Genomic DNA, 576,716 nt, shown 5'->3' with positions numbered 1-576,716 from the left:
TGATTATTACTGTTTTCCTCTCCATTATCCCTTGTTCACACTAGTTATCACCTGTTAATTCAATCAATCCAACCAGCTAGATTTTCTAAATCTCTGTTCATTCTGTGTTCTTTTATTCTGGACTATCTCCCTTTGCTCACCATCCTTCTCAAAATGCCCCAAACTGGGCTGTGTTCAGCAGAAAATCAGCTTCACCTGTCTTTCCAGCTGTGCTTGCTTGTAGATTCCTGCAAAGAAGAAGAACATGGGACAACAGATTGAGATTATTGATTCAAGTTACCATGCTGATTCACTGAACCTCCTGCTCTTCCGAGCTGCCTGGTGTAGGTGATGTGTTTGTGCAGATGATTAGCTCTGCCTAGGTGTGCTACCCAGTACTTCCCCCAGACTGGCTCCAGCTTGTCAAGATTGTTTTGTATTCAAGGGCTGCCCTGCCTTTTTGAGTTTCTATCATCTGTATAATCTCTATTCCAACATCTGTTAATGAAAACACAAGCTAAACCCAGCCTCTGTGGAGCCCCATTTGATGTGTCCTTCCATTTTTAGCCAGCTTTTGGGATTCAGATCTGATCAGTTTTTTGTTGACCCCGTGCTGATGCCTGGGCAGGAGAGAACAATTTTACATAAAATTCTGACACAACCCCTATTTTTTTCTGCTTCTATTGTGTCCTATAACACAGCTAATAATAAGGCAATGAAATCATTGCCTCCAGCTGTTTCCCAATAGAATTTACCAAAAGGGTAGTGAAATGATCTCATTTAAATCTCATTCCACACAAAGCAGTGAACTGTACCAGCCAACACCAACACTGGTTCCAGTGTGGTCATAGTGCAATTTCCTTGACAGTCCTGAACAGTTTCAGGGAGATTACAGATGGATGGGGCCCATTTGGTTCCAGCTGGACTGAAGTGCAGATGGATCCCAAATGTCAGAAAATGGATCCTTACAGCTGAAATACTTGTGGATACTCAAATTCCCTTGGAAAGTGACAGTTCTGGAAATAACATTTTCAGTACCAGTAAATTAGTCCCAGAATGGCATTTCCTGGCATGTCCACAGTCTGGATGTGGTTAGCTTGAAAGAGACACAGAAAAAATGTTGAAGCGAAGATACTATTGTGCTCAGAGGTGCCCCATGGGAAAATATCTAGGCTTGTTCTCTCACATTTTAAAGCTCTTCCTTTTTATTTAAATAGTGTTAAGATTGTTACAGGTAATGAAACTCAGGAAGGCTGCTGGCTTGTTTGAAAAATAGGGCAGCTATTTGGATGTGTGAAGGCAGCTCAGACAGACAGCTAACATAATCTACTGTGAATATTTTATTTCCTTGCTGTGGAAGGATAAGTCTATCTGGACAAAACTGTTCAGCTTCAAGCTCCAGTGGTGGAACATGGTAGGAGCACTGCAAAGATGCAAATATCCAGCTAAAGCCCTGTGATGGCTGACAGTGCTCAGGACTTAGTAGAATTGGACAACAGCTGGTGGGGAAAAATATTTCAAAGTGAAGTGTTAAGATTTCAAGAATATAATCAAGTATGTTTTCCTAAAAACCAAACAGAGCTCCAACGCTCTGAAGGACCTGGAGCTTGCATTGCTGCCAGGACAACAACCACAGGCTGAGAAACCTGGTTTCCCTGGGATCCTCCTGAGCGACTACAAAACCACCCAGCAGATTCCAGCACGAACAACAGCAGCCACAAGCACAGCAGGTTCAAGCATGGCAGGATCTTATCCATGCAGGCAGAGAAGAAAGGAAACTCTGCTAAAATTCCTGCTGATTTCAAAGGGGGATCCTCAGAGATATCTGCCAGTTAGCTCATTCTGTACTGTCCCTTTCTATACTGAAGGCAGGAACAGAGATATCCATCAAATATAGACCAGCTGCTCAGAAGTGCATGCAGATACCAACCCTTTAATTCCTTTTATGTACATTCCCAGTAGGGACTGTAGGCTGGACTGTAATTTTGAATGAAAGATCTCAAATTCAAGATTGGTTTTGAATATGTGTGGGAGAGAAAACAAAAGAAATCTCCTTTATGTGCTGTCCAAATTATTTATATTTGGAGTGAGTGATCTGCAGAGCAGATGGCTGAATGATTTCTGAGCTTCTAATAGGAAGCTGAGTCCTTTGTATTTGCAGGTATGCACAATAGATACAGTTAATCTTGCTCTACCTTTGTGCTTATTGTGAGATGTTTCTGTAGTAAACCTAGGAAACCTAGGGTGCACAGAGGTCATCTTTGCATCCTAGCTCCAGAAGATTTCCCTGGGCCTTCTGCATAATAAACCAACCAGTGAAATTGTTTACCCCACAGAAAATAAAAATATTTCAGTCTAAAAATGGATGACCTGATACAATATGTGAACCGTGCTACTCTAAGATGTGCTGCATGCTTTGCTTTAAGTTCATACAAATGTCAGTGGATATTTAAAAGATTTAACTTTTTTTCTCTTTAAACTGAATGAAGGGAACGCTTTTTTTCCTTCTCATTTTAAATATGAACATTGAGTGACATTTCCTCTAATTTGGAAATAAAATATGGCAGTAACATTACTCAATCTGTGCATGAGAAAATGGATGCCTTGTTCCTGTTACAGAGATAAACCTGGCTGTTGGGCCATCCCAGTAATAAATTATAGAGAATACAACCCTCCTGAAGTAATCTGCTTACATCTTTCTGGTTTTTCTCCCATGACTACTGCTACAAGACTGGAAAGTAATGAAACTGGTAGAAATCGCTGTTTGTTGGACTTGTCTTCAACTTTTCTTATTAGATTGTACAAAACTTGGGGGTTTTTATAGCATCAGAAGCATCTTGTTTAAAAATGGGGTATAGCACATGGGAGGTGATTATGCTTTGGATTTCAGAATCTAGCAAGTGCTGCACTAGATCCTACAGTCCTTTTACAGCAGTAAAGTACCCCATCCCTCTACCCATTAAAGGCTAGACCTGTTTTACAAGAGACATTTCAATATTTTACAGTCAGACTGCCTTATTGAAAATGTGTGTTGACTCAACTTTTTTTTTTTATTAATAATCTATGTATTTTTCTTCCTCCTAGAAGGGATTATTTGCAGATGTTAACATATTTATTTTTCCTCAAATCTTCAAAGAGCTAGCTTTGGGGTTTGTATTCATTTTTTTGAACCTGAATTTCCATGGCTAATTCCATCAACATGATTGTGACAACATGTACTCCAGTTTTAGCTGCTTGTTTTCTTTTAACATTTTCATTAATAGAGCATTTCCATCTTACAGAAGTGGTGTCCTCCTTAGACCTTTTGTAACCTGAAATGTATCCTATCAGAGAGCAACTTCTCCACCCTTTTATGCCTCTAGAAACATGCTGTCCGTGTTATAAATATCAATAAAACTGGAAGGACGTAACATCAAAATCTCCAAGACAACACACAAAGATACAACAAGGCAAAGGCAAAATAGTGATGGTTTGATTAGACTTTTAAATAGGATATTAAAATGAGGTTTGTAGTTAAATACAATGTCTCTCTGAATTTGGCAGGAAAATCATTAACTGAATGATGTTAAATTTGCACAGATTGTTGAATAAATGAGTAAGACTTGCTTTAGATGGCAGCAGACCAGCCAAGAAACATACATACAAAGACTTGCTGCTAGTCCACATGAACAAATAAATGTCTTACACGAGGATAAGAGTATTTTTTAAAGGATCAGTAACTGAACAGGTACTATTATCATTAGCTAGTCCTCCGTATGGAGTAACCATCTTAGAGTCTGTACAGGTGGAGGAGTTAGGGGGGTATGGACACATGTTCTTGTGTAACAATATGATGTTTCTTGCTTGATTGCAGAATGGGCGCTGCTAGTTGTGTTGGTATTAATCAAAGTTTGTAGCTATACATTCAAGACATCTAAAAGCTGTGTAACTTTAAATACTCACTTATTATTTTGGTATGTCTTTTGTGCTTCCTAGGATACATCCAGAGAAATCCAGGTAGCTGGAAGCACAGAGATAAACAATGCAAGGATTTTTCTGAAAAACTGGATCATTTAACAGAACATTTACAGCTCAATTTATGATTTGGCTTTAGCTACTGCTAGCAATAAATTTCCAGAATATATTTATAAACTGTCCTGTGATTTCTTCCTCTTAATGAAGAATTTGTTTTCTGAAATCGACCAACTCCTGGATAGTCATCACCCGGAGTAATAGTTTAATACACAGTAAGTGTGCGTGAAAAAGCCAGAATAAACAACATCAAGGTATAACCTTTCTCCCAAAGGTGAAATGTAATTTAAATTAAGACTTAAAAGTAGGATTATTTGTTACCATGTTTTTATTTGTACTCATTTGATTAACATTATACTGAAGGCAGGGAAAAAAGGCAGTCCTTCATCAGCAGGTGCAGTCTACAACTGAAATGAGATCCTGGTTCTTATCTCACCACATGTGGTTGTTACTTACAGGGTAGTCTCTGTCCAGGTCATCATTTCCCAGTCAGAACAGGAAAATTGTAATCAAACCCTCTAGAATTACAAATCAGCTGCATCACTGCTAATATGTCAGACAGCTCAGGATAGCAAGGGGCACGTGACAGTTTGTGCGAACAAGGCAGCATTCCTTCCTCCTTGAAGTTGTTGGACCCTTCTGCCCACTGGGAGCCATCACTGTCCCAAGCTGTTATCCAAATCCCCACTTGCAAGCATGGGGGCTGGTGTGGCAAAAGCAACCCCGCAATTAAACAATATCAACAACTGTGGATGTACAATTCCCTGGTATAGGCATGGCTGAAATAGGCAGGAGTGGGAGATGGTGATGACAGATAAGCATCAGTTCAAGTTCAGACCTGAAAAAAGGGGCCTTGGTGGGTGGACTGATGAACTTACTTGTAAACAGTGATCCATGGGGCAACAGTTTTCATTTGGGAACTAGAAATTAAAAAAAGAAGTGTCAGCTAAAGCTAAACTTGGCTGAGTGGAGGGAAAGGAGGACAGTCCAAGAAGCTGTAGGCCAGACTTAGAGGTGGGTGGGATATGCAGCACAGAACCACATTTAAAATAACAAGGTAATTCTCAGAAGTGATCTCCCCCAAGTATTTTGAGCAATGAAATAACCACACTGGTCAATGCCTATGATATGATCTCATCCCCAGAAGTACAGTTCCAGTTTCAAATACCCTTATAAAGTGATTACATCAGAGAGATGCTTCCAATTTTACTATTGAAAAGACGCAAAATACAACCTCTCTACCAACACAGGCTAATGCAGCATATTGGAGAAAAGACCCTCCCTACTCATTAATAGAACAAACATAATGCCCCTAGAGGAATTAAAGGACTTTGGTGTTATGTTTAGATTTGTGCAATATTGAAAGGCATTGATATTTCCACTCCAAGGACTGTAGCACATCCACTTACAATACATAGGTTCACAAGGCAATTCAATAAAGCAGTTCAACTCCAGTGAGTTCAGTGGAGTTGTGCCAACTGTGGATTCAGCCTCCTGATTGTAAAATACAGACTGTGATGGTGTGAATTATATGAAGTTTCAGATCCAAGTAAATATCAGACAACAGCAACTATACTCCATTTATTTCAGAGCTCACCTGGGGACTTTGCAAGAAGACTTCTTTCTATTTGAACAATACTGGGATAATTGTAATGCCTTAATATTAGAAAGAAAGGAGCCACATAAATTGCTAAATAGTGTGAGAAAGACAAACCATGCTAGAAAAATTATACAATGGGCCAAATTTATTGAACAATGCATAATAATATGAGAATCTGACATTTATTTTCAGTGTTGAATATGCAGGATGCATTTAATATGCTCAAGATGCACTATTCAATCTGCAGCAGCTGTCTTTGTACAGAATATTGCAGAAGAATAAGAGAAACATACAGTGAAACAACCACACCAGGCACCTTGCTCTGTCCCTGCTAGCTGTCACGACATTCCTTCCTTCTATTCAAATGCAGCATATAGCTGAGATTTTCCCAAAGAACTGTGTTAAGTGTTTCACAGGAAAGAAAAGACAAACAAAGGAGAGTAACCCATTTGTGTGAAATGATCTGTATCCACCAATATTTCCACATGGAGAAACAACTATTTGTTGTTAAACTATCAGCTCAAAACTATGTCATATCAAGGATTCAAACCTAAGTGAATTGTTAGGTAACTTCCCCAAGAAGCTGGATCCTTTTCAGAACTAGATCTGTACTGACACCCTGCTTCTGGAAAGCTTCATTATTCATTTATATTTTGCCTTCCTGGAACAGGAACGGATGTAAGCCTGAGCTTCTGTGACTTAGAAGAATAAACTATTATCACACAGGCCACAACATGTAGAAAAAAGGGAAAAGATGCTATTGCTGCTGGTCATTTGTCACTAGATCTGTTTTTGGTTGCACTGCATCTGAGGAGAAACAACATTCTTTCCAGTCCTTTGTTTCTTTTAGTGCTCTCACGATGCCCTATCCATGTGACATCTTTACCATTTGTTCCATTTCTTCCGTAATTTTTTTTGGTTTGCCTCTGCCTCCTCTAGTCCCATTGGATGCGTATGCCTGTTCATATTCCTGCCTGTCCCATTTTAAAGTCAGGAAACATGAACCAGCGGTCAGACTACGTCTCAGGTTTTCCAGGTAGCTTTTTTCTGCTCCTGCCACCCTGCTGTTCTGTTTCAATCTGCTATATTTTATGCTCATCACTGCTAAGGCTGTTGTTAAACTGAAATGCAATGCTTGTTTACAGGGAGACATACAGGAAAATTATGTACAGATTAATCAAAGCAATGCTTGTTTACAGGGAGACGTGGGGGGAAATTAGACACAGATTGGCCAAAGCAACAGAGATACACTTCTGGAGGCAGCCGTGCAGATGCGGCAGCTCCCAATGGCTCCCAGCTGGTGGTCAGAAATAATCATCCTGCCCAAGGAAAATGGGATGTGAAGTCTGTTTAACACATTTAAATGCAGATCAAATGGGTTGTCTCACCTTCAGGAAAATGTCATCTTTCCCAGAGCGTTTGATTTAGTGTGCACAAACCCAAGAGTTTCCAAACCTAACTCTAAACTGGAAGATGAAAGTTCGGGGGCCACAAGTGGAGAGAGGCTGGAGCCTCCCCAAAGACCTGGGTGTGCACATAGGAGTTGGACCCTGAAAGGCAACAGGTATTAAGCATCAGGTAATGGATGGTTATAGCTGAATCAGGCTACCACTGGACCTTATCTGGTGGGATGAACTTATTAACCCCTCCCTTGATGACATGAGCTTACTGTGAAGACTTCTGTTCTCCATAGAAACCATGTGTTAATGCATGCCAGGTTTGGTTTGTGAGTGGGTTTTTTTTGTTTGTTTGTTTGTTTGTTTTTTTTTCAGAGGGGATTACAACAGAAGCCTCCTTGCTTCTTTTGCTCTGGGTTGGAAGGAACTTTGCAGAAGAGTAAGGTCCTGTCCTCTGATGAAACAACGGAACATAGTGAGGTACAGGGAAAGGGATTTTTCTGGGTGTAAGGTGAGCATGGGGGACTCAGCAGAGGACAAGAGAGCCCTGGAGCACTGAGATAGACCTCTGAGAAGTGTGGGAAACACAGGGTCAACAGAGATCACAGAAAGAAAGAATTTTTGTGGAGTAACCAAAACAAACTGTAAATTTTGTCACAACCCAGAACAACCCTGAGTTACTGATATCCAGAGCAACACTGTCAGAATGTCCCTGTCTTGCCAGGACATTCACAGTGCAGGAGAAAGTTCATTTGCAAACTCTCAAGTCCTTCTAGACTTTCTCCATAATAACTTTATTCCTTTAGCTATTACTCAAATAAAACCCAGTTTCCTAGTTTATAAAGTGTCTTTAGTACTTTGGGCTGCTGGCTGCAAGGTTGTGCAGGCTGCAAAGCTCTGGTGAACCTGTGATAGTTTCAACCCTGAGTGACTTTGGATTGAATTTAGAAGTGCACTCAAACATTTTGTCTGGCAGATGAAGAGCAGCAAAGAGCTGAGGGAGTGTTCATCTTTTTCTGTCAGACCCCTGTGATGCCTCTGTGACCTAAATTGCTTTCAAATTCTGTGTGGACTTCCTCATTCAGCTTGCTGGCTTCCCAAATGCTCCAAGTAAATTACATGAGTAATGTCATATCTGGCCTAATGTTGAATTTGTGTACCCATGCAATAATTTGATGTTTAGAATGTTAACTAATCCTCTGGATTTTTTTGGTTTTCTTTTGCTGTGGGTTTTTTGTTTTGTTTTGGTTAATTTTGGTTAATTACTTTGTAGTTTCAGTTATTGTGGGCAAAAGCAAAAACAAGCAAAAGTTTGATTTCTTTTTGTGTATCAATATTTTAGAAGCCGCAATTTTGTTTTCAGCTTTTTCAGAACCACTATGAATAAAATAATGATTCTGCAGCATTTTCACTTATTTCTAATGAATTTCAGCTGGTGCATTTTTATACAGAGCTACAGAAAATGCAGCATCTCATCCTTCATTGTGAGGAAAAAATTGCCAAGCTACTTTAGATTTGCTGAAGCTCTAGCCTTTATGACACATAAATGACTGACACAGTAAAAGGAGACAGCACAAAATTTCACTGAATTTTGACAGAAGGGCAGATTTATCCATGGGAATAACTCAAGGAAAGTTAAGAGAAGAGTCTGGCTTGGAGACTCCCAAATGGATTTCTACAATTTATGGTTTACAAATCCACTCTAATCCTTGTCCTTCCTATCTGTTATGGGCTACTCGCAGGCAATAAGTATCTGTCACATTGCCAAAGAACAGTTGTTTATCTAGTTTTAAGTGAGTATGGGAGCCCATTTGTTTGTTTCCACAGGAGGTATGATGGATGCAATTACAGGGGCAGTAATATGCATGGTTACAGTGTAACTGCTCTGCAGATCAGACAACAAAAACCATCCATCTTCCATGCATGCAGCCATCACAGCTCCTACCTTCAGCTGAATGAGAGCTCTCCAAAATGTGCAGAAACTTTTCCAAAGTTCAGGGTAAAACCAAATAAAATCATTCCCCCTAGTGCCTGTAGTGTTAGCATGGCAGGAAGGGAGACTAAATTTCTACATAATTAGGGCATGATTTGTGTCTGGAAAACGCTCTCAGCTTCCCCCTTGTCTCTGCTTGGACACAAATGTTATCAATACTGGCTCCCTGACTGGGTGGAGGCTGCTGCTGTCCTCCATCATGATAAGATTCAATATTTAAGCAATCAGAACTGGTTCTTCTGAATCAATCAACAAACTAATTTTGCTCTTATTTCTGCACACTCACTGTATACACAGAAGATGAATTTCCCCCATGCACCTCGCTCCCCTAGAAGATGTACTGTACTGGACACTCTTTCACTACAAGTGTGCAAATCCTAATTTGTCTTGTCTTCATTGATATATTCTCTCTCCCAGCACTTTTAGGGCCTGCAACCTTTTCTTCTGTCTAGACTCTATCGTTTGATTTATTCCCCAATTTGATTTCATCTCTGATTTAATAGCTCTCTTGCTTGCACCTGCCCTTTTATTTTGTTGTGGTTTTTTTTTTTTTCCTCACTTCTTTACTATATGACCTTTCCTAGACCTTATTTAAAAGATGTATATTGCCCTTTCTATTGCCATATTGTTCTTTTTGGCCTTTTTCCCCAGTCCCTCTTTGACCTCTTAGTTCACTCAAAGGGGGAAGGGGTGAATGGAAAGTAAAGAGTAAAACAAAGCTGACACTGATTTGGCCCACTAGAGTCTTGAAAAATAGCTGAAATTTGCTTGGACAAAATTTGGAAAGTTATGAGAGACCACAAAATCCTAGGATCTTAGCCCAGGAATATTGCAGTGCGCATATTTATAATCACCTTTGCATTCTTATATTATCTGATCAACTTCTAAGGGTTTTCTGAGTCACACTATACTACATAATATCATTTATTAAAGACTGCAAACATAAGACTTCATGCAGGTTATGGGGATAGATGTCAGGATTTGACCCACTGTTGAAAAAGAAAAGATTTTTACAATCAAAACATAAGCTTCACCCTGAAGACATCCTACCCCATTTAGGAAATTCCTATTCTCAGTGCAAGCCCTGCTAAGGCAGCAGAGCAGCATGAATGGAGCAGCCTGTCACAGACAAGAACAGCATTGTACACAGACAGAACTGGGAAAAAATGCTGTTACTGTGATAGATTTGTGTAGTAACAACCAAGGATGATAAATTTTAGAAGTTGGTCAGGGTTAAACTGGTAAATCATGCAATCAGTTATGGGTTAAATATTAACAGAAGATATTCTCCAAAAAAAAAAAAAGACAAAGTTGATTACATTCTTTCAAATGACTCCCAGATGTTAAAAAGTGCCTTCCAATGAAAATAGTTATATAATCTACAAACCTGAACACCATGTTAAAGGAATGGTAGTGAAAATTACTGAGTTAACAATTTAGGCCCATGGCCATTTCGTCTCTCTAAAGACACAGAAGAAAACTTCATATGTACTGAGAGCTGTTGAAGTGAAAAATTCTGAATTTAACAGATTTCATACTTAGTGCATTAACAAGAATCTTTTCACTTCAGGCTAAAATGCAGTCATTTTTGCACTTTTTGTGACACTGATTTATTTGTAAGAAGTGTTTCCTTTTTTTATGTCTTGCAGTGGAACTGTGGAGCAGCCTCTCAAAGCCATTTAACTCTGTGACTGCAAATGCCAGTGACAATGAGGAAATATCCCTTACCTGCATAATGCTGTAGAGGAGTTTGTCCCTGTTTAACATTCCCTTCTGGTTCATTACTTTTTGGTTTTCTTTGAAGTGCCCAAAACCATTCAGTTTACCAGTTCCTCCTTCATAGTCTAAATATAGCATATAAACTTTTAGACTAAGAATAACTGTAGGGCTCTTTTTACTTAGATTCTATAATTTAGAATTCTTGAGATGCTACTCCTGGTTTCAGTCCTTTCTCCTTTGCTCTTCTAACTTTTCCAAATTAGTGGTGAAATCTAATGCCAAGCTAGGATTTTCAGAAAAATATCAAATGAATTGAGCTTCTGAGGACTGGTATTATCACAAAACCCTCAAAGTGGAATTAAAATACACACATTGTCATTCGATAGCTTCCATATTAAAACTGTAAGAAGTGCTGTTTAACTAATTAATAGACACATAGGTAAATGTTTGTTGAACAGTTGTCCCTGATTACTTTTCTTTTTTTTTTTCTTCTTGTAACAGTTATATGAACTTCAGAGTTACTTCTCAATAATGAACCTTGCTGGCAAATGTACTTTTTCATTATTTGCTTGAGATACACATAAAGATCATGTTTTGGATGAGGAGCCCACTCAGTGGCTGAGCATATGCAAAGCTGTGATGGGTGCTCAAAACTATTAGGGGAACAATGAAGGGATTTAACTTCCAAAACCAATTACAAATTATTTGCAGAAATTAATGGTCCCATCAGTAGTGGAGACCAGATTTCAAACATACGTCATCCCTGAGGCAAGAACACCACCAATTTTCACCTCTAAAATATTTCCTATTGTGTTTTTTTGTCTTTGTAGACATTTTGCCCTTGATGACACTGTTGTAACAGTTTCTAATGCCAAGAATAAGTCAGGAAAAGACATAGAAATATAAACTGTGATTTTAAAAGTTTAGGTTGCTCTTCTCAGGAATGTAGTTTGCTAAGGGAGCATGCATTGTTCCAATACTTCATACTCACCATAGGGTAGATCATCTAACTTCAAATATCCAAAAGTTAACCATCAAAATCAGTGCCATTGACCCCGTGACATAGTTACAGTATAAAACTAAAACAGCCACCATCAGACAACCATACTGGACTTGGCTTTGGTGTCTAGGATGCCTCAGATCTTTGGGAATTCACGAATTATAGGAGTCTCCCTCTTGAGGTGCTTTGAAAGGCACCTATGATTAATGTAGGCAAATTTTATGCTTACATTAGGGAAAATTACCCAAAATCCCAGCTGTAGCTACAGGGAAGATCTCCATGCATGCCTAGAGTTTCGGGTTGCCCCGAAGGCCGGGGGTCTCTGCTGCCACTGGAAGGTTACTGGAGAACTGGTTTCTGAGGGCCTGAGAGCCCTGTGGAGAAATTCTTGCTAGCTAAAGTACCAACTAATACACCAGCTTCACCTTGTAGTGAGGAACAACTCATGCTCTAACTGATGCATTCAAATGAACAGATACATTACTGGTGGTGCTTTTGAAGTAGTATCATCCTTACCAATCTTAAAAATTCTGTTAGCTACCTGACAGAGCAGCTTATATTTTTCATTAAATGCTGACAAATATATTTTCTAACTGAGATCAAAATGGCATTATTTTCCCCTGAGTGCACTAATGTTTTATTTATATATATTTATTTTTAAAAAATCTCTCTGATATTTACGGAGTTTATGAGTTTTGCTTTGGGTTTGTTTTTTTCTTAGTAAAGGTTTCTTTTAATCAAATGTGAGTATTAACTATTTATTAGCTATGGTCAAAAATAAACTTTCAGATCTGGAAGGCAAACACATTGTAAAGCTCTCACAGTTTAATCCTGGATTATGCAAACACTCAAATACTGGGAAGCTCATTTAAGCGAGAGGAGCAGTCAGCCTGGGAGGGCTTGGGGCAGTGTTCTCTCAGCTCCGTTCCCAGGCACCTGCAAAGCTGGATCTGTGCTTAGGCAATCAGTGCCCAACCTTTTGCAGATCAAGAGCCAAGAAATAAAACACAAAAAGAGCCTTGGTTCCATCACTGGCACAAGTGCTGGGCCTTTGTGCCAGGATGAGAAAGCTCTGCCCCAAGTGTTTCCAGTGTTGTCCGTCTTTGTCTTCCACTAAATGCATTCTCTCCCCCAGCTCAGATCCCTCCTCCTCCTCCCCCAGCACCCCACTGCCTCCTGACTCACTCCATGCTGTGAATTTTCCAGCTCCAAGAGCAAGTTTTGATGCCGTGCTCTTACCAAGTAGCCACAAAGATGTCTGGGGAAATGTCTTCACTTCCAGATTTAAGTGGTAGATACCTGTGTTGAAAAACTTGTTGTGCTTCAGAAAAAGAGGATTCATTAACCAGTCATGCCTTCAGTGTTCACACCTTTGAAAACATCTGAGCCATGATTATTTATGGATCCCAGGATCTTCTATCAAATTTGATGCTTCACCAGCTTATTTTTAAACCAAGTCAGTTTTTTTTCTTTCTTGCCGTAACTTGTAAAGGATCTTAGAGGAACTGGTGATAAAATGTTTACTTTCAAATGGACGCAGCTATTGAAGAATATATTGTTCATAGTTGCCAAGAGTAATACAGAAAAACAAAGCAGAGTGACATTCTCCTTAAATGCATGCTGAAGTGAAAAATAAACTTTCAGTGATCCAGACTGTAGAAATGCAAGACAAGAGACTTGCCATTGAAAAAAGTGTTTTATTAAATTAAGATGCTACTAGATGTCATTGTGACTCTGTGGGTAGCATGTCTGTCTCACAGCCAACTACTTGTGGGTTCAAGTCCCATACTGGGACTTTGGCTCCCATCCAGTGTGCTGCAGTAATAAGCAGTGTGTGGCACTTTTAGAGGTGTCATCCTTCAGAGGAAATGTTAAACCTACTGTCCTTCTGCCAGCTCTCCAGTTGGAAATTAAAGATCCCAAGTACCCTTTGAATACAGTGAGTAATAACCTTGGGGCCCTGGCCAAGATTCCCTCTCTCAATAAAAGAATTTGTAATTCACAGGGCATATTTCACAAAATAGCAGAAGTCATAGAAACCAATTGAAAAGCCTCATTAAAATTGTCATGGTTCCTTTATGTATTTTTCAACATAGCAAGTCACCTAATTGATGAAGCTTCAATGGCATTTTTAAGCAGCTGCCATAAATTGCCCATACAGGGACGTTCAAAAGAACAAAGAAGAACTTCCACTACACATCTTTGAGAAACAGCTAACTCCCATAGACACCTTTGAAAAACTCAGCCCAGGTTCAGGAAAGGTCCTTGAAAAATGTTTGACAAGACTCCACTTCAGAGCAAACCTTTAGTGCAGTGCAATACAGCAACATTCACGGCCTGTTGAGCTGGAAGATGCAGAGGAGTCTCCCAGCAGCCTCATGTGCTGTTCCACTTGCTAAGTGCCAAGAGCTGATACACTCATGTTTCCAAAGGTATTCTTGCACTGAAGATTTAACCTGGCCAGCTGGTGTTTGCATGCCATTAAATATGATTTTGAGACATTTTCCACATGGCAGGAATCATAGCAAAGTTATTTAATGGCAGTGGGCAAATATCCTGCTGGTGGCATATATACATATGTACATAATTGTGGAAGAGATTTCTAGCTTCCCTTGTGTGGGTTGGGTGAAGCAGAACACACATGCTCTGAGCTAAATCCTCTATCTGCCACTGGCCCTGGGCAGGTAATCTGAAATACTTTCGTTTGCTCATCAGGAAACTATTTCGGAAGAGCTGGAATTGCATCTCATAACGTGCCCAGCAGCTTTCACCTGCTTCCCCCTCCCCTGTTTACTAAATGCAAAAGGTTCCAGGTCCATATAACAGCTTGGCGATGCCACTTTTGGTGAGTCACGTGCCCTGGGAAACTAAAATGTAGCGGTCTGTTTTTCAGCCACCTTAAGTTCACAGGCAGCAAACAGGGAGAAAGTACATCTAGATAACATTTCATCTCCTGGAGATCTCTCACGTAAGAAAGATCAGAGGAATTTTTTTCCCTTGACAGCTGAGGAAACGGGAGTGCCTTTTACAGATGTGGACCTCAGACAAAGGAATTCAATACTTCCATACCTAAATCCTTCTTATTTCAGGCAAGGGCATCCTGCCTATGCAGTGTGAGGAAAGCTGAGGCTGCCAGAACACAGCAGCCTGTAATGTTGGATAGAATCTTTGTGGACTACATCAATAATATTTTTTTACTACTTTATAAACACAGAATGTACCACAAATTTCCAAAACCTCAGGTATGTTATAGAGAAACCTCTGTAGTGTCAGAATCTTCTGATTTTGTTTTAGTTTTTGTGGCATTTATCCCTCATGCAGACAACAAAATGAGCTCCCCTGATGGTGCCCAGGTGCAGCAGCAGTCCCACGAGTACCGCTTAGATGTGTGCCAAAGATTTCCCATCACTGCCCACTCACTCCCATGACTACATTTTTAATGCAGTTTTATAGGATGTGTTGTTATGGTTTCTTGCTCCTGAAGAAGTTTCCCCTCCCTCTGCTCACTAGCCTCTGAAGAAATAAATGGTAGGAAAAGAAAATGGCTTCTGTCTCTATTATACCTTTCTCATTTCAGTTCTGTTGTTCGTTTCTCATAGCTCCATTCTCAAACGCTCTTCTGAACTCTTCACTCCAGTGACCGCCTTTCTTAATTTAATCTGGACAAAGCACCAAGTTCATTTCAAGTCATAAAGCTTGATTTGCTGTGTGCTCTTGGCAAATGTGAATAAGCTCCCTGGCTCCTTTTAATCAGCTATCATAATCATTTCTCTTTTTTTGAAAGCTGCAGCAATTAGGTCACCAAAGCAAGTAGTCTCTTGTGTTCTATTGAGAATAAATCCATCCTTCTCTGACTTGCTGCATCATTTAATTATTAAAGCTTGATATAATTTTGGTTTCCATGTAAGGCAACCTCATAAGAGCGATTATATCCTTTGGAAGGCAAGGTTACTACCCCTAGAACCAGTGCTCAGAGGGCCTGGTACTGCGCTGTATATGGTAACGTTACTACTTCCTACCACTCACATTGCAACATTTCTCTACCTACCCAGCCAACAATGGCACTCTGCTGGCTTCCTCTGCATGAATCTGCACTGAGCTAGCATGTGCAGGATCTGGTATCAATTAGTTAATAATTTAGCAATGGTTTGAAGATGTAAAACAGCTGCTAAAAGCTAAGCCTTATTATTATGCTAACAAAAATTTTTTCTTTCACCTTTTTGTTTTTTTCCTTCAGAAAATATTATTGTACTGTTAATTGTGTTTAGCACCTCCTAGTTCTGACATTTAAATGTCTAAAATGTTTTGGTGTAATTACTTTATTTTGTATCACAATACCGAAGATGTTCAGTTCTTCATGAAAATTTACATAGCTACATTTTGGTTTAAGAACAGTAACTGTTTCTGTTCACTGCTTTCCAGAAGACAAGAAGATTGTGTGGTATAATATTTTACCCATCTGACTGGAGAAGCCTACCAGATTAGATTATTTATAAAATTTGTAAAAAAGTTTTGGCCACTGGGTTGATTTTAATTTTCAAACTCTGTTTTTCCTGGTTCCCTCTCAGTTCCTTTCACCACCCCAGGAGTATCAGATACTTCTGGTGCATCTGGGAGAAATCTCTCCTCAGTCACATGTTTTAAGGATCTGATTGGCACTCTAAGGAGGCTGCTGGGCATAAGTAGAAATCCTGTATTTCAAGAAAGACTTGTAGTACCCACATGTAGCTGGGAATCTAAGAGACACAACAGTAAATGGTTCAGTAAATGGTGCCAAATGTTGTTGGTCAGAAGAACAAAGTATCTTCACACTCACCTTAATACACTGTGCAAATTGCTCAAACACAAACACGTTTTGTCTGACTCATGCAGACAGAACAAGATCCAACTGCAGCATGCTGAGAATAATGGGCCCTTGCCACTAAGTTTGTGTGGGTGTTGCACTGCACATGATAATCAATAGCAATTATTCTAAAACATCAATTAGAACAACTGTACCATCTTATTAAAATGTCAATTTCCACTTTTTTTGCAGGACTGAGTGTTGCAACCAAAACAGTTTGAACTTGGAGATATTGTCCTACTCCAACTATAGGAAGTTGCTTAAAGGCTAAGATGATATGCAACATCGTTTTCTCTTGAATTTAGTTTAAATTCCAGTAAACCTCACTAAAGAAACTTAAAATGATCTGTCTCATAAACTTCACAGCCTTTCTGGGTGGAATATATCAAAATTCTTCTAGTGTTATAAATCATTAAATACCTTCAGTCCTGTCAGAAACACACCATTTATGTAACAACACTTCAGTTACTTATGGAACAACTAATTAAATGTCCCTTTTACATACTTGCCTTGTCCTGCCTGTAGCTATTAGGACACATCATGCATTTTCAGTCAGTGTGAGGGCACTGGAGTTAGCTTCCTGGAATTCCATCAGGATAAAAATAAAGTTGTTCTTAATATGTGACACATCATTCAGTATGGCTTGTTCCAGACACTCTGGGAGAGGAAAATAATGCATGCTTTGTCACTCGGGGCTATGTTTTGCCATGTGGAACTATTTTAGTGCTCCGTGCTTTTGATGGGGACAGCAGCTAATCCCATTCTCAGGTACCCACACTGGAGGAGCATGACTAATGTGCAATTCATACACAAAACCTGTGAGCTAGCTTGGACAGAAAATTAGGATCTTCACAAGCCTTGCTGCCACAAACAGGTGAAGCTGTTCTGCTCTGCCATACCTGGAGGCAGCTGAGCAGGCAATGCACAGCGGAGCTCTCTGCCTTTGTCCACAATCCAGGAGGTCCAAACTGTTCCATCGGGAAGCACAGACTCAACCTTGAGCTCAAATCTGGCAAAGGCTGCACTTTCTGCCATGCCTGTCAGTGTGGCAGAGCTGGGCATGCTCTGCAGAAACACCTGGGCAACTTTCTGGCTTCTCCTGAGCAATTGAGCAACAATGTCTGGTGATGTGCTCCAGCTGGTGGCCAGTAAGAAGTCAATTGGGAAATGGGTCTTTAGCACAGTCCCCAACAAGATAGCATGAACCAGCCATGTGCTCTTGCAGCAAAGAAGGTTAATGTTATCCTGGGCTGCATTGGGCAAAGTATGGCCAGCAGGCTGGGTAGGTGACCCTTTCTATTTTGTCAAAACAGGTGAGGTCATAGCTGGAGTACTGTGTCCAGTTCTGGGCTCCCCAGTACAAGAGACATGGGAATCATGGAGAGAAAGAAGGACTCAGGAAGGAAAAAGAAGCTGAGCTGCCCAGGTTCCTTAAATTGCTAATATGAAACTGAGTAAAATCAGCTAAATTTGTGTATACCGGGGATGTTAATGACCAGATAGATAAAGCTGAATCACAGAGAGATTTATCTCAGTATAATACTGTATATAAGTATATATATAAGACAGCATATAATATCCCACATCCTTTATTGCCTTGTTTGTGTCTGTCTTGGTATTCCTTTTCAGACTTATTCCTTTTCCCAAGGCTTCTTCCAGGTGCCAGGGGCTCTGCACAGCCTCCTCAGGTTCTTTGCAGTCAGTGCCACCACATCCTGCCATGAACCTGCCACTCTCCTTCAGTGTCAGCAGCAAGAGCTGCAGCCAGCAGGATTCAAGGATATTTGACCTCTCATCCAGTCCGTGTATCAATTCTGCTTCAAGATCATTCTCCAGCCTGTGCTGGGACTTCAAAGCCACAGTCTGATGCACTGCATTGATTTTGCCTCCAGAGACTATGAGAATATTTGCTTTCTCTGGGAATACTCTTTTTTTTTTTGCTGTGGCAGAAAATCAGACATAGACATCTATAAACAAAGAGCTTTGAAAGAACATCTGGGACAGCAAGTGTCCAACAGAGACATATCCTGGCCTGTTTTCACTCTTTTGCCACTTGAAACTCATCCCTAGAGTCATAAACAAAGTAAAGAACAAGAGCATCAACGTTTTTCAAGGAACTCTCATCCCGCATCTCAAAGTAATTGCTACGTGCCTTTGCCTGCAACCTTATTTTGTGCAGAACCTTCATTTGCCCTTAGACATCAAACACTCCCCAACTTTGAAGAAGTTTGAACACAGATCTGGTCTTTGCAGTCGAAGCACACCTCTAGCATAATGATGAAGAAAAGAAGGAATGTATTGAAGCAGAACACAGACAAACTTCTTCCAGAAGTCACTCTAATCAAGCAGCTGCTTCCAGCATGAGGTCATGTCAAAATGTTCCTCGACATGGCGAATACAGTTCTGACGTGATTTTTTGAAAAGACTAACTATATTAAGCTCATAACACTACTAGATGCCTACACTGGCCTCTTAAGGCAAGCATGAGTGTGTTAAGACACTGGTTTATTCCATAGACACAGTCAGAGGATAATACTCTTATTCATTTATTTCTGCCTCACCATGGGAAAGCAAATTGTAATCAGTTATATATAGAAAAGGCAGATACAATTTTTTTTCCTTATACAGTGAATCAACTATACACTTTGCATTCCAGTAGTTGCTCAAACAAGTTCTAATGTACTGGTTGGTAAATTTTAAAGGAATGTATCTGGCATTTGAAACTCAAATATCTTGTAAAAATTTTATTCTGGTGGTGTTCTTATCCAGACTTCTTAATCACAGATTAGAAATCGAGTGGTTTAGGTAATGCTATAAATATATAACAAAGAAGATGGCATGACATAAACAGTAATAGAATTCTACATGAAAATACATGGTACAGTGGTGCATGATACACCAGTATTCTTCTCCATTGTGATCCATTAATACTAACCTAGTTTAGTTGTAAAGGCTGAAACATTTGGCTATAAAAGGTCAGGGGTGTCCTTGAGGTGTGGATCTGAAATATATATGGGAGTAAAGCTCAGTGGAAAGAGAAAGGGGACCCTTCTGAGGTTGATTTGCACGAGTTTCTTACAACAGGAATTCTTAAAGAGCATCAGATTTTTATCATGTCTGGGGCACAAGGGCAGAAGCAATGGGACTAATTATAATAGCAACAACTATGATAACAATAAGATGAGAACAATGCAACAAAAAGATAAGCAACTTTTGTTCAGCAAATGGGTTCATTTTAACAGAAGCTTGTTTAAACTCTCGGGCAATGAAAGAAAGTGGTTATTAGTGTACTTGAAATGTTTTCTCTCATTGTTGTGATGCATATTTTTTCAACAATGCAAAGTTTCTAGCATTATAGGTGAAGAATTATTTAGGAGAAAAAATAAATTTTCTGTTACCTAATCCAAGCCTTTACACTTGTCAGGTCTTCTCACAAGTTCCTGTCCCCCTTCAGCTGGAGAACTACTTATGGGTTCAAAGTTCAGAGTGTTTTCCTCCATGTGCCTTGTGTTTCTCAGATGTAATTTAACTACTGGTCATTCAGAATTAGTCATGTATCTGTCTGAACAGAGTATACAATTTGTCCTTCCAACAGTCTCAAAGATATCCTTGTCTATAGCCAGGCGAGGCAGGTAGGTGCTGTAATTACACTTTCAGATGACAACACTATCATATCTACTCTCATCTTTTACTCATCCTTTGATAGCTTTTTATGATTGCTCTCTGGCTTTTGGCTTGCAGCCATTTCCCATCCCATAGGCAATGACAGTCACAAATAGAAAGAAAAAAGGAAAAGATGACAGGAAGAAAACAGTCAAGAAAAACAGAAAGAAATTCTGGAGGGTAAGAGTGAAGGTTTAAAAGAAAAATGTAACACATCAGAACAAAATAAAATGCCTAAGACACATTGGTTTGAAGATAAATGCAAAACCTTTCCTTTAGACACTTAAGAAATACAGTGACACAGTAGCAGAGAAAGAAGAAAGGGGAAGTATAGCAATGGAGAAATTGTGTTACAATTGTGTCACAAGCTTTTTTCACATTCTGAATCCACACTTTAAGGGTGGCTGGTTGTGATTCATAAAATAAATATCAGAAAACATACCCATTTCTGAGTGGAGAGAGTAAGAAAATCTCTCAGCCCAAAGTCTCTTAGGAGACATATCTCAGCCAGAGCATGTTTGCTAAAACTATAAAGGGGTGCTTGACAGAAATTTTGAAGCACATTTTTTGAATCAATGAAAAAAAGTTAATTTAAAACTTTTTTTTTTCTTAAAATGCTTATAACCATTATAAAGTGTGGAGTTTCTGTTGAAAAGTACCAGAAAGTACCATGTTCTCTAAAGCAAGTATCTCATGATCTGAAGGAGAATAATCTGGCCCTTTGCTTATGCCAAATTGGGATGGGTGAGGAGCTTCTTTCATACCACATTTTAGTAGCCTCTAGGTTTACCTGATCTTGAACAGGAACAGCTTTGAAATCAAGAAACCTTTTACAAGATATGAAAAATATTTCTTGCCCAGCTCTAGCATGAAGATTTTTATATCACCAAATAAAATACTCTATAATGGCTAAAATAGCTTTGTTAGTTCAGTTTATTGTTGTGTAAATTGTAGAAAAGGCATGGAACTCAAATATGCAAAGGTGGCAATTCCATTGCCTACTTTCCAGCACAACATATGTTTTCAATTTAAGCAAATTTTACCGTTTCCCAACTGCAAATTGGATGACATACAACAAAAACTGTGTTTTAACAGCTTTAGCATTTTATAGACATTACAGCCACGCACCAATCCTTTACCTTAGGAAAAATTAAGAATTACAAAGAGCTTGCTATAAAAACACCTAATCACCAGCAGCCAGCTGGAAGCTGTATGGCCTACTGCATAGTAAGCTCTACTAAGGCACAGAACACACGAGCTCCTGGCCTTGAAAAAGATGTTTTTCCCTTTTTGTTTCCATGTCTAAAAAATGGGGCAATAGTACTTACCTGCTATGTAATTGAGTACTTTAGAGACAAGAGCTTGGTTTTTTTTGCAAAAAGGAGGTCACTTGATATTGCTAATAGTATGATTAATAATAATGCAACATGGCAAATGCAGTAGAAAATATTTAAGCACCCTTCAATGAATCAACTCAAAACTTCTAGTTTATTTACTCAAAACTTCTAGTTTAGTTTATTGCCATTAGATTTTTTGTTCAAATAAAGCACGACAGTAGTCTTTGTTCATGGCAAAAATATTGCACTAGATTGAGACTTTAGTTACAAAACCAGCTACATCTTCCTTAGCCAGAGTATGTTTTCCAAGCCCTGTTAACATAAGGCCTGATGTTTTTATGCACTTTTGGGGCTCATCTCTAGCAAACTGGCAGAATACTAAGTAGTATACTAAGATCACAGAATCACAGAATCACACAGAAAAGGTGAGGTTGGAAGGGACCACAGTGGGTCTTCTGTTCCAACATCCCTGGTCAAGCAGGGCCATCACAGGGTACAGGACTGTGTCCAGATGGTTCTTGAACAAATCCAGTGAGGGAGACTCCACAACTTCTTGGTCACTCACACAGGGAAGGAGTTCTTCCTCATATTCAGGGGTCTCATATCACGTTGCCTCCTGTGCTCTTGCTTGGCACTACCAAAAAGAGCCTGGCTCCATCCTGTGACACCCTCCCTCCAGATACTGATAGACAGTGAGGAGGTCCCCTCTCAGTCATCTCTTCTTGAGGCTGAACATACCCAACTCTCAGTCTATCCTTGTAAGAGAGATGCTCCATCCCTTAATCATTTTCATTGCCTTTCACTAGACATTGGCAAAATGCTACCAATAGAAGAATGCCAAGATTTTTAACTTTATTGTAGCAATACATAAATAAGCTGCATATTAAAATACTTCTTGTAAAAGCCTGAAAAATCACTCCTTTATTCCAGATCATCTATAAAATCTGGGCTTCACTTCAGTCTGTTGGAGCTTTGCCATTGATTCGGCAGGGTACAGATTTCAGAATGGACTTTGAAACAATTAGATTAGAAACAGCTACTTTCCTGATTTCCCATATTTCACAGTGGAAGCTGAGAAAGGACATTTTGAATATTGAAGTAATTTAAGCCAGCCAAGAAGGATGCAGTCAGTAAACTTGTTACTTTGCTAAAAGATTGACTGTCTGGAAAATGTTACAAAGCTGGACACTTATTATTTTTGCATTAGTTCTCAGAGATCTGAGACACAATCTACGAAATTAATCAAACGTGTGTATGTGCACGCTATAGTCAGTGTGGTACCAGTTTTCTGTTTATCACATGCTCATGAACTCTTATAGCCATATGCTCATACACACTTTTATACAGCAGAGTTTCATATGGCTTAAACTGATTGTATGCTGACAACTGCACAGAAAACAAAGAAATTAAAAAAATTTATGAGAGTGCTTTCTATATTTACTATCTGGACATAATATTCTTCAACACTTTAATTCTTACATCTGTCATATATTTTTCTTAGTACTGTAGACCTAGGGAGTATTTTTGTTTTGGTAGCACTGATGAAACAAACCAGTGTTTTTCACTTCAGTGTATTCTACTTTTCTGCTTCCATTTTTCCCAAGACCAATATAAATACTCTCTTGCCCAATAGTTCAAATCTGCGGACTGCCAATTATGTGTCCAAAGGACCTTGTTTCTCTTTTTGCTTTCTCTCAAGACCACAGGGTCAGTATCTTCCTGTTTTTGTTAGGCCACTTTCTGTTCATCTTCTCCTTCTGTACTCATATAATTGAAGCAATGTTTATTTCCCATTCAGGAAATGTCCCCTTCTTCTCCTTTAGTCAAGGCCTGCCCCAAGGACAGTGATTTGGACAGTAGCATCTATTGTTTCAGCTGTCTTCTTCCAGGGAGGATCTTAATTGGTTCTCCCACCTGCATGGCAGAGTTTGCTTACTCATCACCATGGCCCATGACTGTCCAGGGACCAAAACCACTTCTGTTGCACTTAACCATATTTTGCTCCCCTCTACCACATTACTTTGACCCTGTGGACTGAAGTCAGCCTTTATGCACATATTCTTTTCTGACAATAATCAGAAGCTATACTGTCCTATCAAGAGATTATTTTTGAGAGGCCAGCAACTGATACATAGAATTGCTACATAGAATTGCTACTGCTTGTATAAGCTCTATCCAGTAAATTGGAAAGACCTCAAAAGACCTACAAAATTTTATTTCACACACAGGCACATGTATACACACTTGTATTCAGGAAAAAAAGATAATGAAAAATATTAAAATTATCTTTGCAATCAAATACTCTCACACAACTCAGTTTCTCTACAACATCAGCCTCTATTGTACAAGTACCCTGTTGCACTAAACTTTTTTTTTCAAGTGCCTAAAACTATTTAGAATAATGGTCCACCTGTTCACCGAGTTGTGTTCTTCAGAAAGGCTGATTGGGATAATTGGTTGAGGGGGCTGATGAAGGGGGTGGGAAGATGAGGTCAGTTAATTGCTGCCTGGGGAAGAGGCTGTAGGAGGTCTCTTTTGTTCCAGGCCAAGGGCCCACTTGTAATAAATGACATGCAACAGAGATGCTCAGTAGACACTCTTTTAAGATCCCTCCCACAAGGGAATAGCAGATGTTCTTTGTGATTTATGGGTCTGGGTTTTGGGGTCTAATACTGTAAAATGTCTGTGCAATCTGGACTAAGCATCACAAACAAGTGCAAACAAATATATCATGACATTTTATCTTCCGATGCATTAACAGAATAAAATGACAAGCACCAGAACTGGGTAAAATACCTTTCAGTTCTCCTTTTACATAACTGAAATGTGTGCAGACCTCACACACTTTGAGAATTTCCACAGCCAATGCTTTCTGGAAGGAAACAGCCCTCGTCCTGAACATTGCTGTCCCATGGGTTCCCTGCCTTTAGATTATGGGAGATCTCACATCTGTTCTCAGACTTGCCAACTCTAATAAAATGTATTTATTTCAAGCTTCGTTGATGGTTACAAAAAAAAAACCTTAATAACTATTGAAATGGAAATCAACAACTGTTCCAGGTCACAGTAAATGGATTTGAGGACTTGGTAACCTGGCACCCCTGAAAATGTCTTCTACATAATGCCAGACAAAATGAGCATATTTGTGAACATTTGGTTAGCTCTCATGGATGCATACTCCATTGCTGAACAAACACAATGTATCTTTCTTATTTCTTCCCTTTTCTTATCCTCTCTAGAGTAATAAAAATACAGGAGCCCTAATACAATATTTTCTATCTTTTCTTCTGCCTCTATCAAGTGTCTTTGATGCAGCTGTGATTTACAGTGTTGAGGATGACAAGTCATCCATACTCCACACAGTGTTGCTTCAAGTGAGGACAAGGAGTTTTAGAACAGCACAGTCCTAAAGCAAATAATGTTGCTTGACAAAGGCATGAGCAAAATAACCTGTTATAACTTTGGTATTGAAACATATGCATTTTCTTCTCCAGCCCTTAATGGCTGTTTGAAGAAAAAAAAACAGATTAATTGTCTTTGAAATTTGGCTGGGAGAGTATTTAACACGTTTTCACTTATGCCATTTCAGATGCCATGGCTAGAAAATAGTATTTGTGTTGGTATTCATAAGCCATACCTCTCACTTGCCTGCCAAATGTCTCTCATTGTAAAGGGGTTTATATGGGAAATATCTCGGTTTATCTAAAATGCCAAGAAAAAAATATTTTTAGATCTATTTTCCTCCCTCCCCCACCTCCATTCTCACATGCATAATTAACCAGCAATCAGGTATAATAGCTAGACATGTAAATGCCTTTAGTTTCACGCAGGTGCAAAAACCCAAGGTTATACACAAAATCAAGCCTTAAGGATTAGTCTTTCAGTATAGGACACAAAGGCTGCCTTCCCCCTCTCCTCTCAACTGATTCCTCAAATACAGATACTTCTTTCATGTATAAAATCTAATAATGTAATCACATCCTGACCCCTATAATGTATAATGCAAAAACAATGTTGAGTGAGCATCTATTATGAGTCAGTTTTGGCACCAGTTTTGGCAATCTGAAGATAGCAATACAGTGAAGAGAAAATTAACTCTGTAAGATGGAGCAATTATCAGGAGATCAGCTGAAAAAATGGAGATTTACTTCAAGAAAAACTTGGAAAACAGATTCTTTTCTGACTTAGAGGCACTAAGCTCTTTTTTCAGTTACAAGAAAAGAAAAAGATAGGGCCTTGGGAATAATGTCTGTGTGTATGAGAACATACATAAAATGTGAAATGGGGAACAGTCTGTAGGGATTCCTTGTTTTCCCATAGTTAGTGTACAGGATACTTACCTTTATCTTCCACTAAAGCTGGATTAGCATTTTGAACTTTAGAGATGAAAATCTTCTCCTAGGCATATAGGGTTTTCTAAAGGTGGTAAATAATGATTCAGAAACATCTTCCCTCCTAGATCATTTGTTAATATTCAAAACTAAAATCTTGAGTGAGACAAATGTTTCAAGGTACAAAATCAGACCTTCCCCAAGGGGTAGTAATATGGCATTTGTTAAAACCCACCTAATTCTGCAGCTGACAGTGTGTAGGGCTGTGGTTTATGAGGAAGAAAAGAGGTTTTTGAGGTGGCTGAATAGCTGGGTTAAAAGGTTTGTCAGCACAAAGAAACAACCCAAAATCATCCTTATTGTGGCCATAAAATAAATCCAAAATGCAGGCACTGTGAGTAGGTCTGGGTATACGGTCAGAGAGGTCACTATATTTTTCTTCATAGTCACAGGTCATTAATTAGAACTAACTTTCCTGAGGAGCCATGGAGTGTCCTCATAATCAAGGAGAGGATCAGTTTTACAGAAGCAAGAAACAAATTAGTATCACACAACAAATAATCTTTTCTGCCAGTTTTCAGATTTGAGCAGATGAAATTCTCCCCTCTGTGCAGATGCATTTTTGCGGAGTGGAAGCAAGCTCTAACTTGCTCATCACTAAGCCAAACAAGTGCAGGAAGGCCAGATGCCTGTAAGATCTGGCATGCCTGTATTTAATGATGTGTTTGGATAGCAGTGATTGCAGCCTGTCCTGTTGCTCTCTACTCTGGCCAGAGAACCAGAGCAGCTCCAGAAGCAAAAGGGAGCCCTGAGTGCCCAGCAAGAAAGCAAACAGTGAAAGCATGCCTCAGCCTGCAGTCTAATCTAACCCAGCTGGTACTGGGACAGATGAGCAGGCTTTCCACAGCACATTCATCTGGCACTGCTGGCCCCACAGCAGCAGGGCACAGCCCCACTCCCAGCCCAGGGAGAGGCCTCAGCTCTCTGGGCATTGGAGAGTTTGCACTGCAGTCTTTAACCTCTCAGACTGACTCTTTTTTGTCTACAAGAAAAGTCAAACTGTCTCAACGTATGAGATTTAGCTCAGCATTAAGCCACAAATCCTAAGCCTAGAAGTGCTTTTCTGTAGCAACCTGAAGTTTCTGCCCTGCCATCCCATATTATGTCAGCTTTTCATGTCGCAGCTCTTTCCTCAGCATTCTTCTAACATAATTTTCATACTGCTTCTGGAGCAAAGTGCCCTCATGTCATGTGCCAGAGATTACATCCCTCACTGGGAGACCTAGGCACATCCTGAAAGAGCTTGTAAACTAAAAAATTGTGCAAGAACTGCACCCTTGAAATGACAACACATACTGTCACAGACATTTGGTGCCTCTCAGATTATTCTGTGCTCTACATTGAAATACAGTGTTTTTCCCACTAAGACTGGCAGCTTGGAGGCAGTGCCAGGCTCTTTGGAAGAGCACTCTGCAAACACCTCTGTAAGTCACCTCTGCTCCCCCAGCGCTCCTTGCCCTGCCTGCATTGTGTACTTTCCTCCCTCTGCCACTGATGAGGCTCTCCCTTCTTGAGAGCCAAAAAGCCACCCACTGTGGCTTTCTCCATTAGGCCATAAATGCTCTTGAGCTGCTGGAATCTGTTTTGTAAATAGACAATTAAAATGAAGAAGGAAAAAATCTCTGCTCACTTCGCATAGTCAGAGCCCAAAGACAGCTGTCTTGAGGGGCTCAATCCTGCACATCATCGGAAGGCTCTGAAGAGTGCTGAGTACCTTAATCTCTAAAGAGCTTAACTGGGGACAGGGGTAGCAAAGCACCTTCAGCACCCCACTGGATGAAGCCACATGTTGTTGGGACTCCCACTGATTTCTGTCATTAGAGCAATTGGTTTTGAGAATAAGCAAGGAAAAAATCTCCCACTGACATCCGTGGGAATCCTTGGCACATACAAGGAACAAAACGTTATGGTTGAGATCTCTGGATATGGGAGCAGTCTTTTATTCTGCTTATGCAAATTATTTATACAAATTATGCAAATAATAACCAAGTCATTCTGGTAACTGTATGATAATAACAATAATAATTATTGTAATTACTAATGTTGATGTTTGTCACTATTATTGTTATTCACATTTATTGTGATTGTGCCTTGGGGCCAGCCAAGAGCAGTGTCCATTAGGGCTGTACTCAAATGAGCAGCCACTGCCCCAAAGAGTTTACAAACTGAAGAAGCCCCATGGATAGAAGGGGAGGGAGGGACAGTGGGAGGGGATGATGCAGTCAGTGGATTTAGGATTGGGGATGGGGAAGGAGCAGGGCAGGGAGTCATAGCAGGATCAGTATGGGCAGACTGTGGGGAAGGGAGACATTTGTGGATTCCTTTTGTGTTTTTCTCTCAGGACCTTACAGGTGTTAGCATTATGCCAGTGTGTGAGACAGATACACCCACTCCTCAGATCTGAGTGTGCAAGAGGTCTGTGGGAAGTGTGGGTTCCATGAAGTTACATTTTACCTACTCTTGATCAGTACAGAAATCCCTCAGCTGCCATCCTCCTTTTTGGATATACTGGGATTCTGAGGTGCTGTTTCTCTGCCTTGAGGTACACAATGTCTGTTTCAGCCTTCCAACCCACCCCCAAGGAAACTGCACTGATAATGGGTTTTCTCTTAGCCTACTGTGTTCACACCTAAAAAGGTAGAGAAAAAAAACCCAAACCAACAATTAATGAAAGTGAGACCTGGCCTAACCTAACCATTTTCACTCCTCATCAGATGTTTTCCAGTGCTTACTGATAGGGAGAAAGATTTCTTGCCAACCACTGCTCCCTTCCCAAAGTGGTTGCATTTCATTTCCCTCCCATGACCTTGAGTAACTTCACCTACTCCTATATAAAACAAGCTGGGGCTGGTTCTCCAAGCTTTGTGCCAGGTGGCAGGAACTACCTAAACCCTCACAGCTAAACCCCTGTGAAGAAGTGACCTTCACCCAGCTGTGTGCCAGGACCTGGCCCCCGCCCACGCCGTGCCTGGCAGGGCAGGGGGAAGGGGCAGAGCTGCCTCCAGCCAGTGCCTGTGCCTAAGCTCTGGCCTTGATCAGTTTATTAATAGAGCAACTTAATGTGTTGTTTTTGCCAGATCCCTGCTGCTGTTTCTCCTTCCTGACATTTTCAGAGTGTTTGTTCATTGTTACTTGAAATAAATGAAAGAAAAACTCTTACAAATTACTTCTTCCCTGAAAAATGCAAGGAATAGTCTCATTATTCGTGTTGTAGAGATAACCCATCAGCCCTCTTGCATTTTTGGAAATAGTATATGTAACATCTCATGGCTCTTCACCAACAAGACTTTCAATTACAAGAACATAAATCCAGTCAAATTTCACTGAAGTCAAGTCTTTTATTCTTGATTTACTCCCTTATAATTTAAAGCACTGTAGCTGTATTGTGCTCGAAAAAATAGAGGAACTTTTCAAATCTCAGAAGTCTGAATTTCTCAAAATGACATATGTGGCTATGATTTCCTGTGTGAAATACAAATTATCAGGAATGTTTCTGCAGAGCTGAGAGATGCCAGAAACTGCTTTTTTGGTCTACATTTCAACAGTTATTCTTATCCTGTTTTAACTTTTGTGTAAGTAATAAGGATGGATGAACGTTCTTCCCTTCATTTTTCAGTCTCTGTATTTTCACTTTTCATTAGGTTTTGTCTCCTCTGTTCTCTCCCCCTTTCCCACAATCTCTTATTAGTGGAATATGAGGTCATTTATTATCAGCCTGAACCAAACTTTCAAAACTACAATGTTCAAGTGGCTCCTACATTAGGCATAAGCTAGGCCTATTCAAAATGCATAACATGTCATCATTTTGGCGCCTAATATTATCTTGCATGACAGAAATGTGTAACAGCATTTTTCTGACAAGGCTTCTTATAATCAGAGAACATCTAATCTATTTATTTATATTGGGTACGATGTGGGGAGTTCAAAGTTGCACATAGTAACCTGTCATTCACAAAAGTCTCAGACTTTTTTTGGAGGACTGACTGTCGTGGGAGGGATAAGACAGATGAATGTGAGGAAATAGTTGAAAGGTTCAGCTTCCACTAGAATAAATATGAATAGCCTTGAGCTGACAGATGTAAAAGGACAATTGTTTAACAACTTCCTTTCTACCAGGAGACAATATTCCAAGCCCCTGTAAAATACAATGCACTATACAATATAAACACAATGCAAGTGTGCTTAGCAAATTAAATAGTTGGGGTAAGAATATTTGGATAGCTGGACTTATTTTTTTGATTTCTAATTTTCCAAAAATTTTGGCTAGATTTCGGTTTACAGTTGTCTTAGTTAATTTAAATTTCCGGTCCTATTATCCCTTTCTGAACCTCCTGGTAAGCTGAGTAGGTTTCATAGTTCCACAGAATAGTTTTGCTTAGTGGAACGGTATTTATCTTGGCCATTTTAAAGTTCTCTGTTCAGCAGGATTTCTCAGATTAAAAAAATTCAAAATTTGAAAGAAAGACTGCAGAAAACAGTCCCTTAAATAAAATCAGCAGAAGCATTTCTGGATTTTTAGATCCCCACAAAACAGGGAAATACCCACATTCTGTAAATGGGTAGAAGGAAATGCCCACATTCTGTAAATTTCTGTGGATAAAAGGTACCTTCAGCCCATTGTCCCAGGTTTCCTCAATACCTGTTTGTACCCAGTGATAAGGAAAAGAGGCAGAGAAGGTCAATAGTGCTCAATATCTGTATGATCAAGCTGATCCGTCTCCAGCTCTCACTGTGGTCAGGGAGTGTCTTGGCTGCGTGGCTTGGTGCCATTTTCATCTCCTCTGCTACTCCCAGTAGTATTGTTGGGTTGAAACAGAATTAATTTAGGGACAGGATAGGAAGGAGCATCAGCACAGGAAATCCATTGTGATGTCACTTCTATTCTAGTCCCACATGCAGAAGGCCAGAGGTAGAGGCGCAGCCCTTTCCTTTAGCCCTTTCCTTCAGATCCAAGTTGTTGGGATTCTGCAGAGGATTGTGTTACAGCCATGGACATGAACAACTGCCCTGGGTAAGTTAGAGCAGTCAGTCTGCTACCACTCCCCAGACATTCACATCCAGTGCTGGCTGCCTCAGGTACTGACTCTGCTAACACCCCACAGCCTAAGGCAACAAGTTTCTCTATCCTTGTCCCTTTTTGCACCTCACCGCATCCTGATGAGCTGGTGAAACCATTACATTTACTTCTGCCCCACTATCGTCAAACAGTATGTACAACAGAAATCAAAGAAGTCTCATTTGCCCCCTCAAATGGCTCTATTTCTATAAACCATAAAAAGGACCTGTTTCTATTTATTGAGGCATTGCTCTACCCTTAGATAAGGAATGTCACAAGCTCATTGTAATTATTAGCCTGGAATAGGGCTAATTCTGAAATAGAAAGGAAAAAAATTCTCAAAGTACTGATGACTAAATTATTTGTGCAACTTTTGTGATGAGATGCTTTATTGCAAAACTGGCAGGAAAACTGAGAGGGGTACTCACAGGAACTGTGGCATGTAGCTGGTAAGTTTTAAGGTCAATTACAAATCACAGTCTATAGATTTGCATATTGTATGGTGGCTGAAAATGGATGTGCTATTGTGAGCATCTATTTAAGATCCCCACGCTCCAACTGGCTCTGCCTGCTCCATTTCACTATAGTGTCTGGTAATAGAATTATACTGTGAACAGTATACATGCTGAAGAATAATAGGTTGAAATTAATTCCCCCAGTGGTGTTTTCACTGCACCTTCACCTTCTTGGCAACTGTGAATATCTGTAGCTTATCTTAGACACTACACCAGGAACAGACATTTAAATTAATTTTAAGCAGCTTGAATTAAAAAAAAAAGTTCTCTATTCTTTTTAAAGTTGTCTCTATTCTACTGCTTTCAGCTGTTCTACTTTTTTTCAAAAGTACTCACATATACTTGAAACAATAATTTTTTACCCTAAAGCATTTTCTCAAGATTAATAACATAACCAAACATCATACCATTTTTCTTGGCAAAAATCAGGACCTCATTTCATCCCTGAAGTTTATCAGTTCAGTTCAATTCAGCAGGAATTTATTTTTTACATTTAAAAAAATATACAAAGATTCTCAAGCTGTAAAGAGACAGACACCCTCAGGTACCTGTCACAGGTAATCAGAAATCATACTCAGAATGTGTATTTCCCTTGTACATCCATTTGTCAGGAAGTCCAGTCTTGGACACAGATCACTGCTTTGTAAATGGATCATCTGTTGTCTAAAATGCTGAAGTGGAAATAAATCTTATGACATATCCTGAGCCTTTCTTCTGTTGATTTTTTTTCCTAGACTGGAATAAATTGAGGGATTATATCTTGTATTTCATATCTAGAGAGCTTAAAGAAAAGGACTTAGATATGTAATGAATAAAGATACCTCCTGGGAAAGAAACAAAGAAAATAAAGAATCAATGAATGAAATATTTGCATGGATAAACAGAAAGATCTTCCTGAACCTACAAAAGGATGACAAAGAAGTGAAACAAAGCTCACCAATGGAAATAAGAGCAAAAAATTCCTGAATTTTGCTAGATCAAATGCACCACTGTTCAAACTGGATCAGTTCTAAAATAAATAACAGTGAGGAATAGACATGATCCATTGATTTTTTGCTCCAGACAAACATTCTCCCAGCAGGCAACACATTTTATTATAGCAGAGGTAAGCTTCAGTAGCCACTCTTATTATCTTCCATAGCTGATACATTTCAAATGCACATTTGAGTTCAGGTTTATGTACTGACTTTAGCAACACTTTCAGTTTTAAGTGTCTTCTATTCTTGGTTGGTTGTTTTCTTTTTTTGTGGTTTTTTTTTTTTTTTCCTGAGGGTAAAGAAATACTTTGTGTGGTCACACTGGTCACACTGTACAGCAAAAAAAAAACAAAAAAACCAAAACCCAAAACAAACAAACAAACAAACAAAAAAAAAAACCAAAAAAAAAAAAAAAACCCCAAAAAAAACCTGACATCAAGAGGAAACACTAGAAAAGCCTGAATTTTAAGCAACACATAAACACCAGCTTAGTTCTTATCTTTGAGGAGAGAGAACATCTTTCTAGACAGGTACATTTGACAGTTCTTATTCACTAGCCCTCCCATGCCCACTATGAGGAGGTTCAGTTAATGGTCCTGATAACTGCATGGGTGCAATGCTAGCAGCTTTATCAACATGTGAGTGTCTGTGATGAGGATACAACTGACCTTAATTCCACTTTCAGACTTTTACAGTGACTTGCTATATGACCTTCAGCAAGGAACTTCTCTGCACACTGTTATTCTCAACGGGATAAAGAGATAATGATGTCTATCCACCTGGTAATGAGATTTGAGGGCTGCTGATAAAGTGCAGACCAAATTCTTGGTATTATCAGAACTTATGTGACTTCAGCAGCATCAGTCAGTTAGCCTTTGCAGGGAGCAGGAGCTGCGTTGGGAAGCAGTAATTGGAAGTAAAGCAATTGATAGAGAGGTCTGCTTAATGTGGCATTCTGGGAATTGACTGGTATCATGGTGGGGTTTATATGCACCTTGTTTACCTCATGTCTCAGAAAAAAAGAGAAGGCTAGCAGCTTACTGCAGAAAAATGCCTTTTCTTCAAAGTTTTGCTTTGCAAGTGAACTTCTGTACCTGCTTTGATTGGGATGGTGGACCAGACAACTTCCAGAGCTCACTTTCAACCCAAAATCCTCTTCCATCCCAGCTGGCTGCTGTTGCCTTAATTTCCTTCACCCCTGTATTGCTGTTTTTCATATGATGCACTGTTTTCCTTCAAAATCTTTCATTCCCTCTTTGATCTAGTTCCTCAATATTTTTCACTTGACCCAACTAGGAGCCAAGAGAAAGTTATAAACATAGTTACTTTTAATACTAGGTCATCCTTGTCAGCAAAATGTACCCCATGCACAGCACCTAGGAAAAGGTACTGGATGTACCAGTTAAAGGTCAAAGTTGTTCTGACAATGCAAATGCCAAGAAAATAAAGTTCTCTTTCAAGTTTCATTTCTATTTATCCATTGCATATTGCCAGTGGAAACTGAAGAGTATCCCACCTGCTTCCTCATTATTGTCCATAATCACACCAACTGTTTTCACTTCGAGCACAGATTCCTATCCAAGTTCATAAATTACTTTTTACAAGCTTTGACTTGCTCAGTATAAAAATGCAGAAACACTTTCATGCCAGAAAGGGGGAAGCTCCATACCCACTGCATCTGACCCCAGCATTCAGCTGTCTTTGTAAAGATTTTGAATGCTGGAACTAGATCTGAGGGGAAAAATATTGTTTTGTTTTAAAAGGGTGTAAACGAGTGATTGTAACAGGTGCAATCCTTACTTCTGCATAAATATTGTGGTCATTTCAGCAGGAGAGGAGGCCTTTCTCTAGATGTTAGACCATCTCTTTTTTTATTGCAAAAGTGTTGAACTGGTACAACTTTTTTTACAACAAAATATCAGAGAGGTTACTTATATGAAAAAGAAATTCTAAGGAAAATTAATAGGATATTGCTGCAGTAGTCTACATGGCAGAACTTGTACAGTTCCCAACTCTAAGGAAGTCTGTGAAATTTTGCATTTTTGGTCATTTTTTGTTATTTGCAGTGTTCTCATGAATACAGATGTTCTCCTTTTAGATAGGAAAAAGCATACATTGAAATGGATAAAACCCCAAAATGTTTTGATATACTTTTATTTATCATTTTTATTGCATGTGATACAATTATTAAAATGTGAAACAGAAGCAGAAAGGAAGGTGTTTCACACTAAAGAAATCAGACATTAATTCAGGGAACACAGTTTTTTTCCCCACCCCTTTTTTTCTAGCAGACTTTTAATCATGCCTAGCCAGAAAGAAGGAAAAGTTGAAAAACGGTGACAGAAGCTTATACAAAGACAAGTTTTCCTGTCAATATCCCTCATGTCCATGGGAGTATGGAGGGTTTTGGGCACTGGTTTCCAGTTGTCACCATGGCAGCGTGGAGGGACAGGCTGCAGCTCATCATAACACAGGCCAAGCAGCTCCAACCAACAGGGATTCCATAAATGCACTGGCATTTCAAAAGCAAATACATCCAATAATTGGAAAGGACATTCGTCATCTTTTTAGAAGTTTAATTAGACTCGAGTCAAATAAAGTAACTATACACCTAGAGACTGGGAAGCACAACCAACCATACCTCTTGTGACTGTTTTAATGACTCAAAACTCTTTAGTAGGAGGGAGTGGCCCATCAGACAGTGGACAGCATACACATTTTATCAACTATAACTAGTTGCAACCAACTCATTCCCAGGGTATTTTGGCAACAGATACAAAAGTTAATGGCTTCACACTCTCTCTCAGTTCTAACATTAAGACATGACTCATTAGGCTTTTTGTTCAATATTGTCCAAATTGAATGTTAACATGGGAAAGCACCAATTTAAAACATTAGGCGCAAACTTCCTGTCAGAATCAGTGACAGCTTTGTGAGTATTTTATCCTAAAAAGGATTTGGCCAAGCTGGGAAGGAAAAGTATGTAGAAGTTTTGCTAAATTTTATTTTCTGTTTGAATTCTCAGATAGCCTAACACATAGAACAAGTTTTCTTTCCTGCAAAATAGTCTGAGTGCATAAGGCCCCAACATATAAAAAGGAAAAACACAAAGATGATCAGTGTCAGAGCAGTGATGAGGGAAGCACTGGGGGCTAGCCATGCAGTGCAGAGTGCAGGGATACATGGGGAAGAGAGACAGACTAGTGGAAATCGGTGTTCTCATCCGTGCGTTACGTTAGATGCATTGACAGGAGCAGACATGATGATTTATCTGGGAGAAAATAGCCTGGTAGTAGATACAGAACTCAACTTCATTAAGATAGAGACGCATAAGATATCCTTGAGGCAGACAATGCAGAATATAAAATGGAGCTGGAAGAAGCACTGTCAAGTCATGTTTAAAGGCCTTAAAAAAAAAAAAAGATGCAATTGAAAATACTTCGATAGAACAGAGATTTGATAATGTGACCCTTCAGGCTTAAAGGTATTAAAATATGGTCTAAGATGTATTAGTTCTTTGTGTTAGCAAACCCAAAAGGATTACACTTATTCATTAGATATTCCAGCAGATGTAGTGAATGTAAACTTACTGGGCCCTTTGAAGAAGGATCTGACAGGATGGGTTTTCTTGCTTCCCAAGAAAATCACTTGAAGACAGAAAAACCAAGACTGATGGCTCATCACCCATTGGATAACAGCACCAATGACCCCAAAGTGGTATCACGGAGATGACACTAGGCAGGGAAGAAGGGAAGAGGAATGCAGTTGGATAAAAATTAGCTCATTCTGGAATGTATGATGAGAGTCACAAGCTGTTTTAGACTATTGTCTATGCACATTAAGGGTTAACTTCTTTCTGCAGCTACTGGTTGAAATGAGGAGAATAAAGTTGCTTCTGAAAAGATTATGACTGATGAGCATTGACCTTTGATGTTTGACTGATTTGATTGTTTCCTGATATTTATTATTTAGCATTTATTGACCAGAAGAGCTAAGAAAAAATGCCTCATTGCTATCTCAAATTAGTGAACACTCTGAACTTCAGAAGGTATAAAATTTTGTAGAAAATTATCAGGTTTTGGGCAATATTAGTAGATTTTCATGTCAAACTTTTTTTCTTTTTTTTTTTTTTTTTGAAAAGAAGCAGATTAATATGGAGCAGGCATTATGCAGTTTAAAAATAAATTTCCTGTTATTAGAGTAGGTCACTATTACAGGATGTTTGCTATGTAGAATAAACCTTTGGGGATAGCAATCATATTGGACAGAGAGCAGATTGTGACAGTAATAATAAAGTGAACAGCACAACAGTGTGGGAAAGGCAGAAGAAAGAAAAAACTACTGAACTATTCATAACAGAGATTCACATTGAGATATAGGCTTAAATAATTATAAGAACTGAAAATATTTTCTCTTCTTTTACATTTATTTCCCTAGTCTGCTAGAATACAAAAAAGAAAGCACACTTCTATGGATTAATTTCATTGTACTTTTTTTTTCCTGATCCATACAAGACTCAGAATCCATGTGCAGCAATGACAACCACGACATGTCATGCTATTGATCAGTACTAGCATATAAACCCACCAAGTCAACAAATTAAATACCAAGCCCCTTCTGAGAAAGTCTGAGAGGAAAGCTGAGCTGTATGCCAGACCCTGAAAACATCTTATTTGCTCTTGTTGAACATAGAAGACAAGACCATGAGTGCTCCACACAGCCTTGCTGCCCCCAGCAACAAAATAAGAGCACATATCTCAGCTGGCTTTTAATATCACTGCAAGATTTTTAGGCTGAGGCAGTCACAGCAGAGCAGGACTCCATCCATGCAGGACTTTAGAGAGCTATCTCAGCAGCTTGACTTGAAGCCAGATGCAAACAGGAAACCGGTACAGCTGTTTGTGTCTGCTGGTGTACTTATTTTCTTTATCTGGGGTTTTATTTTACATTCATCACCCCAGTATCAGGGCACTTTTATTCACAGCATCTAAAACAATCATGTGCACCAACTCAGGTTTCCAAAGGGCTCTCAGAGGTATCTTAGAAAAAGCACCATGCAGTAGTCAGGGCTGAGATCCTGCAAAATTGAGACAAAGATTGCCCAGTGTCACAGTTTTTATGTGACAGTTGTAAATGAAAGGGTCCAGCTGCAGTGCCAAAGCTATCTTCAACATACAACCTTTGGACCTGCTGTGGAACATCCAACACTTCCATCATTCAGTGACACACTTGTGAAGTTTAATCACCCCCCACCTTCTAGGACAGTGTTGATACCATAAACACTTTGAGATAGTGAATTCGGCCTTTATTAATGAAGACACAGGGGTTAGTGTAGTGCAGGACACTGGATGAAAGTTTTGGGGTTCAGCAATAAAACTTAATCAGGAAGGATTGTGTTTGTCTTCTGTGGTGTGAGTTTCTGTCACCACAGAATACCTTAAGCAAATAGGGAAGGAAGGCACTGGTCATCACAGAGGTTCAATTAAAAAATTATGCAGCTCCATATTTCCTGACTGAGAAGCACTTAATAACTTCATTATCTCCCTTGACATCTCAATTTTGAAGTAGCACTGTTTGGGCAAATGGAGCCCTATATTTGTAAGACTGGATGAAGACTGGTCAATGGACAGGTGTTTAAAGTGAATGAAGACCTTCTAGATCAAACCTGATCTCCTTGGCTGTGGCCAGATTCAGCTATATGGATACTACTCATTCCAAGGAGGAGATGGAGGAGCCATGTTCTTCTGATCTTCCAGTGTCGTTATTTCAGACACTCTGAGCTGAACAAGACAGCCTTAATGACCCAACACATCTATTCCAAACCAAGAAAGAGCCGCTGCACACACTTACTCTGTCATCCTAGGGTTGTCTCCTGTTATTACCAAACACTTCATTGTGTTTTCTTGACACAGAGTTTAGTGCTTGCACTAATGAAACATAATCTCCCCTTTTCCAGGAAACATTCTCAGAGCAGCAGGGTGAAACCAGCGTCATTGATTTTATACTAGACCAGTAATACCATTTTAAGAGATGAATCCCTTGATGACTGCGACACATCGAAGTGCTGATGCAAGGGCAGGGGTCAGTGGGTTGGATTCTCCAGTCCATCCATGGTACTCAGTTATTTTCTAGTACTGCATGAAAGCTGTAACTCGTTACTTGGCTTTAGTTCCCTCTGTAGGGTCCAGATGCACGCTCCCTGGTTGTCCCTGGGGCATCACCAGGAGGGGGAGGAGTGGTCATGAGCTCCATGCCTACCTTCTTCCCAGCTGCCTAAGCCAGCTGTGCTAGTGATTTCTCATCACTATAAAACAGTTTGAAGCATCTTTTGCTTTATGCCAAGGACTGGCGTAGGCAGTGCCCAGCACAGACAGAATAAAACACTGACCTTTGCCATTCTGTTCTCATAACTTGCAAATGAGCACAGCTTAGCTGGTCCAGGACCCTGGCCAGCATGTGACAAAAGAGAATGAGGAGTTAAGTGTTCCCTTCCTCTCCCAACTATCTGAAATTCATTTGGCCACTCCATGGCTGGAAGCCACTGCACCTGTGAGTATATCCCAGGGGGTCACTGCGGCCTGTCTGCCTTAAATGTCAAAAAATTCGGCAAATCCTACAGTGGGAAAATGAAGAATAACAAAGTCTGCACCCCTGGATTTTCATTTTGGATAGTAAAACACTATTTATTTTCCTTTAATTATAGAGCAATCATGCTTCTCTGAAATAAGGCTTTCAGATTTCACTAAAACTTCTCTCTTAATTGGATGTTTGTGAATGTAAAGGTTTCTACCATGACTTGTAAAATGAAACAAAAACATAATTTCTACATTAATTTAATTCTTCTATTTCCAACCATTTTCTCACAACCAGGTTTCCTTGATATGCTTAATCTTTTGCAATGGTTTCCATGGCAACTCCTCTTCATTGTGGTGACACCAAGGACTCCAGTAATCATGAAGCCAAACTTTGCCAAGGGATTGGCTTTTGCTTTTTTCCCGCTGGCTCTGCCACGGCAGCCCTTGCCTGCTTCCTCCTGTGTGCCCCACCTTCCCAACAGGTACACTGACAGGCACGGGTAGGAAACACTCAATGGGACGTTACCAAGGTTTTATGATTAGTGCTACAGGCAAGGCTCCCTTTGCAATTCCCGTTATACATTGCTGCTTACTGCTGCATTCCCAGTAAATCCCCAACAGAAAGGTGAGGTTCTCATAGCTGTTCATCCTCAGAAATATAAAATGTTATCCTGGCTGTAGAGTCCAGCCCTGCAAAGCAGCACAGCCTTTCTCCAGAGCACAGCATCACTGTGCCTGGTGTTCAGTTACACAAAGCAGCCTCCTCTGCTCAGCACAGCACAGTGCCTCAGCCGTGGGGCACGGCGTGAGTTACCCCGCACTGCGCTGCCCACATCCATCCCAGCATTACACAGACACACTGGCTAACTCCTGCCATACAGCACAAACCCACGGCTGCCTTTTGCAGCTGTGTGAAAATTGCTGACACCAGACTGAGGTGGCTCCAGCAGCGTTTGGTTATACACTGCAAGAGCTGTACTTTGTTGCTCCAATTTCCTTCCTACAGTTTACCTCCCCCTCCTCCAGACCAACCAGCTCTGAGGAATGGACTATGTGACTGGCAAATCAAACATTATTATTAATCGCTGTAATTACTTTTCTTGGCCCAATTGCAGAGCCTGGGAAGCTAACCACAGTCTCTAGAGTGCAACCTTAACTACAACATGTTTCTGAGCCACCATTACCTCATTGTTAGTCATGTTTAACCAGAGAGAATTGTGAAATTTTTTTCCCTGAACCCTCTCAAATCACGTATGCTGCACAGATCAGTGTGAGAATCTCTACATATATTTCTCTGTGCTTCCATCTAACCACTGACTTTGCCAAAACCCCAAGTGTCTGGTTCAGGCTGAGGGATAGACAAGTATTCTTTCTTCCCCTAGTCACAAGTGGTGTGAATGGTGTAAAAACAGCAATGATATAATTTTCTATCTTTGAATGCCCACAGAAGGAAAAATGTCCTCTTCTGAAAGGCATTGGTTACAGGGTAATTCACTGATGACTGCGAGGTCAATGAACAGAAAATGTATTGATAAGCACTGTGCCTCTCAGCACACTCGCTGCTTCTCACATCCATCACCAGCTCCTCATGTTCAGTGTGAGAGGCCAGGGCATGATCCCAGCACTTGTTACTTGTCCCATGTATCCCTGCCCGACCCATGCATCATTTTGCACAAGCATGTAACTATGCCAAAACTTGGGGTTTTTTTAAGGTTTACCTGTTTCTTGACCCAGTGAGTTGATCTCACCTTGCCACCATACAGGTGCAAGTATCAGCAAGAGGCAAGGAGCAGGAGTAAGTTCAGGTGAGAGTGAGGTGGAGGAGACCTTTTGTTTCAGACCTCATTTTATGCATTGTTTTTCTTACATATTTACTATACTGTGTATTACTTAAAAGTAAATGTACAATAAAAAGGAAAACTTTTGTGGCTGCACCTTCTACCCCTAGGACATCAGAATCTTTTCTTAGATCAGTCTCATTTTCTTTCTGAAGGGACTCACAAAACTATTTTACAGCTAGGAATGAACCTATGTTTTTTACTGCACAATATGACCTGAGACAGATTAAACACTCAAACCTCCCTTTGGCTTGAGCTAAAATTGTACCTGAGGTTGTCCACATTAAAACAGAAAAATTACAGACATGTGGTAACATCACAGCCGTTCTCAGCCACCCAATCAATGTGGTTGCCATATGGCTATGAAAGTGACTGGCATTTTTCAACCTCTGCTCTTCTGCTAAGAGCTACTTTGCAGCCTGAGTGAAAAGGGCTGATGATTATAGAGCCAGATGGGTGAGAGAGAGGGAGGGAACAGCTCAGACACATTTTAGCCAAAGTTTCTTCAACATCAAGCAGAAAGAATGCTGGTTCTCATTGTCTTTGTACAAGCAGGGGTAGGCAGCTTAATGCTAATTGCCAGCTACCTGTGAACACTCAAATTAAAACTCAGCAGCCACTCTTGGGTTTTTCAGACTTGAGTGAAATGGCAGGAGAATGCTGCAGAGGCAGAGGACTGCTTGCTGTCCATGGGTAAAATCAACTGACAGGAGGGCAGAGAAACACCCTGGCCAAAGCAGCAAGGCAAGAACAGCTTAGTCCTTCCTGTTGCACTGCCTTGCACCCATGGCCAACCACCCTGAGGGAAAAACCTGGGGCTTTGCAATTGTTTGAATGGCAGAAGAGCTACACCTTCAGCTTTAGGGCTAACCTGTAGGAGAAATGCAGCTGCCATCACCAAAGAGTTGTGAGCAGAAAAGGCACAGGGTTCTGTGCTCAGTACAGTGAACTCATTCATGCACTTGCTAAAGGTGCCTCTGTCGGGGACTCTCAACTCAGTGCAAAAGGTTGTTACTGTTTCCCCAGTTACAGAGAGCTCTCCTGAGCAATCAGATATTCAAAATAACTCTTTCTGCCATGCCTGTGTACTCTGCCAGGCACAAATGATGCCATGGTGGCATGTGATGTATGTGAAAGTAGTGGACAATCATCCCTGCATAAGAAAGTTGTATCCATAGCAGAGAGAGAGCAGCAGTTGTTCCTGTGTTCATAAGGGACACTGAAAAGACTTGGATTAATCATTACCAAAGAGCAGGTAACTGACAATAGTGAGAATTTTCATGACTACTTAAATGGGACAAGAAAATGTGCTAGTTTGACCTTTTGCAAAAGACAACGTAGACCTGAAAGTCTAGTAAAGGTCCTTCTGACCTTGACCTTTTTTTTAGAGGTGTAAATATTACTATTTAATTTCTAAAACTTGAATTAAAACACTGTGATTGCTTACAGGAAAAGTGTGTTTGTAATTATTTACAGGCAGGAAATTTTATATGCAAGAAGAGAACTTAATGATGAAAATCTGGCCCTAGAAAAATTAGTAATGAATGCTCCAGTCTATATTTCCCAAACATTTCTCTGCTGCAATGTTGGCCAAGCTTTTCTGTTTTAACAGTTGCATTTTGGTCAGGCACATGTAAAAGTACATTTTGCACTAAAATGGAACTTTTGCTAAAGTGCAGCAGAAGAAACCAGCTCTGACATTTTTATGATCCCCAAACACAGACAGCCATTCAGACTACAGATACAGGAGTCATCATTCATATAGTCCTAGCTGCTGTTTTGGTTTGGTTTTCTGCCACAACTGTAAGGGGATCTTGCTTTTAGCAAGTTACCCATCTAACAAGATTCCCAGTCAAGACCTGGTTGGGAGAGCACTTTGTCTTCAGGCACCTCTGATTTGAAGAACGCTGTTGTAAATTCACAGTATCCAATTCTTGTGGATTTTTTGTTTTGTTTTGGTTTGTTTTTTTTTTTTTTTATTATTTTTGTGGTTTTTTTTTTGTGTGGGTTTTTTTTTTTGTTTGTTTGTTTTTTTGGGTTTTTTTTTTTCTCTTCCTAAATCCTGACTCTCAGTGAAAGGATATGCACATACACCTGGTGCAAGCCTTGAGGAAGCTTTCTGTCAATTTCCCTTGAAATTCCTACTAAGGTAAGTCAGTGGGAAGACTGACAGCAGAGCACACCACCAGAAAAGACTCTTCTTTGTTCTTCCCTCCAGTCATGTTGGCTGTCCTCAGTGTCTCCAGTCAAGGCACAAGGGAAGCTGCAGACACCTTATGCTGCAAGTTCTCCTTTCCTCCAAGGACTGTCACTTTCAGCAGTCCCGTGCAAGGAAGGAATATAGCCTATTAACTAATTTATCAACATTTACATTGCAAATATTATCTAATTAAATAACACCACTTCTTTAGCACTTACTGTATATCTCTAGCAAGAGTTTACTAGCTGGATAAAATATCCCAAAGAAGCTTAGGAGTTTAGCTTTCCAGTCACTCATTCCATTTGGTGTTATCTATGTTTATTTTTTTTTCTCCTCCACCTACAGATACACAAAGCAATGAAAACAAGCTGCAAATCCACATACTTGCCTTTGGAGTCTCTGATCCTTAAGACAAATGTACAGTTATTAAAACAGTTATCAGACACTTACAATCTAAGTGTTGCTAATGGATTTTTTTTCTCCTTTTCCTTTCCACTCTTCATAATTAATGCAACATTTGTTCACAGAAGTGCAGATCTGGCTGATGCAGCAGCATAAGGAAACCAACTTACCTGAAGCAAAATAATAACAGATCTTTGGGGAAATCCCACCATGAAAGGAGCCAAGAGCAAAAAAAGCAGAAGTTTAGAAAGCTGGACTGAAATGAATCCAAGGAAAACATGCATACACCAGCTACTTCGTTTCAAAGGAGGCAGGTGGCAGGCTTACATCCTCCTGTTCTTCAGCTCCCCATTTCCTTTTGTGGTCATTTTTCATATGAGTCTCTTCCTTTTCTTGCAAGGCAAAACCTGAATATATTCTTTCTGTACTGTGCTTGCAGTTTCCAACTCAGCTTCCACATAAAATAATTCAACCGCAGCTTCCTACATTCCAAGTTTATCTTGCTTCTGCAATCACTTTCCTCTCCTCTCTTTTGGATACTTCAGCATCAGGAGGATGTGGGCAAATCAAAGGGAACTGAGAGAAAACAAGCTGAAGGAATTAGGAGACTGAAGGCACATTAAAATCTGGGTAATTTATGACATAATGAAATGGAATATCTGTCCAACATTCATGTATTTGTCATGAATCAATAATTGAAAGATTCTATCCTAGATTCTCAGTGTCTTAGCATGCTGTTAGTAGCACAACTCAATCACAGATGTATTGAAAAATCAGTTCAGGAGAGTTCAGTCAGTCAAGCACACATAAAAACCTTCTGCTTTTCCAGTGCTAGGAAATACATGCTTATTTACTTATTATTTTTAAAATTCTATCAAGAAGTTCTTCTATGTGGCCTGAGGTGACCAAATTCCACTTATTTGAGACCATAGGAAAATGAAATGTACTGGCATTTAAATATTGCAAGAATTCAGGAGGGAGAACAAATACTGAAAGTATAAGTGAATGTAGAGCTTGGGCTGGACTAAAGGAAAAGAATGTCACATAAGGATATGAGAAGCTCAAATCTTAATAATGAGATAATCATCTAGAAAATATGTAATTTGTTGTTAAAATATTTTAAACCTGAATATTCTGAACTGGAAATACATAAATTATAAATACAATGCAGGATTTGCTATTACTTTATTATTATTTCTATTGTTTTTAAGAGTACAAAGAAAGGGCAGGGTTGGCACAGAGTGATTATTCAAATGACTGCTTCATATGCAATAAAAAATAAGGTCCACAATTTGCCAAAGGATAAATTCAATGCTTTAAAAGTTGTTCTTAGTTCTAGGGGGTCTTTTGCTTTAGTACGACTGCATAATAGCACGGGCAGAAATAGATGAGGCTCCTGTCTTCAGACAGAGCACACATATTTTGGATATATATGTTCATCTCTGAGGACAAGGAAGCTATGATGTTATTGTAATTATGGGTTATGTTAGCCTTGTTCAGCTTTATGATACACAATATGCACTTATGTAGTGGGATAATAAAAAGTTGTGTCTTATTTGTGATAAACAGCTTTTGCTTTAGCCTAGAGAGGTATTCACAAGAACATCCTCTCAGGTGTTTTTGCAAGTATTCATGCTGCATCTCAGTGGATAGCTCCTGCTGCATTAGAGATTAAGGCAGTGCCATTTCAGCACAGAAATCTCAAGGAAGAAATGAGTCATATCTAAAAAAAGCAAACCAAACCCAACCGATCCATGTGTTGCCCAGCTAGTGAAGCCTTGTTGCTGTTGGATTTGTATCCTGTGTTCTCCAGTATCACCAGTAACTCTACATTTCTTCTTAATCTCACAGCTTCACATCCCTAAATCTTCCCCACAAGTGCAAGCCCAAACCACTAGTGTGTGGTATCTCCCAGCACTTCCATGATGTGTTCCTTCATTAGCTGCAACTGCCTTCAATGTCCCTGCACCCACTGAGCTCTCTGGTGCTTCCAGAAGCTTTCCTCGTCCTCTCTGCTCCCCATGATGCTGCTCTCTTGCCTCACAAAGTGGGGATTTCCCACTACAACAGCCTGAGACATATCCTTTTATCACTAAGGACCCTTTGGCAGATCTTGCAATGATCCCCTTTGGCAGGGGATGGAGGGATTGATAGTTCAGGGCTTCATTCTCATTCACTGTCAGCACCTCTGTGGCCAGAAGCCCAGACAGGCAGGATGGATCTCTCACTGCTGCAGCTGAGCTGTGAGCAGGCTGATCTGGACTGAACTGTCTCTTCTGAATTGGATCTTTCTGCATTGGTAAACATCAAATTTGAATACACTCGATATCTCTGAGACATTTAATCCTTTGTCAAATTTGCTAAACTTTCGTCAGAACTTCTAAAATTTCTGGGTGAAGACATGAATAGATAGACAGACAAAGACAAACAGCTCTGTTTGCACATCTCATCACATTTCATTAGACAACTAGGGTAAGAAACTAAAAATTTGCCTCTATCTCACCAAAGCAGCTACTGAAACAATATAGGGTTTGTCATCCCTGTTTCTCAGAAAACAGGCTTACTTCCATAATTAGTTCTATGCTTGCTGGACCAAAGCATGAAATCATATTTTTCTGATCCAACTTATCTGGACATCATTGTCTCCTAATTTTCTTTTTCTAATTTTCTCTATTGAGGGAACTCAGATACACACACACACGCACGCACGCCTAAAATGCCTACGTCTCACTTGCTTGGTCAGTAATTTAGCGTAGTTATCTAAGAACTAATTGGAAATTATTTTTTTTTTCCTCAGGAAAGCAAAACTATTTTCAACATCATAAAAATTTTAAATAATCCAGGTTGGCAATTTAAAGTTATTACTGGATTCATTAGAGCTTCAATATCCTACCTACTGCTGAGCTGCTGACAGGACAAGATTTAGCTGAAATCAGTGGATCCAATTAGAGCCAGGGGTTCACACATTGAGCACTTCCAGAGTACAAATTATTGGTGACATTTTTAAACAGTGATTGACACTGAAGCCAGCCCAGGTTTCCTATACTGCAATGGAATATTATGAAAAGGACTGAACTTTATAACGTTTCCATGGTACTGGCAAAAAAAAAAAAAAAAAAAAATCAACTTCCACTTATTTGTTATCCTTTATTTTTCAGCATAGACTTTTTTTTTTTTCCAGAACAATTTGACACTCTCAATATAAATAAGGATTCTAAGCTGTATTACAATTATCAAGGCTATGGTTGCAAAGGGCCACCTTCAGACGTGGGGATTGTTAGATTTACCTCTGTGCAGAAAAATCAACCTACTACACAGATACTAATAGTTGCTTAAGTCTCCATTATCAACCCACTATTGTGAATAAGAATGGGTGAGATGGTCTGTGTATACTCATTTTCATCTCTTATACAATGATTTCTTTGGAATGTTTTTCTAATCTAATTAAAATTCATTTTGGTATGTCATTTATTAGCCCAGCTGATTCCCAATTATATCTCCCTGTAAACCTTGTCTCTGTTAGAATATTGTTAGTGCATTCCAAATATAAATAATTAATAAGACAAGCGTGCTTTTCTTATCATGGCTTGCATGTTATCAACAGACTCACAATTCACGTTTGGTGCTGCACTCACTTTGCTTCCAGCAGCCACTCAAGTATCAGTCCTTCTGGCTGCTATTGCAAAGGAAGAGATTTAACCATCTTGGATGTTCTACATGGTAAGATAAGGAGGCATGCATGTGTGAGAAGTCAAGGTCAATTATCTCAGTATGGTTTTTCTGTTATTGGTATAAAAAATTGTCAAAAACTTAGGCCCTGATCCTGTAATTATTTTGTGTGCAAAAATCATACGGATATCAAAGTGAATTAGTTCAGCACAGAGAGGAGTGCAAGACCAGGCATCCAGCAAAATGTTTAATATTTCAAGTGTATCATTCTTCACAATACTGCTCTGTCAAAGTAAATGAAGCAGAGTAATGTACATTGGGAAAAAAAATCAACCAATTCCATTTCTGTCTTTCCCATATAAATAAATACTAAAGATTCCAAGACATGAAAGAAAGCCCTGAGGAATAAAACCTGATTGGTAAAATTTTGCCTAAGGTGTTGTAATAGACACCACAAAATACATGTTCAGTCACTGAGTTTCCACTACATTCCTCATTATAACTTCAACTGGCTGAATTATTCATTAGAGATAACACACCCTGTGAATTTATCATAATATTATTTATACAGTAGAAATAATCAGCTAAAGCTGGTGGCATTTGTTTATGTTTTGCACTATATGGCCAAAACTTGGTATAGCAGGGGCACATTTCTCATTTGCAAACTGGCCAACAACAACTACAACAAAAATATTAATAATAATAACAACCATAATAATAATACTTTCTGCTCTAATCTGCAAATAAAGTCTCATTCTGTCTGAATCCATGAAAACATCACACTTCATGAGTATAAGCAAAGCAAAAAGTGGTTCTAAGTTGTATCAATTGCTAGTGTATTGCAACAGAAGCTCAAGGTAAGAAGCCACTACCAAAGATATAATTGAAAACCAGACAGAAAGGCTCAATCACCCTGAACATGCAATGCTGCTGCCAGTTGTTTACCCCAAAGGAAGCTGTGTCCTTCACGTGCAATAGAGCTGAGGAACATCTGTCAGTCACGCATAGGAGTCTCCATCTTCCCTGTCACTCTGTGTAGTCTGCAGTACTACAAAATAGGTTTCAGAAACTTCCATTGGTCTGCTCCTAAAACGCCTGTATTAGTCCTATAGTGTTCTCAAAGTTTCAGCACAGCTGTTCTGGATCAGCCAGAGCAATGATCCTGTCAGTGGAAAAGCAATATTGATCAGGGATCTAAGATGAGGTGGTTGGGTTCATATTTAGCTAAAGCCCAGGTTCATCACTTTCTTCCCCCTTTTTGTAGCTCAGAGGCTTGATCCCTCTGACCTAGTGGGTCTCACAAAATTGTGTTTTGCTCAATATCTTCTCCATAATTGTTTCTATCACAGCCTTCAAATACGTCAGAGAAAATACCTTTGGTTTTGTCTTCAAGCTTTTTGCAAATTTGACTAATTCCCAGTTCTCTCCTTCAACACTGATGTATTTTTTTCCTTATTCCCTTAAAGGCTATTCTGTCCACGCATTCCTAGTTCACAGACCCTGGCTACAAAGATAGTTGACTGTAATCTTCTATATAGAAATATCCTGAGAGAAAACAGAGGGGGGGCCCCCAGGATGCTATTGCTCAATATCAACCATTCCATCTGGGATGCATAAAATTCCTAAACATTTGTTTAGTTGCCTAAAGATGCTTCCAATCTTCCTAGCTGTAGCTGCATGACTGAACAAACAAGTTCTTTACTGCCAAAAAGCCCAGCCAAAAGTAATTGTCCCACAGACTCTTGGTTGAACTTGGACCAAACAGTGGCCTGAGAACTCTACCACAGAACTCTGCGACATCTGACCACTGCTGCAACTTTCAGAGGTTGTGTCTGTTAGATTATGTTTCCCTTCTCAAATCCCAATAAAATGCACACATTTAAAATACACGTCCTTGTTACAAACTACCCTTACACCAGGTTATGTTATCCCCCCACCTATTGCTGCTCAACAATTACTAAGCCTAGAAGAAAGATCTGCCAAGGCAGAGGTTTCTCAGGTTTGCTCAGGCTTGCACCCAGAAGACAATAAGGAAAGGGAGAAAATAGCCTTTGCTGGCTCACTTCCTTCCCCTAACACATTCCAGACCCCACCATTTTCATTTTAGCAGCTCCTCCTTTCTCCTGATGCAGGCAATGGAAATAGCTGCTGGACCTCTCACTTTCCTCTGGAGGCCTCTGCACCAAGGCTTCATGCACAGAAAGAAAATTCCACTCCAGGATAGAAGTCAAGTCTGCAGGGCCAAAGAGATGTTCTGCTTGTCCAGCTTCTCTACATTCTCAAAACACTTGGCCAGTCTTCATCTCCTAGATTATCTTTCTCCTTCCAGCATGAGAGTTCATCTTCCCAGGTCACATACAGGAAAGCTCTGCTTACACCACAGAGACACTGTTACTGCTCCCATGGCTATGTTCTGTAGTCTTCTGAGAACAGATAGGAGCTCACAGTGTACTCCAAGGCAGCAGCTGTTTTTTTTAATAGCAGAATGTATTTGCTGGGCTTTGGCACAGGACTAGCCACATCCTCAAAGTTTACAATCATTTTGGAGCAAAAGCAGAGTTTGTTCCCACAGACCTGCAGTAGATATTCTGGAAATATCCTTCTGATCTACTCATTCTCCCATGATGTGTTTTCCTCAGTCTGTGTTTTTTTTCTGACAGTTTCATAATTCTTTTGTGGGAAACCTCCCAAGTCCGGAGACCTTGATTGCAGCTCCAGTATTTTTCCCAGATATAGTACAAACTAATGCCACAGTAAATTGGTTTGTGAAAGTCCAAAGATTTTCCTGCACTTCCTTGTTCCAGGAAATATATAAAAAATAAAATCCATTTCTCCCTGGATCTCCATCAGTGCTTAATGTTTCAGAGGATTTCAGTGACCAGAGCTTCAGAGCTGCCCTTCTCTCCCTTTAAAGGAAAGCAGAAAATTGACATGAAAAAACTGTAGTCCTTTGTTATAAGTCTGTCACATCCATAATACTTACCCATCCAAAGAATCTGATATTACTACACCTTTAACTGTGGTCATGGATAGCCCTCTCCTTTCCAGATCTGTTTCCCTTAGCTGTTAATCCAATAGCATCACACTCTGATGTGCTCAGTTCCCTCTCATCTTCACTCTCCCAGGCCACTTTCTGGACCTGTAAAGGACAGCATTTCCATGGCCCAGAGATTAGAAGACCCTTGAAGGGTACTTAGAGTCCTCTGGTTCAGGAAGAAGGAATTAAGGAATTAATTAGGAATTAAACTTTTCCTCCTTGTAATTTCATTATGAGTACAGCCACTTTTCCCTATGAATAGTATTTCTAATCATACAATCATAGAATATCCTGAATTGGAAGAGACCCACAAGGATCATCAAAGTCCAACTCCAATAATTTCCTTTTAGGAAGGTACCACTTACATGGCCAATCTTTTATTCAGTGATCTTTGCTAGGTGTGTGATGAAGAGTCTCTCTAGTCATTGCACACAAAAATAAGTATGCTGTTCAGACCAGTATGTTAACAGAACTTTCATATTCAGGAGTTCTGGCAGGCAGCAGACTCTTGTAAACACTGACATGACTCAATAATTAGGCAGCATATTGAGTTAGCCAAAGAAAACCAGCAGTGTTGTGGGGGCTTTGTGAGTTAAATAGTCTCATTGAAGAGTCCAGAGGCGCCAAAGCTGGTGCAAACTGGAGAAGAAGAAAGAAGGATGCGCAAGGCACGGGAGCCAGAAACAGGGAGAACAGGGGAGAAGGCAGGGAAATGACCTGTCCCTCTTGTAGCAGCAGGAGATAAGTCAGGCAGCTCTGTTGTCCTCTTATCTTACCCTCGAGATGCGTTTTCAGTGTGTTCACCACCAAGCCTCACTGGCTGAGGCATTGGGATGGGGTATTTGTGGAAGACTACAGCTGGTTAAGACAAAAGAAGTGTCCTTATAATCTAGCTGTGAGGTGGTCATTCAGCTGCCAAGAAATACCATTTCAGATGTTTTGATTCACTATTCATTAAAGCACTTGAAGAAAATGCCTGCTTCTGAAGTTGTAAGTGAAGTTTCCTTCTGGGCAAGGGGCTGGACTTCACTTAGTTTGGACATCTTGAGGTAGGTGACTTGAGAAATGCATTCACACCCCTCTTCAGTGAGCTGTAGTTAGGCAGCAATTGTGCCATGTGTTGTGGAGATGACTGGCCCTCCACCACAAACAGCCAGTAAACAGATTGCACAGCAGGATATTTCATTTTATTGGAAAAGACTTCTGAATAACAAATACATTAATGGAATCCAGAATCAGATGTTAACTTGCAATAAGGCAAAAAAGCTACATTTTCTGGGTAGTTTATTTCCAATAAATAATTTAACCTTTTCCAATAAAAAGTTCTGCCTTCTGAAATAGAGAATTGGCTTTGCAGAAATTATTCCTGGTGCAGCATTTGTTCAAAGTCATCCCTACTGGATTCTGGAGGACAGTATAAGTTTCAGGAGAATAGTTCAGCTGTCCTGCAAAATGTTAGTTGCAAAATCTCAGCTGCAAAATCTCCTCTGCTCTCTGAGCTCAAGCTGTACATAAAATAATGAGAGCTTCAGGCATCTCCTTCTCTCAAAGCTGTAATTTATGTCAATAGATAGGAGGGAATTAGTGCAAAGCATAAATTATCCTTTCACTACACTACTGCTTTCCAAAATTTATATTTCAACAATCCTAGTACAGAGCTCGACAAAATGAAAGTCTTTAAAATTATATTGATCAACAAGTGATAAAAGAATCCTCAAAAAATCACAGCATAAACCCAGTGTGTTTAAAATATCCACAGGAAAGCACAAGCCTTCTGAATATATGCTTAGTCTTTCCAAGATTTATTTTTCCTTTGTCCTTAAAGAAATTCAAATTAATTATAAAAATGAGGACATTCCTAATGGGATTTTACTGAAATGTTACAAGGCTTAATTTGTGTGAAAGTACCAACAAGTTTATTCATTTTGTAGGAGTGTGGAATTTGCTTCACGTAATACTCAGGACTTAGCTACAGCTTTGATAGAAATGTTATTTGGTAATTATCTGCTCTTCCCTTGGGGGCAAAGTAATTAATTCTGTTCTGCAGTTCACAGCATATTCTGTTTTCACACACATATGAAGGATGAATTTTGGAAGATTATGATCAATACTTACTTTATTGACAACCAATAACTCATCAGCCTGACAGCTCCATGACTTTTAAAGAAAATTCGGGAACACAGAAGTCAAACTTCACTTCTTAACCTTTTTATTTGTATATGGAGGGGGGAGGGGAGACAATAAATCTAAAGGAAAATAAAAATTTAAAATTAGGTTCCATGAAAGAATTAGATGACATTTTGTACACAAACAAAGAAAATAGCTGCCCAAAATTTATATTTTTAGTAAGTCACAGCTAAGGTAAAGCCCATATGTTTTCCCTTATTTGTTGAAACTTTATTTTTTTCCTTTAGAGTAGAGAATAATTTAAAGTTAAATACATAATTTAAAAGCTTAAATACAAGTTTGAACAATGAATTTTAGGCATAGGTAAGGAGCTGAACCTCCCCTAGGGTACAGTTAAAGGCACATGACTTCTTAGTCCATTACAGAGCAGCTCTGTGTGTTTGGAGTTAAGGTGCTCATCACAGCCTACCCTTAATCAGTGTGGTGTGTTTCATACTTTGAAAGAACATGCACAGAAGAAGCACATACCAGCTGCTAAAAACCCAAATACAGAGATCCTGGAAATGCTGTCTTTGTGAAGAGGAAGACAAAAATGTTCCTTCCTCAAATATTACGTTGTGGAAGGCACTGCTTTCAAGAAAAAATACTTTTAGTAATTGCTTTTGCAGACAGTTTTTGCCTGCAACAAGGGAAGTCCTAGTTCAGCAGGGCTATGGGAGAAAGGGATTCTCACATAAGATCTGACTCATTCCCTATCCCAGATACCACAGCCTGGGCAAGGCATTTTGGCTAGAGAGTTATGTTTTCCTCCATGTATTTTTTATGAACAAAATCTTCTGGTACAGATGCAAACATACAGCACAGAATTCCCCTTTTTCAGTCTAGCCTATCCCTTGACAGATCCAATGAAAAGTTCATCACAAACAGCACTCCTGTATAAACAACTATCCCCTCCAGGAAAGGTGACATCTTCTCCTGCTTGTAATGTATTCTGTAATATAAATATGACTATCATTTCTTGGGGTTCTGTTTTCCCAATTAAAAATTATTGACAATGATTAGGATAATAGTATTTTCTACCCAACAGGAAAGTTGTGTCAACGAATATATTAAAATTGTCCAAAAATGGAGCTATAGGAACACAAATACTGATACCATAGCAAGGAACTAGGAACTTACTGTTCTTATGTTTTCACTGTCCAAAACCAGTCAGCTCTAAAACTGAAATTCTCATTTATTCTATCAGCAACTAAGGGACTTGGCACCAGCCACTTAATTAGTGCTGGCCTTAGTCAGTTTTAAAAAAGCTCATGCATGTAATCTGCCAATAAGCCAACAGTTAGATGTTTTACAGGAAACTATTCCATTGACAAAAATTAAGTTTAGGAAGAAGGAGTTGGAGGACTGGAACTGGCTGTATTTCACAACAGTGCTGGTAATAAATCTTGACAATAAAAGGGAATTAATTACTTAAGCCAGAAAAGTGAAATCACTAAAAATAAAACTAGAGACAAATTACATTCATCTCCCAGATCTCATTCGAATATCTGACTGGAAAAATTTCCTACCACAATAGCTGCAGCATCCCAAGAGATCTGCCTCTGCCTTCACCCATGCAACTCTGCCAATCCAGAAGACAAATAATGAGTGGTGTTCCTTTCCTCATTATGTGTCCTTCAGCTTGTGGCCAAGATAGAACTTTCAGTGTGGATAAGTAAACAGTAGTTATGTCCAGCAAAGATGCCCCTCAAGGATGCTGTCCAGACTCAGAGCAACATTAGTGAAAGAAAGAAAACCAACAAACCGACAAACAAACCAGAAATACCAGAACATCAAAGGTCTGAAAAAAACCCTTCCAAGCCCAGACCACAGGACGCCTCTGTTTTTCTGCACACGGCATAGGCTGGCTCTGGCAGTGTGAACACCCACTCTTGTTTCAGACAGCCAGGGACTCAGGATGTGAGTAGTCCTTGTGCTCATCCCATGAGTATTAACACCTTTGGGTAAAACAAGCCTGGTTCTTTCATCACAACCAGGAAATAAACATTGTGCCAATCAACAGGAGAAACAGAGAATCAGCCAGCCTCCCTTTCTTTCCCCCGTCTTCTGCCTGTCATATCACATATCTCACTCAAGGTCAAAGCACATAACTTGCATTAAGATTGCAGCATGAAAGTGGCCACAGTCTTCCTCTTCCTACTTTATCACTCCTTCTCCTGAACATGAGGTACCATGAAGTTTCTTCAAGCACAGGCTCTCCTGCAGCATCCTGGCACACACATTGCCCAGGATACATACATCCTGCTGTGTGCTGGATCTCACTGTGCTGAGCTCACCCAGTTAAGACCACGGGATCTGATCCCCACAGAGCAGCCCAGCACAAAGCCAGTGTTTCACTTGGTTCACACAGGAGCTTCCTCAGGATTAGTTATCCCTGCACTCAGCCTCATTAACATTCCCTTCCTTGCCATTGAGAAGCAGGGCTAATTACTGAGGAAGCAATGTTGGCTGATAAAGTCCAAGTGTCTCGCTGTTCTGGTACTATTTTAGTTGATACTAGTCTGAGATTATCCACAGCACCCTATACTGAGTACAGTGAGTGAAATGAGGAATAATGAGGTGAAAAAAACTCCCTTTGCCTATTTTCATACTTCAGCAAAGGTTTGGGTCATACCTGATTCCAATACAGGTTGAAGGTTGGGGTCAAGTTTCACTGGGGACAGCTCAACTCTTCCTATCCTAATTGCTCAAGCCTACTTTTCATGATTAATTCTCTCATCAGTGCTTCAAGGTCTTCTGGGATTTTGGCAAAGATGACAGTATTATCAGCTGATCTAATGTGGCTTAGGTGTTCCCATTTATCATGATGCCCTTTCCCTCTCTATTCAAGGTTTTTATAAACTTTTCCAAGCATGAGGTGAATTGTTCCAGTGTGACAATATCTTTTTGTCGATTCTATTCTTTCATTTGATCTCTTCACTTTTCTTGTCAATGCCTAAATGTCACTGCAACACACTGTTCACGTGCTCTGGGATTCTGAGAAATCCTTCTTCCTATTCAGTGTTTCTCATGTTGACTGTGTCCAGGCTTTTTGTGTGTACACCATTTCCATTACACACCTCATTAGGGGCGTGCACCTGCTCCCATCAAAGCCAATGGCAAAATTCCCACTTACTTCAGTAAAAGCAGGTTTGGACCCAGTGGTATGCCAACTGATAAATTAACTTTCATACAAAACCCAAAGAGGTAGGAAATTTTCCAGAATTATGTTTTGCCATTTGAACAAAGGGAGATTTTTTGTAATTGAAGTTGTCAATAGATTTTCTGTATATAAAAAATAGCTCCTTTAGCCACTACTGAAGACCTGAGTGAAAATAGACTCTCTAACAATGTTAATACGTAAAATAAAATAGAGTCCAATAGCTTTTTCATAAAGTGAACTACATTAATGTAGACACCATTAACACTGTAGACTACAATTGCTTAAGATGGAAAGTGATGCCTGCTTTTTGAAATTAATTGAAGCCCATTGCCAAATGACCAATACAGGATATTCTTCAAGTAACGTTGCTGCAGTAAATGGCAACTAAATACAATAAAAGAACATAAGGAGAAACATAAAATATTATTTTGGTCTCTGTGGCAATAATCAAAGAAAGCATGTATTATTTTTTTTGAGAGGTTAGGGACATGGAATGAAAAATCAGGGTTGATATGCCTTTAATATTATTCTACCATGATTACTATTTTGACATTGTGGAGATGTTTCTTCTATGAGAGATAGAGTGAGATTATAGCATGCAGCAGTTTAAAATAGAAGATAAGCTTCATCTTCCTTTACAGTCAACATCAGTCTCTTATTTCTGTGACCTAGGGTATCTTTCCCCAAGCATTCAAACAACTCAGGGCATGTTTAAAGTTGGTTTATGAAATAAAACACATGATTATCTACATTCTTACTAAATTGAAGTTATTGTATTAAGTCAACATTTTCAGTAAATCAATATCTGATTAGAATTTTCTGAAAGTCAAAAAAATTTTGTACTAGTTCTTGTTTGACCCACAACTGGCTATATCGTCCATTTTTGATCCCAAACACAAATTTCTACTTTCACTGGCTGCAGAACTGTAATATAGATTAATGTCCACTAAGCTATAGTTTGAGATGAAATTAATCTCTCTCATGATGTAAACCAAATTTCAGTCCTAGCCTCCAGAAATTGTTCTGTTAATGAATTTCTTCACTAGTCCTTCATCAGAAATAACAAACCCAGTCTGAAAATCTTTAATCCGATTCCCATGGAGCTCATTAAAAAAATGGAAGTTTCTCTAAGTGAACTATAGAATCAAATATATTCTTTGTATCACTGCTACTGCAGTGAGTTTGATCCATCAGCTTGTAGCTCCTTTGTGTTGATGATACCTATGTGTTGCCCAGAGCATACCATGCACAGGAGGAAAAAAAGCAGCAGAGGTAGAACTGAAGGAAATTCTGCTTGGCGTTCAGCAAGTATCAGATAAAGCAGCATAATCTTACTCCTTGTCAGCATTGTACCACCCCCAGGCTGCCCTCCACCAGGGAACCTTTCCCTCCAGACTGGGAGGTCAGTTGCCGTAACTGCACATCATATACGTTTTCTACTCAATATCATGCTTCATAGTGTTTATTATGGAGTGACTCAGATATCAATTGCACCAGGTAAAAAGTCCGAATCTTAGTCTTGATGATTTGAGAGGTAATAGTCGTGAAAAGTATGAAACAGATCTTCACCCCCCTTGCTAGTAATACCTTTCATTAATGACTTGATCAGTGCTCTGGGAGAGTAAAGGCTTTCAGAAGACTACAGCCCAGCTTCCTTAATTTGGTTTTCATAACAAAAGTCACAGAAGCCTCATTGTCTTTTCTGACAGATTCTTGTGGGACATTAAAAACATGAAAGTCCCATGGATCCCCTCTGTAATGCTCTCCACTGTAAGGTTATGTTCCATATGAGGTTATTCACTTTGGCTATCAGCTGCACTCATCTTCCTGAGCAATGCAGTCAATTTTACCCTGCACTTGACACACAATACACTGATTCCTTGGCTCCTGAGAACAGGCTAATTGAGAGGGTGTGCTGTATTACAGAACATGATTTGCTTAAAAAGATTACCATCTAGCTCATTAATTTTACATTACCATACCATGCTTCTATTGACGTTATCACAATGCTTTCTACAACTACTTACAGTGATCAGAAAAATGCACAGAGATCACATAGCCATTAAAGTGATGAAAAGATTTTTAGAGCTGTTATTATTTATTTATGTTATATCAATCCCTCCTGGTCTTGGTCCATACTGGGGCTCACTGTGCCAAACCAGAAAATGTGTTCCCCTTCCTGAAAAACTTGGAGTCTAATTACTCCTGGGAGTAACAAAGATGACACAAACAAATAGGAATAGGGAAAAAAGTAGTACTTATGACTTGCATTTAAACAAACCAAATATTTTCACAACTGGAGACCTTATGTTCATTTTATAAATATACATTATAGAACAGGACTGAGCAACAACAGAGCAGAAGTGATTGGCAAGGGGACAACTAAAAGAAGACTGAGCTGGCAGAGAATTTTCATCCTGAAAGGACAGCCTGGGATGGTATTTGAAGGAAAAAAATTCAAATCGATCAGATAGAATCTGATCTCGTCAGTGAAGCCAGTGCTGCACTGTTAGCATAATTAGATATAATATTTCTGACCAGTAATGGCAATATTACAATAATTTGTGAAGTATCTTAGATAAGGAACCAGATTAAAGGAGTATGAAGAGTATGAAACAGTGTATGTGAGCATCAATATTCTCAGGATTTTCCTGGGAGAAGCCAATGTGATTCTATCAGCAGAGAGCTAAAGGGGCCAGAAGATATTCAGGTCTCTTCAAATGCCAATGTTGACCTGCTCTAAATTAACTGCTTCCATTTTACACAGAATTCTGAAATTCCAAGTAACACAGCCTTTCATTTCAGAATGAAAAGTTAAGTAGAAAATGCTGATGAAAATTAATTGTAATAAGATTCTTCTTGAAAGAATTAAAACATTCCATTGAAAGAAAATGATGGCAAATTCTGCAGCACAACCATATGTGCCCAGTACCATCTGAGACACCCACAACAACATTTGGAAGAAGCACAAGCTGTGAGGTACCTGGCATGGCTCTTTTGACTGCAGGAAGTTATAGGAGTGCTGCAATTTACAGCTGAGTTCGGCAAACTGCTGCCTGCTCTTCCACAGCAACGGGTTTGAAGCCATGAGATCGCTGGCTCAGAGAGGAACTTACGAAGCTGCCAAACACACTGTTGCAGGAGTGGAAAACAGAGCTGGAGTCCTCAGGCTGTGTGCTGCAGAGGCAGGACACTACAGCAGCAAGGTTTGCCTTTCCCCAGTTCATCACAGTAATCCTTCACAGTGTGTTAGAATCTCCCTGTTATTCCCAGTTTCATCTTTTCCCACTGGTTGTAACAATATCCAAAGGCTGATGGGCAGCACAACAGCTTTGAGCTTGGTTGTTGACTGTCAGGTTAGCATGGGAGAGCAGCACTGATGCAGAGGTGGTGCTCCTGGGGCTCCTGGGATCCCCAGTTCATGCTAGGAAGCACTGCATGCTGGAGAATATCAGCTGAAAAGGAAGATGAGCCTAGACTGCAGATCTCACCTGCAAAGCTGATCCAAAGTCCTTGTGGTTCATGTGTGCATGGCGAGGACTCTGCAGACTCACAGGAAATTCAGCCCCAGGGCACCAGCATGACAGAGTTTGTCAAAATGGCAGACTCCGCACAACACGGTTGCTTTGAAGCCTCTGGAAGCCCGTAAGATGAGCTGGCAAGAATTCAAGCATGTTGCTATCAGAAATCCACCTGTGTTTCTCTGGTAGTTCATCAGAAACTACATATTTCCAGAACACAATCTGGATTTCATAATAGAACTCAGCTGGAAATACCCAATACACTCAAACAGGAAGGTCAAGCAATGAAGATAGGAGATAAGGAAAAATTAGACCACTTAATCAGCTTTCCCCTGTGGCTAGATATAAGCAATAAAAATACAACGAAATAACCTGTAAAGGACCAACAGAAAGGAAATACATATATTTAAAACTACTATTCATCCTTACAGCTTTTTATACTTAGAAAAAACCCAACAGCTTTATAGTTCTACCATAAATTCTTCCTGCAGTACAATCTGGGGCATTACACAGCGCTAGCTTACCCACAATACCTTATATTGGGTTTTATTTTCCCCTTGCTAATATGGTTTCTACTCAAAAGTGATGCAGCTGTAGTGATGCTCCTAAAGCCCTCTGCCTCACAGACATGGTTTGAATTAAGTTTAATTACAGCCACTGCAGTTTCAGACCAAAGTCTACTTCACACCATGGGTAGCTTCTGTTGCAGGACAGCTCAAATCTGAAAGCTCTACAAGAACAAAAAATCTGCTGCCACTCCAATAGTATTATTTGCAGTCACAATGGGTAAGTTTCCAAGTCTTCTTTTTTTTAGCACTATTTGAGGCTTATTTGGGGCTTCACTGCTGCAACCTGTAAGCAAGGAAAAAGATGGAAAGAGTAAAAGATGAAAGCAGATCTCCTGAGGCAGACTTTTATCATGAATCTCACCATCTCTGGTGCTGTTTTGGAAACCCCAGTTCCTGCTGTCAGTTGATTATAAAGATCAGATTCCTTTTCTCTTAAAAAAAAAAAAGTTATTACCACTGACAATTACCGAGAAAAGTCACAAAAAACATGACTGAAGTGTTCCTGCAGGGCTCCAAGGAGGAGGCAAAGAGTTGAGAAATTATTTCTCTGACAACCTTATTCTAAGTAAAATTCAAGGTTTTGGAAGGACTTTGGACTGGAAATAGGCATCTACAAAGAATGAAGCAAAGTGTAAATCTCATGCCTAAAAGCTTAAGAGTAGGGAGAGTCAATCCTTTAGTGTTGAAAACAGAGGGTGTGACACAGATGCTGGTACAGTCATGGTTGATTTGTGCATCTCTTAGTCTGCTCCAAGCTTAACTTCTGCACAGTAACCAGCTTGAGGCAAGGCTTGGTACTCTGGGTACTACCAGGTTTTATTCTCACCCCAGAACTTTTTGTTCGGAACCCAAAACCTGCTGGGATGGATTATGTGGATGTTGTGCTCTAACTCTGCGCTCAAACACAGAAAATGGCATGCAAAAATCTGTGAAGGGAATGCAAATCCACCTCCTGAATAGGCCAGACACATGGCACCCTATTAGAAGCTCTATTTCTCAGGCATCAGACAAGTCATTTTTTTAATTTGTTGATGCCGTGCACAGGATCCATATAAAGCCAGGCACAGAATCCAAGAACAAACTGAAAAGGAAAAACAAGCAGCATTTGCTCCCAGCAGCAATTGCAGCCACATGGCAATCTTGGCTGGTCTGCAGAAAACATTCATTAGCCTATTTAACCAAAATTAACTATGAAAATGTACTCTGCATTTTCTTCCCTCATGTTGGTAAGGTGTCTTTTAACATAAGTGTTTTCTAACCAATTTAAAGCAATTTTTTCCTGTAAATGGTATCATTATTATCATTATGTTGGGAAAGGTTAGGTCATGATTTTTCTCAGAATCACATTTTACTTGCTAAAATGCCAGAAAAAAACTCATACTTTAGATTCACTGAGATGCAGTAAATTAACATCAAGAAATAAAGCAGAGAGCATCCTAATGGACAAAACAGAAGCAATAAACTGTAGTTATAGATAAATACTCCCAGAAATGCCTTTCTTCTCAGTGAAATCAAATCAATATCCCTGGTCCAACAGCAAATATTTCCAATGGCCTGACCTGACCGTGTCTCACAGCATGGCCTTGGCTTCCCCAAAAATAGAAACAAAGGTGTTGTGAGTTGCAATCCTGAGTTTAGGTCACTGAATCAAAGTACCTCTATGCCAGTGTTTGCACACTTCCTCTCCAGCTCTAAAATGTGATCAATCAATTAATCTCTCCTTGGGAGACTTAAAATCTATATGTAAAACTGCATTTACCACCCAATGTACACTTCAGTTGCAAATATATACATACTTGAATAATGCCATGCTGTAAAAAGAGCCTTTGAATGACTTTTGTTTCACAACCCTGCTGAAGAATGTTGAGATTTTTTGTTTCAACAGAGTTGGGGCTTCATCCTTTCCACTTGGACACCCCTCCTGTGTCATAAGAGAACGCAAAAACACTTGGGCAGAACCAGCCTGATGGTTCATCTAGCTCAGCATCTTTTATCTAGCAGTCTAACAACAAGGCAAGCACGAAGTGACACTTGCCCAAAATACAATCCAGCAATTTGGAACACACAGCTTCCTGAGCAGATGATGTCTTTGAACTTACTAGCCCTCTCACTATATATTTTTGTACTTGCTTTTTGAACTCCATAAACTTTTATCATCTGCAATATCCCATGGCAAGAAATTCCATAGCTTACATACACGCCATGAGGACCTTCTCTTTTATGTTGAACTTTTCAACTACTGACTTGTAGGTATAGATGCTCTCCTAATGCTGGTGCTTCAAGAGATCCACCTTTTCTATGCCTCTCATGATTCTATACACATTTGTCATAGTCAATCTGAAGTGGCCTTATTGCCACTCAAAGTGTTACAGGGATTGGATACTTAGTTTACACTTAAATGGGGGAGCTGAGATTGTACATATTATTAAAGGAGCAGATAAAAAATGAATTTATACAGTAAAGCAATATTTTCTGGGGTTTTTTTCTCTTTCTCCTAGGATTTCTTGACACTAGATTTGGTTTTACTACTAATGAACACTGAGTTCATACCCCACAAGTTCATTCTTAAATTGTTTTAACTCTCAGAGTTTATAGTGAAGTTAGATTTTTTTTGTCCATCACTTTACATTAACTATATTGAATTCTTGTGCCATTTTATTGTCTAATCATTCAGTATCATGAGGTCCTTCTGTGACACTTTGTCCATGTGGGCTGTCATTTCTACTACCCTGAATAACAGCCCCATCAACAAGCTTTATCACCCCACACTACTTCCTCACTAACTGCTTATTGTTTAATCTCTACTGCTTGCAGTTTCAAGTGGTAAGTGGCATGAGTTGTGCATGATAACAACACAGCACATCAGAAAGGAAAGATTTAGAAGAATTATTGCACAATATTTCTATTCCTTTTACCACCTTTTCCTCTTTTCCATCTGTCCTATATTCTCCCTGTTTGCAACACTCTGCAGAGAAAAAATACATGCTGTTCAAGGAAATTGTTCTCTGAAAAGAACATTTGGATAATTAAAAGGAAAATTCTTTTTTTTTTTTCTTCAGCCTTTTCTAACTGAGATAGAACCAGGGGTAACTCTGAAAAAGAAGTTTGAATGTACATGTAGGGAGAATCATCACTTTCTTCATTTAGTGTGATGTTCTGACAGAATCAACTGCAGTTTTCTTCTTACTGACAAGAAATCTCTCCAAGGCTAGAACAAAGAATGCTCCAGGGATCTGACAGCACACAGGATTTATGTAGCAGCAGACCATCATCCTATTCAGAAGCATTTAGCAGAGAAGTTTGCCTTGCCTCTACATCCAATTTCCATCAGTGAGAAATGTCTAGGGACCAGAAGGATTTAAGAGCAGAGGGTAACCTTTGTTTGTGGGTTGTTTTATTCATTCATGACATGCAGGAAGTATGAGTATGTACTTAAGAAGGCAGAGGAAAATATAAAAAGTTGTTTTCAAATCTGACTGAAAACAAATTGTTGAAAGAAGTATCTTAATTAGAATCCTAAAAAATATGATTCAGGATTCCTGTTTTCTCTAGGACCAATGACAATCAAAATGTTCCCCTTACATTTTGTCCTCCAAAGTCCTCCTTCTAAGCATGGAATTTTGACTAAACTTTAATCAGACAGAAAATCTGATGATGCTACAACTAAGACAATTCATGGGACTCATTTTAGCACTCATCAGAGTTTGAAGAAAATGGTGTCTGTCCTTCCTTATTTAACATGCAAAGATTTAATTTCTTTTGGGTTTTTTGAGTTTTTTTACAAAGTCTTTGCTATCACTTTAAGCTGATTTTCTTCCAGTGAATCACATGTATTGAATGACTCCAAAGTTTTCTAAGAAACAATCATTAATTATCCTACATGAATCAAGCCAGGATAAGGTCATTCCCTTCTTGTATAAGGGTTGTGTAAGCTTCATGTAAATAAGGCTGTATATGTACATATTATAAAGCCAGTTTATATTTGGAATAGTTAGATGTTTTATGTGACCAAAGTCTTACTATAATTTATTATCTAGTGACTAAATTATTCACATTTTCTAAGAACAAGCACCTTCACCTCAGTCACACTCCACCTAACTGGATAATGAATGTTTATGTTATCAAAATTGAGAGAGACATCCCAGGAATTTCACTTGGTTGTGCAGTTTCGTCAGCAGTTATTCACAGATACTGAGAACCTTGTGCTTTCCTTGAACATTCCTATGAATACTTACTGTAGCCTACAGATCTTCATTGGAAACAAAGGCTGTGGATATCAGAGTTGAAAGCCTGAATTTTTTATTCATAAGAAGTTTTTGTAGTCAATGTTGAGCCTGAAAATGATGCTATTTGCCTTGAGAGCAGAAAATAGCAATTTAAGCAAAATCACTGACTGTCATGCACAAAAAAAACAAGTTAGAAATATATTTGCATGAATAGTCAATGAACTGAAAGAAAGATTTCTCTTTTCATGCATTAGACTTCTCAAAAATTGCCTAACAAAGATTACATTGATTCCTTTTTTAAAATTAGGAATAGATGCGTTTCAAAAAATAGTATTGCTGTGTTCCTTTGCCTATAATATTTCTTGACCACAGGACTCTGCAGCTACATCTTTACCATTTCAGCAGTCATCACATTTTAAATTTATTTTCCATCCAAGAAACGTCACTTGAGGAATAATTCCGTCAAAAATATTGTTAAATTCACAAAAAGATGTCTCTAAGTATGTATATGGGACTATGTAGAATAAACCCTGAAACTCACCTTTGTGTTACAAAATCTCACTGTTTTTTGCAGGTGGATGGACTAGACTTTTCCTTCTCTCTTTGAGGACAACAAGAAAAAAAATGGCATCTGTACCTAGCACAAGGATTGCCATCTGTATGCATTAGAGTAAGCCAATTTAATTCTTAGGATAATAGGGCTTTCAAGTTTCCAAAGCTACAGGCAAAAAAGAATATATTCCATTTTGTTTTCTCAGATCCTAAACATGATTTTCCCCCAGACTGAAAGGATTGCCTTAATGGTAAGTATTGATATTTGTATTTTTTTTTTTGGGAGCACAAGTTTTGAAACAATATTTGAATAAAAAAAAATCTGAAAAGGAAATAATGAAAGACAGGTAAGGTCATGTGTCACTTTTCAGCTCTAGAAAAACATACAGTTCTCAGAAAGTCAGCTTCTGTATTAAAAATGTGCACAAGAAAATGAAAGAGTGAGAGAGAAAAATTAGGGGGACAGCTACTTTGTGTTTCATTTTGATAGGAAAAAATGTGTCAACCAAATAAGGTTTTTTGCTGCAACATAATTCAGATGAGTCATAATGTTGATTCTTAAACCAAATGCATCAGAGTCTATGAGATAGGAAGCTCAAACCCATAATTGAAAGAATTATTTATCAGTCTGAGTTGAATAAGACATCATTCATTTAACAGAAATTAGAAGTAGCTGCCTTGGCAGAGTTTGCCTGTGGAATTTCAAGAGGATGGGCAAGAATTCTTATAAAGCTGAAGAAGTCTGTTTACTGACTTGAGCAGACTTTGAAGGGAGTCTCTTTGCATTCTGCATGCAGTGCTCTGTGCACAGAGTTATCCTTATCTTTAAATGAACAAATGCTGAAAATCTTCTACCCTACCAGTCTGTCTCAGCAGAGCAGGATAAACGTGCTCAGCTGAATGCACAGTTAACTCTCTGCACCAGGGATTTACATGTGGACCATTATTTTTGTCTTTATTTTTAATGATTTGTTTCAGTTTGAAATTCTGGTTGCCTTTAGAGGGATCTTAACTTTTTGTACTCTCCCTTTAGCTTTTTTAAATCCAGATTAAAGAATACATCCTTATTAAAAAGCAAACTATGCTTTATTCTGTCCAGTGTAAAATTCCCATTTTAAATGGCTGCAATCATAAGTCACTTTTAAAACATGTAAGACTGAATTTGCATTGTGACTGTTGCTACTTTTATTCCCCATGAAAATATTATTCAGAAAAGAGCTATATATCCTGGGCAGATAAACACATGTTTTCATTTTATGGTGTTCATGGCAGTAGAAATTATATTTGAAATTTTAGTCAGGCCTCTAATAAAATTCATTGTTTTCCCTCATTCATATTTTTTTGGAAAAAAGACCCTGAGGAGTTGATAATCTTAATGCCTCCATTAAAACTTTTCCTAAGAAGCATCCTTTCTTCCATTTTAAATGATGTATTTGTTATTTTAAGACAGCTTAAGCTACTCTTGGATAAGCAATAAAATTATAACCAGTGTACAAAACACTTCTAAATTTAATATATTATCAGTCATAAGTAAAGTAGCCCTTTAAGTCCAAATTGCAGAAAAATGGTTGAAAACAACATGATGAATTAAAAATAAACAAATCATGAATGAAGAGTTTTAGATAAGGATCAGCATATCATTCTTATCAATAACATTAGTTTTAGCACCAATAACACCTATTTGTTCTACCAATGTGCTTTGGACTCAGGTCAGGAGACGAGACAAGATCTTAATGAGGATGCTCCACATCCATTAGGCATTGGAGTCCATCTGTTTCTGCTGCTGTTGCTGTTAATCACTATCTTTATTATTTTGCATTTCAAGCCACAGATGTGCCAAAAATAGCAAAACCAATCTCATAACTTCATTGTTCCTCACTTGCCTTCTTCCTCTGGTGGCTCACTGTGCAAGTGAAAGAGATGTAACTTACCCAGAGAGAGACACAAGCCCAGCTGCAGGTCAAACATCCCTCCTCTCCCTCTTGGCCCCTCGGCCCCCAGGACAGCTGGCGGCGATGCCAGCAATGCCCACAGCCACAGGGGGACAGAGAGGGGACACCAGGGGCAGAAAATGGCTACAAAGAGGAAGTCAGCAAAGAGGGAAGAGGAAGGAATAGAGTAGAAAAATGAGAAAGTGAGAACAAAACAGGCTGTGGTAATTACTCAGGACATAGAAACAGCTCTCCTGCTAAAATGAAAGAAGAAAAAAAGGAGATGCTGGGTTAACAGGAATGGACATGAGAGTTTCATCCTAATACATACCGAGAGCAGTAGCTTTGTCAAAGCTCTTTATACACTGCAAGGAAACAATGTATCCTCCCTTCAAGGGTGCTGGAACACAGCTCAAAGCTCAGATTTTGTTTTAAAAAATAATGTAGTGGGGCAAGAAGTACAAGAGCACTAAAAGCAGAAGGAAATACCCTTATTGTGTCAATCCCAGCCATAATATTCCACTATGCTCCTTTAATAATACTTGAGCTCAGGTTGCAATCTGCTACCACTTATTCAAACAAGGCAGCTATTTCATCAGTGAAGTCAGTAAAGAAGAAGCAAGACAAATCCCAAAATGTCAGACTAAAAATCCTCTTCTCTCTCAGTCACTCAACATTCACTTCCCTGGTCCTGGCAAGGTCAATATATCCCTAAGGTAGCTCCTGGGCAGGCAAGCCAACAAAAAGACCGGATTTTAGGCATTAAATGCAGTTGTGAGAAAAAAAAATACCTCAGTGAAAGCAGAACAGGGTCCTTGGGTTTGTTTTTACATCAGACATCATCTCTTTATATCTACCAGCCACCTCTTTACTTGTTAAAGAGGTCTGATCTTAAGAACTCATCCCAGACTTATACCATGTCTCTATAATTATCATTCATCTATTTTGACCAAATTATGGATAACTACGTATTATTTTTTGAAAGCAGTAACTTTCTCACCTGGGTAATTTTGACTAAAATTATAGGAACTAATGGAACACATGATTCTGAAATAATAAAATTACATTCATATACTTAAACTATTCACTTCTAACAAGGGGTCATCATATGTGATTCAAACTAAACATGACATATCTTTTTCTATTTAATATTTGTTTTCTATCCAGCATAAAAGAAAAATGTTACTTGGCTATAAGCATCTTTCAGAGCGGGCTAAGAAAGAAGACAACTTGGATCTTTGCTTCTCATAGTTGAATTTTGGTGCAAAATTGCATATGTTACCAAATTTTTCCAATGAGAGATTGCTGATAATCAGACTGTTCAGCATAATATGGAGCTATTTTAAACAACTGAATGAACTTTCCTATCAAAAGCAACTTCATTTTTGCAGGCTAATCAAAAGGACATTGTCAAGGTTGTTAAGTATTAAAATTTCCATAAATTGGCAGTTGTTCCATTTGAAAGTACTCACCTTAAAGAGACACTATCAGCCTAAAAAGAGACACATTTAAACTTGATCTGAATGCAGTGTGCTTTTAATCAGTGAGTTTAAAGAGCTTAGAGATAATGTTGTATTTTCCTTTAATTTGTGGGAGGAACTGCAAGGCTTGTTTGCTTTCCTGGCTTTTGTGATAGATCATCTTGTAAAGTTTTCAAACGTCTAACTAGCAAGAGTGTAATCCTTTCTAAAGCAACTTCAGACATGTTTTTCAAAGGTAATTTTTCACTTGAAGATTCAGATTTCAGTGGCAGTGGAATGGGTGCCTTTTGAAATGGCTGGAGGTGCTTTTCTAAATTTTAGATTTCTAAATACTTCTGCAAATTGGGTCATTGAGTGTATAAGAAACTGTGCTGCTGACAGACAGTGGGATTCATATTCCTGAATTCTTTCAGTGTCTGTAAAGTTTTGTTCTCCTGAAAAGTTCTTTTCCCCATCACACTGTTGCACCAGTGACTAAGATTTGACTGCTTCTGTGAGCAGTTACAGGCTATTTCTATTTCACTTACACTGGCAGTTTTATAAGACCTAGACCTTAAGTATTAAATTTTTAAAAAGATACACACTAGGCACTGCTACAAACTAGCTCTATCATACACCAAAATACATTGAAATAAAATTTTCCCTAATAAAATATGCCAAAAATATGCCAAACTAAAATATGAGTCACATTCCCAAATCCTTTTCCCGTGAAAAGTTTAACAAATTGGATGCTGGCTTAAAAGTAAAGCACATGCTAAGATAAATGGTCTCTTCAAATTACTTGTGCCTCTATTACACCCCACTGTGTAGGTTCTCACAGAATTTTAGTTTGTGTTGACATTATTTCAAAGGAAGCTGATGCACACTGATGGCCATTGATGACAGGCTTTTTTGTGGCCAGCGACACCTATGAGAATTTTTGACATCTATTAACAATCATGAGATTACAGTAGGTAATTTAGGAGCTGAATGAATGCACCAGTTATTCTTTGTAGCTAGGAGTGGCTGACAGTTGTCTACATCTGCCCTTTACCAAGTGATGTTGTAGTTCTGGGAGACATTCTGTAAAAGCCTTAAATTACTTAAGAGGAAGTTACAGCAGAGGAGATGAAATTCATACAATATGAACCCCAGCATATAGCTGGTTTGATGCCAGCTCTCCCAACAACCATTTACAGTTTCCCTTTTAGTCCCCTTTGGTATATTCTGTCCCTTTGTGCAGCTTTGCATTATCAGAGTCATTCCATTGCCTTTAGTGCCTGTGAGCTACTGTTGGTCAGCAAAGTCACCAAGCCCATCCAGAGAAGGCTGCCATGCAAGCAGTTCTACTTGCAATAGCACAAGTCTCCTGTTTGACATGAATACTAGACTCAGGCTACCTAGCATCAATTTTCTGCATATCTCTAGCTTACTTTGGAAGGAATCTGTTGTTTAGATGGCTACCAGCTCAGGACCTTCTATGCTATCTTAGTAGAACTGCTGAATTTAACTAGTTGGGCTGTTTATTATCCCATAGATGCCTTGCAAGGCTTAGCATGACAACAAACAGCACTGAGGAAACAGAATTAAAAATCGTTGACTGTCAGCTCATTGTGCTTCAAAAAATTACTGCTGTTTCTGACATAGGTTTTGATGTTTTACTGAGCAGAGTCATATACCTGGTGTTTATCTACCCACTGCAGGAGAAATGTGGGCATATTGTAAGACTATCTCATTTTCAGGGTAAATCTTTCTGAAAGGACTATCTAGTAACAATACATCAGGTTTTTAAGCTAGACAGTTTTTCTGTCTCACACTCATGCTTTAAAATATATTTTTCACATCAGAAGTGTTACCACACTGTCCTTATTCCTGTTGATATATTATCTCCACTTCTCTCAGAATGAGGGACCTTATAAATGATCAGCATCATCTCATATCTTCTAATAGTAATGTATGTTTCATTTGCCACATTGGAACAGAATTACCTCAACCCACTTCATCAAATCTCTTTGGAGAATCTGATTTTAACCTGACATGTTGGGTCCATTAGAGACTGTAATTATTTAGGGTTAATTATACAGGTGTGGAAGTAGGAAGGATATTTTGAGTTGTGACAGATAGTATCAGGGTCAGACTTGAGGTTAAAAGAAGGAGGGTGTACAGCATTTCTTCTCCCCTTTAATAGAACAATTAACACTTAGCCCAATCAATCTTCCATTTTTGAATGTTCTGCTGGTAGGTCGTGCACCATTACATCAGCATGTGAGAGATGGCCAATGCAAATAGGTCACTCAGTATCATCTCAATGGCAGCTTGCTGTAAATCTAATATGGTTTAAATGCAACAGAAGAGCACCAAGATGAACAATAGAGGAAGACTCACAGATTCAGAAAACTTTATTAACTAAAAAGAATGTTTTCTTAAGCAGGATAAGCAGAACAGCATTGACCTTACCACTGATTCTGGGTACTGATATAGCTGGAGGTCTCTAAATCTAATAATAACTGTAGAAATATCTTTAGACACCAAATCTCATTTTGCAGCTTGCTGTCCATGGGTTAACAGAGGTTTTTCCCCTTTATTAAAGAATGAAGAGACAGCAAGCCCAGCTTTATTTGTTCAGACATTACTGGGTGGTGAATTTAAATGATGATCTTTTTGCACAGACACGGGTTCTTTGCTTCTCCATTCTTTCTGATGGAACAATATGAGAAAAGTCCACCCTTGTGGTTGAGGTGTGACTGTAAAGAACACGATCTGTTCCCAGTCAGGGCACAGGTATCCTGGCACATGGCTGCACCTGTGTAAGGAAGGCTGTGGGTCTGCAGTGTACTCAGGACCCAAGAAAAACCCCTGAGTGCACAGTCTTATTTCACAGTGACCTGCTGTGAATGCAAAACGATTTCTCATGTCCCTATCCCACTGTGAGTCCCTCAAGGGTGACACTAGTTTCAGTGTTGAGCCTCAACAAGTGTGTGCCTCCTGTCCCCAGCACTTACAAGATTTTTTGTTCACCATATGCTTCTTCAATCATTAAATGGCTAATTGATGCATGTAATAATTAAATTTTGCTGCAGAGTGGGGTTTCTCCACTGTTTCACTCTATCTCAGGGCATACTGTTCTACAGTGATCTCTCCTGTCTCCATCCATACAGCGCCCACCATGGCACCCACTTCTCATGTGCCACCTCATGTGCCTGAGCAATTCGAGTACTCTCAGCTGAAAGGCAGCAAGATCACACCTTACCCACTCTGCTGTTAGGTCCTCAATTAAGATCAAGATGCATGCCCTTATAATGGGTTTAGGAAAGTAACAAATTCCCAAAAGTTCAGAAAGAGCCTAACCAACTGAAGTGTGCATTATTCGCAACTCTAAAGTTCAGCTTCAGAATGAGAACACTCAGAACTGCATCTTATGCTGTAATTTTAGTTTCCTTCATTGCCATCACATGGAGGGACACGTTTGTCAGCTGCATCATCCATTAAGAGTATTGAGAAATCTTTTATAGCTGAAATGTTCAAAGCTTAAAATTCCCATTCTGTATGATTTTAATTTTTTTTTAGCTAAAGCCAAATCCCTACATTTCATCCAGAATGAAATAACAATCCTTAAAATTTTCCAGGGAAATGAAAACCTGGTCTCCTGGCTCCCATATCTCCTCACTATGTTCCAGAAATCATGCAGGAGCATCAAACACTCACACGCTGCCTGGCTCTGAGGTTGCTTGGAGGCTCCCAGCTCAGACCATCTGTTCAGACAGGTCACTTAAGACTTGAGACTTTCACCTCTCCTTTGCTGTGGGAACATCAGGGTCTGATGCAAGAGCAGGCTGCAATATAGGACCCAGGCCTCTGGATTGGATTTCGGAAGTCAGGGGTTCAAACAGCCTCCCAGGTGTCTGAGAGAACTTCCATGTCATTCTGTTGTTGAGATTTTTCACAAAATGTTTTGGTATTTCAGGTTATTCCTGTTCTTAAGAATTGGGAAGTTTTTAGGGAAATATGCTTTTCCCATTTGTCTCTGGAAAAAAAATGGATGAGTTGCATGTGCAGCTTCCATTCCCTCAATGTGACAATCTTGAACTCCACTCAGAGGTTGAATTGGTTCCTCTCTTTTCATTTATTATCATCCTCTGAAGAACACTTCTAATAACAACAGGCTATCTGCAGTGTCTCTGATTTAAGTAGCGACTATTGATTGACTAGTTAGAACTTCCGTGCTTTATGAATTGTTCTCTAGAGGTGACGAAATGGGGAAATCAATGCATCAATCTGCTTTTATATTCCAACCCCTAGTGCAAGTTAAACCTTTTCTAAGCAAACTTCAGAAGGTGAAGGAATATTTTAAAGTACAAGCAGATTTTGTAGGTGCAGAAGGGGAAAACATATCATCAGACATTTAGTTCATTAAACATGGTAATTGCAACAACAACAAAAAAAAAAGCTTAGGCCAGAGACATAACTTACTCCAACTAGAGTTCTTTATTGAAGAAATAGACCATTTTATCGTATCTAAAATTATTTTAATTTTTTAAAGGTTCAAAACCAAATAGTTTGAATGGGTGGAGAAATACTCTTGTTACTGTGACTGACCAAAAAAAAAGTAGCAATGAAAAATTTTCACTCCCTGATTGCTATTATTGCCATAGCCACAGTGGTTTACTCTATCAGCCTAAATTTATGCAGGGGGAAAAAAGTATGGGTTTACATAGATTTTCAGTAAAAATACAATGGAAAGTCATGATGTATAGGTGTAGAAGCTGTTATTATTTGAGTCTCTATAACATTTTCTGGGAGCCAGAATAGTACCACATGATAATTCACCTACCTTATCACAGCAGAAAACCTTTTTACACTGAGAATCAAGTACAGGACAGGTTAATCTTAATGGCTCATATTGATAGATTAAGTGCATATGTTTTGCCCATGCATCAGTTCTGAATTCAAAGAAACAGCTACAGGTTATTAATTTTGTACATTTTGTTATAGAGTAGGTACTACATATGTTCAATACATTAACAAAAATATGCCATGCATCGTTTTCTGTCAGAAATGAAAACAATGGACTTTGAGGTTTCTACATATTGCCAAGAATGTTTGGAATAAATGGACCTTCAACTTTATGAAATACAGCTTCAGCTAAAATAAGAGACATGTATGAATAATGGCCATACCAGGTAGAAGAACATTATTATTCTGGTTTTAGAATAGCCATAAAGTAATGATAATTTCCATATTTCTGAAAACAAAATATCGGGGAGATTGGTAATATGCACACAGCCATTATTTCAGCCGATGGGGAATATTATATTCATGGGTCAGATCTAACACTAATGAAAAAAGTGTCTCCATCAGCTTTAAACACCTAGTTACATGACTTTTAAGGTACTGTTTATCCTGAAAGATCAATAATTTAATCAGATGCTCATTATTGTAATGATTAATATGAAAAACATTTCCAGGTCTTGCTTAAATGAACACACCTTCTATTTATATCTGTGCTTATTCCAAGGAGTGTAAATGTTGGATATACTAATGAAGGAGCAGGACTCTAAAAATCTTTGCCATAAATCAAAAACTTAATAAGCTACCAAAACAAGAGTTAAAATTATAAAATTTAAATGGTACAAGCAAAGAGGGCATTTTAAAAAGCAAAATGAAAAAAAAAAATGCTCAGCATGAATTACCTGAGAAGCGATATTGGACAATAAATACGGTGGGCAATAAAAAAAACAGCATTTCCTTCTCCCCTGCCCAGTTTAGCTCAGAACTAATAATTACAATTTCAGCTGCTATCATAAAAAAGTGTCCTTGCTGAAAAAACCCAGGATGTTGTATTCATAGCCAAAGCTAAATAGCAAATCTGTGCATTGCTGGATCCATAGGCCAGGACCAAAGCTCACCAGATGTAGCTTCAGTTCCTGCCATGTACTTCTGATATAACCTTGAGAGGCTTAGACTCATATGCATAACTCCCTCTCCAAGCACTGAATCCCAGGACAGGTAGAGTAGTGAAATGGTCTTGTTTCACAAGGAATATAAAAAAGGTGAGATAAATTCCACAAATTAGAATAAGCCTAATTTTCTCATGTGACCTCTCCAGAAATCAGATGTATATTCAAAGAACCATCTGCCCCCACAAGCAACCAGAGAGATTTGTCCTGGCTGTAGAGGGGTGTCAAGTAAGAAACCTAAAGCCAAGAAGGGTTCCCAGCCATGTCCATATCCTTAAGAGATTAAAAACACTCTGCTTGTATTGTGCTTAGATTTTTTTTTAAGTTGCAAGAAGGCAAGGTGTCAGCTTCTCTTCTATGTGCCAAGAGTGTCTAGCCAATGGCTCATGGCTTGATTTTATTTTGCACCACGGGCATGTGGAAAAAAACTGTCCTCATGCTTGGGAGAGCAAACCACTCAAACCATTCTGAGAAGCTACATAATTATTCAAAAGAGTGCAATACAAGCCCAGCATGACTGGCTTTAAGGTCATTCTTATCACTTTGCATGGTTGCTTAGGCACAGTGCCTCACCTCTCCTGCCAGGGCTTCTGACCAGGTGCAGAAGCCTCTGCCATGGTGCCTGAGGAAACTTTTCTGGCTCCATAGTATGTAGCTTTAGTAGGCCATGCACTTTCAGGCTTTATGCAGAATGTTAGAGAGCAGTTTGAATTTTCCCTTAGTATTTCAGCTAAACTGCTGTCACAGATCTGTCTAGCACCTTCGGTGGGTGCCCACTCTCAGATGCTGCTCCGAAAGGTTATCAGATCTCTCACAGGTGCCACATCTATAGCACTGTCTGATAACATACGGGATGCCTGTGCTTAGCACTGAGCCAATGAAATGTGATTAAATCTCGATTTAATTGGAATTTAGTCATGTGAATGAGAACAATAATTCCCAAACTGTAAGGAGGATTTGAGAATAAGCTCACTGGTTCATTCTCCAAAACTAGAGTGAGACAGACAGTCACAGAAAACGGTTCTCTATTAATTTCACACATTATCTAACAAATCTTCATAGGATCCTGGTGAAACCAGAATTATGATTAATCTATTTTTATCCTTATACGGTTACTAAGGCAGAAAATATTAGCCCAACATGTATAAATTGGTTGCTAAAAATGTCATCCATTTATTTGTCCTTGCAAGCACATATTTTGCATGCGTCTAATGATAGCATTTTAGGTATCTTTGTTAGAAATGTTTGGAGTAAGAAACCTGCTCACAATCACATAGCTGACTGAAATACTGGATTCTCATGGAATATGCTGACAACCCATGAGGCTGGGCTAATTACCAACCTGTACACTTCTACACTGGTCATCATGATGGTATACAGAGTAAATGCAGAAGAATATCTTGCAGCAGTTCCTGAAGCTAAGACAGTAGAAAGATGAAAAGACAACATAAAAATAGGGGAGCAAAAGACGCTGAAGTTACACAAACTTTTTTCTATGATGTAGGAACATGCTCTTTCTCCAAGGAGCTTATTACCTATGTTTTGATCCCAGTGCTGTTATTACTGAGCCTGGGGAAAAAGGGGATTTGAGAGACTCGGGTAACTATCTCCATTAGAGCTAAACATGTTTTAGGGTGTTTGTTTCTATTACAGAAACAAAAAGAGGGGTTGTTTTGTCACATGGGAGGTGTTGAAAGGCAGGTCTGGTGGAACATGCCAAGTTGTATTTATGCCTACAGCTGGTCTGATGCTCTGCTGAGGAAGGCACAGGGAGCTGCAGCAGAGGCAGTGGAGCTGAGCTGTCTGTACAGCTGAGAAAGGCTCCTGAGCATGTCTCCTGTTTTATTAGGATTCAAGCATACAGGTAAGTTTTTTTGCCCTCTCATAGAAGTACTGGGTTTAAGATCATGTGGTTCATGAAACAACAAAATGTTGTTTCCAGTCAGTTTCCAGGGGCACTTTTTTTTTTTTCCCCCCACAAGCAAAGAAAAATATTAATGGAACAAGATAAATTTTCAGGCTCAAGTGTTGCAGAGGCATAAGGCCAGGCACCCCTTACATCTGGTCCTACAGGAGTGATCCCCTTGTCAAGCCCAGATATGCCACTCTCATGGTACATCTTAGGGCTGGGGGACCCACATGTTTCACTTGCTGAGAATGGCAGGTTCAGAATCCAACATCTCACAGAGTAAAATCAGCTGCCAAAGGGTTTATGATTCACTTTTAGTGCTCCCTTCTTTTTCTATGACCTCCATTACCATCAGTAGTTTAGTGGTTATGTTCAGTGCTGCTCTCTAACAGCAAGAGATTAATTGCCCACTAAGACACCTGAACAAGGAGCCACAGCCTTCAGAACAAGAACAACACCTGCAGTGAAAAGCACATCCTCCCCAATCTCTGCTCTTCCCAGTCTCTTCCCTCCTTCCCACTCTCTGTTACTGTAAGATTTTGCACAGCCAGGTAATCTGCTCAGCTGCCTCTGCTTTAAAGTACTGAGGGTGGTATAGCAGAAGGAGGGCAGGCTATCTTTTAGCACATGACTATAGTCCAGCAGTGATAATCATTTCAAACTACCTAGGAAAAAATAAGCAATATAATAATGTTAGTCAGGTAGCTTTTTCTACCTTATCAACACCTGCAGACACAAACCTGCACTGACAAATGCTACACCAGAGGGTAGGATAAGTGGAATTAGAAAATATTACCTTCAGGAGCTATTGGGCTCCCAAATGCGATATGCAACAGTAATGTAGATAACATGGAAAAACAGACAATAAGTACAGCTTTGAATTCAAACATGACCTTCAGAGAGCTTTTTCTTAGAACACAGAGTAAAAGCTCCAAACCTTTGAAAGAGCATGACCAAACAATAAGCCCCCAACTTCATGTACACCTCTGAGAATTCATTCTCAATAATGGACTCTCAGAAGTCTTTTATCACTATTTTAAAGACTTTATTTATCAAATTTGAAAGATATCTTCTCTTTACCCCATTTTTATCACAGTCTCAAGGTATCTTATCAATATTCACTCAGCGAGCACAAGCACATTTCTAAGTGACAGTACAGAACAGTATGTGACAAACTGGAACATTTTCGCAGCTCAGACCAATGCGCAAGATAAAAGCATATAGGCTCCTGCAAGAGCAGCAGGGCTTTGGCTGAAATGTCAGAAGCAACTATTTTGTGGGAAATGATTCATTAAGCTGGCACTTCAAAAACTGGAGGAGCTGTTCTAGTGCTCCAAGTTAAGTTTGAAAAATCTAGACTGCCTTGAACTATAGGTTCAAAACTGGCAAGAGACTACTAACCCTACTCTTATGCTTCCAAGTCAGAAAAATTGTGCTTTGGGAAGCCTAGTACATGATGTTTCATGGGCAAGATCTTCTGTAAAATGGAATTGTGTTTGCAATTCACAGACAACAAAGGCCATTACACTTTCTATTAGGGAAACATATGTTTCCAGACTTTCTTGGTCAAAGCTGAAAAACTATTATTCTCTTTCAACACTGAATTTTGAGAGTGGATGAAGAAAATTCCTTTCTTAATGCAATTTGCGAATTCCTTAGCATGAAGAGTGCTTTAGGAGAGAAAAACAATCATTAAATGCATCCTTTATTAAGCAGATAATTCAAGTAAACATATGAAGCTTTTAAAATGAAATAAACTACCCAAAAGATTTTGCAAATATAGCTTCAATATAGGAATTGTATAGTTGGTTCAAAAATTATTACATTTGTAGTGAAACTTCATTGCCTTGGGCACCTACTGTGTGAATGCATATGAGCCATATAAAACATTTGTAGCCTGCATATGAGACAAATGAAAAAGCTTGGAAGATGACCAAAATAAAAAAAAAAAAAAGAAACCCAACCTGTGAATAAGCTATCATAAAACCATGTTGAAAAGACAAATTAAACTATGTAAGGCCTTGTTAGTGACCAAATATTAAAATCAGCCTGGTAATTAATCCCACAGTGAATAAGGTATAGAGGAATAATGCTCTGTTCCCTCTTAGTTTACAATAATATTCCACAATGGCTAGACAAACAGCCAATCCAAGAAATGTAGTACCAACAGTGAATTCTTCAAAGTGGATGAAGTTTTACCTTGTATTAAAGCAGCAGACATTTTTCTGATTTAAATATTCTTTTTGTTTATCTGTTACATAATAAAGGCAGAGTATTACAAAATTGATCTAAGGCATATCATAAATGAGTAAAATAATTATTTTTGAATGCATTTTTTGTTTATTACTCTTATTAAATTACTGTTATTTTACTGTTATTTTGTTTATTACTCTTATTAAATTACTTAAACTTCAAATGATAGAAATGATATGTGTATTGACCAAAGAAAACAAGAACTATCCAAAGGCATATTATAGAACCAAAACTTGACTCTGAAATATATTTAATCCTTTACAATCAAGTATTAGACAGTGTGTTTAAGTGTTTTGTCTATCATTAATGTGCTGGAAATAGCAGTGGTGTAACTCCTCTTGGCCTCATCAAAGTTAAGGATTAGTCCTCGATCCAATTACATAGTGCTAAACAGCTCCAAGTCCCCTGCTGAGATGATATACAATATTTTTCCCTGGTAGTGTGTCTTTTCTAAACATAATGCAAAACGTACAGCATCGACGGATCACAGAACTTGTGGGGCTTTCTTATTCTGAGAAAAACTGCAGCTATCACCTGTGAGCAGAAAAAGCATGTTTACTGCAAGCCTGTTAAATGCAGGGGTTAACTCCTGTTCTTGGGAAACCTGGGGGTGGGGAGGAGGTGGCTCACTGGCAGTGGCAGGGCTGACCAATCTCTAAAAATCAATTCATGTCATCAGCTTTAGAAAGGTAATCAAGTGTTACATCTACATTCCCCTAACCAGTTCTAATCTACTGGAGGTTTAACTACAGTTGATTTAATGAGGCTGCTCTGAGAACTGGAAGGAAGTTTGGGGATTTTACTTAAGAAACAGTAGATGCAGGAGCAGACACTTGGGATTTGATAAGTGAGGATGAGAAGCCCTTGTTAATCATGTCTTGCTAGAAGTCAATAATTAAAATCTCATTTTTTCCTAAAGGAATTCTTACTTCACTGTGTCTACAAACACAGTCCCTGGCAATTGTCATATGACTTTTGAGTTAAATGTTTAGTCTCTAGGACAATTATTTAATAGGTATTTTATTCTTTCGAAGTCTGCCAAATTAATTAATAGAGCTACATGAAGAGGGACATTTACTGCAGAATAAACCTGCTATAAACAGCTAGGATTTGTTATGTTGGATTTAACTCTCTCAGAGTGAAAAAGTGCTCTGTTCTTGCACACCAACATTTTAGAAAGGGGCAGGAAGAATATCAGAATAGTCCAGCAAGTTTTAGTTTGGGCAATACATTGGCTCATGGGTTTTGGTGACTTTGTGCAAACTCCTCTTTCAGAGAGCAAAACCCAAAACACACAAGAAAGAGTGGTATAATGTATAACTTGAGTTTAGTGAGACTATTTCCTGTAGAAATGTTTCCCATGTGAATTTCACCTTTCTTAACCTGTTAGATATGTAAACAATTTTTTCTGGTGTGAGAGAAAGCAATAAAGATGACTGAACCATCCAAGCACTGCACATACATGACAATGGTTCACACTGCTTACCAGGACACAACAAATAGTTTAAAGACATTTTTTCTTCTTGCTCTTATCTTAAAATTTGTCAGCTGTAGGAAGAAACAACAGGGAACAGTTTACCCAGCACTCTCTTGAAACTGTCCTGGGTTCTTATTGTAATAGAGCTCACCCCTGAAATGATGCCCAGGAACCAATATAATTACAACATGAAGATTAAAACAAATAAAATAATAAAACAAATAACAAATCAGTTCCCCATGGGGAGCAATAAGCAAATGTCTTTGTGCTATTTGAGATTCACTCATCATATCAGTCTGTGATATTGAAGGCTACTTTTGCTGGTAATAAAGAAAAGTCAAGCCAAGTTCCTTTTCTCATAAAGTCTGTTCTAAGCTTCTTTTGGTTATCTGTGCAGGAAATAAAAATTCAATTAAAAAAAAAAAAAAAAAGGAAGGCCGACCAAAGCAAACAGACACTTTTATTTTCCATTTCTCTTCTCACTTGTCATTTATTTCCCTTTATGGAGGCCACCAAGGTTTTTAATGTATTTCAATCTCAAGAGTCCTCCAAGGTCATTAACCATTGAGGATTCATCTACTTCTATTCTCATACTGAATATGATAATGCACATGTAGATTTCTGGTACTATCATTTCAACTTCTCTTTCAAACACAGACCTGAAAACTAATACATAAAATACCCATCACCCCCATTAGGACAAATATACTAATCCAATACATTTACTTCCCCCCTAGAGAAACTCTGGAGCACGCTGCATTAGATTCTTAGGCCTTCCACTTCCCAAATGCTTTTTTTTTTTTTTAAATACATATTTATTCTTTTAATTGTTTTTTTAATAGTACCTCTGACTTGTACTTAGCTGGGATAAACTTAACTTGCTGCTACAGTGCTGCATTTTTTGTATTTAGTATGAGAATAAGGTTGATAACCACTGATGGTTTAGTTGCTCTCGAGCAGTGCTTGCAGTACGTCAAGGACTTTTTAGTGTCTCATGCTCTGCCAGCAAAGAGGTGCACAAAGAAGCTGGAAGCCCATAGCCAGGAAAGCTGACCCAAACTATCCAAAAGGATATTTCATACCACAGGAAGTCATACTCTGTATATAAACTTTGGGAAGTTGGCAAGGAGATGCCAATTGCTGCTCAAGAACCATCCGGGCATCAATCAGCAGGTGGTGAAAAACTGTGCCTCACTTGTCTTCCTTGGGTTTTATCTCCTTCCCCCTCTCTCTCTCTCTTCCCCCCACCTCCTCTTCACTGAATCACTTTTCATTACATTACGATTTTATAATCATTAATATTACATTTCAATTATTAAACTGTTCTTATCTCAACCCATGGCTTTTACCTTTTTTTCCAATTCTCCTCCCCATCCCTTAGGGGCAGGGGAACAGGGTACTTATTTGCTGGCTGTGATTAAGCCATGACAACTTCCATCAAGAAAATAGCTTATATTGTAAGGATTAATGTCTCCCAATAATAAGAATAGTTAATTTCCCAAAAGAATATTTAATGTATTCACATCAGCACATACAGTGGGAAGTGTGTGACCAATAAATACATGCGAATAATACACATTAGTTTTGATGATCTCAAAGCCAGATATTCAGCTGGTGTTCATTGGAATGCATCTCCACTTCCTTCTGTGAAGCAAAAACAAGGTATATCAGTTGAAAAATTGGCCTTTCAGATTCTTTCTTTTACAAAGTCAGAGCAGAAATATCTAGAATCAATTCCTGGTAAACTTTTAATCTCAGTGATATTAAATTTGATTTCTTATAACCAGATGCTTTATGAATTCCAGATACTTAATCTTTGCTAAATAGTTTTTCATCAGTAAATTCTAATGGCTTTGTGAAGCGAGTAAGAAGATGAAAAAAATATGTTCTTGCAAGGAGAAAGATGTGCATGTAACACCAAATAAATGAATCTCTTATAATGATTCCTAACTTTTGAATTTTAAGAATTAAGATAGGTACATGCCTTCTGCCTAGTCTGGAGGGAGAGAGCTATAGAGAGAGCTATATATAGCCCAAAAAGTGATTTTTCAGTTAAGGCATACTTTGCAAAGAAGGCATTTTGGGCACTCTGAGTCACTCACAGCACACTTCAGATTACCTCTGGAATATTTAGAGGGTTTTTTTTCTTCTAGCTTAGGGAATTTCATGTGTATAAGGCAGAGTGAAAATTAGTCTTGACTGTGAGGTCCTACTTCTGTGGAACCTCAAGAAGCAGCTGTTGCAGGCTCCAGTGCTTCACAACATTGAAATACTTGCAGTCAGGAGAAATGGAAACCGTGGCATGCAGAAATGTAAAAGACAAAGTAAATGTGTTATTGCGCTATTTTTCTTTAAACTTTGGCGGTTTTGAAGAGGATCTCGTTGGTGCTGCTACAACTCTGGAAAAAAAAAAGACATGGGAAATTATGAAAAAATGAATAGTGAGCAGTAACTGCTGGTCCATGTTAGGTACCACCTAAGTACAGATGACGTGGCAAAAGCCATTGGAGCCAATAAGAAAGTGGGAAACCAACTAACAGTGCCAAAAAGCTCTGGAATGACAAATTTAAAATAAATCTCAGAGCAGAACCTCATATCACCCCAAAATGTTGAGAAAAAAAGTTGATTATGACCTTAGTCTGAATTCCCACAAAGAAAATATTACCTTATCAATTCTGCTTTAACCTGAATTCATGGAAACAACTTGAATTCAACCAAGATATGACTTAGAAACCATTAGTTTGCTCTTGGGTTGTGAGCTTGAAAGTAAAATACTTGCTTTTAATGTGTTGCAGTTGGAGACAGGCTACAAACATAATGAGGGAAAGTGAAGAGAGGAGTTCAAGATTTTCAAGAGAGATCTTATTCAGGTTAAAAGGTTTCAGAAATACAAGCAGATTCTGTTGTGAATAAGCACAGAAACTGCAGAGTGTTTGCAGCCACATCATAGAGGAGCTGGGTACTCTACACAAAATTGCAGTCTTCAAACCAAAAAATATCTTCACCTCTGATGTGCTCACTGACTATTTACAAAAACTTACTCATGAACAAGAGTATGTAATTTACTCCTGTAGATAAATTGACTTATCAGCCACAAAACTGCCCTTTGGCTGTGTTTAGTCATCATTATTATTGAAGGTACAGACATGGCAGGTGCCATGCATTTCAAGCAAGTACATTTAAGTAACAAGAAAGTGAACTAGTGCTGAATATTACTACTGAGTTATGCTATAAAACAAAAAACAATGATTCAAAGGATAAAAGAAATCAGAGAAGATAGCTGGGTGGGTGGATGGGTATAGTACACCAATAATCCTATCCTGCTACAGTAAAAAGATGGGATGGTCTAAATAGAAGATCTAGATAGAAACTCAATTTCACCTTCAAGAGGACAAAGGTTTTGGAAACCTTATATTTAGCCCCTTCACAGTATAAATATGTCAAAGACAATTTTCTTTAAACACACTGAATGTTTAACATGTTCCATAAACATGTTGAAAAGATACTGCTTCTTCCTTTACTCTGAAGTTTTAACTCTTGAGGTGAATATTCTCCTTGATGTTTCGACTTGGAGAGAGAGAATGATGTAGCAGATATTATCCTTCTAAAGACAAAGAAATAGAAATGAGAGAACATAAAACCATTTATTACTAATGCCTGATCAGTTTGTTCAGGTATTATTTATCTTTTGAATATCTGTTTAATGTGGCAGTTTTTCCTGTTTGCATGACTAATGATGTTAGCATGACAGTCTCCAACATCCAGAGATGGCATTAACCACATAGACACACTGTTTTGAGCCAGATTGCTTTTCAAAAGGTTGTTTCCTTGGGGAAAAAAATTATATTTGCCTTTTTGAAGTGCTCAAGTGACTGATGAAATTCATTTAAAATAAAGTTACAAAGGTTCAGGAGAATTTGCAAGATTAAACGTGCCTTTTGTTAAGTACTGAAAGCAGAGCAAACCATGTAAAGATGGGAGAAGCTTATCCAGATCAGCCTTAAGGTATCTTAATAAAGCTTGAGCTGCTGCAAATGATTAAGCTAAATTCATGCCAACATACTAATGGGTCTGCATATTAGCAATGTTACCTACTCACAAGATTGAGGAGGGATTATTAACTGACATTTTCATGTCCTTCCTGAACTCCAGAGTATGACAGTTTGACTTAAAAGAAAGTTATCTCTGTCAGGAGAGGATGAAATAGAAGTGACAAATACTTAATCAAGCCAGAACCTGGGATGCTGAATTGGGGCTGAAGGTGATTATAGTCACTGGTGATGGAATGTTACCCACCTATGTGAAAAATATATCAGTGTAAAATAATAAGTTATTAGTTTGAAATTTGTGAAGTGATTCTTTCAAGAATTTTGCATTATGATGACAGAGGAGAGATTTTACTGTATTTCTATTAGAAAAAGGCTAAACATCTCTGCTTGGACTCAGGAAAGCATTTTAACAAGAGATAGGAAGAAATAATGAGTTGAGAGGACATTCAAAAGCAGACCCTGGAGTTCAGGTTCAAACCGAATCAGGACAAACATACAGATTGCAAAATCTTTGCAAGCTCTTTCAAATTGCCTTGGCAAAAGTCCTATCTGATGAACTGATCATATGCTTTCTACATCTCTTAATTAGCAGCAATCATATGAAATCAAGGAGTTTTTTGAGGTTTCCCACATTTAATAAGAAACATCTCAAGAGAATGGCTACTCCACTACATCTGAGCTAGAAAGTAGGTATCTTTTTTCTGGATCCAGTTATGAACACAAAAAAGATCTGTAGTTTTTAATGAAGTGCTGGATATTAGAAATAAACAAATAAATGCCTTTGTGGATCTCTCCTACCCGCCCCCCCCCCCCCATTTATTAGTAATTTCCTATAAATCTGCAGAATAAGAAATATCTGAGGCATCCTTCCCATGTTTTAAAATTCTATATGTCTGTGTTTGGGTAATAAAGATCATATATATATATATATATGTATATATATATATATATATATGTGTGTGTGTGTGTGTGTATATATATGTATACATATATATAAAAGATATAAGATAGGTAGATATATATATATTTTTTTTTTTTTTTGGGCGATAAAGATCATATATTCCTATGTCTGACTAGCTAATGAACACTGAGGCTGGCACAAACAGCATTTGTTTCATGTCTTGTCTTCCCCTCAAATATGCCCATCAGGATTTTCTAACCTGACTTTTTTCCTTATTCCTGCCAAAAAATGCAACTCCTGTGGCTCACAGGAAATCCTGAGTGGTATATTCTGACACAAAACTCCAGCTGTAGGAAGTGGGTGACCTCTCCCATGTAGCTGGAGTGCTGCTGACCAGATGACTCACGGAGGAAACACAATGTTGACACAGACATGCAATGCTGTTGAAAAGATTTTGTTTAGCAATTGTTTATTTACTCAGGAACTTGGTACCACATTAGCACCTTTGTTCTGACTTGGGATTCACTGATTATTTCCAGAAACTCTGACTGCTACCAGAGTAACACCCTTAGAAATGCTTAAAAACAAACATGCATTACAGAATCCCATATACAGAGTATCCATATACAGCTGTGTTGGCTGCTGGATAATTCTGCCAGTGCTGCATTTTTAAAGAGAAAATGAAGCTGGGAAAAAGTCCAGGAGTTCAAAACATTTGAGCCACAAGATTTTTATTGTCTTATCCACCAGTAAACACCTTCATCTAAACTTATCTACTGTGTCACTTTGTTGACCGTAATTTGGCACAAGAGTGTAGGTGCAATAAAGTCCCTATTCACCAAGTGATAATTTGTGAGTCAGTAATTGAAAGGCTGTGTGTTTTAAACCATTCAGTTTTCTTTCTAGTGAGGTGTAGGTGTTCCATGTGTTCTCACGGCATTTGGTAATAAACCATGAGACATAGATGAAGGAAGTCAGAGAGGGAGTCTAGTAGGATATTGTAAATACTGTGCCTCCCACTCGAGGATGCTTGTATGTGTCACTATGGGAAGAAATATTTCATTGGTATTCTGCAGGCATTGCAGGAAAATGCTACTATTACAAAAGCCTGGATCATAAATATGGAAGGGGAGGGAGATAAGGGTTTAGTTCTCACTCTAAGTCTAAAGGATGTTTCTAAACAAAACTAAGCAATAAGGAAATACTGGACTGATTAAAGCCTATTGATGTGAACAGAAAGATTTCCATTTGTGTCAAATGATGTTGGCCCTGTTCTTCTGTGATTCTGTGCTGCTGATTGCAATTTTTTTTTTCTGGAACACAGCAGCAAAATCATCTTTCCATTTGAAAAGCATTCCTCTATCATATTTTAGAAAACATGGGGTTCAAGCCACAGAGGCACAGTATTTCACCTTACCTAGAAGGTGCCCAGGGCAAAATGAAGGCACAGTGCCCAAGACAAGCAGTAGTAGCTTCTTATCATTGAGTTTTGACTGTCCAGCAAAGCATGAATACTCAATTTTATTTATTAATGTGAAATTTTAACAAGGAAAAAGAAAAACCAGACTGAGCCTTCCTCAGGGGTATGAAATTAACCTATGGAATGATCACATGACCATTTATGTGCTTGTACAACTAAAATTAATGTGACACAACATACTTCTTTCCTCTTCTGCTTGGCTGAATTTTATTTTCATAGCAAACATCAATTAAATATGAAAGATCAAGCCAATAAACTGTATCTAGCACACTCAGTGATTATTTGTAGAATTCAGTATTTTCCCTATAGCAAAGTGTCACTTTCTAAAGACACAGCAGAACTCAAAGTTTCTCAAAATAAGAAAGTTGCAGACAGAAAATTCTATAACATTATTACTTCTTTTTGTACATGTAAGTTATCTAAGGGAAAGACCTCATATTTCATGCTACATGGGCAAGACTTAATCCAGTGAAACTTATATTTTCTCAGTCTAAGTAAAGAAGGTAACACTGCCTGGGTTTTTTCCTCCTATCATTTTTTCTATGGCTACATTCTCTTGAAGCTGGGAATGCTATCCTCAACTGGGGCTCTCTTTTTCTACAGAGGCTTCAAGTTAGGGCACAACTGCCTTATGCCAGAGGCATACTCCAAGGTAAATAACTTGGAAGAGTTAGATTGATAGCTTTTAAACATGTTATGTTAATTATACCACTGAAAAGGAAAGACATCAGGCAAAGTTAAAGAAGTTGTGTGCACTAAACTCATTGCCATCAATGGGTGCCTTCAAATAATGGAATAAGTCATCAGTGAAACAGAATAAAATGAGGATGGAACACGTAGGAAATGTCCACAGACCTTCTGGTTTCCTTGAGCATTTCTGTTGAGATAAGATTAAATACCAGTTCCCCAAGCATCTTGATGACAAACACTCTTCAATTTGTCTACTGAAATCTAGAGATCTAGGTTAAAAGACTGCTCAATATCATAATTACCACTTAAGACATTATTACAAATATCTTCAAATGAGACTTGATGCTATTCTGCTGAATTGGATCTGTGTGTGCCAGAAGAAGCCACAGCATGGGCCATCTACTTATGTCAGTTTAAGATGTGCCTGTAAAGCCACAAGCTCATGATAAATGGATTTGCTGAATGTTAAATATAAGCCCATCTACAACCTGCCCCCCTCTAACTGAACTGAATTAAGACAAATTAGTCTGACTTGTGTCTAGTCACAGGCTCCAAACACAAAGGCAACTGTGTATGCAGTGGAGCAACAGCCACCAGTGACCTGGCAGACTTCTTGGTCTGCTCCGAAGGAGCAGCCATCCTGTTGATCAACCTAGGTAGCCAAAGTTTTATTAGTGAGAGCTGGGGGAAGAGTCTAATGACAATCAGTGCCTTGATCTGCAGTTATTTATTGAAATTTTGAGCTGGATCTTCCTTGAATAATTTTAATTGTTGAATGTCTTGTGTGAAGACTGGGAATGTCTGCAGGACACACTGCTAGCTTCCTTAATAGCCCATTGAATACTTTTTTTTTTTTAATGATACACCTAAAATTAAACAGACAAGAAAAATAGATGGATTTTTGTTTGTTTGCTTTTAAAGGCAAGAATGAGCCTACAAAATGCAAAATTAAAATGTTTCCCTGTCTTTAGTGATTACCATGGTCTGATCTACAATTACAAAGAGAATCAATCCAGGCTCCCTCCAGCAGTACTCCTGCAGGAAGATATCCCTTTCCAAAGCATCTGGATCTACTATATAGCTATAAAGAATTACACAACTTGCCAATAGATATGAGATTTCTATTGGCATGCCTTGTTCTATTAGATGCAAATAGGTTTTCCATTTACTGGGCACAATGAGATGAGATGAGATGAGATAAGGAGAGATTTGCAGACACTAAATCCCCTCACTGTTGGAAGGTTAAAGCAGACAGTGGGCATTTCAATATAACTTTTTGGAACAAAAGGCTTTATTTGATTTTTCTTTTTTTAACATGGTTTCCTGCTGGACTTGTGCAATTTCTCCCACTGGGGCTGCATGGTTTTTCAGGCTGGTAATTATTTATGTTGGTTTTCTATCTCCCCCATAATACATCAGTAGTAAATATGATTAGTAAGCTTTCAATATTAACTTTTAAAGCGTTTGTTATTAATAAACAGGGAGATTTTCATATCTTCCACCTAGGAACCATTTAACAAACATTAATTACATTTCCAAAGTACCAGAGTTGTGAGGTAGACAAAGATCAGGAATTTGCCAAAAAGCAAGGAGACTTGTTTTTTTCTCCCACTCAGCACTAACCAGTGCAGCCCTTGCTAGTGTAGCATGGGACACAGAGAGGAGTATTCATCTGGATCAGGGGTCTCAGGGACTTTAGTGTGCTTTCCTCTTGAAATATGAGAAAGAAATTCTCTTAAAGAGTCATGTAAAGAACATATCCTCATCCCACTGAAATATGAAGGAATCTTGGTTTAAATTTAAGTAGGACAAAATTTTGAGATTAAAAGGGTGGAATTCATCACACCTATCTTCAATATTCTAAAATTTAGCTGTCAATCATATAGGCTTTCCTTAAGGATAGGTCAGCCAGTTTTGAACCCTTTTTTTAGGGCAGACAGAAATTCTTAGTGTAGGCAGTTCTCCCTCAGCTGACTCAGAAATACATTTATATGAGTAACTTACCCTACACATTTTTGACTAACTCAAGTTAGAGAATGTACATCCCACCCCGAATGGAGTGCACATGATAGACACACCTCCTAGCAAGCAGCATGGCTGGGATAGGAATTTATGATTTCCTTTTTCTCAGTCTTACATTCAGTAAAATGTGTTATGAGGCACTAAATTCTTACATTAAAGATAATAGAAAACTGCATTATTTTATTCCTTTCCATTCTCTATTAAAAAAAAAAAAATTCATACTGAACCACCAGAAATGTAAAAGAAAAAAAGAAATCAATGTAACACAAGACCACAGATTCATGTTATTTCAGTCAGTGGGTTCCTGGTAGCAGCCCCAGCTCTGGGAGACCCCCAGGCCTCTCTGACCTGCTTTGTTTACCCTGCTTGAGGCTGGCTGAGCTCACAGCAGCCTTGGGAAGGGGCTTCAGGGAGGGAGGAGGGCAGGAAGGAACGAACTCCATCAGCTCCTTGCTGCAAAGCTCCCGTGTCGTAAAGCCACATCCAAGTGCCGCTGGTACTTCCTCAGCCACCAGCTGCTTTTACCTCATAAAGGGCCTTGATTGCTTTGTTCCCGTAGCCCGGCCGATTGCTTGGCACGCCCATTATTTTTAACGAGGATTGTTATTTTCTTCGGAGCCAGAACATCCCTGTTGGCAGCCACTAACACCTTTCAGCCTAACTGTATCACACGTAGCTTTAAGCACCTGTAGGTGTAACAGGCGAGCACAATCCTTTCCTCAAAATGCACCCTCACCAGTAAAGGGTACGAAAATCTGCGTGTGGCTCACACCCGGCTCAGGACGGCAGGAATGAGCACAGAAAGCGTGAGCATATGCCCGGCTCCTCCAGTCTCAGGGGTGCCACAGAAAGGCAGGAATCCATGTGTGCTCTGGGCCTCTCGAAAATGAACGTTCAAAGAGACTTGCAGAGGTCAAGCTTCAGGGCAGGCGAGTTCACAGAGATCGCAGAGCTTACATGTGCTGTGTTAGAGAGTGCTTTCTTAACATTTCAAACCTTTCTCACCCCTGTCCCAGGGCCAAACCAAAACCAGCCAGAGAGGCTGAGGGACTGAATGTGCACCCAGAAGTTGGGTGTTTGTTGCAATACAATTTAAATGGAGGCCAGAGGAGAGAGTGCCTGGCCCAGTTTTGGCCAGACAGCAGCTCTGGGGTTTGGGCACTACTTCAGCTGAGAGCAGGGACTTGCAGTACCACATCTTGGAAGTGCTGTAAGTCCTGGGCTATTGATTATTCTGCAGGCTTTATCCTCACTGTAAAGTTTTCCTTTTGACAGATGGGTTTTTTCTTTATGATGAAAGCCTCTCTGTCAAAAAACTCCCCACTAGTTCTTTCACTAAGACAATCAGTGACTCAAGTCAAAAGAACTGCAATAACCCCAAACCTTAGGACTGAATTGCCTTAATTATATATTACACTTGATAGAGCAATCAGAGTTGCTTTGATTTCGGTTATGAATAGATAAGATCTATGTGAAAGACTTAAAAAGTCACTCTGTGACTCTTTTTTCCCCTTTCTCTTTTTTTTTTTTTTTTTTTTTTTTTTTTTTAATTGACATTACCTTGACATGCTCATGTAAAGTATCATATTCTCTGCCTGGCGTGACTGAACTCTGCTGCTCACAGTTTTATCACTGCAATGGCAAATATTCTTCTTAGTTTAGAGAAAAAATCTTGGCAGCAAAGAAAAGGAAAAAATGGATTTGGAGTACTGGCTCTGCTTTATGCATTTATCTTGACTTTAATCTTCAAGCTGAAGTTCCTGTTCTCCTTTTTGTCCTCAGAAGAAAAAAAAAAATTAGAATACAAAATATTTATATTTGGTTTTCAAATCAAATTTAGATTTTCAGTTACCAGATACATTGCTTTATTTGAAAACAGCTTTAGTCAGATCCTATGATTTGACTACAAAAGGATATGAGAATGCCTCTGTTCAATAGGGAAAATAAGATTAAAGCCTTTTACGAGAGGATGGTGGGTTCAAGGTGACAATGCATCATGATTTTATATCAAACAGAAAAAGCATTATCTCTAGGTCACAGTACTGACTAGCAGCCTGCAAACCATCTCTTTGATACACAAGCCTGGTTTTAGTTACAGAAACATCAACCCCCCCCCCCCCCCCCCAAATAAAACATTAAAAAGAAGATATTGAAGCATCAAGAGAAGGTTAACCTGACAGCAGCCAGTATCTTGAAAGTGTATTTCTTAGTTGTGATATTTACAGGCCAGATTTTCAAAACTGGTCTCTATTTTTGACTGAGTCCAGTTTGCAGGTGGAAGTTCAGCATGTGACATAATTCTCGGCTTTGCCTTTCCTCTCTCTCCCTCCTCTTGTACCACCTGAATGCTCATTCTTCCATGATCAGAATTTCTGAGACTCAAGACTCATGTTTCTCATTTGGAACCAAGGTCTTACTGAGTCATGTTCAGGGTGTAAAATTATGTCTGTCTTTTTGCCTTTAACTGAGCAAACAAAAAGGCACAGCAAGATCATTAAAGATGAAGTTTGCTGACTTCAGACTGACATTAACATAAATTTATATCAGTACAAGCAATTAAAAACTAAGGACATTGCTAAAGGATGTGGCAAATTCTCTGCCTCTTATCATCTTAAATATAAAGTGGATGTCTTTCTGGAAGATTTTCTTGATTTCAACCACAAACTGGGTTTGATGCAGGAAGTATTGAACGACATTCTACAGTTGGTGTTAAAAAGGAAGTTCAGTAATAAACTAGATTATTATAGCAGTCTCTTCTGACCTCAGAATCTCCCCAGAATCTATCTCTACCTTCAGGAGTAATTTATTAAAAGCCTGGCTGGCTGTTGCGGGCAATGAAGTATTGCAATACTTCAGGGGTTCTTGAAAAAGGACTGTTGCCAACATTGCTGACTGCAGTCAGCATTTTCTGAAGATCACAGGAAGTGAAAATACAAAATAAGCATCCTTCTGATTCATGTACATTTTCCCCAAAATGCTTGCTTCCAAGTATTTTTCATTATCCAGCAACTGCACACCTTAAAATTTGAAATAAAATATTAAAAATTAATAACTTCCACTAGTTTATGATGTTTCTTCTCTGTCACATAAACTAGATGTCTAAGAAATATTACTTCTGCACACTAAGTAGGGATGCAACTCTGGCTGTGAAGAACTTGTCTATAAAAGTCTGCTTGCCAAGTAGCACAGCCTAATCGGAAAATACTAAAAGAATTAGCCAATTAGAAAGCTATCAGTACTATAAATTTGAATTTTCATTGAGTTCAAAAATAAAAAAAAGTAACTAAAGGCTCCAGGGCCTGATGCCAAGACACAGTTGGTTAACTTATTAGACAGATCTAGTGCTAACACCATACATGGGACAGTCTGCTGCTTGCTGCTGGGTTTGGTACCTCGCTCATAGGCTGACTTCTGTAATTTTCACATTGAGCTAATAAATAGGACAAATGGCATTTCTTATTTTTGGAGCCTCAGAATGTCTGCTACAAAAGGTACCATTTTTTATCCTCCTCGGGCAAAATGGTTGGGTAGGTAACCAACTTCACACCTCTGTGAAAGAAAAGATCAAAAAATATAAAAGCAATCCCAGATTTTTTTTTTTTTTTTAGATGTCCTTTTTAAAAGAGCAGAAAATCTATTGTTAAAATAAGTCAGCTCAGTACTTAATCCTTACTAAAACACCTAGAAATCTGGGACGACTGTGGAGACGTTCTATACTGTAACCTCATGATAAAACCTTGAGAGGACTCCTCATAGGAATTTTCCTGCTTTCTAAGCCGAGAGACAAATCGACCATAGAGATTTGTGGGGCCTGCCAGGGCACCTGCTCTGGGACCCTTTTTGGTAGCACAGTTATCCTGGAGGTGTGAAATCAGCCCTTCTGTTTTCCCTTACCAATCCACAAAAAAGAATATTATGTCTATGTTGAGCTGTGCTGCTTTTTTGACTCAGTTAAGAGGGGAAAAAGGGAAACATACTGTATGGAAAAGCATTTAAAAGCAATCTCTCTCTCAGTCTTTACAAAATCTAGAGTGGCTCTAAGGAACAGAGTTTAAGTTTAGACTTTGCAACAGGAGAATGTGCCCTTTTGGCATCTTGTATGACTTTCTCTGAACTTTGCTGAGCGTTAATCTACTGAGCGCATAGTAATGTATTTGGAGGGGGAAAAGAAAAAAAATAAAGTTTTTTTCAGTGGTGACTGCGTGGGACTATATTTAAAGAAAAGTCAGTAGTTCTTTCCATATGTTGAATGACATTCAAGATCCAAATGAGCAGTCATTTTTACCTTAGACATTCATCAAGAATGTGCTGGCAAATATCACAGGCAGAAAAATTGCTGGAAAAACTGGGCAGATATTTCTATTATTCAATATGCTTTCACTCTTCTTTGCTGTGCTCTTCAAATTAAATGCTATTTCTTTGGCATCAGGGTGCTCCAATTTTACTAGAAATCATGACACTAAATATGCCATATATACTGTAAGGGCACAATCTAAAACGTATTAGCTCAGCGGTTGTATCCTTAAATGTCTACAAGTTACAATGTGTCAGGAAATCTGGGTTAAAAGGGTGCCAGAACTGAAGCCTAGTCAAAGGGAAACAGCAAGAGAGTGCCTGCTCTGACAGGCCACTGGATTTTGATTACGCAGTCAGATGTGGTATTCATCCCCTTGATAATGAAAGTTGGGTGGCTGGCTGGAAAGAAAAGGCACGGAAGATGGCTTTTGGTCATTGTCTGAGCTATTTCTGGTAATCCTCCTTACTGTCTAACTCGTGTGTTCAGGAAGGATTTGGGCCCGTGGGGTAAATGGAATTGAAATCTCTCAAGAGGAAAAAACGATAAGGAAACAATATGTACTTGCCAGCATTTTTAGGAGGAGATGTTTAACAAAAGAAGAAGCCTGTGTTCTGCATTAGGTTACTGCATTGCCAGCTCTACTGCTTTCATTGCTGCCTCAAAATGCCAGCTTAAGACAATAGAAAGGCTCTTGCTGTTCTCTCAGATCTTTGCTGAAACTGTATCAGAATATCACTTATCAAATGTCATAATATTGCAAATTACTCACAATTTAATAATTATACATAGTATTTAGAGGGAGATTAACCCTTAATCTCATTTCAATTATGATTTAGTGTGGACTGGGACAACATTCATGGGGACATTAGGAGATAAATCAGCTGTTCTGTAACTTTTTTTTTTTAAATATCTTCAGAGCTGCAAGTCAGATTTCCAGATGCTCCTTCCCAGCCTGAGTCCAGCATCTTAAACTTTGTGCAGCAGAAGACACTACTGTGAAATTCAGAGCACACCAGTTAATTCAAGAGAAATGTAACAGCTAAGTAACTAACATTACTGCAAAGGTTTCTTCCGTGGTAATGTCTCCCTAACACACAGAGAGGGAAAGATAGTTCTCTTCCCTGCTTTCCTCCATCCTGTTTGAAGGAAATGTAGCCAGCTTTTGAGTCAAAGCTTCTAAGAAGCAACTGTGATGGTGCTGTTGGCACAGAGTGGTGGGGCAGAATTTTGTATCCACTCTCAGCAAATTAAGAAAAAACACAACCCAACTGCCCACCTATGGACAAACACAGCTGAGTTAGGAAATAAAGTGGGCCAGCCAAGGTACAAATGGCTCCCTTGTACTCAGAAGGGGCAAACGTGCTTCAAGCTCATGCTCACCTTGGTCCTGCACCCTCTACTTTCTCTCACCTCCTTTCCAAAGGGGTGGCACCAGGTTCACAAGGTTGCACTTGTCCTGCAAAGCCAGAGGCAAAACATCAGAATGTACTTCCACCATGGCAGTGTGTGGAGTGCTGTTTGCCATTTGTATTTATCTGCACAAACCTTCCCAACCAGTTTTACAGTTTAGCTCAAATCACTGTAGACTGTGACATTTATATCAAATGCTCTTCCAACATTCCCACATTAATAAACACAAACAGTGAATCCTCTCTCTGTTGTAATCATGATTTCTGGCAGCATTTAAAAGTGCATATTATTATGACAGTATTAAGAATTGGTACAGCTTCATGCAATTCTGGAATATATATCCAAAAACTAATTTACTTGAGTTGTAATGTTAGGATTATCCTTCTGTCTTTCACGACTGATGCTTCATCTGGAGAATGCTTAATGTTTTCTTGTCAATGAGTGTTAACTCAAATGAATTATTCCAATCTGTTTGCTTTGTCCCTTTCTAACAAATGCAAATTATAATTAAAAAGGAAAAAGAAAAGGAAAATGCAAACAGCATTGAAAACCTGGTATGACAACACTGTGTAGATTTCTCTACTCTTAAGTCCACATCAATAAGCAATTTAACAATAGAACTCTTAATGGGAGACCAACAAATGAAATTGTTGTAGAGCAGATCCTTGGATGGAATTTTTTCTTTGCCCACATAATTGCATGCAGCCATCCTTGTGTGAAATCCCCCATCAGATGACAGGGTTTGTTGTATGTAAATTGAAGACTAAATGCTTGGTAGCACCTTTCAGCTCTGCAATGCTGGAAATGAGTTTTTTAATAGGAAATTAGATTAGTAATATTTTAGTCAACAAAAACGCAGAAAATTTCTGCATAAAGATGAGAAAATTATTCATGTAAACTGACTTTAAAAAAAGAATGAACAATTGTTAAATTCTGTACACTACTATTCATAAAGAATTCTGTGCATTATTTTGTAAAAAAAGAATGAGATGTGCAAAGACAAATTATTTCTACTTTGCTGGCTATAGTATTGGCTGAGTTTTTGACTTGCAACAAGTTGCATAATTTAGTGGTTTCAGTTTTTAATATTATGTTATTCAGTTCTCAAAGTGAGGAACAATATGTGGAAATTTGCAATTAACTCAGTCCAGATTATAAACCAGATTTTTGCAAATCATCAACCAGGCACTAAAACAAGACATTGCCATTTTCAGTCCCTGGTAGGCTGAAGTGGATTATATTAACCTTCAGTGAGTTTCAGAAGCCAAAGTGAGAAAAGACTTCTCAGCCTTAAACTTCCTTTGCAAATGCAAGAGTGGTTCCTCACGTGTAAATCTGCCTTCCTTTACAGCTGATAGCCCAGAAAACAACGGATCACGTAGTAATAAATTATCCTTATTATTATTTATAAACAATTATTAAAATGCTCTTGCAGTTGAGGCTGGACCACAGAGCAGAGCCTGAATGTGCCACACACTGAGAAAGCTGAGGAAGACGTGTGTCACCAGCAGGAAACAACAGACGGTTGGTAGAATGAAGCAAAACGCACATCACGACCATTAGATGCAAAGTTTTAGGCACAGACATTCCTGTTCATTAGAACCTACTGGATTTTATAGCCTGGCTACATTTGAACTCTCACAAAACTTTGCATTTGCTCCTAAGGAAGATATGAAATGTGATGGGTACCCAGAAGGGGGTCTCAGACTTCAGCATATTCTAAGTGGGAATAAGAATTACATTGGTGTAGCAGTGAAAACTGATGTCTTCTCCAGATTTCTGAACACAGGTGATAATGGTTTTGGGCTCCTGGCAGAAAGCTGCAGCTCCTGAAAATCTCTTAAAATCCCTCTAGATAGTTTGCAGTCTTCAAACAGTGACTTCGGGAATGTGTCTCCTATTTCCACAAGAAATTTCTTTCACTCTCTCTAAAAGCTTTAAAGAAGTGGTGCCTTAGATAAATTAAGAGACCTGAGAAAATAATTTTAACTGTAGCAAAGAGCCCTGCAATATGGTCTGTACTTATAAATGAGAATATAATTACGACTAAGAATACATCGTGCACCCGCTGCAAAATTCCATATATACCAACTTTAAAAAAACTCTTTTCACATCAACTCTCCCTCTGCCACCAATGATCCACTAGCTTCTATTTCCAACAATACCATTCTATTCTATAGATAAAAAATAAACACAGGTCCTTGTCCCAAGGACTGACAATCTAAACACACCCCAGGGAAACCCACAGAGGAAATAACAAAGGGACAGTAACGTTTGTTGCCTTGTTAATGCGCTACACAATAAAGTGACTCTCTAGGAGAGTGGTGAGTTTTGTGCTGAGGTTACTGCTATCTAGTTTATTCCTTTTTATGCCTTTGGGGCAAAAAGGAGAAGAAAAGGGAACCAAATCCCAGTGGCTGCAACAGTGAAAAGAGTGTAGGGTAAGTGGAGAACCTTTTTATTCACATTTTATACCTCTCTCTCACTCTTCATTTCTTTCCTTAATTTTCTAAGACAAGGATTACACCAACAAGCAGATTATAATCAAATACCTGAAGCTATTATCACCTGTGGCTGCCATCTCTCCCTCCCTGACAGATGTCACTGCAGCCACTACACTGAGAGCTCAATTTGTGAATGTAAGCTCATTCTAGACTTCAGCTGCTGCAAGATGTGCATCTGAAAACAGAATTTTGGGAGCCTGTTCGCAAGGGAAGCTGGTCCTGGCATCCTCTGGAATGGTGCAAGCGGCTTCCTCTTCCATCCATCTGCCTTTAAACCACAGTCATGTCAGCTTGAGCTCTGAAACCATCAGTCAGGCAGAGCGATACATCTGAAGAATTTTGGTTTTTTTTTTTTTTTTTTCACAGTAGACAGAACACAATGGGCATAAATATCTTCCAAACTTCCCCTATTTTTTTTTTCTTATAAAGATGGCTTGATGTTTTTCTTCATCTCATTCAGAGAGTATTCTGTCCAGTCCCTGTAAATGCCTAGGAAGTGTGCATTGCACACAGAATAGAAATCAAAGCCATATTCTTTAGTCTGCTTTTGTGCAATCCCAACTCAAGCTTGCAGTCTCAATTTTTAAAATTGATTAAAGTGTAAATTACAAAAGATAATACTACTCCTAAGGAGAGAAAAATATTAAAATAGGTTTACAAATCTAAGATAGGACAATCAATGGCTGGCAAGAAGTAGCCTAGGATATGAATGAATTGCATGTCATTCAGAGAAACAAATAAATGCAACAGAATTAATTAGCAGATGTAAAAGAGAGAGTGTGATGCAGATACAAAATAGAAGAGAATACAAGGAGGCATGAAAAAATGACCAAATGCATCAAATCATAGTTGCTTTCTGCACAGATAGGACAAACACTGAAGAAATGCTGCAAGTTATTTTTTGAAAAGGGACATGAATTAAAATAACCCAGTCTGTGCCTCTCCCATGTACACACATGCACACACATGCACACACACAAACCCTACTTTCACAAAGTCAGCCCCCTTTGTGGATTTCTGACGCTCACCCTTTCTCTGCCATGCTAAAGTCAAATTTTAAATTGAGTCTGGAAGGCTAGGATGGAGTGGTACAACAGCAGCATAAGAAATAGATGAGGTTTTTTTCTGCATTTGCATTCCTGACAGATTCCTTTCAATGCTTATTATTAACTAGACTGACGGCTTGGGAGAGAAAGATGTAGAAACAGTCAGGCACAGCAAATAGAATTAGGAAATATTTTGAAAACAGTCTTGCAAGCCAGGACATGCAATAGCCAAATTCACTTTAAGTCTCAACAACTGAAGTTCAAAGGTTTGAATTACTCAAGAATATCCTATGTTTAGCCAACACTGCTAATCTGGCACATCTCTTCCTTGTCTGGCCAAACCCTTCCCTTCTGAAAATACCCAGAACAGATAAATGCAGTATTACAGATACCCATTAACAGAGAGAACGTGACCGAAACAACAGTGCAGCTTTGAAAGGCAGGCCATATATCTACAGTCATGGCCACATATCTACAGTCATGATGGGCTTAAATTTTGTTTTGTTGTTCTTCCAGCTGTTTGCCAGCAATAAATGGCAATTGTACTTTCCAACCATGTTCAGCTGGGCTCTATGCCATTTTTCACTGTTTTTGATGGCAGAGTTCTCAAAGACGTGCATTAAACTATCTGGCCCATGCAATAACTCACTAGGGTTGCACTCATGCTTCCAAGGAGGCCCATTAGAAGAGGGGAAATCGGTTTTTTGAGAAAGGCAGCAGTATTCTGCATTACTAATATTAAACTTTCCCAAGGAATTTCAATAGCATTAACAAATTATTTTGATAAAATACAGGAGGCTTTGCAGATGGTTTTTTCAGGGTTTCAACAGAGCAAAATGTGCAAGCTGTACACCCACTCCTCGATGTTGTGAGATCCCTTACAGTCTGTCCTATGACCATTCTCAAACTTACTAATGTTACAGACTTAATCTCATAATGGTAATGCGTCCACAAACAAATTACTGCAGTAATGCTGTTAGCTCAATTAACTTTTGAAATCTATTCACTAGGCAGAACTAAAGGTCATTTGCTATTAAAATATCTTCCTCCCACTTCCTTATCACCCTTTGCAACTTATGGGAGTTAATATTAGAAATCCTGTCTACACTATGTCAGGAAGAAGACAGGGTGACAAAGCCAGAAAAAGACCTTATTCTTTACTAACATAACACAGACACGGCCCAAAGAGAACATCTGCCTTCTTTCATGAACACATCTAATTATGGTAAATTGTTAACACCTTGAAGAGGAGTTTCATAGAAGAGTAAACTTTAACATATGCCATCCTCACACATAAAACATCCTGTACTTCATACTTTTCCGAACACATGCCCTTTTTCCTACAACAGTTTATCAAAGGCCTTGTTTTGAAAAGGACTTCAACCTGGTTTCTATTCCTGTGGATGCATTTTTTTAGCTTTTGCAATTATTTGCCAGTGCAAATAAATCCATAGAAATGTCAAACTATGTAATCTGGGAATGCAGTCAGGAGATGAGACAGCAAGGCCTGCAAAACTGCAAATTCAATTTCCCCACGCCCAAATGCAAGACACTCACTACAATTTAAGTCTTTTGGAAAATCCTGCCTTTACTTTATTTGGGCACTGAAAGCTGCCTGTCCACCCTACAGCTCCTGTTGCTCTTCCCCTTGAGATCCCACACGAAAGTCACAGTGAATAATTTGACACTATTATTGCCATGGCAACACCTTGATGTCATGCATACACAGAATCATGATTGACATTCCTGCAGTAACCAACAAAATGAGAAATGAGGGGAAGAAGGAGAAAACCAGACTCAGCTCCAATACTCATGGGGGAAACAGAGGATCATTGGCACTGTAAATATTGCTTTATTCATAAATCTGCCTTCTGCCATTTTTCACGATGCCAACATTCCTGTGAAGGGCTCCCATCAGACTCCAAAACACACACAAAGTGCAGAAGGGGTTCCTAACACGTGCCTGGATTTGGCCAGATTGCAGTGGGTGTCCTTCTGACAGTGCTCTCCTTGGGCAAAGGACTCCATGATACAGCACAGAAGATATTTGCTGCAGAGGCAAATTTTAGTCTTAAAAATGTGCCTCTTAAATGTCATAGGTATGGCCTAAAATAACACAACACATTAAACCATGTGGGTTTTGACTCTGAGGACAGTCTTCAGGTGCTCAGCTGGGTTGTAAACTCCTTTTCTTTTCTTTTCTTTTATTTTCTTTTCTTTTCTTTTCTTTTCTTTTCTTTTCTTTTCTTTTCTTTTCTTTTCTTTTCTTTTCTTTTCTTTTCTTTTCTTTTCTTTTCTTTTCTTTTCTTTCTTTTCTTTTCTTTTCTTTTCTTTTCTTTTCTTTTCTTTTCTTTTCTTTTCTTTTCTTTTCTTTTCTTTTCTTTTCTTTTCTTTTCTTTTCTTTTCTTTTCTTTTCTTTTCTTTTCTTTTCTTTTCCTTTTTCTTTTCTTTTCTCTTTTCTCTCTTCTCTTCTCTTCTCTTCTCTTCTCTTCTCTTCTCTTCTCTTCTCTTCTCTTCTCTTCTTCTTCTCTTTCTCTTCTCTTTTTATAAATGTTCACAGGATGACACACACAAACCATTAGAAATAGTATAAAACAACATCTGTTAGGAATTTTTTAAACTCAAGGTCTGCAGCAATTTTCATAGGGGTCTACAGGCAATACCAAGACAAGGATGGAAACAGCCTTTTATTCTAAATTTCATATGTACAAGGAAAGCCATTTTACACAGTTTTGTAAATTCTGTGTAAAAAAGCTATTGTCATCCAACGTCACTGTGCTTACACTAATAAGAACTTTTAAACATGGAGTACATTATTAACAACAAAAACTGTTAACAAACAGGCATAAAAGACACAGATATGTGTGCTGATATTTCACATACATTCTAGAAATGAGTTGGCGCAAAAATAAAATGTGCCAGTAAAAAAAAATAGGCTTTTTTTTTTAAAATCACGCAATACATGATTTTTTTTCTTGCTTTCTCTCTTTTTTTTACACAATATGCTGAGATCCATTCTCAAGCCTTTTCACATCAGGATTTGCAGGCACTTCAGCAACCCAGCTATATTTTTTACAATACATGAAGTTCAGACCAACAAACAGAAAAACAGCTGCTGCAAAAGAAATTCTCATATCCCATATGCACATTCAAATATTACTCTCTGCTAGAGCAATCATTTTGCTTTAGTAATTTTTGGATACTGACATGTTTTCAGGACAATGTGTAACAGTTTGTCTCCATTTATCTCTCATTCATGTACTTAAAGGTTTCTTTTTAATGTAGCATCACGATGCAACAATATGGTATATGGAAGCACAAAGGAAATTGTCCACAAAGCTTCACAATGTCTAAAAAGAGGGAATTGTTCTCTTTACAGCTATTTGATCCAAAGAAAAACTTTGATTTCCTCTGCTCTTGCTTGGAGCTATCTCCAAAATTTGTCCAAAGACTACTGTGCATCAAATGAGCTGACATGACACCCTCCCTAGTTTTCTTCCTAGATACCAGTGTCATATGACCAAATTTATTTAGAACCAAAGCAAAGCAGAATTCAATTGCATGTGTGTTCATAATTTCCCATCTTTAATAAAATAGTAAAATATACTTATCAAAGGTTTCCCTGTGTCTGTATAAATAATCTCTCTCCAGTTATTTCATTTGTAATGGACTGTGCATTAAGATTATAAGGCAATTGGAACAAGATTCTCAGGATAACTGAAAGCTTAATATTGTTTTCCTCATGAGTCAGGATAAAGGCTTTTTTAATAAGCTCAGAGTGGGGAGAGAGAAAAAAAAGAGTGCTTATGTGCATAATAGAAGAAGGATAGTTTTTCAGCATATAGACACTTAAATATTGATCAACAAAGACTGGTAATGACTCCACCATAAAACGTATCAGAGCTCCAACTGCAATTCACAGTAGAGCTCAGCCTTATCCACTCAAGAGTGATATGTACACCTCCTTCTGACCCGACAGAAATAATAAAGGACATGTCAATGCTTCCTTCAACCTCAAATTCATTAATTTTATGCCACAAAGCTGCGTGTTTGTGTAATAAGTCACTGCAAAGTGAAACACATTACAACAAATCCTAGCAAAAAGCCATTGACAGCTACGGGACTGGGCTACGGGACTGGGAAGGCAGGGGCGGCGCTGCTCGCTTCCGCTATGATTGTCAAATGGTGGAACGTCCTTCCATGGATTCAACACTCGGGACAAAACGGCAAACACGTAAGGCCCACCAATGCTTTGCCCAGATTTTCAAAGGCACTGAAATAGAAAACGGATATATTCCTTAGTACCATCAGCGTATAAAGTTTTCAAAATATAAGTCTTTATATGAAAATGTTCCTTATTGCATGGTAAGTTGACCCTCTTTTTCTTCACCTCAAGAATAAAACGGTCTTCCCTTTTCCGGTGTTTGCAATCTGTTCAGCCTCGCTACCTGAGATGGTGAAGGTGGTACATCTTGTCTGAAAGGACCTTTAGGAGGGGTATAATTAGGGTCCTGAATTTTCTTATATGAGTCATAGTTGCTAGGCCCTTCAGAAGAAGTTTTTTTTTTCAGTTGTTGTTCTTTCCGCCTCTGCTCTTGACGGAGCAGTTCTTGTGTTTCTAGCATCACCCTGGCATTAAAGCCATGTCCCCCCATATAACCATTCCTGGATCCCTGGTAGCTGGAATATCTGGGATTTTCCTTCGCAGTCTGGAACCCTTCTCCAGGAGAATAACTCTGCTCCCAGGAGTCTTGAGATACAGAACTGGCATTTTTCCTGCTTTGCCTGAAAAGAAAAACGAAAAAGGTTTTTAAGACAAATGTTCTGGTTCACCTTCGACAGTTATTGACAACAATCACTGGAAAGAAGGCAGCTTCTGCCATGCCATCAGCTTTTGCCCAGAGGCATTCTCTAGAAGTCACTTTTGAAAGTCACAGCTCTCTTCTGCCCCAAAATGATGTCTCTCTTGTTGGGAGAACAGTTCCTAGAGAGCAGAACTATATTTCTAGGCCTCTGCAGGAGGAATATGCTGTAAAAACCCATCCAGCTACAATTACCCTCATGTTCCCATGAAAAAAGTGTTACAATTCAGTTGCAGACTAGGAAAGCCCATAGGTGTTTCTGTGCTTCCTAAGAATGCAGGTAACAGTCAGCAGTTGTAAAGTCACTCATGAAATATTTGAATCTAGACTGACACTTGATTAAATATGTAACAGGCAGACACTTAAAACACTCACCCTAACTGCACAAGTCAGAAGATAAAGCTCATTACTGAGAGGTAGTTCCAGTTTTTTCCTCCCATGTCCATAACTAAGGAATTTTGTGCTATAAGGAGTGTTTCCCAGTCTGCTATAGCTTTCATAAAAGAAGAGGCAGAGACAACATTTTTTGCTCATTTTTTGGCTCCAGGGAGTAGATAAATAGGCCAAATACACATAGGAATTACAAACTCTTATCTCTTTTCACAATAAATCACCATATTATTTTGAAGACAGATTATGGTTTTGAAATAACTTTAATTTACTATCAAACTGCTAGATGCTTGTATGAATTTAAAATAAGATTGGTGGTGATAAAGTAAAACAATTTTGTGCTGCAGCAAAAGAGATACCCACTTTGAGATTAAAATTAGAGTATGAGAATCAAGCAATAAAATAAAATATATTGCGACATAAATCAATCAGAAAATAATTTAGATGTTTATATATGGCTTGGTTTTTCATGTCATCACATATGATGACAGTGTGGCCTCATCCAATGAATATGCAGTGGAGAGACAGGAGAACTGGAAAATTTTTCTACCATTGCTAAAAGTAAAAGTCACCTAATGTTTTGCAATCTTCCTTCCACATATATAATTTGAAAATTACCATATCTACCATATATCATAACTGATTCTGAGATCTCTGGATGAAAAATATTATGCAAGATAAATGTGACTTATTGCAGAAAAAGTTACAACATAATGTAAATTCTTACAAAAATTTTATAGTTGTTATTGGTAATCTCATATCCAACTTTGCCAAAGCAACAATGCTTCTGAGTCATGTTTTATCCCTCCCTGGAACAAGAGCAAATTGAAGAAACCTCTGTAGGCTACGAAACTGTCAGGTTCCTGATCTAGAGCAAGATAAATTTTAAGTAATAGAAAATTAACATGGAGTCAAATCTTGCTCTTACAGTTTCACATGGGACAGAGGATGACTAGTTGAACCAATTTAATTTACTGACTGTGTCCTGGTACTTGTTCAAAATTAGTTGGCACTCTTTCTCTGTCTTTCTGGGAAGTTCCTTTAAAATTGACTCAAGAGTTTATTTGCCTTCAGTACTACAGATTTGAATGTGCAAAGGGGAAAAAATAGGAGGCTCTCAGAGAATTCACAGAATGAAAGGCAACAAAGCTCAAGAATGAAGCCAGTGTACAAACTTCAATCATTACAAAGTCATGGTTGCAACACTGAGCTTGGGACCTAGGTTTCAGAGTAACAGTAAGATTTCTTTAAAGATCAGTCACAGTGTTAGGAACAGTTTGTAAAGCTGGAGAACTCGATGCCCCAGGTTGTTATAGGAGTATTTTGGTATTTACAGTGCTGAACGTTAGCCCTGCAGTTCCGTCTGCTCTCAGCACAGCTGAAACACCCAGAGAGCTCAAACCAATCCATTAAATTATCATTAATTACACAGTAACATGCATTGCTAGATTGCTAGCCATTTCTCATGTTGAAAACCACCTTGAGTAAAGTTCTCAGTAATTCTTTTCAAAACAAGCATTTCTATGAGCTGTTCTATGATCTATTTTTCATATTTCTTGTTGATTAATTTTATTGTAGATTAATTTTCACCGTAAGAGTTCCCTTTTAATTTCTGCCACTGAACAGCACTGCAACTGATTCCAACTTTTAAATGCTAGCAGCAATTGTGAAGAGTGGAAGCAATTTTTAAAATTATAAATGAACATGATTGAGTGGGGCTAGCATAACTGAAAGAGAATTTCTCAGGAGAAACAATATGGCATTAATAGGTGTGGTCACTTCCAAAGGAAGGCAGAGATGAAAAGAAGAGGGGATACAAAGATTTTCAAGATGAGAAATTAACAATCTCAGAAAACACAAGAACTTTACATTTCCCTTTTCCAACTTCCAAACTTAACAGAAAAATTCTACACTGAAAGGTGTTAAAGCATTTGAAAGTCTGAAACTGTTTTATTTTCAAGGATGCTGCTAAGATATGAGTTCATGGCTAGATAACTTTGCTATAAGACTTATATTTGTTTCCATAAAAAGAGTTATAATATACCTGGTAAAACATATCTTGTCACAACATTTTTTTTCCCCACATCATTTCCACACAAGTCATGAAAAATAATACAGCCTTATTGGAAAGCAATTTGACACCAAGCTCTGTGTAAATTATTCTTCATTCAACCATTGCTGATATTTCAAAATGCAAAGAGTATTTGCATAATATTTAATGATGAGAGTTAATTTGTAATACAAGCTGGTTAAACTTCTATTAATTCTTAAAACTAAATTTCAAGTAAAAGCCATTTTGCCCAAACAACTAGTCCTTTAAAACACTAACTATTTAAAAAAAACCATAGGTTTGTTTACCTTAAAAATGTATTAATTTTCAGCATTCTATATCTATTAAAAAATCTATATATGCAGACTTGAAGACCTCTGATTTCTTGGATAATTTTCTCAGTTCCATATTTTTTTGTTGGAGGTCTTGACGTTTTTTTCCCTTTTAATTCTTTTCCATAGTAACATCTCAAAGATAGAATTTCTACCCAGTAAGGAATTAGGCAACAGAAAAAAAATCATCTGACATATAAAAATGGGACACCTCATGTCATGCTCAGGAGACTTTTGTAATTGCAGAAAATTAAACTGGATGGTGTCCCACAAAGAATAGGTTTGTTTTAATATTTCAATTCTTTTGGGTGCTGAATGTCATCAAATTCCCCTGAAATCAGCTCTGAAGAAATTCTCTGAAGCAATTCTCAGCTACCACATGCTCTCACTTAAGAAATTCTATGCCTCTTCCACAGTGAATACATTCCACCTGATATCAAGACTGAACAAAAGTGTCTGCACGAAGTATGACATTTTCCTTCACAAATGAAATTAGCTGCAGGCTCCCAGGCACGAGCAGCTTCAGAAGTTCCCATACCTGGGCAAGGAGCTGTACTGGCGCTGGGCTTGCTGGAAACTCTCTCGTTCCTCCTGCCGCTGCCGCTGCATCTGGACCTCTACGGACACGGAGTGCCTGCCACTCTGTGAGTACGTCTTGGTGTTTGGCTACAAAACAAAAATAAAGTGTCTCAAACAAAGCAGAAAAACACCCACAAAAGAGCTAAAAGAGCTATCATTTAAGCTGCTATTGTACAAATACAGCGATACTTGTTTTAACATGCAGTTCAAGCAGCTCTTACACAATTAATTAGGTTAAATTCTGACCTGTAATAGTGGCCTGTGCTACAATTCTGTTTCTGACTTACTATTTCTGAGATGTGTGAGCAAACAACCATCCAGAATGGGTTATGCTTTTATGGTGACGCTGTAATTTAAATTAAGTCAGTGGAACAGATTTTCAGACTCTAAGTTGGCCTAGCCATACTAATGCTAAGTTCTACACCCCTCTAAGGATTTGAGAGGGGAAGGAGCACAGCAGCTCCTTTGAACTTCACCAATACACTCAAGTGATGCTCTGCCTTAGTGGAACCATCCTATTTGGCAATTGGCCCAGAGACTGGGAAAACATTTTCTGGTTCAATATGATCAAGTAGATAAATTCAGAAAGTCTCTTGTGGACAGCGAGGACTCCTGTATCTCTGAGTAGAGTCTTAATGAGGTGACAATTTGAAACATTGAAGCCAATACCAAGAGCAAGTATAAATGGATGGTCTTTCTGACAATAGAGAGTATTACAGGTCGAGATCTGACAGAATGGCTGGATTCAAACTTTGGAACATGGAAAAGTTTATTTTTGTAGAGATACCTATCACTTTCTTCAGATTTTGTGATTTCATATTGCAAAATAGAGTGTCACAAAAATCAAAGAATGCTATGGGCTTTTCTTGTTGTTTTACTAATAAGGTTTTGCCTACAAAGAAACAGAGCATTATTTTTTTTCTCCTTAAAATTACCATTACTATTCAAAATATGCAAGTCTAAATATGAGGAAGTTAGGGAGCATAACCACTTGTCTGAGCCTGGGACTAAAACAGCTTGTCTCAGACTTACTTTTAAAAGCATGTTTTGCCTTTTTATCTCTGCTTTTCCTCAAAACAAACATCTCTTGTTTTTTTTTTTCCATTATAATTTCTGCAGCAGAAAGAGATCTTAATGGCTCACAAATATATGCAAGAGAAAAGGCTTTCCAAAAGTTTTGCATATAGAAGACAAGTTTTAGAAACTAGAGTTGTCATTTGTGACGTGTCTTACTATAGTCACGTACCTGCAGGTAGCCAGAAACAACAAGTTTTAAACAGATGTACAACTTTTAGAAACTTTGTTATCAATGAGAATGCACTTCAGACAGAGTATCAGTCTCAGATCAGAATTTAACAGATATAATTTTCCCATTAAAAGAAGATTACTGGCTGAAAGAATCAGAACGCGAAAGCACAAACTAGGAATAACAGTGAACTGATTTAAGAGAATCCTGAATGTAACAGTAATGTCTATTTCAGAATAGGTTACTTTTTACTCTGTAAAAACCTCAGTAAAACAGCATTTCTAATGAAAAATGCTTTAGGAATGGTGAGATGAAGCAACAAATTGAGAAAACAGAATCATGTGTCAGCCTTTTGGGAAATTTTCTTAGATATGAATAAGCTGTACATATGTATGTCCAAACCAACAACCCCCACAGAGATTTCCTACTATATTAAATAAGGGCTACACATACAGAGCAGCGTTTCAGTTATTGCATATGTCAACATTTCTAACTTTCTTGACTTTATTGAGAGTCTTCTGACATTTGATATTTTATTGAAGGGCTCAACTTATGGAAGGGAGTGATTACCTGAAAATCATAGGGTTTATTTGTGAATTCTCTCCTGTGTGGTTATAAGCAGCTTACAGCAAAACAGAGGGAAACTCAAAAGTCCCCTTATCAACTTCCCCATAAAGAATAAAAACATTTAAACTAAGATTTTACAGCCAATCTCCTAATTTCATGGGTTTCACTTCAACAACATTGGAAAGCTTGCAGCTACATTATGTCATACGTGAGAAAGTATTTATCACAGATAAGACATGAAATCAGAATCACTTCTCTTTATTTGAAAACAGTTTCACTTTTTTTCAGTTGTCTGTAAATATAATGGGTTAAAGAATTTGACAGTACAGAGAATGGTTAAATCACCAAAAAGGTGGAGATAGTATTGAGCTGGTGCTCAGTTTAGGTTTATACAGGACAATAAAATGCATCACCTAGAAAGCACACACACATGTGCGGAGAGATGAAGTTCCCACAAAAGCCCGCACTGAAGTGACAGAGGCTCTGAAAATCATAATGGAGTATGAACAGACTAAGATCAAAATATAACTTCAGAGGATTTCTTTTTAATGCACAGAGGAACCAATGGTTCAATAGAGGCAGGAGCTGTGACTCCTGTCTGCCTGCTGTAGTGCATGCCCAGAATGACAGGATCTGAGGAGTCAGGTCTGGATTCTCTGCAGTTCACAAAGAATTTCATCTAATGGATGACATTTAAAATTTGATGGGTCTAAAGGCAAACATCTCAAATCCATTATCTGATTTACTGAAGGTATGAGTATCTGTATGCCCTGTTAAACTAAGAGGATTTGCAATACTTAGCTAATCTGGAAAGGACATATATTTAGTCTGAATGTTGTTCACATCTGCAATAAGCTCTTCATATAATTGAATCTATTATCTCATTTCAAGTATCCAAAAATATGTCAATGAGACACAAAAATGCAATTTTTGTATGCAATTATATATTCCATATCATAACATAGATACACAGAGATAGGTGCATTCAACCATCTTATTAATGAAAAGGCTTTTATTTTCAAAACTTTTCATTCAAAACCTCAGTGATACCATTGTGAATGCCCTTGATATATGGTCATCATGATATAAAGACTTAATATAATCCAATTTGGACCCTTAACTTGCTCAGTAAAATGCAAATCTCCATACAGTGATATAACTTTTCCATGTGCTGTTGATTAAAGTAACTAAACAAAAAAAATATATAATAAGTAATTTTGCTCTTCAAAAACTAATTGTTAATTTTGTCTCAGTTCTTATAGTACGCTTTTATACACATATATTTTAATAAAATCCATTCCTAAACACACATCTATATAAATACCCAGTCCATTTATGTTAGCATAAAATGGAGAAAATTAAGGAAAAAAATGTTGCACTATTTTCAAATCTTTCAACAGAGCAAAAAAATGTGTATAAGGAACACACATAACACAGTAATTATAACACTGATATCAACACAAGGCTAAGTACAATTCTAACAACCTGAAACCATCCAACAAAGCTGGCAACAACTCAGTCCTCACAGAAGAGATTGATAAGAACTCTGGCCTTGCTTGCAATGAGATGTATGACAAGCACTGACCTTTTAAATTAGGATGCGGTCAAGGCCACAATAACAACCAAGGCTGAGTTATACAAATAGATGTATGTTCATGTCTTCCATAATACATTTAAGTGGCAATGATAGTGCATTCAGCATTGTTAAACAATATTCAGCATATAAAACTGTGCTTTAAGATAGATGAAATTACACAGCTCTCTTCCCAAAGATGCATTAATTTAAAACCAGGGCTGCAAAGTTAAAAGTGTCCACCTTCTCACTTTATGTAAAAAACATTTTTTGTTACATGTTCTGTTACAGAGAGTAGCTTTGTAACAGAACATATAACCCTCGTGACTCAAGTTGCAGTGACCATTATCAGCAGTCTAGGGCAAGATCTTTTAGGGACAAAGGTCCCTCCTCTCTTTTCCTACCTATCCCAGGGGCTGCCCACACAGCTTCTGTCCCTGCACAGTGGCATTTCTACCCACACAGGGTAGTTCTGCCTGGTGGCAGCAGGGATCCCTCAGGAATGGCACAGATCAAAGCTGCCACCAAATTACAGAGAGCAGATCATGGGGCCATCCAGGGCACTGGATTTTTAGGGAGACCCAACCAGTTCAGATGACAGAAGATCTACCAATGACAGGGACATACCTATCTGACAGCCTAGAGCCACAGGAACAAGCTGGGAGAAGTGCTTACTCAGACTCATTAAACCCTTTGGGTTGATAAAGAGATAGTTAACAAGGAGATTATTAAAGGAGCAAGTCCCTTAGTATTTTCCCAGTTATTAAAAAAGACCACTATTTTATTAAAATAAATGTGGATTGGTTTTTTTTTTTTTTTCCAGATTAGGCTCTGTGTTTGACCAAGAAGTTTCAAGTTCACCTGGGAACTTGGCAGGCACAAGGCCCTCCAAAAGTCTGTGGTTCTCATAGTGCAGCACTAATTAGAAATAGATAAGATTAAATGACCTTGCCTGCTTTATGTGTAAATGTACTTGGCACAGATGACAGACAATCCAGTAACTGTGTATATCAAAATTCAGAATGATAAAAAACATTCAGTGTCTCTGGGAGATGTCCTTGAAAACTATTTTTACTTCCATCTTTGTGTTTATGTTGCTATGGTGAACAGAACATATAGCAGCATGTCTCTTAAAAATTGCCAGCAGGTGCATGTATTAACTCAAGCAACATGTAATAAGAAAATCCCATCCCCTTCTGTACCTTTCTATGGTGTATATGTAGGAAGTTGAGCAGAATGGAACAATGATTTCTGTTCTGTGTTAGGAGCAGCAGAAGGAAAATTTTCAGTATGGCAGAAACAAACCACTAAGCCCTGAAATTCTGCTTGAGGTATTTATGCTCACTGTGAGCTATAAATATGGTTTTCATAAATATTTTTTACTAACTAAAATGACTTAATTTCATTTTAAAATCTTGTATCATAAATTTTTAATTTCAAATATATCAGGAGATTAAAGCTAGTCGGTAAAAAAAGTTAAAAATTAAAAAAATGTTAAAGTTAGAGCCTAAACCTTAGCAAAGAATGCTGGTGTTTTATTAAATCCTTTGCAGATTTGATATATAAAATGGATATTAACTACACAGGTAAAGAGAAATTACCTGTGGAGACACTTTCCTAAAAGTTTTTATAATAATAATTTTGGTTTCCTCTCTGAAACAGATTGTGGGATAGGAGAAACTGCAATTTAGCTTCTAAAGTTTTTATCTACTGCAATACTCCGTTAGATATTGCCTAATAGCTTGCATAAAATATCTTAAAATAGATGCTTGAAATGGATGAATAATAGAAAGAATTATTACAATACTTCTCTTTCTCATTAATGTGTTGAGTAATTCTACATAATTTACAGACTGATATAAACTTTACAGTGTTTGTATTGAATAAAGTCTGTTATTCAGTTTTTTTCAGGTAATATTAATATGCTATGGTCAAAGTTAAAGCAATTAAAAAGTTTCCTCAAGTATTTTAGACTATTTAAAAGTTAGTATGGCTTTGAGAAGGTCAAGGACTTGAGTACAGGGATAAGAAATAAGTATCTTAAAAAAAAAAAAAATTATTTTCTATAGAGACAAGACCTGCATACCAACAAACAGCAGAAAACACCCAGGCAAAAAAAAAAACCCAGACCTTCTGAGCCTTTAGTTATCAGGCCATGTATAAATATGTCGTTAGGACTCCTGGAGTCTTTCCTCTATGAAAATCATGTAATTATTTAGTTTTCACAAATTTGGGCATGTAATTAAAGCTATACACAGACAAGTCAGGTAGTGTATATATTATGACCCAGTTAGCTGTTATCTTTAGAAAATAAAGTATATTTTTATTTGACTCCTAAATATTTAAAGTACAATTTGCTCAGCTGCTCTCTCAACACCAGTTTCCTGGATCCATCACTCAAATAGATCCAGGATGACTGGAGATGAATGTATTTGTGAATGGAATTTGTCACTTCCCATTTTCAGCACCAATTATTGTATTGAATATGATGAAATAAAGCACCACTTTTGTCCCTCAAGTATCTTTGTGGGCTTTTTTGGATCACTGGTGTGCTTCCACAAGCAGGACTGGCAAGCAGCTGTAGTGTTTTCCATGGATTTAAAATGCTATTTTAAAAAATTGGATTGTTCACTCCCATGGCATTTAGGGCTACAGAGCTGTGGTTTTGTTATTGAAGGGGTGGGTGTGTCTGTTAATCAAGATGTGACTAGGCAAAAATACGAGATGTGGAACAAATTACAACAAAGTCCCCCAAAGTCTGGAACTGGTACAAGGTAAGCCGCAGCAGACCTAACACAATCCAGAAAAGCACAGAATACAGAGGCTCAGCTTTGGTACAAAACAGAAAAATCAGCCCCAAAAGAATCCTCATTGGTATAAAAGTGTCATAGCAACACCAAGGGCCTTAAATATTAGCAGACACACTGTAATTCCATGCAATTCTGCATGTCCAGATACGTATTTCTGCACTTTGACTGGAATTAACACCAGCAGGATTAAAATGGATTAATTAAATTTCATGTTATTTTTTATCTTTTTTTCCATGCAGCATCAGGCCTATAGTATTGCCCTTTAAAGCCTCTTGTACCTCACTGTTTGAAATATAAACATATAAAAAGGGCCACATAATAGTAAAAAAAGAGAAAAGCTATGATGCCTGAGAAAGTAATCCAGAAATAAACAAATGCAAAAATCCTTTCCATAAAGCTTTGACTCAGCTTACAGAACCAGTGAATTTTAGAAATGGCTCAATGTTGCAACATTTAGGCAATTATTTAAACCCTCACATTGTGTCATTCAAATGGCCTTGAGCAGAAATGTTATGCTGCTTAATAGACAGTGTCATCTCATTCCAGCACTATCACTTTTTGTGTCTGCTAAGCTGCCTGATGCTGTTGAACACTCGCAGGCAGTCAAGTACTTTGTTTACGGGCAGGACAAACACAGTGGGGCAAAAAGTCCAGCACTGCTGCATTGCTCAAGTACAGAGAAATGACCTTCACCTGATGGGCCTCAGAAAGCAGAAAGGGATGGGCCAGGCCCCCACAGGTACACTCAGAGCCAGCATGATGTTGTGCACCATGGAATGAGATCTGCCTCCCACCCAGGAAGGAGACTGAAGGTATCTGTCACAGGTAACTGGACTCCTGTGCCACAAGCCATTAACAATCTGGGAGGAATTGGAGTTGGTGAGGTTTACAGGACCATTTTTATAATATAGTAGTGGGTTTCTGAGGCACTGAGCTCCTCTGAATATCCTCAGAGCTGCCAGATTTCCATCAGCATCCATTACTTCCAGTGCAAACTCCATGTTCATTTATACTTCCTTAAAGTAACCAACAGTCCCCCATCACATCAGCACTTCATTCCCTATCCTCAACCATCCCATCAGCTTGGTAATGAGAAATGCAAACTACTTATCACCTTGTAGCACACACTTCTCCAAGGATGGGTTTTTCCTCTCTTTCTATCCAAACCAGGTCAGAGTTGGCTGCTGTCTTGAGGCTCAGAGGCTTCTCTGTATGCAAAGCCTTTTGTTTATGTAGGCTGCACAACCCATCTCCCTCAGCTGAAAGCACTCTTTTCAACAATGGCCCACGTACAGTTGCACTTTGCACTGCTGTGGTTTGGAACCAACAGCTTACAGATGGAGAAGACTGAAAAGACACTGATGAATGTATCTAAGTATTTTCCTACATGTGTATTATAAACCAATTCTGCATTTTTTTTGGTGTCATTGCTATTTAATAATACATCTGGATCTGTTTTGAGAGGTTGTCTTAAGAGAGCCCATCATTTTAGACTAACATGTTAAAGTAGTACAACACACTCCTTAAAAAAAGAGGGTTATAGCTCTTTAAAACTGAAATAACTGTGAAGTGCTGAAATGGATGAGATCATTGCTTTATCCTTTCCAAGCATTGTGATCTTGAAATGCTGGAGTACACGATGGAAAAATAAAATTGTAAGTCTAATAGACTATGGGCAACATTTTTTTTTAAAGTACTTATCTAAAATAAAACATTTGGTTACCTTTGTATTTAACAAAAGAGCAGCTCCTATAAAAGCAACAATAAGCTTCAAAACTAAGATTAATACATTAAGCTCAATTAGTCACTTTGAGCTCATTTGCATGATCTGTAGAAGGGGAGTAAACACAGATACCATTTGTTTGAATAAGAGAAAATAGAAAGGTCAATGTTCTGACCCAGAATTTAGGAAATTATTCCATTCCTAAGGTAATCAGTCTGTCATCCAAATAATTCCCTTCTCGTTCATTACAAGAAAGTATAATAAAAGCCAAGTTGACTGTCTGAAGTTGCTATGGCATTTTGATATACAACAATTTGGCCCATGACCTTCAGTAGTTAAGTTCCCAAGTCTTCAAGAGTGCAAGCTTTTCTCATAGACAGTTTTCCCAAGAATGTTGCTGAAATCTCTCATTTGGAAACCAAACAGTAGCTGATATGGGTAACAGAAGGTTTCAACTACACCCAGCCCCAATCTACCCCAAAAAGCTAAAGTATCCCTGTGATGAGCTAGCACATCATCTTCCCCACATCAAACTGAAAGCATCTGCTCATAAAAAAAGTTATATTATTTATTCAATTTCAGAGGAAGTTTGATGTTTTCCAATACAAGAAAAGAGAAGCCTATATCCTGATGTTGTTCTCAGTGACTTCATACACAGACATGGTGGCTCTTTGGCTATTCTCACCTTGGCCTCGTGTACATGGCACTGCTGAGCAACAATAACTCACCACCCTCACCTGCTTCAGAGGAAGCTGAGAGATTCTACTGTTGTCATCACACAGTTCCCACTTTTTTGGGAACACAAACAAGTTGTTCACTGTCTTTATAATGGAATTTTCAGGCAAAAATTACAGTTTTTGCCTCATATTTAAAGGATCCTAATTTAGGATATGTAATTCATTAAAAAGCAGCACTAATTCATTCAATTATGTTAATCAAGATAAGCACATGTATTTAAATAATTGTATCACATTACTGGATCAGTTTGAATAGGGTTTAAAAGATCAATTAGGACATGCATCTCAATACAGAACTGTCTCAGCTAATGTAAGTGTCAGAGTGGTACTATTGTAAAGCAGGCATGTCTTTCTTTTACTGTGAAAAGACATATGTTATTTTATGAAAATAACTAAACACAGTGATATGGCTTCAGAGAAAATAGGATTTACAAGGTTACATCTTCCATTTTTTATTGTTAGTATGTATTTTATTCTGGTTTTCCTAGAAAATTTCAGATCAATGGATACTGCCTTTGATACTAATCCAAGCAGTAACTCCTAGAGTCAAGGGTCTAACCACAGAGCAAATGATGCTGTCTGCACCCATGACAGATGGCTGATGAACTTTAGAACTGAAGTAAACATCAATGAACCAAAAATGGGGATCACAGCAAGGGCACAAGTATAGAGGCAGAGCACCCCGCCTCCGTTTTGGTCTGCTCCCAACCCACCCAGGAACAGCAGGAGCCAGCCAAACTTCCCAGCTCTGGCAGGCCATGCACACTCACCCACGGCTGCTCAAAACTGTAAGTGCGTCTCCTGTCCTCCACGTCCTCGTCTTGCTTTGCCTGCTGGAACTCCTGTCGCAGGCGCTGTATCCGGTCGTGATTGTTGGGGGTCGATCTGTTGCTAAAAGAAGAAGGATGGAAAGGATCAATATACTTGGGAACTGCCACCTGGGACTGGGACTGGGACTGCTACTGCAGTGCAGGACTACAGACATGAAAATAATTTAAAAGCATTTAGTCCAAAGATCTTTAGGTTTTCAAAAATTATTAATGCTGTTTGTGTTATAAATTTCACATGTTGCAAGGACAAGACAAATAAGAATATTTCTAAAAAATTATCATAAATTGTTGGCAACTTTTCAGTATATGTCACTCCTAGAGAATGAAGAAGAATAGATATAGTAGTGTTAGACTTAACATAAAGAGAAATTAAAAGTCCTAACGATCTCTGCTACTGAATAAACAAGAAAGATACTTTTCCCCGATCAATAAACTGTAGTACTATCTGATCTTTATTCACATCAAATTAATTACGTCTGGAGGCTCTACCTATATAAAATTTGGTTATTTTCCCCAATCAATAAGAGCCTGTCATCCCTTAGTTCTGTTTTTAACAAGTCTTTTAAATTGATCAGTCTGAAAGCATTAAAAGGCTTGGGGGCCAGTAAAAAGCCATCCATTTGACAGGGCCATAGGCAGGAATGGATCTGGGCAGCAGATGAGAGCTGACTTCACTTGGCCCCACAGACACTGATGGTGGGGAGGGCTCAGTCCCAGAGGTACTGATAGAAACCAGCACACCCAGAACCTTCAATCCTTCAAAACCATCAATTTTTCCACAATGCCCAGTAATCCATGCTCAACGGCACAGGTGTACATGAAACCATAATGAAATATGCACAGAAATGGCTTATTTCATGAAGAAGGAGGAAAGTGGGTATTTATTAATCTTGTTGACATTTTTCCAGCTGTGCAGTTCCTACCTGACCCTACAACCCCCCTCTTTCAAACATGTTAATGTGGGAACCACAGAAAGCCTGACAAACAAATATGCTCTATCAAGACTAACCAGAAGCATTTTAATCTATTCTTGTGAGCTTGTGCTTGCATTTCATTGTTTACTTCAAAAGAGCTGATGAGGAATAGACAGCTATTACTTTGTTTCAAAAGAGAAATCTGTAGAGAGACAACGGAAAGCAATTCCATAGATTTCCTTTCTTGGACACAGGGTACAATAAAACACAGAGAATTTATATCCTGTGTCTTCTTTCGTATGAAAAGAGACAATTCCAGAATCCATTTGTGACTGTTTTCCATGTCTTTTGGGACTGGTAGGTGCAGGGGATTGGAGGTTGTAGATGTTTGAGACATTACCTCCCACTCTTTTCAGTGCCAATAAGTAGAGTTTATCAGTGCTTGGTTGGCCAGACAGAAAAATTAGTATGGTTCTGGCAAAGGCTAATTTTTGAAGTGGTTCAGGTTGATTTATTTTTAGAATTTATTTGAAACCAAAGGCAAAGAAAAGGAAGGAATTTAGAGAAGTGTTTTCTTTCATGATTTTTTTAAACCCAAATGGGAGCTTTAGGAAATGCTTTATTTGTAGGGTAAGTCAATTTCTCTGTGCAAATTACCGTTTTGAAAAGTACAATTAAAAGAAAGCTTAATTTAGAACAGGTGGAAATGAAACACTGGTATTTTCAAGATTTCCACTCCATTGTAGGTGTGTTCCTAATTTTATTTCCTTAATTCAGCTTCATTTTGTGAAACAGCTTATCTCCACTTACAGTTTTATTTTATGTAAATTTATTCCTTATTGTCAAATTCAGCCCAGCCTTACTATACAACCACTTGTTTTTTTCCCATGCATTGCTATACACTTCACATTGTAAAGGGATTCATCACAATCCAATATAAGACAAGACACTTCTAAATGGTCTGTTGATTTTTAAAACTGGTATTGTTAATCCAACAAACAAGTAGTCCACTGCTTTCTATACAGACAAATGTTTCCTACATGATAAATTGCTCTTAAAAAAGCAAAAATACAGTAAAAATTAAAATTTCAGGCATAAGAATGTATGTTTGAAAAAGTCATTGAATTTCTGTGCAAAAATTACTAGAAAAATGCCATCCATAGACCCCTTGTAGTAGTCAAGATGAGGGGTAAATAATCAACGTTCTGTAATCAAGGTTGTTTCAGATTTTAGGGATCACAGTGCAGAAGTGACACTGAAGCAGTTTATCCAATGGCAAACAGAAGGTAAACTCCAAAAGTACTTCACTACACCTTGTAAATTATACAGGATGCACTGCACCAGCCCCAAAATGGGCTACTGGAAGGGTTATTAGAGATCTGAGGCTTCTGTATATTTTGTGATAATTATTCATTAAAACAATTACCTTATCAGAGGAATAGCAATAAAATGAATGCATAGTGTCCATGCCATGAAGCCAAAATGTCTCTTTTCCCAAACAGCAAATGCATGAACTTGACACTCTCTACACTGCAGAGACGAGTAACAAAGGACAAGGAGGATCCTGGAATTTATGATCAAATTGTCTCCAGACCTAAGAACTTATTTTAATGCCAAAAAACCCTTACAAAAAATGAAAAGAAAAAAGAAGTCAAGGTGATTTAAGAAAACTTATTCAAACTTATTAAAAGTTTGATAATGGCAGAGAAGATAAATCTTTTAACAGTATTTCTATTTTATCTGAAAAGCAAGGGACACGACTCAGATTTAGAAAACTGCAAAAGAAAGAACTATTTCACAGAAGAAAAAAGAGCAAAATTAGAAAAAGGCATTTCTGTATCTCCTCAAATTTTTTCGATCTCAAAAAGTCTCCAAGAAACAGAAAGTGAGATCAAGGCAGTGGGTTAATAATAATAATAAAAAATATTTTTATTTAGAAGAGGAAAAGGCAGACAGCTAAGGAGGCACTAAGACACATTTCTTAAAAGATTATTTGAGGGCTTAGACAATATCTTAGATTCACCACCTTTGGTTTCCATTTTCATTTCAACCTTGTTCTGATTCTATAGGTTAAACTATAGCTGCCTTAATCTTCTCACCATTGAGGGCTTGCACATGTCTGTCCTGGCCTGCCATGCTGTCACCTCTTTCTTTTCGTGCCTTTCTTCATCCAGTTACTCTTATCATCAGTGCTTTTTTGCTGATTTTGATGTCTCCCACTGCACTAACTCCGCACTCAGGGAACACTTGGTACACCCACTTGGTATCTCTTTCAACTCCCAATTAGTACTTCTAGAAGGAGGAAAATGTAAAAATTATCATCACAAGGGGAAACTGTCACCAATAAAATTTTGGAGTCAACAGCACAAACCTAACTTTATTCCTTTTCAGATCCTGAGATGTTCTGCTTTATCCAAAAATCTTTATGTAAGTCACATCATTATCCCTTGGGGCAGAGCTAAACAAATCTTATCCCATGTGAAGTGTTCTTAGCCAGTCTAAAGCAAAATAAATTTTGACTTATTGGATGAATTGACCCAAGAAAGATAGGGTCATATCAACAGACTACTAGGATGCAGGCTGCAGGTGTTCTGGCTGCTTAAATTCCCATTGTGGGTGTATGGGGCAAGTCCTCAAAAGTTCAATTAAATGTGCCATGTTTTGTTTGAGTCCTTAATTCAAATTCACTGAAAATCTGAAGGCAGATCCACCTCAAAGAATTCAGGACTATTAGTAGGAATAGTCTATTTCATTTACCTTGAAATCTATCCAAAGTTTATTGAAGATTTAACCTATGCTAGCTTTAAAATTTTTAGCAAAACTGGAATTACAAATCTCTACAGTAACCACAGCTTGCCCAGACAGCCTTCCCTTATGCCTACTTAATAACAGGGTGGCTGTGAATTTACAGAAGACAATTAGCACCTCCTAGCATCACATACCAGTGATGTTCTTCTATCAAAGTGCTCTCAATGTTAAATGTTCTTAAAATAAATAAAATTCAAGGAAAGGCTTTTAGGGCCAAAGTTTACTCGGGTTGCAAAGCATCTGTGCTTTCTTGTATCAGAGCTCTACTTGGCACCCCATTGCCTTCCATCTGCAGATGGCACATTTCACAATCAGTTGTTTTTTGAGTGCTGCTTCAAAACACACCACCAGCAGCACAGATTAAAAATGCAATGGCAAGCAAGACTTAGATAGGCCAGGGCTGTCATATATTTCCAGGAACAAGCAGTTGCAGCAATGGCCATCAGGGTCTCAGATCATTAAGCAATGTCTCAATGTGATGTCATGCACTGATGTGCAGAGCTGTATTCCTTTCAAAACAGTCAGATTTTCAGTGTGATAAAGTAGATACAAACATGCCACTGAACAGGCATGACTGAAGCTTTGGGAAACAATTTATTGGCCTGAAAAAGCATGGAAAAGGGTCTTAACAACACCACCAGGCAGTTGCCTAGACTAGAATAACCAAAAGGTTAGTAAACAAACAGTGTTCTTTACACCTTGAAATCTTCTATCACACAGTTGAGCTGCCGGGGCCTCGCTGGCCTGACCGGCTGCTTAGATCTCTGGATAGCAGTAATAAAACACAGATGGGTTCTTATTTGCTTCAAGCTGGCAAATAACTATCACCCATTTGTATGATATAAATTCCTTTTCATTTGAACAGATTACCTGTGTCATATTAAAAATTAAGGTCTGAATTTGTATCTACCTCTGTTTACACACAGAGAGGAGCAGGAAACAAATTTATTTCCATCACACTGAAGATTGACAATGTGGCCACACCATGGCTGGTGGCACACATCCTTACCAAAGTACAGGACTAACTGAATGCCTAAAAATTTGCCCCTTTCTTCATCACTTGAGCAGGATGAAACAGCCCAACAGAAAGCAGAGTGGCGATAATCTAATATAAAAACTTCTGCTACATTTACTGGAACTTGAGCACCCTCTCTCCACAGTGCTTAACCCCAAGCAGATGAATTTGTCTGTTTCAGATGGCCCTTGAGGGTGAATAAGCAGAAACTGTCAGGTTATTTCAAAAAGTCATGGGCATAAAATAAAATGAAAGTGTGCCCTTTACCAGCCTTAAAGTTACCACCACGTCCCAATGCCCAGCCTGCTGGTTTGTTCACTTGAAGCAGATTTGTTAATTATCAGTGACACAGAAGACTGTGCCCACACAGCGCAGGGCGGTGAGGGCTGAGCAGCAGCAGTTTGTACCATCTCCTTCCTGCCACCAGCTTGCCAGAGCAGGTTGGTCTTTTCCTATTTTGTTCTGTGGTTTATTTTTTGACATCTAAATGCCACTCCTCAGGCTAAAGTTAGTGTAACCAATTTGGCTGGTCCTCTCCTTCCATAGTGCCCTACATATGGTCCTTCTCTGAGACATCAGGGAATAGATTTTTCATGAACACATGGATATTAACACACACAGACATGGTACACAAACAGGAGCAACCATGGACAGTGCCTTATAAAAGAGCTGTTACATGATTACAGAATTGCTACAGTCATCTGAGGAAAAAAATTAGCTGAGCAAGAGATCAAATTTGTTAGACTACAAATGTACTGTGGTTGTAACCTGGAAAGAGGCATAAAAAGCCTTATTCCACACTATTTTTGTTTTTCTTAACTGTCAAAGAATTTATTGGGAATAAGGCATAAAAAGGTAGGGGAGAGGTGTTAAAATCCAAAAAATGTATGAATTACAAAACTGCAAATAAAAATAGTTTCTCTGCACAAGCTTCATTAAGTTTTATCAGCTAGTATCTTGGGTTTTTACACTCAAACCACAGGTCATAAATTCACAGTAAATCCCCCATATGTTCACCAAACACCTGAATTAAATTTCTCTTCGAGTTGTAAGAAACGAAATGTGCAGCTCAAATTAATTATGCATGCAAAGTTAGTTTCTAACAAGGGCAGCTTCTTGCATGCTGAAGGATATACATTCTACCAGAATTTTCTCCTCCAGATCTCTTTCAATTTTGGCTGATTTCTACTGTTCACAGAGTTATAAAACTCATCCTCTTTTGCCATTTTGTATTTGCTAAATGAACACCGAGCATTATATATCCTTTAAAGTCTGCAGATTTTAAAGGCAACTAAATTCAGGGATTGGCTTAATGCGACAGGCAAGACATAGCATGTTACCTTAGACATACCTATACATTTCAGCATAGTAATTCCATCAAAACAGGATTTAAACTTTAGGATTTATGTCAATATGTATGCATGGGAAATCAGCTCATTGGGAATTTTAGTGTCATTCCAGTTTACCTTCACAGTGGAAGTTCATCAACTGCAATACCATGAAGTACATAAGTCTCCAAATGCACTCACTTTCTTCTTCAGTGAATAAAATTCACTGAATAAAGAGGAAATAATTCAAAATTAAAAGATACACCTCTCTCCTCCAGATTAAAAAGGTAACCTCAAATGCTCAAAATTCAGCACTTGCTTCTGATGTGATGGCCGTAAACAACGTGGAGAGGTGGGGCTGATGGGGAGGTCACTTCACCACAACAGTCTCTTCAAACTTTCCAGACTAGATTTCACTTTGAGTCCCTCTGTGGCCCTTCTGTAGCAGGGCCATCATTTTACAACCAGTGAAATACGAAGAATGCACCCAAGACCCTTTTATTGCCACCATCACTCTTCCTTATTAGCCTGTCAGAGCCTGCACACCGGAGACTGAAACCCAGTCTTACTTTTCAGTGAAATTCTTCTACTAAAAGGAAAAGCAGAGATTTTAGGAGCTTGCTATAAACATCTGAAAACAGATACTCAGCTACTGGGTTATCACACAGTCTAAGCCTTACTTTAGAGTTGTTAGATTCTGCAGATATAAGCCAAGCCAATTTTCAGCCACACACAACCTGTTACAGCTGTTTTCATAAGGTATTGCACTTTCTGAGTTAGAAAAAAAAACCCAAAAAACAAAAAGGAAAAGAAAAAAGAGAATGCCACAAAACCTAAAAGAAAACACATGACATCTCATTGTGAATTTCTTATGAGAATGTTAAAGAAATAGCAGAAATACACAGGGAAAGATTTAATGAATTATGAAAATAAGAAAACGAAAAAAAATACTAGTGATCAAGCAAGGGAGAAATATGCAGTTTTGATTAAAAAAAAAAAAACCCAAATTACTTCAAAGTCAGGTGGTGAGAAATGGGCTCTGACCTAAGCATCTTCCTATCCTAATTGGAACAGACAGTGATGGCTCCGGCGCTGTTAGGTCTGATGAACACCCACAATTAGACATCACAGGCTTCTCTGTGCCAATGTGAGAGTTGCCTGGCACAGCAATACAAAGACATTTAACAAAGACCACAGAGAAGAAATCCCCTCCTGGACCTAGCTGGCCATTCCTGTGCCAGCAGAAGGGATCATCCAGAAGATCCCTAGCAGGCTTCAGGCCATGTCAGCCTTTGTTTCCATTTAAACTAATCCAGCTGCTTTGCTAGAAGCTGTTTAGAGAGAGCTCCCTCTGATCTCTCAGGATGAGACACAGGGCAGAAGCCTTCAGCAGAGGGGCAGCAGAAGCAGCTAGGGAGCAGTCACTTCTTAAAGCACAGCAGGATTTGCAAAAAGGAACATCTGTTCATGGCCAGCAGCACCTGTGAGGTGTGAATGTTGTGACGTAGGAACAGCCCAGCTCCCTCCAGCACATCTTACACCACTCACCACTCTGTGCTGACACCGTGCTCTACACTCTAAAATCTGATTCAGAGCCCAACTCTAGCCGGCAATGATGGGTCTAGCAACATTGAAAAATAGAAAAAAAAGAAAAAATAAACCCTGATTGCACCATTTGAAGGACAAACCTATTAAAATTATTCAAATTATTCAAATTTTTCAAATTTCCAAATTTGAAAACAGATTTGGGAAAAAGGGTTTATTTAAATAATGCACCATTGAAAAATATAGTGTAAAAGGCGAAATTAAGCTCTGTTTCAATGAAAAACCTCACTTTAAAAGTATTTAGATCTTGCTTAATGCATTGACATAAGTTATATTGGAAACCCAAAAAATATTTTATGTTGTTTATTTCTCTTTAATTGGAGAAAACACTTAGTAAACAGTACCAGGGTGTTGCAACTAACAAAACAAAATAGAATGTTTTTGACTCTTGTGAACTTACCCTTAATAAAAATGACATCTTGTTTTAAAGTATTCATGAAACTACAGTATTAAGCAATACATTGCCAGACAAACACTGATCTATGGACTAAGACATCTCTTTAAAATGCCTGAACATTAAAAAAAATAATACCTTACACGAAGTTCACATGTCTTCCCCTGTCCTTACCAGCCTTTAACATAATTATAGTATAATTATTTCTGTACTTTGACAGAGGGGCTATTGCCTTATAAATCTTCAAATAATATTTTGATTGGTTTTACATTATATCTTACTTTAACTATAGGTTAATTTCAAACTGCAGAATGAGAAATTTTCCATTAAAAACAAACAAACAAAAATGCCTTGGCCTAAAGATACCAAATCTAGGTGAAAGTTGAGGAGACTCCCTTTGATAGCAGTAGGTTAGAAACTGTATAAAACACAGAAAATTGTGGGATCATTGTTTTATTTTTCAAACTAGATAACTTGCAATCTGTAAACTAAACTTTATATCAGAACTTACTGTTAAGCATTTCATCATTCAGTGCCTGTGCACACAATATGAATCAACCAAGAAAAAAATAAAATCAAAGCTAAGATTGATTACTTGAATTGATGCCTAAATTCACCCGACTGTTGCGTTCTTATGAAGTTTATCACTAAGATTTACACTGATTAGCATAAAAACTAATTAAGATTTTTAAATTAAATATTGTATGCATATGGAGAGTAGAAAAAAATCTCAGTATTATACCTTGCAAAACAAATGATTTCTGGATAAATCCTTTCAGCATTGTACTTTAAAAATGAAGATTTTAGTAAATAGATGTTTTAATCATGCTTTGCCACCACATTTCTTGATTGACTTTAAAACTATAAATTGCTGTGAAATTACAGTTGCATTTAAAAAATAATCAATTCCAGATAAGGACAGAAAAAAACCGCAATTACCTTTTATTCAAAAATTCACTTGGTTATTTAGCGAGTTAAGTGGAACTCAGCTTTTACTACTTGAGATATTTTGAAGTTATTTAACTTATTTTTCCTCTTGGAAATGCTAAATATGCCTTTTCCTCAGGAATTCTTTTCCAGATGTATTATGCAGGATGCCCAGTAATTTCTGAGGGTTTTGCTATGATTTGAAACACTGGATTAGAAATCCTGAATTCTAATATTTCCTGCCATTGGGCTGTTTAGTCTCAACCCAAGTGCAGATTTCAGAAACCCAAAAGCATGTATCTCTCATACTGCAAACAAAATACAACATTGACTTGTAACACCAATATTTTGCCAAGACAATTAGCCTGATAAAGGTTATAGTAAAGGTAATTTATTTACCAGGAAAAGATAAGAATGTAATATTTTTGCAACCAATGTAATCATTTAAAAGGCAAGTATGTAGTTCAAACTACTCACCTGGACCCTTTCTACAGGAAATACAGAGAAATAAGTTATTCTAGAGGGCAGTCACAGTACCTGTCTTTGGATGCAATTATTACTCTCAAGAGCTCATTACTTTTTTCATTGACAAAGAAGAGTAGAGGGACAAGCTCAGGACAGTTTTAGACAATTGTATTAGGGCAGATGAATCCACTCTAGATGACTAAATTGTGCTCAAGGTAGGTAGAAAATGAATCATTCTAAGAAATCTGGTACTAGGAATGCCTGGTAGGAGGTGATGGTCAACTGGCATAACAGTATAACACTTTAATCTTTTGGCAGAAAAACTCATTAGAACAAAATCAAGTTGCTCAGCCTCTCCATGTTTGCATTCACATAACCACATATGGACAGGAGCCTTTTTTAAAGCCCTGTATAAAGTTCATACAATAAACAGATCTCATTTACCTTAATATCATTTTAAGGTTTCTTTACAGAGTACACTATGCTACTGTTTGTAATTCTCTTTTATGAAAAAAAAAAAAAAAAAGCCTTAAATTTCTTAGTTTCTGAAGCATATAGAAGCATATAGGCATGCCTGAGATAAGCCAAGGACTGCAACATAACAGTTTTTGTGGTCAAGGTCTCATCAGTATGACTAATTTGTATCTCAATTTTTACATTACTTCAGTAAATGCTATGCAAATAGTATAAGGTTTTCTTGGGTAACATAATTGCCATATGCTTTTTAGTAAACAGGAAGAAATGAAACATACATAGTAAGCAATACCACTTAGCACATCAAATTTATTTTGCATGATATTGGCAGTACAAAGTTACAATAGTATTATTTCTCGTTGTTATTCTTGTAGTCTTAGGTTGATAACGTTTCATTTTGACACCATAATGGTGTCTCTGGGGATTTTGATGACAATGTGTTTTGACATCCTGTTAAAAATATATCCAAACTGATATCACTTTATTTTGTCATCATTACCTAGTTGGATTTCTAAGATACTGCTTTTTTCTGACATCTTTAATCAGAAATATTTCAGTCCAAGTGGCAAGTACCAAAAAAAAAAGTTCTGCAGATATCAAACATGACTGTGTGGCACACACTACTGCTGCTTAAACTTGCACTGGCCAGATACCCCAAAATGTAACAGACTAGTCACACAGCTCAGGGCCTCAGATCATAAAACATGAAAATGCCTTTTCTTCTACAGCATGATAATAATATAATAAATTGTACTGTAATTCTATTTCAGATGCTTGAGGCAGGAGGCCCAGCAGCAAAAACGCTGCTGTAAACCAGAACCTTCTGCTGCCGTTGGAGTGTCTGACGTGCACTCGCTTCATGGGTCCCTGTATAGAAACCAGAAATATTTCCTGAACGCTATTAAAAAAGTGAGAGCTCTAATTTGTGAGCTTTGCTGAAATGGAAATTGCTACATATGTGATTCTAACTAAAGAACAGCAATGCCAGTTCCTGTACAGAGCTCTAAAATGCATCTCTGGGCTTGAGCTTTAGCTACTGCAAACCCACTCAAAACCCACTGTCTAGACCCACTGAATCCAACAGAGCTTTCAGAATTTATGGATGAGATCTGACCAAGATTTTGGGGGAAGAAATAATGAATAATTTTCAGCTCTAAGCTTCTTATTACCAGTATGAAATTCAGGGATTAATTCTGAAACAATTTGCTATAGAAAATATCTGGTAAGCTCTCCCTGGCTGCCAGAAAGATGCACATCATACCAATTGGAACATGTCCACTTACAGCTATATCATTCAGTTTCTTCTTTTTGTTATTTACTATTTCTTCATTCTTTCTCTACAATGAATTACAGAGCAACTCCAGGGAAATCAACACATTACATGTACTGAGAAGTATATTTATTCAGCACAGCAGCTCAAGTTCTACTTACTAAAATGATTGCTGATAAAATCTTGAATTTTAAGCATTAATGCATAAGATTTTACTGCCATTCAAATCTGATCAAAGAGATTAAAGAACATTTTCTTTTCCCCGCACTCTCCTAAACCATAATACTTAACAGAAATTGCTTGTATTATCTTATTTCAGAGAGCAGGCTAGAACTGAGACAATCCCTTGATCCCAGTTCATGAATAAAGCATTTAATGGACTGCACTTGTCAAAGGACACACTAAGCATTTGATCTATGCAGTAAACAAATATCTATGAAAAGCAACCCTCCCCAAAAAAATTGCCATCGCAACTCATTATTTAAGATATTTTCCTTCCTTCCTTCCTCTCTTGTTTCAGGATTAAGACTCTGAAGGCATTGATGGAATGACAGAATAGCATTGAGATAAAAACAGTTTTTCAAACAACTGATGGCAACAATTTATATTCCAGGAAAATAGCTAATCAGGCCACCTATAGTTCATATACAACCACTCTCCAATAGGAGGAATTAGTTGTTACAACACTAGAAAATGTGTAATTATTAAACAAGTGACAGAAGACTAAGTTGTACCCTGACATTCCAACACTCTCCACATCTTTTTTAAGAGTTTCCTTTGGGAATTTCCAGCAAAGGAGAACTTCTGCCAGCAGAAGAAAATTAAACTAAAAAACTATGAGCCTACATAACTATGAACCCAACTGACCTGAAGAATTTGACACATATCTACAAAATCCTCTTTCATGCTCTCAGAAGACAAGATGAAATATTATAAGCAAGTAACTGAAGCTATTACCATAAGCAATACTGCACAGCCAGTTCCATTTAAATGCGAATTATAGACTTGTTTCTACTGGCATCGACCGTTCTTCACTAGGCAAAACCCTAGTAGGCTGAAATGTCTGAGAGAAACATATACAAGACTATGTCAATTTTAACAAATACATTTATTTAAAAAAAGTATTATAACTATTTTTTCTACTATATTTTTTCTACCTCAATTTTAAAACTCAGTGTAGCTTCTTCAATTATCTTAAAAAATAAGAATTGCAATTAATTTCTTAAAAATCTTTTTCAATACAATGAGGCTTATTAATGCAATGATCTGTTAAATGACAGACTAATGAAACATCAGCACAAAACTGCACTGGTATTTAAGATTAATCTTGGAAATAAGCTCATAATGTAGTACTGACTTTGTAATTCAAGGGTTATATTGTATCAGGTCACACTATTTTTTTTTTCATGTGTGACTGCCATGATCCTGCAAAGAGAGAAGCAGTACCAGACATTGTACATCATTTGTGTAAGCTCCAGCCTTCTTTACTTCTCCCATAAAAATGGTAAGAGAAACTCCATGAGTATCTACTGGAATTTTCAAAAAGAACTAAGGCAAAACATAGCTTCCAGAGAGCAGTTTATGTTGCTATGCTGCTAGCTCAGATTAAGTTCAGTTCCCACGAATTTTCCCATTTGAGCTACACAGTAATTTGCTTTCCAGGGAAACCAAAACCAGGAATTAGAGTCTATGTAAGGAAAGAATGATAAATACCCATAGTAAGGAGGACTCACAAAGATCTGATTTTGCTGCACTTTTGCTATTTACTTTTTATTATTTTTGCCAGATTTTTGCATCATTAAGCATTACTCAAATAGCAGGACCCCTATCTGCAGCAGACACTGCACAGACTGCCTACAACCAGACCTTAGCCAAAGATTTCACAGTTTAAGAACAGATTTGCTCTTGCACAATGGAGGCACACACACATTTGTGAAATGTTCATTTCCCCCAGAACAAATGCATACAGAGAGGGCTCAGCTCAGTGACTGACTGACTGCAAAAGGAGCCAAGCTATACAGGACTACCCTGGAGACACCTAAAACCAGATGAATTAGATATTAGAGCAGGCTGCTGAAGTCAGAATACCTGAATTTAGTACTTAGTAATGAGACTTGAAGAAATTCTGTGGGATTTAGGTGTCATCCAAACTAATGGAGATGGTCACGTCAAAGTTGCTCACTAGGTCAGGAGCTGACTAGCACACAAGATGGTGATGGTATCTACCCTGACTATGAAAAGAGCTGGCAGAAAAAAACTGTGAGTGAGGTAACTTCAAACTCATTTTTCCTATGTTGAAGTTGAGTAGATGCTTTTTACAATCCATCATGATTGATAAAAAGGAGACAGTTCAACCCCTTCCTGTCTTCACAGTAGGCAAAACTTCAGCCACCCCTACACACATGGGAAGGGAGGTCAAGGAAGTCACAGCACCTGGGGAATTTACTTCATTTGCATCATTTTTAATGCCACTCTGATTAAGAGACAATGTAGAAGTATAAGCAACTCCCAGAAACCATTCTGGGCATTTTTTAAATCAAATGATACTTCCCTTTGTTGTGTACAGCTGAATGCTTCTTTTCCAGCTGTAAAAGCTGGTACTGAGAGAACAATACAACTCTTTAGCTCATGGTACTTACTTAAAACAAACCAAATGGCATGTCATATTGTAGCTATGGCTCTATTACTAGTGACCAATTCCTGTTGCACTTTTCCAGTTACATCACTCCTAGTAAATTACTTGATATAGACCAGGCATAAAATGAGCAGAAAACAAAACTTTGGCCATTTTAATTTAAATTCTCATAATGGCAGGTCAAATTTATGTGAACTCCTTGGTGAATTGGTTCCTTTATTAGTACCCAGTTTAATTCAAATCAGAGTCTTCTACAGAAGATTAATTAAATATTAATCAAAAGTCCAGGGCAGTCTAAGCTTCTGTTCCATTAACCTAAATGTGACTCAACACAGAACCACAATGCCTTTTCTTCCCCCTGCTCTGTTTTAAAGAAGGCTTTTAGTTTTTTTCTCATTATGGTGCAACTCCTTGTAAATGCAGACATGCTATTTGCAATGTATGTTTAAAGGTCATGATTCTTTTTCCTTTTCCAATTAAAGCTGCTCTTAATCACAATTATGCTTTCATGAAACAATTAACAGAAGTCAAAACTTCTTTCCATCAATATGTTTAAGACACGTACAGTGTATACCCCCTATTACCACTGGTGTCACTGAACTAATTATGTGATGTTAAGGTTCACCTTCTTGGGTGTAAATTTTGGGTTGAGTTGACACTAAAAAGAAACATCAATTTATTAGGAGATAAAACTTGTTCCACAGAAATGGAACAGCTGTGTATATAAATTTATTGCAGCTTAATGTTCTCACACATAAAGCAATTAGAGCTTTCTGACAGACAGACTTGCTAAGTATAGTGTGGAGCATATAGTAATATGCAGTTACAGGCACAACATACTTAAGAGTGATCATATATATTCTGTAGAGTAATATCAATTTCTCAAGTCTTCCAATTCTAGATGTGTCCTTAATTAACATAAACGCATGCTTATAACCATGTGAAATTTTCCTTTTCTGCGGAGGAACCTTTTCATGCCACGTCATTTTATTCAGAGACACCTCTTGTGCTTAATTTGGCTTCTCCTTCTGCATCAATAGATACAGCCTAGGGCTGGTTCCTTTAGGTGGGCAATTGTTTCAAGGCAATAATGCTGTCATGAGACTGCTTAAAAGAAGATCCAAAAGTAAAACCATATACATGGTGTTTGGGATAAATACTTTTATTTCTGGAACCATAAAATATGAACTCATGGAACAAGCTGAGTTCATCTAGCATCATTTCCTCTCATCATCTGCTCCCAGCTAGCTGTAGTTGCCTTCAAACAGATTCCAGGATATTTTTCCTTCCTATCTTTCCTATAGGACAATTATATTTAACTTAAGCTAAGGATTGTGGTTTTAAGGCTATTGATCAGCAAGACTAGCAATGGAAACTGAGCATTACGGAGCAGTTGTGATCCCAACTAATGGTATTTGATATATTTTTGTAGCATATTGGAAGCTTGAGAAATACTAGATCTTAGACAAGGATACATGGGTAATTGAGATGATAATCTTCCAGCTGATGGGCTAAGTGGTTAGACTAAATGGAGTTTTTCAAAAGATAGTCCTGAAAAAAACCTCAGAATTTCACTATGTGTAGGGGTACAGACATGTTGGTTTCTACAGGATCAAATTAAGTGACAGGAGATTATTACTATAAAATAATCCCATTTTTTTTTTAGGCTAAGATTCTCAAAACTGTTTAAGAAAATTGCAGTGTGTTTCACTCTTTCTTTGAACTGATGTTGAAGTTCTGCTCTCTGAGCAGAATGTTCCTGTCCCAACCTTTGAGCCACAAAGCACTCATGAAATTACAGTTATCCAAATCAAAGAGCTGAACGAAAAATCATGTTATTTCCTCTTTCTTTTCTATTCTTTTCTTCAAATGGGCTTGCTTTCAGGTAGATCAGTGCCCTGATCCCTCTGTGAGCTCTACCACAGTCAGGGACATACAATATGGGGCAGAGAAAAAGGCAGGAGTATGGCTTTTTCACTGGAAATTTGTCCATAGGGTGTCCTGCACTAATTGTGTGTTAACACAAGAAGTATTCAGATCCTCAGGCAGCCTTAAGGAAACCAGGGTAAGGTAGAAGAGGAACCTAAGAAAGTACCTCTGCAATGAGAGTCTGGAAATCCACTTACTCACATGAGGAAGACAAATCAGTGGTGAGATGCTCAGAGTCCTTCTCAAATTGAAACATTAAGAGCTGAAGCAAAAATTTATGAACAAAGAAGATAGGCAGGCATGTACTTTTTACCCATTTTATAGCTCAAAGGGATGTGGTCATCCTCTGCCAAAAAAGCAGCATGAAACCCCCTCTAAAATGAGGGAAACTGCACAACTATACAGGTGACAACTTAAGCTTTGATGGTGCTGCTATCATTAGACCATCAGAAATGCGTAAGTGGTGCCAAGACACCCAGCATTTTCATTTCACTGTCTTTTCTGCTTTTGTCTTTGAGATATGACATGGGTCAGTGAATCTGACCACAGTGCATAAGCCAGGAATTCTTAACTCTCACCACTTTGGAAAAGCAATTCTTAACCTGTCTCTGCTGCAGGTGCAGAAAACACTATCTGAAAAATTCAACAATATTTAACTTCAGCAAAGCACTGACCAGTGCTTCTGGAAGAATCCTGAAGATAAAAAAAGTCAACAACCTAACAAACTATTCTCCATTTTGGAATCTTTGCAGCATACTAATTGAAGGTAACTGGCAAATAAAAAAAATGTTATTTTTAGTACTGTTGTTAAAAACAAAATTTGAGCTACTACTGAAATTTAAATCCCTTATAAAAAGACTCTTCCTAGTAATTAAACATTTCTGCAGTTCCAGACTATTTCGTTCAGGGAATAATTTATTCTTAACAAACTTTAAAAGAACAGCCTATGTCCTATTTCTTTCATTATATACTTAAAAACCTAAATTATGGAGCAGTGGTGGGGTTTTTTGCTGTTTCTCTTTTTTTTTTTTGGAAAACCATCACCTACCTACCACACTAAATAGATTCCTTTCCACTGTGCTGACAGCTGTTTCCCAGGTAACCAACGTAGCTAGAAGTTGACTTCAAGCAGTGCAGGGGAACCAGTACTCACATCCCTTCATTTACATGTTTTGAGGAGCCCTTTTTAACAGCTGCAGTGTCCCCAGTGCCCCCAGCAGTCAACAGGAGCTGGGAGTATCCAGGAAGTAATTGAATAAAGCTCATCAGCAGTCAAAAATACCAGCTAAGGGCAATTTTATATACAGAACAGTAAATGCCATTGGCAGTTGGAAATTAAAACTATCCTCAGTGGTAAACCAGCAGGATTAGACTTCACACGAGCTGTCACTTTTCACGGGTTCTGCCTGATTCCTCCCTTCTCCATAAGGGAACTGGGAGAAAAGCGGCAGGCGTTCTGTTGCTTCCTTCTATAATCAGGAGTCATTGTCCCCTCAACTTCTGAAAGCAGCTGTTTAATACACCTTATTTCAGAAGTCAGATTTCATCTGCGGTCAGCCAGCATTCTTCTGGATTTCATGGTGACTGAAGTACGTGCAATTCCAGTAATTTTTTTGTCCACCTGCACTTTGGTGCTGTGTATTAATTGAAAACTGAATTACTCTGTAAGGCACTGGCTACATTTGAAAGTATCTGTTACACTTCTCTGTTGTTCTGGTTCAGGCAATTACTTTTTAGATCCACAGCATCCAATGCTGCAGTGTAGAGAGCTGACAGAAAAGATTATATATTGAACAATTGAACAGTGCACTAAAGGAGCAGGATTTACCCAATAAGCATACAGTTTTTATTTCCCTAAGATAATGAAAAAGCTGTATCTTTGGGAAATTCAGTGCCAGATGTAAGTGGGTAGTATTGCTGATCAGTCAGCTCCTAATAATGCTTGTTAAGGAAACTCTACTGAGCTTAGGTAGGTTTATTTTTATGAAGAGAGGAATACACTTCTTTCAGTTCTCCCACCCCCTGAGAGACTCCCCTTTTATTATGCTGGAGTATGGGGTTACAGATCCAACAAATGGGATGATCTCAACAATTATGTAGGAAATGCACAATGCCATACATGAATGAGCATATGCACACCTGGCACATGAAGACAGCTGAAAGTCTTGAACAATTATTGCGCTCTGTTTTAAAATAAAATCAGGCTTTGGCATGTGGAACACAAAGTTATTTGCTCACGTTGTGCTCAACTGTTCAGATATTCAGTCATCCAAGAATTTCCTATTCACAATTTCATTTCAGACACTGCTTTTTTTTCCAATGTTAACACAATGGTCCCTTACAGTTAGCTGCAATTTTATGTTCTTGTTCTCCTAGTTTGGATTTGACTGCTGTCCAAATAGACCTGCTTTGAAAATTGACATAGTCTTCTCCCTTTAATACTCCATGAAAGACAGACCGACCACTTTGCACAGTAAAACAAATGTCATCACAACCATTCCAGTTTCAGCTAGAAAGACTCAATGGTGCCTCTTATCCAAATAAGCATATCTAGCAAATAATCTACCACGCTCTCAAATTCCTGCTTTGCCACAAGCTCTGAGGTCAGACCTCCTCAGCCAGGGTCCAAGAAGCAAACAGTGATGAATGGAACCAGCCTGTTTTATGGTTTCTTAGTGCCTGTGGTGGAAGATACACCAGGACACCCTGAATCTGGCCCATTTCCCTGTGGAACACAGTGAGTCTCTGTGAGACAGTCACTGCCACCCTGGAGCAGTACAAATAGGAGCAGCAAGAGGAAGAGAGTAAGAGAAATTCTTTCTGTTTTATGTCCTCACATGGGCATGGAAGAGGGCAGAATACGATGTATTTCAGTACTGTCCCACAGTTTCTTCATCCAACATCTATTATGTTGGTATAATAATTTCAGGGAACTTCTAATCAAGTTTCTTAAAATGACATTGTGTTAAGAGCAGATCACACCATTTTCCTAAAGACAGTGATTTTAATGTATTTCCTGCCTCAGAAATATGCACTGGAGGTTACTGATTTCTAAGACCAGTTAAGAATTGGAATTTCTATGAAGTACAAAATCCAGAGTCGGGTGAAAAGTCAAATACTAAATTCTTCCATGAAAGAAGCAGCTTTGGAAAAAGCTAGGATGCAGAAATGGAGCTACAGGCTCTCATGGACTGCAAATGAAGCAGTTTATCTGGTTATTCTCCAATACTGGATTTTTCAGTAAAATGAGGTATTTCATGATGTACACCACAAAAATTCAAGCAGAAGTAAGAATATACTGACTTATGAGAGACAACATTCAGTAATAAGTTGCCACAGAAGACCATATCCATGCTACATGGTGGTATCAACATGAAAAAAATTGTTAAACACATGAAAATATTTTATCGTGGATTGAATTGCCTGATCTGCAATTACAATATGTTACAATTACATGTTCATAATGAAATATTTTTAATACAGAAAAATTAAAACATATCTTTTGGGAGGTTCCAAGGGTTTACTAAACTTTCCTCATCAACAAATTTTATTATAAAATAATTAAGTTTAAAATTAAAGAAAAAAATTGTGAGAAAAATAAATAATTTATTCATTTGTTTTATAAATCTGTGGCAGCCATCTAAAAATCCACTGGAAAAGCATCCACTTTCAATATCACTGGTGAAAAAATCCCAGTCCTCTTCAGAAATAATGGGCAATTTATGCTTTCTGAAATTAGCTACTACAGCATAATTGCTGGGTGAGGCATACAGCATTTTACAGGCTGAGTTTTTCCTCAGAACGAGATCCTGAGACCGGTTATAAAGGTGTCATCTTCTGTAATCACTTTTAGTGCTCAAAGCAATTACTTTTCAATGGGAAAAGCAAGTAAGAGAACAATAGTATACAAGAACAGAGTTCAGTGGTTTGTAAACCTTGACACTTCATATAATTCATTTATTGACCGAATTGATAAAAGAAGTGTGTTATGATTAAAGGACTACAACGCTCATCTCAGATGGCACATAGAGCACTGTGAAGCTGGTGGCTGGTAAGCAGAATTTAGAGAAGAAGCTTGTTTAAGATCTATCCCTTCACAAGGACCTTTCCCTCCTCTGTTCAAACAATGTGAGAGTTTTGTACGGGTATGATCATGTAAGGGAGATGAGAAACAAGAAACACTTCACCTCCTGCTTCATTCTCCACTAGCAAGCAAAGGGTGTCTGAGATGAAGGGGGAATGAGGCAGAGATGATTAGGAGTATTCATAGGAAGTCTGGGAGAGGCAGGTGCTGCTCCTGCAACCGTGGTGTTTAAAGTCAAGAAAATAAACTGCCAAGTAAAAACATATGGTAGTAGACCAAATTTGCTGAATGGAATGTACATTTTTCCCCTACCTACTCTCTCCCAGAGACTTTGGTTTTATGTGTCAGAGACTTTAAACAATAATAGGCCACTGCAGGAAGCAAATGTTAATGACCATAGTGTGAAAGAGCTGTTTCTGAGTAAAGGAAAAGGATTTCTAGAGGTTTTAGGCTATTACTGCAGGTCAGTACACACATCTGCTCTTCAAGAGTGTAGCTCCATGGTTTTTCCTTTCAGGGCATCCAACCACCTGCCTTCTGCAGGAAGAAAGTCAACGGAACTGGGTTGTGAGGATGCTGGGGAGGGGGAAAAGCGAGGAGAGCAGAGCAGTGAAAACCAGCTGAGTACTCCTTAATCCTGTTTTAGCTGGCACAAAAGAAAGAAAGAAAGAAGACGTTATCCAAGACAACTCTGCCTCTCAGCTCTTATTTTCTTCTGCAGATCACCTATTACAGAAATGAAGTGAAAAAGACTGTGGAGAACTCATATGGGAGAAACCAAATTTTTGAGAAGCAAATTTAAAATAGAGGAGACTTAAGGGAACTTCAGGGAGGGAAGAAGGGGAACAAACATATGTTTATGGAGATACCAGGAGATTTAAAGGTTGATGAAATACTTATGCATAAATCTGAAGGGGAGACAGAGAATAGCATAATAAAATGTGACAATATTACTGGAGAAGGTACTGGGAAAATATGGAAAAAAGAATGGGGTTTAGGGATTCTATAAAGAAGCTATAAATAATAATGTGAGAATCATCTCACTTAAATTTCAGACATCTAAAGATAAATTTCTGAGTGAAACATTGTCAGTTTTTATTCTAAGGACAAAAATCAGTACACAGAGACCATGAATGATGGGTGTAAAATTTACCTTAGATACTTAAGGATCCCATAGGACATGACCCCTAGAGAGGTTTCTTTCTACTTGATATAAGAGGACTTTGGAAGAAGTCAAACTTCAGAAAAGACTCGAAGTCTATGAGAACAAGACTAAAAAGGTGAAGACAAATGTTTTAACTGAGTGAGAACCAGACTAAGGTAAGTGAAGGCAGAAGTAGAGAGGAGACAAACCACTGGACAAATCACACAAGTGTGCAGCGATGGAAAGCTAACAGAGGAAAGAAACACTTGAGGAGCAGAGATCTAATAGAAAGTTGGTTTCATTCAATTTTTGAATGTGCAATGAAATAAAGAAAGTTTCACCTCCGAGATCACAGCCTTCATACTTGGAAATACAGTGTTCCTTTGGTTTTAGTCTGAAAACAGTATGTGCATAAAAGCAGTTTTTCCTTTTCAGAAGACTAACATCTAACAGCATAGGACTGGAAGTTCAGGAAAATCCACCAACCCCTGCACCCTGTAGCCTCAGGCTTAGCAAAACTACTCCAGAAAAATCCTCCTTTTCCACCTCCTAGCCGGGAACAGTGTAAAGCTAGAGAAAAAAATTAAAACTCTCCATACAAAAAGACAGTAAAAGTATATGAAACTCATTGTGCCACAGACAGAGACTACAGGCATCAGCAAGACAGGCTACATAAAATGTCTACGTGGGTGCTTTGAGAACTACACTTCACATTACAATGAAAACAAACCTTTCCCTTTCACATAGAGGTCTCCCAACAATAAGACATTAGGAAAATGTGTCTTGACTTCAAAAGGGGTGTCCAGGCCATCCTTGAGTTTTAGTGGGAAGTACCCGAGCAGTGTTTGTCAATGCAATAAGGAGCATCAGCATTTCCCAAGAGGTGATTAAGCTCTGAAACTTCAGACAAAAGCCCTGTCCCCAAACACCTGCCTTGAAAAGTCAAAGTAATTCTGGCCTTTCAGGTGAATAATGGATGACATGAAGCATGGGATTAATTAAATATACCATAAATTCAGAACAACAGATACAAACAACAAACTGTGATCTTGTCTGCTTTCAACTTCCTCTTGGCAATACCAACAAATCAAAGACCCAAAGGTTAATATCACATACTTTATTTTCAAGACAACAGCATGGAAAATGGGCAGTCACAGGAAAAGTAAACTAGATATGATTAAAGAAATGTTATGACCTTTGTGAGACTTTGAGGACTGCTGAGCAGCCTGCGAGTTAATGTGACAGATGAGAGAGATTGCTGTTTGTTTACAGCATGTCTAAATGCAATAAAAGAACCTACAGAGGAAGAAAGTAACAAAGAACAATTCTCCCCAGCTGAGTGTCCCTTCCCCGAGTCAGCTTCCCTGTTTTTAAGAGAGAAAACGCAATGCATCTATGCTCTGAGCCCCTGAGTCACGTATTTATAATTTATTAAGAGGTCAAAAGTGGCATTTGCTGGGCCTCAGTGTTCAAAACTCCTTGAATTGCTCTAAGAACCGAGACTCTGTTTAAATTCAATAACTAGAGCTTATTGAACACATCCATTATGACAGGAAGTTCACCTGCAGCAAAACTACAAATTCTGTGCTGCACATTGTTCGAGACCCAGGATCAGATTCTCTACAAGAAGCTTCAGCATTAGGTATTTCAGGGCAGTCATACCAGGAGACATGAGCTCAGAGAATGCACTTAAATGCTCTTTGATCCAGTTTTCTCTTTTTCTCTCTTTCCTTTTATCCATGTACAGTATTCTAAACAGGCTTTGCCAAAATATGAAGTACTTTGCATATCTTTTGTGTTTGACTGGTCTTCTTAGATTAAAATAAAAGCTTAATGAAAGTCGACAAAGAACAGCCTGTAACATTTTAAAAGATACGTTCAAACATTAAGTGATTCATCCTCACTGGCTCATTAAGAAGAGGAAATTGCGGCAGAATTCAGTGTTAAAACCACTCAAGGAGTAGATGACAGATCCAGGATCAGTTCTTATAAATCACTGTCTCTCACCCTCACTCTCAGTCCCAGCCCTGCAATAAACCTCTGTGGGAAAGTTTCCTGGGCCAGCTCGGAGCCATCACGTACTCAGAATGGGCTGTCACAAGTTGAGAAATATGCTCATCCTTTCTTCTTAGCATTTCACCAAAGTCTCAGCCCTTTCAAACACCACTTATGATTTCAATAATCCACCACGGTAAAAGTCATTTGTGGAATTAGATATATTGCTAGCTATTGAAGTATCTTCTATTACCTATTAGTGCACTGTGGAGCACATCAATACGGAGCCCAGATATTACAGCAAGGGACACCCTGGAAATGCCTAAGCAGACTGATCAATTTAATCTCTGTTGCAATACAGTGCATTAGTGGGATGGCTAATTTTTTTTTCTTTTTTCTTGGCATAGCTTAGGGAGCTCAGAATTAGGACAAATATTCTCTTTTCTCCTCAACAAATGCTTAACAAATGACAAAAGTGACAGCTTTGAAAGATTGATTTTTTAAAAATGAGGTTCTGTATGGTAGCTTATGAAAGCACTTCAATTTAGAATGATTATTAATCAACCATCCGTTCAGATAATTTTCTAATTTAGGGGAAAAAATCTATATTCTGTCTCTTACATCCCCATCAGGTACTAAAGTATGAATGTCAGCACTTATTAACAAACACAAATAAGAGAGCATTATCTGATGCAGAGAGACAGAGTTAATGCTGAGATGTAATACTTCTACCTGACAGAAGATGTTCTGAATTTTAGTACAGAAGAGTTATAATCTGAACTTTAAATATTTTATTATATTGCAGTCATAAACACCATACATGTATGAAATGGCAAACCTATTCTGACAAACTGGAAAATAATTGCATGCTCTGGATGCTCTCTCTGGTTAATTCTACATAGAACAGAGACCTAATTTCCTATTAAAAAAAACATGAGATAATAAAGTAGCAAGTGCAACTAAGGACAAAAAGATAAGAGTACAATACCAACAGCAGAACTGGAAAATAAAATTTTAAACCTGAAGAATTAAAAGATATTTTGACTGACACATTTATAAGACTGTCGTTACACTGATTTATTGTTGTGTGGTCTATCTACTTTGTTTGCCCAGCATGAATACTGTGAAAATTGGAAATATAATGTGAATATTTATCACCACAACATTATTCTGAAACAAGCCAAAGCACTCAAGTAGTATGCAAATACCATAAATTAGTTTTCTAAACGAAGTGAATTTAAAACTCAGTCCAGAGGAGTTATGTGGCTAAATCAGATGAGAACAGAAAAGTATCTACAAAGTATCCTCAGTTTCCTGGCCAGCTTTTCCAACTGACTGACTGTCAAGGCAAAGAGGAATGCTACCCTTGCTGCAGCCATGCTTAACAGAATAAAACCTGACTTAAAAACAATAGTTGCATGTCTGGGGGACTGTTCTCCCTTGAACTGCATAGGAAGTTTCAGAAGGAAAACTAAAATAAATGTAAAACTCCAACAATATATTCTTGGAGGCAGACACTTTTAACTTGGAGGCTACATAATTTTCAGGAGTGACTCCTAATCCTTTCTAAATGGACCTTGGAATCATGTCTGGTTGAAAAATCCAAGTTTATTGTGACATATATATACATAGGCATAATTTATGAAGGAAGACAGGCAAACACAGTTGTAACACAAAATATGTGGCAAGGGAGTCATTTACTAGTCTTTCATACAAAATACAAATTTATTACTAAATGTCTATGCCTAAAACTCAGTATGTAGTACATCATATTTTAAATTATTAACATCTCTGCTGGAGAAGCTTCCTTCATAAAATATTTACACAGCACGTCTCAGGACTCTGTATTTTGCCAGCAGTTACTCAAAGTGTAAGATAAATATAGTTAGCAGGTCATTCTTTCCCTTGATAAGCTATTCTTTTCAATAAAAAAAACAGCCAAATGTTTAAGCTATGCTACTGCTATGGCCTTTGTTATGAAATACTGCACTCCAATATAATGATATATTTTGACCTCTGAGAGCCGTCAGGGTCAGAGGGCATCACTTTTGCTAATGACAGGGCATGGCTGTAAAACACAAGAAGCAGGCATGTTCCAATTACTTTCCCAATTAGCAGCAACAATCAATGCAGCTGCAAAAAGCCTTAAGGAAACTGGCAAAATGTTGCAAAGTATGGATATGATTCTCCTTTCAGGAACAAGCTCAAGAACAATAAAAGCATTAGGAGTCCCTTGATTTTTTTTCAATACTACAAGAGCATTATTACCCTTTATTTCAAACCAGGCAATCTGGAAGTGTTGCCTTTTCAAAATCCAGATAGCTCTCCAAAGCAAACAAGAATTACATAACTTATTCTTTTCTAACCTAGGCAAGAAGAAAGCTTCATGGTCATTTTGCTAGGGAAAGGAAATAGAATTTATGATGCAAAATTCAAATATGTTGGACTTATACTTAAAACTAAAAATAATTATGCTCTAATTTTTCAGAGTGTGAAAATGTCCTGTTCAATGGAAAAAGAGTCTCCAGCATTTCAAACTCTTGGCAAACAGTTGCCTGGTCTACTAAAAATCTTCTGAACACAGTATGAGAATTCTCTTGGCATTTGTACGTTCAGTTTGTCAATGTCAAAACAAAATTTAAAAGAAGATGTAAGACACCAGAAAAACAGAACTTGAGCGTTAAATGTATTTTAAAACAAAATAGACTCAACTGTACCCAAGACACATGCATTTTGAAATACAGGAGATGCTACTGTTACCAAATGTTGGGCAACATAATTTCAAAATGCATTTGAACCACTTTTTTCATGTTCATAGTTTTCTTTAGGATATGAATTTACAACTATTTGGATCAGTTTTGTATTAAAGTTAATTGAAATACAGGAAAATCATGATGAAGTAGCATTAATTTTAAATTTCACAATATACAAACATCACTTTCTACTGTGGGCTAAGTTTTCCACAGCAATATCTTTCACATCCCAAACTCATGGAAGCATAGAAAAGCAAATTCTGTCATCATTCCATTTAATTTTTGTATTAAATTATAGAAAAGAGACATCTTTTTAATTTAAAAAATTACAGGCCATAGAAGAAATGAAAATTATCTTCATGTCCCTTACTCACAGAAATTATTAGCAATAATGCAAACGAATTTTTTTTAATATTCGGTGAGAAAGAATGCTGTCAATTGAATAGCAAATAAGATTATTGAAGAGTAAACACCTACATAATTTTTTTTTCAAATTTGCAAGAGTAGATTATTTGTGGTTTACAATTTCTAAGAGATGGTCTGAGGGTTTTCTCTGGATAAGTACTTTGAAGTGTAATGTCTACTGTAAAACAGCAGAAATTCTAAAATCTATAAAAAAACACAATGTGCCAACATTTCAAGGAAATAAATGGGATCATCTCAACATGACTTCATTGTAAGGAAAAATTGTGAAAATAGTGTTAAAAGAGGCAATCAGTCGGATTGAGTGGTAGCGTGATTAATACCAATCAACACTGTTTAATAGAAAACAGGTCTTCTTGGGAAATTTCATACCATTTTGTGATGATATTACAAATTCAGTAGATAAAGATAACTTTTGAAAATACTTGCTTTAATTTCTGTATAAATATCTCTCCCTTTATCTCTCTGATGAAAAAGTAGCACGGCACAAAATCAACATGGCTCATTTATTAAACATGTTAAAGAACACTGAGAATCTGAAAAACAATTTGTTAGTTGGGAACCTCTTTGGTGACACTGTAAAGATGTGCATTATGAAGAACCAACAAGACTGAGCAGCAAACTCAAGGTATGTATGAAAACCTTCAGAACAAAATTCTGGCCAAAAGTGATGACTAAAAATATCTTAGTAATCCCAATAAACAACCAACAGAAAATGGATTCTTACATGGCAACTCTGAGCTTGTGTATTCAGTGGATTCTTGCACCTGGATGTGCAATGAAGGAGCAGAAAAGTCACATATATCTGCATGTGACATTGATAACATTAAAAGAAAGCAATCTGCAATTTCTGTCACCACACTTTCAACTGAATGTCTATTAGAAGAACAGAATATACATTAAGAGTGACAAACCTTTGGAATAATTTACAGTATATGCAGTTATTTTTTCTCTCATCTGAAACCCAAAATTGAAATTAGATGGATTAGAAATACCACGTTGAAGAAGGAAAAGAGGAACTGATTAAGAAAACTCAGACCAGCAAACCTTTTTTTGCACAGGGAATATATTTTTGCACAAAGAAAAATATCCTTTCAGTGTTGATAATGCTTTTGTAGTTCACAGGAGGTGTGTGACTGAAATAAATTTTAATGCTCTTTGTAAAATTATTTCAATGCAAAAAACAAGAGAATAAACACATGTTCTTCTATGTTTACTGATTCTATCTCCTGCATTTCAATATTATTCATTAGTTCTATTGTGTTTTAAATGAGACTATTTCAAACTATGGTTCAAACCACCACTGACATTACCAGGGACCAATGCAGCCTGCAGGCTCAATGAGAGACTGAAACCCAAATTGTAAACAAGATTGTAACAATAGGAACAAGCCTGCATCAGCTCTGTGTAACAGTGAGCAAAGCAACTTTCACCTTCAAAAAATCACCTGGCTCAGACCAGGCCCAGAGTTCCCAGCTACAACAGATAAATCCTAACATAGAATTTCTGAAGCCAAAGAGACACTTGACTATGCAAGTACCTACTTTATTTACTTCACCTATGAATCAACCAAGAGCAGTAGTAAGGTAAGAATTAATTTTTCTTGCTGAAAGATTTGCTAATAGTTGTGGAATCTGCATGATAATACCCCCTCATTGCAAAAAGTAATACATGTATTATTTTAGATGAGCAAATGAGCTCCAGATAGGAAAACTTAAAAAAAAAGAAAAATTTTTTGTTTGCTATGCCTTGTAGTTACTTTCCTCAGCATGTATGTGTTTGGCTGTGTATTTGTACACACACAATTAGGTCTGTGCAACTGCAGGAGCACTGCAGAGTTCCCTTTAGAATCAAAGCTCTCTAGCTGACATGAGGCAGATCTCTAGCTCTATTCCATTTTGTACTGGACAGCAGTAAATTGAAATTATGTCTAGTGTGGCAGATTCCTCAGCAAGTCAAACTGCTTAGGCTGTCACTCCCTTTGAACTTCTCTCCTCAGGTGAGAGTGCTGGGGAGAGGAAAGGAGGGAGGAAAGCATCCCTCGGTCTCAGCTGTCTCAGGGACACAGGATTACAGCTGGTCCCAAGAAAGTCTTACCTGTTTTTTACCGATTGCAATCTCAGAAAAATAAAAAAATGACCCACAGATAGATAGAAACAACTTCTTGAACTTGACCACAGAACCTTCCCCATGGCTTTGCTAAAAATCGTGTCTTGCACATGAAGGTGGCATTGTAATTGAGGAACACAAAGAATTAGAGAAGGGTAAAGAATTAGAGAAAGGCCCCTCAGATGCTAAGCAAAAGCTAATTCAGCAAATAGAGCAGAGAGCAGAGTATCCTTCCTTAAAATTATTCACTATACATTTCCTGATCTTTTGTGATATCAGTGATGTGATCCCCCTTTCCACCCACCTCTTTTTGCTCTCATTTCTCATATACAGACCCTGCCAGCACAAGCAGAAAGGATGAAAGGTAGACTGAAATATGCTTCCATATGGCAATGCATTGACCTCTGAGACACCGCTCCGGATTCACACTTGCAAATAGGTCTAAAGAATTTCCCCTTTGAAGAGCAGACAGAGCAGCCCCTCTCTGCAAATTACTGAGCTGGGGAAGTCGAGCATTCAAGCACTGCAGTATTTCATGCTACATGATTGAGGAATTGCTCAAATTTTAAGACATTACTAACAACTATCAGTTTCACATTAGCAGAAGATTAAAGTTGAAATATTGCAAAAAAACCCCAAAATCCTAAACATTTTTTAAAAATCGTTTTTATGTGATGAGTGAGAATCTTAAAGAGAAATTTTGTTCGTCACACACGCCCTAGGTCTGCATTGTGCTTGTGCTTTCCAAAGCTCTTAAATTACCAAACAAAAAACAGGTGTTTTAGTTCTTATGGTACATCTGTCAAATTCATGCCACATTGTTTTTTCCCACTGAATTTAAGCACTAATGTAAATATGATCTCTGTTAGTTCAGTGATAAAGAACACCATAAGATAGTGGTACAGGTGCTTGCAATGGACTAAGTAATCAGTGTTTCTGGCTAACACTCAGTACATTATAAATAATTCTTTACTGTAACAGTTGATTCTTTTTGTACCTTCTTTTAATAACTTCTCCTTACCAAAAATTAAACCTTCCATTATGTAAACTAAACATTGTGATAAATAAGGAAACACACCCTGTCATTTCACCTACTGCAGGAACAGCAAGTAATGAATGATTCTGTCTCATGGCTCTTGGACTGAGTGAGAAAAGCTGCAGTAGAGTTGCTTTTAAAGTTTTTCATGGTTTTATACACTGATCTAGCTTTATTTTATTTTTAAGGTCAAGGGGTGCTATTAAATCACTTGACAAATGGCATAACATATGTTCAGAGGAAAGAAGCAGAAAACCTAGGAAGACATCACAAAGTTCCACATTATTGTAGAAAATACACCGAACAGTAGAAATACCACAAAGTTACCATATAATAGACGTCAGTAAACCTATTAATTAGAACACTGTGGACATAATGATAAAGGAATAAAAAAGATAAATTATGTTCTTGTTAGAAAAGCCCCCATGTTTATCCACTAGCATGTACAATTAGCATTTAAAATTGCTGATGCAGAAAGTGGTACAATTTTTCATTGCTGCCACTTCTGGGAAAGGTGCAGTTACGTATTTTCAGGCAAAATAATAGGCACAGAGGTGATGTGCTTTCTCTCAGGGGCAAAGCTTGCCACCTGCACAGCTGTTTAGCACCCTAGGCTTGCCAATCAGTACCAACAGTGAGCTCAGAGGAGACTTTCACTTTGAACTCATCAAGAGGATAAGGTGTTGGTATGGCCTAGTGGGAAGGAACTAAATTTTCTTTAAACCACCTGTAAAGGCTAACTTGGAGCAAAGATTTATTTCCTGACTGACTGGTGCTCCTGTGCATGAATTTTAGATGTTGGTAAAAGAAATAAAAGCTAACTTCCAGCAATTAAATTCACAGAGCTTTCTGTGATTATAAAATCACCAATATGAAGTGAATAGCAATGCTGGGGGAGAGCAGAGGCTGTTTACTCTCCTAATTAAAGTCCCCTGTCTGGAGTTTCCACCTCAACTTCCATTTAGTTGCTGCAGCTTTATCATGCCTATGTAATAGGCAGTTTTGCTTCTTCCTGCCAATAGTCTGCCATGGTAAATAGGAAAAATGTTCTCAAAACTGCACAGCCCGATCACACATTTTATATCTGAAAAATTAGATCAGTTTATGAGCAGAACAGTTCTGTTATCCAAGTCTCACAATTTAATCCTTACTCTTATGACATTTATGTATTTTCCCAAAGTGCCAAGTGATGGAAGTTACACATCCCTTGCATTTTTAATCTAGTTGCCTACGAAAAGGAAGTTTTTATGATCATGCTGGTCTGTATTTCAAACTATGAATTTCTTACCAACTACAGCCTGATTTAAGATACAATTAGGGATAAAAGTATCAAAAATAATTAAGTTCCTTAAAGTTTTATACAAATCACTGTCTGGGTCAAGGACAGAAACTGAAATTGGTGGCCTCTCCATTGGGACTGTGGTCACAGCTCAGCCCTCAGACAGTGCTGTGGAGCTGCCAGCTGGTTAACCAACATTCTTATCCTGGCTACTCAGCACATGTGTAGCTTTAGACTTGCTGAACTTTGTACAACTGGTGCCTATTTTTTCAGGTGGGAGTATAATAGGAAGGGAGCTGGTATCTTTCTGGAAACAAAGAGTTTAGAAAATACAGGACAAAAATCTGTAGGACATAAGACTTTCAGTTCTGCTACTCAAAAAAATAATTTTTTCTCCTTTGAAGTAAGACCTACTCACACGACTGGTGCAGAAAAGCCTGCAAACAGAAGCCACTAAATCTCTAAAGGCTCAAAAATCAATAACATGCATCTAAAGAACAGAAAAAATTTAATCTCAAGACTTCTTTAGAGCACCCTCATGATCTTGGAATGGTAAGCATCGATAACATGATGTAAGAAATAACATCAAAAAGATGACAGCGCCAAATCCTTGTTTAAAAGTGGAACACATCTGAGATGCAATGCTCAGAGAAACACAGAAGGAGAATTTCCCCATAGAGAATATAAACAAGGAATTGAGAATGGGGTCTGAATTGCCCCCATTTACTATGCCTTCATTCACTGCGAAACACATTGGAAATCAGAAAGATACCTGCTTTGCTGGTCAGAACAGATGGGACAAGGACTTGCATTGCTTACGCACAACCTTTTGATAGAATTATTTTGTAATTTTCATTAATCTATGCCTGAGAACCTTATAGGGCATTTACAGAAAGAATGAACCTCCACAGACTCATATTGAACTGTTCTTTAGAAAAATTCACATCTGCACAGAAGAGCTGAAGCTATTGAGGGGTTAATAGAAAGAAGAGACTAAAACATTACTTTAAAATATTTCATTCCACCTCATTTTAAAGTTTGCATGCTGATATAATACTGCCATTACCATATTAAATCTGAGCTCTCCACAGCTACGGATACGTCGTTATAAATAATTGAATATTGGTTGCTGAAGCAGAAAAATAAATCCATGATAGAAACTGACTCTTGTTTTTTGTCTTATGTATTCTAAAAAATAAAAAATACCAGATAGTTTTTAATTCAGGCAAAATGATTAAAAGCTCCCAAAGATACTTCTCCTCTACTAATTCTGATCTTTCCTCTTCTGCCTATCTATTTTCTGCAAGCTTTAATCCATTGGAAAAATAAACTGCCCCCTGCATTAACCTGCAATCTAACTATTACCTACTTAGTAGCATGTTATGAACAACAAAATCCCTCTAAAATTGCAAGAAGTCAGTCTGCTGAATGGAACACCAGAGGTACTTTGGTAGCCCCTCTCTGCCCTCAGAGGGACACATTCAGACTACTTACACTTCTGTCCTGAGCTACACTAACCCTTTTTTTACTGCCTCGGGATAAGGAAGGCATGATGCAGAAGCAGGAACATATTCCTGTTCCTCAGCAGGCTGGTCTCAATGGAGGAGAAAACAGGCTTTTAGGGAAGCAAAATTCTTTCTCTACTGAGTAAACAGCTGAGGAAGACTAACCTCTGTGTAGTATTCAATACTGAAAGGTAAGGATGAAGAATTGCCCCATGTGTTACAATGAAGCTCTGGTTACCTTTCTAATCGGCATGGGAAGCATGCACTTCTGTGCACAGCTCACATTTCTGCTGCATAAAAGCTCTCCTTTCAAAAACATAAAATGTCCTGTTTTGTAGCCTGGTTTGACTCTGTCAGAAATACAAGGTGTAAAAATAAAAATATGAGGGGCTGCAACCTTTGCAGTTTCTCACATCTTCTTTTACAGGAGCGTCATTTCAGGCTTGAATAAAGTAACATGCAAAGCTCTAGTGAAGTGATTCGGGTTCAGTTACTTCCTCTTAAAACTGAGATATAATTGAAGGATGTCCCTGCACTAAAATTAGCAGCTCTGCTCTTCTACAAAATATTATCACTTAACCAGTCACAAGAAAACACTACTCAGTAATTTCAACTGGAATTGGGAAGATCTTCATACAGACAAATCAACTGAACAAAAGAAAGGTATGGGAGAAGGAGAAAAAAATTAAATAACGCAAAATGCAAATCTCTGGGGCTCTAAGGTAGCTGATGAACAAACTTCAAAACAATAACTGGGTTTTCTTGGAAATCCATTATTAAGAGCTTACCATTAAGAGCATGGCTGGGAAATGGTGATGCTCTTTTTTGATACTGATGGTTATGATTAAACATCCTAAGACATCCTTTGCTCAACAGAGACAATTCCTAAACAGAACTTTGTCTTTGTTTTTAGCATGGCTTCGACTTGGACAAACTCCAGAGTATGCCAAGTTTCTGTTTTATTTGAAAAGAGTAAATATAATTAATTTCCTAAATTAGGTGTCAATTGTCAAGTGTCAATGAAACACTTGACTAGCTCATCATTTCCAGAACAGAAGCCATTAAATGTACAGAAATGGACAGCTAAAGATACCATAAATCTTCTACTATTCATATAGCTACCACATGATTTTGGCACAGTTTTGTATTCTGCTACTCTGGTTTTACAACAGTGTAAAAGTGTCAGCAGTACACAGACTACATCAGTCTTTCTCTGTGCAGAAAGTTCAGGCCTATAAAGTCAACTGGCATCTGCAAGAGAAGAGTTGTGCCCAAATTTATCAACAACAAAATTGTTAATAACTACTTAATTACAACCTGTACTATCCAACATAGAATTCCCATGAGTTTTCAATGAGATTTAATTATTTAGAATGTTGAAAGATGTAATAAGCTATTTTTGAAAAAAAAAAAAAAAAAAGAAAAAGAGAGAGACAAAAGTCAACATTTCAAACTGGTAATTTTTTAATTTTTTAATGATCTGTACTCAAAAGCTGTCAAAAAATATTCTCTCTAATACAATGAAGCAAATCCATTCTTCAAGTCAAGGTAATAGTGAGAAAAACAGGCTTGGTAATAAAAGGAATTGTTTTAATGACTGCAGAAGAGCTACCAGTCCACGGAACTTATTGCCTGAGCAATAAGGACAAATAAATAATACTCTGGACACACAGAGGAAGAAGGTCTTAAATCAGAAACAAAAGTTAACTTTGAAAACAGGCCCTACAAAAAATAGGTGGTTTGCACATCACCACAAACACAGAACAGAGCTATTAAATTTCTCAAATAAATTATTAGTGCATAGAAGCTTATGGTGTTCTTGAAAAAGGGACTTAATATCCTGGCAGAATATTATATTTAGAAATGAATTCATAATTTCTCCTGTGATTTTCACCCACATATCATTATTTATATGGGAGCATACACATACATCATATAGAGAGAGTTGCAGATATGCCACAGTGCACACATTTCTACACCTCCATCTTTGTGCTTAGTCAAACGTCTTGAGGGACCATCAAAACCTTCAGCTAAAGTCTCATTTATATTATCAGTGAGGAAGATATTTTCTCAGCTTTTCCAAGGCTCACTGGATTCCTCTCCTTCCAAACAGTGTTTCATGTTCTCAGTCCTAGAATACAGTAGAAATACGCCAGCTGGCTTAAATGCCAGATTTACAGGGGTTATGCTCAGCAAAGCTGACTAATGTCTGTGTGCTGTACAACTCTGGGAGAGATAAGCAAACTTTGGTTAACCAAGAATTTTGGTCAAGTGATGCTCTGTAAAACAGGGGTCGAATGTGTATTGAATGTTTTGCTCAAACAGATGTTGTCTAAGCTGCTTGGATGCTGACATTTCAGCTGAATATTGCTTATTACTAACCTATCCTAATTGCATGTTATTTATGAGCAGCATATCATGCTCATCAGTTATGAGAGTGGTTCATCCTACATCCAGTTAATGAAGGACTTCTGAAATAAGCCATGAGCCTCTGGTCCTGCCCTCCCAGAAAGCAACATGAAGGAGTCCTCTCTGGCTGCCTTTATACTACATGATCACCACACATAGTGGGTTCCTTCCTCCTTTTAATACACCAGCAGACATCAGAGATCTAAACAAAGATCTTGGCATGATCTACTTGAAGATATTTCACTGCTCACTGCAAGGGGAGTGGGTTAGATAACCTTTAAAATGTCCCTCCCAACACAAACAATTCTGTGATTTTATGATTACAAAAAAGGCTACAAGCAATAGAAACCTCCAAACTGTAGCACAACAACACACTGTGAGTAAGCAGAAAACTAAAATAAAAAATAAAATCCTCAAATGCTAAGTAAGGTGCAAAAGGAAAAAAATGTTCCTGAGAATATATGCAAGAACAGAAGATAATAACCATGCCTACAACTAAAGCTATCAAATAAAACTGCTCTGTTTCTTACAAAAAACCTATACTTTCTATATAAATTATATTCAACATCACCAACTCAGATAGATTTGTATTAAGTACAGATTTATCCTCTAGCTAGTTATCTAACACCAACATGACACAGCTCTTAAATTAAGACAGTTTTATGTGAGCTCAAACCTGAAAGCTTAAGCCTGTGGTGAGTACCTATAAAGACATTATAACTGTACTTGCATCATATAACCTGAAAACGTAAACATCATTTTTCTCAAGACCTGGTTTTAATGCCCACTTCTGCATATGATGTTAAATGTATTTGCATTTTTAGTTCAGACTTATTTGTACCCAATGAGCCAAATTAATCAAATTCATTGCAATATGAAAAGTCCAGTGTTTTATATGAGTGCATTATCCATGATTTAAAATTAATAAAAAGTATCTATTTTCAAATATGTTTTAAAACAACACTATGGACTCTTTCCTTACAACAATACCTAGCCTGCCATTGTTTTCATGCATCTCAAAAAACAGAATTCAGACACATAAGAAAACACTCAGTTGGGGAATACAAAATAATTTAGGTTCCCAATCCGGACTTAATTAAATAGATCTGAATTCTGTAATAATGCCTAAAAATACTCTTTAAAAAAATAACAATAGGGTCATTATAGAGAAAACACTGTAGAAAATAGCTGCCTAGCCTCTAGCCTCAAGAAGGATAAAAATTCCTAAAAGCAAAGGCACCCTAACATGCAGTTAAATTCTTTAGAACTAAATTGAGAGCTATCCTTCCCTAGTACACTGGAGATGGAAAGACAGATGTTTTAAATCTGCAGAGCCTCAATACCACTGTGCTCTGAAGACAGCAGGCAACAGAATGGAAGGAAGAAAGCATCTTGACAGAAAAAAATCCCAGGAGTTAACCTGCTTGATCTTTCACACACAGCAACTTGATTTTACAGTGCTTCGACAGTTCCTCTGCAGTCAGAGGTGCTCGCTATTGTACTTCTGTGTGTGGCAGCCCTACCAGCACACCATCATGATCTCCTGTCCTTTCTTCTAGCCTTAGAACTCTTGAAAAATAGACTTTTCTAAATACACTTCCTGAATAGTCCACTTCTGTTGGAAATTGAACTAAATAGCCTAAAAGAGATCACCTTTACTATATCCAGTAGACAGACTATCTGGTGTTGGAGATAATCTTCAAAAAAAATATATAGTTAAACCAGACAGGTTAAAAAACCATTGATTTGGCTACATGAACACATCTTCTTCATCTGTTTTCTCATAGGGCAGACGATATAGCACTGCTTCCAATCCCAGGTTTTTAAAAGCTGTTCTTCAAACAGGCTATTGAGCAAAAAATAGAAAGGCCATTAACTGAACTGAAAGGAAAAAAATCTGGTTGATTTGAACCAGGTCAGAATTCTCATTAATAACTTTAGTTACATATACTAATGCAAAAGTTCAGATTACAGGCATCGTTACAGAGGAAAACAAAAGAGCTGCTATGTCTGCAGAAGGGGAGATAGCATACAGACTCTCAGACACCAAACAAGAGCAGCAAATATGTCTAAAGTCTGACCTCCCTCTTACTCCTATAGAAATCTTGATCTCAGATCAAGCCACTGACAACATTAATTATCAACTTGAAATGAGCAGAGGTTTATTCTAATATTCACATTGTTATTGCTTCTGTCTGTCTCAAACGAATCATAATTTAAAGTATGATCGTCTGTCACAGGCTCTTAGCAGGAATGTACACACTACCATAGCATTCCTTCCAGGACATCCTCTGGGAGGTCATTCAGAGCCCGTCATGCTGTCAGATATAGGAATTAGCATCAAGTAAAATACATTTTTACACCCTCAAGCAAACTCACTCCTTCCTTTCCGATTGCCTGGATAACAAAGTTACCTGCTAGAAGCTATCGAGCAAGCAGATCTCCCAGTAGATCAGACAGTAAATAAGGTACTCAGCATCTAACAGGATAAAATTCAAAAACCCTGCTTCTACAACACTTACATTTGAAGATCAAGGCTCAGAAATGAAGGACATGATGTTTTCCATATGCACAGTACTTAATGATGTAAAAGTAAACATATGTACAAGTGCTTCAGTAATTGGGTCCTCAGACTGTAGTGCTGTCTCTTTATTATTGGCTTCTTTAAAAATCTTACAAGTACATTACTAACATCCTCCAAGGAATCTTCTTAAGGAATGTTTCCAGCAAAATACAACCCTAAGATCTAAACTTTCCTACTTTGAAGATACATAGCTTTTCTGGTATACCAAGCAAAAAAAAAAAAAAAAAAAAAATCCTGTACTATTCCAAAGGAACAAACAATTCATCTCTTGCAGCTTTATAGAAAGCCATGAGAACTGAGAAACAATTCCTAAAATCTCACTGATTTCATTAATATAATCTCATTGAAATGAGATTATAATCTCATCTCATAATGAACTATAATCTCATTGAAATCAAACTGGATGTTTATGATTATATGTTCATTGTCCAATTTGGGAGAAATACCAGAAATGCAATAAAGAATGGATATATAATCAAAAATTAACTTCAGGCCATTTCAAGAACACACATAAACTCCTTTTATTGTTAGAGGCAGAAACCCTTCCCCTGGAACTTTCAGGGCAACCCACCCCAGATCCCAAAGAGCCACCATAAGACTGTCTGCAGGTTGAAGTCTTAGGTCTGTGTGAATCCACTGGCATTTGATCCATTTGTTCACAAGACTCTTTTCAAGTTTCCCTGTTAGGCCTATGAAGGGTATTTGAGAGAAGCGTTTGTACTGGTGGTGTTGAAATGCAACGTATCATGAACATGAGTGGAATTGTACCACACTCTTTATTCTAATGATTTTTCATGACAACAGATGGCTCCATAACCTTATACCTCAGCCCAAGTGCAAATTACTTTGAAAGGCTGTATTGACATGCTCATGGACACGGCACAAATGCTCCTTCAGACTCACAATAATATTTACAGGCATATTAAAGCACATAAATATAAATATAATGAGAGAGTAATGCATATTTCAGGAATTTAATATTCACTGCAAATGAATTAATGATTTCACCTTTTGTCCTGTACTGTTTCAAACCTCTGCCTAAGTTCTGGCATCACACTATCATTTCAAATTAACTGTAATTTTCCACTGCTATGCTTGCTATGAATGAGAAAACATCTAAAGAAATTAGAAATGTGCTGACACATTCACAAAAAAACCCAACCAAACCAACAAACCCAATCAACTGTTTTCTCATCTGGAAAAAGCTATATTTTTATTTCATTTTGCACATTATTTAATTTCCAATGTTAGAGTTTAATCGTAGTGTTTTCAGTATTGAACTGAAAATTTCTGAGACTAAATAACTTGAAATAGAGAATTAGTGTATTTCTGAGGATAGCAAGGTACAGCCCAGCAGAAGGATTATATCACAATGGGACAATGAATTAAAAAAAAAAAAAACAAACAAAGGAGAAAAAAAAAAAAAAAACAAAAAACCAACACCCAAAAAACCAAACCAAACCAAACCAAACCAAATCAAAAAAACCAAAAAAACCACCCAACCTAAACCCCCCCCTAAAACGGAATACAGCTCTTCAGATAATTAAAGTGCTTTAGACCACTAGCCAATTGATTTTCTCCTTGTAAAGGTAGTTCAATTGAAATGTTCAGAATAAATCATGTGTTAAAATTATCTTCTAAAGTAAGAGCTGAGTGCATATTGATTAATAATTATTTGCATTAACGGACTGAACTAAAAAAATACCATCAATTACTTAAAAAAAACTCTTAAGATCAATCATGATGGAATCAATCATTCAAAGATTCCTTACACTTTGCCCAATATTTCGGAAGTGTCCATCAAATGACTTTCTAGAGATACCCTGGTTTCCTGTTTCTAGAGCTACGGAAATTTGCTTTAAATGCCAATTATCACTAGGTATTTCAACTGCATAATACAGCTCTCACCCTTCAGTTACAGGGGAGTTCTGCAAGAAGAGCGAACATTTTCCACAATAAGTATGAGGCATGAGGGGGCACTTTCACCAGGGAAGTTTAGTTAATATTTCATACTTATGCTCCCACAGCAAAGGAAATGCAAACAGCCCAAATTAATGACCAGAAAAGATGATTTACATAGAGCTCCCATCCAAAGATGGGGGATATTCAGTACAAATTAACTCTGTTTTACACACTAATGAGTCCTACTCACTGAATTTGGCCGGGCAGCACAATAAAATTCCAATAATTCTCTAAAAATTGCATTTTAGTTTGCCTCGTTATAAATAGCACAGAGATCGTTATCCCATACAGCACCACAGGCATTACTCAAGTCTGGTATCTTATTGAAAATCAAGCAGAATTTTCCTTTCTCACGCTGGATAGCCCCATTAGAGTTGGGTGGGGAGTCTGCAGGCTGTAGAACCAGGTTTTACACAGGTCTGAATAAAAAAGAAAATTTTCTGTGGTTCTGATTTTCAAGGTTTCTTTTCCACTAGGTTTCAGGTTTATCCACTGCAGAAGTGTTAACTAGAAAGGCAGACAAAAACAAGTCATGAAAGGCAGACAAAAACAGGTCACGAAAACTTAGTTCATACTTGGGTGGAAAGCATTCAAAATCGCAGTGCTGACCTCTTAGTTATTTCCTAGTTTCTTGTTTGATTATTTGTTTGGTTGTTTTGTTAGGTTGGCTGACAAAGGGCTAACTCCCATATACACTAATAGGTCTTCAGAAAGTAACAAAATTTCTGTACACTTCTTCTGTAATGCACAAAAAAGCATTTTATTACCTGAAACTATAAAACCCTAAACTTAAATATTTAAGTTTAAACATTCTTTACATGAGATGCACAGCTCTGTCTGAACACCTTAATTTTATGCATTTTTATACTTCTAAGCAACTTAGTAGTGAGGGCTGCTTATTTGCATTCATTTACATACAATTTGCACAAAAAGCTGAAAAAGGGTAGTAAGGAAATCCATCATTTTGACTTTAAATGAAAATATTATTTCTGTAAAAAACATGTTGAATGCTTATTTTATCTTACTTATGACATTGCTTTTAATATCTTCAAAAATATCAAATGGCACTTCTCAGAAATGGTGACTTTTTTTCACCTAGTAGGTTTAAGAAAATAATCCAGCAACATTTTTGATGTAGAGACATGCAAAATGCAACCTTTTCCCCCCTAAGAGAATTTAATTTCTTAACACAGTGAATCACCATTCTGATATATTCTGGGTGTTCTCTGAATTTTTATTCTATTAATTCTCTAAGCCTCAGTCTTTGCCAGATTCAGGAGGGAAAAAGTACAGATTCCCTAATGAAAAAATGGTGTAACATGCATGTACAAATTCAAGTGATCTTAAGTCCTGTGCTGTCTGTGGATTATCTCTTAGATGATGTTAAAATGTGTTCAAATAAATTCTCTGTAATTTCACACTTACATTCAGCATATTTTCTTAGTCTTGTAAAGATACCATTTGATATGCAGCCACAGCCCTTCTGGCTGCCAGCTGTACCCCTAATCAGCTGGTACTAAACCATATCTGCTCTCAGCATTAAGATGGCCAATGGCTTCTCATTCCTTTGAGATGGCACACAGTTTAACTCTTTTAGTTTATTTCTCCATCACATTCAACCTGTGTCCTCTATTACACCACCATGCCTCTGCAACACGCAAGTAAAATCAGGAACTGCAGAAAAGGCAAAGAAAGATAAAACCATGGAGCAGATGCTATCCTACAGCTGAGCTTTCTAAGGCAGCACATTAGGAAATTCTGTAGTGCAAAAGTGGTCTCTGGAAATAATCATGGGTTGGATTTGCTAAACATGCTACTGTCAGCCACAGTGACACTTTTATCAGCTTTCACCATATCCCTGGTGTCAGTAACCCACAGCGCAGTATCAGGGATAACTCACCCCTCAAGGGCTTCAACTCAGCTCAAGTGAAGGCAGCAGAAGCGTGTGCTTGGCACATCCTGCAGTGACCCCATGCCTGGGGTGGCCAGGCGAGGGTGACACCCCTGAGGCAGCGCTCAAACCTCTGCAGGGTGCCTTGGGGCACTCCAGCTCTGCAGGGCAGAGGCAACAGAGGCAAAACCCAGGGTTACTGTGAACACAAATATCCTAGAAGCAGGGCTGCCTCAAGCTAACAGTAAAAGGGAAGATACTTTATACATTCTGCTTCAACTAAACCCAAACACATAAGTGCTAGGAAACAAAATGTGTGTTTTCAAGCTCGCATGATCATTGCTCAAGATTCCTCCCACTCTTTTTTCTTATATGTGTGCTTTTCTATGTTTCATCCAAGTTGCTCCTGGGTGATTCAAGATACGCATTTCTTAAGTTTGACTTACATGATTTCAACTCCTAAATATTTTTAAAAATAATTTTTTACTCATTTTCATCAGGTCAGTAATATACTACTTTTTATTATATTGCCTTTATAACACATTTGAAACTCACAAGTCTCTACTATATACTTCTAATCATGTTGAAATGTGAAAAAAATGAGATTTTACTTGTGCAAATTAAAAGATGGTACAAGTATATTAATTTTCATAATCAGATTAAAGTGTTGCAATAAAACCGTCAGTGACTCAAGGGAAAGATTGCTTGAGACTGCAAAGTGTAATTAAGCAAAACTAGTGTATCTGTATCATTAAAGGTAATTTGAGTCTAGGGATCAGCACCTCAAACCTTCCCTAACCCTACCCTTAACCCACAACCAAACTTTGTGGTGTAAGCACTTTTTGTCAACAGCAGCCCAGAGGCCTCATGAAATGAATTAAGTATGCTATCTCTTTACAATGGAAACAAACCCATCCACATGCTGTTTGCATTTCTGGCATGATCGGCATTCGTTCCTGAAGTCACCGGCATCAGCAGCTGGGAAGCACAAGACTGAGCTCTCTTTCACTTCTTTTGTCTTCTCTTACAACTTTTAGATTCACACATTAATTCTGGCAGTCCACAGGTGTTGGTCTTATAAAGAAGGTACATCCCCTACTGCAAAATTTATTATTCTGATGGTTCTTAGCACAGGAAAGAAAAAGCCCCCCAAAACGCTAAGAGAAATCCTTTGTCCTTAAAGTCTTTATACTCTCCCTTAAAAAAACCCCATGTGAGTCACAAGTGGGAGGACTGCAAGGAGGCAAGGATGCATTTGCTTTGCCATCATGTAGCAGCTGTCAACACTTCCATGCCAATGACAGACGTGAAACTGCATGAGAATTTGGAAATCCAATATGGCACAAAAGAAAGAGATGCCAGGAAAAGGTTAGTCCGTGCTTCCATGCTGATGCAGCCTCCACAAGCAACTGAGTGGACCCATGTGCTCTGTCACTACATGGAAACAATGGCAAGATGGCAAATAGGTCTGTGGCATCGCCAGAGACGGGGTTCTCAGCTTCAAGGCAGATGCTCCAGGCAGCCTCCCAGAGATCTGTGGCAGTTGTGCCAATTATCCCATGGATCCTCCAGCTCTACGCATTTATCAAACTGCATCAGCAGCCCAACACAAAGACAAGACACCACAAACCCCACAGAAGCCTTATTATTCACCCAGCGGTCGTATGAGCACTGGCCCTTTGATGGCCATCTATATAATCATTATTCTCACTCTACAGAATGGGGTCTGAGGCTGTAACTTGGTTTGTTTCATAAACAGAAGATTAATTTCCCCCTGCTTGACCATGAGATGCAGGTTTTAAAAGCAGCAGAAGACTCTAAAGACCCAGAAGAAAGTTATTGAGCACAGCTCAACCGTTCGTTGTCATGTTGTTTTACTCTCTTGTAAATAAATTACATGTGTTTTTACATTCCCTAAGTTAACATGAAATATATTGACCAAAAGGTTGCAATGGTCTCTGATTTTACAAGGTTCACTTTTCCCTTAAGAAAAGCTGGTTGGCGATTTTAAAGTGAGACTTTAAAATGGAATAACCAATGGCATTTAGTGGATGGATAAATGATTTTTGACAACTTGTTTACACTCCTGCAGAACCGTAACAGAATCCCAGATCTCTGTAATCATCAATATGTTATTTATGTAGGACAATCATGTGATTGACAGTGCACACATCAGTGAGAATAGCTGTAGTGCCAAAACACACACATGTAAGATTATTTGCTCTTAACATTGGTAAAAAAAATGCTGGCCAAAAGCCATTAACCTACACCTCTGAAATGCTGCTCTTGGATCTTGTCTTCAATTTGAATACACTCTAGCCAAAACAGGAGGAGTTTCAGTTTAATATTTTACATCCACTGATGAAGCAAATACTTCAAATGTCATGCCAGCAATTAAAATGTGTCTAGATTTTTTGGCTACTGTGGTAGTTGAACTTAGGACCTTCACAGTGAGTCACCACAGTCACACCATAACTGAGATATTATATCCTGCAAGTACAAAGATGGGAATTTTTCCAGATTGTCCGCCAAGATTCACTGCACCTAGGATACAGCAAGTGTCATAAATAGAATTTGCCACAGCAAGCCTTGCAATAACTGCCAGAGAAACGCAACAGACCTCCTGTGGTCTGATTTAACATAAACAAGCCAAGACACAGAAAAAGTAAAAACACTGCCCTGCAGTCACTGCTTAATAGCTTTTCCAATTGAGCATGGAGAAGTCTGACGTATTGAGAATGTCTCTCTATCCAGTGTACGACTGTTCCTCACGCGCTGCAGCTTCTGCCACATCGCAGGGAACCTTCCATTCCTGCTTGGAGGATAGCAAATTTATGTTCAGAAAGAGCTGAATTTAGAGTCTGCTGCGCATGTATATGTGAATATTTGCTTTTACTGCTTCCCCACCCTGAAACAGCAAAACAAACCCCATGCATGCTAAAACATATGGCTTGGGAGCGGAATCAGTAAATGCAAAGTGCCTTTATTTCCTCACTGAGTCTCACTTTATAGCTGCTTGTGCAATCCAGATCACGCATCTTCCTGAGAACATTTTACAAAAATAAGTTTTCCTCATGAAAACACAAGAACCCTGAAGTTTTCTTATTGCCTATTACATTTTTATTCATAGAATATTATTTAACTTTTATTCCTAAAATGAATTACCTATAAAGAAAAGATTTTTCCATTCTTTCATAATACATAACTCAAAAAACTACTCCTCCTCCCATAGGACACCCTTTAAAGATCAGAATGTTAAAACACAATTAAGAGAACAAATTAGTAAACAATTACTTCAATTGTTATCACCATATTGCAACAAACATTACCAAGGGTATTACTTGTAAGCATTGTGACTGAATAATGGACTGAATAGAACTCTACTTGTAATTTCTACATAATAAGCTTTAGACTGCAGTTATGGTATGTTCCAGAGTACTGGAGGAGTCAATAGAACAAAGGAATAAAGAAATTTTATCTTTAACAACTGTATTAAAAAGGTAACACTACCTTTAAAGAAAAACATTGGTCAATTAGTTGGAAAGGGCAAACTCTTATTTTCCTTCCTCTTAATCTTGCCACAAAGAAACACCATCCTGGGAAAGGTCACGGTGCATTATGGAGAAATTAGGGAAATAGATTGCTGGGAACTTAGTCCTACTCTTCTGTGGCAAAGTGCAAAACCCTGCAGTTATAAAAACAGTCTAGAGATAATGGCTTATCAATGAAGAAGTAAAATTGTAAATGACTCCATCATGAGAGCTTCAGGCAAAACGTTAGCACGAACAGCACTGTCATATGTGCAATTTTTCCATGTCTTTAGAACAGCACAAATTTTCCTCTTAAGAAACAATTCCGTTTCAAATGGAAGAAAAATCACTAAAAATTATTTTGATAGAACTTAAAAGTTGTAGGATTTCCTAAATAGAGGTTTACAATCAAATTGATTGAATAAAAGAATTTTTTTATACTGTGAAAATGGCACTGGATTTCAAGTCTTACATATAATAAAACAGAGATCTAAGGAGAAATATAAAGATTTTATTTCAGTTTAAAGCTCTGGTCACATTAAACTAATGAGAAGAAAATGTAAATAATTTCAGGAGTGTTTATTGTAATTGTAATTATTTAGTGAATTATAAATTCATTTTCAAATTAATTTCATAAAATCCAGTGATTTACTAAAACACTACTTAAGTTTTTACAATACATTCCTTTGTGATGCTGAGAGCCCTGATACTATTTGGCAGTTTGTCATCTGGAAAACCTCAAAAAGATTTAATTTACTTTATACGTAGCTAGGAAAAAAATGTTAAATATAGGAAAATAATAATTTTATGTGTTTTTTTCCTTACTATTATGTTGGAATGACACCAATGTATCACTAGCATCATGAAAAGAGAAAGTGCATCCACCCTGTGGCATATGTGAGCTATTTATCACACTACTACAGGTACCTCACATATAACTGAAGACATTGTGGCTTCTGGATCTTACCCTAACACAGGAGAATTTAGAAACTATGAAAAATCTGTGACATAAAAACGTGGTCTGTAAGGCTGAACTGGAAATATTCTGCTGATATGCTACTGGGTGACAGCTCATCTGACAGCATCTGCAGAACCATTTCTATCCTTTTCTAATTTGCCTGGGTTTTACACTGCTTTCTGGTGGCTTTTAGTGGCTTGATATGTCTTTACTCTGTAAGAGTTCCTTTTGTAATATCAACACCATCAAAGAGACACAACTGCAGAGCTATAGCAAGGTCTGTAGTCATCTAGGTATCTGCAACTCAACACTCAAAAGATTTATTTTGTCCAAATCTCCTTATTCTTAGCTTGCTTTTCAATCAAAGCATGACACAGATGCAACTGTTCTTCACGTAACATGAGCTCACTTTCAGTGGGAATCCAACACTTGTTTTTCTAATTTTTTTTGTGTTAAATGAGCTAAACTACAACCAGTGGCAGTCTGTGATAAAGCTGTGTTGGACCTTAAAAAAACATGTTTTTTTGATGTCTCCAGACATTGATTTGTGTCACTCCACATCACTTTCCCATAGTTCCTTGTTACTATATGGCTATGCTAGACAATGTACAGATATGCTAGAGAGTGTTCATAGTTAAATACATATGTGCTACAACCAATTCACTTCCAATACAATTTTAGCAGCCAAAAAGAGTAGCTGAAATGGGTATTATTCATTTGTTCTTTGTTTTAATTCCCAGGGTATAAGCTTATCTACTTTTAAACTATTACTTTCATGTTTTTCTAGGCTAAGAATGTTAGAATTCTTTCTTTACAACTAGAAGCAACTCTGGGGCAAGTCATCATGTTGTACACAGTACTGCAAGCTGAGCCTCTCAAGCAATCAGCAGCACTGGCCCCCTGCACCAGGTGCTGATTTCCCCTATAACAATAGGCACAATTAAGTCAAAGCCAACCCGATTAACTCTGCTCCAGGCTAACCCCTGCATGCTCACTGGTTCCCTTGATTAACTGTACAGGACTGACGGACAGGAAGGTGTCAGGAAAACTCCTGAAGAATTAGCAAGCCTGCAAGGAGACTCTGCAGGAGGGAGAAGGTACAAGAAAGAAAGAGCAGAAAGGTGGCAGTTTAAAACACTTATTAAAGGAGTTAACAAAATAAAAGGATGTAATTTAAATCACTAAATGACAGAAACCTATTGTGATGAGGCACTGCAGTGTCTGAAAGTGGATACTCCCCATAAAGATCACACATGTACCTGCACAATAGCATTAGATGAGGATGGAATTATAAACCTCAGTGACATAGGACTTTTTGGGTTCAGCCTCCTTGCAATAATTGGAATAGGTTTTGTATTGATAGTTATAATCTTCAGCAATATAAAGTATTTATTAGTGCCCACCTGCTGGTAGTACTTTAGTGCCCCTTATGCATTGCCAACAAGAACATCAATCAGCAACTCATTAAAATAAAACTCAAAAATATGCCAGTGAAATGCTAAAACATACTTGAAATATGTTCTGTTAGCTTTCCCATATTCCTATATTCATTTATAGCATCAAGGTATGAGCCAATATACAGAAGCTCAGATGTTGTTGCAATTTTAGCATAGGGCAATGTTAATTATAGCATGTCAAGATATTTTAAAATTAATAAAAAGAGACAATTCTGTTTTTTGTCACATACCAGTTAGAACTACTTCGGTTCATCAGAGCTGACTGCTGTATCTTTTTGGACTTTTATAGCACTGTGCTCTTTGTGGAAGTTGTGCCCTCCCCCACTTTAATGGCAGTAGACTGCTGGGAGATTGTTCAAAGATAAAAATATGTACCACCAAGTCCCTAAAATGTCATGATAAATGAACTCAAATGTCACTATTAAAATATTTCCTTTCATCAGTTTCACAGCACAGATCTCCCATCACAATGCCAGAACTGACACAACTTTGCTCATACTTCTATGGGAATACTGAATTTCTTTTTGAAGGTTGATTTTAAGACAATAGAAATGCGTGTGGCATAAAACTGAAATAGCCACCTGTAAAGTGACTTAAAAGGTGCACCCTGGAGAAAACCTCTTCTGCATGACCCTCTTCCAGAGGAAAAAAAAATCCAGGTTGAGTTAATCACAAGCAGACCCCTGAAACAATTCTCTACAGGTTTCTTTAAATGTGAAAAGCATCATTTTGCTTCTAACTGATTCTGTTAACAGTCTCTGAGAAAGAGAAAAAAGTCATACAGTATAAGAAAGAATTGCTTATGAAAAAAACAGAACAGTAAATGAGAAATTCAAGGGAGAAATTCAGATTTTTTTTTTCCTTTTTGCTGCTGTTATTCAATGCTGTGTTCCTAAATAGCAAGGAAAAAAAATTAAAAGAAAGAATACCTTTACTGCAATACCAGAATCAATATGACCATGAAAATTTTGTTTGTTTATTATGGGTATTTTCTATAACATTTCATGCCTTTCTCCCTCATGTGTAAGTATTTTCTATTTAAATATCCAGGTGATGCTTTGGAACTTTTAACAAAGGACTGATAGGAAGTGAAGGCTAACGAACAATGCGTGTTTATAATGAGAACCAAGCTGCTACCTGCAGAGAATAATACAGGATGATCTCTCTTTGGAGAGGGGGAAAAAAATCAACAACATAAACGGAACACTGTCAAATTTATAAGCAGCAATTTAGACAGCAAATATGTTGCTTGGGTTTCAGCAGTCTTAAACACTGTGAGCGGCTTAACCTTATCTCCCAGTGCCACTGCCTTCCTGGAGTAATTGATGCTCGGAGTCCCCCAATTTCACATAAACCAGGCCACTGTGTTATTGTACACAGCAATCTAACTGCTAGCAGAGACAGGAAACGGCGCTGAACCCAGATCAATAGACATGTCAACAGTAAGCTGCTTAATCTAATTCTGCCTATCTCATCTTGGAACACAGAGTTTGCAATTTTACTGCTAGTCCCTCTGGCAGGAAATGGCTTGGAAAGTTTAGTCTTAAGAAGTTTAAGCGATATGCTTATCCTTCAGGCTCTTGAATGTTTATTCAGCAGAATAGCTGCTTTAAATGTTTTATAAATGGTAGCAATGTAAACAAGGCACTCCTGAATTCCTTCCCATATGAAAGCCATAACGGTGATTTCCTCACAGTGGACAGGGAGCTCAGCACAACAGCCAACTACACTTAAAGGTAAATTGCATTTGTACAGATGTACCAAACTCAAATAAACTTTGGTGATCAGAATAATTTTCCCAAAAACTCTTCCTTCACTCTGATGATGCTCCCACATGGAAACACTTCTCTTTTAGCAATTATGTTGCTCCCTCCTCCTTCACAGCATTTTCAATGTTTTCCCTGCAAAAATACAGACATACATATAGATAGAATTCACAGTTCACTGGTGCCTGTTCCATGTCCCAAAACACTCCGAGTTTTCAATTTCAGCTGAACTATGACAAAGTCATGGTGCATCCCCAGGGGGTTTGTGGTGCCCGTAATTCAAGTGGCCAATGGCCACTGCCAGCAGAGGGGAAATTTAAGCTCCTTGTTAACTTTGGAATCACAGCTGATGTTTTCCAACCATGACAGACCTTTAAACCACTTTGACTGTCTATTTGTCATTGGAAAACAAGTGCAAACTTGTTTAGAGAGGAAAGATGTTGTTTCACTCAAGGTGCTGGAGAGGGAATTAGACAATACAGGTTCTTTCCTCAACTCTGCTACAAAGTGCAAGTGTGATTGTGCCAGCCAGTTTTTAAGTGCTTCAACTCCCCATCCATAAAATAAAACTTTCCCAACTGCGCTGGAGTGCTGAGATACTCAAAGCATTAGTGTCTGTGAGGTGTTCAGACACCACAGTGCTGAGCATTACAGAAAAGTAAATAAATGAACTCCATAAATAAAATGTTACAAAAGCCTGCTCAAGTCTTTCAGCTTAAAATCATGGGACTGCTCCCATGAGTTAGTGTCTTGGAATTAAATTTAGCAAGGATTCCAGGAACAATACAGCTGAGGCTAAGATTGAGAAATAGCAAAAGAAACAATTATTATTTAGATACTTGTACATTACTTAACAAACAAGTTGTTTACAACTGGAACACACAACACACTGCATACCTCAGATGAGGAAATGAAGATTTTTTAAGCAAAATTTTTAAAAGTCAACTCAATATCTGTCGGCTTTTTTATGAACAAAACTCTCTTGAACAAAGAGTTAAAAGGAAAGAGTTTGCATACATGGCCTAAAATCTCTTCAAACCTGCCTTCTTTCAGTTTATAAAAGTTTTGTTCTTGTGCTCTAAAAGCCTAAACTACAGATATTATTCCAAAGATCAACAGCATACCATGAATAATCAAAGGCAAAGTTGAAGAGATTCTTTTGTCAACAATACATGGACTCAACAACAGCCATTTCTAATAAGGAGCAATTTAGTAAAAATAATAAAAATCAGGAGACAGACTATACATTAATGTAAAACCCAGTAATTTAGTTCAATTAGTTCACTTCAAATAGAAACTTACGGCATGCTAGTCTATTTTGGTTTCAGACTTATCCCACCCCCGGTCCACACTTTCAAAGCTATAGTATATTCCAAATGCTAATTAACTACCATTCTTTTTAAACTCATGAATATCCCTACAACTCTGACAGTGTGGAGGTTTTACAAGGAGGTAAGACTAAGAAATTACATTCTCATTAAAATGCAAACAAATCAGAAAGACCTTACTTTAATCCCTAATACACCATTACCTGTCTCAGCAGAGACCATCATACCCAAAGGCAGCTAAGAACAGGAACATGTTTCTTATCTTAGTGACCTACTCATGGAAATCTCCATTTGTGGATTTCTCAGTGTTAGTAATTTCAACTTTATTCTAATGACATCTTTTCTTTTTCTAGATTAAACTGTGGGTTTTCATCCCTCACTGTTCACTCAACTTCTCCTAAAAAGAATGCCACTATAGTGGTAAACAGTAATTAGCCAATTAACAATGCCACAAGATGGAAATAATCCAGTTTACCAGCTCATATATTTAAAAAAAAAAAAGTAACCTGATTCTTTTCAATCATCAGTTTCAGCAACAGTGAAAATGATACAGTCATCACTATTTTCCACATTTACGTGACACTTCTCAATATAAATGAATATGTTATCTCTGTGGAGAGGGGACTCTGTTTTCACATGCATTTCTATTATACCTACAAGTGAAGTCACTGATCATTTGTGCAATGCAAATAAATGATTATTCCCCTGATCTGTAAGAAAAATCTTCCCGATTCTAACATCAAATTGCAAAACAAGAGCATGCATAGAATCCTGCTGTCAAATGGCAACAAGTCTACTTGACAAAAAAGGAGAGCACATCTCGCAGTTTTGAGTGGAATAATTAATGATAAATAATTTTAAAAGCTTGGCTTTATGAGAGAAAAGAACACAGAAAACAGATAAATGAGTATTTAAGGCTTTCTGTATAAAAAATTATGGAGAACCTTATAAATAAATAATAATTAAAATATAATTATTGTGGTGCCATACTTGGTACATGTATACAAAAAATACTCTATAATTCATGATACAACCCAGTTATCTGGACATTTAAGTGTTGGACCACTTTTATTAAAATTAGACTAGATCATAGTAGGTCCCAAAGTTTGGGTTCCCCACCCCGAATCTCAGGAATTCAATTTTTTACTTGGAAACATTTTCAAGAGTGTTGTACAAACTGCCTAATACCATGAAGACAGAGAGTTACAAAAATGGTTTTAAAGTATTGTGCCAAAAAATTGAAATACATGTAGCACATTTGCGGCAAAATTTGAAATGTACATGTTCAGGAGACGGAGGCACAACTGTTCAGCTGAGAAGTTATGTATACAAACGCCACATGAATTTTTATGATGTCCTGATCTTTTGTAACAGAAACCAAAACCACACTCCTTTTTTAAAAACTCCCACACAACCAACATGAAGATGTCACTTTTTATGTTACCCTGGCTTATATGAGACCAGATAGAGATTCAGACCCTGCAGGTCAGTAGGCAAGAAACCTGAACATGGGTGCTTACCAGTTTTTTGAAAGTATGTGAAGCTTTGAATTGGTATCTAATTCCCTCTGAGATCAGTAACTTTTAGGTGCCTAACCTCTTAAGCACTTCTGAAAACTCTACTGCCTGCTTAGAATATTGCTTTGGCTAGTCTGGAATACTCATAAGACTGCTACATTTCCACAGCCACAGTCACCATCCGTTCATGACTTCAGTGACTGGTGAAATGGCAGGCAGTCCTTCCAAAAGGACTAAGTCAGATTGATGCTTAGGTGTCTTTCTGGCCCTTGTGTTTAACAAATGTATTGGTTGCTTTCTACCCAGACTTAGATAAATGAGTAACAAATTAAAAGAAACGTTTTATGATTCACCGCAGTAGCTTGCTTTTTGTGCTCTTCTCTTTTCTGATACAAGGTTAAAAGTGACTGGTAAACCTTTTAAGGTTATTGAAACTAAATTATTAACACTGTGTTTCACCTTCCTTTTGTCCTCTTCATGGCATTTTCCCTGATTGCTTACTGCTACTCCACTCCTACAAGTTGTAAATCAAATGAAAAGCCTTTAAAGTACAAAACCATCTGATTAAAATTTTCATCCACAAGGGAACCACAGATATGACAAGACGCCACATTATGCAGTTTTTACATTTAAAACATCTGACAGTCTTTTTTTTTTTTTTTTATGTGTGTGAAAATTGAGTGCTTTCATCTTTGTAAGCAACAAAAAGGATGATTCTCACTCATAAAACCCATTTGCAACCTTCAAAACATCTTTGATATTCTTCTCCATTGCATAACTGCATTTGGTGCAGTGTATGCAGGCATAAAGTGCCGTGACACATGGCTAGTCTGGTCACACCTGAACTTCTCCCAGCTCTAACCTGTGCAGTTCACAGGACTCCTGAGATTACCCATCAAACTCAGCACCAGATCCTTCACAGAGAGCCCACACTCTCTGGGCAGCTGGAAACATAAAGGAAGACATGGTAAACTATGATCAAGGGTCTAATAAAAACCTATAGTGAGTACTTCTAAGGGGAAAGACATACCTTTAAGGAATGAGCTCTGTCTAGAAGGAAGTAAAATCTAATTTACATTTTAGTGAGGTTTCTAATGCAATTCCTATCTTAGATAAGATACGGGTTTATTTGACAGCACACTTCTGAAAAGTTGGCAAACAACAACTTTCTTAATGCTGCTTTTCAGCAGCAGAGTATGGGATGATGCATCACCAAGTTTTCAAGATCTGAGCTCCTGATACTCCAAAAGAGAATAAACCAAGCAAATTACTTAATTTCAGTTTTCATTGGATTTCGTAGCTGCTACACATTTATGGTCTGCTAGGCAGGCATACAGTTACTGCATATATGCCACAGCAGTAAGAGGTTTGTTTGTCCAGCAGTGGAATCCCTGCACTGGAGTTAAAACATCAGCCTGAACCATGAACAGGCTTTGAAGAAAGACTGTGATGCTAACAATACACTATTTAATATCTGATATTAATGATATCTGATATCAATGTCTGATAGCATATATGGAGATATGATGTTTCAGGGAAGCACTGAGCTCTTAATAAATGGTAGCACTGTCTGCTGGACCAGCTCCTTTTTTATCTCATGGATGCACTATTTAAATGTTACTGCATGAACAAGGTGTCCTGTAAGCCAATTGTTACAGGTCCAAACTGAGTATTTGTTACACTATATTAAAAGTCAAAATCACATAAATGCTCCTTCCTAATCCCAACGCATGTGATGTGTGCATTGCTTTTCTGGGGTACACGGTCAGTGACAGGGCATTGAAGAGCTCTGTCAGGAAAGGATGCTGAGCAGGAAAACCTTAATATGTGGCAAGCTTCAGGAAAGTATCCCAAGAGCTCCAGGAGAATCATTGAAATGACTACCTGAGATAGCACATTTGGGTGAATAATGCTAATCAACAGAGATTTCTTCATGAGGAGAGGATCTCAAAGATGTTTGCTTTCCTTTGTTTAGGATGCAAGGTACCAGTTCCATTTACCATTTCATACAGAAAAAAAGCATTATCTCAGCAGGAGTGGAAAGCACTGATGGCAAACTTTGCATGGGAAAACATAGTGTGCTGAGATGGGTAGAAAGGACTAACCTGGGAGCAGTGGCTGAAGACAGTGACTGGGTCTCTGAGCCAGAAGACAGCAACATGTGGGCATTTGTGCCGTATTTGATCTGGCACTCTCACTATTCCCTACAGATTAAAATCTGTATTGCCATTTCCTACTGGCAAGATTTTCTCATGGAAACCTGAGCAAGCTGCATACAGAATGAAGGAGCTCTTAGGGCTTGTATTTATTGAACAGCTTGTTTTCTCAGATGTCAGTTTTTCTTCCTTTCCCCCCACCTTTTTCTTCCTGCTTTTGTTTTGGTGTTCAGATACCTAGACTCTCACAATCAATCACAGCAAACTAGCTCCCATAAACCTGCTTAGAGGGAAACAATTTCTTCCTCAGGCCTCCAACCATTCCCTAGAAACCAGCTGTTTCTCTAAATATACAAGGCAACAGCACCTGAAAAACTGAGTATGACATTACATGACAAGAGAAATCATTTCAGCTCTGCCATCCCATGGCTTTGTAGAACTGGGATTCATATAATAAAAGATATAGTTCAAACAATTTGGAGATCCATTTATACAATATACATTAAAAGAGTCACCAGCCAGAATAAAAAAAAGGCAAGGGCATAAACAGCTGGGAATCCTCAGCAAGACCTCATACACTTCAGGGAAAGAAGAGTCTTCTGTCCCAGGGAATTTTTTTGTTCTACAATGGCACAGTTGTGACAAAGGAAGAAATGAGGCACAAAAAGGTGAAAAACAATTTCCCATCTTTCATTTGCTAAATGCTGTTGTACCCACTCTGGTGTCAGATCATGAGCTTGGCTCCCCTTTGTTTCAGCAGCCACCGCAACACGTTGTGCGAGGCCTCCAGCTGAGTCAGTGCTCGCTCGCTGTGCTCCGCGCACACAGATGGGAGTAGGCAGAGAAATGTCAAGCTACTTGGATTAGCTCGGCTTTGGTCACGCACAGAAGCAGAGCTCAGGGCACCGAACAATCCCAAATTAAACATGAAGCCTCCTCCCCAGTCCAGGCACCTCGTTTTTCAGGCATTAGTCATTAAGGAAATTCCAAGCTGGTAGGTCTTGCTGTGGCTTTAAGTGATTGCTTTCATAGCTCTACATGCTGGCAGTAATGGGACCTTGCCCTGGCAATGAGATAAAGCCATCACATAAAAAAATGTGCTGTGACGTTTTAAGTTCTTAAATCACTTGGAATGCATGAATGTAGTTAACTTTTACTGTTATTGTTGCCAATCCCCTTGAGAGAAAAGCAATCTTCCTATTCCCCTCATTCTATGTATGGCATCTTTTTTGTCTGACATATTTCAGTAATTTGGCATGTTTATTCCTCAGCTAGTTCTAACTCAACCAGTAGAGGATGCATTTTGAATCTATGAGAGCAAGCTGGCAAGTGCCAGGGAAAAAAATTAACATTTCCGAAGTATGCAACACATGGATGAATGTTACTCAGCCTGATGGGATGCGCAATTTTTAAATCTCATACAGATATCTGTGTATTATTCCACCACTTCTCTCTGTGAACACTCTTGGTTGAAGGCTATTTCCAGTTCAGACTCTTTTTCTTCAGCATTTTCTCCTGTCTTTTCTACCTGCTGTAACACCCATTACTGGCTCTCACTCTCTACAGGGATTTGTTTCACTGTATTCCTTTCCATTTTTTTTGTACTAATTCTGTCCCCTGGTCTCCTCTCTGACTTCAGGCAAAAAGCAGGTCCAGTTCTTCCTCTATACACAATCTATAGGAATATGTAGTACAAATGGGTGAGATTTTGCCAATTTCACTTTTTGAACAGAGATGAAGCCTTTTGCACTATACTTCTGTTTGTCAATGCTAAATCACAGATCAACTACAAAAGCAGGCCTTCTCAACCAGGTATTAAAAAAGAGTTCCACCACAAATTCTCCTTTATAAATTTCCAATTGATTATGAGGGTTGCATCATAGATTAAAGGTGTCACCATGTTTGGAGTGCTCAAACATGAAAAACAGCAGAAAGGGCAGTACTATCATGGCATCAGCATATTTTTTCTTCTTACCACTTTTAGCCCAAACCTTCATGATTCTCCTTGCTCCTCACCCAACTGTAACAGGCAAAGGATATATAGGAAACACTCAAACATGGAACAAAATAACTTTAGAGAGCTGCTACCATATTGCTGAACAGCAGTTCATTGTTTCCTTGCCTTGGATAGTTTTAGGCCTCTATTTTACTCAAAGATCTCTTACTTACCAATGCCCTGACCTTGGCATCTGTGCTACTCTCTTAAAGCTAATGTGATCTGCTCACACAAAGCAGACTATTGCCAAGGAGCATAAGCAGCCCTAGTGATGTCACGGAACTCATTAAAGATATAGTTGACTTCTTGCCCCTAGAAAACCTAATTATTAAATGTAACCTTAGCTGAAAACAGTAGTGGTTGTTGATAAGCAAAGTAAAACAAAAGGTGTTTTGTTCAAACATAAATATAGTACTTGACCAATAAATAAGAGTTCCTGCTTTATAACTGTGGCAAACTGTAGTTAACCATGAAATTCCTGAGATAATTGATATAAAAAAAGAACAGAGTATTCTGAAATACAATCACGTGCATAGTTTGAAAATCTAATTCCTAATGCAATTCATAACATTAACACCAGGTCTAGAAAACTTACTGGTTCATTTTAATAAACAGCAAATGCTGCACATTCTCACTCTGAGGACCCATTAGGAAGCTAACCCTGATATAAAACTGTGATAATCTATCTTCTGAGAATTATTTTAAAATATACCTTTTATAGCAAATGTAAAACATAATAACTGTGTTGTAAATGTGACTGCTATATTTATTTGTTGCTATAGCTATGGATTGCAAATTTAGAAAGGAAAAATACACTTCAAATACTATCACAGACAATAAGAGCCTTATGCTTCTACACAATATTAAACATGCCACCTCCCACTGGTGATACATAAATCACAGCACTGTTAAATCAGCGTCTTTCTTTGAGCAAACTTACTTCTTGAAATTTCTCAGATTTTTTTGTAAGATATAATGTTCTTATTTTATGTTCTTTTATCTATCCAAGGGCCAAAAAGTACTGACGATTTATGTGTCACTGCAGTCCATCCATAAAATTTACACAAACGGCTAAATCAGAGAAACCAATATCCTTGAAATACAAGTGACTAAAGGAGCAGTTAAAAAAATGAGATTTTAAGAGTATATTCTCAAGGGTCAAGACACTGTCTTAAGACTGGAATATGCCTAGAATATTTACAGACATCATTCCCTCTCCTCTGCGACTGCAAAACAATTCTCTCTAAACACTAACAGGCTACACTGAACAGAATGTACAAGTCTATCCACTGAAGCCAGAAATAATTTCAATGGGATTGGTGCAGCTTTGCAGGTATTGTGCTGACTTATAAAATAAGCCAGATACAGTCATCGTCAAAAAATCAGGTGGTTCACATGCATTTTATTATGCAGAAATTTTCTTAGGATGAGAATGGATATTCCATTATTTGAGGCATTAAATTTTAAGTCAGTTAAAGTTAGCCTGGTAATACTGGTATGGAGAACAATGCTGCAGAGGCAACATTCATCTGTCACAGAAACTAATACAATCCCCTCAAATTTCCTTATAGGTATTGCAGTCTCGTTTTGGACAATTTTCTCTCCTTGCTGTTTCAGGATTTCATGAGAAATTTTTGTGTGAGGTCTGTTCAACCTCCATGTAAAAGCTACGATTAAAGCATCACTCTAGGTTTCAAGACTATCTGCTGAAGGCATTGAGGAATCAGTGTGAAATATGACTTCTCAGACCAAAATTATTCAAAAAGAAAAGAATATTCATATACATCATATGTAGAATTTTAGCACACAGGAAAATACACTCAAATATATGTGGATGGCTTTAAAAAACAGCAGTTAAAATATAAAGTAACCAGGGGAAGTAGTTTTAAGGGAAGTAAAATCACATACACATATGTGAGCTCCAAAATGCCTCTCGCCGCTCCCTCCCCCCCAGCTGTTTTTTTTTTTGGTGGGGGCGTGTGTGAGAGAGGATATCTGACAGATGTCAAGGTCAAATCACAGAGCCTTTAGAGCTAATACAAACTATACAGCACTCCACATGTATGTGTCACAAAAAATGCATGTGATTTTAAACTCTTAACCACAGATTACAGGCTGGCTTCCTGTGACTTTTTAAAACATATGGTCAGAAGCGAGGATGGAAAAAAGCATTTTTGTGTGATCTGTCATTGATCTGAGAATGCAATCTTTGTTTTATTTAAGTGCCACAGCTTGCTACAGTAATGAGCTGAATAGAATATTTTAAAGAGTTAAGCTTTGGAAATGAGCAGATTCAGGAAAGGGCACAGTAGCATCTTTACCCCTAACAAGTCAGTAAACACTGCACATACCTGAAGGCCTTACTGTTTAAGGTCTTTCTTAAAAAAAAAAAATGGTATAAATCTCAAAGCACTAATTTTAATGTCAGATTTGGCATCATTGCTGTATAATTATCTAATGCCTAATATGTCCTTGAACGAACAAAATGTATCACATAATCACACCCCATAATTACAAAATACATAGAATCCCTATTTATATACTCACATTCTTCAGTATAAAATATGCTGTTATAATCTTCCACCAAGTGAACTCTGCTAAAAATTGTAACTATCTGATATTTTTCCTTCTCTCTCATTCTGGCTTTACTCTTGCTTCTGTCTCACCCTAACTATAAGCAGCAAGGGGCCAAAATTAGTTATTTGCTATACAGATACACCCAAAACACTGGAGCTTAAACTACATGGAGCTTCTCCAATATCCATGTTAAACAGTAGCAAGGTTTAGGCAAAGGCATTCAAAAAAAGGCTCATTCAGGTCTCCCTGAGGATCTCATGAACTCAGGGAAGTCTCTACTAGGATATGAAGACCCAATGTGGTAAATTTACTGCTCAATTTCTCAGCATCTTTTCCTCTCCAGAAGCCCTTCTTATCTGGAGTCAGGTACCCTCACACCTGATACACTATATCTGATCTTCAAAATACACTGACATTCCATTCATTGCTGTGCTGCAGCACCCCACATAACACTCTGTTCACTAGCATACCAGAAATACATTTTATATTTGCTTTTGCCAATGATACTGCAAGGCAGAGTGCAAATTAACTGAAATAGAAATACAATTTTGTAAGAAATTACTATAATTTTTGAAAAAATAGTGTTTTTATAAAGTGGATCATAACCTCCCAACTTCAAAATTTAAGGATGTCATGAAAGAGTTCCTTAAACATTTCTATAGGCACTGGGTTTAATGTTAATGCAAGGAATGTGCTTATTTTTTTCAGTGACTAAAGATGAAAAAGAAATCTGTCTAATCCTGTAAAACAAATGGTTTTAAATGTCAAGACTCTGACCACTGAATTCTTGCCAGGTAACTTAATCCCATTGCTTTCAAATTAAAAATGGAATTTGAACTATTGCTTCTCTGCTCTAAACAATGCTGTTTCAAACAGTGGAGTAAAGGAAACCAGGCAATTACAATAAAAGAATAAAAACATGTCAGCTACATTCACATTAGTTTTGTGCATCTACACCATGGACACTGCCATTCCTGAGCAGAAGCCAGGTGTGAAACTAAAAACATCTGCTCTGCCTGAGCAACCCAGGCTCAGGTGTCCAAAATCTTCCTTTTAGATCTCCTCCCACTGGGGTCACTGACATTGCTCGGGCTTCCCTTCTTTGTCTGGAGTATCAATAACCTCTTCACCCTTTTCAGAGCTCTCTTCTAGTCATTCTGTCAAAGCTGATCCTCATATTTTCATTTTACTGCTATTGTGCTCAGATTTCAGAAGATTCATGATTGGTTACTACACTATTTCTTTCCATGTAATCTCATTTTCTCTTTTCATATTATCCACTTTCACAAATGCTAAGAACACCTTTTGTTCACCTTAGATAAACATGTGTCTGTATGTATTAATCTTGGTCTAATCTTGACTATGTAGTCAACATTTTCCAAGGATGAGATCTCCTCTTAGGCACCAAATTTAAAATGCAGAAAACCTCAGGTACATGTTTCAAAATCATAGATAATCATTGAAAATAAAACATAGTGGATCACAGAAAATGGATGTCAGTCCAAATTTAAGCACCTAAACTGAAAAATGTTGTTCTAAACATTGAGTTCTTAAATTGAAATGGTGAAACAAGCCTCATAAGATGGCTATTTTGTCAATTACAGTAATGACAGAGAATGAATCACAGACTTGCTGAGTATTCTGAGTTGCCAAGGACCCACAGGGATCACTGAGTCCAACTTTTACGTGAATGGTCTGTACAAGGATCAAACCCACAACCTTAGTGTTACTGGCATCCTGCTCTAACCAACTGAGCTAATCATCCCTACCAAAATCCTAGCAAAAACCTGCAAAACTTTACAGGATTTAAAACACTGTTACTTTGTACTTTACTTCAGGGTCAGCTATGCACATAACAAAGTTAGTACAAATATCATAGAACTATTATAGAGAGAAGCCAGGTCTGATTCCTGTCTGTGAAACTCTTTATATCATTCTAGGTTTGAAGGGGGAAAGGCACAGCACGACACACATCCACCTTAAACTGCCAGTTGACAAAAAGGTGATGCCATCCAAGTACACAGAATTACAGTTTGTGCCTCTTCCATGAGCATTTCTTCCCTCTCCCACACCCATCCTCATAAACTAACACCATTTTCACCAGTTCTGGTGATCACCAGGCACTTTGTGAGACTAGTTTGTGCCTCAGGCTCAGCAGAAAATTATCCTGGGTAGAAAAGAGTTTTCTGTGCAGCCAATGAGCATATCTGGCTCAGCAAATGGTTCTGTGATTCCTGACCTGCCACTGGGAGGAGGTCAGACCATCCAAAATGGAGGAAACTGGAAAGGCAACAAAACATTCCTCTCTTTGGTGAGACACCACAGCATCCCAGTTGTTTACAGTAGCAGAGCACCAGAGCTCTGGGAAAGGGAAGTGGATCTGTATGGAAATATTAACATCAGTAGTGACGTTCTCAGGTTCACTTTGTCAACAACACAATACTTCTGCATACAAAATCCTTTAGCAACTTGGAAAAACTGCAAAATCAAGAAAACATCCAAACCTGCAGCAGTCAAGAAGCTTCATAAGTTAACAAGCCTTTCCAGCAAAGTATCTTAGATTCTGAACTAAAAATTTATTGTTGAAATTTTGTGTTGAGAAGAGAAAATCACCAGATAAATAGAATGACATGAACAAAACCACTCAGAAATGTAGCAACTAACCATATATCTCTAAACAAGTAGAGAATTCCCTCTTCTGTCTGTTTGGAAGACTTTAAACTAGCAAACTTGTGATCACTCAGCTAAAGCCAAATGAATTCACGGGCACATTTTGCAAAATCTGATATACTAGAACTCTGCACATATGGATGAAACACAAATAATTAAAATTAAAGAAAAAAGCACCCTCGGGTCATAAAAGAATCTTGAGAGAGAAAGAGTGACACTGCAACAACAACAACAACAACCACTGCAAGCTAGAATATCTACATCCATAGCCATCTACATATTAAAAGCAATGCATATTCATATTCCCTAAGCAATGTCCCTCTGCTCTTCCAAAGTCAAAGGAACTCTTCTCTAAGCAGATAAAATCTTTCTCACTATGTTTTTCAGCAGCTGTCTTTCATGGTTTCTAATCAAAGTTTATGATAACTGACTTTGGCAACAGACTGCAGTTTCCCAGATGAGTAAGCAAACAAAGAGTTTATTTTTCCCCCTCTTCCACAGAACTTGAGATGCATTTTCTGTCTTAAGAGGGAATTGATGACTTCCATAATCTGGTCAACACCTCAAATACATTTAATGAAGGAACATCAGGGGTCTGTGGTATTTGTATACTTCAAAATATGGACAGCTACAAGACAAAGATAAATGCCAGCCTGGAAAACAAAAATCTGGACTGTAGCAATTTATAAGAGTAGAAAATGAGAAACCTTTAGACAGTAATTTATTTAGATTTGACTGAGAAACAGACATAAGAAGAGAAAGTAAATTGACATATCATAAAAAATCTTCACTTGGGTTATTCTTAAGTATTCTTTAAATTGGAGAGGGGGGGAGCTCATGACAACAACATTGACTGAAAGATATTGATTTACAAGGCAGAGCCTGAGGGATGTCAAACCAGAAAATCACTATAATCAACTACAAAGGAAATTCATCATGACAAAAAAGGAAGTGGGTGGATAAGCAAAGCTCATGGACGAAAAACAGCATTGCCTGCTGTTAAATACGTGATTAAAAAAAGTGAATGTTATAATGATCCCTATTCATTTAATATGAGAAATCTAATAGATAGATATCAATACATTAGGGTAGAGGATGTATTGTCTTGAAGAGACACTGCAGAGTTCCATAAGGAAATGTGCCTTGCCACTACTGAAAGACAAATTGTAGGTTGAAGATTAAAAATCTGAATATTTAAAAACATAAAACTTATATTGCTTAGAAAGACTGCATAAAAAGAGAGAAAATGTATGCTAAACCCACAGTTCTAATTTACTTTTCTATAATGAAACAGAAGAGTATTGAATGAAGTCCAGCAGAAGCCAATATGTTGATAACTGACAAAGCAGACAACTTCAAACATCCTAGGACAAAAAAGATTAAGTTTAATATGTCTCAAATGTGTGATTTTAAAATAATTTCATTCAACATTTGTTCTCAGTCTTGAACAGGAGAGAAGGAAGAGGGGAGATTAAATGGCAGGTGAATTGAATGTTTCTTTTGATGATAATAAAATCTAGAGCACTGATGGAATGTAATTTAATCTAAAGCAGCACAAACCACTTATGTGCGTGACACAAACCTGATCCTGATCTGGAAGCAGGAACAGCAACACACCCAGCTCAAAGCTACACTTTGCACATGGGATGTGCTCAGCACTGGGATCCCAAGGCAGCCTTCACACCACGATCTGACAGCAAATTCAGGGAAAAAGATTCAGATGTAGTTGATGTTTTGGAATGCAAGTGGTGCAAGCAGTAGAAAATGAGGCTAGAGAAGTTTAATATGAAGCAGTCAGAAAACTAAAGTGAACAATATTTGGCCACAAAAATTTAGTATACAAGCTGCATAATTCACATTCCCCTCCACAGCCCTAAACAATGTTACACTAAGCAGTAAGTGAGGTGCTAAAAAATAGTAGACATCTTGCAAGTGGTGGTATTTTTTACCACAGCTGCTGAAATTGGTCACCCCCATAGCCAACCCCAAACTCCATCTTCATCTTCTACCACCCATCTTCATTTGTGTTTTAATAAAAACACCTCACTCAACATCCCCAAGAATAAAACTTGGGTACTTGCATGGTAACTTAACTACATGCAGTTCTAGGGCATGTAGCTACCATGAAGTACCATCTGTTTTCTCACCACTGTCAGTCAAGAGCACATTGTCTCAGATTGAAATAGCAACTTCATGAGTACCTGGAGTCAGACAGAGAGTGGGATTCACCTAATAAAACAGAGACATCTGTAATAAAACTTGTAGGTTAACACACAAAGTGCCTGCAAGTGAATTCAAGAAGTCAGTGAGTCAGCGAACTGCATATGCAAATGAGTTCACAAAACGATAGCTTTCTTATTTATGCCCTTTTCTGGTGTTTTTTTTTTTTTTTTACCTAATTATTTGCCACCTTAAAGAAACAAAAACACTTGTACTGGATCACAGAAAAGGTCCATCTACTTACTCCATGTCTTGTAACAGCAAATATCCAGGGAGGAGTACAAATGTATAAAGAAGCCTCTCTGATACACACCTCCCATCAATGCAATGTGCATTACTGACTGCTTTTTACTGGGTTGATTTTTTTTTTAAGGCAGCAATAGCAACACACAGGGCTCCAATAGCAATTGTCTGTGCGATGCTTCAGAGCAGCAAAGCACGTTACAAGTGCTAAGTATGACTATTCAATGTGTTCACTTTTATTAGAGATTTGATGATGAAATGCGCAGATTTAATATGCCTATTACTTGTATGAGCACAAAATAATTCATCCAAAGCCTGAAGCCTATTAGCTGCCAAGTAGTATGCCAATTTACATGATTTTCTGATTAAAAGCACCCTGAAGATCACTGCAGTAATAATGAGGTGTTTCTTAAAGAAGCCAAAGCAATATACTTATTTAAAAATATTTATTATAACAGCAGTTTAAACACAGTAGTTATAGTTTTCTTTTTCAGACACACAAAAAGTAAACATTTGACTCTCTTGCAAAGATACTTTTGTACAGATTTTCAAAGCATTAGCTTTGAACTTCCAAGTTCCTATAACATATTGAGCTTATGTCAAGGCCAGGTAATTTTCTATATTTTGAACTATTTAGCACAAAGGATCATGCTTCTCTTTTCTTTTCTGGTCCTCTTAGTCCTAGCAAAACATTCTCTCAAATTTCTGTGTACATACTACTAGTATGTACACATATACATATACACATATACATAACAATAATATTAATAACATTATTAATAATAAAACCTAACAGCATGCCACAAAAAATTATTTTACCAGGACAAATATTCCTAAACAAATCACAAAATCTTACATGACTAACAGAAAAAGAATAATGTCCTTATCTAAAAAAAAAATCAAATCATTAAGTTTACATTGGGGCCTCTATAAAACACCATATAATAGATTTCAAAAAAATGCTCAGTGAATTCAAATGGTTTTCCCTGGCTGAAAGAGACCTGAAAGTCCTGCTCTCATAAAATGAGCTTTAGCTGGTTATTCCAATCTCACGTGACCATAAAGACTTCTGATGTTGGAGAAATCTATAGTCTTGACAAGTAATCTACTTCCTCTGCTTCATCCTCTTTCTCACTAGATAAAAATATCTTTTTGACTTCCCCTGTAAATCCAGTATTTTTGTCCTGTCCACTGCAAACAGGGAGAATAAGCTATTTCCTTTTTTTTAAAAAACCTATTACATCATATGAAGAAGTCTCTCAGAGTTGGACAGCAGTAAAGACCACCTCTTGAAAAGATGTGTCTCCTTTTGAAAATCATTTATGAAACATCTTTCCATTAATAATTATTGCCTATGAAGTTAAACAACATCTGTTTGCACACTCTAATGTAAAGGAAGTCCTTTGTCATGCTGGCACTGCCAACATAAATTTTTTTAAATGTTTTACTTATAAAAACTTAAAAATGTTTTACTTATTAAAATTTGAGCCAATTATAATAATCAAGTGAGAAAAAATCCATTACAAATATTAAAATAATCTATTATTGCATATTAAGGGACTGACTACATAATGCCATGTCTTCTTAAGCAATATAGCAGTTGCTGAAACATCAAAATTCTTATATGCTTTTTCAAATTATTCTTTGAACAATGTCTCCCCCAATCTATCATATATTATCAACATAAACCAAAAAGTTTTATAGTCTGACAGATTCTCAAAATAGGTTACAAAACTGGTTTTTGTCTTGCTTGAGTAAATGGTATTAATGGAACGTGTAAAAGTAGATGACTGTATACAATTGGTTTTTTGTCCCTGAAAGGCAAATTCTTCTCTAGCAGCCAAATTAGAGCTATCACATGCAACTGAAAATGCTGAGGAAATTTCTGTAAACAGCATTTAGTTTTTAAATTCAGCTTCACATATGTAGAGATTGCACAGGAGAGTTTACTCAAAAGCTACAAATAGACACTATCCAACAACTCAGGCATTATTTTCCCTGAAACATATAAAATTTTATAGTACAATATGGAAACACTACCTTTCTTAAAAAGAAAACCCCAGTTATTTATCAATTTGGTAATCATATCTATGGCTCTGTGATATTTAAATACCCATCAAAAAGAGACAGCTAGTTAGAGATAACAAATATCCATGCATTTAAGTCATGTTACAAGAAAAAATGAGCTTTGAAATAGGAAACAGGCAGTTTAGTTAACAATATTAGAGTCTCCAGAAGAATATAAGCCCAGAAACATTCTAAAACTGGCCAGATTCAGTGAGCTCAATCTTCACTGCTTTTTGTCTTGCATATAGCATATAGTCTTGCCTCAGAAAACACTTCATGATGAAAGGAAATAGATGCAAGTACTTGATTATTATAATCCTATAAATTAATTCCTTTACATAGTATTTTATTTACATACAAATATTTAGAATTTACATGTATTTAAATCTTGTAACATTTAAGCACACTGGAGTATTTGAAAGTACACAACAGCTGTCCAGACACTGTCAAATTCAGACATAATACTTTGCCTTTTCATGCACAGGAATGAGGACAGACACTGATCTAACCAACAGGAAAGGGCAGGAAGGTGGAGAGGTTTTAAGCTTGATCTTGCATGTATACGAATCAGGGTTAAGTTCCCCCCTGACTACTGTAATTGTAGCTACAAGTCACTTGATGAGTATCATCAACTCAGATGCCTAAACACGGAAATCTAAGTGTCACTTTAGTGACCCAAAGACTTATTTCCATTGAAATGGCAAATATTAAATGGCCCTACAGCAGCTGAAAATCCTTCTTGACTGGAGCTATAGGCTGGATTTGTGACCTTTAGGACATCTAAAGTTGCTCCAAGTATTTACATTTAGGCATTGCATCTGCCTTTCATGGGATAGTCACATATCTAGTTTTCAGAACATGTGTTATGCAAATCAGATGTCCCAGGCATTAGAGAAAGGCATGTTCCTAGAGTGCTTTGATTTTCCCTGTGGAGGTTATCTCTATGCACTATATAGATTTGTCTCTCCCAATACCCATACTGCGTGTGAACATCCTCCTCAGTGCCTCCATTTAATGAGAATGCCAAGATTGTAAAGGCAGATGCAAAAGTGATGCTGATTCACCACAACATCAGGATCATAAAACATCATCAGAGCAAACCAGACAATGCCCTGGAGAGCTACAGATGGCCAAGCCTTCCCTGAATGGACTTTCATTTGAACCATGCCCAGAGAGGAAGCTTGGTTGACTCTGGACTTTAAGAGTTCATATCAACTTGGTAACTAAATGACCTCAGGGCAGGATTAATATGTATGGGTAGGGAGCATTTGCAACTCTGCCTAAAGCTATCTCACTCAGATGCTTGGAATTGCACTCCTGAGGATACCAGCTCTCTCCTTTGGCTATATAGATAGCTTGGCTTTCTAATTTAGGTATGAATAAGCTCCTTTACAAAACTTTGAATTATTCTTTTGTGGAGACTGCTTAGCTTTGGCTAGGACACATCCTGACAGATTTAGGCCCAATTGAACCACATTAAATCAGAGTATTTCAGAGATATCCATTCATCCTCCAGGAGCTAAGAGTAGAATTTAGAATGAAAAATTTTGGATCTAAACATACCAGTGGCACGTCTTTAAGTTCTCTATATTTCACAAACATTTTCTCTTTAGCTCTGTGAAATTTTCTAATTTGACAGCTAGATCCATAAACCATCATGACTATCAACACTCTTAAGTGCAGTATGAAAGCTCAGTTCATTGAACCATCAAATAATATGACATAAGACTTAGTCCTGTTAATTATCTCATATATATATATATATATACATATATACACAGAGAGAGAGAGAGAGAGAGAGAGAGAGAAGCATATGTAATCCATTGTACATTCAGGCTGTCAAAATGTTTTAATTATTCAGTCAGAACAGTATGACTGCATGAATCATTTCAGTGCTCACCACAGAGCAAGTTGGAAGATGGTCCTGATAAAGAACTGCATAGAAATTTTTAAAACTCTTACTTTTAAATAAAATTTGAGGTATAAGTAAGGAAGGCATAAGCAGGTGTAAGTCAGGTCTAGGACTGCTCAGAAAACATCATTTTTTCTGCCCCCTCTGCTAAGCCCTTTCCAGTTCAGATAATGTTTCCATTCTGCTGCAGGCTTCTCTCAGGAAATTAATTTCTTAGCTTGATGTCACCCGAGGACATCCAAATGAACCACCTACCATCTCTGTAGCCTCCTTTCTTTCTAATGCTGTGTTACATCTTAACATTTCACATAACAACTGTAAGACAGACAACCTGATCTTAATATAAACTCTACAAAATACTGCACCACACTCTATGGAATTGTACAAATAAAAGTAAGATAACATCACCCTTGAGGATTTTTTTGTGCTATAAATGTACTCTTTCACAGGGCAATGTACTGGGCAAAACTGAAGGTTTTGGACAACAGGAAACAAGACTGGACGAAGACTGATTTCCTCTCCTTTTCATTCTTTTACAGGATATTCTTTATTTCATTCCCTTAATAATGGGAATTATTAATTCCCATTCTACCCCTAATGTTGCAGGAGGAAAAGGGACGGATTTTGTCTAGAGGGGATAATTGCAGGAGATATTTATCAGAATAGGGTGAGCTACTAAACTATTAGACAGGACCCTTTCTTATCTGGTATGTTTGCAGAGGAATGTATTAAACAGAAGTCCTTTAAGGTACATTAAACTTGACAGTTGTCTTTCCTCTGTTGTGAGTTCGGCACGTGTGACTGCTGAACAAGGATCCAGGTTGCCACTGACTCTCATTTTAATGCCAGCTCAACCCTGACGTTCTCCAGTATCTAGTGAATTTTTAGTGAGATATTCTGAAGAAGTTTTCCTTTTCCCTCAGTTTTTCAAAAGAACTTAATATAGTGTAAAGTGAGAGTTTATGATCCCAGAGAGAGATATACCATACAGACTAGCACAGCATAAAAAGTATCAGGATAGGCTTTGCAGCATCCCCCAGTGTCTCAACTCTGAGCCAAAGGGACTATTTACTAATCAAAAGTCCTCATATTTTTCATTCTTTGCTCCTCTTTTGATAACAGAAGGCCCAGACAAACAGAAGCAAATAGAAACTCTATTCTGCTGTTCATGCAAGCCTGTTCACCAAATGCCTCCCATAGGCTGCATTCCACCAGCCCTGCTATTTCATTTAATCCCTTCAGTCCTGAAGAAAGATCAACTTAGGCAATTAGACAAGGGATGTGGGCTCTGAGGATAATTGGATGACTTGCATGCAATAAACTCCTTGCACGGTTTCTTCACTTTTTTCTTTTGGTCTCTTTGCTCATCCCTTTGTTTCTCATCATTAATTTTTTTAATCAAGTTTGCAACACCCTTGCAGTTACAGCGAGATACTAATGTGGCCAAGCAGCAAGAACCTGAACACCTACATTGCAGCTCCTGCTGTTTTATGCCTCCTTAAATCGTTCTGATGTGGTACCAAACGGGATGCAGCAGTCAAGGCTTCATTTTCGTATCTGCAGCACTGCTGAAGTTGCAGGGTGGGAATAAACAAGCTCAGGTATCTTTGCCTAATCTCAGGTGAATCCTGGAAGAGAGCTCATATGGGGGGAAAAATTATAACAACAGAATTTAATTGCATTCTGGTCAATTGTGTGTGAATTATATCATAGCCAAGGACCTTCCTGACATACATTAAATATTGCTGAAATGTAATTATTACCTTTCTTTACCCCCTATAGCCATCTTCATCCCACCTTCTTGTCATGTCCAAGTCCAAAGTCTGGGAGCTCTTTTTGCCTTGGGCACACAACCTCACTCTCATCCTTAGTCCTCAGCATGATGCTTCTAACTTTCATTTCCTCCTATTTTGACATGTTCCTCTCACATCAACACTTCCCTCATGTCATCCTTCCTAATACTGTATTTATTTACTGTATAAAATGGCCTTCCTCTGCTCACATGAGTTTTAACTTCTCTTCGTTCCTTTTATTTCCTATACACTAACACAATTTGTCAGACTGGATACACAGCAATTTAAAATCACATAAAAGTTTCAACATTTCCCTCTAACATTACAATATAATTCTCTTTTATAATAAATTCCAGTGAAATATTAATGATCATTATATTATCAATCATAAAAACCAATAACAACAAAATAAAAATCTGATCTTACACTGCCTAGCTTGAATGCTAGATTGTGTACCCAGCTGCTGAATGTGCAGAAGTCCTTTTCAGTGCTTGTCTGTAAGGAATAAAATATTGCAGCCACAGCTACCAAGACTTGGCTCAATCTGTAGGAATGACAGTTTTCCTTCTGGATGTCCACATTCAGCCTCATATGACAAATAGACACAATGTCCTGTAGGCCTCCTCTGAAAAGATGCTCAGGTAACACTGACAGGCATAATATGAAATCAGGACAGACTGCAGAAACTACTGAAATGCTGTAGGCCTCTTACAAATGAAAAACACCCATCAAGAACAAGGTCAAGAGCAGAACAAAATTTATTTCTCCTCCTACTAGAGAGATATGTATTCAAGAGATAGCTACCTTCAGATAAAAGTAGGGAGGATTTTAAGATGGGATGAATACCTGACAGAAGAAATCTGAAACCACTTTTCAGAGTTCTTGAATGACTTGAGGTAGCTCTGCTCTCAGTACTGCCTCAGTGAAGAGAAGATTTGAGTAGCTCAGGCAGAACGATGAAGGATATGACTGCTGAGTTGCTTGAAATGGCACTCCTGTGTTCTACCCAGAGAATATAAATTGACTGAAGATGGAATAATGACAAAGAGAGTGAAATATGAAAAATATGATTAAACTAAGCACACAAAAGGAGTGATGTTGCATTTGTCTACAAACAAAGAAGGAAAGGAAGATGATAATGCTTTGTGTCTTTTCTGGTGAGATGTGGTGATAGCTGAGCTTTATTCAGTTCTCAGCAGCAGTTAACTTGCTGTTTTGTGACTGAGGAACACACATCAAAATAATTTTTTCCTCCTTTCTTAGTATCTCAAGAGACACTCTCAGGTACTGTGAATCTCAGGTGGTTTATGTCTTTCTGCTGTAGACCTTAGTACATTCAGAGACAATAAAACAAAAAAAAATAGATTAAATATTAGGCAATTGTCTTCTCAAACAAGACCTGTAAGAGAACGAGCCCACATAATGCTGTTGAACACATCCCATTTCAATGTGCACTACACAAGTGGTAGAATATACCACAGTAAGAACCAGTTTTGTGTACAGAGGAGATCAGACCAAGTGACTAACAAGGTCTTCTCTGTAACTCTGTAGAAAATGGTTTCTGGAAGAATATCAACAGGCAGTTCTCACCAGCATACAGGTGTTAACCTTGGTGCCCTGGCCATGTTTCAGCCCAGGTAATTACATTTTACACTTAAATTCTCCTTCCATACTGTTCTGGCTTGTCTCCACTCTCTGGCCCTGATTTATGTGCAATTAAAGAACAGCAGTGTGTCACTGCACAGGTGTCAGTGCAGGGAGTGGTGAGGGGATCAGCTGAGGGGTGAAGGTGTAGTTATATTAACTACAAGTCTCATTAAAGGTTATGGAGTTCCTCAGGCTCCTTGCAAATATACTCTCTAGTTGAAAGATAACCCTGCACAGACCATCCTATTCCCCACCTGTCCTTACAAGAAGGGCAGTTGATTTTTCTATTATTTTTTTTTCTGCAGGTGAGAGGATAGCTGGCTCCCCTTTGTCCCAGCAAGCTCAGCAGGTAGCTTCCTCTCCCTGATCTCCATCCTGCAGCACTCCTGATCTCCACAGGAGAATTGCTTCATTTCCCCCTCTGTCCTCTGGTGTGGCCCTTCAGCTCCACAGGTCTCCTGAGCCTCCATTCCTGCAATGCATTCACCATCTGCAAATTCAGAATGAACATAGCAAGCAGGACTTTGAGAAATGCTCAGAAGCCTCTGTTTCAGAATTCACTGCCAACACAGTATCATTTCTTTGGGAGTTATGATCTCTTTTTGTCCAGGAAATTGTGCAGATGAGCTGCAGAACCTCAGTGTTAAAAGAGAAACACAGAAAAGCCTTTAGCAAAAGCAAGGCTGTCAGAGCCACACGTCCCACACTGCAGCAATCCTGCCCTAGCAGAACTAAGTGTGTATAAGAAGCAATCCAACAACACACACAGTTCTGAGTCATTTTAAGGGTACTTTAAGATGCATCATTTTTGGTGGAGCTGAAGCATAATACAAAACCTGTGAATTAAAGGACAAAAGGCAACTTCCTATGCAGCTTCCTTTATTTAAAGATGAATCAAGAGTTATACTGTGTTCTAAGACTTATTATTCAAGTTTTGAGAGTGCAGTAGAGAAAAAAATACGTTTTCAAAATAATTTGGGAGAAACAAGACGTAGTCAAGTGTATTCAGAAATATGAAAATACAATAGGTAAAAAAGCCAACATTGACAATTATTCAAGGAGAAGTTAAATGATAACAATTATTTTATAAGGTAATCCTTATTATTTTAAGATTTCTTTTGATGCCTGAAAATTTTGAATCTCTTGTTTCATATTCCAAATAGTACATTAAGTGATTCATTAATTTTGGTTGGGGTTTTTAGCTTATTTTTTACACACACACCAGACTCCTCTCTGAGTTGCACAGCATCAGAATGAGAGAAAATGGACACAAACAGCAGCACAGGAAATTCTAACATAAAAAGCTTTTTCTCTTTGTCTTTGTTTTTCTAGCTAGCATGAAGCTGATCAAATACTAGAACAGGCACCCAGGGAGCTAAATGAAATCTCCATCCTCAGAGTTATTCAGGACACAACTGCAGCCCTGAGCAACTTGACCTGAACAAACCCACTCTGAGCAGGGGGTTGGACTAGATGACTTCTGGAGGTCACTTCCTCTGGAGCAGAGGAAATTTTAGAGATTTTCTAAACACAAAAACATACAGATAGACATAAGCACATGCACATAAAAATTCTGTCACAGCTAAACACATCCTTGTATCTGCATTTCATTCTGCACATGGGCATGTGCTCTACTGAATGTGGACACACACATATGACATGCTACATAAAAAGATGGAGGCATCTGAGCCATGAGATAAATAAAAAATGTAAGTGTGAGCTCCAATAAAGCAGGATTATTTCTGACACTGAATGGTAAGTTGGCGTTACGTATTTTCCTGCTAAATTCTGACATCTTGAGCTGCAGCAATTTTAACTACAGCATAGCAGTGCAACTAATGAAAGCTAATGAAATTCAGTCTGCATGAACTGTTCAGTGTGGCTTCACAGGACAAACAACTTAGCTCTGGCCATCTAAGCAAGACGTAGAGGACGCTCCTGAAATTCTAATTAGACTGAATTGAGGTAAATGGCCTCACGGAAGAAAAGAAAAAGATGGCCCTTCTCTAATTCACTGTGCCTTCACAGAATCAGGTGCACCCACCCACTGTGACACATTTCACAACTGAGATGAGCAAAGGAAAATGAAGACTGTGACGGTTTTCCAGCCACTCACAGAAAAGGATCAGGGTACAGCCCATGGCACCTGGACTGCTCCAACCCACTGTGCTGAGTAACCAGCCCCTTGTTGTTCTAGCAAGGCACCCAAATGGAAAGTTTTCCAGATAGATCTCTGTAGGGAAATCTTCCAAGAAGAAACAGGTTATGAAGCTCAACTTAAAATAGTAACAGAAGTGCATTTGGGGACTAGAAATTACCAGAGTATGATAACATAGACAAAACTTAGATGAACAGCCCTGCTAAAGAGAAAGGAGCAATTTCTTTTAATTGTACATCCTTTCACAAAATGCCTTTGCATAAATTCCCATAATTGCTCTTCTCCATGATCCCCCAAAGATTCAGACAAAAAAACATTACTTACAGCACTGTTTTAATACCAAGTTAGTTCTAGATGAACTACAAAGGCCTAACGTAGTAACTACATAATCTTAATAACTCTACCAAGTCTTTTAAATTCCCTCTGTCATGTCTCCAATATTTTTGCCTCACTTGCCATATATAAAACCATAAAAGTCCTCAATTTTCAATATCTGTTTGAGAACTTTTATCAGATGTAGAGATTGAAAAAAGCAAATGCTTGGAAAATTGTTTCCAGAGAAAAGACGCCTCTGTCTTAAGTACAGTTTTAAAAAAAGTTGGATCAATTAGCAATCTGTGAATGTTAGAAACATCTTAACAATGTCTCAAAGATGAAAGAGCATATCACAGAATGAGGAGAGGAGAAAAAATTAAATTATGTCTGCAGTCCTAATGAATCAAAGCCCAGAAGGTGGTCTCCAAATCAGCAGGTTTTGATGAAATATTAAGAAAAATTATTATTGATGAAAAATGAATAAGCTCTTTTTGATTTTAGCAACCTTTAAATCACACTTTGCTAATTAAAATAGCTTCAGCACAACCCTTCATTCCTTGATGGGCATTTAGCAATCCTAAAAACGGGTGGGTTAATTTGACATTATAGCCAATATGCATAGAGTTTATCTTAAGCTGGCAGATAGAGCACAGTTTAAGATGATGTACAAAATAATACACAGCTAGATCTTCTTTTTCTCCTTTTTTCTTTCTTTTTTTTTCACACTACATCTACTAACACAATCACAAAGTAACAACATGCAACTTCTGCTTGTTTTCTCTGCAGCATAGTAACATATACTACCACTGTTAATGAGCCATGAACTATGTCTTGGGAAATAAAAACCGATGCTGATATTTTCTGTCTTCTTTGTTTGCCAGGTCAGAGCTCTTCTCATCCCAAAGATAAGTGGAAATGAAAAGTCTGAAGGACATTAGTTCTCATATCCCTTGAAGTCTAACTATAATTGTTTTTTTAAAATGTTGGGAGTAGAAATTATGTGTTGTCTTTTCATCCCAGTTTGCACTGTGTTTCCTTTTAAATGGAAACCGAGGAATGAGGGAAGGCTGCATTAAACAATGAATTGTTGCACACAGAAGACATTTCGTTACAGAAAGCAATACAGCTCAGGCATGCCATGCATTGTTACAAAACTATGCACACAAATTAAAATGAAGCAAAATCTGCTCCTCTGCTTTTTCTTTCATAAATTAAGTCTTATGTGTTATATCACTGTCTAAACTCCGGGTAGATGAAATTACCTATCCATTACAAATATGCCATCTATTTACTATAACATTTGATATATCCATCATGTGAGAAAGAGTGCTATGAATACATCAAATTGAAAAGCTATTTAAATGCCACTAGTATTTTAAAGAATGAAAAAAATTTCATAGCAAGTAAGTCTGATTTTAGAAATAAGTCTGATGTTCTTCAGAAATACCTAATCATATAAAATAGGTCATGCAAGAAACCTTTCAATGTTTCACATCACAGTGTTTGAGCCTTAAGGAACAAGATTTCTAACACCTTATAAACCAATTCTTTAACAATATATCATGAAGTACAAGGCTGCAGGAATATACACTGTTTTCTGAGTGATGAGTGGAAAAGCACTGTTTTTCAGCTTTCCAACCAAGAACAAACTGAAATGAGATCTTTCAGCAATTTCTCAGTTTCCAGGGTTGCCAGTGTGGTATGTTTCATTCGATGAGTTTACAATATGTTAAAAGGAATTAACCACTTCCCCCTGCAACCTATATGAAGTGATGCTATTTTCCTTCCTGAAGTTCACTGCAGAGGATTCCTCCCCACAATTAGACTCCACCACTTCCTCCAGTGACAAAGTACTTTGACCATAAGCGGGATGATTTGTGGGTCACATAAACAAACAAGACAGGCCATAAGGATAAACAGTGTAGTTAAATATAGTTTGTCCCATCTGTGAAGGAGGTATCATTCATAAAAATAGAAAAGAAGGAAAATGCTTTCAAACCCTCCAACATTAGAAGGACATTTTACTGTTCATCCATTAAACTACATTAAAGATCTAACTTCAAATTGCATATTTAATTTAAGCAAGTAAAAAGCCAAGATTTCATGGAAACACAGGACTCTCTTCAAGCTCTTCCTGTGCAGCCCTCTCCCATAACCAGACAAATCTAAAATAAAAACCTCTAGCTCTTCAAATGCTTGGAAAGTAGAAGCCTGAATCCTTTACCAAAGAGGAACAGATGGGTTGACTGGAGGGACATAAAAGACAAAAAGATCATAAATTTGTATTCTATTTAGAAAGGGCCACATTAAACAGCAACAACAAATTAAACTGATTAAATTATGGTGTTCAAGTGAGGCACAACATCAGTTTGCAATCCTAATTTTGGTTAGTAGGACTTGCAAAGAACAGATTTTAGCAGTTTACACCAGTAGGATCAAAACACTTGATTTAATGAATGGGAGAGCCTTTGCTTTTTCAGCTTTGTGTACTCAAATATTCCCCATAATTTTCTCAGGATGAAGAACTTCAAGTTGCATTGATGGCATTAGTGGGAAAAAAAGGTGTGCATGTTATGCACACAGCTGGGTTTTTGGACTGCAATCTCAAGCCATACAACCATTTGATGCATGAGACATGGCCTTTTCTAGCTTTTGCATCATAGTTTTTCATACTGGGATATATAATTATAGCTTTCTTTCTCCTTTTTTTTTTAACATTTAAATATTAACTTCTACCATCTGAAAAAGTAAAGGTTTTTCTCTTTTTTAATCCGAGCAACAAAACACCCAACTGATCTATATCTGTGTGCAAATTGTACTAATACACCAACAAAAAATACTATGCAAAATTCAGTTACAACGTATTTAAATTACTAATATATTGTACTGAAGTGACAGGTTTTGATCCCCCCCCTTTTATAAACAGTCTCTCAACTGCACTTAAAGGAATTGAAAATCACCCAGCTATGCAGATACTGCCAGCTTCCAGCACTGCAGTCTCCCAGAGCAGGGGCACCAAGGGCACGTTTGGGCGGGCCCCTCTTCACCTCCTGGTCCTGTAACCCAGAGAGGGAAGTTCACCTCTCTTATCTCTCTGTGCATTTGCCCACTGCAAAACCATTTGTAGAGGTACTAACCCTAGCTGCTTTTGTGAAAACAAACAAATAGCTGTCACACTTCAGATTGCACGGCAAGCCGGTCGGAGGAGAGGGGAAGAGAAACCTCCGGGGTTTCAGCGAGGCTGTGGCTGTGGTAAATGGAGAGAGTCGTGGTTCTCACAACAGTATCAGTGCTTGGTATCTATTCAGAGAGAGACCAGGACTTCCAAGTAATTAAAATGGGAGACCTGAATAGAGTTCACTGTAAGTCTGCCATTTATTCCACTAAAGTGGTAACCCAAACAGGAGAATGCAGTTGCATACTTTCACAATAGGGAGCCTACATAAATCCTCATGAATTTATATTAAAACTTGTCTTATATTCTATCAAGATGGAAGAACAAAAGAAAACAACCAAGCTAAGATAATAAAATGCCAATGCTAATAGTGTCTATTGGGTTCTAAATATATGGGTCTATGAGAGACCAAGCTAATTTTTAGGCAGTCCTGGGGGCAAGGATTACTGGCTTATAGGATGAAGGGTAGAGAAACAAAAAACCCCAATGTGTTAGCACTAAAGTGAAATTAAACCCCATGAAGAGTCTCACAGAGGCTCTAACTAATCCTTCTCTGGGCTATAACAGACAAGGAGGAAAAATACCACAATGACTTCCAAGTATTATTTTCAGTTTTACACATTAGAGAACTGCAAATAGTTCATTAACCCACTGCTCTCCAGGCAGGCTGCCTTGGAGAGTCTGATTATTCCAAAATAGCATATGTGCCATTTCCTAGGCCAGGAAAGTCTTTCCAGAAGTCAGATTCTCACAGGAATGAAGCTTTGTAATGCCACAAAAGAGTGACACTGACTGGAAGGTAAGGATTTAAAACCCGTGACTATTAATTTCTGAAACATTACTGATTACTTACGGAGTTTGCAAAACATTTTGGAGCCCTGCTCCAAAATGCTTGCCACTTGAGTATTCTCAACATATTCACCTGCATGAGTGGTACCTTCCCCTGTAGCATGGTATCTGCAGGGCTCTGATGGCAGAGGGTGATAAAAGGGAAGAACATGGGATCCAGGAGATAGGAAAACACTTCCTGATCAGCAAAGAGAAGTAAACAGAGGTAGGAGGGAAGAGCTTACTCATAATCTTATTCAATATAGGTTGTTAGCCCTCTGCACAGCTCTGCAGGTTTTAAATGTCACTGGATAGATGGTTTGCAGTGCTGTGGCCTTTCCCTTCTTGGAAGTGCTCTTCAAGTCAACTTCCAGAACCACCAAAAAATCTCTTCATCTGAGAAACATCCCAGCATTTACAGGATGCATCACCCTAAGTAGCAACTCCTATCTCTATCTCTGGTGGGCCTGGCAGTAAGCTCAAATTCCCACGCATAAACGATCCCGCAGACTTAAGAACACTCCTGTGACTGACACTACTAATAAAGAAGTTTAATACAGCTGCACAAGAGCCTGCTTTTTAAACAAATATTTATCCAAGCACAGCAATATAGTATTTCATAGCTTTCATGACCATTCTGCTATTGCTAAGAATTATTTTATATATACTAGAAAGACAAGGTCTGCTTATTTCACTTTTTACATATTCTTTTATTATATCAGAGTGTTTCTATGCAGTTTCCAGGTTTCATTACTCTCATGCCAATTTAAGCACAAAGATATTACAGAGAGAATCAAAGTTAACAACTTCATAAAATGTTCTCCTTTTCTTTTTGGAAAAGCAGCAAAGAAAGTATGTGACCCGACCTGAAAAAAAACAATCTTGCCTCTTTGCACTGAGCAGATGACAGTTAAAGGAAGTGGGGTTATTTTCAGTTTCCAGATATTCCTTTGACATAACTTGATTCCACTCCTGATAGAAAATAAAGCAGTTCATAAAGGTCTCCCTTCTAAAATGAAGGTTTTTTCTTTTAATGGCAAAATGCATGCAAAAAGCATATGATTATGGTATTTATGTTTCCATTAAAATGTCCTCAGCAAGCTGGAGGAGTCTAACCTACTATTTTCAAGCTATTTAGATTTACAGCAGCACAGTGCCTATTTTATTTCAATTTTATTTCAGGACAATGCACTCTTGGTGGGAAATGATTAAAGAGTGACAGCCATTAGGAGTTGTCTTTCTACATCGTGCTCAGCTATGGATGTCAGGTGATTACCATAAAGCCCCACTGTATGGCATCCTTGTCATCTACATGAAAAGCAGTATTGATCAGTTGTTCAGCTTCTCTTCTGTGTCATGCAAAACATACTAGAGACATTTTTCAGCTAAGCTGAAAGCCTTATTCTCAAGCACTATGTTCTTGAGACACCTCTTTCCCGAATAGTAAAATAAACATAGATTATACATTCCACTTCTGCTTCACTCCATCAATGCCTAACACAGAAGTGAAAAACTTCTTAGCAGCCCGTCTCTATTTGCTGTCAGTGCAGTGGAGGGAGCTGATGTCACAAGGGCAATTCATGTATATGGAGCTAGGCTGATCATCAATCTCTTCCAACATATTTATTTATTTGTTTACTTATTTATTGCTAGAGTTTCCTTTCTTCTGAGCAATAAACTCCTCTGTTAAGAAAACTATCTGCTTTGATTCTCTAGGATAAAGAACAGAAAACAACTTTCTTTAGTGTTTCATCTGTAACTGATATAATCACTGAAAAACCAACCAACCAAGCAACACTTTCCCCTCTAAACTCCACCAATATCCATTAATGATTGAACTCTGATGCAATACAAATCTGCATTAAGGTAGTTCTAAACCAGTTTCAAGTCCTGTAAGGATATATTTGAGCAGCATTTACTATTTACAGGCTCGGTTTTTTTAATAGCCATTGCTGGTAAAATTGGGTAAAACACTGTCACTTACACACACCCAGCTGTGCATGTCTCCAGTGAGTGAGTTAATATCTTTTTCTCCTTTGCTGTATTTTGACATTATATGATCTACTTTCTATTTAGAGAAATGAAAAGAAAAAAATTTAAGGAATAACCAGGTGCTTCCTACCGTTTTGTACTATCTGTCTACACTGATGAGCAATTTACATACTTGTCCTCCACTTTGCTATTCACTCTTTGCCATGATATAGTTAAACTTTCAACAGTTGGTGGTATGTGTTGATGAAAGTAATAGAGAAGTTGAGGGAATATTAAAGGAAAACAAACCCTGACAAGGCCTCACACACAGCCAAAGTAATTCTCTTGCAAGTTGCAAAAAAAAAATTGTCATAAGTGTTCAGCAATGGTATGCAAACTATTATGGGACATTTTGTTATAGGCTCCTTCGTAACAGACTTTTAAATAACCTTTTGGACATACTTAAATGTCAAATTTTGTTTGGCACTAAGCACCAAACTTCAATAGAAATAACATTTCCCATATAAACAATGCTGCTTTTAATATGAACGTGCTAAAGATTTGAGACAGCCTGGCCATTACCAGCTCCTGGCAGTTCAGCACAAGGGTGATTTCCCTTTCCAGGGAGTTCAGCACTGAGTGATTTCCCTTTCCAGGCAGTTCAGCACTGAGTTATTTCCCTTACCATCCACAATGGCTAGAAGCAGTTACTTGGGTAACCTCTGAAACATCCAGAAGAAAGGAAAGGATGGGAGGGAGAAGAAGTATAACACACTGAAAATAACACTTATCACGGGTGAACACTCATGTACACAATATTTTAAGGATGGAGAACTGCAACCAGCTATTTCTCATCAAATTTCTTGTAGCTCTATCAGAATAAATCAGACTGCAAAGAGAGATGGAGAAGAGCCTTGAGCAGAGGAACTTGGATGCTTGGTGTCAAAAGGGGCATCACACACAATGCCAAGTTAAAGAGGAAGGTCTCACTGCTGGAAAGGGATAGCAAGAAAGAGGCTGCAATGCACATGAGGTGAGGAGATGGGTATTCTACAGACAAGGAAACAAAGAGTTAACAAGCACCTCAGGTCCACAGAGTCACAACTGATTCTTAGAAAAATGCTCAGATGATGCTTTCTTAGTATATCTACGATAAAGCCCGTAAAAGACAGAGCAGCCTTTGGGAAGGCACCTCAGCCATAACCCAGGCTCTCACACTGAACATTACAAAGGTCAAGCTCCCAGACATCCCTCACACACCTCAAGGATGACTGAAAGCTGCTCCCTCACAGCTGTTACACCTCCTCCATGCCCAACCTAGTGATCTTTAAAATCTCTTCCAATCCAAACTATTTGTTATATGATTCTGTGACACACTCTCTCATCACTAGGCCCGAAGTACAGACTCAGCTTCTGGGAGAGGTAATTTTGAGCCTGAGACTGTGCACATCATTGCAACATTCCCCAGAAGGTCTCCTGGAAGCAGGGGGGATTCACCGTCTCCACAGCTCGCTTGTTGATAAAGATGTGAGGAGAGAGAGGAAAGAAAACCCTATACACCAGATCTTCATGCCTCAAACCCCTGAAGAGGTATTTCAGAGTACATTTATAACAAATAATAATATTTTTACATTTGAATTCAATATTTCTTTCTGGGTGTTTCTTGTCAAATGTGGCCCCCTTTATCACAGGACTTGGGTTGCCCTTTCATGCCCCATTTCTGGTACCCTACCTGCATTTTATCCCTTTGCTCAGGCCCATTGTGTGTGCTGGGTCTTTCCTTTTGTCACAGCATGATCCAGCTGTGAGAGACGGGACCCTCGTGCTCCAGGAGCAGCCTGAATGTACAAAACTACTGCACTGCTCTTCAGTCCTACCCACCTGATTAACATCAGATTCCCCTGGTACTCCATTATCTTCCACTTTACTCACTCTCTCCTGGCTCTTTTATCAGCCACCACACAGAGTTAACCGGGTCACGCAGGTCTCCTATTTTGCTCTGCCAGGTTTGTATCAAAGAACTTTTTTTTTTGTTGATGTGACATTGATGCCATTCAACTCCAGCATGAAACACTGCCTTTGGTCTAACAAAAACAGCCATGAGAGTCACCATGTGGCAGACATATCCAGCCAAGCTATCTTGATTTCCAAAGGCACAAAAGTGCTGAAATGTCAGGCACCTGGGTATACTAGTGCTAGCCAATATAAGGCTAAGGAATGCAAAATTCCAAGGACACAGATGCTGTCATCTTTTAACATTATTTTGCTTCTTTCACTGAAATAATGTACGTACATCCGCGATATATAAATTATTTACTATAGAAAGTAGACCTTTTACACAATGCAAGGGAACAGTTGATTGAGAAAATAAAAAGGCAGCTGTGCAACTGATTTTTAGTAAAAATGTACACATTCCACAATGCAGCTGAGATTTTCTTATTTGTCATATTAGAGGATGTATATTTATCAATATTATTTAAAGAAGCATTCCAAAATAGATCAAGTGGAGGGTCAAATACAATACTCTCAGTCTTCAAAGAGTTTTAGATATTTAGCTGAAATATAAATTACTCCATTACGACCTAGAACAGAATATGCAAGGCAAATGCCACTGCTCATGTAGAAGCTATACAGATCTCAAACACTGCACACGAAGACATTGCTTTGCTGATTTTACTGAAAATTCAGTATTTTTCTGCTGGAAAGAATGAGGTAGAAAACAAAATTAATGGATTTACTATGAACTAAATAAATAACTTCCAAATGAGTGAATATGTCTTGCACTAGGATTTTAGTGTTAATTTTTGTAATGCTGAGAAAATGCAGAAATATAAATTTACAATAGTAAGCCAAGAAAATAGGTATTTTCACCGTTACAGCACAAATAAACCCTGTGAATTCTGCCTTTCACTATTTTTACTTTATGTTAGTTTACATTCCTGATTTAGCTTCAGGTTTTCAAATGAACTCAGAACTCCATCAACAGAAACCAGAATTTTGCCCAGTTTCAGCATAAAAACAAGCGAGACACAGTTTAGATAACGTAACTGCAGGAAGAGTACAACTCATAAGCTACAACCCAATGAGTAACTCATGAGTGAAGCTTAGAATTTGCTCACTTGGTCTAGACTTAATCAAAAATCTCAACCTGATAGACTGAAGTTCAGGACCATAGTAGGACTAGAATGCACGTAAGCTTTAACACATTTTTGCTATAACAACAGTAACCTTTTAGAGATTTTGTAACAGCTGTAAATTGATTGGAAATGCCGTATTCCACAAACATACCTGCTAGAGCTTTGAGAAATAAACCTGATTACATTGAAAATTTGAATTTAATTCTAATGATATCCAACAGTGATTCCAAAATTCCAAACCATCTGAAGAAGGAGAAGAAATGTAGTTGCTCTGCAGAAAACAACTTTCCTATCCCATTCTGTAACAGGTTTATTTGAGTGAGTTCAATACTCTTCTACATAAAAGCTTTAAAAAGCCATTAATAAAAGTGCAGCTCTGCCTTTCCAACTGATGTGGACAACCATCTCCCATGACAAAAGCAATACAAGGGCAGATTTTGAGAGGGTGTATTGATTGATGTGTGGTGCCTACCTGTCTACAGGTGACGACTTCGAATTCCGTGGCTTCTTCACTTGGGCGTACAAAGCTTCCACCGTCTGCCCTTCCCTCGGGCTCTGCGGTCGGGCGCTCAGTGTTATTGTGCCGCTGTTTGGAGAGTCATAGGCAGCGATCCCAGCGTACATTGGATCCGCATCACAGCCAAACGTCCGGTTGAAATCCTGGATCTCTGCGTAGTCACGTTCCCGAGCTTGCCTCTCTCGAAATTCTCGAGTTTTCGCTTGGATTCTGAAAAATTAAAAGGAGGCTGAAACCGATGGATGTCTCCCCTGAGAAATTTGAATGCAGCAGTTAGCAGACACTTTAGGTAGCCTATTTTAATGGAAACCAGTGAAGGTTTCCAGTTTCAGTTTGCCATGAGGTCTCAAGTCTACCTTGGACATTGAAGCCTAGATTGAAACAACATTTAAGGAGTACATCTGATTATCCACTGTCTTTTGTTTCATTATTAGCTAAATAATGACTAGCCATAGCTGCTGGTAAACAGAGTTAATCTATAGTTTCATGCTTCTTATGTTGCCTGTGCTATTACCTGGCCTGACACCATTCATATTATATTGTACTTCATCAAAACTTACCAGATTTAATGGTTCTAATGCATGCATTTAGAGAGGAATTTTAATGTACTTTCTTAGTTTAATACTACAAAAATCTTTTTTTTTTCAGAATTTAAAAACTGTGTAGGGGTAGGATAGGGATGGACATATTTATGTTTGCATGCATGCAGTAAACAGCAGAAGCAGATTTTTGTATGATTCCTTTGAGATGTACATGCTTTTTAAAAAATATAAACAAACTGAATCTGGCATCTCTCAAAAGCAGGCTGCATCTTCTCAGAAAGTAAAAACATGTGTCTTGTGTTAAAGTTAAAAATGAAAGGTAATGCTGGGCAGGGTTTATATCTATGTGCACTAATTTAGCTGTAGGATAAAAAGTGATATATAGAAACAGATGACATTTAGGAATCTGACAAGCACAAATCGAGCAGAGGTCATATTTTCAAAAGGACATAAAGCTATTACAAAATTTGATCTGGGCTTCGAAGTCTCTTTGGTATTTTATAAAATTTGATGTATTGCACACACATATGCACAGCTAACTGACCACACCCCCCCTTTACACTGTCACCCCAGACCAGTTTAATGCTCTGTCATCATTGCAAAATGAAGCTGTCTCCTCCCTTCCATTAGTAAAATGTGCTCCTTTTTCATCTAATACAGCCATGGCTACAGTGTGACAGCATCCATCCATGCAGACTACAGCTCTATGAATCTCTGTTGTGTGCCTTTTCCAAAGACATCTTGTTTGCCAACTTTCAACAAGAGTAGGCTATTCAAAGCATCTGTCTCTTTTGAAAGCAAGCCTCGAATCTTCTGAAAATAGAAAAGCCTTAAAGCTAGGTAACTTTGACATTCTTGGAAATTTTAAAATGGCCCCTTCAAGATTAGATTTGCAAAAACAAAAAGGGATACACAAAGGGTGGGATTCAGACTGCAGATAAAGACATGAAATCCTAGTGCCAGCAGTAGGTGAGCTCAGAGCAGCCACATGTGCAGGCTCTCCTTACACTGGCCAGGAGCTGTTGGCAGCAGACTCCAGGGTCAGGAACCATCCGTGTGTCAGAGAATGAAAGAAGTCACTCTAGAGCCACTCTTGATGCTGTTGCTCAGGTCTTCCTTGGGAGCTTGGATACCCAGCCTTGACTGAGCTGCTCAAACATAAGCAGCTCTGGCCACCTGCCATCCCCAGGTAATCTTGATGGACTTGTGGCTGCTGGGCAAGGACTCCTCCAGGTCATGCTGAAGTCCTAGAGACTGTGACAGTCCAAATGACACAAGTCATCTCTGTTCAAGCATGTGAATCCAGCCCTGAGCTGGTATGTGAATATCAGAAATGCCTTTTCCTCAGACTGAGTCCTGGGCAAACTGTACCTTTACACTAACAAAGATCACCAAAAAAATAAGGGAATACAGAGATGCCATGGATACACAGACATGCTTTCCCCCACAAATCCTGGAAGTATTGACCATAGATAGTGATTTGGGATACAACTCATTGACTGAATTACCTTCAACACACACTGATGGTTCAATGATCCATTTACATGCCCCATGTTCAGTCACGGTGAAAAGAAAAAAAATTTAAGAAGTTCATTTTAAACTAACATATCTTTTTAATATTGCAAATATTAAAATTATTTTCTTTATTGGTTGCTTTTTATTTTAATAGGGAAAAATGGAAGTGAAAACTATAGTAACACTATAGACTAAACTATAAAGCTATAACTATATAGTCAACTGAGAGAATTTTCCTCTACAATTTCAGCAATATTAGATTCGAATTGTTTTTTGTTTAATTTACAGTGAAGAGGGACTTAAATTTAAATGCAAAAGTAATTTCAAACTTAAACAGGGTTTCTGCAGGTCTATTTTAAAATAAAAACATATATTTTACCATTCTCCAAAAACCCAAAGCTGTTAATTCAGAAGTGTTACAGCCTTAATCATTTGGAAGGTATGAGGAGGTATGCTTTTCCTCCTATATAGGAGGAAAAGCAGGTCTGAAAATCACCTGTGCATGTTGATTCCTCTCACTGTAGTTTACCTCCCAATCTGTAGTCCAGTATTAATTACCCTGTGTAGAAATGTATTTATCTACTGATATTTGTCCTCTGAATGGGAGAAGCAAAGGAAATCAGAAATTTTTAGACAATGATAGCTTTAATTTTCCTTTAAATGGATAATTTATCATCACATATGGGAACACTATCTGACACCAATTTGAAGGAAACAAATCCATGTATTTTAGATAACCAAAATTCAGTCCATGAAATCAGACAGTATAACAATAATGTGGCAGAGAGTAATTTAATCAGAAGAAAACATTGTTACCTGAAGTGCTTATAAAACAGAATTATCTGGTGGTTACAGGTGATATCTGCCTTTGTTACACAAACTATTATGGGAGAGGGCAGTGACCCTCTGTGACTTTTGACCATGAAGTTCACATCACTCCCCACAGGTGCAGACATGAGTGTTCCCTGTTTCACGTGAACCACCTTTTCTCCTGCATCTGCTTATTGGCTCTTTAATGGCTTGTATGCTGAGCCATTTGCAGCCAGAGCATTCAGGTTTTTCCACGCATGGCTCCATGAGGGATACTTATTCCAATTCAAGTGGGAAAGAACTGGTTGATGAAGCGTTATGCAAGTAATTATGTTCACATCCACCAGGAAATTTTTTAGAGTATTTTCTAAAATTGCTAATACAATGTATTAATACACATACATAGTATTAAAAATGAGAGTCTAAACACATTAATCTTCCAGTTAACTATAAACAAAGTACCCAGTAAGTGTTTGCAATAACATTTAACAAAGGATAACACTAAAATTAAAGGTATAAGGTGTCTGACTAAACTGAAACCCAAAATGTTCAGATTTTTTTCTCTTAATTATTCTTTTGTGCTTTACATTTAAGTCAGTGTGAAAATGCTACCACTTTCACATGACAAAAATATACGTACTTCAATCGCTTAACTTATTTTTGAGTATTGTTTAAACTATGTTTGGGTTTGCCTTTTCAAGGACATACCACATTTAAACATTATGTCTTTTGGCTTGAAGGAACCAAACGACTAGGGAAAAATATGTAGGCATATTCTTGAAAAGAGTAAGAGCTCTCAGCTGAATACTGCACTATCCCTTTTGAATTTTAATAGCTTTTAACTCTGAATATATTTTTATATAAGGACTTGAACTTAATGTGATGCTATATTTTATGCTGGCCCCTCTGTGTATTCATGTGTGTATATGCTTGATGTGCCCTAAATCATTTGTGAGCACATACCACATCAAGTATGTATATGGGAAATGCCAGTGCAGACTGTTGTGGGGAAAATTAAAATGGTTATGTAAACACACTGGGCAGCACAGATGAGAACCTGAACTTCACTCTCTGCTTCAGCCCTAATCAGCAACACCTTCGTTAATGAAATCCAATATCTGGAGAAGTGTTTGACCACAGTGCTTTGGTTTCATAATGTGGATAAGTTTATTAAGCTGTCTTCACTGAATTGTATTCCTTCATGACATGGCACAATAAAAACGCACATGTCTGAGATTTCAAATCAGCTAATTTTGAGGATTTATGGCCATCCTAAGGATTTTGTGGTGGTTTGATAACAATAATAATAATACTAATGCTTAACATTCATGTAACTCTTTTCATTGTCAAAGACTTTTTGCAGAAACTGCTAATCAATTTTTCAGTATTTAAACTGAACTTTTAAAAATACAAAAGCTATCCCAAGGAGTTTCTAAACCCTTCCTGCTGAAGTGTTAACACAGAAAATGTCAACAATGCACTGTCATACTTTTGAGAATCAAATTATAATGTTCAGTATAAACTATCCTCATGCATTTATGTGCCATTCAATTCAAAAGCTAATGATAACTGCCTCAAATGACAATATTGTTAGCTGCAGAACTTCCCATAATTGTTAGAAGAGCTTTTCATTGCAAGTTAATCCAGTAATGATAGACATACCCATTGTACAGCAATTCCTATGCACATGAAATGGTGGTCGCAAAAAGAAGGTAAAAGCTTTTGCATGGCTGTCCCCAGGAAACAGCAGCTACCTCATTCCCTTCTTATAAACTGTGAGCAATATTCAGCTTTCAGATGAAGGCAACTACCATTTTAGACACCTAAATTTAGATATCAAGGTATGTTTTGAACTCCCAGGAGAGCTGGTCAAGATTCAGTCACATCAGGCAGCTGCTGCATGGCCCAGCACACAGTTCAGTCGAACATCTGTAACATGGACATTTTAAGGTGAAGCCAAACCCTTCTCCAGGCTCTACCAATTGTGTTGAGTAGCTCTTCCTTGACCACAAAGGGCATTTAGCCATGTAACTCATATGTGGGTACTAAGTAATTGTATTAATGTAGGATTCAATTACACCCTGAGCTAAATGTTTACTGCAGTTCTCTGAATTATACGTTTAACTTTTTTCAGCAACAGAAAAGTCAAATCCATGGAGCTGGATGAGCCGTTGCTGGTAAAAGTGAATAAGCAAAGCTGTCAAAAGAAATCAACCCTAATTTCATATAAAGTTAAGAGTAAAATATAAATATATCCCAAATCCCCTGGGACCTTCAGTCTCCTTTATCAGGATTTTTTCGTATTAGTGATTTAGGTCCTTGCAAAAAAATCATTACTTAATTGATGAACGTAGCATGGGAAAGATATTCATGGCTAGCACATTCCATTTGCCATTGCAATGGCAGCAATGTCCTCCCCTAAGAGCAGAAAAAAAGTTGGCTGCTGTTTCTGGTGTGCAATTGCTTGGTCAATTCAATTAATCCTCCTGCTGCTGCCAGGATTCAGCTATTGCCCAAGTGATAATCCACACCCTCGTCTTTTCCACCGAGACTCACTCATTTACAAAATCAGTATTGAACGCTTGCAGTTCCACATATGTGAGATGGCTGACAATGTTTATTAAGGATAGAAACAGCATTGTGTAAGGACAGAAGCTTAATGACAAGCCATTCACGGCTGCCAGTTCTCAGTTCTTCTACCATCAGACTGGCATGCGCTGGGATGATGGATTGGAAACAGAGAAAAACAACAACACGTTTATAAAGCCAGTCAGCTTGTTCAAGTTAGTCCAGCGGGATGAACACATTCAGTCCGATTTTTGCCAGATATCGTTTCTAATAAAGAGGTCAGAAAGTGCATTGGCCAGCAGCCAGATCTTGTCAAATCTGTCCCCTCCTTCTTTGCTAGTGAAAAATACCTTGCAGGCACAGCACACCAGGTCTCGCTGTTCCTCCCCCAACCTTCTCAACTGCCTTCAGGGCTTTAATGGCCCTTTTTCTAATTTTTGGCAATCAAATCAATATGGGAGTTTGTCCTCTCCTGTATTTTTCTTTGACCTTTGTCTGGAGCCAAGCAGAATTTTTCTGACAACTACCCTTCTAATGAGGGTACCTTGATTATAGGCATTACTGTGATTTCACTCTGAACCAGCATATGACACTTAGCTTTTCTTGCCATGATTAGAGCTAGTCAGTTATCACAGTTATAACCACCGCTCAGCAGAGCCATCTGCTTTCCTGGGAAAATCATTCCGAAGGATCATTGTGCACAATGGATAATCCTGGCCACCAACAGCCACAGCTTGGAAATAAGAAAGACAGCTCCTCTTCCTCATTTTCCCCCATCTCATTCAAAACTTAAAAACATTTTTTAAAAAGTCAGAAAATACTGCTATGTAATTATAATTTTTAAATTGAAAGCCTAGAGACCCAACTTCTTCAAGTCATTAAAAGAAAAATATTAAGACTTCTGCCTTATCTGCTATAGATATACATGTGTGGCCAGTTGACTGAAATATGATCATCCTCGGACCTCAGACACATGAGGAAACACATGCAAAATGTAGTCAGTTTGCACAAGCATATGGGGACAAAATCAGAAAGGCCAAAGTATAATGTGAAATAAAAGTAGCAGGGAGCTTTAAAGATGACAATAAATCATTGAGTAATTGCATTAGCAGTAAAAGGAAGAGCAAAGAAAAGGTTGCTCCCCTGCATGGCAGAGAGGGAAGGATATTGACAGATGATGCTGAGGAAACCTAAGGCTTAATGGTTTTTCCCTTTGCATCTGTCTTCACTGAAATGGTTGACTGCAAGCAGATGCAGCATAATTGACTACCACCAATAACAAAAATATTTTCAATATACCAGCAAAAAAAGTAGCTAGAAACTGGTTAAGGTAGTTGAAGCTCATCTGACACACTCAACTGTCTGAGGCAGCCTCAGACTTTTTCAGCAACTAGGAGAACTTGTTGAGGACAGCTAAAATATTGAAAAACTAGGAAAAGTCAATACCTCAGAGAAGAAGAAGAATTAAAGACTCATGAGTTTAACTTCAATCCCTTCTTAAGTAAACTACTCGTAAGCACAGAGGAGATAATGGGACAAGCAGTAGCCACCGTAGAGTTATCAAGAACAGATGTGGTTAAGTCAGTCAGATTCCCTTCTAAAACACGGGAAATGGCCTTGTGAACAGAGAACAGAGAACAGTCCCAGGCTAAGAAAAACAGCTATGGGATGGATGCAATAGGTTGAGCAAGGCTGTTCCTACAGACTATCCAAAGAATAGATTCACAGTCACAAGACTGGACAGATTGAGATATTTTCTATGTGGATCACTCTGAATTTACTCAGGGTTTTTCATTATTAATTAGGACACTGTTGAATCTGCAGAAAACCCAAATGAAGGAACTTTGGAGGAAAGGATTAAAATTTCAAATGTTTTTGAAATACAGACTACAAAAATAGAATTAACTTAAATAACAGCAACTAGAAGGTAATTTACACAGTTCAAATAAATAAACAATCAATTAAAAGTAGAGAAAAAATCTGTGAGTTGCTTTTTCAAGAATGGATCTGGAAGTTCTACTGGGTAACATATAGGAGTCAGCAACATCAAGCTGTTTGGGGAAGAAAAAGACAGAGTGGGGACATAACAGCAGTCTGCAAACACCAGAGGAAAAGAATAATGTATTAGGTATTTAACTGAAGCAAGAATAATTAAGATACTGTGAGCAGGGCAACTTCCTAAACAAAAGGTAGTGGAAAAGACTGCCATAGGAAGCTGTAGAGTTTTTTGTAAACTAAGGAAAACAAAACAAAACAAAACAAAAAAAAAAAAAAAAACACAAAAAAACAAAAAAAAAAAAAAAAAAAAACAACACAAAAAAAAAAAAAATCCATAAAAAATAGGATGAAGCAAACATCTTGCAGGAATGGCATACCCTGCAGATACTACCTTGAAAAAGTGATATGGTCTCTCTTAAAAGATCTATAATTCTGCACTAACATTGAAATTTTACATAATGTATTTCCTACATATTGGTTCTACAACAGCTGAGAAATATTACAAGGACTACATTTTTTTTAAAAAAGGCTGCCCATCATCTCTAAATTAAAGAAATGTATCTACATAATCAGACAGTCTTAATTTTCTTTCTCCTTCAACAATCACAGCCTATCTGCCAATTAGAATATGTGATAGTACTTACTGTCTTTCTCAAGATCCCCCCTCCTCAAATCAGAAGAGATGCATGAGAATTTCAAAAACGTTTAATGAGCCACAACCCAGGAGGGCTGCAGTTAAAAAAGAAAAAAAGGTGAAGGATAAAGGTGATAAGGTGATTACTTTAAGTGCCCTAATATATTAAGGAGAGAACATTATGCTCATTTTTATAAGGAGTTATATTAAAGAAGGCTATTAAAGAAGGCAGCAAAATACAAATGAAGACGTAAAGAATGAAAAAATGCAGGAGAGAAAGTAAATATTATGCATATGAGCAGGTGAAGTGCAAACACCAATTTGAAATCAAGTGACATTGATGAAACTAAAGGAGACATTAAAATTATTTCCTCTAACCTTGTGGAATCTCTCATATATTTCACCCCCATCCTTCCTTATCATCTGACCTTCTTGATTCACCCTTTGTCTTTACAAAGTGAAGACACGTCTGTGTCAGCAGGTTTGTCAGTATCTCAAACCTGCTTTCTCGGATGTTGCAGTAAACAAGTGAAAATCCTTGCTTACTTTGGGTTAAAAAATCTGCAAATTATCTTACTTACGCTTCAATGGAGCTTTCAGCCTACTTTGCAGTTAACAGTCTGCCACATTTTAGGGTGGAGGGTTTGCCTGCTGTGCTTTTTTTAAAGAATATGTTTCAGCCAAAGGCGAATGTTGCAGGTACACAGGCAGCATAGGTCCTCCTGTCTCCAAAACAAACACTACCTCCACTGAAATGTTCTGTCCTTATTTTCATGTCTGATCCAAGGATCACTGACCCCAGCAGTGGAGGATCACCCAAATGAGCAAATGAGACTGCTACCGTGCTGGGAACCATGTTGCATCAAAGAACATCATCGCTGTCTGAAAGTAAAATGGAAATTAGTTTTTCTTTTGCATAACAAAACTGGCCAGAAAGGCTGATACTTACACCTATGACAACAGGCTGCTCATCAATAGATTATCTTAAGTCTAATCTCCAATTTAGCTCTTCTGCTGGACTGAAGTAGAAAGGAAAATATCATTATATTCAACTACTGCTGAAACATGACATTGCTGAAACAGAAGCTCCTGCTTTCCTCCCTCCTCACTTTAGGGGCTCTGGTTTCCTCCTTCATGCAGACTTGCTTGGACCATTTCTTCCCATACATTTTTTCCCCCCAATTGGAGAACAATTTCAGAAAGCAGCACTGGTGGGTAACATCAGAATTCTGCAGTTAGATGTGTAAGGAGCAGCTGCTCCTGTGTGTGCAAGAAGCAAATGACATAGGCATACCACATTTCAAATGGTACCATACCTCATATCATGAATCAAATCAGTCATTCCCAGATACTGCAGGCAGCAACTGGAGGTCGAGCTACAATACTCTTATCAGTTGGTTGAACTGAGCCTATCCACCAGTCATGCTCCTCCAGCTGAGGTCTAGTAACAAAAGTGGGCACAAAATTCTGCTGCTAGCTCTATTTCAGGTCCATTGTTCTGTGTTTCTAGAGTACTACATATAAAATAGCCTAATCTGGAAGTTGGAAAATGAAACAGCATGAAGTGACAAAAAAAAAAGCAATGAAAAATCTCACAACAAAGCAAAGATTATGTGAATCTCATACACTGAAGATGAAAGAAAAGGTAAAGAAAAAAAAACCCAAACCAATAAAGAATATAGCTTATAAGTCAGTATCTTAGCTCAGGACCCTCAAATTCACACCTACAACACTTCTGAGGATGCACTTGTAAAACCTTACTGGGTCACAGTACTGAGAGCACAAATCTCTAGCATGGCCAGAAACAAGAGCCAGCTGTCTCATAACTCATAAAAGGTTTCTTCTGGTAACTGGTTACAAAATAAAGTTTGCAGCTGTGGTGTGGAGGGAGGATGGATCTGCCTGTTAAAATGCATCATCAGGTGTCTTTCTGGCTAGTCAAATACTTGGTGCTACATTTAAGTATTAGAAAAAGGAGTAGGATTAGTGCCTTGTTTTACTGTCAAAGAGAGTCCTGTAGTGCAGTGTGGAAAACCTGATAGGTTTTGAGTTCTGTTCAATTCAGCAAGAGTAAGTTCAGTAAGTTAGTAACTATGGTATAGCTATTTTAATTCGCAAATAAGTCTTTGCCACAGTAACTCTGCCACTAAAGGAGAATTCATATGACATCAGAAGACATGCTGCTGCCTTAGCCTAAAGTACTTGGCATTCTAAAATGAAACATTTTAGTGCTCTTACTTTGAACTGATACTAAGAGAGTACTGAATTTATATGATCTACAAGACACCTTAAACTAATTTATAACAGAGAATATTATAAAGACCGCCTAAATTATCTTTTTTCAATCTATTGCAAGGGACTTGGCTAGATCTTGCCCAGTGCAATGTGTTGAATCACTACAGAAAAATAATAGAGAAAATATACTTTTAGCATGATGTCTTAAAATCTCCATAATTACAATATGTAGCTATGTGGTGTTTTGCTTGAAAAACTACTCCAGTAACTATCATTCTACAAAGGCTTCAATTTACATAGCTCCCAAAGTCAGTATTTTTATGAAGTGGAACTGGCCTGAAAAACAATGCTACAAATCTCCATGAAACTGAGACAAGCAGACCCCATCACAAAATAAGTGAGAATGAGAAACATATTGCTCTGATTTTCTGATCACTGAGGAATTATTCCTCTCCTCTGTTATGGGATGGGAAGAAGGTGAAAGTTTTAACAGAAAACTTTACTAATTACTTATATTCCGAATGTTTGTAGTAATAATAGTTTCAGAGGAAACAGTTTTTCTGAAAGCTGTTAAGTGGCATCAAAATACAGCAGCAACAAAAGTAAAGTTGAATCTTTGAGTTATTTCGAAAACACAGATAATTCTTAGACATTGTAAGAAGCAAAAATCCTTTCCTTATCCCAGTATGTTGTCTTTTTTCCTTAAAGTAAGATGAAACTGCTCGATGAAAATATTTTGCTTAAGGAAGAAAAAAGTTGGGGTTTTCCAATAAAAATATTATGGTCTCTCTGGGAAATCTGGAAAGACACCAAGAGTGTCCTGCTGTTCAGCCCCCTACTCCATCTGATACTTTAACAGTTCCAGATGGCCTTTACTACAGGATGACCTTCCCTCTATTCTTTTATTATGACCTTTGGGTCACAAATTATCTATAGGATGCTGCTGTCATTCTGTAAGACACTGCTGTACTCTTTCATCTAAAGAATAAAGATGCTTAACATTAAAACTCATCTTTGTTAGGCTGACCTTCCAATGATGATCAAACCAGACAGTTATTCCAATCAATGTCATTGCTGAAGAAAATATGTTTCATTTTTTGCAACACTGACATTAAGAAACTAAGGCACGGTTTTAAATCAAATCACTTTTGCAATTCTACTTGGTTAGAGAGCATAGCCTGTTATATTCATCTAAAATATCAAAAATATTGCTGAAACAGTTTTGATGAGTTACAATTATTAGAAGGATGTGGTGGGTTTGTTTTTGGTAAATTATTGATGTGGTTTTCATCCCAATGTCATTGATAGGAAGTAATAAAACTCTACGTAGGTTTTATTAATTATTTGTCTTTCTCTATCATCATTAACAGAACACATTGAACTTACACAGGAAAGTATAATAAATAGTCCCAATGTAGTAAATAAAGTAATAAGGTTAATTTCTTTCCTGCTGTCAGTAAATTCATGTTAGCAGTCTCTCGTCAGCTTGACATCAATTAATGATTTTAATTCCAGACTCTTGTCACAGTACTCACCACCCTTTCGTCTAATTAAAATGGATGATGCATGATGAAGGGAAAACACAAGACTTCTGTTCTTGTTGTAACATTTCTATTCATTACTATACTTTTACAACAAAGGGCTTGTGGCTTTAATGGTACTAGAGAAGGATGAAGAGAAGTTTATTACATGTGAGAGATAAAGACCCATATACCCTTAGGAAAATATAATACAGGAAGCATTTTATGGAATAACCGAATCCTTTGGGGGGAAAAAAAAAAAAAAATCAGTCTTATTTTAACTATTAATGAACAGGCAGAATGTTTCCCTCTAAATTTAGGACAAATAATGCACGAACGACACCCACTCTACTCGCAGTCTTGTTTACATCCGCACAAAAAAAAAAAGTGTTGTCAGCCTATTGACTGAGCTCCAAAAGTAACAGCAAATCCGCCAGTGCAGGACAGACGCCTGACCCGCCTCCCCGGGCAGCGCCTCCGCGCTGCGCCCTCGCCGCCGTGCGCCGGCAGCATCGCCTCCTGCCCGGCCGCCCAAAGCCATCGCCGGCCGCCCAAAGCCATCCCCGCGGCTCAGCACGGCTGTCCCCAGCTGACACCGGCGCCAGGCGCGGCCGCACGGAGCGATCCCGGCGGAGCCGGGCCGGGCCGGGCCGGCAGCGCCGAGCCCGCAGCTCCCCCTCCCGGCCCCGCCGCTTCCCAGGCACCTCCCGGCCGGGGAACTGGCGGCACTCGGGGCACAGCGACGGCAGAATCGTGTACATCCCTTTGTAACCCAGAGGAACAAAAGGTCATGTTTCCCGAATCAGAAAGGGGGGAAACCAGTCCAGCAGGAGGCTTCTGGTCCAGACGGGAGCTATTCTCAAGCACGTAGCCCGCGTTAACTGTCCTGCAGCATGCACAGCACAGGCTGCGACTGTCCAGCGGCTGCGACAGAGCAGAGCGAGCCCCCGGCTCCACAGGCCCCCATCTGACCGCTCTATCACCCTCCCAGCATCTCCGAAGCCTTTGTCACAGCACTCCCACCAGCACAACACTTTAATTCTCTCCCAAAAGGTTTCTCCTTATCTCCTCAAGACTGATCCTCCCAACACAGGTGTTTAATGAAGCACTTGATTTTGCATCCATTTCAGTGGAAGTTGAGGAAGAATACAATACTGAGATTAAAACACTTTTATGGTAACACAGAGGTTTATAGAACATTAGTAAAGCTCTTAAATCTGTGTATTAACCAAACAGAGAAAATATCCTCTAGACTTTGCTTCCAAGAGGAGAAGTGCCTCTAGAGGCGGATTACAGCATAAACACTGTTTGCCCGTAGATGGATCACGAACTCTGAATCATGAGATTACATGAGAATTGCAACTTTCATCTTTTAAGCATTATCCAGCATTGAAGCATGCTGGATTCAGATGAATTTCTTAAAAACTTCACATTTAATTCATTCCTCTGTTATCTACTACTCGGGTACAAAGAGTAAAGTTGTTCAGGTCAGGGAGAACTTTCTTTGCTAAAGGAAGTCAGTCCAAGGCTGAAGATCGCCGGCACATAGAGCCTTGCCATGCGTGCCAAGAATTGCACATGCCTGCGCTAAAGAAGGAAAGACCGCAGGGAAAGGTTTTGGATTTGCTGAGAATATATTTTGTAATGAACACAAAGTTGAAATGGAAAGAGAAATAAGGGAAAAAAAAAAAAAAATTACACTGAAGGGAAAATGCAAGGGTGTGGAAGAGGAAGAAACAAAGGTATCAGAACCTGCTGTTTGGAAAGATGTCCCTCTCCAGTAAAGACTACCAATAACAACCGGAAGACAAAAGCAGTAGATTCTTTGAGCAATTCTGTCTTCATATCTCCTAAGAAAGAGACTACACTAAAGAGCCTTGAAGAATTCAGAAAACATTTCAGGGCAATCAGGTTGCAGGATATCAATGGACACACTGGCTAAATATTGAGCAAACCTACTCTGGGAGGCCCTCAAAGACTAGATGTAGGGGGTTTCTAGACTGGAAAGGTCTGTGGGCTTCCAGAGGTTTAGATGCAGCAGCACTGCACAAGGTGACCATCCATATGAACTGATTCCTCTTGGTCACTGACAAAAGTTTCAAAATCTCCTTTTAAGTCTATCCAACATTGTAATGCCTGTGTAGAACTATAAGCATTTGGAAGCATCTCTAAAAGCTCAAGACATGCTACACATCTCCAGTCTGCAAAATCCAAGAGATCTTAGGAAAATGTGCAAACTACAGGTACATCAGGAGACTCTGGAGTTGATAAAAGACCTTCCATAACAAAACCACAAAGACCCAGGGCTGTTTTCTCAGCCCATCCATGTGAATGTAGCATCTCAGTGGTACTCAGTTTGAGCAGTCTAGTGATAGACAGACAAGATGACCACACAGCAACAAGGGGCTCCAAATTAGCATATATGTAAAACAGCTGTGATCTGGCATAGGACCAGACCTAACTGAACTTGGCTCTTACTCAGCTTCCTCAAGACTGCAGTATGGACTCTTTCTTAGGAGTCTCAAGGCCACAGTCAGAAAGTTTATTGCCCAGTCTTGCCTCAAGTTTTTGACTGATGTCACTGCTGGGGAGAACCCTTTCTAACAGCACAGCAGAGCCCAGCCAGATTTTAAGACGAGTGCTTGGCAGATACTCAAGGATAATGCAAGCAGACTTGTTTTTGTGCAGTAAACCAGTGTAAAAGCATAGTGCCATGGGGCAATGTTCTATGGCCTTGGATGAACTGTTGTTCCAACATTTGGAGGATTTACAAATAACAAGTATTTTACAGAATTTTTGGTAAGACTAGTGGGTGGTCTCATCAAGTACACCTCTAATTGTTCCAGTATTCCTTGTTATTGAAAGCTGGCTGTATTTTCAACTAGATAACTTCCTTTTTCATTCAAAATTACTTTAAGATTGTCAGTAAACACGTACCATGTACATATATATCCAACATATATACGATGTAGCTTAAGAGATACACAGCTTAAGAGAGACACTCCTTAATCAAAGAATCACAGAATCAAGAAATTATTATTAATAATATATTTATGAAAGGCCATTTTATTAATTTCATCATGGTAAACTGAAATGCATTAATTTTCTATTTTGTCTCATAATCCATATGAATGCTAGGTTTTAAAGAAAATACTACTGTAAGCACAATACTATTAAAATTAATAATTCCATAAAATTGTGGGCATGATTGATTTTTTAATGGGCTGTTCACTTGTTCTCTGACCCCCCTAAGGATTTTTGCTCCTAGCTTCTCATACATAGTAAATTCATTAAATCCAACCTATTTCCCCAAAGCATTGCATCATTTTAGAGGTATATAGTATCAAATACCAAGTAAAATAGAACAAGTGAATTGCACTGTTAAAAAAATTTAGAAGACAAAAACCCACAGAAAACAAAGTTAAAATAGCAGCCATTATGAGCCAACACTGACAGTAATATTTTACTCTGTCTCCTAGTAAACATTTTGAGGGATTGTTCAGTTAATCTGCAAGAGTACTCTTCATTAACAGCATGTATCTAACATCATTATTTTACAGGATCAAAAGGAAACTGCAATCTAACTGCAAAAACATTCAGTCTCTATGGACCAAATCAACATGTGAATTTTTTAGAAACATAAGGAACCACCTCACACATTCGGTTGCTATTTTATTATCTTTTATTAGTTGTACATGCGACTACCCCAAAGAAGTTGCATTCTCTTATAGACATAACACAAAGGAAAGCAAATACACAGGGGAAAGAGAATAATGGGAGGATAAGGACCCATGTTACTATAACATCAAGCTGTTATGAAGTTCTGGCACATGCATTTTCTGCAGTTTCAGTGAACATATAAAATTGTTTTTATGACACATGAGGAGTGAGATTCCAGGAAAGATTCAAATTTGTTAGCGTAACTTGATGGACAGGGATTAGGATTTGCTCCATGCATTGGGGGCTATACAAATAATTTCATAATTCTACCTTGGTACCCAGCGTGACTATTGCAACCTCTCTTACATCATCACATGGACAGTCTATACTCTGACCATTCTTACTGAGAGAGACAGAGAGACACAGAGAGACACAAGAGAGAGAATGAAGAGAGAGAAAATGTTACCAACTGAGGCGTCAAGTTCTTCTTTTTATAAATGTATACGGCTGATTTTCTGGGAACCTAATGTTACTAAGAAACCCTAAGGGCCAGCTAGGGCTCAGCAATGTGTGAAGCCAGGACACGGCGTGGTGCTTGTCTGCACTGAGCTGGGCAGGGCAACCAAGGCAGCTTTCCATGGCTCTGCACCCCTGGCTTGAGCTCTGTGGCTGCTTCATCCATGAGAAGGGAAGCTGGCTGCACAAACACCCTCATCACTTATTTCCTTCAATTCTAGCCTTCCTCTTTACCATTTAAACTGCAAGCACTTTACTTTTAAAAACAGCAACAAATTTAATGACTCTACCTCACTTTTGTTAAAAAAGAAAAAATAAAAACCAATCAGACTAGCAAAAAACATCCAGGCACTGTAATCCAGCCACCTTCTACAATCAGAATGGATGGACAAAGACAAGAAAAAAATTTTACATCAATTTATGACAGTATATCTGCTAAAGAGTAAAAAAATTCCCAAATGGTCACAAATGATAAAGTTTCTGTGTTTAACAAGTTAAACCAATAAACACACACTCCCACCCTGTCTTTACTGTAAATCACTCAACCCTAAAAGAACTGAAAGCAAACCATTTTAGGTTTAACTGAGGAGTCTACACAAGAGTTACAGTGGCTCTCTATTATACAGTGGCTCTGATATTCTCTGTTGAGCTGTTAATGATGAAGCCACCATTCATGAACTTTTGTTCTTATTTGAAGAGGACCAAGGTGCATAGAGATGGCAATTAAAGAGATCATTATGACTAATTTGTGATATCTCCTCTACAAGGATAAGAAAATTTCCCTCCAGAGTTTCTGCATCAATCCTAAATTTATGGTGTGCTATAGCTTGATTTTTAGATAAATAATTCTAATGCATAGTTCACTTTCACTGCTAAATGTGTCTAAATCTATTTACCATTCAGCAATCAAACTTCGTAAAGTTTGTCTCCTTACTAAAGTGATGTCTACTCAAAGAGGTTGTCTCTCAACTCACATCTCCCAGCATAAGTTAATTGATAACCTATGCTTTTCAAGATTTTGACTAAATTGATCTGAGAGACACCATAGTCTACGCCCCAAATATCTAGGACTACAAGAGATAGGATGAAAAGTAGACTGGAAATATTGAGAAGAGCATATGACATATATATTATATAGATTTTTTATGTTAAGGGAAGCTGGCAAGGAAAAATAGAGGTGCTCACCACTCATTTTTACAATTAGCAGTTTAATAAATATATATATATATATATATAATTCCATAAACAGACTGCATGGCACATAAATAGACTAAACTCCAGTGACAAATATACTGGTAAGCATAATTTTTATGTTTCTCCTAAATTTATCAATGAAAAATCTAGATATGCAAAACTCTGAAGAAAAATACAAAACATACTTCATTCTATATAAATATGTGTTTTCTGAAAATGTCAATAAAATCAGTTATAGAATATATAGAGAAAGCATTTCATTTTATTACTTCAGTCTCCTCAATAAGAAAGGGAGCTCTACATCTATAAAAGATGCTTAACACAGCCAAAGGAGCTGTTCATACTAATGTCCAAAATAAATCCAGCTTTGTCTTCTTATTTAAAGTAATAAACATATCAACATGTGGAAAATTTCATCAGTGAAAATTGAACTTCAGTTATTTAATTTAAAAAACAAACTCTCTCTATCAAGGTTTAAGCAAATACTGAAGTCTACCTCTCCTGTTCTTGCTTCATTCGTATTCTCTCCTCTTCTGAAGTAAGAGCTTCCTGCACTTTTATTTTACCAGTTTTCTCACTCTTGTCATCTTTGCGATGTTTGCCAAACCTGTTAATAACACACAAAAAAAGAATCTAACTTGTGACATGAACAAAACTGTATTTTCCTTCTTCCATGACAAAGAGAGTTCTCCAAGAAGGGCTTCTGGGAAACCAGGAAGTGAAAGTGCAAAGATCTCAGAATCTCAATTTTTAGTATTTTCAGGCTGCTTCCAGGTTGTTAATTTTTTTACGTAAGTTTTTTAATTTTTATTTTCATTTCACTCCTCTTAAAAGTTTATAGAATTCCTCACTGAAGAACACAACAAACAAACAAAAAAATAATAATTGGACCACATTTCTCTTTTATGCCAGGATTTTGGGGCCGCTATTCTTAAACAGACAGTCAAGCAATGTTTTAGAACAGCATCTCTGCCCAAGGACACAGCTCAACTTTGCATTAAGCAAAGTCTTCCCCACCTTGGAGAGGAGAGAGGGAGCCGCAGGTCTGACAGCTCCCGGGGCAGCACAGCCCCCTGCACCCCGCAGGGCCATTTCACCACACAGAGGACACCATTCAAAACTGCCAATTTATTCTTTTTCAGCATCAGGGGTTCTTATTTAAACTTTATTACTCATGACTCTTTCCCCAAGGGTGTTCCAGTGTGGGAGGATGAATGGAGGGGTGGAGCTGTCTGGGCTGCCGTAGACAGAGACAGGTGCTGCCAACCCAGGGTTTGCCCTCTTCACATCTCCTCTTCCCCTCTAAAGGCTATATTTCAAATATATTAGGTTTCTTCCATATTTGTACATTCCACTGTTTTCTTTAAACTTTCAGGGAGTGAAGAATTTGGCATTTGAGATAGTCAGTTATTATTAGGACAAAATTATTCTTATTTCTTAAGGCATTTCTGACCTATTCTGGAAGGAATAACTTTCGTATAGAGCGAACCAAACAAACACTTCAATATAACCTTTAAATAGATCTAAACTTAAGATGAGAATTTTCTATTTAAGGCAGAAGGGCTAACACGTATCTGTTAAACAGTATATATACCAATTAAATGTGGCATCATTTATCACACCAAAAGCAGCAAGAATTCTACTTTTTTTTTATACCAAATGCTGATCTGAGAGCTGACTGAGTCTGTGGCACTTCACACTCAGGTTCACATCAAAAGTGAAATTAAAGCACTGAGACTTGCAATCAAACATGTCTAGCAATAGTGCCAACAGGACACCACAAATGCTCATGGACAGTAAAATAAACCACAGAGTTCTTAAAGCTTCCTTCTGACCTGTTAATGTAACATCTTTAAAATATTTTGAGTTCAGCAGGTATTTATAATATTTTCCCATTTGATTCTAGGCTCCTTTTGATTCTAGGACAAAGACATTATGTGGTTTGAAGATACACCACACAGCCACCCTGCAGAATGATTAATTTCTGGCCATTCAATCAAGAGATAATATTTATATTATGTAATCATGGCTCTAAGGGCAGCTCTTTAAAACCAAAACACAAAAATACAGCATAGGAGCATGTACATAAGCTTTGAACTGTTTGCCTGTTCTCCACACAGATTGCTCATTTCCAAAGTAATTCAGGCATCTGAAAACTAAAACTGTTTATTAATAACCACCTGAAAAGGGAATAGGCAGAGGACATGATGGGGTTAAGAAATGCAAAATAAGGCATAAAGTTAAAGTCTCTGATTTCATAATGTTATATGTGAAACCTAAATTCAAAACACCAACATGTATCTTTTAAAACATCCACCTATTTATTAGAGAGTAATCAAAACCATTATACAAAGCATTTACACATATGACACAAGAGATTCAAATCAAGTCCTGGATGTCGTACACCTGACAAAAGAGATTGTTTAATTTAAAATAGCCCTAAAACCTCTAGCCCAGAGAGGAGTTTTGGCAGAAAAACAGTGGAACTGAGCCACTCTACCCTGATACACAGAGAGTGCCTGAGGTGGCAGCATGGGTCTGACCAATAGAACATGCAGAGCTGTGAGGAGACAAGCAACATATGTGTCACTCTAGCAGAGCATCTCTGGGATGCTCACATTTGCTTCAGTCTCCTGTCCTTCCTCAACCCATTTAAAATGTCAGGAAAAGTAAAGGAATCAAACTCTGGAGTACCAAGTTTATTTTTGAAAAGAAATAATTGTTTAAAAAAAAATGGGGAAGAAGGGGGAAGAAAAAATTGAATTAGTTATTGCCCATTAGGTTTTGGCAGCAAAACAGAATTTCTGCCACCATAAATCAAATCATTGCAAGTATGAACAGATATATAGTGAAATCAATACCTTATTAAAAACAATAAAGTACACAGGAAATTTCTAATAATCCTTGTAAGCAATCTAGTAAATGTCTGGTCAGGCTGCATGATTGTGAGGAGAGCATTTCTAATGTTAACATGTAATGCAAACCTAGCAGAATTCAATGGTTTGAATTTGCAGATCCAACCACGCAGGTCCAGAGCACACAGAGCTCATGTGCATTCCCACAGAGGCAGAGGTGGGCACCACACATGGAGCACGTGGAGCAGCACCAGGGCTCAGTTTGCTTTGATCATGAGCAAGTTGTGGCAACAACCCTTCTTCTCTTTCAGGGTTTTCTTCCAATCGTCCAGGAATTAATGTTCCTTCTGCCCCTGAGGACCATCCTGGAAGACAGCTCTGGTTCTTTCCCAGGCATTTCAGAGGGTGGCCACACTGTTCCCACTCTGACCGGAGACTTCCCAGTGCCCATCTCTGACAAGCTCAGTGGTCATCCCAGCAGTGGACAGCCTGGCAGAGTATGAACCATGGTGGTCTTGCACAGGTGCCTTCTTTGGACTTTGTCACCCGCAGAAGTGATCTATCTGCCATAATCACCACTGCCTGTAACAAGTGTAGCAATGTTAACCACACTGTGCCTACCCTGGAACCCGGAAAAACAAACACCATTCTCCCCCCTCCCTGATTGTGGCTTCATGTTTCTAGCACAATGCACAGTTGCGTTAATTGTGGCTTAACAGTCACAAATCTTTGAGAAGATGCTAAGACAGCATCTCAAGAAGATGCTGAAGAGCCACCAAGCAATAGAGAAAGGTGCTGAAAAGAACTGTGATGGAGATACATTTGTACACCCCCACACACCTCCTTTATTTCTGTAGAGGCAGTCAATACTTCCCACTACAAACATCACTCTAAGTCTTTGGTAAGATTATGCTTGCTAGCAATAAATGTGTTTGTTATTTACTTCTATTAAAAGTGTTTGCTTCATGAAGTATGATTTACAGTCATAATGAATCCCACAGCCCAAGTCAGCATCCTCTCCACCAAATTTATAGCAGACATTTATAAATTATTTATTTAACAGTCATAATCAAGCTAAGTTTAACTACAGAAATGCAACATTCAGCAATGCTAAGGCACACCATTAAAGCCAGCTGTTAAAACTCGCTCAGCTGTACTGTGGTGTGACTACACTGGTGTCAAGATATTGAAAATCACCTGTCCTAATTTCTTCAGGTAAATGTTTCCTACTCATATAAACGATGCTTCCTTTTCATTAATATTAACCGAAACAGGACACTTAGAAATAAGACTATTCATACCACTGAAACTCAAGCAGTCTATGCAATATCCCTACAAAACTCAAAAATTCAAGCAGTCTCTATGCAATATCCCTATCAAAAACACATCCCACAGTTACTGTGCACTGTCTCCACAGCCAGAGGTAAAGCCCCTTCTGCTGCTGTTTGTTGGCCCTTGTTTAGCTGTGTGAGTCAAAAGTCTGGGTCAGGTCTCCAGAATCACTCCCAGTACGTACAACAGCCTGAATTGAATGTATTGGCTCAATGCAAAGATCTGGCTTACCTATGTGGAAGTTCCACCTCCTGACAGTGCAACTCCTCTAGTCCCTGACCTGCCCCATGAACATTATGTGTTTGACACCTTCCCTGCAAGCCACTGGGCTTTGCATCATTGTGAACCTTCCCTCTTTACTGCTCAGGTACTCAAAAGGAAGGAGAGATGGAATGAGGATCTATGTCTCATACATGACCCACGGCAAATGTGGAACCTTACTGCTTCCAATACTACTTTTCCCATAATCCCTTTGTTGAAAGGCCTGGCACACCCACGTAATAAGTTCTCCCACTGAAGTGACTGCTCACTCACTGAGAACAGCCTAAGACTGAAAGTTGCAAAGTGCAATCAAAGCTATCTCCCTTGTAAAGCAGAAATCACCATCCATTTGTGCTGTGTCACACAGACTCCAGACTTTTGCAAGGCCTTGAGGACACAGCCGAGCGCTGTGATCCCGGCCCTCGCTGCTCCCTCCCCAGATGCAGCAGCAGTTCTCTGCTGTGTGCAGCCGGTTACAGAGTGCCTCAAGCACTTTGCGAGTTTCAGGCGCTTGTCTGAACCTGAGATGGTCTCATTCTCACTGCTGGGGGCTGGCTGCTGGGATACTTGTTGCAGCTCTTACAAATGCAAATGAAATGAAAACTTTCCTTCTGATACAGACATGAAAACTCCATCGCTCAGCATCTGCACAGCAAGGCTCCTTGCATTACTGAAAAGGAGGACAGTGCTTAAAAACAAAGGTAGAAACTACTGATTTTGGAATTAAAACCCAAAACCATGCAAAAAAAGATCATCTGTGGCACTGATGTTCAGACAGTCTTGAGAATCTAATCCCAAACTCTTTTCTTTTGCAATGTTTGGTGCCAACAATTTGACTGCGAGCTATAAAAGCCCAGCCTAAATCACAGCACAAGATACCAATGCAGAGACACAGGCCACTACATGATGTGCAGCCAAATGACACACATGACTGCCTCACCAAGTCACCACACTCATGAGGAAAACAGGTCTGTTGCTAAAGCTGGAGCTATACCATATATACCTATACTATACTACTCTGAAACACCTGCAGCTACAGAAGCACAACACTGACCTGTGGGCACCACTTGCCTCAATCTCAATCTTAGAAGCAGAGCACAGATGATTATTACTCAGAGTAGAAAATAAAAGACAAAAAAACAAGTGCACATTTTCCTCCAAAACCCGAGTAATGAAAAAAATACCATTCTGTTCATAAATATTCTTTCACAGATACAGCTTAATACTTCATTCAGGACATGAACTGTATGATTATAGAAAAATCTCTCCATAACACTAACAATGTTTACTTCATGTAACAGCTTGTTTATTCAGCAGCTCTCTCATTTAAACCCTGTTATAAAAAGTAGAGCTAAAAAGTAGTTTAATTTTATTTTGTAGCTGCAAAAGCAAAGAAAAAACTTCTATGACTAATTGAAATACAGGTTGTAAATTAAAAATACCCTGTCTGTCCAAGAGTGTGAGAAATTGATGAAAGAGAGCAGCTGAAATCTTGTTCACTCTAATTGCCAAGATACTCCAGAGTTCTACTTAATTTATATGTTCTTAATTCTCCTTTTACATTAAGGTTTGGAGAAAGTTTCAAGATAAGTGTTAATGCTCAAAGTCATATTCACAGATCCACAGACTTAATCCTTAAATTCAGTCAACAATAGGAATCACAGTAAGTGAAGAAATTAAAAATTGTAAGAGGACTATCATCTAAACATATGATCTCTAGTACATAACAGCCAAGTCATATCAGAGGAAATGACCATCCTCAGAGCCCATGATACTGGTTTGTCACATTATTATTAATGAAAAGATGAGAACACAGACCTGTATGTCGTAAGCTTGACCCTCAAATAGGAAATCGCATGAACTTTGGATAATCTAATCAAGCCAAAATGAATACCCAAACCTCTCTGTCAGCTGGCTCACTTTCAAGCTTACTTGCTTGAATGACTGCCACCAACTAGGAGGTGACCTAATCCAAAGTCTGTCATGCTGAACAGAGAGGCACTGACTAACAAGTGCCTTCAGTGGCTTTGGGCCAGTGCATCAGAGCAACTGAACAGTATGAGGCTCAACAGAAAAGACAGCTTAGCAGAACATTTAAAGAACAGGCTCAAGCTACAACATGATGCCATATATATAAAAAAATATGTGAAATGTACATAAAGTACACATGTAGACATAAAGAATATGTAAATGATTTTGCATAAATTGATATAAATACATATAGGACAAGTGAAGCACGAAGGATACACAAGTAACTACAGAAACTCCACATTTACAAGTTATCTCAAAAGTAGATTCAGTTTAAAAGAATATATATCAGCATCCCTGATACAACAAATATAATACACATGTAATTTGCTAAAAGGATTTTACTCTGATGCGTTACTGATGAGATCATTGTCGTCTGCCAAATCATCCACGTATTTCATTAAAATAAAGAGCTACAGAAGAAAAATGCATTAGTTGATTAATGAAAAAAACACAAAAATTGATTGAGACAAGTTCAGTAGCATTATGTTACTTAATAGAAAAAAGACCATCATTAAAAATTAACAATCGGTAAGTGTCTTGAGCTATTTTGTCAGTGTTTTCTAGCTTCAAGGCATGCTCTTTTCCCCTTTGTAGCAAACAGTATTCACACACACAGACACACACATAATGTAAACACTGCTTGAACGATTCTGCAATGATTTCTTTTTCACCCTGATGTATCAGCAAAATCATAAGATTTATATTGCAACATATTATTGGGACACACAAAGCCATTCTGTTGCTAAAACAAAAACATAGCACACAAACAAAAGCCACCTTCTTTAGTGATGACCTGAAGCTTTAGAAGCCTTCCATTCCAAGCAAAATTGTGCAAGTGCTATTTTTAAAAACACATTTTTACGTGTAAACATTTACATATTGGCAGTAGATTTCTAGAAATAGCCTGTTATCACATGTTACTAATCAAATTAGTAGATCCAATTCTGCTTGTTGGGAGGGAGTGGAATGACTGCTGGAGTGACTCAGCAGCAGCACTGTCCTGAGATGACACAAAAGCACTGATGTGCAGGCACCTTGATGCAGGAGCTTGCGGGCATAATTAAAACAGACATTGATAACTTCATTTTCCATGGATCTCCTTGCCAATGTTAAAACTGATAAAGCAGCAATCCTTCTGGTGCAACATCCAGCAGAGGACCCCTGCCAGGAGGGTTCCTGGAGAAGTCTGCTGTCACAAACCAAGAAAAGCACATTACAAAAGGCCATAGGTAACTAATGAAAATTAAGAATACTCTAAAAAGGTACCCCTGCATCTCTTCAGGCCAGCGATACTTGCCTTCAAGCAATAAACAAACTCACATGGCTCAGCCACAAACATAGATATTTAAAGCACTAGAACCAAAGTGGCTATTACTGCAAAATATCAGCCCTTTGAAGTGCCTACCCTGGGCCTGAATACTGTAAAGCATGTGAAGGTCTTCAGTGTTCTATTCACATATTTTCTCCCAGCAGCCTCCATATCACTTTCCAAACATGAAAAGAACATTTTTCAGCCCCATTCAAGGGGGTGTTCTAGTACATCTCACCAAACTAAGTTTACTCAAAAAGAACAGACAGGACGGTGCAACGCTTCACGTACAACAGCACCGGTGATTCCCACAACAACCTCCTGGAAAGAAGTGCAAACAACATATGTGATCCATAACTGCTTCCAGCCAGTGAAACGTAGTCTGCCTGGCTTTGTGAACCAGTATCCCAACTTCGAAGAAAATGGGTATGATGCCAAATTAGAGACATGTCATGAGGTTTCATTCAATTATTTTCCTGAACAGTTTTGATAACATTTCCTGAAAGGCATGACACAACAGGCAGAATATTATTCACACCAAGTCACTCTCTTTTCACAACTTAAGCATTTGTAATATTTACTTCCAGCATAAAATGGTGGAACTTTTAAAAACAGATTTCTTTTATGGAAAGACCATCTGTTTGCAAATTTCTAAACAGAAGATAATCTTCTTGCATTGCTACTTGTGATTGCCTAAAGCTAGCTGAAGCCATGGACAGCTCTAATAAATAAATAAATAAAACACAAGAAATCAGAAAAAAGCCCTAGCTACTTCAAACTACTGTAGTTGAAAAGCAGGCTGAGAAGTTCAAAGAAAGTATCAAAAAATTTGACAATGATGCTATTGGAAAGAGGGCAGCAAGACAGCAGAGATGTCCAAATCTACTCAGTAAGCAACACCACAATATAGTAAAAGTAACCATAAATAATTCATATTCATGGTGGTCAGACAAAATCTGTTAAACTGGGGATTGTGGTATCCCTGAAGGAGTCAGGAATAAAAAAAAAATCTTCTGCTTAGCTACAATTTTTTTAACAGTCATCAGTGATGAGAGCAACCACAGAAGTAGTACATGACATTTTAATGGACATTTCATAACAGTCTAAGCATTTTAAAGTTTGTGACCAAAGCTCTTTAATGTCATGTATGTATTCAAAAAAGAGAGTAGTTATTGGCCACAGTTACTTGCCCCAAGCTTAAATTTGATACACTGTGTGCTACTTGTCATTGAAGAAAATAGCTCAAACATGTGACCCAACCAAGCTAATCCAGTATTTTTATATAATATGTATTTTATAAATATATAATCTCAGTTGGCAACATATCTTTTTATACTGTGATTTAATGTACTTAGAAATTCTCCTGTCACCCCTCTCACACAGAATGTGCCCTTCAAGACTGCAGTGCCCTGTTCTAAAATGCAACACTGGGCAGTAAGATTCTAAATAGCAATTGAAAGACTGTAAATACAAATTGCAAAAAGCAAAATAAAGCCTCACATACAGAGTAAAGAGCAGGCTCCTGAAAAAACCTGAGTGAAGGCCTGCAGTATGTTAAATCACAGACTGCATATATAAAAACACACATACAACTCTCTACTTTGCAATACATAATAGCATACATAGGGATAACAAAAATTTCCCAAATTCTCAGCAGCAACCGCTGCCACTATTAACAAGTTCCTAACAATCTAAAGTACAATGTAGTCATTCTTCTATAACATAAACAATTTTTGTATGAAGAAGTAAAATCTTACATCCCAGTGCTGCTGGGTGCCAGGTTCAGCCCCCCATCTCTGGCTCAAGCTGTGCCAAACAGGTGACACCACCTTACCCCAGCACTCCCCACCTGCCCACAGCTGCCCTGCAGCCACGAAGCAAGGTGGGCAACCTCTGCTGTTCCATTTGTCACACTCCACAGAGGAGTTTAAAAATTGTGGACCCTTTTATTAGGTATGAACAATACTACATTGTGTGCCTCTAATTACTGGTGTCTACTAAGGATCCTTAGAGACAGCGTTTAAACCATGGCTACTCCGCAACACGTTCTCTCCACAACTATCCTTCTAATTCCTGCTCTGTTCATTTTAATGCATTATTGTTTCCAAATACAATGCTTCAAATTGCAAATTATGTCTGGCTCAAGGGCTGATTATGAGAAACACTAGCACTTCTGCCTCTGTGTGAATAACTCTGATAATAATGAGTGATTGACTGAGCTCCAAGAAGTCCAAATGATGAGAAGGGTCAATTTGAACATTTTTATTAGCTTCTTTTGTTAAATCTAACACTTTGCCAGGCCAGAGACAAATACTGCATCTGGTTACCATGATTTTTTGCAACCCTACAGAAGTACAATTTAGAAAATGGGTACTGGTCTAAAGGCAGACCTTATAAGAAATGCTAATGAAAGCTAAAAACCCACTCATTTTACTGGCACTCAAGAGATGGCCAAAGAAAAAGAGAATAAAAAGAAAAAGTTGCAAGGGAAATTTGCTTCAACACTTTCCTGCCAGAAAAGGGAAAAAAATATCCCTCGGTAATACTAAGAGGCATCACAGCTCCACTTTACAACCAAAACGCTTTGCTTAATAGGCCTGCCATAGGTAAACATGAGCTACAGCATGAAAATCACTAAAAATGCTCACTAAGCACATACAACAGCAGAGAAATTAGGACAAAAATGTAATAAACAAGCTAGTTAGACCAGGAAATTGCAGTTACATTATTCCAAGAACTTAAGTCTTGCAGTCATGCAATTACACTATACAAAATCAGCAAAAGTTAACTAATCAAACTAGTTGCAGTTCATCCAGAACCTTCCAAAGATTAAATTTTCCCTACAGATCTCATTACCTAGAAATGTTAATACATCAGTCAGCACTTTTTCTGTCAGTTACTAGAGATCTTTGTTGATACACACCTCCTAGAAAATAACCTCTGCATGGTAAATTAAGTAATAGGTGATGCCTCTGTATCTTTAGGCTCGTTCACATATTTACACTTACAGGAGGTAGAGAAGCCACAGACAATTTCCAGCAGAAGACCACAGTCAACACTGTAGGACTTGTGGGACAAGTCTAAACAAAATATTCCTAAAACCAAACAAGTGTGCATCTGTCATTCTCTTCTCTACAACACCAAAAAGCAATTCCCCTCGCTGAGCTGTAGCACCCCATGCTGATGGCTGCAGGTTACAGTTTAGGGTCTCCTGTCTCATTCTGGGGTTCACAGTGCCACTCAAGTCTCCTTGTGGCTAAAAAATAAAGTTTAATTCTATAACCAAATTAATAATGTCAACAGGACATCTTTACAAGCAACCCTGGAGCACAATTCATTTAAGTGTCCTTGAAGTCTTCAAGACTAGGTTGGATGGGATTTTGAGCAACCTGATCTAGTGGAAGATATGCCCACTTAGTAAGGGGTCTAGTAGAACTAGACGGTCTTTAAGTTTCAACTTAACCCATTCTGTGATTCTATCAATCTACATTATCATAGAAAGCAGAGAGTAAAGAATAACAGGCACATTATTTTGAAAGTTTGCTACAAAGATAGGGCTATGGCACAGGGACTTAGCCTGAACCAAGGCTCTGAGTAATAAATATTAATATGCCACTGCTGGCTTCACATACCTCTGTCTCTTCTATCAGCTGATATTCTGCCCTGCAGCAGGAAAATTTAGTTTACACATGCTGTATCTTCTGGGTGGAGAATGAAGAGCAAGGCTTTGCAGCACCACAACAAACCATCTCTGGAGAAGATGCAATGAGACTCAGGTGGATCATTGTTGGGACAGCAGTCTGACAGCAGGTCCCTGCAGCAGCTGCTTCCAGGGCTTGCCCAGAGCTACCTGGAGCCCTGGAGATGCCTGGCATCCTGTAGCTGCCAGCAGTCAGAGCTTAAGCTCTCTTCATGGTAAGAATTTGAAAGCAGTTGAAATAACTATATCAATAGTGATTTACACTGCTGATTATTTTAGGGCAAAACTGTGAGCTGAGATTTTTTTCAGATTCAAAAGATGTACAAAGCAGGACTTGCTCAGGACTAATTACAGGCAAGAGATGTGGGGTAGTGAGTTGGGGTGGTTTGTTTTTTCGGTTTGGTTTCACTTTTTTTTTCCCAACCCACATAAATAAGCTACTAGCACAGAACATCTCAGACCTGGACCAGCCCCATACACACTGACATTTTTGTTCTCATTTCTACATGCTCAGGTACTTTAGGAAGGAAATGACTAGGCCTGTATTTATTTAGAAACCCAGAGAGATTATGTTTAAAATAAATCCAGACTTGACTTCAAAGATATCTGGCTCTTGATGTGTTCTTGAAATTATAACAGCTCTGCTCACGCTCAGTGTTGTACACAGTACACAGCAATTATCACTGCCATTTCACTATTTCTTCTGAATATATAGCCTAAAATAAATATTTAAAAAAAAAAAAAAAAAACAAATCCAACAATGAAAATGGTACTGATTCTTCCTTCACATTTCCTTTAATTTACACAAGCAGCTTTTTCCTTGGGGTTATAAAAAGCAAATAGAACTAGCAAAGTATTTGGAGCTCTACAGATGACACCAGGAATCCTAATGGTTACAGATTATAAAACTGTAGGTATCATTACCTGCTCAGCAACATCGAAGAAAAGAAATACTTTAATTGTCACACAACATCTGAAACTCCTGCTTGTACCAGCATGTTGTGCTCTGAATTTCAGGATTTTAGCACTATGTGTTAAAGACAATTATAGCATCTATAACAACATTGTGAAATATTTGAGATTTATTTGTGGTATGCTGCTGTTGAAATGTGTAATAGCAGTTCAGCTTGCATACTAAACACACCTGGTGTTGAAAATGCTAGAGGCGCTTGCAATTGGTGTAAAAATACACTACTTTTATTATTGTGGTACTCAAAATTGCTGATAATGATAAGATTTTAGATGTATTTTTGTTATTTAATATTCTTTTTCAGGTCCTTTAAAAGCTTTCAGGTCCTTTAAAGCTAATTCATAAACTTTGACACTGATTAGACTGTTTTTTACCAAGCACTACTTATAACAGCATAGCATGAAAAAGGAAATTACATACATTTTCAGTGATTCATCTATCCAACATCCATCCAGCATTCATCCACCTTCAAACTACACTCAACACCAGTATCTGGGAGCTCTAGCATACGTTTTTAGCATACATATATTTCACATTTATACAATACAGGAAACATCACAGGACATCAAAATGCCTGGAGACACTAGCATGGACAAGGTACTATCCTATTTTTAAAATGAGAAAATAGTTCCTCTTGAAAGTTTAAGCGGCTTGCCAAACTCCAAGAGTTTTTGTACTGGAAGTCCAAAAAACATTAGGACTAACTATGCAGATTTCATTGACAAAGGTAAATCTATGAAGTCAATACTCAGTTAACATTGACTGAACTAGTTATTTATTTATAACAGAGAATTTCTCTACCAATACAGCATTTCCAACATACTTTCAACATAAAATACAAACTCTTTAAAACAGTCTATCAGTAGTACGCTGTTATATTTATTGAAATTAGTCAAGTTCACCAAGTAGTTTCATGAGACTATACTGTGCTCTTTTTCCTTTTTGGACTAGGAGCTACAAGACTGATAGCAACAAAGTCCTAAAAGAAGTGTTAACATTTGTAGAAACTAAGAATTTGTCTTCTGCAAAAGCAAACATTTCAAAATTTACTGTTAACCACATCATCAGCTAGACCAAACATACACTGTAAAACTAGTTCTTGAATTCATTCCAGTAGGGTCTATTTTATAAACATCTATAGCCCTTTCTTGCACTTCTGCTTATTGTAAGTTTGCCCAGAACTGGTAAAATTTAATACATGGTGGAACACTACATTAACTACTGAAATGTTATTGCACATCACAAAGGTTTACTGCTACTTTGTAAACATGCTTACCTGAGTGCCATAAAATGCTGACATAATGAGTCAGATCGACTGCGGTGCACTGCAATCAGGTCTGTGCACTTGAAATGCAAAAGCAGCTCCTTGATACAAAAGTCATTTACACAATCTCTAAAAGACATTTTTGTATATGGCACACTTCAAATTTTGTAGTATTTTGGAATTAGGCAAATACACCCCAAATTATCAGTAACAGGACAAATTGCCCAGAACAGAATATGTGTACACATTGTATTTTGTACTTGAGCACAAGGGCAGTGTCTCAAGAAACCCCCGAGCTACAAATCACTGAAGTCTGGAAGACAGGCCTGGCAAGACCCAGTTCTGCTATCCCAGCCTTGGGAGCTACAACTGCTCAGTGTCAGAGGCAAAGTACTGGGATACAGGGACTTCCTGGGTACCACTTAACTCTTGTGTGACCAAATTCTTATGCTCTTATGTTAAATCCTAAGGAACCAACCAAACATAAGTGGAATTAAAAAGAACTCTTCCTCCCTCTCCAAAAGTAAAATAAACTTCCTCCTTTTATGATTGGCTGAACTACAAATGCCTGAGGTTTTACTTGATATATGTACTTTGGGATGAAAATGGAAAAGTATCAGCATTAATACAACACTAATTTTAGGCATTTAATTAAAAACAGGTGACATTTCTTGGTGTAGCATGAAATAGTAGAAAGAAAGATTTCTGTCAACTGTTTCTTCCTCAGTTGAAAATAATCACCTTTTCTAGCTAGTGGATTATATAAGACACTATTTCCACATCAGACAATCAGCTCAGTATCCTAATAGTTGCCAGTCCAAGACAATTTGGAGTAAGATGCTTGGAAGCACAATGGAAAAAAAACCCTCTTTATAGATAAATAATTCCTTAGCACTTAGCATGTCACGAATGTAAGGAGTCTTAAACACAGGCTCGGGTATACTCTTGGGGTCCTTTGAGGGCAGCAATCCTTCAGGGTAACACTGTATCACAAAGGTCCTTTAAGATGTCCATTTTTTGCATGAAAATCTTATTGTACATCCACATGTTCTTGATTCATGAGAAGCATAAGTACATGCTGATTGATTCACAAATTTTGTACCAGCAATTATTCGATGTCTCTTATTCCTGTCTTACCAAGGACAAACACTTTTCACCAGGAGAGTGGTTAAGCATTGGAACAGGCTGCTGAAAGAGGCTGCTGACTCTCCATCCTTGGAGATATTTGAAAATAAACTGGCCATGACACTCAGCTGATGAGAAATTGAAGCTGGGCTGCTGTGAGTAGGAGATGAACCAAGCAGAAAACCTTTCTTGCTCATATCACTAGAAGTGCAGTACTCTGAATATCTCTTCAGTTCCTTATAATTATTTTTTTCCTCCAGAAGTCATCAACAGATTCAAAGTGGGGGAAATATTACCTCTATACCCCGTTGTCACTGTGTTTCTAATATTTCCTTCTCTCTTATTCTTTCTACAAAACTTTCATTCCTCTTAGTTTTTCCTGAAGTAACAATTTAAAAACTTAAATGAGACCTCTGAAAGCTTTATACCTACTATTTTCCTACTGCATTCAGGGCAACACAGGTTTAATCCCATTTTGCCATTTTCACTGAAGGGTTGCATAATTATGTCTTTAATGATTATTTCTTTGCACAATAGTAGGACAAGTTAACATCTTAACAGGAGGCATCAGCCTGCCAACACAGCACAAATACAGATCATTGCTCCTGGGAACTGAAATGCAGTAGCAAGTTAGAGCTTTGCCTTTTAGAAAAGGATCAGCTGTCCTGCAGCTGCCAACTTCAGAACCTTAAGAAAATGTACTTAACCACCTATGTCATCCCAGATACAAAGCTATATTAAGTTACATTCATTTTCCTCTAAGTCAACACTCCTATTCCTGTTTTTAAAAAGAATTTTCAAAGATGACTCTGCTTTAAAAACATAATCTACAGCATCCACAAATATATACCAATGTACAGGTGCTATCAGTAGTGAATTAAACCTCTAAAGAAGCTTTCCAAGAGATAACAAAACAAATGTCATTAATAGAGCTTTTCACCTAACAAATACTTCATGTCTCAAGATGGTATTTATTGAAGATGTTTTGTTATGGACTAGGGCACTGCCTGTTTAGTCTTCAATTATCACATGAGGTGGAAGAAAAAAATCCCATTTCTATATGAGCTTAAACTGAAATTGACTTTGAATCTCTGAACTGTCAACAAATTCTTCCCTGAAAAGGCTGGCTTTGCAGAGATTATAAAGAAGGTGTCATCCTTGACACTTGCGTTCTATATTCATCCAGCAGGCCTGGAAGAGAAGTGTGCAGAACACCGGGCAGGATGGCGGAGGGCTCAGCTGTCACCCTGCCTGCCTCCCTCACTTACTTTGCAAGCAAAGACAGCACTGAAGGTGTCAAAGGTTCTCTATTTAAAGTCACTGACAAGCAAAGGAAGAACACTGGGAGAATATGTTAGCAGACACTATGAACTCATCTCTAGTAACAAGTCATCCTGACACTTACTTCTGGATGTTAGAAACAAGAGCCCTGATTCTATTGAAATAAAAAAAAAAACAAAAAACAAAACAACCAAACCCCCATACACTACACCACCATCAGATTTATAAGGTTGAGATTTACTCTGGGAAAATCCAGTGTAAAGAACACATAGAGCAAAATCCCTGCTTTCTGTCAGAGTGACAAACCAGAAAGCCACATACGATTATGTTAATCTCCCACTTCAAATCTCCCTTGCACAATTGCATACCACTGCTTTCTGTGTTTCGTTTAAAAGTCATAGAGTTTACTAACCACTTAATGAAGCCGCATTCCTTAAATCCCTGACAGATTATGTGAACTTGTTTGGTTTAGAAACATAAATTTGCCATTCCACTACCCCCTGCCCCAACAACATCTTAGTCTAAAGCGGGTGTGCTTGGGGCTGCAGGCAATGAAACACGCCTCTCCTCAAAGCAACTGCCTCCATCGAGAGCAGGAAACAGTAAGGCAGAGAAATGCACAGAGAAAGGAAGGAGCACTGCTTGCCTTTCCAAAAAAGAGAAGTTATTTCCAACCAAGCTTATCTCTTTCAGTACCTTATTTAGTTTTAATTGGAAAGAAGGAAGTGAAGAATATGAAAATGCTTTGAAAGACCCTTGTAAGAGTCCTGGGTAATCATCTGCATCGAAGATGACAATTTGCTGCATGGCTGATTTAATTTGAAAGGCTTTTCTGATGCTGTGTGTCACAGTGGCCAGCTGAAACTTTGAAAATGGATCAGGACAAAGTAGCCATAGGAGCACAGAAAAGGTGCATCAACAGTATTCAACTTGCAGACAGGATGAGGCCGGTGTTCCTCCTCTAAAGTGAAAGGATATCCTGCTTAGACCCTGCATCCAGGATTATACTAGGCCATGCATTTTCTAGCTGGTGGCAGAAGGGGGGAAGCAGATGTGGACTTAATGACAGTTGTGCCAGCTGGCTTGTAATAGCAGCAGGCAAAAACCAGAGCACGAACGGCCCCAGATTCCATTTACCTGACCAACAACCCAGCGCAGCGTTTCTGATGGAAGTCTCAGCACAAGCACCACAAGCTGTCAGCAACGTTCTCCTGTGAGCATTAGCAAACCCAGGCACAATTCAGTGTGCACACAATGAGCTTCCAAGTTTGAAACGATGCAGCTGACGGGTGTTTAAGCACTAACCTCCTCCTCTGTGTTCCAAGGCTCAAGATTTATGGCGTTTTGTTCCATGAGCACTAAAGAAAAAAAACCTCTAACTTTCAGAGCTCATTCCCATGTTTTCTATTAAACCCATATATCAGTAAGTGTCATTCACCAACACAAAGTCCTGTTAGTCATGGTTCCAAGGAAAATGTCATTATTGCTGCTTCTTAAGCTACTGAATGATAGAAATCAGACCACAGATTTTGTTTTATCAAGTTTGAGGTATTTGCCAGTCCTGCTGATTAGGATATAATTCACCAGTATTTTACACAACTCTGACATGTTTTAGATATTGTGCCTAGTTAAAAGTCTGAAAATTGCTATTAAATGAAAGAGAAAGAAGGTTATTACTAAATCAGCGGTGTAACCTTTGTGAGCTGCTTTTCATCTCCTCACAGACATTACAATGAGAAAACTTAAATGAAAACCAGAATAGGCAATACAAGGAAGTCATGTAACAAGCAACAGTAAACCACATAGGTTATTCTCCCAAATGCCTCGTCAGTGGTCTCAGATAGCTCATGTGGTTGAAATGTGTAATTCAGAGCTACAAATAGTATGTTTATAAATCTGGACAGGTCCAGTGCACCTTGGAAACAGCTGTGTGGGGGGAAAGAATAGCCAGCAGTATATCTGATTTCAGCTAAACAAGGTTGCAAACTGAATTATCTATTTCCTCTCACTGAACTGGAAGATACAACACTGCAAGGCTCCCAGTAATCACTTTAAATGTAATTAAATCTAATTAGGATTAGATTTTAATGGTAATCTAGGGATATTACATTTGCATTGGTTATTCAGTGCATTGATTTACCCACCTATATGCTACAACACTTAAAATGGGAATTAAGGATCAGCTACCCTACATTATGACTTTACATTTCCATCAACAGGCCAGATATTAAAATATGCATACTCTGATACAAAAAACATCTATGCATATGATTAATTTTGAGCATACAGTCTTGCTCTGTGAAACTCAAAACACAGTGCTTATGTTCTCCATTGAAAAGTCAAGTTTATGTGGGACTCGGGTATTAATTCCTATAGTAGAAAATTTATTTACTTCATATAACATACTTATCCAAAGGTGCTGCAAATTGCATTACATCTATTCCATAAATAATCTCCAAAACCAATGCAGATATTGCTTGCTTAAACCTCAGGTTAAGGTACAAGTCATATTCCCCATCTTTTGTTCTCATCATCTGTTCCCCACACAAATCTAAACATACCATACGAATTTTCAAAGCCATTTTTCTCCAATCATATCAAGGGTTAACTGTTTCAGTAGGTTTGGGGTTTCTTATCAGGCAATGAGTGACTGTCCCTAGATATTTTCAGCAAGACATGACTAGCTAGCTTGGCCTCCCTACTATTCCCTTTCCTGCCTCTGGAAACCCAGAGCCGCTTCTTTTTCCTCATTATTCTCAATGTCTTGGAGGTTCATTTTTACCTAAAGATGTTATTCCTCAGACACATCCTTTCCTGAGACTGACCACTTGCTGGACATACTTTACATCATCAGTTCAGTTACCCATCTAATAACTGTATCCAAGCTTGCACACTGGGAAGAAGCATGAATTAAGTAAAGGGATTGTAAGTGAGCAGCAGCACCACAGCAGATGTGTCACTGCATCATCATCATCCAAAACCTTCAAATATAACATCTCAAATCTTCCTCTCTCATATCCTATGGGGATCCATTTTTATAAAAATACTCTGTATAGGACAGGGGTAAAAGGAAGGGGAAAAATGTACCATATACCATTTTTCTCTCTCAGGAGAGGAATGTCAAAGAATTGCACAACACAGAGACCCATTAAATTAATGTACATCTACCAGCACTATTTACAGGCACACTTTGAAACTGTGAAGACTCTTTCTTAAGGCAGCACTACAATAACTTTTTCAACTATCGATTGTTTTGTCAGGTTTTTATCAAGAAACAAAATCTCTACTTAAAAATAAAATCAGACTCAAAATAAGTAAACATACTTCATATTGCATCTGGAGAAGCATACAGATTTTTATAAACTTCTGATGTCAAATCTACTGAAGGCTTCTCAGCAGTGAAACAAGAAACTAGTAGAACTTCATATCAGCTTCCCAAAAACTATTTGCTCAGCTGGCAGTGGCCACCCAGGCACCCTCTAACTGGAGAAGGAGGAACTGCACAACTTTTCACTGGCCACAGCATTTGGCACATGATCCTCTTGAAAGGCTAAGACAAGAATGAGTCCAATACTCAGATAAAACAAATAGATTCAGGTATAAGCAAAGCACTGCAGCACCTGCCTCTCCTCCAATAGACCAAAATTTCTGCTCAACACTTTGCTAGGCTAACTTCTGTCCTCATCTCATCTGTGAGGAGAATTCTCAGCCAAATGGCATAATTAATCTGTTGTGTGTTGATTTGAAAAAAGAAATACACACATGTTCAGATATATTTATGTCACAGTCAGAAGGGTGAACTTCCAGCCTAATGCTGGAAAAAGGTCCTCTGGGAATAATGGGACTTGTGTGTGTCACAGTCACACAGTTTTGCAGTTTTCAGTTTGCAGCTCTCCGCCAAGGTTATGTCAATCCTCTTTACTATGTTTGACAGCAGTAAAACAATGGAGGTGTTTAGAAGATTTTAACTTCTTATCTGAATCATCCAGAGATTTCTTGGAAATGATGCTGAAGGATAAAGGTAACTTAGGGTTCTCTAGTGGGACTTTGCATCTCACAGTAGAGTTTAATGAAGATTCCAGTAGCAAATCCTAAGATTTTAACTGAACACAAGGAGACTTATTTTTATACATCACACAGACTCTTCCTTATGAGATGCCAGTTTGCATATAGGTAACGAAAAGCCCTTTGGCTAAATACAGACATTGGAATAAAGCGTCAGTTAATAGCAAATTCATCCTACAAGTGTTTTTGACCATACAACCTAATGAAGAAAGATTATTTAAAGATTAGAGCACTGAAAAGGAAGAAAAAAGTGGAAAAGGAGAAAAGAAAAAGATCGACAAAGAAATTACAATGTTGTACAGAACTAAAACATCCAATTATGCTTTGATCCTGGTTTGAATTTTAAATGTTACTGTCATCACTATTTTCTATCACACAACTTCTTTCAGTGATTACTTGATATCTATGATATATGTCAAATGTACAGAAAAACAAAACATGTTATAGGTAGAAGTAGTAGCTTATTTTGCAGACATAACAAAGCCCATCTCTCAAACATTATTGAGAAGCCTGTCAACAAGGCAAATCAAGCACCAAGTGGAAATGAGGCACAATGCTTAATTCTCTCAATCAGCATTTTCTTGCTTGCCAGGAACACCTCTCCTGTGTGGGCTGACAAGGTGCAAGCTAATTTACAGATCCAGGAGTAGTCAGCTATATCCAGACAGCACTGCTCTCACATTAATTAAGAGGAGACTGAAAAGTAAAGTTCACTCAGAAATGGTAGTGAAGGAAAAAAACTCAAGAAAATGTTGACTGTTATGAAGAGCAAACAACAAAGCATTGGATCATCCTATCACTCAAATTAATGTTGTTTCCAAATTAGAGAGTTCGGAAGTGTTATATCAAGGACACAGGAAAGGTTACCTTGCCTGGCCCATGGAGCTGCCCAAGCTTTCTAGATGCTGTAAACAATTTCTGACTGAACTCACAAGACAACACTCAAGGTATCCAAGATGCTACTACTTAGAGCCTAAAGAATTTATCATGCATATTGTGCCTCAATTTTACTTGTCATTTATGCTGTTTAAAAATGACAGAGCGCAGAAAAGAGCCAGTCAGCATTTCACATCTCCTGCCTTACACACTCTCCCAGAGTGGGGTGCAATGCTCTGCTCCAGGCTTGAACTGACACAGGCAAATGTCCAGAGGATGAGGGCATCCCCATGGGCTTCACAGGCTGAAGGACCCTCTTCCTACCTGACATGTGCGACTATCTCCTATAATTCTTCTTCTGTTCTATGGCATACACTGTCTAAGAGCCTGGTATTATTTACTGTTTTCTAAAGCAGATTTCAAAACAATATTTTCTAATTAACTACATTTTTTTCCCTAATTAACCACTTTTTCTACTTACTACTCTCCTAACATCATTCTCAGTCACACAGAACAATTCTCAAGAACCTGTGCAGTTACCACACATGTTAAGCTAATATTTTACAGGATAAAGAAAGTAATGGGGTGAAAGCTAACTGAAGCTCCCCTTATATGTTTTCAGAGCAGAATCTTTAATAAATAATTAAAATAATACCAGTACCTCACTTTAAAATTAAGTAACAAAACAAACGCTGCTTTAATATTGCTTTTTCTTTGAAATGTGTTTATTTACTCTAGCTGGTTAAAAGAAGGACTGGTTTTCTTGCTCTCTCACCCCTTTCCACAAGTGATCAAAGATGTTTGTCATGTTACAACATTTACCCACAACAGCAGGGAGTACCTCAGCAGTGTGCTCCTTTCAGATCACTTATGTCTGCTGGAGAAATGGCTCCTTTAAAAAGAACTCAGTGTTTGGGTCTTTCACTGACCCGTTCTCTTTGGATTCTCAGAGCACACAACCTTAGATACTGTCTTCCTTGAGAGAAGGATGCTGTTTCTCAATCTCAGACTGATTAATCTCTTTCACATCATGCCTCCATGATACCAATAGTCTTAATAGTAAAGCAAAGAAAAACATTCATTTAGCAACACATAAGCTTTGGGTATAGCATTAAAGAAGAAAAATAAAACAAAAACCCAAATGTTTTGAGTTGTCAAAGGATATGTGCATGACTTAGACATCTCCAAAGACTCTTTCAAAACCAAGCAGTCTGTGGCTTAAAATTACTTTTTCCTTTGCCTTGCCTTTCCTTTGGCCTGCCAGGCATCTCCTTTGCTTTCATTCTGAGCTGCTTCCCTTTTATGACACCACCCATAGGCTCAAAAATTGAGAGATCAGCCTATATACATTGTGTATGGATCTGCATAGTAAAATATGGCCTCAGCAAGAATTTACAATATAATGACTAATTAGAAAAAGAAACTTCTTTTTATAATTCATTCTACATTTGATTGCAAAGTACCTACCTGAACATGTCTCCTAAGCCTTTCAGCATTCCTTTCTTTGCCTTAATCTTATCCTTCTCTTTATCTCGATCTTTCTTCTTTTCCTTTCCAGTTTTTTTTCTGTCACCTTTATCTTGGCTTCCATTCATGTGTCTCTCTAATGAGTGGGATGGTTGGTCACTTGCTGTGGACACAGATTCTCTACCAGATCTTGAGCTCTCCTCTGTGTCTTCCTCCACTGAAAGCACATATTAAGAAACATCAGTGACATAAGAACAAACAAAAAGGGCAGACTTTTTGGTATATTCCATAATGTATTTTGAAGCAAGATATATGCAAAACCACAATAAACTCTTTTTTTTTTTTTTTAATCAGTATCTGCTTACATGGTTTTCTGAGAGTGTTCATTAGAAGTATTAAACTCATAAAAGCCAGGAATTCACCTTTGCAGACCACTCTGCAAAACACAATTTGCACTTTATGGGTACTCTGGATAATGTATGGATTAATAAAGAGGATTAGCAAAGTGATATTAATTGGCCCATTTTGTTTCAGTATCTAAATCAGTTGAGGAGAGATTTAGAAATATCTGCAAGAAGTAACAACATCAGTGCAGCATGCCTTGTCCATAAATTCTTAGTAATATTCTCATAAAAATATGAAAGTCATTAGGGAGTGTTAACCCTCAACACAAGCCGTAATAGACTTTTTTTTCTTCTGCAAGTAACATAATAGTTTTGTTATGCTTTTTCATTTCCTGAAGCCATTTAGAACACATCATGCACAATGATTGTTATTTTTGGTATTATTATTGGTTGAGATGGGGCAGCCTGGGAGGTTGAGGTGGGGAGATTTCACCCAGTGGAATAAGTAAAATACTTTAAACGCAGATAACATGTTCCTTCTCTGTTTCTAATTCAAGACCGGGAGTACTAAAGCACACCCAAGGTTAGATTTAACACTCCACATGTATTTCAGAAAGTTTGAAAGAAAAATTACTAAAAGAAAAAAATCCACTGAAAACCTGAAAACTGCTTCAGTAGTTTAATAAGAAAGAAATAAAACACTTCAAGCTGGTGGGTCAGAACACAGCACTGCATGCCTTGTGACGCTGGGACGTTCCATGAGCTCTAACATTTTATATCATCACATTTAAGGAGGGCTCCAACCATCTCCCAGCTTTCCAACAGACTGCACAAAGCAGCAATTAAGATCACAGATGCATACTTAGAATTGCCTCCTGTAGTTCCAATGAATACAAAGGCTCCAAACAACTTTTGGCAGTAAAATTTGAAAAAATACAGTCTTGCTTTATATATACACAGTCTATGGAAAAAAAAATTGTACTCTATAAGATTTTGAAATGGTCAATGCTTATAGAAGGGGAAAAAAAGTTTTTTAGTTTCAGCTCTGTTTACTACTTCTTAATACTCTGCTAATATTTCTCAAGATCTCAGCAATTCTTCTACAGCCACCAGAAGAGTGTAATTCTTCAGAAATTTTTCATCTATAGACTACTGTAGAATATAAACTTGCTTTTCTTAGTCATCATTCATCTTCACCTTACAGGTAAATCATTGAACCTGAAAAGTCTACAAATCACTGACTGAAAGCCATTCAATATGACGTCTTCTCTCTCTTAGAAACTTGCTTTCAAAATACTCTTTATTCCTTAATATCAGATGTGTCTAATAGACTTTGCACTTATTCACCAAGTATCAAGTTTTCTATAAATATTCTCCAGCCCTGGATGATCACACAGACATATTTCAAGAAAAATATACCATGTCAGATACATCTCAACATTATTAACTATTTTTGAATCTTAACTGGCACTCTGAAGTACAAACCACAAGAGTGGCCGGGCCTTGGCATTTAATTCAGGACTGCTATGAGTAAAGCAGATCATACAGCTTCTCAACGGTAGAAACTGTTTTAATATTCATGTTATTGTATTTTAGGAAACTAATAGTTCCTACACATGCCTCTGTACTAGCTGTTCTTGTACTTTTTTTGGTCCCAGCACTTTTTAATCAGTGTCTGGAATGATATTTAGTTATTATTAAAAGAATTGTGGAAAAACACTTTGGAATAGAAATGTTAATTTTTTACATGTTAATTTATAGCTACAATCTGTTCTAACTAGACATTTAAAAGACTGTACTTGCAAATGAATATAATTAGCAAAAAAAAAAACAACTGTATGAAATTTCTGACAAATTTTGAGATCAACTGTTTACTTGGAATTTCACTAGTAGAATTTTAAAGATGAATCAGTTTTGACCTATGTTTGTTCATACTCACATAACAATACATTAAATAAATGATAAATATATATGTATTGTTTACTGTGCTGTGCTGAGCTGTGGAACAACTTGTCATAACAGTGTGTTGTGGTTTAGGAAGGGTACTCCCCAGCGTGGTGCTCCTGCTCAGACTCTCCAAAACATGTGCCACCCACTCGCTCCCCCTCCCTTCCCTTTGCCCCTGCAGCAGGATGGAGAGGACAGCTGGAGGCACAAAAGGTAAAGATCAGGGGTTGAGATGAGAACAGTTTACAGGAAACAGCAACAAGAAAACCAACAGTAACACTATGAATGAAAGAGGACACAAAGAAAGAATTGGCATGCAAGTTCTCACCCCTGACAGCACCCAACTGGTTCCTCCACTACTCTACAGCACCTGGTCCCCGTCCCTGGAAAATGATGTGAAGTGGTGCGGAATAACCTCTGGGTCCTGGCCATGTCCCCTCCTGGCTACTGCAAAAGTCAGCCCTGTCCTGGCCAGAACTAGGACTATTTTTGAACAAAGCTTTCACTTACTATTAATTTTGCACATTCCATGAAGAACATTGTCTCATTTCTACATTAGTGTTGCAATTAATATTTGTCTATCATACACAGTTTGCTTGCAATTAACCCAGTAGCTTAGACTGAGGCCTGTAAACTGGGATACCTGTTCTCCTGGAGTAAACACTGGTCTCTCTACTAGACTAAATAGATTTCCAGATCTCTTAAAAGGACCCAACATGAAGAAGCTTGTTTCACTTTTATGCAGTGCAGTCATCCTGCAATTAACATACATATAATTACTAGTGTTTAGAACAAATGCAAATGCTGCTCAATTAAAATTCAAACCCAGGCTACAAATGAAACTTCTAATTTTTGTTATGTTGCAGTAATGACATTAGGTTACTGCAAAACGCAGGATGTATTTGTTTTGGTGCTGTTATTTCCTTTTTTTCCTGAAACCTCCTGCTTCCCAATTCAGGATGCTGAAGCCAAAAAATTAAATTGGAGTATACTTTAAACATCAATTAAACTGAACACTAGTGTCATTTCATGAACCACACTGCAGTATGGAGAACTACACAAACAGGTATTATGAAGCTGTTCTCCTAATTAGCCCATAAAATGGAAAAGATGCACATGAGGAATCAAAGCTACTTAATGTGAAACTATTTTGCCACTAAGCTTCTAGGCCTCTTATTGTGATATTTAATACAGCCCTAGATTCCAGCAATTAAGATTCAGCAAAAGATTAGAAAGCTTTGTTGATCTCTCCCAGTCAAAATGCCTTGCTCTTCTTCGTGCCACTAAAGATAAACATTTTGCTTCTAGTCAGCTATTTCAAGTATTAAAGAAAAAAAAAAAAAGAAAAAAAACAAAACAAAACAAAACAAAACAAAAAAAAAACAAAAACAAAAAAAAAAAAAAAAAAAACAAAAAAAAAAAAAAACAAAAAAAAAAAACAAAAAAAAAAAAAACCAGGAAAAATTATCTGTAAAAGCTGAACACCCACACCTCTTTCCACAAATGTTCCTTCTTTACCACCACTAAAACTCACACACATCTTCTCAAATACTTAAAATGTTACCTCAGAACCAGTCAGTGTCATCTGATTTTAATCCTACGTTTAGTAATTTAATAGCATGTTGTTCCAAGGACATTTAGAAGAGTCAGCCCCTTTGTCATATATGCTACCTGTATTCTTTATGGCTTTTGTGTATGGAATGATGACATGTTAGGAACTCCTCTATACAATACACTGCAGCGCTGTTATTTGCTAATCCAAAGCAGGTCACTGTCTGGAAGACAAAGAAACACTTCTAGCACTGAAACACTTGGAGAAAGGCAAAAAAATTCAAGTAAGACAAATGGATCCAGCCTCAAGGGCATCACCAAACTGACCACCAGCATGTTTGTCTGGGTTTTATAATGAGAGAAAGTCACATTCTAATTTCAAACAATTATGGAATAATTAAATACAATTTCAAAAAAACTTAGGCAACATCGTTATGGCAGCAGTGAGGCATTAGTTACATTAGATCCAGATTGTTAAACTCCTACATATTCGTATGTGCCCAAACTTTGTCCAGCTGAAGACACCATTTGGTAAATTCCCTGGAAGCCTAAGTCCATATAGAATTGACACAAAGTGGAGCAGACTGCAGTGTTTGAGGTTTAGTGCAGATACAGACGTTTTCATGAAGACAGGTGACATAGGGCTGGAACAGCTCTTAAGCTCCCACAGTCACCATAAGAAGCAAAAATCCTCAAGAGTAGGATCATATTTACAGAAAAATGGACATGTACTAAAGGAACCAGCTGAACCTTCTGGAGCTAAAGAATGAAGTCATTTTTGTGGATAAAAAAGCTGATGTTGCAGGAAGAAAAAAGAAGCAGAAAAGTTGCTGACAAACATGGGGTTTGTCAGCAAACATGGGGTTTGAGTAAAGTGATGCTTACAGCATCTACCAATTAGATTAAGAAAAAGATGTGTGCTTGCCTCATAAACAAAGTAGAGCTACCAATCAAGAGATGCGTGGACTAAGTGGAGCTACCAATCAAACAATGCATGACCGTGTAGACCACAATAAGAAGTAAATATCTGCTTCTATGAATCTGGCACTTCAGACTTCTGGAATCTTTCTTAGATGTTTTATTACCGTATGTGGAAGCTATTAGAACACAACAAAATGCATAGTTCTTGGTCATATATAACTTGGTCACACTTTGCTGATCCTTACTTTACCATGTGGGATCTGACTATCTGTGGGATCCTTGCTCTTGCTCTCTCATGAGCTGGCTCTTGGTCCAGTGCTGCAAGACAACTTCATCCAGAGATGAGGGCTAAGACTCACCCCATGACATTTTGATTTCAGCCAGCAGGCTTTGTCTGGTCCCTGCTTGTGCTGGTTTTGGCTGGCATAGGGTTATTTTTCTTCACAGTGGCTTTTATGGGGCTGTTTTGGATTTGTGCTGAACACAGGGTTGATAAAATAGAAGTGTTTTTGTTATTGCAGAGCAGGGCTTACACAGAGCCAAGGTCTTTTCTGCTTTTGGTATGGCCACAGTGGTGAGGAAGTTGAGGATGTATAGACTGGGAGGAGACACAGTCAGGACAGGTGGCCCCAGCTGACCAAAGGGATATTCCAGACCACATGGCATCGTGATCAGTATATTAAGTTGCGGGTAGAAGGAGGAAGTCAGGGACATTTGGAGTGATGTCTTGATGGTGTTTGTCTTCCCTAGTAACAGTACACATGATGGGGCACAGTTCTCCTGGGGATGGCTGAGCACTTGCCTGCCCATGGGTAGCAGTGAATTAATTGTTTTGCTTTTCTTGTGTGTGTGGCTTTTGCTTTCCTATGAAGCTGACTATATCTCAATCCACAAGTTTTCCAGCTTTCACCCTTCCAATTCTCTCCCCAGTCCCACTGGTGGGGGAGTGAGCACGCAGCTGCCTCGGGTTTGGCTGCTGCAGGAGTTAAGCCACAACACTGCTGCTCCCATGTGAAGGATCCAAAGGGCTCCAAATATTTCCTTGCTACTCTCTATGCATTGCATCAACAAGCTTAAAAACCCTTACCAGAATCTCATAAACCTATACTCACCTCATGACAACTGTTTCGCTATATTTTTGATCAATTGAGATTTAACCATCTGTAACTTCTGGATAAACCTTGGATATCTGAAGCCTCAAACCAGGATATTGCTATCAGTGGGCTCACACCAACAAGGTCTTCTATAAAAACATGGTCTTATGTCCCAAAAGAACACAGGCACGCAATTTGTAAGAATAAGCAGGATCATCACACATTTTCTCACACCTATTCTTCTACTGGCCAGAAATAGACTGACAGCCAGCAGCACCACACCAGCATTTAGCCTCACTACTGTGTGAAATTGTTAGGTGCTGGAAAAGCAAAGCAGAATTAATTCCATCTGTAGCTACCTTTAAGAAAAGTGACTAGCAAATTTATCTCCCTTGCAGCCTCAGAACACTCTTAAAAAGAGGCAGATTAAAAAAAAAAAAAAAAAAGGCCAAGAGTTTTTAAAAAATAAGAGTGGTTACAGAAGTAACTTATAAAAGAGTAATAGGGAATGATGCTTATGAAACAGAATTTCTGAAACTAAAAAACTTTAAAAAGAGTGAAAATTCTTTTCAAGCCTTCATTAAATTCAGACTAAATACTTTACTACTTCAACCTCCCCATCATCATCTTCATTCATAAACTTCTAACTAGCTGTAGGTTGATTAAAAAAAAATTCTGCTGGTGTGTGACAAGTTGAAAGTAGTACAACATGAAGGTTAAAAATTCAATGATTTTAATACAACCCCTGATTGAGGTAATTTACCATTCATACTATTTTCATTCAATATGAGTTGTCATTTTACCAGCCCATTCTTACATAGTTCAATAATGATAAGGTTAGCTTTGAAGTGATTCTTTTATGTTAATGACATTCTCCACATGTTGGGTCATACTTCGGGTTAAAGAACTGAAAATGTAAATGAATGCCCATTAGGGTGGGTAATAGCTGATCATTAACTTTATATTTTATTAGATCTGCCAACCTCACTCACTCTAATTAAAGGACAGTGATTTCTTTTTATCCCCCCCCCAACACTACAAACGTACTATTTCAAAGTTAGATGCCTATATTTTTGTAACACAAATTTAGTGGGTTTGCCCTTCTACCTATATTTTTTTTCTAGTTTACATTAGTACATTAATTAGCCGTCTTACAGAATATTTTCACAGTAATTTAAGTAAACACATTCCCAATAATCTTATTCTCTTATTTTAGAAAGGAAGAAAGCTGCAGAGTGCAGCGATCTGTTAAAGCAAATGAAGGGAAAAAGCCTAAATATTGATGAAGTTTGTTCTATTCTTTTAAAATTCTAAAATTATGTTCTACTACTTTAGTCACTTTCTAAAGGAATGAACCTATGCCACTAACACTCATTATGCAAAACAACAGTTTACTTACAAGTTTCCATGCCTTCATCATCATCATCTGCTACAGGTTTATCGTATGATTTGTCTATGGCAGCTCTGAAGCTTTCGTTGCAGCCTCGTCCTCGGATAATTCGTGGGCGTGGGCGGTGGAAAGGAATGTCACCGTTCAGAGTCACCTCAGCAACGGCTGTCTGCAAGCTTTCTAAGGAGCTGGATTTCTTCAGACCTAATGAAGGCCCCACATCTCTGGTTGGGGAACCTTAGTGATTTAAAGGGGGGAAAAAAGTAATTAGAATTAGTATTGAGAACAGCATGCTTGATTATGCATATCCATCCTGAAAGTCTTTGGGGACACACTTAACATTATTCACATCATCTCTCAATAATCTGTAGGGAATTCTCCACAGATTTGTTGGTCTCAGAAGCAAATGAGTATGTCAAGTCACAGTCAACGGAACTGACAATGTTAGCAATGTCTGGCTTTTCAAATCAGTGAAGAGAGACCAACATCCATTACTATTATTTTACACAATTTAAATGACAAAGAAATCACAGGGCTTTAAAAACTTAGCTCATACAACGAGCACAGATGCATATCTAACAGTATCTTACAAAACAATTAACTGTTTTTGGTTTGAGCAGAAAATTTCCTCTGTACTAGCAACTGATGAACAGAGAGCAGATTATGGGCATGAATCCTACCATGTTTAGTGTAACAGTCATGCAAAGTAGCCTGACCTCTAGCTTCAAGGAACATGCTGTCTGAGCTTTAAAGACTTGCATCAAATTGCTAACAATTTCATAATTAAATGCTTCTGAGAAGTATCAGCTGACTTGCCCAGATTATGTGAAATTGCTTAACAAAAATCTGTGGAAAGGACCCAGTAAAATGGGCAATACCAGTTATCCAGTTGGAAAATAAACACACTCCTGGCAGTCATGACGCGTGACTGTTAGGGCAGCACTACTACAGCTGGGGCTGAGGGCAGCTCTTATCACTGATAAGAGGGCAGCATGTCCAGAGATGTGCCAAGGAAGCCTCAGACAGTGTTCTGCAACAGCCTTTCTCCATCCAGATTTCACTTCTCAGGTTTGTGGGTTAAATGTAGAGCCTTTGTTCTTAGACTACCACTCGCACTGCAAATCACCTCACAACTGCACAATTAGACCTCATACTAAAGTTAAAACTAGGAAGAATCTTTCAGGGGAAAAAAAAATCAAAACACACCCCATTTTATTGATTTTATTCAAAAGTGCAAGTACAGTCTTAGCTAGATTTTCCACAGGACTTGGGAGTGGAAAACAAGATGAGGTGGAACAACATCATCATGGCTACATTTCCTAAAATTATGAGACCAGAGCCTTCATTTGTAATATGAAATTTGCACTTTTTCTCCACCCAAAGGGAGCACAGAAGAGAACTGTTATGGCACCACAACAGTCCCAGGTGGTAGGCTGTTAACTAGTTGACATCAGCATCCTTATCTGGCAAAAATAAATTTCACAGCCAGCCACCACTGAGAGCCAGAGCCAAGGCCTGAATCCCCAGGAATACCGAAATTCTTAACAGTACATTAGTAAGCATAGGTGTGAATAAAGGTGTAATAAAGGAAAACTACCTCTTTTAAGCATTCAGCTCAGAATAATACAGAGTTCTGAAGATGGTCTCTATTCTGGTAGATACTAGGAGACAGCATCTGTCACTGCTCTTCATGAAAGGTATGTGAAGTTACCTTAAATTGGGGAAAACTGCTACTGCACTACTAAAACTATTCAGTATTAGTTGGGGAGGAAGGGGGGTGTTTGTCCCCGACAGAAGAGATGCTGAACAGCAGCATGGCAAATTTTCTCCACATCATTTGTTACCTTGGTATGAGATGAAGCAAGGCAGTGAATGCTGTCAATTTCTATTCAGCTATTAAAAGTCTGAGCAATTACATTAAACTGAAATCCCTCAGATCAAATAAATTCAAACAGCAGCTGTCAAAGTATTTCCCTTCAGCTGCCCTACTGATAAGATTAACTTGTAAACAGAAACAAACGAAAAATCTACCCTCCCAGGTCTACACAGCTCCTGCAGTTTGGTTCCCCTGAAGTCTGTAGTCCTGCTGCTTGGACCCTTGGTCAGAAATAAATGCACCCCAACAAATGAGAAATGTTTTCTTCATGAATTCCCACCTCCCAGAAGAAGCCACCCTCTCACACACAGTCTGTACTTATTAGAGGGCTGAGGGTTGTGAGGATGGTTGGGCAGAGCACAGGGCCAGCTGGGACCAGAGAGGGTCGGTGGCTTCCCAGCTGTGCAAACAAGCTGCAGTCTGGAATTGCCAAACTTCTGAAAATGGCCTGAAGTCTAAGGTGAGCATTTTACAGAACATTCTCTCTGCCAAGTAAAAGCACTCCAAATTAGACAGTGCCCTATAAAACTGTCCACTTTCTAGTCCATGGTCAAATCTGCTATTCCTCCACTAATGCCTGCAGTATACAAGAAATGAGACTTTAATTTGCTTTTTATTTTTCAAGATTGTATTTTTTTTTAATTGTCTATGAGACAGAAAGAAAAAAAAGGATGTAACATCTTGGAGGAAAAAAAAAGAGGAAATGGGACAATCATATATAAACCAGCTGTTTGACAGATCCAATTTCATACACAAAAGGAAAGGGTGTCCTCTTACATAGCAACTTACTGTAAACTTCCTTATTCCACATTCTGCTTTGTAATGTTTCAAATGAAATGCTCATATATCTCTTCCTAATCAGAGTGGCTCTTTTTGTAAACAGTAATTACAAAGAAGGCATTTATGTGCCCATTTGTGTTCATAAAGAACATTAAAAAAAGTTCAATTTCCTGACACCCAATATAGACCTTTGTGAGAACTCTATTTATGTAAGCTGTGTTTTCCCAAAGGATGTCCCATCTGGGATATGACCTAATGTTGAGTACCATAAAACTAATAATGGATTACATAAATGATAAGAATATTTATTGAACTTGGGTGGCCATGAACACAAATGTGAACAGGTTGCAGAATCTGAAATGGGGAAATCTCCTCTCACAAGCAATTTTATCAGTGTGATCACAGAGCTATGTATCTTTTAATACCTTCACTATCTCCTATGGCTACTTCATAGCAAATCTTACTATTCTAAAAATATACCGTTTGGTGTCCCTGTAAATAGTGTGTTATGAATTTATTACTGGAATTCACCAGTCAGAAAGTGAGTCGTTTACCCATAATCTGGTAAACACCAGCAAACTTTCTTTAAAATGGATTCTGTTTAAAATTTATGAGTCACATCAAAACGCTGTTTTCTAAATACAAAAATGTCAGCATTTTCTTCCAGCCTTTACAGCACTGGTGGTAATCATCAGAAGCGTTATCTGCTCAGAATGAGCTCTACTCCTATTTTGACACCAGAATTTAAAGTAGAAAAAAGGAGAGGAAAAGACACATCTACCTAAAGCATATTTATATGACTGAAGATGAAAGGGATTCTTTTATCATTTTTAAAATTTGAAGTTTATCAAAATCTCCCTTTCCAATGATTTTCTTAACAAATACCCTTTGAGGTAGATTCATTCCTCTGTATCCCAGCAGCCCTCCTGCCATGACTGCCACCATGCATCCTCCTCACAGCTCGGCAGTGCCCACACCCTGTCCTTCTCCCAAGGGCTTTGTGACCTGCCAAGCACAGCCCCTGTCCCCCACACATGTCCCTCCACTCCCTGTGTCCCCAGCTGGCCAGTCCTTGGGGACAAGGGCCAAGCCTTGCCCTCCCAGCCATGCAGCCACCCCTTGTTCATGCATGACTGCGCAGGTGCCTCTCCCACGGCGCACACACCTAGGAGACACTGAGTACACAGATATCGCACAAAGCCTGTGCGCTGCTCCCTATCCCAAGTCCTTTGTTTCTCCCTTGTGCTGACACTGTTTAACAACTCACTGTGCCTCCCCTTATCTCACCCCAAGGTAATTATTTATACAGTGACACCAATCCGCTTGGGTGATTTGCAAAGGCAGAGCCCACAGTGTCAAGGGATATATGATGTTTTGTCCAGTGGCTAATTTTAGTCTATAAAGCAAATTTTTCATCAGCACGTTCTTTTAAATCATTTAAAATAACATTTTTTTTTCTTTCTGAAAAATTAGTTTTATGACCTGTCAAGTCAAATGCTACCTGCAACTGATGCCAAAAACTTCTCTGGATTTCATTAAACCAGTTTTGCAAAGGCATAAAGTCTACTTTCTAAACACCTTCTTGAAGGACATTATCAGTGAGTCTATTTACTTAGTAATATCTGCTCCATTACATGTGATAAATTTTTCCATTTCTAGTTCAGTTCAGACACTAAGAGATTAACACTTCATCTGGGGAAGGCAGGAGAGGAATAAAGCAAGAAATTGCATAAAAACCAGTTTAATTTTGATTCTGTTTAATAAAAGCTTAATTAAAAAGCATTGTGTAAGAATAAATCAATAAATAATTTAAATATTTGATTTTTTTCTTTTTCATTTTCATAACATATATGGAAAAATAACCACCTAGAGCTACAGTATGCCTGGGACTCTATAAATGAGCCATGCTCAATTGCTACTGAATATACTTCTAACCTCTAGGATGAACTGTAAACACTGCAAGGATTAGGTACTTCAAGTGAACTATAGAAAGAAAAATAATTAAAAAACTATTACAGTAACCAGAGCTGGGGAGTTCTATGCTCTCCTTTTCAGCCAATACTATTAAATCCAACTGTGACAGTAACAGAGTTTGTTTTTATCTTTTCTAAAGTAAATAATTGCTGAAGTTTTCTGGCTTCTAGAGTTCATTAAAGCATAGTTCACCACACATTTGAAGCTTTTTTTCTTAGAACCAGACAATTTTTAAGCCAAACTACAGTAAGTGGTTTGTTTAACAGCTACATCCATCTTCAGTAATGGGAGATATCCAGTGTTTATAAACAAAACCTGGTTAAAAGCACGCAAAATAAATAAAATAAAAGTACAGCAAAAGGTGTTTTCCTTTTTTCCAGCCACTGAATTTTTTTTCCAGCACATTTGCTGTGCACGAAATATGTAACTGCCTAGTCCAGACAGCATGGTCATGCTCTTTCACCCAAGTTGTCCAACTTGTCTCCTTCTTTTGGAATTTAATCCAGGTGTTACACATAAAGGAAAACTACACTCCGTTCATACCACGCTCTACTGATACCACCAAAACCACTATGCATCTTTAATAACTGAGTATTGTATTTTTCTAAAACACATGGGTTTTACACCATTCTAATCACATCCCATTCAACTACACAGGTTAATAAGAAAATGAAAAATAATTTACAATAATTTTGAGTTTGGGCTTTAACTTGTTTTTATGTGAATAATGCTTAGAGGTGAAGACAGTTCCTAAGCACCAATTATTACCACAACCATTAACACTATTCATACATTCACACTCTGATGGCTTTAATCCTCCAAACATTCATGCATTTTGATTTTGTTTACTCATTCTTTTTTTGCAAAGCTGCAAGTCTATGGCCATATTCTGCAATGTTTTAAAAGCTAGAAGACTTATCTGTTCAAATAGAAATTATAGTTTTATCACTTGATTACTTACAGCTTTTGAGTATTCCTACTCATGTTATACAGTCCAGTTAAACAGAGATGCGGTTGTGAATTAGTAAATGTAAATTCTCTATTGAATGCACTACTCCTCAAATCATGCTAAAATAAATAATATTTTCAGGTTAAAAAGGTGAATTGCTCCTAATTAGAGCTAAGTAATGTTATGGTATCCTCTGGATCTAGCCTAATTAAATAGCATTCTATGGGTCAGAAGCTAACTTATATTAATAAATCATATAGGTTCATAATTGCAGTTGGTGCATTATTTTAATTACTAATAAAAAATATGCCTTGAAAGCTATTTCTCATTATCATTTTGTGAAACATTACAATGAATGGTATGTGGAAAAGATTCTATTTACATATTCTTTTGTTCTGTTACGATGCTCATGTTTCAGCTCCAAAAGCAAATCAACTTGCACAAAAAATCTTCAACTCAATGCACAACATGTATGTGATGACCACTTAAGGAAAAGGCAGCAGTTTTCTAATTAAAATAATTATTTTCAAGCACTGTGTTAGCACTGTAATAGCCAAACACTCGACTATTCTAAATCATCTCTCTGTGCACTACAGTTTGAAGCTAGGAGGAGATTTTCCAAGATATTTTTTTGAAAGGACAAAAAATCCCAAACAACTCTGAATATTTATGAGTTTAAAGTGTAGAAACAGGTGTCTGCCTACAATCACATGCATGACCTGGCTGAATATGCTACCCTAAATACTTATCTCTATAGAAAAATTTCCTTTTTCTGTACGACTTGATTATTCACAATAGAAAGCAGCCATGCAAGTACTGGAATATTCATGTTTTCATGCAATTTGACTGGCAGTTCTGTAATTGTGGTAAGCTGCTTTGACCAAGGTTTCTATAGCAACAGCCTTACTGTCAATTCTTACCTGTTTTCTGGTCATCCATTGTACTGAGCTTAGTCTCGTCAGCTACTGTTAAAAGGTAAATGCATAACGGTTAGCCCAGTTAGTGCCCATGCCCCACATGCACTCAACATTCCTCCTGGTTTGCATATTTTCTTTTCAAGTTAGGGGACCTTAGAAATGTCCTACTTCATGCAAATAAACTGCAAGAGTAAGCAAACATTCTGGGTAGAAGTGGCAGCAAACTAGTAACCTTCATGCAGTCAGTCATTCACATCACAGGCAGGTACAATATGTTATTGACACGTTAGCACACGCCACTAGTCAAGACAAGTCAACACCTCCAATCTGACTGCAGCCTGAGGATGTTTGTGAATTAGGGATTGTAGGCACGACACTCACAACTATTGTAAAGGAGGGAATTGCATTATATTTTATTATCCTGAGTAGGGAATTCTGTGTGTTTAAGCCATCAAAACTCACTGTTTGAGGTTACTAGAGTCTGTACTTCAGAATCTAAATTCAATAGCAGAAAAATTGATGGGCTTGTTAGCAATTACTTATTCTCAGTTGGTTTATCAGTTAAAATGATCACTGTGATTGCCTGTCTTAGCCGCTGCTACTTTATAGGGCTTCTGATATAAATATTAAAACTTGGGTCTCAAACAGATGTCAGACCATTTTCTAATTCTGAATTCATCTACAAAATGAGAGACTATGAAAGATCTTTAAGGCTAACTGCATTATAATCATGGACTGAGAATAAACCCGGCTACCCAGAACCACAGTGTGGTACAGTTTTACACAATCATTCTCTATGGATTGGTAAATGCATTTTTCACCTCCTTTTTAATAAATACTGTTTACTGCATTTAGGTATAACCACATATCCAGAGGACTATGATATTTGAATGTATGGACATTTACAAACAACACCCAGGCCACTTGGCCATTCAAGTTAGTACTTTACTACCCACAAGTAGACATTGTGTGCAGTACTACTGCACATACACAATCTGTTTGGAATTATAAAATCTATATACTTACAACATGAAAATCAGGTTCAAATTAAAAAAAAAAAAAAATTGAAAAAACATCACTCACTACCTAGATCCATGCTTTTGGATTTTCGTGTTTTAACAAACTCCAACTGACTGGCATCTGAAAATTGCTTTGTACGCTTTTCTGACATGCTCTGGCGTCCAAAACCCTCTCGCTGGAAGGCAAGTACTGGATCAACATCTGGACTAAGAGTGCTGTAGGAAGGGAAAAAAATCATGCGAACATTTATCAAGATCACGCAACCTTTCACTCTTCAGAGAAAACCATTTATTTAGCACGTGACTTCTACCAACGATTAAGTTCACAGTTTTAAATACACCACTGCAAGTATTCAGTTACACACACAATGGATTTGTTTTACTGCATTAAGCAATTCTAGTTAAAAAGTACCAAGAATTTCACTTACAGTTTTAACAAAAGATATACACATCTGGTGTACTATACATATTCTATCAGAACATAAAGTCCAACACAGGAATAATTTGCAGGAGAATAAAACAGTTCTTTTTTTCTTCCTGAGAAACAAATTTATTCTATTGATAGAAATTTGTCTGGTTTGTCTTTATCAGAAAATGTTTTTAGTAAAGCATAAATAGAAACTGTGCTGCCTGAAGCCCACAAAGCTTGAAACTTCGTAATTTAAAAATTCTGCATTAAAATTTCTCTCCATATGTGAAATTTCTTGTAGATTTTTCATAGCTTCTCTTGCTTTTAGCCTGGTTATGACAAACAACCATATATTTACTCATTGCTTCCCCATAGAGCAAGTATTTGCCACAGTAGATCTACCCCCTAATCAGAAATGGGGAGAACTGTATTTGGTTTTTGTTTCTTCTGTGGGTTTCTAAACTGACTTCAGCTCAGGGAGTCAGGTTTTCAGCGAGCTGCCTCAGAAACATGCTGAAGATAGATTTATTAATGGTGCTCGAACACTGGCAAAATCATGAGTGCAAGAATGAAGGCAAAATTTGGTGCACAAGCTAAAAACATTTTTTCAAAAGGCAAGATTGCGTACTGCTAATAAACAATACGAAAGGAAATTTACAAAAAGATCTTCTGGCTCCTAGAAAAGGGGGTAGTAATATAGATCTCTACTTCAGCTGGCACAAAAAGAAATCAAAAGCATAAAATACTGAAAAAAAATCAGTGGTTTAGACCATTGTTATCTATCCTATAGGTAAATGATCCCTCAAAATCCCCTCTTTGAACGCTGTTGTACATCAAGATAAAAAAAGTTAAATATTTTGTCACTGAGATCTCTAAATAGATCTCTAAATGCCACTCAAGATATTTTGTTTAGTACCATCTTACTGTTTAGTACCATGTTTCTAAAGAATTGTTTTTACTGTAAGGGCTAAGTATAATACACATCTCATTCCTAGTGAGAAACAGGCAAATGGTGAATTTTTGCAAAAAACAAATTATACTTTTAAATTCTGTAACATGCACATGTTTATGTATGCCATGTACTCTAATTTACAAAAGTATCTTTGATCAAGAAACACCTGGGTATTAGGCAAAACAGAGAAAAAGAGGTAAGGAAAGTGTCCAAAGGCATAAAATACTATAAAAGATGAAAATCACTATCCTCATTGCCAGACAGCCAAAAAGAAATTCAGTCTAGTAATGGCAGATTTACAAATAATAAGATATGTGCTTGTGACTGGCATATAATACTTCAGTGTGAGCAGGATCAGAGCTTATGTGAATAAAGCCAATGTCAAGTGCCTTTTGACTTTAATGTTTCTGGCTCAGGCTCATAATGTTTTACATTTAATTACTGTAACTATTTCAGAGATGTCTGCGCAATTTAGCAATGTTCTCAAGCATATGCTTAAAAGCTCTGATGAATCAGAGACCATACTCAAAAATAACTATTTAGTCCTAACATTCACTCCCACAAAATAGGGAAAAAATTATCTCCTCATGATAGAAAGATAAAACAGACAAGGCCAATATACACTTCTAGCATTTATAGCAGTGCAACATGTAGCTGAGTAAGAACCATCTAAATCTGAAAATGTCCTCCAAAGTGACTCCAACTGAACTTACAGGGTTTCAACACCTTTCATAATCAGATCATAATTGACTTTACCAAGGCCACACATAAGTTTCTGGCTCCCTGCTAGTCAGCCCTGTGTCTCTGAAGGCCAGAAAAATGTGGTTTTACTAAGTGAGAATTTTTTTCCAGCAACATCTGTTAGCACAGGCTCACGTTTGTTAAAGTGATTGGCTTCATCTTGCCGAACAAAATGTATTTTGTGACACTTTCTTCAGAAAAAGTGAACTTATAAAATTATTTGTTTTGGCTCTGTGCTTCTTTTCTCATACAAGCTTGCTTTGATCCACCTATATAAAACTTCTAGTAGAGTAAAATATAATTTCCATGTAAACACAGCACACACTTATATGTTGAACTTTAAGTCCTAAGAACAGACTAGAACTCCAGTTCAAATATAACTTGAAAAGGACACCACAGGTCCCAGAGAGAGCAGTAGGGTCTGCACATGGCATCAGCAACTGGGAATTTGGGAGGTTGGAATCCAGCATTTCCACTTATACCACTTTTAAAGACTTTCTGCTTCCCTTATCTGTCCTTGTCACACCTCCCTTTCACACATACTTATTAAGGGAATTATTATTACACGTTTGCATAGTATCCTGCACCCTAAAGGTGCTACTTAGTGCCTTTATTTGAGCCTTACGTAGAGTTCTGAATTTTTAAGTCTTGTTTTACTTCTATTATTAATAACCCATGAGTGTGTTTCAGTAATTAAGGAAGGAGTGGATCACAGGAGTCTGAATGCATGTACATTGTCTAAAAGTATTCAGAAGTCCCCAAGAAGAGCCACAACTGCAAAAGCCAATGAGCACAGAGGAGGAATTAATGTCCCTAAAAATGCCTCATTTTAATATTTTTCAACTACATCAATAACAGACAGAGGTGAATTTATTGCAAGTCATTAAGCAATGCCAAATGCAATTTACTATATTCTAGAATACTTAACAAATAAGATTTCTGGAATGACAGCTGATCCTTAAAAGAATGTAACCGTCTTCTGACCCTCAATGTTATTAAAATTCCATTTATTAATCCTGTCTTATTGGCCTTTTGTTTTCATAACATTTTCATCAAGGATTAGGGAGATATTGTGAGGCTGAAAAAGCTTACATTTTCTTCTGTGATTCAGAACAGCTGCCATTCTTGTTTGGATAACCCTTCATCCATATTCTTAGTTTTACCCTTTGTGCCTTCCAGCAAAATCATACAATGCACCTTCATTTTACAAGTCTTCCTTCATCCATTAGCAACAGGAAATTGTAGCAACAATCTAATTCTATTGCCATTTACTTTTATTTACAAATAGAATACATTAGATACTAAAGCACAACACTGCTTTAAGTGCCTCAACTCTTTTAAGTGCCATTGTATCTGAAGACCTTTACAGTTTCTCATACACAAACTTAATTTTTTTTTGAGTGTGATCAATTCTACAATATCTAATCCCTGTTTTCTTTACTGTTACTTAATTTACAAAGAAGTGTATGAATAGCAAGACACACTGTAGAAGTCAAAGTAAAAGCTTCTGCAGTTTTCAAATGGGTTTTAACTTTATTTCATAGGATTTTGCTCACATTAATCTAAAAATACTCCCTCAGAAATAAGCTATTATGTGCAGGCTTGAGGACGATTCTATTTAAATGTCTCAGATTCTCAGCTTTTACAAAAGACAAATGGACTTTTCATGAACCCAGATTACAGGTATGACTAGTCCATAAGAACTGCAACATCAAAAAAAAAAAAAAAAAAAAAAAAGTAAATGAGAATGAAAAAATGACATTTTCATACAATCATTAAAACAGAGCTTAAAATACAGAATTCAATTCCTGGACATAAGATAAAATAAACTAGTTTAAAGCAGAGAAGAAGCTGACAGGTGCATATCAGCCAGCAGGTGCTATTGCTGTTCTATTAAGATATTGCTGACACATTCATAACAGGCTCAAGAGACAAGAAAAACAAGAAAATTCTAGTACTTCACACCATTTGTGGTAATTATCCAGCTTCAAGAAGTAGCAGCGTACAGAGGTGGGCTTTTATTTTGCTATTACTATAGATAATTACAGGACTTGTAAATTAAATCTTAGATCAGTATTAATTGTACTAACTAAGCAATAAACAGTATTTCTTTGCCAGGAACTTAAGCAAGTCAATAATGGAGCTCAATGCATTTCTCATTAAGGCACTTACGTTAAGACGTGTTAAAGTAATTGGAGAGTCAACCTAAGACTTACAAACGTTATTTTTACTATGGATTAAATATATAAAGTTACTTTCCATATCTTTAAATGTGGAACTGTTACTTTCTGTATATTTAAATTCAGAGTTATTACAGTACATTGTCTTTGCAAATCATCTAACAGTATGAATAGTAGTTCCTCACACATAATGAAGAAATCTTAACTAGCTCTTTTTGCATAAGCATTAGACCGAGGCAAATCAAAGAGCTGTGACCTCTAAGTAGATTTAAAAGATTTGTACATTATTGGGAAAAGCAAAGAAGTATACAGAAGTATTGAGATGCTCCTAGATATACAATGGAATATAAAAATAAAATCTTTGTTTTATAAACTTTGAAATATTTACAGTGATGTTTCTAAACTACAATTTCCAATCAGTCTTTCATCTTTCATAAACTCAAATGTTTAAATTTTGGTAAGTTATTTTTTTTAAAAGCTAGGTCAGGTAGCAATTAAATTAAAGTTAGATCATCAAAATAACATAGCTATATACTAAGTAACATTTCCACAAATATGCTTTAACACAGCACAAAACTGCAACCAGAGGTATTTGTATAGACTTCCTCCCTGAAACAGGGACAATTACCAGTTTGAAAATAGTAAAATCTAAATGTGACAAAAAAAGAATTAAAATTAGCAGTAGCCAAAAATGTAACTAAAGGAAAAGATGCAACTACAGCTCTCTCTTTTTTTCTTCCACTAATCCATGCTCTTACCAGTCTGTTGACTCATTAATTGCAGCTTTAGCCCATCCACCAGTATCAACAGTGCCAAACCCGACATCATCATGGGAACTGGATGATGACTGGTCAGAGAGATGAGGAGGAAGGACTGACAGCCTGTCATCTTCAATAATGACAGTGTCATCCTGGGGCATGTTCACTGTTGGAGACAGCTGATATTTACCTGGACATAAGGGAGAAAAAAATCCAAAACTAAATAACAGCAGCATGCAGAGAGTGCCTTGAAAAATATTTCATCACAGATGATAAAAGGTTATGTCAAACCGCAATGCTACTGATAAGAGTGACACAATGCAGATAATAAAATTAACTATAGCTCACTTTGTACCCATCTTCCTGTGCAGAGGTCTGAAAAGTGATGCACACCAGTTGTTTCTGTGGCCTACTGCAAGACCACAAGGTCACAGAAGGGTTGAAGTTTGGAAGAGACTTCTCTTCTGGTCCAACCCTTTCCACTCAAGCAGAGACACCTACAGCCATGTACCCAGGACTCCAAACAAATTGCTTCTGAGTAGTGCTTCTGCACCACCTCCCTGAGCACTCTGTGCCATTGCATGGTCATCCTCACCCTGAAAAAGCGTTTCCTGATGTTCAGAGGAATCTCCCATGTTTCTGTCTGTGCCCACAGTCTCAAGCCCTGGCTGAGGAGCTGCTCAAAAGCACCTCCCCCAGAAGACAGTATCTCCTCTTGTATCACCTTGTTAACAAAGAATGTGTTCCACAAGGACTAACAGAGGCCATCACTTTTCCTGATCAGTCTGACCCTCATGAAATGAGAAATTATTAAGAGATGCTGGGAAGTGGGCACATGCAAAATTTGGAGAAAAAAAATTACCAAATTCTATTATCAACAAATTCAAGTAAGTTTTAACACTTTTGTTAAAATGCTTAAACAAGAACCATCACATACATGATAGGGACTACATCAAGGCTCAACATGAGTATGTTCAGTGGCAGACTTCATCAGGTAAATTTGTGAGAGTACAAGTTAAAAGATGGCATGATCTTACTAAAACAATTCGTAAAATTGTCACATCTCATGAGAAGAAACACACTAGCTTAATCAACCATTAATTTGACAACAAACTGAAAATTATTCTAAAACTATGATGCACCAGTGTAATATATCAAAAACTTCTACTTCCATATTTTAAACTGCTTCTATGGCCACATCAATTATTTCCATACTTTACTTTCACTATCGGTATGGAAAAAATGTGAACAATTTGGGGAAAATAAGATTTTCCTCTTCTCTGTAAAGGTTTCAGTTACCATCACTACCTTTGCATGCAATTATTAATAAACAAACAAACACACCCCTATGTGTAAAGAGCTAGTTAAAATCCTCACTGCACTAGATAATACATATAGTAATCTTTCCAAAGAGGGGAAAACTGGCTACAAAGGGATCACTAAAGAAGGCTGAAAAAGTGCTGGAAGAAAAAGGTACTGATATTTCATCACTGTCAAACTGAAATGAATGTATGCAGTTTGCATAACAGCTGATTCTGCCCAGCAATAGTTCCTTTGATGGACAGGTTAATGTTTAGCCTGGTAATGTACTTCTTTCCAAACATAATGCCTACAAGACTGTTAACTCTGTAGTTAATAATGTCTCCAAAGAATTGATTGTGAATAGGTATAACCTTATGGCACTCGGCAGATTGAACTTCCCATTTGAGAGGCTACAGTAATTCAGTAACACTTTTAACTTTTCACTACCCTTCTTTATATCTGACAAGGGTGAAGACTGACATTTTAACAGCTGCTTTAGAATTAAGGAGAAAACCCATCTGACATGCCTGTGCTTTTCATTGCAGATGAAGCTAAAAACAGGTGAAAGGTTTCACCTCCAGCAGATGGTTGGACAAACCTCAGCACTGGACTCAAAACATGCCTTGTAGAGAACTCAGCTGAAAATACCCCTGGAGAATTAATTCCACAAGTGTTGTGAGAAACCTTACAAGGAAACATCAAAGAAACTTCAAACCCAGTAATCTTCAGTATATTTGACTGATCTACAAATCTAATGCATTGCTCAACCTTTCTACAAACTCTTCAAGGAAATAATTTTCCCTTGGGCTGGAAAAGTGCTATTTAGACTCTGAAATTTAGACTCTGACTACACTTCAAGTCCAGTTTTGCATATATTAATTCAACTTCAGTGAGGTAATCCGTAATAACATAAAGTATTTTGGACACTGTACTAAGCAACGTAAAACATTCTCCCTTTCAAATGTTTCTCATCTCAGAACAATGATGCTCAAATTTCTTGGACAAGTTACCAATCTAAAGAAGCACAGCCTGAGGACTACACCAAACTATTGGGTAAAAAGGGTTCCCATCTGTCTGTGCAGAAAAAGAAGGCTCAGAACTCCGGTACCAAATGGCTGGTCTCCTGGTCTATGAGGATTTTCATCCTACAAGGAAAAATATGCCAAGCAGCATATTTCAAAAAATATTATACACCTTCAAACCTATTATACACCTATAATACAGCAGAAAATAAATTGTACCTGAATTAAACCACCAACATAGAGCCCTCTAAAAAATCTCTGATCACACACAGTACATAGTATGAATAGCAAGTTTATTCATGAAGAACTAAACTGCTCCATGTCCTTTCGAATCTTGAAATTCCCTGAAGTTAGGTTAATATCTTTGCTGGGATAACTTGGCTCCCATACTGACACTGCATTGTCATGGAACTGTTTCTGGCTTGATCCTTGGGCTTTTGCTGTTGCTTTCTCTTTAAAGGACGGTCTACAAAATCTGCTGAACACTCTCACCGTATGTTCAAAACCCAGCATTACCTTATGAATGACTCATGAGCATGTCGATACTGTGGGATTCAGACCAAGAGTACAATGAATGCCTGGAGAATGACTAACAACAAAGATTTCTCCACTGTATAAAGGCCTTGGATTTCAAAAAAGTGCTCAGATCTGTCAACTATTGTAGAAGAGCATCACATTTTGATGAGATTCCTGGCCAAGGAACTACATTCTGATTGTAAAGGGTTATTTTCATTTCACTGAGACACACACTCTACATCTCTAGCTAAATTTTTGTTACTAGTGCTTCCTTCTGATTCTACCCTTAAGACAGCAATTATTTATGTAGAGAACAGAGTATTTCTTGTTGTGTAGGAACCATCAAACTTCACAAAGTTCTGAGGGATCTTTCAGGATGAAAAGCAGATTCAGTGCAAGCGATTGTTATTCTGTGTACCCCCCGAAAAATATCTTCTGTTTAGTCACCGTTAGCAACAAAACTCACCACATTCATAAAAAAATAATCAGCAACTAGAAAAAGGAGATGAAAGAGGACTTTGTACTAAGCTGTTTGTTGAATAAGAATAATTTATATAGTCAGCAGCTATGTGTTTGTGTATTGCAAAACTCAGGAGCATAATGCATGATATACAAGACCAGTATGTCAGAAGAAGACTTGAATTTTTAATTATAGAGCCAAGGAATCCAGTATAACACAGTTGTTTTCCTGAATAACATGCACCCTGGAAATAAAATAAATAAATATAAGGGTTTCTTACAGCCATCTAATTCTTAAAAAACCCAATTTATATAAATAAAATATCCCATCTCCTCCAAATCTGAATACAGAAAGTTGTATCTTTTCTCCATCAGAAATTTTCAGTGAAATATTATCAAATGAAAAAGCATAAGGAAATCTGTAATAGCAATAACCACCTAGAAAAGTAGATCAACATGAGAATCATCAGAAACATGAAAAGATTCACGTAGCCTTATTGCAGTAAGCAAACATTATTTTACATAATTTAAATCACTTCCTAAAACTGGTATTTTATTCCCACTCTCACAGCAAGGCTCTGACAGCCAGTTCTTGCTTGTCAGTTATAAAGGAGTAAGGAAGTTTTCTTGAATACCTTTCCTGAAATTACATTAATGGTATTTAAAAGAACAAAACACTCTCGAAATCTCTGTTCCGACTTTAAGCAGTGACTAAAACAAGCAGGCACTTTCCAGACTTTGAAATTGTTACTTTTGAATAGTTTAACTTAGGAAGGAAGAAAACTCAAACCCATCCAAGAGCAAAAGCAGCAGGAAGACCTACTCCTTCCATGAAAACAAACTGTCATCTCCTCACTAAAAAGTACTGAGTACTAAAAATTTACACAGTTAAATCTATTGAGGGGGAAAACAAAAGACATCAGATGATTCAGAGAGCTCATCAGAGGGGTTCTTGATATGGGGAGAGCACTCAAGGGAAGCAGCACTGCATAAAGCACTCCTTTGGGCTTGTTTTCATGGGCACGACTGGTGTGGGAAGGTATAGACCTCCAGTGTTCTTCAGCCAGATTGTTCTCAGGACTAATCCTCACTTTTAGGCCAATTTTCAAGAGAGTCTTGTAACACCAAACAAACATTCTCAGGAAAATAAAAAAAGCCCTGCTTTTTTTCTCATTACCAGTTTCAAAAAAGACAGGGATTCCACTGCATGAAAGTGACTGAGTCTTTAAAATGTTAGCTATTCTGAAACAAGTAACTGTGCCTATCTCTCCCAACAGGCAATACTTCTCTGTTGTATGGCACTGCAAGAAAACTTGCATGCGAAAGATTATGAACACTGCAGTTTTAATTTAGTGGTACTGATTAATTCAGAAAAAAACAGTCTTATTAGAAAACTGACCATTCCCCAAAATCTGGGTTTAAACATCACAGGTCTGTGAAGCTGCTGTGATTGCAGAAGGGAACAGTCCAACCCTGGAAAGACCAGTTTTTAGTTACACACCGCTAGATCACATTTGCTATGAGGTTCAGGCACAATTTGATTTTCCACTAACGTGCTTCCATGAAAGATTCAGTGAATTAAAGTCACAACCAACCAATTTTTTACATAGTTCCTGGTCCCTGAAAACAATCCAGAAAAGCAATGACGCACAGGAAATCAAAACATTAATGTCAGGTTATAAGAAACTTAGAAAATGAAAGATAGAATTTTTTTTTCTATGTATACAATGCAAAGGTATCTAAAAGTATTAGATGTTAACAGCTTTGGAAATACTTTTTTTGGTTTTTTGTGGTTTAAACATTAATTACTGGCTACTGCTAATAGTAGACTGATGAACTACTAGTTCAATTTGGCATGGCAAGTCTTGTGCTCCTCTGATGTGGAAGTAAACTGCATTGCTGATACATGTGCACTTTCTCAGGGCTCCCTCTCCAATCAACAGACAACGTGTTTAAGTGATAATTTGTTTATATGAGCTCTGTGTGTAAATCCTCTGCAGCACTGATGGAAAAAGCAGAAGGCAGTGCTTTGCAAATGTTTTATCTAAAGCTCTGACACCACAAGAACTAGTTCTTTCTATGGGAGAGTAGTGCTAAAGACTTCAAATTATTTTATCACTCCTTAAATTTGTTGACAAACAAATACAATTTTTTCTAAATTTTTCTCTTTAAGAGCATATGACTTGGGGTGACATGGTTTCACACTGCCTTGATTTTCATGTGCACATTTTTTCTTCCAAGCTGCACAAAATGAAATGCAATAGAACAGAATATGATATGTTTCTAATTACTTTTGCCCAAATGCACAAAAAAGGGCAAAAGACTTAGAAGAAGGTATTTAGGTATTTCTTAGAAGAAATACCCTAAATAGCAAACTTGTGGATTTTCAGAGAGTTAACAACAGTCCTATTTTGCTACCACAAAGAAAATGCAAAATCCAAAATCCAGGAATTATTTAAAAAAGAAAATGTGGGTGAAAAAAAAAAACCCAAACCCAACCAAAATGAAAAAAAATATAGGGTGAAAAATATACACAAACTGTTGACCGAAAAGCCTAAGTGGTAGACTAATTTTCTAAGGCCAAAAACTAATCTACTTAACAGCAGTTGAAAACTAAGTTATGCCTTGCTTCATATCAAGTTTATAGCAGCATCCTCTAATATATTCTGTGTATCTAATATGCTAAAGTAGTCCTAGATTTAATAGCCATGTCTTCTTTTTAAAACTTGCAACTCAAGCGAGCAATCGTCACGTCTTCTGTCAGGTGTTATTTTCATCAAGCTGCTTTTTGTGTTTAAACTTGAAAATCCTTTCAAACTAATCCCATCCTAGTCAGTAAATCCAGCCACTCCTGTGGCAAGGCAAGTCTTTATTACCTAGCTCTGTACATCAGAAGTTGAATTGCTGCAAAGCAAGTGCTAATAACCTCATTATCCACTGGGACAATGCAGATGGCAGGGCACAGAATCTACACAAGGGATGCTTATAATTAGTTATGAGGTTTTAAAATTGGTGTCCTACAAAGCAAATATTCAAATAAATTAATAAGTCCCCTAATAAGCATAAATGGATGCAAGTTTGCCTATTTGTTTTTGTATTTTAGTACAACTGAAACAGAGGAGAAGGAAAGTTGAAAAAAAATTATGAATTTCCATGAGTCACTGACTTTGATGCAACATGAAGCCTAGACCGACCAATAATTTATTGTCCCAAACCAGACACTGAAAGACCATTTTAAATGCTACTATTATTCATTTTATGACCTGTCACAGGATGCAAAATTTACTTTAGAATCCCACTTTACCTTCTTCCTCACATTACGTATCCAGAAGGCTTGCATAGAAGAATCTTAAGGCGCATTTTAAGTTGGTCAGTGCAACCTCCATGTTCCCAATTCCCACATAACACATTGATCACCCTTCAATGAATCACAGAGAGAAATAAAATCATGCCCTGTTTAGCAGAGCTGCTTTGACTCACCCATTATCCTGCCCAATGCCACGTTCTTTGTGGGAGACTCGCTGAGACCCTCGATCCCGCCGTAGAGGGAGTGGGAAATCCTCCGCTCCCGGTCATCCAGCAGAGTCTCTATGGGCAGCTCTGGCCCAGAGGGGCTCCCAGGTGATTCCAACTGCAAAGAGAGGGGGAAATTAGTGCCTGGAGTTCCCTTAACCACATGGGAGAACTGTAACAAATTGCCTAAGGCCTAGACCTGTCTGAGCACCAAATGAGCTAGAACTTCTCATCCTGGACAGTGATAATTTGCAATGACAGCTCTGCCTAATGACCAACTTTCTAACCCCTTTACACTGCACCCCCCATGGTGCCCTGTCAAATTGAAATCCTTCAGCAGACAATTGGCAAAAAAAAAAACATTCCATTTTGGTGTCTCTTTGTTGGATAATTTCTTAAACAGACAGTTGGGCTGTTTCCAATACCATCAGCAGACAGCTGGGCCATCTTCTGCACACTGACAGCTGAACAACACACAACAAGGCCTTTGTCAGGAGCATGGAACAGGAACTCTCATTTGGAATTGCACTGCTGCTGCCACAGTGGTGCAACTTGCTTTCAAATGAAATCATCACACTCCAAAGTTTTGTAGTTAAGAACAAAAGAAAAAACACAAAGTTGTCATACTTCACCATAATTTTATTTTTCATTTGAGTTCTTTGCTCTGTCTTTTCTGACTGCAGAGTAAAGAGGTCATACATGCTCCATTCAGCCTGGAAGCTCCTCTAATCTTTTGCTGCAGCATCCAGGCAGAGACACAAAAAACGGCACTGGCAAGACCTGAGGTGCTCTACACCCCAGCCCTCAAACCCCTGGAGCTGCCAGGTCCCTGCCCACCACAACTGAGGCCAAACTCTCCAGGGCATCACAAGACAGATGAAGTATGTGGTGGAAGTGATGGACACAGGCTGCTTGGCCTCGTGCACAGGAAAGAGAAAGGCTGCATATACAGCTTCCTGCCCACCCCAGCTGCTCTCCTTCAGAAGACTGCCTGGGTATCTTCCCAGCCCAGTCTTTGCTTGCAGAAGCTGGTCATCCCTTGTTTTCCTACAGCTGCCTCTCAGATTTTTCAAGAGGACAGGAAAAAGTCAAGTTCCCCTTGGTGAGCCCCAGAGAATCAGAGCTCAGGGGAACGCAGCACCCATGAGAGGCAAAGAAAATAATTTAGTATCATCTACCTGGATTTAGCAACCCCATCAGCCACAGCTCTGCTGTCAGCACAGCCCCTTGCAAATGAGAAGAATGAGCACCTGTGCATTCACAGGTCACTGTGGATGCCCCATGTAGCAGGGCCCAGTTGCCCCCTGCAGAGATAAGAGACCCCCACACCATGGCCCAATCCTCACACCATCCAGCCTTCCTGCTGCCCCTAAAGGTCTTGGTTCACCTGGGCTCCAGCACCCTGCTGTCCTCTCAGTAATGTTACCAGGGTGCATTGCCAAGGCCATTAAACCAATTCACCTGAACATTTTGAGCTGAATTCAGCCCTATCAAAAAGTAAACAACTATTAAAAAATAGATGTATTTTGTAGAAAAGTAGTATGAAGTCAGATATCAAAGCAATAGCTCTTCTAACCAACATGCCTCTTCATATTGAAGCATATAGTTAAATCTTAAAAACAGTGTCCTTACACAAATCCCACAGCATTTATTTCATATATATCGAAATACAGCGGGGACCAGATACTCAAAGATACTGAGCATGCTGCAAACTATTTGAAACCCCTGGAAATGCTTGTTCCAAGTACTGACTGATCTCCAAACAAGCACGAGAGGAGGAGTTCATAGTTTCAGGAATTACAATAACAAGCAACATGTTGGTTGTTTTTTCTTTTTGAAACAGCTGCCCATTATTAATCACTCCACCCGCACTCCCCAGACGACTAAGAAATGTATGCTATGAAAGAGTTTTAAAAAAATCTGCTTCAAGGGCTACAAAGCCCTGGCCTTTCTCCCCAGCAGAGGCTTTGAAGTGAGCCCGATGGACGGACGACTTCTGACACGCGGGCGCTGGCGCGACGCCTGGGGCGCGGGGGCGGAGAGTTGCGAAACGCCGCATTACAGTCAAGGAGACCACGATTGGGAGGTCACAGACTCTGTAAAAATTATTTTTTCTGTTCAAAGCCATCATCTGTTTAATATAAATGAGATATTTAATGAAGTTCCAAACTGTAGACTTATCTCCCAGTTTGATAAGCACCGGGGAGATTTACTGCATCGGAGGGTCAACACAATTACAATTGGAGGCACGTCAAGCTGCAGGAGAATAATAAACTTGCAGTGCAAGTGAATTAGACTCAATAAGGTTTAAATTGTGAAATGAGGATTTATTAGTTTTTTTAAATTTCAGATCACAACTGACAGCTTTACTGAAAAGTAAATTAAACAATATTTGTAGACTCTGTTATAAAGGAATCTAAGGCCCATTTGAAAAGAAATGTTAACTTCTGAAACACTTCACGAAAAAAAGAGCATAGCAACTTTAGACTGCTTGAGAGCTTGGACTTGCACAATGAAAGTACTAAATTATGGTACCCTTTATTTCACTGCCTTTAAATAAGGTGTGAAAATATCAAAGTGCTTTGGGATTTATTCTCCCAGCGCTATATTGATGACTTTATGTAACAAGTGTCCAGCTTTTAGTAAGCCATATCACACAGTCCTTTGTGTGACAAGCCATCAACTTTCAGACTCATTTGTAGAAAGATCTCAAGAGATTTTCAGAAAGACACTGACAAGAAGATGGTTCAGAAGCAAAGAAATATATAAAAATTCACTCCTGGTAATACAGTAAAGTACAGGGTAAATAAAGTAATAGCAGGAGTGTTGCATTTATATGGCCATGTTTTGTAAAGTTAATCACATATATTATAATTTCCTAGAGTCAAACTTTCTGTATTTCTAATTAGCACCTTGAAAGATGGGTTTAAACAAAGGCATTGACAGCCAGCTACACAAATATTTTGCAGAAGATACAATGCCTTTTATAAACCACCAAAATTTAGACAACTGGCTGTCACAAAAAAAAACCCAAAACACCTTTTCCTTACATTGTTAACAGAAAGTTTGTGCAAGAAAAAAAGCACAGAATTTGGAAACTGTGTGGTGGGCAAGACAAACACTCCAACAGTCCAAAGCAAAACTGCAGTTCAAATAGACTTGATCTTCGTGATGCATTTCTAATAAAGAGCTGGAATTACACATTCTAGTTCCTTCTCTTAAGCAGTCTCAGTGCTATTTGGTATAATTTTATTTGATTGACTGATAAACAGTGGGTAATATAAACAAAGTTGTACAAATTCCTAGCTTCATTAAAGGCCCGGCAAGGAAAGAAATCCGTGTGGCAAATGGCCCCCTATCAAGAGCTGCTGGAGAACCCCTTGGTGTGCCAGTTCAGAGTCACAGACCAACTGAGGGTGGATGAAACCACAGGAGATTATCTAATCCAACCTCTTACCCAAAGCAAGGTCTGCAAGAGCAGGTTGCACAGTGCCCCGCCCAGTTGGGTTTTGAATATCTCCAAGATCAGAGACTCCTCAGCCTCTCAGGGCAAGTTGTGCCAGTATTGACCTCTAAGAGGGACCTTTTTTTTCTTATGTGTAAAGAAATTTGTTGTATTTTGGTTTGTGCCTGTTGCTTCTGTTGCTTCTTGTCCTGGCACTGGGCAGCCCTGAGAAGTATCTGTATCAGTATTCTTTATTACTTCTTTATTACTTTTATCCATTATTTATAAACACTGACTGGTAAAAATCCCCCAATCTTTCTTCTCTCTAGACTGAAAAGAGAGAGTTCCCTTTCTGGATCCTAGCACTGATCTATACTAAATGATCATATTTGTAAAAATGCAATAAAACCTCCCATGCTACAGACTGCCTGTAGCTCCTTTTCTATCCAGTCTCTTAAATTAAAAAGAGAAGCAAGATTAAATTTTTTTTAAATTAAAAAAAGGCTCTACCCTGACCCTTTGTCATTCAGATAAAAACCAGCTGTTTGCTAAAGTACTGTCTGTACTAGCTAGCCCAGCTGCTGCTTATCTAGATGATAAAAGGACAAATAATGCAGTCCCTTTTACTTAAACACCACCATACATCCTATTTGAAGTTATGTACATAAATATGAAAAAGGTTTATGCACAAGAAGAGTGCCAAAATATTCAAAGCATAAACAAACTTTTTTTTTGTAATGAAACAAGAATCAGACTCCCTTTTTCCTTCCGAAAATAAATTGTCCAAATACAGGAATGCAAGCATTATGGGTGCTAAAGAAGTTGGTATACAAATTTGCTATATATGACACTGCATCCAGAATGCTGAAGCTCTCCAGGCTTATTCTCTCCAGAATTATTCTCCAGGCTTTCTTTTTTCCTTCTTATCTGTGTACTGTGGTTAAGATGTCCAAAATACTACAGCTTCATTTTCCAACATAGATACTTTTAAAATACTACTAGTCTATATCAAGGCATCAATATCAAAGGCACTAAAGAAACTAGGTTTTCATAGGATTGGACTAAATTTTCATTTTCTGGGTTGAAAACTGGCTGAAGAATTGGACACAAAGATTGATCTTCAGGATGGAGAAGAGCTGTAGATTCCCCTAGGAATCAGAGCTGGGAATAGCTTAAGTTGATAAACAGCTTTATCAATGAGTTGGAGATGGGAATGAACAGCGAAATCACTGTGTTTGGAGAAGATGCTAAAGACCTTTTAACAGTTAAATTCCAAAAGGTCATCACAAGACTAATCTAGTGAGAAAGAAAAACAAACCTGTCACCTAAATTTCAATGTAGGTAACTCAGTAATGCATGCAGGGGAAAATGATGCTGAATATTTTATACTTGCACACACACTGGAAAAGAAAAGATGCTTGCTTGTTTCTTTTATAATGAAGCCACTCATTTGCAAAATCTCACTGATCTATCAGTCAATTTATTTCATGAATGATGAGGTCCTTATACGGTCTGGAATCAGGACTTTGCTTCACAGTTTGCTGATTTTCAACAGGAGAAAAAATAAACAGACATGCATGAAGAAATCTGGGGATTGACAAATCATTTGCAAAGTTTCATTTCAGGCAGGTTTGGCAAAATATTCATTCTGTCAAATAAAAAAACAAAAGAGGTCTAAACAATAAAAACCCTTGAAATTTCTCATTTTGAGGAAAATGGTGACGCTCTCTCACTTAATGGCAGACAAGTGCTGCCTGCCTGCGACATGAACAGAGTGCAGACAAGCAATCTGTGTCTCTAAGCTGTCCAGATTGCAGGACTGAAAAGCACAGGGTTCCAAAGGTAACAATTACCTTTATTTTCTTGAATCAGCACACGGAGCCACCAGCTGCAGGGAAGTGCCTGGCAGTTGTGCCCGAGTGCTGAGCACGTTCTGGCAATGCAGCCTCCAGCTGTTTGCCCATAAAGGCTAATCACAATAGTATCCCTAATTAACAGAATACAGCACAGGGAACTCCATTTCTCCTTAAATGTGAGCAATTTAAAAAAATTCAGCCCTGAGTTAAAGATCTAAAAAGCTGATAGCCACCTCTTCTGAAAAATGAGGTGTTAAAAATTGGCCATATATGAATATCAAGTCAATATTATTGTTATTCTCTCCATTTTTCCCACTGTTTTCATAGCTTTGGAAATGTGTCTTAAAGAATCTCTCCATGCTTATGTAGGAAACATGATGAGTTAACACTCAAGGCTGGAAGCTGAAAATATAGAACAGAACAGAATGTTTAACTTTTTTAAAACAGGGGGCAAGGGAAACTCAGATATAGCCAAATCCCAAATTAAATGCTTTTGTTACACTAACCTAACAGTGGCCATCAATTCAGTGTGATTTTGTAGTGTGTGTGTGATTTTGTCCGGAGTGCTGAGATATTAAACACAGTTTTGCAAGGTTTGTAGTAGTGCAGCTTGCAGAATTCTACATTGCTGTACTCTGTACAGACATGATGCAAACAGGAGAAAAACTCAGATGCACAGCTTTGGCTTAGAGTTCATTCATAACTAACACTCCAGGCTTATATCAATATTTACTACAAGACAATTCACTTGAAAACCTGGATGGATTACACATTATCTTCTGTTGAGTCAATGAAAATTCTTTCTGCAGGCAAATCTTCAGCAAAACCACAGCAGCACAAAATCTCTTTTTACCTTCTGAGAAGTTTGTGGTCTCTTTTGACTCTACAGTTATAGAAGAGATGGTGATAGAAATTATCTCCTCCCTGCCTCTCTGAAGTCAAGATAATACTCTTATGGTGTTTATGTACATTTACACTGTTACTACAATTTCTCTGAAGGCTTAGATTACAAGAAGAGAACTTGTGAAGCCGTTTGAGAATAATGATGACATGGGAAAGGAGTATCCGAGGTCACTTCACAAAGTTTTAAAATAGTTTCATGTTCAAGAAGCCAAAGAAAACTCTCTGACAAAAGACAGTGCCTCTGCAGCAGATCAGAAGCAACTCTTCTGCCTCTCTCAATCCAGGACAACAGAGGTTCTGTCACTCACTTCTAGACAGCAAACAAAATACAAAAAGTACACAAAAATCCTAGTCTAAATTGAAACATGCAGAAACAACAATCTGCAGAATTGTGCTGCAAAATTAATTCTCCCTCCTCAGCAATTCTGAGGGCTAATTATGAAAATTGACATTAAAACCAAAAGAACAGTTTCATACCACTAACTGCCTTAAAAGTTCAATTCAAACTCAGTTTTACCAAAGAAAGAAGCAGACTATGTAGTCTATCCCAAAGGAAGTCAGTTTGACTTTGCAAATGCAAAACAATTGCTGGACTTGAAGGCCGGGGGGAAAGGGGTTTTTTTTGTTCTTTTTGCTGTTATTTTGTTCTGGGATTTTTTTTATCATCCAAGAGCAACTGCTTTTATCATCCAGATGTTTAGCACAATTATTTTTGCATTGGCGTTATCATCCCTCACATGGATTTCCCTTCTGAGACACTTGTGGGTGCTCCATGGTGTGGCAGGGAATCAGCCAAGACCTGAGCTCGCAGGACTGACCATACCCTCGAACAGAGCAGAGTGAACACTGTTCTTGGTGACACACAAAAGGGAATAACACCAAACTAGTTCCACTTAACTGTAGTTCAGACTAACAAGAAACAAAGCTACGTTTTTGTCTACAAAGTGGGCACATACAATGCTGAATCAACAAAGGAAAGAATCAGTTGAACAGGATATTTTTATCTGCTGTTTTTTTATGGTGACTCCTTTGAAGAACAAGAAGAGGGAGAAGAGCATAGAAAACACCAGGAAATACTTTCTCAAAAGTCAAACATTTCTTGTTATATTTGATTAATCCAGTAAACCCCCATTTCTGAGGAGCTGGGGGGTGTTTAGCCTGGAACAAAGAGAAGGCTAAGGAGAGCTTTTTGCTGTCTACAACTGCCTAAAAGGAGGATTTACACAGGTGGGGGTTGGTGCCTTCTCCCAGGTAAAAAGTGATAGGACAAGAGCAAACAGTCACCAGTTGTGCCAGGGAAGATTTAGACTGGATATTAGGTAAAATATTTCATGAAAAGTATAGTCAAGCTTTGGAACAGGATGCCAAGGGAAACGGCTGAGTCACCATCCCTGCAGGTCTTTAAAACATGTATAGATGTGGCACTTGGCAATATGGTTCAGGAGTGGACTTGGCAGTGCTGGGCTAATGATTGGAGTCAATAATCTTCAGTCTAAAGGATTCTGTGCTTCTATGGTGATAAGAGGTGGGAGTTATTAAGATAAGGGTGTGCCTTTTTAATGCTTTTGCTTCTAATCTGCAAGCTCCTGAATTTGCTGCCAGTCAAATGTAATTTCTTTTTGTGTTCTAATACTAAAAATCTTTCCTGGTGGCTGTTACTGGAATGTTCCAAGGGGAAAATTTGTATACCAGCATGTTTAAGCAATCTGTGTTGTTGAATTAAGCACAATACAGCCAAGACATGGCCAGCCACTGAGGCAATGCTGTCACCAGCCAGTTCTCAGGCCCCACAGCTACTAATGAGGGATTGAGCTGACTGAATACCACACTCATATATGGTATTCCTACAACATTCAGAAATAACATTATCACAGCTTATCAGTGTTACATCAGCTTAATAACATCTAAAGCTTAAATTGGTCACATTCTTGAAGGAGGATATAGGGTTTAATTGCAAGAAAAAAAACTCTCTTTGCTTTTCATTTCATTGAAGTCTGGGCATTGCAAGACCTCCAGAAAAGTGACTTCTTGCATACTGCCAGCTCAGCAAGTAAACAGCTTTATACCCATGCAAGTCATCCTTTCATCATATTAAAATATGCAAACAGTACTGACATCATATTTCCTTTGGATAAGTGTGATAAAAGCAATCATTCCTAGGAAAAACTACTTACAAAAGTTACTTTGTAACTTTCTGATTACTACAGCAATAGTGACATATCAATGCTTTCCTAATCATTATAGCTCATCTTGCCATCTTCTTAAGGAGTTAGGAAAATGCACAAAAACTGTAAAGGAGGCCCAGAAAGACAGGGCATATCCTGTCCTCGTGCAGGTATTTTTCAGAGTATCTAAATCTATTTCCACAATCAGTTATTTTATCTTGAAGCACATTTACTGCAGTCAGCTGTGCTGCTTTTGGCACATGATTCCTGCAAAATAAATTGTACTAAATGTCAAGCAGATACAGGGGACCAAGCTGTTCTTAAGTGAGTAAAAATTGTGTTGGATTCAAGGAGAAATGTCTTTGTTTCATCACTGCTGGATTACCTCCCTTGTGTTTACAAACAACTTTCATTAGGAGAAAAGGGATCATCTTCTACATCCTTTTAGGAAAAAAAAAAAAAACTAAACACAGAAATAATCTAAAATATTTCACCCTTTTTATGTAGTAGCATGTAGTAGAGTCTGAAATTGGATAAGAATAAGGAACGGTCTCCAAAGGACAGGCTGAATTAGGGCTAGATAAGGACATCACTACATACAAAAAGGTCAGAATTCCTTCAACACTAAGCAAGACACACTGTGTATCCAAGCTGGCTTTCTAGCAGTGTGCATATATAAACATGCATGAGTACAAAACCTTTGTATAAGCAGTTAATCAAGAGGAGCTTAACACTTTAAAAATGCCTAGTGCCTTTTTCAGACATGATTTTATAATACACTATGGACTATTTTTTTTTTCTAAAGATTAGATTTATGCATTAAAAAGTAAACCATTATTTTTTCCCCTAGGCAGGAGCAGTGATACTAAACCAATTTGTGCAAATAGTTTTTGAAGCATGATGATCAAGAAATAACATTCCTGATAAGGCCTTAGTATTAGCAAGAATGAAAGAATTGACTTTTAGATTTCTAAAGAAGAGATGCTTTTCTGACATGCCATTCAGCTGTATCCTATTTAACTGTTCTTTCTCCAATTTGTTCTGAAGTCTAATTCAGTCCTCCCCAACATCTACAGTCCTTCTCATTATATGTCCATATATTCCTGGTATATAGCATTACTTACTTTAAACAGAAGATAAGCTATTAGAAATAATTAATATATAGGAAAACATCAATATATTAACATTGCACTAGAGAAGACAAAAGTTGCAAATCATCAGAAGAATCATCACTTCACCCTGAATTCAGTTCAACCTCCCCCACAATTAAAGCCAAGACAAAGTTTTGTAGAATCCATACATGAAACTTTTGTTTAGATAAAATATAATAATGAAACAGAAGAGCTCTACTCTTACTTAAAAAAAAACTGGAAGTGACAAAGAAACAAGTCAGTTAACAAAAAAGTCTATAAATGAAAGATCTAATAGACCTCCATAAAAAACTCCGCTGAACAAAAATCACGTAAACAGTGAGATCCAATTACAAAATCAATATAGTTTTATTCAGTGTTTCCTGTTTTCATTGACAAAAATACTTGAAAGAAAAACTTTATTGATCAGTAATAATGTTAGCATGTCTAACACTGAAATTCAGATAATTCTGTAGTTCTCTCTTTCTTTAGCTTCTCAGATATTATTTTTCAAGTCCCAGAGGAAACATGACATCTCCTGTAAACACAAATACCTCAAAAGTGAAAATTGTCAATCCCGTTATCAAAAGCTTATTACCTCATTGCATTTACTTATTCGCCTCGCCACAATAAGCTGAATCATTCCTCGTTTGTTTCCTTCAGTGGACATGGACCTCCTTAAGGTTTCCATAGCATCTTGATTTGTTTTGCCCAATAATGATTCTCCATTAACTGCTATTAGTTGATCATTCACTCGAAGCCTGCCATCCTGGAAAAGTAAAAATTATAGATAGTTACATAAAACACACACAAAGGAAGCTTTGTCTACTGGAGAGAATAAAAAAAAAAAAAAAAAATCAAAAAAAATCAAAAGAAAAATATTCAACCAACTACACTTGGTCCTAAGGGTTTATGGCGAAATGAACACTGCAATAATAGCTTCCATTGCAGCCACTATAGGAAATGTCTATTCCAATTACAGATTTGCACTGAAAGCTATTATCATAATCTGTTTGCTCAAATAGCATACTAATGGAACTGTACCAGAGACAGCTCGTTCCTTCCCGAATCTGTTAGGGCTGTTTAAATCCTGGAACGTGCAAACATATGAGTAGAAATCTAAATGTTATCTCTGATGGCATAATTGGTGAACATTACAGATCTCATTCTGCTTCGATCTATGGATATTTTCAAAATAACTTATTATGGAAAACTCCCTCTTACCTTGGATGCTGCTCCGCCGTTAATAATGGACTTGACAAAGATTCCTAAATCGGCATGGTTTTCTTTTGACCGGTTACCTTTGACACTCACACCAAGCCCAGCTGACCCAGAGTCATTCAGTGGAACTTCAAAAGTGAGGAATTCCCTGGTGCCATCAGGTGTGAGGACAAGCTCCTCTTCTTCTGCTTTCTGTTGGGGAGATTGGCATGGGATTATAGAATAGCATTTCTCTGGGAATTCTCTTCCCCCTACAGCTATTAGCATTCAAAACTCTCTGCTTTCTACTACAATGCCACAATATTTTCCACAGTAATTATGTGAAGGAATGTGTAAAAATAGTGTATTTTCAATCACCTCCAGTTGACGCCTAGGTTCAGAAATATCTTAAATTTGTGTCTAAGTGCTTCTCTCTCTAGTAAAGTAATTGCATCACATGTCATTACTGAATCATCAATACTAACTCACACATAAGCTGCTATTTCATTAGCCAAAAGAGAGCTTTATCAGAAATATTTTCCTACTTGCAAACCTACAGAATTTTTTAAGTACCATCATCATCTATGGAGGTTTGCAGTCTTAGGGAGAAACTAAGTGCAAGAAAATTAAATTCAAAAATTACTTGTTCACCTCATTTTTTAAAAAATTATCTGCGTTAGGAAAAACCAGAAAACTACACAGCTGAGATCTGCAACAGCACATGTCTCTGCTATTGCCAGGCTTATAATCAAATTCAGCTCTAAGTGCCAATTTTCCTGTTTTTCCCAGCTCAGCCCTTCACCTCTGTCCTCTTACCCACCATCTTTCTGGATCTTTGTTGTCCTCAATACACAGTCTTAGCCTGGCTGGGAAAATCCCAGGTTTTATGCACCCCGAATTACAGTCACAGCCTGCCACAGTTGCCAGCAAGGAGCTGCTCAGTGACACCTTTCCATGCATCCAAAAGCCATACAAGCACAGGTGACCAGCCTCATGCTTCACCTCCTGCCAAATTCAGGGTGGCAGCAGGCTGGGACCAGAGGCCTTGCAGTGTCCCCACAGAGCAGTGACACTCCTGGGGCAGCAGCATGAGCACAACAGCCAGGAATGAAAATGGCCACGCCCTGAGGAGCAGTGCTCATGTCCAAGAGACTTCTGCCAAAGGGAGGAATGGGAGGGACAGGCTGTTCACCAGCCCTATCTCTTACAGTAGATGCTGTTCACTTGTTTCTAATCCTCTTTCAAATCTAACAAAGCAGATATAACCATTTTTGGTTATAACTTTATCAATTAAAGAAAAAAGTCATGCCCTTAAAGGCATTTCTCTGCTTGTGAACCCAACTGTGCTAGGGATTTTTCACCCTCATAAAGGAGAAAGAGAACATACAGCAGAAGGTGCACACTAATGTCCAGCATCAGCAGTTCTTCTCTGGAAGAATTAATCTGGCCAAATTTTCATAATCTCAGGAACATGCCACCTCTGTTTCTGACAGTGATTTTATACCAACTTTTCCCACATCACTGATCTATTTGCAAAGCTCATTCATATGAGTGAGAAGACGTATGAGAGAAGTTAACACGTGCCTGCTGAGCTGTCCCTGTTTCTTAAGTTTTCAGGAAATGCAAACACAGCCTATGGCAAAGATAGATGTGAAAGCCATGTGGAGTACAGCAGACTGAGATGATCAATTTGGGCACAAGCATGCTAGTTGTGTCACCACTGACCTAGAAATGCAGTGCAAAAATGTCACATGGGAAGGCAGTCAGACTGCTGAGAGAGCTGCAACAGCTGAGGGAAGAAAAACAGGAGCTCTATCTTTTCCCACTTGGTTAAAAGCGTGAACCTTCAAATGTTCACGAGCCCTCCCCTTTGCACTAGACTCGTTTTGCTTATAACTAAGCACAATGGTTCATCAAAAAAAAACCACCAATAAACCCCCCAAAAATGAAAAAAAAAAACCCATCTCCTATCAACGTGCCATAGCTAGGCACTAGCTATTCACGTTGTGAATCCCACTATTCAAACACATCTCTTGGCCACATGAAACGGCATGACCAACGCTAGCTGTGAGGAATGGAAAGGTGTATTGTGACCATTGAAAAACACTCTATCTATTGTGACCATTGAAAAACACTCTATCTAAAAGGTGTTTCCCAAATTATGGGAAAATTACCACCCTAATTTTACTGCTTGGCTCACAGAAGCACTAGCTTTAGCATGCATGTGAATCCACATTTTGTCGAGCAGCTGCAGAATAAAACAATCTGACACAGATGCATGTTACCTTATAGTTTCTGTAACACTGATCACTTTCACATTCCTTAATAAATAGTAGCAGGAATAAACCTTGTGAGCCAAAAGAGAAATAAAGCCAAGGTAGGATGTATGACTTATCCAGGAAAGCAGATATGCTTATTGAATTTTTCTTTATTACTCTTAACATAAATTTAGAATCAATTTCCCTCTTCCTTCAGTATTTTCTAATCTTCAAACAATCCACCAAAACTTCAGGCAAAGCAGTCTCCCAGGCCTGTCAGGTGCATTTCTAAGTGACAAAGGGTCAATTGGAGTGAGTATCTCACAAGAATCCCCAAAGACTTAGCTAATGGCCTCTACCCTACTTCTCTTCAGTGAGACCAAAGAGATGCATTATCAGTTCAGCACTGGTTTTAATGTGAGGCTTATGCTTGCTTGTTTCCTGCAATCTTGAATAAGGAAATAAGGCAATATTAGGCTACATACACCTGAGTGTGCAGCCGCAATGTGAGGCCAAAACCTGGAACAAACTACACTGTAGCAGCTGTACATGAGCGAGCAGATCATGCTTATGAAAAAATGAGAAACAGCAGCCTCAGCACTGGATCAGAAGTGCTGAAAGCATGAGAAAATTGCTCAAATCACTTAAGGAAGAAAATTACCATTACTAGGCTATGGCTAAATTTCTTGAGGGACTTCATAGGGTATCTACAGTTTTTCCCACCTAAACACACTTCATAAAGGAGCCAGTCACAGAGAATGACTGTGAGCAGGAAGATTTTTAGCCTGCTACTATAATATTTTGAACCGAAGTTATAAAGATGAAAACAAAACAAAAAAGCCCCAGCAAAATCTCATAATGACTGAATCCTTTGTTCTCTAAAGCCCTTTAGAGTACAGAAACATTACATGTTCAGCAACTCTCCCCAATCAATATAAAAACAGCTATTATAAAAGAGTAAACTTTGCACTGAAATTGTGTTGAACATTAAGTATTTAAATGTAACAAATCACAAAAATTCCCTAATATGTCCATGAGACAGCATTAAAATGCACAAAAAATCTAAAATGCAGCATTAAAAATTTTCAGCTGAGAACACATCACTTCTTAATTGCAGTAGCTTCCATTTGATCTTGTTACTCTCTAAATTAACAGCTTCGCTATGTCAATCAAACACCTCAACACTATTTTCATGATTAGTTGATCTGTAGGAGAAATTTATTCCGTCACGTATTTTGACAGGCCAGCAGTAAACATGCAAGCAAAATTATGTACTGTGAACCCTGAACAACAAAATTCAACTCCCTTAAGATTTTTCACACACTATGTCCAAAACAATTAACAGCAGAACAATATTCTGTTCAGACAGAGGCTGCTGAGGAAAAGGTCATCTGAAATGACTTCAGTTGGATGAATGAAGCTGCTCAAGTATGTAATTTATAATAAAAATTTGATTGGTGATAAAATATGTAGGTGACTTTTTTGGCTTCAACATCGTACTTGCATCAATTTATGCTAAACAACATTTGAGATAAGTTTTTCACTTTTTATATACAACATAAATATATTGTAAATTTAAAGATAAACTTCCTGACTAGAGCAAACTTACAGCAGTGTTTTGATATATACAGATTTTAAAAAGCCGTAAGATAAATGGGAGGGGGAATTGTTTTTCTCTCCCACATAACATTATCGTCTACATAAGTTCTGATCTGATCATAAAATCAGATTTAATTTTATAAACAACATTAAAATAGATTTCAACAGTTACAGTGCCATTAGTTTTCTCATCATACTACTAACAGCATCTCCTCTTTATCCTTGTATCACAGAATTACAGAATATGTTGACTTGGAAGGGACCTCAAAGATCATCAAGTCAAACTCCTGGCCCTGTACAGGACACCCCAAGAGTCACACCCTGTGCCTGAGAGCATTGTCCAAACGCTTCTGGAACTCTGTCAGGCTGCTGCTGTGACAACTTCCCTGGAGAGCCTGTTCCAGTGTCCAACCACCCTCTGGGTGACTGATACCCAGCCTAAACCTCCCCTGACACAGCTTAAGGCCATTCCCTTAGGTCTTGTCACAGATCACCACAGAGAAGAGATTCATGTCTGCTCCTCCTCTTCCCCTCATCAGGATGTTGAAGACCACAATGAGGTCTCCCCTTGGTCTCCTCTTCTCCAGGCTGAACAGACCAAGTGACCTCAGCTGCTCCTCACACACCTTTCCCTCAAGGCCCTTCACTATTCTTGTTGCTCTCCTTTGGACACTCTCCAATAGCTTCAGAACTTTCTTATCCTGCAGTGCCCAGAACTTCACACAATTTCCAAGGTGAGGCCACACCAGTGAGGAGCAGAGCACCTCTCTCGACCCGCTGGGGGTTTATGTTTTACACACTATTGCTTGGGACTTCCTCCATTTGCAGGACCTCATCAGGGTTCAGCTGGTGAGTAAGCAGCATGAGATGGGTGAAAACAGAAACTGAACAGCAAAGAAAACCTTCCTCCCACCTAACAGGGGAAGCAATTTGCAGTCAAGTTAGGACAGGTTTCCTAAGTGACTTGCTGCTGCTACAAGTCTGGCAGCCTCTCCAGTGAAGTGCATTCTCTTGCAAGCTTAGACCTGCTGCCTTCTCAGCAGTTATTCAGTCACTGAAACTTGTCTGCACGTTACTTTGTGACTATGTATACAAAAATGTGCTCCTGTTCCCCTTCACAGAGCAAGCAATAAAGCTCTGCCTCTCCAGTTATATATATGAACACACGCACAGGAAAACTTTTACAAGCTTGAATGCACGTGTATATGCATGTACACATACAACACACCCTTACATGTGTGTATATATACACACCACAACGATGAGATTCATATGACTAATTAACTACAGCACAAACACTACCTAATAACTTGAATGACCCCATTCACTATTCAATTTACCTGTCTCAAGTTCCGTTGTGTCCAGCCTTCTAACATTACAGTCCTGTTAGCCACTGTTTAAACACTATTTTGTTAATCTATCAACCTTTTGTCTCACAAACGTGTCTTCTCTCTTTACAATTTATCCAGATGGAAAACCTGAAGTTCTCAAAAGATGAGTTTGGTGGATATAAGAGCTCTCTAGGAAGTGTAGGCTGTAATACTACTGGAAATTTCAAAATCCCAAGTTTAGTCATTGGGTTCCAATAATAGGGAATTCCAACCTAACATAACAGCTTTTCCCAAAATATTTTCAGTCTTTAGAAGATTTTAATAGAGCATCCATTATTTAATTATTTCTGATAAGGTACCCACAATACTAAGGAATCATGAGCCCTATAGTTTGGGAAACCAGTAAAACTTGTCTCTGTATTATTGTAACAAAACAGAATGCAGCAGGATATATGCAAGAGAGGAGATTTCACTTAGCTATTGTGCAAAGACATTCTTAACATCAGGGGCGACTCAAACTGTTTTGTCCTTCAAGTTAAGTGGGTGACACTGCTGTCTTACCAGGCCACCCTCTAAACTGAGGTACACAAAAAAATCATGACTCACTCTCATCCTATGCCATCATATATACAAATGTAGAACACATTAAACAAACACCTCTAAGGAAAAAAAACAGCTTCTTTGGTCAACAACTGTTTTGTGGGGGTGATGTTTAGTACTTATAAAAATGTACTGTATTACTGCTGGAGGTACTGAAAACAGAGCAATGTAGGTGGCCTGAAACACACCTTCCCAACAACAGCTGAGGGATCTCCTTGGGAGGAGTAATGGAGAGCTGGTGCATTCCACCATGGGTAGGCATTAAAGAAAAATATAATTAGAGCAACTCCATCAACAGAGAAAATCCTGCCTACTGATCCAATAGTGGCATGCACAGTCCAACCCAGTTTTCTCCTGAAATACAAGACCATTTATCTTTTTTCTTTTTTTTTTTTTAATCAAACGGTTGTGTTGCATTATAGGTTTTGAGGACCTAAATGAATACTTACCGGATTATAAAATTATACAGGGCTTAAGCCAACTAAACAACCAGAATTCTTATGCTTGCTTTCTTTTCCTTTCTCTTCCTAGACTAAGAATTTTAATATCTGTCATATGTTAGATAAACACTAATGAATCTTATTTGCTCATATACAGGGACTCATTATTCATATTAGTAAAGTTAATATGTCACATCTGGCAAAGACTGCATTCATTCAAATCAAACACCAGCTGCTAGATATCAAAAACTAGATCTGAATTCTGAGATTTTATGGGAAATGTGCTCTGCTTTAATCTTAATCCCATCAAGGAAGAGTTTTTTGTGTATTAGATATGGATTAACTTTAGTGAGTATTTATAGGCAAAAATGCTAGTTCATGAAAGTACTGTAAAACAGCCCCACTGCATTTCCTGTTATGTCCATTTTACGGATTTAATTTAATATCAAAAAAGATGTTCCACATGCAAAAAATAACTTCAGTTTAAAAGTTTGGATGGATTAAGATATGATTTAGGAAGAAATTAAATGCTTTTTCAAAGCACAAAAAATTCTAGCATGTGATTTTCATTTAGAATGGAAATCAAAGCTCTGTAAAAGCCCATTTTTAAGCACATCCACATGTTTGTTACTTTTCCCTATAACAAGTCCATTGCTTGTCTATTCTTACATTACTCTCCCTAATGCCAACACTCTGATCTGGGCTGTCATAGAAACTGGTTTAATCAAATGAGATTCCAAAAACTGATACACCATTAAAATTACATTCTATTGGTTCTTAATCTCAGAACTTTTCACAGGCACCAGTCTGTTGCAGGTACCATAATGACTGTACTTTATTTAGGCCAACATACTATGTTCAAAACTGCTGTTCTATTCAAACTTCGTGTTCCTACTGTATGTCCTGAAACAAAAACATATGATTGTAATGCTAACCCCATTTCTTTACACTTTGCTTATCCTAGAGAAGTGAAAACCAAGGGATTAGGTACACAGTAGGTGTCTGTTCTGCCAAAGAAGCCTATAAAGTTACAGCTCTCTGCAGTATCCCTTCTTCAAGAAAAACTTCAATGCCCAACACACTAATGACAGAGATCCCTAAAAATCCTTATACTTCTCTCACTGGCCTATCGGATTTACAAGACCTGAAAGACTAAAGAAAGAGATAGTGTCTGGAAAAGACAGACAGGAAAAACAAGCTGAAAAAGAAATAATGCCTTTGTAGAAATCCATGGCAGGAAACACATTCCCCATGAAGTAATGCCAGTATGGAGCACCTCAGGGGGATCTGTGTCTCACATCTATTTCTGCTGCAAACTTTCAGGCAAGTATGGCAAACCATTTAATCTCACTATTTTCCCTGCATTTAATATCAAGGGAGAATCAACACCAAGAGTCTAATGGCAATGATGCAATAAAACTAGGTTTGCTCCAAATCAACAAGTTTGTACACACGGGTGTGGCTTCTGGATGACTCTGCAATGGTGGCACTAAGACAACCCTGTCACAGTGGAGGGACACGTTATGTTGTCTCAGACGAAACTGAGAATTTTTCAGCAAGTGTCTTCAATGCCAGTCTTCAGAAGGCAGCCACAGGCTCCCTATGGTGCTGCACAAAGCCAGTTTAAGCGTGCCACAGCACATCTCAGGTAAATCACCAGCTGCCAACAGTCAAAACTGAGCCTGAGGGTCAGTACTAAGTACTGCATTATGCAGAAGCTTATGTGGCTTATCACTGAATGTTCCAGGAAATTCAGACTGGTCAAAAAGCATTCATGATCAGAGCCACTTAACTGTTATATTAATTATTCAGTAGGAATTAATGTCTTATCTCAAGTCATAAATGTGCCAGAACATGCTATTTAATACTAGAGTATCTCCTATGGTAAAAGATTGAAACTACAACAGTACCTTGCAGAAATCACACATTCACTACCTATTTCTTTCATATGGGCAGTGATCTAAAACTTGATTAAAATTATTAGCTTAAACAACTCAAAATTGCATTAAAAATGCTTTTAAAACATTGTAATCACCCTTGTGCCTCATACCATTAGAAGGTAAAAAGGTACAAAAATATATGCATTCCTACAGCATTCCTAAGCATCAAGGAGGAAATAACAGCATCAGCTTAATCATCAGTCAGACATATCCTCTTTCAATAAAATCATTCTGTAGCTATTGATAACAACACTGCTGGTGGTATAGTCTGACATTAGTCCATCTATGATCTTGGCTCAATGTTCAGACATTTGAACCACCAAGCTGAAGTTCTATATAGGTGCTAATTAGGAAGTGGTGGGAACTTATTACAGCTTTTAAAAAATATCTCTGGATGCATCCCCAGTGACTAGGTATCTTGAAGTAACACAAACAGCTTCTGAGCAAAAGACAAACACACACGCACTCAGAATACATCCTCTTAAAGCTCAACACTGACTGTGATTTTTTTCCACATGAATTTTGTATCTAATAATCAATACAAATAATGTATTTCTAGGCATTTTCCTAGTATTGCCTCTCATACTCACAATATGAAAACTTATGAACAAAAAGCATACAAAAGTAACTATTCATTAGTTCTGACAAAATGCCTCTGACCAGCATCACCCCTTTCCTACAGGCAAGGAATTCTTGCATAAAAAGGGTAGCTAGCTAATTTACTCAGAATCACGCAGAGAAGAATATGGCAAGAACAGCAATTGGATCTGAAAAAACACAGTGATCAAAATGAAATTTAGATAGTAACTGGAATATCAAATGTTTGAGTTCAGAAGAAAATAAAAAGCAATCCCATTTGCAATTTCTATCAGTGCTGCTAATCATTTATATATTGTTCCAACACACCAGCCACTCTTGTTATGTCACTGTTACGAATCCTGCACTCACTTAAATTCATAACATTCTGCTCACTTACAGCAATTTGACAGAAAAACAAATGAGAACAGAAAACTGAAGCTTTTCCATGATGTTGAGTGCAATAATCATTAAATGAAATCCTGAATTCTAACTCTGAATCTCTTCTTATCAATAGACAACACTCCTTAGAAAATACTTACTCATATGATAATTATTATTTTTCTAGCATTATGCTTAACAGGAAAGTTAACTTGCTGGTTCTGAATTCAGAAAACTAAGAGTGAATGACAATTGTAAAAGCAAAATATTACCAAAACACTATCAACCTTCAAAGAGTATGAGGAAAAAATTAATTGGCAGATGTTTTACGTAGCATAATTAACAGTTCATTTCAATGCACTGTAACAGGATTAAGATAATTATGCTTAGAAACAGAAATGTAATAATGATAAATTACTAGTTTTTTCATATTACAGGCAATCTCCTACATTCCAAATAATCACCCTGTTTAGCAATAGGTGTATCTGTTCCATGCTGTCATCAGCTATACAAATGGCACAAACTCATGGCTGGGTGAAACAACCTTTCAACCAAGATACAGGAGATTTCCTCGTTTCATGAGGAAGCAGAGCGATGGCTCTCTCCATAAGCAAAGGAGAAAGTAAAAACACCAGTCCTGTTTTCACCAGGGAACAGTTACTGGATAGAGGCTGAAGCTGCATCAGCAATTTGCATTTCTTTTGTAAAACTGGAGAGCAGAGCTTAAATTGTGTGAGCCTCTCAAATTACAAAATCTTCTTATATGTTAGTTTAAGATTGAGAATCTGTATTCTGTGATGGTGCATAAAAAAACTGAATTCATATGCTTTCTTATATGGGCTGTAAAGGATAACTCTGTCAAGGATTTCAGGCCACAAATTAAGAAAAAAAAATATCTTCAAGATTTTCTTTTATTACCTCTCTGAGGACTAACTACTGCATCCAAGTGCCACAATATTCATGCAAACCATTTCAAAGTAAGTTACATGAAGGTAACCCCTTAGTAAAGAATGATAAGTTGGGCTTGATATTTTGTGATTTTATTTCAGGCCTTCTACTTTCAAGGGAGTTCTTTTTTCCATATTTTTTTTTTTCAAAGGTGCATTTTCCTTCTATTTCTCCACAAAGACATAACAACAACAACAAAAAAATCCCACAACCACTTTGCCTTCAAATGAAAAACAGACTTGCATTCCACCTCTCTCATTTCTGTAGCTTCACTGCCTTCATCATGCTCTTTTGTTGGTTTTGGGTTTTTTTTGCTTTGCTTTCAACTATCAAGTCCTTGACACTTGGAGACTAAAACCTCACTACTAACAGGACAAAGATCAGAGCAGGCATAGAAACAGAAATTGCGAGATTAGAAATCTCAAAAACCTGAAAAGTAGACAGAGGAGAAATAAATAGGTATTGAAGCAGGACCAAGGAGAATAAAGGAAAGCAAAGATAAATACTTTCAAAAATAATAATAAAGAATGTGTGACTGTATTATTAATGTGCCGCTCAGGAAAATGATTTCTGTAAAATTGAAGTATCACACTTATCCAAAGCTAAGTAGATTGGAACAAGGGACATAAGTGCAAAAGCATTGTGCATTACAAATACCCACCCAAACCTTTCACATTTTGTCCCTTTTTTTATTCACATACTGGAGTCGGTAAATATAAAGAGACCTGGTGTTCCTACTATCAATCACGGTTGTTCTGAGCCTTTAAATAACTAACAAAAAATCCCAACGCATAAAGAATGAAAAACACAAGACATTAGCCAAATTTTTTTGTATTGATCAAGTTTCTAGCTTCATTCCCTCAGTAACCATATGTTACTCAGTCTTCATATGTTTTCCAATTCACTTCCATATTTTCAAGGCTTGCTAAGGCTTTCTAGCTGTTTTTTCCAGAAATCTCTAGTTACTCATACACCGCCTGTCCCTCCTGCAATCTCCTGATTAACAAGCATTTTTTACACCACATCTAAAGACAGCAAATGGGAGATACCTATTTTATTTTGTTCTTTCCTTAGATGAAGTTAGAGTGTTGGTTCCAAGAATGCCAAAGAAGGGGTTTCACCATGGAATTTGCTACAAAACATTAACTTTGCAACAGATGAGCAACTGATTTCTACAAACACCTTGTAGGCAATCTGCTTTATCTTAATGAGCTTTCAGGGTGGAATTTCAACTCCTAAAAACAGGATATTATAAGGCTGCACCCACAAATTATGGTATTCGATTCTCAATGGTATTCAATTACAGATAGAAGTAGTATCCTGGGCTTTGATCTTTGATCTCCTTACCTATCAGCAGTACGTGGTAAGAAAATATCAAGATAAAAATATACATCCTCTAATGAGATGCAGTAAAGAGATACCACAAGGCGTGTCTGAAACAGTGATACACCCACAGTTTTGGAGAGCCCTTAAGCAGATGTTTTTTAGAGAGGACACTAAAATTCAGAAGGATAGAAGTGAATATTGCCAACATTTAACTCAATTTCCCATTTTTACAGTTACATTCCATTGGCCTGAAAAATTAATACTATCAACCAACATACCCCTGATTACCTCACTGAGTTGGCTCTTATGTATCTTTACCTAGTCCTGACTTTCTTTTAATTCCAGACACCATCTTACCATTGCTCGTAATAACATTCTGAATTATCTAGACAAGCTCTTTTTGTTTTTCAGCAGCCTAACTCGTTTCAAATCCCAACATGAAGCTTCTCAATTTCTCCATAACCTGATTTATTATTTAATTTTAAAATAGGTACCTAACTGAATGGAGTTTCTTGAAGCACGTTTTTAACTAAGATCCAGTATATCTTTAAGGTAATATATTATTGTTATATTCTCTGTTGTTATTTCATAAAGTATACCTTTTATTTTAGACAAACTTGTTAGATGTATTAGTGTATTGTATATTGGACTGATCATGTTCCACTGACTAAAATGAGATATATTAATATTACACAACCTCGATCTAGAGCCTCACTGGAATATCACCTGTTGCAGCCCTAAAAATTTTAAATTTAATACTACTTCCATATAGTTTCTTAAAAATAGATAACAATGGTTTGCTATGAGGATACAATTAAGACTTAAATCCCACTTGACTAATTTCTGTGTTTGTATTTCAGATTTGTCATATAATCATGATTTAAACAATTAGCTTCAATATGTAACCCAAGCTAAAGTCTACTCTTATCATTTAGCTTTCGGCCTTTGGCTGTATGTAAGAGATGTAATTTTAAATAGCACTTGAACATATGTAGTAAGAGAATTGTGTATAATTTTCAAACAGTATTTGAAATTACATTAAAAAATGCATTTAAAATGTAAAGCTACAGAGAGCCATCTACAGTATATAAGGTGAAAGAAGAATCTGTAGAACTTTGATGGAGAAGTGCCATATCAATTTTAAAACATTTGGGAGTCTTCCAGTATGGAAAAGACAAAGCTCTTACCGTTTCCTTTGGAATTTGTGACTGGCTTTGTTCTGCATTCTAAAGGAAGTAAAAAAAATAAATAAGAACACAACTACATACGACACATACTATCTAACAGCAAGGGGATAAACAAAGATCTCTAATTCTGAAGTGAAGTGGTAATAAAAAATGAAGCATGTTCGTCACACCCCTGACTGAAATTTGTATAAACAATCACTACATGAGAAGTGAACAGAAATAATTCCAGGGTCCTTATGGTACATGCACCTGACTCTACCTGCTTGTGAGGGTGGTGACTGTCTGGCCCAGGAAGAACCACAACTGCTTGCACCATTTTCTGCCTGGTGGAATGTTCTCATTCAGGGAAGTTCCCCCCTGGCTTTTCCCTTCTACTTTGAAGTTTTCAGAGAATGACCTCAGCAGTCCAGATGAACCCTTCCAAATATTTTAAACAAGTACCTATTTTTAAAAAAATCTCATTAGGAAGGGATTCCCCTTTTGAGCATGTTTGGATGAACTAGAACCACAGCTCTGCATACCCCAGGAGAGGAGGATGTATTCAGTTCACCAGAGAAGGGACCCTCCTGTACTTTGCATTCCCCACCTGTGTCTCAGGGCACATAAGGCAAACACACATCATTGGAAAATGCATCCCACAACCAATTCTGGAAACACATATAAGGAACTATGGCTCTTCCAAGCCCACACCCACCGATATTAAAACCCATTTGAGAACTCAGGAGACACCTTAATACTGGCTGATCACTTTTGGGCTAACCAGCTATTTCTTTCTGCTGGGCCCTAATGAAATGCTAGGGTTTACTGGACATTTTTGTTTTTGGCTGTTTTGCAGGACAATCAAATGATAAAGCACAAAAATGCGGTGGCAAAGCAGTAAAACAATTTTACATAATAGCTTCAACCTGAAGCCAACAACCAGTAAGAAAAAAATGAAGACAGCTACAAGGAAAATGTAAAGGTCCCACATGTACCAATGGGCATATTAATTCTTAGGGTACTGGAGACTAATGCTGCCAGCCAGTATCTGCTGGCACTGAGAATGTAGCTCAAAAGCTAAATAACCTAAGTCAATCCTTCAGAGGATTCATACAGTCAGTAGCAGCTCTAAGTGTGAGGTAACCACAGTGCTCCAGGAGCTCTACTTAACGAGAATAATCCTTGGCCCTTTTATAAAAAGAGGGGGCGGGGAGGGAAGGCTGTTAGGAGATAATGTGTCTCTAGCTCATGTCAGTGTGGACAAGCCCTAATACATTACCTATCTGGCATTAGGTAACTGTGGAAGGAATAAAATGCACAGTATTCTGGAGAAACATGGTAATTCTTCCAGATCTCACTAATTACAAAAGCTGACTTCTTCCAACTTGATTTTATTCCCTGCTTCCACATTTCCTCACTTTTATCATGCTCTGCTGCATTGGATCATCACACACACATACCTGACCTGATCCACACAAGTTTCAGAGATCCCATACCAACCTAAACGGGCTCAGCTTAACAATCCCCTAAGTTTTAGCTAAAATTACACATTTTCATAATAACAGCAATATTAAACTCCTTAACTTTCCTGAAGTTTATTACCTTCACTTTACTTAAAATGAAACCCTAAGATGTTTAATTTTTTTTCAAAAGTCATTCAAGCCATAACCCAAAACATAAAACATAAAATCCAAACACCTGTTTTATTGAGGTTGTTATCTATACAAACGTTGGCAAATAAAAATGGTTTTAATAGTGAATGTTCTCAGTAAGCAACAGCAAGTCCTGCCCTTAATAAGATGGATAACATCAAATAACATGATTTTCTACATATGGTTTCTGAGACACATCTCATTCACTTAATATTTTAAAGCACACAAATGTAGAAAATATAAGAGAAATAGGGGATGGATGCAAAGACAAATTGCTCCTAAGTGGCCAGAGAAGGTCAGCATGTGAAAAAGATGAATGGACATGATTTCAGCCCATTCTCCTCCTTACTTCAAAATTAATGTCCTTTCTTTTTTTCTTAGCTTTTTTGTTTGGTTGGTTGGTTTTTTTTTATTTGTTTTGGGTTTTTTCAATAAGCCAGTAAAAGTCAGTGAGAGGAGCTGGTTGAAAAGACTTGCTTTATTTTTTTTAAGGATTATTTCTTACCAGAGAAGAAAGAACAGCCTTTATGATGACTTTTAGTTCAACACCTTCCCCAGCAATTCTGCTCCTGCTCTTTGACAGCAGTCAGCAGTGCATACCTAAGAGTTCCTCATGTCAGAATGCAAACAAACAAATCCTTATGCAACAGAGGATCATTAGATACATGTACTGTCAGATCCTCACAATACCATTTGTTCAACTGGAGCTGCAGAAAAACACACCAGTTCTGATCTGATCTCATTACACAGTGCAAAGCTACCTGACACAGCCACAGCAAGGTCTGGCTTCCCCATGCTGGACTTTGCCAAAGTAGTTGACAGGCTATTGCCTGAGCCACAGCAGGGAGGCTGCTGAGCTTGAACTCCTTCAAAGGGGCTGACTTCTTGTTATTTTAAAACTAGATAATGTATTGCTATTAAATCTCTGCATTACTTACACCATATATTTGTTTACAATTATTTAAACAAAATCTCATGTCAAAATATGCATTAAAACTTCCTCATTTTACAACAGAAATAATATACACAAAATTAAGATATTTTCTTACTTCTAAGTTTATTTAGAAATCTCAAAAAACATTTTCATTCACCTTTATGGAAGATAGCAATGCCATGGAAATTGTACCACAGGAACTTATAAACAGATTGCTTTCACTGTTACAGTGATAAGGAAGGGTGTAATAGGATTTCAAATTTTTATTTCTCTTCACTTTATGACAGCTTTCACTTCAGTACTTGAAGGCATGTTCCAAGAATTTTAAGGTAAAAGTTGGTTCATTTTCAACCTTCCCTGACACTTTGACTTCCTAGGTTTAATGGCAGTTTTGAAAAGTAAAAGGCTAATGTTTTGTATCTTGAAATGGCTAAACAAAAATTCATTTTCTTTGCATTCAAACTAACACAAATCCAATAGAAAAATGAAGTTATTAATTCATTGTACTTATATTTGTCTGTCTTCTCACAATAATGCAGCCAAGTAAGTTATTTTAGAGTTGTATAAAGCTACAATAATACAAATAATAAATAACTTCAGCAGTTTAACTGAGTACAGAACAAAGTGAGACTGCTACCATTCAGAGTCTACCTTTTCATAACAGAAGCTATCTTGAGTAATTATCAGAGAAATATAAATATACACTAGCAAGTGGAGCAGGTACAGTATGAAACATCATTTCATTCCTATTTAATGTAAATTCCTTAGAAACATCTTCTGAATTGCCTGCTAAATTAATAACGGCAGGGTTTCCATTCCACAGAGATTGCATTTATATTCAAAAAAGGCTACTACTTCTTATATTTTCCACTTTTTGATAGAAAGGTATTTACATATCCTATTTTGGGATAATATTATATGTTTGAGAACATATTAGTGAGCAGGTAGTGGGACAAATGGCAGGCTTTCAAACATAGATTTGTCCTTATGAAAGATATGGAATAATCTACTTGTCTGCATGCATCTAAATAAAGTCTATGCAATAGCTTCTCCTATAATAAACATTTTCACTCAAAATAAAGCTCTCACTTATACATTATCAACAAATACTTAATTCCAAAGCAGATCTTGAAGAAAATAAAAAACATGCATGTAAAATGTTCAAAATAAAGCAAAATAGCTTTTTTCTTTTTTCTTATATTCAGTGCTGGCCATGCATGTTTACTAACAGGAGACGAGATCAAATCAGTTGCTCATACTCATCTAAATCTCTTAGATGCTCTCTATTTTACGCACCAGTTCCCTTGGATGGAATGTTTCTTCCTGTCGAAAAATCAAAAGGGCAACGGTTCCTCCCATCTTGGTACTTCGCAGCAAGGACACAACTTCTTCTTGAGTTTTGCCTGTTAAATCAACTCCATTTACCTGTAACAAAGGAAATGTTAAGACATCAGGAAGACTCCAAAACAGAGAAACCAGCAGACACTTGCAGCAAAAAGTCATGTGAATCATAATATGGGTATTAAAAAACTCTCATTGGAGCAATCTGCTTATTAGCTCACATTACAGCTTTCATTTAATAGAACTAATTAAATGGTCATCCTTGCCATGCAAATACAAATAAGCCAGACATTTATGCTTCCCTCCTTTTCAGCAGCTACGGTATAGTCCAGCACACTGTAAAGCCAACTAATCCCATTTACTGGTATTTCTTACAAGAACCTCTGCAGAAATATCCTTCAGCAAAATCAACGTATGATCCCAAACTGGTCCTGTTTCCGCGTGTCTTGGTGTTATATATACCTTCCAAATATATTTAGCACAACAAATTGCAACAAAAGTAGAAAGCAATTGTTTTCCTGTATAACCTTGGCATTGCTACTCTTGACTCTGTTCAGTGGTCCAATCCCGTGGCCTCCACATGCCACTGATCAGCACAGGCAGGTATGGAACACATGCAGCATTTCCCACTGTACGAGCTAATTTCAGTAAGGGAGAAGCCAGAGAAAGAACGAATAATCTCAGGCTTGCCTGCTCAGAAACATTTTGGAAATGAAGGCAAAACAACTAACAGTGTTAAGCAAGGGAGTATGGTGCTCAGAAGTCAGCAAAACATCTTTTTTTCCTTCCCCTCATACGAGAGCACAGCTCACACAGTTGAGATGCCATAGCTGTCATCTTAAATGCATCTCAGTCCCCTTCTACCCAAGTCATCTGGGTTACCTTGAATTACAGTAATTACAGGGGGCTATCCTCCAGCAACAATTCAAGCTGACTTGGCCAATTTTGCAGTAAAGTGAAGTTAGAGCCCTGAGAGGCAGTTACAGACTCAGCTGTACCTCCGGTGTCATTTGGCTTAGGGACAGTAATGAAGAGCTGTGGGTGGTAACGCATCACTCTAGCTAGATTTGCAGAAAGCTCTCTGCAGTGCACCTATCTAAGAGAAATTTAGTTCCCTTGAGGACATCCTTACTTCAGGAGGGAAGTGGCCTTGATTCTCAGTAGGACTCCCCTCCTCTTATGTCTCTTTCAGTTAATTCACTAAACCTTTCAGGGTATTGCCTCCTATCCTTGGCAACATCTTCAATAATTTCTGGTCTGTCACTCCATGCTGATTTAATTCTACTTACTAGGTAACAATTGCTTTGCTTCAGTATATTCCTAAACAGCAATGCAAGACTATGACACTATATTCACGTAAGGACATGTAAAATTATGGTTTTGTAGTATGTCTAGGTCCAGCTCTTCAAACAGTTATGTACTGAAAATGCCCAGCAACTTAATGTCTTACCTAAAAAAAACAGCCAAAAAAAAGGAAAAGAGAGAAAAAGTCCTGTGTAACATAAAATACTATAAGCCTCAAAGTGATATAGTGTGTGGGCTCATGCCAAAACACAGACAAGGAACACGTAATATTTCCTCACCTCAATTAATCGGTCTCCAGCTTTTAATCTCCCATCTTGAATAGCTGCACCTCTTGGAAGGATGTTTTTCACATAAATTGGAGCAGAGCCACCAATTGGGACATCTCTTGAAGTAATGCTAAATCCCAAGCCTTCTGTACCTGCATAAGGAATGTACATTACTAGTTAAAATGCACATTTTATATTACATATTATTTTTACCAAGCAGAATGTATGTATACCTCACTGATACAATCCACAAAAATACATATAAGATGCAAGAATTACTTCATGACAAAAAAAGAAAACAAAAGATCTACAAGAAAGCTGTAGCTGAAGCACTGAGTCTGGGCACAGGTGGCTCAGCAGGCACTCCCTGCAACTTGCTGTTCTGATGACTTCCAAGTCATTGCCATATTTCTGACTTTCTATTTCAGATGAGCTGAGTGACAAGGAATCAGAACAAAGCATATCTGATATCCTATCACTGTCTTCCCCCTTGTCAATCTGGATCTCATCAATGATCCTTCCTTTTTCCTTTAAAGCTCTTTCAATGGCAACAGTCAGCCGATGCTGCTGGGTATGGGGCTCTGTCAGCTCACTTGTGGACACTGGCAGGTGACAGTACTGGAGCTCAGTGGTCTCATTTCTCCTGTTCTGGGGACCTCAGGCTGTTTTCAGTCAACAGCTCCTCTGCCCCCAGGCTTCACCTCAGCTCTCACTGGGCTCCACCTCACTGTCTGTCCTGCAGGCAGGGAGCAAACCCAGGCTGCCACTTCTGAGGTCCTGCTGCACATCCAGGTGACTGACTACACTTGGCCAAGACAGACTGAAGCAAAACAGAGGCACTTAAAATGACCTGGAGAAATGCAGAGTGGGAATCCAGTCAATACAGCAAATGAGGCTTGTGTGTATGTCAGAGAAACTAGTTATACCATCAGTTCTGGGATTCACAAGCTGAGGACAAACAGAAGCCTTTCCTAGCACACAGAAAACCCCTTTGTGATCCTCTTTTAGATACAATCTATCCAATGTTACCAACAACCCCTGAAATGCTACAAAAACCGGCCAATTCGCCCCTCAACATGACACATCAAGCCTATTCAGGACACTTAATGCAGCGTGAAAATAGCTGGCCATCCAGTGGAGAGCCCCTCAACACAGTGTCAGCACCCACAGCTCGCATTTGAAACTTCTCAGAGGCTGTCAAAGCACGTCTACAGTCCAAGTTACCTTCCTAGGCATACACAGGCCCAGCCTACATTTAAGCTGACCTACAATGGCAACCGGCAGTTAGGACTCAGCAATATCAGGTAGGTCCCTAAAAGCTACAGAGCACACACCTTTGTAAAATCTCATGGGGACAGAAACAAAACTTTTCTGAAACAGCTGCCAGCTACGAACCCTGGGAAGCTTAACACACCCAGTGTGAAAGACACACAACTACTGAACCACTTGAGGTGTTAATGTATTTAAGAAGGAAAAGAAACCAACTGTGCAACAGCAGCCAGAGAGGCGAGTGAGCAAGAGAGCTCTGAAGATCCCAAGGTCAATGCAAAAGAAAAGGAAAGAGGTGCTCCAGCTGCTGGAGCAGAGATTTCCCTGCAGCCCACAGAGAAGATGATGGAGAGGCAGCTGTCCCCCTGCAGTCCATGTAGGTCCCTGGTGGAACAGCCTGTGGAGGACTCCACACCAGAGCAGGGAAATGCCCAAAGGAGGCTGCTCCCTATGGGAAGCCTGCACTGGAGAAGGCTCCTGGCAGGCAGCTGTGGACCCATAGAGAGGAGCCCATGCTGGAGCAGGTTTGCTGGTGGGATCTGTGACCCTGTGGGGGACTGACGCTGGAGCAACCCATTCCTGAAGGACTGACCCCATGAAAGGGACCCACACTGAAACAGTTCTTGGAGACCTGCAGCCTGTGGGTAAGGTTCACCTTGGAAGGACTGTCTCCCATAGAAAGGACCCCACTCTGGAGCAACACAGATTGTTGATTGTGAGGAGTCCTCCCTCTGAGGAGAAAGGAGTGGCAGAGACAACGTGCAATGAACTGACTGCAGCTCCCATTCCCCGTCCCTGTGCACTGCTGGGAGGAGGAGGTAGAGAATTCATGAGTAAAGATGAGTCCAGGAGGAAGAGAGGGGTCAGGGGAACATGTTTTAAGATTTGGTTTTATTTCTTATTACCCTACTCTGATTTGATTGGCAATAAATTAAATTAATTTCCCCAAGTCAAGTTGGTTTCACCCATGACAGTAATTGGTGAGTGATCTCTCCCTGGTCTTATCTCAACCCACAAGCTTTTTGCTGTGTTTCACTTCCCTTGTCCAGCTGAGGAGGGTGAGTGATAAGAGCTGCTTGGTGAGCACCTTGTGTCCATCCATGGTCAACTCACCACAGTGTTACTTAATTTCTGTAAATTAACTAATTTCTGTTGCCTATGTTCAATTGCTAAACCTACTTTCCTAGAGAGCAGATTAATATTCACATGAAAAGAAAGCAGGAGTCAAATATAGTAACCAGTACTCAACATACAGACTTCTGAAATCTGCACAATTGCATTTGATTAAAATTTAGTACAATATATTTCACTATCAAGACAGAAGTCATGCTAAGAAGTAAACTGACACAGGTGACACGACTGGGCGTGACACAAGCTTTTAAAATCTTCATCTTGAACATAACTAAGTGCTCCTGTATATACAGTAAGGACATGTAAATCTTATTGTTTAGGAAATATGGATCAGTTTCTCTAGCCTAATTATTCTGAGACAACTTCCCTTCCTTCTGCAGCATTCAAGACAGATGACATTTTATTTGAAAGTCTTCATCCACTTTGAGGCAAAGATAAAATTTATCTGCGCTGTTACATAGAGATAAAAAAATACTAGATCTCGTAACATCCATATTTTACTTAGGAGACCTCCCAATTTTAATGATGCTTCAAACATTCACAGAGCTCTTTAATCCCCTGCAATATGTGAAGATGATCTGAATAAGGTTTATTTAAGTCACATCTCAGCTTTTTATGGAATTTATCTTTATTCTTATTATAAGGATCAGTGTTGAATACTTCTCTTTGAGTACAGGTTTTGTCTGCTAAAATTTCTAAAGTAATATCAGAACACGAGTGCACTCCCAGGACAATATTTCATTATTAATAAGCTTAATCCCCATTGCCTGATTACAGCATCATTACAGATGTCTGGTTCACACACAGCTCTTCAAACCTCCACGGAAAAAACAGAAGTTGAAATGTTCACATTACAAATGCACACAAGATATAAATTTGGACTGTGGCATTTTCTGCTGTCAAACCTCCAGAAAGTCTTTACCAAATCCTACAGATCGTCACAAATCCACACTGAGCCCAGATATTAGCAGAAGAAAATTCTAATTACTTATTTCTGTAGAAAGAAGGGGCATCAACTGGGCTGTGTTTTACTGTGCTGCTCTGTGCAGCTTTGCATGAGGCAGCTTTTGGGTGCAATTTTCCTTCTACCATTTCTCTGCTTTAGTTGGCCATTCACACCCCATAGCTGCTCTTCCCAGGCTGATACAGCTGCATAAACTACTATGCTTATTATATATAAATTAGATGTTCACAACACTGGGAAATAAATGGATACATCCAACTGAGAACAAAAATAAATATGACTTCTGTGACTGAATTGATTTTAATTTTTTTCTTTTTTTATACACATAACTGATTTAGTTCTCTCCACTCCATTCATTTTGATTCTCCTGTTGATACAAATATATATAAGATCTTAATATCTTCCTGCTGCTAAAATGTTTTCAGTTCTTAGGGTGAAAAACTGCATTATAATAATGAGTGTACTGTGCAAACGTACTGTAGGCTCCTCTGATTTATGCTAGTAATACAGGAGAGGCTGGACACACACACAGGCAGAACCACAATGAATAGAAAAGAGAAGAAATTTCCCTATTGTAGAAAAACAGGAGTCACCCTACACAAAGCTAGGAGCTTCACTTTGCAATGTTTAGATTTTTTTGAGCTATGTTCACCTTAATCTCTTCTGGATTTTAAAAAGGATACATTTTTGAAAGGGTAGAAAACATTTTCTTCCTTCTATAGCTGTCAACTCTGACAACGATCAAATTACACCAAGTGATAATAACATTTAAAAATTACCCACTAATTTGTGTAATTCAAATTCTTAGGCTTCTTTGATAAATCAGCAGCTCTTTCGACAAGTTAGAGTTCGCCTTTTTTCTTGAATGTGATGCTGAACACACCTTCTAAAGTCTCATTACCCTCAAGAGCTCAACCAGCTCTGAGCTGAAGACAAAGTAGTTTTAAATTAATAAAAAGGGCAGTTACAATGGTAAAAGATCTATTTTGTACAAACAGAAAAGTGACAGATTTGATGTGTCAGTTGCTGTTTTGGAAGAAAAAATTCCAGTAGCTTTAAGGTAAGGGGGAGAGGAAATCCATTCCTATAATTTAATTAAACATATTTTCAAAATGAATATCATAATTTCATTTGGAAGCAGTCTGATCATAAACTGACAGAATGTTAAAATTTTTATTAAGTTTTACTACAGGTGACTAGACTCTTTTTATCTCCCAGAGAAGAAGTGTTTAATTTCTCACTAGTGCTGGGATTACCTTCTTGATTGTGGAAAGAATGTGTTTGACATACCACTTCTGTCTTTCTAAGGCTATCCTTTACAAAAAGTTGTGGGCTCCTCATTCAGCACCAACCACAGGTCTAAATTCTCAGCAGTAAAATGTGCTCCTGGGTAGAAATACAGACCGGATACGATACAAAAAGCCAGGATTACCTCTGCAGTGTTTTCATCCTCTCAAAAGGGCACTGGTTCAGAGACCAGTAAAGAACAACTGAAGGACCTACACTGTCAACATCTTGTGATACTTCTCTTACAGCTGTCTTGCCTTTCAGCACTGTAAGCAGTGCTAAAAGTAAATCACGCTCTTCCTTCAAGTCTCATTTAAGAAAATGCATATGAGTTCTCAGGGAGTTCAATACAGATCTCTCTAAAGTTTAAACAAAAAACCTACAAACAAAAAATAACAACAAGAAACACTGAAAACTTCACTTCTAAAACAATAGAAAACATCTAAAAACTGGTAATTGAGCACCACATTTTTTGTAGTTATGCAAGAAAGGTAGAGAACATTTCTGTGCAACTTTAACAAGGACAATTCATGTGGGTGAACAGTCCTCAGACTAAAGGACTGTTAGGGGAAAGTGTAGGTTTTTCGTGCAAGACAAAGAACACACTCCCTTTTCTGAAACAATAAGCAAGGTTGGTTGCAGATAGAAAAAGTGTGTGACACAAAATCACAAAAAAAAATTTGAAATACAGCATTGTCAGTTAACGAAAGGAGTAGATTATACTGGGATGGAGAATAAGGAGAGAGGTAACATTATAATAAAATGAAGCATAAGGGCCAAATATTCTCTAATAATAGTCAGAGCAGACACTGCCCTTCCAAGCACTTCAACCCCCTTATTTTTTCACAGGAGATTCTTCCTGAAGATCCAGATACAGATGGATGACTGCTGAACTAATTATCCTAGTGTTCCACATTGGAAACCAGGGGTTTTTTTTTAAGGACTGAACCTCATGTAAGACTTGAACAGCAAATATGTTCTTACTGTAAGGGGCATCACTAAACTAGCCAAGATCATTTTATTGTTCCTAGTTTAAGCCCCATATTTTCAGAATTTGTGCACATGTAGTCAGGCTTAATGTACATGCAAATGACTGCTTAGAAGGCTGACTGCTCAGCTGTCTACAAAATTTCTGCAGTCACATACACAATCAAGACTAATTGCATGCTCATTTTTATGTAGTTGAGTGATTTGGAACAAGTGAGGTTTTTTTTTCCATGTAAAGCTCAGACCACTCAAGAAGATCTTTGATCAACCTAATAGAAACGTTCTTTTCCCCTTATGCTCCAGCCTGCTAATGGTGATCAGAAGTGGTTTTAAAAAATGGAAAGATGAAACCGATGCAGTTTATGCTTCTTCAGTGACTAATAATGCTCAAAATTATTTGCTTCACTTTTGAATCTCATTTCTCAAGGTCACTGAAGTAATTTAGGCATCTACACGCTTCATTTCAAAAGTGACAAACACTCTGCATCTGAACAGGAGTTTCAAGAGAACATATCACTTCAAAAGAAATTTTAAACAAAAATTTAAAATGTCAGTTCAAAGTCTGGCTTAAGAATCTGTGTGGGGAAAACAGGAGAGTATAATGAAAAATGCATATAAATCTGTACACTTCAGATCCATGATGCAGGATATCTTACAAACAAGTTCAGTCCTGTCTTGAACACTCTCTTGTACAAACCCAAGCAAAGCAAGTAATTGTCCATAGATGTGCTCCGCTCCAGAGCAAATACAACGCCATTTCAAATTAGCATACTCCCAAACTATCTACGCCAACTTATTTGTGTCTCTAACGACTTCTTGCAGAAGCAACTTGGGTGCAGCAGGGCTGAGTCTCACTGTGCCATGGCACTGAATGCCCAGTCCCCTGGTGGGACTTGCAGAGTTTCAGGTCAGCTCAATATGCATGATGTAGCATTATTAACCTCAGCGAGGCCAGCAAGCCAAACAGGAACACAGGGAACTCTGAAGAGCAAAGTCCCATAATCCTGCTCACATCTACAGTTTCACCATTTTTCTCTCCTGCACTGTGCAGAGGTGCCTCCTTTGTTTCAGGACTCATCTTCTAGAACAGAGCTGCTGTGTCCTGTTTGTGATGGACGTGGTAATTGCTACACCTTTCCCGACAGTTCTGTCACTCATTTCTTCCCCTTTCTTTTTCTTGTTTTGCAAGAAAGAGGCCAAAAAGGAAGAGATAATCACAACTCCCACGGTCGGTGGTTAAGTCACCCTCTGGAAGTGGGGAGATGTGGACTCAAGTCCTGATGCACTGAATACTTCAGACAAAAAATTAGCAAAATATTTCGTGGAACTAAGACCAACTTAAGAAACATGAGGTCAGTGCTGACATTTTACTTCCAGAATTTTATATTTAATTTAGCTATACAAACACATAGTTATAGATAGAAATCATATGATGCAATGAGCATTATACTGAAGGGCAAACAAATAAGATTAAGCTAATTTCCAGACTGAGTACTTCAGTCTTGTCTTAGTACAGCAGTATCAAAAGCAGCAGATATGAAATCTGAGTAGCACAATGTCCAATGGAAAAGCAGTCTTCTGAATGCTTTACTGAATATCAGGCTAAATGCTGTGAGTTACTAAGTGCTCAAAGACTGAGCCTTAGAGCCATTTGCTATATAATTGGTTATTTATTATTTACAAGTGTTGGACTAAATTCCTCTCAGTTGCATTGGCTCAAACACTTGCAGCCAAAGAAGGAACACTCTGGGAGTGTCCTGGTGCATATGAGGTCAAAGCTTGTCCTAATACTCCGGGTGTTGTATCAGCGGTCTTATTTTCTTTATTCATTAGCTGCAAAGAACTATTTTTATTTATTTATACTTACTGTGTATCAGTTTACACCAAAATGTATATAAACATGGGATCACTGTCATGTCTTGCATTATCTTAATTTGTGTAAGCTATTAAGCTACACTGCTATACAGCCTTAATGGCATTAGAATATCAGTGATAACCCCTACATCTATATGCTAAAAGTTCAGGCCTTGACCTTTTAGGCAAGATAAACAGATATCCATTTTCATTTAGAAAAGCCAGCAAATATTCCACATTGACTGAAACATATGACTGACCTTCTCTTCTGACTTTATTAAAGAGCTAAATCCTATGAAAGTTCAGGTTATTTTAAAATGCCAAATCAGCAATAAATATTAAGAAATCATAATTACAGAAGCACATACTGTAGGTTTTTTCTATGATTGTCACCCTATATCATAAAGCTTATACAACATATAAAAATACAGCTGTAACAAACAAGGTCTGTCTGTATTGAAAAAGAGTCAATTCTCATACACTACATCCATTATCAGTATGTACAGGTTAAATGAAAACTGAATTTTAAGATGACACTTTGCATGCCTTAATGTAACCCACTATGAGTTTTTAAAGTAATGATGCAAACTGGGGAAACAACTGCTGCCTGTCAGCAGCTGTTAAATTTGTTAAATATCTATAAAGGCTGTATTATTACAGCATCCTTCCTTAGAAATAATCATCAAAAACAATCAACATCCCTACTGAACTCATATTTACAAAAAAATACTTGGGCCATCCTTAAGCATACTGCTGCATTCGTTGCTCCATATGTGTGTTCTCAGAGTGATCAAATGTAAGTCAAAATGGGAGGGCATGCTTCTTTCCACAGTGGATATTAACAAATGAAAGACAGCAATGATAAAAAGGCATCTTTCCTTATGGATATATTTTTTTATTTTTACCATGCATAAAACACAATTTCTACCTTTATCTATAGCCTGAGCTAGATGCCATTCCACCATAAGAAGTATTCTCAAATAAGCCAACTGTTAGAAACAAATATTCCCTTTAAATTTCTGAAATATATTCTAAATATATTTTGAAGTTTTTACTACTGTAAGAGCCTTCAAACTCCTCTGGTATGAATAGATGTTAAAGCATCTTAGAGATCACTTTTCATCAACAGGTAGCATGCATCTTCTTTACTCCAAACCCACCTAAGATATTAGTGCCAGCAAGGATAAATTACATTATAGCCTTGGAGGGAGTATTTCTGGAATAGCATGCAGTGCAAGATGACCAAATAGAACATCATATCACAGTCAAAAATCCGTAACACACCAAAATTATATTCTTGCATCTTATGAGGAGTTGTAACACCATATTTGTTTAATGCAAAAATATTGTGGTCCCCAAATTATATATTTATTTGTTAGTGCTTTTTAATTATTTGAAATGCTTATTTCCATGTCTTGTTGAGAATTCTTTGATGTACTGTCCAAGTAATACTTCTAAAGACTTCCACAAACACGAAAAACCCAGGTAAAAATCACTGTAGTGACTGAGAGCATATTTATAAGCACACTGATTCCTTACTCAACCAATAACAGCAAGTTTTTCCAAGTAGGCTGATCTGAGCTGATGGCCTAGAGAAATTCTTGAAGGAGCATCAACAACAGAAGCAAACTGTCAACTCAACCTTATGTCATCCAAGTTTGTAGAGCTTAAAATTCAGCAACCAGAAAGAAGCAATCTGGTGGTTCATGTGAAGTTCATAGAAAGGAAAGCATAACGATAATGTGACAAGTAGCCTGCTACCTGTGAAACTGTAAAATCTCTACCATTCATTGCACTGTCTTCAATGTCTTTCAATAAAAAGATTAATTAATAAATATTATTATCATTAAGCACATAGAGTATCTTAAGGGGAATGTAGCCCAAGTTCATGGAGAATACTGTCATATGAGTAAACTTTCTGCTGTACAATGTAAATACTGTTCTTGTTGCTAGAGATCAAATTATAGCTAATCTTAAACATGCTCATGTACCATAAAGCGTACACCATGTATAATCATTTAAAAAAATCATTTCCCAAGAGCTAAGAATACTGGCATCTAAATGTCATTTTATTATACTTCCAACTATCTTAAAACCATCTACACATTAACTACAAAAAAATACCGAATTTTCTCACATCATAAAACTTTCATGGATGTACCAGTGCATCTACATGTGCACATACAACACAGATGTTGAGATAAGCACACACTACTTTAAATAGCATCTCTCACCCCCATTCAAATTATATTAGCATAAGGGCCAAGACAGGAAATATCACATTACATCTCAACCAAAGGTTTTAACATCTCAGTGGAAAAAAATGAAAGCTTTAGCTGGAAATTAGAATGTCCAATTTACCAACTGGATTCAAAACACTCTTAAAATCTAAAGGTAAAACTCAGTTTGAAAAGTCTTAACTGTGAAGTACTGAACATGGGCCATTTTTGCTTAGTTGTTTATATTAAATAGTTCACCACTCCCTGGGTCTTGGCTAACAGAATTTGAGGCATTTACTGCACTACTTTATTAGCTGAGAAACAAAAAAAAAAGTTAAAGCACTCTTTTAAATGGCCTTTTGCAAGCATGCTGCACACGCTGAAGGCAGGGTGGGTCTCCTGGGCCTGCTCTCAGAGACAACTCAGTGCCTTGGCTGCAAAAATGAACCCATTTGCAGTGGCACTGGGCACACACACATACCCTACAAGCACATCTCCTACTGCATGAGGAGCACACTGGTGCCTTACCTTTCCTTAGCTGTATACTGAGCCTCTTCCCTATCTTTTTGGTGTTATAGCCACTGTTGGCAGTGGAGGTGAGAACTTTCTGAGGTGACGGTACCAGGCCGGAGGGTGGTTTCCCTGATGAGTTCACACTATGAGGTAGCTGTGAGTAGGAGTCTGTCTGGTCAGAGTGGTTACCCGCTCGAGACATTCTCTGTAACGTGTGGAGTCCAGAATTGTTCATGCTTTTCCCATCAGCATACTGGGAATCGGGGCTGAAGCGGCTGGAGTAGAACACGCTCTCGCTCTGGGACAACTGCTCGTACTGCTCCTTATTCGCCGCAGGGACCACGTGGAACCAAATGAACGGCGTACGCATGGCTTGGCGAAACATATGCTGTGCTCTAGGTTTTAAAGGGAACAGAAAATTAGCAAATTAGGACTGGCAGACTACGAGACATTATAAGCATAATTACTGATGTTAATTAAGCAACATGAGCTGACAGACACATTGCACTCAAGCATAAACCATAAAACTTGAATCTGTTCACTCGCCTATTTGATCTGCTTTTCGCTAAGGTTTACTGCTTTAGGGCAACACTATGGTTAAATATGCTTAACGACTAATGTAGCAAATACTGGATTCAGAAAAGCAAAAATTTTAACCACAGTCGTGAAATGCAGACAGTTCTATAGCAGGACTGCAGTGTCCTTTTGTTTTGAACCTTGATAATTGCAATAATTGCGATAACTGTTACCACAGTGACAACAGAATTATTAGAATGAAAATGACTAATTAAAAAAGACTACGTATTCCACAATTTTCTGATTATATGGAGTCTTGCAACCAGTCTAGCTTACAATTCAATTTTTTTCAGCTGGTAGTGTATCAGACTACAACATTAAAAAATAGGAAAAGAATGCTCAATCCTGTACAGACAGACACTGGGCTTCAAGGTCACACCCAAAGTATACAAAGACAACAAGGTCTCTTCACAGACTTTACAAACTGCGATTCAGAACCTTAGAAGAAGCAGAGACAAGCTGCTTTCAACCATATGGTACAGGGTGATGTTTCAATTCAGGTTAGAGTCAAAGAAATTAAAACCACATTTCAAATATATATTAAGTATAAGATGATCAGAACAAATGATATTTGGCCCTCAGTGTGTTACGGATTTCAGAACAGTATTATCATCCATGAAATCATTCATTACCTGCATACCTCTTTTCTATTTTTCTCTTTCTCTTACCTGAGTGTGAACTACAATCCCCTCTTAAAAGTCTTTCTGATTCATTTAGAGATTCTACCAAGTCCAGACAACCACTAAGCAAATATTTGTCTCTCAAACTTCTCTAGAAAGTTTCTTTTCACTTAGGTTACAGTACCTTTAGTTCTCACACAATCAAGAAACTACATATTTTTAAAATGTTAAAAATAAAGGCCTCATGTTGTCCATTTATATTGAACATGGGACATTGCAAATATGAGAGCAAAAGTCATATGGGAATTTCAAGAAAAACAGATTACCAATATAAGAAGAAAAAAAATCTATCATGTATAAAAAAATCAAACGAGAATTGCATATACTCTAACAACAATAATTATCCTGTTTTTTTTTTTTTTTAGTCTGGCTATATAAAAACCACTAATGTCCCTAAGTGTATCTCTTCTCTATTAGAAAGGCAAGCTTAGAGGTTTTTTTCTTACCTTCCTCAAAGCGGCTAAAGATCAAATAATGCAATGTAACGTGTGGTAAGGACACTTACTGTTCAAATCTCCTGTTCCGCAGGTCTCCGTCATTAATCCTGACAATACAATCGTTCTCACGGAAAAGGTTTTCTTGTTCAGCTTTTCCACCCTTCTCCAATCTCTTCACCAGCAGCCCCAGGGTTCTGGAACATTAAGATTACAAATTATTACTGTCTGAATAATTTGCAACATAGAAAACCCTATTGATTTAATATTTTATCATGATCACTACAGAAACTATATTTTAAACCATCTTTACCTTGAAGTAGGATAGCACAGTGTCAAATAACTTTAAGAACTACCTGATTTATTATCCCTTTTCCATAAAACAAAAGGCCTAGGTGTATCAAACATGTCAAAAGTAAGAATGAACAGGCTGTGGGATGACAGCACATCCATTCTTGAAAAAGGCCAAGATTTCTCTGTAGTAAAAACTCCAAGAACCACCACATATCTGAGAAAAGATATCTTTTCTGCTAGTTAACTGAAGCTGAATAGGTTTAACTTAAAATTTGAATTTCTGAATTAGAAGAGAATGCCACAGCCTTCACCACTCCTTCTGTGCAAGTGAAACATGGGGTCATCTCATGTAATAAGCAGCCTGTAATAAGGGGATGGATAGAGAATTCAATAATTTCATGTGGACTAAATGTTTTTATTTCTACATCTTGACATTTTTTAATAAATCAAAAAAGATAAAATAAAAAATGTAAATGCTCTTTCTAAATTCAGAATCTTATCTTAAATTAATTGACTGAAGACAATTTCCATTTGATAGCCTCTGTCCAATGAGTCCCCTCTGTTTTGTGCTTACCCACGGTATCATCTTAAGGACATATTTAAAGAGACAAATATTCAACCTGAAATTATGCAAAAGGATCCTGAAGGACTTCTGAGGTACTTTGCTATGTTTCTATACCTGAACTCTCTACCCAAAGGAGAACTCAATCTTCAGGATTATTCTTACATCAACACTGGACTTGATTTTTTTTTTTTTTTTTTTTTTTTTTTTTAAAAAAGAAGATCAGCTTCACAGTGAAATCCCACAGGATGTATCAGTGGGTCAAACTCACTTCAACCAAGTTGACAGCATTACTTTTCTCAGAATTCATTTCAGGGCATGGCATGAAAAATACTTGGTCCAAATCAGCAGGAATTGGAAGACCACACATGTCTTTTAAGCAAAAACCTTTCAGTGATCACAGCACTTCCTTTCACACATAATACCTCAAAGTAAATGAGCAGTCAATGGTGCTTAAAAGGACTCCTCGTGTGCTTAGAAGTTACATACGCACTTAAGCACTTCATTAAACAGTTCAAAAAAGCAAAATTAACTTATTTCTTCCACTTTCAATTCTTCATTTACCAATTTATCGCCAGCATAAGCAAATATTCCTTTTTTTTTTACAGAACAGTCATCCCTTTTCTCCTACAAGATAGATGAAGGAGTAGGAGGAATGATCCTAGCAGTATTTACATTTTGGAACCATGTAGAGACATTAAGATATGATGTTGAAAGGATCTATACATGTAAACAGACCATGAGGAGAAACACAACATAAATTCTAACAACACAATTCATCAAATGAAGCTTGAGTCAGACATTTGCATGACAAAAAACTCTACAAGTCCACAACAGTGGCCCACTAACCTAACGACCATGTTGCACTACAATTTTCTGATCATTATTACGTTATGCAGTCACAGGAAGGAAAACAAAACAAAATTTAAAATATTTATTCAATCCCTTTTTTTCTTCTGATCACTAAAAAAATGTATTGAAAGTCTCAGATTTGTAAAACTGATAAATAATTATAAAGAAATTATGGATGGTTCGATAGTTCCATGAAGAACCAAACAGTTATATTAATAGTAAAAAGGAAAAATGCTTATATGGCTTCACTACATTATTTTTATCAGAATTATAATTTTGACACATAGAAAACTGATATGTTAGAAAACAAGTCTGTGACTTCTTCACTTGTGAGTTGATGACTTTCTTTTGGAGAGATTGTCTTTGAGCCACAAAGGGCAGCTACTGAAGAGCATAACTCTAAATGGGGAGGAGATAGGCAAAGGATATTATAAAATAGGGAATGTTACATTTACAAGAAAACCAACATAATACTTGAGCAGGAAAGAAAGGAGTTGTGTCTACTCTTCCTTTTCTTTCACTTGATGCCCACAAGCTCTTTGATGCAGGTGTTCTCCTCTGCAATGCCCAAAGACAATTCAGAATTTGGATGTGCATGCAATGCTTGCACAAGAGCATACATAGAAACAGCAACAGGTGTTTGGTTTATATGGTTAACTATAAACTATAAAAAACACCAAAATATCAAAACAATATCTACACAAAGTACAACAATCTAAGTTAATACAATGACAATACATGATACAAAATAATGTAGTTATTTCATACCAGTGTCTCAATGTACTTATGATTACAAAATAATTGTTCTACCAATAGTTTTGACATTGCATTTTTCTTGAAATGTTGCTTTCTACTGTCCCACATTCTGAATTTATATCAAATTTTTAATGCAAGATGCACCTTTATGCATGGTTTGACAGTTCTTAAATTTATTCCACTTAGGCTTTCAAATCTGTAAAAATATTACTAATCCTAACCAATAGTAGAATAATGTAACAGATAAATAAACTACCAGTCAAAATTGTAAATAATCTCTTTAAATAAAGGCAGTAAGTTCTGCTAATGAAAGACTGCTCATCTCTAACATGGCATATGGTGCTCATGAGGACTTTGCTTTTTAACAAATGTTAGATTGAGGTTAACCAAGGCATATAAAGCTAAAGTCACTGAGAGGAAATTCAAGGCTGGATGAACAGACTGAGTCAAACCTGAAACCAGGCTTCTCACAGTGCCTTTCAATTTATTTAATTTTTTATATAAACACATGGCACAAAAGATCCCTCTAGACACAATTTCAGAAACAATTTCCCAAATGAGGGTTTGCATAGCAGAGAAAACTAGAACTATGGAAAATGCATGTTCTTCAAAAATTAACAAAAGCCTACCAATTTCCTACAATATTTCTTCAGCATATTTTGGTTAAATGTAAGAATGTGACTCTGAAAAAGACTTTCTGGGAATTCATGTTTGTTGTTGCAGCAACTGGAGACAAACAGAGTAGACCTGATATTGCAAATATGCAGTAACCCAAAAACAAATTGGATTTTTTTGCCTTCCATATGACACCATCATTAATCCTGCAAAGTGGAGTTATACTACAGCTTCAATATTATGTTTTCTACATTAGGAAGACATAAATTTTGAAAGCATCTAAACTCATCTGGTATAAAGTACCAAAGTCAGTATACACATTTTTTTAAAAAAAAAACAACCATGTAGCATACAAATGTATGGGTATATTTGACTTTGCTTGATTTTGTCCAGTTAAAATAAGTCAACACAGTTTCTAACACAAATTCTTTCATTACAAAACTTTTAAACTCCCAACTTTTTCAAGAATAAGATCAAGTATCACGTGAACCTTCCTGAAACACTCTGCAAGTCTACAATCCTGTTGAAACAATAATTATAAATAAAAATTTGGTACCTGTGCTGTTTTAGACTAACATTAGCTGACGCAGAAACAGAAGGGAAACTGCCAAAGCACAGAGCTCAATCTTTGTATTTGTTTTAAATACCTAATTGGGAATGTAAGCAGCTGAGATTATATTAGCATTTGCACCACTGTATTTCCACAAGGTTCATTACTCTAATTATACTATTAAAATAAACTCAGCTACATGTGTTAACATTTCAGTTCTCAGTATAAATTACAACCAATGATAAAACTAGAAATAAGCAGCAATTTTTTTATTGACATCTAAATTGCCTGACTTAGTTGGGGTAGTTTGTGAAATGTGAACTCTCCACATGCCATCCAGATGTATGAAAATGATGATAATTTTTCTTAATAAGAACTGACAGTGTAAGTAAAAATAAAAACTGACATTGAGTATGTAGAATATGATTTGCCCATCACGGTCCATTGTATGTACACACTGAAGTTATTTATCTATTTACCTGCAAGCTAACCATAATGTAATCAAATCAGACAGAACAGAAAATAGCCAATTTAAATGTTTACATAAAGTCACTAACATGAAAAGGCAAAAACTGGATTAAGGTACAAAAATAAGGATTGATTGAAAAACTGATGTGCAGTGGTTTCTCTGAAAAGTTCCACAAGACCATAAACACAGTAAAAAATTCCTAGATTCAGAGGTCAGAGTAGGCAAACTGGCTTGTTTGTTCAAGTTAAATTATTGGGGCTACTCAATGTTAAATTGCACATAAACTCCTTTAGCCAATATTGACATCACAGCACTGCTGTGGAGGCAGTTAAATTTCATGCCTGAAGTCCAGAACCAATTCCCAATCTTTAGTAACCACTCCTCAGCTTTTTAGGTTGACTAATACTTCAAATTATGCTTATAAAACTTAAAGGCTGAGATCACACAGTTTGAATTCAGATACAAGAGTGAGGGAATGGTACATTAACTCCACAGAGAGTTTTTTCCCATACATATGTTTTTGAAAGCCATGGCTACCTTTGAGACTTAAAAGGCTGGAAATGCAGAAGAATAAATGGAGAGGCAGACAACATGGACCTCCTACTTGATCAAAGAGAATATGATCATTAGAGAGGCACCTTGAAGGCAATATTATGGACTCTCACTATAGACAATGGCCATTACATATTACTTTAGTTTTCTTTGTACCTTGAATACAAGACTAAAATTTTTTTACAGTGACGCATGAGGTGAATTTATAAACTGTAGAAAATGAAGGATATTTCCAATTAAAATAAAACCAGAAAGAGTATAAAAAAAATTCAAATTTCTAGATTTCTAGTAAGGGTAGTTAGGGTTTGTGTATGTTTAAACGCTCACCTCCATTTGAGGTTTTTCTTTCTTTTTAATAAAACCTGCTAAATTTGTCATTTAAACTGACAAAAATTCTCTTTTTTTCCTTTCTTTTGAGACTTCCTAATATTGTAAGACATTTAGGATATATAACAAAAAATCATTTTTAGCTGCAGGTTTTAGATGTACAGTTAATCATGGATTTTGTGACATACTTCAACAGAAGAACAGCTGGCAGAGCTGTGCATACCTGTCTGTATCAAACATGTCTGATACTTATTAGTGGATGTTCATTGTGGGGTTTTCAGATGAATATCCAAATCCTTTTCAGTTCTGCTTTACTAAGTAGACTTCAGAGTAGTCTTGGGACTATGGGACTCTGATTTCCATATCATTATTCACAGAGATTTCTGATGTTCTCTCATATATTCCTTGTGTCAATTGAATCTCTTTCCAAAGACAGACATAGCAGGATTTCAGAAGAGCAGCTAGGGTATAGAGCTTGAGAAGATTTCAAAAGCAGAAGAGGCCAGATAATGGTAAATTATGCTATAATTACTGTTGAGCTTTCAGAGAACTTGGTGCATCCTCACTTAAACATCAACAGAACATCCCACATCATCCAGGCTGCTCAAATGAGATTCTTAAAGGACCGTTTGCCCTGTCTCTGAGCACCTAATAAGAAGGAAGGATTGGTAGTATGGAAATTTTGCACAGAGTTATAATTTTCTTTCCTTTCATATTTTTCTCTCATTCATTTCCTCTTTTTTCTACTCTTATCTGAATGCTTTGGTACTTGCCTTCTCTTCTTCCTTCATCCTACTTTCATTTTATGCTTCCTTTTCTGCTCAATGCTGCATCCATGCCATTACAAAAATGTGCCAGCAGGTTTGCAAACAAAACTTTTATCCTTAAAAAATGCACAACCATAAGGTGATGAATATGTATACCCTCCTCCCTTTTGATAAGGTGAACAAAATCTGCTAACAAATCATATGATCAAATAGGCCAATAAAGACAGATACATTTCTAGAGGCAAAACCAGAAAGATAACAAGGAAACATATACATTAAAGTATCACCATGTCTTTACAAATCAGTAATAGATTTCCCAGAGAAATACAGGTTTTTTATTTAAAAGGTCTCAGTTTTACTAGGAACAGAAATAATTCGTAGCATCTATATAGATGAGGCAGAGACCTTTACAGATTTTGTTCAAGATCAAAAGCCAGTACTCAAAAGATTCTTATTCTAAACCCTTCAAAGACCATGAAAAAGCCAAATATTTTCTCAATAGAAGTAAAGACCAGAGTTATGGCACGTAATTTTTATAGTTTTGGAGTGTTTCTTTAGAGAGGGATTTTCTGGTGTGAATTTTTTGGTGGGAGAAGGCTCCTGCTTATTGCATAGGGGAAGAAAGGTGAACTGCATAGTATTTTTTTACACTTTTTCAAGCTATTGATTTAATAACCATTGACTATTGAGTAATATTTTCAAAAGCAAGAGAAAGGAAGTACAAGAAAAGTAATTGAAAACACAGCATAACTGGAATTGAACAGCAAGCAAATATAAAACAACTATGGGACAGTGGACTAAATACGACACACATGAGATCTTTTATTTTTGGACATCCCTCAAAGTCTTTACTCAGTCCTGTGTTTGGTTTTCTATAATTAGGTTTCTACTAAGCACATCCCCTGATTAAGTTATTATAAGCAGGGAGTTGTAGGTTGATTGTAGCAGGGAGAATTATTTTTTGCAGCTAGGGGAGGAACAAAGAGCAGCCATGTGCTACAGTGAGAAATAAGTAGGAAGCAGAAGATCCCTGCCATGCATCTGCTCTCCCTCTGAATCTAGCAAAGGAGAAACAAGTGTGTCTTATCTGCTCCAAAGAAGTGGGAAACCAGGAGGGGAAAAAATTAACCAGATCCCCACCAATTGCTTCAAACCTGAACCTGGGTGTGTTCCTTTCCCTGTCCACACTGGAGGCAGCTGGAGAAAAATGTGTTTATCCTACCTGAAAGCATGCAGAGGCGTGGGTATGCAGACAGTAAAGCAGCAGCACAACACAAGCACTTAGAATCAATCCCAAGCAATGAACTCTGCTTTTCCTTCATTAGAACACACAGGGCATGGCAAAAAACTTTTGGAAATGTTGTAGATCCTCCCCAACACTTTCAAGACATGGGACCAAATGTCTCCCCTCTTCAGCAGATTATTTTGTGGAGGGTCAAAAAAACTCAGCAATTACACATATGGTCCATTTTTCAAAGAAGTGAGTTCTAGTAGTATGAAGAAAAAGGGGATATATTTTAATATAAAAATTATTTCCCTTGTAATAGAATATGCTTTTCCAGTATGTGCTGATTTGAAACATCTATATTTAAAATTGGCTTTCCTGAATTAAAAGTTTATAATAGAATTTTCTATGACATAGTTAAATTTCTTTTTAAAAAGTTACATATTTTATTTCTGTGTTTATGGCTTTTTTCTTTAACATGGTCTTATTATGTATGAACAGTTTAAGCTTTGCCTCAGACTTGACAACCACATTCACAGGCTGGAACCAAATTTTACTCAAGTTAAAATTTTTATCCAAAATGTCAAAATACATATTTTAACGTTAGCTTTATTAAACAGGTACTTAGTAGGCAGCTGACATTCTTAAACCAGTCTTTACCTTGGCCTTCACGCTGTCAAAATCCCAGATAATTGTGTGAACATTTCAACCATGCCTAACTCTATCGGATTTACTTCTGAATTATGTTTGAAGTACTGTTCACTCATGCCCTTTCCATCCCCACTCTGAATTTACTGAATCTCAGATTATGAAGAGAAGAATTCACCACTTAACAGAAGTTTGCTCTTAATACTTGTAGTCCCTAGAAAAAGTAGCTTTAAAGTAAAACAAATTACATTCTCATAATACATGTCAGTGTATGAACAGTTCATACTGTTCAGATTATGAAAGCACTGGGTCTTAAGAAACAACTGCAAATAAAGCTCTTATACTGTGTTTAAAATCCCATGAAGATATTTGGTATAGAAGGAAAAATACCTAAAATATTCTAGTATTTCTGAAAATAGCATATTAATATTTGAGAGAAACACTTGTATAGCAAATTACTTTGGTTAATTTGTTAGTTTTTTAATTATAAAACTGAAATTGCTACTGGAACAACAGACATGAGAACATAACACCCCTTTTCATATATAAAGATTACTTTTAAGATATATATATATATATATATATATATATATATATATATATATATATATCTGTTTCCCTTTTTCTTTAAGAGAGAAAGTACAGTATGTACTTAGAATATGGAACACCAGTATAAAATTTGCATATATTGCTGAGAAATTATCATTTTTCAAGGTATTTAAAAGTTTCAAATCCATCACTAATTAATACAAAAGTTTAGCTTTTTTTCCCTGAGATTATCTTCAAGACCCTAAATACTAAAATTCTGCATTAGAGAATTAGAGATTTTCTATTGTGTTTATTAATAACATTCCCCACATTATATTTTTTGATATAAACTACTTTCTTTACACCTTTTTTGGTTTTTTGGGGGGTAGACAATCAAACTTCAGGCGTTTCAGTCTGTAAAACAGGTCCACTTTTTCCCAAAACCAGAATGTTTCAACTGGTTTTGCTACTTCATTGTAACCCTAACAGATGGGGTAACATGAAATTTTGAAAGTGTGGCAATTGTTTTCTCTCCTACTCTTAAGAAGCAAAAGTGTAGGACGCCTCTGGTTTAGACTCCTGCTGTTCTTTGGAAATGTGTGGTTTAAACAGTAAACAGGGAGTATGATGCACTAATATCCACCTGAATTAGGGCAGAAGTTTATACATTTTAGGAAACCAAAGGGAAATGTCTTTATCCTTCAATTTACCCCGAGATTACAGCACCAAATTCTAACTCCTTCTAAGCAGAGCCTTTGAACTATGGAATCCATTCCAAGCACAGGGTCAGTAAACTTGCACTTCTTCCTTTCCTAATCAGTGAGACTGCCTCTTGAAAAACAGACAATATTCTACAGAGGGCAAAGGCACACAACACATAAAATAACACAACCAAGATAAGGCACAGCAAATTACAATGAAATAAAATCCTACACGATACGTTACCTTCCGCCTCGGGCACTGAAAGGCACTACATGGATTCCCAAAGGCCCGCCGTCATTGGAGACTTCGACGAGCTTTACCATATCACTGTGAGACAATGACCAATGAGGGAATATGAACATGTACCGTGAAGGAACCAAAAAACCCCACACAAACATACACAGAAAAACAAAACCATTCCAGAAACCAAGTCATGGTGATGAAAGCATTGCTGAATACTACATACCTGAAGATTAATCTGATGGCATGAAAGGAGATCAATCATCAAAAAAACTTCAATTAATAGAACCAAGAAAAATATAATTTTTTTTTTTAAATTTAGCTGAATACATAAAAATAGGTCTCATCATCATCACTGCATGCATATTGCTTTATTTCTTTCTTATTCTAAAGATAATTGACCATTGAGTAGAAATACCTTAAATACCTCACACAATTTTTCCTCAGAAACCTAAAAGCTCATCATAGGACTAGCATGCTTTACTTTATCTTAGAACCAATGCTAATTTTTTTACATTAGCTTTCCCATAACTACCTCATAATCAAATGAGAATTATTAAATTTTTAATTGGCTAAATCCTTCCACTTTTAATACACATTAATCTGTTTTATTGTAATTCCATTTCTTTTACTGGAAGATTCCTGCATCTCCTTACTAAGCAAAGTTTCCAAAGTAAGTTTTAACTGTAACATTCAAAACCAACCAGACGTCCCCTGAAGCAACCATGCATCTAGTTTTCAATTATAAATTTTGCTGTAGTGAGGAAAAAAGCAGCAGAAGAAAATACAGGTTCAGAAAGAGACATGCAAAAATTGTAGAAATAGATTTAGACCAAATCTATTAATGCGTTTGAAACATGCCCACATCTGGAAAGGTGGAATATAGCCCATGAACCATAAAGAGCTATAAATACATAAATGAGAAAATAATATGCAAAAGCCAATCCTCTCAGTACAACTGGAAGTGAGAGATCGGAACAGAAGCCACAATCTAAATTTGTGGCTTATGCCTCTCTCTAGTATTACATATTTTTCCCATATTTCCTGGCACTAGATATATATAAAAACAGATCATTGAAAAGCTTGTTCCTCATAAGAATACAAATAAAATTTAATCTCAAAATGGAGCAAAAAGCAAGACAAATGCCCTGTGATAGCAGTAAAGATTTTCTACTTCCTTCAATAAGCTCTTGATCATATGGTGGCCCATCATGAAAGCTTGCAGCTCTTAATCTGTAACTTGAGAATAACCAGACCACATATGGTTGGAAAGTCAACACAAATCATGGGTTGCAGTTCATTTTATGTTTGTCCTACATTAAATTTTCTAAATGTATTTTTAAGGTAGCCTTTACATTTGCTGTATGCCTCAATTGGTATCTGAATTTTTACCTTGAATTTTAAACAACATGAATGGAAGGTCTCCAACCTTATTGTCACTGTTAGCTCAAGAAAGTAGTGCAACACCAGGAGAGCTGAAAAACTTCAGCCAAAAACCTGTTATTCTTCAAACATAGACCAATGTTTTAAGACTGAGATCAATACAGCATTTCATACTGTTCCATGTGTAATTTCTGTATAGGCTGACTTCATTTCCTTCTCACTGTATGTTAAGGCTAAGTTTTCATTAACTAGTGTGCAAAGCAGCTCACAGGATTCAAGTAACTCCTCCGACCTCCAAAAGGAACTCTAAGAGACATTGTTTGCTATTGGTAGGCCTGTGATCAACTTTTTCTGACTTTGCTGTTAGCTTAGAAGAAAATTAAGGGTTAAGAGAGAGAACAAGTGAGAATCTGTGTGATGCACCTGTAACTGCCTAAGTGGAAGCAAGGCTTTTTTTTTTTTTTTTTAAACCACTTGTTTTCCATATCCAGCATATACCATTTAGCTTGTTCTAGTGCTTGAGTCAGTTGTTATTCATTTGTTCAAAATGCACATTTAACATCTTTCCACTCATTTTTCTTACACTTTTTCTTTAAAAAAAAAATAAAATTCTATCCCAAATTCAAATGTTAAATTCTGTAAAACAGAAAAAAGAGGAAACAATAGCTCCCTAGGAGAGATTCTTTCAATCTGGCTTTCTGATTTTCTCAGAAGTTTGGGCCAACTGCTTCAAACAAACACACAAAGAAGTATGAGATCAAAACAAAACATAAATGAAATAGCATATGATGAGAAGTCAATAAGTTACTTAAAAGCAACACCAGGAAGCATTACATTTGACAGAAGTTCTGCAAATTCTATTTAGGAAACAGCATTTGGAATTTACAATGTAACAGATTTTGTAAATGGAACCGAGTAAAATGCATGTTCTACAGCCTAATAGATGTCACCATGATCTTTATCTAACATTTAAAACCTCTGTCCCTAATTCATAATTTCATTCAAAAATAACAGGAGCAGAAGATTTAATTTTATCTAAAATTTAAGTTAATAAATTTAAAAGATTTAAGGCTAGAAGGGATATTTTCTCATTAACTCCATAACAAGGTATGGATCAGTTCTTTCCAATGAAATGCAAAAGGTCAAGTTTGCTGTATCTTTTGACAGCATAAAATATCATTCAGTGAATGTATTTTTAAATTAGGTGGAGCTAACAAAACACAAGCTTTGATCCATTCAGAAGTATGAGGTTTTTGACCACACAACTTGTGACTGTGACACATCTTCCTAGAGACTGTGAACTATTGGAATTAAGATTTTCCCCTTTAAATTCTTGCCTGTTGATCTATTTGTACTAGCACTGACCCTATTCCTTCTGTCAAGTTTTCAAAGTTCCATCAAATAAGCATCTTCTTTGAGGCAGAAAATCTACTGTAGCATCAGCACTTATAAATGTCAAGTTTCCAATACTCATCTTTAATACAAGCTTTTTAAACTGTTTAAAATATGTTTTTAAAAGATCCATTTTTTAAAACCAAAATGACATATGACCTAAAAAAGATTGCCCCATTTTCTTAAGAGTAGTGTCACTCACATTATTCTGAGTACTTCACTAGTCTGTGTTCAATCTTAAGACTTCTTAAAACAATATGTTCTGCCAGTAACTTACTCCAGGGAAAAATTGGTAGCATTCTCCAAACCAGTGTCTGCATGTCCAACAGGCTCAACTCTGCTGTTGTCCTCCTCTGTTCGATCTTCATCCTAGATATTAAAAAAAAATAATAATAAATCTACATTTAATTTTATTAACTCATTTTAGTAATGATATTTACCATTCTCAGATTATTGGGGTTACCACATGTGAGTGGAAATGCTGTGCTTCCACAACTGTCTGAAACTGTTCTAAATTGGTTTATGTCACTTTAAACATTTTTGCAATGATATATAGTTTGGCCAGTGTTATATCATAATTCTGCTACAGTTATAAAAGCCATGCTACAGGAGCTATCACAGTCAGCATTTTTTTAGAAGGTTGACAAGCAAAAGCACAAAATCAGCAATGTTTGGGGAAACTCCTCCCAGGCTCTCTGTGGGCAGGGGGCTTGACTGAACACACAAGGCAGATCACTGAGGCTCATTTGCAAAGACTTAAAAATAGTATAAGAAAATGCAGCTTCTGTAATTCCATGAAGTACCAAGAACTTTTTAAACATTTTATCAAGGTCTTTATTAATAGCTTGCCAGAGAAGGCTGACATCAAAGAGCTACGTGAGGCTCTAACGCTAACCAATTGATTTTATTTTTAATTTCTCTTTCCAAAAAGTACATACGTTATTCACCAAATGTATAACTTTAATGTCAAAGTTGTGAATGCTGTACTTTCAAATTTAGATCAGGGTAATTCAAGGACTTCCAGTAAGAAGCTCTAAATCCATTCTTATGTGTATGTTAATTATTAGGAGCTTATACTTTTAAATACCCATGTAATCAAACAGAAAATATTACAGTGTGAACAGTAGGTTTCAAACACAGACAGAGCCAGAGCAATCAGGTCAGCAAAATAATACATGACAGGTTATGAGTTTAGCACAAAGAGTCAGACAACTTATTAAAGTATTGAAGAGATATTAAAGGCAGGCAGAGACAGTTGGTAATGTCCAATTGAGATTTCCACAGGGAATCTGCAAAAGCAGGAGGCTGGATGCACCAGGCTTCCCTGGGCTATGGATATGCCTTCTGCACCCTGGAAAGCAGCACGCTTTGTGAGGCCAAGCTACTTGGAATATTGACGATCCTGTGTCTCAAGAGGCATTAATATGCACCTGCTTGTCATCTCCCTCTGTTAAGCAGAAGGTAAGTAATACGTTTCAAAGGTTAACCAGCATCATGAACCTGCCTAGAAACTGATTTCAATTGAAGTTTTAGATGCATCTCTGCATAAAGTTTAAAATTAAATAAATATTCAAATCTCTATGCCAATTCTAAAGTCACATGGAGAAAGGTTTATAAAGAAAAATCAGAACATTTGGAGCTGTTTCATACTGAAAAGAGGCATTCCACACCTTGTTTCATACAGCATCTTGCAAATCACTGTCACCACGGGTTTCCTGGTTTGAAGTTAAAGACCGTGCTGGTTGTAGAAAACTATGTATTTTTATTGCAATGAAGCTATTACTAGCCTAAAGAGATATGCCTTTGCCAAAAAATAAATGTCTGGCTTTACGCTGTGTCATTTTAGCAGACATCTATATATATGCAATGTAAACATCATTCATTTAGTAACACTTGGGTCCTACCCTTCATCACTTTTTAGCCCCAAAAGCTTTTCTCTTGACTACTTTTAAGTTTGTAAATAAAACTCCCCTTGCCCCACTCAGTGTTTGCAGCAGTTGTTCGAGCTTGCTCTTGATAGCCATGCCTTCAGTGCCCTCCTGGGACACAGCCCCCTGTGCAACACTTGAGCTAAATCCTTGTACAAACCCTTCTTCCCACCCTTCCCAGCCCTGAGAATATCTTTGCTCTTGCTCCCACCAGACCTAGGCCTCTCCATTTGTTGGACATTCTGTTTCCTTCCTTTCTGTCCCAGCTGGTGGTCTGGAGGCTTTTCCTGCCAAAGAGAGGAGCATCCCTCTGCCTGACCTCGAGTGCAGCCGGGTCGAAGGAAACAGCCAACTTAGCTGCCTCCTGTCTCTATGCACCTGCCAATCTTGGGGTATAACAAATCAGAAACTGCAAATCAAAAGCTACGTAAAACAGATGCTATCTGGCACCATCACATCTACATTTTGTGCCTTTTGTTTCGAGAATCATAAACACAGCAAGTTTTGGAACCACACTGACTGTCAGTTATCCAAGCAATTAAGAAACAGCAGCTCCCACACGCCTCTGTCTGGCTTTTCCTGGACAGCAGACAGATCCGTATCAGAAACATGCATGTGCCCATAAATAGGTGCTTAGAGGAGCAATCATAATCCTAATGAAAGCACTACTGCCATGATCAACAGATGTATGATGTACCCTTTTAAAAATCTTTAATATTACAGTAATCAGACTCTCTTTTCTTCTCAAAATAACACAGATTTTGATTTACCCTGAAGTGAACAGAGAGAAAAATTGGACACCTGCAGAGGGATTTGACTTAAAATTCTGATTTACTATGAAAAGTAACTAACTAGCTGTGAAAATCTTTGCATCAAGGAATTATTTCTTTATTTGGAAAGCAGTTTTCTTCTGAAAGGCAAATTCGACCTGGATGAGGTAAACAAGGAAAAGGACATTTAACAGATCAAGAAAGTTTCTGTGAGCCCACTTGGATATTACTGCAGATATTTCTCAGAAATAACTGATTTGAGCAAGCTCCCAAAAGTCTAAAGTTTATTTTCTCTACATAAAAACACTGATATCTGCTATATCAAAAAATACAGTTTTTAATGTACAGCTACTAAAGACAGAATGTGGGTTTTTCCAAAATTGAAATCAGAGTAATTAAAAGATCCTTTCATCTTTACAGCACAGAGGAAAATTTTAAGCATCTCTTCCAATGTACTTCTCCATATCATGATGTGCTCAGTATAAAATTTCCCACTGTTTGAAAAATAAAGAGAAATCATTATTTTTCTAAGTTCTGTAATAAAATTAATGACTCAAAAACTGAAAAATTATCTTAACTGCTCAAAATGGACTATTAGTGCTAAAAGTTCTACCTATAAAAAGGTCCATTTCACAGTTCACCTGCACAGTGTTAATGAAATACATATGAAAAGTTGCAAATTGGGTTTTTATTTTTGAAGACAGACTCTCTATCACCACTTAGGATTAAAGCAGAGTAAAGGAATGTCAGCAGTATTCTTGCCAACAGAATTTTATCCAATATATATGAACCCAAACAGTTATTTTAATTACATTTTCTTAGAAAATTTCTGAATTAAATCTGCCTAGTATAATTTCCAAAGCTCAGAACCAGCCATGCTTTCCCTGTCTTACTGGAAATTTTAATGTCCATTACCAAAATATCAGTTCCTGCCTCCAATTAATCCACAACTTCATCTTCAAAGAAGCACTTTCCCACTTGATCTCTGCTCAATCCTCCAAGAATGTGACCCATTTAAACTTCAGATATTATTGAGCTGATACAATACTGATAAGCTGTGATAATGTTATTTCTGTATCTTCTATTAATACCATATATGAGTATGGTATTCAGTCAGTGCAGTCCCTCAGTAGTGGCTGTGGGATCTGAGACCCTGCATTGCCTCAGTGAGCATCACAGTGAGATTCACCTTCCCAGGAAGCATCAGTCACTGGCTTGTTGGTTTTCTACCATTTAATTTCTTTACATTTTAGCATAGTGAGTGCAAGTCCTGCAAACACCAAACTGAAAGGATCAAACACCCAACAGGTGCTTTAGATTTTACTGCAGAGAAGGAAAGATTATCTATAATGATAAGCTCCTGACAATATTTTATTCCTCAGCCAAGACACAAATAAAATAAAGCTTTTGCTATTAAAATATGCCCTTCTGTTCATATTTCCCCTTTCAGTCTCTTGCACTTCTCTGTAATGATTATGGAAGAAGAGACATATTCACTATTAGTCTCCTGGCAGCTGTGCTTCATAAATGTTTGTTTGGTTCTTGCAACATAAAGTAGGTTCTCTCCCTCTCTGTATGATCACACTTGATGGGAAACAGCTCCTAAGAGACCTCTTTTCCTGTGTCTTAACTAGCACAAATACATCAGCATCAGGCTTTTGTGCTAATGTTCTCACTTTTTGATTAACCAGCCAAATCTCCAGAGAATGGCATTTTCCAATCAAATCTGAAGAGCAGTTACAAAGACAACATGGGGAAAACCCAAAAAATATTGAATACAAAAAATAGGCTATGTTCCCTCTTGAACATACATATATATGCACAAATAATTAGGTGAGAGCTTTGTGTAATTCACAACAGCCCTGTACTTGGTGCACTGCTATTATCAGTAATCCAGGGAGAGAGAAATCTTACATGAAATCATCATCCACTTAAACACAAAAAAAAGTATGCAAAAATTATTTAATCTTATGTGTGTGTATGCACACACACACACACACACACACACACACACACAAGTTAATATTCTCTTTACATCTCAATAATCCCTATGTTACTCACGTCCTTCTGCAGGATGGTCACCCTGCAATTGGAAATGACAATAGTCACACAGTTTTTATATGCCTCACTACTCTAAAATGAAATTTGCCTTGCTCAGTCAAATCAGTGAATAGGTATCATATAGACATAGAGGATTGCAGAATGGAAGGGATTTCTCAGGTCTCTGATGAATATCAAATTCATTCCCTGCTATCACAGGCAATCACCTCTTATTTCCCATTTATTAAACTGATCAAGCGGAGCCTTAAGCCTGGTTGGCTTTACAATGGCACTATTTCTGTTTTGAAGTGCCTTAAAAGGAAATGTTTTTACAGATTTAAAGAGAGATGAATTTGATTTCATATTGTCCAAAAAACAGAACACCAGAGAGCCAATGAATATAATTTGATACAACCTTCCTTTGGCAAACATATGTGACAATTCATTAAATTCTGAATAACTAGAATTTTTTTCATTCATAATGACTTCTTAAAACACGTAAGAAAAACCTGGCAATACTAATAACAGCTGAACAAGTCCTGTGGTATCCCAGTTATTCTGTAGTGTGTACCAATTTAGAGGTTCACTGAAGTCAGTGGTCTTTGGGGTTTCAACAACCTGTGATGCATCATTGAAATGACACACATATGTTCTGTAATGATTTGGTGGCACACACCTTTATCACACAGCAAACCAGGCTGGTGGCAGGTGCACAACACAAATACTGCTTGGCCACGTAGCAGAGCATCCAGTAAAAAAGATTTTTACTAGATTATGCTGCAGTTAATTCTTTTTTACAGTAGGAATTGCAGACAGCACAGAAAAGTATGAGAGCCTTTTAAGAGCTTTAGTATGTTAGGTTTTCCTGCTAGTGAATTTAACTTGACACATTTTGCTGCTTTTGCTTCTTCATAGTCAAGAAAATCCTGTGTCTGTCCTTACAGTGATAGCTTACCAACAAACAGCAAGAAATGCATTAAAAGTCAAAAGGTTTTTTTGTTGTTGATCAAACGTGCTTCTTAATTCATGCATCTGAATAGTCTCTGCCTACCAGCAGAGAAAATAGTATTGAGGAAAAGGGAAAAAATTATTAGCCAAAAATTGCAAACACTCATGCAACTTGGCAACCCCATACAAGGAAAACAGCACCAAATGGGATCCGACAGAAAAAAGCCCATCAGTAAGGTCTAAAGCACCACTGATTCTCCAGCATTTCACAGTGCACATTGTAATCGTATTTCACAGACTATATTTGCTGTTTGCCTGAAAACTACAGGTTTTTTGGTTTGGTTTTTTTTTTTTTCCCAGACTGAGGTCATCCCACTCTGGATTGTTTCAATGACTTCTCCAGCACCACTGACAGTCCAGGGTGGGAAGCAGAGGAAGGAGATGTGCTGCAAAGTGATAGCTACCAGAACAAATCCATACATCTAGGTTCCTCTACAGATGGCAAGTATCAAGTGGGTAACAAAAATATGTAGCTGTTCCCACCAGATCATATTTAAAAGACATTTTAGAGAAGACTCAAGTATTACTGGAGCACAAAACTCTTTTTGCGGTCATTTTGCAACAGCCCTAAGTCCACATATAATATGCACCACTACAACATTCATAGCACATTACAAAATAATATAATGATAACAAAACAGTGCCCTAAGTTTCTGTTCACTGGAAAATGGGTAAATGTTGCCAAATTGAACTTTAAAAAGTACCTTAATGATATATTTATTATATTAAAGAGGACTTAAAATGAAGGCAATATTGGGTCCTTTCTGATTTCCTACACTGACTTCCTATATGATAGTGGCAAAAATCACTCAAAAGTGCATTTCCTTATTAACATGTTGGGGATAATATTACATGCTTGCAAAGGCAAATATAAGACTCTTGGATGTGACACTTTGAAAAGCAGAAATATTAAAATGGATCTCAAATGTCTCAGCAGCAGCTTAGGATGCTAAGCCACAAAACGCTTCTTGTTCAAAGATACCAGATGTGCTTCATCTCTTCCTTTTCTTAGCACCTAGTAACACCTGCACTGCATAACCTATTTTTTAAACATTTTATTAGATGCCAAGTATATGAAGAACTAGAAAACTCAAGGCATTTCATCACATAATTTGTCAGACCACTTCCAGAGCAGCTTGTAAGTAAAACCAACCACAGCTAACAAGAATAGCTTTTTAGAAAAGATTTGGCAGGACCAGACAAGGCTTCCCAGCACTTATAGTGCTGCCTGTTGGGGAGCCCACTAAAATTAATCTTTAAAACCAAATGCAGTGATAAAATCAACCAAAAGATTAGATGCAACAATAAAGCACTGACCTCTCATGTGCGACATATCTGAAATATATAAAGCATGGATTGTCACATTTCTAATATTAAGAGAAGCATCCAAAGAGCTTTCTGAAGATCTAATCAATAGCCAATTATAGATGTGTCCATAGTATTACAAAGAGAAGTAACTCTCTCACAGACCCATGTACAACTATAACAAATTACCTCAAATTGATTGGTGCCTTAAAAATGGGTTCATTTTGTGTAACTGCCTAGTTACAGTCTTTATTCCATTTTCTGTTTTTCCTCGGGACTCAAAACATATCTGTTTCACAGGTGTAAGTCTGCTCTTTGTTTGTTTTAAATAAGGCTTATCTACAAAATATTTCCATGTTCAAATCTCTGAAATTTTATACCCTTTTCATATGATCCACAGACTGACGTACAGACCACCAAGATCTGCCAGTGTAAAACAAATATTAGGGTTCATATTAAATACAGATTCAAAGTCTTACTTAGATGTCAGAATCATGGGAAGTATCTTTAAAGGAAATAGTTATCAGCTTTACAAGGCTACAATTATAGGTCAATGTATAATCAAATTCCCCTGCAAAGTTCAGCCCAAAGGCCAGGCCTGGTTATCATCTACCTTGCATGATGCAGGAATTACCTCAATTACAGTGACATCCCCATATGGTGAACCAACATAAGTGTAGCACTTGGCATGTAACAAACGCACTCTGGTTGATGTCTTCATACACAATTTATTTTCCCTTTTATTGTGGTAACTGATACATACACTGCTCCTATAGATGACCCCTTGCTAATTCATGTAATACCTGCCCACAGAGGGGAAACTGCCCCTGCTTTGGTAGAGGGCACTTCACTTGAATTTCTTCACAACAGGGGTGACTTTTGCTAAATGAAGTCTAATTTTCTTTTAGAACTTGAGTTCTTCCTATTCCACAATGCCAGGTAATAAAGTTCTGGGATTTCAGGACCAGAAGCATTCATTTGATATGGAGAAGTTAATGTTTATGGAACTAAAAAAACTCCATAATATACTCCTAACATGGATTGTTACTATGGCATCCAGGAAATAAACACATATAGATATATAGATATATAGATATAGATACAGATTAGATATAGATAGATATGCTTCTAAATATACATCTGTATTTAGAAGGCCACAGCAACAAAGACATCATTTTGTTCTTAAGGTAGGAAAAAACCAGATTACATGGCAGTGCTACAACTACATTGTTTGTTTTTTTTCTGTTGAGTAGTCTAAAGTAGGTCAAGTTAGGCACATCCATTAGTTCTCCTATAAATAGATCCACACTGAATTCACCTGCTTGTAACTAATGTAGAGCAATAGAATTTTAAATACTTTTCCCTTTAATCTGACAAGTTAGTTCATTCTGTATACAGACACCAGGGAAAAAAAAGAAGTTATTAAGTCCTGCGTGATTTTTAAATGCCAAAAAATATGACAATGGAAACATGAAATTGGGACACACTTTCCCTGCAGAAAAAACAAGTGTACCTGCCTCCACCTATAAGTTTGGAGATCTAAAAGACTTCTGCAGAGATGTATTATAGAGAAGTGACATAGTTTCCCCTTGATATTGAGACAAAGGAAAGGAGACAATTCTGTATTAATCACTTCACTTTCTCCCTGTAACATTCCTGAATATATTATTATTCACCTCACATTGTTCAAAGATCGTGATTTTCTTCTGAGGATTTTTTTCAAAAGCATACAAAAAGCATTTCTTATTTAGCAACTTGAATTTGTCATTAGGCAATTTTCAAACAGGTCTCATAGCTCTTTTATCCTTATTCATTTCTTTTTTTTTTTTTTTTTTTAATGTGAAATGGTCCCTTGTTGCTTGATTTGCAGATCTGTATCAGCATGCAAGGATTTCGCTAGCTTCAGCCAAGTACAGAACAGTTCAATCCCCTGGAGCACTGAACGTAAGAGTCAATTTAGAAGCAAGGTAAAAGTATAGCACTCTGTTCCCCATCACACAAAACATCATTTTACTCACACAGGCATCTTAATAACAAAATTCAATTCCGGGTATTTTTCTCAGCATGGCTCAGGACCGTTCAGAAATTACATCAGAAAGCTTGCTGAAGACTTGGCTCTTTAAAAATTTGATTAAAATATCTGTTTTCCAGTAAGGCAGAAGTCTATACATTGGTGGGAGTTTAAACTTAGGACATATTCTTTGAGTTCTGTCTCCTTTAGAAAATGCAACTTTGAAAGCTTTTGATTTTGTGTTACTAACAATCCCCTTGTTAGTTTTGCCAAAGAACCATAAAAAACATGGAATGGTTTTGTTTGAAATGGTCCTTTAAGTTCATCTAGTTAAAATCCCTTGCCATGGGCAGGAACACCTGTAACTAGATCAGGCTACTCAGAGCCCTATCCAGCCTGGCCTTGAGCACTTCCAGGGATGGAGCACCCACTTCTCTAGATGTTCCAGTGCCTCACCACCCTGACAATAAAGAATTTCCTTCTAATATCTAACCTAACATCTTTCAGTTTGAAGCAATTCCCCCTTCTCCTACACTACATGCCCTTGTAAAAAGTCCCTCTCCAGCTTTACTGTAAGCCCGTTTAAGTACTAGGAGGTGCTATAATGTTTCCCCAGAGCCTTCTCTTCTCCAGGCTAAACAGCCCCAACTCTCTGGCACTGTCTTCATAGCAGAGGTGCTCCAGCTCTCTGGTCATTTTCACAGCCTCCTCTGGACTCGCCCCATCAGGGCTGCATCTTTCTTATGATGTGAGGCCCCAGAGCTGATGCAGTGCTCCAAGAGGGATCTCACCAGAGCAGAGAAGAGGGGCAGAATCACTTCCTTCTCGCTGCTGCCCACAGTGCTTTGGATGCAGCTTAGAACATGTGTGGCCTTCTGAGCTGTAAATGCACATTTTCAGGTCATGTTCAGCTCCTCCTTAACCAACACCCCCAAGTCCTTCTCCTCAGGGCTGCTCTCATATCACTCTTCACCCAGCCAGTATTTTGTGCTTGGGATTGCCCCAGTCCAGGCTCAGGATCTTCACCTGCCCTTGTTGAACTTCATGAGGTTTGCATATGCCCACGTTTCAAGCCCATCCAATTCCCTCCAGATGGCATCCCTTCCCTCCAGAGTGTCAACCAAACCACATGGCTTGGGGTCATCAGCAAACTCAACGAGGATGTCCTCGATTCCACTGGTATTTTAATATCTTATCATCTTGCTTCAAGAAAAATCCATGGGTTTCTTCTCATTTAGACAGTGACTTACCTCCACTTCTCATTTGCTAGGATTTGCTAACATATAGCTTTGGTTTATGGCTTTTTAAATTTATATTCATACTGATTAAAAGTAAAAACACCCACATATCTGTTTCAAGAAGTCTTTTGTGTTACACATCAAGTAGATGGACAAACACACCTGAGCTAAAGGAGCCCTAACATGCTCTTAACGTTAGGTCTTATTGTTTCAGCTCTTCCTTCCCTAAAAGAACAAACCAGGCAAGGTTCCGGCCCCAAGTCCCAGAGAAGGAAGACCCAGAAGGGAGCACCAGCACTGTGATGGTGATGCAGGACACCTGGCCTTGATGCAGAGGGACAAGGCACCCAAGCCTGCTCTCAGCTCCTATGAAATTTTGAGTGATGAGACTTCACCATTTTGCAGTTCCATCTTTTACTTCTCTTTTGCTGAATTCACAGTTGCATTCCACCTTTTTCTTCCATCTCATTCCACTGAAAAACTCCACTAAAATTGCTTCAATTGAGTTTCCCTCTTATGCAGTAAAATTTTCTTTTTCAGTCTTTTGCACAACATGGATTTTACCTTAGGCACCAAACAAATTCACTATTTTAATAACAGAAAATGCTATAGCATTTTTCATTGTCCTTTGCTCAATTTGTTTTGTTGAAATCAACATGAAAAACAATTTCAAACTTCTCAGTAAATGCTTCATTTACAAATGCTCCATTCCAAGTGCCTACAGGGTTACAATCTGGTCTATGACAATTTTATTCATTTTTTAATCAAAAGCATTAAATCAGATTCAAAATAAATACTACTCAGTACTTCTGTAGCGCCTTCCAGCACAGTATGGCAAAAGCAGTTGATGGACAATAATGACTTTAGCTTCACTGCACCCACAAGAAGAAGATTAGAGGTTATTCTCCAAATTATTTATTCAAGGAAACTGAGGTACCAGATTTTTCTCCCACATTTTGAGGTTCATCTCCAGCCTTTAATGCTTTCAGTTTTGGGTGATGTCTCTGGGATACACAGAGCCTCAGTTTAAAAAAAATGTAAATGTACATGTACTCCTGAACTTAACCAAGAAGGCCCCCTCACCTCTTGGAGGGTGAGCTGGAGAAAGGCTGGGAACAGCACCCTTGGAGCAGTTTGGTCCTGGGCCTGCACCAGCACATGTGCATTGCTCACTGCCATGCAAAACCCTTACACAACACGTGATGAAACACAAAACTTCATCATCACCACCTCACTAAGCTATCCAGGGACCATCAAAGACAATCTCTTTGTCTAAAATGTCCCAAGGAACAAAGTGTAGAACATCACACAACTGCTACAAGCACAGCTCCAGAAGCTCTTCACAAACTACCTGCTACAAAAATGAGGGCATTTCAAGAAATAACTCATTTATTACCTTTTGTGGCAACAGAAGAGATCCCAGCTCCTCAATAAAATTAGTTCTTTTTAAACTTCTTCTCAGAGATCTTATTTCCATTTGCAATTCTTTCCCTTCATTTTCCACACCAAGTCAGAGCAGTTGGGACTGAATTCAGTATACGTGACGGTGGTACAGTATTTCCAAGCAATTGTATTTCCATCCTGCAGCCCATAAAAACACCTCAGCCTTGCATTTCATTATCCTGCAAGGCCAGCACAAACCACAGATGTGGGTTGTTGAAATCAGCAGTCTCCTTTTCTCCCCTCCCCAGATGGTCATGTCTGGCACTGGATTCCTCTGTCCACCTTCTCCTTTCAGTTTATTCAAGCATTTGTATCATTATACAAAAGATCTAAATTAAAATTAATGTTTAATAAAAACAATTTTAATTGGTTACATTTCCCAGGCTGGTCCAGTTCAGTCTAATTAACAGCCTCATAAAAGCTTAGGGAGACACAAGGGAGGAAGCAAAGCATGGCCAAGACTGCTTCTTTCAGCAGCAGATGACTGAAAATGTCTCTACTGCTGTGGCCTCAGACTGTTGTTTGAAAGGATACTGCTCATCTGCAGTCCCAAAAGCAGTTCAAGGCACTTGTTTCAACATTCAATAATTTGCACTATGTCCATCTCTCTTTTAATATCATCCCTCTTTTATGACCTCCTTCAAACACTACCTATTTTCAACTAATCTAAATAATTGTGTCTTGTTCACTGAACTCACTACATCAGCAACTCCCTCTCTTTCAAAACGAGCAGGCTTTCCAGGAATAAATCCCTCTTGCCCTTGCACACTGCTGACCTATTTTCCATAATTTGTTTTTTCCCTGCAAGTTTCTAATCTACAGCAGAACTTTATCTGTCACCACATAAGCAGTTACTAAACAACCATACGAATTACTAAAATTCTACCATCTTCCTTAGAGGAGACCAAATTAAGACAGAGACACAACTATGCTTTTAAATCCTATTTCTTGAATGTATTAAAAGTTACGATGCATGAACAGAAAGGGAAAAGAAACACATCTTGTGGTCCAATTCCTCTTCATTCATCCCACCCAAAACCAGGTGAAAATAAAGAAGTCATAGACATATTAGAGAAACATGTACCTGAGTGCTTCTCATCAGTCATAGCACTTTTTGCATAGATGTCTACATAAACACTTTTTGAAGGTAAACAGTAGCATTTGGGGGAGCAAAATTCAGTAAGGAACCAGAAAAGTGTTTGTTGATTAGGATTAAGAAAGCATAGACACTGCTAAATCCCAAAAGCATAAACACTGTTAAACTCCCCATTTAAGCATTCTGATTTTGACACAAGGTTTTCTTAGTTGTCACTTAATCAGCTACAAACTAGCTAAAGCCAGGTTGAAGGTTTCAAGACCTACAGGAACTTTTCAATTTCCCATAAAATCACATTTGAATCCTAGATGAGCCAATCAATTGCCACTGCCTACTGGCGCCCAGGCTAGCTCTCAGATGTCCCAGAGCAGTGACGAGAGAGAGGAACTGCCCCGGCTGGGGTAAAGCCATGGACAGAACCTTAGAGCTATCACAGCTCTAGCCCAAGAAGCAGTGCTCCAAGACAGCAAGGCAGGGTAAAGAGGGCAGAAGAGATTGTCCAGGTCTTGAAGTTCCTCCTGGTTTATTGAAGGGGTCAGGATGCAGAGAGAACACCAAGGTCAAAGGGGCCAAGGTGAGACCACATTTTGAGTGCTGTGTCCAGTTCTGGGCCCCTCAGTTTAGGAAGGACATTGAGATGCTTGAGCACGTCCAGAGGAGGCAACGAGGCTGGTGAGGGGCTTGGAACACAAGCCCCTTGTGTGAGGAACGTTTGAAGGAGCTGGGGTTGTTTAGCCTGGAGAAGAGGAGATTTAGAGGTGACTTTATTGCTCTCTACAACTTCCTGAAGGGAGGCTGTAGACAGGTGGGGGACGGTCTCTTCCACCAGGCAGGAACTGACAGAACAAGAGGACACAGCCTCTCAAGCTACATCAGGGAAGGTACAGGTTGGATATTAGGAAGAAATTTTTCACCAAAAGAATAATAAAGAACTGGAATTGTCTTCCCAGGGAGGTGGTAGAATCACCATCTCTGGATGTGTTTAAAAAAAGACCGGACATGGCACTTGGTGCTATAGTCTAGTTGAGGTGTTAGGGCATAGGTTGGATTTGATGATCTTAGAGGTCTCTTCCAACCTCATTATTCTGTGATTCTGTGATTCCGTGGTTCTGTGATTTACAGGCTCAGAATGATTCCTTAGTATTAATACTTAGAATCTTTTTGCAGTTTGGTTAAAATAAAAACAAAGAACAAAACTTAAATCTCTTGCACACATGTATTCCAAAGAGTGGAAGAGTTAAGTTAAAACAAAGTGATGAAATTTGCCAGTAAAATACAACTTAGGTTTAAAACAATCTTTTAAAACATGATCAATGAGTTTTGTGAGACTTCACTATATTACACTGGTGGACTGAGAATCCTGATGACTGAGGAAATTGAAACAAGGATAAATGCAAGATAAAGATTTCTGAGAAATACAATCTAGCCTGAGCTTCAAAAGGAAGAATCCTTGAAAAAGTAGCACCTCTCAAAAACAAAAACCAATAAACCACCAAAAAACTCAAGAAAAATAACCATACATTAAATAATTAGTCTGTGATAATACTGACGTATATTTAATATATCTGATTTTAACTGCAGTATGAAATAATTTTGCATCAAATTTAGCTCTAAAAGTAATTTCAAATAGCAATTCCCTTTAGTCTTTTGCCCTCTTGGGGTAGTATGGATAAATATTAATGTAATAAGTACTTCTTTATACTGTAGATGAATAAAACGAAAGAAAATGGGCAACAGTATGACATCAAATATTAATGAAGAAAATTAGTCAAAAAGCATAAGTAGCAGTGAAAACAACAGATTACTGGAAAGATTACATTACTTCTCTGTCTTATTTACCAGCTCCACAACAACACTGGAGAAAGCAGACACGGAGTGGGCCAATGATGCAATATATAGGCAGGTAACCCATAGTCCCACTGTTTGCAAAAATAGCATATTTTATTTGTTTTAAACTAATTTCTGGTCTGCCTGACCTACATGTAGCACAGAGTTTCAAATGCCTGAATTGGCGAAGACAACTGCATTTCCACTTGTATGTCTCTTTGGACATGACTAAAAATATTTCTCTTTATGGAGGAAAATCCATGTAGGAAGAAAGGATTTAGAAACATAGCAAATTTCCAGAGTGGAAAGCCTGCAACCTGTGGATATGGAGGGGAACAGAGATACCAATGCTCATCCACGGTCAGCCTGGCCACACAAGAAGGACAGACAGAGAAGGGACTTCTGCTGACTTGTAGAAGGATGAAGGACATCTCTCCAGCTTTAAGAGAAAAAAACTACATCTTCCCACTCACCAGAGACCACTGTGAACATCAGGCAGAGCGAGGCACAGATGCACACAGAAGAACCACCCATCCAGTGGTGCATATGCTGCAGCTAACAGAGTTAAACATGAGAAAGTTGGAAGCTTTCTGTCTATGCAGTTAAGGTAATCTAAATAGTAGCTGAATACAAGGGAGTTTCCTGCCAAAAATGAGGTAGTAAAGAAGAACAAAGGATGTATTTATAAACCTGCTTTTCTCCATAAGAAAATCCTATGTGAAATACGCAAATACTGAGCTGTCATATTCTACACAGGTAAATAAGTATGATTAAATGCTGGATAGGGAAAAAGATAAGAACAGAACTTCCATGTGGTACAAATCCATGTAGCTGGAAGAAAGAAGGTAAAATGAGGCTAAATATCAGGAAAAATCCTTAATGGAGTGATATATCAGATTTCTAAAGTCTCCCAAGGGAAGAAGCAGAATCCCCACTGCTCAACACTTGTAAAAGCAGCATGGACAAAGAACTACAAGATAGGCCACAGGGAATAACTCAATACATAGCAAGAGGATGGCTCAGATGACCTAATAATATAACAGGATTTAAAATGAGTAGATAATTCTATTATCATTAGCCACATTCGCAGTAGTACAAGCTAAAACACTGTTGCTATGGCAATCAATCCTTATGCATCGTTGCAGAAAATGACTGAGATACAAGGGATGGAAATAAAGTGAACCAGCCCTTCCCATTCTCAATTAATTCAACGTACCAGTCAGCTGGGAAACTACCTAAGACTAAAGTTTACATCGAGCTTCCCACAAGCCTTGTAAAATATACAGTAAAGTACAGCTGAGTGTCTGGCATTCAAATGTAGGTTATCCTTAGATTTACACAGTTAGTTAAAATTCAAGGTAAGAGCAAGGCTCCAGTTCAGAGGGGATGCTGCTGGAAACAGATGGATTGCTCTCATCATTGCATTTGGAATACTTAATACTACTTGAATTCTCTCAGCCCAAAGTAAACCGACACTATGGAAAGACCAATGCATGCATGGTTCTGCTCTCATGGTATAACAGCTCCATCTCATGAGAATATGAGACAACTTGCTTTCCATGTAAAGGCAAGAAAAAACAGACAGCAGAGGGGACTGGCACTTTCAAACAGACCATAGTACTGAAAGCATCCTACTTCTTATTCTTACTTTATACTCACAACTGAAAACACAAATTTTTAAGAGTCAAGCCACAGGATAACAAATAATCAGCAGTCTCTTGATTACATATTATCAACTCTAAATCAACTCCCTGTTTTTACAGAGTAGTAAAAACACGCACATCTTTCAGTAGACCAGGAAATGGATACCAGTTTGCTCACTCAGCTTTTCTCTTTACTTACAATAACAAAATATTTGTCAGGAAATTGGGAATTTAAACTTGGCAGTAATAAAATCCTTAGAGCCGAGGAAAATTTTGGAATTCAAATTTGGAAAAATGTAATTTAAATAATTTCTGGTACCAATCAAATACAGTGTGAATCTCTACTAGCAAATATGGAAAATACCACTATGTTTTTTAATGACAACTGATAATTAAAAATAAGCACTAACAATACTATTCATCTAAAAAAAAAAAAAAATTAAAAAGTTCACAGCAAGACACAACAAGAATTGAGTAGGAATGAAAGCTCAAATACCCAGAGGAAAACCACCATGCCCTTCCAGTTCTGGAACACAGTGAAATGTGATTACACTATTTTTAAGAAAAGCTAGAGGCGTATGCAGACAGAACAGAAGACAGAATCACAGAATAATGAGGTTGGAAGAGACCTCTAAGATCATCAAGTCCAACCTATGCCCTAACACCTCAACTAGACTATAGCACCAAGTGCCATGTCCGGTCTTTTTTTAAACACATCCAGAGATGGTGATTCTACCACATCCCTGGGAAGACAATTCCAGTTCTTTATTATTCTTTTGGTGAAAAATTTCTTCCTAATATCCAACCTGTACCTTCCCTGATGTAGCTTGAGACTGTGTCCTCTTGTTCTGTCAGCTGCTGCCTGGTGGAAGAGACCGACCCCCACCTGTCTACAGCCTCCCTTCAGGAAGTTGTAGAGAGCAATAAAGTCACCTCTAAATCTCCCCTTCTCCAGGCTAAACAACCCCAGCTCCTTCAAACGTTCCTCACACAAGGGGCTTGTGTTCCAAGCCCCTCACTAGCCTTGTTGCCTCCTCTGGACGCACTCAAGCATCTCAATGTCCTTCCTAAACTGAGGGGCCCAGAACTGGACACAGCACTCAAGATGTGGTCTCACCAACACCGAGTAAAGGAGAAGAATGACCTCCCTGCTCCTGCTGCTCACACAATTCCTAATGCAGGCCAGGATGCCATTGGCCTTCTTGGCCACCAAGGCACATCGCTGGCTCATACTCAACTGTCTGTCGAGCAGCACCCCCAGGTCCCTTTCCGCCTGAACACTGTCCAGCCACACTGTCCCCAGTTTGTAACGCTGTAGGGGATTTTTGTGGTTAAAATGTAGAACTAATATAGAATTAGACTAAGATGTCTAATTCTGCTCCTTGGAAATTCACAGCAAAATTTCCTTTCAAAACAAAAGGTGAACAAACACTTCCTTACTCAGGTGAACAAAGTTGTTGTTTTTTTTTTTTTGTTTTTTTTTTTGTTTTGTGATAATCTACAGTATTGTTAATAATGCAAAGCAGCCCACACAAAGAGAGGGGGCACTATAGATTATAAGAGACACATATTCAAAAAGGAACATGTTTATACCTGCTTGTGCCAGCATTTTAATGTAATCCTTACTCAGTGTTTTGTGCAGCACTACACAAAATATTCATTAGAAACCAAGGGGGAGGGGGAAAAGATCAAAAGGAAAGCAAGTCCATATTCTGGTTTGAAAATCAACTAAGAGCAAGCAAGTACACCAGGAGGTAAATACAAACTCTAAAATCCTCAGTTACAAATATTTGAAAGAGTCTAAAAAGAAAGTAGCATGCTTTTTAAAAGCCACTAAATTTGACCTTAAGCAATGTATTATATTTTAAATGAGAAGCAAAATACATAAATCGAGAAAAAGATCAGAGCAGCAGCGGAGTTTTCAATACTCACAAATGCATACAGAAGCAAAACATTTGATAAATGTGCTATACAGTTACCCCTGTACATTAAACATTTATTTACACAATGTAATTTTTTGCAAGAAAATTATCAGGGATAATCAGAGAAAATGACTCAAGTACTATCAGAACATTCTTGAAATGCTAGAACATGCTGGAATTTGTGAGGCATTTATTCAATTGATGAAGATACATAATTTTTATTGAAAACAGCCTGTAACACACTGCATGTATATTTTATTTCTATTTTAATGCATTTGATTAGTATTTTTCTTGGAATTTAAACAAAAACCTTCCTGCCTGTGTGAGCTTCAAGTCATTAGTGCAAGAACTTCAGCCAATGTTTCATGAGAAAATTACTGAATTATGTCTGTTTATGATTATAACACAGATTTCTCAAGAAAATTGTTCCCTCCTGGGCATTAAAAACTAAATGAGTATGAAAGACTAGAATGTGTTGAATGTGATCAAGCTAGTTTTTCCCGCCAAAATGCTTCGATTTAATCCAAAAGTAATTTTTTAAAACTTAAACAAAGTCTAATAAGTTATTTCACTTCCAAAAATGACATGCATTTACTAGGAGACTCAATATAAAGAGATCATTAAAAAAAATCAAAATGTGAAGGCCAAGAATTTTATTATGCAACTGCTGTAAATAATTTCCTTTTTTTTTAATGTAAGTTCATAGATGACTCAAAAAGAGCATGTGTGAGAAAGAGAAAGCAATCCCAGTGCAACTGAGAAATTAAACTGAAAAATTAAAGTGAGGAGCCAAAAAACAGATACACAGATGGTAAAAACTGGCAAAAATTAAACGTAAAAATCATGCTCTTAAGTACCAACAGATGCAGTGACTTTAAAATATTACTCCTTGAGGATACACAAAGACAATAAGCCCAGATTGTGATTCCTGGGCCAGTTTACTGCTGTGCTACAGTCCCAAAGTACACTGTACTGTATGGAGAAAAAATGATGTGTCAAGGACAGTGATATCTGCTCTGCCAATCTACTAAAACAGAAGGGAAGCAAGTTAAACTCTCCCACACTGTGAAATTAATGTCTTCAGGGGGGAAAAAAAATTAACTTTGTCACTGAGATTAGAGAGGTGACTTGCAGAATCCATTTACAGATTTATAATACTATAGAACTGAGCATGAACTGGTTATTTGAGCATTTCTGAAACATTCCTTCTTGAAATGATATTCAAGCTTCTTGCTCCAGATGCAAGGAGAACTGTGCTTCCCAGATTCCATGTTGTTAAACAGTGCCACACTAATAGCTCTGCTGACCCCCAATCTTATTTAGGGTCTCTTAGATTTTAATCACCACAATTATCTAAAAGCTATCCCAGTTTAGACTACTGGTATTAAAACAGGGAAAGAAAAATAATCCAGGATTTGAAAATCAAGAAATTGATGTGTAAGACCTGTATGTTCAAAGGTCAGCCTTTCCTGAAAGGTCTTCTAAAAAATCTAAACTTGAGTAATTATTATTACTTTAAAAATACATGATCTAAGACCAATTTTCCAGATCATTAAAAGAATTCAGTTGATGTTGGTCTGCGTGACTGAACAAACCCAGCATCTTATGCCATCACTGTCATTTCAGGCTAGCATAACCATAGACATAACCATAAAGACCACTGCTTTTTGCAAGGCCAAAAAACAGAATCAAATTTATTTTTTAATTATGTTTATTTACTACCTCTTCCAGTATGCACAAGTTTACACTGGACACTTTCTTACCTAAAACATTTACTGACGCTATCAAGATAAGCACAAGATATAAGGAAAATTACTGAAAACTGAGCAACATGAACATTAAAAAAAAAAAAAAAGAATTGCATGAAAAAGCTTTGTCTGCAAGTTTTCGAAGTAATATACGGACACATGTAGATGTACAGATGCTGATATATATGTATTATATGCATGTCATCAATGACAACACTTTAAAATAGTATTCCTCAAAGTGAGCAGTTAATGAATTGCTCTGTATTTCTAGTATTCAAATAAATATGGACCTGTACTTCATTTAACTCCAATGCTTATATTGATGAGCAGCAACAAAGTTGAACCACAAAAATGAACGTGAAGGTTTGCTGTGTTCTAACTGGCAAACAAGGATAGCATGACAAATCAAATGAATTTTATCTTTGTAGAGTCTCCTGGCTGAGATGACCCAGAGAGGTTCCGCTTCTCACCAGAACACCCAGCTAGAGCGAGCCCCAGCAGCTGCAGTTTGCTTTGCTGAAACAGCCCCAGGGGCGGTTTCGAAGTGACTCCCACCACCCAGAACAGTCTCAGCTGCACTCAGCAGAGGCAAGCACTGCTCTGGTTTCACCCAAGGTTTCTGAGGTTTGGCTTTGGAGTAAGACAAGTCAAAGCGTGCCTGACACCAATGTGCTCAAAGCCCCAGGGGCCACCATGGGAGGGCACAATTCTTCAACTGCGCCTCCTTTTATTTGATGTGCACAAAGTGTCTCAAACACAAGAAGCCATAAAATTAAACAATCATTAAGGAGCTGTGGTGCAATGGTGTAGGTAGAGACGTGGGTTCACATTGATTATATTATATCAACTTTTTTTTTTCCTACATATTTCCCAGCCTACATCCCAGCATTTTCTGCTGTCTTCTGACACACCAGTGTGGAGCTGAAGTGCCTCCTACCCAATTTCAGTTTTTCAGCAAAGCTGACATTTGTTAATTTAGAGAAAAAAATTTGTCAGAGTCCTTGAGCTACATTAATTTCACCTACCCACAGTGCTACAATACACACTATCCTACTGAAATATTGTCTTTTGCATGGAGAACAGTTTTAAAGACCTTCAAGTCACCAGAAAAATCCATCAGTTCTGATGAGAGGATGCGTTAAAAGAGTTTTCATTAAGAGAAAGCTATTTATAGTGGTAAAGTGTAACTACAAGGAAGAACTACTGATAGGCCTGCTTTATGAAGTCTGTGCTTTGTTGTAACAATTATTGCCTAGAAAACGAAGATAAATAAAAAAGTCATGATGGAATACTCAATGCAACTTTCAATAATTTTAAACAGAGATGCTCACAGATATGGCTGCTTTCTTTTGGGACATTTAATTTAGTCTGTGCTTTGGATAAATGAGTGGAAATTATAAGCAATCCTGAGTTCCTATACATTGGGAAAGTAAAGATTTTTGAAGACAAATGAGGGTACCGCAAAAGGAAGAGGAAATTAAGCTTTGAAACAAAGTGACTGAATACTGGCTTCCTGCCCAGTATTTTGAAGAAACAGTAAGAGAACCAAAGGTTTTGATCATACTGGCTACCTCACTCCTCATGTGTTTATTTCATAGTCTGTAAAAATGCCTGCAGTACACAAACCAAAGGGTAATTTCTTTTCCCCTCCCATTTTAGAAATAATTTTGTATGCGTACTGCCCCGATTTTTAAACTGCGAAAACAAGCAATATTTTCAATGGCAAATGAAAATAATAGCCAACTGATTTTTCTCAAGTTCATAAATAGTCAACTCTTGGCTGGAAAAAGAAGCATAAAAACTCAGTCCAAATGAAGTTGAAGTAACCACATGCAGATGGCATGAAAGTAATACCTTAATATGGAGTCTGGGCAACAATTCCTATTCTTAAAATATCACATTCAAGAGATCAAAATTACAAGTAGCATGTTTTTAAACAGTAAAATCTTTACAGCAGTTTATTACAGAAACTCTTTTGTTCATCCAATCAATTGCTTCTTCATGGAAACACTAGTTGTGCTGGTTTTGCTTTACTTCTGTATATTCTGAATATGGAACCGCCCTCATCCAGAGTAACTGCATCAGTTACACATTGCTGTTCTTTTTATGGCACAGGGATTCAGCAAAAAACATCACCGGTGCCACAAGGCAGCTGGCAGTTAGTTCTTGGGTCTTTTGAAAAGATTTTTAATGATTTATTAAATCAGATAAAATAAAAGTTTTTACAAAAAAAGAGAGGTATTTTTGGTTTTTTTCTGTTTTGTATGTGACATATATAGAAGTAAATAACTTCTTCATAAAGCCCTCTTTTCTAACCAACTTAATTCCTGTTGTCCCTGCTCACCCCTTCCCTGGCCCTGAATAGGAAGTTGACCATTTCATTTGCAACTCCAAGTAGTTTTAAGATCAATTTAGAATGGACTTATTTTCAAATCAGCCATTGAATGAACTGGTGGGGCTGGCCTATTATCTCCTTTTCTCACCCAGTTATACTGAGGAAATAAATTAAAATCTTACGGTATCTCACATCAACCAGGTCATATTACGTAATTCCATTCACTTAGTTGCTGCACTCTCTAAATCATGCTGTGTCGCTTCATGAGAATCATGACATTTCTCAAAGTATCCTATAAATTACAGTAACCACTTAATACAGCCAGAGAGTACTACATTCAATAATGAAATGCTCATACTTAAGCAATAAAATCAAGATTAAATTTGAAACCCAAAATAAAACAAAAACCCAGACAAATTACTTCCACATAACTCAATTATTAACTCTAAGTTACACAGTATCATTCCCATTTACAGCAAAGTGCAACCATGTCATTAAAATGACCTGTCCACAGAGGATTTTAAAGAGTAAGCACCTTTCCTATTTCCATCTGTGGAAGATAAATTAACTATCACCTGCACAACAGAAAGGACAAATTTGGCCCTTTTCTGAAAACGCCTTCCTCACAATTAGTGAAAAAAAAATTCATAGAAAGAAAAACTGTGAAAATAATCCTGCTATTATTCAATAAATTAGATATGTTTCCCGTTCATATAGAATCTTTCTTTTTCCCTTGCTCAAAATAACCACTTTGTCCTTATTTCTGTTCTGCTTGCAGTTAACTGACTTGCAGGTCTCAGCAGTGATTTACCTGAACGTCCCCAGAAAACTCTAAGGAGAAGCCAAGAGCTCTCACATTCATGTTCCAGTCCAGAAAAGTTTATTTTAGTGTAGGAAGTGTTTTTATTTTAGTGTAGGAAGGACTAAAACTTCTACTACAAATTAATAACACAAATATTACTTTAAAATAAGTAACATAAGACATTTGGAAGAAAAATCAGGACAAGAATCAGAGCATTAAAAAAAAAAAAAAAAACCTTATTTTTCCATTTAAGGTAAAGAAAATTCTACAGCATGAATTAAGTTAATTAAAAATTAAGTTTATGTGAAGCTTAAGCTAAGACCAGCCTGGCTTCTAATGCAGACTTATAAAAGCTTGGTTTGACAACAAAACCAAGCAAATTGTTGATCTTGTGTTTTCTTATAAATTGAAAGGAACAATAAAATAATTATTTGAAGGTGACAGAGCACTGGAAAAGGCTGCCCAGAGGGTTTGTGGAGTTTCCTTCTCCAGAGATATTCAAAACCTGCCTGGATATGATCATGCGCAGCCTGCTCTAAGTGAACCTGCTTTAGCAGGTGGTTGGACTACATGGTCTACAGAGGTCCCTTGCAAGCCCAATCATCCTATGATTCAGTGAAAAACCCAAACCCACAGCATCTGGGATAACCTTCTAATTTTGAATGGTGTCTTTCTGATAGAACATAGAAAAAATAGCATCAAGACTGCACAAAATAAAACAGGAAAGGGATTTAGGGAATGGCGTATAGAGATGGCACCTTTTTCCTTCCAAGGAATTGGCTCCTGCCCCATAGCAACTTGTATTACAAACCATTAAGCACATACATAGGAAGAAGAGAGAGGTAGAGCAGAGAAAATAAGAATACAAAATGAAAGGGAAAAAAGGTAAAATATCAATACCACATACTACCAGTACCACCTTCTGAAACAAAAATGCATAATTTCTTTTTAAGCCTCGAAGACACAAGTAATCAGATATTTACACTTTGGTTAAAAGGCTAGAATGCAGAACAAGCATAATGTGAATTTTAAATTAAGAACACTTTACTAGGAAGGGCAAGGGAGAATCCTCTATAGACACAATTAACAGAATTGCTTTAATACACTTAAAAGTTTTAACCTTTGCGGTCTTTGAAGTGATCAGTGGAACTGCATCTATTCCAGGTTTGCACCAAAGGGCTGTACTGCCCTGAAAAGTTTTACAGTGCCGTAAACTAATGAAATAAATTATCTTAATTTGGTTAGATCTATTTTCATTAACTGTATTACTCACCGAGGGAATGAGGACAAATTTTAATTTTACTAATGTATTTCAGTTCTACACTACTGTGGCACTCTGTAATTGAGGCTCCTGCTCAGTGCTGCTCACTCGGCCATCTCGGGGCCACCTCTCCCCGCTCTTTCTCAGGCAGGGAGGGCTGTGCAGGAGCCAAGCTGTGACCATCACCACCCCAAGCTGCCCTGAACAGGACTAACTCCTGCCACATTCCCATCAGGACTGCTGAAGACACAGCACAGTAGCACCAACAAGCACATTATGAAAATAGAGAGCATTTTTGTTATAAACAAGTCGTGGGGATATATTATATACACCTGGAGTAGAAAGTAAACATATGAGAAGATAAACCTTTTTCACAGCATGAAGGAAACAAACAAGAAAACAACACCAGACACATCCTTTGACAAAATCCTTTTCCAGGGCCATTAATGGATTTTCAGATGCTATTATTTGACCTGCTGCCATGGACAGCAGAAGTCTAAAAAGAACGAGATAATATTGTACCACAAAATATTTAGGAAACAGTAAAAAACCTAACAGCAATAATTAATCGAGAGCTTTCTACAGGATCTCTCTGCAATTTTAGAGAGTATTACTTATACTGCTGCTATGGTACATTCATTACCATAAATTTCCATAACAACAGGATTATTTAAAGAGCGTGGTCCAAAAGGGCAGAAAAATACCAGTCTATGGTTACTAGCAAGTCAGAAGATGCATTTCATGTGTGACAACACTTTCCAAAAAGTTTCTGCAAAACAGAGTGGGTCTTATAGCAGACAGTAGCAGAGACAGAGTTGTGCTATCTCACTCCATTCAGTGCTTGTCAGCCTGCACCTGCAGAACTGTGCCAAATTCTGGCTGCCATAGCCCATGAAAGGCAAGGATGCCCTGGAGAGGGCTCAGAGGAGGCCCATGAAGATGATTAAAGGATTGGTAAGCATGCACTGTGAAGAAGGATTGAGGAAGTTAAGTCTTTTCTCCCTGGAAAAGGCTCAGGGGGACCTCATCACATTATTTGTGTACTTAAATGGTAGCTACAGAGAGGACAGAGGCTTTCTCTTCACAAAGAGAAGACAAGGGGTTACAGGTACAAGTTACTTCAAGCAAGATTTCATCTTAATACCATAAAGACTTGGTGGTGGTGGTTTTGTTTGGTTTAGTTTAGTTTTTTGGGGGGATTTTGTCATAATCAGAACAATCAATTACCAGAAGAGCCTCCCTATGAACATGATACATTCCCCATCACTGGAGGTGGTCAAACAGGATTGGACTGGGTACCAGGTAGTCTCACCTAGGTTCTCCTTCCCACAAAAGGTAGGACCAGGTGATCAAGCATTCAAGCATCTTCCAACATGGGCTGTTGATTCTTTACATTTCAGACCAGTCCATCATCTGCCTGCTTATATTTAAACATCTTTGAGGGTGAGAGTGTTTGAGTGTGAGGATATACACACCCGAACATGATGCATGTCTTTTGCTGTGATAATTAAAAACCACGAGTATTTTTGTAAAACTGCCATTTCTGGCTTCTTGCTTTTTTTTTTTTTTTTTTTTTTAATGTGGACACATATGGAGTTACATTCTGTCACTGAATTCATATCTACACAGCAGCATATAACTGAAAGTAGACTGTAGCCCCCAAGTGCCTCACCTATTTAATACACAGTATGAAATGACATATTATTTTTGAAAGGAGAACAAGATAGATGCCAGCATGAAGCAGTGTTTATAAAAGCATCACCACTACAGCTGTCCCCAAGCAATAAAGCTGTTTATTCCAACCTCCTACCTCATATAAACTGAAATCCTCAGCACTGAAAAACAACTTCAAATCTGTTCATGACTCTAAGACAAATAAGAAGAGTCTTCTCTCTCCAAAATATACACTTATGGTCATGTCCAGAAATGTCCATTTTCTATGAAAGTGCACGGATTTATAAATTCCACATTAATATTTTCTTAACACTAATGCATACTGCATTGGTTGTATCTTGAAATTTGATTCTATCTCTGTACATACTGATGCATTCAGCATAAAAATAAGTCTTTCTCTTTAGGGCTTCTTTGTTTCTGTGGTTATACACAAACATTCAGAGAATATTCAACAAATATCTGTATTAACATATTCACATCTAATGTTTATACAGGAAAACACAGATATTCTTTTGAGTTCAGGAGGCATGAAAACTCTTCTATGGGTGGAGGAATACAAAAAAAATCAGAAAAAATATCCAAGATAGGATTTAAAAATCAAATTGATTTGAAATATGGAAATTATTATTAGATTTAGAAATCTGGATCTGAATCAAGTCAGATCCAAAGTCAGATTTATACCTAGAACAGATCTGTGATTCTGTTCTCACCACAGAAAAACATGGTAAAAATTTTAACCATAAAAGCAGAAACCATAAATACAGAAACAGAGAACTTACATGCCCATCATAAGAGCTTGTTTCCCCTTCCCTGGCCCTTTTTAAGCATTCTGACATATAACAGAACCAGCTCTAGCAATTCCCAGATTGAGACATGTCTGTGGGAACTGGGCCCTTCACCAGCAGAGCCTCAGCTGCTCGAAGCAGCTCAGCACATCCAGCCTGGGAGTGACAGCTGAGCTCATGCACACCTCAGCTTGGTGCAGATCCATCCTCCAGTGGTAAACAACAGCAGTTTGCACATGTTTTGTAAGTACTCACATTCTAATCACTGAAATACAGGTTTCTCATTTTGGAGCTCACTACGCATAGCATTTTTTCCTATCTAATAAAAGCAACAGAGGGAGAACACTGAAACAAATCTAGAGAATAATTACTTAATTGTGACCCCATGCAGATCAGTGATACCCCAATACCACAACAGCCTTATGGGAAGTCAAATGCTAGTAGAAATTGCGTACGAATTTTGACCATATTACATATATAAAATATTCCATAGAGGTGATTAGTCAAAGAAAAAATGAGAAAAAAATAAGGAAAACATTATTAAGCATTTATTTAGTAACAGATCCAAGATATCAAGGTGCTCTTCTGGCAGCCAGACAGGGCATTTGGCTGCCTCAGACCACTGCCCTTACTGAGTTGTAATTGTCTTTGTTCATGCTGAGTGGAGGCTGAGAAGGCAGCACTTGATAGCTTACATTTCATCCAAGCATTTGAGCTCCTATGCTGAAATAGTTCACATCTTGCCAATATAAAGAAATAAAGAGAGCAGTCAATACCTAATTACCTGTAGCAACACCAGCTAAGAGAAAATATTCTTAGGCCAAAACAAGCTTTCCATCAGCTTCACAGTACAAAATCCAGAAGAAACGACTGCTGTAGCAGCCGGGGTGTTGACAGCCCTATCAGAATGAAGCCAGTGTGATCACAAGACCAAGAATCCATCTCAAGTAGTAAAAAAACTTTATTTGCAAGTCAATATGGGACTGGGGATACTTTGAACTCCTGCAGGGGCATCTTGAGGTCTTCCAACCAACTCTTTAATTAACATAAACCTTAAGTAAATCCTCCACCAGTGCACTGGTCACTTCTACCTGCTCCTGGTTACAACTATGCCCAATTACTCAATATTAAATCATGTGCCAAGCCACAAACAAGCAAACACATGACATTTGGTTACATTTACTCCTCCCACGATGAGCCTCAGTGTTCTTGCCTTGTTTCAGAAATGCTGGGCAGCCTCGTGGTTACACACACACAAATACCCTGCATTTCATACAGGACCTCCATTGACAACCCCCCAAAAAGACAGCTCTCTGCACTATGCCTAGAGCTTTGAATATATGCATTTCTCTATTTTTGTGATAGATATCCTTTATAGGGAGTATGATAAGCTTTAAAACTACCTTTGTATTTTATAACGTATATGCTGCCATGTTCCATGTTCATTAAGGTTGTTATCACAAGAGAATAATTATGAAGTGCATGGTCCTTGGAGAGAGAGGAAAGCAACAGACTCTACCCAGGCATTTTACAGAGTAATGGATAACCAATTAAAAATGATTTCTCTAACTGAAGCCTAGCTATTCCTTTTACCAAATCTTAAAGCCCAACTCCTTAAAATGATAACAATTTTTACTGCAGTTTCAACCTCTACATGTGAGGAGTATGAGATAAAAACCTCCACCCCTGAGCCTTTCAGGCCATGAAACAGAATTCACAGACTGCGGTTACTTCCACTGCAGTTACTGTCACAGTCAAAGATAAAACCTAGGGAAAAAAAACGAAAGTACACCTGTCAAACAAGGAGAAGCACAAAAGAAGTACACTAGTGAAAACAAAAATATATACATTAGCCATAACATTATGAAATATTTAGCAATAAACAAAATAAGTGAACTGCATTGTTGCCTTCTTTCTTAAAGCATGAAGTAGAAACAGGTTTTTCATTGTTACACAAAAATTTGACAAATCCACATTAAATTAGTGGTTTAAATTCGCTAACCTACCTCTGAAGCTTTGATTTTTTTTTTTCAACTGACAGTACTGAAACGCATTAATTTATAGTACCCAAATGTTTGAAGAGAGCATATTTAATCATATTAAAAGCAGGCCTTATTTTGCTGAAAATACAAGCTGAAGGCAGGTACTCTACAGCTGGAGATACAAGACCCATATGCTACTGCCACGTCTGATCCTGCTGCAACAGGAACCAGAGAAACTGAACCAGATTACTATGGACAGATGTCATGAACAAAAATAACTTAGGGAAGTTATTTCCACACAGCACACTTCTGCTCAGGAAGACAGCAGTAGTAGCCAGCTTCTCTTGCCATTTCAGAATGCATTTGAGTTGCTCTAGTCTGGCTTTTGCTGGATACCAGAAAGAAACAGGGCACTTAGGAATCAGACATGTTCTTCAGTAATAACTATGAAATTTTACTCCATCTCCTACTTTGTTTTCATGTACCAATAAATACAGATATACACCAAATACATGAATGTATAAAAATATAGATACCTGTATGTATATAGAATTACATATAGTTTTAACTACACTAAACTACAATTACATATAGTTTTAACTACACTAACCTTGTTGTATTTGCAAATCTGATCAACTGCTTCATACTTAAGTGCAACTGTTTTTTGATTTCCTCTCCTGGTATCCTCACACCCATTCCCAACCAGCTGAGCAACGAATATACTGTTCCAATTCATGGTGTCTTGTTTGCTGTCAGTTCCAATATTTGACTAATAAAACAAAAATGACCATATGAGAGGAAGTTTCTGTGTACCTAAACTTAAGGAATTGGTGAAAACTTTAACTCTTTCACACATTCCTTTTCATGTCTCCCTGGTATGAAACAGCATGAGGCCAGATTTGATCAGGGCCCAAGCAAGTCTTGAGGTGAACTGAGGGAAGAAAGAGTTCTCAAATAAAAGTGACATTACCATATATATGAATAAATTTCAGAGAAAATAAGATTTTTCAACTATTCTTTAAAGTTTGGTTGCTGTGGGGAAAAGGAAAGTGTTGTGGAGGTCAAGGCAAAGAATAAAAACCAACTTTTTCTTTTTTAAGATATTTCAGAATGAAATTAAAGATTGCACTTTTTTTTTCTAGTATTTGACAATCTGTAAAGAAGAATTAATTGAATGAAAGAGTAAAAACTACAATCATAGAATCACAGAATGATTTGGGTTGGAAAGGACCTTAAAGATCACCTATAGCTCCAACCCCTCTGCCATGGACAGGGACACCTTTCACTAGACCAGGTTACTCAGAGCCCCGTCCAACATGGCCTTGATGGGACACAACTTCTTAGAGCAACTAGTTTCAGTGCCTCACTGTCCTTCTAATGAAAAATTTCCTTCTTGTATCTAATCTAAACCTATTCTCTGTCAGTTTAAAGCCATACCCCCTTGTCCTATCACTACATGACCTTGTAAAAAGTCCCTTAAAATCCTTACCTTTCTAAAAGTATTCTGAAACTGAATTTGCATTTTTGGCTCCATAGTGGTGAAATCATTTTTTGGTATAGAGTTTCACATTAATTATGTCATGGGCTTGAGAAATACCAGAAGTTACTGAGAAATAAATGGATCATTTACCCTGAACAACCAGAGAGCTCTGGAACTAAGTGGGAACAATGGTTAGGCAGATAGAGCTAACCAGCACATACAACCAGAAGACCTTAAAGGACTTGTAAACCAGACAGTCTTTTCCACTTATTTGATGTATCACTCTAACTTACTAGAGCCCAAGTAAAACTCAACAGATGTGAGCAAAAGCGAAATTTTAACAGGCTTCATACATTCCTCCATTTTTAGGCACTAAAACCCAGACAAAGTTTACAGAACTATTTCTCTAACACGTACTTGAACACACTTAATTCTATGCCCTTATTAATCCCTGCCACAGGGGTTTATAATGGTTTCCCAGAAACAATGTCTCTTGTTTCATCTTCAGAATGAGCTGTGATGCTATAGCACTACAGTTTGCTCCCTAGTGCTGTTTATAGGAAATGAGGTGTTGTCCACACAAAAATAATTGTACTTTGGCACATCACACTTTCAAAATGTAATTCCAAGGAATATTCATTTATGCTAGAAGGTGACAAAGACAACCCCAGAATTCTTTCTTGCCTTATATTCAAAAGAAAGAGATGAAGCCAGCTTTGAGAGAAATAATTTGAGCCCAGACAGAAGAGCCTTCATCCAACAAAAAGTCTCAGGAGTCTGCAAGATGAACTCAATGTTTTCCACTACCTTCTCTATAAATGTGTCCATATGTGTCCATAAAGGCACATTAGATCAGGACTATTAATACCCCTGGTATCTGTAATGGGTTCTGCCCTACAGGTTTCTTGGCACTGTTGCTGCCTTACCCATGGTGCCAGACCTGCTGTCTGGTACTCTTTATGCACGTCCTGGCGGGTGCAGAGAGCACTCCAGCCCCTCCACAGCTCTGCCAAGCACACAGGAACACAACTGGAAGTTGCTAAATAAATTGGTTATGCCAGATTGCAACCTTGTTGGTTGATCTTCCCCTTCTCAGAAGTGAAGGTTTGACCAGTGGGAAACAACATCCCACAGCAGATACTGAAGAAGATACCAAAAATGCCAAAAGGTGTGGAAGAATATCTCTGCCTGCAGCTACTCCAACCCCTACCAGGCCCTTCCCTTCTTCCCTATAGTGCATCCCACTCTCCCAACAGATTTCTTCTCCTCTATGTATCCTGCTAAACAGGTTTCAGTCTAACTAATTATCCTGCTGATATGAAACTGCAAGAGGATCTTCATCTTCCAGGTACAGGCAGAATCATTAACATATTCAAAGAATAAACCATCTCTCTTAAAAAAACACCATTACAAACAAACAAAAACAAAAAGCAGAGAACTTCCTCTAAAGAAACATCATATTTACAATTTCAAACTGTGAACAGTTAACTCTGGTAACAAATATGCTTCCAGTCTACCATTACTGGCAAATTATTTACCTAATTGGTGAACAAATTGAACTAGTTAAGCTGTTCAGAGACTAAAATCAACACAAAGCTTAATATGAAACATCATATATTAAAATTTCATGTACCCAACATTTTACAAGATGATCACTATTAAGATTTCTAATCCAACTTCTTTTGCTGAGACAACAGTTTCATTAACTGCCATAGTGCAAATCTAATGATGCATGGAAATATACCTCGACAACATCAAACAAGCAGAACTGACACAGGAGGTGCCTTCAAATCTGAGAACTGATTTTCCCTTTCAACACAGGCTGACACAGAGACAGCAGCTCACTTCATCCAACCTAACACTGTATCTTCTGGGAGGAAAACAGCAATGGAAAGAATGCTGGCATTAAATGTGCAGAGGAAAGAAAAGACAGACCAAAGACAGAATTTTTCTCACAGAACATATAACTAATTTGCAGACAATTACGAGGCATAAAAATAGTTAATAACTCACATTTGGGAGGAGGTTGAGGGTTTTTTTTAATACTCTCTGATATTATTTAAGCTCCTTTTAAACTAAGAATGGGCTTGAATAAAGAATATTTGGAGTATGCTAAGATTTGGCAATGCCAAACTTCAAATATCAGTAAGGGATTTGTGGGTGAAGATCAGTCCCAGGACACCAGGGATTGGATTATAAACCTTCCCCTCCATTCACATGGTACAGTGCAACAAAGCCTGGGCTGTGTCTAATAGCAAATTTCATTTTGAAGCTCTTTTGTATAAAGCAAATTCTGGTTTTATGTCATATTGCTGTAAAATAAAATATTTGTACGTTTTTGTTCAATGCAGAAATTCGGCATTTTCATGGCACATTGCATAAAGAAAAAAAATGAGGTAATAATGCTACATATGCACTACCCTACATATGAGCTTGCTGCTGTATTTCCAATTTCCATATTAAAGATGCATTTTCTGTATACATCTGAAGATACTTTGAAAATTTCAGGCATATATAAAGACATGAAGTGACTGCTAGGTAATTTGAATTTCAGACCTTTAAAGCTTTGTGACTACCAGCTTATTAATAAATTAAGAATTAAATAAATAAATTTAAAACAATGACAAATTGAAACTACTAAGTGTCTAAAAAAAGCCTAAGGAAAAAAGCAATATAAATAGACACTAAATAAATATAATACTGTTCTAAAGTTTATAATTAATATGTTTTATGGTGTTAAAAATAACAAGCATTTAAAAGTGCAGTGCCAAAATCAATCCACATTTGGCTACTATGTAGTATTATTGTTGGATTTCAATGGCAGAGTGTTTATCAAAATAATACTAATTAAAATAACCCTATTGGTATCAGTTGTGAAGAACAGCAGCACTCCATATACTATAGGAATGTGTTTATGAACTCAAAAATGAAATGATTTTCAGGTGTCCATTTTAGTCTAAATGCAGGTTTTTTTTAAGCAGAAGAAATACCATACAAATGTAGTTAACATACTGCTGGTGCTTCTATCATGCTTAAAGAGCCTATGTCAGGTAAGAATACACTTCTTTGTAATAGCTTGGAGTAGCATAAAGATTAGATTGATAAAGTAATATATATATATACACATATATATTACCTGTTCTTGCCTCTCCAGCCACTTGTCCACCATGGGATGACTGGCACTTAACGATGAACGAGCATTGTCTCTCTGAAACTGGTTAGACCAGCTACTAGTATCTCGTGGTAGGCTTCTGTAGTTTTCATCTTTCTAGTTTAAAAGAAACAAAAAAGTGTCTTATAAAAAACAACCAGTCCTTGCACATTAACAATGCAGCTGGTTATGAAACGAATACAGAAGGAAGACTGGACCCAAGGACAGCGCGATTGCTCAGCCACTCAAGGGCAAAAGCTCCCGTTCCTTAATGCCAGGGACACCCAAATAAAGCCTTGGTGGAGTTGTAGATCTTCCACCCATTCATGCTTCCCTTCCTCTTTTCCAACCTCAAACCTTTAGTGCACAGATTCCCAAGTACATACTCAGCAAGGCTTTCGGAGCATCACTCGCCTCAGTTCATTCTCACTGACAGCAAATGCACCAAATGAGCCCATTCAGTGACCACTATGGCCACTATATAATTTTCCCAAGTCTCTGTATGTAATCCATTTTACAATCAAAGCAGTCTCACTGCTCCAGGTACTGTCTTTAAAACCAGAATAGCATGCTGTAGAGTTCAAAACCTGAATTTATTATTTCACATAATAATGCTTTGCCTGGTTTGCCTGAAGGTACAAATACAGTCACATTTGTAGAACAGCAGCAGATGGAGATTGTGCTGACAGAGATACGATGATCCTACTGAGACTGATAATTTTTCTCTTTCTTTTTAATTGATGAATTTGTCTGCACATCTTTTCTACAAGCTGTACAAATTCTTCAGCTTCTAAAGGTTATTAGTCCTTACCCAGTCTGATCACTGAAAGCCAACAAAAGCACAGAGGCAGATTCTTAATGATGGGAGTTACCTTTAGCCTAAAGTCAGTGTTACTGATAGCTTACATAGCTTAGTTCCTTCCAACTGAAATAATACATGGAGCTAAAATTCTGCTTAGCTTTCCAAAAGAGAATTCTAAACATACCCTATATATATATATATATATAAATAAAAGTATACTTCCTTCAGAAGCAGAGTATTTTTTCCAGTCAATGTTTGTCCATCTTCATGCCAAATCAGATAATTTAGAGATAGTATCTATTTTTAAAACAGGACTGTAGTCCTACATATTTTCCAATATTACCACTTTTAGGAATCTCAAAGCCCTCTAAAATAATAAACAAACATCAGTGCACTTTTGCAGCTAAAAGTTATTATTTTCTTTATTTATACCACACAGCAGATTTTTGACCCCCTCTTAAATCAATATTTCATTCCATCAGCATGAGTATTTCCTTTCCATGTTTGCCATACTGATATTTCTTTGGCTTGGAACAATACTAGTCCAATATTCTAGATGCGGCATCAATTCTCTTACATTGTCCTTCACAACTTTATTTCTTGTAAATATATGACAGGCTTTGCTAAGAAATTCAGGTCTTGGTATAACTGTGAAATAGAGCAGTTTTCCTGTGCAAGACCAATCTTTTCCCAGGCATATCAAACCTAAGCTTTCTTAATTGATGAGAACTTTTCTTGAAAGACGTTGTAGTATAAAGTCTTCCATTTCAAGACATTGAAGTTTCAATTAATCCAACACAAGATAACCTTGTAAAAATATGTTTGCACAGGTAACCAGCCTAACAAATACCAATATTAATTACTTTCCCTACCACAAATGAGCAAAAGCTTTGTATCTTTCAGCAACTGAAAACAATCCAGTATTCCAGTGCTGCTTAACCACACAGCAAACCAGAAACCTGCTCAGTGTCTTGCTTAGAAAGGGGAAGTCAGCTCTGTACAGCAAACATCGTAAAAGTCAGGGAATGGTGTATACAAATTGATTTTTTTTTGTGTTGCTTCTCTTATTTAATTCTTCTCTTCAGGTGATAGGGTTGGCACAGTTCCTGTAAGCCAAAACAACAATTTCTCTTGTTCAAAGTGGTGAGCAGGTATAACAATAAAATCAGAATCTGACAAAGAAATAACAAAAAATCATTTTATGCACAAAACCACCCATACAGTTGGTGCGTGCATTATTGTCACCTAACAATAACCCACTACCTGACAGACCATCACCTACTCTGAAGGAGCAGAAATTTCTTTCTATGAAACAAGATGTTTTCTGTATTTCTGTACTTTATAGAGAATTACAGTTTTTATTGATTCCTGCTTACAATGTTCCATAGAAACTTTCTAAAAAGACATTTTTATTTATAAAACACAAAGACCTCTCTCCACACAGTATCCATTATGCTTGCACAGGAGTGTTTAGCAAGTGCAAGAGAGAAGGAAAGATGTTCATTTAGGAATGTGTTGTTCTTCAATCATTTAATCACCAGGTCTCAGAATCACAATAAACAGCCACATTGCACAAAGTTTATATTGGAAATTTGTGCTGTAAAAAATCTCAAGTATCACAGCACTCAATGTAAGTGAAATTACCTAAGCTAAGAGAGTTCAATTAGGCCTCTGTCTTGTGTATCTATACTAATGTCAAGAATTTTGCCAAGAGTTTATGCCTAATATTATCTGTGCTGACAGAAGAGTACATTCATCCCACCTACCAAATATTTCTGCTTGTAGCCCACTTCTGTAGAAGATTGCCTTTCTCCTGCTAAGACTTAAATCAGCTCATTTTACACAGAAGACATTCAAGTCACTCAGCAATTTTTTGTGACAGCAGAAAACAAAGCTGGAATGGTAGAGAGATGTTGTTTCTGTAACTCTGTTTCTCAGCACTTTCACCTCTCACCTTTCTTCAGAGGCTCAAAATAGTGCTATTATCAGATTGGAATAAAATACCAGTGCTGCAATCACACACACAGTCATGTTGGTGTTAGCCAAATAGTGAAATACGAGAAGATCCACCAGGCACAGACAAGCCCTCCACTCCTTTGTCACTGCTTTCTGGCAAACAGCTCTCCCTGTACCCCACGAGTGACAGCACTGAACAAGCACCAAGCTAGAGGAGGAGCAGAGGGATCAGCACCCAGCACTGCCACACACAGACACCTACACCACACAGCCTTAAGGTGCTCCTGGCTACCTGTAACCCCGTATTTGCAGGGGTTTCCATTACTGCCAGAGCTAATTCAAAGTTAGCTGTGCTAACAAACTACAGAGGTATAGGTGAAAAACATTGCTGCAGCTTAGACATTGGGATTTACTGAGCCAGCTGTGATGCTGCTATTTAAAATAAACATTGGGGATTTTTTTGTAAAATATCCAATTGCTAATCCAGAAAGCTGTACTTGTCTTCAGCATGATCTAGCTTTAGCACACGTGCTCCCAACATCCAGCTGAAAAAAGTGTATGTCACTTTTAGCTACAATACCATAAAGGAGAAGATTTCATGGTACAGAAGCCATCAGGGTCACCCAGGGAACTCCAGTTTCTTCAGGAAATGCAGCTGTAAGCCCTCCTGGGACCAGGGCTGACATGCATCATCACTTACAATTAAATGCCCTAATTTTTTAAAAATAAGTTTCTTTCCCAAACATCGTTGGGGACTATGGGCCATGTCAGCTTTATCACGTTTGAAATGGAAATTGATCAATATAATACTAAAAGTCATAACACCATCACTACACTTAACTGCAACATTTTGGAGTAATTTTAACGAGGATACATAATCTAACACTTTAAGATTTAGTTCAGCATGGGGTCCCTGTGGTATTTTGCTAGAGGATTGGGTGAAAGGGGACAGGAAGAATGAAGCAATTTTGCTATACTTTGAATTTCAGATGATTTGCAATATGTAATAAGAGTCTCATCAAAGACTCTGTAGCTTGTAGACACAATTATGCATTAGAATGGTCTGTGTACTTCAGTTACTAGTTGTCGTTGCACAAACTCACTTGTGGTTTTAACTTGCAGCTGTACCCCTGCAAACTCCCAGCATCACAACCAAACCAGAACGTTCTCCACCCAGTGTGGTGACAGTTCCACATCTGCTAAATCATTTGCTACTTTCCAAATAGTGAAGAAACTGGGTTTTTGCTTTGTTTCACCTCCTGAATGGCTCAAGTGTGGCAAATTTTGGTTGCTTATTTAAAGCAAAACTACACTAGACAGCATTACAACAGGGGTAAAATACACTGAAGACCTCTTCAAAGTAATTCTCTGAAAGACAATTAAAAAATGCAAACCAAGTTTGCACTTAAATTATTTCTACAGCAAATAGCCCATGTGTCCTTTAGGACAGTCACTAAGAGAGGTCATTTTTTTCACTGATCGTTTTTGATATCCAGTCTTTTTCCTTGTAGCCCATGCACTTTGGAAAAGGCTGCTTGTTCATGTGGCTCTAGTTCCTTGTGATGGCCTCAAACTGAGACAGGATTTGTGATGAGAGATGAAGAAAAATACTTTTGAGGTTGTAATTCCACCTGAAAGACTTTGAGCAAATTCATGTCTATAAGGGCAATTATTGTTGAATCACTATACAGGTTATAAAGGTTGTTCTTCTTCCTTTTAATGCTCCACTATGACCATGTTAGACCCTGAACAATTTGGTGTCTCTCTCAGACAGGACGCTAAAAGCTGTAATTAATTACCAAAACATTCACACAGTTTATGTAAGTAACTCTGTCTGATGAAAACATCTGCTTATAAATGAAATAATATACACACAGATGCATTTTCCATGCTGTCTGATGGTCTAGCAAATAGATTCCTGGAGATTTTTATTTGGATGAGGTTTCACAGTTGCTTTTTAACTGGATTTTAGACAAATACAGGATAAGACCAAATAGATCCCCATTTCTAAAAAAAAAAAACAAAACCAAAGAACAAAGAAGGCAGCACAAATAATGTCTATTTTATGTGGAAAATACATTACACCTATAAAATTAATTAACCCAAAAAAGATGCATTGCATGAATAGAAATTCCATTTAAAAAAAAAAAAAACTACTTACACAGATGTCAGATTTGGAACTGTTCTCTCTATTAACACAGCATCTTGTAACAATTTCCCCCAAAAATATCAGTAATTTACCTTCAAACTAATTGTACCACTTCCTATAACAATCCATATATCTTAGTAAACCGACCCTACTGCTTGGGTGAGCTTGCTTTTATTCCCGGTAGGTTCAGTTTTCCAAGGTTGCTCTTTTCCTGATGTATACTGAAGAACATGACCCCAGAAGCTGCAGTAATGCAGATACAGCCCAGCCATTTAGTGTAGAGAAGAAGGAATGAGTTACAGTCACCCAGTATCAGAAACCTTTGATCTGAGGCCACTGTCCAAGGAGTAAAGTAGACGAAGACTCCCACATTAAAGAATTACCACAGTTTCATCCCTTCTATCAGCTCTGACCTGGAACATGGGTCATTTCCAACTGGTAAAAACTGATTTGCAGAAGATACAAATATAATAGTCTAATAAAGAACTTGCATGCCCTATCTATGGTGAAAAGAGATGAGAAGAATGACCACTCCATATTTATTTGGATATTTTCAGAATGACTAGTCTCAGAAATTATTCTCTGTATAGCTCCATGAAAGGAATTAATGTATTATGCTTCTAGAAGAGCTCATTAGATGCCAACAAGGAAAAAAGCAATTGAAAAGCCAGTGTTCTGCTTAAGTTCTATCACCTTACTTTCAGAAATTTCCAGAGTTGTGCTACTCCAATTTATATATTCCATGTTACCCTTTGGCTGATAAGCAAGGCCTGACCTTGAAAAAAAATCAGTAACTATGGGCCGTGATAATCACACAGTTCTCTGTGCAAGTGGTATTATATGTAAACATTCAGTGTCAAAGAATATGGGCTAAATTAAGAGTAAATTAAAATCATGATACTGCCTATCCAAGACATTCTGTTGATCTCTCTTATTTACGACACAAAAATGAACAATGTCATGACCTCTGCGCGTTCACATGCAAAGCCAGAAGTTTCCAAACAGTGTGCACTGTTATTTCTCAGATGGAGAGACAGGAAAAAAGCTGCTTCCTCCTTTCACTCTTTACTTATTAATCTCCTAATAAAACCCCACAAGGGATAATGCAAAGCAACTCAAATAACATGCAGCAGTTTATATTCAGTAATTATAATTCAGAAACTGTAAGTATAACTAAAAAGACATGGCTTTCCATGGTTCCATTTTAGAGCAAAATAAATGAACCAGTTAAGTTAAAGTGTCATGAAGCTACAGTTTTGATTCCTCTACACATTATACTTAGAAAACCATTTCCCCTTCTATTTTTCATTCAAGTAATATTATCTTTTCTTGTGCCACTTTAAAGGCATCTAAAGAGTTTTTTATGTATATCCACTTAGATATAAATCTATATGGGTATTCACCTAAATGCAATAATATAATTATGCACAGTCCTGCCATTTTCACCAGATATTTGCTTTTGTACCCAAATTTATATGTTTTATGCCAATTTGGATTTAGAGAAAATATAATTTGTAAAGTTGTTTGTTTATTTTAAGTGTTGATATGATGCATTTGATTCCTTGGGAGAGCCAAGAAATTAAAGAAGGAAAAAAAAGCTGCTAATTAATTAATTTCAAAGCAGCCTCTGAAAATAGGATTTAACAAATAGAATGGCAATATTAAATATAGTTGAGAAGCTAAGAGAAAAAGGAAACAAGGGGATACAGGAAACTTCGTCATGACCTTATGTTTAGATCTTGAAATGAAGAACATCTTATAAACCACCACCAGCAGCCTTTAAATGTCGAGTAGATGCTTTTAGTTGGCCATACCACTGAAATGCTGCAACTGGCTGTCTGTATGTTTAGAAACTTGCATCTGATGCTCTGAAATGAAGAAAGGAGGCTGGCTATGAGGTAACCAGTCTGTCTTCTCCAACTAATGGAACTGATTTTCCCCTTTCTTCATTACACTGGGCAGCATGGAGAAGAGCAGGTTTTTAGGGTCAGAAGCACAAAGGCAACATCCCAAACCCGTGGTACCTTCACACATGCCCAGCCAGTCACTCTTCCCTGGTGGCACTCACACACCACTGTCTCCTCCATATGGAATGATATGGACCAGCAACTCCACTGGGCTCCCTGCAGAGCACCCATCACCTCATCCAACTTGCCCATTCACTTCAGACCTCGGCCAGAATTCCTCCCGGGGTCTGTGGAGAAACGCCCAGAGAGGAACCAGGCCAGGGGCTTGTAGCAGTGTTTCTCTTCTATCTGAGTTTACAGCAGCACACACAGCCTTGGCTCCTTGTAGTCCCACAGCTCTTCCTCACACTGAACAGCTTCCCTTCTTTCTTCTTATTGTTTTAGCTTTTGTCCACATTTAATTGACTTCACATGCTCAGCAGGCAATGGTCTTTAGCTGGACATCTGTACACAAGAGGTGAAGAGCTTGTTTATAAAGAGACAATAAAACTGGATGGCAGCACACAATGATCATCTCATCAGGCTGTGAAACAAAACCACACCAAGTGACAGCCTCGGAATCAGTCATAACAGAAGTAATTGCAAAAGATGACCAGGAATTCCTGTATTTACTGGAGCTGATTTTCCCCACTAACTAAAGCTTAACATCTCCTCCCCAGCCTTACTACTCCTTTGCACTGATTAGTTCCACATATGAGTGAATTTTATTCTAATAAGGCTTGGTTGTCTTGTCTTAATTCATTGCTAGATGAGATAAGTGAATTTAAAAATGCAACAAATTTAGCAAAGTATGGTAAAATATTCCCTGTTTAAAACTTGCAGGTTCAGCTCTGAACACTGTTGGGGAGCACAACCTGCAACCTTCTTTTTCTTGCTAGCTATACATTCAGCCAAAAACCAAACGTGCTTTGCACCTATATATAAACTTAATAATCAGAAAGCAAGACAGACAAATATTTTAATCTGCAAAACCTCTTGATTGGCAAGTGTATATGGTTGCATGGTTGTAGGTTACAGCTAAATAGATGAAAGCAGGTCAAAACACAGATCCAGCTATTACCAAGAAAAATATATGTGCTTCTAATCTTTGGAAATAAAAAAATCCACTAAACCTGAACATCTAACCCTTGGGGTTTTTTTTAAACTTACTCAATCTTTTATCAACCTACTCTTTCAGAACTAATCTTTCACCCTCAAACCAAGGGAGAGCTGCAAAAACATAAAAAATTAAAATCAGTAGAGACAAACACTTAAATATGGGAATTTACAAAGTACACCCTCACTTAGAAAAATGGCAGAGGAAAAGTCAGCAATTATCCTATACCATATACCTGAGAGCTTTCTGTTTTCAGCATAGCTTTCAGTGGCTCTCAGAGAGGTGCTGTACACTGCATTTACCGAAGTGGAAAGACAAACAACCTGTGCACACTCCACCACTCCTTTATCACGAGTAAAAGACTCACTCACCCTGACCCTCCTTGGCACTCCCAGCTCATGATGCAGCACTGAGTCCCCTCAGCAATGGAGCAGACATTGCTCACCCAGACATTGCTCACCCATCACTTGGAGGGAGGCATGGGATAGCACAGCACTGGGACACAAATACACACTCTTCCTACATTGCTGATGCAAAACAAAGGCAATGTGTTTAACAGACTTGCTCAGCCTGAGAGCAGAAGCAGAAAAAACTCACCAGCTCTCAGATCTTGCACTGATATCTTTAGAGGGGCAGAGAGGAGATTTGACAGATGGGCATCCACAATTGGATGACTTGGAGCAAAAGGAGGCAAAGCAACAAAGGAGATGGAGAAAATTACACCTTCACTTCAGATTTATTCATTTTGTTGTTGGCTTTTTCCCTGCTTAACATGTGGTCATGACTGACTTTTGAATGCCAACAGCTGAATCCTGTCCATGTACACAGCCCTCAGCTAATGGAACAGCATAGCATCAAATGATGCACACTGCCTGTTACCTCTGGGCACTAGACAAGGATTTTTCACTTTGTGTCTATTATTCCCAACCTGTTGGTGATGATAAGAAATATTATATTTGTTTTCACATTTTGAAAGTCAGGAATTTTGAACTCTTTCATAGAATTTTCATTGCATTAGAATATCACCAGCTATCATACTAAAGACAGACAATTCTTCATGGTATTCATGAAAGCACCCGAGGCAGAGGGCACATGAAGAAACACAAATTATTCCATCAAAACATAAGAAAACAACTTTCTTATCCTGAGAATGATCAAACACTGGAAGAGGTTGCCCAGAAAGGTGGCGCAGGCTCCATCCACGGAGATGTATATTCTCAAGACCTGTCTGGACCCAGACCTGAGTAACCTGCCCTAGCTGCCCCTGCTTTGACCAGGCAGGCTGAACTAGACAATCTCCAGAGAGAGCCTGTCCAACCTCAGCTGAACTGTGATTCTGTGAAAGTCATGAATTTTACACACTACCCAGAACAAAAACAACACATACTATGTTGATATCATATTGTGCTCTCTTTGGATACAATTCCTCTAAATTGTTTAATCACCATGCAACAAGCTGCCAGCAACAAGTTACTATCACAAAGAACGAAAACTGATGCATGTAACTTCTGTTTTCTTGACTTTCAGGAACGTCTCTCCTGTAACATTTTACATATTAAAACACTTTAGTTCATCACCTGTGGACAACCCATGCTCATTTTCCCTTCCTCTCAGTCTATGCAAAACCACATCTGAAATTACAAAACTCATGACCATCTCATTGAAAATGAAAAGAACTTGCTCAAAAATACCAGGATGAAGAAATATTCACAGCTACTGAATCCCTCAGAACTTCTGTTTAAAACATTGCAGTTTTAGGTTAAAAGCAGGAAGCTGTATCCATCATGTGGGGGTTTAAAGCCTCTCATGACAGAGATGCCAGGCTCTTTGCAGATATCCTGAACTTCTCTTAGCAGATTCATCTGTATTACAACACGTTGCCAATACTGCTCACCAGGTACACAGTATCTCCCTTCTGAAGGAGCCAAAACCAGAGGCTAAGGCTCCCAATAAACATCAGCAACACTTTGGTCTCAGGCTCCCAGAATGATGCCCAGTCTTTTAGCCCACAACCTTCCCAGTTAATTTAATAGATTTACCTCTGCCATTTAGACTTCCTGGCTACAAAATGACACCAACACACAGTTTTAATACAGGGCTCTTCAATTCTCTGAATTATACTTAAATTTTATTGAAATACCATGTCTTTGGTGACAATGACAAAACAATTGTCACTAAGCTGTGTTTAAAAGGACTTCAAGGTAAATGAAACTAATTTTTGCCTTAAATTTGATTTTGAAACTGAAATACCATTTTTGTTGAAGTTTTTCAAAATATGTATACATGCTTTTCTCCTATCTAAACACGTTCCATTAGAGAAATATTTTTTCATTCTATTTACAAAGAGGATTAGAATCTTTCCCATAAATATAAAACCCTACAACCCAGCAATCTGAAAATTTGTACTCATCAGTCTCAACCCACAGGAACAGCAAAACTACCTGCATTAGGAAACATGGGAGACACAAACTGTTTTGCAGCTAAGGTCGTTGATGCTAGATGAGACTTAGAGCACTCACGTGAAGTTTCAAATTATTTCTCTGTGGTTTATAGAGCCCAAAAAATTAGGTTTCCAAGTAGGAAGAAAGCATTTTTTCCTAGAAAAAATTATTATTCCTATAAGGCACAGTGATATTCCACTTCAAAATACATATATGGACAAACATATTTAACAACAAATAAGCAAAAAATGTGGCTGTCGAATAAACAGCGAAGACAAAAAACAAAGGAAAAAAGCAATTACAAAATGATGTGCCAAGTACACTGAGTTATGTGCTTGCTGTTGCTGAACCACCCCACAGAGTACACTGTGTGCCATTTGCTTTGCTGCAGGTGGGTGAACCCAACAGCCAGAGGCACAGAAGCCCATGCACAAACATTTTTCTCTCTCTTGAGCTCTCCTTTTTAACCTACATTTTCAATTCTTTCTGCTGTACCAATGTTGTTATCTCTGACAGGGTAACATATGAATCAAAATCAGAAAAGTCACAGTGGGAAGTTTGTCATGAGCCTGTTATCCACAGTGTATCCCTGCATTAAGCAAGGCAGGTTAACCAGATAAGCCTTCAGTCTTTCATAGTAGCAGGATCAAGGCAGGTAACTAATTTATAATGATAAGCTGTTCCTCACCACAAATGGAATTGTAAATTTAAAAAACCACACTGAAAATATATGGGATAATTAATTTACAGTCATTATAAGATGCAACATAATTGGTTGTTGCATTTACACTCTTCCAATACTGTAACACAACATCTAAGGGGAAAGAAACATGATTTTCATTAATGCAGCTCACATCTATTAAGGACAGCTAGTTGAGCCAATAAGCTTTAGTATTGAATTATTAAGAATGTGATTCAAATCAACAATTACCCAGAAAACAACAATATCAAAAAGGATTTTACCAAAGTGGCAAAAAGCACAAATGATATGCTTCAGCTGTGTACAATCTGTTCACCTGTACAGTTCAATACAATTCAAACAAAAGTACACCTTGCAAATCAGGTATTACTCCAGGCCTCTGAGAAGAGATTTCTATTTAGAGATTTCTTCTTTTTTCATTAGAATGGCTCAAGGAAGCAAGAGCCAGGATTAAGTCAAGCTAGGAGTCACTAGGTAGTACAGACATGTCTCTCTCACACACACAAAAGCATCTGAAAATGGTTTTAACATTCAATTTAAAAAAAATAAATCCCAAGAAGCACATTTACCAACTAGAGGTGATCAGGAGCCAATTTTGTGAATATTTCACAGATGGGAAGACCTATTAATTTGGTTGGAACCATTCAGGGGAAGGATTAGGTCAGGAATTACCTAGCTAAGTACAGTTAACAGCACTACAATAACTTGTAAATACTAAAAAGAAATTCTGCAAATAAATTAGTTCCTTGGAACAAAAAACACTTGATTGCCAGTTGCTCTTACAGGTGAAAAACATAGAAAGTAGAAATTATGTGAGATTTCAATTCTAAGGATACAGAATGTATTATGATATCCTGATAATAAAAATATGTTTCTTTACAAGAGATGATTTGAAAAATGGATGAGAATGCACGCTCAGTTTTAGGGCAAGGATTTCATATCACAACATCCTACTTACTCTAACAGAAATGCATCTCAAGTTCAACACATATCCAAATCTTTGCAAGACCAATTCAGGCCCCTCCAAAGCATATTCTTGTCTCTCTCTGGTCATTCTCTTCTTAGGGACACAGGAGATCCTGGTGACTCATTCCATTTATCCCAGTAACTACAGGCAGCACTACAGTTAGAGTAGTAGGATCCTTCAACCAGCCCATATTTTCACTCTTCCCCACCACCCTTTTCCCTTTCTGTTTGCCCAGAACTACTGGCATATGTCCTGGCTCCTCACAGCCTTCTGTGCATGGCAGCACTCTCACCCCTTCATTTCATCTCAGCTTGGGCATCTGCCCGTTTTCCTGCCATTCCAAATTCTTCATACCCAAAATGAAACAAACACCAACAAGACGTCCTCTCTCATTTGTCCCTGAGAAATAAATCCCTTCTGCCAGACACATGCAGCTTCCTCTGTGCTAATTCCTCCAAAAATTGGACAGGGTTTCTACCTGTCAATTATTTCTCTTTAGAGGTGACGGGCTGAAAGTAATGTCACTTCTTGGAGTCAGTAGGTGGATGAAGCTTTTGGCAACTCTCCCAGAAACCCTTTTCATGTTTCTGCAAGATACTGCTGGGGCAAAGTTGCTAATCTACAACTGTGCTGCAAATCTCAGCCCAAGAACATATGTTCTTGTGCTGTCAAGAAAGAGAACTGCAGTGAAAACATTACATAGTGCCAACCACTCACAAAAGATATATGGGTGCTCAAGCCCAATGTGCTGAGCAGAAAATTAAGACTGTTCTCATTGCTTTTCTCAAAATGTCTGTGTCATCTATAATCAATGAAACAGTCTGGAACAAAGCACAGCCATCTCTTTGTTAGCCGAGTAGCTGAAGAAAACAACCTAACATAAGAAAAGTACTGAGGACTCTTTATAGCTCAAATAACACAAATACATTTGTAAAAATTCATTGTTAGTACTTTGGTAAGAGATTGGTGACAGGAACTTCAAAAATGCCACCATTTAGAATAATAATTCAAATGAAATTGTTGCTAATACTGTGAAAGAAAATGAGAATTCTTAATGCCCATTCCTAAGAGAAAAAGGATTGGCTACAAAATCTTGACTCACATGAAGAAATCAAAACACTGAAAACAGAAAAAAATCAGTCTAGCATAAATGAAATCAGGATTAACTCATAATACACATAACATAAGCAATTATTTAATTCCATGTGTTTACTGCAACTCACCTATTAAAAATAGTGATCTGCTCTATTCAAATGATCAATACATAGAATGCTCAAAAATGATAAAAGAATGTATCAGTATCTATTGTACTAACTAATGTAACTTCATTTCTTTCCAATCTTCTTGGTTTAATGTTCCCTGGTGCCTTGCTTCCCATCCCTACATGAGATCATATGCATTCCTTTCCAGTTTGGTCACTGTGCTCCAACAGACATGAAATATTTTCATAAAAATCAAGAGTAAGTACATGCTGAACAACTAATGATGAGACTAGTGTGAAAGATTAGCTACTGTTCAATTCTCTCCAATTTCTGCTAACTTCAGACACTCAAAGAAATCTGATTATGCTGTGTACAGCCCTTCATATCTATGCTTGTGGAGTAAGGAAGTGTCATCTCATTATCATTTCACAAAAATTAACTCAAAATGTTAATACTTCAAATGGATTAGATTATCGTTTTTCTTCTCTGAATCAGAGTAGTATAAAACACGTATTTACAAAAGGGCACACACTTCTGTGCCACACCAGTACAAGTGACAGAAAACATTTCCTGCCTGAAATCCTGATCAATCCTGATGAGAATCCTAACAATACCAAGCTAAACTGACACCTCTGCATGAACAGGGACCTCAATGCCTATGAGCACTGAGCTTTCATAGATTCTTTTGAAATGACCAAAGGCCCACTGAAAATAGTTTGGTTCATTAGCATTGTATAAAGGCTTCTTTATTTGGGGTGTGTGAATCCTTACTGCTGAGACTTAGTTTGCGTTTATACTACACACAGTTAGCGGGAATGAGGGGAAAAAAATAAAAGCTATAATAAGCTGCATATTTTCCAAGAGGACTTTGTCCTGTGTAGTCAGAATGGCAACCAAAAGTGCAACATTCTTTTAAAATTACTCATTTCTATTAGAAAATATACATTTTTTTCCTTTTGAGTTTGTCTGCAAGTTATCATCACAATTATGGGCAACGTGGGATCTGTACAAAGGGGCATGATTCTTCCAATTTTTCTTAATATTGCACTGAGAAGAGTGGTTCTTGCTGACTTCTTTAGCAAATAATGCAATTCATGTAGAGATATTGAAATCATATTGAAAAAAATGAAGGAAAAATACACCACATTTCACTGTTTTATTTTTAAAACTGTTATCAAGGAGAGAAATAATTTGCAATTTGTGTTTTGTATTACTTCACTAGAGCCTCAGAAAGTACAAATTAGCAATGCTGTGTTAGCCAGACAAACCAGACCAGCTGTGGGCATGCAGATTATTCACTGACATTAGGCCTTCTAATCAGTAAAAATTGTTACAGACATGGCCTACCAGCATTAAGAAAAAGGTGAAAAGTAAAAACTTTGCAGAATAGTGAGTAATCATAGATTCAACTACAGCTAAGGGCAAAAATCAAGTTTTTAGAGTCCTTGCTGTGGTTATCACCAGGAGTCTGGGAAGGGCAGGACACGAGTAACTCAAACACTTCACTGCTGCTGATGAGGTTTGGTGGACAACATCAGAAAACACAAGTTTAAACCACGAGCAGATGAGAGAAGCAGAAAACAATTCAAGATTCATGCACATTTGTAATTTATTTACTAAAGAAGAGAGAGAAATATACCTTTCTTTCATGAGCACTGGGCACGCCAGGGGTGTTCTGCTTGAGGAAGCCCGCTGTTGTGGACCACCTGGTAGGGTTTTTCCGAGAAGGCTCTTCTGAAGGAAAATTTGTGTCACTCACAGAGGTTGAGAGGCCAATCAGTGCAGGGTCACTACTACGTCGGACATGGAGAGGCATATCTGAAGAATAAAACAGACAGTAAATAAACACTGACTAGATTTAAAATGTTTCTGACAAAGGAAAAGTATTTTTTCAAGCTCTGGAAGGGTGGCTGCGACCAAATGTGGTTTCACAGAGTAAGGAGTTATTGACCTCAGGGACAAGGTCTGTTCCCTCAAAACCACAGCCTTGCTGCCTGGCTGCACAAGGAGAAAATGAAGGGAAAAGCAACCCCTTTGAACCAAGCACAGCTCAGTGGCTTTCCAAGTACAAAGCTATCTGTTGGGTGTCGTGCAAAATAAAGAGATGCAACATGAACTTGAACAACCAGGAGGTTAAGGTGACATACAGGTATTTTAAAGAGCAAGCAGGCAAAGACTGGTGGCAAGGCAAGGGGTGGACTTGGACAACGTGTCCGCCACCCCACTGCAAGGACTGCAGCCTGGGCACTGCTAGCACAACGTGCTGCCTGGAAGCTGCAGGCAACCAAGGCAGCCTTCTGACCATCTAAAATATACTCTGCATTTCCCTCTCAAAACTTATGGAAGAGACTGTTTTCTACTCTGCATTCTTCCTTTGCCTCTTCCTGACAGCTCAAGCAAGATCTGCGCTGATTAACCCTGATTCCCTCAGCCTTCCAGCTGGCATGACTGACAGGAGAAAAATATTTCATTAGTAAAAAATGATGCAGAAGGAAGGTAGACTGATTGGAAAGAGATTTGGTTTCCTTAATATATGTAGAGGTCACATCCATTCTGGAAACTTTAATGGCACATTAAAGTTAGTTTCTTTTGAAATACAACTTAATTTTTTCCAATTTCATTTCTTATCCTACAGCAAATACCAACACATCTATCGTCTCCTTGACCAAACAGAAGTTTCATTGCCTGAATTTGTGACCTCTTAGTACTCTTCCACTCAGCATCAGAACAGAGAGGCTGTGATTTATCAGTTTTATTTGTCTTTATTGCAGCACTGAGAACTCTGAATGCAAAGTGCAAAGCAAAGAGGTGAAAGCAATGGCACCTAAGCAGTTGAGTCAGTGGGAAAGGCACAATGGACAACAGTTGAGAATAAAAACCAGGACTAGGTTTTAATGCTTCGATGAAACAGTTCCCAAGGAAACTGAGGATGCATGTCTGGCAATACTAACAGGAAAACACAATGACAGGAGTTGTTTGTTAAATTATTTGTTTCAATCTCGACAATAGCTTCATGTTAATGCTACATTTAATAATATTAAAAAATCTTATTTTGCAGGGCATTATGAATACACTGAAAAATACACTAAGTCTTGCCACACAATGAAAACATGTGAGGTTTTTTTAATTCACAAGGACTCCTGCTGCTGAGATATAAACAAGTGTTACATGACCGAACACCAAAACAGTCAATCTATGTTATGTTCATTCTGGTAAACAAGAACAACAAAGAATTAATGTTTTTTTTCCCCACAGCTGTTGCTCTTTGCTTTCATTTTTTTATTTTTAATTTTCATAACAAAAGGTAATTTCCAGCAAATAAAACACTTTATTTTCTAAATATGTATACACTTATTTATAGATATACACGTAAGTGCATAATGGAACTAGAATTAATTAAAGGAATATTTCATGAAAGATCACTAATTATGAAGGGAAGTATTAATGGGCAGAGTTAAGTCTACTAAGAATCTGATTTCTCAGTATATACTCATAGACTCTAATAGAGGGTGTTTCTTTGATTGCCTTGTTTTCAACTACTTCAGCTTTCATGAAGCAGCTGAAGGCAAAGCATCTCCTTTCCCCCTGGATGACAAACACACAAACAGTGCCCTATCAAACCACAGGAGATCTCTGAGCAGAGGTGGCTCAGCTGCAGCCCCAGCCAGTGCCCCAGCACACAGGATGAAGTGACCCCTTCCCAGCAGTGCCCGTGCTGCTGGCACAGCCCCCAACACGCTTTCTCCTTTATTAGATCAGCCTGAGCCAAAAGGGGGCTCTGTAGTATGCAGTGCCACTTAAGAAAAATACCAATCTATATTTGTTCCAAGCAGCAGCCCGTGCACATTACCATGTTTGCCTTCACTACCCACCCCACAACACAGAATTACAATTTTCAAACATGAGTTCACTTGCTCCTTATGCTTGTACGTCTATATATAAGCATGGTGATAGCAAAATGTTCTTGTATTTTTACACTTCTTCTTCAAATTGCTTGACAAAACAAAAGTTCACTTGGGTGAACTTCTGTAAGAAGAGAAGCCAAACTGCCAACAAAGAAAGAAAGGAAATCAAACCAGCATTTCTGGAGAGGAGCAAGCCATTGTTGCTGCCTTGGCTTTTGCTTTGTAGTGAAAACCTGACAATTTGCACAATGGCGATTACAGACTCTTCAAAATACAGGTAGTCAATCATACAATGGAATTCCCAAATATTAATATGCTCTAGAGAGAACATTAACATGAGAAGCTTCTCTACAAAATCACAGATGAGCCACCTTTAGTATGACTAGTTTAATTTCAGTAAGTTTAGCTATTAAGATATTTTCACGTTTACGGAACATTTCATCACATCTTTTTTAAAAAGAGTATTCTGTCAATATGAAGATACAAATGATCTCTTCTAGTCTCTTCTTATGGAAATGGTTCCATACGTAAGAAGTAATTTGCTTCACAAAGCAAACTTCGCAATAAAATGAATTATAGAAGACAAAAAATGTATGTGTGTTGCATCTATGTATTTCCCAAGTTAACAAGAAATTTAAACATATGGCATTATTTTTTTTTATTACTGGAAGGGGACAGGCACACAGAGCTGGCTCTAACACATGCTGCTTGGCAATGGTCAATAGGTCTTAATCTAAGAACTAAATCTTGTTCGCACTATGTTAACCACAAGCTGGAAACATCATCTATCTCCTGCATTCTCTTCAGTTCTGTTTACTCTCCATTAAAACAACAACATAAAAGAATATATTGAACAGATTTTTTTAAACCAATATATTGTTGATTACAATCCTCTAGTTTACAGAATTTGACTAGAATTTATAGATTTGAAGAGGATATACTTTGAAATATTAAAAGGAAAATCAAAGGAAAAGAACTTAATAATTAAACCACAAGATAAAGTACGCATGGGACTGATGCAATGTCACCGATTCCAGGATGATGGCTGATACTGTTTGAAGTCTGTGGTTTCTTTGAAGAGTGGATAAAACAGCAATGAACTCTAATCACAAGGCTTCAAATTCTCTGTGGCACTAATGCACTGTAAATATTGATTTGCTTCTGCAGCTAAGGTGCCTTTTAAATAAGCACTTGAAATGGTAAATCTAATAATGAATTACAGGAAGTTTTAAAAGTCTAAGGAATAAAGAAAAATTAAATTAAAAATCCTGAAAGTTACCCTACTAACGCAGCTCTTGAGTCACATTCAAGGACTTGAAGTATTCAACCAAGAGTCAACTTCAGAAAGAATTATGTTGACAGAGAATCCCATTAAGTTATGTATATAGCCAGAATTCTGCTAGAAGATGGTTATTTGTAGGATATATCCAAGCTGTATAACAAAATGCTCACATTCATAATCATGAAATTCTGACTGGAAGTCTCATTTTATTAAAAGCAACAGCAGTTTCACTATAAATTATAAAAACAGCCAATACACATTTTATAACCATCTTTAAATGTAAAGAACACAGAGTTGTACCTTCCCTTCCTGCCAGCAAATCCATTTTTATTTTAAAAGGGTCATCACCTTCTCTGATTTTTAAATATGCTCACGAGCAAAAGTATTTGAGGATCTGGCAAATTTCATCCATAAAGCTGAGTATGTTGCCCCGCGCGCAGGCACTCAGCACAATGGATGGCTGTCCCCCAGAGCAGAGCTAATATATACCTTCCCATCCCAATTTCCTCTTGCATGTCAGCTTGGAGGGCATGACTAGAAAAATACATAGTTATATTTATATAGCATGGCCAAGATAATTTTACTCTGTGAAAGTTTCGGCTCCCCAGTGTGACTGCAGTTTGTGCAATTTGGTTTGCAGTGGATTTAAGGCACAGAAATGAAAAAATGATCTCGGAGTCATTTCTGGCCATCCCACACAGACCATCAGGCTCATGACAGATGAGTAGAGTGGAAGAGGATTTTTTTTTTTCTCTCCACACTCTAGGAGACATCTCTGGGAAAATGATAAATCAGTGAAACCAAAAAACTCTGTGGGAAAGAGTAGCTTTTAACCAAAAAGCTGCTCAGGTTAGACAGAGATCCTGAAAGTGATCCCATAGAAATGTATGTACATCAACAGGGTGCCCTGTATACACATGACGCACACAGATCCTACATCAGCATTAAAAAAACAGTCTGGGGATGGGAGACAGAAATTGAACAGCCTTGCTGCCTCCACCACCCATCCAGCTCATCATTCTGCTCAAATCCTCATCTGGAGCCCAAGAGAAAGGATGAATCAGGGCCATCCCGGGGCTGAGGAAAGCAGGACTGCTTCTTTCAGCTTGAAGTACTTGGAACTACAAGCTAAGGCTTTGTCTATATTTAATTGAAATATCTCTTTTAAAATATTTAGATTAGCCTTGAGTTTCACACTCTAGCACAGCTCCTGGAGTTCTGGTTCCAATTTCAGTAGGTTCAGTTCATCTCCTTGTTCCACTCAGTTGGACACAGCAAGAGCCAAACACCCCCTCTATGACATTCAAAAGCTCAAATCCCCATATCAGTTCAACTTTCATATTTGCAAACCTCTAAAGACAAGGTGATGGTAATTTCCAAAGACCACAGAGGCTGTTGTAGACTTGACTATGGATAGAAGAAAAATAGTTGGAGGCAAAAACCAGCTGATTGTGAACTTATCTACAAACTACATTAAACCTTAGCAGGAGCTAACATAAGCCAGGACTTCTCTACAAGATTAACAAAACAGTGCAAATCAAATGTAGATATCTTGAATTAGAAATGAAAGAGAAAAAAAAAAAAAAAAAAAAAAAAAACAAAAAAAACACACATTAAGCCATTCCAAGAGGTGAAGAACCACTGCTGGGAAAACAGCACCATCTGTCCTGCAGAAGAAGACAGGCACACTCTAGGGAGATGGCAGCTGGGAGGGATACAAAACAGGAGCACTGCAAAGCTACCACAAATTGTAGGTCTTTTCAGAAACATACTTTTGAACATCACAGGAAAGGAGGAGGATATACATATACTTATTTATTTATACACACACCACCAACTTTCTCCTCATGGCCCAGAGCAGTATTTTTCTCTCTCCCAGAATCATTAAAAAAATATTCAGCATTTCCAAATGTCGAGATCCCCAGGATTTGTTTATTTGTATTATTCTCCCCATTTATCCTCCTGCCACTATTTACACCTCCCTTCCCTTAAAAAACTCTCTTTTCGTATGTCACAGACCTCTCAAATCTCCCCTAAACAGTGCTACACAGCACATAACCTTTGCCTCTTTGAAGTCACTATTGCTGTTCATTTTTGTAAATATTATTCTAGTCTTAACTTGTTCAGAAGGCACCATGAATAGTGTATTTCTTTTATGAAATACCCTCAGTGCTGTTTAAATCCTCCCTGTCATTTTTTGGAACTTTGATGCTAATACATAGTCAACAGTAATCATATTTGGGTATTTTATTGTCATGGTATCAACCCAGAATATCCAAAGAAATTCTGAAACTTCTTCTGTAGTCTTGCTTCAGCATCTGTCTTGATAATTAAAGTATAAGTTCAGTTTAGATCAATGTTCTTATACATTATCTTCTATTTATTCAGGCTGAATCAAACTGTATTCAGTTGTGTAGTACATATCTGTTGGGTTATATATATCTTTCCTTCACTCACGTTGTTCTATTTTCCCTGTCTATTAACAACTAGGAATTTAATTAACATACTCTTTACAGTACTGATTCTCTTAGATTTAAAGATGTTAAATAAAACCAAAAGTGACAGGAAGTCTCATGAACCCTATTGGACAACAATCTCTAGACTGTCTCCAACTTCTGAGATTTCTATGCTGATTTTTAATCCATACTGAAGTGTTTCTGGTCACATTTCAAAACACTTAAATTTCTATCAAATGCTTCAACATTTGCAATACTACATGAATTACACAGCAGTCACCTGCAAATGCCAAGTATTCATGGCTTTCCCTTTCTGAATTACAAGACAGGTGACATAGTCTAGATAATTAGCATTTCTCTACTTGAAAGTATGTTTATGCGTAAAAAGATCAACTTTAAAATAAAATTTTCTACATTCAGAACTCTTGGTTAAATGACAAGACTTCCAATGCTCTTACAGAGAAAAAAAATATTTTTTTCACACGATTCCAGATATTTATAACTACTTCATGTACAAACCAACTGTTTTTAGTTGTTTTTCTAGCAATTCATTGTCAAACAACAGCTTATGTACTTCTCACAGACATATTTTCAATGTTATCAAATATTCTCTGTTTTCTTGTATCTTTAGTTTTAAAATGGCACATTTATAATCATTTGCACATTAAACCATGACAAGTCATCATTAGCCTGTCTTCCTCCCACCACTGCCCCACGCAGTTGGAGCTCTGGCAGGCAGCCACACCAGAGGCTGGGACACAGCACTAAAAACACACAGCGTGGTCTGGCAGAAAGCAGAAGAATGCAGTAGGTTGTGTCCCCAGCCATCACATAAATGCAGAGAAAAGACATCTTGCTGTGTAAAACACACCAACAAAAGCCCACTGCATGCCAGCACACCTTTAAGAAACATAGAACATTATGTTGGCATGCCTATGATCAAAACTGAAAGAATGGATAACAGAGAAAAGAATGAAAGCAAGCCACCAAAAAGAAATCTTGTTACAAAGCAGAAGAAAGAAGAAAAGTCTTTACTTTTCTGGTATAATTTTCAGTTTTTTCTTTTAATAGAACATAAGTTTCCCATTTCCCCAACCATGACTGCTGAATGACTTTGAAATTCAGAAATAAAAAAACAACCTGCCACAGTTATATTTTAATAATGAGGTAATGTTAAATCCTTATCTTGAAAGGCCTTTAAAATAACAATCTTCCTTCTCTTTATCTAATATTCTTTCTTCTTACTTTTGAATACTAGGATCCAGGAAGAAAATTATGATTGCACCCTGAAACTCAATTTACTTAGACACTGACTTTTAAAGCTAATTAGAGAAAGATCTTTAAAACTGAAATTAAAATTTAATTACCTTCACCTTCTATGTCTCTTTTCTCTGGGTTCTTTTCTAAAATGCAAATATCTTTATATGCCAAAAGAAAAGACAAAAATGTCAGATTTTACAAATGTTCTACTCATCTCTGTCAAAAAATTGTGTTTCAGTATATTTTAATGAGCTACAGACTCAGGGTTTTGGGTACATTCTTCATGATTTCCTTAAAACATACAGGATTACCTCTTTACCTATTTTCATTCTACTGCTACGCATATAAGAAAAATACACTTCTAGTACCCCAGATGTCAAAATTTTTGCAAAAAATTTATGTCTTTTTCAAACAGTTGTGTGACAGTAGGAAACATCATCAACTTTGCTGCTGTTGACGTTATTTTGCTTTCATTAGAGATCATACCTTGCTAATAATACTGTGATTGATATTTAGTTCTATTGTAATGAAGACACTATATTACACATCTTCATTCATTCTGCAGTGCAAGCAAGAGTTTACAGTGACAGGAATAAATTCCTGGCTGCTTTGAGTTGATAAAACTTCAGCACTCTGAGACACAGGAAGGAAGTTGGCAGATATTTTTCTTACCACAACTTTGAAACATCCCCTGAAACTTAATGAAAAATTCCTCCTGTTACTAAACATAATGCAGTGCTACGAAAACTGTTGATTTTTTATGGTCTAAATGCTTTGGGTAGGCTCAGAAAAGAAGAAAGATGCTTGCAACATTTTCCTGGATAGGAGAGAAAAAACATAGATGCAAGAATAGGATTTACACTGTAACTTGAAGAGCTCAGTTGGGAAGAACAAGGAATGTTAAAATGTGTATAATTTATTTCATCAGTGAGTTTCAGTCAGAAAAAAACTAGCTGTTGTTCCAATGTCATGACCCCTTTCTCATCCCCAGGCCACCACTGTGCTTTTATGTGAGGAGGAAAAGGGGTGGGGAGAAGAGCAGCACCCTGCAGCACCAGGTATTAGGGGCTCAGTACTACTGTTAGTTTATGTCCATTTCTGACTTACCAGAGAAAAAAGTTCCTTTCAACATCTGTTGCCAACACAGCCTGGTACATCACTGCCTGACCTCATGTGTGAAGTGAGAACTCCCATGTGGATCATTTACAGATGCCAAAGAGTTAAACATGCTTAATTGCAATTCATCAGGTATGTGTGTAATTAGCAAGAGATTTGTCGCCAACACAAGTCCTTACAAAGCTGGTACTGGAATCTCTCTCCTTCTCTACTCTCCATCAAAAAAACCTAATTCCTCATCCACTGGCTCATGAATTACATCACAAATTGACCTGAACAGAAGTAAAAGCCTGCACTGCCCAGAGGGCTTCAGAACCTGCAGGCTGTCCATCAGCAGCCCCTCTGTGGAAACTGCCCAGTGAAGGAAATCCCACACACCAGCCACTCCCTGGGAAGGAAATGAAAACCTGCAGCATTTCCACCAAGGTTCAGAATGGGAAAAAACTCCCAAACTTCTGGATTAGTAAGACACCACAATGGCACCATCACTAAACATTCTGGTGGTACACAGGGTATGGTAAATTAAGGGTGGAAGATGGGATCCTACTGGTATCTTAATTATGGGAACTATGAACAAGTTACGTGTGATAGTTGTTTACATCAGTTATTTTTGAAGCAGTAAGGGAAGAGGTATTTCTTTGCCAGTCATCAGATGAATGCTCAATCTTTGGAGATGTCTGGCTGTTAATCTGCTACTTCTCCATGTTTATGTGGAGCAGCTCCTTGCCACTGAGCAGGCACTTGGCAGCCCTCCTTTTCGGGCTGGGATAAGCATGGCTGGCTCCAGCCTTGCTCCACTGCAGAGAAGTTCAGGAGTCATCAAGAATTGAGCTGGGGGGCTTTTTGAGATATAAAAGCAATCCTGTATATCACAGGTCATTGTCAAGCTGCAGAAATCAACAATTTGGGGATATCAGTGCCTGGAGGTGGATCTGAACCTGAGTTACACAAAATCCAGATAGCTTCATTACAGAAATTATTTAGACAGATTTTTAACTGAAGAAAACTTGACCACAATAATTTAAAAGGTTAGGGTTTCTGGACAGAAATTATATGTGCATAGCTACATGCACAAAATACAAAAAAACCCCAGAACACACGGGAAGGAATTGCCTCTATGCACTCTACTGAGTTTCCAACGCAGCAAACAACATTTACAACTAATGTCTATAATAAGACAGAGTGAACATAGTCCTGAACTTCTATTAAAAATTACCAACAGCTTCTGCCATTTTAATGGCACTTGCTCCTGTTTCCATGACAGAAACATTTACTAGGATTATTAGAAGCATGTTGGTACATTCATGAAACATGCTCTCATTATCAAATGCTCTCATTATCAACTATCTGTGAGTTAACGTTCCACTGAACTCCTATCTGCTGCTGATGACCAAAAAGAGCAAAAGATCTCAAGCAGAAGTAGGAAAAGGCCACGTCATGCCACCCCCATGTGCTCAGATAAACAATATTTAGCAGAAGGCTCTTCTGCACGCAGGGACTAATACAGCTCAGAGGCAAAGCACAGAGCATAAAGATCTCAAGAATATTACTTTCTGTCATTCAGTTGCAAGTATCAAGCTGAATCCCCACAGACAAATGAAACATTTGCGTGTTTAAGTAATGAGATGAAATGCCACCAACCCTCCTCATCCACAGGGGACACACGGCAGCAGAGCTGCCATGACCATGACATGGGAGGGCAGATAGTGCTGCTCTCTGCCAGTATATGTGATGTTGTGCCTGACCTTTCATTGGAGGTAGGTCAGAGAACAGTCTGGAAGCTGCAAAGTTTGGTTAACTACACAAAACTAATGGTGACCAAACAAGGTCTTTCCAGCCATGGAGTGGGGAATAAGAAGCTCAGCTTCAACTAAATATGCTAAAATCTTCTTTAACTCTTAACATTAAAGATCACCTTCTGCAGAAAACTCCAGTGTTCCCAGTAGCCAGATAGTACAGCAATCCAGCCTACACTGGAAGATCATTCAGATAATGCCCACAATGGGACCATAACACATAACACCTGCTGGTCTCCACGGAGTGACAGACCAGCAGACATCCTCAATTCTTTTCTAGATACACCCTTACTGTTTAAAACTATGCCTAGTGAACAGTAGGAAATTAGTGCTGCTTGAAGAATGTGCAAAGTTAAGCATCTTTACATGTAGTTTTCCAAGTCCCCTACAACAACAGGGAGCATAAATTGTTCTCTTTTGGAAATGAAGAACATTTTCTACACCTTAGAAAAACTTTGGCAATGTCTTTTCTTTTTCTCTTCCTTTTTTTTTTTTTAATTTTTATTTCCCCTCTAGTTTTTTTTCCCCCATTCCTCTCCTTCTACAGTGCTGAAAACATACAGTTACACTGCATGCTTAATTATGTGCCTCTCACTCCATTTTTTAATTTCACATTGCCAAATCTGAAGAGAGTAAAAAAATTATTCCTATAAGTTCAAAATCAAGAATAAGCCAGTAGAAAGAGCTTCAACTGAGGTTCAAAAGGAAATCTTGCTACATGAAAGACAGTTCGTGAATTTCTGGATCAATGACTTTTCATGCTTGCAGTTGCCAAATTTCATTAGAATTTGTGATTGGTTCTAGCCCAGAGATGAAGATCATCTTTCTTAGTGGAGAAACAGCTTTAGCCAGAACTAACAGAAGATATTTACTGAAATACTATGGTATATACTTCATGCCAGAATTTGTCAGATTCCCAGCAGCTAACTTTTCCAAGCTGTTTCCACACCACAAAGCTCCTTCCTTGTCTCATCCTAGAATATGCTACAATAATTTCAAGTATCTGCATGCAGAGAGGGCACATGAGGTGGACAAATTTTATTTTACAAAATCTGTAAATATTTATTTGTATTATTTATTATTATTATTCATTTTATGCTATCAAGGAATTCTCATTTTGTTTCATTCTTCAAAGGAGATGAATAAGGCAGTTATTTTTCTGCAGCCCAAAATATATTGATACCCTGAAATGAGAAAAAGAGCAGTCTACCAGTATATTTTACTTGGTCTTCTTCCATTAGCGTGAGTATTTGGAGGTTGTTGCTTAAACAGGAGGAATGTCAAAAGATTCCCAAGAAAATCAATAGCCCGGGACAGTTTATCCTGGAAATGCCCTGCAAGTAGTCAGCTGGACAAGTCTGCAAACTCTGCAAAACCCCTCACACTCTGCACTCTACACTAAGTAGAAGAAAACATGTTGTTCCAACTGGTCTGGCAACCGAATGGCTTCTTCTGCACCTGAACCCAGACAAGCAACTCATGCACTTGTGCACCTCGCTCTGTCCCAAGACCTCCCTGCAGAAAGATTGCAAGGTAACAAAATCTCTGCTGAGGATGGACAGAAGGAAAACCAGGAAAACAAAGGAACTACAGTTGTTCTAATTCCCATGAGCCCATGGCCAGGGTTGCTTTTCACATGGGCTGATGGACAGAGTGCTCACTTCCCTGAATGCCACACACTCAGACACAGCCCTGCAGCGTCAAGGCTAAGACCTCAGTCCACAGCAAAATGGATCCAGGAGCAAAGCAGGAATATGGAAGGGTCACCCTCCATCCAACTGCCAAGATGAAGATGCAAAGGAAGAGCTACTTTTCTGGCTAAGCACCCCAGCTGCACGGGGATACCAGCCAGGCTGTAAAGGAGAGCTGTAAGAGCACTATGGCATCCACTCCTCAGCAACCACGGGCTTCCCCTACCCACCGTGTACCTGCATAACCATAACATGCTCCTGTTATAACCAAAAATAAAATTCAGTCTAACAATACTTTTAGCTTAAGTTAATTCTTCACAAAGACTCTGTGGAATGCAATTCCCCAAAATTTTCAACTCCTCAAAAGGAAGTTACCTTGCATAACCACAAAAAGAGAGCCACAGAGAAAAGAGAGCCATCTCCTGTACTGATGGAGCTATTTCTTTAACCTACCTGAGAGCAAATGGCTTTGGGGAACAAGTCTTATTATCATAATTTTTATATTGTATTAGAATTTAGAACACTTTCAAGTAGTAAGACCTTCCTATCATATTGATTTTCAATCCATGCACCCTTACATGGCTTGTGCAAAACACCTTGCCATTCACAGAATAAACACAAGGAAGATGCACAAACAACTGTGAGTGGGAGAACACCCACATGTGAGTGGGAGAACACCCACAGGCTCTCACAGATCATCAATTTCTCCGCAGCCAATGTGCTCCCAGTAGGAACCACCTCTGATTTTTGAAGTGCTTACTTAAAAATCTGAACACTCAAAATGTTCTCATTCTACACCATTTTTACATTAAATATGGTGCTTCTGACTAAAACTACTTTACTGGTTAATAAAAGTAGCAATCTTGTGTTTTTTATAAAATAGAATAAGAAGAAAAATAGGTTAATATTGTTCAGCTACCAATGTTTATACAATCTCTGAAGGCAGAGTATTTTTATAACTATATGAGAGTTAGTGTATTTAATATTTCATATGAGACGTCAAAAATCTACTGCATAAAATAACATCTAAGATACTTACTCAACACTACAAATACAAAGGCTACCTAAAACAGAGTTACCTCTTGCAGGTGTTTTTTGAAGTCATTATAGAAAAGTAAACTTGTATTCATACAGATACTGAAACATTATTTTTTATACCATTCACATAAACACGAAAAATACTTCTTAAATGTTTCTGAAAATAAAAGTTTTCTGAGGACAAGTTCATTACTTTGTGTTCTTCTCTGGAATTCTTAGAACTATTTTAAAAGTTATTAATTCATGAGAGAATTCACTTTTTTTTTTTTTTTTTTTGCCAGATGAGATTTTGATTTATGTGTTTTTCAAGTTTTTGAAAATACTTCCAAAGGATGTTTAACATTTTCATTCTCAAGCTCAAAGTTTGGAGAGAAAACTTACCCATTGGTCATGCAACACATACAAAATGGAAACCTTCTCAACAATTTTAAAAAGGCAAGACTTTGCATATGTGGAAAATGAAGCCTAAATCTTAATAATGGAGGGTGTTCCATCCCCTCCACAACAGAACATTTCCAATGAAAGTGGGGGTTTTTATCATGGAAAAGCCAACAAGACAAAAGACCACACATGGAGGAACAACTCCTGGCTGCAGGTATTACAAAACCTCAAGAGGAGGACAAACTGGGCTGCATCTTGTTCCATGTCCAGCAACAAGCAGACCTCACTAACCTCCCTCAGTTTTTATCACCTCTTGGAATACAACCATCATCACACCTTTTTGTGTGATTACCATGGTAATTCTAATCTAGGGAAGATTAAAATAAACCAAACAGCCAGATGTGCTTTTTCTGAGATGACCAAAACCATTTGTCAAAGGAAGGCTGCTCCCATGCTCCTCAGAAGCAGCTGGGTTATCTCAAATACAAGTGCTGGACTAAAACCACCGATCAAATGTAAAGAGTTTTTTGCTGTTTCTACACAGCTGAGCAGAAAAGCAGTTAAACATCTTGGAGAGCTCTGTTGCTCCTCTTCAGCAGCAACACCTCAGCAGGGCTGGAAATGGGAGCCAAAACTACCCAAGCCCACAGGCATTCAGATGTCCACATTCCTCACTCCTGGCTGGCACAGGGACAGGACTGGGATGCTGGCCCCTTGGCTTGCTAACTCCAGGAGAAAGGAAGAGGCAGAGATCATGAGACTGAGAGATGATTATGTTCAGCACATCCAAAACCTGCAGGCAGGTACATAATATCCCCACGGGGTCACTGGATCCTGTCACAGATCACCATAAAGCAGTCCCCTTTCTGACCACAGACATTTTGCAGTTCTTGTCCCTGTGCTCACTTCATGCTTTAGGAAGTCCTGTGACACAGACTGAGAGGACAGAGTGTCACCTTTTCAGTAAATGGCACTTCCCAGCCCCCTTCCTGAGGGGTTTTTAACTATTTAGTTTGCCTTTTCACACTGCAGGAGAGGAAAAGGAAAGAAGTGGACATCACATGCTTTGAAATCGCATTCCGGTGGGATTCACCTAGAGATGACTGAAGGATAACAAGCTTAATCCACAAAAATATAATACTAAATTCTTTAACAAAATACACTTTAGCAGATTTACTATCAAAGAAAACCAACCTTTCTGTTCCCAAACTGAAGGATGAAAGTCTTTGCATGAACAAAACAAACACAGAAATTCTTGGATCAAAATTCACTCAGCAGCATGAGGCTGAAAAAAATTTCCTGCTGATTTACTGCATGGCAGTTTGCTTGTCTAGCCTTTCCAAACAGCAATCTAACATCAGTGTGAGGACAGCAAGAGGGAAAATTGCTGCCTAAGTGGCAGGTTTGTTATTGTTTGACAATTCTAAAGAGTTCACTAGAAACTTCTAAAAAGAGCATCTTTAATTCCCTGAAATTACTGATAATCGGCCAAGTGAATGGAGAACAATTATGAGGAAAATTGAATGCTTCCAAATGCCAATTTGCTGTATTTCCTGAATTAATATTGCATAAGCATTTCTAGTCTCTTGCTGTAAAAGCAAAGGACTAAAATCCTAGGCCCACAGGCAGTCTTACATGGCTCTCCTCACAGATTTCTGTATCATCATTTTTGCATTTTATAATCATACTTAGCATTTATGTGGTGACTTACATATTTAACCTATTTTTCTCTCAAACCCCCCCTCCACATCTGTCAAGTAAACTGTCTTCTGCATTAAATGTTCAACAATAAGCAGTCACACACAACAGCATGAAGCCCCTAATACAGCCAGATATAAGCTAGTTTTTCCCACTAATTAAGTCAGAGCACACTTGAAGCCATTGTTGCAAAATACAATCTTCGGAATTTTTTTGTAATACAGCTATGCCAGCAGCTGGCCATGGAGTAGAGTGAAGAGAATAAATACTCTGGGAAGAAAAGGGCTTAAAACATCCATTTTTTTTTAGCTGAGCCAAAACAGATCAGTTTCTGCTGAAGTGCCAAGAAAGCATTAAAAGTCAATCCAGAATTCTTGTCAGCCTCAGTTTCCTGGGTAGCAGCTGATTTGCTAGCCAGTCCCACAGGAGAACATGACCAGCCCAAGCCATGGTGACTCAACCAGATGCTGTCCATCCTCCTTAGTCTGCACTTCATCTGCACCAAGGAGGAGCTGAATCAAAAAACAAATGCAAAACAACCTTTAAAATTAATTTTAAAGCAATGCAAAACAAAACAAACCTAAGCAACACATTCCACCTACAAACAAATATAGGGTATGGATGAAAGGGAAACCTGCCAGCTGGAGGTTTTGCAGGAGCAAAGGAGCAAAGGATATTGGAGCAGTATATAGAGATTTCTGTGGCAGACAGGATGGGAAGACTACAGAATTGGCTGGAATGGACAATGTAAACAACAAGAAAGGGGGAAAAACTGCACCACAAAAAATAAAATGGTAAGAAAACAAATAGAGAAGAATCTTAAAAAGAGAAAAGCATAGGTCCAAATATGCAAAGAATCATCCACTACATGCATTGCAGCGCTACTGTGAGACTCCAAACAAGACTCGTAACTCAAATCCTGAAGACACCCTGTGATCATCCTGTCAAACACCTATATAAGCCCAGGTACACCATGCAATAATGTCTGCATTTAGTCTTTTAACTTCTGTTGGAAATACAGAAAAATATTGACTTTAATTTCAAGACTTCAGGAGACAGAGAATCCATCAAAGCCCCAGGACTGTCATTTTTAAAGCTCCGCAATTCACCGAATGTCTTCTATGTCAGACAATCCACAGTTTGTGTTTCAGGAAAGGTAATTCAAAATGTCATCATGCACTTACACAAATCTAACATTACACACTACCATTTTTCATTTTGTGATTAACACTTGAGAAATAACAAAAGTGTATTCATGTGGGATTATCCCTCCTTTTCGTGTCTTTAACTTTTTGGGGTTTTTTTCCTTCAGTTTCTGGCATGGACCAGGTCTCAGGTTCTACAGAGAGCTTTGCAAAGAGAAAAGGTGAGTGGGAGGGTAGCAGCAACCTACTCACTTTCTCTCTCACAGTCATACATCATTTACATGGGTCCTAGGCTAACTGTTTATACAGCAAAGTAACATCAAGGAAACAGTTATGTATTTTTATTTGTCCCCAGGGAAGTAAACATTCCCTGCCACTAGCTCCTCTTCCTGTGCTCCCCCCTCCCCTTTTCTGATCCATTCATCTTGGTTCTTTAATTCTTCATGCCTTCTCTTTTCCATTCTCCTTCTGATACAAAGTGTTTGTCTCCTTTCTAAAATTTCCATGAGGCATCAAGTTAACCCAGATGCACTGGGTTCTCAATCTGGAAGTCAGCAAATGGAAACAGAAGGAAGGAGCATCAAGTCACCAACTAACCTTCTCTTGGGTTAAAGCCTCATCCCATCACACGTGCTGAGCATCTCACATTCTGCAGCTTGATAACTACAGACAGAAAGCACTGAGCACACAAAGAGCCTCCAGCAGCAGCCCTACCTTTGACATTTCCTCACTTTTCATTGTTAAAAATGACCCTTCAGGTATCTTACAAACAAATGACAGGAAAAATAGTGAGGGAAAAAATCAAGGAAGGAAACACAGAGCAAACAGTTTACATTGCAGTGAGAGTAATAAAATAGTTATGACTAAAATCAAACAAATGTATTTAATTTGGCTGGTCAAAAGGAAAATAAAACATAATTAACCACTATCTATGGGTGAAAATTATCATCCCTCTAGCTAAAACTATGACTTTAAGAAATTTTTCCAAGGAACGATAAATGAAACACTGTATTTGGTTTAAATGTTACATATACAAGGACTTAAAAAAAAAAAAAAAAAAAAAGAAATGCAAAAAAAGCCCCACAAATACAGCTTTCCTTACAAAAGCCATCCCTTTTGATACAGCATAATATGAATTATTGGATTTAACTACTTACTAAACTCACTAAATGCTGCAAAAACATGTGGTCAGTGAAATGCCTTCCTCCCACAGATGTCTGAAACTCTGATCCTTTCTGAGGAAATTCTAACTATGTACCAATCTTATCTGCTTTCATACAGAAAACACTGAAAACCTGCTGTCCTAAAACTCAAGACATCTGCCAGATCTGGGAGGCATAAAGTAGAGAAAAATACAACATTGATTCACAAGGACTCAGTGCCTGTTAAACACAATTGGATTTGCAGAGAAACCTTGAAAGCATATGTACTGAGAAGATATTTAAAACATCTGGCAAAACCTGGATGAGGGGAGGGTGAAACACAAGCTCATAACACAAAAGCAAATTAAAATACTTCATTAAAAATATTTTTCACCCTTAGTAAAACATTCCGACTTTAAAAAAGAAAAATGGAAACAAATGGAGCAAAATCCCAGCCCTGGGAAAACTGAGAAACTGAACATGGGATATGGTTCATACAGCAAAGCACAAATTGCTCAGGATGAGTGAAGCTGATGTACTGCCTTCAGGGTTTGAGGACTAATTTAATATTCAATTCACCCCATAACAGGAATCCCATGCAAAAAATTCACATGTACGAAATCATTCTGGTAAAACACAGAATGAAGATTCCTAGAAGCTGGCTAGTACACCAGCAGCCACCCAGGCGAACAGCACATAAATAGCTGCATTACAATCTACCCTCAAGTGACAGGCACTGGGAATTATATGGAATTCCATACAGCAGTGAAATCACACACACACAGGCACAGCTCTCTCCCAGAGTTTGTTCTGCTGGGCATGTACCGGCACCGGGAGCTGCAGCAGGGACACTGCGGGCTCTGAGCCCAGCAAAGGCTCTGAGCCCAGCAAAGGGTCCAAGCCCAGCAAAGGGTCCAAGCCCAGCAAAGGCTCTGAGCCCAGCAAAGCAGGCACTGCCCCGAGTGCTGCTTCCCTGCCTGAGGCCTGGGGCACACTCTGGGCACAGATGACCCACAGCAAACCCAGAGGCTGCACCCTCGGAGGGCAGCTGCTCGCTCCCAGCACCACTGAGGACATGGCTGAAGCATGCAGTGCTTGGGTACCCCATTTTCTACGTATTCTCTGGATTTGCTGCCACCATGACACACTACTGCACTGCAGCTGCCAAGACACACAGTCTGGGATAAACTCTTCAGCTAACAGAAGAAATACGCAGACCAAGCTCAGTAAACAAACGTCTGTGAGTATTCCTAGCTGCAGTTTCATGGAAGCTTTTTCACCCTTCACTTTTTGGGTGATAGGCTTTTAAACAGTTCTATTTTGTCCTCCTCCTCTCCACTGACTGCTTACACATGGCTTCTCCTCCTCTAGCTCCTGGAGCAGCACCCTGGCAGTGACCTCTCCTCAAGCCTTCAGCTGCCCTGCTCCCCCAGTCACTGCCGAAGCACAAACCAGAAATAATATCTTGATACCAGCACTAATTGCAAACAGATTTTCCCCCTACCCTTTATGGGTGGAAGAACTGAAAATACTTATTACACTGTAATGTTACGTTTTAAGCAACATAACAAAGAGCTATGGGAAAGCAGGATTACAGGAAGACTTTGGCCACTTGTGTTTTATTACTTTAAAGGTGAACTTAAAACAGAGGTAGAGGTAAATCATCTACATGTACAAGACTCACAGAAATATTGCCTACTATGTCAAACTAGAGCAGTAACTTTATTCACTCACTTAATGGATATTTCCCATAGATAAATGTCATGCAGTTCATTTGACAAAGCAGTTTCATGGTTTTTTCACTGCAACAAGACCTTAATTTTTATTTATTTTTCCATGAGTCAAGAACCCAACTAAAATTTTAAATAAAACATTAAGAGATTATACTATGTAAGACCCTTCAGATGGAAATCATTGTGAAAGTCAGGCAGTGTTTGACCTACAATCTCTCTGTCATCTAAAGAAAGTCTTAAACATCAGAGTTCAAAATGGATTGGAATAGAAGCTAACATCATTTTTATATTTGGTGGAGAAAGCTTTCATAGGCAGAAAACCTCCAAAAAGCCCAAAAGCAGAGAGATCAAGTCAGGACTTACCAAAAACACTGAAAGACTTACTTGTGTATTATATAAGGCTGGTTAACAAGGCACATGTGTCCATTTTCCAACTTTTTAGAAACTGGTGAACATAATTTTGTTCTTTTATAATCTACTAAAAAGAACTGCAAGCATTGCTTCAAATGTTATTTCATTTGAAACAGTTTCAGCAGTTGTTGCCCATCATTATTGTGTCTCTAAACCTGCAAATGCATTTACTTTATTAGCCTATATTAAGGCTATTAAAGGAGGGATGCTCCTTTACACAGCCACCCATTCCAGAGGCTGAGTGTGTATACAGAGAACTCTCCCAAGTGCATGGGGAGCCAGGATACCCTGAACAGCAGGAAAGGCAGGATGGCTGTAACACCCTGCACAGTGTGTGAGATAATGGGGTACAGAACCACCCAATTGCATAGAGCAGTAAAAACAATTCATATGCTTCAGACTTCATTATGTTCCCATCATGTTTATTCTTCCAGATTTGGGCTGGCTTTCACTGCCACATGGTGGCACCTCTGATGCTTCAACATCTGACAACACATGGCAAGAAAAAGCACAGTTGCCCCCTCTGCAGAGGTTTACCTGTTTGGGACCAGCACCACAAAGTGACCAGATACCAGTGTCAGACCCAAGGCAGATGGCACTGTTGGTTTAACCATGAAATTACATGAAAGTGTCTCAAACCCAATCTTACTCTGAAAAAAAATAGAACACGGGACTTTCTGCAATCATGACATACTGTCCACAACCCAAATATACCTCCCAAGCATAAGTGGGGCTGTATAGGAACTTGTGGGGGCCATGCAAAATTGCTCAGTACGTAAAACTGAGAAGCTGCTTGCTTTGTAAAATGCACTTATCCTTTCTCTTCCAAATTTGAAAATTACCTTTTTTAAGGCAAAAAAGGCAACATCTTACTTAATTTTTTTTTAAATCTTTCATGTAAGAAATTATTTTCATGGTGTGAGTTAAATCACAGGCAGAACAGGATTCTCATACATGTATTTTGGAACTGGCCAACTCCATTTCACTCCCAACAACAGAGATTAACCAGTGCACCTAGTTCAGCCAATTGTTAATACTTTCCCCTGCAGCCCTCTGGAGTTACAAGGCTAGCCCAAATCTGAGAGAGCTTTGGGGGAAAATATTACAGGGTTAAAGCAAAAGACTCCAAAAGAGGCTCTTACCCTTGATGTTGTCCAAGACGTTTATTCCATAGGAGGAAGAGGGAAAGAGGAGGAAAGAGAGAAAGAGAGCAGGCAAAAGTGTGGGCAAGAGAGCGAACAATGGAGGAGCAGGGCATTATCTACCCTCCTGTTCAGGAAGGGACAATTGGCTCCCAGCCAATTGGGTCCAGAAAGGAAGGAAGGGTTAAACTAACATGGTTACAGCTACAGGGGTCTCTGGCGAGGGGAAGAACCATTCCCCAGAGCAATGCAACAGCCAATGGTCCATTTCTCTCTGAAGTAAGTGGCAAAACAGGTCAGATGAACACACCCTAAAGGTGTCCAAGAATGAGAAACTGGGTTGCCTTGAGCATTTAGCTCAGATGCAGAACTTGAAGTCTGTTGGTATCAACCTCATCCATCACACGTCTCCTTTGAATCAGCTGTTATCCAGCAATTGCCAAAAGAGTCCAGTTTTCCTTTGAGCTGTGAATATGAACAGTGCTGTACAGAGAACTGAATCAAATCCAATGCCTCAGGATAAGGTTTTAATGGCTGATCACAGTTTGTTTTGAGAAGCCTCATTTCTGACTCACAATATTTGGAAGCTAATGCAAGCTTGCTCTTGCTGTCTTTGTACACCCCTTTACTGTACGCATGCAAGCAGTAGTAACATTTTAACTTAACCTTAAGTGCCACTGTTTGCTTTTGTCTCTAAACCCACATGGTCCCCAACTCCCTGTCTACATATATCATCATTTCTACTTTCTGTCAATCCTAAACTATTGATAGAGTTAGTTGCCTAAATCCATAACAGAGGCTAGAAACAGAGGCCTGGAACACAGCCTGAGCTCACATTCACTCCAACCCCAAACAGCCCAGCTCTGGCATCAGCCCAGGCAGTAAAAGCAAGGTGACAACTGTGTCACACAGGGGGATCCCATCTGTCCTTGCAGTGTCACAGAACAGGAGCTGAGCTGAGGTTCCCTGGCTGCAGAGTACTGGGGACCCTGAGCCAGGCCAAGCTGTGACAGCAGGAGAGCAGGTGCTGCTCAGAACAGCTCCATGGGCTGAAGCCAAGCTAGTCACTTCCACAGCATCCAGTGCCAGGGGTCAAAAAGAGATAAGTTCTTCTAAATACATACACTTTATTCTCACCCTGAATGCTTCATCTGCCCCCATGAACCCACAACGTTCTGAAGCTGGCACTCATCTTAATTACATAATTAAGATTTACAGCAAGAGATGGGTAAGAAAAACAACAAATTTTATCTTTGTTTCAAGTATGAAATAAAGCAATAAATTAATGGGAAGTTGTTTCTCACCCACTCCTTTATTTCAATATCATGTTTCAGTCCTTTTCAGGGCATGAGGGTAAATAAAAAACAACCCTATTCAACCAGTAGCCATCTGTCTCTCTCTCATCCTCCTCAAAGGAACACGTCAAAAGACACAGAATTTGAAGCAACTTTTTCCCAGTAATCACCCAAAGAGATGGACTATCTCCAAAACACATCCCCATCTAAAAGAGTGTGTTAATATGCTGCAAATGTAATAAGGAAGGGAGCAAGATGATCCCTTGTGAATTACGAACAAAAGCAAGCAACACTGAAGTAAAAGTTTAGCATAATAAAGGATATACTTTAAATGCAATATCTTACTACACTGGGCTTGTGATCAAAAATACCCACATGTTTTTTGGGGAGGGAGACATGCACTAGCTGATGCATTGAACACAGGGTAGCACCACACACAGTGCAGCACAGAGCCCCCAGCACACACCCCTCTTCATAAGCCCTAAAACAACAATCCCACAAGATCAGCCTGCTTAGGACCAAGTGAGTAATGAAATACATTTGATAAAATTTGCATCCTTCTCCTGTTGAAAGATTTTTTTTTGTCAGTAATTAATGTCAGTTGCCCACCCCCCCATACTCCTTCAAAGACTCATTCCTGTTGCCTCAAAGCAAAGCAAAGCATGACTGGGATGCCAGTTACTGTTGCAGAGTAGTGCCTCTGGATCTTAAGGATGCCTTGAAGCATACTGTTTTATCACATTTCAGAACAAGTATCTATAAATACTGCATAAGGGTTTTAGAAACTGTTGGGTAAAAAAATGCAATATGTACATATGCCTTCACAGAGTAAAAAGCTTCACAGGATGGTTGGCTGTATTGTGAGAAAGCATTCCCTACTCATTTCAGATTCATGTTCTTTTGCCTTCACTGTACTCCTCATTTGCTTATAATGAAATTACAAGAAACAGAGAAGCAATCAAGAAAGTATCTATTTTAAGAGTTATTACACTTACACATATAATACTTATTGATATGTGGGATGATAAACTCTTTATATAAGCATATATTTTTATCTCAATGGTATTAAACCCATGATACCACAATATGACAGACTTGAGCAGCTACATTGCAACATTTGATTGGATAAAATGGTATCATGCTTTTGCATACATAAAACCAGAGTTCCATTACGGAAAAAGTTGCCTTTCATTTAAAGAAAGGGAAAATAAAACTCAACAACCACCACATGAGTGTTGAAATATTCTGAGAATACAGCTCTAATTTCCATAATAGCTTGTTGTTCAAGTGATCATTAAATCTATTTAAGATGTCAAATTTAGACTAATATCCAAACTTGACTTCTTAACCTGCTCAAATTCAATACTTACATCTTCATAACCCTTCCTTATTATCTTTCTTGTACTATATTCTCTAGCTACCTGATACCTCTAACCAGGTATCAGATACAACACTGTATTTTTACTACTTCTTGTTATTAGTACTTGTAGATAGAAGTCTTCACCATATGGAATAACATCTTGAAATACACCACAATTACTCAGGTTTCCTCCAGAGAATCAGTAAATTCTAAATTTTTTTTTTACTTTATTGTTTTCAGGGATTTTTTTAATCCTACTAGGAGCAACAGTATTTTGCTTGCTGGTACACCAAGAAGATTGAAGATATTAAAGGTTAATTTAGAAACTTAAACAGTTTAAAATTCATTTGTTTTTACAAACGTGTCACAATCTCATCAAAAACACATGGTTTTTAAACTGCTCAACAATCCCAAATTAACAGCAGAGCACTACGCTTGGAGAAAACACCAACTGGAGATCACTCAAGTCAGAACTGTGCTGTACAAAGATCAAATTTAGCCTCATGGAAGAAAGCAGCACCTGGTACTGATTTTTTGATTCAATAACTCTGGCTTTTAAACAATCATATCCCTCACAGAGCTTTAGGGATAAAATGTGATAAGAATTCCTGAACGGCGAGAGCACCAGAAGGTGAGGAAACAGACTCTGCTAAATCTTCTCAAACTCCAATGCATGAGAAACCTTCCTTATTCAGATGCTAACAACAGAGGTGCAAGCCTCAGTTCAAGGTTCTTTTTGTATTATCCAAACAGTAAAAGAAACCTAGGAGAACCTGACAAGGGAGTAACAGTGGGAATGATGGTTTGGAAATCCTTTGTATTTCATTCCTGGAACTTCACTGGAATCACAGGCATCTGAACATCAGTGAAGGAGACCAAAGAGATGGACCGTGGGAAGCTGAGCTGATCGAAAACTCAACACAGAGAGTGGGAAACATCCCCCCGACTTCAGCAAGCACTGTCTGTAAAGTCCTAATCTTTCATAACAAATGTGGGTGATTTTCTCTATATTTTGTATTTGGCTATTTAATCCTAGAGATAACTCAATCTGATAAAGCTCCTAACATCTGGGTTTTAATGAACTCATCTTTCTCTTCCTCCATTTCTGATCTCTCAATTTCTTAGTTCTTCAACATTTGAAAATATCTTTATTTCCATACATAAAGATGACTCAGAGTTGAATTAGGAGTCAAGGAGACATAAACAAGAATGAAAATGTTTCTAGTGGCCATATGTGGGAAAGAGTGCTGAAACAATCATCATTTCTGAGACCAGAACAAATATGAACTCACCTCTGCAGTTCTTTGGCAACACACTAACATGGAGCGCTCCAAATCATGAAACCAAAGCCTTTACCTTATAAATATTTACATAATACTTCTCAGAATATACATTTGGGACTCTAGATAAATACTTGTATCAAAACAGTGAAGTGACATATTTAAAGCAATTTTAAAGTACTTGAAATTCACACATTTGTGTACTCCCATCTTTAAATGGTTTACATAGCACTGAATTTTTTGAAGACTCAAAATTGAGATGCAAAAACATACACATTGTTACAACAGACGCAAGAAATGGCTCACCTGGGGTCACCAAACAACCCAATGGCTTAGCCAGGAACAGGACAGATTGCCCCCAGAAGCCCCACTGCCTCAGAGCACAGTGCAGACAGTGCTCAGCAGCAGCCAGACCCTGACTCTGAGCCATTCCCACAAATACTAGCTTGCTAAATGAGGTGTAAACATGTTTTTTAGCCCTATGGGTTACAAAAAATGGCTTTTGCTCAGGAAATGCCAACTCTCCTTCTTTTACCAGACATGAAGAATGAGAAAAATATCAACACATTTCAAGACTTGGATCCTACCAGTTTCTTCCTTTCCTTAATTAAATAAACCAGTCCTACCAATTCATCATAGTCTCCAAAGCAACTTATTCTTGTTGCTCTTTTTTGACTTTCTTCAACTCATTTAGAATTTCTCCACAGCTGGCACCACAACTGGTCACTCCAGATTAAGTCTTCCTGCTCACAAGAGCGAGCCCAGAACAGCATTTGCTTTTGACCTTTTGATGGAAGAGCATAATGCCTGGTTGCAGTGTAATAGTGCACCATATTGCCAGGATCCTTCTAACAGTATTGTGGACTTTGCTGTTCATTAGTACTGCCTTACAAATTACCTTTTTCTTCGCACATGCACTGGCTGTGCCCATCTCACTGATTTCAAAACACTTAATAAATGTATCAAAAGTCAATGCTGAACTGAAACATTGTACCTGAAACTCCGTCTTAGCTTTTTATGCAGTACTTTCTATTCCAGTTCAGATTTATTAAAATACTTAACAGTCTAAATACTAAATATGAATTAATTATTATTAATTAATTAATAATATTAAAATACTAAACTAAGAGAGCCCTCAGGGACTATACTTGTTATATCCTACTAATTTGTCAGTGAACAACTAAAAACTGCTCAGAAAGCAGAGAAAGAGACAAATTCAAAGGCAAGCAAGGTCAGGAACTTTATTTTAGCAATGAATTCCCAGTCAAAGTCTGCATGCATGCTCTTACCCGTGAGGACTAAACTTGTGCTGATTGCAGGGTAAGAGCACACTTGCACACAGGGAACCTTAAAGCAACAGCCATGCTGCTGGGTAAACAATGATGTGAAGCTGCAGCAATTTCTTTGCTTCTCTGCCCTTCTAGCACATCTTCAGAGCCAGCTGTGCACTCACTTCAAAATATTCTTATCTAGACTTTTTTTTTTTCAGGGTCTGGTTCTGTGACCAGAGTACAAAATTGATGCTGAGAGTCTTGCTAAAATATATGATACAGATCACCTGAGCATATAATTCACTGCAGTGCACCAATTCCAGCCAGCTCTCAGCAATTTCTTAGGCTCTCTGGCCAGTGTTCCAGGAGATCTTGACCCTCCAGCCTTTAGGAGAATCTTACAATTATCCCACATCTCTTTTTTAAGGAACTGAAGAACCTACAAGACATCCTGAAAACAAAAGCAGCAGTCCCCCCTGGCAGCTGCTTTGTGTCACACTGGCACGAAGCAGTACCATACAAACGCAGGTGGGAAGCTGTACATGCACAATATGCTTGTACACCTGTCTGCTAAATATGTCACTGTGGACATCATTCACTTTTACAAGCAATAGCTTTGAGAAGCAAATTGTTTACTTTTATTAATTATATTTGCAATCACGAATTACAAAGGTTGGGTGAGATCTCTGGGGGCTATTTGGTTTAATCAGTCCACACAAAAAAGGACCAGGTGGAGCAGGCTGTTCAGAGCCATGTTCAGTCAAGTTCTGTCCATCTCCAAGCACATGGAGATGTCACAATTTCTCTGAGAAACTTGTTTGGCTCTCCAGATGAGAATGGTTTTCCTTATTTCTAACTGGCAATTTCCTTGTCCATAGCTGTGCTTGTCATCTCCAGCAATAATGTGTCTATGTGAGAAAAATCTGGCTTCATTTTCTCAATACCCTTTCATTAACAGCTGAAGAAAAAAGAAGATCCAAGCCCCCTTATTCCCCTTAAGGGAAAAAACATCAGCTCTCCAAACCTCTCTACCTCTCTTATAATGTTTTCCAAATAATGTTATGTATGAAAACTGTTTTTTCACTGTAACTGCTGAAATATTCAGAGACTTGTTACACATAATCACACCAAGACAAATAACCAAGGGTGGTCTTAGTTCTTGAACAAACTAAATAATTTTAAAGGAAAACAAGACAAAGAGATGACCCTTTTCACAATATCTCATGAAGCTGAAAAGGGATTTTATTTACAATATTTAAATGCAGTACTGTGAAACAAACAACTTGGTTCACAGGCAGTGCACCCGCTGCTGAACTGTCACTGCCTGACATCCTGTCTTATCTGCCAAATTGCTCATTAGGTTTGGCAATTTTCACCTGCGCCGCCAGTTTATATTTCAGCAGGGAATAAACATCAGTCTGCTTTAACAATCTTCTGCAGTGAGCTTCCAACCTCTTCCCAGAAAACACACAGGCAAAACACAAAAAATGCCTTGTGTACTGTATGCTTAGAAAAAAGATGCAGCTGAAGTGATGAAATACAATAAGAAGTTTAACTTGGGAAACAGAAAAGCAGTAAAAAAGAAAGAGCTAGATAAGAAACATAAATAAATCAACTGCTTGTATCAACGAATTATGTTTTCACACTGCAAAACAACACAGGGGGTATGGGCCAGCCTCATTTTTGCTTCTATGTTTATATGGGAAGATGGAATTTGACACACACACACCCTCTCCAACACACAAAGTACAGGCTGTGTTTGTGCATGGGAAAAGAGGGACTCCAGATGAATACTAGTTTTCCAGCTGGACCTGATCTAGCTAACCTTTCCCTTGCTGGGAGAGGAGCGATGGTGTGATCTATAAACAAACAAAAGGGGTAGCATGGCAACCAGAACAAAGAGAGGAGGATCTCAGCAGGCTTTGAGCCCCAGCCTAATGCACGGAGCTGCTGCCTGGGAGCAGAGGATGCAGGTGAGTTGCAGCACGAGGGCACAAAACCGTGCGGGAACGGCCGCGGAGCAGAGCCCACTGCGCCAGCAAAAAACACCAGAGATGTAAAACAAAACGGCTCAAATGCTATAAACCAATTTCAGACGGAATACTGTTTTTCATTTGTTAGAAGTAAAATATTCACCGCCAACCCTGCAATTAGCTGGAAAATTACAATAATTACAGCAATTTTGTATCCCATCTCCAATCCAATTAATAGATATATGACCTTGTCAACATGTAATAATCAGGATCTGCATCTACCGCAAAACTGGATGGGTTTTATTTGCTGAATAGAACTTACACAGTAAGAAGATAATTATTTGAAATACTGAGAATACCATTTGTATGCTATGCTTCACTTCACAAGTTATAAAGGAACAACAATAAGGATAGTATTTCCATTTTCAATGTATATTTAAATGAAATTCCTGAAATAGGTATGTTTAATATGGAGTAATATTACTGCATTGGGATTCCAAGTCTGTGGTTTGGAACATTTAAAACCAAAACATATCTGTCAACATTTAAAGAAAGGAATTAGATAGGAGAACATTTCTGATTTCTGATAACATATTTATTACAAATTGTTTCACACACTTTATTTGTGCATGCTTCTACAAAAAGTGTCAAAGAGCTATAATCCTTACTAACAGTTTTTAGAAGTATTCTGTATTTCTAAAGAGCTTTGTATTGAAGGGTCTCAAACTCTTTTTTGGTCATCTTAGCAATCAGTGAACTAGCCAAATGCTTCATGTATTTTCCAGAATGACACCAAAGATAAGTGAGCTGTCCAATATACCACTGAGTTTTATCTGTACTATATGATTTTGGTGCACTAAAATTCACATATTGTATAATATACCAGATAATCACACTAAGGAGAAAATGTGTATGCACTTGCCTGCTCTAACCCCTGTTAAGCTGAGAACCAAGGAGGACAGTTTTTTGGCTTATGCATGGAAATGAGATGTGCATTTAGCAGTGACACACTCTAGTGACAGCAAAATGGAAGGGTCCTGAAATTCCAGGATACTTCTTTATTCTGCCATTAATCCTTCCCTAATTTAATTCTGTATTGCAATGAAGCATAGTTACAGCTTAAAAAGACACACATTCAGCTCTATGTAAGCTAATTGTTAAATGCTATTCCCTTAATTGTAGAGAAAACATTCTGGTACAAAACCCAGCAAATTTAACAGAGTGGTAACTTCTCCATCTGCATTCTACCTGACTGCTTAAACACTGATTTTATCCATTAATAAAACACCTACACAAAATCAATCTCTTGGAAATTACACATGGTTGTTTCAAACAATGTATCTGTAAAATATCAAAGGACTGATAATACTATCTTCTGCTAAGAATTTTCTGGAGTGGAGTCCCTATTTCAAAAGTTCAAAATTATAGACACTACACATAAAAGGACACAATACCTTATCCACTTTGTTTTGTTTGCATGGTACTTTTAACAACAATGAAAATTATACAGTAAATTTCATTCCATATTTTTCTTCTTAATAAGTTCAAATAGTCAAAAACCTGCCTGAACAAGAAATGCAAAAAGTAATTCCTGCTATGTGGTTTTCCAACAAATGTTCATCACAGTGAAATAAACAAAATAAAGGGATGTTTCTGGATGTAGTTTCTGCTTTTTAAAGTGTATTTTTGCAACACAGTAAATGCATATTTTAGCAGGTGTTTTTATGGAAAGGTGACAGCATAACCTAGCAACATTGACAGGTTAAGTGGAAAGAGCTCCTATCTTTAGTTTCTTTTTACCATTTTGTTCATTAAATGAACAAAACCGAAAATTACACCATGCAGCAGCTACATTTGGAGATATTGCTGTGATTTTCAGTGTGAGGACAATTTTAAACTGGCAGCATAGAAGCAGCTTATGACTCCTAAAAGCAATTTATAAATAATTTATTAGGACAGGTTTGTTTACTTGCATGCAAGAAGCATTTATGCAGTTTCTCAGTTCTGATCAGCTTTCGATAAGGACAGATAATGAATCACTTTTCCCAGCAGCATCGATGCTCTTGGCATCTTTGTAAATTTAGACAGAACACATTAAGATACTGAGAACATTTACTCACTTGCACGAAGGACTGACGGCGTGACCTCAATTTCACTTGTTGCTTGGTAAGGCTGAAAGGCCGATGCCGCGTTGGAGCCAAGCTCACTGCCAAAAATCTCCGGGCTCTGCGTGCCTGTCGAGCTGGCGCTGGTGCCATCACCCCCATGGTGGGGATCTTGCTCATCAAACACAGCCACGAGCTGCAAATGACAATTTAATCTACTGTTAAAAAAAGACCTCAGCACCATCAAAGTGTCATTGCAGATCAGCATTTCAACATTTCTTCCCACCAAAGAGCAAGAAGTGTCTATCAACAGAGACTCCAATCAATGCCTAGATCACAACATCATCAGCCAAAGGAAAGGCAGCCATTAACTGGATCCTGCAAAGAGTCAACAGCTCTGATGGGACACGAAACTCATCATGGTGAGCCAGAGAAAGAATGGCACCAAGTCAGGAAAGCAAGGGTTTCACCTTCCTAAGGAAACCACTTCATCCTACCCAGAAATGCAGAAAACTATCTGAGTGTGGATTGATGCCTGTGCACTGGAATTCAATACGTGTGTTTAGATACCTCTATACACATCATTACTACAGAGTCAAATCATGAGCAAAACCACAGTTTTACAGAATAAAAATATTCAAAAAGAAGTCATGTTTATACACACTGAAAGCTACAGACAAAATGCAAAGCCAAGGGAGTGTTATAATCACAACCAGTCATCATCTATTAAGCTGCCATCTATTATTATTACTTAAGTTGTGGGCTTCTCTTCTAAAATTTCTTTAGTCAGATTTATGGAAATACTCTGTATCTGTTAGCCATCAACTTCTCCAAGACAAGTTTGAAATCTCAACTCCCTTTTAGAACTTTGCCAAGTCATTAATTAAATAAATATTTACTAAATCTGTGTTCACCACTGCAAGAAAAATAGGAAAACATCACAGTGATTTTTGATACACCTGAGATATTTTTTCCACTCTAGATGATTTTATGCACTTATTTGAAAGAAGTAATTTATCCCAATTTATCTTTCATAACATACTGAAAGAAATAACGCCAGCTCTTATACACATTTCATTTTAGAACTTAATTTTCAAGACAGAGAAAAAAGTGTTATGGATAGCAGCACTCTGCAGCCTGCAAATTAATCTATAATATAATATTTGAAAGACATTTCCAAGAAAGCATTACATTCTTCTGTCCAAATTGGTAGAGTAAATGGAGCAAATCAACTTAAACCTATGCTGGTCCCTGCAAATTGTTTATTCTGTTAGCAACACAGCTAAAACTTTATGTAAGCAAAAGGCATCTCTTTTTTTTTTTTTTAACTGATTTCAACATCATCTTAGCCAAAAGATTTTAATAATAATCCCTTTACTCAAATTTAACTTACATAAGCATCAATAAAAAATTTTTAAAACTCAACTCTAAGCCCAAGTGGAAACCATTTGGGAATTCAGCTTGTGAAAGTACTCTCAGGCATTTACTCTTTTTCACCAGTCATTTTGAAATTACAAGGAGTAGCAAATTTCTGCCAATAATTCCATATCTAATGCATATTTAGGTTCAGGCATGCAAAAAACAGAAAGAAGAAACTAATAATGGATAAAGGATCCATGCTCTCTCCAGTGCTGGTTGAAAGGTAGGTAGCAGCAGGAAAACTAGACTGCAGCTGCAGACAGCTGGAACATGTTTTTACCATAAAAGTCATTATTTTATGCTTGAGTAATCTACACACAAAAGAAACGTGACAACACCAAAATGTCAGTAGCTCAAGAGTATTGGAAATTTAATTTTCTAACACAATGTGAAATATCAATGCTTACAAAAATATGCTTCTAAAACTTTACTCATAACTCTCTTACTGTTTTATAGCAAGCTAATTACCAATCTCCAGCAACTGAAAATAAATTAATCCACAAGTGAAGGTCTGTAAGATATTCCAGCAAAAGACAAATAAAGCATTTGAGAATCCTAGCATGAAACAGCAAATCTTTTTGTCCTTCGTATGTCAGGTATCAAGATAAATTCCCCAATTACATTCTGTTCCTCTGAGGCTGATTGAAAAATATTATTCGATGCATGCAGCTACAAGTATTTTATAGATATTATATATATGCAAAAAGGTATGTGCATATAAATCTCTATACATGTTATCTCCTACTCTAAGTTGCCTCCAGCTTTTTGCCTATTCCAGACAGTCTACAACCTATAACTTCAGAACATCTAAAAATGAAAGTTTCTTATTCCAAGCTTAGCTTTTGATCTTAGCGGGTTTTTTTCAGGTATTCACAGTTTTGACAGCATCAAACCTTCAAAAGGCTTCAGTTCCATTAAAAGGCATACCAAGTTGTAACATTTTTTTCAGCATGAAGAAACACAAGCCATGTTAGTCTTATCCAAATCTAATTAGCATTAGGAACACAGGTTAGGAAGTTCATTGTGAAACAGCACTACAAAGGTACAGTAGCCATCTGGACTACAATAGCTCAGTCCTCCTAATAAGCTAGCAAGTCTTTGGGACTGGAAGATTTATTGCAAATAAACACTCTTGAATCTTGATTTCCAGACCCTGGTATGCCATTCTGCAAGATTATGAGCTTGTGGGAAACAAGGATAGCCAAAACATCTTGGGCTTTATTATAATATCAAGCATTTATCTCTGATTTCTTCAGAGACTCTTTATTTTACATGACCCTTTAAACACCCTTTCTTTTAATCAAAAGAGATTATTCAAGGAGAGGAATTGTACTGCTAGAGGCCCAGAGATCACATTGACTCCCATCCTTGCAAGAAAAAGAAACAAAACAAAAAACTTTCAGAGACACTTTACGCAACGTGGAAGGAACCACAGGAGTAGGTCACTGGAGCTATGAAGAATCCTTTGCTGCACGAATCCACAGCCATAAACACTGCTCTGTGCCAGGGAAAAGGCCTCTTGATGAGTCATGTTTAAAGGCCACAGAGATGTTTTTAATTTGGCAAAGAATGGAGCACACGTTACTAGACCAGCTTTTATCAGCCTTAAAGTCAATGGTTAAGTCTATGGTATTTTGCTGGGTTTTAGATGTCAGATTTACAAGAGTAGAAAATGAACATGACTATCTTTTCTGGAAACATCATGTTTACTGTCAGGAGATTGCTTCCATGTGGATCTTTTTCTTCTTTAATAAGAAATAAATGACTGAAGTTACCCTAATCTTTTGAGAATCACTCTGTTATTTCCAACACCTGAGATGAGCTGTGCCTCCTGTTATCTGTCCTTCCATTTTAGATCTCATCACCTGCAGTAACCTGAGAAACTCATCATAATATCCACTCCTATGCAGGAATGAACAGCAGAAGGACTGAAAAAGCCATAGTAACACATTAATAAAGAAAATAGCTTAGCTGTTCAATATTAGACCACTATCAGCTCTTTAAAAGAACTTCCACCAGAATTCAGTGAGTACTGCTGCCATTTAGCTTAATTTTGTTTTTCTTTGTGAAGACAAACCCACACCAAAGACCGAATATCATATCAACAACAGCTAATAAATAATTATAATATATTTTATCCACCCCACGTCCCATGGGACCTCAACTTGAATGCATCAAAGACAAGAGAATATAGTTTAATAGGTTACAGTAGTTTTAATCACCTGAGGCAAGAGGACTCTCTGCATTTCTCAATCACTGAACTAAAAATCTGCAAATAGGAAATAAAATCAAGTAAAAACAAACCACCTTGTCATCCCAAATCAAATTTAATAAATGATAGGCTTAATTTAGATTGGCATGCTTACATTTCTTATAATATGGCAAAAGCAACAGAAAAGTGAGAGGCTTTATTATCACCATTTATCATGGTAAGATGGCATAGGAAGTGTCATCAGTTTAAACAATGTAAGATTTTGGTCCCCAGTGTATGTGTATACAACTTTTTCAAGAAAAAATAAGTTTCAAATATTCATTAACACATTCAGATATAAAAACAGCAGCTTTGTTCAGATCACAACTTATAGGTTGTTAATTCCATTGCAGCAATGGAATTAGAGTAAGTCTTCAAATGGTCAACTGCATAAACTAAAATACTTTTTAAACTCCACAGTAAGAAATACAAGCAATTTTGTGTAAATTATCAACAAAAAATACAAATATTTTAAAAACCAATAGCATTCAGTGTTTGACCAACAGGTTTTCTCTTTCTAGAAATACAAAACTGCAGTAAAACTCAACAATTACCTGAGCTGTAAAAAGCACACTTGTGATCGTTAGTATATTTCAAGAGATGTAAGGGATTTTTTTATTGCCATCCTTATCCTCTGAAGACAAAAGAAATATAGGAGTACTGTAGTAGTAGTAGTAGTTTAAAAACCAGCAACTTGATGCTCTTCTCTTTTGACTGATAAGTCTTTCCATAACAGACAGACAATGAAGGGAGAGTAACATAATTTATTTTTGCTAAATATGTTAGCTTCATCAAGCAAATGCCTTATAAAGAAATTATTTCACAGCCTGAGATATCAAAACAAAGTTTTACTGAGGCACTTTTGGATCTGGGGTAGGAGGAAGGCATTCCAGCCTGTTACTGTATTCAGCCCTCTGTAACACCAGGTTGTACTGAATTAATTACAATCCAACATCTTGTTCTTTCTAAAAGAGAGGATGAGCTTCTCTACTGTTCTGTCTGGGACTCAACACATGATGGTAACCAGGTTATATTTACTTAAATAAATAAAAGGCAAGAAGATTGATTTATTTTAATATTGACACAGCAGCAGTCTGCATTCCAACATTAATTATTACAATTTCCATCTATTCTAAAGTAATTAAAAATTAGTAAACACATATGCAGTCTTAATTAATAGACTAGATTAAGCACTTGAATGTTAATTAACTGGATTAAAAAACTATTTCCACCAGCAATGGCTGTTTACATTTTCATTAAGTATTACTATCATATAAACCAATTCATCACTATCAAATGGTCCAATCATGTCGTCTCTCTTCAGCACCAAACCACAAAACCAGAAATCCTCCACTCCAAAGAAATTGGTAAAGCTAGAAACTTCTGCTGTATTTTTCCACCACTATGACAAGACTGTCAAAAAAATCCCTTGAATTTTGCACATTCCTAGGTGCCTGTCCAAAATTGGCTATTTCTTTAGTGATATTTATTGATGAATCTGATACTGGCTCATGTGTAGGCACCAGCAGTGATTTCAGATTTATTTTAGTATCAGTGAGGATTACAGCTCCATTCTCCTGCTACAAAGATAGCAACTGATTCTCTGGTTTTCATACCCTCTGGGTTTCACAGAGGTTCCACACTTCTTATCCACTCTTTTTAACACTGAGTGAAACTGAAATCACTCACCTTTTTAGAGTATTAGCAGCCATTTTAAATATCTGGTTTCTTCTCACCAGGACACTTTGGAGATACATTCCTACAAGAACATTCCTAACTTTTCTGGCTGTTCAGTGGCCAGTTGTTCAGTAGTTATTCTGCTGAGCAACTCCAAATGTCTGGATTCCCCTGGCTGAACCCTGCACTCCCCCTCCTGGTCTATACAGCTTCCAGATGTGGTCTTCCCTTTCACAGCTGCTATGGTCTTCTGGCATTTATGCTGCACAGCTTCTCCTGCAGGATGGTCATCCATGGACAAAACTGCCTTTCACACAAGATGTCATTTTTCTGGCTCCAGGAGAACAAAGAGCATAGACCTTGTGAGACAGCTCCAAGTGATGGAGCAGCTCAACCACACACCTCTGGTGAGGCACCAATGCTGTCAAGGATTCCAGTTCTCAGTTTACGCTTAATAACTGAACCTTTTCTCAGGGGACTTATGGTCCTTGAAAATAGATTTTGATGGTTCAAATAAGACTCTAAAATCTAAACTAGCCTTGTGAAAATATCTTCCCCTACAGTAGCTACTTCAAGCATTTCCTTTAACCTCTGAAGCCAGAGGGTTAAGCCCAGCCCCGTCCTGCAGTCTCACTGTGTGTGTCTCTGTCTGAACTCACTGTGACAGCCATGGGCTGCTGATAAGGGAGATTCAACCCCTCTCACAACATGGCCACGCGCTTTCAGACGTGTGCAGCAAGTGCCTGGGAAGAGGACATGGAGAAGGCTGGCAGAAAATTTAAATATGCACATCACTGGCATCCTTTCCTCAGCAAAAAGCATTTCCAGTCTCAAGCAAGACTGTACAGTGAACTAGCAAGGCACCAAGAGAAGTGACTATACACATCCTGTGCAACCAGCACAACTGAGGGAGATTGCAAGAGAATCCAAGCACAGTTCTCTAGCAACTCCTGAGGGTTGGCAAAAACCACTTATACCCAAAGCAGTCTATGTATTACTCAGTCCATGTTACAATGCAGAACTAAGGAGTAGTTTAATAAGGCCCAGCAGTAAATCAAATGTCAGCTAATGGCACCTCAGACTCCATAACATCCCAAAACACAAGTTGCTTGTGAATGAACAGATGAGTGTAAGGAAAAAAAAAAAACATAAATTCAGGAAAATCTCTAGCAAGGGAGTAGCCAATTATTATTTAGAAATGAAAGAAACTAAATACAAAATCAATTCGTAGGTTTTCTGATGACTGAACTGACTTTAATAGCCCCATGGCAGACTCAAATTCTTATTATTCCTTGAGCTTCACTTTTCTACATGGCTCATTGAAAACCCATTTAAATATAACTACTGTTTCAATGAGCTAGAAAGAGAAAATACAGAATAGATACTTCCATAATAATACCCTACTGCCCACAGATATTAAAAAAAAAAAAAAAAAAAAAAAAAAAAAAAAAAAAAAAAATTAGTAAAATAGTAGCATCTAAGAATCATTCTGTGCTGGATGTGATGTGCAACCTGAGTGTCCCCTCTACAGACTTAGACATCACCCAGGAATTCAAAAGGAGAAAAAGGGAAAGCACCATTTCAATTTAGGATAAGCTGTAGCACAAACAACAAACCTCTATAATTTCAAGAAAATCATTACCTGTCCTAATTAATCACTTCAGCCATGAAACCAGAACTAGCTTTTCATAAAACTTTTCAAAGTAAAGTAGTTGGAAGGGAGCCAAACAAAGAACTTTTCATAACTTTACTGCATTGTAGCTTTTGGAAAAATACGGACATTTAAAGGTTCACATTCCACCATCATATTAATACTTTTTATTCAATTTTCAGTGAATTATACAGAGGTGTAAGCTTGTACAGAATCACAGAATAACCTGAACTGGAAGAGACTTCTAGAGATCAAGTAGTCCAAGCCCATGTTCAAACCAGGGTCAGTGAGAGGAGGGTGCTCAGAGCCACACCCAGTTGCATTTTTTAATAACCTGAAGTATGGACAGTCCACAACCTCTCTAGGCTCTCTCCCAGCATTCGGCCCTCTTGGTCCTTTTCCCCATAGGGAGCTGAAACTTCCCTTGTTACAATGTGTCTCTTGTCCCTCACACTACTCCGGGGCACCTTAGAGAAAAGTCCAGTTCCCTCTCCACCATCCCTGACCGAGAGCAGTTACATCAAGACTGTTGTGCCTTAGGGAGCCACACGGTCACAGAGCACCCCTAAAAGGTCCCTTTGCCCTGGGACAGCTTCCAGCCTGCTAATCCACCCTGATGGGCTCTGGCTGGGCCATCACTGCAATGTCTTCCTTGTATTCAGAAGCCCAAAATATTCCAGAAGCAGAGAGAAATAATCACAGAATCACAGAATGATCTGGGTTAAAAGGGACCTTAGAGATCATCCAGTTCCAACCCCCCTGCCATGGGCAGGGGCACCCTGGGGCATCCACAACTTTCTGGGCAATCTGCTCTAGTGCCTGCCCACCCTCAAAGAATTTTTTCCTAATATGTAATCTAAATCTACTCTCAGTTTGAATCAATTCCCCCTTGCCCTGTAACTGTATGTTCTTGTAAAAAATCATTCTCCCTCTTTCCTGTGGGTTCCTTTCAGGTACTGGAAGGTTGCAATTAAGTCACCCTGAAGCCTTCTCTTCTCCAGGCTGAACAAATCCCAGTTCTCTCAGCCTTTGCTCACAGGAGACGTGCTCCATCATCCTGGTGGCGTCACTCCAACAGGTCAATGCCCTTCCTGTGCTGGGACCCCAGAGTGGGATGCAGCACTGCAGAGGGATCTCATCAGAGCAAAGGGGCAGAACCCCTCCCATGCTGTGTTGCCCACAGGGCTTTGGATGCAGCCCAGGATACAGCTGGCTTTCTGGGCTGTGAGTGCACATTCCCAGCTCAGGCCCAGCCTAATCACTTCCCTAAACCTGCTGGCTACAGACTGGGCTCATATAGCCCAGGGTGAAGCTGGTCATCTTTACCACAAGGGCACTGCTGACCCACATTCTTCGGGTTCTCCACCAGGTCTGTCCCTACAGGAAGCAGCCTCCCAGCCCATACTGCTGAGAGGGGTTATTCCAGCCCACATACAGGACTCTGCATTTACCTATGCTGAACATAATCCACCTCCTCGAAAACCCATGAGATAAAATAACCAGTGCTGGGAAATACATCATAGGTCTCAGGGAAAGTCGTTTCCAAATCTGCTGACTAAGTTAGCACCCCTTGTTTTCAAAGCTCAACATAACACACCAAGTTAAATCATATCTGCAAGATCAAAACTCATCTATTGATTTGAAGGACACTTTAATTTTACAGGTAGTTTTAAAATCTTCTGCTTTCATGATTCTTTAAATCTAAGAAATGATTCTGAAATAAATATACAAGCTTTTTATTAAAACATTGCTTTAGATTATTTATTTCCCATGGCACTTTGATCTGAGAAATTCTAGAATCAATATTAAATTGCAATCTAATCCTCTCCCAGTAGGAATTAAATGCAGTTTTAGGTACTATCCTGTAAGTTCCCATGCTATTAAAAATATTTCAAATATATTTAAAATGTTAAAATATTTAAAATACTAATTTCATTTTATGCATATTTAAAAGATTTTTTTATCTTCTCCCCCTTCCTGCTGAGCAACAGTCGAAAAGCAAGTATGATTTTGGTACCCTGGAAAAGTCATTTGTGTATATTCTGTCTGAATTGCTCTTGACCTGAACTCCATGGTGTAAATCAGGCTGAGGCTTAGCCAAAGAAATAAGACAATAACTGAACAGAGTTGGAATTACTACAAGGACTATTAGCAGTAGCTGACACTGAGCTGCCTGCTTGGTTGGCTGGATTTGGTTCTCCACAACCTCAGCCCCTGACTGTACCAGACACCACTTCTACATACAATGCACTGTCCGAGAGCTGAACTGCCAGCCCACACGTACACACTGACAGACAGACACAAAGACAGGCAGAGCACACAGATTATCCTGCAAAGCCCTTCTGATGTGCTTACCTAGCTAAACCTACTGCATGGACACAGCAAAACCAACACCAGGGCTGGATCTTGGCCTTCATGTGCAGCTAACATCCAAAGACATCCACACTGGTCAGCTCTTAGAGACAGACCACCCAGAAATGCAGAAACGCCCCACATTTCATGAAGCTGACAGAACAAGCAGAAGGCCAATGGAGCCAGGAGGTGAGTTTCTCTTCAGCAGGGCATGCTCACCTGGCCAGGAACAGCTCTAGAAGCCATAGTTTGATACTTTAAATCATGCCTCTGAATGCTGCATTTCTGCTGCTAACTGTAACCATGCTAAGGAACACTACACAAGCTTTTGCAATCAGCTACTGATCCCAGCCTTCCCAGTGCATGCATTCATCAGCCCTGGTGCCCACAGCTGCTCAGCCAAACCCTGCTGAAAGGGTGGGCAGTGCCATCACTGAAAAGGTGGGCAGTGCCATCACTGAAAGGGTGGGCAGTGCCATCACTGAAAAGGTGGGCAGTGCCATCACTGCACCCTGATCTAGCCGAGGATGGAGTCAGCCCTGGGAGCCCAAGTATGAGAAATGCTGCAGACACATCTCACTGGTCTGGTTAAGATTATGGGGTAAAGACACTTCCCAGCTTCCAACTAAAAACAGAATTATGGTTAAAAGTGCAAGAAGAACAAACATCATCCCAATTTCTTCTAAATAATTTTGTTTTTCTTTTATGCTTCTAGCAAAAATTAAGATACTATGCTTAGAGAGAAGTTTGCCTCCCACAATTGTTACAAGCCCTCCATCTGACAGGTACAAAAATGCTTAAATCCATGCTTGTTTGGGCTATGAGAACAGCTGGAGAAAATATCTCTGTCCTAAATAGGACAGTTTTTCAATCACAAGTTTTTTATCACGGTATTTTTAAAATAGGTTGTTTCTTCACAAACTCTTCCTTTGAAAACATATGTAATACTTTTCTGTATATGCTGCCCTGTTATTTTCTTAAATCCTCAGTTTATACAGAAAAGATTTCTTCCAAAATCCTTTTGTACCAACAGTCTTCTTGTTCACGGCTAAGGACATACTCTGCAAAATTATCACAATATGTGATTTACCACGGTATCTCCTTAGCTCATTTTGAAAAGAAACCGAAAAAGATTATATCCATCCTGGCTTTAAAGTGGTGCATGAAGAAAACATGGTTTCAGAAGAGAGAGTGCTGTGCTTGGGAAGTAGTTGGGGCAGATCTGAGCATGTGAATAAGCCAATTTCATCTCCTCCATTTTTGACTCCTCAGCACAAATGTGTACATGCGAACCACACTGAGGACAATGACATTAGTATTACTTTCAAAACAATTTTACACTTTTAGAGCATGCTATGAAAGTCTGCCTTTTTACAGGACAAGGCTCTAAAGGATACTCTGTATTTCATGCATCTGAGCTTGTGGTATGGGATGACTCTGCAGGGCTGCAGATTTCCAAGTCAAAAGCTCAGACCATACAGGAGTTCAGTATTTTATTTCTGCCACAGAGGTCAGCAGTTAAGCAGTGACGCTATGCAGTAAGTAATCCAGACACTGGGTTATTAGAGGGGCTGGTGTCACATAGCAAGATATATTGCTGAAATAAAAATGTATTAAATCTTAACAGTTGTCTCATCTGTCATTGAGAGCTGCAGTCATTGAGTACTAAGAAAGAAATGGTTTCAAAAACCTCCAAAAAGAAGACTAAGCTTTCCATTCCTCCGCTACAGGATCAAAACAGCAGTGTTAAATTCTAAGATTTTAATTTCAGCTGAGGTACAAAGAGGTAACTAGTTAGTTAAAGCATAGGACAATCTTTGCAAGCTTATTAAACTTCAAGAAAATAGATTTTGCAAAATACAGCTCTTCATTTTATATAGTGTGTGCTGTTCAGTGTAATTTGCATGCAAAAGCCAGGAGAATGTGATTAAAAATACCCATCTAGAGACACAGATGAAAAACTTCAAACATTTTCTGATTCCCTTCTGTTCCACTCATTATTTCAATACCTCACTACAACAAAGGAGTAGATAACACTTGTCCTTGACACTAGCCTAAATTATCTTCAGTGTGCAATACAATACCGATTAAATTAGGCTTATTTTAAATAAACGTCAAGGTCTGTTCAAAAGGTAAAACCGTGTGCCTTTTGCCTTTTGTATAACACATCCCCTCCCCAACCCCCAAACTTTTCAGAGGTCTGAAAAACAATGTGATATGGTGCTTTTTTTATCTAACTTCATTATCTAGATTAGAAAAAAAAAAATCAGAGAGAATCATTTAACTCTGACATTTAAGGTAACAATAACAGTTTTCTTCATTTTGTGTATAATGACAAAAATAACCAGCACATTAGACAATAATTCTTGCCTCCCTTCTTTAAATAAGGTTCTAAAATAGCCTAAATGCAAATGACTGCTTGTTCCCTCGTGACTAACAGTTTTTATTGTTTTAACATGTAACAATAGTGAAAACACTGCAACTTAACTTACAGTAGGGCTATCCTTACAAAATTAAGTATAAAAGGTAGCTGTCTATCAGCACTGGGCTGATTGTAAATGACACATGCCAGGAAATCCACAGAGGTTGTCCCATCCTGTGGCAATCCCCAGACATTGGATCTTGACTCACCACAGTTATTATGTGAACCTATGCCAAATACAGAGCTCTGCTCTTAACCAAAACACACTCCTTAGATAACATTTGGTAGTCCAATAAAGAAGAGAATCTTCCTAAACACCTTTAGGTTTTCTACTGCTAAGAAGACTACAGTGATCTCTGTATGGATTTCAAAAAGCTTGGTTCATCCATATCCAGGTGGATTTTCATTTACCACACACTTGCTTATTTCCCACAAAATACCAGGTTTAATGACTTAGTAGCACAGCCCCAGGCACATTCACTAAAACCTGGGCTCCCAATTTCCAAAATTATCTTGAGCCACTTTTTCAACAATATTTTGGCAGATAAGGTTGTGGAAGGGCATTCCATGTATTTTTTTCCCCCATAAAAATGCTAGAAATCAGATGCTCAGGTATTTCTGAAACTCTGCTTTTAAAAGCCACCCGGTAACTTTTCAAATCTGTCCCCTTAAGTCTTTCTGAACACAATCAGGAAAAAAAAAAACGCAGGAAGAAATAAGAGTAAGAAGGGAGAACCTCAGAAGGAAACTAGCAGATTAATGTCATCGCATCCATTTTGAAAACATATTTGCTGGTAGTCAAGTGCTTTTCTCTCTTTGAAATGCAGGAATAACCAGTAAAGGACACCTCCGATATTACTCTAACAATAATTTTGCATCAGTCTGTGATTCTTGACTACTTGTTGCAGAAGCCTCTGCCTTGCACTGCTTCTTCTTTACATAGGGATGTAGTGCATTATAACCAAAGAAACAGGAACATAAATAGAGACTTCTGATAGAATTATACTCCTAAATCATTTTGTGTGAAAGCTTGAAAGATTCCAGACTTATTTTCAGGACTAATTTTGAAAATTAATTCCCTAAATCACTCTGCAACTGGGAATAATGCAACTACATTGCCTGGATGAATACAAAAAACTTGCAAAAAACAAAAGAAATACCCAAAAGAGAAATTACAGTTATATGCACAATCATTTCAAGCTACCAAACTTGGGACCAGACTATCATTCTTACCTTTTACCTTAACTCACCCCATATCCATAAAATGCATTTTTCAACACATAATAAAAGTGTAGTGCAGCCTAGGGAAGGAGACACAAGCACTGCCAAACCCATCAGCCTCAACCTGTGGACAAGGACTGCTCTGAAAATCTCAAAACAGATCACTTCCATTCTGTAGGTCCCCTAATGTTTCCCCACTCCTCAGGGCTCATCTAGCCTATATTTCTCCTCTTTTCTCTCCTGGAAAAATTAAGGCTATAAAAGTAGCTGACACCTCATACCAGGCCAGCAGGCCCATCCCTGGTTGAAGTATCTATATTTCATAGTGACTTCAAATATTGTTGTAAGGTTATTAAAATCATTCACGATTTTATCTGTGCCAAATGGATCATTACACTGTCAACACTCATCTTTATTATGCAAAAATATGCAGAATTTAACATCTTTTGTCGAGCTGGCAAAACAGTATATTCAGTAGTAACTCTGTTTTTCATTAAATTTTGTACAAGGTTAAAGAGTATGTGGAATCTGATTGCCAAAGTCTCCATTCAAAAACATCACACAAAGCAAGCTGATTGATCGTAGCAAAAGATTATTTATTTATTACCTACAGACAAATATTTTTTTCTGATTAATTTATAGTGTCCTTTCATTTTTACAATTATAAGTTAAAGGTTGCCTTTTTTTGGAGGAGGAGGAGGTAAGATCTTTTTTTTCTTTTCTCCTTTTCTCTCTTTTATTCCCCTTGTTCTTCTGCGTGCACCTAACAATCCTGCTTGATAGAAACTGTCCATAAGCTCCAAGGCTACCTCCCATCCTGCCTCCTATCTTCAACTGCTCTCTAAATGTCCTTCAGCAGAAACAGAAGTGAATTCAATCTGGTTACCTCTTGCAAAAGAATAATTTCTTGGGAAGCTCCAGCCATCTTGAAATAGCTTTTCTGAATGTCTCATTAAATCTTCATTTGATTCTTTTTTCTTTGTATTTCTCCTGCCACATTTAATCTTTGCAATTGTATGAATTTTTAGAAAGCCTTTTTGGGGTGCAGTTTGTATTTCAGTGCCACACAAAGCAGATACATTGCATAAGGGTAACACAGGTAGCTGGGTAAATTATGCTGTCAAAAGTGATTAACATTTAAAAGGACTAAACAGAGGAAGCAGATAATACCTCCCAGATCTGCTTTTAATTAAAACATCTTAGCAATTATTATTAAAAGGCAAAGACTGAAAATGAGAAACAGCATAGCTTCTAAAGAGAATAGTTTTTATACTTTTCATTAGGGGTCACCTTTTCTCATGTGCAAGACCACTTTTACATTACCTGCCTCACTGGAGACCATTCACTTATTAAGAGAACTTTGCCCACACTGAAACAAAAAAATACACATTTAATCTGAAACATTTATGCATTCATTACTGTTTGAAATGTCCTTGCTTTAGGATAATGTTGCCTCTCAGTGAAAGCAAATTGTATTTAAGTCTCTGTGCCTAATTGTTGTATCCCAGATGATTCCTCTACTTTCCAAAATAATTACCAAGCATTATATCACCTACGCTAAAACAGTAAAAGGGTATCACCAATGAACCCCATAGTAGGTGAAATGAATAGCACATACCAGGAAAGTCTAGTACGTGTAGCCTTTGCACATAAATCAAACTGCATTACGCATTCTGACAGCTCCATCTAGCCACAGCTACACAAAAGTAACCTTATCCCAGGCACAATGAATTAATTTACATTCAGCACATACCAGCAATTGCACAAACTTGTGGTCAAAAGTGTCTTTTCCAAAACAACTGCATTGTTTAGCCACTAGATTAACACTTTCATGATCTTATCTGGGTTTCAGAGAAAAACAGAATCAGAAAACTCATGTTTTTAAAGGCCCCAAAATTAGAGCATCTGGATAATGTCAGGAACAGATGCTGAGATCAGAACTTGGGATGGGAACCTCAAACGTCTTGGGGAGAATGCAGAGCAAAATGGGATATAATGCAAAAATGCAGAGTCTGAGACAGGCAGCGTGCAGGCCATGCACATCTGATGGAGCAGATGAGCAAGAAAAATAGCAGAATGGTCAGCTGCCAGAAATGGGGGGAAGAGGAGGGAAGCCTCCTTGCTGTGAAGCTCCAGCACTACCAATGTACAGTTCATGGAGCAGCCTCTGGAAAAGGAGCTAACTACTATAGGTATCCTGCCCATTTGTGTACATGTAAGTTCAACATATTAAAATAATTTGATGAAAGGAACTGTCATTTCCTTATATGTTATTTTCTATAATGCCAACCACTCTTGACCTGACAGGTGTAAAGATCAGGCAAGGCCCTTAAAAGTGATCCAACTTTCAGACACAAAGAATGGCTAAAATATCTTCCTCAGAAACCACCACAGGGTACTGAAATACACTTTGGTTAGATCTAATTTTAAGCACACATATTTGAAAGCACTGGCTTGAGACTGTACAATGAACAGAGGCAATGCATCTCCTTATATCCATAATCATTATCATTATCAAATTCCTTATGAGAAGTGGCAAATGCTGGAAAAGAATTTTTTTAGCATTTTGAGTTGTAGCCAATGCAATTTACAGATCACTGATAAAGCATTTTGTCCTTAAGCTGATCTAAATTTAAATTTTAAATTATGTTAGTTTACCAAGAGTACTTGAGCTGTGCTAAGTCCCTTAAAACTCCAAATGATAAATCCTCAAGTTTCAAACATGCAATATTTCCATGTTACACTTAATTCCAAAATAACTAATGCAGAAGAAAAGAAGATTAGTCCTCAGAGGTGGACTAGTGCAGCTGCCTAAAAAAGCAAACAAATTTAAATCTTTCAGACCACTGTGCTGGTACCAGGACATGAAGAGGCATTAGCTCAGTCCAAACTGAAATTTTAAATTCCCTTAGAAATCACACAGAAAGAAAATGCAGTTCCCACTACATGCCAATTCCCAGAAATGCTCCCTCAGTCTCAGCAAAGTAAAATCAAAAGGCAAAGAGCAGAGGGGCTGCGCATCCCCCAGCCCAGTCCACCCACATGCACTGCCAACCACAATTGTATTTGAAAACTAATATCAATGACAACAACAACAACAAAAATCTTAGGATGCCGTTATTTCACTGAGCTCCAAAGACTGACTCACTTCTTATCCCACTAAGCATCTACTTTGGATGTTCTGGTACAGATATTTCTGAGATGGGAAAGGCAAACACCACCTGGACTGTCTCCACCATCCTTTCACATTCAGACATCATGGAGAGACAGGAGGAAAAGAGAAGGAAAAGTAGCAAACAACAAACTAGAAAGGAAAGAGAAGATACACTGTACCGGAACATGTCTTTTTTATTTTCACACTGGCAGTTTAGCATTGTCCAATAAAGATATTTTATGATCTCAGATGCCTTGACACTTCTCAAAGGTGAGTGGAGAACAAACATATGTGCATTCACGTAAGGGAAGAATCATGTACGCTTTTGTAAAAAACACAGCTGTATCATGGCTCCCTGCACCAGCCAGTGGACAGGTATGCACTTTTTTCTCTGGAAGTATGTATCTTGGCAGCATTAACAGGTAACAAGGGCCTCCAGGGTGGCAGCAGTGATGCCAAGGCAAAGAGAAGACTCCACTGCAGGAGTGGAGATTTCAGGATCACAGTGGATGCAGTGCTGGAATTAAAGCACATGATTCACATATGCTACCAGCAGAGAATAGGTAACAGTGATGTATCAGAGCCAGCACATACAAAGCAGCCTCCCCACCCCTTCATGGTGGGATTCAGCAGTCATCAATTTACAGCAGTAATTCAGGAAGTAAATTGTGCTGAGGAGCAAACACGACAGTTGCTTCTTCTGAGGCCACTTAATGCTACCCTCAGCAGCACAACTGTGCCTAATCTCCCCTAAATCTCCCATCACTGCCAGAAAGCTGCAATCTTTATATATATTCCTGTTCATTCTTTATCTGTTGCCTTGCATGAATAAAGTTTAGTTCATGAGTTTATTTTGGGCCTGTTACCAGCTATATTCCTTCAGTTCTAATTTGGCAAATTGTATCCTGAAAATGCCAGAAGGATCCAATCAGGGCTTTGGTATGTGAAGTATCCTTTGAAAAAAACAACTGAGCATCATCATTTTTGGGTTTTCCAACAATCCTTCCCACAAGTAAACTTTAGCTCCACTTGGAGCTATTTACATGCTCATTTCACTCCACTCCCATCCCTAAAACTCATGAGTAAAGGAGCTTTCTTAAGTATCTGAATACGTACAGTCATGGACCAGCAGGTGAACCTACTCATAACTTGGAGAAGAAACTGTGGCAGTGGTGTGAATCACTGCAGAGCTGAAGCACCAGATGTTCAAGAGGACAAGTGTTTCTAAGAACTCATTTTAGTGTTTTGCATTGCTCTTTCAAGCAAGAATACTGTGCATGTCGTTGTCTTCTGGATGCACGTCCTGCATTCTGGATTCACACAATGCACCTTGACACTCCATGCTTCCCAAAACAGGGACCAATGGTACATGCCCAGCCCAGAAGGGCACATACAAGGTTTGTATAAAGAGGACGTTGCTCCTCCTCAGCTGACTGCACAGAAGTGGAAAACCACAGGGAAAGATGGGTGAAGAAATGCAAAGCTCACTCAGCTTTCAAAAGCACAGAACAGCTTGGATCACTCACCAAGCCCCTCCAAAAAAATCCAAAAAACTTTTCAGAGTTGTGAGCAAAAGCAATGAACAGTTCAACACTTTGCCGATCCAATGTACTTTTCGATTCAACTTCCAGCAAACATTTCATATGAGAAAGCTCTGAATTTGAACTGTTAGAACAGTTTCTAAATCCTGTAAAATAAAACTATACTGATTTAACAGCATGCTTGCCTTTTCACCATGTCCACTTTGATCCTAGAAATCTAGTAATACAGAAGAATGAAAAAAAAAATCCAAAACTAAAAAAATCCCATACCTACATACCTTTAAAAAATCACTCAAATAAGGCACTCAAGCTGTGATTAATTCTCATCAGAAACACACATTTGACCCAATTTTTTTCACTTTATAACATCAAACTATGAATGGGGTTTGTTTTTCTAAGAGGTTCACTCAAAGTATATCTTGCATGCAAGTCTGTCAGGTAGAAATAGTTCAAACTGAACTGACAAAGACCAGCTTCCTAGATTCCTCCTGCAAGGTTTCTCTGCAGAGCAGTCAGACAAGGAAACAATACAGGTTTTAGTGTTGGCAAAAGGCATTTGGTGGTGAAACCTAAAGGGATGCGTCTACTTCCTCCTTTCTCTAATCCCTAAATAACTCTTTGGAAAGCTTAGGACATCTGTCATTTTCTGACACCTTTGGTAGAAAAAATAATTTAAGACCAGTGACCAAATTTGGAATGAAAAATTTCAGATCAACATATCATCTCTCTGCTGTGCTCCTGAAACGTGGGAACTGGTTGGTTAAAAATCCAGAACCGCAACTACTTCCACCATAACCCCTGAAGCTGCGGACAGGGCAACGCTCCTGGAGAAAGGCCATGCAGCATGGAGCCAGTGGACAGTACAGAGCCTACCAGATAACTTCTGGTCTGAGAAAATATGCATGCAAATATGCCACAGCTATTGGCTTGGGTAATCTTAGCCAGACAGGAGCCTCCTGACTGCCCAGGGAAGGGCAGGACGCTCACACAATTCCACTGTGCAGTGATTTGTGCACTGATTCCAGAAGCAAGTGCACCCTTCCAAACCAGTGTAAGGATAGCTGGCCAACATCAGCACCTGCAGAGGCACCACAGCTGGAGAAAGAGGAGGGCTACCTGTTACAACCACAGGCTACTGCTGCTTATAGAGATCCTCTGTATGCTTCTCCTCACACCTCTTTGTCAAGGTCTAATTCATCAAATAAGAAAAGAGAGACTATGCATAAATGTTACATTCTGTGTTACGTAATTTACCTGAAGCAGGCACCAATACTGGTGGTTACAAACTAAAAGATGCTTTAAAGTTGTAACTATATTCAGGCTGTACTGCTTCACCGAGGCACCTCAGTCACCAAAGCCAGCTAACCCCTAGTACTGACTTTGCACATAGATTCTGGAAGATGTTTTTCTGATACCCCAAAGTCTGGGATTTTGCACAGCTGTTAGCAGAACAGCTACCAGCAAGGAGCACCGAGTATTACACTGTTTGGCACCTAGTCAGCAGCCAGACACATTTCCTACAACCTGGGCACCAAACAGTCTCCTACACACTCAGCTCATTTTATTTAGATCCTATCATGCAGCAGATTTAATTCTGAAAATTGACCTTAACATTAAACCATAAAAAAAATTACTTCAGTAACATTTTTTCCTGGAGAAGCATTGCATGATTTCAGACATGAACCTTAGATTCTTGTTTTGAGAAACCAGTTTCCTCATACCAGCAGGAATTCTGTGTGCCTGATGTTGAATGGCTCTCTGGAGGGTGCAGCTATCTTCCACTAGCAGTATAGACATTAGGATACCAGTTTAACTTCAGCACAATTCTGATGCCTAAAATTAAGAAACGTAAGTAGCCATCTGTGTTACTCAATTGCAAAGTTATATGAAAGTGGAGAGAAGAATATAATAATTAAAAAAAAAAAGAACATTGTATAATTCCACTTAAGAGTTGTACTTCCAATTATCAAACTATGAAATATTAACAAATACAAGAACTGCCACCAAATATAATTTATAACATTTATGGATAAATCTACAGAATCTATGTTCAAAGAGGAACAACTATAGTAGTATTGCATGCTGTGCATCATCTTAATCACATGGCTTAAATCAAGGAACAATTGACTAAAAGGCTACGAAAATGTAGTTTATGAGACTGACATGACTGTTAATACAGTGCTCAGCAGTTGCTTTCCAGACCAAGGCTGATGTTTTAAGCCTAATTTGAAAGCAAGAAACAAAAGGTTACAAAGTGCTCATAACACCATCCATTCTATGATCTGATTTTTATTTTGAAGGAGTAATTCAATCTGCATGGAAATGTCATGATAGGTCATTTTCACATCTTTGACTCAGCAAACTAATAAGAGTTGACTGTGCTGAAGTAAAAAAATGTATCAGAGACAAAAATTTGGATGGTCAGACATCTTTACTCTTGTATATATGGAAAGATCTTAGATTATTCTGACAAGTGTCCAGCTGAATTAGTCAGACAGGCAATCAGTCAAGTGTTTACTGGTGTCACACAGAGGACCATGGAAAGCTACAGCATCATTTTAATTAAAATACTGAAAGCAAGTTCGAAAAATTCCTGTTAAAGGTATTCCTGATCACCAAAACCATCTACATGACATATGTAACTAGAATCACTGAGTGCCTGCAGGTCCTAGTGTGGCCCACAGCAGTGCTAACCCTCAGGAATGACACAGTCTAGACAAGAGCTGAAAATAATAAGGGGTTGCCTGCCCCAGTTTCCCTGAAATTGTCAGCAAGCAGAAAATAAAGTGATGATTTGATTTTTAGCCACTGAGCCCCATGCAACTCTTAGCTGAAACTGCCCCTCACAGGCACTGAGAAAGAACACAGCCCAGTTTTTGTTTGCAGGTCATTGTAGATATGACCCAGTAATGCAACCAAGTATAACTCTGCCTTCTTCAGTAGAATACCTCACTCACTCACACTCTGACAATCAACCAGGAAAGAATTTCTTATCTTAACTAGGGCAGAGCCGCCACCACAGCAGCTTTGGGAGACATAAGGGACTGCAAAAGCAGGTGTCTCTTTAGATTTAGGATTCCAGATTTGTCTGTCCATTATTAATGATCCACCTACTGTGTTCTTGTGAAATATGAATCTTTTCAAGCACTTTAAAATCACAAGCATGGGTTATTTTACATTAAAGACTTACAGTCTACAGTATTAGACTAATTGCATGACTGAGGTGGAGAACAGATTCAGGCAGCTGGGAGTGACAAAGAAGAAAAGCAATATATACATGGGCAGCAGTTCCTTTCACCACACCACTGCCACCAGGCAAGAAATCAGGAATACATTCTGACTTTCAGCAACTGGACAACAAGCAAACAAAATTAAAATTCGAGTAAGCAAACACAGACTGTATTCTCCATGTCCCACAGCCCAGCAAGTGCTGAGAAGGACATATCTGCCTTACTGCTAGAGTGCTGTGACCACGATGGAGATGTAGCTTCATCCCTTGAAACAGAACTCCTTGAGTCAGTTTTGTTACACCAGATGTCTCAGGAAGTGTTATTTCCCTATTAAAGGCTGTATTTCACTGCAGACTTTTCAATAGTTTGAATCTCCTGTGACATGGGTAAGAAAAGGTTCAAACCTCAAAGCACAGGAAACAGGGCAGCATCTCAAAGTGATGGCACCTCCAGAACAAAGTGGGTGTCTGGGTTTGCAAAGAAAGGTGGCTGTGTTTGTTTTGGTTTGTTTTATAGAAACCCCAAGAAATTACCCATGTCCATCTAACCAACAGCTTGCAATGTACCACTGAAAATATATATATTGCTTTTATTTTCCCTAAAATCAACTTAACTAGCTCTCATTCTTCCTGTATTATTTTAGACAGTCAATGTATTTTCCTCCCACTGGACAGAGAATGAACACATTATCTTTCCATCTTACAGGGCCCCTGACAGCCAAATAAAACATGGTTATTACTGTCAAAACTCAAATGAAATATTCTGAACATGGCAAGAAGTTATTAGCCTGATGTTCAGAAGACAAGCTAGAAATGGAAATGGGAAGGAAAAATATTTCCCCTATTTTTATAGGTTTTGCGGGAAAATTAGGTTATCTTCTTGTTGAAATAGGTTTGAGTTGGATTTCGTTTTTGCTGTGTCGAAATATCCTAATTATTCCATTAGGAAGATGCAGGATATTAATTTTTATTAATCAAAATACTGATAAATAAGAGAGCAATTATTGAAAAACATTAATATTACTTTAATATCTTAAATTATACACACTAAATCAGCCAGGTAATGTCATTTCAGTGCACAGTAAATTCACAGCAAGTAAGATTTGTGGTATGATAGATAAACCCAGAAGCACTAAATAAGAGCATTCACCTTTCAAACCTCTTTCCTGCTGCACTTGAAAAACAAGCCGACAACACACACCACGGCTGAAATGCTCCCTATACAGAGATTGCCTACTTTAACTAGGCTCACCTATAATTAGACAAGCACAATCTACTCTGCATAATAATTGAGAAATATATAACAATGGAATAGCAGTGAAGAAAAGGGAGATTATTCTTCCTGCACACTCAAGTGGTGGTAGAAACCGCAAAGTAAAAATCAGTTGAGATGTCATCTCTCCCAGTACACTAGTGAGAGAAGAATTGAGCTGAAAATTGTACTTATTACAATTTTAAAGACACATCCAGTCTGGTTTGAGGCCAATCTCAGCACAGCTGGCTCCCAGGGAGCCCCCAGCACTCGTGCTGCAGCCAGCAGCTGCCAAAGGGACACTTGTCTCCAATGGGTTCCTCTGAGCATCCTTACATCCTAGAGCCACGCAGAGGGATCCATACTGTTTGATCATGGAATCACATCCTTTGATAGCTTGCACATAAAAATGACATTAAAGCAAATTAACTGTGCACTAGCATTCATCAGTAGGGCGTTTTGACACTCAAGCAGTCAAGTCCACTGATACCTTCTATGTATATTAAAGACAGGTCCATGTGGAAAAGCAATTCTCAAACGTTTCTAGAAAATCAGGCATTAACTAAGTAAGTTTTTAAAACTCCACAACACACACACAAAAAAAACCAAACACCCACCAAACACACAGATGTCCTGGATCCACCCATCCCAGTATTCTGCTCTAACAACCTTCAACAGCAGATGCCATAAGAACAGGGCAAAAATATTTCCTGTCTCTGCTCTCATGGCCTGCAACTCAAGGACATCCTAAATCACACCATACAGTCCTTCTGCTTAGGCTCTTTAAGCCAAAATTAAATATACATTTATAATACAAATATTTTGTACAAATATTTTGAAAATTATCTAAATCCAGGCCCTGGGATTTAGTGCTATTTATGCCACTTGTTCAGACCTGATCAGATCTGCTCTTTTCAAGCAGTGCATTTCAACTCAAAACTTCCAAATTATAAAACCAAGAGGGTTTCTCACTATTTTTTCCTGCTACAATTTTTATCAAGTTGGCCCACACAAACATCAAAATATGTTTCCAATGAGCCTGAATATCCAGCATGTGTGATATCCTTGGGAATAACTCTAAGAGCCCTATTTAGCTCTAAAGACTTACGGTATTTTCAAATTTAAAGACTATTTACTTATACCAACAAAGTAATTTTTTGCACTGCTTCCTTTTCTGAGTTACAGAAATTCTGAAAGAGCCCTGGATATCAGCATCTCACAGTGTGTGTCATCCATCAGCCAGGTGCAATTGCCACCCAAAGGATCAGCTTCAAAGTTCCCAATATTCACATTTTAATGTTGGTTCTGGTTCTGTAGGAGTGCCAGACTCAATATTCACCCTCATTTTCTCACACTGCAGACCAGGCACAGAGGTTTCCTTCAGAGCTGTGGTTACCCCCAGCCCACAGACCTCTGCAATGTGCTCATCTCGCTCCTCCTGTTAAACTCTCTTGGCCTTTCTGCAAAGTCCCAGTGTGTGTAATGCAAACACTGACAAAAGTAATAAAGAGCTGCTCTGAACTTTGATGGGTTTCTCTGCACTTCAAGGCACATTCAGCAGAAGGGACACAGTTGCCTTCTGTGAAAATAAGTTTTGCACTCGTAAAATGGCAGGATGATCAAGTATTTTCTCCTCATCTGCAAAGTGATACATAGTTTTTTAGCCTTTAACTGTTCAGAGTAAAATAAAACAACAGGACCACAACACTATTATGTTCTGTTTTCTAAGTAATTCTGTTTTTCATTATTTTAAATCATATTATATTGTACTTTATGCTCCTTTCTAGAAAAAAAAAAGATAACTAAATAAGATTTCAAAACAATTTAAATATATCAAAGTACTTTGCAAATAAGGTTTATACGTTCACTTTCTATGACACAATTAGGAATCTTCCTATAAAAGCCAGAAGTTCTGGAACTGTAATTGTATCATGCCTTTCAAACCAGGTACTTCATCTTACATATTAGAATTCATATTTTTATAGGTCTTCATTGCCACAAAAAGGAGGGGGGAGGGATAGGAATCAAATAAGAATTGCAAGCTCCAAACTTATGGTTATTTTAAGTGAAAAATGTACAAGGACCCTGCTCAAAAAGTAACTGAAGGGACCGCAGGAGCAACAAAAGAAAAGAAAAACAGGTACAGAACTTGAATTAGCTTTTATGAAGTTTTTTCATAGTGAGGAAAAATACCAGTATTTGTTCCATTACCTTCCACAGAAGGTATACTTGTGTATACATTTTTTATTAAAATACCTGCATTTATTATGTTTTTTATAATTTCCAATACTCTGCAACTAAATTTTAAGAGAAAAAAAAACCCAAACTATAAAATATACATGCAGTAGTTATTTTTGTGGTCCTTGTCAGAGGTCATTACTTCTATTAAAGCCATCTTGGATGAGAATCCATAGGGTTTATATACTCTTGTTTTACAAAACCCAAGCATACTATTTAACCAGCATCTTACAAACCTATTCAAACTGAGTTCTCTGAGTTACTTCAGCAATTCAACCAGTGATATAATTAATTTTGATGTAAATCTCTCTCAGGGGCTTTAATGAGCCAAGTCAGGAAAATTCAAATTAAATTATCCAAATTAAATTAAAGAAATGTACACTAGACCTCCGAAGCTCATAAGTAATGATGTTAAAAGTATTTCCCCAACACTACCTAGAAATAGCATATTAATAATAATGTTTAAAATGCAGTTAGTTCTTTAAGAAACAGAGATGTTACTCAAGAAGCCCAGGAAATATTTTTTAAATATTTAGTTCAAGTCAGGATTCTAGGACAATTACATATGATGGTTTTGCTTCTACATTATGCAGCTACCTGTCCTACTGTTCAGGAATCAGCACACAACAGTGTTGAGTCCAAAGTTCTAGAGGGGGAAATGAGGACACTTGTTTCCAGAGCTCGACTCCCCAGATGAAGTCAAACACTTCTCGCATGGGGCCAGCATGCTCATGGCTATACCAGCCTCCTCCACTGCAGGCTTCTTGGAACAGGACAAGAGGGACAGCTTAGGAACCTAGCAAAGTAACACCCAGCCCAAAAAAACAGTTGCCATTACAAACAGTGCCTCTGCATCACAGCATGCTGAAGGAAAGCAGAGTGAAAGGTAGAACTGAGTGCAAAGGCACCACAATCAGTTTTTACAACCAGCTACAATTGCTGTTTTTTTCCCCAAACCTTACACATGATAAATTAAAAAGCAAGATGAGTAAGGCATCACTGCTCCAGTCTATATAATCAGGGTGACCTCACATACACAAATGTACAATTAATAAATGGAATTGTTTTAAATCTATCTCATAAAGAATGCTCATTCCACCCAAACAGAGTCTCCACACAACCAAGAACAGGGTCTATAAAGCTATACCATGTTTCAGAAGACAGGCCAGACACAAGAACATTAAAAAATTGATAATTCTATTTTAGCAGAGCAGCATGATAGATGGCACTTTTATGCTGTAACCTAATAAAATATCCCCTTTTGTCTCTCCTACTAGAAGAACATTATACTTTAAACTAGATCTAATTAAAAATAGCAGGGGATGAGGTTTGTATCAAAGACTTGCCTCTGCAGATGGTGATCCCCACACAACACCAGACTGCACCTACAGCTGAGAAGAGGTCCCCATGCCTGGCAGCTTCCCACTCATGCCCTCAGGAAAGGTAGGTGATTAATGGACTCTACCTAATGGCAAAGTAAATGAATCAGCACCACTAAGCTCCTCATCTGAAACACCAGAAAGTTTGGTTTCAAAGAGGTGTCCAGGCTTCAGAAAGCTCTGCAAGGAAGGATGCCAACAGCATGTCTCACCAGCCCTGGGCCCTTTGGCAGGCCAGGGAAGAGCGCCCTGCGCGTCCTTCCCGCTCTGTTTGCAAGAACCTGCCTAGAGAGGGTGTGGAATGCCAGCCTGCATCAACGTGGAGCACACACCGAGCCAGCCTACACAGCTCCCATGGGTGCATGGAGGCTGCAGGAGCCCTGAGAGCTGTGGTCACCCAGCAGAGAACCCCACGAGAGCCTAGGAGCTACTGTCAGCATCGCACTGACAACACAAACAAGATTTGCAGGGGAGGAGCTGACAGCACTGTACACTCCTCGCAGCAACAGCTCCCTTCTGCAGCTCCCACGAGGAGGGCATTCAAGAGGCACCTGCCATAGGAGACCCTGGGGCAAGGCTCTTCTTCACCAGCCACCTGCAGGACACAAACATGTACAATTCCCCTGTGAGGCAGCAAAAGCTGCCTGAGCTGAAAGTTTGATTTTTTGAGTAACGTGCCTTTTACGTAGTCTTTTCTTTCTGAAACGCTAAGGAAAATATTCCTCAGACAGACAGTGAAATAAAAGCCAGAGAGCTAAATACTATGTACTTATCCTTTCAGGAAATGCCTAACTTGTGTAGAGGGTTAAACAGATGGAAAACCAGACTATGAAAGTCCACATATTAAGCAGTTTTGAAAACCTGAATTGAAAAGAACCCTTGAAATCTTAAAAAATGAAGATTCAGTAGTAAAATAATCCTGCTCGCTTTGCTATAAAATAGTATCCATAAAAACAACAGTCACACTGAAAGCCATGTAGCAAGTGGAAATCTATGTCTGTTTAGGGCAAACGTTTCTACAGGTCTAAACAGAAAGGCCTAATAAATTTCTCATATTTACAGGATGGGATTTTCAACACAGGTGACTATCGTGAGGGTAAATCTTAACAATAATCTATTTCTACCCTGCAATTCCCCAAAATAATTTCATTAAGGTAGTAGTCTGGAAAAAAACATTGTGCTCTCTTTCTTTGGTTCCTGTCTCTCTCTACTGGCACAAGAGACACAGATGTGGTAAACAGTGACCTTCAAGGATTTCAATACTTTCCTTATCACTGCTTATCTTCCAGGTATGGGGAATGAGCATAGGTGTTCAACTTCATCATCCCCCAAAACTTCCTTGCTATTTTTTCCTCTAAGTTGAGATACAAGTAGTCTTAGTCCCTACAATCTACTTATTTCCAACCCCGCAAGTAGCAACATGTACCATGCTGCAGATTTTGCCAATGCTATTAGAAGCTGTGACACTGAGCAGGGGTGACAATCAAAGCAAAAAAACAGTCATTCTATTTTTTTTCCACATTTCTGTGACACTGAAAAAATACTTCCTGCATATATCATTATATCATTAGTTTCCATCGCATGCATAAGTCAGTGTGTGAGGTTGCTTTTTTATTACACGAAACACATTCAAATGAGAGAGAAAGGACAGAAAAGGGCAAGATAGAAATAATAAGATGTAAAAATATGGTTGTAAATTACAACAAAGTCTGCTCAATTTGTAGCAAGTAATTCTTCAGATAAGCAAAAAATTATCCTGAGAACAAACCCACTGTGTATTTCAAACCCTAGAATCTCTTGATTTGGAGCATGCAATTTCTGCCCTCCCTCTCCCCAACAGTACAATTTGATATTTCAGTCCTAAAGTAATAATACATACAAACAGCTTCATTTACTTGTAGAAAACTGATGAGCCTTCATCTATAGTCAAGCTCTTTAGTGCTCCGATTTGACACAGGAGTCTACTTAAAGCTCAACAGGAGTTTGTGAATGGCTCTTTGTGTGACACGCTAGCTCTAGAAAAATCATTTGCTTTTGGTTTTATTCCACTGTTTCCACTTCATGGATGAAGTTAGCAAGAAGCTAAGCAGCCATCCTGTTCCAGAACAAACATGATTAAAGGAAAGAAATAACCAGGAATATCTGCATGTGTAGAGAAGCCCCCTGTATTTTTACAAGGGAAATGTCAAAAAAAAAAAAAATCAACTATTTCTAAATTTCTAAAAGAATATGGGTTTTCTTCAGCAGTTACACCATCTTTCACTGAATTGGCCATTTTAAAGCAACAACTCCTTTCCACAGGTTTTTTGCTTGGGTTTTTTTTTTTTTTTTGGTCTTTAAAAAGGGTAAGAGTACTAAAAAACAAGGAACTTTTTCAAATCTCCTATTGTTCTAGATATACTATCCTATAGTCACAGATAAGCAGAGTCAGGAATCTCAAAAAAAAGTTGAAAAATATTTCAAGCAAGCCAAATGGAAATCACATTGTTGCAGAGTAGTCTAATAGTCCATCTGTATATACCCATCCTTCCTAGTTAAATTATTTCAACTGTCAGATAAAATGGCATGAATAAAAAGTCTGAAATCAGAAATCTGATATATTGATCGTGATACACAATCAAAGATAGCAATGTTTTTATGGGAGACAACTTTTGTAAATTGTCAGTACATTTTCCCTCTCCTTTTTATTACTCCCTCTTCCCAGAAATAATAAGCCCAGTCATTTTTCTAAAAAGAAAGTATTTCATTTCACAATTCACAGATACTCCTATATCTGCTGAAATGTTATTTGCCAATTACTAACACCCCTACCCATCATGGACTCTGGTATTACCAGGCATTTTTAATGCAGTGAACAGAAACTACTTTTCTCTTAAAACATGGGCTGTGTTAAAATACATAACAAGTGTCATCTAAATATATTTTCCAGTTAAAGAATAGATTTTAATCTCAGTGTAGTGATTTAAAAACAGAAAATTGCCAAGAAATCCAGGGTGAAAGCAGTATTTTATACAAAAGGCAAATGAAAAGTCGATGAATGCAAGATAACCATGAAATGTTGGAAAGTCCAAATAAAAAAATACTTTTTTTTCAAGGACTGTTGCCCTTAATTTAGATGCAATTTGACACATTTGAACTCTGTGTGTCTCTAAAAGAACAAAACAGGAAACAACCACATCCCACTCAATACACTTGAATGAGTCTTATTAAGTTGAATGATGTTTGCTTCGGGCCATAAACAGCAATACAATATTCATCAAAGCTCACCAGATTAAGCTTTTCTCCCACTTGCTTACCTCTGGCCCAGCCGATTTCCCCTAAAAGTAAATCAATTTTGCACTGACAAACATAAGAGTTGATACAAAGGCTTGCTAACAAACCAAACCAAAGAAACCAGGAAAAGCCACTCCATAGCATGAGAGTATTCAATTCATGTAAATTTATAGAAACAACATTTATAGAGAAAAGTAAACTACTTTATAAACTAATACAAATCGTCTTAGAAAAGACAAACTTCTGGACACATCAGTCCTTCCTTCATCAGTCTTCCACTAACATAAATGTGTATTTTAATGAGTTGATAATATTAGACCTCTGGAAGTGATGCATTAGCACAGGGTCTTATCTATCTGTTCACTCTGCTCAACAAAACAACTACAATGTCTCCTGCAGCTACTGGATTAGCCAGCGCTCTCTCATCTCAGGGTCCTACAGGGATGGCACCTGAAGCAGCCAACAGGCTGCACCTCCATAATACTGCCATGATCACAAACTAGTCCTGGAGAGACAAGTCGGAGAAGTGCAGGTGTCTTCAAACTCACCACTTAGCAGCAGGGACAGGCTGCAATACACGGGCAGGTGGGGAAATGGTCCAGACACCTTCCAATGGTGGTGAAGAATCATGGCCTGCAGAATTCAGTCATGCCTGGAGGCCTTACGTGAGCAGTAGCTTCAGCCACCCACAGAAAAAAGTGTTTCTCTCAAGTTTATAAGTCTGTTGGTCTACGTTTATGGAAAATATGTAACTATGGCAATTTCAAAGCAAGATTTTTAGTGTTCAAATCCTTGGCAGAAGCCAACTGTCTTTATATGTACCATTGCCTGGTTATTGCTTGACACTTCTAATGGAGTGAGCAGTAACAGGAATAATGCAGCAATAAAAATCCCACAGGTTCATGTTTTATTTCGGGTTAGCATGAGGGACAAGCACAGGATTGCTGCTCATTATATGGTACCAACACAGCATTGCTAGGATAGAAAAGAGCTCAACGAAGGAATGATACAGTCTCCCAAAATACTTAGAGTACCTTTTACCATAAGGATGTGCTTCCTACGGCACATAACAGAAGAACTGTACTATAATTTAAATTATTATTCTATACTTTTAGACACTTTCTTACCTATCCACCAGAACATGCAGATAAACAATTTTTTTTTAAATTGCTCCCAGAACAGCAGTAAGATTTGACCTTCCTCACTTACTGTAACTAAAAGTACACACATGAACAACAAAAAAGCACTTCTGAAGTAAGTGTTGCTAGCAGAAAAACACAACAGATGCAGATACCATTTAGAAATGTTCCATATGATCCACAATGTGATTTTCTATATTAAAGTACAGCTTTATACCAATTCTGCAGTATGGTTTGTAATAGCAGTAATTTTTTTCAGTTTGCTCATATTTCAAAATGTTCTGCTAAAAATCACAGCACCGCAGTTTATCTTTATGGTTCACTGAGGCTGACAAATTCAGAGGGGGCTATGTATCATTAATGTCACAATAAAAGGACATGCATTAGTGTGTATAATTATTGAAAATGTTTTTATTAAACCAATGGTTTTTTCTGGTTTCTCTATAAAGAAAAAAAATATGCTAAGGGCTGTAAAACAAAGCAGAAATACACAGTTACTAAACAACAAATATACCATCAGGTACAAGGGTGATGGAAAGCATTCAGAACCTTCACATCCATAGAAAAGCAGCAAGCAATTATCCTTAGCCTAAGCAAGACGACAGAATGTAATTCACATAATGCTTCCCCAGACACAGTCTGTATCAACCCCTTCAAGACACCTTCCAAAGATCTTCAGAGCTTAGGTTAAAACTGAAACCAACAAGGAGAAGCAAACATGATGAGGTCCACAGAGCTTGCTAACCACTCAGAGGGTTTGCCTACTATCCAGTTAAATCTGGCAAACATTGACTTGAGGGACATTCAAGAAAATAAACAGTTCAGAATATGCTACATGTAAAGCATTATATATATACCTTGACTTGCTCTTCCATTCTCCCTACTGGCTGTTTATTAGACCCTGATCATTTTCCTGGAATAAATGTTGAAATAAAAAACCTTTAGTTACTCCATTTCTGATACCACTTTCATGTAAAACATGCACCTTTTTAAGGCGCCAAGAAGAAAAAATTAGGACTTGGATTACATACTTCCAACATTTTACTAGGTAAATTCAGTCCTCATGCCAGACTTACTTTCTTTTAGATAAAAATTGAAGGAAAACAAACATCAAACATTGGCATACATTAATGAAAAATGTTATAGTGAATTTTTGGTGAATTTTTGGTTTTAGTTTTTCCGTCAATAAATTCCATTCTATGTTCTCTGTCAATAATGTACAAAATAAAAGTCAAAAGAATACAACATCTTTGAGAATAGGACTTTGTGTGTGTGGCATAAGACTACCTTCCTCCTGTACTTCTGAAAGTCCTCATGTATTTGGCTTTCTCCCATAAGGCATCTTTTGGAGTTCATTTTAAGTCCACCTTCTCTAATAATAAATCTAGTACTTGGAAATCTGCAGCAATACATTTTGGCATGAGAACATGATTAGCTACATGTTTGCACACTGCTGTATTATGACCTTTTCAATACTACAGTTATCAAACACTTTTTAAAACCCTTGGACTTGACATACATGTGTATGCTGATCACCTCATGAAAACATACTAAGATGGAACCTTATTTTTCTCCTTTCATATACTCCAGTCTCCTGACAGCAAAATTACAGACATTTTTGGCTTTAGCAAAACCATAGAAACACTAAAGTACTCAAGAAAAAATGTTAAAACAACGGAATTTCACCTCCAGGTCTGGGACACCTGGTGCTCTGTGAACCACTCCTTAGCCCACAAAAACAAATTATGAAAATCAAAAAGTGTTAATGTGCCAGAAAATGTTCAATGCCAGGAAGTCTGTATTTTCACTAGCACACTCCAAAGGTCTCTGCAAATCGAAGGAAGTGAAAAAATGTTCTAAATGGCTATGACAAAATGCTTGTATAGAAAGGCCTTGCAACTTTGTGTTTGTATCACCATGTTAAAAAAAAAATACTGTCTAGTTTTCTACTGACCAATGAATAACCTAACCTGGCAAATCCTGGCAGAACCCATTGCAGCTCAGCTTAGAAACGAAGATACCACAAACACAGTTCTATCTGCTCCTCAATAACTGGAACTGCTGTCACACTAGGGTAATTCCACAACTTTACCTCAGTACCAATGGGACACAGACATGGATTGCTGTGGACAGAACCCTAGGGGAGAGACTGAAACTACCAAGATACCTGTTTCATCTTTCTCTTGGACAGGTAGGTTCTAATATAAAATCATTTCATAGTATGTTTGCATCTCCACATATATGTCAAAATTATATTACTTAGCATTCAAAGGCAAGCCAATGCTTCATAGTGCCTGTAACTGGTTATTAATAGACTAAATGCCCATGCAAGTGACTTCAGAAATCTGTAAAACATACAACAGAAACCTACATTCTTCAACTGCAGTCCTACATTTTATTCAGCAGGGAAATCACCTTTCACATTCCTAAAACCACAATTTGAAAAACACTACATGCCCCAGTATGTCAGAAATTTGGTCCCTGCATTTCTTACCCTGTGAAACCATTTCTACCTTCAAGCTGCTCACAATGCTTGCAGAATTCAAATTTTATAAGATGCATACAAAATGCATCCCGAAAAAAGTACAGAAGAATTTGAGTCATTATCTCCAAATCAATATCTTTTATTCCCTGCTGATTTCAAGCAATGAACCCTTTAAGAAGCTTAACTAAAAGGTATTTGATTAAAAAATCATAAGGCCTCTATTAAGATCTGTGAGGAAAATTTAGGACATATTAACTAGACGAAAGCAAAGCATATCTCCAAGACAGTTCTTCAGAGTCCACATCCAGAAGAGGGATTGTGTAGAGAGATGAAAAATTTCCTAATATCATCATCACAATATGAACATCATATGAACAGGGGAAACAAAAACCCAAGATTTTTTTTCAGAAATTGCAGTAACATAGTTGAAGAAAGTATTTACCACCAGAGCTGATATGAGTATAAAATAAATTTAACTTATGAGAAACTTCTGCTGAAAATGATTACAGAATATTTTTTACTTATAATGTTATAATTAGCTGTTCAAAAATAATTCTTCACAAGATGCTGTTTCATACTTGGCATTATAGTGAAGCCCACAGTCTGCATAAATGATGTCATAGGCACAAAAAGCCCAAAGAAACTCTAATTTGGGCCTCAAGAAGACTTCCTAGGTCAGAATCAGCAAGCAGCAGTAACAGCTAAGCTGCTTTTAGAAATAAACCGTTCTGTTGGCCATATGTATGCAAAGATGGTTTTTATACATAAAATACAGTTAATATGTGCTCTAGATAACAAAGAGGCATCAGCACCAGCCCCAGTCTGCACACATGGCACTCCTGGGACACTCTCAGTATGAGTCTGAACAGTACTTTGGAAACAGACTGATTCAGAATGGTGGTAGTTTTTGTGAGTTGGAATGTATTGCTCTGGTTTCTCTTCAGAGCAGTAAGACACAAGTAAGTGAGGCATTTGTCTCAACAAGAACTGTACCACAGAGATGAAGACTGACTGAAGGACAGAATTATCCCAAATTGTAGCACTTTGCCTGAAAAATAAAATCCACTTTTTTCTAGTAATATGCCCTCACATAACTACAAAATGAATACCAGACAAAAAGCAAAGGGACAAGTTTGCCAAGACTGGCATCTCCCAAAGACCGTAACTGATTTGGAAACACTATACATCATTTTTCAGCAAAGTCACCGGTGAATGGCAGTTAAAACAACTGCCTTCCTGTTGCCGTCAGACACAAGACTTGGCTCATTTCTAGCTTGCCCTAATGAGCATCACATGTTTTACTTGAGCTGGCTGGGTTTCCACATTTGAATGCCAAGAAAACAATGACCAAACATCTCCCAGTTAAATCCCACGTAAAGCCGAGACAAGAATATTTATAGATAGGAGCTAATGCCAACATCAGGGCATATAGCCCAACAGCTCATGGATTGGGCCAATTTTTTATTTTACTTCATAGAATCATAAAGATTGGAAAAGACTTCCAAGATCAATGAGTCCAAACTTTGACTGAACACCATCTTGTCAACTAAACTAGCTCTAAATGTCACATCCAGTCATTTCTTGAACTTTTCCAGAGAAGTGACTCCACCACTCCCCTGGGCAGCCCATTCCAATTCTTTCAGTGAAAATATTCACCCTAATGTGAATTTTCAGGTCCAACCTGAACATTTCCTATTGCAGCTTGAAGCCATTTCCTCTTGTTCTGTTGCTGGTTGCCTGGGAGAAGAGTCCAACCCCCACCTGGCTACAACCTCCTTTCAAGGAATTGTAGAGTGGAAAGGTCACCACTGAGCTTCCTTTTCTCCAGGCTAAACACCTCCAGCTCCCTCAGCTGTTCCTATATGTCTTACTCTCCAGACCCTTCACCAGCTGTGTTGCCCTTCTCCAGACATGCTCCAGTATTTCAATGTCCTTCTTGTAGTGCAGGGTCCAAAGCTGGACACAGGACTCGAGGTGTGGCCTCACCAGAGCTGAGTACAGAGGGACAATCACTGGTCTGCTTCTGCTGATCACGCCATTTATTATACAAGCCAGAATGCCACTGGCCTTTTTGGCCACCTGGGCACACTGCTGGCTCGTGTTCGCCAGCTGCTGGCGAGCATCCCCAGGCCCTTTTCCACCAGGCAGCTTTCCAGCCACTCTTCGCCAAGCCTGTGGTGCTGCTTGGGGGAGGGCTGCTGTTACCAAGTGCAGGACTCAGCCCTTACATTGCCACGGTCCATAGAGAACACAGAAGGGCTGGCTGAACACTTTCCACCTTAAGTCTGAATTTTCTTCAATAGCTAAGTCTGAATCATGTCCCTCAAACTCCTTATAACAGATTATGGTCTTATATATTCTGAGACAAGACATTAACACCCATATACGAACAGATGTGTGAGTTTCAGCATTACTAGTTCTTTACTTTCAGAATCTCCCTAGAGAGCAAATGCATTAAGACTAAAAGTAAACTACTGTAATTTAAAGAGAAAACAAACTTTTTAATATTTCAAGAAATACAAGTCCAGTATTCTCAGTAATGTTTAGGAGAAATAAAAACAACTGCAGGTGAGAAAAAATAAATCCAAGAAAAACATACCAAGCAAAATTCCCTGCTGTTTCTTCTAACTCCTTTGAGCTCTCCATGGCAGCTCAAAAGTTCTCCTCTGTCACACTGACAGAGACAAATGTGAACCCACAGCCTCCACAGGCTGCCCTTGCTTTGCTCCCTGTAACCTTGCAGGCCAGGCACCACCCTTCCACCCCACAGATGGCAATAGCTGGACTCCTCACGGCATTAACGTGTCAGAGATATGGGCAAGAAGGGTCTGCAAAGGTAACTACAAAACACCAGAAAGTTTTTGTTGGGGAGATGCAGCAATATTATTTCTTGCCTTCAGTTATCAAGGCTATGTGTTAAAAGAGCTTCTAGATAACAAAGCCCACTACTGCTGCAAGCAGCAACAAGCTACACAAGACATGTCTCATATTTCCATTCTGGTGAGAATATTAGCTTTTCAGAACCCAAGGTTCAGCTCAAAATCTGTAATAATTCCCTCTTGAGAAGACTCACCCATACAAATTGTGACTCACACAAGAGAGTAAGCACAAACTTCCAATCTATGTTGGCACAAAGAATTTTACGTGCCCAGAAAATTCACCTAAGTTCAATAGGACACCTGGCAGAGGTAGCTCCTGGCATGCAAAAAAGGTCAGCAGAGCTGGGCCCTGTGCTTCATATGGCATAGCAACATATCAATCAGATTAAAAGGTTACTTTTCCTACATGTCTTTCATGTAACATCTGTGTGGAAGTATTTCCTCCAAGAGCTACATTATCAGTGCAAAGTGCATGTGGAGGAGCAAGACATCAATGAGAATTTTGCTTGGGAGGGGATATTCTGTTAACCAGAAGACAGAAAAGCAGATTACAAATCACAGAGCTGTCAGAGTATAAGCAAACCTATTCCATTCACAATGGCTCATGTAGCTATATGGAATGCACAGGCTCTCATAATCTCTTAGTTATAAATTAAATTGGCTTATTTCTCCTTTTTTTCTAATGAATATGGGAACTGTATGTGCTTAAAGGATAGTAGGTTACATTTATTATGCAAAATACTTAAAATAGATCTTAATCTCATTTTTAAGACGGCATATTTTCAAAGCACAGGTTAAGCAAGGGGCAAAAATTTAGGTGCATTTTTTAGAAGAATGATCATAGAACAGCAACCATGCGGAACTAAAATGTTTTATGCATTCATTTTTGGGACCCTTAAGTTAGGCAAAAAAAAAAAGAAAACTGAAGAAATATCACAAAATGTTAAAAGATTTCAAGGCCTTAGTTATCTTTCTGAGATGACAGTCCTGCTGGTTCCTCTTTTTAACCTACTTGAAAATGCTAATTTGTATTCTACATAGAATAGAACATAACTTCTCAAAAGATCTCAAAAAACTTCATGAAGTAAGGCATAGTGGCTTTTATTTAGTTCTTTAATCTTTTTCCAAAACAAAAGGTTTACAGTCAGACTGCCTGATCACTCAACAACCTTCCCTCAGCCAACAGTTTTCACTAATCCAGATGAACAAAACCCTTCCAAGTCCAAACTGTGTCAGATCTACACCAAAGCCCAAAGAGAAATGCATCAGTATTTGGCACCCATGGCATGCACACGTATGGTATCAATCAAGCACTGCTAGAATGAAGGTAAATACCACCAAACTTTACAAAAAGCCTTTGGTTTTTGTTCTTCTCCCTGATCTTTCTGCATTATTTTAATAAAGAAACAGGGCTACAGATACCCTTAATGTGTGCTCAGTGAACTGGAAGGTCACATCCTGCAAAACAACACAGACGCTCTGAGATGCCGGGACAGCCACTTACTTATCCCTCAAACAAAGAGTCGCATATTTTTATCTTGATTGCTCATCTACAGAGGAGAAGTTGCTTTCTTCTACTAACTTCAAAGAGATATAAATTTTCCATATTTTTCATTTAAGCATAGTTCAGAGAACCTACACTAAGGTAGGAAAAAGCAAGTAAAATACAAAACTGCTAGCGTGTAAGATGTAGGCTATTTATTTCTGTCATACTGGCACAGTACACTGGGATAGCACCAGAATATACATAGACATATATATATATATATATATACACACATATATATATGTATCATCATATTCTTATCCAATCTGAAAACATTTCTGAAACTAGTTGTAAATTGTCTCTACAGTACTTTTAGTATGAATCACTGCCCTGATCAGTTTTTAAAACTCAGAACTCTCCTTGTTATTTAACAGAAGCAAAAACATGCAACCTAAAGATGTATTATTCTTCCTGAATTATTAAAATATTTTCAGCTCTAGAGAAATATGTCTGCATTGCACTGATACAGTTAACTTCTCTGTACATGGCAATGGTAGCACTGGTGCCTACTTGGGGATGAGGGAAGGGAGAAAAAGCTGGAAGCTGAAGATCTTGCAGACAGCATCTCAGAGCTTTTAACATGTATAAATCAACGAGGTTAATGGGATCCTATTACCATTCATTTCATTTTATTTGCAATGGCTTTAGATCAAGATAGAATCTGCAACCCACCTAACTAAATCTATACAGTGCTTCCCAAACAGGCCATGAATATATCCCTGCTCACTGAAACTGATTCCCTACACACACACACTCACATGCCCACACAGCACAGAGTCAGGATACCTCAATATGGAGAGTATATATAGAACACAAACCATGCCTGCATTACACACTGCCAGCTTCCCACCTGCTCTAAAGCGTGCATTTAATTCCTTAAAGTGACTAAGCTGTCTTTGCCATTTGAGACACTTCTTCTCTTTCAGCATTTTTCTCTACCATTACATGGAATTTTCTGACAAGGCTTCTGGGAGAGGACTGCAGACTGACCTCCCATGGAGCACCTACTCCAACTCAGTAATTAAAAATTTAAATAACATGTTTTTACATCCATTTCCAACTTACTCTAATTTACACTTTACGGTAGTTATCAAATGGACAAACACCTTGATCCAATTACACAGCAACAGAAAAAGAAAAGGCTGAACAATTATTATTCCCAGCAGCTTCATTTGGGCAGTAACCTCACAGTATTTAACAGATAAGCCTTGGCACAATATACTTGACATTTACATTTTCAAATGTATGTTCTATCCAACCTCCCTCAACATATTGGTTTAATTAAGATATAGGACATTACTGTTCAGAATCACTTCACTAAAAAGGCATATGTTGAATAGTCCAATAACCAGTATAATATAATTGAGCTCTGTCACCTGGAAAACCATTGCTTAACTAGAAGAAAAATCAATATTCCCTTTTCTCACAATGCTTTCCATTTCATTCTGAAATCAAAGCTGCACCAGAAATGCATACTGAACACAGTCAGCAGTTCCAGAGGAACATAAAGAATAGACTCAGATTTACACATGATTTTAGAGCAAGGGGTTTATTGATAATAATTCAACATCTAACATGGCATTTAATCAAGATTTAAACTATTTATCTCTCCCAGTGAACAAAGACAGAAGTTACTGAAAGCTATTATCAATATGAAGAAAAAGCAACACTGATACCCATTAAGCACAAAGAAAGGCAATGACAAAAATGAAGAGAAACTAAAGGTCAGCCTTATAGGACGGAAATCAAAATGCAGAACATGCAAACCAATAATTCCTGGTGCTTTAGGTGCTGAAACAATGCTCTGCAGAAAGTGGCTCAATTCACAGGGTCATATTATAACCATAAATCTTTCTTATAACGAAAAATGCATACAGGGGAAAAATGTGCAAGTTACTATTCCTTTCTGTATGTCAAAGAAATTTTCAGTAAATTTTAGCCCTGTCCTAAACAAGTAGGATAAAAAAAAAAAAAAAAAAATCACTAACTTTGAGAAAAACAGCAACAATGCATTGCTGTTGAAATGAAAAACAATTCATTTACCTCAAAAAAAAAAAAAAAGAGTAAAATGTCACAAAACACAAAGTGAATTAAATAACTCTTTGGCAATGAAGGATGTATGTGTTTTGCATAGAGGCAGAGGCCTTTATTTTAATAAAAGCTCCCAAATACCAGCAAAACACAAGCCACTTTCAATTGATATATCGACTGATAATGATACCAAATTAGCCCAGTTAAACAAGCTCAAATTGTGAACTAACTTGGCATTACAGAAAATGAAAAATAAAGATAGTCTTGCTGTACATTTGATAATGGGAGGTTCTCTAGCACAAATACAAGAATTGGGGGCTCAAGACAATTACTATCTCTGCCTAACAAAGTACAGCCACTTCGATTTAAACATTATAATGCTGCCTTCCAGTTTTAAAATTTATTTAAGACCTTAAAATCTTTCCACCTTACATATGGCTTCTCTTGACTTATACCCTTTAGCAAGAGAGAGAGTTTCTGTACACCTATTTCCTACTGCAGTGTGTTTGAGCTCTCACCAATTGATCCTTCTCGTTCCTGAAACACACATAACTCTCCCCCATGTACCATCTCCTACCCACCTTCCACAGGAATTCACAGAAATGATTACTCTAAAAATTCCTACCCTCTGATTTTAGTACAAGGAAAAGCCCCCTAATTATCTTCACTAAACACATTGAGAAGGCAGAATTAGAATTAAATGTTGCCTTTGCTATATGTGAGCATTCTAGTCATGAGAAGCTACAAACATACATCTACAACTACGTCTTAACTTTCTGAAACTCAGACCAAGAAGAACCAAATGGATAACAAAATCTTGTTCAGGTATATTAAAAATTCTCCTGCAACTTCATTATCAACCACTGTCATACCAAAAACTGAATTCTGCACCTGGTATTCAGCATCTTAGAGGGATTGGTTGTTTATTTGGTTTTACTTGGGGTTTTTGTTGTTGCTTTTTTGCTGGGGTGTTTCTGGGGTTTTTGAGAGTCAGGTTTTTTGGGAGATCAAAAGAGGTGAAAAAGATACCTACCCTAGAGCTATGAAATATTAATTCAAATAATCATTAGGGTGAGTAAAGGGAGGTGAGAACAGCTTTACCTGGATCTTCACTAACAAATAAACAAGAAGAGTCTGTAGTAACAGCCAACTCCATTTTCATCAATACAGCATGTCAATCCCATCCTGCCCCTATCACCCAAACAATCAAGCTGCAATACAGGACCTCATAATCTGGTGTCAAATGCTCTAAAATGATGCAAACAGCTCATAGCAAACAATGCAAAAAGACACACACTGCACTGCAGCCTGAAGGCAGCAGGCAGAGGCTTGGGCACACTTGCTCTTACAAAATGCTGGTGACTCCTACAGTAAGGAAATGGCAGGACTCATCACAAAGCCAGGAGAAAGAAACAGAGACAAACTCAGAAGAAAATGAGAGCATATTCAACTTGCTTCCCTCTCAATTTTACTCGAGAATATTTTTGGCTTTGCTTCCTCACGCCTTTGCCTTACCTGATCTACAGACTCTCCCCTGAGAATTCCTCTTACTAATACATGTAGGAGGTTTTGTATTTTCTGCTGGGATCTCATTCAGAGCACAACTTTGCAGTGAAGTTGCATTACCAACTACTGACATGGATGGCTTTAATTCTGGATTGTTTCCATGCACAGTCTGAACAACCTGAAGAGTGTAATGAAGAATGCACATTTTACTTTGCCACAGAAATAGATTCATCCATTCTAACACATCAGTACACCTTACCTGCTCTCCTGAAAACTCATCTCCATGGTGTTACTTTCAGGAAAGATTTGGCTCCTTACCATTGCCAAGTTACCTGTCTGACTTTAGGTAGTGTTTTGACTTTGCAGCATTATATGCATGTATTTTCAAAATAATATTTCCTAATAAAAAACTACAGGACTGAAAATTGCCCAGATATAATTGCCCAGATACCTCATCCGTAGCTGTGTTCAAACATACAGCCACCTGCTGCATCAACAGAAAGGCAGGAAACCAACTGCACTGACTAGGAAATCAATGCAGAGTCAAATTAAAAATAATATAACAAAGTTATACAATACAAAGTAGAGTTCAACAAAAAAAATATAAAAGGGATTGTGACAGGACAATGTGGGGAAAAGACAGAAGTGTAAAAAGACAAAGACCGTAGTTCTGGGTTCTTGTTTTCTTGTGACCCACACCTGATCTAAAGAGAAGCTATAGGAGACAATGGTGGCACCATAAAGTACTAGAGATACTTCCTCCTTAACATTATACTATGTTCATAATAAATTAAAGAAAAGAAAGTTTGCCAAATATTTTCCTGTAACTCCAAAGGATGTAGTCATAATAAATTGCTGGTTTGTTTTGGGGGTTGTATTGGGTATATTACTAGAGTCTATGATTTATATGAAAAGTCAGACTCAATTACCTTTAAGCATGCAAAAATTTCAGAAAAGGATGCAGCTTAAAAACATCTAAGTCTATGGGCATCAGAATAATTCAATTATTAGCAACACATAACATGCTTTAATAAATTACGTAACTTCATTCTGATTTTTATTAAAATCTTAAGTGAAAACTGAACTGAGAATTAAATTATTTCCTGCTTATTCACACTTGCCATTTTATTGGTTTGTTACTACATCGGCACCACTATAGTTATACTATTAATTTTCTGTTGTGTTACTGTATGAACTATCCACAAGAATTTTATAGCTTTACAGAAGCACTGCTGTGCAACTTTTATCCTGATTTCTTGCTCTTGAGATGTAAAGAGGATCAGTTCAGCACAAAGTAAGGAAAATAAAGCAGAGTCCCGTGTCAACAACCTCCCGATACAACTTGTGTGTTAAAGAGAGAGGTAGGAGCTCAGTGATACAAAAATTTTAAGTCCCCTGAAAATACACTAAAGTCTATTCCAGAGTCACAGGAGGAAATATATGCATTTTCAGCATATTTAATAAGTGTAGTAATTGAAATGCTTAGAAGTTAGAGTGATTAAAAGCTACATTTATCTTTTCCAGCACATTAGTGTACAATTACAGCTGGTCTAAAAATAGGCAAAGTTACTCAGAGCTGAAAAGATCAAAAATTGTATAACTTGAGCGACTTGGTTTATTTTTAGTCCAGTCTTAAAAAGATCAAGAGTTCCACGAGATTAGGGAAAAATGTAATTGCTGTTGGTAGTCAAGCAGACATATTTTCTTGAACTGAAGACTAAAGCTGAGAACTTACAAAAAATTGTTATAAATAGATCATGAAATAATCTCCAATTTATGCAACTTGTCAATAAAAGACAAGTTGATTAACTCAGCCAAGAATAGTAACACTTTCTTTCTGGAAGTCATGCAAGCAAATTAGAACTGTCATACTTTGAAATGACTGTTTTAAAAAAAGTCGATAGTGTACATTTTCTCACAGTATCTAATAAAACAAAATGTCTGTTTATCTATATTTAAGCATACTACAGATGAAACAAACTTGCAATGAATTAACATAATCTGCAGAAAAACTCAATTTTCTGCCCTGCATGTGCAGGTGAATACACAGAACAGATTGATATCTCCCATTGCGAGTGTGGCTCAGTGTTTCTAAGCAACCTTGCTCCATCATCTTCTGTGACAAAAACAAGTGAAGAGTTTGAACTGCAGTCTGATAGAGATGTGAATACTAATGACTAACCAAAAAAATAAAAATCTCATCTCTCATTGAATTCTAAACAGAACAAAAAGAAGCCACAATTACAAAAATACTTATTAAACTGAAAATTCAAACAATTAAATAAAATTGTGTCTTCAGTAATTATCTAAGAAACGAGAATTAAGATTTCAAACAACCAAATCAGGTAATTATTTCTTTCATATGTAGCACATAATATCCATGAACATATACATTCTCAAAATCTGCAATCACACAACTAGAGATGGCAACATTTTCTGGACACAGAATTTATTTTAATCCTGTTACCACTTCTGAAAAGCCAACTCATATCAGCAGGAAATTAGCTGCTCTGACCTCACCAGCCAGGTTCATCATGCACCATCACACAATAGTATTGAAAATGCAAATGCTGAAAGTAGCACACTGCTATTGTGCCCCAAAAAGTAGCTTGAAGTTTCATAATTGTTACTCATTTTCAGAAACTGCATTCTGACAGACTTGCAGGAACTACAAGAGAAACAGGTCAGAAATTTGCCTACTATTCCTTGCTCATCCACTCTGAATTTTGTCTAATACATAAGAAATATGTAAGGGGGGAGGAAAACTCCATGTGTCTTTTTGCAGTCACTGGGGGGATGGGAGGAAAATGCACATACCAATTCTCAGTAAAACTACGCAATTAGCAATTCAACAAAACAAAACCCTATTCTTTAGAAGAGCAGTAATTATACTGCTTAAGGCACTAAAAAATGTCTCACAAGAAAATGAACATTTTTCCAGAAAATAAAGCAAGCTTTGACAGTTTCCTGCTTACTAGAAATCAGAAGAAAAATCTGACTACTGTCATACCTTCTCAGCCTAAAACAGATGTATCAGTTACTAATATTTTACCTTTAAAGGACTAAATCTCTGTGTTTGACTTTACCTAAGTCACAGGCTCCACTCTACTACTGTAATTTGTCCAGAACAAAATGAAAACAAACTACACACCACTAGTAGTTTCAGCACTTTCTGAAAAGGAATTTGAAATCTTACTGCCAAATACAGAAAGCAAGAAGAGCAAGAGTTAAGGACACATAATTTTCATTCTTATGCCAGAACACCACGGTGCTGTTGCAGTTCAATTATTGAGCGATGCCTCTGCCCGAGTTATGGCGCAAACAAGACCAAAAGCCACAGTACAGCTTCTATTTAACAGTAAATGTGAGGCAGAGGGACAGAAAGGAATAGCAAAGTGAGGGGAAGGGGGCAAAGGGGGTACCAGAAGGGGAGAAAAAGAAAGGAGAGCAAGAGAGACAGATTAAGCAGAAAGATACAACCACCCATCATGGATCCAGCAGCATCCAGCTGGTCCTTCTTCCACCCTGTGCTTCTCAGTGGTGGCAGTCCCAGAGCTGTTCTTCCATGGGTACCACCCTTATACAGTCCAAGTTCCAGGTATCCACGGAGTGTAGATGCCACTGCCATTCCTTGGAGTGACGGGTGTATAAGCAGTTGCTTCCTTTCCCAGTTTGCCACAGTGGGGAATTTTTGTCCAGATGCATTAACCAGGATGTGCAAACCAAACCTCACCTCTTGTCCGGCTTGGAATTAGCTCCTTTCTGTTGCAAATTCCTCTCTTCTGTGCTTATCTCACAGCAAGCTCCTTCTTGTGGCCTTTACAGTGTTGGAGGCAATTGTGATCTTTAATTCTCTGACAGGTGTCCACAGGGTTGACCAGAGCTGACAAGGTGCAAGAACTACTCAGCGAATCAGTGCTACACCTTCCCCTACAAGGACTGGACAGCTGCTTGCAGTTCTCAAGTTTTTGACAGAATACTCTGAGTTGGGACTCACAAGGAATGTCAAGCATATCATACATTTAACTATTTGTACTGGCTGATCTCAAGAAGAGGGGAGAAGGGGAGATCTATATGAAGTTACTTAGTTATAAATGCTAATAACATTTATTAAGAAATTAAGTTTTTTTTTTTCCCCCACAACCTTTCTTAAGTATTTTCTGCTTAACTTGATGATGTTAATGTCTCCATGTTAACCTTGCAGACTGAGCCTTTGAGCCTGGCTGCATCTCAGGCACTCTCAGGCAATGCACCAAACACAAGAAGCAGGAAATTTGATGAAATCACAGATGTTGTGCTACAGCTTTTTTAGAGGCTTTGCTTCTGCTCAACTGACATTTTAAGAGACAGGATTTAAGGACAGTCACAAAGTACCCAAAAATGGATTTTGCATACACAAGATTTGCCCATGGCCTGAAAATTCAGTCTACTGTATTATACAAACACACAAGATACAGTCCTAATACTGTCAAGATGCTTTTTTGGAACAACTAATAGATTTTTGTCAGTATATTTTCTACAGCAATATGTAAGACAACAAAGCATTCTGCTGATGCAACATAATTTCAAATGTATGGTAAACTGAAATGGGAAGCTCTGGAAGAAACATATATATGTAGATCTATATTTATATATATACAATTGCACTAACAAAATTACATATCAAAGACTTACATTAAAAAAATCTTCCTTCCATCACAGTATCACTAAAGCGCATATCAAAATACTGTCAAAATGCTTTAAAAGAGCACAAGGCATAAATATCAGCAATTTATGAAAAAGTTCCTTTACAGTTATTAGTTTTATGCAACATTACCTAGAGATTGATATATAAGTTATCATATTGATCTGCTCTCCAAAATTGAAAGCAACACAGACTAGAGAGAGAGGATGCACAATGAATTCATAAACTATGAAATTGCAATCTCACTACCATTTTGCTTTCCCCATACTACACAGGATTGTTCTGATAGCAATAGGGACTCTAGCCAAGGAGCCATAAACCTGGCACTAAGGTTGCAGTCAGGTTTTCTGGGATATAAATGTGAAAGAACAAACTAGTGGCTGACTTCTGAAACACTTCTTTTCCCATAAAACATCTCATGAAGCTGTCTAGAAGAGAAAACTTTGCTAATAAAATTATAAATCACCCTTTTGGTTCCAACAGGGGTCACTCGAAAGGTTCTCCACATCTCTCAGAAGAGACTTACTTCCACAGAAACTGTTATCTTTGACAAAGTGCTGTTAAGATGCATCACCAAAACAAGCTAGTCAGGATTTGAAGTGATAGATAACTTTTATTAGACTACCCCGTTGTTAATAATAACAACAATAATAATAATGATGCTTTAGTGCAGATAAATCCTTCCTCAAGTGTGAAGCAAAACCCAGCTTTTAATAGAATATAGAAAATTGCATAAGTATAAATAATCCTCACTTCTCATTTTTAATTTCTGTGTAGAATAAAGTAGGGATTTTTTTTCCATTAGGTAAATTTCATTTCGTAATACTTCATTAGTCCAAATAATGAACAGATCACGCAAGAGTACACACGAAAGCTTTAAAAACTACAGAAACTTTTCCACAAGGGTTTTTTACTTTTCCACACTGAGTTCAAGAAGCGTTTGGACAATACTCTCAGGCACGTGGGGATGGGGCTCTGCAGGGCCAGGAGTTCGACTATGATTCTTGAGGGTCCCTTCCAACTGAGCATCTTCTGTGACTGGGAACACAACCTGGGATCCCTCCCTGCTTCCACAGAACCTTACACTGAGGCAGGAAGTCATCCTCCACCCCAACCATTTCACATCTCTTTGGTGAGGTGCAACTGTCCTTCTCTCCACAATTTGCAGAGCTCTTGGGCATAATTACCCCTGATTGGAAAAATGAAACCACATGGCAGTCCTGTCTCTCCCTGCTCTGCTGTGCCTCACTGTAGATGGCAAGCAAGATAGGATTAACCAAAGAGGCTCAACTATGTCTTGCAGTTAGGAGATAATCACCAATTACTGATTCAGACAAATCTGATTTAGCTTTACTGAAGAAGAAGAATTGTTTGAGGGGGAGAGAAAGGGGGAAAGAGACCCTAGGATTTTGATATAGCAAACTGATTTTCCACTAAGAAAATCAAATTTTATACTTGAAGTGTTCTCTCCTGATTAATACCACTGTATTTTCTAAAGAAATTCTCAACTAAATTGAGTTATTGATCAATTCAGGGTTTTATTTATTTCACTGCTGGCACCCATTTCTCTTTATGTAAGTATTTATATAATAAAAATAATAATAAATGGTCATCACCATGAAAGCTGAGTGCTTTACAAATTCTAAGAGGTATGTAATAAATGACATCCTTGTTTCATTGAAAGTCTTGTCTCAAGCAAGTTTCTCTATAATTAGATGTATAGATAATAAATAAGAAATACATATGAATTTGCACTGTTTGATAAGAAATACCTTGTTTAAAAGTATAGTTTATTTCCATCAAAAAATCACTCAACATTTATTTTAATTTTACTTAAATTTGACTTTAACTTTTACTGCATATCTTCACATAAAGAACAAAAGGAAAAGCAAGCAATATTTGGGGTATCCAAACATCTACTCTTTATAAGATTTAAATTAAATGTTTAAGGGAAGAATTTACAGATCACTATTATAAGCCAGTTTGTCCAGGTAACTTCCTATAGGTATCACACTTACTTTCAGAGAAGTTATGAATACCTCACTTTTGGGGCAACAGAGAAGTTGTGGATGCTCCATTCCTGGAAGTGTTCTGTGTCAGGTTTAATGGGGCTTTGAGCAACCTGGTCTAGTGAAAGATGTCCCTGTCCATGGCTGCAAGCTGGATTAGATGACCTTTGAAAGTTCTTTCCAGCCCAAATCATTCTATGATTCTATGATATTTTTTAATGACAAGATATTTTCAATTTCTACAACAGCAAGAGCCTTTCAAAACCACTGGTTGTTGACAAAGACTGTAGAGCCCACCAATCCCACGATGAGAGAAGGAGCAGCCCAATACTGGCCATCAGCACTGCAGGGTGAAAATTTGGGTCAGCAAAGAAAAGTAACAGTACATATTAAATCTTTAATGAAAGTATATAAAACTTCCACTATCCATAAAGATGCTCATGTCATCTTCTCCATGTTTACTAAGATCATCCGATGGTGGACTTGGCTTCGCAAAAATAATCCTCCCAGACATAACCAGTAAATTCATTCATCACCAATCAAGCACTGGGCTAAAATTTCCTCAGGAATCATAAACAGTATTATAGTCTTAACAAGCAAAAAATAAGAAGGATGTTTTAAAGAAGAGCATATCATAGAAAACAAGATTCCACAGGTACACCTTTAATTTTATGATGTTCTGATGCAACACGTATTTATGAAATTAGAGGACAAGTACACAGCAGCAGATTCACTGACTGAATGAGACGGGAAGATCTATACGTGGGCAAAATCATCTTCCAATTCTAAAATAAGCTTTAATACACTACTGAATGTATTAATATACATACAAGGTACAAAAACCCATTATCATTTTCACCAGACACGTAATTCCTATTTATGATACACAATGTTGTGTATCATCTGTAATCACCAATTTAGATTATGAAAACCCTCAAGCAGTGGAACCAGTAAATCATAGAATAGGTTAGAGCTATTAGAAAACATTAATTCTATTCTCAAAGCTAAATTACATTTTGCAATTTCTATCAATGGGTTTGAATGGAACCTTGAAATGATTAATGTTTTATCAGAGATAGCCCAGGCAGTGTACACAGAAGCTGCCATTTAGAATTTAATGCTGGTGATGTGTTAGTGACCTAGTAAAAACTGATAGACTTATCACCAGTCCCAGCACCGCTGAGCACAACAGATTGCAGAAGTAAACCATGGATTTGTAATTAAGTCTGCAAGCTAGAAGGCTCAATATTTGGTGGCTGACGTGAGGTACTGCCAGCCACAACTTCGTAACAGTCCCAATACACTTGTGCCAGAGAAAAATTCTCTTGTAATTGGTATCAGCATAATTGAAATGTATGCATGTAATTCAGGTGTGTGAATCAAGGCTCCCTCTGCTGTCAGATGAACTTTTGGGAACAGAAGCTCGGAGCCCACCTCGGCAGTGTTCTCCGTTCACTGTCTGCTCGTGTCCTCACACACCCAAAGTAAGAATAAAAACTGTTAAATCACATTGTGCAACTATTCCTGTTAGAGTTCCTCACCCAAGAGGACAATTGCTTTCTGCCCAAGCATCTGCTACAAGAAGGTAAAGAAGAAGTATTTTAATACAGAAAAAGTGAGGTATCAGTAGCCCAGGCTTGTGAACAACTACATTTATTGTAAATTACTTTAAAATGCAATAAAATAAAGATCAGAACAGTATCTACATCTTGTGATCTCGAGTATCTACAATGGACCTTTCCTAAAAGTTGTATTCAAATAGAGCAGCCAAGTTGTACAGTGGACAGCAACATGAAAAGAGAGAATGAAAAATAGTCAGGTGTCACAAACAGTGGAGTGTACTTGGAAGGAAAAGGCAAAATTTAAACAGGTGAAAATAAGAAATGTGATCCTGTATCACAGCATTAAAAATAAATTAATGTCTATAAACTCTGAAGTAAACCACCTGAAGAGGAGTAAGACATCTCCAAAGAGCTAAGCAACATTTATTTCAAGCTACAATAAAGCATCCAATAATGATTCAAGCCATGGTTCTTTTGCAACCTTTAGAATATGCTGTGAAGGACTCTTTACAACTAATTGGTGGTCTGCTTAGATCATTTAAGGCCAATACAGACAAATGTATATACATAGTGTATGTAAATAGAGAAACATGGTGTTCTGATAAAGCCATTAGTGGATAAGATCACTGTTAAGAAAAAAAAAAAAAAAAAAGTGTATTTTGTTTAAATTTACAATGCTTTCTTCCTTTTCTGCATCAAAACCAAAATTTTCTGTAATGATTGTGTATTACCCCAAATTAATCTGTCACTATTTTTCCTGAAGAAAAAGAAACAAAGTAACATCTAGAAGATCTTTATCAATTTCTCACATACAAGCAACTTGTGTCTATATTACCAATGTATAAATAGCTCTTTAAAATCAGTGGTAAATTTTAACATTCATTTTCTCTCATAACAGAACTTCTCTACATGAAAGTACAGAATGGGCTTTGTTTTGTTTTGTGTTTGCCTAAAACTGGCATATTTTTAGTTGTTTTGTGTTTTCAGTAAAATTTCTATTAATTCTTTCTCTCCTCAACTGAACTGGAGATTAAATCTTGGCACTTCTCTAAAGCAAAAAGCAAACTGTTCTCAAGCAACGTCTTGACACATGATGCAAAAGACCCTGTTAGGAAAAAACTAAAACGATGAGAAGAGAGAATAATCATGGAAAACATCTTCCCCTTTAAAACAACACTACAGCCCAGTTGATCTTATGACTTCTAAAATTCCTTCTTCAAAGAAGTATTTAAGAAAGCTTATCAGAAATGGTAGCAATAAAGTTTGACTGTGTTCATTACAGAAAGTTTGATTAATTGCTACCACAAGCCGGTGAGAAAAGTCAGATTTTCATTTCCTTGCCCTTTCTAATCTGAAGACAGATATGGGTGAAATGCTTTAATCAGTTGGGACTTACATTCTAATCAAATAAGTGCTACTGTTTTGCTACAAGACAACTTTCAAAAAAGTTAAACCTGTATGAACCATGGAAAGAAGCATGTCTTTTGCCCTTGTCAAGTGCCAGCATTACAGGTCACAACTCAAAAAAAAAAGATCACAACACAATCAAATCGCAGTTCAAAAGTGAGGAGGTGTGGATTCCTCCTGAATACTAAGCCCTCCCAGACCAAGGCTCTGTGTCTGAAATACTTTTGATTCAACTACATAATTCTGTTCAATCAGACCACAGTCAAAAATGTACCTATATAAGAATTACTAGTAAAAACAATTCTTTGTACGTTACTGCTTCGTTCATCTACTCCTTGGCTAACAGCCATCCCATAAAATAGTTTAGACAAGAAAAAAGTTTACCCTTTTTTTTTTTTGGTTGTAGAGGGCTTAAAAGTCCTGCAGTAGTAGGAATCTGATAGTTTGTTTTCCATTATAGGAAAATTAATAGGTATGACAAAGATTATTAAATTATCATTTTCATCAAGATCTGCTACTTTGAATAAGATTATTACCCTGAATGAGAACAAAGAGGAGAAAAAAACACTTCTGACTAACAAAGGTTTTTGTGAAATCATTGCTGCTTTTTCTCACAGTTCTGTGAGAAAGACAAGATTAACTTCTTTTAACTTTTTATTACTGTTTATTTCCACTGCTCCCTTCCCTCAAGTCTTAATTCTTCTTTCATTACCTGGTTTCCTCCACTAGTCAAACACACACCCACAGAGGCAGCACCTTCCTTCCCACCCTCGTTCCAGCGCATCTGCTGTTGTACAGCAGCTCAGTAGAAAAAAGTGGTGCAAGTCAGTGTAATTCAGCCCCCACCAGCCCTTCCAGTGCCCACTGTCCCCAGCTCAAGTCCTGCACTGCTAAAACTGGCCAGCTGCCTGCAGCTGAAATAAACATCTGCACACCAGACCTGACCTCCTCCAATCCCCTTTGGTAGGCTGTTACACAGAAACTCCAACTCCAAATGTTTATGCCTAATTTAATGAGAACAACTCCCAAAAGCATTTTTATTGTGAAAACCATAATTTTTTATCCTAGTATGTAATTATGTGGATGTTGCCTATTTTTTAAGTCCTGTAAGATTAAAGAGCTTATTGCAGTTAAACCCCTCGAACTTGCAAAGTTACCAGGACTGATAGCAAGTTGCAGAGAATATCTGAGGGCGACAGGAAAAAAAAAAAAAAAATCAAATCCCAACTGAAATAGAGACCCCCCGTCACATCATATATGAATTTTTCTAAATAAGTGGTAACCATCTCTGAAGACCAGAACATCTCTTCTGTTCATAAAAATCAAAGCCTATCCAAAAGAAAACACAGACTTTTGGTGGTTTCAGCAGTATGATTACTTTTGTAAAATGCCTTGTTGCCACTTGTTCCAGTACATTTCATCAAAGTATTAAATAGCTGTACTATACTTGGCATACTAAGCCTATCTGACTTACACTAGTCACATTAATTTAAAAGTAATAAACCCAAGCAGACAAAGTCACATTTCTTTTGTTCAGGAAATATAAGTGCCTTCAGCAATAGTCAATCCATATAGATTACTTAGTGGAAATCTAACCATAATCTCATTTTACTGTATCTCCTAGAAAGGCTTCAACTTTAAAAGAAAATCAGCTTCCAGGGAACAAGACAGCCAACAGTTCATGTAAGAATTTAAGAGACGAGAGCCTAAGTTAAAACATACACAGGTGTGAGTATGTATCTGTACAAATTATATATGTACATGTCATATAGACACTATTATCACTTACTTAAAGATCAAGGGGAAACAGTGGAATATATGTAGGAACACAATTACACAAAACAGGTTTCACTGTTACACATTTGTTTAGCTCAGTTAAAGCTGTTTTTGAAACTGTAAGGAAATCCTTGTTATTAGAAAAACCAAGAAAGTAAACCATTCAAATATAAGGCAAAAATTTTAAAAAATCATAAAACATATTTAATGATTAGGAATAAGGAAATTATAATTTGTTTTCCATCGAGTTTCATTAAAAGGAAGTAGAATTGAGACATTTGCAATGCAAAAGAGTCAAGCAGATGTATGAAAAACATCAGTAACACAAAGATGGAAACAGGATGATAGAAAATAATGAGGTCTTTCTTTTCTTTACCCACCACAATTAAAATTTAGCAACAATATATAATGAGTGCTTGGTCAAATTATAATTTTGACTGGTAATACCATCACTTCCTGGCAAACCAAAGTCTCAATAAGGTAGAGCTAAGAAGAGTTGGAGACTTAACTATCTGGTCATCCTCAGTGAGGAAAAAATGGGAAAAAAGGAAGCATTTTATCTTGTAAAGTGATTTTACTCCCTCCTTTTTCAAAATCCTCAACAACTAACCACACACTACATTAGCAACACCTCTACAAGCCTGGAAGCCTGGGAAAGTGCCAAGAAGGATCAGTTTCCTGTTGCAATCATTTCATCCCGTTCAAACCCAGACTCCACAAAGCATTTAATACTCAAGGTTAAATTTCAGTTTAAATAGTTGCAATTAAATGAATATAACTGTTCCTTCTTCAAGTTCTTTACTGAACTGTGTCTACAGGGAGGAAATCACATATTTTATATATACAGAAATACCTGGAAGTCTTCTTTTAAAAAACAGATGACAGCAGGAGCATGCACAAGTACAGAAACTGCCCATCATTTCAGGGTACCCTCCAAAAGCACTCACCATTACATGAAACAGAAGGCATAAAAGGACCTCTATGTCAATAGTGTGTCAAAACTCAACCATGGTTATGAAGTCCAGTCTCATGAATTTCGGCAGAACTATGGCTGCTGAGGCTTAATAACACGCTTTAATTCTATTCAGTTGGGAAACTAACAGTGCCTCATTTACTATGATTAGATAAATAATACTCACTGCACATTTGCTTAGAAAAGACAAATTTCTGATAGTGTGTGGCTATACAGGTTGACTAAATGATGGTTTTAATCACAGCAATGCTTTCTTGTTTCCATCTTGTAGTGCAACCTCTCTCAGCTGGGTGACCCACACCTCTGACCCACTCAGCAGCTCAGGAAAGGGGGGGGAGAAATTGCCCCTCTTTAGAGCCCTGCTACTGACACTGCAGCGTTTGAGGCACAAGCAATTTAGAGCGACTCATCTTCAAAGTGAGCCATGAAATAAGACCGTTTTGATCATTTTCTGAGGTTGCATAAAGCTACTCACTCCCAAGGAGAAGAGCTGGGACATGTGGCAGGTTCAGTAGTATCTGACACACAGCATGATATTTACATTTTCATACAGACACCAAATAAATAAAGGCAACCCATTTTAGAAGTGTCTCTGTTATGTTTCCAGCTCTGAGAAAGGAAAAATAAACTGTCTTTCCTGATACTAGTCTTTAAAAAAAATCCATATGCTTTGTGGTTTTTAATTATGATTATGCTTTTCTAAAAAACAGTAATTTTTTTTGAGATAGCTTCTTTAGGAAATATATTTTCATTGCTTAGACTCAAATGACAGAGTAACAGGGATGTCCTGTAGTGTGTCTGAGGCTGCAAACAGAGGGTGTCCTCTGAAGGCCCTGGGAGCCACCAAAGCTGAGCGCTGCTTGCTAAGGTGGCCACACCACAAGGGACTGTTGGGAATGGGGCTCAAAAATGCTTCCTCCAAGCAGAATAGTGCCCCACTCAAGTGTTTGTGTACAGGTCACTCCATTAAAGCCTGCCCAGTGAGTAATGTAGGCCTGGACACCACAGAGCAGGGCCTGATCCTGGAGAGCACACATAAGGCAGCACACCTAGAGAGAAAGATCCCTGACACTGCAAGAGCTTGCATGCTTTTATCAGCTTATTTGCTTGACTCAATAATGTCTGAGAGCACATTTGAATTTAATTTCCTTTGGTTTAAACACTAACATCTTCTAAAAGAAAATCACACTTAGAAAAAGCCCACTGTAGCGGGTGCTCACAGATAAAATCTCAGCTAAGCGCACAAGACGGCTCTACCCGTGACACCGTGGCTTCCCCCCAGCAAGCATCAGTACAATCTCCCTGCAAGTGTTTGATACCCTCCCAACCCCAGCACGGCTCTCAACCCACCCACACAAGGTCACTAAATAACCTTCTCCAAGTAATATCCTGCCTGAGCAGGAAGCCAGGGAGAGGCAGAGCCTTGGATGGCAGAGAACACACACCCAGCCACCATGTTTAGAGGTCTTTGGAGGTGTATGAACTCCATTATCACCGAGTGGCACCAGGATGGAAGCACAGACACCCAACAAAGCAGCACATAATAAAAGCAATGGTCAAGAGTCAGAAACAGTAGCAGAGGGAAAAGTCACCCAAAAGAACATTCTGTGTGTACATGGGCAGAAATCCACTTGTATGCTACAAGGGTTTTTTTATGCTTTTGTATGGTTGCCTAGGATGCACTCCTTTTTCCTTATGGAAAGGAGAAATATTTAAGCTTATTGCATTTCTAGTTGTCAGAATACACAACAGAATGTTCAGAAACACAGATTTAGGCCCCTACACAAAACAACCTGAGCATACATACCCATTTTGGTTAATTAGGCCTCAAAGAAAAGCATTTGTACAATCCATTTGGATAAAAATGGAATGATACCATGTGAAAGAAATCAAGTTAAGACCTGTCAGCTAATGCTGAGAAAGCTGAAACAGAGGCAATTCTCTTACTATATACTGTATTAAATATTTTCTTCCTCTGAGTTGTCAAGACCTGTCAAAGCATTTTTTTCTTACCAATACCCCACTATAAATTACCTACTAGATATTTACAACAAATAAATATATACACACGCAAGTGAGGCTTTCTATACATCTCTACTGTTCCAGATTTTTCAGTTTTAATGTCTCACATAGCAGACAGATGTACAAACCATTTTTCTTTTGTTGTACAAGCTCATATATAATAAGTCTTTATGGCCTGAAATATGAGCTTTTAACAACATCTGTGCAGTTAGAAAATATAACTCAGCTTCCTAATCACTGTATGGAGAAAGAGTCTTTTCAAAAGTACTACCTATTGTAAATATATATTAGTGGCACAACGTTAAAATGATTATATTTTTATTTAATTACAATCCACTCTACATGACAGTTCAGGTAGCCTAGATCACAATTAATCTTGATTAGTGAAACCTGCAGCATTGTACTGCTCAGAGTAATCAGGATGATTACACAACATATGATCTTTATGTTTCTGTTTTGTCTCCGCAGTGGTTATCAGATACTTATCAATTTTCTAGCCCGGAAGAAAGGTTAGACAGGATGGCAACACAGGAACCAGCTAACCTGAATACATTTCACTTGGTCTGCAGAAAAGCCATAAAACCAAACAGATTGAATATGCAGAGCTTCTAATGTTTATGTTTTTGAAATCTGACAGAACCTATAGAAATTGATTCTTTAGAAATAACAGCAAGTTTTAGTACACTGTTTAACTTAGATTATAATTTCCCTTAAGTATCATCAGTTGTTGGGGCATGTTGATTTTATTTCCCTCTTATGCCAAGTACAGCAGACACTTTTACTAATGATGGTATCAAATTGATACAACAGGAAAGCAGATAAAAGAAAGATATCTTTTCTAAGACGAGAAAGTGAGGAAGAGACTAGGACCAGATAATAAATGTAAGAGTAAGAATAAAGAACTTGAACTACATAGATAAAGGAGCCAAGACAAGAGCAAGGCAAGATGGAAGAGGCTGGAAGGGAGCGAGTGGAATATATGTAATTCAGTAGAAAGGGGCAGAAAAATCTTCACCAGCCAACACCTGAGCTCTTCCACAGTCAACACCTGAAAATATTCCTCTTGTCTACAGCACTGGTTAAACATGAGGATTATTTCCTGCTTGCCTGCATGCAAAGGGAGATTGAAGGAAATTCTCAACTTCTACATGTTGCAGCATTAGCAGAGCTTTGGGCAGCAGAACTATGCTCTCCACAATCAGCTAAAGCCAAATGTGGTTTCCAGTTTGCATTTCACAGCCACAAGAAATTACACTCAAAAAGGAAAAATCTTAAAAACTACTGTGTGGAAGCTTAAAATTTACATTAAATGCTTTAATTCTAGCATTGCATCATGAAAGTGCTTCATTTGGTTACATAATTATTTTTAGTCATATTTTGTAATTATTATCATTCTACCTATTAGTAGCTATGGATTGTTTACACATAAAGGTAGAGACTTTTAAGTTTGTGTGTAGGAGGCAAACAAACAAAAAAGTCGATAGTGAAAGACTTATTTTGCTACATACGTCTGATGTTTTTAGGTAGATACAGACATCTATATATATGTGTCATGTATTATGGAAGACAAACACAAATACCTGTTCTTTAAATTAGAGAATAAATATTGAATGTCTATATTCTTTTGTGCCTATATTCCAAATTACCTTTTTGAGCAATATTTTTCCCAGGAACAATTTATATCATCGATGTGAAATGCATCAATAAAATTCTGTATTATTTTTGAACGTGGCCTGACATAAAAACAGCATTAAAAGCTTCTTCTTTCCTGCCCTTAGCTGAACTGCCGAACTTCCAGTAGGACGTTTCTGCATTTATGATCTAATCAGCAGGGTCAACAAGAGCCACTGACCATGAAATGGAAAGCAACGTTTCAGTGGTTATATAATGACACCTTAACGTGCTTCTCGTTAATCAATTACTGCCATTAGCAAGCCTCTGAAGAAGGAAGAATTGCAATGACTCTGCAATTAGGCAGCTAACTACAACTGTCACTATGAAACAAAAAACCAAAAACACAAAAGCAAAAAAAACCCAAACAAACCAAATAACAGCCATCTAAGGAAATAGGGGAAAGAATTAAAAATCACAGAGAAGCAATTACTCCACAGATGTTCAAGTCCCAAGAAGCCTGCTAACTTAAAGCTATGTAACTGTGTTAGCAGTTTTAAGTTATTTGAGAAAACGCTGTAGTGGTGTCACTGCAAATAATATAAAACAGATGTTAAATATTTTACCAATATATGCATTATTCATTATGTACATCCCCTGAAATTTCATTTTTTAAATCTATCCAATCACAGTATGTCATTTAGCTTTGCTTTATTTTTAGAACTTTTTTTTTACTTCCATCCTACCAGGACAACAGTTTTATCCATATGGGAAATTTAGTGTGTAAATTTTTGTACATTGAACAACTGTTCAATGAGATGGTATAGTCCAGGTCTGTGCACACAAAAAAAAATAAAGCACAGTATATAGGAGTTTAGTAGGGTTTTTTTCACTTTTTATCATTTTGCTAATCCTCATTCATCTGCAAGTTACTAAACTAATTCATGTTAATTACATAATTAGAATGAAAACTCCTCTGACCAGGAACTTCATTTCTGTAAAGTGCTGATCTCATTGACTGTGCCCTATAAATGATAATGACAAAGCTTGTCTACAAACAGTGACATCAGAACGTCAGAATATTGTGCTCTTCTGGGAATACAGATATCATAGTATATAACATCTTAAATATTGCAATAAATACACCCTCCAGAAAGCAGCCAATTTCTACAAACCTCAGTGACCTCTGCAATAATACAGAAGGTTTCTTTATCCTAGCAGTCAAGGCACCATTTCTCAACCTCTGCTGCACTTACCAGCATTTCCCACTAGCAACAGCCTACACCATCTCCAATCAATAAACTGGAAACCAATGGAAAAATTACAGTTAAGTATGTGTTATTGTCAGACACAGTACTGACAGGAGTTCTCTCTACTATGTCTAAGCAGATACACAGAAACACACACTCAGGCACTTACTACTACTCTCACCACAGCCCTCAGCACAACAGATGTTTTGAAACAAGTTTTCTTCATGTCAACCTTGAATTCAAAATCTGCAAACACTCACAGACAAGACTTGTCTTACTTGCTTTGTAAAAGAGTGCAGCCAAACAGAAACTTTGCAACAGAAGCACTAACTCTAATATTAATTTGACCCAAAAAGCCACGCCGCTCCAGAACACAGCATGCAAGACTGCTGCTCATCTTCCTCTTATGCTGCTCTCCCTGTCACTCTCCTGCTGCTGCCCATTTCATTGCAAGCTACATTTTAGCTCTTACTGAGTTTCAGCAAATTATCCCTTGGGATCCTCCATCTGCCACAGCAGATCTGTGACAAATGCAAGTATTTGAATTGCATAATGACATAAATCAGAGCACCCTCTGATAAAGACTGAAACTCTCTGATCCTTCATAATTTAATTATCTATTGTATTTGGTTTATTCACAGAATATGAAAATAGGAAGCTATTCCCATGCATGTTGTTATTACACCTCCTCGGTGATGAATGATTTTTCAATTTAAGCTACTGGTTTGAAGTAATTTTTCATAGTGATGTCAGGGCTCCTGAAAAACTGTAGTAAAGATAAAAAGTGAATTTTAGAAAAGCAGAAACATCATTCAGTACCAGCTACAAAACTCCAGGTTAATATACATAAGGAATATCCAAAATGCCCCAAATCCCTGGTAGAGAAAAGCTGATATTCTCTACAAGTAGTAGCACTTTCTGTGTATCTTCCCATGTGTTGCCTTTGTTCTGTGTTAATGAAAGATCCCATGCAAAGATAACAATTTTCACCCCTGGTACCTTAAGGAAAAACCTGCTGCTTTTCTCACATTCTTAAAAGAACACCTAACGTTCTCCCCAAGGGTAGAGTTTTGCTGCTCCGTTATTTTTGCCAACTTCTGAATTGAAAGATGTTCCCTCTTGTTCGTGTGGCTGGGTGGGAAAGGCACACAGCCAAGAGAAATGAAAATATATCCACACCCTCCTCAAAATATAAAGCCATGACATGGATAAAAAGAAGAAGGGAAAAAAAGACATCCAGAAAATTACTATTTTTTTTCTACTAAATTAAAATTCTGTTAAACTCAATTCTCTGTTTTCTAACAATGGAAGCAACAAATATAAAGAAAAAAGTAATTAATAAATCTTATCATTGAAAAATAAGGTGACCCAACACTTAGGAAACTAAATTGACATTTAAGAGAGCATTAAGGTCAGGAGTTTTGGGGTGTGATTTGCAGCCCTGATCCTTGCACCCAGGTTAGTTCAAACACCCTTGCTCAGCACTGAGGCCAGCTGGCTTCGCACTGAAGCAGGTACGTCCCTACATGATTTCTTCTGCTGGCCAGGGAATTAACAGAGACTGTCATTTCCTAAAGAGCAGCAATAACACAAATGAAAATACTTCCTACAGTGATCAGCTGACCTTTCATTAGCACTCCAGCTGCAGGCCTATAACAAAAATACTTCATTACCCAATTGGGCTTTTATAAAAGTACACGTCACAAAAGGCCAGATAACAGCTAAATAAGGGTACTAGAGGAATTAGATGTGTACAGATCCCTAAGAATAGGAAGAAGTATGCAAGTATTTAATGTTCAGCATCTCAGGTGACTCATAAATCTTGGTATTAAACCATCTGCTCAGCTCTCATCTCCAATAATTCAGTCCTTATGTCAAATTATACTCCTTAGTTATTTTTGTAAACAAGGAACCAAAATTTTATCCAAAATATTGTAGCAGTCCTGGTGTATGTGCTTCCCAGTCTGGAAGAAATGCCACTGGGCATGTGTTTACTGCGGTGGCTCAGAGGAATCAGCGGGGGAACATGAATCTCCACCTCCTGGTGAAGGTTCACAGACGTGTCCACCAAGGCTGGGGCAGACTCTATTGCATTAAGGTAACTGATGGCTTCAAGACCCTGTAAGCCAAAGGAAATACAGCAGTCAACTCATTCCTGTCAGAAAGTTTATGATGCTAAACAGTCATACTTACAATGCTTGATAGCAGGAGGCAGCAGCAGGACAAATAAATTTGGCTGCAAATATGCTACCTCATACCTCAATGCAAATCCATTTAGTACAGACAAGCAGACCAAGAGTATGTACATAGTGCACAGTGGCAGACACTTTCAGAACTGTTTAGCCTTCTAAGAGAAAGTGGCTCTTTTTTGAAGAGAAATTTTTGGGGTTTTTTAGAGATTGCTGCCATAGTATACTACCACAGCCCAGGCCAGACTTAATGCTGAGCTGTTTACTGTCTTAATTTTCACATTAATCACAAATATCAGCCAGTTTTCCTTAGAGCTTTTTGGTTTTGCTTTGTAGGTTTTCAGAAGAAGCTCCAGTTTTCTGATTGTTTTGAAAGCTTAAGAATTCATGGAGTAAGGCAACAAACCTCAAAAGAGAAAATGAGAGAAAAGAAAGAACTCCTTTACATTCACCACTGAGAAAATTAATTTTAGCAGATCAAACCTGTACTCCACACAAAGACATCCCTCCTTTTCCTAGTTTCGCTGATTCCAAATTTTCCCAATGACCTTGCCTAGATTAAATTTACAGTCAAGCAATCTTATCTTTTAAATCAACAAATTGGATTAGTGATACTCTGAGCTGGGAAGCAGTTTTCACATGCCTACCAACCAAATTTGGACCAAAAAACATTTCCTAATTCTATTCAATTTAGCTAACTACTTGCAACATCCACTTTCAGAAAGATCATAATTAGCTACAAAACCCAAGCTGAGACATCATTTGAGAACTGCTACAAAATCTTTATACATACACAGATAAATAAACAAAGACACATCCAAAACAGCAGCAATGAAAATGATGCTTGGTTGTGAAAGGAGAATATGTAATTGCTTGGAAGGTTAACTTCACTTCCAGTTCAGCATCTACATTTGAACAGGTGTAGAAAGCACTCAGCACTATCAAGTGGAACTTCACCTACAAAGAACTAAAACCAACCCAAGCCCAGAGGAGCTGCCATTTTATTTCTTCTTATAACTGGTCCGCATTTCTTCTTATGCAAGGTTATTGCTGGGAAGAATATGAAAGGTTTGCATAGATTTTGAATTCCCCTAGTTTTTTACATATTAAATATTAATATGTGGAAGATCACAAAGACACAAAATGTCAATAACTAATCAAAGTAGAGATAAAATGAAAGATTTTTTTCACTGTTCATCACCATTTCAATATTTTGCATATCAAAGGCCGCTAAATACCCGGTTTTGAAAGAAACACAGTTTTGTAGAGGGGGAAATGGAAGGAAGCAAGTATGCAGATTAAGTCTCCTTTTTTTGGAAGTAGCTCCATCACTTTTCTCAACTGCCCTTCAGCTGAATCCTGGGCAGCAGCTGGTCACCAAATAATGGGATGGTGAGGTTCTTATTTTTATCTTTCATCATTTATTTGTAAGCAAGTAAGAATAAATAAGTAACAATAATAATGAATTACTCTCTACATGCATATGGAGAGGAGGAGAATGGGATTACGAACAATTATTTCATGTTGCAGTGCAAACAGTAGCAGCTGGAAGTCACTGCAAGGCCATGTCTCACTAAAGGCTGTCAATGATGCGAGACTCTGAAGATGCTCTCTGCCTTACCTTTGTTAAAAGACTGTAACAACATGGCTGAGGTTGGGAAGAGGATTCACTTATTTGGATAATCAACCATATTATGACAGTGCTTTGAAGCACATAACTACTGCTGAATTTTGAAGTTTTTTCTTCATTGTTACTTACATATTTGTCTTAGAGCTATGGATATTCACTGAAAAGACTGCAGAATCACACCACAACACTAATAGCTATAAAAATACATTTCAATAAGATAGTTACAAGCTGTTTTTCTATAAAACTTATTCATATCTTAGATGTGTCTAATACACACACTAAAGGCACTAGTTCTAACAAGCAGAACGCTCTTTACCACTAGTGCCATGTATTAAATATTTTCTATGTATTTTTAACAGCAGTGTTAAAATTATATTCCTGTCACAATGTTCTTCTGCATACCTTAGCATGAATAAGATAAACTACTATGATTTTTTATCCATCTTATTCAGAAAAGCCCAACATCATGGCCATTTTCCATAAATACAGCGTAAGTGAAGGGGTTCTATTTTGTTTACCAAATTTGGGAATCAGCCCAGAAAACTGACACACATTTTATCATGAAGTAGAGGATGAATTGGCAATTTCTATTTTAATATTTCAAAATGTTCTGATTACTGACAAAGTACATATCTGTATGTAATACATATACATATGTAAATACATATATGTATTTACACACATATTTAAGCCAGTACTCCTATTGCACTTGGTGTTAGTTGACTTTGTCTCAGTACCCTGCAGAGAAAGGAACAAAGTGAACATCACACCAACAATGCTGTTTTCAGTCCACCCATTTTGAAGTATCAGGACGTTTGCTCTGATCATAGCCATACACACTTGCCTTGTGGTACCTGTTTCCCTCAAAAGGAATGGGAGCTTCATACTCCACCTCCAACTTGCTGGCTACAAACTCCTTCCCACCACATGGGCTCTCCCCAAGGAGGTTACTTGTAACTGCAGGCTGTGTCTGAGTTTCTGAGTCCTTACCAAAGCTGGAGCCACAATTCTTTGTCCTGTAGGGAACAGATCAACCCCTTTGCCACCCATCTTTGCCCCATATGCTTCTTTGAGAATGAGGCATACTCAGAAAACTTCACTAAGGAGTGCAGGAGGAACACACAAATGCCACTGACCACTACATGTCCTTCCACCCTCAGGACACTCTTTGAGGTCTTTTGGTATTCAAAATATGGTACTATGAGTAAACTGGAGTAGAACAGAAAAACCACAGAGTTACAGAGGCTTGTAACTAATGATACAGTTCCCATTTCTAGCAACCAAAACTGATTGTTTCCAAAGTCATAATTACAGGCATGATTTCCTGAAAGACTCACCATGCTGGGTTTCCAGTTTACTTCACCTCAGTGCAATGACAAAAAATAAAACTGATAAAGCATCAATGTAAAATTATAATATATATGTTTGGACAAAGCTCTGTTTGCTGATCTAACAAAAGACTCCCAGTGTAAATTTCACAAACATCATTTCCACCCTGCAATTTTCCATGCTCAAATAAGCTCCTTCCTGTATTTTCTTGAATGGAATCGGAGCTCCTTGTTCCATCCAAACATGTAGCAACAATCTAACTCTACCTGCTTTCTCTGCTAATCACCTTCTGGAGTCTCCCATGCCTTTACAGTGATAGAGCTGCAGTGGATGCAAAATTGCAAACATCTGTTGGCACTATTTCCATAATAAGATTATACAAGCCCTTGAAGAACTAAGATCAAGTGAAAAATCCAGAAGACTTGAAAGCCTCATTACCTTCTGGTTAATCAGAATCGGAAGTTGTCTTTAGAAGAAGGGGGACTCTTGAGATTTCTCCGAGGACTGTTTTCACAGCTGTAATTAGCAACTGGTAGCAGAAAAACAAAAAGCTTTAAACCAGCATTTTTTCAGAAGCTCTAAGAGTGGTTTAGTTTGTTTATAACTTGAAAACATTCTCCAACAGCAGATGAGAACTACTACTATTCCCCCCGTGACAATGGCAGAGTAGAGGGGGAAAACAGCAGCAAAAGGTTATTTTGCTGCCATAAACTTGAAAAGCTTACTGTGATGATGAAGGGAACAAGACCAAACGTACACAGTTGGGAAAACAGACAGAACTCACAGCTGATTTCAATGCTGCCTTTGGTAAGTCAACAAAGCAACAGGAAAACCACGTTTTTTTCTGACTTCATTTTGGGGCTTTTAAGCGCAGGGAAATTGAGATTAAGGAAGGTGTAAAACATTTGTGCAAGGGACAGATACACCTGGCTCTTGGGCAATTGGAGGAGCAACACATTTTAGAAGAAGGAGGAGGAAGAGTGACTTCTACAGAAGTGATCATTTGGATAAATCTTGATAAGTAATACTAAAGATGATTAAATTCTGGACTCATGCCACATTTCTTAAGGCTATTCAGGTTTCTCTGAAATCTTACAATCACCTCCACTTTCTACTTCCACAAAAAAGATCTTCCTTAAAATTCATACACTTTCATTTCAAAGCTAATGCAGGCACAAGAATTTCCTAGTCATAATATTAATATTTTCAGTACTACATTTTGATAAACTGCATTAAAATGTCTCAAGCACAAAGTCACAGTGACCTCTGCTGAACAGTTAGTGCATCTTCCATGCAGAAAATGGAGCTGATACACTGCCAATCCCAGCACATGCAAATTTGTCACACAAGCAGCATTTTGAAAGGATTGTCACTGCTTAAGCTACAAAACCCACAGCTCTGTTTGATATGGAACAGATAAAATTTTATGCAGAATATCAAGAGGAATCTTCTGATAAGCCAAAACAAAAAGATTACGTTTCACCAAAGCCCTATATGTCACTTTGTGAGCTAACTAGTGCTATTGGCTACATCCAGTAATTTCAATTATTCACTAAGGGATTACACTTATTTCAGTAAATTAAACAACAGCAAGCTGCTTTGTGCTTCCAGGGCCTAAATAATGCCTGTGGTGAGAGCAGCACTGGCTGCCATACACTATGAATACTTTCATCTTATAAATGAGAAAATTCAGAAATCTTTGTCTGACATGGTTTTAAGACTATTGCAAATATTTCTATTTCTCAAAACCCTCTTCTAAGGCCAGGTGCAGTTGTCCAAACCAGCCTTGCCAACACTGGACAGCTGTTTCTCTCCAGCTGTGACCCCCAACAGAGCAGCATAAGCACAGAGCTGCCCTGGGCATCTGACATCAGCCTGGGCTCCACAGTGCACAGCAGGGACAATGGGATGGGATTTCCTCTGCCACTTTCTCCCTGTGCAGTCTCTCACACTGCCTGGTATGTGGGTGAAGCCCAAGTGCTACTCCAAGCCACAGCTGCGTCTATCCAGGAGCAAGGGATAACAGAAAAAGAAAACCAAGTTCAACAAAAATTAAGAACTTCTTCTGGACTCTGTGACCAAGGTTGGCAGGAGTAATATCACTTCAGCTCTGTTTCCCTCCACAGCTCCCATTTACTTCGTGTCTTGAGGCACAGCAACCATGTTCTGCTGGTGGACTCCTTTTTTCTATTCAGATTTAAGTAATCTTTATTTTTTTCCTTTTTTTTTCCTGTTAGAAAATAAATAGTTGAGTCTCTCAGGCTAAACCAACAATATCCCAAAGCATTTACTCCAGGACCCAGAAATAATAGGAGAGGGGTCTCAGGGCACTCATGCCACACAGGGGTACAGAAAAAGTGGTTCCTCTTGGTGTGCATTAAAATATATATACATATATATACACAGACACACATATATACATATATGTATCTCCTGTGAATATACTGGGGCATCTTCCTACTGAGAGGGATTATCAAAAAACTTTTGGATGAATAAACAGTTGCTTTGCTACTACATCTCTTTTTTTATGAAATACAAAGAAAAAAAGCTTGTACACAGAGACATGGTACATTTTATTCACAGCTAGCCAATCTAAATGCATTAAAAATATTCTTCTAGCATAAATAAATTTTGCTAGAAGTCCCACACCTCCCTACTTCCCACTTTTTTACTTCATAGCAGGTGACTGCACTTCTGAATACAGAATGGGAGAAAAGAGCTCATTTACTTGTTTCCACCATCAGAAAGCCATGTACATTTCAGATTTACCAGGGTTTACCAAAATCAAGTTACTATCAGTACTTACAAGAGCCATTTAATCCACTTGTGCACCTCCATATGCGAACTTGCTTTTATTTAAACAATATCCAGTCCAACAAACCATATTAAACTCTGAGACCGACATAAATAGTTTAAGTCTCTATATTGTTTTTAAGTTATTATGCAGAAAACTGGACTAGTTAAAACTGCATCTCAAATTGCATTACACACTATGTTGCCAAGCACATAATTTGCATATTTATGCCACCAAACACTAATACTTCCCTGCGAGCCTTTCAAATTACTCTGTTCATTTATACACAACAGCTCCCAAGGCCATGCTCCTGTATCAAAGCCACCAGACAGCACCTCTGCAGCGCCCTACAGCTCTAAACCATGAAGACTTGTGGGATTCCAGATTTTACTATCCTGACACAGCCTAACCAAGTTTCTGTTTATGATGAGGACATGACTTTTTATTTTAATCTTAAATACCAAAGTAATTGTGAGATAAGAAATGCAGCAATAGTTGGGAGTATCCCAAAGCTAAGAGCCACAGACTGACCATTTCAGAACAGTATGGAAAGAAAAGATACACATCAAATCCAAGCTGAACCAGGATTCATTCAAGTCCTAACTAAAATTTCAGGATTTTCAGTCCTTAATACTTCATCAGACTCTTGTGATTCTAATCCAGAGTTTCAAAACATAGATGTTAGCTTAAACCCTGAATGCTTCTTCATTTTATGAAGACACATTGTCATCACGACAATGATATTCTCATGATGAACTTCCAACAAATTCCAATGATTTCTAAAATGTAACCTCTTGAATTTTCACTCAAAACATGATCTTTGTACATTAAGAGAGAACAGAACTGAGGCTTCCATGATCTAGCACAGAATTAAGGACAGATTTAGCTTTCATATCTCTAAGCAGAACTACAGCTCTAAGTTAACAGACAGCAAGTTGTCCACATTATTTCTGTACAGATCCATGTCAAGCTTTGTGATTCTGACACTTCCAGATCTGACATTAAATGCAAGATCATGGCTGTAAACCAATCCTTAATGTATCCTATGGAGCCCATTTAACAGTATTTGGATAGTATAAAATGATATCATATACAATTAGAATGTGTATTATATGCAACTCTTCAGCTGCTGACTCAACAGAAGAGGGTAACTTAAAAATATTTTATAGTATTTTACAGTAACTATAAAACTACAATATGATTTCCTTATTTTTACGACTCTAAATAAAACTCAGATTTGTTTTAAGCAAATGAAAGTGATGCTCCCATAGGAAAATACATCTTTAGTTTTTACAACATTCCATAAAACACAAGATGTACAGAGGGTTTATTTAGCTTCAGAGACATATTTTGACATCATAAAAATTCCCATCTTTGGCAGTTCTGAGTGACTAGAATTAACTTATTTACTCTGAATTAACATAATAACTTAACCAGATGGTATGAGAGTTACAGTTGATTAGATCAATGACAATAATGTCACCAAGTGTGAGCATCTGACCTTGGCAAAACAAATATTGCAATATTTACAGTTAAAGAGGCAGACAAATCTGTAAAGAATGGCTGTTGGTAAATTGTATGAACACAGAGCTCTCCTCATTAAGAGAATATGCTACCAGAGAAACTGAATGTTATCTTGTCACCTATTCTGTGAAGCTTCCTCTGCTGTGAAAAATATTTTTAATATGCATTCCAAGCAGCATTCATTTACTTATATGTACTAATTCTCTCTTTTATTGGTTCACTTCTAGATTTAACAGACATGTAGATAATTGAAATTTTATACAGCACACTAAACAGAATATAAGCCATGCACTGATTTTAACATTTTTATAAACCAAAATTACAATCAGGTAATACACATGCATCTTTTATTTATTGCAAATAGTTAAAAAACTTACTTCATTAATGTATTTTTACCCTAAAGCTTTTTTGAATGTCCAAATAATTTCCCAATTGCATCTCAAAATTAAACCCTTTAGTTTTCATGTCTATACCCCAGGGCTTTACTGCACAACACAACATATTTTAATATGGTTAAATGCTACTGATGTTGCAAAATGTTATTCCTTATTGAAAATGGTCATTAATATCACTTCATACCTCAGAGAGTATGGTAGTAATTTGGCAATAAAACACACTATTATCATCGTCTTCTAATAACCTGAAAGTGTTGTAATCCTAGGGCCCTAAATGTGTTATGGAATATTATTAGAACGAGCACATTCTGGTCATTATTTAGATGGGAACATTTCCCATGTCTCTCATACCTCATTCAGTAATTGCACACTCCTGCTATAATTAAATCTGCCCATTTAAATTGTCCATAATATTCTGAGGTTCATTTTCTGGTCCTGTGGGACACATCATTGACTCCATTTGGGGAACAACATACTTTTTAATGATGTATTTTAAATTGTTTATTTTTATTTAAGTGACTGTCTAGAATAATAACTTGAAACATCCTGAATTGGATAAAACAGTTTAAAGTGAGGGAAATGAAAAAAGCAGCAGCAGCTTCCTAAGAGTAAATAAAACAAGAGTAAAATACTTCTTCCTCCTTGAAGTGACTTTATTGACTTGTCCAGCACTAAATGTACTGTTTTCCAGGGAAAAATGCTGCTTTGAGATGAGCAGCATTTACTGGATATAGTCAGGTTCATAGGAATATAAATGCTATCTCCAAGGCTTGGCAAGGAGATACCAGAGCCACGTGCACACAGCAGCCACACATTCCATTGCCTTCAATTCAGACTGAGATACATAATATAGCAAAAAAAACCTGAGTGAAGGGCTTAAATTAAGAAAAGCCCAAGGCTGCAATGCAGTATATTTAAACAAACAACTAACCACATCCAAGTGTAAACAGTTTACTGGGAATAAATTTTGAAAATGTGTATGCTTGAAAATGGCTATGCTGCAAAACTGGTGTCATTGATCAGTATTAAGAGCAGCAGCTGTGTGATCTGCTCTGTCCATGAGGCATCTCCATCCTGCCCTGCTGGAGCTTGGACAAGAGCATGGAAGGAAAGCTCGCAGCTTCCACATCTCAGCTGAAAGCAAGCCTTGAGCCATTATGTCCTCATCTAAATAAACCTTCACACACAAATCTCGGAAGGGATCTCCACTGGATTTTGTGCACAAATAAACTGCAAAACTTGTGCACACCAGGCAAATTGTGGGAAACCCATAAGCAAACTCTATCCAGACAAAGCCAACGAGTGAGCCAGCTCATCCACTCAGCACCCTCAGCCGAACCGTGCAGATGGGCCAGGGATACACCATACCAGAAAATCAAAACTCCTCAAAAATGGCACCTGGGTTCACTATCTGTTGTGACAACGTAAGTTTAAAAAGTGTGTTTATAGTTAGAAAAAATAATAATAAAGCATATTCCAAGGCCATGTGAAATATATGCAAGCCTGCATGGTGATATATATATATCTGTGTCACATATGAAACACTATAAGAAATAAAGAACTAGAAAGCAGACCCCATAATCAAGAAGTATTGTGCTTAATGGAACAGTTTACTGAAATGGGAAACAAACTAATGCTTATGCCTCTCTACAAGCAACTCTGGTGTTATAAAATGCACAGAAAGATCCAGCAGAAATATTTTGTACTACATTCCTGTTACATCGTAGATAACAAAAATATTTCAGGGCTCAAATAAACTGGAAGGAGAATGAAAATCTTCTTCAGCTACCTGTCAGTAACAAGAAAGAAAAAGCACCCAAGAGCAAAAATTTAAGGATAAAAGGGGGATCAAATTATTGATGGGACAGCTTTAAACATCGGAGAAGTTATCCTCAAACAAAAACAGGAACTGTTGGGTTTAAACCATATTAAATCATCACAGAGGAGACTGCAGTCAAGCACTCAGAAGTCCCTCTACTTGTGATATTTTCCATACATTGTTATTATTTTCCATTCTTATTTACAGCTGGTACTAGATATCCACCGAAAAAAATGCAATTCCAGAGTTCCAGAGAGCCTATCTTCACGTTTTCACACATATGAATGTACAAAAGTTGGACAGAAGACTCCAAATCCAACATTTACACAAACAGCAGAATAGTTCACTCTTTCTCTTATGTGCTATTCTGCAGTTGCAGGAAGTTCTTTGTCACATCACCATGCTCTCAGATATTTATTTAGACAGTTTTACAAATCTGCACCTCTACTGGTTTGGATCAAGTACAGTGTTGGAATTCAAGTAATAAACTTCCACTTGACACCAGTCATGCTCCTGGTACCTTGCTGTTCTGCTGTCAACTAATTTAGAAATAAAGCAGTATTTTTAGCTTTTAAACTGTCTGATTAAGGCGATAAACATGTTATAAAATTATGTTTGCAATTATACTGTTATCACCCCAAATCAGAATTAGTAGTCTTTGTCCTCCAAAAATTATAAAAATTCTAATTATTTTTTTCTTAATTTCAGATTCAAAATAGTTTCATATATCTGATATGTCTCCAATAGCTGGAATAAGTTTGAATAGTTGGAATAAGAAATAGAAAAAAGCAATTCAGAAATTAATAACGGAAAATGTCTAGGAGTCCACAAATCAAGAAGAAGAGCTGTAGGCTGTAACAACATCTTCCTGAAGACAAAAGAGTACTCTGAACTTGCAAGCAATGACATGATTTTGATAGCTTAGATATGATAGCATATTATTTATATAATATGTTATAAAAGCTGTAGCATTATCTGTTCCTTTTACATAAGATAATCACATTTGAATCCTTTAAGACAAAACAGATATACTAGTATTACAAATTAGCTGGCCACATTCTCCATGAACAGTTTTTAAATTTAAGAAATATTTCCCAAACACCGTGGAAAAAAAAATATCCAATAGTCACAGTCATCTGTTGGCATTTGCAATACACCTTTTGTTGTCTATTGAACAAATGCTAAAAAATGTATGCCACAAAACTGCACCTATGGTTATTTTATCCATCTTCATTTATAGTGACCTACATGTCTCTGAACAAGTTACAGATTTTGCAACATTTCAATAGAAAATTCAAAAAACCAGCTTTGTAAATTCGTATCTTTGATACCTTTAACATATACTAATTTTCATCAATTCAAAATGAAGACCAGCTCTTCCATAACAAGGTTTTCAAAAAAATATATATCTCACTCAAAGACATACATGTAGAAATACTGCCTCAGCTACCTCCCTGCATAAGAGCAAAAAAACTATATGACTATTTTTAATTTTTCAGAAAATTATTTGAAATCTTAATAAAAACTAATAATTGCCCAGCCTTTTGTGAGGAAGGGAAAGAGAGGAAAAAAAGAAAAAAAAAAAAGAAAAAAAAAAAAAAAAAAGGAAAAAAATAAAAAGCCCCTGAGTGTAATTAAGCAGATTGAACACAAGAGGTAGCTCGTGTCTCCATGTTATTCATTCGACTAAGAAACAGAAAAGCAAAGGGAATAGCAAATACAGCTGTCACAATGAAAGATGTGTTTTTAAAAGCAAGATGGACAAAGGGATTTTTCTGGGCTCAGAGAACTCATGGAGAGAGATGAGTGGGTTATTCTGGGTGTACCTCTGAGGAAAGCAGCCTGTTCGCTCTGAGTCATTTCATAGCAAAGCCCTAAGTCCACAGAGAGGAGTTCATTTTCATCCAGGCTGCTTCTTTCTTTCCCCACTGAAAAAGAATGCCATCTGCTTCACATATAACCCAAATATTTTCTTGAGGATCATTATAACTTACCCTAATACTCTTTTTATATGGCAAAGACACCTTTTTGAAAACACATATTATTGATACTGAAGATGCAATTATAAATGAAGTTTTCATACCTATTTTCAAATATATTAATTAAAATATGGCACAGTTGCAGGGAAAAAATTGGCTAAAAGGAATGTGATGTGTATAATACTATCAAGTAGACTACAATTATTTCCTCTTCTTGATAAATATGTTTAGAAAATTAATGCTTCAACACTGCACATCTAATCACTTTAATCATCTTTTAATACAATGGACAAATCCATAAAAATCTACAGAGATTCCCTGTTAGGTTGCTAAAAGTGCACACCAGCAACTTCCAAATGTTTCCTAATGACAATAATTAGGCAGCTGGCCACAATGCCCTGTACCTGTCTGTGGCTCACTCTCAAATAGTTTCTCCCATTAATTAAACACATGCAGAGAACCAAAAGAGAATATTTATTATGGACAACTCCAGGATGCAGAAGTCTGAAGCGGGCGGAGCAGCTCCCCACCCCAACTGCTGCACCGCCCTGGCAGCAGCACACTCAGGTGTCAAACCAGGCGCTGCAGAGCAGTTGTGAGAGCACCAAGCCTATGCTCACCTGCCCATATTAAATATGCTGTGAAAAAGAGGCTTTTATAAAGATCTTTTAGGCTTGCCTAAAAATATAGATCACCTTAATTTTCTTACAATTTGTACACTTTACCTATTATTTAAACCCCAAAGGATCAGAAAATAATGCCCAGGATCTTTCTAAAGTCACATTTTGTCTTTTGCAAAAGAACAAAAAAAACCTGTATGTAAATGCTACAGGTACAGTTCCTTACTCAACCAAGATACAGTTGCAGGTGAATTTTAAACAAGTAACCTCACACAAACACTAGTAGGATTGAAGCTGTCTCTACTCATTAGATGCAACATCCTCCTGTGTGTGTACACAGACAAGCAAACATAAATAAATTTCACATTAGGATCTGTTCTTCAGAGTAGCGCCCTTAGGACAGATATGTCCCTGCAATGGCAGGATCTCAGTTTTGGCCAACATTCTTCAAATATATGAATGCACTCAATATGAAAGATCAAATTAGGACCTACCAGTTAACCTTTATCATAAAAACAATGCAAAGAACCTTGCAGAACTCTTTACTTTGAATAAAAGCTGTTCTTATCAACAAGAGATTTCCTATGGAATAAATGGAGTGAGGGAAATGTTGCCAATTGCTAGAGTAATGTGTAATATTCAGTGCCATAACAAATCACATCTTACTGTCATCTCAGTACCCAGTTCCCACTCAGAACCTTTAAGTAACAGATCTCAAAGCTCTCAAATGTTTCATGCTGAAAAGCCATCTATACAAAAACATTTAATGCATGGTATGCAGTGAACTGCACATATGATCTCTACAGTATAAAATTTACCAAAGCGTAAGAAACCACAGATATATAGATGCAGAATATACAGCTGTATATTCCCTTAAATGGGCAAATACTAAAACACTGAAGGAAAAAAATATACTATACACTCTAAGTGTATATTTGAAATAAAATCTCCTTTCCGCTTTAACTTTGTACCATGTTCTTGAGAAACATATAAATGCAGCTAAAAACTGTACTAGTTCCCAATCTTTACTGAAAACAAAAATAAGGATACTATGACCTTAGCTTCAATCCTGATTTACTTTCAGGGCTCATTAGCATCACATAAAAATATGCCATTATTAAAATTTTGAAGGGGAAAGTATATTATAAACTAATATCCATTTCATAATTTGTAAATCTATTATAGTCTACATTTCTTTTTTCATATACCCATTTCAGGTGCTGTTGAAAACATCTAAAGCAATGATTCATTCCAGAAAACTTTTATTTAAATAACTTAAGTAGACTTAGTGAAATATTTAACCTAAGCAGATCAACACATTTAAGTTCCAACATAGCTGTAGCCGCTCAATGGAAAATACAATTTTCCCAGTTTAATTGAGTGTAAAGTACCTGTGACAGTGTTGGCACTACCTGTGTGAACTGCCAGACTGCTAACAGGGAGAAGCAGGTAATTCACCTAATGCTCTTACCCACCTAACATCTTTAAATGCTGATGTTTATTTGACAAGACAAACCAGAGGAATCCAATCCTGGAACACAGAGAGGCTGAAGCACCAAAGCAGATTAAATATCATCTAGGTCAGCTGGATGCCATTTCATTTTGGCCTGAGCTCAAGTAAAACAGAACACAGGTAACCTGACTGGAAAGCCAACAGAGAAGGTCCAGAGCAACAGGAGCCCTTAGCCAGGATCTGCATCATCCCCCACTTAATTGCATGCTGTTAATGAAAACTGCTTTATTGCATCGCCCAGTTTTAAACAGACTCCTTGGACTCCTTTGCCAACAGGGCCAAAGAGGAGCAAGAGGAGCCACTGAGATGTCCGAGGCCAGGCTCGCTACCAGAGAGGGGTTTGAGAGAGAATCAGACACAGATAACAAGCATGCTCCTACAATTTAATAATTTCTGAGAAACAACTTCTCAGCACTGCGTAAAATGTCTGGAGTCTGTCAAAGTCAAGGGATTTGGGCACCCAAGACAATTCCTTAAATTGGAGCTCTGACAGCATCAGGACACAAAAGCTTTTGCAGAAGCTGACTTGAGCTCCTCTCGTTAATCTGCTTTATGCTTCCTTGGTGGCCGATACCCAGAGTGGCTCCACCAAAGCATGGCTCGGGGGTGTCAAAGGACAGCTGCTTCTCCAGCAGGATCCAGAGACAGAACCTGTCACACAAAAACAAGGAGAGGAGCCTCACACTAATCACAGTCCAGTTTCAGGGAAGGACTTCACACACTGATGTGTTACCATCACATTTGTCATTATATGATCAAGGCAAACATATATGAAAAGGTTTTAATAGAATTTGTTTAATTACTAATATTAAGAATTGTTTTGAATACTACAAATTAGGCATATTACAAATCATAAAATCACAGAACGTTAAGGGGTCTGAATGGATCTTTAAGATCATCTAGACCCAACTCACTCTGCCATGTGCAGACACTTCTCACTAGGTCAGATTGCTCAAGGTATGACCCAACCTGGCTTTAAAAACTGCCAGGGTTAGGGCAAATATACTGGGTTTTAAATGGACAATGAGGACAGGGAAGTACTTCCTATTGGGTCACAAATCCACTTACTCCAATATAATTGCCTAGACTATTTCAGATCTTTCTCAGTTTTTAAAAAAAGGAAACTGAATTACTGGAGCCCTCTTTTGTTATTCACTTAGACCACACTATAAATATTCTAGATTAAGAAGTATTCTATAACATTATGGACACAATACAAATAAATGCTCATACTTACACTCAGTGAATCCATTTCCACGCTGCTACATTACTAGATGGTAGAAACATCTCTCCATCTTACCAATAACAATTAGAATATAGTAAAAGTAGGGAAAAAAACCATTAAAATAGTTATTAAAATATCCACACCACTGTAAACATCAATAAATTTAGAAGTATTATATAAGCTAGTCACTTAATGAAAGTGTGACGAATATAATTCTATACTGTAAATACACAGACAAATAACATCTTTACTTGAGGATGCAAAATACATATCTATAGCCAGATCAGCACTACAATCTTAGAAAAATAAGATTTATGGTTTTAAAAAATAAGCTTATAATTTACAGATTCATCTGCTGATGCCAATACAGAAAGCTAAATATATCTAAAGTATGATTACCAAATAATTTTTTTTCTACAGACAACCTATACAAAGAAGTTACCATTATCATTAAATTTTGTGATGTAAAAAGAAAAAAAAATATTCCACTCTCTGCTATGGATCACAGAGATATTTTTGTTAAGTTATAAACTGTAAGCACAAGATATCTGTCCTTAGTTCCAACAGCTATCTCAAAGCTCATTACTTTGGATATAAACTTGAAAAGGGGAGAAATAACTCCTCCCTAAAACATCACAACATTTAACTGAACTAATTTCATCTATCATTGTAATGCCCATCACACAGTCTTCTGATCACCAGCCATGAAAGACTGTGACAGACACCTTCCCTACCATTCCAAACAGTTAAGATCATCCCTCAGTGTTCCCATCGCTTGCTTCCCTCTACAGCTCATTTATAGTTCTGTCTAGGAGTACAAATCTCAGTCACCTCCAAAAAAAATGCTGGTGACCTTCTATTGTTGACAATAAAACCTTGATATTCACCCTTCCACTTTATTTCCTACTTTTTTTTTTGTTGTTGTTAGCTATAGACAAACTTTTCCCTTATTCCATGGCTGTAAGTCTTTAGAGCTTTTGGGGACAGAACTTGTCAAATATCTTTCAGAAATCCAAGTGAAATACCATATGGATAATCCAAATTGCACCAGAGTAACCCAAACAGATTTATGAAATATGACTTATACTAACAAACATATGAGATAGAAAACACATCGACCCTCCCCACAAGATCAGATTCATAAAAACATCAGGATGTAAGAAGAGCAACCAATTGCAAAGTCTTCCTTTGTGTTTGTTTCTTTGTCAACTCAGACTCCGCTCCTGCTTGCAAGCAGCTGTATTGTATAACAAAATCTGAGCTGGCTGTGCCACATTCCTTCTCCTCATTAGCAAGGTGTACCATAACAACAATTTCTCCAAAGCAGACTTGCCCAAAGTCATACAGGATGTTTGTGACAGAGTCAAAACACAGCCAGCTACACGAGGAGTGGAAAAATCAGTTCTTCCCCAGAGGTCCTCCAGTTGTTCTGCTGACGTCCAGAAGACAAATATGTCCATCCTCTCTCCTTCCACAGTCAGATCACTGGGATTTCTGTATATTCTGCTTATATGCTGTACTGGAATGCTCTTCTTTAAAATCTGGAGACTTCCTGCTTTTTTTTTGCCATCTACCATCTAAAAAGTTTTCATTTTTAAAAAAATATATAGGTCCTGTCTTAATTCCATCTACACTGAAGCTCGTTGCCATATCACTAATTTACTCCTTCCAAACTTTTTCTATTAAATTAATTCACTGTGTTACAGATGTTGCTATTGATTTATCTACTGAACTAATCACATAATGAAGCAGAAAGTAAAACCATAATGAAGCAGATAGTAAAACCAGCAAAAAATTTTTGCTTTTTTTCTCTTATTAGTTTTGTCATGGCTCCAAGAATAATTCCCTCAACAGCAAGAAAAAACCATGTGCTTTTCCACTTCAGTCTGTCTGTAAAACCAGCCTTCTAGCAGCAGAATTAAGAAAATAAGTAGTGATGAAAATAAACTTGAAAACAAACAAAAAGGAGAAGTTACTTAAAAATTCAGGCTGCATTTTAGAAATTAATATGACTAGAAATTTTTTTTAAGGGACAGTTTTCCTCCAATTATGATTTCTATGGTACAATTGTAGGATTATAACAGAGAAACTTGAATCAAAATCAGTAAGCCTAAAGGTATTTTTTTGTTTGATCAAAGCATGAGATACAGCTGCTCCATTTTATGAGTCCAACCCAAATGCTGATCTAAACAGTATGAGCAAAGACAAGCTAGGTTCAAATTTGCAACACATTTTCAATTTCAGGGTATGAGAATCATGAAGTGTTTACTAAAATGCAGCAGAAGATTAATGTGTTAATCTCTGCAAGTTACCAAAACATAAATTCACTGAATGCATCAATAAGTACCTATCAACTTTTGAAGTGATTTAAAAGGAGCCTATCTGAGCTCCATGTCACCAAACTGTGACATTTGGAAATTATTAAGAACAGGTAAGCACAGTTTCAAGTATTTGTTTAACCTGGATTCAATATCCATACAGTAACTAGGAGGTCCTATGGAAATCTGAAGGAAACACCACCCTTTCCATAAGATGGATGCAATACATTCAGAGGGGCTAAACAAGAACTTTACTTTCCAATAAAAGTAAAGTGAATGTACACATAACAGCCCATTTTTTTTTTTTTATTTTGGCAGATGAAAATACAGTTGCTTTTTGTAAGATATAAAAAGGAAAGGGGTGGGGAAGGGAATGAACAGGTATATCAAGACGGTAATCCTGGATCTTTGCACCAGCAAGCATCATACACCATCTCTGTAACACCTTTACAGAACAAACTTTCACCTTATTAGCAATTACCCTTACTCTTTTGCATTTGATGGCCACTCATAAGACTGATAATGGGAATTAAGAGAACAGTGCCAAGATGCAGAGGGCTAGACAGAAATGCCTTGAAGACCTACCCTGCTCAGGTTGGACCCTGCTGCCTACAGTCACAAACCTTTAACTTGCAAGCTAGTTAAGCAAGGAAGGCTCCATATCCAAAGATTTAAATAGTTTATTACAGAGTTTATTTGCTTATTAAACCACCACTTTATGACTTGGAAGGACTAAAGTCTTACATTTTTACTAATTAGTAGATGTCAGCTATTATTCTTGTAAGATGTATAACAGGGGGGGGAAAAGTTTATTTCCCTGTTCTGTATTCCACATGTAGTTGTTCAGATGCTTAAATCCCAACTCCAAGACATTAGGCCAAAGGCAATGCTCAAGTTATTTAGTTCATTTGCATCTGAGTTAAGTGTCTGTATTCAGTCCATCTAACTTCTGATGGAGCATGGAAGGAGGAAGAAAAATGAATTCATTATATTTCAGTAATTGAACATATTTTTACATGTACAGAACTGAAGTTCAGTGAATTGTTTTGTAGCAGCAAGCATCAACATTCATAATAATTCAGGAAATCATTGTCATTCTAAGAAGACAAACTATTACACCACTGTCTGCATCTGTTTCCCTCAATGCAAATCTTCCCATGTCTGTGAGCAAGCACCAGTGCCAATGCTCCATCACTTGTCTGTGGAGCAAACAGGTGCAGGAGCTGATAGGGAAGAGTTGGGAGTCTCAGTTTGCATCTGCAACACTGGGATTGTGCCTCAACAATGTCAAAAAGTGAAAAAAACACTGCCCGGTGTCATTCATCAAAGCATTGGGATGGTGTCAAGAAAAGAAATATGTTCTCTGCTGTCAACTTGTTTTAATGAAAATGCATTGCAGTATTTAAAAAGTTTTCAAAGCTGACTTCTATTTCTGACAGCTGACAGATTTATGAAAGCTATTTTTGATGAAAAATGAGCAACAAGATTAACAATATTCAAAACAAAGAAATCAATGTAGTCTGCCTGAACATGCCAAAGTACTAATAGAGGAAGAGAAAGTAACTCAGTAAAGCGAGGTCTGTAGAGGAGAACCTAAGGCAGTTTAACAGCAATGTTTAAAGTTCACATTATTTTAAAAATTGGAACAGCCCTTAATGAACAAATTGACCTCAACTGTGACAGATTGTGGAACACTGTGGTTCTCTCAAGCACGAACACTTCATGTTTGATCTTGCTCTCAATAAAACCAGAATGAAAGCAATGAAAGACAAATGGTAGAGTTATTGCCACCTCAATTTTCTTCGGTATTCTTTTCAGGAAACAATTCTGTGGAATTTCTTTGGTTTTGTGAGGTTTCTCTTTAGTGGTTTTTTTTTGTTTGTTTTTTTTTGTTTTTTTGGTTTGTTTTGTTTTGTTTTGTTTTGTTTTGGTTTATTTTTTTTTCCCCAAAGAATTAGCAAATGAAGTAGAAAACTACATTATGAAATTTTTCCATAACTCATTTTAAACATGATCAGCACAGGAACAACTAAAGCATTTTTAAGTTTATAGTAACCTTTCTAACCATCTCTTTAATATGTATAGCATAGAGCAGATCTAAGTTCAAGAGGCTGTGTACATTTTTTTTCTGACCAGTAGGAATAACCATAACCATCATCCTATTCTGCAATACCTCTTTCCAACTTTTGGTCATGAGTTCTATCCTATACTTCAGAAACCACTCGAGGAAAGATTTTTGAAACCACTTTCATTCCTACAAAAGTTATGGCTCTACTTGAATATAAAAACAAGAGGAGATAAAAGCATTGGTGCAGGAGGAAAGCTGTCATATTTGCCATCATGGAAACAACTCACACAACTGCAAGGGCTGACCGTAAACTCTTCAGAAGGGACAAGCAAGGAAGGAGAAGTTGGGTAGCCCTGTATATGTTAGGAACAGTTTTGATTGCTTAGAGCTAAATGATGGTGATGCTAGAGCTGAGTGTTTATGGGGAAGAATCAGGGAGAAGGCCAACAGGGCAGATATCCTGGTGGGAATCTGTCACAGACCACCTAACCAGAATCAAGTTGCAGAGGAAATATTTTATAAGCAGCTGACAGAAAACTCACAGTTGCTGGCCCTTGTTCTCATGGAAGACTTCAACTTACTAGATGTCTTCTGGAAATACAGCAGAGAAACAGTCCAGGAGCCACCTGCAGATTATGGAAGGTGACTTTCCTGACACAGCTTGTGAGGAAGTCACCTAGGGAACGTGCCTGTTGGTCCTGTTATCTGTAAACAGACAAGGACTGATGGGTGATGTGATGGTTGGAGGCAGTCTTGGGCACTGAGTTCACAAGTTTTTGATTCTTGAAGTATGAAAGAGGCAGAACTGCTACAGGCAGCATAACTGTGACCTTGGACTTCCAGAGGGCAGACTTTGGCATGTTTAGGAAGCTGGGTGACAAGAGTCCCTTGGCAAGCAGTACTGAAGGACAAATGGAGTCCGGGAAGGCTGAACATTCTTTAAGAAAGAAACTGTAAAGGCACAGGAGCACAATAGCCCCACATGCTGAAAGACAAGTCACTGGGGAGAAATATGGGCCTGTCTGAACAGAGAGCTTTGGCTGAACTCAGGGGGAAAGGAGAGCTTATGACTTTTGGAAGAAGAGACAGGTCACACAGGAGGACTACAAGGATGTCGTGAGATTATGCAGTCAGAAAATTTGAAGGACAAAAGCCAAACTGGCTCTGGAACTTAAATCTGGCTATTGCCATGAAAGACAATAAAAATGTTTCTATAAATACATTAGCAACAAAGTGATGGCTAAGGAGTATCTCCATTCCTTACTGTATGCAGAGGGATGCACAGTGACAAAGGATGAGGGAAAGGCCAATGAACTTAATGCCTTCTTTGCCACAATCTTATATTAAATAGCAGTTCTACAGGTACCTAGTCCCTGAGCTGGAAGACGAGGATGAGAGGAGAATGAAACCACCATAATCCAAAGGAAGCAACCTGCTATACCACTTGGACACACTCAAGTCTATGGAGCCAGGTGGGATCCACCCAAGGGTACCGAAGGAACTGGGAGAAATGCTCCTTGAGCCATTTTCCATCATTCATTAGCAGCCATGGCTAACCAGGGAGGTCCTGGAAGATCCAGGAAACTCCAGGCCTGTCAGCATGACCTCAGAGCTGGGAAAGGCCATGGAGCAGGTGATCCTGAATGCCACTACCCAGCACATCCAGGACAACCAGGGAATCAGGCCCAACCAGCATTAGTTTATAAAAAGCAGGTCCTGCTTGACCAACCTGATCTCATTCTATGACAAGGTGAACACTTACTGGGTGAGGGAAAGGCTGTGGATGTGTCTGCCTAGACTTTACTAAAGCCTTTGACACCATTTCCCACAGCATTCTCCTGGAGAAAGTGGCTGTTCATGGCTTGGATAGGTGTGCTCTTTGTTGGGTAAAAGACCAGCTGAGCAGCAAGGTCCCAGTGGTGGTAAATGGAGTTACATCCAGCTGGCAGTCCATCACCAGTGGTGCCCCCCAGGGCTCAGTATTATCTCTATTATCTGTTTAATATTGTTATCACTGATCTGGATAAGGAGATTGAGGGCACCTTCAGCCAGTTTGCAGGGAACAAGAAGCTGGGCAAGTGTTGATCTGCTGGAGGGCAGGAGGGCTCTGCAGAGGGATCTGGACAGGCTGGATCAGTGAACTGAGGCCAGTGGTCTGAGGTTCAACAAGGTAAAGTGCAGGATGCTGCACTTGGGTCACAACAACCCCTGCAACACTCCAGGCTGGGGGAAGAGTGGCTGGAAAAATGCCTCGAGGCAAGGGACCTGGGAGTGCTGAATATGACCCAGCCTGTGCCTAAGTGGCCAAGAAGGCCAGTGACATTCTGGTTTGGATCAGCAATAGCATGGCCAGCAGGACCAGAGCAGTGATTGTTCCCTGTACTCAGCATTGGTGAATCTTGAGTCTTGTCTCCAGCTCTGGGCCCCTCACCACAAGAAGGACACTGATGTGCTGGAGGGTGCCCAGAGAAAAGGAACACAGCTGGTGAAGGGTCTGAAGCACAAGTCTTAGGAGAAGGAAGCTGAGGGAACTGGACTTGGTGCTTAGCCTGGAGAGAAGGAGGCTCAGGGGAGACCTCATCACTCACTGCAACCACCTGAAAGGAGGTCGTAGCAAAGTGGGGGTCCGTCTCTTACCCCACTAACAAGTGCTAGAACAGAAGGAAATGGACTCAAGTTAGGCCAGAGGAGCTTTAGATTGGATCTTAGGAAAGATTTCTTTACAGAAAGGGTTATCAAGCATGAGAACAGGCTGCCCAGAGGAGTGATTGAGTCACCATCCCTGGAGGTATTTAAAAGAAGTGTGTATGTGGCACTTAGGGACACAGTTTTATAGTGGCTTTGGCAGTGCTGGGTTAACAGTTGGACTGATGATCTTAGAGGCTTTTTTCAACCTATTCTTTGATTCTATGATTCTAAATCTATAGTACACTATTGTTGCTATTTTTTTTTTCATTTCTTGACTACATCTAATTCATCTGAAAGGTAATTTTCCTGAGATTGACAAGGAAACTAAGATCTTGATTTTTCAGTTTTAAACTTAGACCACATGAGACATCTCACTATTTCTGACCCTACTGAAAACTAGAGTAATAAAGCCTGTGGGAGAAAAGAGAAAATTAAAACAACATTGATTTTTCACAAAGAAAGTACCCTAGCAGGAAACCTGTCAGTCACAGATGATAAGAAGCCAGTTACAGCAGAAGCGTGAAATGTGAGCATCACTCTCTCGCTACTTTCTGTTTATTTTAAATAACAGATGAACAGTCATTCATATTTACTGTATTTCAAATTAGTCAGATAACACAATATTCAGCCTGAAATCAGATTAGGCAGCAGCTGGTTAGATGGATGTCATCTGTCAGGGGCTGTTCTTCTAAAAGCCACTAATACTGTCAGTGAAAATTACAGTCTACAAATCAAAAGAACGTTAAGTGTTTGAACTGAAACACATATGAAATCAGACAGTTCCCACTGGATTTTCCCCATGTGCTATTACCTCCATGATCAATTCACACTTCAACTGACAGAAATTGCTGAGAAAGCAAAACAAGCTTTCTAGCTGAGAAGTATACTTTGAGCAGGGAGATATATTTTTAGATAATTAAAAATAATTTTCTGTCCTTTTCATCAAGAAATATTAAAATCAAGCTGCTGTAAAGCAAAATGCTCACTCACTCTTGTACAGGACAACAGGGGGCAAAACTTTGTTGCTATTATAAAAGTGACAACATCTTAGTTGGAAATGAGATAAAATCCTTTTCCATTAGGAAATTCTGTAACATTAAAATGCAACTTCTTCTTATAGTATTAAAATGAATACAAAGACCATTCACTCAGAACTTCAGTGGCTGTTCAAAATACATGTCAAAATATTGCTTATACAGCACAAAAAACTCCCACAAGTTTTATACCATGCAAGGATCATCATTCCAGAAAAACAGTGGCATAGCATTTAAAATGTACTTTTAAGTACTGAAGGGTACTAAAACACTAGTTTTCTGTTAGTTAACTAACTGTTTCTGCTAAAGTGCTGAGAATATGAGCATTTTGAAATGGAGTGTTATGATACGTTTATCCAGAAATCATTCTTCTTTTTTCTTTTTTTTTTTGTCCCATCTAGTTTGTATTTGGCAAGCTTTTCCCCCCTTAACTGGAACAAAATGGCTAAACCTAGAAAGGTATTATTGCAGCTGACAACAATGTCTTTTGAAGTGTATCATCCTCATTTTGAGGATATAATCATCCTGCACCATAAGCAGAAGAGGAAAAAAAAAAAAAAAAAAAAAAAAAAAAGCAAGCATGCATGCCACTTCCTTACTAATCAGGGAATGCGACCAAGAATTTTAAATTAATAATCAGTGTGCAGCAGTACTGGCTAGGTGCCAGCAGGATGCTGAGTTTGTACAGAAGGGTGGGCAGATCCCTACTGGGCAGCACTTGGAAGGCAGGAGTGTATCATCGTAGTGAAGGCAGCTCCTGCAGACCAGGCTGTGACAGCAGGAGGGTAGCTGGAATGTCCTGTCACAGTCACCAGCACAGTGGAGGCTGGACCGCAGGATCTGCAAGGAGATGCCAAGAAAGCTGGGCTTAATCAGTTTAAAGAGGAGGAGGCTAAAAGAGAAGATTGTTGCTGTCATCTGTGACCTAATAGGTGGGAAGAAAGAAAACAGAGCTGGGATCTTCTGAGAGGTGACCCAGAAGTGGGAGGAGATGCAACAGTCACACTAATTGCAACACCAGGAAGTCAGATGAGGCTTTGGAAACAATTTTTCACCTTGTCAGCAAACACTGAAACAGGTGCACAGCTGTGCAATCTGCAGCCTTGGAGATGCTCACATTCAGACTGCGCAGGACCTGTTTGCAGCAAGGAGTTGGACTTGACGCCTCCAGAGGTCCCTTCCAGCCTCAACCACTATAGCTCTGTAACTCTGTTTTGTTTCTTACTCTCCTCAGTGCCTACATTGCAACAGCAGATCAAAAGCATTTAGTCGAGGCAGGGTGAGTATTTGCTGCTGGGAGAAGTTTGGTGAATACACTCAGAACCCACCAGCTCAGCACACTGCATCTGGCCAAACTTAACCCAGTATTCTGTGGGACACCACCAGCCCTTTGTGGGCACAAGCAAGAACAAGGACCTGCCTTCTCTTGCACCTCCTCTCTAGGCACGGGTAACATCATGCCCAGTCAAATAGAATGGCCAACTGGCCATTGTGCTCCCTTGGCTAGCAGGGTCAGACCCCTGAATGCCTTTTTCACCCAGCTTTGCTAAGGGAGACTCATTCTCTCCTGTAATATCCAGAGCTTTGCTGACAGCAAAGCTGCTCCCAGCACCAGACTGCTCCTTGCAGCAGAGGCCATTGTATTACCCCTTCTCCTCTGACCTGTCCTTTTTTTCTGGCAAAGTAATCAGCACACTGACCCCACTTGCCACAACCAACAATTGCCAGTGCTGAAGCCAGGGAGAGATGGGAAGCATTGCCATGGCCAGGGAAGGTGGGAGGTCACACATCTGCAGCACCACCAACAGTCTTAGATCAGCTAAAATCTGCCACAAAGCCACACTATCAGAAACCAAAAATCATGTCAGCTTTTACATGAGCTATAACAACAATTACTCAAACAGAATTAAAAATAATAGCTCAATTTAGATCAGATGAACCTCTAAATTGTCAAAATAAAGCCTAGTGTTTTGCTTGCATTAAAGAAATCACCAACTAAATTTGAAAACCTCCTGGGAACATGGTGTTATTTTAACACTACAACAAAGTATTTCTTGAGATGGTGTGTAATACCGTAATAACTTCCAGGACAAGACACCAAGAGAAGGAGCCCACGACTCTGGAATAAGACAACTCCTCTCTCAGTGCACTGAAAATCAGTAGCAAGGAGAGCACTAACCAACACCACCACAGGAAATGCCATCAAGGCACGATGATTTACACTGCTGTAGGGAGCACTCCAACACACACATCTACCACAATTTCCATGAACAAGCCTCAGTAAGAAAAGGAAAACATGAATTCGAGACTCACCATGGCCAAACCTCTCACTATCATTCCACTCTGCTTCGATTTTACTCTGTTTAGCCGAAGGTGAGCCTACTTCACCAGCTACAACCCACCTCACCCTGCTGTGACCACAGCTTTAATAATAACAGCCAACCACTATGGTTGACAGTGTGCCAGGCTCCACAGAGAATGAGTTTTGCTCAACTTTCTACTAACAAGCCAGCTGCCAGAGGAACCTACACACTCTTATCTCCCAGCGCTCTGATACACATATCACATGCTTTTCCTCTTTACACGCTTGTCTGGTTTCATTTAAAAAAAAATAGGATCAAATTTTTCACAACAAATCCTCAGGCTCACACTTAAAGCTGATTTCCCTCTCCCCAAAGAAGGCATTCAAGATTCCCCAGAGAATTCAAAACAAACTCTTGCAAAAGATAGGAAGAAAATCACTAGATGAAAAGTAATCATAGATCATGGCTTTCAAAAATAACATCTGAAGATTAAATGAGATGAATTAATTTTTCTTTACTGCTTAGTTATCTTTAGTGATTACAAACCATTTGCTGGTAGCTGGTGCTATTGCTTTTTGTTCACCAGACCTGTCACACACCAATAGTCCTGGTCCTGGCACATCTACTACATATTGATGTGGAAAACCCTTTTGGGCAACCCCCTTCCCTCACATCACCAACCTTCCCAGTGTTTTTTCCCTTTTTCTCCTCAGTGTTTCCTCCTAATAAGACAGCAGAAAGTGTAACTCGTAGGCCTTTGCCTGCTCTCAGATGCTTATAACAAGGGATCTGGAAAACTTGTATTAATTGAGTCATATTTAAACACAGGGACTGGAAAATTTTCTAACAACACCCTCTTTGTATGTATTGCCTTGCATCTGGGATAGCGGGCAGTGAACCCCACATGGTTCAGGAATTACAGAGCTTAAAAGAAAAGGGGAAAAAAGTTTGTCATCTCAATTCTGTAGCATTCCATGGAAGAAAAATAGGAATATTAGTCAATAAACCACAAATCAGCAGTCTGTGCAAGCCTTGTATGAGCATGGAACTTTGCCAGGCTCCAAAATGCTGTATGCAACACATAAGTAGTTATCAGGAAAACAGTTTCAGATCTTAATTAATCCACTGAGGCTGCAGCCCATGTCCCAGTAATCAGTCAGCTGGCGATGACAAAGAGAAGTAAGACTTGAGAGGCTCTCACAAAACAGCTAAAAATAAAACTGAATCTATTTTTTATGGTCCCCTGCACATAAGGATTTTGCTCTCAAAATTTTTCTTATTTGTAGTTTATACTTCATGCAACTGACTTTGTTCTTCATTCAAAACACAACAAGAGACAACCACTTCTCTTAAAACTATCAAGTATTTTATACATTATGTTGCATAATACTCGTACACCAAAGAAGACCAGCCTACATATTTCTGGAATGTGATTTCTATCCATATCAACCAATATGACAATATCAGCAGCCAGTGAATGTAACTACCATCAGATTTTTTACCTCAGAACAGATAAGCCTAGGGAAAACAACAGAATAAAGAAGTGATCTGTACTAATAAACAATTTGATGGGAAGATTATCTTGAAAGAAGTTCATTGCTACATGAGATAGTACATTTGATATTGTTGGGTTTGAACACTTTATGATTTTGCATTTCTATTAAGTTAGCTAAGCTAACAAAAAAGCCCACTGAACAGCAAGAGATGCGCAGCAATTTGCCTTAACATTTTCTTACATCAGTGTAATTCAGAAAATGTAAAAAATGTTTTGTTAAAAATGTTCTCAGATTCTTATTACTATTTTACCAGTAATTTAATAGTTTTCATTAGGGAGGAGGTCAAAATGAAATTTTACCACAAAAAAGAAAAATAAGAAATTAAACTGCAAAAAAAAGGAGGTCAGTGATACTCAGGCCAAAAAAGCAGAAAAAGATTTTGCAACATACTGTGATTTTGAGAGACTTTGATTGATATCAATCTACCAAAACATTTAAAAAATAATTCTGGCTTGCCTGCCTGTATAAGCAGAAGCAGAGTATTGTTCCTCCAGGAAACCACCCAAGTAAAACCACATATATTGTGAGCAGTAAAGTCTACTATTGTCTCCTAAAACAGCAAAGACCAAAGCATAGTTTTAAATATTCTCAGATGTCAAACATCTATTAGAAAAATGTTTTTTAAAAAATTAGAAAGAAAGTCAATCAACAAAGAAAAGCATTTTTAAGTATCATTTTTCCTGGTGCTGTAACTGAACTTCTGCTCACTCAGTAACCCAGGCCTGGAAGGAGTCTGTGTGACCACCAGTGACACTGTGCTGAGCACAGTTAGGACTGGCTGCTTGAAAACTGATCAGATTCTGGTAACTTCAAACCCATCATTTTTAAAGTTCAACAGTAACAAATGCAGTTGTGCTTTGTGTTCAACATCATTCCTCATACACAAAGAAGTGGCTGCCCTTGTGGGAAGAGGGGGAGGGCAGGGAGGAGGTACGAATGGTTCTGTCTCACACAATTATAATGATCTGAAGATTGAAACAAGACCAAGCTCATAGGAAAAATTAACTTTTCTTACAGTTAACTGGAGCATTTAGAAGTGGAAAATGATGTTCTTGAGTCAGAATAGCCCTTATTTAGATCTTTCCAATACACAAAAGTTATCAAAATGGACCTTGGTCAAGTGTGCTTCATTTCAGATGTATCACCCACTAACATAATGTAACCCCAAAGTAGTAAAAGTCTCTTAAAACTACTCCCATAATTCTACATCTATGAGTACTGGAGTTCAGACACACAACTCTATCAATACGAATTTTTAGCAGAGCACTTTTTCTGGAACTAACACCATAAAAGATTTAGCTAAAGCAGATAATGTTTTTTTCTTTTCAATAAAAGTAGAACTTAGAAGATCAAATAATTAAACCAACAAAAGTACACATTCAGGACTTGTTCAAGCAACAGCCTGAATTCAGTAATTGAGCATATTTTTCATTAACCACTAGAGGTCACACAGTAACCATGGCAGACATCCAAAAGATGAGTGGACTCAAGAACCTTATGGTCTGTTAAAATCAAAATACAGGGGTACTCAATGATTTGCACCCACAAATGAAATTCTGAAATTAATGTGAGTAGCCTAGTTCCCCAAAAGATTCAATGAACTTGTATGTTCACAGATGTCATTTAGTATTTTACATTTTCATAAAACTGAGATATATTATTTTGACTTCTACAAAGCACATCAAATAATGGGTGGGGGGTGCAGCAGGATTGTCAGAGCTTGAAGCACTTTTGAAGGTTTTCCTGATTTCTTCAAATATTTCCTCATTTGAACTTTTGGAACTTCAATTTAAGAAAAACATCTTTAGCTTTGCCTATAATTAACACTAAAGAATCCCAATAAGCTGGAATATTCTAATATCTTACTAGTGAATTTCTTGCTATGTAAATAGACATTTTAACATTCCAAGAACAAGAGAAATAGTAATAAAACCAAATATGATTCCACACACACACACCAAAGTTTACACTTTAATCTCATACCAAAGTTTGAGACACAATAATTTACATTCTTTTAAATCTGAATGGATATATGCCCTCAAAATTTAGATGCAGTTGGAATAGTCAGGGTCTCAAAACTACTTCCTTGCAAGAAATTCACTTTAGTTCTATTGAATATCTAGTCTATTTCAAAACATTTTAAGAAACACTATTTGCAAAGTGTTAAGCATTTTATGTTGTACACAGCTAATTAAAAATTCCCTGTAAAGTTCATTTAAACCTTTCAAGAAGGTGCACACAAGTGCAGAGCAAGAGATGGATCAGTCAGTGATCCCGTACTCCTTCCATATCAGATTAAATTTTAGGGATCAGTATACAAAGGTATTTCATGAACTGACTCACTTTTTATTCCATTTACGACAGTTCACACTGCATCTTTTCTTTGGAGAAATTTCATTTAATTAGATCCCAGCAACAAAATATAAAGAAATATGAAAGTCTATGTGTATGAAAGCCTTTTACTACGGCAGAGCAGCATTGTCAAGGCATTAAACTGCCCTCTAACCCAAGAACTGGTCCCACCAGAACAGGTGCTTCTGTTGACTTGCATTACCTGTTCTGGAATAAGTAAGATATTTCACTCCCTAAAGCTCTCAGTCTGGTACATTTCAACATTAAAAAAAAATAATAACAATGAAGAGCAGTGGAAGAGCTGTAATCTGAATAATAATTTCAAAAGTTTCAGCACCCATCATGTTTTTCAGCACAACAAACACTACCAAAGCTCACAGGTCACATATTGCACTATAGGAGCAATTCCTTGAGACCAAACAGAACTTATAAATCACATCTTAAAAGCAGAAAAGATGCAGACTTTTCTCAGCATAAAATTAACACCATAAACCTATCTAGCTCTTAAGAAATATTACAGAAAAAAAAAAATCCAGCTTTACTTGCACACATGCTTGTATGTAAACACATACCTACAGAAACACAGATTGCAAGTCAGCAGAGATTGCTTTCCGCTTCATACTAACACAACAAGATTTACAAACTCCACAAAAATTTAGAAGGCAAGAATTTTTTTTGAGAAATATCCAAATACAAACCTGCTTTTTCTGTGCCTGCCTTTTCTGAGCACCCAATGTAGCAGACTTAAAGCTAAGAGACTTGGACTGTCTCCTAACTTTCACTGAATCTCTCCGGCGATCATATGAAAAAGACGACGACTTCTTTGTAATTTTCCTCTTAGGTGTGTCTGCCATTTCATCCAAAGTATGGTTACCTTCAAGTAAACAGCATCCCAAGAAAGTAAAAACTCAGTATCATCAAGCTCCCACCAAGCTTGTATTAAACAGTCCTCAATCCTACAGTAAATCTAGCACCCTGCAAGGAATGGAGCCCACAGAAGAACAGTTTCAGTTCTTCCAACAGGTTGTAAAAATAAAAGAAGCCGATGGTCCTGCAATGCTGAATGTCACTGAGGAGCAGGCAGAACTCCTTCTTGCTGTTTAAACTCAGACAGGCTTCAGCGGTGATGCTAATCTGAAAACGTAGTGACTATCCTGCTGAGCACGCTAAAGGTGAACGGGAGGTAGTTCCCTGCACACCAACAGGGTGTGGAAGTACACCAACAGGGTGTGGGGATGAAGCAGAAGACTTTGGGTTCAAAGCATCTTCTTAACTCCTTCCTCTCTGGGCTACTGCTGGGAAGTCAAGTGAAAAGTCAGACTGGTGAAAGCTCCCCCAAAAAAAGACAGCATTATTTTCCTCTCTTTGGATCCAAGGCCCTTTCTGAAGAAAGCTTCAGCATGAAGTAACCTCCCCATTAAATGCATTAGGGACCCTATTTTAATCTAATTTAAATATTCCCTGTTCTCTCCTTGTCAATAAGGCTATTCACACCACAAATCTAGGAGATACTTCAACTTCTAAGTCAACTAGAAAATAAAGTACCTGACTCTGAACCTTACTGTCCTTCCTTGGAAACAACTATGGAGTTACAACAGTCTCTTAAGACCTGTTGGTATCAATGGGTAAGAGGGTAATGAATTCTCACCCTAGTGACCGTGTGGGAATCTTATCAGACAGCTGAGATTGCAACTTTTGTACCAGGACTGTGTTTAGGTAGGAATGTTTCTCTTGCATAAGGTATTAGTCAAGGAACTCTACAAGGGTGTAGAGCCCCGAGAGTTATTGCTACTGATTTCCATTAAACAAAACACATCCAAAGGGCCAAGCTCTACAAATCATTCATTCCATGTTGAAAGACAAGGAAGAAAACTACCTTTTGACAAAACTGGACATTGATCAGGGTCTTTTCTGGAAGCTTTTCCTTATTTTATTCATGATGCTACTTTGCGTACAAAGCAAATATGAATAATTTATAGTTGCAGGATTATCCATTACTATAATTAAGCTCTAATATGGGTCAGTCCTCTGGTGTAAGAGTATCACTACCTCTGTTAGGAAATATCTGTGAAGTTGGAACAGCATTTCTTTTAAGATCTGCTGATATCAAGGAGTAAGAGAGTAGTGTTAATGAATCCCCATAACCAACCTTTCCTGCAACTTCTTCCTTTGTTGTAGGATGAATAATATACCTCTAGGACACAGTGATATTGCTAAAATTAGCCAAAAGCTATCAGAATGTTAAGTATTTCTTAGCCATAATGGCCTAATTCTAGATTCACTGCACATTTTTTGTGGAGATTTACACTGTGAAGGATTAGAAAGCATAGCTTTATATTATCTACAGCTATATCTAACCACTGAATCTGTAATTATTACAAGATATAGAAAAAAATCCATTATTAAATATTTTTAGTACAAAGTCTCTCTTAATTGTGATGTGTTTATAATACTGTAGTAGTCATTATCCGTAGCCACATACTGACCCTTCAGCGTTACTAATATTTGACACTGAGACCACCATCATTTCAACACAGTCTGTGGTTTGCACCAAAGTTGAGACTAAAGAAACTTTTTCTCACAAACTGAAATCCTACTTAAATTACCAGTTTCCATTATTTACAAGCATCACCTTTTTGAAGAGTTAAAATAAGCAGAGAATTCATTATTATGTGCTTGCAAATGACATCTCCAGAAAAATCATATCCTCCAAAACTTCGTGAAGTATCTATGACATTTGATAAACATCACAGGTATTCTGATGAAAATTACGATCAAGGAAAGCTAGAAAACCTTTTGCAGACAGCTACTCTTATGACAGTTTCACTTGATGCCCCAGAGCTTGCCTTGAAAAAAACAAAGAACCACTTCTCAATACCACCTCTGATTCTACAGCCAGCTACGGTTTGCTTCTTACAACGTCTTTTCAAGGCTGAGATCCTGGTCCATTTAGACATTGCTGGTGGAGGACGTTAATCTGTACCCAGTGTCAGTGTTAACATTTACTCTGGGCTCTTTGCTATTTCTAAAAAATCATTTTCGGTTGCTCGGTTTGGTGCTGGAGGAAGCAGAGGGCTCACCACCAGCACACACAGCAGAGAGATCCCTCTCACCCCTGAGACCACTCCAGCAGCTCCACGGCCACCACTGAAAAGCAAGGTCTCAGCCCAGTCATGTTCCCATTCTTCCTTTTCTTCCTTCATACCTCAACCACTCCCAGCTGCCAAGTCCCCTCCCTTTCCTCCTCAGCTTGCCAGGTCCTTTGGTAAACTTACAATATTCATGAAATAGCATAGAAATACTCAGTTTTACAAGGAAGAGTCTTCTGTCACTTGAGTGAACAAATCTGCTATGAGATGGGGTCCAAAGAGTGACAGAGCCCTCATGAGCCAAGCAGCAGGACTGGGATGAAAATACTGGGGAGAGGCAGAGACAGGACAAACTGCTAGAAGCTTTCTGAGACCTGGTTATGTACCTTGCACATAAACCACTGGGTCCAGAGGTCTATTGCAAAATCAGAAACATTTTCCCAAACACAAGAGCTAGCTCAGAACTCATTAGTTTGTGTATTCAGTTAAAGCAGTCTCTCTCCAAAAGCACATCACCTTTGCTAAAATGATATTGTATCCACCATGTTATTGTCTACTCTCTGAATGCTTCTGCAACTCTTCATGACCAGCATTCACCATCCATGCGTGGTTTCACACACAATAATGGAATGTGTCACTCCAGTATTCAAATCTCCCTTCTCTTCTCTCAGAACAATTGCAAATATATTGAATACATGCTCTATTTTCCATCTTCTAACCAGTTACACATCCATAAAACCCTTCCTCTTATTCCATGCCAATTCTGTGGCTTTTTGACTTGTACTAATTCAGTCACTGTTGCTCAGGTCTGTCTTTCTAGTGAGAATACAGACATAATATTGTGAGATATTACTTTCTTGACAATACTGTCACAATCTTCCCCAGTATATCACATTCATGCATTGGCCTGCTATTCCTCAGAGAACAGTTTTAACCAAAATATTCAATTTTCAGAAGTCAGATTTACCTGCAGCTCTTCAGATCTCCATGGAAACTGATTTATGGATTTACAAATGTCAGTCCTCTCCTGTGTGGGAGTTCTTAGTGCATCGATACAGCTGTTTCAGCATTACAGGAAAGGAATTGCAATATTTCAATTTATCTCAAAAATACACAGCAAATCATGAATGAAAATGCTGTCACCACATAGCTAGAAAAAAATAAGTGGTGATGATGAGATTAACAATTTGAAGAAAAGTGCTGAAAGAGGTGAAAACCTAAGAACTACACTTAGGAGATAACATTTAGTTACATCTAATATCTCCTAGGGATTGAAAAATGCATGTTCCAATATTCATGTATTATGACCTTTATTTCCTCACTTCCATGGATACATGATTATATATTAGTCTCATCCACAAACACTGTGCATTAAAATTTAGTTCACTATTAGAAACACTACAAGCATTTAAATTCCATTCTTTGACTGAAGATAGTATTTATATTTTGAGTATGTTATTTTCAAATATGTTTTCATTAAATAGCAGCTGGGAATAAAGGCTGTGCAAATACTTTGTTTTCTACTTCAGATTCATCAGCAAGACAGACCTAAAAATCACCATGTGGCCATCCCAGCATTGAGTCAATAGTGTTAAAGCAAAAACACCTGGTTTAAATGGACACATTCTGTTTTTAGCGATTTTTCAGAATTTCAGTAATACAAAATGTCAATCTCTAAAAGCATAATTAAAATAAAAACCACTGCCAAACAGTAGATGACATCAAGAGCCCTTTGTTCAAAAAAATGAAGTTTTTTAACAGAAAATAATCATGGGATTGTTATATGATGGGTTTCTTTCCCAGTATCAATACTTTCCCAAGCTTGGTGGCTCAAGCTGTTATTTTAAGCTGTTACAAGAAAGGAATGCCTTATGCTCAAAATGTGTTTTGCCAAGTCACTTGTGAGTAACAACAAATTGTTTCAAGGTCATCTGTTTTCCTGGGATACTGGGAATGAATACACAGAGCAAGAAGAGAGAAGCTGCACAGTGTGGCAGAAGATAATTATGGCAATAGTTGGAAATCAATTTGATAAAAAGGTTTTGAGGGGGGAAAAGGGTATACCAATCATGATATGGTAAATACTGTGATTCATATTTCTGAGTACTTTTTTTGGGCATTTTAAGGTTTTGCTGTCAGATTTGCTGCATGGGCCCTGGAAAAGATGCTTCTTCATTCACTCCAGGGTGTTAATCTGTTAATGGCAGAAACAAGAAGCACAAAAAGTTGTTGTTCTCTACTCATGCTTTTAGGGTTAAATTCTTAACTTGCAGAATCAAAGAGAAATCACATGTAAATTCCGCTGCAAGTTTGCATAAATGAGGCAGAGACACCCAAAATTTAGAATAAACAACACTACTTTGAGTATTCTGATTATGTAATGATAGAAATCTAAAGATAACACAACTTTATCTGCACAGGTTTCATTGACTTCAAAAGCTTTTTAAGACTTCTGAGTAAATGAACAGGCACAGGGTTACCAGAATCTCATTCTTTCTAACAGCATCCTGCTGTCACTGGCCTACCCTGAATTTACTACAAAAATGGGGTCTTGCATAACTGGCCCGAAAAATAAGAGTGAGAGAGCAAGAATCAATAGCAGCAGGATATTGTAATCACAGCCCTTCAGTCCCTAGCTAGCCTTTAACCTTAACATTATAATGCATTTGCTCAAAATAGCCTTATTTCTGTGTAGCTTTCCAGTTAATATTTGGTACAAACAAAATAGAGTCATCCTTTCCAAACCACATTTTGTGTATCACATGCCTCTCTAACTCAACAGAGCTTTCCAAGAGGAAGTAAACAAAACAACAGTATTATTTAGAATTGACCATCTGTTTTAACACAAAACCCAAAAGTTCATTTCCTTTCCACTACACTGGGAAAAGGTCCTAATATGCATTCACATTATGTGAAGCAGCTGCCCAATGACTTTTTCCCACTAGAAGTCTTCACACTTCAAGCAAGCAGACACAAACTTCATAATAATATTAATAGAATCTCTGTAGGTCTCTTAAAAGCAGATAAAAATGAAGCACAATTGATTTCACTGAATTTCAGCTGCAGTTTGCTTACTTAACACAGTTAACTCTAACTCATGAATGTTTACAAATTCTGTTTCAGGACAGATCTATGAAATTAATCTCCATCCCATTCTCACCAGAAGTATTCCACTCAAACCAGCAACTTCTTGTGTGTCTTTCTGGGAGGTTCAAAGTTTGTCTAAGCAGCACTAAGCACCAACATCAACCTTGAACTTCCAGTGACCTGTGCCAGATTGAGCACCACACACACAAACACTGTGGGAAGCATGAGACTTCACTCCAGACAGGACCAAACCATATTCCTCTGGTTTTTATCGCTGCACTCAGTGGGCATAAGCATGAATTATGCACGGTGCAGAGCTGACTGAATATTTGAAAATGTTAAGTCAAGCAAAGAAAGCCCATGCCTGCCTTAGTTTAGAGAAATAAAGCCAGGCTGTAAATCTAAGTATATACCAAATTACTGTGGTAATTTTGAAGAAGCAGTGATGAATTTATCAGTGATAAAGGAATTTATAAGATGCCAAGGCCTTTAGGATTTACACACTGTTAATCCCAAACTAATTTGGCAAAAAATAAGTATATTGGAGCAAATGAATTTACGAATAATTGACATTAGGTTCATACCTACATTGATTCAAAGTAGCCCTATTTGCTCAGCTGATCACCACATCCAGTGGCTGCTAATGGCAGATCCTTTTTGTTCTCTCGGGAAGAAAAAATTGATTTTTCAGCACTATAGCTACACCAAACATAGACATCTTGATCTCTAAAGCTTTCCACTGAGCAACAGTCTGAGCATTTCTGTTCATAAAAAAATTACATATAATTGCAAACAAAACTTTTTTCAAGTTGTTCAAAATATAAATTACTAGTTCACTGAGAATTCAAATGGGAGCAAGTTATATTCATACACATACTTTGGGTTCGTTGGTTGCTTTTTTTTAAAATGAGATTACACCACGGTTTTCTCAATATTTTTTTATGGATAAACAAGGGTCTATGAGATCTCAGAATAGGCACTTCCGTATTACACCCAAAGTGTGAGAATTACCAAAGTGTCTACGTGCTTCAGTCTAGCTGAAGAAAACACAGTTAAGAATGGTTGGGTTCTGAGCTTTTTCTGCAGTTGTTTTTGTTTGTTTGTTTGTTTTGGTTTTTGTTTTTGTTTTGCTTCTGAGAACGTCTGCCTACTAAAAACTGAACTGAGGTCATCAAGTTGGAAACTTATCAAGATGACATATGTTTCTTGAGAGTCTTCATAGAGAGGGCTACTTTTGCAAGTTACAGAAATCTGAACAAAAAGGTTATTAACCTATCTTTAAAATATTGGTCTAATCACTAAATGCACAAGAAACCTGTATTTTTAAAAAAATGGAAATAGGTTAGACAGCTGACTAAATGCTAGCTGAAAATGGGATCTTGTTTCTTTAGCCAAATATTTTTCAAAAACAGTAACAAGTCTGCCCATTTGTATTCATGTATACACAGAGATATATAAATGTAAAAAACACTGACATGTTTCCACTGAAAACTATCCATATTTCCATAGTAAAATCTGGAAAAAATTACATTTCAATAAATTATTAAAAATTTTCTTAAAAAAAGTTACTCAAATGAGCATTTCTTGATTTTTTGATTATAAGGTTATTACCATTAATGTATTAACCAAGCAACTTCACATGCAGTGATATGTGTAATATAAATGTCCATATCTTATGCTGGCTAAGTTAGAGTGTTTTATGCCCTTTCTCAATGAACTGTGTTAAAGGGCTTAAGTAAAGCTGTTTCAGAAAGGAACAAAGGAACAAACAGCTTAGCAAAATCAGTTTTTCCATGTAGTTTGTTTCATGTTTTACTCCTTTTTCTATTTACGGAGGAACAACACTGAGCATCACAAATTATTCCAGAAAGCAACTGGCGAACCCTTACTCATCCATTCTGTTTTAGTAAGTGACAAGCGAATAACAAAATATAGGGACAGAAGAAGCTAAATAAAGTAACCCTAGCATGCTGCATTTTAATGTGAAGGACGCCATCAAAGATACTTCTCTCATTCCATTCAGAACAGCTGCTCTAAGGGTCTTTGTATTTGTTATAGGACAGAACATTTTCTCCATGGAGACAGTGGAATAGGAGTAAATATATTCTTCACATCACTTAAGTGTTTTATTTTACTACGGCAGTTGACTATACAGAGCAATAAATCCATCAAGAGGACAAGTGGTCCTTAGCTGCTCTGCATTTTGTATTGTGCTGATGTGGCACTGCACAATTATAGCAGTAATACATAAAAGCACCACCAAAGACAAAAATTACATTTATCACTGATCCTTAAGTCTAAAGAACCATGGTAAGAGCAAACTGATTTCAAATATACAGATATCAGGTAGTAAGTAACATAACAAACTTCTCTTCAAGAATGTAAGGAAGTTCCTTGTAAAAATGAACACTAAAACATTAATTGTTCAGCTTTCCAATATCCTAGACATTTTTGTCCCAATTTTAAAAAAGAGAGATATAGGTAAATGTTTGATTTTAAGCACAGCTAATCCTACAGACTTCAGTAATCATTTAATAACATGTTTAGACACCATCTGTTTAAATGCTTTTTTACAAGGTATGCTTAAGTGTACAGATAAGATACAAAATATCCCTAACTGGAGATATATTCCAAACCTCACATTAATGAGTTGTGTTATTAGGCTCTATCAACACAAAACCAGTTGATACACTTGCTATGGAGGCAAAGTAACAGCCCAAAACTAAAGGGAGCCAGGAAGGTCAGCTGTTAAACACACTACAGGAAACTAAAAAACAATGACTAATGACCAGAATACTTGAAAAGATTTAAACGTGAAGGTCAACTGAGAATGACTAATTCAAGGATATAAACCAGTATAGCACAGTGCATGTTTATATTGCTCCTTCCTAATCAATGCTGCAAGGTTCTTTAAAAAAAGGAAATTTAACTCATAGGTGCCATCAGTAGAGATGAGCTTGGTGAATGCAGAGGTAAATACTACTAATTGCTAAGTATCTTGTCCATCTCTATACAAAAACAATATTGTAATAATGACTTTGCTTGGTTCAATTGCAGTCAAGAGTTTTTCAGCTATTAGTCATGCACATAAAAACACCCACAGAGTTTCACTGTGAGGAATTACCCCACTTGAAGGCAGTAAGGCAAGGTAACAGCCAAAGAATGAGGTCTTAAAGTCACCAGGATTCTAACTTCTCGGGGAAGAGCACATGAGGAGCTAAGAAGTGCATTTTTCAAATAAGTCTGTGTGTGTGTGTGTGTATATATATATTTATATTTAGTGACAACTTGCACCAGCCTCCCTGAAGCCTGTAAGCAAAAGCTAAACTAATCACACAGCTGAGCACTTCAATATGAGATAACCAACTAGAGGTTTTAATTAGCTTTTCATGAAATCTTATCTGGGCACTATTTTTATGGAAGAAATTCCTGAAAACTCAGCACTGTTACTCTATACAGCTTGAGTAATCCCAACATTTCAGACAGTGAGGAGTCTTCATGTCCCAAGACTCCTCACATAATTTTTCTTTGTAAAGTCCTGGTTGAAATAACCATGTCAATTAAGTTTTGTCACAAGAAATAACTACAGGCGAAGTAGCTATTTCTGAAAAATTAGCCTAAGAGTCATCATTTGGCCAGTTTTCAAGGAGCCTTGACAGTGCCTGTTCCAACAGAGGCAATTAAGGATACTGTCTGTGAAGGAGTGTGGTCCTGAAACATGTTTCCAGACTGAAGTCTGTCAGATGCTTTCAAGAGCTTCAGCTTTCCAGAGAAAGTGGCACATTTACATGACTTTACAGTTTGCCACAGTGTTTCTTACCCACATATACTTGTATCTATAACTTCAAACAAATAGCCAATAAACAAAAGGTCTCTGAGTTGACTGTGATCTAAATCTCTACTTAAAAAAGAATAAAAGCATTCAAGGCTCAGCAGTGTATAATTATTGTCTCAAGTTCTGTGTAACTAGCAATTCCTCCAAAAACTATTTTTGAAAAAAAAAAAAAAAAATAAAAAAAAAAATAAAAAAAACAACACTCAACAGTTTAAAACCAGCATGATTTTTTGCACATATTCAACTGGTAACACAAAGCTACAACATCAACTTACAGATGCTTTTTTTTTTTTTGCACATTAATTTTCCAACATTTGAGGTATTTTCATCCTTGTAGCCTCCTTTTCCTATTTGAACTGTTAAAGAACCAGAAAGGATGGAAACCCCATGATTTCAATTAAAAGAAAAACTCTGACAGTAATCAATTCCTCACATCTGTCAGGCAAACTACATAAAAAATATCTAAAATCTCTGTGCTGGCTCCCACTTTGGGACACATGCAGGAAACACACACCACTGATGCACTGTGCCACGCTGCTTTCATAGCCATGTGTACTTACACGGTCTTTGTCATCAGCTACATCACAAAGAATGTCATCCAGATCCAAAATCCCACCATCCCCGTGCTCCAGTCGATGGACTTGTATCCAGTAGTTTGGATCCTGCATAAAGAAGAAGAAAATAGTATCAGATTATCACATTGCCAACAGGAAAATGTTATTCCACCATATAGTCAGCATCGCAGTCCTACAAATTCTTGACATCAAACATGTATTTAGGTCATATATCTGTAAATAAATGTGAAGTGAGATGTAAAGCCCAAGTTCTTTTTTTAAATTGCCTCAGACTAGATATGTAGTCTTCCTTCTTCTATCAGATATGAATGAGTCACAATCCCACCACTGACACACAGGACACTAACATATTCCAAATATTACTGCACATTACATTCTCAATATTCCTTCCATAAAAGGAAAATACACTGTTCTCAAAATAAAGTATGCCAGACAGTGGTCAACAGGCACAAAAGGTTACATGCAGCTGTAAAAGGTGTGAGGGTTTTACAGAACAGCTATAAAAGGCACAAACCAACATTTAAACACCATCTAAATGCTTTCTACCGGTCCTTTGCTAGAGGTGGTAAATGGAATATCTAAAACTTATACTAAGAACACTTTCCACATTTGAAATAAAAAATTATATATACACACAGATACACATACACACACATATATGCATACAAATGTGTGCATGTGGCTTTGTGTTTATACCGGTGTCTAGCAGTAACTGGGAAGACTGGCTTTACAGTCTTTATTACTACTTTTGATAGCAAAGGAAGCATAGGGACTAAGGTTGTGTCCACAAAAGTGTCTTCAGCATATGACCCAAGTGCTGGTTAGTACTCGACATGCTATTCTTAAAGGATTTGTTTCCTAATGGGGGAAAGTTGCCCAGTAAACACCTGGCCTGATCATGCTACATAATCCTGCTTCTCAAATACACCCCCCAACGCCCCGGGCTGCTGTTCAGTGTCTCACAGTAAAAGAGCTCCCTTGCTTTTCCCTGAGAAGGTATGGCTGCACAAATTTTCTGCCAGGAGGACCATCAAAATATTGCATCAACTCGTAAAGTTCCTGACTTCCTAAAAATGGCAATTAGCATGAGCCTTTTTAGGTATGGTGTCTAGAAGTGACAAAATGAACAAACAAAAAGAATAAAAACATCACACCAAAGCCAAACCTGAACTGAACAGAAAACCACCCACACTAAAAACATCAGTCATAAATAAATAAATAACCTCCACCCTAAAAGGCTTGAAAATATTTTGATTTCTCAAAGATGGAACAGGGTAAGAAATGGGACTACCAGAATTCCTCTAAGTCCTCTATGTATTTAAATCCTGACAGAACATGCTGCACAAAAGAACATAAACAGATATTCATCTTGGCTTTAATATCCTAGAACTCTATGTATTTGCATATGATATATATGCATAGGTCAAATAATTTGGAGATATTTGGTACTATGAAACTTACTTCATTGTTTGTGTAAGTACATTCTCCTTAAATACTGCTGCAAGTCATCATCATTAGATGATCAGATTTCAGAATTACATTTCACAGTCATTAGGTTAGTCATTTCAAAAATTAAATTACAGACTTTTTTCTCTGATTTCTCTAAGTATTAAATATCATTACCTTCCATTTCTTCTAAGTAAGCACTTATTATACAATTAGCTGGATTTCTAGTATGTGGGTTTTCTTACAACAGACTTACTGTTGTAGCATATTACAGGAGATAACTTAGCATACATTTTTTAAAGTAAAGATTTGGGAATAATTAAAAATGGCATTATATTATTCACACTGTCATGCATGCAGAGGTTAGCTACTTAATACACAAACCTGCTCTGCAAAAGAGGTACATAATGCAAACATTAGGATAAACTTGTAAGTTTGAATACTCCACTAACACACACAGGGCTGGACAAAGTCACCTGTGTACACCAGAAATCTCTCAACATTTCTTAACAAATACATACAAAGGGAAGTCTTTGCAAACTCTGCTCTCAGATTAAAAGGATAAAAAGATCCTTCCGCATCCTCCAGCCCATTAAAAAAATCTCCTCTGCCTCTCATATCTATACCAAAGACTGAAACACATTTGCAAAGATCAAGACTTAGAAGACACAATCAAGCAGCCAAGCTGTGAAGCACCTTGCAGTCCCTGAAGGACTTGACTCAGGTTTCCTCTACTGAGAGTCTGAGATCCTCTCAAAGCTAAGCTAGAATTGAACCATAAGCCAGCCTTCACTGCAAAATCATAGACAGAAAGCTTAGTTTGGGCTTTAAGAGAGCCTGATCCCTTATACGTCACCCAACTCACCATTTTTGTTTGCAACAATTAATCTTCTTACTGAAGAATGGAAACATTAAAAACTGGTAACTGCAATACTGGCTCAGTGACCTGACTACATCCATCAAAACAAACAGCATCCAAGCTGAAACTACAACTTCAATATCCATGTATCCTTGTTTTTTTGCTTCCTACCACAACTGTTTCCTACCTCCAAGGCAAATGTAAAGAAACATTTCACAATTACAGAATCAATAGCAGAAACACCCATTTCTAAATAACTATTGTGCTATTTCAGCATGCACAATCTACTTAAAAATAGCTTTGATATATAAGCTGCTTCTACTAATTACTTCCTTTAAAAGTTTCTCAATATTGCATAAGAAGTTTTAGATAGACTTCATTTTTACTGCACCACCTATTAGTACTGCCATAGCCTGAACTGCTCTGGTTGCTTTTCCTGTCAGACAAGGTCCTGATACAAAACAATACGTGAGCAAGACCAGACAAGAAATATATAAAACTAGTTTGGCAAGAATTTACTCTGGCGGGATTTGGTAAGTAAATATGAAATAACAATGTAACTTTTCATTAAAGCCCTCTCCAAACATCAGAACAGTCTTCTCTTGAGGCCCTTTTACTCTATTAAAGTTTTGCATAAATCAAGGATTTGGTGGGGGAGAACTGGGAGGGAAGAGATGTCTAGGAGGGAAGGGACTACTCACATTGTACAGAGATTAGTTACACCATACTGGGGGGGGAAAAAAGAAACCAAAAAAAAGAAAACAACATTGAAACTAGTGATTTTACCAAGCTATGACAATCCACAGCCATTTGTGGTTCCAAGTTTTAGCAATTATTTCTATATATTATTCAACCAAACAACATGAAAAAACCAGACTGCATAAATGTTCACATTTAAATTCCTATTCTGTGATCTGTTTAAAATGAACATAATGTTGTACTGCAGTCAGCTCGTATGCACTATCTGCTAAATACGAACGAAATTGAACCAGACTCAATGCAGACTGGAATTTAAGTACTCCTACATGGATGTTACAAGTGCATCTGTATTCCTGGCTTGGTCAAGTTGCATTTCTCAATCTCAGCCAGTAAACAGATATTCACAGTTCCCTATGCAATAGCAGTAGTACAGTCCTCAAACATTTTCTGAAGCACTCAAATACAGTGCTTTGGCTTAGACCAGTTCCAAAAGTGGAAATTGGCTATTTCCAGAGTTTACTGGAGTTGACATAACTTCATCTGTGGGGCAAAGTGATCCAGTCACTCCTTCAGGACACCTGAACACCTTTGGGATCGCCCTCTCTGGGTAGCAGTGCAGGGCTCTCAAGTGAGATGTCAAAAACGAGGGACTGCCATCAGCACTTACCCACAGCGATCTGCACAGGGCACCTGCAACAGGGTGTTTACACAAGTTAAAGGAAAATTAAACAGGAAAAGAGAAAATGTTAAGTAAATCAAGTTTATAAAGTCAAGTTTCTGTAAAAAAAAAAGGAAAAAAAGAAAAAAAAAAGGAAATACCACAATTTTTTACATCTCCCACAAGTTTTTCAAGAAACCTGCTTCAGAGTTACCATTTAGTCAGACATGATGCTGTTCTTTCAAAATCTGAATTTGTATAGTAGAATCAGATTTTCATATTTTGTCAGCATAACAAAGCTACATTTATATTCTTTCACTGCTATGATTGTGTAAAAGGGTACTGCACTCTCCAAATCTGCAATGCATTTAGACAGAAAAACAAGTGGTGATAGAGAACTCATTAGCTTCGCTGCTCCACCAATGTGTAAGTTAGCAAAGTACAATTATTTTGAAAAAGCTGCATAGATGCCTTTGTCACTAGTTCATGCAGAAGAACCAGCAAGTTCAGTTCATTGAATACAAGGATAGAAGTAACGCTAAACCTGATTTATAATATCTTCATTTAAATATTGCATCACTCAGCTCAAGTCTAAGCAAGTCATATCTCCTGTTTCCTGTCTACACCCATTTAACTCTTCAACTTGATGATGATTATAAAGGTACTTGTAATTTGAGCTCATGAACACCACGTTTTCTAATCCTCAGCAATGGAAGTTAAATATTTGCTAAGTGAACATCAGCACTGAGACTGGAAGCAAGAGCACATTACAAAGGCATCAAGAATGCAGCCATTCACATTCTGTTTATTACATAAAATGACTTCTAAAAAGCACAAAGGAAAAACTGAGAAAACCATTAGTTTAAGTAGTATCATTCAGTGTTCTATAGCTAACAATTTCATGTTCCCACATAATGGAAACAAGGACCATATGTGGAAAACAATATCTAGAAATCAGAATGGAAACAGCAATGTGTTCTTATTAATAGCATAGGGACATTTCTTATTCCTTTACATCTAAATAGGTGTCTTGGTTTTCACAAATGTACCCTTTCCAAAAATATATTGAAATATTTGACATTAAAAGTAACAGTAAATAAAATCATTCTTTAAAATACTTTGTCCCTATCTTACAAGAAGACAGCACCACTAACCTCTGAGAGGTAGCAATCTATTTAACAGAAAGCAGAAAATCAGGCTCCTAAGAGCCTGATGAACAATGCTTAGTGTTTACTAATTGTGCCCACTACTGCGATTTAATCTCACCTGTCACCAGCAGGATGTCCTGAAGCATCAGAAAAACGACAATAATCTGCCTGGCTACAATTACGTACTTGGAGCTGGCATGGCAGAGGAGTGTGTGTGTGTAATTTCTTGTGTGCTGTTTGAAGCCCATGCAGAGAACACTACTGAGGGAGGACACCACGCTCTCCCCAAGGGCTTTGTACTTCTTAACTTTGCCCACATTTCCCAACTGCACTTGCCTTCAGCTGGGTGCAGACCAGCTGCCACTACAATGTTTTACATATCTGGAAATCAAGTAAGACAGGTATTTTTCTCCACACACTCCTATATTTTCTGATCTGTTCTTGCCCAAATAGGAAGTGTATTTTTTACCACACAACACTCCTGGGAAATGGATTGGCTTTGCCAAGCTGAGCTCCCAGAGGCTCTCCATTGCCTATCAAGACCAACTGAAATTATTTAAATTTAGATATAATTTATAGCTTTTTGCTTTAACACAGATCCTTACATGACTTTTAAAAACCACTATCAGCTGAACAGTTATGCACAGGTATTTCAGTGTAACTCTCAAAGGAAAACAGATTCGTCAGGACAAAGGACAAAGAAGAAGCATATCCAAGTATGTAGATATAACTTCTCAATTATAAATGAGGAGATAAAGGGAAAGTGAGTATGTATTATTCGTTTCTGCTTCAAACCATCTGGAATTCAAGATTATAAGGCCATGTGTGTGGCTATCTTCACTGGATTGAGTTTTTTGAGAACAGATAAAGCCTTTGTGGCAAGAATACACACAGATAAAAGCAACTAAATCACCAAGCTGGGGTGTGTACTGGACTTGTCTGTTCAGCAGCATATGGCACTTGGGCGTGTTAAACACTGTCTGAAAGGAAACTATGGTTAATAAAAAACTAATATATCTGAAAATTTGCCAGTGAATTCATTCATTTCCCTGTCTAGCTCTGTGCTGCAGGCGGAAACCATCCAAACAAGCGTCAGGTGCCAAAAGACAGCCATGAAGGCTTGCAACGTCAGCTGGCTTCCAGTTACGTTCCACAGCCTGAGAAGCCAGCAAGTACAAGTCCCTGGGTTTAAATTGCATCTCCATCCCATCATCTGTCTCCTAGAATTTCAGGCACGAAGATCTGCTGCACAACACACAGGAGCAGCAGTGGGAGAATCAGCCCCAAAGCCGACTGTGCTCTCTAAAGAACATTGATGCTGCAGCGCGGATGGTTGGCAATACTGGTACAACAGAAGTGCATTCACTGTCTCAGCGAGGGCACAAGCCACAAAAATACTTAACATAAATGAAAGCAGCCCAGTAAGGCTCAGAAAGCAACTGATACGTGTAGCAACTCTTAAGTTACCAGGTGATGAGTTGAAGGGACAGTTATCTTTTTAATTTCTGACCTCACTCCACCTGCAATCACTCCCTTCGCATGAATTTTAAAGCACATTCACATACATTTGCCCTGTATCCCACAAAGTTAAGAAAAAAAGGGCTACAAACTACAACAGAAAATAGCTGACTGCTGTACAGCAGAAAATAAGCCTTATCCCTTTCATCTTTTTGATCCTTAATCTGTAAATCTGCTCTTTGTTCTGAAGATGCACCACACTAAAGCTAATTTCTTGCCATTCTGTTTTACTGAGAAAGAGGAATACACATTCAGAAAGGTTACACTTCATGCTGTAACGAGAAGGTTTGGTCTAGGATTCGATTTTTTTCAAACAGATTATACCTAATGTCTTCAACCAAGGGATGCACACTGATTTGATATGAACCAGTATGAAAAAGAGATAAACATAGAAATCTGATCACTGAAGCATCTTGTTCCACTTTTGCACTCACCAATGCTTTCCCAGTCTTGCTAAAAGTGCTTTAGCTAACCAGAAATCCATCCAAGACAAAATCTGAACATATGGCAAATATCACTCTTCCTGACACACTGAAATGTTAGAAATGGTATTTAAGAAGCAAAAAAAAAGTAATATTGGGCAGAATGCATCCTGTATGTCCAGTTTCAACAACTATTTACTTAAAAATTGATCACATTACACTATCAATGTCAGTCCTCAGTAGAAGTCTGATAACCAAAAAAAATGAGCCAAATAGTCATCCGCTTCAGCAATTAAATACCTCATAAAACCCATTAAATCAAACTAATATGGTTGGTAAACTGCTGGAACACTACTACATATTGAGTTGTGCTGCATTAATACTGGAATACAAACAGAAGCATCAAGGAACTACTTAATCTTGCTTCAAGTGCCAAAAGGTTTGTATTAGAAATGGTAAATTTGGCTGTTAGCCACTTCACAGTTTACATAAACTTTCAAATATGTATATGAAATCCTTGCTTTTCTGAAATGAAGTGGTAATTTCCTCATCTGTAAGGAAAGTAGTCCAAGGTCTCCTGTAGCAGTAAACTTCCTGTTTTCCTACCCTACAAGGATATGCAAGTTCTTTCTATTAATACATAATCCCCCATGCAACATGAAAGCCTGGAATTTTTATTGAACTCATCCACTTTACCTAGAAGCAATCTATACCAATCCACGAGAAATCATATCACTAATTGCTTTAAATCAACTCTCCTATGTACTGCATAATTTCATTACCTATTAAATATTATAGAATCTCTATATGCCCCAATAGCTTAATGTCAAGGAATAATTCAGATTGGAAGGGACCTGAGGACATCCCAGAATTGGACAGGGACCATGCTGAGCAGAGGGGGGATGATCTCTTCCTTTGTCTCCTGGATGTGCCCTGCTGACACTGCCTGCTGCCAGTGTGCAGGCTGGCTCCTGCCCACTCACTGTCCCCAGCCCCAGCCTGTGGCACTGCATGAGACTCCTTCTTCTCTAGTGCAGGACTGTGCACAGAATCACAGAATTGCTTAGGTTGGGAAAAAACCCCTGAGATCATCAGGTTCAACTGTTAACCCAGTACTGCCAAGTTGACCACAAAACCACGTCTCTAAGTGATACATCTACATGTCTTTTAAATACCTCCAGGGATGCTGACTCAATCACTCCTCTGGGCAGCCTCTTTTCGTGCTTGATAACCCCTTCTGTGAAGAAACCTTTCCCAAGATCCAATTTAAAGCTTCCCTGGTGCAATTTGAGGACATTTCTTCCCATGCCATCACTTGTTACCTGGGAGAAAAGACAGGCCCCCACTTCGCTACAATCTCCTTTAGGGACTTGTAGAGAACAGTAAGGCCTCTAATGAGCCTCCTTTTCTGCAAGCTAAATAACACTCAGCTGCTCCTCCTAGGACTTGTGTTCCAGACCCCTCACCAGCTCTGTTCCCTTTCTCTGGACCCCTCAGGGTCTTTCTTGCAGTGAGGGGCCCAAAGCAGGACACAGGCAAGGTGTCCTGCACTCACCAGTGCCCAGAACAGGGGACAATCACCGCCCTGGTCCTGCTAGCCACTGTATCACTATTGCTGACACAGGCCAGGATGTCACTGGCCTTTTTAGCCACCTGGGCACACACACTGGCTCATGGTCAGCCCAGCTGCTGGATCAACACCCCCAGGTCTTGGGGTTCTGGCTACATTTCACATGTCTCCTGGCAGCCTATTCCAAAAATATGGCACTGAAAACATTGCTCACTGTCAAAACTAATGACATGATGACATTTCTTCACAGCACACAGCCTTGTAACCACTAGGAGGTGCCACCACCAAAGGGCAGGTCCAGGTCAGCACCTGGACTCTGTTACTAGCACCAAGTCAGGCACCCGCAAAAAAGGAAAACTTACTTTGTGCTACCACTAGAATGCATGTGGCAACCAAATTTGATAATCATTAAATGAAGAATAAAGCTTTACATTTGGCTATGAAAGACAAACTTTTCACCATAACTACTGATAGTTAACACTGTGAGTAACTATGTTCTGTTTGCTAAGGGGAAGAAGTTAAATATGACACTGCATCTCTAAACTCCATTATGGCCATGCTGTGAGCACCAAATAACACTGTCCTGCCCAAACCGCAAAATAAAGTTTTTACACGGGATTTATTTCAATCCCATGTAAAGAAAATCCAAGACATCTGTTGAAGCACTGCCACAAACTCCAACTGCGGTAAATCCGCAAGTAAGGAAAGATAAATGTGCCCTTTTCAGCTTATTTTGCTGTAATACAGAGCTTACTTCATAATCTGCATCGAAATGCAACAAGTAATGCAACAAAACTGTTTCTTGATTACAATTTTGAATTATTAGTGTTAGCTTCAGATGACAGATATGAATTACAGTAATCAAATCCATAGCTCACGAATATGCAGGGAAATGTACTGTTTATAATGGTGCACAATCTTGTATGCACCAGGATTAGATTTAGAATTTGGGCAACAATGCTGAAGAAATGCAGAACATTCTAGGATTGCAGCTTGACAATTGAACCATAAGTGAATCTGATGAAAGAAGTGCTTTCTGTTCCTTCCAAGAGTTTATTTACCTCCACCCATCATTGCAGCATTACTTGGATTTAAGCAGTTCATTGTTTTTTTCAGCCATCACAACAGCTCTTCAAATACACTACTAGATTTAGACCAGAATTATGGGTTTTACTGGAATAACCAACCACATATATGTCTATACATACAGACCTGCATGTTGTAGACCAACACGTGTTACTTCCTCCTAGACGTTGATTAAACAAAACAAAACAAAACAAAAAAAAAAGTGAGTCTGGTAAAATGTTTCAAGAGAAAATTTAAAAGGATAGAGTTGTCTACCCAAGTGACATCCAGCTTAAGAGGAAGACCCTAATTTATTTCAGAAATGTACTTGAAATAAGATTTTCATTTGGGGGCCATTAATCTCAAGTACCATAAAGATAGAAACAATCACTTCTGATATATCTTACCAAATTGGCACAGTCAATTAATCGTGTAGTATGTGAACTCTAAACAATGATTAATATACAGAGAGCTGCAAAATCATTATTACATCCACTGCCTCACATTTCCAACACACTGTAAGTATAAAGTTAAGACAAAATATTAAATCCCACTCTCTGTCCTCATGGCTGTATTATTGCTTGGGGAACTTCAAGGGTTGGTGGGCAGGACTTTGCAATATAAACAGCTTTGCTGAACCATGTGGAAGGAACGCACAAGTTACATGAATCACAGAAAAATTAATCTCAGTTTAGGTCAGCTATGATATTGCATATCTTTGACAGGATTTAGAACTTTAGCATCCCTGGTGCTTTACACCCTGTCATTCATGCACAGGGGTACCCATGAGCCTTACAGCCCCTTACAGCCCCTCTGCAGTTGCTGTAAGCAGGGTGCATGTGGGAGGAGATCCCCCACACTCCCTGCATCGCAGCACACACAGGCAGCAGGTGCTTGGGCACTGCCTGCTGCCAGCACAGCAATTCCCTGTCTGCCTCAGAGAAGGAGCAACATGTCACCTATGGCTGCTGGATCAATCTGGTAAATGATACAAATAAAAGTGGCAAAATAACATATGCTGAAAAACACCTACAAATCAACACCGAAATAGATATATGGAGTATTTCTACTGATTTGCCTTGTAGGAAAACCCTGCTAATAGTGAAAGGTTCAGGAGTTTCCCCTGTGCTCTATAAAACTGTTCCCAAGACTATATTCCCCATCTTTGTCCTCCTTTCCTGTGTGCACATTCTAGCTCATGGACAGAGCTTTCTACACTGCCTAAGTAGGCTGACACAAGGCCAGGACCCCCACAGTCCACCACTCCACCATCTCGCCTCTAAGGGACACCCATGGAGCAGTATCTGTGGTTAGCACACTTCTGGACACGCGAGCAGGTACCTCCAGGTCAAACCCTCCAAGGAAAACTGGTTTCCAGTAAGCATCTGCAAAAGCAATGTGGAAATAATAATGGTATCCTGTTAATTTATCTCTTAAATACTTTTCAAGATACTTTAACCAAAGCAGGCCTTATTTTCATCTCCAAGGAACAATTTGTAGCAATAATATTTAGCTATTACTTTTCCAAATTGCTCAATCTTTTTTGAAGGAGTGTAATTTCAATTCCTTCTAGTGGCACTGACTTAAGTATGTAGTCACTCTTTTCTAAACAAGCCTAATGCTTCTCTGGAACTTCAAGAACAATCACTATATAAATTCAACTATTATAATCAGGCTTATTTTATAAGGTTAAATAAAACAGATCTACAATTCTCTTTGAATTCAAGGTTCTGATTGCTGCTAACCCAGGGCACAAACTGCAATGCAGCCTTTCATGTTAGTGTGAAGGAGAGGAAGTACCTTAAAACTAAACTATAAACAATACTCTCAAGGATTATTTGGGGTTTTTTCAAGTGTATTCATTACTTCGGAAGATATTTTTTTTTTAATTGACACTAAGGTTTAATATGGCTGTAGTCCTACTGACTGAGCATGCTGTAGGGTATTCACATGTTTAAGATGAAAAAAACTAGCACCATATCTGGCTGGAGACCTCACCAGGAAAATAAAGGCAGAACTAATGCTAACTGGTACCAGCTCCACATTTTATTTTTCCTGCCATTTTACTTCACATCCATGTTTTGTTCAGAGATCAACAGTAATAGTTCCTCCTCACAAATCAGCAGTAATCATCTTTTTCAAATCAGTAACTAAGCTCAGGTCTAAGCTTGAGGCTAGCCCCAGTATAATTGGAATCCCAGTGCCACACTCTTGAGCCCATAACAGAAAACCCTAATGAAGGAACCTTACTCATGACTTAATGAGGACTCTTTTCATTTTCAAACTCCTCCCTCAATCTCACTTCCAGTTCCAGAATTTGGTATAAATACAAAAAAATCACCCACCAGCTGCAGCTGTCAGGTGCACCACAACCTCCCCTCTCACTCTGGCTTCTCAAAACCCACTCTTCTCCTCCATCACCTACATTTGCTTGTAACTCTCCATCACTTCCATACCTGGCCAGCAGCAGAAAACAGAAGGCATTCCAAGAGGTTAAAGCAAATACAGATGACAGCTATTGGAAAACACTTATTTAAAAGCACATCCCTTCCATTTACCACAGCAGCATTCCTTCCAACCAGGCACTGCAATCCCCTCCCAGACCAGCACCAGCACCCATCAACATAAGCAAAGCTTGCCACACTAAGCCCTGAGAATGGATCCACTAACGCAGGAAGATGGTGATCAGCACTAAAAACCTCCTTTTACTTCCTTAGTTATCTTCTCCCTTGTCACCCCCAGAGACAGGGAGCAGCTAACAGCAGTACATTGAACTCCAGAGTTTGAGTCTTTCAAAATCGCTCAAATCTCTAACGGCATGTCTGCACTCGTCCAAATTCAAGCAGAAGACTTTATTAAGAGAGAAGCAAAACCAGCTAGTCTTCTTGACCAGAAAAGAAAGCAATAAAAAATACCTATTAAATCAGTGAAGCAATGCCAAGCCCTATTTTGAACAAGAGGTAAACCTTCAAGTCTTTTCAGCTGAGTTGTAAGTATATCACACATAAAATTGTAAAAACTATTTAATTTTTTGAGCTCAGAGCACTCCAATTTGCATCTCCAGAAGTTTTGATTAATATAAGAACGATACGACAGTGGTGTTTTCAGTCATACTGTGGTCTAAATTAGAAATTCTCATCTTTGTAACAAGTCAATTTTGGCAGAAGGTACAGAGAAATTACTACAATTGCATGCACAGGGACAATGTTAGGAATATACTCAAGCACAGCATAATATTCCACCTAGAATCATACCTTCAAGCCTGATAAAACCCAAGTAATTATCTTTCTTCTCTTCTGCTATAGAAATTAGAGACTATCTTCTACTTAGTCAAACCTGAGTTTGAAACCTCCAGTTGCTAGTTCCTTATGTACTTTCAGGGCCTTATTAAAAATGTTTTCAATGTAACAGCCTAATTATATTGTATACATGCACAGAATCTAAGAATTATTCATAACTCATGGCAAAAATAAGTTTCACACAGGACTGATTAAAAATTAAATAAAATAGAAAAAAAATATGTGTCATGTGTTCATTTAGGTGCAGCTCATTTGTTCACAGAAAAGTGGTATTTTTAAAAATACTGCAACTTCTGTTTTCTGTGATTAACTCCTATAAAATACATATAGTATGCTTGACTAAGAAGAATAAGCAACAAACCTAATAAGATGTAGAGAGGGAAAAAAACCTAACAGGTTCTTAGAAACTGCACACCTTTTCTTTCAGAAAACCTGTTGATTTTAAGCACCTGGGATCTCTCCAAGAAGTTTCCAACCCAAATGCAGATAGAAGAAGGGGAATGTATTATTTCTTGCTAGCTTTGAATCATCAGAGCACAACCAAGGCTACAGGCAGGTATATGGAGATAGTGTCTTGAACTCCATTACAGAGAAAAATCTGCATGTTGTTCTGTAACAGAGTAGAGAAAAAAGAAAATATGATCAATAGAAAGAGACTAAAATATGGCATGTTTTTTTGACTGGTTTAGCGTACAGTTTAGATAGCATACACTAACAATTCCCCAGTCACGGCTGCATCAAGCCTATCAAAGTTTTAAACCATTTCATCTAAACACAAGGCTCCATCCATGTATTTCTGTAAAACACTTCAAATAGATTAATTTAACTTTGCCAGTTTTCCTGCAGCAACCAACAGGCCTTTGTTTTGTCTCTTCTATATTAATAGCAACTGCACTGTTAAAAATACAATGGAAGTTTCAATAACTTAAAAGAATTTTTTTTTTTATAAACCCCTCATATTTTTTTTAAATATTGAGATGTCTGGACTGATAGAAGCTTGCAAGCATCAAAATAACAATAACAACCTTGTGTGTATACCTACATATATATACACACACACACTCTTGTATATGAAACCTTGAAGCCAAAAATACTGTTTGAAGAAGTCTACCTCAAAGCCCTTGTATCTGGATTCTCAGACTGTTCTTGTACTCTATTTTGATTCAGAAGAAAAATTACTGTATACTTACCCAATTGAAAATATTCCATTAAATAACATCCTTTTTATTTTCCAGAAACAGGGGGGTTTGCTTTCTAAAGGAGAAATCCTCAGCTTGCCAGAGACTCTTATAGCTGTTTTCACAGGCTTTTTCCTAGAGAAACATAACTCCCAGCCATGTACAGATTAAAGCCCCAGCACAGAAGAGTGGGACAAACAACTGCACACACAAATTGGCCACACACAGCACCTGCACCTGGGCACTGAGCTGCTCCACCAGACAGGCTGCTAGGAGAATTCCCAGGGAAGATCCTGGTCTATATATAGTGAGCTGCACAGATACACAGAGGTCATGAACTTTCATTGGTTAAGACACAGAGCAAGATGCACCAACTGCAAGAGACTGATAAAGCCAGCCAGGGACTTTGCTGTCCCCCAAACAGGCAGCATTTCCAACACACAGCATTTCCAACTCCTCTAAAATGAAATCAAAGCTTTGCTGTATTTTCACACACTAGTGATGAAGAAAAGGGAGAGGCAAGAAACCTAGTCATGTAGGCCTCAATTTAAAAACCAGACTGTAGATGTAATAAACCCCATGACTATAAGGTAGGTGATGGGACACAAACACAGCGCACACAGGGAGGGACTGGACTCTCCCAGCTGTTGGAAGTCAGACACTGACTCACAGCAACACCGTAAGCTTGGCCAAACTTCTGTTCCAAGTCCACATGTGTGGACTTCATCAGGAGGTTTGCATCATACAGTGAAATTTAGCCTTAATAACATTTTATTTCACTGGATGACTCACACACCTTCTACTCTTCTGATTTTTTAAAGGCTGATGTCATTTCACACTGTTCTTCTACACGCATTGCAGGTTGCTACATTAGGAATGCAATTCCCTTTCATCAAGAAAGACAAAGTAAAAAGAAAAAAATTAGCAATAAAGTAGAATTTTGCCATTTGAAAAAAGAAACATTTTAGCCAGCTTAGAGATGTTGTGAATCCTCCTCACCCTGAGGAGAAAGCTTTCTTAAATGCCAGCTTTGTGCAAACCAAACTTAAAGTAAAAATGTCAACTTACTCAAAGCTTTTCTTTGATCCAAAGCTTTTCTAGAAAATACTTCAGTGTCAGTGATTAAGACACCCAACGTGTGTTGGAAAAGCGGCAGGTTTATGGAAAGCTCTGCAGAGTATGACCTTGCTGCCAGTCCTTCCTCCTCCCAGCTGAGCATCCCTGTCCCGTGGAGACTTCCTCTCTCTGAAACGGCCCCCACAGGCATTTTAGGAAGTATTTTTCACAAAAGCTATCCCTTTCACTCGTACTTTGGGGGAAAAAAAAAATCCTTACTTACTTTCACACAACAAAAAATGTGTTCACTAGCTAGTTCTATTACTTGAAACCACGGTTGTTTCAAAATTCATTTAGCTTTAGGAAAAAAAAAAAACATTAAACTGCCTTGGACTCAAAAACTTCTAGAGTCATAAAGCTTGTATTAAACATTCTTTTTGGACTATCTACATCAGATGAGATCAAACATAATACTGTACTAGCCAAACAATCTCCTAAAATATAAAGACAAGGAAAAAACATTCTCTGGAACTCTGGAAATTTTCATCCTTCCTATGAGAAGTACAATCTTGTTGCACAATACAATGGTACATATTCAAGCGGTTCTACTCACTGGTCTGTAAAGTAAGAGTAAAAGCAGCCACATTTATGCTGATAATTCAGAACAATACACATCTTCTAAATTAAATCAATTTCAATTTAGCACACTGATGTTTTAAAATGGTAATTTATAACCTCATATGATAACTCTAACAAAATTCCTTAAACTTTGAATTTTATATCAGTCTTTCCTGGATAACTGGGGTGGTTTTTTATTATTAAAAATAAGACTTCCTTGAAATTTTTTGTAGTTTAGCACTTGCCTTTTGATAAGCTACAAGCCACCTTCAAGATTCACAGAAAAAAAGGTCATATTTTCAAAACAGCTATTTTTCCAAACACCAAACTAACAAAAAAGACTGTGCTTAAGCTTTCATTCTCAGTTGTGTTTAGAAGACAAATGTTCCACTGAAACAATTAAGTCAATATACAAATGACAGATATCAGAAACAGTTCCATAAATAGTTACAACTGCATATATCACTCTGCACAGAGATATATATTCAGGATGAAAAATCTGGACATTGGAGACAACCAAAAAGGTGTATGTATTTTTATTCACACCACCATGACAATCCAATAGGGTAAAAAAGAAAAGTTATATTTTCTTTAGGATTTTCAGACCTCAGACATTAGACATGTAGATGCAAAGCTTTATTTTGAGCTCACCTTTTCTGTGAGCATCAAAGCCAGGTGAGGCTATAGGTACTTATTGAAAAAAGTGAAGAGAAGCAGAGTTGGGTGGGGAGCGCAGAGCACGCCCAGCTCAGCGCTGCTGGCAGCAGAACTGCGGGGCAGCAGCGCGCGGCTGATGCGGTGACACACAGGGGAAGCTCCCTGCCATCTCCTCCTCCACCCCACCTTATTTCTGACATTAACACAGAAGCCAGAGATTTCAGCAGGAACCAGAATCCTGCTTAGCCAGAGATGGACCATCTGCTTCAGAAAACTTACAGTTCATAGCTGATCCAGTTCAAATTTTGCTTATGTACTTCAGTGGATTTCCTAAAATTAATTTTATTATTTCCAGAGAGAAGTGTGGACAGGGGTGCTCCATAAGTAGGAGGTAGCCATAAGTTGTCAGTGCTAATTTAGCTAGTTTTAATTCTGGAACAGCCAGCCTATTTTGGTGCAAGTCCAATTCAATGAGAAGCACTTTCCACTTCTCTGATAGGAGTGAAGTACAGCCTTCATGCCTGTTACACTGCTTGCGTCACATGGCAGAAGGGCTCCTCTCCTTTGCCTCTCTCTGCCTGGTTGCTTCTGAAGCCAAAAAAAAGAATATAAAAGGGGGCTTCAGACCAGAAATAAACTTTAGTATACTCTAACCAGCAGCAAAATAATCTTTGGGAAAATTACACAAATCCCTTAGAGACTCTGGGCCTTGTCCCACACCAAAAAGGCTCAAGAGTCTAAATTATATGGATGAAGCATTGGTTAGCTATGACCTCCTGCTAGCTATTGGCAAGCAGGAGGGAGGGCACAGGATCAGTTCAGTGGGTGATGTTCATCCAACTTTTGAAGATATGCAGGAGAAGGTCTAAGCACAGCACAGTTCAAACTTTCACAGGGCAGCCCAGAAACAGTGGAATAATAAGCATTTTGTGCAATTACTTTGTATTTAGCTTTAGATTATTTCTGCCTACATAAGTCTCTCTTGTTTCAGCCTTACAGGCAAAATGAAAAGGTTATTTGAGACTTCTGTTTCTGACATTCTCTTTTGATTACAGACTAAATCCAAAAGAGACTACCCTGAAAGGCCAAGACAAACGTGCAACCACATAATTGGTCTGGCTCAAATGGCACTGAAATCAGGAGAAAGCGTCCCCAACTCCAGAGAGCTTCAGTCTGTGCTGAAAGCCACATTAAACTTTGTTTACTGTTTGTCTGAAAAGCCATATACATATGCTACAGGAATGTTTTGCCAAGCTTGAGCTGTGATGGTAGATATGCTATAAAAAGCCCTAGTCTTCTGCCAAGATGTGTATAGCACATCTGCATTATTTTTCTTGCTCACTCTCAGAAAACATTTTAACTTGGCATAGAGCATCACATTTTATTCTAGTGAAATTCTTGCAAGAAGCACTTGGGAAGTAAAGCAAATAAATGAAGTTCAGAAATATATTTCATTCCTAACCATGAAATGTGCAAAGAGGAAAATTGTCATTTTGCTATAAAGCAGGCACTGTGCTATGACACAGGGCAGTTGGCACATATGCATATATAGTGAAAGTGTGTCATAATATGAAAGATGTCCATACAACAGCCAGCTCATTAGTTTATATGACCCCCTCCTTCAGCAGACGAGAGCAGAGTTGGTTTCTATCAGAGAACAACTAAAAGAAAATTCTCAAACATATTGCCCATGACTTCAAGGAAAGAAAGGATAAATAAAGGAATTTCAGTGTGTCATCATTACTAGAAGTTTTGCTCAGCTACGACATGCAGGACAGAAACAACTGGAGGTCATATATTTTATTCCCCAGCACAAACAGTACTTCCTGCCCCTGAAAAAACACCACTGCCAAGATCTAAGCCACCCATCCATTAAGGTTTTTTTATATACATTTTTGTTGCTTATTCTGTTCCTGCTTATGTCAATAGAAGTGTTTCATTTACTGTAGTTAAATTAATATTGGTAAATGTTTCATTTTCAAAAAAACAAAATCTAGACTAAAATTATTTTGTAATTCATTATACAGATTTTTTTTTTTTTTTCAGCTGCTTTGGAAAAGAAGGGAGAACTAAGGCATGCTTAATAATCTAGTATTTATCTATTCAGTCTTCAAAATTCTAATGCTGGCATACCTGGAGCAATCTCTTCATGCCCTGCCACCACCTGCAGAAGTCTGGCCTTCAGCAGCATGGGTGACTGCAGGGATGGCGTAGAGGAACAGGACTGCCCCAAGCCAGAGGCGGGGCAGAGGCGCCTGAGAGGCCAGACTGGGAATCCCATTCCCCTTGGGACAGCAGGGTACCAGCAAGGCACAAAACACCAGCCAGAGCTTGATGGGACACAGCTCTCCACCCACCTGATGCTGACCCACAGCCAGTGTGACTTACCCAAGGATGCTGTGACCAGTGGCCCCAGCCAATTAAGCACATTAAGCAAGTTCATATCCCCAGGCCTCCCCAAGCTCTCTCCTACACCCCTCAGTACAGCCTGGGTCTTTCTTTTTGCTATTTCTTCTCTCCTTCATTGGCTTTCACAAGGTCTCCAAGTAAGCAGCTCCCAAATGCTGTCTCTGCAGCAATGCAAAGCACAGCAGGGAAAACAGGGTGGGGAAAGAAATGCCAGCAGTAGCATTGGCTCATGTTAGCAGCTATAAAATAGCCTCAAATTCAACTCACGGGCACTTTGGCCAGCAGTATCAACAGCCCTTGGTCTGCTGGACAGCGACTGCTACTCCTCTCACCAGAGCCTGTACCTGGCACCTCAGCTGAACAAAACCTACGAGGCACAGCGACCTCCTCCAGTTCACCAAGGACTATCACTGAAGACAGAGGGGAGGAAGGCAGACTCACTAGACAAATTCACCGTAGGTTGGCAAAGGATAACAAGTTCCTTCCCAGCTTCCTCACCTTTCCTACTGGGAGGAAAAAAAAAGAAAAAAGTCTAAGTTATGTAGGTTTTCCAAGCCTTCTGCCAAGCAAGGATAACAACCACACAGACCAAGGAAAAGATACCATAGCAGAAATCACATATGCATACTATCTATCTCTGAGGGAGGAAAAAGCCTTTATGCCACAGCTACCATAAACCAGCAAACCACAGATAACCAGGCCACAGTCTTCAACATCCTCACAAATACACTGCCCAAACACTAAGCTGCTGCTGAGCAGCCATTTCTGTACATTAAATCCCCACTGTTGATATGAGAGAACAAGAGGAGTTAATCCCAGCATAAATGCACTGTTGAGGCTTGTAGCATTGACCAGCTCCTCACATATCATTACTGGAAGGCCAGAAATGCAGAGAGGAAGGCAGTCCTCCTGTGGCTTAAGGAAGCTCACGCTGCAGTCATGTGCACCCAGTTATTTCAATGATCCTTAAGACAAAGCATCCCCCAACCACCCGAACTCCAAAATTCCCTCTCCTGCCAACACCACTGCCCAAACCATTCACACCTGCAACAGTACCTTGGCATTCACCACATACACACCAAAGTGCTCCAGCACCAGTGTCACTTCACACCAAGCCCTTCACACACTCTGACCAGCTGCTGTGAAGCCTTCACCATCTGGCAAACAGGCATTACATAAAAAAAAAAAAAAACCCTATACATTTTGCAAGATTTCTTGCAGGAGAACACTAACTTTCTCTGGTAACTTACTCATTTTGTTGATATTGAACCTTCTTAGATAGTAAGGAAAATTAAAATGTACAAAATCATGAATAGCAGCCACTTCTACAAAATGATGCACCTGTCCTCCAAGAAATATAGGAATTTTTTGTTAGTTTTGTTTTGGGTTTTTTTAAATTTTTTTTATCGTTGTTTGTAATTGTTTGTTTGGGGTTCTTTGGTAAAGGTATTAGAAAGCAAGAAAATCAACTGTCAAATGACAACAATGGGAAGCGACACAGCGGACAAAGCAAGTAAAATACTCTGCTTTGCTTCAATTTTTAAGAGTATTACTAACATGGCTTTCTCTCTACACACAAGTTATGGAGCTAATTACACAAAATGCTTAGCAAAAAATATTTGATTTATTGCAGTCTTTAAAATAGGAAATGTTAGCTGGAGAAATAGCTATTGGCACATTAAAATGTAGGTACTGCTGCACAGTGTAGATAGCTGCTCCATACCCAATAATTTAGCTGTTACATCATGTTGTACAGAAACCATAACAAAAATTACAAAAACCAAAACTAATATAAACCAGTTTCTTTTGATTATCTGAGTTCACTGCTTAAAAAGCCATATTCCATTGAAAATTACTTTGTAACACCCAGAGTTGGTGGACTGTGAATACAAACACATCTCACTGCAAATGCAGATTGAAGTATGGCAGCAAGGATGGGTAAACGAAATTAAAGCACAGGTGACAGTAAGTTGTTCTGTTCTTCCAATTCCCTTCTGTTCCCCCAGATACTTTCTTTAAGATAAAATTATTCCTTTGATTAAAAATCTGGTGCATCCATATATCATAGTTACATTTATAAGCCTTCCAGTACATCCTGACTCAGGTTTGTTTTCACTAGCTTGACTTTTAAACAAGCTCAGCTGTTTTGTTTTTTTTAAAGCTTATGATTAAGCAATTCTTACAGAAATCAATGCTGTGCATTACACCTAAGTAGGCTAAAGGTTTCCCTTCCTGATGTCCCTCAGTGTACATTTATACTTTCCAAAGTATTATTTCCAGTGCAGAGCTTTAGGAAAGGAAGCTCACTCTGAAACACAGACAGACTGTGTTCAGAATTGGTGCCAGAAACCTTCCACGATGCACTGCAAAAAAGACTCTGCAACAGCCATATACTTTCTGCTCTCTCTCCCATTTTCTGCATATTCCTGCCTCCCTTAAAAAACACATCACGCACTTCAGAACACACTAAAGTACATGCAAACAATTTGCTTTCTCAGCATTATCTTTTTTTTTTCATTTATTTAGACTGAAAGAAGTTCATACTTCTAAAAGAAAAATTATGGGCAAGCCTCACCCATCTTGTCTGGAAAGAATATAGTTCCTTCATTTGAGAGGGAAAATAAAATATGAGTACAGTGGGAACAGAGGGAGAGGAAGAGGGTATGGGCAATACATGTGGGGAGGGCTGTTGGGGTTTCTTTTAGGTGTTGTTTATTTTGTTTGTGCTTTTCTTTTACCTCCTGTTGTTGTTCTGTTGGAAAGATTTTTTTTAACTTCACAGCTATCCTGAAGTATCAGAAGATTTAGGAGCAAAACAGATTTTCTCTACAAGAGCAGTACTTGAACAGCAGACTTGGGAATACCTGCTTTTCATTTCAAAGAACATTTAGCATAATGCTGTATTTATATAGTAAGAATCGCCTCTCAAGAACTCTAGAGAGCTCTGCTCTAACAAAATGCACAGGATGCTTAGTGCCTTCTGTAGTTACAGGGTGTGTTGGGAATACTGCTGCTGGAAAATTTGGAGCAAGACTCTGACTTTTACGACCTCAAGTGAGAATTTTGCACTATAAGCAAAATATCACAAAGCAATTTTTCATGAAATCCTGTGCCTACAAAAGCTTCCATTCTTATAAATAGTGTTTATCTTCTCTGTTAATGACATGGGCATGGTTACTGAACAGATACAGTACCAGTGCAGAAGCACAAGTGATGCTCACAACACATTACAAACTTTAAAAGGACACCAAAGCCACCTGCCACAAATACCAATACTCTTCAGTGTTGTGGTGGCTCCCAGCAGCACAGCCCAGCCAGCAGCTGCTCTGGGCACCAAATATCAAACATATCTGCAAATGCAGCTCAGGTGGCAACACTCTGAATAGTCCCAACACTCAGCTCAGGATGCTGCAGGGAGATGGGGTGCAATCCAATACAGGGTGAAGGGTAAGGGAGCACTGCTGGGACTATGACTGCCCAACACGCTGTGCCCAGGGAAGCTGGAGGAGCCACAGCCACAACTGGACTACTGCAGGTGCACAGGACCCCAGAGAACACAAGGTACCACTTACCATGCCTTGCCAGTGAACCTGAGCCTCTGCAAGCATCTATGTTGCAATACAGTTCTTTGTCAGTCACTGGGAAGTTAAGAGAAATCCATGGTGCAGTGGGGTCACTGGCACAGGACTCTCCATCAAGGTGCCCACAACAAAGCAGTGAAGCACACACAAGGGCAACATTCACACCTTCAATATCTGCCCCCACGGGACTCAAATGAGCTTCTGTAACTACCTGTAAAGCTTGACATACAGTAAAACTTCTGGTAAAACAAACCATACTACTCCAAGGAAAGGATTTACCAATTTTTGGGTTTTTTCCTGAATAAAAAGAAAATTAAAAATACAGAAAATTGTCTCAAAGTTTTTCAGTGGTTGAAACAGTAATCTCCTCCCAGACTAAGGTAACTACAGATTTCACTGTGAAAAAAATATCACATCAGAAAAGTCTTTTTACAACAGCTGATTGTATACTAAAATATTTTAGTAACAAGATCTTGGAAGTTTTCATGAGCAGCAGAAACCCCTGCAGGTAACTACGCAAATAGTGAGACTGCCTTGAAGAAATTAACAGTGAAACTGAATGTAACTGTTCACACTTAAATGCCTCTGTCAATAAACAAAAAAATAATAAATCAAGTTAACAAACACCTGAGCATTCATTAATTGAGAGGAAGGCAAAGCATCACAGTTCCAGGCAGGATGGGGAGAGGCCCCATCTTTCAGATGCTGTGTGTGCATTTCAGTGGGACCATGCAACGAAACCCCATCTCCCCCCTTTGAGAGGGGCAGTGACACTACCATGTACTGCTGAGAGATGGGCAACACCCACCTGGAAAACAGCAGATTTTAACATCATAGCACACCTATTTACAGATCCAGCAATGACACATTTTGGTGTCATTTGTTGAGTTGAGTTTGACAGGCAGCAGCACAAATAGTGGAAGAGAGGTTTCTGCAGCTGCATATCCTCTGCACTGTCCCTTCAGTACCTCTCCTTCCGTTTTCAGCCACATCATTTAGGTAACATAATACCTGTAGCAAAATAAAACATTTTGTCTCTGTCCTTCATGATTTTATTTTAAAATCAATTTACAAAGCAGGAAGAAGGGAACATGGAAGCTAAGTCAAAGCAGCAATGCAAAAGCAATGAGATATTCACCTCAGGGAAATTGCTTTCTACTGAAACAAGACACAAGCATCTTTTTGTTGTCGTCAAAGAATTAACTAGAGAACATGCCAATAATTTATAAGGAAGTAGACTTGTGCATAAATGATGGGAGGAGGGGAAGATCTACTAGCTTCTGTGCTGCAGAAAGGCAAAAGACAGTGGTAGACAAAAAACAGGAATTTTTACTCCAATGTTTCTTAAAATTATAGATGGGTAACACACAGCTCTGACTCAGAAAAACCTTCATATATTCCTCCTGTGGATTTCACTGGAGCCTGTAGGTGCACAGTATTTGAAGTAAGAGTCTCAGCATTCTGCTGCCCCAGTTTTTCCTTTGTGCAGAAAAAGGAATGTGAATATCAAGCATTCTTATGAACTAGGGGAGGGGAAATAAGTGTGCATGTGTTTAAATATAGAAAAATGTTGCCACCATGCATTAGGTGTTACTAAAGCCCTCACTACTAAAATGTGAATCAAATGAAACAGAGGTGCCTGCAGGGAAGGACAGTCTTCCTTAATGGTAGTTTCTGGGTCATTAATTTTTTTGAGTTACCCCCAGCAGTACCAGCATGGCAACCCCTTCAAAGCTCAAGCAGGACTTGAATTGACTGCATGCTGCCTTCAACTACAAGTTCACCCTGATGTCTAGTCAGGCAACTTCTGCTGTCTTCCAGCTCTCCCATGATTACAAACACACTTGCTGTTTTCAAACATTTCTCTTCCTGGTTCCTATCTCTCCTTTCATACACAACACAAATGCTTCTTCAGTCCCACTCCTTGAAGACAGACTGCTCTCCCTTCCCCCAGCCCTCTCCAGTGAATTCTTAAGCAAAAGCAAAAATTAAAAAAAATTCTTCCACAATTGTTTTTTTTCACTAATTTTGTCCAAAGGCTACAGAAGTTTCTGGTCCACTTCAAAGTGTTGCTGGCAGGGCCATAACTGAACTTTCTTCCCTCTTCAGTACAGGCATTACCAGAAGGATGATTATCCTTGGCCTTATTATTCCTTGCCTCTGGCTACCCTTCTCCATTTGGGAGCTAACCTACTTGCTCATCAGGTTCTTCCCCATTCTTGCTACTGCTGACATTTTCCAAAGCTTCTCCCAGAGCGACCACTTACTTGCCTCATCCAAAAAGTTCCATTTTGGCTCCAACGTATTCCCAGCAGAAGGCTCTTCCCCCCCTTGCGAGCAATGTCCCCACAGCCCTGGGGGACAGCCATGCACAAGCTCCCTCCCCACCCCCATTAAGGAGGGAAGCGCTGTTGCTTCTACAAGAGTCAACATCTTAACTTGCAATAGGCTCCAAACACAAGTGAAAAGTCAACATGTGTCTTGTTTTAGGATCAAAAAACATGTTTAGGATGACAAATGCATACAGCCTAAAACTGCTATTGATTTCACCATCACTGACAGCATCCAAAAGAAAAAAAAAAGAAAAAAAAAACACCCACAAAAATAAAAATAAAATTTAAAAAAATACAAAAAAAAAACTACTAACCACTATTCAAAACCCTGGCTATAGGGCTGAGAAGACACAAGATCATTCCAAATAAAGAGGAATGGTAGGAATGAGAAAGACAAAGCTTTTGGTCATTACATGCAATTGTACACTAACCTCCCTGATGAAGGGTAAAATTACTCCTAACAGCTTTTCAGAATTTCCCCATGTTGTTTTTTCCCAAAAAAATATTTTATGTTGCAGCAGAATAAGAAAAATACTTTAAGTTGCAGTAGAATAAGAATTGCTTATTCTACTTATTCCACTGCAATTGAAGGAGGTAATATATTTTCCTTGGAAGAATTCCTTCTTCTGACCAGTGCTGATACTAGTATTTATTTTTACAGTGTTAGATACCCCTATTTCTTTCACTCAGATACCAGCACCTAATGAGCACAGATATTCTAAATAATTCACAGTAAAATTCTATGTTGAACATCCACCAGGCAGAACATAAAAGATTTTAGAGCAGTCTAGTTTAAGGCTAGGAATTGCTAATTTGAATACCTCATTTCAAACCACTATTAACGTCAGGGTGTTCAAAGCCCACTTGTATCAGCCTGGCAATGTTGGCACAGCAAGACTTTCAAGAACCTCAAATTTGTGCAAATGTCTGAAGTGAATACTCTGACAAATTAAAAACTTCAAGGAAGTAAGTAATAAACTTGAAATTTTAGGATTCACCTGGTGTGAACTCTCACACTAGCAAGGCCTGGCCAGGCAAGCTTTGTGCACTGAAAAGGTGCTTGGTTTTTTGTCCTGAAGACCCAACACACCAACCCAACTGCTTCACAGGTCACTGCAGATGACAAAAGATCTTCTACCTTTCAACAGAATTTGGCTGAACCAATGGATTCTCTGATACTTCATCACTAACTCACTACATCCAGATTTACTGTTTCATGGAAACTGTTATTCATAATATTTTCTATTTGTTCACACTAGGCAGAGGTAAAATTCTGAGAATTCCCATCTGGATTCACAGAAACAGGATTTCCCAGCTGTGAAGCATCTTTTTAAAGTACAAGAGCAGCTCCAAATTAAAAAACTAATGGCGTCATCACCACATAAGCAGATCCTCTGGTTTCACAACATGTTAACAATACTATACCTGAATTTTAGTACATGCAAATGTAAGTATCAGTGTTCACCAGGAAAGGTTGGGAAAATGCCACATGGAAAATGAGGAAGAACTAGCAAAGCTCACAGGGTTCTGCACTGAGAAGCAGATTTGCTTTACTGGGCACTCTACTCCTGAGTGCCCAGTGCCCATGAGGACCTGCCCTTCATCTGCCAACCCAACTAACACCCAAATACTGCAGGGAAAAACACTGGGTAAGACCCACACTGGGAAAAACAGTAAAAATAGCAATAATAAACCAGTGATACACAGCAGGGAATTACTAAGGATTACAGTGAGAAGCAGTGCAGAAACAAAAAGAAGGTTCCCTGGTAAGATACCAGTACCCAGTCCTGAGAAAGAAGCTGGATCTTGTGGAAGTTTCTCCTAATAAAAGTCTTTCTAAACAGATTTTATGATCACTAGGCTAAGAAACACCAGTTGGGAGAAAAGTTTTTTTCACTGCTCACATAAATGAAGACAAGACTTGCAAAACAACTAAGAGAAATAGTATTTTCACATTCCATATGAATATTCCATATTCCTCTAACTTCAGCACAAAACAGCTCTGGCAGTTAAAACTGTTTCAGCAGAAGAATTAGGTTTCCAGCCTTGAAACAATTCTCAGTATTTTGCTGAGCAATGGCAAGCAATAAATATTATAACAATAGGGATTACAAAAATCTCAGTTCAAGAACACCAGAAGTGGTACAAAGCTCCTGATGCCTGCCCATCCTGAACTAGAAACATCACCCTTCAGGACTGCAAATGAGAATTCTACCTCTCAGTACATCTGCATCCAACATATTGAGACAACCTGTTTGTGTGTGATAGTGTTCATGCTATGAAATGAACTGGAAAAAGTTTTATTGCCAAATTTACCAACACTAGCAAGCTGTTAATTTCAACTTTACTCCAAAACAGCGCAAGTAAGTGCCTGCAAATTTTAGACCTGCTTATCTTTGTAACAGGCTGTCTGTAGATTAGAGTTACCTGACACTGACGACCTCCATAAGGGCATTCCACTACAAACATCATTTTTTAAACTACATTATATAAATTGCCAAACAATACACTTTGTTTGCCCCAACACATTATATAACAACTCCCTACTTGAAGGAACAACTGTTTTCTGCTTATACTTTTTAATTAGAGTTACAAAATGTTTACAGTAGAAGGAACAATGGCCCTGATTTCTTTTCAAACAGCTTCTAGATGTGCTGCAACATGTCTTTGTATCTGATTGACACCACTTTTCACTACACAGAAGTGGTCATACAATCCTGGTACTTCTCTTGCACTTTTTCCAAGGTTCCTAATATTTATACCTCACATCTCATCTGCAAGAGTAAGGCATCTGCAAAACCTATCTGATTCTATGTGATGACCACTTAGCCATCTGCTTTCAAAGTTGCAGAAGGCAGGGATACTGATCTTGAAATGCAATTATTTGGTTGAAATAATAAATTTTAAATTATGTACTGTAACATGTAAAAAGTGTGAAGTTTTATACAACTAGGAAGCAGTAACAGGGAAATAATTAGATTATAGATATGAATGGGGTCTTGTGTTCCTTTTCTTTAAATCTGTGGGTTTGGAAAGTTTATCTGAGCTTATTTAGAAAAATATAGATTTTTCTAAGCAACTTGAAGTTGTTTTAATTGCTGACCTTAAAACAAAAAATCATGAAGTTATTGATGGAATAAGAGTAAATGCCTTAAGTGGGAGAAGCTGGAGTGCGCCAATTCCTCCTCCCAAGAACAGATACAAAGAAGCCTTTCTCAACATGGCTCAGCTCCACGGAGTTAAGTAGTCCCCAGAGTAGAGGGAAGTCTGTTCTTCAGGAATGAGTAAATATGCACAATCTCATACAGACATTGTCTAGCCCTCACAATATCCTGCAAGGCATCAACATTTCTATCCCATGGAAAGACAGTGCAACCTACCTACGGGCACACAGTGAGCTAGCAGCTATTTCCAGGGAGGTAGCTGTGCTTTTTCCATGCCTATATTTACTTTTACACACAGCAGCCATTCAGCAAGATCACACCCTAGTATAAAAGCAGCCTGTGACAAATGGACACATGGAATGATTGGGGCCCACCTGAGCCACCTGGACTGGAAATGTGTGTGCCAAAGTGATTGCAGCATGCTGCAGCCACCTCCTGCACTCTAAAAACTGAGCTATTTCACATAGCTACTTCAGGACAGGTGAATCACATCTTAAAGACATTTATTTCTCCGCACTGCCTCTAAACAGAGTTTATGCAGACTCCAATCTTGTAGATTAACAGTTAGGCTACATAAACACTGCCCTACACATCAAACTGAACCAAGGTGAAGGAGATGAAGACAGCCTAAGTATGAGGGTATCAATTTGTAGTATCAACAGGAGCTGCAATTAGAGATTTGTGCGTAGTCTCTGTGTAAAACAACAGCATTTAATACAAGAAATTATGCTACAAAAGTGTCTTAAATCATCCACAAGGAGCTGACACAGAACAACCCATGTAAGTCTCCCAAACTGGGTTTTAATTCTCAGTATAGAACATGAAACAAAACCAAGGGTAAGGGTTTTGGAGATAGCAGCATACACATCAAGAAGCAACAGCTCTCAGACACTCTGACATTAACTCTCATAGTGGCAAACACTCTCTGTGGCTAAACCCTGACAAGCACAAGCCTTTTCAATGAAAAATTCAACATTTTTATTCTCCTTGTTCATGCAAATGTGACCTTTGTGTTCTTCCTCACAGACACCTTGGTACACACCTCCACCTCAGTGTGAGTATCTGAGTTCAACATATTCTCTCAATGCACACCTGAAGCTTCAACACACCCTTGCTGTGCTCGGAGTCCAGGCACACACTCCATCATGTGAGCAGGGCGGCTGCCTGACTCAGCTGTCATCCCAGCTGATTCACCACATCATTTATTGCTCCAACTGCAAAGAGACACCTTTACCAGCACTGCACAGAAAAGATCATGAGATATGACAGTACTTGATTACCATAAATGATATCAAAGCTTGTTCTATCACATTTTTTAGCTTGTGAATGCTAGAAAAGCATCATTTCTTGTATGAAAAATGATTGTCAAACAACAAAAAAATCATGCTCAGATTTTCTGTTATTTCTTTTGCCCCGAAAATAGGTATGTGAATCACTAACACCATTCACCAGTGAATGGGCTACTCTCAAAGAGTTTTAGTATTTGTAAGCCCCAAGCCACAAAGGCAAAGACACTTCAGAGTGTACATGCATTGCTCAGGAGCATGAACAAGGTTCAGCAGAACTGCAGAAAACAAAACTCTAAAGATAAGTTACTGGTTTACATCATTGTGGTTTTCTTTTGCTAGAAAAGAATCCAGATCCTTACACTCATGCAATTTATCAGCAACTGAAGAGCAGCCCCCTCACTTGGGAACCACATTCCCCAGACTGCCAGACAGCTGAAATCTCAATATTTGCCCATGAGGGGAAGCAGGTTACCTACAGCAACTAATGTCTGCTCACTCCAAAATGAAACTTCATGCTCATCCCAAACTACTACAGCGGAGCAGAGGGACTTCTGAATAACTGAGTGCTTCCATGTACCCCCAGCCAAAGGGAAATGCTACCCATGCAGAGCTTTTCTGCCACAGGAAAGCATTTCAGAGGGCCACTCCAAACACATTCTGGAAACTTTGGGGGTTTTTGAAGACAAAACCCAAATTCTTTCTTGATAAAACAGCAACTAAACTATACTTCAGAACAATCTTTATGTGTGTGAGAGAGACAATAAAAGAAATATCAAAACAAATACAAACCTATAAAAGTTCCACCTCTGAACAAAAATTAAGCTAACTTAAGTAACTCCTCAAAATGCCAGTAACCTGACTCTCAGGATACACACTTAACTCCTTAATTATGGACTCTGTTCCTGTAACTGAAATCCAATGAAATTCAATCCCTGTGGTTATCCAGAAGATAAACCATTGCAAGATCAAATGTAGTCTCTTACTACTTTACCCCTTTTTTTCTTCAGCTTTCCATATCAATTATTTTTTAGTTCAAAATATTTATTCAGAACAGGAAGGATGATTGTCATCACAGAGCCTGCCATTATCCATAGGTAAAGAAAAGTATGATTCATGGGGATCTCCAATGCCACCAGAAAAATTCAAAGATAATCTACTCCTGAAAACCCAACACCCACCACATTGGCTTCAACATACAAGGCCAAAAAGTCATGTTCTGTATTCAGACTGAAATTACAGTGCACATCCTCAACAGCAGGAGAATCACTCAGCCAGGCATTTACCTATCAATGCATTGGCTTCAGCTTCACTTGAGGTCCTTCAAAGGCCAGCAGAACCTCTGTGGCAGGAGGGGCTGTCACTCACTCATGGCAACTTTGGGAAGGGTAATGACACAGGATAACACAGCAGTTCCCTCTGTCCCTGGATGTCACAATCACCCATGAAGCAATTCCCTCCACGGGTACTACTGCAGAGTGACCCAAACAAGTGACACCGGTGACATTCACCACTTCCAAAGAGCAGGCTTAAAAACATGAACTGTCCAACACAAATACACCCTTTTGCCTTCTCTCCTTCCCACCCCCATTCCCTACTGTAATCCCCAGTGATCCAGTCATTCCAAAGCACCAGCCTTGATCAGAGCTGGGAACTGCACAGGTCACTCTTGGGAACAAGGCCACCCCTTCTCATGGTGGGGAGCTGCATTGCACAGATTTCATGACACTATACACATCCAATTGCAGGGCTGCTACCCGGAAAAACTGCAAGTCACAAATTCCTAAATGGGTATCATTGAAATTTTAGCTCCAGAATTTTACAAGTAGCTGTACTGGCAGATCCCTTTGCCTGGACACAGTTCTGCTGATTTCAGGGTACTTCTACCCAGTTTCTAACCAAACCTGATCACATAACACACCACAATAAAGTAACCATTACCCTGAGCGGCCTGGTACTATATATGCTCATTCCAAGATTCTAAAGTATACTTACTTAGCATGGCATTCTCACAGAGTACTGCAAAAGAAGGGTTGAGACCATTTTCTTTTTCAGATGCTCTATCTTCCAGATTTCATAGGTAAATATCAAATTCCAGACACACAGCATACTATTTTCTCCATTGATTCATACAGCACAAACTACAGGATGCTGGCAAAATTTTTATACTTTGTAGATGAGATACAGCGAAAAACGTGAACAAGCTTTTTAATAAGAACAGAAAAGCAGATAAGGCATTTCAGTGGCCAGTAGAGCTGGGATGACTCCTATTTATTCTTTTGTACAAATACAGCTGAATGTTAACAACCATGCCCATGCACTGTGCAAGTGTAATAAAAAGGAGGTAACATAAAAAAATAGATTGAACAGTTTGCCTTGGACTGATAAACAGCAAGCAAATATCACAATTGTATGAAAGCGTGCTTGGTTTGTGAAAGCACAGTGCCCACTGCTACAATCAATTCCAGATGAGGGGGAAAAAAAAGTAGTATAAAAGAGAGGACGGAGAAAAATTAGAACATTTCACTTTCTGCCTGGAAACACAAGATTCAAAAAAAGTGCCCATCAGGGTTTCTGATCCTCAGGATATGCTAGTTTCCCCTAGGAAAATAGTTCAGTTGACTCAGATCACAGTCATGTTTCAGCAATCTGTAAATCAATGAACATACCTCATTTTATAGGCTTTGTACTTCCGTGAAAAGTATATAGATATATAGTACAGACAATTATCAATTTCCATTTTTAACCAAATTATTTCCTCTATTTCACATTGCTCAATTCAGGTTTTTTTTTTTCCTAATATTGATTCTATATCCAGCTTGCTTGGTAATAAGCTCATCCAATGCATTTTGTTTCTGTTGTTGATGAAATGCTGACTATACACTCTCTTAACATTAAGTAAAAGTGTTCACATGAAAAAAGTATCACTAGCTCTTAAATAAATATTTTAAAGTTATTTAATGGTGTACAAATTCAATATAAATGCAACCTGGGATTGAACAGAAACAGGAATTGCCTTTTAAGTCATTATCAGAACAGTCTTCATTTGGAAACATATCCCACTTACAAAGTACAGGACAAACAAAAAAAATCAACATCTGAATTTGCAGACCCTACCACCATACATCCATTCATCACTACTAATTGCAATTCAATTGCTTTCAATAAAACTCAACTTTTTGTTAAAAGTCCTGACTCAGTAGCATTTGCAGGACTCCCATGACAGTATTGCTGGTAGCTTAAAAATCTGTCCATGTAAATCCTCCTCACGGGGTGAGCTCAGGCGTATGAAGAGAGTGCAGGAGAGAGTCTAGAGCAAAAGCACGTTGCCGTGACCATTCCTGCACAATAGCCATTCCTTCTGCTGGGACCATTCCTGCACAGCAGCCACCCCTTCTGTTTGCTACTGCATGCCTTAAGGAACAACTCATCTAATCAGGTAATCAGCAAGATTAATAGGACAGTATAGAATTCTTTGATTACTGTTCTGGTATAGGGAATAGCCTGAGTTTAAAACAGGTAAAAAAGAAGCTCCAACACAGCCTAAAAGACAGCTAGTGCACAGCCTAAAATAAAATAAACAAATACTAGTTTCCAAAGTATCATTATTTCTTTCCATAGCATCATTATATAACTCAGAAATGCAGGACGAGGAAACCTTCTGAACTAAAATCTTTGGTGTACATGCAGCACATTCAAGAAAAAGGGGGAAACTGCTGTGCAAAAATCATTTGTAAGAATCAGAAACAACACCAGAAGAAAACAATAGAGACCAGAATGTAGTAGAACAGAATGAACTTTTCTGAAAAAGCCAGGAACAGAGATGCCATTGGACAGGTCAGGAATAGTTGTTTCCAAAGGCAGCAAAGGAAGCAAAGCATCAGCACTGTTAATCCTCAGGACTGTTAAATCTAAATACAAGCAGCATTTCTTTTCTCAGGGGCTTTCTACTGGAGAAAGCTGTCTAAAATAAGAGGGCTATGTCAAAATAACAAGAAACACAAAATAATTCATGTAAATCGTTAAGAGATACATTCTACAAGATTTCATGGAAATCTCTCAGGCTCTCCATGCCTAGTAACAGCATGTTTATCAAAGCTGTACAGAGTCACTTGAAAATACAGGTTCCAGAAGAAAAAGATGAAAAACAGTTATAATGTCATCTAAAATGATTTCATAAATTCCCCCAGCTGTATAGTCTACCAGCCACATTTTTGCAGAATGCTGGAGGTAAGACAGTGACTATTACAGCTGTTAATAAAACCTGAAGGCTGCAACAAAAACAGTATTAATAAATGGCAGTTATGCTGTAGCATGTTTTTAAAATACAAAAGCTAAACCATTTGCTAAATTCAAATCAATCATTCTGAAAGAACTAGTTTAGAGTGGAATTATGACTTGCAAAACCCCCATTTTCAGGGTTTGGTATTATTATTATTTAATTTGTACTACAGCAAGAACTCTCCTGTTTGCTGTGTCTGGCCCTATTGCAGCCCTGCACATTTGCTTATTCATAAGCATTCCTAATCCGTCCTAATATAACATTATAATATAGATATCCTAATATGACACACCTAACAAGGGGAACACATGCTTTCTTCAGCTCTGTGTGGAGAAAGGATAAAAAAGTTCTTGTAGATTGAGTTCCTTTTAAATCAGCATCTGTAGCACAATAGTAAACAAGCTGAGACCAAGTTGAGACTCATCAATCTAAAAAAAATGCATAACCATGAAAACTATTCTTTCTTACCAGCATCAGCTGAACACTATTAGAGCACTTTTCAACTACCCACGTGGCCATGTCCACCTTTATTTACAGCACTTCTGTATTAGGAGACTATTACAGAACTTCTATGAGGAAAAAAACGGAAATACTGATTTAAATTCTACTATTATGGATTAACATTCTCCCTTCTCCAATCTTCTCATATTTAAAGCAAATACATCACTGACAGACCTCCTTTGGCTTCCGTGTGTCACTTACACTTAAAAAAAAATCACTACTCATAAATCCTTTTAGATAGCTATACTGAAGTCAAACATAAGCATTTCCTTTACTTACATCCTAAGTTACAAACATTTAAACAATACTAGTATCAACATCCTACACTGTCAAGGACAGATACTATATGAAAATTTCAACCCAAGTTAAAAAAATTCCTTAAGAAACAGACATTATTAAGCAGTTTAACATGATGGACTCCACAGTTTTCTGAAACCAAGAGACTTTCTTTTCAACAGCTAATTACCACAAGCTTGGGAAGCTTGGTGTGTCTTTTCATAGTGTCTGAGCTACAGGATCGGAGAAGGACCAAGCACAGCAATATTTTACCACATCCTTACTAGAGAGGAAAGTCAGTCCTGCAATGAGGGAGTCAGCAGGTCAGCACTTTATTTCCAGCTTGGTTCCGAACTGCTTGTGTGGTCCTGGATCAGTCAGTGACCTCCTGTGCCTTCTTTCTCTACGCACCCTGGAGGGATAAATCCATACTTGCCCATCTCATGCTATGACATTTGCTTGCCGATTTTGTTTTTGAAGGGAAAGGTGGCAAAGCAAAGAAGAAAACTGCCCTGCTAAGAGGAGTAGGTGCTGAAGAGCCATCTCCTTGCAGATAATTTGGGTGTTGCATGCTGTTACAACTGATAGGTGCATCACAGCTTTGCTGCAGCACAAGCAACCCGTACAGCAAAGTACATTTCTCTTTCCTGAGGTCAAAGAAAGACGCAGAGAAAACCACAGAAGGACTTTGTGCCAGTACTCACTTGCTGCAATTAACATCGTGCTGTTGTGAAATGCATGTGTTAACGAGGTCCTTGCAGAGAATGAGCCACAGGAATACACAATGCTGCTCCCAGGTGAGCAATCCCATACTCCATCATCTGTGTTTGGAATAAACCTACACAACTTCCCAGCTAATGCAGGCCTGTCTTGGTAAGCAGTGATAAAAAGGAGCCCAATCCTACTCTGTGCCCTCTTTCACACCTGAAGAAGTAGGGCATTGATACATAGATTTCCCTTTTCAAATCACAGCATCAGGAAAGCAAAACTAACCAGACATTTCCTGTATCTTCACCGCAAGATTCAGCCAACGTTTCTGAAAGGAACCAAAAGACACTAACTGTTCCTTAAATCTGAACCACAGCACTTTTAGTCTCTCCTGTTCACTTCCACATATATCTCTTTCTATAACTCAAGCGCCTGTGCAGCAGGAAACTTGCTAAAATGGAATAAGCAAGTTTTCACAAAAAAAGTACCACTCATTTTTTTACTGTATATTACTGAAGCCACATTAAACTTCTCTGAAGATGCTCTGACTTCTGAATTAGAACAGACTTAGTGAATCTTTTAACTGTCTAGGGACACAAAATGTTCAGTCTTTTCTAACAACTTCCACAACCTGTACGCATAACCCTACCTCCATGTTAAAAATTAGGCAATTTGAAGTAGCTCATTGTATAATGAAAGTAAGTTATAGAAACTATCCATCTACTAGTGAGGAATATACCATGGCAGCCCAACCACACAGCAAATCAGAGCCTCTGCTCGCCTTGCAGTAACAGAGCTGGTGCCTGCAAGGGACACAGCAAGTGCAACCCAGCACCAGTGAGTCTGGATACAGATGTGGAAATTCAGCACCCTGGCAATGACCAGGGCAACTTTGTAAGTCCTGACACAAAGGGGAAGGTTTTATTTGTGGAGTTCTATACCAAGCATAATATGTATTAAAATTCATGCCATTAAAAAAAAAAAAAAAAAAGGCAGATTTTATTAGTTTACATTATCCTTCTGCATATTTACTTTATTTTTTTTTTATTCAAAATTACTCTATTATTTTGTTTCTCCCTTGTCTATTTAACAAAACTCCCAAACAAGTAGAGCCTATCAAAGCTAAAACCTTGTCCTGCTGCTGGTGTACCACAAACATATGTTAGGAGCACTTAAATTGCAAGGCTTCAATCTGTTCTCTGAAGGAGGCTGGTAGCAGGTGTGACAGTCTGATCAGCAGAATGAACTATATATAAAGATGCAAGCAGTGGGGGGGAGGACTCCACAGCTTTGCTTTTACATATCATGCTCTATTTGTAGTCCTACTTATTCAGAAAGAGGGAGAGGGGAGCCACAAAGTTAAAACAGACAGACTTTGGCATCTCTGAGCTCAGTGTTTGATCTCCCAGCCCCTCTCTCTCTCGACAAAGCAGGCTGTCTCTGATTTGCTGCTCATGCTGAGAAATGCACAATTTGCAATTGCAAAGAACCAACCCTCTTATTTATTGCATCTAGGCACAGTGTACAAACCCAAAGCCATGTGGTCTTCCCCAAAGGCTGGCTTCCCTAGCAGCCCATCAGGTGAAAGGCAGGCTGCAAAGGGCTGTTGATTATAAACTGAGTTTAGATCTCTGCTTCCTATCTCAACTTCTACCTTACACTGAAGAGTAACACAAAACACAAAGTGAATTATCACACTCCACACTTCAGAAGGAGCAGCTCACTTTTTGAAAAAAGTGACAGGAAAATTCTGAATGATAAACAGCATGTTTCTAAAACATTAATTACAGAAAAAACTTTTTTTTTTTTAATTTCAGTATCACACACGACTTTAAATCCTCAAGAGTGATCAAGAAAAAAATGTGGACTCATTGTGTCTTAATTCTCTCTATTCACCATGTCTCTGGCATCCACCAGCCTTTGGAAACAAAGTCTTTCAGAAGGCAACAAAACACTGGCTCACTGAATCAGAAGCAGCTTGTGAAGGCTGCTAGAGTAAAAGCAGTCTTTACACACTGTCTAATCACAGACATAATACATGGTCTTATAAAGGGTAACACAGACCACCCATAAAACCCATAAAATCTGCATCTTCTCTGCTGCCCAGAGAAGCTGCAGGTGCCCCATTCCTGGAAGTGTTCAAGGCCAGGTTGGATCAGGCTTTGAATAACCTGGTCTAATGGAAAGTGTCCTTGCCTATGACAAGGGCATTGGAAGCAGGTGACCTTATAAGTTAGAAAAAAAAGGTCATTAAAGTCCCTTCCACTCTATGATTCTATGAAAACAAAACATACATCTTAGCTATCATATTATGACATACAAAATTAGCTATTATGATTTAAAGATTCCAAACAGTTTACTAGCTTTCAGGTCAAGCAAATTTTAAAAGCCTTTTTATTTTGTTCTGAGACCAAGCAAGTGCTGAACTATGAAACTGAGACCATGTCATACTAATTGGACTCAAGTTCAGTGGATGGCTATGATAAATATTGAGACTTTTTTTTTTAATTGAGAAGAGTAGTATGCATGCATAAGCATTTACAGGTCCACCTTGACAGTATTTTTAGAAAGGGAACAACTGTGTGGATCTATCTGATCACTCTGAACAGCCCACAGGACAACACTAGCACTTTGCCCAAACCTTTCCTCAACCATTTAGCTCAGCACTTCTCCCACAGGTCACTGGCCACTGGGAAAATACCACCACAAAAAGCAGATTTAGTCAAGTCTGAAATACACAACTGTAAAAACATTTTGGAAGTAGATTTAGGATACAGTTCCTTCAGCAGATTGTTTAGACTTTTCCAGATGCTAAAAGGTAAACAGCAGCACATTCAAACTAATTACCTCATATTCAAATATCACAAGAATATTTAACTCAGCACGAATTAGCTTTTCATACAAGCTAGCTCCCCTTCACTGCTGCTTCCATTCCTCAGCTAGGGAATTTCACCAGCAAAAGAAACTTCTTACCTCCACAGAAACAGGGTAAGGACCAGGAGCCTTTTCAGCTAAATACTTCATAAACACCAAAAGATACAATACAGGATGTTCACTACCTGTGGCTTCCAATTTAGCAGAGGCTTCAAGCTAACAACAGCTATTTTATGGCAACACCAAAGCAACAAAAGGGTCATCAGGAATTTACTTCAAACAGCTATACTAATAATGGAGAGACTTTTAAGACACTGATTACAGTAACATTTCACACACATTAACATCTGGGTTTAGTTTACCAAAGCATTGTGTTTCTGAGTGATCACTGGATACAGGGTGAGGAGACTACTCCATTGCCTAACATAACCACAAGTTAAATATGCTGTTTTACATACATAACATTTTCTTTTAGACGAGGTTCGTTAAGTCCAGAAAATACAGAAGGTTTTCTCTTCAAATGGAAGCTCTTAAACATACAAATATTTTGCATACAGTTATAGTAAACATACAAATATTTTGCATACACTTATAGTCATTTAAAATCACATTCACTAGCCTTTTTACAAAGAGAGCCTATACTAATAGAGTATTCTGAATTTTAAAGCATTATTATATTTCAGCCAGTCCACTTTTTATTGATATTTCTTCATTCAAACATCAAATTATCCAGAACTATTACCGACAGCATTTATTTATGCTATTTTTCATTTGAAGAAAAACTAGAAAGAGCAATTAAAGCTGCTGTTAAAAAAAACTCAATGAGAGAAAAAGTTATCAAACCTATCTTCTCAAATCCATATTCTTAATGACATTAAAAAAAATGCTCAATAGAGGATTTGGCAACAATGCTCTGAACTTGTCCCATGCCCAGAAGACAGGACTCAGTTTGACTGAGGGTGGAGAAGTCTCTTGTGCTGGATCTTTTCCTTTCCCCCATCCCCAGTTACCTTGTTCCTACAATGCCACAAGAGAAGCAGCAGCTTTGGCAGCGTTTGGGGTTAACCCAGGGCACACCCTCACCCTGATTCAAACCTGACCTTCTGCCTCGCTGAGCCCCTCACACACACACACACACACACACCTCGCAGGAGCCCAGGAAAGCCACAGCCACTGCTGGGCTACCTCCCCTCATCTCCCTGCAAAAGCAGCAGCATTTTTTCTCTTACCCAGCACTCATCTGTATAATAAAAACCAGAAACACCCAGCAGAATAAGTGAGGTGTATAGAGATGACTAGTTTCTCCTATTGTAATACTCTCCAAATTACTATAATTGCATAATACTTTTTAACTTTTAGCAAGCCTAACACTTCAGGCTAGCAGTCTTCCAGCAGCCTGCTACTGCCAGAGACAAATTCAAGGTGAGTAAAATCCCTTCCCTCTTCAGGCTGCACACAGTGCTGAGGCCAGAGCTCATTCATCAGGAATGGATGGCCACCACAGCTTGGCACCACAGCCCTGCTGCCTAAATTCTTCTTCTTTTGGTACCTGGCTGCTTTCCTGGTGCTCACGGCTGCAGGCACAGGTTCTTCACAGGAAGGCAGAGGGGCAAACTGACAGCACAAACAAATGCACACTTAAAACAACACAAATAACATATGGTCCAACAGGTTCCTGGAGAGGTCAAATTAAATCAAGCTTTGTTATTTCACTTAGCAGCTTATTAAAGAAGCAAAAGGTTCTGAAGCTTCCAATTTATTGGGGTTTTTCAACTGTCATTTAAGTTGTTAGAGCAACAAAACCTTCAGCTGTGTGGTCTCAGAGACACTCCAGCAACCCCAGAAGTAATTTTTCCAGTATTTACTCAGTTCAGCTCTTTCCTGTTCAGGTCCTTAAGAACTTGGAACAAAGTTGTTCATTATATGCGCAAAGATGTATATTGCTGCAAGGTTCTCACAAGTAAGATATTGCTTCTGACATTTAACAGAAGAGAAAAAAGCATTATGTGGCCTTTGCCTAGGGGGAAGATAGAGTAACCCAACAACTTTGAAAGCACATGCAAAAAAGATGGGGTAAGGTGAAACTACTTTTCCATTTAGTAAGTGTGGCTACCTTTCTTCAAACAAATGAAAACACATAAGTGGGTGCACACATAAACATACAGGCACTCCCAGAATTTCTATCTCCATTTAAAATACTTTATACCCACGTAACTTTTTGTTTTTTCCAGTAATACACATCAACACCAGAAACATTTTAAATTGCTATTCTGAGTCTGTAAAGACATGCACACGCAGAAAAAAAAATCCTATAAATGTTGCCACTTAAAAAGAAAACTGCTAATGATGTATCATCTTGCTCCTCCTGTAACAAATTCATAATTTCACTGCATCAGCAGCAGGCTGAGTATGAGCAAATGTGGAGAGTATGGCCAAAAAAAGTGACACTGCTTTTCCAAAACAGTCTATTTTCCCTACCAAATCAGGGATACGCTACTTTCACTAAGCTTATTGCCCAGAAAGAAAAGCTTCCTATAATAAATTCCACAGGTTGATTTTAAAAAGAAAGCCTTTGAGTGACATCTGCTGCACCACTGAGGTCAATTTTTCATCCTCTTGCTAAATGGACCGCTTGCCTCCAGGGCACCAAGTTAACCCATTTCTTCCCATCTTTGGCATTTTCTGTTTGTGTGTACTTCATGTACTGCATTAGTGTCTTGCTTCCCTGCAAATTCCCATTTCCCACTCACGTGAAAAGAAAAAGCAATGGGAGTCATATCTATCTATCCTTCAAAAGCATTTCCTTTCACCAAACTCCAAGGACATCCCATTCTTTTTTCCACCCCCACAGCAGATCATCCTTCTCCCCACAGTCATTTCCCTTCTGCCAGCCCTATTTCTGTCACCACAGAAGTCCTGAGAAGCTGGAGGCACAACAATCTAGGAGGCAACACCAGCCAACACCACCAAAACATGGTCTCTGGCTGGAGCACAGCAGCACGCCAGGGCCCAGCTCCAGGGGATGCTCATCTCTGCTCCTGGGCAGCAAGGATCAACCCCTTGCACAGAAACTCTCTTCGTCTTCACTCCTTCTCTCCTGCACCAGAGACCCCAGCCTTGAGATGTAAGGTGTGGGATGCAGTCCAAGAGTTTTAGTAGGAGAGTAGGAATGCATTTCTCCTTTTTTGGGGGGACTAAATAGGTGATTAATGTGCATCACTTTGCCACAGGAAACTGAAGTAGAAAATAAGTTACAAAAAAAAAGAACAAAAGTAAATACTGCAACAAAATAGTTATTAAAATTATTTCAAATTTAACAAATACTTGGGACCAACTTGAGAAAATAACTAAGGATACCCACAGGAAAACAAAAACCTGACACTGCTGAGGTATTGTAGCAAGTAAAACTAATGTGGTTCTCTCAAAAAACAAAAAGGCTTTAATATTTGCTGTTAATTTAAAATTATTTTCCCCAATTTAAAATTTGACTAATTTCTCTTTCACTAGCAATATTAGTCATTTTGACAAGTATTATGTATGTCTGTGCTGCTGTTTTCCTTTTTACTTTCTTGGTTTTTTAAACAGCCCCACTGGATTATGTAACTTAGCTCAAAGGCAGTTTGGTTTTTGGGGGTTTTTTTATCCATTTTCCAGTACCAGACTTGCTCAGCATTACATCAAAATGACCTCAAAGAAACAAAGAAAACATATAATGCATATTAAAAAGGAGGGGGAAAAAATAAAGCACAGATGCCCTGAAGTATCTTCCAGAATTTTTTAATACTTTTTGCTTCACTTTTTATTTTCTTACTGCTCAGAAAATATTTCTGAGTGAGAACATCTGTGCTATAATCTGGACTGATGTTAGAAGAATTCCACTTTATTTTCAATATACATAAGTACTGGTTCAGCATTGTTGCATGTTTTATCCATTCAATTTATATTTGGATGAAACGGTTTGTTTTCCTTTGAAGAACCAGGAAATTGTTTTAAATCTACATTAACCATATTCTGTGTAACTAAGATCACCAGCATTTCTCCCCCATTTACTCTGTCTTATTTTACCAGATTAAATGTGCCACAACCAAAAGATGTCACAGTCTGGTACAACTGAGAAAGTGTTACTTCCAGTGGTGTTTTTGTAACAGAACTAAAACATCTGTGAGTGTTATAAGTGAAGTTAAAGTGTAAAAAGCTATGAGAATCAGATGGCTTTCCACTGGTGGAAGGCTATATTGCCCAGGAGAAGAAAGGCTGGCAACTCCCTAAACCCCAGATTGCCTCCAGGAACCGTTCCCCAAATGCGCTGAGCACTTTCACAGGCTCCTCCACAGTCCTCCCCTGTGAGCTACAGGAATTGCTCAGAAGCTGAATGGTGTTTTGCTCAAAGGGAAATCACTCTCCACACACTTCACTTTGCCACTCTTCCACAAACACAAACTTCACTTTGATCACTGTTAAGTAACAGTGAAACACTGAGAAACCACATAGTGGCAAACTGAAATCCATGGTGCATCCCGTCCAGCTGGAGATAGGTGCTGCTCACACCAGCCAGCCTCAGTACCACACACATCCTTCACTGAAAGCACCTTCAAAGCTGAAGGGCTTACATGCTGTCCACTTCTCAAGACTCTCTTCTTAAACACTACAGAATTCAGTCTTCTTCATTAGCTTTGAATAATCCGAAGTCCCTGCTTGCTTAAGTCACAGGGCTACTGCCCCAGCGTGGCTCTCAGGCCTTTTTAAGACAAGCCTCCTTCCTTGTTGTACAGGTGGCTCAGAACAAAGGCAAGAGCTGGCAGAGAGGGCATGGCAGGGCTTGTGCAGCTCCCTGTCTTGCAAGCCACAGGTCCCCTCGGGCACAGCACTGCTGTACAGCAACGTCCCCATGCAAGGGACCTCTGCAGCCACTGCCACGCTCACTCCAAAGGTTCATTTCTACCTTCACCCTGTAACTTCTCTTGCCATGTGCAAGAGCCACCTGTATTTACAGATGAGCCAATGACAGGAAAACATTGATGTGGCCGAAAACACTGAGGGAATTGGAGAGAAGACATTAAAAGGAAGTTTTCCATAATGAGCAGAGAGAATTTATCACTATAGCCTTGCATTTCCCGCACCAAACCTGCAGGATCCCACAGCAGCTTTCTAAATGTGAAGCAATCATGACCCATTTCAGTACTTATCTTCCTTAAATTAGCATCTCTCCACTGCTGTTCACCAAGCCTCAGCAGAATCAGGTTCCCTAACAGCTGGGATCCCCAACAGCTGGGTTTCACTGCACTGTTGGGAGCCTGACATCAGTGAAGAGGTCAAGAGCCAGCTAAAAAACTGCCCAGAGCCCCACAGAATCCTGGCTGGCCTCAGGTAAATCATTGGAATACTACCCAGCCAACACAGAATGCAGAGCCCAGAAACATCATCCTGGGGTGTCAGCTAGAACTAAACTGATAGCCAACTGAGCAGCAGGGGTGACAGGCATTTTTTTAGCATTTTGGTTCCCTTTTGGGGTTGAGAAGATTCCTGTGCATTCTGGAAATCACCTGTAAGATTTCATTCCACTTAAAAAAGGCTTGAGATTTGCACATATAGAAAAATGAAATCCAAGTAAAAAAAAATTAAAAAAAATAAATAAAAACCATACAAACACAAAAAGAACTTTACAATTTTTTATGCTAAATTTAGCCACTACTGCCCTTGAGTATTGCCAAAGGGGTCACTGAATGGGCATTGTGGCAAATCCATTTAAGCCTGTGGCAAAAACCTAGTGGTCTGGCTCAAGGAGGGAATGTGCCAAGCACAATACAAAGCCCAAGCAAAATCAGCAGATTTTCATACCAACCCACCCATGTGTTAGGCTCTACAAATGATGCCCCAGTGACACAGTCATGAGGAACTGTGCAACTGTTTGCTCTACAGAACACAACTTGCATCAAAGCTGCCGTTGTGTACCTGGCAGAGAAGCGGCTGCCTGAGAACTGACTTTTAAGCAAATAATCCCTGTTAGCTGGCACTGGGGGGATAAAATCAAAAGCAGAAAAAAAAGTAAGCTTCACAGCCACAATCACTCAAGCTTTAACCTTCATCCCTCACAATTCCCTGCTGATGAATGTCAGACCTACCAATGAGATGGAGCTTTAGGCTTTGGGTGGCCTAAGCCCCCAGTGTACAAATTACACGAGAATATGGTCATCTGACACCTGTTACCTTTGCTTACACTGCCAACTCTCCTGGAGTTCTGGTCTCTTATCAGCAACAGCCTCTAACACTATCAAAGAGCAGATTACAATTTCTTTTCACAAATATTAGTGCACTGCAGTTTTCAAATTAACAATTGAAGTATTGTTCCATGCAACATCAAAACCCCCACAGAACTTCATCTCCTACAGCATTTGGCATGGGAGAGGGGAAAGGTGTCTCAAGATTTCTATTAAAACCTTTTTGAGTCAGCAGGAAAACTGTTAATTTACTTATTTTAACTGGAAAATGAGGATTATATATAAAGTCTAGGAACACCACTACAAGCTCATGATATGCAGGGCATCAGCCTGAACTATCATGGAGACCAAATAATCCCTCCAGGGACTCAACATGACACTGAACAACTTGAGTAAATCTACAATTTCCTATTTCATTTTCTTGCTTACCATGCTTGCTTAACATTTACATCGCTTTTTTTTTTTATCTACCCTTTACTTAAGCACACCTATTTTTACTTGCAAGAAAAAGAAGATAAAATGCTTACAATATCCTCCCCAAAAACCAAAGCACAAGAGATTATGCTGACAGTCAAAAGTCAACAAAAAAAGACAGAAACATCTAGATCAAGCCAAAGTTACAAGATGCACAATTACCTCCTTTCAGTAGTTGCTCGATACATCATTTTATAATAATTTTCCACCTTTTAACACTGGTTCAATATTTGGTAATCATGTTTCATCTCAACTGCCTGTCTGCCTTCTCCCTTTTGGTGCAGGCCATCATCTCTTGCCATCAATGTAAAACCACTCAGATGTGGCTGACCTCCCCTCTTAAATCACCCTTACCTTCTTTCAAGTTTTTAACCATTAAATTAATTGCTAGGACTACACCAATTCCAAATCTGCACAGCCCTTGACCAGCAGGGTCTGGAAAATGCAGCTACCATTCCTCAGGCCAGCTGTCCCCTGCCCAAGTTGTACTCCTTTAAGACTCAAGCAGAGATGGTGCCAGAGGCAGCATCACTCCATCCAGCCACACAAAAGTGCACCATTAGCCTGCCCCCATGAAAACTGGGTTTCATTTAACATGATCGATTTTGCTGACTCCACTTGCCCTGAACAAGGTGGACATTTCAAAGATCTTTTATCATTTGCTTGTTCATTTCCCGCAAACACAACCTGCAGAAAGAATGCATCATGTTTCAGACACAAAGCTTCTCTTGGAATAAAAGCAAAAGAACAGAAAAATTTATACACACTACATAGACCAGCCTTTAAAAACAGCCTGTCTTATTAATAACTAATTCCATACACAAAGACTTAGCATTGACAGCAGTGTTAATCTATAATAAATTTTTAGATATTTATGAATTCTGATCAAAGACATAGCACCCAGAACTAACTGCAGTTATCTGCAGTTATATTATCTGTATGTTCTGAACTCCTAAAATTTTTACAGAGAGGAGAACTGTACTATTATGTGGATTGTTCTCCATAAGTACTTTTTCTATTCTCAACATGTCTCCTCAACCTAAATAATACCAAGCCAGAACACCGAGGTCAAATTTTGAAGCTATTCACTCCTGGCACTCTGCAAGCATGGTTTTGGGCTGCCTCCTATGACTGCACAGGGACATCATAAGTGCACTGTGCAGATCACTTACTGCTAATCACAACTGGGAAACCATGACAAAGTGGGGAGGAAATCTGGGAAGGGCTGACAACTCAGTTCTCAAGGAGTTCTCCTGAAGAACTGCTGCATATAGTAGACACACACATTCTTGCAGGATGAGAAATGCTGCTTTTCCTGTAAGTATGAAAACCATAAACTTCATTCAAATATTTTGAATAATCTTCCACCAGATATGCTTCTTTCCATACAAACATAGTGGTGGTGAAGTAGATTTCAGTGTCAGTTTGATACCAGCTGCCAGACTGTAAGTTCATATGGGCACATATACTTTGATCCTCTCAGTCAGGAATTACTTTGTCCCCTTTCTTGTCTCCTTATGAAGACTTGCTCATCTGCTACACTAGCACAGAAAGGAGCCATCTAACTGCTACAAAAATAGAGTCATCTGTGGAATTCTACCATCCAAACCATACAATTACTATGTTACTCTATTGCAAGCACAGCAAACAGCACTATACACCTACTTACAAAACTTACTTACTGTAAGATCCGGTTCCCTCCCACTTAAACATCACCACAGAAAATCGTCAGCAAATTCAAGTTAAAAGTAAGGTTTGACAGTGACCATATAAAACACTCAGAGAAAGCCCATGGACATTGCTACTGTTTTCAACCACAGAATTTCCATCTAATAGAAACAATCTCAGTAATTGCAGCTACCTCAAGTCTATACCAGTGGCATTTAGCATAACCACCATATAAATACTAATAAATAAAACCACCATGTCATTTCAACCCAGGATGCAGAGCTTTTAATACCAGGGACCAGTCAAAGTCTGGCTGCCCCTCTGCAAACCATCTCTTTAATAAGTACATGGCCATAGTCAAGAGTTACTTTTTTTCCCTCCCATGCTTCCACAGGTGGGCCACTTTTTTTCTGAAATGAAATTTGCAATGATGTAACCTTTTCCTGGTGACTGTCTTGTGTCTCCCCTGTGCTTACAACTTCAATCCCTCCCAGGTTTAACATTATGCTGCAGAATGCAACTGCCACCCCTTAATACAGCTTAATATTTGGAAGCCAGGATGCAGCCCATTGCCACAGGAGTTACACAGGGCACAGTTTTGGAAAAAAAAACACAGCAAAGTAATTATTTTTATTAATGCTGTAACATTGATGAACAAATGCTGCAAACACTTCTCATCTGAATGGCCCAATAAGGCATTCAGCATTCCACAAACAGTCTCACTTTACTGTTCGCTGCTTTACCTTAACCAGAGAGGTACTTTCAGCCCCAGTCTCCTATATGCAAGTAGACTGCCATGTGCATTAACTGCTGTATATGAATGACAGCAGGTATGCAGCCACAGCCATATCCTCAGGAATCATTTCTCTCTTTTTCTAGACAGAATCAGAATATGTTTGCTGTCTTCAAAACCAGGTTCTTCAGGTGGGGAGGTGATAGGAAACTCAGTTACTTTTCTCCTCCCAGCATCTGGAATTCTCTATGAAAAAACTGATTTTAAAAATTTTCTCAGGAATCACTTCAAACCAATCAATGAACTGGTCACAATATTCCTTCTATTGCATGTTTCGGGACAGGCTAGCAGTCTGCATTTGCCAAAGTAAAACTTCCAGGATCAGAAGTGTAAAATGTCTCAGGAGGGATAAGGGGGAGAAACACACTAAAACTTCTTGGATCGATAAGGCAGAGGAAAGGGGAAGGGCACTGCTGAAGTTCTCAGCCAACGATGGTCATACTGCCCAACAAACCAGTTGATTAAAAAGAAGTTTGCAGCAACAAGAAAGCACGGGGTGGGGGAGGGGGAAAAGGAGGAGGAGAGGAAAGAGAGAAAGAAAAATAGAAAAAAAAAAAAAACAGGGGAAGAAACTCAAAACCCAACAAGTTGCCCACGGAGGGAAAGCCAAGTCTGCAACTGCCTGCACACGCACAGCCAGGGATTTCAACATGGGGCTGCGGGAGGCCGGCGCGGGCGGCCGTCGAGCTCCGCCGCGGGCCGGGCCGGCGCCCCCCGCACCCCGGGGCACCGCGGAGCGTCCCGCAGGCGCGCAGCGTCCCCCGCGGGGCGGCGGGCGCGGAGGTGCCGCGGGCGGCCGCGCTGCCGCGGGCCCCTCGGAGCCTCGCCCGGCGCGGGGGGTGGCCGGCGGGGCGCCACCGGACGCCCCTGCGGCGGGGTCCCCTCGCACCGCCCTCACCGCCGGGCCTGGAGGGCCGGGAAGCCTGGAGCTGGATTTCCAGCCCTCCGCGGCGCCTCGGCCCCGCCACCCGCCCCGGGGCAGACCCGGCACCGCCGGCCCCCGCGCTGCTCTGCCAGCCGGGTTCGGGCGGCTCCCGCACCGACACCCCCGGGGGCCGCCAGGCACCGGCGAACAAAGGGCCGAGGCCCGCCAGGCGCCCGCGGGGAGCCGCGGAGGGGCCGCGCTGGCCGCTGCGGAGGGGCCGAGCCCCCCCCGCTCCCCGCGGCGGCGCCGGGCACACGGCTCCCCGCAGGCTCCGCCGCCGCCGCCGGCAGCCCCCGGCCCCGCTCCCGCCGCTTCCCCCGGCGGGGCAGCCGGACTTTCCCCCTCGCTTCCCTCCCCACTCCGGGAAGCGCCATATTGATCGCGGGCGCCGCTCCCCGCGCCCCTCACCTTGGCGATCGCCTTCTTGTACCGGGTCACCGCTTGCTGGATCAAGCTGAAAACTTTCATGTTCCCGTCCCCGCAGGGCACGACCACCCGCGTCCTCCCGAAGCACACCGTGACTTTCATCCTGTGCGGCCGGGGGGCTCCCGCGTCCCTCCGGCCCCGCGCAGCCTTCCTCCTCCTCCTCCTCTTCCCCTCCGCCCTCCGCCACGGCCGCCCCCCGGCGGGGCGCGGCGCTCAGCCCCCGGCCGCCGCCGGGCTGCCGCTGCGGGCGCCCTGCCTCCGCCCCGGCTTCGCGGCCGGCCCGGCGAGGCGCGGGGAAGGGAGGGCACCGCAGGACGGGGGCCGGTGCTGCCTTCCCGAGGGCCGGGGGCCGCTCACATGCCGCGGCGCTGCCCGCGGCCACCTGCTCGGCTCCTGCCCCGGCGCGCAGCGGCGGCGGGCGGGGCGGCGGCGCTGGCTCCCGCTCCGGAGGCGTGGGGCGGTGCGGCGGGGCGGGGGCAGCCGGCCGGCTCCGCGGGGCGCCGGCAGCGCGGACGGGGCGGGGGAGCCGGCGGGCCCCGCACACGGTCGGAGCGAGTGCCCCGAGCGAGCCCGAGGTAGTGCGGCTGCCCCCGCCTCGCTCTGCCCCGCCGGGAACCGGGGATGCGGAGCCGGGGTCTCGCCGGCACAAGGAGCCTCGCGAAATCCTGGTCCCTCGGCCCCGGCCGGTGCACGGGGGGAAACGGGCACCGCCGCTGCTCCTTCTCGGGGCGCTGCCTGCTGCCGCCCTGCCTCAGGTACGCGGGTCCGGGGAAAGCAAGGCACGGCACCGCAGAGAAGGTGCGCGGCAGGACACCGCGGTGGTCTCCTGTTCCTCCCGGTGTCCGGGGGATACAGCCACCGCTCACGGCCGAAATCAGATGGCCTTCCTCGTCTTTCGGGCATCTGTTAACGCAACAGGACCAACACTGTGCAAAACCTCCTGCATCAGTAACACCAGCATGGACCATCAATGGAACCGCTGAGCAATCTCCTCCGCAAAGCCGTCATAGGGGTTTATAGATATCGTTCACTTTTTTCCACGGATTTCATTGAGGACAATGGAATTGCACAGTTCATTGGTCATTCAGTGTGGCCTGACAATATATATCTTTTGTCTAGAAATGGTAAAACAGTTTAACTAGAGTGAAAGCAGAGTTTGGAGGACAAGAAGACAGTAAAAAAAAAAACTTTCTTCTTTTTTTTCTTTTTTTTTTTTTTTTTTTTTCCTGAACACACAGCACTAAAGATGTGAAATTCAAGTAAGCTTTGTAGCACATAATGTCAACATCCTTCTACAACACCGGACAACTCAGCACGTGTCCTCTGGTGCTCCCTGCCCGGCAGCTGTCCCAGCTGGCAGTCTGCTCTTGTTCCCTTAGCAATAGTATTAGTAAATTTAAGAACTTCAAACCTGGTACAAATGGCAAAACTGTCTGCGGTTTAGTAGGTACAGAGGTAAGGAGCAGAATTAATGATGTTTTTAAAACATCAAAGGTAGAATTATTGCCCTGTTAAGTCAAGGGTGAGAATGGCTTCCCTAACCCTTTGCATTCTAGTTAGGAGTTTCCAGTATAGAAAATGGAGGAGTCAGTTTATATTAATTTGGTTCCATGCATAATGTCCAATTTCATTCAAATCCATAGAACCTTTTCTATTAATTTCAGTTTTGGAAAGCATTGGGGCACTCACAAGATCAAAGAATCCATTTGCTGACCTACAGATAATTTTTAACTTAGATGCCAGTTTTATTAGTTACCCACCTGAGTTATCTGGACTAATATATCTGAATTTAAATGAGAAATAGTCTGTCTTTTAAAGCAGGAAACTACCACACCTGCCATGTTATATTTTGTCATATCCCCAGTGTTCACTTGTGTGGAATAAAGGCAGCATGCATGAGATCAGAAAGGCAGAAATAAAATGAAACTGGTGTAAACAGTTTACAGCTCATGACTGAGACAACTGACTACACTCTGCAGTTTTATGGCCATAGCTCATCAAGTTCATTATTGGAAAAAGATGAAAATGTCCTCTAACCTACTACTTCTGTGCTTTGTAAGTGATCATAAGAGCTGCTGGGAAGGGATGAAAGAGCAACAAATCCTTGGTTTAATATACATCACCTAAGAAACTTGCAGAAAGGACTGTGAAAATGTGAACTCAATAGAGGCTCTTTCCAGGCTGTTTTTAACAAGAATTTTACATTGTCATAGACTTTGTAATGTTTCACATTCGGTTGTCATTTGCATTTATCTGCTAAAACATAATGTTGCATATTAGAAGCTTTACCACACTGCTCTAAAACTTGATATTTATAAGGCTTAATGCTGTTGCTGGTCGACAGTAACTATTTCACTGTTCAGACACAGCTACAGGTTTTTCATGTTTTTCTGTGATTTAATTCCTGCTCCTACTGTCTTTAACAAGTTGCTTGGCAGTTTTCCCAGCTGTTCTAACAGTCTCCTGGAAAAAAACTCCAACAGTTTAGAAAGAAATATTGATAGTTTTTTCCATTAAATGTGTGAAATGGGAAAATTCAGTAATGAAGGACAAGAAAACAAGTCTATCCTGGGATCTGATTTAAGGCCAAAACTTAAAGACTTGCACATGAATAGTGATAGACCTAACAGGAATGAGCTCCTCCAAGATTTGAGTTTCTTCCCCACTAGATACACACACAAGTTATACATACATCATTCTGAAAACATTTTTAATAAAATTTACCACATACAGTGTTTGTTTTGTTCTTCCTTAAAAGCAAGAATGAACTTTAAAAAACAAATATAACAAGGCTGTGAGATTCTATGAGGCCTAATTATGTAAGGTAAATGAAGTATAAAACATTATTATAAGAGATTATGAGAAAAGGATTATACTAATCAGGAGACGAATTGGCAAGAGTTGCTGGTTTACAAAAATTACAACTATTATCCCCGCTGCAATATGGGTGGCACATATATGGTTCTGGATGTTGAACTTTCCTGAGCTAACATACCACAGAATCTGTCAATTCATTTATTAACAGTACATTGCTGGAGGATTTCCATGAAGACATCATCTGTCTTGCAGGAAGAAGTAGGTGGTGGAGCATGGGATGGAGGGAATCAAAGCTTGCAACTACTAATGATCACTAGTCAAGTTTTGTTCAAAACAGCCAACCAGTTGAAAGCCCCTGCATAGGCACTGCAAACATGCAAGGAGTGAGAATCTTGCAATTAAATGCAATTATCAAAAACCTTTTTTATGTGATTGTTAAAATATTCAGACAGTGGAATGACGCTGATTTCCGGAGTTATATCACAGTTTATCCCGTCTTTATACTCTACATCAGAGAATTTTTATGGAATAATTCTAGATGTGTTCAGGTTTAGTAGTCTGTTCATGGCATACAGATATTCCCTGGTTTCATAAGAAAACACCAACTCCAGGTACAGTATGTTTTAAATTCGCTCTATTTTAAATACAGATATTTCCTTAAGCCCATTAAAGTTCATTCAGTACTGTAGAAAGACCAGTGTCAAACTGAACAGCAAGAGTATTGCTTGAAAAATTACAGGTTTTTTTAAAAAGTGCCATTTGTGAAAATGCCTTAGGGATATACCAAGCAGTACTAGGTTTTAATGATTTAAGAGAGCTACCTGCTCTAACACTCCTGCTGAGTTATAAGGTAAAGCCTTAACTTCCTTTTCAAAATTCTGAATTTAAAGTTCTGAATCATTTACATTTTACTCTGAGGTAGAAATTTAATCAAAGTAAACATGTCTGTGACTGAGATCTTTCCATGGATAACCTTTCAGCTATAGGAGTGGGTTGATTTCTCAGCTGTTACATTTTGTGACTTTTTTCCTGCCATACTGATGGTTCTTCTACAAAGAAGTAAGGGAGTGTTTCCCATAATTTTCTTTTATGAATGAGAAAATCATTAAAGCTTCTTAAATAATTGTGGCTAGCCTTGGTCTGAAAAAAGAAAAAAAGAAAAGAAACTGAATAAAAAATTTATTTTCTACAACTTCTCAAAAGGGTCTGGGATTTCAGGACTGAAAAGCCCTCAAACCAGTAAAAGGTAGTTACAGAATCACACATATATTAGTGTTAGACTTAGGGGATACAGACACACAAATCTGGGAAGACAAGAACTTTCCTTGTGGTACAATAGAAGAAGGAAATTGTAGCAAAGACCAATGTATGGTTTTCAAGAAAAGCCACAAGACTGTTTCCTTTTCCAGGGGCTCCAACCTGTGTCTCAAGCAACTTTGGGTAGTGGGAAGGTGTTTAGGGCTAAAGAATGAGTATAGGTTAATTCACTACTCTTTTTTCATGAATCTATACTGGTCTTTTGCTGTTTTAAAAAGAATTATGTTCAAGGATTTTGAATAGTTTTCTTGATAATACTCGGGTGGTTTTCAGCCATCATGGAACTGTTTAAATGGAATTGCTTTCTCTAACTTATATCAACTAATGGCTTATTGAGCTGAGATCTGGGAAGGCCTGAACTAAAATATATTGAGTTACTTCTTGATGTGGGCCCTTAAAGGCAATCCACAGGTAAGGAAGCAGAATCATTAGAGGTCTGAAAAGCGAAAAACATGAGCTGTATGAAAAGAGTGAAGTCACTGGAGGTGTCTAGAGCACACAAGGGGGCTTTGCCAGGAGATACCAAAATAGTTTTTGTGTGTGCGAGAGCTATGGAATGTCATGAGGAAAACATTCACACCAACTGTTTTAGTCTGCTCTCATACCACACACTGTATTTATGCTGTGGGCTGAACAGAATTATGTTCACATAATGATACATAGGTAGGGTTCTGAACGTCCCTGTACTGCAAAGCACATATCTAAGTCACACATTGGAGCTGGCCAGCTCCTTTTATTTGCCCTTAGGGCTATGGGGAGTTTGTAAGCCTGTGCCTGCCATGAGGGACACCCACCACAGGGACTGCACTGGGAGGATAATGATCTGTCACCTTCTCTCATGCCACAGAGCTGTTCTGCAACCACTGAGGCTGTTCTGCAGGATCCAGCCACCGTAGGGTTTGCTTTGGGAATATGAGGTTAGTTATACCCAAAGTCCATCATCAGTTATAGTTTCAGCAAGTTTTACAGAGGAAAGGAAAAGGGAGAACAGAAACACTGAATGTCAGCAGCTGAGACCAGAAAATCCCTGCATAATTTCACAGGACAAAGAAGAAGCACATATACAGATTTGGAATTTTATCCCTGACCAGTTTCAAAGGGCAGCTGCATTCATTCAGGCATCAAAGCTTCCTAACACCTAAAACTGAAAAACTAAACACTGTATTTTCCACCATGGAAAATACTAGATAATCTAAGTAGAGGGGTCATTGCTGCCTAGCTCTGTAATATTTAACACAAAGATATAAGCATGTCATCAGCAAAATTAAATTTGTAGCAACTTTTCAACTACCAGCAACTATTAAAAATTGTAAAAATAAAGCTGTTAAAAACAGCAGAATTTAAGAGATTTAAAAGCAGCATCAGAAATCTAGGTGAACCTGTTTAATATACAGAAGACTGAACTAAAGGGTACTTATAGAATATATGATATTGAGACTCTAGGATGCTAGGATGTCCATTTCAGTTTTGTCTTAAAGCTTTTAGAAGCCTGGTACTTTCTTGAAAATGTCAGAAGTTACTTCACTTTTAAGCCTCACCTGTAAAACCTACTTGGAGACATTTTGTTTCTGATGAGATTTTTTTTTTTTTTTTTTTTTTTTTTTTTTTTTTTTTTTTTTTTTTTTTTTTTTTTTTTTGTTCTGCCTGTCCAGAAGCTTGCTCTTTGCATTCAGTTATTGATGAAGTTCTTGGCACAGATTTCCAAGCTCTGAAAAACAGAATAGAGAATTCCAGTGACTAAAAAAGGCTTGTGGAGTCTTTTCACTGACTTCTGTGGGCTTTGGATCAAGCCCTTGGGCCTTATCTACTCTACCCAAATAACGAATAAAAAATATCAACACAGAGCTACAGTACTGGGTTCATTTGTCAAGTACTTGCCAGAGGTGGAACAAATTCAGATACTGCCAGAGGAACCCATTTGCTGAAGAGAAGCTATGCCAAATTATTTGCCACTATCAGGTTTTATCTATTGATGAGCATTCCTGAAAAAATACCTTCCTGTGACATGAAGAGGAACACCCACGGGATATGTTAGTCAAAAGGCCTATCAAAACATGATGGAACATATATTCCACCACACAAATTATTCATGTGGTTTATAAACATACTAAGGATATATTTCTCAGCTGGTGTTCCTCTTTAGGAATCTCTGTTTAATTTCACATCCTGTTCTCATCCTCGTTGGACTGAAAGTGAACGGGAGAGTGGCATGGCTTTCAAAAACATGTTATCTTGATATTTGCAGGAAAACATTGATAAAGTTTGAAGGGAAATATATCCCTTGCTCAGCTTCTCCCTGTGTTGATGGTAACAGGGAGGACTGCATGGGGTAAGGATATTACAGCAGAGACTTTCCAATTTGCACAGGAATTTAGAGGGATAAAAATACAGACATGCACTTGGAACACATTCATCTCTGTTACACATGGAGTTAAATACACTCCTGATGCAAACACATGCTATCACTCCTGCATAAATATTTGCTCCTGAGCAAAGTCCCATGGCACCTGCAGAAAGCCTTTTCTAGGGCACAGGCCAGCAGTCAAGTGTCAAAGCATGAAGGACCAGCAGGGAATGTGTTACACATTTCCTTGCAGGGAGTGTGACCAGGATATACACAGTCACCTTCACTGCTGCTGCAGAACTACTCACTGAAAACTTCCAAAAATTCCCAAATACATGCTATGACCAGAGGAATGGGGCAAAAGCAGACAGCTGAAATTTGAACACTGCTTTTAAGATAGTTCTTGACTTAGAGGAGACAAAATAAGGAAAAAATAATCAGAAAGAGGTGACACATGATCTGTTTCACTCTATGATTTCTCTTGTTTTCCTTTCATTAACCTCAAAATCTTCTTTCTTCCCCTCCTCTTTCTCTATTTTATTCTCTTTTCCATGTTCAGTCCAACTTCTCTTTCCATCTCACATCCTTTTATTGCCTTCCCTTCTTGTTGTCTTGCTTAAAAGTATTTGCAGCTGCTGAAATCAGTAAAAAGGAAGACTCACATGAAATAGGAGAATCCCCAAGAGCTAAAATACATGACAGATTGTGACATGCCACCAGTAATCTATCTAACTCAAGACTGAAAAGATTATGACAGCAAATGGGTAGGTTTTCCAAAATTCAGTACAGTGTTATACAGCATAAGGATGTTTTAATTCCTCACAGAAGAAGCCCAACAGCTTAAATTGATCTGCAAAGATTCAAAATGTCTTCTCCAATGCAAAGTCAACTAACTAGCCCTGGCAGAGGTAGGATATCAGGCCCATCAAGGTGCAACAGGTGAGTAGAGCTGAAAGCAATGACAGCAAAATCACTTGATAAGAACATCTTTTGGGTTTTAATCTGTTGTTGACTGTGATAGCACCTGGACTAGAGCACGCCTCAGGAGTGTGTCTGTGGAGAGCAGCAGTAGAACAGCTTGAGAACCACTGCTCAGTGCCAAAAAGAAGTCTTCACTCAGGTCTGATCTTGTTTCACTGGGCAAAAAGGCCCTTCAGCACTGACATTCCAGGGCTCAAGGAAACACTTAGGAGTGTCTTTAAAAAACAAGATTTCCCACACGTTATAATTACAGAATGGTCTTCAAGACCACACCTGAGCACGGGTCCTGCTACCGTCAGCAGGGGCTGTGTGCTCAGATTTGAGAGAAGAATTTAAAGCAGATTAATTCATACATCCAAACCAAAACAGATAGATCAGATGGACAAGATTATCTCTACCAATCTTCCTGCAGCCAGAATTAGCAACTCAGGAACCTTCTAATTTGACAAAGTTCACACTATGGCTCCACACTAATCCAGCTGACACTGCACCTCCATTTATCATGTCATCTGTTCTAGGATTTCAGTTTATTTTAGGTTTAAAAACTGTTCCTTCATATGGAATAAGTGTGCATTATATATACCTCAGTAAGTTATCTAAAGTTTATATTCTCTTTTGGAAAAAAATTATTACAAATAAATTACTAATAACTTAAATTATGTCTCAGATTGATGAGTTGAAGTACAGAGAGTCACTAGTATAGGATACTGCTTCGTACAAAAAGACACTGGAAATAAAATACTGATTCTGGTATGCAAGTGCATTATACCCAAAGAAACTATAATTGCACTCAAAGACTCAAAAATTGTCTTTCTCACACAACAGAAATTACAATTTCACCTGTTTCCAGCACAAATCCAAAACATAGCCACATACCAGCTACTATGAAGAAAATTAACTCTACCCCAGCCAAAACCAGCACACAGGGAAGCCAACAAAGAGTTTAATTATGTATAGGGTCTTGCAAGAGTTCAATCATTTAAATCTGCTGGGGTGAAACAATTATATTTTATTTTAACGATTTCTTCTTAAGCTGTTAAACTGGTAACATGGTAGGTGATTTGTTTGACATAGGGTTTTGCAAATGTGTTTTCTTTCTTGCAAGATTTATCAATACAATGCTAAAGTTTTTCAACATTTTTCCTGCAGATTCCAATACTTATCCAGCTCACAGCTTCAAATAAGAATGCAATGAATGCTGTTTTCTCTATCCTTTTTCCACCTGAAATAGAGTTCAAAGTCTAAAGCTACTGAGCAGGGATGTGGAGGGAGCCCATGTCTTTCAGTTCTTACTGTTGCAAAGTGCAGCTGCGATGGACACGGGTACCTTAAAGTTGGAGAGGAACAGTTTATCCTGCCTGGGGATTTCTCCACCTGGCTCCTGCAGGTCACTGACCTCACAGCCAGATGACACCCTCTGAATCACTCACTGTGTCCCATCACTACCTGAAATGGCCAACGCACAGTAAAATCCCCGTGACTAAACTGGAGCAGCTCAAGAGCTGCTTTTTGTGTTGCTGACTTGTCCTTGTCCATGGCAGGACACAGAGCAGTCTCTAGTTACAGCTTTGAGCTGCCTGTTCCATGAGAGTGTCCCTTCTGTGAGGCATCTAGTTTTGTCTTCCAAGATTAATAGCTCTGATATTTCACCCTGCTTCTTTCAGCATTGTGGGGAGCCATTACAGACAGGCACCCTGTCCAGGACAGAGCCTTTCACACCCTTTGAATTGCATGGTTCAGACAAAGGAAAAGGTGTTAGCAATTATTGAGAGTCATCTATGCAAGTCTATCAATCAAAATTTTCTGAAACACTAAATATTTACCACTTACCAGCTATAGATCTCAACCTGGTTTAGATCTAGAAGGAATTTTTTAGCATATTTAGTGCGTACTTGATTTCTGCTTCACCTGTTTTCTTAGATTTCCTTTAATTTTTTTCTCAACTGCAAGCAACATATGTGAACATTTCTTTTTTTCCTATTAGCAATGATCTATAAATGTCTTATGTTTTTTTACAGTGTATTAATTCTGGAAATTAACTGTCTCTGCATATTTTCATATACTTTGATCTCTACCTGTGCTTAAAGCACCTAGGTTGTATAAAAAATTGAAAAAAAAATGTATTATACAAATTTGCCTTATAATTTGATGGTTTTTAGCTCAATCACATAAGCACTGAAATTCACAGTAAAACAACTGATTTGAATGCCATGTACATGGGCAAATTGGTAAAGGCAAGGTAGTCAATATGACTGCTCATACATTATGTGACTTAGGTCAGTACTTAAACTCCTAATATTTGCATAGGATTACACCTCTGCCACAAGGCCCACTGGTTAAATAACAGCCTTATCAGAGAGCTGTGTGCAGGGAGTGATTTTTTTTCCTGAGAAATTTTTGGTTTGATCTCATCCTCTACATCTTCGGTCAGATCCTTCTATTCATGCACCTGTTCAAGACTGGGGTTTTTTCAGACAAGAAACATCTACTAGGTGTAGATCTCTTCCTTATTCCATACTGCCTGGCACCCTGTTTTGCATATAGCAATTACCTGAACTTGTTCTTCTCTTGTGATGACTACAAATTTGGATTCCCACTGTTCATCATGAAAATATTTTATATATTTTGCCCACCTTTACAGGACAGCTTCATATTCATGGCATCTTTTTGCAGTTTTAATTACTATGCACTGAATATACTTTCTTGTCTCTTTTAATGTCTCAAGCTTTTAGGATATGATAACTTCTTCTAACTTTTTCTAGTTGCGTATTTCTCTGTTTCATCAGATCCTAACTTCACCTATTCCTTTTGACATTTTTTCAGCTTTTTTGTATTGCTTATGCAATATTGATATTCCTTTTTCTATTTTTGTTTTCTCTTTATGTATAGTGATCCATGATATATTCAATAATTCACAGCTGCTTACTAAGTAAGTCTTTTCATCCCTAATGCAAACACAAACACATACCCAGCTGAGGGATTTGAGAGCTGTGTATGTAAAGCCCTTGCAGGAGCTTCTTTTTGCTAACATTGCAGCTACGGTCTGCCATCACTACCAGGATTTCTCTTTCTGTTCATCTTTTTAAATGCAGCCTTCTTCTCCTTTGGCAGTTTTTTCCACTCTAAATATTTCTTGAAACTAATCACCAGAGCTGAGAAATAGCCACCCCTGCAGCAAGCCACAGTCCTCTGTGGTCTCAAATTTCTTCAACTACTAAAGAAGAGGTAAAGCTCCCCTTTAATCACAGTGCCCATAGAAAGGACACAAAACCAAATATCCAGACACATGGGCTGAGTGAGACCTTTCCCTGAGGCTGCACAAGTGGAAGCAGGAAGGATCCAACCCTTTCTCTGCAAATACAGAAGGATAAACTCGGCTGTAGTTGCTGGCATCGTTAGGAGACTCTTCTCACTGGCACTTGTGGAACTAATTGTAAAGCCCTGTTTAGTGCGTGGGAGGCTGGAGATAATTTTAGTGATGGTGAAAAGTGCCAAACTTATCAGATATGGGAGATGTTGCTCTAGATTTCCCTTGTGTAGTGCTTTATGTCTACTCTAACTCAGTGGAACAAAACATTACTGGTTTGACTGGAGGGGGGTTGATTTAATAATTGTTAGCACACTTGTTTTGCAGCTCTAATGACTAGGCCAAGTTTTCTCTTCACAGAACCAGTACTGTATAGGCAGAAGGATCAAGAGCATCGTTTTACTGGTGTCTGCCTATTCTGCTGTGGAGTTAGCACTTCCATGCACACAAAATCATTCAATATATCTTCGGTACCACACCTAAGGAAATTAATAAGCTTTTTTATACATCAAACCAGGAAAGCCATTAACTTCTTATTGTAGGGCACAAACTCAGCTCTGAATAGTCTTCTGTTGTACTTTCTTGAACACAAATACATTTTTTTAGTATTTACAAACTCTGGAAAGGCTTAGGGGAAAGTGCATATCATGTTACCTTACTAACCGGACAGGATAGTTATTTGAAACATAATTTTTGGCTTTCCCCACAGTGTTTGGATAACTGTAGTGAGAAATTTAAACAAATAGATCAAGTGCAGTATATTTTTGTATCATTGAACTCTGGGGATTTTATTGAAGGATGTAAGAAGAATATATGAGTTTTTGCAGTGGAGCTTCCACTGGTCAAAGAACACCATCCAGCCATTGGCTCTGTTTGGAAGTGTCAGTCAAAGCTTTTCTGATGTGAAATATAAGACCTATCAGAGCTACCAGTTTTCAGCCACAGCAGAGAGTGTTGGTGGTCATTTTCAGTAAAGGTGTCCCCATGACAAAGCCATCAGTCCAGCAACCTTCACTTACAAGAGAGAACATTTCCAACTGATCTTTAGCATCCACAGTGGAGTGGAGTGGATCCATCATGAGTCTGATTGCCTTCCCACTGCAGGAAAATTTGGCTCACTGTCATGAAGCTCAGGCTCGTATTCGTATTTGAATATCTGCTCCAAGGATTACACTGCCTACCCAGGAGTAACTCACACATCCAGGTAGTCCTGCCCTCCCTGGGGGCAGATGTTCCTCTGGACTCCTGAGCTTTGTTCCACGAGCTGCCTAATCCAGTTTACTCTTCCAGCTTCCAGCAGTGCAGATATTCTCTGCAGTTATTTTATAGATGCATTTCACCTGATGATGAAAGACACCTGGTAAGGCACCACTGTCCTCTAGAAAATACAGCCAAACACCTCCCTGCCCCAAACCCCAATCTATTGTCTTAAGCATCTGCTTTTTCTCCTGCAACCCAGAGAACAATAAGAATCTCTGAGGCTGATAAGACCAGTTTTCTTCTTTCTCTTGACATTTTTCTCTCTGGCCAAAATCTTCTCTTGCCAAAAGCAACTTCGACACAGGCTTTGGACTGTCTGCCCTACCTGTCTGCTCTAACCTCTCCCTAGAAATGCAATGGTTTCCCATCTGACCATGTTGATATCTGTAATCAAGTGGGCTGAATAGGAAGAGGAGCTGCAACTTTGCTTTATGACACACAGCTTCCATTCCATGTATCACTACCAAAATAGAGACACATTTAAAAGGACTAGTTTCTTTAGCATTATTTTGTATTGTTGGATGAAGAGGAACTGGAAGTTCATAAAGCTGAGAGAACAAGCAATAGAAACATATAAGAATGTATGGACCTGAGAAAAAGCCTCACAAATAGGCTTGAGTAAGCCTGAAATAGGATTTAGATCTGAAAAACTGTGCTGCTTAAGATCTACCCTATAGTAGTGGAAAACAAGGCTTTGATTATAAATAAACAGGACTGTGCCACAGACACACCTTATTTCATCACCAGTTTCTCATCAGACTATGAAATAACCCACTGCATTGAACTTGACTGTTCATGTCAACCAGAAGAGTCCAGCATGTTTAAAAGACAGATAACTGCAAATAGTAGAGATCCTTAGCAGTAACCTGAATTCACACAGTTTTAGTAACTACTTCACTCAGCCTGCTTTTAGATCCAAGCAGAGCTGGCAGAAGAGAAAAATACCTCAGCTCTGGAAGCCAAGGGCAAAGAAACAATGTGGGGAACAAAATGAAAGTTACCTGAATGGCAAGTTTTGGCTTGCTGCTGGCTGCGGTAATAAGAAGGCAAAGTGACTCACTCTGGCAAAGTTTTCCAGCTTGAGGAGCTTGAAATAATACGACCGCCCACCACAACCTGCTGGCTGTGAGTGAGCTCAGGGAAGGGCCAAGAGCAGCCTGAGAGTTTTGGGGTGATATGAGAAAAGTATAAATGGAAAGATCACCTTCAGCGGGGTAGAGATAAATGTTGGCCTGCTGGGGAGGAGGGAAGAGAGGTAGGAGCAATGGCATTGCATTCTTGTAAAAACAAAATTGAGTTCTGTGAAAGAAAAATCGTTCTGCTCTTTCACAGAGGTCGGAAGATAAATGTTCGTGTGTGCCAAGTGGCACTGCACCTTGAAGGAATTGCCAGGTCACCATATAAAGTCTTAATTTTGTCAGCTGCTGAAGGAAGGTCTATATATATATGTATATATATATATATATATATATATATATTAGAGGTGGGTAGGAAGGGTGACATGACCTACCTGTGGCAGGCTAGTCACAGAGTGAAAAAGAAACCAGAATAAAGCCGATATTGATTTTCTGCCTGAGAGTGGTTAATATTTATCTAGATGTTCAGACTGGATCAGGCTGCAGCTTATAAAAACTTGGCCAATCACAGCAAGATTTTTCAACAAACCTGTTAACATTTTTCAAGTACAGACAGGCTGATACAACTTAAAAGAAAGGTACAGAATTGCAAGTCTCATTACTGTCACTTAAATAAAACCTCCAAGACAATTAATTATGTGTGCATACTTCTAACTTTGTCAAAATGTATGCAATAGATAATAAATTTTATTTTCTTAACCTATATTTAGGTGGGCACAGCAAAGGTTTTTTTTTTTTATTATTATTACTTCCAAATCACTTATCACCAAAATCGTACTTTGGCCCCAGGCATTTTCCTCATTTCTTTCTATTCTGTAATTCAGTGACCACAAAATTACATGAGGTTAACTACAGAAAGATTAATTTTAGGTTGTAACCATTTCATCTTGCTTGGCTGTTTCTCTCTGTGGGCCATATGTGCTTGATAGCTTGATCCTCACAGTCCATTTGCCTTTCTTTAGGGAACTTATGTTTAGTGGCTTCAGTCCCTTTCAGTGGGCAGACCCCAAACAACTATCAATGGGTCTTTTGATGCTTCCATTAAAATTTAGAGCCTATTGACAGTAAGTGGGGAGTTTTTTACCTGCTGCTTCTTAGTGGTAGCACCTCACAGGTCCATGGACCACAAACCTAAATATACCAAGAGCCTCTGTGACTCGCAGAGTTACTCCACCTGTTCTGCAAAGGAGCCTGACTTTAACCTTATTAATGAACAACACTAAAGTTGTGGGCAATGTATGAACTGCATGGGATGTGAAATGCATCAGCCATTTGAAATATGAGATCAAAAATGGTATATAGGCTCTTGTATAATACAGGTATGAAGAAATGCCAAGGTCCATGGTCGTATCCAAAACTCATGTTTCTAGTTCCTTCCTTCCTGTACATCTATAGGAAGAACTGCCTATATTTGGGCCTAAGAGTTCATTGAGAGCCATTTTACAGCCTGGGTGTGTGAAACTTCACTGCAGCGTGGTAGGACAAGCTCATGGAAGAGAGTCCTCCTCCTCCTCCTGCAGCCTGCCTAACCCTCCAGCCCTCAACAAGGGTTTTCCCCAAGGGTTGCTTGAGCCCCAGGAAGAGAGAACTCAGAATGAGTAACGGATAATTGAATGAGCACAGCCTCATAAAAAAAAAAAAAAAAAAAAAAAAAAGACTAGAAAAACTGAAAATGCTTTAAAAGGTCCTGGTCACTGGGATGGAAGTTTTTCTCCTCTGATCATGTTCCTCTCTGATTTGTTTTTATAAGGCAGCTCTCCGCTGGTACAGCTGCTGCCGGAGTCCTGCCAGAGGAGCCATAATTTCTTAATAGCCTCCACCAATGAGCTGTCCTGTTAACAAAACAGAAGAGAAAACATAGTTGTAGAGCAGGCAGATGTAACCTCAGGCTAAGGAGGCAGCCACTCGTAGCACCGTCTCTAACATGACCCCAGAGGAAACCTGGAACTGGTGCACCCAGGAGCAGGTGGGATGTGACCCTCCCTCCTGAAACCACCAGGTTTCTGTCCACCTACTTAGACATGTAAAGCCAAGCTTCAGCTGTGCACCAAAGCAGGCAAACAAACCCAGGAGATTTCACATGTCCCACTCACTTCTGAAGAGGGGCCTGACAGTAACACATTGACAAGCCAGGCCATCAGCTATTCAAGATGATCAAGAGCAGTGACATTTCCACATTTTCAGAGCTCTCAACAAACATAGCTAATTAAGTCTTGCATCATCTCCGCAGTTAAACACAAGTAAGTATTCATCTCCCCTTTTGACAGAGGAGGAAGCTGAAGTCTGGGGGGTATTTAGGGCCATGGAGTGAGTCACTGGCAGAGCCAGAGATATTTTAAGAGCTGTAAGCTCCATGATCACTGCCTTTTCATTTAAGTTATTAGACTCAAAAATGCCTCCTCTCCATGTGAGTTATAAGGAAGATATTCTCCCATTGTCATTAAGAACTGGATGACCTCTTCCTCAGTATTGTGACTTATTTGCAGTACACAGAATATTTCTCATTGTATGTACTATTCAGGTAGGAAAAACAAGAAGAGGTGATAGGAAGGCCCTGGGTCTCCTTGGCATGGCTGGCATACAAGATGGGGAGGGTTCATAAAGTGCCCTACTTTCCTGCCACCCCCTTCTCTGGCTGCCTCCTGCCCTGCAGACAGTAGTGTCTGTGGCTCAAGAGGAGCAGCTGCACTGGGTGCATTTCAAAGTCTATAGAAATAATTCCTGCCACGTAAGTGTTACAAGAAGACACAACAGGTGGATGAAAGAGAGAACTGTAGAAGTTATCAGTAAAATCAGCTTCTCTCAGGCCTTTTTTTCAACCTTAAAAAAAAACCAAGCTCATTTCCAAATATAACGTGGACACACAATTTCATTCAAATTTACTAAATGTATGTCATAATTAGGATTCAGAGTAATCTAATGTACATATAATTATTTATGGACAAAGCAGTAGGTGTGTGCATGGGCGTCTGAAGGCAATGACTTCTCAAAGCAAGTGTTGCCTAAACTAACCTGCCCCAACTTGTAACCACGCTTTTTCCAAAGCAGAGAAGAGGGCCAGCTTGTTGGGCGTAGCACAACAGGAGGCTGCAAGTCAGAGATTGGGAAGGTGACATGAGGAGCACTTTTCTATCACTCTAATCTTTAGATAATTTTCTGAATCTCCTTTTTCCTTTGGCTCTGGGAATGTCTCAGTGCTATAAACCCAAAAGGTGCTCAGGAGCAGCATCCTGGGAAGGCATCTCCCTGAGCAGTTCCAAGTATCTCTGCTCCCGCTCCCTGACTCAGCCAGGAGCAGCAGGTAACAAAGAATCAACAGTACTCAGGACCAAAATTCCTACAGGACATTCTTCCCAAAGAAGAGCCTTTCCAGGAGCAAATAAATCAACTTTGTGGATAAATAGGATATCTATATTGTATCAGATTACATGGTTTTATGTAAGTTGAGTGATATCATTTTAGACAAATTTTGCTCTCCTTTATTTCCTGGGGAAATAAAAAGTACACAGGAAATTCTGAAAAGCTGGTCAGCAGACTTGCTAGCAAACCATAACAAAACTTGACATTTTTACTTTAATGAAGTACTATAAACATTTGGATTACTAAATATTACAGATAAATGCACATGCTGACAGTTACGTTTCTGTTTTTAGAACACTTATCTAAGCTGGGCATCTTTCTCATCAGCTGAATTTCATCAATGGCTGTGATCTGGTGTGTTACTAGTTCTAAACTTGCCAATTCAAAAGTAACTTTGGGTGTTATTCTGTTCCCAGCAGCACCATCTCTATATTTGTATTGCAATTAGAATCCTTGTTTACCAGGTTAATACCAGGAGTACAAGCAGAGTGTGGCCCAGGCTACAAGAACACATACTACATGATTCTATAAATACCACCTAGATTCAAATACAATAAACAGTAAAATAATGTTTCTCAGTCAAAATACACCTTTGACTACCAAGTTATATTCATGAATGTGTTGCACACATCCTTTCTGTTAACACTTAAATAACAATTTTATGCTGGATCCTCATCCTCCAATCCACACATTTTGCTCACTCCTCCTTTGGTAACTCATAAGCACTTTGGAAATACACCACTGCCACAAGCCAGACTAAGCCAACACAGATGTGTAAGGACATAAAACCTGCCATACTGTGTCAAGAACCACGATCCATCTAGCTCACTATTGTAACCTCAGAACTAGGAGCAGATGTTTTTGGGAAGACTACAGAAGACAGAGTATTTCTAGTGTGAATCTCCACATGGCATTTCTTCACAGCTTCCAGCACCACACTAAATATTTATATGACTGATGTAATATTACATATTTCCATGTTTCCAGATCCCCCAGTGCTAGAGGATAAAAAGAAACTTCTAGTGCAGACTTAAAGCCTCCAGGCTAACCAGAATTAGCCCATCCACTGTAATTCTCATCACCAAACTCCGCACTGTCACACTCATTATCTTTAGTCCATTGAAGCAATTTGATTAAGAGACTGGATAAGTGTCCATGGAACACTGGGAAAACCATGGTAAAGAGGGCATAGTTACTGCATTATTTATACATGCAAACCTCCCAGCACGCAGACATCTCTTTCCAAGTACCAGCCCAGTGACCTTCTGCTCAAGGGCCCCAGAGATTAAATCCTTGGCTGGTTTGTATTTAGCCCTCAGTTAAAGTTCGTGTTTCTGTCTCAGGGCACTGAAGTTTAGCCTGTGGGCATAAAGCTGTGTTGCATTCAAGAAAATACTGTTGACCCCATAGAGGAAAACAAAGGAATTGAGCCAGCATATAACCATGTATTTGTTTGTAATGGCACATTTTTAGGAACATGCTGGCTTACAGCAGCACAGCACAAATCCCAGTAATTAAAAGAGCTACAGTGAAGGGGAATTGCAAATCACATTTTCCAAGCCCCCTGGTTTCTTTGTGGGAGCAATGCTTTCAGCTCCACCCAGCAGCAAAGTGCAAGCATATGACACAGTGACAACCTCTCTGCCACCAGATGCTGGGACAAAAGCTTGGTGCTACCAGAACAGCTCAGCTCCCTCAGGGTGAGGGGGACACCCCACACCTTCCTATTCCATAAAAACAAATACTGAAATTATCTCCTAAAGAAATGAAAGCATGAAATGAAACAGCTCCTGTCTTCTGGGCTGATTGTCTAAAATTTTCTAACATTGTCCATTACTTTATAAAACCTCTGCTAGACCCTGGTTGAACATCAGTGATTTGTTGTATATAAAAGTTTTACAAGTTGTAAAATCAGACGGAAACAAATACTTTTCTGAAACTAATGGAAAGTTCTACCTTTCTGTGGGGATTTGTCTCTAAAAGAGGATGCCATGTGCACACTTTTCTTGGAACAGATGGTCTGGTGGTTTCTTTTCCCAGCTGGGTTTTCTTTCTCACTCTTTCTCATGTATCACTATCCTCTCTACTGCCTGTCTTCCATTTCAGCAAATGGGCTTTCTTAAAAAGTTTTCTCTTTTGCAGCTTTTGTTACCAGGAGAAGATTTCCATCATGCTGCTAATATCCCATCTCACACTGAGATCTTCTTAAAGATAGTTTTCCCCCACTGTTTCATACAGCAGGACCTAATGCCTCCTCTGTCACTATTACTTGTCACACCTTACTGCACACCTTTTGCTGTAAATCATACTCTGATGAATTTAAAGAAACACAAAAATATTCCTTCATCTCTAGATTTTCTGTGCTCCTACTTCTTATTATTAGTTTCCTGTAAAGTTGCATGTTCTCCCTTGTTTTGCTGTGCAGCCCTGCACTCCTAAGGCAGACCAGGACACATCAATTTCCCAGCCACACAGCTTCTGCTGACACACAAACACATGGAAGGGCCTTAGGGGTGATGAATGACAACCTTGGACTGTTTTTCCACCTAAATCTCCTTTGAATAGGACAGGATTGTGTCTTTATAATACTCTCATGTAGTCAGAACCAGTAGCAACAGCCGACATTGGGAGGAATCTGGAGAGGATTAACAAGCCCCAGCAGGTTGAAGAGCAACAGGAACAGCTTGGGTGGACACAGTGGCAGCCCAAGGCCAGGAAAGTGCCCAGGAGCTGCCAAAGCTGTTCCCCAGCCCCACTCTGCCCAGGGCTGACTGGGAACACTGGGAGCAGAGAAAGGAAGGGACCCTGCACAGGAAGGTTGGAAATACACAGGTTCTAAATATTCTCAGCTGCATCTGTCCTGCCAAGCACAGAGTATCTGATGATCATCGACCAAAAAAATTCTCAGGAACTTCTTAAAAAAAAAAATTACAGCTTTTTGTTAATACTGTGAAGGTTTAAAAAAATCTGTCAGAAGCAGAGTATGGACATTACAGTAGTCTTCTTTCAGAATAAAAACAAGAAATATTAGTAAGTTCCTTTTAGGAACAAACTAGCCAAAATGAGAAAAACTACTGCATCAGGCAGTTGTTGCAGTGTTTGGAAATTTTAAAATGTAGGTGGTGGTGAGGAACACTGTAGAAAGGAGATGAAGTCTATGGCTTTGTGGGAATGTTCTGGGAAAAGCAAAAAAGGCAGCAAAAAGGCCAAAATGAAACAAGATCGAAGCTCTTTACTTAGAACATAAAAAAGGCTACAAAACTCCATATTGACCCCTCCCAGAGGGCTGGGAGGACAAATACTGAGATACTGAGACTGTGAAAAGGAGCCACCTCCTGTTGTTTTATCCCTACTGTCTTCCAGATAACAGAATTTTAGACATTATTTCCATAAACATAAAATTGTATCACAAATTTATGTAGTGTGTTTTATTTTCCAATAAAAGTAATAAGACTAAGTAAATATAGACTATATATAGCATATATATAAAACATATGGAAATATATATACATAAGTATATATAAAATACAAATATAAAAACAAAAGTAATAAAACTAAGGACCTGGCTATTGGCTATGCACTTCACAGGCTGCTAAAGAAATTAAGTTGATCTCCTTCTCATCCACTGGAAGTAAATCCCTAATCCCATATAACAGTAAAAATATCACCAATCAACACATTCTGAACCAAAATTCTTGATTGGGTCATGTAATTTCAGGCAGGTTTGCAGCCAGGCTGTGAGCACAGCAACATTAGTGTATATCTGAAGAACCCCATTAGAACTGGCAGATTTCTCAGTTTCACATCTCTAATGCCCTGGAGGTTATCATATGTTGGATTTGGGGTGTTTTTTGCCCATAAAGAAGCAGCAGAGATAAATGAATCCCCTAGGCCTTTTTTCTTGGGTAAAAGCTACCCTTCAAAGAACTTGCATTATTCTCAGAATGCTGTACTCTCCTTTTCCCATGCCCAGCTCCTGCAGAAGCCTGACCCTGCCCATCCTTGGCTGCTGGTGAAACTCTCTCCCCATCCACCTCCTCTATACATGACCACCAGACATATTTACATATATAATGTAAAAAACAAACAGTGACACAGACAAACATTTCTGCTTCTAAAATTTCATGCTTTCACTTAGCTCAATTGAGCAATAATTTGTATTCTTATGGTTTAATCTTTTATTTGTTTCCATTAACCTGAACTCATTTCAACTCCAAAGTGTCTATATTTCCTTCTCTAATATCTCTTTTTTTGCTGAAGAAGCATTAAGTCATTTCACAGTGTCTTGCCCATTGAGTGTATATGCCATATTAGGTATAACTGGTAGCCACAGAATGATAAATTTGTAAACAAGTCCAGGAACTTCACAAGCAGGAAATTTATTTTGTCTTTCCCAATTAATGAATCTGCTTGAAAAGTCCTAAAATACATAATACAAATTATATGGTTTATATGCACTGCTTTAGGTTTTTCCTCAAAGTTGCTTCACCAGCATTTGCAGATTGGGATGGAAGTGCTCACTGAGGCAGCATGAATTACCCACTGCAAGAATCACAAGAGTCTGCTCTCAGGGCAATCCCTTGTGATTTAATACTGGAATCAAATCAATCACAGATACAGTAAGCACAAATTTTGTCTGTTGGTTTTGAGGGTTTGGATTTTTTGGGGGCTTTTTGTGTGTGTCTGTGTAACCTCACAATTTTGCACTGAGCTGCCCAGCTCTTGGCAAACATTTGCTCTGAAAAACTTCCTCTGAAGGACAGCCCTTCAAATGTGGTTGGCAGCTCACTATGGTTTACAAAAAAAAAAGCCTGCATAGATGTGCAGACCTTTTAAAAATAAAATAATTAAATGCCAAGTAATTATTGCGCTGCATAATCACTTCTATGCTATGTCTTCACTACAAAGAACTTGTGCTTTTCTGCCAAGCTCCCACTCCTGTTATAAAACACTAATGCAGACCCAATGTGACCCGTTCCAGTGACCAGTTCCAGGTGCCCCAGCTACGCTACATCTCTTGTGGCTTCTACCCCAAGTCTGATTATGTCAGTATGAAGACACACCTGGTCTGAAAGACACAGCTGAAGGAAGGACAGAGGTTGATCTGGTGCTGCTGCTGCCAAGTGAACTCCATGTCACCCTTTCATGGCAGGATACTCAGTACTGATCCTCATATATCTCAGATATAATCCTTTTAATTACTCTCAGAGGACAATTCATTATTTGATTAAAATAAACATGCAAAACCTACAGTAATTTGACATTAAGACAATTTTCTATATGGACACAAATATTTTAATAAATATTTCTTTCTACAGGAAACATCACAGTCACCTATGTGAAACAAACCTATGGAAACAAAACTTCTGCATGAAATTTACTTTCCACTGCTACTCCCTTGCCAATAAATTTTACAGGGACCTCAGCGAGAACCAGCTGCTCCCTTCAACTATGTTACAAATATATTCTCCAGTGGTGAATAAGCACCGTCGTCATCCTGCATTCCAGAAACAGACCCCATGGAATGACCCTGGTGAGCACAGCAACAGCAGGAAAACCACTTGCAATGCCTCACCAGGATGAGTTCTGCTGCTGCCTGCTGCTTTGACAGGCCAGCTGCTGCTTGAAGGGCAGCACAAGATCCCCCTCTGAGTTTAAAAATACAAGAAATAACTTCTAAATGCCCGTGTAGCCTTTGGTGAGATGCTAAAGCAAACTGCTGGTTAGGTTGTTACATGATCCTCATGTCTTGATTAAGCAAGAGTTCTGGCTTGCCATTAAAAAAAAAAAAAAAAAAAAGCAGATGTAGATCTATCAAAGGAGCTTCCCTGCCTCTAGCAGCTGTGATCCCAGGAGCTGTGTCCAAGGAACCTGGTGGAGCCAGGACAGCTGCACCTGTCCATGTTGGGACAGGTGCTGCCGCTGCCTCCTCTGCGCTCTGCCCGCTGCTCCAGCCATCACTTTATAGAGAATTCAGCCAAGCACAGACAGGGGAAGTGGAGCATGACAGTTCAGATAAGCAGATCAATTATTTAGTGATTCTCTCCTGAAAGGCTTCACTCAGCCCAAAATACCACAGTGCATTGGCAGGAAGTCTGCCTCAATCTCTGTAAGGTTTGACTGTGTGAGCGCTACGTGTCCACATCTTTAGTAACCAACAAGTCAGAGAGAAGAAAATGTCAACAATGTGGCACAATATGGAAATACTGATTTTAAATACATATATTATTAAATACAAACTAGGGACACTGCCAAAAACACTAGACAACTATTAGAAAACTTAATTAATAAATATTTTAAATTATTAATAGTAACATCTTGTGCTACTATTAATGGGACTACTAACTATAATTGTTATTAATGCTAACATCGTGTAACTACAGTACTAAAAGACAATTTTTAATCTTGAGATACTTATAGTATATATCTAAATTCTTCAGGTTTTGAATTTTATGTTACTTAGCAATTAAATCTCACTTTTGAATTTGGTCCACTCTTATCAAGCCAGTTTCATTCTCTGCATTCAGCAACAGAAACAGCAGTAGTGTCTGAGATGGAAGTTTAAATTTAAAATTCTTTTGCTAAAACTTCACCAAAAAATGTCAAAGCAACTTCCTTGCTGTGCAGTCAATGAGCTTCTTCCCCAGCATAAATCCACCAGCATTATTAGCAAAATATACAGAAGAAAATACAGACTGTCAATGCTAGCTTACGAGAAGCAACTAAGAAAAGAGCATCACACAAAACAGTGTTGAATCAGAATTTCTCCTTCTCAAGCCTGTAATTGCTCATCTTGTATGTACTTGATATTCCCTCCTTCTAACTTGCTATTTCCTGAAATTTGAAAACTAGAGAGTCATAGCTATTTTTTCTACGTGATTTAAGAAGACATAAGGATTGAATTTAGTTAGGTAGTTTCATTTAATATGTTTTTCACAACATACTGCTCTACTATCCTTTAATCACTTGCTTGAACTGCTAGGGCTTTCTTTTATGCTGCAAGAGACACTTTTATTTGCAATATGCATCCCATATTAATAGATTATACTGAAAGAAGTTTAAAAACCCCTTTGAAAGGATATCCATGCCACATTTGATACAGTGACCTTGTGTGCACTATGATTATTATTTCAAATTGTTTCTCTTTGTCTTGGTTTTGCTCAGGTTGAGATGAAGAGGCCCTTGTCCCAAAGCAGACCCAGTGCAGAGATGTGGCCATGGGGGACAGGGATGGGCAGCTGGGGCTGGGCTGGAATTTTTTATGGAGCTCTTAATGCAGACAGGGTTGAAACTCTGTACATAAGTGCTGGGAGACAGCATTTTAGAAAAACAAAATTATCTTCATAAAATTAAGGAAACCATGAAGGCAGAAGGTTTTATAGACAAGGTGAGAGCTGGGGATGACATAAAATTCAAGGGGTGAAGAGGAATTAGGAAGGGCTCCCACCACTAGGCACAACAGCTTAAAACCACGACAAGAACTTTTCTTTCTGCAGTGAACAAAGTTTTTTCCTTCTAATCCTTCAGGCTCCCAGTCAGATGTGGTGACAGCTGCTCATGCTATGATGCAGGGTCAAAAGAATTTTAAATATGTCTTTTTTTTAACTCTGAAAAAAGCCCCTGCTCTTGAAGGAGCTTTCCTTTCTGGACACCTGAAACGGTTGATTGCTGCACAATTTGCACAGCTGTGGAGGTCTCAATTTTAAACACATTTAAGATAACCACCCACTCTGAGGGGGCAGAAATAGAGGAAGCAAAGAATTTTGAAGAAAACAAATGATGATAAACTTCAGCTTCTACTTTTCACATCTTACACCAGTACTTTGGCTTAAATACCACTAAAACTGATAGGCATAAATGCTACCTTCATGTCAGAGCATGAGAAATATAAGAAGTAATTAGGCTCATTCTCTATCAAACACCACATACAGTAAGAAAACTCCCATTAACAAGACACTTCTGTTTGTCACATATTGCCTCAAACTGGCAGTCACATGGAAGAGAAATACAGCCTATTAGGGAAGAAAGGCATCCTTGACAGATCTTTCTCCAGAATCTAATCTCAGAGCTTTCAAGCAAACACTCAATCTTTCAGACTCTAAAAAAAAAAAACCAAAAACAAAAACAAAAAAAAAACCAAACCAAACCAAACAAAAAAAAAAAAAAAAAACCAAAAAAAAAAAAAACCAAAAAAAAAAAAAAAAACCCACCAAAAAAAAAAAAAGTATCAGAGGATTGAATACAACCACATCTTGCCAGAATCAGAAATGCAAAAGCTGCCAGCCTGCCCCCAGAAGGTCTACAAGAAACTCCTAATTCCTCAGCCATCAGACTTTACAGCCAGCATTTGATGCACATCGTGCAGCATGCCAGAGGTCCTTGGCGAGCATACAGGAGTGAAACCTGTCAACCTCTACATGCCAAAACAAACTCATGAGAATTACAAATAAAAAGCAGAGTTATCATTTACCCCTCCCCAAGACATATCACAAAAGAGTAATTCCTCACATCTGACTTTGAAGGGAGACTTACAAAACATTTAGGTTTAAATATGACTATAAAATGATGCAGTATTGAATAGTACAGAATAAATAAGGACATAAAGTTTATGTTCATTGCAATTCTCTCAGCATCTCATGACTGTTGTCTTATTCCTGTGCTGCAAATGCTTTTTCTTCATTTCAATCTATCAGCTTTCCTGGTACTGAAACTCACTGGTAAAATCACTTCTCCAACAAACAAACTAATTCATTAACATAATTACAGATTACTTTTTCTTTTGTTTGGTTACTTCAAAATGACTTGCAGAGCTTCACTGGCTTTATAGTATAGACCCATTCTGAGGGAACAGTCAATGCAGGAATGGGGAGGAATGAGAAGCTCTAGAAGGGTGAAAGACTCTGAGATGTTTTGCTGCTCCAACAGATGTATTCAGCAGACTGGGAATAATGGTTTTCCAATGTTATCTGTATCAGACTTGTTGAAATGCATGCAAACTGGAAAGCTTGACCACATTTTATATCAGCTGATCTAATCACACCTATTTCTTGCAGTTTTTTTACAAATCTAACTATCAGAGTTAGAACACAAGTGGTATAAGATAGTGAAAAATAAAAAGTACATTGCACAGGCACCAGAAAACAAATAGTGGGCTCCATTGGTGGGCTGTCAGGAAGAAGGGAACAGAGTGGGCAGCTGCCTGCTGGCACTCTTGCTCAGGGAAAGAAGCTGATGGATAGTCTCAAATATTTGACCCCACACACACTCAATTACCCAGTGAAAGTCGTACAAAAGACCCCTGCTGCTAGACAGAGCATACTATAGTACATTGGGACAGCCATGGAATTTACTCAACCTATTAAGGTGACCCAATCCCTGCTCAGAAGCACTGACAGCCTCAGAGATGAGCACTGTGAATGGAAGCTTCCACACTTCAACTTCTGCCCATACTTCTGCTGCTGTGACTCTCATGAAGGCCACATCAAATCTAAATTTACCTGAATGCTGCCCATCTTTTCTTTTGTGTCTGTACTTTTTTTCAAAATTCTTGACAAAATTATTTTCAACATTTTTGACAACCGCCCATGCTTTGATCTATGATACACACTGAAAAATGTATTTTATATAACAAGTAATGGAACAAGGCATCAGTGAGGGGTTTCTCTGGCAACCACCACCTCTCCTAAATGAGAAGCTGAAGATACTCTCCAGAGCATTGCCAACAAAGGCCACATCGTGAGGAGGGTGACAGCTGGAATTCCTGTGGCAGTTCTATTTTGAAAACTTGTCTGATGGGAACACCTCCACTGCTGCCAGCACAGGCTGCTGCTGCTGCTTAGGTTAGGCAAAAAAACCAACAAAAACCCAATAAAATGCACAATAATTTTTCAGAAAAGCCAAACATTAAAAAACACTTTCAATGATTTTCTGTTTTCAAGCATGGAAGACAAGTGTCATTTTATTTGACTTCCTTCATTTATATTTGTTGTTATGAAATATTTCTGCTTGGGTACAGCATTAGAGTCAGGTCCCTACTGTGTCCCAAAAATACATGCAACACACAACCCCTGTTGCACAAAAGTGACTCTTTAAGATAAAAGAGATTTGAGGAGAGTGACTGAGTATTTAAACTAAATAATCATTACAGTCCTTACTCATCTGAACCATAAAAAGTAGCTTCTTTCATTTGTCCTACATTATGGTTATTAATTATTTTCATATAAAGAAGCATATTTTGGGGAGAGAGTTGTCATCTTGCTGATGAGCTGCGAAGGGATGTCGGCACATTGAGGCAAATATGAAACAAATGTGTGTGCGTATATATGCACGCACACATCTCTATATAAAAAAAAGGCAAGTGGTGGAAAACAAAAGTATCACTGGTAAAATGAAGGTTATGGGTTAGGACAGGAGAAGACAACAGAGAGAAGCAGAACTCTGAAGGCATTCGAGGTGAAGACAAGAAGGTTAAACTTTGTATGCTGAAACAAAAAGAAACATTAAGAAGGAATGTGCCCAAAGTGACAGGCAAGGAGACAAGCTTGGAAACTACACACCATGAGGACTGTGCAAGGCCTCCATGAGTCAGTGGAGGCTGAAGGTAAAGCTCAAAGCAGAGTTCTAGCTGGGCTCATAATCCTCAGTCTGAGAACATTCTTCCACTTTGCACAGTCTCATTCCTTGCTGCTGCCCCCTGCTTTGCCTTGGCTCTAGTGCTTGTTGGACCCCACGGCCAGAATATTCAACTCCCTAAACAGGCAGAAAACTAATTGAGCACAAGCAGTAGAGAGCTTTCTGTCAGGCTGAACCCAGGGTCTGGCAGGGGGCAAAATGGGAAGGAGAAGGAATCAGGGTGGGAGCAGACAGGAGAAAAACTTCCCCATTTTGGTGCTGAAGAGATTAAGACTAACTTAGCAGTCAGACATAAACTCCATCCTGGGGGAAGGAAGGGTACAGGACTTAAGACAAGATGCTCAGATAAAGATTTTGGTAGTTTGGGCACAAAGAAAAGAAGGAAATTTGTACATATCCACCAAATTAATTGATGATTGATTGATGTATACCTTCAAGAGCAGCAAGAAGACAAAGATCACACCTAGACTCCTGAAACAAAGTTGACAGCAGAGATGCCAACAGCAGCAGCTTAGTTTTGACTCTCAAATTTCAATAATAGTAAGAGATTATGAAAAGAAGCCAGAGAGAGAACTTGGGGTAACTGATAAAAAGATGACTAGTGAAAGTCATGATTAGCATAGGGAAAAGAAAGATGATAATGAGACAATCAGGAACTGGTTTTTCTGACTGCTTCTACATTGTCTGTCATTTCAACACCTCAGCTGGAAATCAGAGGAGCGCTGAAACCACTATGGACAAGATTCCTACTTCCATGGGTTGCAGCACCACACAGAAGTGGGTGGGTTTTAAAATTATAACCTTGTATACAGCAATTGAAGGTATTCCTATAGCTGCAGATAATTTGGAGCAAAGGAGGTGTACACCTGCATATTTGTTTACTACTGGTTCTGAATTGTGAGTGCACCAGTGTATTATTACCAGAATGATTAACTGTGTTCCCCTTGATCAATCAGTGCAGGCTGTGATGAACTCAAGCCCACAGCCAGCTGCCACCTGCAACAACACCTTGCTGGTATTTCCTCTCGTCCTGCCAGGCAGCACCAAGTACCCAAAGCTGTGTGGCCCTTTGGTTTAAACAGAAGACTTCAGCTACCAAGTGTGTAGCTTCAAGAGTCTCTCCTAGAGAAGTGCACTTCCAAAAACAACCTTCTCTTGACTTACACCCTGCACACAGCAACTGGTGAACCACAGGTCTAGGGTACCCACACACAGTGTGTGGCAGACCTGCAAAAAAATGACAGTCTAGAGACAGAAAGATACAAATTACATGAAAATAAATTATCTGTCTGACAACATGTTTACCTTCAAACTAATCACATATCTACATTTGAATATTTTGAATAAATGTTTTCAGCATATCAGGATCATCAGATGAGCTGAATGGCAGCTTCAAGGTCTCTGCTGAGGAATTCCAGTCTATCTCATGGAGCATGACTGCAGGGGCAGCAGGTGAATTACAGCACCCTCTGCTTTCCATTTGTATTTGATATAAGATCTTTTTATGACTTCTAAACACTGAGACTTCAGTGTTGCATAAGCAGAATGACACCAGCAGATAGAATTCCAAAACTAAATATTTTTGAGTAATCACTGAACCTGTACTGCCTAACTGCAGACAGGTTTTATGGTTTATTTGTGTGACTATATCCAAAAGGTCTCATCTCCCACAAGAGGGTTGCCCTGCTACAACTTATCTGCTATAAGTTTTTCTTGTTTGCTTACTGTAGTGCTTTCAGGGCTTGTTTTAATGTTCTTTTGTTTTTCAAACACAGAGGACATCTTGATTTGCCTTTGGATACATTTCACTTTCCTTTGCACAAAACCAGACAACATTCACCTTTCTCAAAATTGCCTCTGAAAGGTCAGTCCCAGATGCTCCTGGCACCAAACTTGTGCTGGTGAGGAATCTGTGCTTCCCTGTCAGTGAGCAGGATGCACTCCAGATAGAAATACTTCTGACAGCAAGATATGGATCAGAAAGCCAATGTCCCTCCACCAGATTGCATCACTTCAGCCTAGAGTAAAAACCAATAGCTCAGTGATAATCCTACTGAGATTTTAGGGGTCTGCTTAAGCAGGTTTGTGAGGTTTTTAGGAATGTCCAACTCATGTCTTTTGGTTTTTTGTTTTCTTGTGTTTCTTAAAATTATTTGGACTAAGCATGAACCTCATCCTGTGGCTGTGCAGCAAAACAAGAAAATAAGGCAAAGAGTAACAGGTGGGTGGTGAGGAGGAATTAAAGCAATGGTTCAGTGGACCAAGCAATCTCATTTCTTGACCTTAAATCTGTTTTTGTTATGTCAACTTGTCTGATATAATTGTATAAAGAAAAACAAAGTCTGTGAGAAAGTAAGAGCTCTGCAGGGTACACAGAGGTCTCACAAGATCATGGCATCTGTTAAATCTCTGGGCAGCAAGTCCATTGCTTTCCATGGGCCTCAGAGGAAAAGAGTATGGAGAGGAGTTTATGCTATACATGGCATCTACAACAGTCTCACTGATTGCTACTTCAAAACCAGGAAAAACAGCAGTCCAAAAACTATGAAGATGAATAGAAACTTTTTACCATATTGATTCAAACTGCTGTTGCTAGAGAATCAATTTGAAAAAGAAAAAAAAAGGGTAATTTTCTCACTCATCTTCAAAAATTTGGAATAATTCTAATCCTTTCAGTAATACATTCAGCTGACTTTAAAACTATGCATCATGTCTATTTTTGACAGCCAAAAAGACAAGCCAGATTTTTTCAAAAGTTATTTTCAGGAATTTATAGTTAATTGGCCCAGTACTCACAAACTAAATAAAGTGCAAGAGCAAATAACACAAATGGGAGCCTTAAACACAGAGATTTGAAGTTCAATCTGCATGAATGTGTCACCCTGCATCACCTGGGGGTTTGCATTCCTGCAGAGAGGACACTGGAGGAGCAGCAGTACTGGGAGCAGGCTCCTGCAACTCACAACAGCACAGCACCGCAGGGACCAACCTCAATTTTCATCCTGGCTTTCTGCTGTCACACCAAAGGCATTTTACTCTGGAGATTAGTCAGCTCACCCTACACATTCCCTGCTAATTTTAGCATACACCGACCAGGCAGAAAGTGTTCTCCATCAGGAAAAGGAGAAATGAACATTTGCTTTCCAGGACAGCAGTTGGTCTTTACTTCTCCTTGCCTGATTTCCAGACTGAGTAATGTAACACTGCCTGTGGGAGTGAGTGCTGAGGAGTGCCAGCAGGTTGTGACAACAGCTCAGGGCACACACTCTGCTGAAACCTTCCCTACACAGGGTAATTTTTCCAGGTATCAGTCATCACTGGTATGTTATTACCTGCTGCCACCAAGGACAAAAGCTCATTGCACTCTTTGAGGATAGCTTTTAACTCATGACAAGTATAGGTTTGGTTTGGCTTCTTGTGGTTTATTTCTTTCTGACTTGGGTATACTCACACTGCCCATGCATTTACACAGCTCCTCTTACTGCTAAAATCAATACCTTTCCATTTCAACAGTATGAGCACCGTCACTCCCATAAAAGAGGTATTTTAAATCCCTAAAGGCTTCTCTGAGAAAAGCCCTCTGCATACCCATGCCCATGGGAAGGACAGTGCTTTTCTCAAGGTGCCATTTCAAATGCCTGCACAATGTTCATTTCTGAAAGGTGGTAGAGGGAATAAAATGTAACTGTACTGTCACCAAAAAAGGACAAATGCAAGTAGAACTGAGACTGACAACCACATGGTGATCTTGTCACAGGATTCCTGAGGCATCAAATGCTTATTATCTCACTAAAGAGACATTCACTACAGGGTCCCAAGCCTTCCTTACACTGCACTAGCTGTCTTTGCACCAGGCATGGTATTAGTGAATCATTTATAAAAACTTTGTGAATATTGGCTTTTCTTCTCAATAACCCTGAGCTGAGCAGATAAAATTACCCATTTCTCAGTGAGTCTGTGAAGCAGAGGATGACAAAGGCCAAAACTGCTGAGACTATGCTGATTTTTAGATTCCCAACCAGAAATTCAAGCAGCTCACTGCCAGTGAATTTTGCACTTCTTAGAGGATTTGCCCATCCAAAACAGACATCCCAGGGACTGCAGTGCTTTGTGTGAGTACCCAGCATCTCTTTTACAAGGGTTCAAATCTGAACATTCAGAAACAGTTACATTTTGAGACAATGGCCTGGGATTTTACAATTGTAGTTGCATAACAACAATTACACACCATAGTCGAAATATTAAAAACAGATCTTCCAACTCAGCTCTTCCCATCATGAAAACAGATTAACGATACAGATTTGACAGATTTTTGCTTCATCCTGGGCAGTGTGCTGTAGCCATGCTATCAGCCCTCATTTCCCATGGATTTATGTCCATCTCTACACTCTACCACCCTGTTTTCCCCATGGAGATGGCAATAGGAGTCCCAGTAGGCAGGACAGAAAGCCAAAGGCTGTAGATGCAAACATTGCTTTGTAATAATAATGTAAACAGCTCTTTGTAGCTTATTTTGGAAAACAAGATGAAAGTCTGACCTCAGCAAGTTAAATTTACTTTTGCATCTTCTAAAGTACAAAAACAGATCTCCCAGAAGTGCTTTGGCATGAATAAGATTTTTTTTAATGAGTTTGTTCCCCTGAGATGAATATCTCATTTTAAAAATAAATATAAGTAAAGCCAGCAAAACAAATAATTATTATAACATGACAGGAAAAGAAAACATGGTTTTATAGTATGAAGAATATGCTAAGTTGCTCTGGAAAAAAGTTACCAAATTAAGGAAGATTAAATAATTTTCTGGAGGTGAGAGAACACTTAACAGTGGTTGCACAAGTCAGCACTAAGGTCCCTCTGTAACCCAGTACCTTCACTCCTTAAGCACTAGCCCAGATAGGAGTGTGAGGATATGTACTTCTGCCAATATTGTCCCTGTCTCCAGGCCTTTTCAGGGATTTCTTGGCTAAATGTGGCTTCTTTGGTATTAGTAGCCCTTCACAGAATTCCATAAACTTGTCTGGTTTCCTCCTGAGCCACAAGAACTTTCAGCAGTCACAACATCCTTTAGGCAAAGTGTCTAACCACTCAATTACCCATCCTATGAAAATCCACTTCACTATTTATTGCTTTTAGCCTGGCTCCTGCTTGCTTCATTTGGTGCCCCACAGTTTTTGTTGAAAAGAACTTAATCCCTGCTCATCATTTCCACACCATTCACAGCTATGACCTCTGTGAAGTTCTCCTCTGCTCCCACCTCTTCCCTAATCCCTGTCCACAGATCTCTCCTTCCCAGCCCCGAGCCATGGGCAGGTATGACATGGTGTCCCTCCAGCACAGCAAGGCTTGGTCAGGCAGGTTCTACACCTCTCACAAGTGTTTCTTTTTCATTATCAACCAGCCCTTTAAATGATAAGAGTTTATGAGCAGTGCCTTGTCCTAATTGCATTATTCCATTAGCTCAAAGAACAGAGCTTTATCTCTCAGTAATCGAGGCGGCAGCAGCAGCCTGGGCTTTGTGAAGGATTACTGCCTTGAGCCCTGGGAGGAGCAGGCTGTGTCTGCCAGCTCATGTCCCCTTCTGCATGTCCAACCCCCACAACCAAAGCCAATCACAATAAGCCCCCTCTTCTTACAGCATCCTGATAATTGATTTCCCACAGCTGCTCCTGGGTCTTGTTTCAACCCTAAACATTCCCAAATGCTCAGAGAAATTGCAGTCTTTTCTTAGTTTTGGGCCCAGCCTTGTTTTTGCCCTCATAGCATTCCACGTGGCCAAGCTTGCAGCTCAGCATTAATCTACATAAATGTAGGTGTCTGTGTGTAGCCTATTCATTCAGCACTCCTCTCACCATGGTAGAGATCCACTCAGGAGCATCTCTGGAGCATTTATTCTCTGAAAGGAGCCAGAACAGCTCAGAGGAAAGCACAAAGTACCTACTTTTTCCTATTGACTATACAAGAATAGAAGATGAGTAACTCAGGTGCAAACCTTTAGACTCTAGACTTCTGAAGTTAGACATCTCCTGACATCAAAAAAGGGTTATACATGCTGTAAAAATAATGGATTTTTTTTTCTGGATAAAAGGTTATATTAATTCAACAAACACAAATTTAAATGATTCCTACACATTGAGTTTCAAA

The 576,716-nt window shown here is 38.2% G+C and overlaps 1 protein-coding gene and 1 long non-coding RNA gene across 24 annotated transcripts; one reads left to right on the top strand and one right to left on the bottom strand.

Annotated features, from left to right (window-relative positions):
- Positions 1–100,291: 100,291 nt before the first annotated feature.
- On the bottom strand, positions 100,292–543,790 carry PARD3 (par-3 family cell polarity regulator). 23 transcript variants are annotated; one of them, XM_053972897.1, is made up of 27 exons: positions 525,563–525,634; positions 506,037–506,080; positions 503,236–503,382; positions 495,296–495,397; positions 395,465–395,645; positions 365,609–365,787; positions 350,675–350,806; positions 317,518–317,609; positions 314,469–314,552; positions 305,450–305,575; positions 303,704–304,083; positions 293,477–293,616; positions 291,849–291,977; positions 287,988–288,026; positions 275,426–275,614; positions 274,800–274,970; positions 264,670–264,820; positions 257,891–258,080; positions 252,915–253,066; positions 251,835–251,879; positions 245,345–245,572; positions 238,089–238,305; positions 216,049–216,159; positions 198,316–198,570; positions 115,425–115,545; positions 105,958–106,085; positions 100,292–102,570 (listed from the first exon to the last, which is right to left on the bottom strand). In XM_053972897.1, the coding sequence occupies exons 3-27, from the start codon at positions 503,365–503,367 to the stop codon at positions 102,177–102,179; spliced, it is 4,068 nt and encodes a 1,355-aa protein (XP_053828872.1). In that variant the 5' UTR covers positions 503,368–503,382; positions 506,037–506,080; positions 525,563–525,634; the 3' UTR covers positions 100,292–102,176. The 23 variants fall into 23 exon arrangements, 22 of the variants coding, with proteins under 22 accessions (XP_053828872.1, XP_053828882.1, XP_053828890.1 ...); XM_053972907.1 differs by having other exon boundaries at positions 252,918–253,066; XM_053972915.1 differs by having other exon boundaries at positions 251,835–251,876; positions 252,918–253,066.
- LOC128804849 (uncharacterized) lies at positions 427,756–432,566 on the top strand. The gene is made up of 3 exons (XR_008436212.1): positions 427,756–427,838; positions 432,148–432,338; positions 432,416–432,566. It is a non-coding gene; the product is annotated as an uncharacterized LOC128804849 (long non-coding RNA).
- Positions 543,791–576,716: the final 32,926 nt, after the last annotated feature.

This window comes from Vidua macroura, chromosome 1 (genome assembly GCF_024509145.1).
Source record: "Vidua macroura isolate BioBank_ID:100142 chromosome 1, ASM2450914v1, whole genome shotgun sequence".
NCBI classification, from domain to species: domain Eukaryota; kingdom Metazoa; phylum Chordata; class Aves; order Passeriformes; family Viduidae; genus Vidua; species Vidua macroura.
This window is presented reverse-complemented; position numbering and strand designations above follow the sequence as displayed.

Excerpts from the sequence above, each read along its gene's own strand:
- PARD3 (XM_053972897.1), bottom strand. The coding sequence starts at position 503,367 with ATGGGAAGAAATGTCCTCAAATTGCACCAGGGAAGCTTTAAATTGGAT. Across the intron at positions 350,807-365,608 it reads CCAGTGCTCATGAAAGAAAG|AAAGATGAAAACTACAGAAG; the intron begins GTATATTTCTCT and ends CTTTTAAACTAG. Across the intron at positions 304,084-305,449 it reads CGGAACAGGAGATTTGAACA|AGCACAGCATATGTTTCGCC; the intron begins GTAAGTGTCCTT and ends TTTAAAACCTAG.